Raw genomic sequence first — 442,876 nt, forward strand, 5'->3', positions numbered from 1 at the left:
ATACAACCCTTAGGGAGCGTATATTAATAATTATACTAACGACTACAGAATAAAAAGAGTCGAATAGGAATAGTCTATCCTTTAGTAATATAATATAATAAATTAGAACTATATATTCCTCTCCGGGCCGTAGCATTACTAACTTCTAAGTAATTACCTTCCTTATATATTAGTTGGGAGGTTTAAATACTTCGAATAAAATACTAAAGTTATATTATAGAAGGCGAACTTCCGCCAATTAGTAATTAATATATATTTACCGAAGGTAGAGAAATAAATTCGCTAGTAATAAATTTAATTCGAACTCCTCAATTACCTATCCGGCTACTATAGTCTTTAATAAGGCGGGGTTACCGCTTAAATCCTTACTTAACAAATAAAAAATAAAAATTACCTATTCTATAAATTTAATCGACTTACCGCCAACTCCCTTTACCTTTATTATAAAATTAGTAGAAATAATATATTCGAAAATCTTTAAAAAAGCCCGGCCAATAATAATCTTACCGGCTCCCGGATCTATACAAATCTCGACTAACTCCGAATCTAATTTAACTATAATTATTATTCGGAGGTAAATAAAACTAGAGAGGGGTCCTTTCCTAAATAACTCATCTATTTAGGGCGTAGCTTCTTTCACTAATAAATTCTCGAAAGAGATATAGAAGACTAGCTCAAACGCCGGGCGAATACCCATTATAGCCCTTCTTTTTTTATAAAAATTAAAATAAATAAACATTTAATTACATAAAACGAAGAGTTCTTTATAATAATTGCATTTCCGGAAGCTAGCGTTTAAAGGAGAGACAGCGGGAATAACGTCTTGTATATACCTAGATTTCTAATTACAACCCTTTACATAACGTCTCTTCATTATTATAGAATTAAATTCCCTTAAATACTTAGAATAAATTAATTTACTACTATATATATAGTAAACTGAATTATCTAAATTAAAATTATAATCTTCCGAATCGCTTATAAAATTAATATAGTCGGAATCTATATTCCTATCCTCCTCACTAATATAATTAGCACAATCCCTACTCCAATTTCTATTATTATAACTATAATCGTAATTATAATTACGGCTAATATTGCAACTTCGGCCAATATTATAATTATAATTATTATAATAATTATAATTTTTATTACAACTTTTACTATAATCGTAGTCTAAGGGGTTACAATCGCAGTTACAATTTCAATCACAATTACAATCGCAATTACAATTACAATTAGAGCTTCTTCTAGCAATGAAATTAATATTTCGATTATTATACTTATAATAATCCTAACCCTAAAAACCGCAATTGCAATTCTAATTACATCCGTATGAACTAATAGAATTCCGGTTCTAGTCGGAATTATACTTATTTCTAACTAGGACGACTAGGACGGCTTTAATTTTCTTAATCTCTTTAAAATATTTTTTAATATCGTTAAATAAAGGGGAGGTTCGAAGAATAATTTTAATACTAAAACTTATTCTATCCTAAATTTATACTATTATACCGTACTAATTATTACAATACTTAAATATAATACCTATTATATAAACGTAGCAAAGCTATTTCAAAACGTATAAAGTAATAATATTAGGGTCTTTATAAATATAATATAAACGAAATTTACCCTTATTAAACTTACGAATTACTATAGTAGAATCGGGGATAAATTTTCTTACTAAAACCCGGATAAAAGCTTTAACTAATATACGAAATTAATAATAATATTTAGGGGTAATTTAATTATATTACTATATTAAAACCGTACTTTGTAATAAGGAAAACTATAAACGTATAATTAATCTATAAGTGATTAAGAAGGTATTCGGGTCCTTTAAAATAATATTAATATAATTAGCGAATATTATAATATTAATATAAACAATTAAAGTACTATCCTCAATTATACCTATATCGTCGGAATTATTAATAAAAGGGTTAAACACACTAATATCTTCCTTTTTAAACTTAAAATCCTTATTTCCTTTATTATACTTAATATTTCCAATACGAAAGAGCGTAGGAAGGGGGGGTAGGGAAGGGGCTAGGTCGTAGTATTTACAAAGGTAATAAGGGTCATAATTATTAAAATAATCGTAGTCGAAGCCAAAATTAAAATCATCCGGATCGAAATCGTCATCCTTATTATTAGTATCATTATTACTATCGCTAAAATTATTAAGACTAACTCGAATAACACAATTAGAGGGGTTAGGGGAGGCACTACCTCTAACTTTACTAATAAACAATTTAATTTTTTTAATATATCCTAAATTTATAATCTTATTAATAAATAATTTATTCTTATCAACATAATAAGAATTTACAACCTTAATAAACAATTTATTAATATTAAGCTTACTATTCTTACTAACCTCGGCAGTAGCTTTGCTAGCTTCGTCGTAGGAGAAATCCGGGTAGGCGGCTATATAAACATCCCTAATATAAAATTTACAAATTTATTCGAAGTACCTTTTATATATACGGGCCTACCTCTTTATTATTTAATACAGATTATTATTACAAGCTTTCAATCTATTAATCCAATCTATAAAATTCTTTTTATTAAATTTATCCCTATTAATAATATTAGTAATATAAGGGTCGGTAATACAATTGTTAAAATAAGTACGAGGGCGGGGAAGCAAACTACTATTATAATTAATTAACCTTCCTAAAACAATATAATTAACTATTTTAAATAGGAATTATTTAGTAGGATTATACAGGATTAGGATATACTTATATTTTTTAAAGTCTTTACGTATATAGGTAGGGACCTTAATATATATAATGTCCTCTTTGTTACTATCCTAAATAATTACTCTACGAAAAGAGCCTTTACTATTGTTATAATAATCGGATAATTTATAATAAATAGTAATAATATCGGACCGATTAGATCTAATATTTAGGAAATAACCTAATATTTTAATTTTCTCCTTACCCTTAATAATAGGTTTTAAGGCCTTAATTATATTTATAACCTCATTATAAATATAATAAATATTAAATTCAAGGTTAATGATAGAGGCGTTAAACTAATTAATACGAATTTCTTAAGTACGGACATCCCTAACATACACAATAAACTATTCGTACATCTTATCTTTAAACTAATATATATTATAATCAACTCCCCTAATAAAAATATCTATAATTTAGAGACGCTTCCAAATCTTCTTATTAGAAACGCACTCAGGACCCTCATTATCTTCATTAAATTTAGAATTATCGCGACTAAAAATCGCAGTATTACAATTATTATAGAAAGAACCGAACTTTTATAAGGAAGGCTAAGGAGGGGCGAAATCCTCCGGGAATTTAATAGAACTTTATCGAAATTTTAAAAATAAAAGCGAATTTATTATAATTAAAATAATATTATTAATAAGGCCGGGTTTAGGGTTAAAGGTAGGTTTCGTATTCTAAGTAACCTTTCGAATCTAAAACTAAGTAGATTAGCTACTTAAATAATTAATATTATAAATAGTAGGTGTAAATAGCTTGCGTAGGGAATAATATACAATAATCTACTATTCGGGGGGTCTTCATCTATTATAATAATTAATAGGAAATCCAAAAGAAGTATTAATATAAATCCATCTATCCGCAATCACAGTATTTTAAATAAAAAGACTAGAGTAATAGTAGAGGAAATAAATAGGAAACTATCTCCCTTAATACTATCTTATAATAAGCGATTAATAAATTCAAAGGGGGGAAATAACGAGAACTATCTTTATAATAAATATAATCGCTAGAATTACCCTTCGTATCGAATATTAAATAAATAATGCCCGGATCGGAGTAGTATTAAGGCTTCAATATACTCGTTCGAATCGGACCGACGCAAGTACAATAGTATAATATTAGGAAGCGGGTAAAGGACAAAGTACAATACTATCTTACAACGAATAATCGAAATTCTACTAATTAGAAGTGAGAAAAATCGTAGGGTTAATATTATTATAATATAAGATCTTACAATCGAAAAGAAGTAAATTTACGAATGAATTTACCGGGTTAATCGACAATACTTAATTATAAAGCCGGAAGTACAATTAAAAGAATAGTCTAATTACTACTTATACAATTACAACTACTATTTAATAGGGTAACCTAGGTGCTTCCAAATACTATAATGCAATAGGTATAATATATAGTATTAAAAGTAAAAGAAGAAAATAATAGAGGAAGAAAGGCGTAGCCGAAGGCCGGCCCGCACGGGAATCCCTTTATAGGAATTCCCTTATCTTATCGCTAGACCTGTAGGTCCTGCGATTGGGCGCACTGGCACGTGCAGATGCACGTGCCTGGGCGCACTAGTACCTCCATCGGGGGTAGGCATAGTAGATACTATGCCTAGTCTACTCTAGTTAATTGAATTTAATTATACATATGATGCATCCCGCATCAAATATATTTTTTTTAATTAATTTGTAATTAGGGATATTATTAGTTATTTCGTTAGCTTTACGTAGGATATTCATATTAGGGGTAATAATTAATTTAAAAAAGCTCGCAAAAACGTTAAAACGCGGGTACTTGGTCAACGATAGTAATAAAATCGTTTTTAACATTAGAATTGTATTTAGGACGTCCGATTACCCTCCTCTATAATATTATATTAATTGTATATCGAAAGCGCGGGTATCGGGGCGACCGGAAGCGTTGGGGGCGGGTTAACGTCGAGCCGATATACGCCCGGAGTAGCCGGAGCCGATACGATAATAATAATACTCCGAATTAGTATAGAGCTAGTAGAAGCCTTAGAAATTTTAGGCCTATTTTAGGAAGAACGAGAGAGGTTTATAAAGGAGGCTATAAATTTTCTCAATATTAATAGCCTACTTATTACCCGGGTAGTATAGGTTGAAAAATTTTTTAAAATTATGGCGGTTACCCTACGTGCCCAAAGTTGGAGTTTTTAGGTTATTAATAACGATACGAAATAGTTCTAAAATAATATTAATAAGTTAAAAAAAATGGTCGCCGAAATTGCGAAGATTTAGAAGTCTCCCCCTTTAAAGTCCTAGGCTACAATCGCTACGGGTTCGAACGCCCCTTCTATAAGTATAAAGAGATTCTATTTCGTACTAATAGGTACTTAAATTATCGTCCCCCTCCGGATTAAGCGGTATTTAATAGTAAAATTAAATAGAAAATTCCTATTAATTAATAAAGAATAATAAATAATAGTAAAAATTATCGATATAATTAATAAGAAATACCTTAAGGCCGAAGTTAAGGCGGTAATAAAATTACACTTTAATAGAAATTATATAATAATATTTAATAAGGAAGGTAGATATTGGAGTTTTAAGAATTAAATTTAAACAATATATATCTTCTATTAAAATACTACGGTCGCCTTTAAAACGGTTTTAATAATAGCCCGTAGTATACTATAAGCATTTATTAATAATTTAAAATTCAAGGCGTTAGTAAAGGGTTTATTCGAAAAGAATAGTATTAATATTATCCGGGCGAAAGTGTAGTAAAAGAAGTACAAGAGTAAAAAGGGCTCCCTATTATTCGAAGTACTAACGGTAGATAATAGAGCGCGCCTAACGAAGGACTCCCTCTTTTAAATAGGCAATACTTTCTATTATAAGCCTTTCGAACGAGATGTAATTTTCTAATAGTATTATAATTATTAGGAATTTAGCTACCTAGGCTAGTTCTACCCTAATAAGAAAGAGGCGTAGTACCCCTATTACGTTAAAAAGAAATACCTTAGTATAATTATAGTAGAATTTAAAGTTAATTACCCTTTTAATTAACGATTTAAATTTAAGAAATACCTCCCTTATAATTATAAAAGCTATACTATAGTATTAAATAAATATCTATTTATAAGAATTATAAGAGGCCGCGCTTTAATAATATTTATAGAATAATTGAAAAAGTACGTTCACAACCTATATTAATTATTATTAATAATATACCGGCTCCGAATTAAAATTATTAAAAAGTTATTTAGGCCGTCCTTACAACCCCTTAATAAACCCGCCCTAATATAGAAAATAGTAATATCGATATCCTTAACGCCTTATTTAAAGATTTAGAAGTTTAATAGCAGGAGGTTCGCTCCTTTAAGAAGTGTAGTACTTATAAAAAGGAGTATAGGATATTTAAAGCCCAATTCGATAGAGTGTACGTAAGATGGTAATAGTAGATTACTAGTATAATTAATATTATACGGAGAGCGAATCCCTAATTACGCTAAAAATCTACTAAACCCTATCCATTTACCTAATAAATTTAAAAATCTTCTACTAAAATATAACAAAGTTATATAATAGAATAAAAATTATATTTAAAATAGAAGACTATTATAATATTATAGCGATATAGAAGCCGGGTTGAAGTGTAATTATAGGTAGTATATTTGATATTAAAGCGTTTTACTATTAAGTATTAAATAACGCTAATTAGGGACGTATAGTAATATATATTAGTAAATAATTCGCAATCGAACGGTAGGATTATAAATAAGGAGATAATTAAGTAATAATATAATTAGGAAAAAGTACTGAAGAAATATAAATATAATTAATATATTTATTAATTTAAAATATTAAACCCGAGGCGTATTAGTAGACCCCTTTTAAAGAAATTGTATTAAGGCCAAAGGGAAGAGATATTATAGTAGGTAATATAAATTTTTATTATTTAAATTAAGATATTTATAAGAAGGAGAATCGAAGTAGTAGAATATTTTTAGCGCTAGCGGTTAATTACCGACTAGCTTTTATAATATTATATAGCGAATTAATAAGATTAGGAAATATAATAAAAAGCGAGTTCTATAGTACGATTAATTACGTTTAAGTTACGGAATTACTATATATTATATATTAAACGATAGAAGACGGAACGTTTATTGGATTAAATTATTAAATATAATTAGTAATCGTTTATATTAAAATTGTAGAGGAGTTAAAGGAGGGTAATACGGGATATAGCTAGGTATTTATAAATATTGGGAAGGTTAAGGAATTCGCTAATAAATATATTATAGTCCTATAAATAGTTTTAATAATAGAGGAATTAAAGGGAGCGGCGAATTAACTAATATCCTAACTAATTAAAATTATAAATAAGGTAATTCTAAAATAAAAGAAAAGCGTTAGTAAAAGAGTTAATTAATAGAATAGGGATATAAGGGAAGTAGTTAAATATATAAAAAGGACGGCCCGTATATAGAAGTTAAGGAAAATACTAATAAAGAAACAAAAATTAAATAAAGCGAAATAGAAATAGGACGAAGCTATACGGTTTATATAAACTAAGCGGTAATATATATTTGCAAAAGATATATTTAAGGATTTAAGAAAATTATAAATATTAGAATAATAGGGAAGAATACGTAGTTACCTACCGTCCGAACTACTTAAAATACTAGCATTGTACTACGAAAGTAATAATAAGGAGTTAAAGAGTTATAAAGATAAGGTAAAAGTCCTAGCGGAGAGGTTCTTTCCGGTGGTTAATATACCGATAGATTACCTACTGGATTAATATATAAAATAAGAAACCTAGTTAATAATAAACTATATAATTAATATTAATAATGTAATAAAGATAATACGGTGGATAGTACTTAATAAAATACTAGGGAGCAACTAAATCTCTAATAAATTTTTTAAAATATATAAGTATAGGTTAATAGAGGCTCTAATAATAATAGTAATAAGGAGCTTTATATTCGGATCGTTCCTAGTATAATAGCGATATATTAAAGTAATAATTTTGAAGAAACTTAGTAAAATAGCGGCGTAATAAAAGACTACGGGTATATAGAGGCCTATTACCCTATTAAATTGTATAAGTAAAGTATTAGAAATTATAATTATAGAACGGCTTATATTTATAGCGGAGGAGTATAGGCTTTTATCCGAGGGCTAAATAGGAAATTAGAAAAGGAAGTTAATTAAATTCGTAATAAGAGTCGTAATAGAGATAGTATATATAGTATAGGAGTTGGGAATAATTATATTACTACTTCTCTTTAATTTTAAGGGGGTATTTAATTAAGTAAATTATAGATAGTCCCTATATATACTCTAGGAAAAAGGATTACTAATATAATTCTTATATTAGGTAGTAAATTTCTTATTAGATAGAATAAATAATTTCTATTTTAATAGGGCGATATTAAAAGAGTTCTATATAACTACGGGGGTATTATAAAGCTTCCCCCTCTCCCTAATCTTATTCCTCCTTTTTATTATAATATTATATAAAGTATTAAAAAGGTTTAAAAGTACTATTATAGTAGAATTCGCTAATAATATTAATATCCTAATCTTTTTAAAGTTAATAAGGGAGAATTATGAAAAATTCGCGATTATATAGAGAGTCTACTATAAATAAACGATAGAAAGGGGAATAGAATTCGAAGCGGTAAAATCGGAGCTTATCTATTTTATATAGATATAATAATTTAAATAAAAGATAGTCAATTTAGGAAGCTACTAGTTAGTACCTACGGAGATAGTACGATTCCTAAGTATATAATTTAATTATAAATTTATTTATAGAGTGTACTTCTAAATAGTAAAAAAAAAAATATTAATGTAAATATACGCCCTAATACGAATTGTAATAAAAATATAGGAGTATAACTTCGTATAAGTGTGAAAGGTCTATACTAAAGTAATTAAAATAGTAGTAGTTTATAGTATATTAACCTACTATATCCTAATGGAACCGATAGGGGAACTTTGTAAATTAGTATAGAATTTAGTTATAATTTAAAATAATTATTTGTAGGTAGTTTCTAATATATATAAAGTAGTATTAACGTTCAATTTCGAAATAGAAATTTTCTACCCCCTTTTTAACTTCTATTTTAATAAGAGAGTCCGGGTATTTAAAAAACGGTTAACCTACTCTCCAATTATAGCCTTTATATAGAATATATTAATATAAGTAACAGCCGAAGTTTAGGATTGAAGAATATAATATTTATCGAACTTAGTACTAATTAGTAGTAGAGCGAAGGCCGAATAGGCTGTACGATAAGTACTATTTAAAAATATATTAGTATTATAAGGAGAAGTAAGAAAACTTACGCCGGGGAAGAAGGAGAAGTAGTTAGAAGAGGCGATAAGGAGGGAGTAGGTAGTAAAATAGTATATAAAAGTAGTAAAAGTTATAAAGAAGAGAAAACGCTTTAATATTGTAGAGGTGCGAATACGATTTAATAGAACTACGCTACGGTACTATATATAGCCTAGTACGGACGAAAATTCCGCGCCGTACTACCTATCGAAGGTAATAAATTCCCTATTAATATAGGTAAGAACTAGGAAGATAGGCCTATAAGCGTTCTTCTTTAAAAGAAAAGTATTGGAAGTAATAATACTATATTATTAATATAGTATAGGGAAAGAAACGTTCGAATATTTAATATTAGAATATTAGGAGACGGAATAAACCTAATTTTAGGGCGAAGGTATATTTATATAGTTAATAAATAAAGAAGAATTTTATAATAAGTTTGAAACAAATACGGAACGGATTCTAAAATAGGTTCTATAGCTAAGGAGGTTATAAGAATACGAATTAGCAATTAAAATTAAAAAGGCGAGGGAAATAGAAGTGATGCGGGATGCATCGTATGTATGATTAATTTAATTAACTAGAGTAGATTGGGCATAGCATTTGCTATGCCTACCCCCGATGGAGGCACTGGTGCGCCTAGGCACGTGCTGAAGCACGTGTTAGGGCGCCCGGTCGCAGGACCTGCAGGTCCAGCGATAAGATAAGGGAATTCCCATAAAGGGATTCCCGTGCGGGCCGGCCTCCGGCTAGGCCTTTCTTCCTCTATTATCTTCTTCTTTAATATTATAGTATGCACTAGTATTGTGATATTTGAAGATACCCGTGTTACTCTATTAAGTAGTAGTTGTAACTCAACGATTGCAGTAACCTATCGCGAGCAGTGTACTCCTCGCACCCATCTTCTGGTAAGTTCGCTAACCTCGTTATTGCGAACTTGCTAGCCTGATCGCAAAATCGATTGTTGTGAGACGCCGACCCCGCGATCACAATCTCCCAAGTATACGATTACTCGTTATAAAGATAGCATCGCGCGCTTCCCACACTATAACATCGCACTCGCGTCGACTCGTATCGAACGAGTGTGCTGGAACCTCTATACCCCCCGATCCGAGCTTCATTTAATCCTTAATGCGAAGGGTAACCCGCGATCGTCTCGTCGAAAGACAACTATCGCTTTCTCCCCCACTACTTTATTAGTCGCTCGTTTAAGGATAGTATTAACGAAGAAGCTTCTTGAATTTAATAGTCGTTCGTTGTAAAAATAGTACTAACGAAGATAAAACCCTCCTATTTATCTCCTTTACTATTACCCCAATCCTATCACCCTCCAACCCTGTAATTGTAGACAGGCGAACTTACATTAACTCTTTTTAGTAATTAAGCATTATAGCCGATAAAGACCCCCCGGAATAGACAGCTTTGCGCCGCTCACCCCGCAAGCTATCAACGCCTTCCACGTATAATGTTAACCGCTTAAACAATTAATCGTCAACCTTACTTTAATTTCGCGACAATTCTACCCCAACTCGTAACATTACTCAAATCTAAACCGGTCTATTAAATACCGCCGGTCCCTCTTCTACTACGAACCAATCCAAGCCAAGTATTATTAGTAACGTTATCTCTTCCGTAACCGGCGCCTTATCACCCAGCAAATTACGACAGTCTTTAGCGATCGACCCGCTAGAAAACTTCACCCCGTATTAAACTTCTCCCTAGAAGCGTAGTTCGTAGCGGAATAATCGCGATACAATAACTGCTAGTCGAGAAAACAATTCCAACAACGACAGCTCCTACGGAGGCGTCCCCAACCGCGTCTCAAACAAGAAGCTGTAGAAGCGTTTCAATAATACCGATACGATAACCAAGGGTATTAATAATAATATAAGGCAATTTAAAAATAAAATGTATAAGCAATTTACAATTTATATTAAGGACGTCCGTACTTAGGGTATTCGCATCAACGAACTCACCACTACTATAGCTAGACTGGAGTCCGATATTTCAACCAATTATAAGGAAGTTATAAGGGCAATTGCTTTTTTAACTATCGGTAAGGAGACTAACCCTACCCTGTTCAATAAAGGTAAAAGTAGAGAAATGCCGGGACATTTCCCTAATACCTTATTTAATAAGTCTAATGTTACCGCTGTGCACCGCCCCACCGATTAACCTAGCTATTACAGCGCTAATAGAAACGCCTCCCCTAAGTACTCTACTAATAAGACAACTGCTAACGACGTTGCCAACGACGGAAATCTTGAGTTCGTTGAGGTTCTTCCCTATATACGTACCAACCCCAAACAGCGTAAATTTTCCCCCGTACCTCGTAGCCCAGTGGCGCATAACGGCAACCCTCTAGCCCGTCCGCGCACGCAACCCCGCAACGACCCCCGCCTTACCAAACCCCTTAGTAATAACGAGGAGTTGAACGCCGACAACTTCATAGATTGGATCAATAGCTTGCGCGACCGTAACGATAGTCTCCGTCGTATAATAGAAAGGCAAGCCATAATGTATAAGAGGTACATTAAGTAAATCCGCAACCTCCACGTAAGAAGCGCGCACGCGACGGCGTATTCCCATTTGTCCCGCAATAAAGCCAGCAAGGCTGCTTTAGAACATACCGCCCAAAGTACCTTTAATAAAATCGACGATATCTTCTCAACTAAAAAGGCAAACTCCACTACCAGTAAGGCTAGTACAGCTGCCACCGTCGCTAGTAAGGCTAAAGGCGGAAACGGTCCCCCCAATACCCCCGTCGCCCGTATAGTCGTAGCCGCTCCCGGTAATTCGGATAATAATAGTAATAATAGTAATAAGGGAAATAACAAAGGTAAAAATTAAGACTTCCCCTTTAAGTATTTCAATATTTATAACCCCCGCCGTATCCTAATTACCCGCTAAATTTTCGGCGACCTTAACGATAAGCCGAAACTCAAACGCGATAACATTAGCACCTTTAATCCCTTTACTAACGACCCCGAGGACATAAGTATGGTCGAGAATAGTAACAACATCGTTTATACGAATACAACTATATTTACCGATCGGCTTAATACCCTTCTTAAGAATAACTACGCTAGCTCTACTAAAAAGCAATTCATCCGTATATAGCCAACTTTCCTCTAAGGAGCTACGTATATATAGTAGTATAACTAGTTAAATCCCGCTTAGCGCCAATACTTTCGGAAATCCCTCGGTAACTTAACTAAGGCTTTAGTAGCCAAATTCACCCCTAACTCAGCTACTACTACTAAGAAATTTAATAAAGGTAGACTATTGTTGTACGATATTTATAAGGATAAGAACACCGTATCTATATACGTGCTTAAGCAACTCCGTCTTACTCGAGCTATAGACATCCTTTCTAAGTTAGGTGACAATTGGCACGGTATTATAGTATAAATCTGAAATAGTATAAATATTAATATTAAAACGATTCTTCGTGCCCCCCCCTCATTTAGCGAAATTAAAAAGTATCTCGAAGATATCGAGAAGACTAAAGCCGTATTATTGGCCGTAGCCAGAAGCAAGTACGCCGCCCGTAGCAATCGCTAGGACTACTCCAATAGAAGCTCCGAGCCGTCTAAGTATAGCCGGAACTGTAAGCATTATCGCAATCGCAACCGCAGCAACGATCGCAGCCGCAATCGCAATCGCAGCAACGGCCGCGACTATAGTCGCAATTACACCAACAACCGTAACCGATATTAAATTAATAGCCGCGATCGTAAGCAGCCCAGCCGCAATAACTCTGATCGTACCCCCAGGGACCGCACCCCCGAGTGTAACAAAAGCCGTAACCGCGGCTATAACGCCGGTAGCACTCGTGCCAACTACGCTTACGCCGACAATACGGACTCAGACCTCGCCAACTTCGCAAACAGCTCGAAGGACTATAATTCGGATAACTCGATTTACTACGTGTATAATAGCTAATTAACTTATTCTAAATACTTAAAAGAATTCGATTCAGTGACTTTAAAGCAATAATACGTAGACTAATACTATATTACTACTAACACTAACATCGATAGGATTCTAACTACTATCCTCGATTCTAATTTCTATAAATGCTGAAAATGCAAGCAAAAGCTTCCCTCCTAGAACTAGGTATTCGATTATATTAACCAATATAAAGCCGAAACCTCCGAGGTTGAGGAAATAATATATTTCGTTATAGTACTCCCTATTCAGAACGCTATTCCCCAAACAGACGAACATTCCCAACAAGGGCCATTATCCGGTTTTACATACCTTCATATACTAGCGCAAGCCTCTCCCGAAGCAAGCCTAATTGAGATTTATATAGATCCGGGCGTAGGCAAAACAATTATCGGCCGAATATTTCTTAATACCCTCGAGTATAAGATATCCACCGAATACTCAATAAGGGTAAAAGGAGTGGGAGGTAAGCTAATAAAACTAATAAAGTAGGCCACTTTTACATTTTATTTACCTAGTACGAATACTAAAGGGAATCCGACCCTTTTAAAAACTACAGCAGTAGGCTAGGTAATTAATAATCTTAAGCCCAATCTTCTACTAGCCAATTCCTTTCTCCACCCGCGTTAAATAAATATTAATTACCGTACGTTCGAAATTCATTTTCCACAAGACAACTTTAGTACGGCATTTAAAGTACTTAAACCGCCGAACCGCTACTCTAGAAAAGTAATTACTACGAGGAAGATAGTCCTACGACCTAGGGAAGAGCGTATAGTGCCGGTGCACTATATCGCCCTCCCAAAAAATAAGAACTTTCTCTTCGACTCCTCTCACCCTACGGCCGTCGGCGCTATTATCAACGCCTACTCACCTATAATCGCCTTAATAAAAAACACAACCGGCAAAACAATCACTATTCCTCGTAAATAGAAAATTAATAAAATAACCGAATGTAACGCGGATAGCTTCCTTACAACAATATAGGCTAATATCTGCTATACTGCTATAGCCTCTTAGGTATTGAATATTATAGAAAATAACGGACTAACTATTACCCAAATAATTAATATTATTTATTAGATATACTCTATTCTAACGAATATCGACTTCGACCTCGATATTACCACACTAACTAACACAACAACTACTCTACCCGCAATTCCCAACCAAACCGATAAAGAACCCAACCCTATAATAGCTAAGAATTTATCTTCCCTTCCCAAGATGCCCGAGAAGCACTCCACACTAGGTATACGGATGGATAAGAAAGCGCCCGAGACTATAATAGAGGAAGGAGTTTATATCTACGCTAGTAGTAGGCGAGTGGCAGCGGCGTTGAAGTAATTTACTGCCCGCTTTCCTAAACTCTAGAAAAAAGGGGGGCTAGTAAATACACCGGACGAAGAAATAATGAAGGTCCCGCTAATTAACGGCTAGTAGAATTATAAAGTAGTAATTAGAATATACTTAATAAGTAAGAAGGACTAGGTAGTAATTAACGAAGTCTTCGACGCTTTATATAAATAAGGTAAGATAAATTGGATTAAACACGCTACGCCCTTTACACACCCCGTCTTCGTCGTTTAATATAAAATTAAAAATAATCCTAAAGACTGCCCGGTAATCGACTTACGGATTTTAAATAGCCTAACCATTCTAAATAATTACCCCCTACCTCTATAAGGAGAAATTATTACCTTTATGAGGGGAAAGGTTATTATTACAATTATCGACGTAGTATCCTTTTTCTACTAATTTGGAGTATAGTAGAAGTATCGGGACCGGTTCACGCTAATCACCCACAAGGGCCTCGAACAACCTACAATTATACAAATAAACTTCAAAAATACCCTAGTATATATATAACGCTTTATAGATATATTGTTACAGGAATATAAAGATTATTACCGAGTTTATATTGATAATATTATAATTGCGTCCGATTCGGTAGAGGACTATTATAAATATTTAAACGCTATTTTTTCCTTATTTATATTTAAAAATATTATCCTATCCCCGAAGAAGTTATACTTGGGGTACCCCAGCGTCGAGCTTCTAGGATTTTATATTAATAGCTTCGGACTATCGATTACGAAAGACCGTATCGAAGCTTTTAAAATCCTAGCCTTTCTGGATAATTTAAAAGTGTTAGAATAGTATATCGGGAGTATTAGTTTCCTTCGCTATCTAATACTATATTATGCCCAATTAATTAATCCCCTTTAATAGTATAAGGTAGTATTGTTAGTAGAGGGCTGAAAATTAGGTAAAATTGAAACCGGCAAACCAGCTAGGCGGGCCACCTACTGTTTACGAACGTACTACTCGCCAATTCCCGCTAAAAAAGCCGCCTTTGAATCACTATAATAGGCGATCTATAATAACCCAAATATATTATAACACTTGGACCCTAATGCCTAGGCCTTTTTGTAAATCGACGGCGCACTCGAACGAAGTTTCGGTATAATAATATTCTACCTCAAAAATAGATTTACTTAAATAGAGGGTAGCCAAATCCCCTCTATTTAAGTACTCCCTATTATATTTCTAAATAAGGTCCTTACTAAAGCCGAAATCCAATACGAACCCTTTAAATTAGAGGTTGCCTACCTAGTTTAAGCAGTAAAGAAGCTACGCACCCAACTTCACTCATATAATCTCCCTATTATTGTCTTAACTAACTACTCCGTTACGAAAAGTATTATCGAGCAAACCTCGCTATATATAATATCTACCGACCGAGTAAATTGTAAGTTAATTAACGTATTTATCTACTTCTCCGGATATAAGCTGAAAGTCTTCTATATCCCTAGCAAACTCAATTTCGTACCCGATATATTAAACCGCTTAAAGGCCGTCGGAAACGAAGCCGGCAACCCTAACGGAATGCTAGTCTTCGATAATATATAGGAAGATGTAGTCTATTATATAGACGATATGTGGTACGCGTTCTCAGAAGCCTAGATGGACCCTGTAATGCGCAAAGCCTATACGGCGGCCTACTCTATAGATAGAAAGTTTGTAAAAATCGTAGAATATTTGAAGTAGTATAGAAGAGTCTCCGAGGACGGAGAAATTATTTTTTTAAAGACCGGCTACCCCTTCTTTATACGCAACGGCCTCATCTATAATTACCAGCCCGACGGCACGAAAAACCTTTATATACCGTACAAATTCGTAAAAAACATTTTGGAGGCCGTATATAACGACAAGTACTACTTCGGCCGTAATAGAATAATGTACTAATTATAAGGCCTATCTTTCTTAAATAAGACACAATTTATTAAGTAATACCTTGAGTATTGCCCGGCATGCTAATTAAACCAGACCGACCGCAACGCACTAATTAGAGACTACTAGTCTATTAAACTAGAAGAAGCTCTCCCTATAAGGGTTATTTCTATCGACTTTATTATAGGACTCCCCGAGGTATTAAGCGAGGATACGCTATAGTAAATGCCAGGCTATAGGACATTTAATACCCTACTACCTATTATAGACAAAACTTTAAAGAGATTTCTACTCATTCCGGGTCATTCTACATATACGGTAGTAAAATAGAGCATTATTACCGTTCAATTCCTGTTACTATACGACTAGGGTTTCCCAGTCGGCATTATATCCGACCGTAACAGGAAATTTACGTCTGCCTACTAGAAGGGTATATAGAAGGCTATAGGCTCCAAACTACTAATAACTACAACCTATTACCCGCCCGGCAACGGAGCAGCCGAACGAAAGAATTAAATAGTCGAAATTATAATACGCTTCTATACCTTCTGCTACGAACTCGGGTACAATTAGTTATTAATTATCCCCTCCCTACAGTAGAATCTAAATAGCGCTTTCATCGAGAATATCAAGACCTTATTGTATAAGTATCTCTTTGGCCACAAACTCGTTAGCCCTCTCGACGTTGCTATTAATACCTATACCAATAATCTCTCCTATGCCCTTAAGGACAATCCAGCTATTAGGGACCACATTCGCGAAGAAGTCCAATTAGCTATAGACTTCGCGATTGCCGACGCCAAGCTTCGCTATAATGCTAGCCACCGGCAGGTGGAATTCAAGGAGGGAGACAAGGTGTTCCTAAAGCTCAATCATAGATACCATCTACCCGGCCGCCCACCCCGGAAGACATCCCAGTAATGGTCGGGCCCTTTTAAGATCATTCAAAAGGTAGGCCGCCTCGCCTACAAACTCGAGCTCCCAGCCAGTATAAAGATACATCCGGTAATTTCGGTAGCTCACCTCTCCCCCACCCCCAACGACGAGGATCCGTTCGGTCGCTCTACTCCCCCACCTAGCCCGGTTAAGGATTCTCAAAGCGATTCCAACTCCAACGCAGGACCCCGGTACGAAATTGAGAAGATCGCTACCCATAAATAGGTCGATGGCAAGGTCTGGTACCACGTCAAATGGAAAGGATACGGGCACCACGATAACCATTGGAAGGACACGAAGGACCTAAGCAAGGCGAAGGATCTGGTAGAGGATTACTGGAAGCACCGGCCAGATGAGCGCAAGCATGGGGCAGCGCATTCACATGTTGATGGGCAACGCAGAGTGCGATTCGTCGACGAGAAGGACCGTTTGAATTCTGGAGAGCCGAGACGCTCTAGGCGCCTGAGGAAGTAAGCGAGGCTATTCCTATTGAGGACAATGGTGTTGTCTTTGTAGCGCCGGGACTTGATGCGGGATGCATCGTATGTATGATTAATTTAATTAACTAGAGTAGACTGGGTATGGCATTTGCCATGCCCACCCCCGATGGAGGCACTAGTGCGCCCAGGCACGTGCTGAAGCACGTGCTAGGGCGCCCGGTCGCAGGACCTGCAGGTCCAGCGATAAGATAAGGGAATTCCCATAAAGGGATTCCCGTGCGGGCCGGCCTCCGGCCAAGCCTTTCTTCCTCCATTATCTTCTTCTTTAATATTACAGTATGCACCAGCATTGTGATATTTGAAGACACCCGTGTTACCCTATCAAGAAGAGACGTTCGGGGATATAGATTAATATATTTAATTATATATATAAAAGACCTAGCCGAAGCTAATAATTACTAAATTAGAACGGAATTATATTGGAATTAATAAGAAGCCGATTAAATATATACTAAATGTATAGAAGGCAACCCCGGAAGAAAATTAAATTATAATTAGACTAGGGGAATTGGAAAACTAATTATTTTATATTATTACTATTTAATATTATATCGGTATTACTATAAGCCTTAATTTTCTTAAAATTATAATTATCCTTTAAATTAGAACCTCTATTATTATCTTTATTAAAATCCTTAGTAATAATATTAATAAATACCGTTTTTATACCGTAGTAGGGCTGGATAGAAGCCGAATTATCGATTGGACTTATAGTTAAAATATAATTATAAATATTATAGATAATTTATTCGATACTAATAAATTATATAAAGGAGGTTAGTAGAAATACTAATATAAGAACAATATAGGGTATTTATAGTAGAGAAGTAAGTATTAAAGCTATTCTACCTAGTACGAACCACTATTATTCCTTCGCTAATATATATAATATCGATAGTAACTATATTAACCTTATCGGAAAGAAGGCGGACGGATTCTTTAATCTTTATAATATAGAAATAAATTATAATAATATTATTACGAAATATAGTAAAATCCGTAGAAGTATTAATAATAATATAAATAAATTTTCTCTTCTTAATAGGAAATTTAATTATAATTATTAAATTAAAAGCCGGGAAGTTACTAATAAAGGAGGGTTCGGCGCCGACGCAGTCCGCTGTAACCTACGTAGCGGCTACGGCCTCTACCTTACTAATAAAAATTTTAAAATCGCTTTTAATAGTATTATAATTATATAGAATTATAGTAGCTTTAATAAAAGTATGTATTAAAGGAATAAATTTAATATCCGGGTATTCCTTAATCTTCTTTTACGACCGGTATTTACGGTAAGGAATAAAGGGATAGATTATTTTATAAATTAAAAACGAAAATACTATAATAATAATATAAATATTTATAAGGATCCTAAAAATACTAAACCTAATCGAAAATAATTTTAAAGGCGGTTATATTTTAATAAATTAAAGGGAGGGTACATTAGAGTTTATAGGTATAAGCCTTATATTATTTATAGTTCGTAGGAATCTAGAAGTACTCTATAGTAATATTTTTCTTCTTTAATATTTCCTTTAATAAGTATTTCCGAACTTTCTCGAAGGTAATAGGCTTAATAGGAGCATCGTCGTACAGCGAACTAGCGGGGTTAATATTAGGAAGTACTGTATTCGAAGTAGCGCCGCCCTCCGAATTATTAGGGGAAGCTATAGCCTTCGCGGCCTTGGCCGCCTTTAAAGTAAGTGTCTTCTTAGCAACGCTATTAGGTTTCTTATACGGTATTGTAAAGTAGTAGCGGTTCCAGTTCGGATTAGATATAGGCGAATAGCGGCGGCGGATTTAGTTAAAATATAAATATAATACGGCGAAGGTAGTAATATAATATAAGAAAGAAAGAAGGGAAGGAAGGAGAGAGCTAGGTCGAAATTTCCTTTATAGAAATATCTAAATGGCCTGGAATAATATAATTGAAGAAAAATAGAATAAAAGACCGCTAACTGTAGAGAAGCTATAATAGGAGGATAAAGGAAGGACGGCTATAAGCTGGAGCCGGGTCGGCCACGGCTACGTATATAATACAAATTTATAACCTCGGTTATAATAGTAAAGTTATACCGAAAGGAAGGAAATCGGGAAGGCACAGAGCCAATACAGCGCCATTACAATAGCGAAGCGGAGGGTTTTCACCCGGCTATTATAATACAGTTTTTCCCACCGACTACGAGCGAAGCAGCACCGCGTGCCCACTAGGCGGACTATATATATAGTTAGCGTGTATAAGACTAATAATAATAATAATGTATTAGAGGTAAGTATAATATTTTTAAATTTTAGTATAAATGCGAATTTTTTACCTAATTGAATTTTTATTACAGTTAATAGCACTTACACTTATATAAAAGAAATAGATCGGTAGCTATTATTATCGAGATTTTTAATAGTACTTATTCTTTAAAAACAATAAATCCGTATTAGTTTATTAATTATATTAATTATATTAATAAATTTGGGGGTTTTAATATTAAAAAGATAATTCCGGGTATAGGGGTACCTAATTTTAAAGATATATTTTTTGGGTATACTTATTAGTAATTTGTCAGTAATATAGGCGAAGTCGATAGGGATAAATCGTTTAAAATATAATAGAACAACTATATTATAAACCGTTAATACTCTTCGGCGGATTAATTTTACTATATAATTAGTTACTACAACTATATTACTATATATTAGGATTTATATAGAGTTTTTAAACGAATTAATAACGATTTAATTTAGCTGAGTTTATTATATTCCTAATAGTAACTTTACTGTTAGTCCTTTAATTATTTATATAATTAATATAAAAATTTATTATATTGGGTAATTATTAATATTATTTTTAATAAAGAGGTCGAATATAATTTATTTAGTAAGGATAATACGGCTACTAATAATATCGAATAATTTTATTTCTAAATTATTAAATTTTATATTTAGATTTTTATTAATTTATTATTTATCGACTAAAATACTTAAATAACCGGTATTTATATAAATAGGATATTTATTACTATCTAGCGTTAGGCGAATATTTATTTAAAGGTAATTATATTATATAGGGTTATTAAACGGGTTCGAAAGACTTTAATCTACCTATTCTACTACTTTAAAAGCTTTAATTGTTTTATCATATTTAGTACTATTTATTACGAAGCCTACCGAATTATAGTTCTAATCGCTAAATTACAGCGGCAATTAATTAAATTAACTAAACTTAAATTGGTTAGGTTCGGGTCCCGAACCTAATAACCTTAATTTAATATATAAATTAGTATAAACGTAGGTAAATATTTCACTACGTATAGGAAAGACTTCGTCACACTTTCTATACATTCGGTAATTTGTATTATCGTACAATAATAGGTAAATAGAACCAAAATTAATATTAAATCTAATAATACCCGTAGGGATATTTATTAATATATTATCCAACGACGAATTAATAACTAGGAATATTTCTTCCTCTCTTAAGCTATAATTATAATTAACCTCTTTAAAACCTTACCCCTTAAAATACTCTCCTTTAAAATCCAGTTCGTTTATCTCTTTATATATTTTATATTTATTTTCAATAATATAAATACCATTGCGAACTAGACTAAATTTAATATATTAATAATAAATATATTAGTACGGACAATTTTATTAATACTAGCTATAATTAAATAAACCTCTATACTAACCAAATAATAAATTATTATATTTGCGAAATAAATTTCGATAACTATTTCCCAATGAATTACAATATCTATATAAAGACGATCCTCCCTAATAGGATTATAAACTACCCTAATATCTATAAAAGGAGGATCCGTAATATCCGGCATTACTATAGTTTGAAGGGGCTAATAATAACCTTTAATAATTAGAATTATAATTAAAGGATAGGTTAGGATAGCTACATTAGCGATTATCCCTTCTTTAAAGCGCTATATTTAGATCTTCTTTAATTTTTTACTTTAAAAAATTTACAGCTTCAATAATTTTAGTATTTAGGAACTTACTATCAAATTCCGCCCTCAATATTCGCTTATTAAAGCTATTACTATAATTATCCAAATTATTAATAATTTTAAACTAATAAATTTCCGCGCAACGGTCTAAATAGGTCAATTATTCGTTTAAAGTTATATCGTTGGCCGGTTTAACGATTAAGTCCTTTAAACCGGGATATAAATAATTGTAAATACGAGCCATATAAGTACTTCTATTTTTTTTACCGAACTCCTTAAAATAATAGATTACTTTTATTACAATATTACATAGTAATTTACTAATACGGCAATCTTCGTACGAATATTCTAATACATCGAATTTAACTAATACTTAAGCGCGGAGTATTTTCTAACGTATAAGAATCGTAATATACTAATTATCTAAATTCTATTTTATCGCTATACGGGTCTTCGTATTAAATTGGTTTATATACTATATTTTTACTCCACCTATAAATAATTGGTATAGGTTCTTACGAAGGGAGTTAGCTTTAAAATTATTATTAATAGCGTTATCTTTAATTATTTTAATAAATAAGTAAGGGGAGGTAATATAAATTTTATTTTTTTTTTTAAAAGTAATCGCTTCTAGTATTGCTATTTTTCTTTTTAGTATCGGGCTAAAAGTAGCCGATTATTGAGATTTTCTAGCCGCTAAGTATAGTAGATTGAAGGGAAGTAGCGAAACGATTAACTATAGTCTTAAATTTATTATCGTTAATTTTACTAGTAGTTTTAACTATATATATAATATAGTAGAGTTCTTTATTAGGGTTTAATAATTCTTCAATTACAGTTACACTATTATTAGTACTTTTACTATAGTTAATATCCTAACTACCGCTTCGGTTATTATTACTAATAGTACTACTACTTATATTTAATTAAATAGAATTTATATTATTAATTTATTTAGTTAACTACCGTCGGCGTTAAATAGCTACCTTAAGCCTACGGGGTATATTAAGTAAATTCTATAATACCTTTTATTTTTTAAACGACGGTTAGGAATTAAAAGATAATTCAATTATTTATTAATTTTTAGAAGGTAGTCCAATAATATTAGGGGAGAACGCGGTTTATATAAATAAATAAGGCTTTAGAGATTTTAGTAAGGGTGCGAGTATAATACCGGGAGGACTTCGCAGCTTGTACTAGAAGGTATAAGGTTAAGGGAGGTTAAAGTTTGGGAGTGGGGTTTCGATAGATTTAAGGGGGGTTAACGATTATTAATTTTACTATAACTAATTTAGCGCTTTCTTTTTTTATAGTTTAAGCGGCCTTAAAAGCATTATCGATTAGGTATTTTATCGTTCATTTTATTATAATAGGGAAGGCGCTTAAGGGATTAACTATTTAAGTACTTTCCTAGAAAGCTTTAGGGATACTATTTAGTTTAATAATAATCGTTTATTATTAGTATAGGGCAATTTATAAAGAATTATTAATAAATTTAAATTAATTATATTAATAATTAGTAAGTTAATTAGTATATTTTTACTATTATTCTTCAATTTTAGTAAGGTTAATTATAATAGTACTTACTACCCTAGGTTAGCCTCGGCAGTTCCTAATATAATTAATATACTATTCGATTTATTAAAGGAAATTGAATTTAAATTGGAAGAAATTATAATTATCGCTTTATTTTATATTTATTAAGATAATTCCTATATTAATAGGGAAATCTATTAAAATCCAACGTTTATTAAATATTATACAGTACGATTAATAAAATTAGTTATTATATTAGTTAGTATATTTAGTATAGAAATATCTAATTCGGCCGATAGGGAAGGTTTATTAATTTAAGATTATAGTACTATATTTAGTCCGTATAGATTAATTTATAGTGGTAATTCGCTTATTATAATGTTTTATTCTACCTTTATATCTACTATTTCGGTATTAACGTCTTCGGAGGGAAAACGTTTATTATCTTCGGTATTATTTTCCAATTCTTTAGTATATTAATAATCATTATCGTTAAAAAATAGTTCGATATCTAGTAAAGAAAATAATTTATTTATTGAATCGAAAAAACTTCGGCCTTCGAAATTGAATAATATAAGTAGAGTAAACGTTTTATTAATTTTATTTAATTAATTACTATCTTCAGTACTATTTGTAAATTAGTAGTCGAATAATTAATAAATTAGGTATTAGTATAAGGAAAGTAATTTTTATAGTATAGTTAATCGTAGAGGTTTATTTTTAGCTTACGGGTTTTATTATTATTTAACCGGACGATCGTTACTAATTTTGTATTTGAGGAGTAGTTCGTAGATAATTTTGGGCGTTTAGTCTTTTTAGTTATTATATTAGGGAATAGTTAGCTTATTATTAGTATAACCTTAATTATTAACTAATTCGTTATTAGAGGGGTTAGGTAATTAATTATCGTTTTCTTTTATTATAATATAGAAAAGTATAGCGACCGGTTGCTATTCGCTAAACGGTTAATTATTTTAGTATTTACTATTTTATTTAATTATAGAAGGGGTTATTTAGAGTAGCAGTACGAATTTAATAACTACTTTAAAGAATTATTTAAGAATATAATAATTAAGAGTCCAATTTTCTAGGTAAGAAGTTAGAAGAATTTATTATAATCGATAGGTTAATTGTATTATAAATAATAAAGCGATTAATACATTTTCGTTGGGAGGAAGTAGAATTATAATAATTTAGTTAAATACTTTACGTTTTAATTAGTTTAACCGTCCGACCTATCGGAAATATAGGTTTAGATAAATAAAATTTAATATATAGTATAGATTTCTAATAATCGCCGGGTTAACTAAATTTATTTTAGGTATAGTATTAATAAATAATAATAATTAATTAATTAATTAACGCCGGTACGGGAGCCGGTATATAGCTCGCTACGTAAGGTGTAGTAGCCGGGCGTAGCGCAATTAATGCGATAAATAAATAAATTCTAAGAAATCTAAAGAGTAGTATAGTATAGGATAATAACGGTTCAAATTAATTGTTGATTGGGCACTATTGTGAAATGAACGGCTTATAGGTATGCAAATGATATGATTGTTATTGTCTCTAACTAAGAATTTGAATCTACGTCGAGGCTTTCCCCAGGTTGGGTTTTATACCCTGCCTGGGTCCGCTGGCATGTCTTGCCTGCCGGTTATCGGTCGTCCCGACTAAGGCAGGGTCAACGTCTCACATGGTTGTAGTCTTCCCTTATAAGAGTAAACTATTATACCTTAATTTTAGTAATAAATATTAGTTTTTCCTACTACTTATAGTTTCTTTTTATATTCGTTACTAATAGTCTTTAAAGTGGGGCGTTAAGGTTGTGTTTTTTACCGCGTTTCTTCGCTATAATATATTCGATATTATATTAGTTAGCGAAGTGAGTTGTCCCTTCTTATTAATAGTTATTAGTACGGTATTTAGAAATATTAAATTTGAATTATCTGGCGACGTTATTAATCTCTTTAATAGTAGTGTCGATATTAGTCTATTAGCGAGAAGAAAGTTCGATGAGGGTGGGTTCTATTTTGCTAACCTCTTCCTCCTTCTTTATTTCTTTATCTTAGTCCAACGAAGAATTCGATAACGATAATAAATTCGAAGGGTTTAAGGGGGAGTAATGGCGGCGGTATATAGGGATTATTAAAGTTGGCGCTAGCGCTAAAGATAGCTTTTTATTTTTAATAAGTTTATTAATATTAAGAAATTTGTGGTTATTGTTGCGTGGTTCAGTCTTGATCTATTTAATTAAGGGAGTTGGATTAGGGGTGTGTGTAGGTGTGAGTATAGGGGAGGAGGCGGTTAGATCGATAATTTTAAGTATTTCTATAGTGTACGGTTAGTAATTTCGATTACGGTTAAGACCTTTTAATACTATACTTACTGACTATAATAGTAAATAATAACGGCGACGGCGATATATTCAATTACTTCAATTGTTATTATTAATATATAAAAATGTTATACGATGTTATTCACTAGTAAATTTGGCGGGCGGTAATATAGTAGCTTATAATTTCCTATTGGCCAGGCGGCCCCCACACCGCCGAAATATCATAGCACACAGTCGATTTATCCGGGTCTTTGAATTTTACAAACTTTTGTAGCATTTTAAATATGGAGACCAATTAACTACAAGTAATAGGATCACCCTTGTCGCACACAAAACGAAAACATATTTTTTTTTTCAAACCTCAATACAACAGGCACAAATCTTATAATATTTGCATTTGACAAAAGGATTATATCCCTCTATCCTGATACGCCAAAGGCTAATGTAGAATTATTGGTTTTATTAGCGAAAAGGACACTTTTCGCATCGCCGATCTTTTTTATGGATACCCTGGTTCGCGTTGTTTGGCTGCGCCGGAAAAGTCACGAAATACTGCAAGTCTTCCCCGGTCTTGGCAAAGATAATACATTTGAGCAGTTAAAGGGATACATATGTTCTGCTATAGTTCCCACAGCACTTGCATGCCTACACATAATTAACTTCAACCTCAAATATCGCTCTTTTGCTCCTGCCTCAACCACTACCTCGTCACTTCGTCCCGACGGTGTTGAACACGAGGGGAAATGACCACAAGATAGTGGCGTTCGGATGGCTTTAACCCTCTCTTTGTTACAACTTCCTGTTTTGACGCAAAATTTCCTCCAATCGCATAGCCCGAATGCGGTTTCCTGGGCCAAAGTTCAGCCCCCAAAACACAATAATGGGCAATGGCTACCAGCAAACAAACCAATCCAACAAGCTGCCGGCGGGTTCTTCCAGGGGGTTGCTCGCCAGTCGTTGATGCCTTTGTTGCCGTGTTTAGGGCATGTGAGCCATCATGGTGTCGTCCCATCGACCAAACGAATTAAAGTAACAAACTCCTTCCGTGAGACGGGTCTCGCTATGTGTCATTTGCGCCTGAATTTGTCTTGATGATACCGGTCGGCAAGGGGTTTGGAGAGTCCTCGTACATCTCGTTTTGAGGAAAAAAAGAAAAAAAAAAGAAAAAAAGACAAATGCTCAAGACAAGCTGCTCACCGAAAGCAATTAGCTTCCGCAGCTGAGCTGAATCATTAGACACGTCTCGCCGGCTTGTTCACCGATCATCCATCCTCCCGGCTTCATTTCCATTTCTAGCTACGTGTTAGCAACATTCGTTAACTCACCAGCCATCCCGCTTGCCGCGCTGCCACTTCAAAGTCTCATTGTTATTCGGAGGGAATCCGAATTGGGTCACAATCTCAGAACAAAGAGACCTACATCTCACTAACAGTCGTTCTATGCTAATCTGAAACAGTTGAAGATGGGAGCCCCAGAGGAAAACAAAGGCGGCATGGTTTGTCCCTTTTGCAACTGGGAATCGACAACGACGGACGAATACGCCATCATGCTAGTGTGTTTCTCCTTCCGGGCCGCATTGTTGGGGGTGAACCCGTTAACTGATTGACTTCAACGCTAGCATTTGGAGACAAACCATGCCGAGGGAGAATCTCCCTTTGTCGTCGCTGACAAGCCTGCAGAGGCCAAGGGCGGTCACATTCCTGAAAAAGAAGAAGACCCTCATTATATCGAATGTCCGGCAAAAGACTGCGGGGAAGTCCTGCTCGCAGCCGATCTGGGCTATCACCTAGAACTCCATGCCGCTGAGCAAGGTGGCAGCGCTTCTTCGGAGACTGAGAATGGCAGTCCCATCGTCACCCCTTCCGCTCCATCTCCATCCCCAAAAGTTCAGTCTCCGCCGGCAAGGAGGCCAACAACGTCGACACGCACTCCTCCCTCCCATTCTTCAAGCTCTTCACCTAGACCTAGTACTACTTCTTCTTCTTCGAAAGCCCACCGCGGCGAGACTGAAGGTCACCGCCGTGGGGAGCGCAAGGACGACCATCACAGCGACAGGAATAGAGACAGCAACAAGAGCAAATCGATATGGCGTGCCTTTTTCGGAATCCATCACCCCCGTCACTCCTCTGATGCGCCCTCGATGTCTCCAAAGCCTCCAAAGAAGCGCCATAAAGAGAAGGTATCGGAACGACTGGCTGAACGAGCCTCGGAGGGAACTGCCAAAGTTATGCGAGGAACCCGACTTGGTGTACGTCTTCACTTGTTTAGCGGGAACTGTCAGTGGTGAAGCGTTGAACTAAAGCCGTATATACAGAAGGCGCAGCTCGGCAAGTACGCACACGAGGAGCAGATGCCGGATTGGCTCGTCAAGCACCTGGAGAAGGGACTTTATGTGAAAGCTGAAGGTAGTTCACAAACTGGATAATGGGGGGGATTTTTCATGAGCATCGCTAACTGATAATCAAGGCATTATCCCGGTCTTGGCACAGCTGTTCGAGCAATGTTCTTCCACAAGACATGCCTTTTTGTGCCACCCGAGCACAAATCATGTGTCGAAACTTAAGAGGGAAGGTCAGTTTTGCCCCATAATGAAATTTGAGAAGTTATGTCATCTAATAAACATGTGAAGGCGGTTTCTGTGGTTATCGCAATATCCAAATGTTGTCTTCGTACATCATCGGTACCAAATACCCAGGCTACCAACATTTCTGCCGGGGGATCCCCACGATCTTTAATATCCAAGAAATGATCGAAACTGCATGGGACCACGGGATCAACGCTCAAGGAAGGGTTGAAACAGGCGGCATCCGCGGTACCAGAAAGTACATTGGGACGCCTGAGGCGATGGCCATGCTCCGGTTGTTGCAAATTCCGTACGTAAGCCCTTTATATCCATCCATTCACCTCACCTCTCTCTCTCTCTCTCTCTTTTGCCTCCAGCACAGGAAACTGACACCCACCCCCTTCTTCTAGTTTCGACGTCCAAGCCTTCAAAAACCCCGAGCCCGGCCACTCCGAAAAAGACCTACTAGACATGGTCGAGCGGTACTTCCAAACGGGCATCTCTGTCCCCGAAGATACAGATCTTACCACCCAGCAGATTAAGAAGGTCTGGCAGACCGACTTACCGCCAATATACTTCCAGCACGCGGGCCACTCGATGACGATCATCGGGCTGGAGTACGATAAGTCGGGTGCGCGGAACCTGCTTGTTTTCGACCCCATGTTTCACGATGCGTCGAATGTCACTAAACACGTCGGCCGGGATGTGCATTTCCACCATCACCTACACCCTCTTGCGGCGAATATGGCGCTTAATCCTTACCGACGCGGGAGTAAGTATCTGGGAAGGTTTAGGGAGTTTGAAGTCATTAGGTACGTGTGCTTCTTCAAGTCTGATATGTTTGCATATAGTGGAAGTCCAGAAGCGGCTGGCTAAGATGAAAAATAGGTTGAGGCCGCGTCCGGAGATAAATGCATAGAACGCCATGCACGGACAAGACGGATTCTTATGGACACCTAGGGACATGTACATGGTGTGTTGCGATCATCATTCATATCGCTATCCGTCCTCAACTTGGACATAGCGAACTGAAATTCTCTTGTTTTCTGGTACTGCATTTCAAGCGGCGTGTTATTTCTTCGTTTTTTTTTTCTCTTTGTTTCCAGATCGTTTTGGGTATTATGGCCTTGTGGCCACAGCTTTGTCTTTTCATCACAACGGCGCTGCTTTTCTTTCGTCTTTCAGAAATATTGCTGTCTTAATTTGTTCCTCACTTGAGAGAAGATATTCAAGCGGTCATCTCCTTAGCAAACCACTCCTGCAACTTGGCCAGAGCCTTGGCACGGTGGGAAATCTTGTTCTTTTCCGCCTTGTCCATCTCGGCATATCTACAGAGATTGTAGAATAAGTATTGCATTAGTCAAATAGCTTTTCGAGGGGTGTGGATGAACGAAGGTAGGAACAATTCACGACAGGGAAGGTGAAACTTACGTCTGGCCTTCATACTCGAAGATGGCATCCCAGCCTGTGGGTTTGTCAAGTCAATAAACATGTTGCTTTCTTTCTTTCATTCCATTTTGACGGACAGGTAGGTTATTGGGTAGGCGCAGGCGTAACATACCGAAGTTAGGAGGACCCCTCGGAGGAACGATTTTGCCGTCGGTGATGCCCTGGAAGAGAATGGGCTCGTGGCCGGGACCAGCAGAGTAGCCAAAGGTGCAGACGGCCTTAGCCGACTTGTCCTCGTAAGCGGCTAGGAGGTTGTTGAGGCCTTCATGGCCGAGGGAGTTCATGAACCATTTGCTGTTGTGTGTGAAAGAGAGGTGTGAGTAAAAGTGGTTTGGTGGCAGTACAAGGAGAGGAATGGGTGTGCGGGAAAACACACATATAAGGACCAGGAAGACCCTTCAAAGCGTTAAAGCAGAGGCAGGTATCTTCGACGAGAACGGGGCCTTGGACCTATATGGTTTATATCGTATGTGGCATTAGCAAACATCCTTTCCATGTTTGACATCGCCTATTGCAAGCATATGATAATTTAAGCAATATCATCTTCACCAGAAGAACAGGCACTAGTCAAAGGAGCGGAACTCACCAAATCAGCAGCCCTCCGGCACTTATCCAACGTGACTTCCTCCAAGGTGCCTTGGATCTCGAGCAGATCAAGCGCCTGGTTCTCGACTTGGATGGCGGGCTCGAGGATCGCCTTGACTTCGCCGAGCTTGTTGGCGTTGCCGGTGATGAAGTTGACGATGTGGCGGGCTTGTGAAGGGGCAGACATTTTGACGGTGTTTTCTGACCTGGTGGTAAGGTTAAGTTGTGAGAGTCAAAGAGTGAGACCTGAGGAGGGAGAGTATGGATAAGTACGGCACCTCTTCGGAGTAAGAGTCAGGCCGGTGATCGTTTAGCTCGTTATCGATGTTACACATTGATGGTCGTAAGATACCGTTTTGGAAAAATACGAGGTGCTGGGGTAGCAGGCAAAACGTGAACGAAATCCTCGTTTGTTGCATTTGTATCATTTGGTGTGGGTGAGTCTACAGGTGACGACTAGCAATGGAAACAATGCAAGACAAACAAATAATCACTGGAAACAATAGAAACAATGGAAACCATGGAAAGACTCTATCTCATGAATATGTGTTTTTGTGAGTTTTCGTGAAGTCTTACGTAGATTACGCCGCTTCTACACCTCCTTGTATATACTCCTCCCCATTCTTGCAAAGATCACATCGAATTCGGGTATCAAGACCACTTTTCCCTTTTTCACATTGCCCCCATTGCCATTACTCATCTTTTATACCCCGAAACTCAACATCGGCCCTTATGCAGAGCTGTTGTTCTCCTTCCACTGCTTAAACCAAGCCTCGATCCGATCCACGTTTTCATCCATCTGCTCGGCATCGTTGCTCTGCAACTCGACGACAATCTCCTCGTCGTATGAGTCGCGGGCCTCCTGCAAGAGAACCTCCATGATCTCCGAGTCGAGGTTTTCCTGAAGCTTGAGCTCGGGGTATTTTCTGTGTGCGTGTGTCAGTTTATGCTTACGCATCGATCTGTGGCGAAAGCAAATCAAGTAACAAAGGAAAAGCAAAGGGCAAAGGGGGAAGGGAAGGGAAAGGAAAAGGTGAAAAAAAAAAAAAAAAAAAAAAAAAAAAAAAAAAAAAAAAAAAAAAGACATACCTCTCCGTCAACCGATCATACAACACTGAACTCTCAACTCTCAAAACCACCACCAAATCAATCCAGCTCTTGGGGAACAAGTCGCAAGCGTGCCAGTCTATTATGCAACCGCCCTGCTTGACTTCGTCTTCAATGGCGTCGAGGAGCTTTTGATTTTTTTTGAATTACGGTCGCACAGTCAGCCCCTTATTTCTTCTTGCGCACACGATCAAATAATTTCCCTTTGCCCCAATGGAGAAGAACCGGAGAGCTCACCTTATCCTCATCAACAATCCAACTCTGGTACTCCTCATCCCACCCCTCATGGCACTCCTTGGATTTGACCACGTCGTTGACGGACAGGTGCTTGAGCCCCGTGCGCTCGGCCAGCAGCTCGCAGTGGGAGGTCTTGCCGACGCCGGGAGTGCCGGTGATGATGATATTGGGGAGTGTGCGAGACATTGTGATTTTTGTCTGCTTTGTTTGTCTCTCTGTCTTTTTCTTCTTCTTTTTGGTCAGTCTTTACATCTATTCATTTTCGGTCATTCTGACTATTGTATATACGCACCGGTGCTGAGGTGTGAGTTGCGTGAGATCAAGTTTTATAGATGTGTGTGTATGTGTAGATGTGAGTGTTATGTGAGTTCGAGACCAAGCTAAATGATCTTTCTTACCACTATCTTTTGGTGTAATAACTTGGAAAATATAGTGGGGTCCTTTATAATGAGACTTGGGTTCTAGTCCAGTGTTTCGTTTTCTCGAGCGGCGGATAGTGATGGACAAGTGACGAGGGGCCAGACTCGCGGCATGCAACTGCAAGAATTTTTTTTTTTTTTTCGGGGCCGTTTCGACCATGTGCGAATTAAAAGGTAGTGGCACTGCTCTCTGGTACTGTCAGCCATCCTGCTTTATTGCATATTGCTAAATACGTATATTCCACCACGCACTTCCTCTATCCTCCCGACCACCCTCATCAAAATTAAACATCTCATGATTGTCAAAGAGAGGAGAAGAAGAGGCAGACAGAAAACGGATCACCGGCATTTGACAACTTGCCGGCTGCATAGATAGCAGGTACCGAATATATCTTGCAGCAGCCTATTCACATGATATGCACTTAAGCGGCCCTCTGTCTCCATCCCCTTTATTACACTTTCTCTTAGCACATTGGACTCTCTTGCCTTTTCTCTCCGAGCTTCGTTCAGTGATTCCTTCATGCTTCGTCTTGCAAGCATGAATAACCTAAAATGAAGCTTTTAATGCCTACCATTTGCCGGGAACTCTACAGAAGGAAGCATATGTCTCTCACAAAGTAGTTGGAATGATATGATTTGAAAAGAAAGTAAAACATCGGCCGATGATGAAAAGTTGAAACAAAGTTAAAGAAGTGAAACGAAATGAATTAGAAGAAAAAATCCGTGAAATTGGAAGGTGAATTCTCCGTTGTTCTCTCTCTCCAGCAAAAAGCCCAAAGCAAATCACCCGAATCCTGATTTGCACGCCGTGAGCCTTCCTTCCATTTTTCTCTACTATATCCGGCAAACTGTTGATTCACGGCTCGAACCCACCCAGCCTTTCCATGAACTATCCTGCCCTTCCTGCCTGCCTCTTTGCCTGCCCGCTTGTCTCGCTCCCTGTCATTCCCCTTATCCTTTTTCTTCTACTTCCTCTTTTCTAACCTGGTTCCAAATGCAGATTGCGCCTTGCTCTCTCTTTGTTTTTTTTTTTTTTGTTTTTTTTTTTTTTTTGCAACACACAGCATACTCTACTACAGCAGCAACAATAACAACACTGATGAACAAGAAAAGATTTGATTTTCTGTATCAAACGAGTAATACTCAACCAGTCCCACTCCTGACCCTCATCTTCCTCGTACCGGTAGTAGTCCTCGGTGGCAGCGCAACAGAATCATCAATAGTGGAGTTACTGTTTGTCCTCCAGGGGTTGAGTATGGTAGAAGTCGGGCTCGGAATCAATGATAACGACAGTGACGGACGAGAGCGAGGTGGTGGTAGTGGTAGAGGTAGAGGTGATGATGGTCGCGGGGGTGCAACCTAGGCACTCGCTTCCACAATCTCTTGCCCTTCATCCACCTCTGCCAAGTCGTTCATGCTTTGTGTGTCATAATCTCCGTGCTGGTAGTCGCCCGCCTGAGAGCCGAATTCCATCTTCTCTTGCTGCGCAATTGCTTGTTGAGATACAATCTCAGCAAGACGCTTCAAACGAGGGGTTTGCAGCCCTGTGGTTTCTCGGTCAGTTATGCATTCGCGTTATCCAAAAAATCTGATCAAACTCACAGGATGGTGTATAAGTCTCCAGCGCTGTGATCACTCTGGGCTCGGCTATCTCGTACGGGCCACTGTCGTCCATATCGACAGCCTGCAGTAAGAGGACGTCGCTCTTTTCGCTGACGCGAGACGCCACGGCCTTCATGATCTCGCCGTTAATAGGTTGCTCGTAGTCGGCAACCAGGTACTGGTTGAGCAGCTTCTGGATCTGGTTCGGAGATAGCCTACGAATCAAAGTCAGTATGATTGGTGCACAACTTCTCGAGACAAGGAAATATACTCACATCCAGCAAATGTCTTGGATGATCTCGATATCGTTAAGGGTTGCCTTCTTGAGTTGCAAAAGCTTTGTGGCTTGCTGTTGAATGGTTAGCACCTAATGCATCATGAAACGTTCACTTGACGATACTGACCATGAGATGCTCAAGCTGGAGCGTGCCCTCAGGCATGTCGTGGCTCTTGCACCACTCTTCGATACGAGTGATGTTGTAGTTGATCTGCAGGCCACGCTTCCATGAGAGGAAGTTACGGCGCATCAGCAAATCGTTAAATGCAGTGACACCAACAAGCCGGAGCAGCTCGGTGATAGTCTGCGTGATGATCGAGTCCTCAAGGTAGTAGGCCTTCATAGCGCGGTAGACATTGTTGAGGAGGGACAACAGGTTGTCCATGCTGTAGGCCGGCGCCGTGTTAGACTGCAGCAGCTTGCCAAGGAACCTGTTGTTTTCGTTCGTGACGAAGCCGGGTAGGGACTGCGACTCGATGATGGCCGGAATGATCATCTTGAAAAGCTTCTTCTTGAGAACCTTCATCCAGGTATGGTAGATGTTGAACTCCAAGCTTTCCAAGTCATGCTTGACAATCTCGAGGAGGCGGTCATACTCGTAATTGTCCGTCTTCTGAGCCTCGTACCAATCCTCCGCAAGGAAGACAAACGAGAGCATTTCATGGACGTTGGAAAGCCAGAAGGCACCGGGGTTGATGGCCTCTTCGCCATCGTGCTGCATCACCTCCTGTTGGATGGACTGCATGACGTTGGCCAGGAAGCGTTCTGACTCCTTAACGAAGCCGTTGTTCCACATCTCGGACGTTACTAGGTTGATGAGGTAAGCAGGGAAGAGCACCTCCTTGTCGGAAGGTGGCGGATTGGTGGAAGGGGAGGGGATCTTGAGGTTACGGATGAGGCCCATGGTAACCTCCTCATTGAGAGCATCTTCATCGGCGAGAAGACCTTCAAGTTCAAGCTCGATGCTATCGACACCGGGAACGAAGGTTGAGCCGGAAAGTGTTGTTTGGCGGTTCAGACCAGGGACAGCCATGGAAACGGGCCGTGGGTTGTAGGCCATGCTGTACCGATCCATCTCCCGTGGTTCGGCACCCGCACTACGCCGCTTAGGCTTCTTGGACGATACGAGGTTGATCAACCCAGTAGGAACCTGAGGGGCAATACCATTGCCGTTCAGGATATCACCGTTGATCGGTACTTGCCTCCTTGCTTGCTCGAGAGCATCCTGCAAGTCAGCCAACTGCTGACGGAGCGAGTTCTTCTCAGCCTCTTGCCGTTGACTCTCGATACGAGCAGAGTCGAGCTCTACGCTGGTAGCGCGCAGGGACTCTCTGAGCTCGCGTTCCTCCTCCTGCATCCTCTTCACATTGGCTACAGACTCCTCGAAGCTTGCTTGAAGCTTCTTCATCTCGGCCTCCATCTGCTCCAAGCGAGCGGCGGCAATACCGGCCTGGTTGGCCTCGGCTTGCAGCTCCTTGGCGCGTGCCTCCAACTGGTTGTGACGATTCCTCCAGATCGCCACCTGTCCTTCGTAGTTCTCCACCTGAGTCTTCAACTCCCTGTTCTGCGTCTTCATGGTACCCAGCGACTGTGTCAGTTCCACGACCTTGTTCTCCAGCTTGTATGAAATCTGCTTGAGATCCCGTGCCTCCGCGCGGAGAGCCTTGTAATCCTTACGCGCCGTCTTACCGCGCCACAAGCTCTGAACAATGGTAACTTTCCGGCGATAATCCCTCCAGGAGCGCAGCTGCTGCCTCGACCGCCAATTCCGCTGGATGATGAGCACCGCATTTCCGACCCGCTCCTCCATAATCTTCTTGCGCTTCATGTAGCCCTTGATGGCGGCTTGGGCACGAATGACGTCGTTCCTAACCTCAAGGAATTGCTTCCTGTCCTTGTAGCCGCGCCAAACTCTCTGAATCGTGATTGCAGCCTTGGTAGTGCGGCGCTCTTGTGCTGAATTGCGAGCTTTGTTTGCTCTAATCAAGGCTTGGAAAGAGACAATGGCATTGCGAGCAGCAAGATACCTCTTACGGTAATACTTGGCCTTGAGGTTCTTCTGGATAAGAATCGCGCAGTCGTTGAGTCTGGTGGTGCGCAGATTTTCGAGGAAAGCGAGCATACCGGCTCTGAAGAAGATCTTGGTAAGACCCAGCTGGTACTTGTCGAGACCCTTGCCGGTGCTAGCGCCAAAAGCCTTGGTCAAGATGGCATTTGCCATCTCCCTAATCTCCGATGTCCACTGCGTCGATGGTACCAACATGTAGTACCGCAACGCGAATTCCTCGTACGTCCATCTTGTAGGGTAACCCGCACAACTAATGCGGACAGTTTCTAGTACACCGCAGGCGCGGAGCTGACTCAGGACCATGGGTCCTTCAAACTTCCAGGGTTCTTTCGCCTCGTTAGGCTTGATACAGCGGATGTAGTGAACATCGGTGCCGTTGATTGTATTCATTAGTTCGATAAGAGAGGACTTGAAGATACCGCCGAGTGTGGGCTTGCGGTTAACAGCCACACCAATTCTCCTTCCAGCGGCGGGCTTGACAGCATTTGAGCTAGCAGAGGCCAGATCCTTCTCGCGCACCGCAGAAGCAGCGTCCAAGACCGAAACAAGGAACTGGTTGGTTGACGCGCGCAAAACCGCCATGTGCTCGTCCGGAACGGTATCACGGTTCTTCTCAATAAAACCGTCGGACTCGTAGGTAACGTCGATGGCATAATGGCAGACGGTGAAGGATGACTTGCCGAATCGGGGCTTCTTGTAGAATTTGTGCTTGTCGGCAGCGTAGTTGTGGTGAAGCTTAGTAACGAACTGCTCGTCGGAACCCATGGGCAGTCTTGATTCCTCGTCTAGAAGGGACAGGATACCAAGTTTGCCCTCGATAAGGTCAATGCAGGGCTGGTTGTCAGCAAAGTCGATGAAGGTCCAGTCAATCTGCTCCCTAAGGTATTCCTCCTGCTCCAACTTGAACACATGCTGGTTGAACTCCTGCTGAAGCTTCTCGTTGGCGTAGTTGATACAGAACTGCTCGAAGGAGTTCTTGGCGAAATGCTCGAAGCCGTAAATATCCAGAACACCAATGAAGGAAGTGACTCTGGTGAGGACCTCCTCCGAAGCAAGACTGTGATTGATGATTTCGACGAGCCAGTCAAACAGACTCGAGTAGATGTACTTGGCGACGGAATCTCGGACAACGATAGCCTGCGCCTGGGTCAAGTTGGACACAATCTTTTCGCCACGAGTGACCAATTGCTTCTTGACGATCCACTTGGCAAACTCTGGAGCATCGATGCCGAGGATCTCGCAGGCCTTGACCAGCGATGGCTCGGAAGGATCGAGGGAACTGTCGTTTCGCATGGCACCAATCTTGACATTACCCAAGTGGAGGAGACCAGCCAGAAGCTTGAAGATCTCCGTTTGCTTGCCCTCGTCAACACCGATGGTCTTCAAAGATGCCTTGGTCGCATTGAACTCGGCCTTGTCATCGACGCCATCGATCGTGGGGGTGTTACCCTGGTTGAGGTACTCGAACTGTTCAACGGGAAGCAAGCCCAATTCCTGGCGCTCCTTGTCCGTCACACCAGCAACCAGCTGGTAGAAAATATGGTAGTTTCTTTCCTTCAGCGGTTGGAAAACCAACCTCGAGCGTTCGAGAAGGTAGGTCCTGATCTTGGCACCGATAATGTTGGTGGCCTTGTCAAACATGATTTCGATGTATTTACCGAATCGCGAGGAGTTGTCGTTTCTTGTCGTCTTTGCGTTACCAAAAGCTTCCATAATCGGGTTCGTAGCCAAGATAGCCTCCTCGGTCTGGCTCATGGACTCGTGGCCACCCTTCTTTACTCGTGATCCGGGGCTGTCGGGCGATTCTCTTGTCGCGAAGTATCTCATAATGTACTTGGCACTGACAGTCTTACCGGCACCGGACTCACCAGACACGACAATGGTCTGGTTCTTGCCATCGCGCAACATGTCCCTATTGTTATGTCAGCGATTACGAGTCAACATGAATCGTCAAATTGGCAAAGAGCCCATACATGAACGCTTCCTCAGCGATGGCGAAAAGATGGGGAGCTTGGGTTGCTCTTTGCTTCCCAGCATAGACTTGAACCATGCCTGGGACATAAAGAGAGTCAACCCGCGCGAACGGGTTTGTAGCTATTAGAACAATACCCGAGTATGTGTAGATTTCCTTCTGGGCATATCGAAGGCGGATAGCCTGAAGCACTAAGCACAGCACATGCTATCAGCATCACGTTCTCGGAGTGCGCTCGATGGCGGGGCGAGTGTGTATAATTACCAGCAGGCTCGTTAAGATGTGATAGGTTCGTCAAGTCATCACTGGCTTCGAGCATTGTTGGGTTCATCAAGGGCGGTAGCGACTCATGGCCGCCTGACTGGAGGGCCTCGAGGGAGACCTCCACGGTCTTAGTCTGCAGGCAGTAACACAGGTTAGCATCTTGAAGCGCACCAGGCCGCAAAGCACGTAAACCAAAGCACAAAAGTCGGAATATGCCGAGACTTGGGAAAGCATAAGCTACCTACCTCGCCATTCTCGCACTCGAAGATAAGAGTGACCTTGTTGCCGTCTACTGTCTTCTTGACTACTTCAGAGGCAACCCAACCCTCGGTAGGATCGGGCTGCCAGGCTCGAGTGCCAACATCATAGCTCTCCGACATTGGATGCGCTTGTATCGGTGTATTCTCGAGGGAGAGAAAATCGGCGCGAACCTGCGAGTCAGGAGCAAGGGGGAAGAGATGTTGTGGTCGGATTTGGATGGCTTCAAGAAGCCAGTTCTAGCGGCGGAACGGCCAGCACGGCTAGGGGCGACGGGGGTGGATAGGGATAATGGTGGACCGTGTCTGTTATGGCGGACGCAACGACCGGAATGAAGAGCGGTCCAGGGTGCTAGTTCGGTCGCGGAAGCTTGGAATCCAAGGGCCGGCGGGAGTGTGGTGCTGGCGAAGACAACATTCACGAAGGGAATGGAGAGGGGGAAATTAGATACAAAAATAGGGATTGGACGTGGAGCAACACATTAAAGAAGTATAGAAAGATGTTGCTATCGTGCGGGCAACGGAGCCCAAGCCGACAAACAAGGTGGTCGAAGACGATGTAGGTCTAGGAGTTCGAAAGGGGGTTCGGCTCGTGTCGTCGGACCGGTGGGAGTGTAGCGCGGGCTGTTCTTGGACGAAACAGCTGAAAGATGTTGTTGTTGCTTTTGTTGTTTGCTTTGCGTGCCCAAGGGAGCTAGCTGGTAGGTGTTTGGCTGACCGGGAATAGGTCAGGTCCTGTCACTGTGTGTAGGACAGGAAGGTTGTGGAATCCCGTATAAACGGGGCGGGCAGAACGGGCGGAGCGGGGACCCAACGCTGCCTTGCGGTGGGAGAACGGATTCGTCGAGCGGTCGAGTCGGGTTCTCTTAACGGTGGCAGCCTCTCTGTATAGGAGTGGCTGATGGTCGAGATAGCACCTGTGGGTGAGAGAACCTCCTTGATGTAGTAGCCTGTCGGGCCGGTGCGGTCAACAACCAAGTCAAAAGTCGGGGTAGGCGAGAAGGCGGGACGACGAGACGGGATGTCGTTGAAAGTTTAGGGGTAGACACTTCCGCTTGTAGCTGAGGTGCCCGGTGATGATAGAGCACTGGCGGGCCGTGGTGGTGGCAGGCTAACAGCCCGGCCGACTTTCACTTCCGTTGACAGGGGCCCGGTTGTTGTGGATGTTGAGGTGGTCGGGTCTTTGGCGGCCACCGCCCAATTGGGTGCGTCGCTGGGCTCGTTGCATTAACACCGAAGCACGGACTCTTTCGTAGGCTTGGACTCCATGGAGCCCCTCCAATGAGCTGTAATTCCAAAATGACCTGGACGAGCAGGGCTCTCCTTAAAAGGGGGCACTAACCAACACTGCGAAGAAGATTACATACTTGGAGGTATGCTTGGGAATCCCGCGACTCTACATAAGTGGAAGCTACATAGTACACAGACAAGGCGATGAAGAAGAATGGGTGACTGGTAAGCAGCGTATCAGTGTTACCTTTGTCTTGTCCGGAGAGGTGTCCAGTGGAAGACGACATGATGTACAAGTTGGGTCACGATGTCTCCGTCTACACTCTACCTTGAGATGTACAAATGTGTCTATGGAGGCTCACGCCAGTGCGTGAATAACCGTCAGGATGTCCTATGAGGACGACCATGTTTCTCCTCCTAATCTATAGCCTCTTGATTTGTTTGGCTTCCTCGTTCTTATGGTCTTTGGTCCTCCCCCGAGTTTCTGTATTTCTCCCCGACAGCTCACCGGCACCCCTCATCAGGGTAGGATTTCGTTTTCACCACTCCCTGAAGGAACTCACGGAACTAAGACCCAATCTTCCCAGACTCCCATGGCCAATTGTTTGCACTGGTCCGTTCGTTCGTTCGTTCATTTGTTCGTTCGATATGCCATCCAACTGGGTCCCCGTCTGGCCCGTCTGCCCGCTTGTTGACAGTTGAGATGCATTGACCTGTCCGCCTGAAAAGGAGAGAGATGGGCAAACCCAAAATGGGGCATAGTGTAAATACCAATATGGCATTGATAGGTGGACTGAGTCTGGCACCATGACTTTCAATTGCATTTGCGTTCAGTTCCTTCTTCTCCTCTTTCTGGAATCTGCAGGGGTAAAAAGAGCGCCAGCGAATGGCGAGTCGTCAAAGACTGTGGAAACTGTTGGCGACTACATTACTTACGGGCCCCACCAGGCCCCCCGTGCGGCCGGCAGTCCGAGTATCGGGACCTGGGACTTGGGAGAAAAAAGGGGGGGAAAGGCGATGCTTTTGGTGGTTTTCCGCCGACTCCGCGTCGTTGCCGCCTTTTGTCTGCTCCGTGGCCGGATTGACGACGAGTGACTACTGTTACCATTCAGAGTCAACACCGTCCCTCACTCGGACGTCATCCACCGGTGTGTTGGAATCAGTCTGTTTCGGTGATAATGACACCCATGACGGTGACTGACATGATACCGGCCCGATGCTGTTTTGCTTCGTGAGCAAACCGTTCTGTTTAAGAATCCCATCCGTTGGTCAGTAACGCAATTGAGATCTCGCTTGATATCAATTATCAGTTGTAGCTATGAAAGGTTGAAGCACTTTTCATTAACCCGCGACAGAGACGACACTGGATATGATGATGTCTTCCTTCCACCTCCAGGTCGGAACGGGAAGGCCACTGAGTTACCCTCATATCTGCACGTGTACAGAACTGGAGAAGCGGGTGCAGCATGTTCTACCGTATGTATAACCCAGTTGACAAAGCAGTCCGTGCGCAACACCTCGTCGTCGACCTTATCCGCGTCCCAAGCCCGGGACATCCTGGCTGAATAGCTGCAATCTTTGGTGAAGTGGGAATGTTATGCCGCAGCAGCCAATCGACAGATTAAAAAAAGACCCGAAATGACGGAAATCCAATGGTGGTGACAGCAGCATGTGAAGAAGCTGGGACTTCCGTACCATATCTCATTCGGCTTCGAGAAATGTTGGAAGAGATGTCTGTATTATCTAGTAGGTATAATCGTTGACTGTTGGTGACAACATGATGGATATCGATGCCAGGTGATGATACCTTTTTCCGATCCTTTTCCAGAATGCACACCATCGACTTGTCGACGCCTTCGTTCAAAGGCATTTTCCCCTTTTGTCCTGTTTTAAGAACCTGCCATGCCGTATTTTGTACTTGCGCTCCCAATGACCCAAAAAAAACAAAACTTGATGAAAAAGACTAGATGTTGAACCAGTGCCAGGAACGTCGTCATGTTCGACCTTTTCTCTCCCCTTCCTCGGGACGCACACGCACCGGTTGGGCATACCGTGAGAGAGAAAGAGATCATGTTGAAATCGTTGTTTGTGCATCCACCCGACGGACTCCGCGACGCCAGATATCATGACTCATGACCGCACCCCAAGGCAACTCTTAACCCCCTTTTCTTGCCATGTACACTGTTCCGATCCTTCCCGTTTAGTAAAGGATGCGAGTGAGGATGCGCGAGCTGAGGGAATCCAGGCTGTCGCGAATGTTCTTGATATCGTCTTGCTTGACGTCACTAACGTCAGCCATGAGATACGCAATATCGCCCTTGGAATCCGAAATCTGCTTGTCGACGTTGTGTTCGGCGAGAATCTCGTTGACCTTGCGCAGTACACCAGGCACGTTGCGATGAATGTAGATGACGCGAGCGTGGTTGGGCTCATCCAGCGTCAAAGAGCGCATGGTAACCTCGGGCACGTTGACACTGCCAGTGGTGACACCCTGGTTGATGTAGCGCACGAGGGCATCGGCGACCTCTACACCAATGGCGCGCTGAGCCTCCTCAGTACTGCCACCAATATGGGGGGTGAGGATGATGTTGTTGAGCCCACGCAGATCTTCGCCCCACTGGTTGAGATCGTTGGTGAAGTAGTCGCCGTTAGCAGCCGGCTCGTTGGGGAAAACGTCTAGAGCGGCACCGGCGATCTTGCCGCTGCGCATGGCCTTGATCAACGCAGGGATGTCGACAACGGTACCACGGCTGGCGTTGATGAGGTAGGAGCCGGTCTTCATCTTCTCGAACTGGTCGTTGGAGATCATGTTCTTGGTCTCGGGCGTCTCAGGGACGTGGAGGGTGACAAAGTCAGCCTCCGCCAAAAGATCCTCGAGAGTAGGCACCTGGCGAGCCGTGCCGATGGCCATCAGGGTAACGACGTCATAGTAGATGACAGTCATACCCATGGCCTCCGCCAGAACGGACAGCTGCGAGCCAATGTGGCCGTAGCCAACAATACCAAGGGTCTTGCCACGGATCTCCCAGCACTTGGCGCTCACCTTGTTCCAGGTGCCGCGGTGCATCTCGTTGGAGCGGTCGCCCAGCTGGCGGGCGAGGGTGATAATCTCAGCAATCACCAACTCGGCGACGCTGCGCGAGTTGGCAAAAGGCGAGTTGAAAACAGCAATACCATGCTCAGCAGCATAGTCCAGATCAACCTGATTGGTACCAATGCAGAAGCAGCCGATGACGAGCAAGTTCTTGGCTTCCCGAAGAACATTGGCAGTCAGCTTGGTCTTGGAGCGAATGCCAATGACATGGACATCCCTTTGAAGAGCACGTTAGTCAGGTGTGCTTCTGTTGGTCACGGGCTCGTAGAGAGTCTTACTTGATCTTCTCAATGAGCTGGTCCTCGGGCAAAGAGGTCTTGAGGAACTCAACCTGGTAGCCCTGGGCCTTGAGGATCTCCTGGCCGGTCTGGTTTACATTTTCGAGGAGCAGAATCTTGACGTCCTCAGTGTTGAAGGGCTTGAGCTGCTTGGGCGCAGAGCGGTGGGCGAGTGCGGACGCCATGAAGCTGGAACTGGAGATGGGGGACTGGAAGGTTGAAGGAGAGACGCTGAACTGGGCGGCGGTCTTGTCACCGGTGGACTGGGCAATGTCTCTGGGAACTGTCATGGTGAAAAGTGGAAGAGGAGCAAGGTCGGGATGGTCAGAGAAAATAAATCAAAAAAAAAAAAAAAAAAAAGAATGGCGTGTAGTGGCAGAAACGCGGCAACCAGGGACTCTTTAAGTTATGAGTCGAAGCTAAAGTCTTTCCTGAATCTCTGGGCTCCGTCAATCGGCAAGGGCAAAGCGAACAGCCACCGGGCCGTTTCTGTTTCGATGGAGAGGTGTGGACAGCCAGGTGGACTCCTGTTACCGGACCATTGTGTACCCCAAGGTGCCTCTACTGTGTGCGATCCTTGCCAGGTGGTGGGGTTTGCGCGGGTTTGGAGGGGGCTGTTACAGCGCTGTACATAAAACGCGGGCGGCGGGTCGCCTTTGACTCATAACAACACAGGAACCCAAAACAACACTCACCTACTGGCTGGATCCGGTGGGTAGCTCAGGCAACCAAAAGAAAATCTTGACGATGACGAATTACGCCACTGGAATCGTAGAATGAATAAGAGATCTGCTGTGAAGGCAAGCACTCAGTTGGTAGTGTATGTTGGTCGGTTGCTCACTGTGACAGCCCTTTGAACAACATAGAATCGGGCTGTATTGTTTTAACAATGGTACCTCTACAGCTACGTAGAGGTAAAAATGGAAATATGAGATGTGGCGGGTGTTCTTCCCATGCTTTCCGTACCTCCCGTCTTCTTGCCCGGGCTCCTCTTTTTTTCCACCTCAGGAGAAGAAGGACTCGCAAGAATCGAGCTGACTGCCCGCACAATGTAAAGGAAACTGCCACAGCGACCTGGCATGGCTTTGTTGTCCCCTTGACTTTGTCCGAGTCAGTTTGTTTTCATATAAACAGCTCTTACTCGATTCAGCGCAGATGGTCTCTTATTTCTCCTCGTGTCCCGAGCACTGAATAGTGTAACAAGTTCCTGGGTACCATTGTTAGGTTACTTCCAAGCCTCGAGGTACTTACTACCTTCAAACTCGACCGGGAGCCGCCAAGCTTGCGTGTCAGTAAAGACATCGCCTACTAAATTTCCGGAAGCCCAGCTCCCGTCCTTATGGCCTTCCAGGCACGCACTGCCTCAGCTCGGCTACTCTTTCGTCCGTTGAGGTTTACTCTATCTACATCACGCGAGGCTAACAAGGGTCATGACGACTTACATCCATCCGAGAACTCCCTGGAGAAGTCCTCCGCCCTCTGGTGTCGTGGCCTATTAAACTTGACATAGACAATCTACATCGAGTCACGCTGATGGATGACGGTTTGTGATGTGGAAACACCTGCAATGCTGTACTATGAAATCAACACCTAAATCCTCGTAGAATCACTACTTTTGTCCCGTATAATATCATCCCTTTACGCACAAATCGACCCTTGTTCCGGCTTAGTTCGCATATCTGCTCCCATCCTTGCGCTCTGACATGCCACTGCTTCAGGGGTCAGGACGAACTATCCTGCTAAGAATTATGAGAGACAACCACAGCGTCAAGGCAGGTGCTGAAGCCAACTCCTCATGTGACCAATTCAAATTCCGTAGAATGGTTATCAATCCACCACAAGCTCCGGCCATCCGCAAACTCCTGTTCTTCCTGAGCCCACGGCCACCCCGGTGCGGTCATACATGACCCTCAATAATTTGGAACTCAGACGCCAAATGTCATTGGGCGTTCTGCCCCTTGCCTGCGTGGTATAGTGGTATCATTTTCGTGTTCGTTCAGCGATCAGCATTTAGCTCTGCTTGCACTCAGCAGCCTCCTGCTTGGGCTTGCTCCCGTCCTCCTGTGAAATTTGTCAGCATACCTGAACAGCATAGCATGTGTTGGGGAAAATTCAGAAAGTCTTACATCGTCTTCATCGCTCTCATCCTCGTCATCCTGGTCCTCGCTGGCATCTTCATCATCTTCGTCATCCTCATCATCGAACTCGGCGTCCTCGAAGTCCTCCTCGTCGAGCTCCTCAAAGGCGAGGGCCTCGCCAGTGAACCAGTCGATGGCACGGGGAATAAGCTTCTCCTTGATATCCTCGCCGAGCTGGTAGTCGAGCTCAAGACGCTCCTCAATATCCGAGGTGGTGGACTCATCGTCATCAGTGGGGGCCTTAGGGGGGGAGAAGAAGTTGAAGAAAGACTCGGTAGGAACGGTCTTCTTGACAATGCGGGTCTGCTTGGTGGCTGTGCAATTTGTTAGTGAGCAAGTTTGAGAAAATTCGAGCTGGAACTGCAACTCACTCTTGTTGCGTTGCTTCTTCTGCTCAACGCGGACAGTAAGATCCTTGTCCTCCTTCCAGTTGATCTTGTCACCCTCGGCGTGATCGTAGATAAAGTCGCCACCATAGCCGCTCTCGTTCTGGTAGTAGTAGGTCTTGGTGATAGTCTTGTTGGTGAAGTACTCGTTCTCAGCGAACTCGAAGATGAGGCGGAATCCGGGCTTGTCGAGATACTCCATGCGGATATCGGTGAGGGACTTGAGGGCCTCCTCGTCGCGGTCGGTGATCATCTCGGCGAGGGAGATCTGGTTCTTCATGGCAGAGAGCCAGAACTCGGGGATACCAGAAACCTTCTCGGCAGACTCGGTAGCCTTCTCCTCCTTGGGGGCGGCCTCGGTCTCCTCATCATCCTCCTCATCCTCCTCACCGGCCTGGACCTGGTCCTCAGTGGGCTCAGTCTGGCCGTTGACAATGGCGGCACGCTGCTGGTAAAGAGGAGTGAACTTGGCAAAGTACTTCTTCTCGAGCTGAAGGACCTCCTCCTGGAACTCGGCCTCGAGCTTGGAGTGCTCCTTTTGAATGCCCTTCAGGCCAGCGACACGACGCTTGACATCGGTAGGGAGAGACTCAATGTAGCCGGACGAACGACCGACAAGAGAGCCGAGACGGCCCTGGATAAGGGACACAAGTCTAGGGTCCTTGGCGAAGATGGAAGCGGCGGCGGCACGGTCAAGGTCCTCTGCAACGAACAGTAAGTTTAGCGATAAGCCCAGAAAACTACCAAAGTCTCGGCAACAGCAAGAATCTTCACTCACCCTCCTTGATGCTGGCAACACCGGGCTGCTGAGCGTGCGACGAGATGGGGGCAGTGTTAAGAGGAGTGTTCTGGGGGGTGCTGAAGCGAAGGCTGGTCAGTAACGGTACGCGATACTCGGGATGGGCATCCCATCAAGTCTGGGGATGAAAACTCACGGAGCGATGGGGGGATCAGCCCGCTTGTTTCTGATGGGCTCGGCCATTGTGTCTGGTTCTGGTCAAGAGAAGGAAATGAGTTGGGATACAGAGAAGGAAGCGGTGGTAGAACCCTGCGACCGACGTACAGTGGATGTCGGAGGGAGAAATGGGAGAAGGAAGGGCAAATTTGGATTGAAGAAGCGGTCGGGTGTTGAGATTGATGAAAGGGCCCCGGTGCTGGTGGGAAAGGCAAAAAGTTCTGTGGTTGCCGGTCGGTCCAGGCAGAGAAGGCTTGTTGTGCAGCAGTGCAAGAAATGTTGAGCGAGGGTCGGGTCTGGAGGGGACCGGGAGGGGAGAAAAGCTATCAATGGGGTTGCTATGAAAATTTGCGGGGCACTGGCCAGTGCGGGCAGGACAGTCGGGTCGAGGGCACTGCAGCGGGAGGCGCCCCGTTGGACCACTCCATGATGCCTGCACTGCGCCGGCGACCACCCAGCCCCAGTCCGCTACTTCCATTTGCTGCCCATGAGTCTTGTCGCTTGCCCTACACCACCTAGAGGTATTTGACCTTCAATTCTATTCCAGCAAAGGCAAGGTGCCCATTTGTCACGGGTCACGTCTTTTTAGGGTCAAGCTCCTCCTGTCATTTGTTTGACTCTACACTCGGCCATTGCATGCCCGGTCTGCTCGTCTGAACTGAAAATCCCCTCAGGTACCTACCTCTACGTCTAGCCAGATGAACCTAAACATGCCATTGTTGTTCTTATCGTACAAAGCCCGTTCATGTACATCGCATTCAGGTAGTGTATTTCCAGGTTGTCGCGCGTCGCTTCCTGGCACCACATGCTTCAGCATTTGGCTGGCGTGTCTTGCGTGCTAGCGTTCTCGCCAGGGATCCCGGCCAGAGACATGATGTAGGGTAAATGATATTGGTGACATGCCGGCTTCATATACACCAGCTACAAGGTACCTCATAAGTGCAAGATAGTTTAGAAGTTGCTTTTCGTCTGAACTGCGTGCTGTTAATATTGGACTGGTGTTTACATCTCGCCTTCTCACCGGCGTCGGGCTGCGGTGATTTACTTCTAACGTGCAAAGACTCTCAACTCAATTAGGCCTCCAGAGACGGGCAGGTTTTGGAAGGCAAACTTGAAAATTCTGGTGATTCACTCTGTCCTCAGCAAGTCAAAACCTCATCAGCAGAGGCAACTTGACGCACACTTTTCTGCTTATGACTTATGAGTCGACGCTGGGTTCAGCGACCACCATCATCGGACCGATCTGAACCATCATGGCCGTAGACCGTCGTGGGCGTCCAAGTCCAGGTGAGATGCTGCAGTGACCCCAGTACACCACGTACGGGCACGTATGTAGCACGTTTTCTCACGTTGTAGTGTAGCGAGTGAGACCGTTTCGCGGCATCTGCCAAGTGATCATCGCGATGCCCACGAATCTCCATCGCGAACTGATGCCGACAACCTAGGTTTGGACCAGAACGACCCTTGTTGCACTGTGCTTATCGTGAAAATCGTGGATAGCGACCCCCATCTCCGCCATCGACCTTTCTGGCTAGAGGTATGTAGTGTATGTAAGTAGGCAAGCGTTAGCGGACATGCTTGGCATTCGATTGGCGGGCAGTGTTGAAAGAAAAATCCCATGCCTGTGACTGCCCCACTTGCTGACTGCCCGTTGGGACGGTCTGGCCCCGATCCTTCTCCGTGACTCCGGCGTCCAGGTCAACAAATGTGAAGAAGTCAGACAAGAGTATTCTAGCTGAAGTCCATCATTCCCATCTCCAGTCATCGTGCGGAAAGCCTGATCCACTCACTTGAATGTTCAAGTTGGTAAGGGAAGTATCGTGGAGGTTATCTATGCGATCGCAAGAAGCACTACTACATAGTTGTCCTTCGCTTCCACATTTAATGTGAACCTTGATGTCTTGTTTTGTGTAACCATGTGGTCAAGCAAAGGATACCTTTATGGGAGACTGTCCCTTAGGATTTCACATGTTATTGGTATTTGGTTGCTTCTTCCCTCGATAATCCATGGAAAGGGTTTGTCTTCGGCAAGCCAACATTGTTGGTTGATCGTGAGGGAGGTGTGAAGAGTGCCGGCTTTGGCGTAAAAATGTTTGAAAGTCTGAAACGGCTAGATCAAGTCTGTTCCAGCGACATTGTGTATCAATCGATACGTATAGTACTATGCAATATTCGAGGTTTCGTACTAAGCGAAACAAACCGACGTCATGTTCTTATCGGTATCACCTTCCCAAACAGATCTGCGCTTACAAGTTCGGACGACTGACTGGGTCGCGGCAAGAATCTCAAATTCTTACTTGGACATTCCCCAATTGCATATCCATATCGATGCGTGCAAGTCACTTATTAAAAATTGTTTGAGCTCATACATAGGGTTAACTTCGGAACAACACCGACGGATAGCGCCAACATGAACGGCGGCAATGATGCCCACCACGCTAGCTGGCGGTCATCGCAGTCTTTTGACCGCCGGCGCGCCAGTCACGATCACCGTCCAGGCCTCTACACCTTGGGCTCGAACCAGAGCAATGCGAGCATCTTTGAGGATGTCGAGATGGCACACGACGAGGTACGCATTCTTCCCCCGTGTTCGTGGTGCAGTTTGTGTTGTATCTGACATTCGCGGCAACAGCTCTACTCTGGTCCTATGGCAGAGTCGCTCCCAACTAGCGTGTCCGCATTCAACCACCGCCGAGCTCGCGCCGATTCCACCACTAGCTTCTCCTTCTACCAAGAAGACATCGACGAACATTTCGAGACAGGCGAGGTCGCATCGGTCGAAGACCTTGACGAACTACCGTTTGAAGATGACTATGAAGGCGACGTTGGCGCATCAGAGATGGGTTCATCAGACTTGGAGCGCCAAGCTCCAGACGACGATTACATGCTGAACAGACGGTCCTCAACTCAGTCAAGGAGATCTGGACATAGCAGGATTCTGCGCAGAGACAGCGGTTTATCAGCAAGCAGCGGGCATGGAGGAAACCGTACCAGCCAAAAAGTATACATGGTGAACGAAGATCTCTATATCGCCATTGCTGGATTCCGCACGAGCACTCTCGGCCTGGCTGTGTACATCCTCATATGTTTATCAACCTTTGGACTGGGCTGGCTTTTGTTTCGATGGGTACCCAGATGGCACGTCAAGCTGGTCGGACGACCATCTTCATTACGGGACTGTCAGTGGGTGGTTATTGAAAACTCATGGAACGAGATGGCCATCCTTAACGTTGACTCAAAGCCCTATGGACGTGTCCTTTCGACTGTCTTCGGAACCCCGGGTAAACTGGCCAACTATTCGTTGGATGAAGACTATGACCCAATCCTCCAGGACCTCCGCATGCTCAACTACCGCTATGTGCGCTTTTTCTACCACCCGCTCAAGGATAAGTTCATTCTTTGCAATGGCTGGAAGGATCCGCTCTGGACAGACGTCCAAACCATTCGCTCTGGTATCGACAGCGACGAGAAGAGCCATCGAGATGCCGTCTTTGGGGGGAATCTAATCGACATTGAGGAAAAGTCTACTTTCCGCCTCTTGGCCGACGAGGTAAGGTGTTCCTCTTCATGTCGTTGCGGCGCATACGAGCTGACATTATGACTCCAAGGTCTTCCACCCCTTCTATGTGTTCCAGATTGCCAGTTTGATATTATGGTCAGTTGATGAGTACTACTATTACGCCGTCGCTATTTTCGTCATGTCAGTTGGCAGCATTGTAGCTACTCTTATTGAAACCAAATCGACAATGAAGAGGCTACGGGAAATTTCCCGGTTTGTATGCGACGTCAGGGTGCTCAGGAATGGCTTTTGTAAGTTCGAGACTACACCCTTTCCGAGTGGTTTTGCAAGCTGCTAACACCAATAGGGCGCCACGTCTCTTCCAGTGACCTTGTACCTGGTGACATTTACGAGGTCAGCGATCCGAGTCTCGGCCAGTTTCCTGCGGACAGTCTTCTACTTGGCGGCGACTGCATCGTTAACGAGAGCATGCTCACCGGTGAATCTGTGCCAGTCTCCAAGACCCCGGCAACCGATCAGTCGCTCCGGAATTTGGACCTTGGTGCCTCTACCGTGCTTCCAGAAGTGGCGAAACACTTCTTGTTTTGCGGGACAAAGATCATCCGTGCTCGCAGGCCTCAAGATGACCACAATGAAGAGGCTGTTGCCCTCGCTCTTGTTGTCAGAACGGGATTTAACACCACCAAAGGAGCTTTGGTTCGGTCCATGCTTTTCCCTAAGCCGTCGGGCTTCAAGTTTTACCGCGATTCGTTCCGGTATATCTCTGTCATGGCATGCGTTGCAATGGTTGGGTTTGCAGCCTCGTTCATCAACTTTATACGGCTCAACCTGTCATGGCATCTCATCATTGTTCGGGCCTTGGATCTGATCACTATCGTGGTCCCTCCTGCGTTGCCTGCAACACTCACCATTGGTACAAACTTCGCACTCGGCCGTCTTAAGTCAAAGAAGATCTTCTGTATCAGCCCACAACGGGTCAATGTCGGTGGAAAACTAGACATTATGTGTTTTGACAAGACAGGAACTCTGACTGAGGAAGGCCTTGATGTTCTCGGAGTTCGGGTGGTTGATCGAACCAACAATCGGTTTAGCGACATCCTTGACAACCCAGACGATCTTGTGCCTCGTCAAGATCACGGAACCGGAATCAGAGATTCGAGCGATACGCTCAAGGCGGCACTGTACACGATGGCTACGTGCCACTCTCTCCGGTCAATAGATGATGAGCTTGTTGGTGATCCCCTGGATCTCAAGATGTTCGAGTTCACGAGATGGTCATTTGAAGAAGGACACGAGGGAGGAGGCGCGACGGATGGGGAAGAGCAAGGAACGTTGCAGCCATCCATCGCCAGGCCCCCAACCGTAGACAAGGGCTACACTGATGCCGACCGGCAAGATGCTGCGCAAAACGGGCGTGCACCATTCGAGCTGGGTGTTCTTAAGTCTTTCGAGTTTGTGTCTCAGCTTCGAAGAGCAAGTGTTATAGTTAAGACGTTTGGCCAGAAGAGCGGAGACATCTTCGTCAAAGGCGCGCCAGAGTGCATGCGAGACATTTGCAAGCCGGAATCATGTAGGTCGAGTCTTGAATGATCGGCCCTGAAAGTTACTGACGCGTTTTAAATTCTTAGTTCCCGCGGACTATGATGATCAACTCAACTATTATACGCACAAGGGATACAGAGTTATCGGCTGCGCTACCAAGCACATTCCCAAACTCAGCTGGGTAAAAGCACAGAAAATGACGCGGCATAACGTCGAATCAGATCTGGATTTCGTCGGATTTATCATCTTCGAGAACAAGTTGAAGCCTGCAACGGCCCCGGTTTTGAAAGAGCTCGCCGAGTCGAATATCGGATCGGTCATGGTGACTGGAGATAACATTCTTACTGCGATCAGCGTTGCGCGGGAGTGCAGCCTGATTAACAAAACAGCTCACTGCTTCGTTGGTCGCTTTGTCGCTGGTCATTCAAGAGACCCTAACGCCAAGTTACAATGGGAGAGCATCGACAATCCGATTTACCAGCTGGACGACCGCACCTTGCTCCCCTTACCACCACCGCCAGAGGGAGATGTCTCTCTTCCATACGACATTTCTAACCTACGGAACTATTCTTTGGCTGTCAGCGGCGATGTATTCCGTTGGGTGATTGACTATGCGCCTCCAGAAGTTATGCGGAGAATGCTCGTCGCTGGCAAGGTATTTGCTCGCATGTCTCCCGACGAGAAGCATGAGCTTGTTGAAAAATTGCAGAGCATAGATTACTGCTGTGGCTTCTGTGGCGACGGCGCCAACGACTGCGGCGCTTTGAAGGCCGCCGATGTCGGTATCTCACTTTCCGAGGCTGAGGCATCGGTGGCCGCTCCTTTCACATCCAGAGTGTTCGACATCCGCTGCGTCCCAGAGGTGATTCGCGAAGGCCGAGCCGCGCTTGTGACCAGCTTTAGTTGCTTCAAGTACATGAGCTTGTACTCAGCCATCCAGTTCACGTCAGTCAGCTTCCTGTACGCGTCAGCATCGAATCTGGGCGACTTTCAGTTCTTGTTCATTGACTTGGCCCTCATTCTACCGATCGCCGTCTTTATGAGCTGGGCCGGCCCATTCCCAGAGCTCTGTCGTAAGAGACCGACGGCCGACCTGGTCTCTCGCAAGGTGTTGGTGCCACTTCTTGGACAAATGTTTATCTGCATCTTTATCCAAACTATGGCGTTCATCGCTGTACGCGAGCAACCCTGGTTCATCCCACCCAAGGTAGAACACGAGAAGGTCAACATCCGGAATTCTGAAAATACCGCTCTCTTTTTGACGTCCTGCTTTGAGTATATACTCGCAGGTGTGGTTCTCAATGCGGGCAGGCCCTTCAGGCAACCTCCCTGGAACAACTGTACGTTCCCCCCATTCAAGTTTTGACTGTCACTTACCTAATCACATACGCTAACCTTTGTTCACAGGGCCCTTCGTTGCTGCGATTGCTGCCACTCTTGCGTTCACGGGATACATGATCCTCGGCCCGGCTGCCGGGCTGGTGAGTCTGATGGACCTTACTCCCATCAGCTGGGACTTTAAGATGTTCATATTTGCCCTGGGCATCATGTATTTTGTTCTGGCTTGGGTTGGCGAGCACGTCATGTTCCAACGGCTTGCGCGCTTGATTGGAAAGGCCAGTCAGTCGTTGACCAGAGAGCCCAAGAAGAGGAAGGAGTATAAGGTCATCTTGGAGAGGATGATCTGCTAACTGAGGGATGTCGTCACTCTCCCACTTTTGACACTTTGTATATACGAGCGTAGGCCTGGACGGCGCCGAGGCGTTTCAGGCATGGATGGAATGTCTTCGTGCCCCGGTGAGTTTTCAGGCTCCAAGCAAGCGTATCTAGTCAAAGATTCGACTATATCCGCGTTCACCTTGTAATCACGGCCCATATCATACCCTATCCGAAGCGCTCCTGTTTTTGGAGGATCTTCTACGCAATACCGTGTGCTCATCTTTGTTTTATCCCAGCTTTTTGTGACCTCGAGTCTAGACCCATCCCAAGCCATCCCATCCCAACTCTTCATAATCATGTGTTGAGTGCTTGCCTCTAAAGACGACGCATTCCCCGCCCGGGAAGGAACATGATGAGACACGTTAACTTGCTCAACTGTTACCATTCCCGTTCCAAACAACGCGTTTTGCGGCCGCGATTGCTGGGCGGTAGTATCTCGTACTTTCATCGCACCTTCCGTTGAAAGGAAGCCACAAGTGGCCAATCCAGAAGACTGGAAGGCGTTACTCACCGCACTTGTCCATCTATCAAGAACTCAGTCCTTGAGCAGTCCTGCCTCGTTCTTTCTGTTTTCCTCCAGCAACACATTCGAGCATCCACAACAAAATCCTATAGAAACCTCGTTGCCTCCAAAAAAAAAAAAAAAAAAGGAAGGAAAAATACTCGCGGTTATGTCTTTGCCATAGCAGCAACTACCACCCACTCGTTCTTTTAGCTCGTCGCGCGCACACCTAGAGGATATCTCCCACTCACGCCTCACTCTCCCTCTAGGACACGTCCACCGTCCAGCGTCCACACGGACTGTAGCATCCTGTTTAACACCAACGTTCAGCACCAGACGAGATGTTCCCCTTTATCAGTGAGTACATGCTGACATTCTGTTCATCACATATGTGGATTTAGGAGATCCGATCTGACAGGGGTTCCTGTAGGCAAGCTTCTCGACAACCTCAATGACACTTGGTGCGACAGTATCCTGGACAGCGGTGTCCTCCCGCATGCTGTCCTTCGCGTGCTCATCCGCAGGGAGCTGCGCCGTCGCCTCGATGAGATCACTCCTCCCTTTCCGGACAAGGTCATCGCCACAGTGTCTGCCAAGGGCAATCCCAGCCTGAAAGCCAAACTCGAAGAAATGGCTTCGCCCAAGATTGCTCTTCTCCCGGGCGTCCTTGCTCCCATCTCGCGCTGGTCCGAGACTCTGGCGTACAAGATGAACTTCTTCGAGACTGTTCGCCATCAGCCCATCGCTATCGAGACGGACGCCGCAAACAGACAAAACTACGAGATCGCCACAGGAATCATGGCGAACATGCTTGGTCCCAGGATCAAGTATAGCTGCTCATATTACCCCACCGGCAATGAGTCATTGGGAGAGGCCGAGGAGAAGATGCTTGACCTCTACATCGAGAGGCTGGGTTTGGAGGCTGGCATGAGGTTCCTGGATCTCGGGTCAGTTCACTATCACTCATGAAAATCGGACTAAACATTCCACGCATGAGTTGCAAGCACGAAGAAGAAAGAGCCTAACCCAGTCATAGATGCGGTTGGGGAGCTGCCGTCTTGTACTTCGCCGAGAAGATCCCAGGCATGGAGGTCGTAGGCTTCTCCAATTCACGCACTCAGAAGGAGTACATCGACGCTAAGGCAAAGGAGTTGGGCCTGATGAACGTTCGGATCATCACTGGAAATTGTACCGACTATGAATTTGAGCGCGACTATTTCGACCGGGCGTTGTCCGTCGAGGTGAGCAATCAATTGGGGTTTTCTCCAAGATACTTTTAAGAAGTAGTGATTGACATGAAGGCCCTAAAGCTGTTCGAGCACATGAAGAATTACGAAGGTCTGATGGCCAAGATGTCGAGAGCCCTTCGTCCCGGTGGCCAGCTTCTCGTCCACCACTTCTGCCACCGTACGACGCCGTACCATTACGAGGATGGATGGATGGCACGCACCTTCTTCACTGGAGGAACCATGCCCTCATCAGATCTCCTTCTGTACTTCCAGAAGGACCTGGTCATCAAGAAGCACTGGTGGATCAATGGATACCACTACTCGAAGTCTCTCGAGGTAAAAATACCGACTCGGTCCCCTCGATGCTTTGAGACAGCGTAACATGTACATTTGGATCCGAGACAGGGGCTAACACATACAACTTTCACACAGCATTGGCTCGCGAACACCATGGCCAGAAAGGAGAGGATGATGCCGCACCTGGCAGAGACATACGGCGAGGAAAAGGCCGTCGTTTGGCACAACCGTTGGCAGATCTTCCACCTGGCCAGCTCGGAAATGTTCAAGACGGACGGAGGCGACACGTGGGGGGTCACCCATGCTTTGTTCGAAAAGCCAGATATGGCAATGCAGGTGTTCGGCTTGCTAGCCCTTTGAAGCCAGAACTTGAGAGTGTGTGAAGGTCAACATGGTCAGAAGTTCCCATGAATGATTGGTGAAGGTTAGCATGGCGTACATAGAGATCACACTTCATATCTTTCCCCTTTATATAGTTATTTCATTCAAGATGCGCCTGACTGTTGTTCTGACGCGAATCGCGGCCTGGCTTCAGACCTGATGAATGATGCCTGATGATGACGCCCTTCTGTTGTACGGGCCGATACCTGTTCTGTTGGTCCAGTTCCCTTCCAGTCGATGATGTTCTGTTCCAGCCACCATGTCGCTTCGTAGAAGTCTTGACGCAGTCCTTATGGCCACTTCCACGTCGTTGAAGATTCGCGTCGATACCATTCCTTCAGTGATCCCAAGGGTGCTTCAAGCCGAGGAGAACGGCCCCGTCCTTCTTTGCCCGGTACATGATCTGGTAAACGCATAGGGCGAGCACGAGTCAGTTACTTGTCCGGGATACGCAGGATTCGTGATGACAAGGAAGTTTACCCAGAACCACATCGATGCACCAAGGCCAATGCTCAGAAATTGGTAGATGGGTTTGCTGTGGTTGGGAGGCACGCGGTACCACCATTTCCCTTGCAACCTCTGGTGCAGCGTGCGCGGCTGGAACTCGGGCCCGTGAGGGTAGTTATCGGGGCGAGGGACTCGCTCGAATTCTCCATCGCCTGCCATTGTGTGGAATATGCAGTAGCCCTTTTTTTCCCGAGGACAATTTGATATTTGTTAGTTATTCAATTGCGCATTCACACAAACATGATCCAGGTGGGTTGGTGGTGGTGGTGGAGCTCTCACCTTGTGGTTCTGACGGGAGGGCGTGGGTTTTGCGACGATGGGGGGAGACCGGAGATGGAGTCGTCCGTCCTTTGGGATCCTGACCACCTGGGGCTACCACTGGAGGATGCGTGGTTGTAAGTAGCGAGGTACCTCTACCTTTTTGAGGTTCTCAATCATTGGCTGCCTGAATTCTGAGGCTACAGATTTTGCTGTCACTTGTGGAAGGGATAAAGGGTACGAAGGTACAAGCGATGAGTTTGGAGACGTCATGGTCTGCATAGAGCGGTACCTCTAGGTTGCCCGCCCATCGGCTTTGTATCGCTCGAGGTTCCCGTCGCTTCCTTGGAGACGCGCTAGGTACGGGCGGGTAGAACTGCCCTGTGGAAGCTTCGTTGAGAGGTACCGCTACGGTTACGGCCTGGATTTGGGGTACTTTCCGCTGTGGGCTCGTGCATTGTATACACGCTAAGCATGGACCCGATACGAGGGCCGGCCTGCCACTACTAGGGTAGGTAGAGCGCGCCTCCAGTCTTGTGAAGGCGACGGGGCATTTTGTTCCCTTCCAGCCGAATATATCACAAAGTCCAAGAATGAAAACTAAAGGCGAACCCCCAAACACCAACCGGCAAATTTGCATGTCGCTTCATGTCTTTGCTTTACACCTGACAGCACAAACTGCCAGGTAACTCACCAATAGCCGGCAGATACAGGGCAACCGACGCTTGCGCAAAGGGACAGAGGACTCCTTCCATCCTCCTGTTTCCCTTCTGCTTTCGCAACTGGAAAACCAAACGCCGACGATATCCATACACGAAGCCAAACAACGTCCCGCAGCTTCCAACACAACACTGGCCTTCGGCCCCTCAACTTTAAGCGATTGTCGCCCAAAAGGATCTATACAAACAAGAAGAGGATTGCTACACGATGAGCATCGACGAGGCAAAGGAGGGCGGCGGAGGCGCTGCCATGTCTCCTCGCGCTTTTGCGCTTGCGCACCAGAGGGACAGGGGCAGCTTCGTGGGCTGCTCTAGGATTGCCGACTATGAAGTCCTGGGTAAACTGGGCGAGGGTACCTTTGGGTATGTGTTCATTGTGTGTCTCCCCCGAGCAATCGTTGCGATTATTGACACTATCCTGCGCAGTGAGGTTCACCGCGCAAGGTCGAGGAAAACGGGCGCCCTGGTCGCACTCAAAAAGATCATCATGCACAACGAGAGAGATGGGGTTCGTCACCGCGCTTGCCCTTCGAATCGGTCTTGGTTTCGACGGTCTCTAACGTTGACTTGTCCATCAGTTCCCCATCACCGCTCTTCGAGAAATCAAGTTGCTCAAGCTTCTCTCGCACAAAAACGTCTTGCGCCTAGAGGAGATGGCGATTGAGCATCCACCCAGAAGTAGGTCAACCTGCCATGAGCTACAATGACGATGGCCCTTACTAAAGCAAACACCGTCATCAGCCGACAAGCGAACAAGACCTATCGTATACATGGTCACACCCTACATGGACCACGATTTATCCGGCTTGCTCGATAACCCGTCAGTTCGCTTCACTGAACCACAAGTCAAATGTTACTTGCTGCAGTTGCTAGAAGGTCTCAAGTATTTGCACGCGAACCACATTCTGCACAGAGATATGAAGGCGGCCAATCTTCTCATCAACAACAAGGGTGTACTACAGATTGCCGACTTTGGTCTAGCAAGGCATTACGAGGGCGACATTCCCCAACCCGGGAAGGGAAGCGGCGAGGGGAAGCGTGACTACACTAGCTTGGTGGTGACCAGATGGTACCGCCCTCCCGAGCTTCTGATGCATCTCAAAAGGTATACCACAGCGATAGATATGTGGGGTGTTGGGTAAGACTAGACCTGTTCCCTAGATGCGCTCTCGCTCATGCTAACAACCATTACAGATGCGTATTCGCAGAGATGCTGGAGGGAAAGCCAGTCCTACAGGGCGAAAGCGATCTTCACCAGTTAGAGCTTGTTTGGGACCTCTGCGGAACACCATCTGAGGAGACGATGCCGGGATGGAGGACGTTACCCGGTGGCCAGGCATTCTCGTCAAAGCCTAGGCCAGGAAATCTGGCACGCAGATTTGAGAAGCACGGACCCGTGGTTATTTCGCTGCTTAAGGAGCTGTTCAAGCTTGACTGGAGGTCACGCATCAACGCGATTGATGCTCTCAACCACCCATATTTCCGGACTGCGCCACTACCAGCTCTACCTGGCGATTTACCAACTTTCGAGGAGAGTCACGAATTCGACAGGCGCAAGTTTCAAGACAGGAAAGCGGCATTGCCGCCTGCGCCTAAGGGAGGCACAGTGGGCCGCGGGGCTGTTGTTAATAGCCAAGGCCCAGATACCGGATTTAGCGGTAGGGATGGTTACGGCGGTGGTGGTCGTAATGGGGCAAACGGCGGCAGATACCCGCCATACCACCGTGGTCCCCCACCAGGCGACGAGCGAGTTCCCTCGTGGCATAGTGCACGGGGATTGCCTCCACGACCTCCGATGCCCGCAGACTACCATGGCAGCGGGCCGATGGACCACACCGATGGGTACCGTGACCGTCCACCACGTAGAGGTCCCGGTGGACCGCCCGGAGGGGGAGGTGGTCCGAGCAACGTAGACACTTACATCCCCAGCTACGACCGCGACGGACCCGCGCCGCGCCGAGAGGACTGGCGCCGCCGTGATGACTGGGATGACAGGCGAGGTGGAGTGGACCGGGATAGAAGACGGCCAGAATATGACGTTAGGAGCCGGGACAGCAGGACGAGGAGCCGAACACGCAGCAGATCCCCGGTCCGTGACCGCGATCGAGGTCGAGACCGCGATGCATATGCGCGAAGATAGAGTTTTTCGCCTGGTGTAGAAAGCTCTGATAATTGCCATGCCGGAAGCCATAGGAGTAACTCGGAGGAAGAAGAGTGCAGTACATCTGATGGGTATGACGGTGATAGGCCCAACGGGGATGAGGGGAACAGTAGTAATAAGCCTGATAGGGGTGAGCGGGACAATACCTCTAAATCTGAGGAAGGGTATTCCGAATCACCTCTATGGGTGTGACAGCGAATGCCCACTTGGGTCTCTAGTGAGAGTTATGGACCTAGCGAAGATGATGGAACGACATTGAGACGACCAGAATAGGTCCTCGAGGACATGTGATAAATAGCGCTCGTACTGCTAGAAGTGGAACTCCAAAAAGCGTTACAATAAAGGAGGGAGAATGCAGGCTGTCCTCGAGGCCACGAAAGTTGGGGTGCAAAGTAGGCCGTTTGAGAAGCCGTAGTGGGGATTAGGATCGCCAAAAAGCAATAGCAATGCATGCATGCCTTGAATAAAGATGGCGTTAGCCTGGTGGGAGTCTGAGGCGATTCACTGTGATGGCCATCACGATGAACGAGCGTCAGAAGGTCGGGGATAGAAGAGCATGTGGATGTTGTTTTGTTGACCTATAACACCCTCTTCCCTGTCTCTAGTCCAGCTTGTTCATTTGATAGGCATTTAGGGGAGTGGAAAGCTCAGTACAGACCGACTGCCCAGACGACAAGTGTGGTTATCAGCGATATGCGTGTATCGAGGTGGGTCCCTGATTGGTACATACAACAGAATCTCGTGTAAAAGCAGACAGACGTATGCAAACATCATCGCAGCATGTCTTATCCTGGATGCAGCTAGCTAGGATGTTTCTGACCTTTGAAAAGGAATAATTCGAGATGTCTAATGTGTTGATTGAAATTCCAATATGTGGAAGGGTAATGTCGAAATTATCAGATGTTGTAGTTCAGATGAAACTGAATGCAGAAAAGTTCGAAACTTTTCATTTCGGATCGCAAACCGCTCGCGACTCGAAATCTTCCACTTACAACTTCACAGAATCTATCATCCTTACTCCTAGCTATGCAAACTCCAAAGCAGTCACTTCAATCTCAACTCTGATCACATCTCATCGATACTAGCGTTCGGAACGTTGATATTCCATTCGCATACAAAAAGAAAGAGGAAATAACAGAGAAAAAAAAAGAGTGCTAAAGCGAAGCAACAACAATCTCAAATCACCAACTTAACCGAACCTACCTTCCCAATCACAACCACCACCGCTACCACCGCTACCAAAACAAGCGAAATGTCAACAGAAATGGATATCGACCCTCCCACCACCACCACCATCACCACCACCACCAAACCCACCAAATCATCAAAATCCCAGACCCTCACCCAAACAACCATCCGCTCCCCCGTCTTCTCCTACGCCCACCTCTCTTTGGTTTCCCCCTTCCTATCCTCCTCCTCCCAAAACACCCCCTCCCTCGACACCCTAACCGCCCGGCACTACCTGACCACCGCCCTCCGCCAATTCCTCGGCGACACCGGCGCCTCGCTGGCCATCGACATGTTGCTAGTCAAGGGCACCGAGTGCTGGGTTCGCGTGCCTCGGGAGGATTTGGCGGCTTTTGCGGCGGCGGTCACTGCTTACCCGGGCCAGAATGTGGGAGGGGAAGAACAGATGTTGATGAGGGTGGTGGGGTGTGGGGATTGGTTGGGGGCGTTGGTGGGGAGGGAGGGGGAAGGGAGAGTTTGGGGGTGAGGCTTGAGAAAGGACATGAGGTGTGAGACTTGGGAGGGATTAATTCAGTTGTCTTGGAGAAGGAGGGCCGTTTTGTCCAGAAGTTGGGAAGAGAGGATTGCAGTGAATGGGAAGAGCTCCTGGGCTGGACGGCTAGGAGAGTCCTGTGGCAGGAAGAGGTCGAGGCTGAGTACCTACTTACCAGACTGTAGCTACGGCAGCTTCAGGAAAGGGAATGTGAGGAAGATGGAGGGAGATGACTATACTCGTCCTGGTTCAACGGCCATCTCTGTGGAGAAAGAATTAGCTTAAATTGGTACAGCCCTCACGGCGAATGATCTGGGTCAGCGATTGTACACGAGGTTCCAAGAGCGTCATACGGACTACTCGCTCCCATCTCTGTGTGCGGTACATAATTGTGATGGTCCCCTATGAGAAGACAGAAGACTCGGCTTTTACGCAAAGGTCGCGGATCCATGCAGACGGGGTTATGAACGAGGCAACATCGAGATTGTCGATTGGCAAACTAGAAGATATCATCACTATGGAATCCAAATAACACCAGAAGGAACATATATCATCAAGACAAGAAGAAAAACCCTAACACCATAACCCCGATACTCCTGCGCGCGACGCCTAATCACATGCAATCGAAAGCCAAGACAGAACCGTTCTCCTTGCAAAACATGCCCGATCTACACAGCATCCCGAGGTATTCACGCCGTTTTATTTTCTGTTGTGCTATACAAATACATCCAACTTTTACATCAGCGACGACATGACGGAGCTTTGCGCATATGCCTAGAGAAAGGGTTAGCTTCAGTACGGTGGCGACAGTCACAGAGGTCAAGAAGACTCACCATGGGCTTAATATTGGGATGCGGCACGGCATCGAACTGCGAGAACTTCAACTTGTAATCGGGACCAATGTTGATGTAGGCGCCCTTGTTCTCCGTCATGTCGCAGTACTTGGGCGCCGAGAAAACGGTGATGCACTTTCCGTCGTGCTCCTCCTCGTAACCGTCCATGCGAACCTCGTGACTGCGGATGATGGCCTCCAAACCGTTCTTGTCGCAGAAACGCTTGGTAACGTCGGGACCGAACTGCATGCCAACACCGCGCTTGCTGGGGCCGCGACCAGGGAACGGCTGGGGATCTGTCCAGAGCATCTCCATCATGAGACCAGCCTGACCGGGCTGCTTCTGCTTGTGACGGTCGAGCTTGCGGATGTCGTCGAGCGTGACGTTGTCGTCCGAGAAGAGACCGCCGTGGAGGACGAGGAACTTCTTGCCAATCAACGTGGCGAGCGGGAGGGCCGAGAAACTTTCCGAAAAGAGCTTGTAGGTTCTGGGAAGAGAAGAAGGTTAGATATGTCAGCTGGTGTGTGCTCGAAAATTCAGGATGTCGCATAACGAATGGGCGCAAAGAGTTCGACTCGCTTACCTCTCGTTGTACTTGTGCTTGCACTCGCCCTCGAAGCCATACACCCTGTTCATGTCGTCTGTCTCGTGGTTTCCGCGGTTGATGAAGAAGCCGTTTGGCCTTAACCACTTGTAGGCATAAAGGAGGAGGGCAATTTCGGTCGACCAGGAACCTCTGTCAACGAAGTCGCCGTTAAACAAGTAGTAATGCTTATCGCTAGGGAAACCGTTCAACCTGAAGAGCTCCATCAGATCAAAATATTGGCCTATTCACAATTTGTCAGTAACCATCAGCTCGGAGGTGGCCATGCAAGGGCAAACCAACCGTGGGTATCACCGCAAACTGTCAACTGCACATCCTCGGGGATGTCCACCTCAACCATGGTGGGCTCGTTATATACAATGTTCCTGACGGCGATGATGATTTGGTAAACGTATTTCTTGTGGATCAGTTTGCCGCGCTTGAAGCGCTCAATCATGTCGTCGATAAACTCCTGTGTCATCTCGTTCTTTTCAAGGCGCACGCCGTCGTAAGAAGCATCCACTGCCATGGACTCGACATCGAGGCCCTCAGCAGCAGACAGCTCATCCCCGACTTCGATAGCGGCGAAGAAGGCGAGCTGGCGCACAATCTTTTCGCACTCGACAAGCTTGAGCTTGGCATCCTTGTTATCGGGGGCAATCTTGACGCAAGTCTTGAAATCCTTGACGGCTTCCTTGGGGTTCAGGATGGCGGCGTAGGCGGTAGCGCGACGGTAGTAGGCCTAGACAGAAGGGAGGGGTTCGGATTAGCTACTGCTTGCATTTGCGACTTGTCTCCAGAGAGATTGATAAGACTGCGGCAATGTCAGCCAGAAAGGGCTTGGACGTACCTTGACGAAGCCCGGGTTGAGCTCAATGGCTTTTGTGGCATCGCGAATAGCATATCCGTATGCTTCTGTTTTGAGATGGGCCTATGCGACGGAGCAAGAAATCGCGGTTAGTTGTCACGCGACCACTTCAAGAAAGCGCGATTGTCCGGGAGGCGACGTAGGCGACGGGGGCAGGAGCACGAACCTGGGCTCTGTTGGACCAGAAAGTAGGTTCCTTATCGTTGAGCTCGATGGCCTTGTCGTAAAACTCGATGGCCTTGGGCCAGTCGTGGGCGGCGAAGGCCTTGTTGCCCTCGTTCTTGAAGGCGATGGCCTGCTCTTGGGGTGTCGTCATTGTCTCTGGTTTATGTGGGCGATGTGTGGGTGTCCTGGGTGTGTATCCGGGTGATACTGTGGCTGCTACCTTGGACTCGGGCGCGCCAACATGCGGAAAAAGAATTTGGATTACCCAAAGAAAGAAAGAGTCCAAAGGAAACAACTGGAACCGGACAAGGATGGCCGTTCTTCGCTTTTTATAAGTCAGGTACACGGGGCCAGTGAGGGCGAAAACGTATGAGAGATGGGGTTAGATAAGAAAATATGCTACAGTGTAAACAAAAGTATCCAGCTTGAAAGAAAGAGAAATATGTAGTCTGATATGCCAGAAGGGTACGGGTTAGGAAGTTGGCCGTGGAAGAAAAGATGTCAAGTTCAGTTTGACAGAAAGTATCTGGTAAATCTTGCGCAAATCGGAGATCGGAGACTGACAGGCGGCATTCAGTGCGGGTTGCGGGCTACAAAAATAAAATTGCCCCGCATATGCGACTAACGATGGGACATTAGGGTGTCTCGGCGCGGCAATCGGCTTGTTTTTTTTTTTTTTTTTTTTTCCTATCCATCCGTAAACGAGCTTTCGTTCTGGTGTATAAAACAAATAGTGAATTTGCTGCCCAAGACGGTCACGAACTGCTGCCATCTCAAGATCATAAAGTTCGTTGCGCCGGTGGGTTCAAAGGCTCCGTCTGGCTCCAGGTCCCGGTCCACGTTGATCTTCGGAAGCCCGCAAATCTTGGTCGTTATCATGGATAACGGCAGTCGCGAACGGTTCCCCTCATGGTACCGGGCGGTAACTTTGGTACGGTGACGGGATACACTTTAGTGGAGCCTCCGAGACCGTGTGGGGGAACCAACCCCACGATGCCGGACCCGCTGTTCCGGGGCACCACGTGGGTAAACAAGGCGGGATCGTCATATGTACCGGAGCTGATATGGGAATTCGGAATGTGCCGTGATGGTGGAGGGTCGGAATCTGATATAGGCCACTCGTCAGAATGGTTGAGGGAATCTCGGCGTCTTGAAGAGTCGATCCCACCGAGCGAAGCCAGCTGCTGGTCAATCATATATCACCAGTTTGAGAGAGTTGAAAAGAATTGAGTCAGTCAAAGTGCTACACCGAAGTATGGCAATAGAGGTTGTATTCATCGGTAGCAAATAGAAACACAAGATCACAAATCTCGAAAGTAGCGCCTCATGGTATTACTCGGTCCTGCTCAAGTCGAGGAAGTGTTCCCATGACCATGTACTCTGCCGTGCTTCCCCTAACATACCATGTCCAAGAAAACCCAGTCAAACCCCGTAGCTTCAATGTTTTAGTCATGCCATTACTCCAATATGATCCTGCATGTGCCTTCTTTGTCGGTTGTCTATGGACTCGAAATTGTGCTCATTGCCGTAAATACCCTTAGCCAAGCTAACATGTTACCTCCCCGTGCGATCATCTATCTCCTCGTCGCTATCGTCCCGAAAGCCCTGTTCCAGACTGTACACATTTTTAGCCTCAGGAAGCTTGAGAGGGGGGAGGATACGGTCACTGACTCTCTACTTAGCCTCCTATTGCTATCGTCGATTGTAGGCTGTTCACGGCGCTCCAGAGCCCTCCTGAGAGCTTCATCCACTTCGTTCAGCTCCTCCCCGTCATCCGAATCAAAGTCAGTACTTGGGCGGTTATCAGCCACATCGATGCGATCTTGAAGTCTGGCCCTCCACGCCGAAGTTATAAACCATGTAGTAATGCGATCGGTGAGGCGTGCACGCAGGGATGATGCTCCATCGGTTATCGTCTCGAGCGGAAGATATTGGCTGTAGCGGTTTCGGTATCGTTGCCAGATGGGAATGACGGCAAAGGTTAAAACGAGGTAGAGAATCAGGGCTATGATCGCAGGGACAATTAATGTCTATATGTGTTCGAAGAGGTTAGTGACTGGGTAACGAACAGCATAGAATCGTGACTGATGTCTTTGTCTTGCTTACCCTGATCGCGGAAAAGTCGGCGCCCATGATGACGACAACCTGGCCCGCTGCCGTGCAAGGACTTCAACGAGTCCAGTTACAGAATGTGATAGTCTCGGCTGAAGAGGACTTGAGGTTGTGATTAAAGGCTATGAGGCTGAACAAGCCAGATGTGGTGGCCGCGGCGAAAGTGCCCCTGTTGCCTACCGAGGTTCCACTTGCGACAAACCGACTGCATAATACAGTAACATTGGTACAAGTGGAAATGCGGTACGTAATCGTGTGCGGAAAGGTGTACCTGCGCTAACTGCGCGCGCAGTACTGTAGCCACCTGGGCTTGACAGCCCGGACGTTGTGGAACAGTGCCCTGTAGCGTTCCTGGACCGGCCCTTCCATGTATCGGGTCTCTGTGGCATGGCCCGACTGAGCGAGGCCCGGGCCCAAAATAGCAACGGAACGACACCCTCAAGGTTGATGAGATGCAGAAACCTAACAAACTGCCCTGATGATCCAGGGGCATCCAACGGCCTCATGTAGGGATCTCAGAGGATGTCTGTCAGCCAACAACATCTGTTCCTATACAGTTTTCGACCTCCACATGTGTGTTTCTCGCTCATACCTCTAGCTTGAGGACTTTTATTCTTTTGTCTTCGGATCATCTTGACCTCTTTTGGTAGGGATAGTGAGACGCAGGGATGATGATACTCGGATAGAACGGTGATGATTGGGCAAGGGATCATGAGCCAATTTTAATATCAGTTCGATGTGATTCCATCATATCAATCTGCCCCCACCAGGGGCACTTTGGGAAGGTGGAGGATTAGCCAAGTCATAGTTCCAGCCGCTATGCCTACATACTTATGCTATTGTATGTATGCACATGGTAATGTGGACATATATGGCGCCGCTGAATGTGCCACCAATGCATACGAAGATGAAGTTCGCATTGGGTACAACCACTGTGACTCTTTATCACCATTATGCGTATCGTTTCAGGTTGACCAGCGGCCTTTTCAGTACTCGGTTGATAAGCTTCTTTGATTGAGTTTCTTTCCAGGTTTTAGTTTCATCCTATTCGGTGCCGATTTGTGATTCCATCACTTTATATGAACCATCGGTTAGGTTCATCAGATGGATGTTTCGGATGGTGGATGGGAAAATGAAAGAACGGAAGAAACCCGGACAGTCCCTGCGTCTTGACCACTAACAAATTCCCCGCCTGTGATTCAAGACATCAGGGTGCAGCTGTTCAGACCTAGTGCACGGTGCACCCTCCCGCGCCATGCTGGAGTTGCCCCTGCGATTGCTGAGCGTTGTTGACGGCAAGGAACCCCAACCTCACTCTCTCAAGTGATCTCTCATTCGGCTCATCATTCAACCACTTCACCTCAGTCTCGCTGTAACTTCTGAATGGTCATCTGCCTCTGCCTCTCCTTTTCCCGAGCTTGTCTCTATAGCTGATAATTCGCGGGTGAGCCAGCCACCACCGGACGACGCTCCACCCGTCGTCGTTGCCATTGCTCCTTTTCTTTCCCAATCATCGCTCATAGAAGACCACCGTTCATTTGCCGCCCGATCTCAAATCAACCTTCAATTTCGTCCGAGTGGGTAACTAAGCCCGTCCAAGACAGGCCCTCCAGTGCCCCACGCGCGCGCGCGCTTCCACCCCAAAGTTAGGTACCGCCAACAACCTGGGCCAAATCCACCAGACCCCTCGAACGGGAGAGTCCGTCCCTGACGAAGCTTGACCAACGAACGGGACTTTGTTGTTCTCCTAGTTCAGCCTCGGCGTATCTAAGTACTCTAGCACTTTTGGTAGCGAGCGAGCTGTGAGTGTCGCAAACCTACCTTCCTACCTACTCATCACCCCTCCTTGCCGTCAGCCAGGTCGCCAGTACAGTACACTACATACTAGGTAGGTAACTACAGTACTCTATCCATCGATATTTCCAACACGAGATCCAGAAGTCGAAGTCGACGACATCCTACACTACTACCTACCTAGGTATCTCCAGGTTTCGCCGGTTACGCTACACGGACAGACGCGGGTACGGATATTTGCGCCCGCCCGTACGTTTGCGACTTAACCCCTTTGACTTTCACTTCAGTTCCATTCCCTTCGAAGATCGGGCTATTTCCCATCTGGATCGTATTGGCAACACGGTCTCGATGCAGTCTAGTTTGGGTCAGCACACATCCATACACATCTCGTCCGAGTGCGCTCATCCCACCAGCTAGCAGTGCTAGCAGCTAGCCTACCTCGAGGCCCGCCTCTGCGCAAAAGCTTGCCCGGGCACGGCTACCCTCCGAACGCCTCAACTTGACCTCATGCTAAAAACACCACCGGTTCATGCAGCAGGAAGGCCATGCTCACCAACCGTTATTGCCCGCAAAGAACATGATGCGATCCACCCAGGGCCTCAGACACCGAGTCCATTGACGGCATTTGCTCCGTATCCATTCCAACGCACTCATTTACCAATTGACCCACCCGCGCATTGATTGCCCATACAACTACCCACTCCGCGCCTCGAGACGAGACCCGACCCGGCCCGGCCCCTCGACACCCCTCGACGCCCCTCTACAGCGATCTAGATACCCACGATAGCCGCTCGCCTATTGCTGAGGAACCACCCCCGAACAACACGTAGGCAGCTTGCGCTGCTGGGACTGTACTCTGGTGTACTGCCCTGCCGGTAGCGAAGCGGCCGCTTCACACATCCCGTCCCGCGCCATGTCCTCCCACGACAAGAATGGGAGGGCTACCTCCTCGAGCGGCAAGGCCTCCTCCTTCTTCTCGAGAGCCACTGGCAAGAACAAGGCCGACAAACGGAACGCAAGCGATGAGGGTGGCCGATACCTTGCCGCCGACAACGACGCCGTCAGCACCCATACCGCACGCAGTTCGCGCCATTACCGGGACTCGTCTGTAATATCGCTGGACCGTCCCGACACGCCCGAATCTGGCCTCAACATGACGGCAGGGGTCGTCACGACGATCCCCTATGACCCTGTTTCCCCCGACAATCGCTCCCCCATCGCCCTCGACCACCTTCCCAGGCCCGACCAAATGCCCCTAAGGCGAGAGCTAGTACCACACCACCTAAACAAAGGCACCGGTGACTTCCACCAGTATCCTACCATCGACCAAAGCCCAAGCTCCCCCTATAATGGGCAGTCACCCAGCGCATCAAGTTCGCGCTCAACTCTCGCTACCACTAACATCACCATGGCCTCCACGGGCCGCCAGGCCCAGTTTCAGCAATGGGGACCACCGAGAGAGAGCAGTTTGCCCGGGTACAATTCCAGAGGCCACTCGTACATGACAACCCGCAGTTCGGGCGACAATGCCAGCATCTACTCAGGTAGGGACGGACACTACCAAGAAGCCCCAGGAATCAGCCATCGCTCATCCAGGATAGGACTCCCTAGTACTTCGTCTCAGTCTTCCTACCTTTCTCCCCATGCCCACAAGGACAGAGATACCCAGCGGTTAACCAAGGTCGCTGCCGGCCACCAGGGCTCCGAAGGATTCAACTTTCCCAAGCCAGACGATGACAATGTGATTGAACAGATGTTCATAAACCTGATGCAAAAGCGAGGATGGCACAACCTCCCGGACCAGGCCAAGCGCCAGATGATCGCATACCCCGCCGCGAAGAAATGGACCTTGATTTACCAGGATCGACTCACCGAGTGGCAGGGCGAACAGAAGCGCAGACAGACGGCCAAGATTGGCCAATACAGCAATGTCGATATTACCCAATCTTCCGATGACGAAGGCAGCCCCGAGTGGTATGTGCGCAAGGTCATGGAAAACGCCCTGGACAGCAAAGGGCTCGGAGGACTCGAAGTCAACCTTCGGACACAGCAGATCGGCTGGGTCAAGCGCTTCATCGACTGTCAGGGACAGATCGCCTTGACCAATGTCCTGCTAAAGATGAACCGAAAGACTGCCTATGGACCTGCTCAGCCGGATAATGGAAGATTGGATAAGAACCTGGACCGAGAATATGACATTGTCAAGTGTTTGAAGGCTCTTATGAACAACAAGTTTGGCGCAGACGATGCGCTAGCTCACCAACAGGTTATTGTGGCTCTGGCCACCTCCCTTATATCACCTCGGCTCACCACCCGGAAGCTTGTCAGCGAAGTCCTGACATTCCTCTGCCATTGGGGCGAAGGCAAGGGCCATGTCAAGGTCATCGAGGCCATGGACGTCGTCAAAGCCCAGCAAGGCGAAAACGGGCGCTTCGATGCTTGGATGCGTCTTGTTGAGGTCACCGTCGACGGCCGCGGAAAGATGGGCAGTTTGGTCGGTGCTAGTGAGGAGGTACGAAGTGGTGGCATTGGCATGGAGAATCTGCTTATGGAATACGCCGTTGCTACCCTCATCTTGGTCAACATGTTGGTCGATGCCCCTGAGAAGGACCTGCAGCTGCGCATCCACATTCGGGCTCAGTTTACGGCCTGTGGCATCAGGCGTATCCTGAACAAGATGGAGGCCTTTCAGTATGAGCTGATTGACAAGCAAATCGAGCGGTTCCGCTCCAACGAAGCTATCGACTATGAGGATATGCTCGAGCGTGAGAACAGCAGCATCAAAGATAGTATCGAGGGTGAGGTTAAGGACCTCAACGACCCGGTACAAATTGTAGATGCTATACAGCAGCGGCTTAATGGAACCAAGACACAGGACTACTTTGTATCTGCTCTCCAGCATTTGCTGTTGATCAGGGACAATGATGGCGAGGAGAGATTGCGCATGTTCCAGCTGGTGGACTCCATGCTCAGCTACGTAGCTATGGACCGCCGGTTGCCGGACATGGACCTCAAGCAGAGTCTCAACTTCACCGTTCAAAGTCTGTTAGATAAGCTCCATACCGACTCTGAAGCACGTCAAGCTCTAGATGAGGCCCTCGAAGCCCGGCAGATAGCTGATGCCGCTATGGCGGAGAGGGATGAGATGAAGGAGAGACTGGCCTTGGGAGCAGATGGTTTGGTGGCTAAGCTACAAAAGCAGATTGATGAGCAAGCCATGTTCATCGAGGCCCAGAAAAGGCGTGCTGAGGGTCTCAAGTCGGAGCTTGCTAGTTTGCAGACCCTGCGGGCAAAGGAGGCGCAACGCTACGAGCTAGAGACCCGCGAACTGTACCTCATGCTTCGCGACGCTCAAGATGTAGCTGCCTCCAACGCCTCCAAGGGCAACGCTAAGCTTGGTGAGGAAGACGTGGCCCGCATGCAAGGCATCCTCGATCGCGAGAGGCTTCTGGAGCGCCTGCAAATGCAGATTGAGCGCCAAAAGACGCAGTTCAAGCTTGAAGGAAGAGTATGGGGCGAAGTGATCGGCCCTTCGGATAGGCTCCGAGCTCTTCGGGAGGAGATGGATGGCTTTGGCGACGACACACCGGAGGGTGTGCCACCCAAGGACTTCACCAACAGCATGCTTGGCAGTGTGAAGAGGTCGACCAGAATACCCAGAAAGCCTGTTGGTTCCCGGTCAGAACATGTCGAGGACGTTCTAGAGGAGAGCGATGTCGAGATCGGGGACGACGGCGAGATCGTGTACGAGAAGCCTCGCGTGGTCAAGATCAGGAGGCCTGTCGTGGACCCCAAGCAGACCAATGGTATGTTCAACGAACTCACTGGGAAGGTCAAAAGGTACGATGCCAGCGACTCCGAGGAAGGAGATGGTATTACAACCGGTCCCTCGCATCCCAGCATGGAGTCCCAGACACCCATCACACCCAGCGATACCGAGACTCCCAAAATTCAAGTTACCGATGCTACCGGACCGTCTGCACCAGCCACGGCATCGGGCCCTCCACCTCCACCACCCCCGCCGCCTCCGCCTCCGCCGCCCCCTGGCTTCCTCCCGGGCGCCCCAGCTCCGATTCCCGGTGCGGGCGGGCCTCCTCCGCCGCCGCCGCCTCCTCCTCCTCCTCCTCCTCCTCCGCCGCCGCCGCCGCCAGGAGGCCTTCCGGGTGCTGCTCCTCCGATGCCTGGCGCTGGTGGTCCACCGCCGCCGCCGCCGCCGCCACCTCCTCCGCCAATGCCGGGTATGGCTGGTATGCCACCACCTCCACCTCCGCCCCCTCCCATGCCTGGTATGCCTGGTATGCCACCACCACCACCTCCTCCCATGCCAGGTCCTGCTTCGGGCCGCTTCTTGGCACAGAACGCCGGGCTTCCCGCGACCAATTCTGTTGGGCTACCTGTCGTCCGGCCCAAGAAGAAGCTCAAGGCTTTCCATTGGGACAAGGTCGACACGCCACTGGCAACGCACTGGGCGGCACATACACCGTCCCCTGAGTCGAGGGAAGAAAAGTATCATGAGCTCAGCAAGAAGGGTATTCTGGACGAAGTTGAGAAGTTGTTCATGGCGAAGGAGATCAAGAAGCTTGGCGGTGGAGGTGCCAAGAAGGATGACAAGAAGCAGATCATCTCCAACGATTTGCGCAAGGCATTCGGTAAGAAACGGATGATGAGCCACAACTCTATGAAAGCGTCACGCTAACAGTTTACAGAAATCGCGCTTGCCAAATTCTCACAGTTCCCTGTTGAGAAGGTGGTGCAGATGATCATTCACTGCGACAAAGACGTGCTCGACAACCCCGTCGTCATGGATTTCCTGCAGAAGGATGATCTTTGTAACATTTCGGATAACACTGCCAAAGTTATGGCACCATATAGCAAGGACTGGACTGGACCAGATGCCGGCAAAGATACCCGAGAACAGGATCCTAACGAGCTCACCAGACAGGATCAGATATATCTGTATACGGCGTTCGAACTTCATCACTACTGGAAGAGTAGGATGAGGGCCCTTGCACTGACTCGCAGCTTCGAACAAGAATACGAGGAGATTACCGAAAAGATGCGCGCCGTTGTAGCAGTGTCCGAATCTTTGAGAGATTCCGTGTCCCTTATGAACGTACTCGGCCTCATCTTGGATATCGGTAACTATATGAACGATGCGAACAAGCAAGCCCGCGGTTTCAAACTCTCTTCCCTTGCCAGACTCGGTATGGTGAAGGACGACAAGAACGAATCGACGCTTGCGGATCTCGTCGAACGTATTGTGCGCCAGCAATACCCAGAGTGGGAAGATTTCGCCAAGGACATTGAGGGCGTTATTGCGGCCCAGAAGATCAACATCGAACAGCTTCAGGCTGATGCCAAGAGGTATATCGACAACATCAAGAACGTGCAAATGTCTCTTGACTCAGGCAATCTCTCCGATCCGAAGAAGTTCCATCCCCAGGATCGCGTGTCGCAGATTGTGCAGAGGGTCATGAAGGATGCTCGGTTCAAGGCAGAGCAAATGCAGTTGTATCTGGAAGAGATGGTGCGCACATACAACGACATCATGGTCTTTTACGGCGAAGACCCGTCAGACGACAATGCTCGTCGCGAATTCTTTTCCAAGCTGGCGTCGTTCATCACGGAGTGGAAGAGGTCGCGCGAGAAGAACATTCAACTGGAAGAGCAGCGTAAGCGGAACGAGGCATCGATGAAACGCAAGAATGCCCAGTTCAAGGCTTTGCAAGCGAGCGAGGCACAAGGACCGGCAAGCCCAACGAGTACGGGGGCGATGGACAGTTTACTCGAGAAGCTCAGAGCGGCTGCTCCGCAAACCAGAGACCAAAGAGACAGGAGGAGGAGAGCACGTCTCAAGGACCGACATCAAGTCCGCATCGCTTCAGGCCAACAAGTACCAGATTTCAACGAAATCCCCGAGGTGGAGGCTGCCCTTCAAACTGGCAAGAGTGCTGCATCCGCGACCACGGACGACGACGGCGCCGGCAACGGTCTTGTCAGCCCCGATGCCCTACCACCAACAAAGGAGGCTCCCGATGCGGAGGAAGACGACGTCGCTCGACGCGCAGCTGCATTGCTGCAAAGCTTCCAGGGTGGAGATGGGGCGGAAGATGATGCAGAAAAGAGGGAAAGTTTGAGGAAGTCGAGGAGACAGACTGCGGCAGAGGAGAGGAACATGAGAAGGCGGAGGAGAGAAAAAGCCCAGACTAGCACGGCCGGGGAGGAAGGGAAGGACGAGTCAACAGCGGCAGATGGATCAGAAGCCGCGCCTTCAGCTAGCGCTGAGGACCTTTCAGCTGCCGAAGCCAAGACGGATGGGCCGTCATCACCACGACCAGGCACAGCGACGGGTGCCGAGGCATCGGAGGAGACTGAGACTACACCTACGGCGCCGGCGACGGACACGAATCCTGAAGAAAGTAAAGAAACAACAGGATGATGAGGAGATGTTGCATGTCGCTTGTTCTGTATCATTCAAAGTTTTATCAAGTTCTGTTTGCACATTGTACACATCAAGCATCATGATGCAAGCTTTGACAAAGTCGAAAATGGAGAACGCAGTCCCGATAGTGCACAAACAGAGCCTCATATTGAAAAGAGTACGTAATGTCTACTGAGAAGGAGCCATTTTAGGGTGGAGTTGAAGTAGAAGTTGAGGACCAAGATGTTTTTGATACCATGGCTTTTCCGTAGCTCAAGAATTCTAGCTGATTGTGTGGATAAAAGTAGAATGCTGTACTGTCCGTGATCAAGATTCAAATAGGTAGGTGACCATCATCACTTGAAGCCAATCTTTCCGGGGATTCATGGAATAACTCTCTTGGCTCTCTTTTACCTCGTGGGGGTGGATGCCCCATAAAAGGCGAGATGTTACGTCGTTACGGCGATCCCCCATTTTCCACCTATGTACGCACTCCCCAACTTGTCAGTTAGCGAGCGGCAAGGGGGAAGAAGCATTTTAGCCGCGAGCAGCCTGATTTATCATTCTACCCTCGTCAGCAGATTGCTCCTGCGGAAAATCCCCGATTACCGTTGAGTGCCTGTCCCTTATCCGAACCTTGAACCATAATATCCAGGCGCCAATGGCTCCACTATCTTTGAATCAAGTTGTGATGGTTACATATTCAGGCCTTTCGGGATAATGAACCGCGAGATAAAGTGAGGGGAATGAGGTGGTGGTGGGTGGTAATGATGGACTGCGACCATGTGGTATCGTTCATCCAGCTTGATATACCGGGAAGTGCCCGTTTCCTGTACATGTTATCTCGTTGTCTTTTTTCTGTTTTATTTTGGTTTGTTTTGTTGTTGTCACGTCGGTAGTCTCTCCAGAGTTTCTTACCTTCCAACTATCGAGTGTTCCAACAATCGGGTGAGGCCAAAGACCGTGAACGCCTACCTCTTTACCATACCTACACTACATCATACCCATCAATAGCCGCACCAACATGAACACCAACAAACCCTTGGCCACCAACAACACCACGACCCCGGAAGGCGTCCCCGGCCTCCTCCTCGGCCATTCAACCCCCCACCCCTTTTCCCTCATCAACCCCCTCTCCACCCGCTCCTCCGTCCAGTCCCTTCTCCGCACCCTCCTCGACCCCCTCCTCCCCTTCTTCTCGCCCCTCAAATCGCGCATCCGCATCCCCGGCGCCACCGCCGTCCGATTCGACCAAACCGCTTCCGAAATCGAGGGACTTGCCCGTCCACTCTGGGGACTGGCTTGTTTGCTGGCGGGAAGCGGGGAGTATGAACACAAAGATTGGTGGATCGAGGGGATTAGGAACGGGGTTGACGAAACTTCAAAAGAGTTTTGGGGGTGGCCGAGGGACAATGATCAGCGGATGGTGGAGATGTGTCCGTTGGGGTTTGCGCTGGCGGTGGTGCCTGGGTTGTGGGAGGGACTTGGGGAGACGGGGCAAAGAGGGGTTGAGAGATGGCTTGGGGAAAGTGTGAATGAGAAGAAGTAAGTGGTCTCTCTTTCTCTTTTTGGTTGGGCTTGGGATGCGGTGAGAGCCGAGGAGTGGGGAGGCAGTTTGGTAAGGGAAGGGGGAACCGACGGTATATGTGGAAATGGAAGAAGGGAAGGAGGCGAGTGGGGGAGGAAAGGAAGGAAGGAAGGAAGGAAGGAAGGACGGAAGGAAGGAAGGAAACGGAGAATGCTAACTGCAGTGGGTGTTCACAGCATGCCCAACACTAATTGGCTGTGGTTCCGAGTCTTTGCCAACCTTGGATTGAAGAAGAATGGTGGAAAGTTCTCCCAGGAGAGATTGGATGCTGATATCGAGCATCTCAATACGTTTTACCGCGGTGATGGGTGGTCTAATGATGGCCCGGAGGGTATTCATCGTATGTTGCGCCACCTGGCCCTACCCATGGAGGAGAAAACGCTGACAACAAGTCAAAGAAATGGATTACTACTCTTCGAGCTTTGCCATCCACTTCCTTCAGCTACTTTATGCAAAACTAGCTGGCCAAGATGAGCCCGAACGGGCTGCCGAGTTTAAGAGGAGGGCACAGGTTGCCGCATTGGATCTGGTACACTACTATGACAAAGAAGGTGAGTGACCACTCAGGTCATGTTCAATCCAAGAGAAACATTTCTAAACCAACATCCAGGCCGCGCCATCCCCTTTGGCCGAAGTGTCGGCTACCGCTTCGCCATGGTCTCCTTCTGGGGCGCCCTCGCCTACGCCGACGTCGAGCTCCCCGCCCCTCTCACCTGGGGCATGGTCAAAGGTATCGTCCTCCGCCATCTCCGATGGTGGCAAACACAAGACAACATGTTCAGCCCCGCCGGCACGCTCACCATCGGCTACTCCTACCCCAATATGTACATGGCCGAGAACTATAACAGCCCCGGCTCCCCTTACTGGGCCTGTCTAGCCTTCATCTGTCTCGCCGTGCCCGAAACGCACCCCTTCTGGACCTCCTCCGAAGAAGACCCGTGGCCGGTCATCCCCGCCGTCAAACCGCTCCCGCAACCGGGTCACATCATGAGCAACCTCGGCGGCCATTGCATGCTTCTCTCCTCTGGCCAAGCCTGCTCCTACCCGATGAAGGGCACCCACGCCAAGTACGGCGCCTTCGCTTACTCCTCCGCCTTTGGCTATTCGGTTCCCCCGGGCTGTTTCACGCTCGAGCAATACGCCCTGGCCTCACAACTGGGATTCTCTGATGACGGAGGCGAGTACTGGAAGACTCGCCGACTGTCCACCTCCCGTCTTGTCTCTAATGAAAACAACCCCGTGCTCATCTCCGACTGGACACCTTACCCAGACGTCTTCATAACCACCTACCTCCTCCCGCCCACACCCGCCGCCCCCAACTGGCACCTGCGCGTGCACCACATCCACGCTCAGGGGCGCGAGGTGATGACGGCCGACGGGTCGTTCGCGATCCTCAACGAGCGCACCCCGGACGGTCGGTACCTAGACTTGTACGACGCAGAGAAATGCGAGGGCACTTTCCCCAAGCTCATCGGGAACTACGACCTGAACACTCCCGAAGCCTGGGCTCCCGCCAAGAAGGGAGCGTTTGCGGTGTCGAGGGCGGGAGCGGTGGGGATCAGAGCGCTAGAAATTGAGAAAGAGACAAGAGGGGGCAGAGAGGCGATGCTCGTGAATGCGGATCCGAACTCGAATTTGGTGGAGAGTAGGACAACGATTCCGACGCTGCAGCATAGGATTGAGAAGGGGGAAAAGTGGTGGTATGTAACAGGGATTTATGCGAAGCCCGTGGGCGAGGATGTGGGGAAGGAGAGGTATTTGGAGGGATGGGAGAAGGGGCCTGAAGTGCCGAGATGGCTGAGGGACATTATTGAAAAGGATGGGCAGTGAGAAAGGGCCCAGTTGATGACGTGGTGAGAAAGAAAGAAACCGGGGAAGTGGCTGCTACAAATGAAATGGCCTTTGAAGATGAGTTTCTGTGTCATGGGGGTATCCATCCCAATCGCGTTTGAAATTGGGTGTGTATTATACTTTTTGTTGTCGAAGAACCCGACACCTATACTCCCCGCTATCCCATACCATCCCATGTTGCGCCTTCCAGCTGACTTTTATGCCGGTTCCTAAACCCCCCTACCCATATTTCTAGATTTGTATACCTTTCTTTTTGGTTTAGGTAAACTTCGTAGCTTAAGCCTTGGCAAACTCATGGATGAAGTTGGCCAGCTTCTCAGCACCCTCCAGAGGAATGGAGTTGTAGTTGGAAGCACGGATGCCACCGACGCTACGGTGGCCCTTGAGACCGGTCAGGTTGATGGCGGTGGACTCCTTGAGGAAAGCCTTCTCGGCCTCGTCGACGTTGCCACCCTGGAAAGACATGTTAGCCCATCTCTCAACAAAGAGCAACCGGCACCGGAAAAACTTGACCCACCTTGATGACGCGGAAGCAAATGTTCATCTTGGAACGGGCAGACTTGTCCGGAACGATCTTGTAAGCCTCAGGATGGGCCTCCAAGGCCGAGTAGATGAGCTCGGCCTTCTTCTCAGCAAGGGCCTGCTGGCCGTCAACACCGTTGGGGAAAGTGGCGAGGAGCTTCTTGAGGACCTGGCCCGCGATGTAGACACTATCACCTTGTTAGCCTGGAACACACGCCCCCTGAAGAAGTTCAAGAGAAACCTACTCAAAGATGCTCAGCGTGTTATACAAGCTGTTGTTCTTGGCAATGATCTCATACTGAAGAACGATAGGAGGGATAGGAAGGGCGAGTTTCCTGAGCAGGGCCGGGCTAGGCTGGCTGAGGGTAGGTGGGAGGAAGGTCTTCTTGAGGATGGCAACAGCGACACCGGTGCAGCCAAGGTTCTTCTGGGCGCCGAAGAAGAGGAGGGAGTAGTTGTTGACGGGGATGCGGCGAGAGAGGATGTTGGAGGACATATCAGACACAACAATGGGGCCGGTGCCGTCCTCCTTGGGCTCGAGGATCTTGGGGAAGTTGGGGAACTCAACGCCATCAACGGTCTCGTTGTCGCAGAAGTAGACGTAGGCGGCGTCCTTGCTAAGCTTCCAGGTGCTCTCGTCGGGAATCTTGCCGAACTTGCCGTCGTTGATGGTGCGGGCGTCACACACTAGGTTGACGTACTCGGGGCCGAGCAGGCGGACGGCCTCCTGGTAGGCCTTGAGCGACCAGGAGCCGGTGACGATGTAGTCAACCTTGAGGCCGGACTCTACGCGCTGGCGGAGGGCGGCAAGTACCTGGGCCTCATCGGCGGCCGCACCCTCGCCGAGCTCCTTCTGGACAGCGGCGTGCTGGCGGGAAACCCAGGCGCCAACGAGGTTGTACATGGAGGCAGCGAACTCGCCGGTGCCACCACCCTGCATAAAGAGAACCTCATACTGCTCGGGAGAGAAGCCGAGGTAGGTGGCCAGGTCGGCCTTGGCCTCGTTGATAATCTTGGCCGCAAGTTCGGAGCGATGAGAGTGCTCGGCGATACCCAAGCCGGTGCCCTGGTAGTCGAGCAGCGCCTGGGCGGCGGTCTCGAGGACGTCGGTGGGAAGGGCGGCAGGGCCGGCGCCGAAGTAGGTGATGTCCGCGCGGGAAGGCATTTTGATATGTGTCTGAGACTAAAAAATTATATGAACTATCTAAGACAAGTCTGAGTTGTTAAGTGCAAAGACAGTGCAGTGAAGAGTTCAAAGAGTCTAGAAGTTTGGCACATCTCCACTCTTCTTCGCCTTGGCTTCCCAAGTCTCGAGTCCTTTTTCAGGGTTCAAGCCTCTGGCGGAATCGGAGTGTCACCAAACCTAAGTGACTCCCGCTTCAGCTCTTTCTTCAATCACTCACGAACCCCCCCCGCCCCCCCCCCCTATTCATTGATGTTGATGACTCTCAACAATAGGTATATGCCCGGTGTCGGCTTTCATTGTCCAAAATAAATGACGTGACTCATTGCACACCCCGTTCCCCAGGTTTCAGTCATACGCAAAATATTTACAGGGGTGGGAAAGCGCCGCATCGTGGGGCCGTTTTTACACATGTTGTGGTCCTCCCCTGGCCACTTTGCAAGGGTGCCCCCAATTTCGATATTCATCTCCTGTCACGTTCATCCCAGACATGTCGACATCAAACATGGAACTCAAACTCTGGTCGCTAAAAGATTGCATATCCATCCTTCCCTCTCTGTGACAGCATGAGACCTTCGTGGCACCCCCATTTTAGGCTTCCCCATTCTTCCACGTCGAATTGGCTCTTTCCCAGCGTTGTGTGGCACCCTGAGCCATCGAAGGGAACCACACAAGTACCGCATCATCAGGACCGTGGCAGTGTTTCTCAGCACCCTGTTTCTATTTACGGCTTATGGCTCTCCAAATGCCGGTGGGTAGGTACATAGACTATGTAGCATGTACATAGTAGCACAACTGGGATGGGAACCACGATGGGAACCCTGCTGGAGCTGGAGCTAGCTCCGCCTGAGAGCTGCAGCGGTGCACGGCAGCCGCCGACGGCCCCAGTGGTGGTTCCCCATCGTCGCTGCTGCCGTGCGGCGGGAACGAGGAGGCTGTGTCGGTTGACGCCCCGTCCCGTCGTAGCGGACTTCACACCTTGAAATGATACAAAAAGATTCGGGGTTTCTTCTATCTTAGGTTTGAGACTGATGAATCTGTGACTTGAGCTCTTCATCAAAGTCAAAACGGAAGTCACTGAAGAGTTAGCAGAACCCCCCAAAACAATCACCAACGTACGTACCTGTCTGTCCCTTGGTTTTCACATATGTAACGCGTTTATCGCTGAGAACAAGCCCCGCTTCATGCCCCACCATTCCCCCCCAAGCTGGGCGCAGCTGTCACTCAGACCCCTGTCCGTCAACTTCACCTCCAAAAGTCCCCATAAGTTCCAAACCTCACTTCACCTCAAACTCATCGCACCTCTTCACCTCTCGGAGCCATTTCTGACCTCATAATTGTTTCGAGACCCTAAAGAGCAGGAGGAGAACTCTAAATCATTGTATGAAAAAATGGCAACCAAAGACCGCATAACGTGCCACATCCTCGACACCTCCCTCGGCCAACCGGCCCGTTCGGTGCGCGTCAAGCTCGAGCTTCTGTCTTCTTCCACCTCTTCTTCCACCTCCCAAACCCCCAGCAAAACCTTTGAATCCATAACCGACGAAGACGGCCGCATCAAGACCTGGCTGCCCTATTCCTCCGCGCTCTCCTCGGGCGAAGTCCCCGTCTACACTCTGGAAGACGTTTTTGTCAACGACATCAAGGGCCCGTCGAGATGGATGTTGCGCTTTGATACGGCAGGGTATTTCGGTGGGGAGGATAAGACCTTCTTCCCCGAGGTGACGGTGGTGTTTAGGGTGGAGGAGGGACAGACTTATCATGTCCCGCTCCTGTTGGCGCCGTATAGTTATTCTACTTATCGGGGGAGTTAGAGGGGGAGCTTCAGATGGAAGACGTTGGGAGGAACCAAAAGGAAAGAAAGGAAAGACGGGATTGGGGGGGTTGGAGACACGGGGGGTGGGTAACGGGTCAAATGAGAAACCACATGGGAGGAGGAGCGATGACGTCGTTGTAGTAGTGGAAGGATGGAAGCGGCTGAATCAGTTGCAGATATGGGGAAAATGAGCATGACAGATCAACGTTTCAACGGTTTCGATTTATTTGGCATTTTGTTTTATACAGTCCGAAACCGGTTTGATATTGTCAGCTCGAGACCTCGAGTCAACTTCCCTAGATATTTGCATGCTGTGAACATGCTTTCTCCAAATGATATACACTGTATGGGATCTTGCTAGCTCCTTTCCAATTCGTATCTAGCCATTCTTTGAGTCCTTGAGAGGTTTGAGGCAACTTGGAAGACATCTCGTCCAGTATACCAGGAGTTCCTAGTTACTAAAGGTGCAAACAAACACCGATTGAATCGTATAAATATAATCATATGCTATAGCGCTGACTAGCGGCGAGCAAGACAAGATGTGATATTTCACCTTCGCGATTCTAGCTATCGAGTGCGAAAGCAATGGGCTTTGTTATTAGGAACGACCATACTTTCCAGGTAAAAGCCGTGTATGGGAGGTAATAGTTGCTCTGCACAATTCCCTGTTTTGGACTGGAGAGGGCCGAGTTGAGAATTCTCAAGTTGCTCTTCCAATCTTGGTCCGCCATAAAGCCCAGCTTCATGCCGATACTCTCACAGTTCCTCCACACCTTATAAAATCAATACCCCATCAATTAAACAGATATAAACCCAAGTGTTATTGCTCCCTTCGAATGCTTCGATACAAAAGAAATTCGTCTCTGGTCGTTCTGTGATGTGTTGTAATGTGTTGTACAATGCTACCGTTTTCCCTCACTCCTTCAACCCAAATCCTGATGTTATGCAACCCTGGACAAAAAAACTCCGCGCTAAAAGAGACAAGAAAATATGCAGAAAGACTCTTAAAGCTTTCGGCCCGCCCGACCCCGCTCGACATTGCTCTATCGTCTTGGTGAATCACTCCGCCCTAGCCGAGTGATACGAACAATATCACCATCGTCCTCTGGATGACTTGTGCCAAGCACGGCCAGACCGCAACATCAGCCACCCGCACAGCCTCGTCAACCCAGCCAAGAGCCCGTCGTTCAAGGCGACCTGCCCAATATGTTCCTGGCAAACCATGCCCTCTTCCCCGTCGATTTCGTGCTCCTTCTGGACTCCGGCGAGTCCGGTGAGAACAGCGGCCGTGCACGGTTCACGAACGGGGTCTCTAGTCGTCGAGGGCCTGAGCCACCTGATGATGCGGACATGACACTTTCGCTGTCCTTTACTGGTGATGTTGCTGTTGTCGCTGCTGCTGCTGCTGCTGCTGTCGTTGTTGTTGGTGTTGTCACCCATGTCGCGCCATTGTCTGGTGTTGTTTTGCTGATATCACCTCTTGCCGCGCGAGCCATACGTTCCATGTTCTTGATGCTGTCCATAAACCCTTCGGCGCTATTGGGACTTGAAGTCGGGTCTTTTAGGAACGAATTTCGGGCCCGCATTAGTGCCCTTTCCGTCGAGATGTCTTCCTCGCCGAGGGTAGCGTTAGGGCTGAGATTGGCTTCTGGGTGTGGTAATGTTGTGTTTCGGTCTGATAATGATGTTAGTCAAGACCAATATGCAGTGATAGGTATGCCATGCTTACGCACCTCCATTGAAGGGCTCTGGGAACCCAGTATCCCGTCCCCTTGACGATGTGCTTGAACACGGTCGGAGGCTAGACATGTCGTCGATGGTTGATGAGGAGCTAACCCGCTGGCGAGAGAATCTGTGGCGCGTGAAACTGCGCATCATGATGGATTTAGTACACGTGTAGTGCAAACAGGACGTCTTATGATCTTTATGTACGACCCCGGGTTCTGCCGGGTCCTGCCAAGCAACGCGTAATCGCCCTGTCCCTTTGCCACTTGTGCTCGGCTTCAGGAAAAAGTATCGAGAATCTCCAACTTGGAGACAGATGTGAATATGGAGATGGCGGTTGATCCCGCATTATGAGGTTCGAGAAGTCGAGTCCCCCCTGACAAGTAATGCGATATCGCTTGGTGTGGCGATCATAAGGTGGGAAGAAATGAGTGAATCAAAGATACACGAGATTGCCCCGAAACCCCATGAAATAAGAATAGAGTGGGAACTTGGAAGCTCTTACCGACAGACAGGCAAGACAAATCCAAGAACAATTCCCGTACAAGAAAGAGAATTTTGAACCAAAGCGGTGGGAAAAGTTTAAAGCTCCCACCCGAACGCACATGGTATTGTTTCCAAAGACACTGCGCAGCTTGCATCATGCCGTCGCTTGGACGGGCAGTGCAATTCCTTGTACATCCTTGCTTGAGCCATGCTTGAACCTTCAAGGACGACCAAGCAATGAACGATGCTTCATGGCCCGGGAAGTTTCAGAATGCCATTGTCTCGGGTTCAAGTGTTGAGCAACGAGTGGCTGAGGGTAAGTCATCCGGCTTTCGACTTACCACTATTGAATGAGTTGACGGCGTAAACTCCGCGGAGGTAGGGGTCGGTCTTGGTCGCGAACCGTGCGTGCTCTGACACCGAGGGTCACAGGCGCTGTGAAGATCAGGCGCGCTATAAGTCAAGGTGGCACGGCCAAAGGTGAAAACCAGCGGTTTTGTTGCGTTTTCGGCCATAGAACGATTAGGTTCAGACTGAGTAGTTTGGGTGGATGGGATTATATTGAAATCTGTGAGGTGATCTGCCCTCCAGGAACCTGGGGTCCGTCGTGTTTAAAGTCCATCTCTGATTCTCCGGTATCAGCACCCCGCAAGGTCCTCAGTGGCCCCAACCAACATGTTCGGGGAAAAGGTAAGTGGAATAGTTTGACGTCACTGAGGAGGCATTTGGCCGACCATTCAACCAGCCATCAATCAATTACGAAAAAAAGGGTCTGTTCAACGACGGAGTCGTGAGCAATTGGCTGGCCAAACACATCCATCGCAGCATGCACTGACAAGAGCGAAAAAATTCATCGCGGTCCATGTCGCCCTATCGAGCAATGGCGCAAGAAATAGTCGAGCTGAGTTGAGGTAGTGCAGTCTTTTGCTCCCGAACCCGCAGCACCGGTGATGCAGGTCTCACTCTAAACCCACATCGGCGAAAAATTTGGTGTTCAGCTTTGGTAGATCATTTTGTCTTAAATGCCGTCTCGGCTTCCGAGTTGCGGTCTATCCGAAGGCCAACACATAATGTTGCAAGTGGATGTCAGCTTTGAAGGTGTGGAAGACTGTCAACCCTGCAGACACTCGTTTATCATGACTTGAATTCGAAAGAAAGGGGGAGAAGTGGTCTTGTACAGGCTTTAGTAATCTTTGGATGCTGCGCTGAGAGGTGTTTTGGGCATCTTAGGCGCCATGAGGCGATTGGGACGGGGGAGTTAACCAGTTTCGGACATTAGGGGGATTGTTTGAGTTGTGAAGGGCGGCAACAAGCCCGTCAAATTGTATGGTGAGCTTCTACATATTCATTGCCCCTTATAGCTTCTTGACGCTTCATCGAGCAACACAGAACAGACTTTCAGATCTCGCACGGATGTAATTTCGAAAGCTAACCGAACTCGCTCATCACTTGATAATTCGTACCACGGCATAGGATCGGATAACTTACACCTGAGATAGTTTTCATATGGAATCTTACTTGAAAATGGAACCAGGGAGAAAAGGGAAATGCTTGATGAATGGCTTGTTTGATGAAAGAGGAAAAGGCGTGCCAGGCCCAACTGTAGATACCCCGCACAGGGAAAGCTTTGTGGGGAAAATCCCGTCTTATACCCGGCGCAAGCACTCGCCGATGCTCTTTCCAATCTCAACCCCAAAGGCGCCCGCTCATATAAGCCCTCCTCCGCTCCTTCCAGCACTCCCAGCCAACGACGGGGATCTTCTGGCCGATTAGGGTAGCTTAGAGATACCTACCTACTCAGTACTGAGCTCCATTCTCGGCCGGGGCAGATCATGTTATGTGGCTCTTTTTACCAAGGAACAAAGCCCGGACACCGTGCTTCATGCACATGCCGTACACCGCAGGAGCTTTTATATATGAGCTGGATAGGCCAAGTAGAGCCGAGGGTATGTAAAACCGGTGGTGTCGTCTGTGTTGGTATTAAACCGTCATTTATCATGGAAAACGAAATAATCAAAGATAAGAGAAATCTGTGAGAGCTTGACAGACACCGCCCCATTCTTGCTCTTTGTGTTCGACGGATCTAGCCACAGGTGGTGTGCAATCGATATAAAAACAGACTTTTTGTGATCAGTCACCGAGATATCCGAAGAGACAGGTGGGCACGATTGCGCTCGACACCCAGCCTAAATTCATACCACTGACGTAAGCCACGTAACCCACCAAAGCGCAGAATCTGGTCGTCAGGAATGAACCCAGGAGCAACCGCCAAACTACTCTCAACTTCAGCCTGTGTACCAGACAGACTTCACAGCACAGGGTCGGGGGTCAATGTTTACAACTCAAATCAGAATGATGGGGGTATAGTCATAAATTTCTTGTTCTCTCCTCTTCCCTTCTTCGTATGCCCAGTCAACTGATGATGTTAGCTAGGGTTTACATAACGACCTCCGCAAATTCCCCCCTCTCTGTGAGTCCCACCTGCTCAACATGAATAAAGCTAACAAGCAGAGCATACTGCGTATATCTGGAGTGAGGATCCCAAGCACAAAAACTAGAACATACATCGGCTTTCGCTTCGCTTGCTATGCACGTTTCTCTTCCCTTGAACGCCTCGCCAAGGGTCGAACAATGCGATGTGACACCTATGTGAAGAAAAAAACAGAATTGAAAAAAAGAAATCGGCGCTCATCAAAACCTAACCATAAAACCATACGACATTATAGCCATACATTGGAGACAAACATGAGGACCTCATGTGTGCAAGGTCAACCAATCGAAAACACCGCTCGTGCTCCTTTCTTCTCGTTCTTCGAGATCACCTTTTTTTCAAGACACCCGTTCATCTCGGATGTCCCCTTAGCCCACCACGAACCAACCTGCAGGTAGTGCCTTTTTCAGATGGAACTTTCCTTCATGGACCGTCTAGTGGCAGGCTTAAGCCATTCTTACTGACAAACCCACTCAGCGAAAACGCACCACCTGGCTGTCCTATCAGCCAACACCAGTCCCCTCCATGTACCGCGCTCGCTGCACTTGATGATGGTCTCCCACGTGCCTCCATCCCCTTCCTCGCCCGGCTCGGCCGCTGCTTGCGCGGCCGCCCGGCTCCCGAACCCGATGCCTGTTCCTCTGCCGTTTCCGCGGTCCTCTTTTCTCATCAGCCGGAGGATCTTGCCGCCGGGGGTTTGGATGGCCAGCTTGGCGGGTTTCTTGCTGCTGCTGCTGCTGCTGCTGTTGTTGCTAGAACCGCCGGCGGTGGTGCTGGGCTGGGAACCACCGGCTGCGCTCGAGGTCATGCTCATGGCGCTGGAAGGGCGGTGAAAGGGGATCGGAGAGGCGCTGCCGGAGGTAATGGATGGGGACATGGGGCCGTCGGAGGTTGAGCTCGAGCTTGGGTGTTGGCGGATGATGAAGACGAATGTATTGTTGAGGGCGAGGCGCTGGCATTGCGGTTGGACGATGTAGAGGTCATGGCGCTGGGCGTGAGGGGTTGGATGGCGGGTGACGAACTCGTAGGGCGGGTTTTCGCCCGTGTGGATGATGGGAAGAGCGAAGGCGAGAGGGTGTGGGATGTCCTTGATGCTGTGCATTAGGCCACGCTTGCCAGCGTAGATCTTGAGCATGCCGGTGCCTTCGTCGCCGGGCAGGAGGGCCTTGACAGTGTAGCGCTTGACGCCTCCGAACCACTCTGCCTGTGCGAGGGCACGTTTCTTGACTACTTCGCCAGACTCAAAGACATCACCGTCGTTATCCTTGGTGAGGGCGCGAGTCTCGACCTCCGCGGCAATTTCGACATCAGCTGGCACGTTGAACTTGATGTGCACCATTTCGAGATCCTCGATCCTGATCAGAGAGGTGTTGTAGTCAAACATGTCCAGACCGTTCTTGAAGTATGGTGGGCAGGCACAGGGCAAATTGAGCAGGACCTCGTGAGCAACGGGCGGGCAGATGTGTTGTTGTTCGTGGTGTTCGGGGATATGCGTCCAGCAGATCTCGGTAGGGCGTGCTAGGAACCACCAGGGGTCCGCTTGAGAGCTGTTCCAACTCGAGTACAGAGCACGGCGTGGGAAGGACGGGCTCGCCAAACAGGAATCCATCATCCTCCACTCGTTGTCAACAATCACCGCATTCCACCAGTGGTTGGGACGGGGAACAATATTGGCATCAGGGATCTCGCCGGGCGACTTGAGATAACCGCAGACGACCTCACAATGCAGGCCCACAGCTTCGCACATCTCCGCAACGAGAACCGCAAACTCTTCGGAGCATCCACGCTTCGAGTGAATAACCCGTCGCGTGTCGATAGGCCCCTCAAAGTCCTCCTCCCAGCAAACCTTCTCGGAAACCCAGGTGAAGATGGCACGTAGGCGCTGAACATCGCTATGGTATGGTCGGCAAACGTAGGTAGCTGCAAGCGATGCAGCTGTCGTGGTGGGGGGCAGGCTGGCCACAAAGCGGGAGTTCTTGTCGACCTGGCTCAGGTTAATAGTTAGATAGTTGAAGGGCTCCTGGACGGGCATTCCATCGGCGCCCTCATCGCCATCGATGCTGTTGTACAGTTCCTCCACGGGATTCAAAGCCGGATGGTCCAGCATTTGACATCTTTCCTTTCGTTCCGTACGCTCGTTCTGACTCAAAGAGTTGGAACGGTTGACGTCTCGCCGAACCTGGACCCAGTCAACACCACTGCCCATGCCTTCCCTCCCAATGTTCTTCGCTGGTAACAGGGACGGACCTCCAGATAGAGCAGAAAGCGGATTTGTCGCTGATTTCGTCGGTGAGGATGACCCTGCAGAAGCAATGCTATTTCTGCTGTTGGCAACCCCGGTCTTGGCGGACTCGAGAATTCGCTTGATAAAGTTCTGCTTCTTCGGTTTTGGGGTAACAAGGCCTCCCAGGTTACCCATCGAGTCCTCTTGGCCGAGGTCGGTACGGGACTTTGGTTGCATATGCACATTCTCCGAAGCATGGCTGCTGTGGTACGTTATGCCCGTGAACGGAGTTTCTGGGCGGTCGGATTCCTCCCGGATGCTGAGCGCACTGTGAGCCCTAATTCGATTCTTCCTAGCCAAGCTTCCAGCACTTGTGGCGCTTATGCCCCCCGCTGAAACACCACTCATGAGACTCCGATTAGTACTGTCAGTTGTTGCCGAGGAAAAGGTGACATTGCTTGGGGCATCGGATGCATTAGTCGAGGTGGTTTTGGTGGTCGAACTTCGATCAAGAGTCTGTCGTCCCATATCATATGATGACTTCTTTTTCCTCAGCCTTGGGTCTGCCGCCACTCGGGACTCGATTGATGACTTTGGCCTGTTCATGAACGGACTTTTAGGAGGAGGAGGGGGTCCTTCAGTAATGTTATTCATGCTGGCGCTATGCTGGTGCATGGTCCTCAACCTGGATTCCATCCTCTCGACGTAGTTACTTAACTGTGGGAGGCGTGATGGCTCATCTTGTGGTTGGGGCGGTTTGGACGTCGGTCCTACCAAGCTCGAGCCAGTCCCACTGTATGTTTCGTATCCCTCGTCGATTAACATGGTACTTTGAGGTCGTTTATCCCGAGCTTTCCTCGATTTTTGGTGAATTTCTTCAAAAGCCTCGGGCGCCCAGGGGTCGAGAGGCTCCGGAGATCCATCGCGAGGAAGTTTACCGCCGCCGCTCAACACGTCCAACTGCTCCATCACATCATCCATGGCCTCTCTCAACGGTGATGGAGTCATAGCCCCGGATGCCGCCGGTGAAGGAGGGCATGGTGAAGGTGTCCTTGCCATTGGGTAGCCATTGGAACTCTGGTTGTATGGAGCCGTGGAATTTGGTCTTGGTATATCCTCATAGTATTGTGGTTGATATTGTGAATGCTGGTCCCCGTTGTAGGAGTTTTTGGATCCATGTCGTGAAACGGGGTTGCGGTGCGGAGGGGGCGGTGGAGGCGGTGAATCCCCTCCCCCGGGACCTCCTTCCTGATATTGGCCATCCTGGAGCTGGGGAGGTCGGTAGGGCCTGTACGAGGGTGCTGGCGATGGCGGCGCGGGGGAGTGAGCTCTCATTGGCGAATACGCTCTGGCTGGCGACGCATCTCTGATTGGTGGTGTTCCCCTGTAATCCAGCTGATGCTTGTAAGGAGATCGTGACCTGGATGGCGATGTGTTTCGGAGCGGTGCCGGTGACGGTGAGTGCGAATGGGGGTGGTATGGCGCGGGGGAGGGCACGTATGGGGCGGGCGACGAAGCTCGGGGGCGGTATGGTGCCGGCGATGCTTCCCTGTACGGCGACGGTGATGCTGCCCGGAAGGGTCCTGTCGGTGCTGGTGACCCGGCTAGAGGCGGCGGTATAGGTACCGGATACGGAGCCGGGGAGGGTGCTCGGTAGGGATTCGGCGACGCAGCTCTGAATGGTGCCGGTGACGGTGCCCTCCCTCCATGGCTAGGCGGATGAGGACCGCCGTGGGGATATCCGTAGCCATGCCCGCCCTCTCTTCCTCCTGGGTGCCCTACGGGTCCTCGTGATCGTGGTCGAATCGAGCCAGCGCGCGGGGGTCGGCTTACAGAGCCATCCTTGTAGGTCTCGGGGACTTTTGCTGTCGTATAATGGGGAGCCTTTGAGTAGGCCTCGAAGGGTTTCCGAAAGGTCCTCGACTTTTGCGGGGTGCCGCTGGGACTGGGCGAGTTGCTGGAAGCCATGGGGCTCGTGGATCTGCTTGTCGGCCTGAAGTTTTCGGGCATCAGCTCGACGAAGTTGGAGGGGAAGACGCCAATTGCCCTCCTGTCGCGCCATAGCCTCCCCGTCCACCATGAGCCGTCGCCAGCGTTGAGACATTCTATTAGGTCGCCTTCGATGAAACCGAGGTCGCGTTTGTTCTGCAAGCACACGAGGATCGGTCAGTCAGGCTGTCACAGCTTGGATGTTGGAGCCGGATGGGAAGCAGCATTGGCACTCGCGATTGCTGGGCAAGACGGACCGCAGGAAGGTAATTGCAGTATATCTGTCTAGTAGGCACGCACCTCTCCTCCCCACGAGTAGACAGCCCGGACCCAACAAGGGAACCGCGTCGGGACTGGTGGTGGTGCGGGAACCATATCTTGGTCGAGTCGCGGCGGGCAGGTGTCTGTCAGTCTGGGTTGCAGGTCAGGGGCGGTGGAACTCCAAGGCGTCTGCACTCGAGCCCGCACGTACACACGGCGGCGGCGGACGGGCGGTGCAGGCTTGGTTGGACTGGTGGTGGTAGTTCCCGTGCAGGTTGGTTGCTATGTCAACAACAAATGTCGGTCGGCCCACACCACTTGCAAAAGCAACAAACCCGGGAGCAAGGAAGGCGTTCGGACGAACGAGCGGACGGAAAACAGCAAAGCAAAGCAAACGCTTACAGCCCAAGGACCAGGACCCAAGCAAAAACCTTTGGACAGACAGACAGACAGACAGACCTGGCGCAGCTGAAGATGGGATGGATCCAGACCACACCGAATTGGAGCTATAAGCCTGTATGAGGCATCCGAGGTGGAGCTGCAAAAATGGGGAATCCGCTTCAGGTGCAGAAGGGGAGAGAGAGAAAGAGAGAGAGTTGGAGTCGGGTCGGGCAGAGAGAAACCGACGACAAGGACTGTCTCGCTATTCGATTCTCTCACCGGCTAGTATGATGGGATTGTCTGTTGCCCAGGCAGCCGTGTCGATGTATCTGTCTGACCTAGTAGTGTTCCCTTTGCCGTCTCTCTGTTCTGGTCAAGGGTTGTGATAGGTAGGTTTGGTTCGGCGCGAGTTGGTGAGCTTATGGGCGGCGGGCTCTTGCTGAACGTCGACTCAGGGAGGCTAAGGTTGTGTCTGTCGGTTTGAGGTTGCAGTGTATAGTGTTCCCGTCCCTTGTGCGTGGCTTTGTTGTTCAGTGGCTCCCTTCAGTCACCTCTCAGCTCTTGTTGAAAATGTCTGTGAGACGCAGGACGCGGGCGGGATCTCCCCAACCACCCAATTCCAACTAAACAAAGCAGCAAGAATCGGCCAGAGGCTTGAAGGGATTGACAGGGGGCTTTTTTGATATTCCCCGCAAAACAGCGTCGAGGTACTTTCAGGGAAAGGTAGCTTTCCTCCCGTTAAGCTTCCGGTCAAACAAGGAACAATGCGCACCACTTGCTGCATAGTGTACCATGTACATACATGGAGGCCATGGCATCGGGAAGTGCAAGGTGCAAGGTGCAAGGTGCTAATCTTTCTGGGAACAAGAGGATTGACGCAACGGCCAAGTTGATGTGTGGTAGTTAGTGTAGGTTGCCCTTGTTTGGTTGGAGAAGTTGGAGACCACAGTCACTAACACAACCAGGATCAAATGCTGAGCAAGGGTCACCTTCCTAGGGAGCCCGGTGTTAGGGCAATGTCTTTCAACTCGGGAGAATCTTCGACTGTCAAGCAAGTCAGCCGAACGTGTGGGTTCCGCCGCGTGGAGGTCGATCAACCGTATACATACACTACCATACACTACAACCAGTTTCCTTGAAAATAGACAAACAAGAAACGAATCCCGCCCGTGCCTGTCGCTGATTTGCTCTCTCTGGAGCGATGCTCCGAGACGATTCGGCCTGCTCCGTATCTACATACTTTGATGCTTCTTCAAACCCAAGCAGGTACAGCCAGCCCGGTCACTGCAAGTAATCGCTGTGGTAATGAGTTTTATGCGAGTGTACATGCAACCTACGTACATCCGTCCAGCCATCCCGCCATGCCCATCGATAAATACTAGCGCGCAACGCAAACAAGGAATACCTCCCCCGCAGATTCGAAACTCGAACGAGCACGATGGGATGAAACAGTCTCTAGCCTTCCGTTATTCTTCTTCCATCCGTCCAAGCGAGAATGAACATTGTGACTATTTGTAAATAAACAATACGTATCTTTTCCACCTGCATCTTGCAAGCCGACTAAACCCAAGTACCTGCGATTTTCTTCACATCCGCTGCATCAGTCCCCGCACAGGCCAATATAAAACGGATTGAAGAAAAAAGCCCCCTTTCGGGCGCGCTGGATTTACCGGTGCTATTAGTTTCTTAATGTAGTGAATCACGCATCGTGGGGTTATGACGAAAGCGTTGAAAGAAAAAGTGGTTTCAGGATAGCCAGCGACTTGGCGCCAAGAGACACTGCTTGGCTACCAGAACAGGGCGAAGTAGAAAAGTCACGTATCTTTACATAGTGTAGAAGTAGCCCTAATGATCGATATCGTCCAAGCGTCTGTCTATCCGTAGTTCCGTACTGTCCATGTGTCCCGATACCGAAACATCAAACACCGGAAAAACACCAAGTACCTAGAAATTCTGCATCAAGGGAGACAGGCTCCGCATGCACACTGCGCTGCACTGCGCACATAGGATCCGATTAGGTTGCAGTTTGTGTTTCGAATTGGAGCTCAGGCCCGGTCTCGTCCGAGCTATTATGCCGCGTGCTCGAATATGCAATACAAGAAAAAAAAAAAAAATTAAAGTCAGCAATGGCGCACTTGCGCAGCAGACGGCGCAGAGTCGCAGATGCGGAGCGGGTTGGAGGCAGAGGGAAGACTCGCGTGACTTGCAGACTAGGCCGGCCTGCTGTAAAAGCCACCTGAAGAAAAAGGTAACGTATATCCGGAAGACATGATGATACGTACCTTCTAAATCCACCTACACACCTCTAATCTCGGAGAGCGCCGTCTAGGCGGTAATACCGCCCTAATAGAAGTAAATAAAAAAAAATAATAATATAAATTCTATTTTTTATTTTAGATTCTTAAAAAATATTAAAGTATCGCAATAAAAACGCATTGAGCCGAATATTGAAGGGTAATAGTACAATACAATAGTATAATACTAATATTCAATATACTATAATAAAAATTGAATTGTATATAAATATACTACTTATAAAGAGATTTCTATTATTTATTTTGAATTTACCGTTACTTTCGTTAAATTATTAATATTATAATATAGTGAGTTTCTCGGCGGTGCAAAATTAATAGTATAGCAGTAATCAAATTACTCAGTGAAAAAAAGAATATAATATATAGAAATTGAATAAACTAACTTACCTTTTGAACGCATCTTTTTAAAGGTTCTTTTACTAAATAATATTAAAGGAAACTACTATTACGAATATTATAAATATTACTATTAATATTACCAAAATAAATCTCGTAATTGACTATAATTAAATTCTTTAATTATAGGATATTGAAATTAACCTTATAAACCTCCCTCCCAATTTTTTCAATAATATTTTATTCGATCGAATATTATTAACCTTCGAAAAGGATTAAGAAGAGCTACTACTACCAATAGATTAGAACGACCTTATTAGTAGCAATAGTATTAAGTTTACTTAAATCTTATTAAGCCCTAATATTGAAAGGGAGGGTAAGGTTATTTTTAAATTATAAAAGAAAAATAGTAATTTAGATATTAAAAAATAATTTCTATTCTAAAGTTAATTGAATTACCTGCCGAGCCTAACGTTAAGCCCGCTGAACCTATTAAGCCCGCTGCTCCCGCTAAACCCGCTACTCCCATTAAGCCCGTTGCTCCCGCTACTCCCGCTATTCCCGTTACTCCCGCCGAGCCCGCTAAGCCTACTATTCCTACTAAGCCTGCTACTCCTATTAAACCCGCTGCTCCTACTGAGCCCGCTAAACCTATTAAGCCTATTACCCTTATTAAACCTATTGCTCCAATTCTTTTTACTAAACCTAATAATCCTTTTAATACTCTACTAAATCTTACTGAATACTGGATAGCTTTCTTTTTATATAATAAGAGAATAGACTATATTACGGAGGAGTAGGTTCGTTATACACTATTTCTTAGTACAATTTTTACCCCCGCTTAAAAAGGGTATAAACGACCATTTCCTGGTCCATTTAGCGTAATAGAAATTAATATTCAAACTTTCGCTTATTAGCTATATAATAATAATAAATATTATAAGTAGGGAAATATTAAAGTACGGGCGAAACTAATTTATATTAGAATTCGATATTTAAAAAACATTTATAAAATAATATTCTTAAATGGATTAATAAACTTTCAATTATCTATTATATCCCGTACTTTCAAAATTCCTAAATTGGATAACTCTTCCTATAATTATACTTTAATATTTCTAAATAAGAATAAAATTTTAAAGAATATTCGGACGTATATTATTAAAAAAGTTAATTACAACCTACTTACTACTACCTTCTTTACTTAGCTACACAGTAGCTATAATCAAAATATAAAACGTAAGAAGGTATTGTACGAAGTAGGCGGACGCTAATTTACTAGGTAAAATATTATTAATACGGGCCGTATATAGCGGAAGAAGCATCCTGACCTACGGTAAATATTAGGCAATAATTTTACTAAGGATATTTAAATAGAATAAATATTAGAATATCTTACTTTGTAATACCCTGACCCGATTAAGCTAGAAGTAATAATTTAATTTACTATATTTATTATTATTATTTATAAAATAGATAGCTAAGAATCTTTAGATATAATATAGGCTTTATCTAAATAATTTAAAGCCTTACAACGCTGCAGCTTCTTTATATTTATAAATACTATTTACAATACGAATTAATTTAGTTAGTACTTCTATATATTATTTATTCGGAACGAATAAGGGAAATAGTTACTATATAGCTACTTTCTTATTAAGAAAGTAGACGTTAATATAATAGTAAAAGTACTATTAATAATCTATAGGTAGGTTAGGGAATAGTACGTTTGGGAATAACCGCTTCGGTATATATTTATTAATAATTCGGTTATTGAATAAAAGGTAGTTCGAAACGCTTTTAATAATACCGATAGTCCTAAGGTTTAGTACTTACTTTACTATATCCACACAGAACGGACATTACAAAAGAAATTTTCCACTAGTATATACCGGCCTTATTTAAATTATATAATTTAAGTATTAAAATACCGTAGGATAGAGAGAGGCTGTTTTGAATCTATCTGTTTAGTAAAAGTAATTTTATTAAATAGAGATCCGTTAAAAAAGTATATTAAATAGAATTAGGAATAAATAATACAATTATAAGCAAATTAGGTTAGGGAACATTCCCTTCTACTCTTATAAATAAATAATATTAATATAATATTTATTAATAATAATTATTAATATTTTATAAATTCTTACAACTAACCCCTTAGAAAACTACTACAACGCTTTAAAATATAGGAATAAAGTAATTATATAATAGTTTTCGCTCTTAAGTATTATTAAGTACGTTATTTATATTAATAGATAATACTTCGACCGTACTACGAAAGTATAAAATAATTTCCATACTAAAATAATTAGCAATACTACTTCTTTCCCCGGATTTAATTAATTCCCAATACTAATACAAACTTTAATCTTACCCAAAGTGAAGGAGGGTAAACGCCTCTATTAAAGTAGTAAAAACATTAATATATTACGTATCAGTATTATATATATAGTTATTAACGAATAAAAGAAGTTCAATTAGGAATTTATTACTTATACGTACTAATTTTATAGAAAGTAGTAACTACTTTATAAGCATTTTTAATATTACTACTTTATAAATTACTATTAAATTCTAATAGAGGTCCGCCTAACTTACTAATTAGAAGAATAATAATTATACGGTTTTAAATTATATAAATTTAGGGAAGTATAATAGTAAAAATAAGTAAGGAATATAAAGAGGAAGAACCTAGCCTAAAGATAATAAATATAGGAAATTTCGGAATTGTAAATAAATAAATTCTATAGGTTCTAAATAATTATAAATCTCTAGTACAGGCTAAGTATAGAAGAAGTAGAATATATTTGTATATAAATAATTATAAAGGGCCGTAAATTATATAAATAATTTAATATAGGGTATATAGATAGGGAAAAGCCACTATAGGAATAATATTAAGGGTAATAATAATATATAATTTTAGTAGAATATATAATATCCTACAATAAATCTAGTAGTTTATTATTTATTATCCGCTATTTACCTTTAATTAATATTAGATTAATATTTAAATGTTCTTCCATCTTACTTTTAAAGAATTTTAAATATATTAAAAATAGTTTTAGAAAGGTAATAAGACCTAAAATATAAGTAGTATAATAAAAGTTATTTCCTTTATTCCGCTATATAATCTCTAAATATTTTTAATAAGTATTTTATTAAACTTTAATTATTTGGATGGTAAGGATAAATTCCTTTTTCTATAGAAGTTTATCGATTAGGATTTAAATATCCTTCCTATTCACCTTTAGTATAATAATAGCCTTAAAAATTTATAGGTATTTTCTAACGAACTTTTTTTATACGTTAATACTATTAATATATAGATCTGCGCTAATAAGTTCGGTGTATTTTTAATTGAATTCTCCTTTAATTACTATTAGAATTTAGGGGGGTTAAACTCTAATAAAATTTAAATTTAGGCCTCGGTTAAATTAATTACGTTATTATTAATATCCTATTATTTTTAAATAATAGTATTTAGTATATTAAGTAATTTAGAAACTTTCTAATAATAAGTTTAGAATTACTAATATAATATATTAATCCTATAGTAATTGTTTATACATTATTGAATTCGAATTATTACCTCTCTATAGGAGGTTTCGAACAATAATTTGGTAGACTTAGCGAAGTTCGTTAGGACGTTATTATAGGAGTTGAATTCGAATTATTGCCTTTTTATAAAAGGTTTCGAGCAATAATTTAATAAATTTAGCGAAGTTCGTTAGGATATTGCCGTAGGAAGACGGCGCTAGAAGGTTCGTTCCTAAGTAGTACTTAATAGTATATAAATAAATTTAATAAATTTTATATTAAAGTTTCGAGGACTCGAAGCACTAAAAAACACACCTTTCCGTCGATAATTAATATTATTAATAGCTTTTTTTCTTCGCCGGTTTTAGGGTTAGAATTTTCTTTATCGTTTAAATCGGATACTTTAGAATCCGAACCGTATTTATTGCTATTACTATTACTATCGCTATTAATAGGGTCGTTATTATATTATTTATAGCTTCCTTATAATATATAACGATACTTATACTTTTTGGTCTTTAAATTTACTAAATTTCTTTTTAAGTTTCTTAATTTTGTCTTCTTTACCGTTTCTAAAAGATATTAAACTGTTTCTAAGAAGTATAAAACTATTACTAGAAAATAATAATAGAAAAAATGTAGAAAAAAAAGACCTATACCGGATTCGAACCGGCGACTTACTACCCGGCCGGCTATAGCTCCGTTACTTATTACCCGGCCGACCCTAACTCTAAACTTCCAGTCCCGCCTACCCAACTTAAAATAAAATCTCACATAGTATTTTTATTACCTATAAATATTAAATATTAATATTAAAATCTTTTAAATAAGAGAAAGTAAGAATAATAATAATAAAGAAAAGAAAATACAACTTAAAAAAAATTTTAATATAAAAGAATATTAAGAAAATAATAATAAAGAAATAATAAAAAACTATAAGTAAAAATATATAATAATAAAGAAGCAATAATAAAAAGAAATAATTATAGTAAAAAAATATAATAATAAAAAAATTTAAATAAAAAATATAATTATAAAGAAATAATAATAAAATAAAAATAAAATAACTTATATAAATATAAATATTTAACTTTTTATAGGGGTATTAATAACCCCCCGCGCCGTCAAGTAACAACTCGCAAACTATCATCTTAATAACGTAGGGGAACCACCCTCCTACTCCCTCCGGGTTCGAAATTTCTTAACGTACTAATATAGTAACTAGAATACGCTTTTTATTAAAAAACTACTTATATTTAGAAAAAAACCCTACTAAAAAGAACCCCTAGCAGGATAAAAACCCAATAGCGCAAAACATATAAAAACAATAGTTAGAAGTTCATTCTAGGGATATAAGTACCCCTAAAGTAATAAAGTAGAAATAGGTTGATTATATTTAGGAAAAAACCTTACTAGAGAGAACCCCTAGTAGGATAAAAACTTAGTAGCGTAAAATATATAAAAATAATAGTTAGAAATTTATTCTAGGAATATAAATACCCCTAAAGTAATAAGGTAGAAATAGGTTAATTACATTTAGGAAAAAACCTTATTAGAGAAAACCCCTAGTAGGATAAAAACCTAATAGTGCAAAATATATAAAAATAATAATTAGAAGTTTATTTTAGGGATATAAGTACCTCTAAAGTAATAAGGTAGAAATAAATTAATTACATTTAGGAAAAAACCTTACTAGAGAGAACCCTTAGTAGGATAAAAACCTAATAGCGCAAAATATATAAAAATAATAGTTAAAAGTTTATTCTAAGGATATAAGTACCCCTAAAGTAATAAGGTAGAAATAAGTTAAGTTGAGGGATTAACTTTTTTAAACCCTTTACTATCCGTTAATAAATTTAGGTTTTAAAAAATTAATCCCTAATTAAATTAGATTTTACAATTCTAATCTATTTATTAATAAGATTAGAACTGCAAACTCTAAAATAACTATTTATTTTATCCAACAGCAATCTTTATCCTACTTAAAAAATCCAATAGTAATCTAATATAATTATTAATTATACTCTAAATCGATAGGCCAATTACAATAGTCTCTAATAGTAATTTAATATAGTTATTAACTATATTCTAAGTCGATAGGCTAACCGTTAATACTTATAGGGTACTCCCTAGTATAAAATAATTCTTTTTAAATTATTAATTAAATAGAATCTAATTAAAACTAAGGGGGTTTAAATATATAAAGCGTTAATACCCTAGTAGACCGTAGGGTAACCACGCACTAAATTACTTTAAAAAATAAGACTAAATTTCTTTTATAAGATACTCTTTATATTCCCTATCGGACTATTTCCTATTACTCTAATTATTAATAAATATATCTTAAACAAATATTTTTATAATAATTTACTACTCTTAATTAATAAAAACATCCTTAGTAAATATTTTCATAATAGTTAGTTTCTAATAAATTAAATTTTCACTTCTATTTATTAGATACTTATACCCCCAAATATCCCTAAATTACAATTAAGAATAGTATTAAATAAGCCAACCCCAAAAATTCCCACGTAAGTTAATTAATAAATCAAATTATAGTATTCTTATATAAACTAACCCACCGCTATTAAATTGGAATATCTAATAGGGACGTTCTATTATTTAAAAATAATAGAGGAAGTTGTAGTATTATTACTATTTAACGGTATAAATTAATTTTTATATTAAAATAAACGTTCCTCCTATATTTAGTATATTATAGGGTACTAATTAAAGTTTTAATAATCTATATATTACTATACTTAAAATTTAAAACCGAGGATAATATTCTACTTAAGGGTGCCTAGGCTTAAAAGCCCTAGTAGCCCCCTAGTAGAATATAGAATTAATTTGAATTTATTAATATATAAACTTAATATTATTTAAATTCAACTCAAACTCTATAAAAAAATGCTTAGGAAAACCCAAACAATTCTTTCGTAATAGTACTTTAATTCTATATATAATTATATATTTAACTATAAGTATATAACCCTCTATAAGAACCCCCCTATATATAGTTGCAAACGGCTATAAGCGTATAACCCTCTATAAGAATCCTATTGAGCAACCCTATATACGGTCGTAAACCCGGCTATAGGTATATAACCCTCTATAAGAACCCCCCTATATACGGTCGTAGACGGCTACAAGCGTATAACCCTTTATAAGAATCCTATTAAACAACTCTATATACGGTCGCAAACCCGGCCACAGGCACATAACCCTCTATAAGAATCCTACTAAACAACCCTATATACGGTTGTAAACCCAGCCACAGGCACATAACCCTCTATAAGAATCCCACTATACAACCTTATATACGGTCGTAGACCTAGCTATAGGTATATAACCCTCTATAAGAACCCTTCTATATACGGTCGTAGACGGTTATAAGCGTATAACCCTCTATAAGAATCCTACTATATAACCCTATACCCGGTTACGCCTACTTTAACTAGTCGCTCTTACTTTAACTAATTACTTTTACCTTAGCCGGTCGCTTTTACTTTCTCTTATATACTTTATAATTTCGGATTTGGGGAAGGTATAGGTAGACGAGTTGAGTCGCGATTTTTCAATTCCTACGAAATTATTTAGTATAGGAAATTTTAAAAATCGATTTACGGCTACCAAATTCAACCCTACTGTGGAACCTTTTTAAAATAAGTGCCGGGTAAGTAAGAGATTATTTCTTTAATTATATTAATTATTTTTATTAGTAAATAAAGTACTAATTTCGAATATAAGGTAGGTAAGGTACTTTCTCTTGGTTAAATTGGCCAGCTTTTCTTATATATATAAGTAGTATAGTAGTTTATTTAAATGTAGGGTAGGGAATATAGGGTAGGTAAGGCACTTTCTCTCGGTTAAGTTGGTTAGCTTTTTTTATATATATAAGTAGTATAGTAGTTTATTTAAATATAGGGTAGGGAATGTAGGGTAGGTAAGGCACTTTCTCTTAGCCAAATTGGCTAGCTTTTCTTATATAGTATAGTAGTTAATTTAAATGCAGGGTAAGTAAGACACTTTCTTTCGGCTAAGTTGGCTAGCTTTTCTTATATATATAAGTAGTATAATAGTTAATTTGAATGTAGGGTAGGTAAGGCACTTTCTCTTACTTAAGTTGGTTAGCTTTTTTTATATAGTATAGTAGTTAATTTAAATATAGGGTAGGTAAGACACTTTCTCTCGGCCAAGTTGGCTAGCTTTTTTTATATATATAAGTAGTATAATAGTTAATTTGAATATAGGGTAGGTAAGGTACTTTCTCTCGGCTAAATTGGCTAGCTTTTTTTATATAGTATAGTAGTTAATTTAAATACAGGGTAGGTAATATAGGGTAGGTAAGGTACTTTCTTTCGGCTAAGTTGGCTAGCTTTTTTTATATATATAAGTAGTATAATAGTTAATTTGAATGCAGGGTAGGTAAGGTACTTTCTCTCGGCTAAGTTGGTTAGCTTTTTATATATATATAAGTAGTATAATAGTTAATTTGAATATAGGGTAGGTAAGGCACTTTCTCTTAGCCAAGTTGGCCAGCTTTTCTTATATAGTATAGTAGTTAATTTAAATGCAGGGTAGGTAATATAGGGTAGGTAAGGTACTTTCTTTCGGCCAAGTTGGCTAGCTTTTTTTATATATATAAGTAGTATAATAGTTAATTTAAATGCAAGGTAGGTAAGGTACTTTCTCTCGGCTAAATTGGTTAGCTTTTTATATATATATAAGTAGTATAATAGCTAATTTAAATATAAGGTAGATAAAGTAGTTTTTTTTAACAAAGTTAATTAATATATAAATAATATAATAATTAACTTATATATTAAGTAGTAGAATTAAATATATAAAATATTAATAAGTTTTTATGAAACTTATATATAAAACTAAGTAATTAAAATTGAAAGTAAATAAAAATAAAAAAGAAAAGTTCTCTTTTTATAAAAACTTTTTAAATTATTTTTTATTATTATCTATATAATTTAAATTATATACTTTTATAATTGTCTTTAATATATTTTATATATTCTAAGAAAAAAAAGAGTATAAAGAAGTATTTATATTATAAAATATATATATATATATAGCTCTAGGATAATAAAAGTCTTAGTTTCTAAAAAAAGAAAAGAAAAAAAAAACTATAAGCTGAATCGAACCCATAACCTTAATATTAAACAGCTAATATATTAATTATTATACTATACTTATTATAAAGTATTATTACTTATTTTATTTATATATTCCTCTTATCCTAATTTCCGAAATTCTCTTTACCTTTTATCTTTCTCAAAAACTTATCTTTATCCTTTACTACCCCCCTTATCTTATCCTTATCCCTTATTACTACTCTTATCTTATCTTTATTCCTTATTACCTAATACATCTATCCACCATACGAAAATTTTCAAAAACGCAAAAACAAAACAAACGTATTATATATTTCCAAAGATAGAAAAAACTAGATTTTTAAATCTTAACCCTTTATAGTAATTAGTATACGAAAACAGCCACATTACACCTTACGCACGCGCCAGCGTGCGTGGGTCTAACTTGCGCTTGGTGTGGGTGGATTCAAAAGGTACGTCTCATCTTATCTTCCGGATACCTAATACCAAGAAAAAGTCCAACTGCAAACCGCCCACCATTCAATGCCTATGCTCATGCCCTGCCCCCCTTGTTCCCTTGCCGCTGCACATCGCACAATGCACAACAAACTGAGCCGCGTGCTCGGGGCGTCCATGTTCGATTATGCCTCAAGATGCTTGTGGGGGCTTGATGCATTGCCCAGTCCCGTCGCTAGTGTGGTCTTGTCTCACCCCATCTGCTGCAGTGCGCGCCCGTTGCTCGAGACGCGCTTCGGTAGGCCCCCAGCTCGATGTTGGCTGGCCATAAGCGCGGGACCTTTGAGGGTGTTGCCATGGGAAACCACAGAAATCCACCCCGGCCAGCATTCGTCGCATCGTCGCAGCATTCTCAGCGTTGCAGGCGTGTGAGGGCAGTGAGGCCAGTGTTTGGTTCTGTGTATCGCTCAGCTCATCACTCAGCTTGGACTGAACGGAAGCATGAAAGCCCCACCTACCCAATCGAGAAAACTTGGCCAAGTTGTTGGATACAATAAATAGTTGGCGATGTGACGTTTGTCGCATCGGCACTGCATTCCTTGCTAGGGCGACCAGCAGCGTATCCATCTGAGAAATTACGCATGGCCTCCCGCAACCGTGTACTGCGATTGGCTGAGTGTCTCGCACTGCCCTCAGCAGGCCTTTTCCAAGACTGAGAGACTTGCGCTACCAGCAGGTACACCCAATGATCCAGAGACACACGGAATGCAGGGCATACATAGCCTTTTCTCATCGCCATACTTGAAGGTATGTAAACCACGCACATCCCTCGCTCAGCCGCTTTGCGCAATTGCCCATTGTCGAACCAAAAGGGAGCACGCAGGATGGAGACGAGGCAGCACTTCCACCGCCAGATACAGTTATTGCGATAGCCGCAATACGAGAAGCGAACGGGGGTCGACGACCATCCGCGACTATCGCCAGCAGTAATCTCCGAGATCTGTGACAAGTGCCAGGTTACTTCAGCCCTGCGGTGCCCGACCTGCTACGGAAATGGCCCGTGCCCCCTCCCATTCGACAGCCGCTCGCACACCAGTGTACAAGTGACTGTAGCAGTCCCGGTCCTGGTTAGCCGAAAACCAAGGTTTAGATTAAACATTGAGCGCCCGCTTCCGCTGGCCATTCAGCCCAGTTCAAGGTCCTGTGCTGAGCCCGCCTGCAGCAGCGCACACACGAGTTGGATGTTGACTTGCAGCTCCTCAAACAACTAGACCCAGCACCTTACTAGGGACTTGATATTGGGGGACTTATACATATGTAGCGAGCTGGCCCTTCGTCCTCCCTCACTCACCTGGCTCAACCTCGAAGCGGTTGTGTTCTGGGTACTCGTCAACAAGAAACATCAGACACCGTCTTTTTCTTCCCTTTTTTGTTTTCCCTTTATTTATTTGGACGGACCCCAGCCGCCCGGGCTGCCCCCCTTTTCCGTCCACCCCACCATCCTTAATCTGCAGTCGATTTGCGGTCAGCGGCAGTTTCTAAGCGAAAAAAAGTACTCCACCACGACTCGCCCTGAACATCGCTGGACACGGACTGGACCACCACCAAAAGAGGTCACCTCCAACGGACCTACTTACTCCACCACCAGTGGTCGCCAGCGAGTGGTTGCGTAGGTAGTCGCGCGCACTTGACCTGCCGTCCATCGCGACTCGCGACAATCACCCTCCTGTAACTGAAAAAGATGGCCGACGAAGGAGTCACCAACCACTACCAAGTGTTGGAAGAACTTGGCCGTAAGTCGCATCCCACTTCCACATCCAGCCACCGGAAGAGCTGTGGAGGAGGGGAAAAGTAAAAATAAAAAATGAGAGGCTGACTTTTTGGTTTGGTGGTCCAACACCCACAGGAGGCAGTTTTGGCGTCGTTTACAAGGGAATTGACAAGACCACGGGCGAAACAGTGGCCATCAAGCATGTACGTTGTTGTCGCATTGGGCTGCATCGCATCGCATCGCATCACATCGCATTCCATGACAAGGAAGAACCAAGGAGACGTCCAGCCTCGACAGCAAACTAACTGAACTTTTGCGCCCCTTTAGATCGACCTCGAATCCAGCGAGGATGATATCCAGGAAATTCAACAAGAGATCTCGGTGCTCAGCACATGCGCCAGCTCTTACGTCACGCAATACAAGGCGAGCTTCTTGCGCGGCCACAAGCTATGGATCGTGATGGAATTTCTCGGGGGAGGTTCCTGTTTGGACCTCGTAAGTCTGGTCCCTTTGCTATTGCTGTCGCATACCATGTCTCTTTTCCCTGCTTGCTAAACAAGACTCTGTGCACCAGCTCAAACCGGGAAACTTTAGCGAAGTACACATCGCCATCGTCTGCCGCGAACTCCTCCTCGGCCTCGATTACCTACACTCCGAAGGAAAGATCCATCGCGACATCAAAGCCGCCAATGTCCTGCTCTCGGAAGCCGGAAAGGTCAAGCTCGCTGATTTTGGCGTTGCAGCGCAGTTGACACATATGAAGTCTCAACGCAATACCTTTGTCGGCACCCCGTTCTGGATGGCCCCCGAGGTCATCCAGCAGGCTGGCTACGACTTCAAGGCCGACATCTGGTCGCTCGGTATCACTGCCATCGAGCTGGCTGTCGGCGAGCCTCCATATGCGAATATCCACCCGATGAAGGTTCTTTTTCAGATTCCCAAAAACCCACCACCACGACTGGAGGGCAAGTTCAGCAGAGAGTTCAAGGACTTTGTCGCTCATTGTCTGATCAAAGACCCTGCCCAGCGCCCGACAGCTAGAGACCTGCTCAGGCATCGATTTATCCGCACAGCTGGAAGGGTCGAGGCGCTGCAGGAACTGATCGAGCGCAAGCAGATGTGGGACGCCAAGCAGGACCGCGTCAAGCTTCCCGTCTTTTACCAGGAAACCCTTCACACCATGAGCCCCAAGGACGATGATGACGAGTGGGTGTTTGATACGATCAAGTCGGTTGCGCTACCCAAGAACCTTTTGGACGTCAGCACTACTCCCACAAAATCCAGGGATCCATCAAGGGTCCGGGAGACTGAAGAAGGCATGCGAAGAATGGAAGCCAGAGATGGTCCCCTGCAGCCCTCTACCCCTCAGACGGTAAGGAAAGCAACAGTACGGCGACAGCCATCGGCCGCGGCCGCTCACCAGCAACGGCGACTTTCCACCTCGACTGGCTCACCACGCCCACCTGTCGCAGCAGCAAAGAGGCCCCTTCAGACGGATATGTCCTTCGGCAACTCGGGTTCGACTATGCGACTCTTTCGTCGTGTACCTTCCGAGCACGAGGGTCCGAAAATTCACCAGGGACAGCCCCAAGAGGTGGTCAATGACGAGAACCGACCTCCCTCCGCGATGCAGGCGCCTATCGAGCCCACTAGCAAGGAAGCGCTCCTCGGTCGTCGTCTTTATCACAAGGCCATTGAGCCTGCCCTCGACGAGCTTCATGCGCAAACCGGTCCCTCAACCAAGCGTGAGGCCCTGGCTAATCTGTCCGATGCCTTTGCCCACCTCGACTCGGTGGACCCTGAAGGAGCCTATCACCTTCTCAGACACCTCCTTTGCTCAATATCACAGGATAACAGGCTCAGCGCAGCACTACTGAACGCCAGCAAGATCTCGCCCGGTCAGCACCTTCACAGAAAATCTGTAGACGGCACACCGCAGAGCAAGAATCGCGACCTCAACCAACGGCCATCGACATCAGCCGGTGTCACTCAAAACCACAACATCCCACAGACTCCATCGCGCTCCCCACAGAAGCCGATGCTTTCTGCTAGTCCGACAAAACTGATGACCAGCCAGCTGAACACACCCTTGGCCAGCCCTAGACCAAGGCGGGAGAGTGTCGTAGCAGCGCCCATGTCCACACCGAAGCCCACCGCAGAAAGGACGAGTAGCAGCAGCAGCAGCAGCAGCAGCAGGCCGTCTTCCGTAATCGCAGCAGCCCCAGGAACCCCTATTCAGCAAATACAGCAGCCTCAACTAATACAATCAACCCCCTCACCTCAAAAGAAGGAGCCCCAGCTCTTGCAGCAACATTCCGCCCCGTTACTTCAAAAAAAGGAAAACCCGCCGTCCCTTCAACAACAACTCTCGCACCCGGTCCTCCAGCAAGAGAAGCAGCGAAGAGAGGCCAGCTCGCAACAGCTTGCCCAGCAGCTACAACAGCAACAGCAGGCCCAGTTACAGCAAGCCGCCCACAGACGAAAGGAGTCTTCCAACTCGTCCTCTCATCAACTTCCACCACCCCAGCACCATCAACGAAGAGAGTCGTCGCAGTCGTCCCATGCCAGCAGCCGATCCCCCGAGAAGCAGGAGCGCGTAAGGGAGAGCAGCAGCAGGGAGCTGCGGGAGCGGGCGGCGCTCGAGGCAAAGTACCCGGGCCAGCCGGCGGTAGCGGGCATGGAGCACTGCAAGGCACTGTCGGATTTGCTGTATGCGAGGTGGACGGATGGATTGCAGCATCGGTGGGGACCTGTTGCGGGATCTTAGTGAGGCGATGAAGAGACCTGGGTCGGGAAGTGAAGAGAAGGTGAAGAGGAGGTAAAGAGGCGAGCAAAACGACCATTAAGAGTGCGAAAAGCCAAACACATGGCTCAAGATGAGGGGAAGAGCAGAGGAAAGGGGGAGAAGAGATACCATTGTTTTCTTGTTTGTGTCTTATTATTATTGTCTGAACTCTTTTTTTTTTCCCTCGGTTGTGGTGGACGGATGGATTGCGAGCGTCATTCAGCATTTTATCATAAATGTTTTGCTTTTTTTGCACAGCATTGGTCGGTGGCCAAGCATAAAAGGAAGAGAGACGAAGAGGAAAGGGAAAGGGCTTTTTTCTTTTCTTTCTCATCATATGTTCCTCTTGCGGCACGGCATATTCCTTTTTTCTTATTCCACTTCACTTCTTTCTTGCTTATTACGCAACTGGCTGGGGCTTTGTTTTCTGTTCTGTTCAAAGGATACCAATTATCGTTTTACATCATTCGGGGTTTAAAAGGGAAGAATAGAGAGAGAGGAACCGGTTCTGGAACGTGGAACCTGAGGATGGTGGCTGCGGCGGCGGTTAGGTTAGATAGGGGGCGGTTGGTTGGCACGGTAGGATGGGTGATTTATTCGAGTTGGGTGACTGATCACCAACTTAAACTTCTACCATGGGCCGCCCCGATTGGCGAATCAGGGGAGCAAAGAATCAAATAATACAAATCAACGAAAGGGATCTCGGTTTGTTGATACATTAATCTTTGCATCCTTCACTTGCATGGCAGTAATTCTAGTGTAGTCGATGGTCCAATATACATCCTGTATCGCCAAGCCGTATTCCTACGTCTCTTCGGCTCTGTTTTCTTCCTTAGCAAGGGGTTGAGGATGCCTACAACCTGCTAAGTGACCAACAACAAAATACTTGCAAATGGGAGTAAATGGGATTTCTGTCCGTCTTACGCAGTGCGGGTTCGTGTCTCAGAACAACAGATTTCCCCCATGTGTTGCCATGGTGATTGATGCAGCAGCTGCATTTGTGGGTCCCGGGGATTGGAGCGGGTGCTGTACGTACTGCTACCCTCGGTCACCTCCCATCGAAAGCCTCCGAGCCTTCGTATTGTATCTTTTGACATTCTTCGTCATTCAGTGTTGAGGTGAGTCAGCACTAACACCATAACTTTGGTTTCCGTTTTAGGAAGGTGTTGGTGGTTTCACATTTTTCCGGTTTGTATATTTAGTGAATTTGAATCACCGGCCACCTGGTTCCTTGCATGGATTCCTTGCAACAGATGCCGAAGTTGAACGATGTTTGTTCCGGTAGGTAATAGTGAGACATGATGAGGAAAAATGTTTGGAGCTATTCCCGGTTTTCGGACGCAAGACATAGGCATATCTAAGACACCAAGGTGGAGAGGTGTTTTGATCGGGAACGTTCTGCTTTCTCTCTTCGCACATTTATTGGAGTTGAAGAACTGAAATCGCCATGTGGACTCAAAACGGCCCTTGTTGCGTGCTTGCGTCATTACCACCCCGCAAAACTTTCCAGGCGGGCGGATTGAAACGACAGACCTTCTGGCCCAACATCGCCGAGCTCTCTAAATTGTCAGGTGCAAGTGGGAACTGTTCCGTTTTTTGCATCACATAGGTAGCACGGTAGGTACCTACATTTGCCGCTTGCCGCTTGCCGCTTGCCGCTATCACCCCCTCATTCCATCCATTTTCCCCCTCACTCCCCAAATCAAATTCAATTTTTTTTTTCCTTCCCGCCAACACCATAGTACATCCCTTCACATTGTCAACAACACGAACTTAAGGGTAAATACAGTGGCAAGGACCAACCAGAAACCATTACTCTCACTCGAGAGAGCCAACATAACAAACCTTCAACCAACAACCCGTTCGTCGAACCATCCGCCAAAAAAAAATCAATGGCCTCCCAACAAGCCCCTCCAACAGTGGAAACCTTCAACCTCACCTACAGCTTTCCCGACCGCTCCAATGGCGTCTCGGACATTACCCTCTCCCTCCCGCCTCGCTCGCGCACGCTCTTGATTGGCGCCAACGGTGCCGGCAAAACCACCTTGCTTCGCCTGCTGGCCGGCAAGCGTCTCGCGCCCGCCAACACCATCAAAGTGTCGGGCGTTGACCCGTTCAAGGAAGGTCTGGAGGGCGTCACCTACTTGGGGCTGGAATGGGTCCTCAACGCGATTGTGCGCACGGACATTGGTGTCGTTGAGCTGCTGCGGTCAGTGGGCGGCGATGCTTATCCCGAGAGAAGGGATGAACTGGTGTCGGTGCTGGATATCGACACCAACTGGCGAATGCACGCCGTGTCGGACGGAGAACGCCGCAGAGTGCAGCTGGCAATGGGCTTGATCCGGCCGTGGACGGTGCTGTTGCTCGACGAAATCACCGTTGACTTGGACGTCTGGTCCCGGGCGCAGTTTCTGGGGTGGCTGAGACGGGAGACGGAGACGAGGGAGTGCACGGTTGTGTACGCGACGCACATCCTGGACAACTTGGCCAGTTGGCCGACGCACCTGGTGCACATGCACTTGGGCACTGTGAAGGGGTGGGGGAAGGCGGAGGAGATGTTGAAGGAGGTCGAGGATGGGAAGAATGTGATAGAAGGCGTGACGGGAAACAGTAGACTGGGAGAGCTGGTGTTGAGGTGGTTGAGGGATGATTTGAGGGAGAGAGGGCCGAGAAGTCAGCACAGGAGGGGACCGGAGGGGTTGAGTTATAACAGCCCGGGCTTGGGCGGTTATGGGTTGGAGGCGAAGACGAACCAACAGGCTACGGATGGGCCTAGCTGCAACTGAGATGGGGGCAGTGACTGATAGGAGGGGGGAAGGAGAAGAGAGAGTTCAACATGGCTGAGGGGGTTGTTTTTTTTTTTTTTTTTTTTTTTTTTTTTTTTTTTTTTTATTTTTTTTTTTTTTTTTTGGTATTTCTCAGTTTTCCTTGTGTGCATGAGGAAAAGGGAGCTTTAACATGATACCCAGGCGGCATTTAACATGGCGTTTTCAACACATCATAGACGGGTATAGGTCGAGATACTTTTGAGGGAATCTGTCTCACATGTACTGCACATGTTATCATCTGCTATTATCTGGTTTCCCAATGTCCTGATGAATTCCCAGAGTAATACTTCCACGTCGCTTTTCAGTATTGCAAAGAGTAAACACATATCGTACAGTCTACGCATGCGATCCAAATCGTCTATCAAATGGTATCAGTACAAGTACAATGGCTTCATGAATCACTCATCTCCTCCACGCATAGCCGAAAGCTGCATCCGCATCCGCCATTTCATTTCTTTTACTCCTTCTTCTCGGTCTGCTCCTCAGCAGCACCCTCCTCGCCCTTGACCAAAACATCCTTCTCTTCGAGAAGCTTGGCAAGCTCGCCGTTCTGGTGCATCGAGACAATGATGTCGCAACCGCCGACGAACTCCTTGTCGATGTAAAGCTGAGGAATGGTAGGCCAGTCGCTGTACTCCTTGATGCCTATATATGCATGATGATGCGCGGTGCACGCCCACTCGTCAGCGTTTCTGTCCTTGTTTACTTTTCACCCTTTTCTTGTCCCAACTAGTTGTGTAACATACCCTGCCTCAACTCGGCATCCTCCAAAACGTTGAAAGCAGCAAACTTGTTGGGATCGACGCCCTGAAGACCCAGAACCTGGATGCTGGCGCGCGAGAAGCCGCACTGGGGGGTTTCGGGGGTGCCCTTCATGAAGAGGACGACGGGCGCGGAGGCGACGGCCTTGTCGATGGCCTGGCGGGTCGCATCGGACAGGAAGCGGTTCTGGTAGAAGAGGACGGGGCGGAAGGCGGAGGAGACGGCCTTGGGCGCAATGGCCGGCCGAGAGGCGGCGGCGAAGAGTTGCTGTTGTCAGGAGGAGGAGGATGTTAGTGTCGGTTACAACTTTGCGGGGTGACGGGACCTGAAGCGCTTACCCTCGAGAAAAGCGACCGGGTAAGCATTTTGAAAGGTTAGGCGCGGTGCTGGCTACTAGAGAGTGACAAGATGTTGGGCGCAAAGACAGACAAAAATTCACGGCAATGCGGACGGATGGCGATTGTCGGCGGCAGCGGCAGTGGAAGAAGCGTTATCACGACTTTTTAGCGGCGACTAACTGGAGCTTACCTTGATGATGTAAAGCGCTTTCCGATAGCTCCTAAAAGAGGGTTAGGGTTGTGTCCTGCGATCTGTTTGGCACCTTTGGTCTCTGGATCATTTGTCAGCGTCGAGGTAGAGGAGGCATCTACATTCTCCTCTCATCATCCGTCATCCATATTCCCACAGCTCATTATAACGGCATCGTTGTTTCCAATGCGCTCTCAAGACTTTGACGATTGAAAGTCAGAATTAGAAACACTCAGGGAGTCTGGCACATCCACCCATCCACCCGGAGTTGAACCATCCAGACCCATACTGTCTGATACCGACACTTCCCATGACCTTCCCGGTACATGGTATTTCATGCTGATTGTTCGTTAGATCTTTTGGTGTTAAGAGTCGATGATCAACATGTCATGTATTTTTGGTCGTCGAGGCTGTCTTGCGTGTGTATCGACATCGTGGGTTTGGTACTGCCATGTACTGAAGCTCTTGCATCACATGTTGCTTGCTTGGTACCAATCGCATCTTTGACTGCCGCAACATCTTGGCTTTCCCAGATCTGCTCCTGTCATCCAATGCCTCGGGATTTGTCACTTTGGCGCATCAGGTACAAAAGTTGAGAGTCCATATCCTCCTCTTGTCCTTACCCCGCATACCAAGCCCTCTCTCCCCACTTGCCAAGCTCCCCAACTCCCCCACAGGGCGGGCCGCGATCAGCCGCTAAACGGGAGTGCGTTCACGGTGCAAATTGGTGACAGCACACCCTCACACACCCCTCCGTCACAGGCCTGGGGCAACGTGAGCAGGAGAAGGGACGGAGCTTCAGTAGTCACCTCCCTCACCGCATTCGTGTCACTGCGATAATGTTGCTCCCAAATCCACTTTGTCATATGGTCGTTTTCGAGTTTCGATTGCTGTTCAGCTCTTGTGCTCAAGGTTCCAAGATGAGTGAGATCTCTGGATCCAGAAACAAGAAAGGATATCTGATGATGTTTATTGCACATCACGATGGCTTCAGCTGCTGAATAGCCCTGAAGAGCCGTAACCTTATGAGGACTCTCAGCAGGATATGAAATTTTTGCACTCAATGTCTGTCGGATATCCCAATTGCATTGTCTTGCAAACAGAAAAACAAACCAGAAAGAGTCAAAACAATACTGCACCATCTCCATCCCCGTTCCTCCTATTACCCCACACCTCCAACGTAGCATTATCCGAGTTCCCCATACTCCCCCATACTCCAAAGTCCCGAATACCGGTCTCATAAGTGGTCGGATACCTCTATGTCTCCTTCTCGTTTCATCCTTTCTAGTCCCAAGGCACCATTACTGGCCAAAGTTACTCGAGAGATGCCTTCGAGAACATTGAAGATTGAAAGGCCCAGGAAAGGAATGAATATGGTTGGCCAACCGCCTCTTACCGGCCTCAAGGTCCTGGAGTTTGCCGGTCTAGCTCCAGGTAAGCCCTCCATCTCCCACCTTCCTTCGACTTGCACATAGTCTTTCGGCCGAAACCCGGCCGATCTTGAGGTCTCACTTGCACTTCACTTGCACGTCACTTACGCAACCACTTGCACTTGAGAAATAAATGTCACAAAACTAATCTCCCGCTTGGGCACAGGTCCCTTCGCCGGGCTCCTCCTCGCCGACGCTGGCGCCTCCGTCCTGCGCATCGACCGCGCCGTCTCCGGCCCCGTCGCCCGCCAAGTTCCCGACCAACTAACCCGCCACAAATCCTCCTTGGTGGTCGACCTCAAGTCCCCCTCCGGAATCGCCCTCGTCAAATCCCTCGCCGCCGTATCGGACGTCCTCATCGATCCTTACCGCCCCGGCGTCCTGGAGAAACTCGGGTTGGGTCCCTCTGTTTTGTGCAGCGACGAATGCAACCCCCGCCTGATCTACGCCCGCCTGACAGGCTTCCGGCGAGACGGCCGGTTCGCCACCATGGCCGGGCACGATATCAATTACCTGGCTGTGAGCGGGGTGTTGAGTCTGCTGGGGAGGAAGGGCGAGAAGCCGGCGCCGCCCATCAACATTCTGGGAGACTTTGCCGGCGGCGGAGCGGTTTTGTTCCAGGGCATCCTGCTTGCGTTGGCTGCGAGGGAGAGGACGGGCAAGGGACAGGTGGTGGAGGCAAACATCGTCGACGGAGCGAGTTACTTGGCTACTTTCAACCGGTTTGCGCTCAAAACGGCCGTGGGAAACGCGCCGAGGGGGGAGAACCTGCTGGATACGGGCTGCCCTTACTATGATACGTACGAGACTGCGGATGGGAAGTACATGGCTGTCGGGGCGCTGGAGCCGCAGTTTTTCAGGGAGTTAGTTAAAGGGTTGGGGTTAGAGGGACAAGGGTGGGAGGAGAGGAGGGGGGAGAAGGAGAATTGGCCCGAGCTGAGGAGGGTGTTGGAGCACAAGTTCAAGACCAAAACGAGGAGGGAGTGGGAGGATATCTTTGACGGGACTGATGCGTGCTGCACGGCGGTGTTTGAGTATGGCGAGATGGAGAGGGAGAGGCAGCGGTTGGAGGGCGATCAGAGACCCGTGGTTACGCTTAGGGAGACGCCCTGCTTGGCGCTGAGGAACGATGCGAAGGATACTAGCCATGGGCAAGGGCCGGGCGTCAAGGGGGAAGCGTATGTAGGCATTCCCTTGAAACCCGGAAAGGGAGGCGAATCTGTCGTGGAGCAGTGGCTTGGTTGGAAGAAGGGCGAGGAGTTTGATGTGTTGAATGGGAGCGCTGTCGCTATCAAGTCCAAACTGTAACGGATGTTGGGTCTCTTTGATGTTATTTCTTGATGGACAGATCATTCTGCGTGGAACTTTCAAAGGTTGCATGCATCAACATTTACAATACCTTTCTTTCTGTCCTCGTTACCATCTTCCTTTCTGTTGAGTTGCAACCACGTTTCGGAATCCTACACATTTGAGTTGGTTCTTCGAGAGGAAGTGTCATTCATTGTGACTTGATTACCCCCCATGTAATGATCATGTCAAGCCCATCAACACCGTGCAAGATATGGATTGGAGCTCTTCCGTTCACTTGACCCAAACGGCTCTCATGGACACAAGTCGTAACCATTTTCTGTACAGCTAAACACAAAAACGTGCCACCAAATGACACTCTCTTCCCCATCATCATCTTCTTCTCCCTTTCATCGCTTTGGTATATCAACTGCTGCTTAAATAATCTGTCATGTCACAAACAACTCCTTTATTCTCCAACCTCAATTCCCACCCACCCACCCACAACCAACTCATCATTACCACCATGATCTCCTGGGACTTTAATCCATACCCCCCTCTTCCTTTCTTTCTAAGTAATCACTCCCATCATCATCATCATCATCAAAAGTAATATGTCTTGATCTCGTCTCATAAGCAACTCTCTTCGTCTTCTCGAACGTAGTACTAACCCTACTGTACCTGGCTAACAATCTCGCTAGCCTTCGACAGCGACTCCACCATCTGCTGGCACTCCTTCCTCCTGCGGACCGTGTAATCGCTCTCCTTGAGGAGGTCGTCGAGCTCGTCGGCGCGGTACATGTTCTCGAGGAGCTCCTTTTGCATTTCGTCCTTTGTAAGTCTGGATTTCGTTCGTGTTAGCATTTCACTTATAGAAATGTAGGTAGTAGCGGCAATAAAGGAAAGGTAAAAGACTTACTGAACAAGGTTCAACATGATAGCCTTGGGAACCATGTCGATCATGGTCCTCTTGACAATGTTGTAGTACGACTGGATGAGCAGCTTGATGACCTCCACCTCAATGTTCTCGCGCTCAGAAAGAGTACCCGAGGCCTTCAGCGATGGCGGGGGCGGCTCCATGGCCGCCGCCTTCTTCTTGTTCTTGGCGGCAAAGAAGCTACCAAAGAAGCCACCGTTAGACCCTCCCTCATCAAGGTTGCTGCCGGCCAGGGTGGGGCTAGCGGCTCGCGCGGGCGTAGCGCTCTGCGGGATCGGCTTGCCCGTCTTGGGGTCGACCTGAACTGGCCTGGAACCGTTGTGGCGCTCGTTGACGATGGCCATGGCCCTGTGCCCGTTGAGGAAGTCGGGGTGACCCGTGTTGATGTAGCACGCCTCCATAGCGACCAGGTCCTTGACCAGCTTGTTGGTGGGCTCCATGGCCTTCTTGAAGAAGGAGATGACCACTTGGTGGATCTTCTCCTTGAGGCCGGGGTAGCGCCTGTATAGTTGCTTGCTGAGCACGGTGGTGAGGATGCGGACAAGCTCGTCGTAAACGAGCGAGGCGCATTTGAGACTGGGCTCCTCAAGACGCTTGATCTGCTGCTTGACGATGAGCTCGAAGGCCGCGGTTCCGACGAAAAGAGCGGGCGAGGGACCGGAGGAGTTGTAAAGGATAACGCGAATATCGGAGTCCTTGACCTGATCGAAGGGATCCACTGCCTTGACACCGTTCGAGTACAGCTCGTGGAAGACGAAGCTGATTCTGGCGCCACCCGACAGCTCCTGGCTGGAGAGCTCGGTGCTCTTACCGTCAAGAACAGTGCGCCATTCGTTGGTGAACTCGGTGATGATGTTAAGGACAATGTTCGCGCTGTTACCGAGAATCGAAGGCCCCAGGGACTCGAGCTCCTGGGTATACTTCTGTAGCGAGCTGGAAATGCGAGCCTTGATGTCGGGCAGGGTCTGCTTGATGTGCATCATCAGGATCAAGTTGAGCTTCCGGGCAAGGTAGGGCGTGCCACAGTATGAGCTCTTGTTACGATACGCCTTGTGGTTCTCAAAGAAGTTCTTCTCGGCCTCGAGCGAAGCGTTGATGGGCTTCTTGTTGTCGATATCCCTCTGGCCACGGTTCACCACGGGCACGTATCCTAGCCTGAGGGGAATGATGCGACCGGCGAGAATATCAACGACATCGGTACCTTCGTCCATCAAGTCGACCTTTGTAAGCACACCGATGGTGCGCTGACCTTCGGGATCCACCTCACGAGCCAGCTTCAAGCCATCCGAGTTGGCCAAATCCACATTGGCAGCGGTAACGGCGAGGATGATGGCGTTGGACTTCTGGATATACTTGAGGATCATGTCCCTGATCTGCTTCTCGATATCGCGCGGCTGGTCGCCAACGGGCACTCTTGTCAGACCGGGAAGATCGACGAGGGTGAGGTTGAGAACGTTGGGCGAGTAGATTCTCAGGTTGATGGGAGCGGGCGAGATGCCGGCATTGCGGCCGACCTTGGCCTCGGTCTCTCTGCTGATTTCATCGCGGATCTTGTTGAAATCGTAGAATTTTTGACCGGGAATGTGAAGGAACTCGCCCCACTCGTCCGTGTTGGCGGCCTTGTCGGTGTTATCGTCGAGCTCATTGCCGAAGCCGTTCTGGGTGGCTGTCCGGTTGATAAGCTGGAGGACGAGGGGACGACGGGTGACAATACCGGAGCCGCGAGGAAGACTGGAGAAGAGAAAAAACAAGGGTCTCGCATTAGCATTTTTGGGGAGGGGGGAAACTAGTGTGGAAAGCGAAGAAAGACTAGGGGCGGGGAAAGGGGGCGGGGGAGGGGGGATGCGCACAAGTCGCGACCAACAATGTTTTCTAGTACTGAACTCTTTCCGCTGGACTGACTGCCGACGACTACTATTTGGGGGAGATCGATGGGGTTGTTGACGCCGACGGTGGTGAAGACATCCTGGAGCTTGTTGACGAGCCTGTGCGGATGGCGACCATGTTAGCGAACTGAAGACGACGAAGACGATGATGCCCGACATGCGATAGGCACAAGACTGGAAGGAGTGGACGCAGGACATGGACGTACTTGATGAGGCCGGGGTCAGAGATACCTCCGGGGGTGCTGAGCGACCCGGTATTCACGTCTACCGTCATGATTGCTGGCTATGCAGAGGTGGACGATGGTGATGTGTTTGTTTGGAGTTGAGGGATGTCGTGTGGTTGGTGGCAGGCGGTGTCGGCGGATTCTGGTGCCTCCTCCCGCTTCGCTTGGGTTTCGGGAGGTAGATAAGGACGGGAGCCTGAACTAGGTAACGTCTAGAATAGTCTAAGGCGGCGATACGTAACAGCGAGGCGCAAACGTCTCAGAGGTCTCGCGGTCCGTGCAAGCGGCGCTCTGACGGGAGACGGATGATGGGTATAGAACAAGCCGGCTTGTTGGGACTGGCGACTGAAGATATCACTAGACGTTGGTTGTGAGATGGGAATCTTTTTGGTACGAAGCTGAGGCGACGAGGCAGTCGGGTCGTGTTCATACGACGTAGCGTCCGGCTACCTACGCACAAGCAGGGGGCGCTGAAGGGGGCAGGGTCAGGTCACCGTGCGTCGCAGGCTCGCAGGCCACTCACAGCACACAAAAGCCACGGATGGGAGGAAGTGGAGACTGATGCTGTAACCACGTCTTTGAGAACAAATCAGCCGAGGAACTTTACACTATGTACACTGCTTTCCGAACTTTGGACTCACTTTTTTTTTTTTTTTTTTTTTTTTTACAGACAAATGCAATTACATGTTATTGTCTACAAAGTCCCACACATAGAAGCCGATCCTGAAACCCCGCCGTCGTAGTCGTACGCGGCCGGTTATGTATGTCTCAAGGCGTCTTGCTTGCCAAAATGGCTTGCTTTATTCTTCTACCTAATTGAGGCCGCGTCATGGTCTCACGGATTGGGCGGTATCAAGATGAAAAGTCATTGAGAAGACAAGGCGTGTGGTGGACCGTAAACCAGGCACCTGCTGAAACGAACCAGCATGTGAAAACTATCTCTGTTATCACTACATACCCCAGCCAATCCGCCCCGATATCCTATGCTACGCTGTATTGATCTGTAACCTGTTCAGTTCTACCTTTTTTGAGGCGTGAGACAACATCTTGACTGTGTATAGAAAACATTTCCAAGCCATAAAGGAAAAAAGGGAAACACAAAATGCAATGCTCTCGCGCCCGCCCGTCCATCCATCGATTACTCAATCATCGCTTTGAAGCGAGCCCAATATGTAAACACAACGCTGGTTGGTGAGTGTACTATCTTTATCCTTCCATGACATTCCACAACCATCATCAGACTTAACCTTTCGTACACTTCATGGCTGGTCGTCGTTCCTCAATATATGTTCAGCCTGGAAAATGTATGGAGCACACGTGCTGTCAGCGGCAAGGACAAACGTCCGCTGTTCCAGCTCAACTCCCTATTCTATCGCGGCCTTGCCGTGTCGTGGACGCTTCCGTTATTGTTTGCGCCGCTGTGTTCCATATTCTCATCCCAGTCGGGCCATTCGGGGTACCAACTGTCCATCATGGTCAGCAAAACTGACGGCTGTCCTGGTTCAAAGGGGCTATCAAGCTTACATCTTCACCAACCCATCATCTCCGCAGCTGGCAATCATGCGCGGATCTGAAGGGTTCCACGTGACAGAGTTGCAACGCGGTGCATGGGCTCCCTTAAGCCGCGCTACCAAGGCGCCCGTGGACCTGTGGTAGATATATATTGACCCGTCTGTGAATGAGCCTGTTAGCCCCGTCGTTCGCTCTTCAAATGTCGTCAACAAGCTTCCTCAAATCACTTACCCTCGCTCCCAGACAGGACAAAACCCTCATTCGCGCCACCAAGGTAAGTTCTGATAAGGAATTCCCCACCCTTGTGCTCCTTGTACTGGTGAATGACATCCTTGGTGAGAATATCATACAAAATCGCTGTTCCTACCTGTGTATTTACCAACAGAGACGTCGAGTCCTGGCTTATACAGAGTGATGTTCCTCTATCCTTCAGCTCATGTGAATAAACCTGCTCGCGCGTGTGGTAGTTGTAGACATGAAACCGCTTTTGGTCGTCCAGGGCAACAACCCAGTTTCTATCGGGGGACAGCGCCAGGTCTTCCGTGCGATGGTCCTTCGTCCACACGATCTTGTACACGTCGGCTGATCCGAAGTTCCAGGAACAGATTGACCTGTCCTTGTCGAAGGACCCGGTGATAAGAACGTAGTTGCTTGCCCAAGCGCAACTACTGACTGGCTCGTTGAATTGGTCGATAGTCCTGAGCAGCGCTCCAGTCTACAATATCACCTCTTGTTAGCGAACGCAGGACAGACAGAGACTTATGGCCGTGGCTGTCTTTTCCTGCACTTACCTCGGTATCCCACACTTTGGCATTCATTGCGCAAGTGACGAGCATCTTGTCGTCCGGGCTCCATGCGATGTTACCTACACCCCGGTTGTCGTGTTGCTCATCGCCCGTGTCTAACTTGTGTAGCACTTTGAACTCAGGTACGCTGTAAATGACGACAAGACGCTCCATGCCGCAACTTGCCAAGCGTGTCCCGTCATGTGAAAACCTCACTTGCCACACTTCATTGCCGTTGTGTTCATCCAGCTTATACTTGGCAATCGTGGGAAAAGCCTTCCTATCGCACACGTGGTCCTTGTAAAGAGAGGGTGTTTGGAGGGTCGAGTGATATAGGCAGTTGCTAATTTGGATTTCTTGCGCCTGACTAAGAAGTGCCGCCAACCTGTGCTCAGGGAGCATAACTGAAGGCGAAACGAATTCTGGGCAAAACGTGTTAGCAGGCTTGAAGACCCAAAGGTTGACACTCCACAACATACTAGATAGCTCAGAGAGCAAGGTGTGCCGACTTTCTCCGCGAGCACCGTCCCATCCGGCCTTATCCTTCAGATCCTCGGCACTCGCACACATTAGCAGGCTTGACAGGAACTCCAGCTTCTGGTGCTGGTCCCCGCACAACGGTGTGAGCTCCGTCCGCAGCACCACCAAAGCCCGTGGTGTTTCGCGCCTTTCCAGTAGCTCCAAGTACTTCTGCTGTCTAAGCCAAAGCTTCATCATGTTGCGATCCGCTCCTGCGGCAAGTATCAGGCCATCCCTCAAACCAGGATCTGCTATTCCAGCAATCTGCGCATCGTTAAGAAGCTCCTCCGCCTTTCCCCAGTCACCGTCCAAGACAGCCGCTCGAAAGGCAGCCACCGTAGGGTTTTCAAGTCGATAGCCGCTGTCCTGACTGAGTTTATCTGCTGCGTCGTTGTATCCCATCTCCGTCATGGCCTGTATCAGGAGACGTGTAAACTGTTCCCGGTTGTGGCCGTGGTAATTCCCTGATGGTAAGCTTGGGCGGTTCGCCTCCCAAGCCGATCCATTTGGAGGCCCAGATGCTGCCTTGAGCGTCCCGTTTCCATTAGATACCGCCATTGTGATCTCTGCCCGCGATCCATTAGATAGCGACTGCCCAACTCCATTCGACGAGTTCTGGCCATCGATCTCGGCCGACATGATCCCGCGTCTTCGCTTGAGTGGTCGCAGGGACGTATAAGTGGTCCTAGTAGCGGCTGCTGAAGAGGTGGCGCTGACTGAGACGTCGATCGAAGCTAGACGGTATTCGTCTTGTCCGTTTTCGTCCAAATCACTTAGTCGGCGGCGGCCGAGGACTTGGGACGGAGTGTAGGCGTACGGGCGGTCGTGTGGGCCTTGAGGGACGTACAACGGTGGGAGACTGGTGGGAACCGATGGCGTCACGGACGGTGGCTGCGGGGGAGCAGCTGGGAAGGGTGGAGCGGAAATTGGGGCAAGTTCGACAGTGCTGCTGGAAGAGGAAGCCGGAGGTTGCGGGGTGTTTGAGTGTTGGTCGGAGTTTGGGGGATCTATGGGAACTTGTTGGTTGGGGGTTCGGTCTGCCACGGTGAAATCGTATCTGGCGCGGGACCGATGTCCGTTCCCGCAGCGTTGTTGAGTGGTGAGAAGCGATGACGGTCGGATGGAAGCGAGACGGAATGCTGGCGGTCGCGTGTTAGATGAACACTGACACTGGGGAGCGGAGGCGACAGCACAGCAACAAGGTGGTCGTGGAGGAGGATGCAGGTTGAGTTGTTGTCCGGTGGTGCTATGTATATGATATCGACGTAGGTAAAGCTAGGCAGGTAGGTAAGGTGGGCTTCCCGGTTGCCGCTCAGATAAGGTTGTTGCTTGGTAGGTAAGTAGGGGACTTGTAGGCAGCCGGGGCCGGCATCTAGCGGATGTAACAGCGACCGAGGAGACAGCTGAGGCTTCAGTTACCTACACTACGACGCTGCGACAGTGCGAAGAACGTGAAGGGTGGCTGTTGGTGGTCACTACCTACCTCTACAAGCATCGATCACTGCCCTGCACCGAAGAGGGGTCAGCAAAGAGCAACCGTCATCCACCTTAGTTCTGCACTAACAACACTAAAAAGAGAAGCGCGCCGATCGCGGGGAGAACCGTGTGCAGTCGTGTGTGTGCATTGTTGCTTGGCAATGGATGCCCCTGGGTCCAATCTCGATGGTCTGGTGTGAAAGAGAGAACGAACATTGGAAGCAGGAAGAAGTCAAGCACGTCCATGACTTACAAGTAGATGATGACGAGGTTGAGTCCAAGCTACGTGCTTCTAGTCGGGAAGTTCGGTCGGATGGGGGAAAAATTGCTTACTGCGTCGGCGGGGGTATTTGAGTATTGACTACTGGGTGGCTTCTGCTCCAAGGCTCAAGCAACTGTTTGACTGACGGTCGGGTAGACTGAGCTAAAAGCAACCTATCCAAGACGAGCGTGGGCGAAACTCCGAGTGAGTCGATGGCAAAGGTTACTAAGGACTGGAGTTGATATATCAAGGTTTGAGTAATATCATGGTGAGATTATTGAAAGTATCTAATGCCTTGTACCTTACACTACCGTGAATGAGCAGCGTCACCCAGTCATGTCTAGCTATCCGACCAAACGGCTCGAAATAAGTACCGTATCAACGCGGGCTGCGGCCTTTTCCAACCTGTCGTTTCGAGGGCGCTGGAGGGTGGAGACCTTCGAAATCGACTTCTGGTGGGCATAAATGTTGCGGTAGGTTCAGCTTACAGACTATGCTTGTTTTCCCAGAAAGTCAAGCGAACGAGTATTGGGCATTTGTGAGACAAAACAGTTGATTGCAGCTTTAAGGCTGAAGTGAGGTGTTGTTTCTTCAGGCCCTGAAAAAGCTCGGAGCTCCGCCCGTCATCCATTTGGTCCCCGGGCCCCACGGGGATGGGAGCGGGACCACGAAACACCTGACCCCTGCGGTAAGTGGGGGGGGGGCTTTACCACAGTATGTACCACTACAGTACACCTGATGCCTCGACTTTTGCAGATGGACTGAGAATCGAACTCAGGGGATTTCTCTTGCTAAACCTATCTCTTTGATTTTCATGAGCTCTGTCTGATGACTGTTTATTGCGGCTAAATTCAAAAAAAAGAAAAGAACAGGCGAGTTCTATCGATGTGAGTTTGAGAGAAAGAATGACCCTAGTAGTGATGATGTAGCGTATCTGTCGGAGCGCATGGAACACCATCTGGTTGTCGCTTGTGCCATTTTGTGTTGCGGCATCAATGAATGGTAAAAGGCGGGCTGTGGCCTCGACAAGTCAGGCCACAAATTTCGCCACGGCACATAGAAACAGTTTGGAATCCGAGTATGTCCAGTAATGTCAATTTTGTGGTCGTTCGTGGGAATATATATACATTGCGGCATATTGGCCCAGTTGCTCATATTACATGAGCCCTCCTGCTCTCCTACAACGAGCCGTCCTCTAACTTTTCCCCCATTTCGTCCTCCCCAAAACTCCCGTACCCAACTTCTTTGGCTTTATTTGCCCCCACCTCGTTTCTTTCTCCTCTTCTTCTTTCCAAAGGACGTAAGTCATGTCTTCCCAATGGGGACGCCTTCAGAGTGTATATGATGTGGATTAACCAAAACATGAAAGCAGGAAAAAGATAAGCTACTCATAATGATGATGATGATGTCTAACGCCAGATGCCCGTGTGGCCCTCCCAACTCCGGTTTGTGCAGATATGATATGGTAATGTTGAGTTTCGCTCGATCGTGAAAAGTCGTTAAATACGAGTTGTTGTGGATGCCAAGACGAACTATTGACGACGGGAAAGAATTGATAGAGCCATGTGTGTGAAATAAGAGTTGGATGGACTGTGATGAGAGACTCCAGCAACAAGTGATGCACGTAGGTGAAGGTCCAGGAATGGGGGCAAAGCTCAACGAGCCAGTCCGAGCCAAGAACTTGGTTTAAACAGCTTCCGCTCCTTCTTACTTGTCACAAGCGAGATCGCAGCGGTTGACGGGGTGGCGCTTGGTACAAAAGGGCGCCGTTTAGCCCTCTTCTAAAGGAAACCGCCCTCAGGACCGCCAAACACCCCAACGCTACCGCGCCAGCCGCATCTCTTGTCCAAAGCATCTCGGTCGATCGAACGTTGCGGCGGCGAGCCAGCGCTCCGAGGGATCATCTTGTCGCCCTGCAACGGTGACGGTGGTCGCTGTTGAGGTTGAACCTGTGTGCTGTCGGCCTCACTGTTGCTGCTGCCACGACTGCTACCGGTGCTGTTATTGGTCTGGACCAGGAGCAAGCTACTGGTGCTGCTGAGACGTTTGGTGAAATCGCTGAAGCTCAGGCGCTTGCCGCTCGATGTCGAGTGACGGTGGCTATGCTGAAGCGGCGTCGACGTAGTCGAGTTCATCGCGGTAGCTATATTACCTTCTTCAAACGACGTCTCGGAGTGTCCTTCAAGAACGCCCATTAGTGGGCTTCCATAAGCAGCAAGCATTTCCGTCATTTGAGGTTGTGACTGTGTTCTTGCGCCAATGGATGGGCGAGACCTGTGAGAATAACCGGTCTGTGGTCGAGAGGAACTGCCACCACCTGATGATAAAGCGTTCAATGCGTCCGCGTTATACATCAACGGAACCCGGATCGGTTGGCGAGAGGACTGCTTCTGTGGCGAAGCCAGCTCGTTCCTTCCCGTGATGAACTCCAGTGCTCTTCGAGTAGAGGATGGAATCATGAAGCCATCCTCCGAGTCACGCTCCACCTCAGGCAAATCACTATCCTCGTCCTCTTCGTCAATGTCCTCCTCTGGGCTCGAGGCTTCGGCCACGTCCCATGCACTTTTGAGTCCAGGTCTTTCTGTTGCAGGATCTGAGGTTGCAAGTGTGGCGGATCTGCTCCTAGCTTCATCCGCCTCGCGCTTCTTCCTCTTGTCATCCAATTCTCGCATCAATGCATCGAAACGAGCCAGCGAGCTAAGTTTCTCTTCTCCTGGGACATCGCGCTCCGATCCTGGAATGCAGCGCATTTGGAAGGCTCTATCCAGGATGGTCTCCCGAGGGCCCGGGGGTGAAGTGGGGTCGAGCATCTGATGGGGAAGCGGCGCTGGTGAGTGGGACCCCACGCTGTTGTCACGTCCTCTTACGGGTGAGCTCAGTGCGGAAGACCTCCCCTGAGCGGAAGTCCAGCCCTCGATAAACTCGCCCTGGTACTCACCAACAGTGGTAGCCGGTGATGGAAGATCGGCAGGAAACATGGCCGTATAATGCTGATGCCCCAAACCTGGGTTCATGGAGTTGGTTTGCGACGACACATCGCTGCGCTTGGAGTGTAGACTCGGGGTATCGACTAAAGTGACAGGGCGCTCGCGGCTGGTGAATAATGGTGCAAAATTCATGGGGTGAAAACTGGGTCGCGAGCTTGCGCTCCCGCTGCTTGGTCTATGTTGTTGATCACCGGATCGGGGTGAAAACGGGTTGACAAAACTTGGCGAGGCCGGAGTGATGGGACTCAAAGGGGGCTGGGTAGCCTGCCCCTCTGGGACGACATTCGGGCGGATAAGCTGTTGGATGAAGCGAGCCCATTCGTGGAGCGAAGGGTACGATTGGCTATCCTCACCTGCGCGAAACAGCAGTGTCGAAGGAATCGAGTCCTTCCCGGTGGTTAGGCCGGCGGTCCTGCTCGAACGACGTTTGCGCATCTTCTCAGCGGCGGGATCAGGGGCGACATTGACAACCATCGTTGGGAGTACGGGCCCTTGCTTGCGGTGAGCCAGCATCTGTACCTGGCAGTCGGTTATCAAGGACACGGCGACTTGCAATGCCGGCTCCCAATCCTCCTACACGGTTGAGTGGATGTTAGAAACGCTGACCAGTTTGATCGACCATCCTCGGGCTACCACACAGGCGAACCGAGAGGGCACCGGAGCTTACCTTGGACTTGTGGATGGAAAGATACATGGTATCCGGAGACACCTTGATCTGCATCCGGGCTGGCGTAGAGCTTCGGTTGCTCTGTGATCGGCCCAGGCAAGACTGTATTTGCGTTTCCCGTAGCCCATTTCCCAGAACGACGTAGCGAGGCTATTAACCGATCAGAATTTGTCCAGACACACAAAGCTCCTCGGGCTTGAGATTCTCCAGATATGTGCGCACCTTCCAAACCGCCCTCCCAATGATGGGGCCCCTATCGGGGGGCACGCACAGAATGCCCTCCATGGTAACTAAAAGTGTCGACTAGAATCGAGGATTGAACGAGGACCACGGAAGCGAATCGAGTGTCGATGTCGAAGCCTATGTCGTCGATATCAAGGGTGTTGAGTCGTGATGACGGTGAGTGATAGCGGGTGGTATTAAGTATTAAACGGCGCGCATTGTGAGGCCGAAATGGAAGAAAAAGAAAGACCGTCGGATGGAAGAAGATGGTGACAACGGTGCCTCTTTTCTTTAACTGGTGTCGCTAGAAGTGGTGGCCGAGGGGAGAAGCGGGACGGTCGATCTTGATGTTCTTTTGTTTTTTTCGACAAACAGAGAGTGCCGGGAACCCTGTTTCGCCTGCTGTGACCAACGAGACTGGAGATCAAAGTACCTAGGTAGATATGTTTGTACCTGACAGGTGTAGTGTATGCGCCCCGGCAACCAGCTTTCCACTTGTAGGTCCTCTCGCTGTCTCACAAGGCGAGGATTAGGGTCCAAGATTATTTGGGGAGTCTGATCTATATGGAAGTATTAGGACGTGCAGCCATGAAGGACGTGGGCAGCAAGCGAGACAAATACGTTAGGAAATGTGGCAAGGCCACAGGCACAGTGAATGGAAGGAAAGCGAAAAGGGCAGCGGAGCGAAATTAATGAAGGAGGAGAAATCCACCTGGGGAGAGTTTTAGTGTAGAGGCAGGAGCAGAGAGGGTGTGGGGCAGGCGATATACTGCGCAGTACTAGAGTACGTTACCAGGTATGTACATACACTAGTGCACTCAGGGCACTGCAGGTAAAGATGCGTCGTCTCCAGTCTCCAGCGAGTCTCCAGCTGCGAGGTTTGTCGGTTTTCTTTGGTCGATTTGCGCCAAGACCGATGTGATCCTCCAAGGATGGGGATTCCTCAAGGTCTAGCGCAGGGCGGCGCAGAATTCGAAAAAGAAGAAAAGAGTGGAAATGGGACCTGTACCCAGGAGTTCCAGGGGAACCTTGCTTCTGGATGGTCGACCACCGACACTGCATTGCCCGGGGTCCGGCTGGACCGATCGTCGGCTTGTACACTGCAGGTACAGCAGTGCAGAACTGCGGTGGAGAGTGACGGAGAGTGACGGACACTCAGCTGTGGAAAATCATTGCTGTGTCTGCTTGGTGCTCACCCCACCACTGCTGGTCTGCTGCACTGCACTTGCCCAACACACACGCACACACACATCTGTTCCTGGATTTCCTGTGCATAGAGGTATGTAGTACTTCAGGTTATAAGGTAGACACGATAAGGTAGGCAAGCAGGTAGGTACTTGGTATTGTTAGTTGTTGATGTTGATAAACCTCGCGTCCTGCAAACCATCCATCGTTGACTGGGTTTTATATTGAACGCAATAGCCTTTCATCATCATTGTTCATAGCCCATGGATCTTTCGGTTACCGGCAAACTTCGGAAGCTGTTCTACCTGCACTCAAGATTGTCATCCCAGTGGGGCATGATGGGAGCATCGCCAGCATCCACTCTTGGCTTGTTGCTCGGACTCTTTGTCTCCTCGCCTGGACCATGTCCCGCGCAGTATCTGCGGAGAGGATGGTGATCCAAAGGCCAGCGACATTGTGAGCCGAGGCACAAACACCCAATAGTACACTAGTTGCCGCCGTTCGGGCTTTCTCAGTGCCTTGCAAAGTTGCTCTCTGCTGTTTGGGTTGAAAAAGTCCACATGAGAACTCCGGTCTCCGACGTCTTCATCGTGAAAGAGGAGCGGAATAGATACAAAGATAGGTACTTCGAGAGACAGTCTACAAAAACAAGTACCAAGAGACACAACCTTCCCTTCCACATCTCGGCGATACGGTTTCAGATGGAAGATACGAACAGTGGAGAGACAGTAACCATGAGGACTACAACATTGAATGCAAGAGGAGAGAGGAAAGGGGAGGCCAGCTGGGTGCCTATTGGATGCACAGACCTCCAAGACCTTCCAGTACGACCCAAGCCAACAGAAGGGTGTTAGTGTCCATACGGGACCTTCAGGTACCGCGAACAGTGCAAACTGCAAAGCCCTCGAGAGGAAAAACCCTTTGGACCCAGGGTCGCTAGGTACCTAGGCACCCAATAATCCCGTGCCATGACCTGGGATGGATCCGTTGCGGTAAACTAGATGTGGTCAAGTCACTCCTGCGGGATGGCTCATGGCTCGCCTGGCCTCGCCTGGTTTCCCCTGGGCCCCAAGACATGAACATGACAAAGGCCACCAACGACCAGCCGGGAACCGGCGAGGACATCTGGCTAGGATTCGGCCATCTCAATGTTTGCGCAATCAACGTCCACCACCATCATCTTCTTCATCATCATCGTTGTGTCCATCCTTCGATCAGTGTGCCAGCATAGGCGAAGCAAGGGAAGGACGGGAGATCACTGCATGCCGTCAGCAAAGTCCGTGTCCATGGACATAACATGTCATGTTAATGCTCCGATGCAACTTGGACAAAGCATTTCCTTCCCTTTCCCTTCGATGAATCTACGGAGAACCGGGCAGAGCGGAGCGGACACATGGATCAACGCCATGATTTGATGTAAATCAGGACGGGAAACTCAAACCCCCCGCATATTGCGCCTTTCGCTACCACTATCCTTCTGTCGGTTGGGGGTTTCATCACGGGGAGCATTCCACCAACTCGCATTTCTGCCAGTGATCTAGTTGGCAAGTGAAGCGACATGTGTGATGGGGAGTCTACCTACATCAAGAGCTGTTTGGAGTCCTTTTAAATCACACATTTCGCTTCACTTGCCATCTTCTTGTCTCCCCATCCATGGGTATTCAGGAGACTAATCGCTGAAAAGGGGAAAAGAATACTTCCCATTCGTGCGCCCCAAAGTCCCCTGTCTGAGACTATTCCGCTCCGGGTACGGAGGAGTCTCGCACCAGATGGCTGGTCCGCCCCCTGGTCGAAGGCCATGTGGCTGACGACACCGCATGGGCATCACGGATCTGATCTGTGTGTATTCTCTAGCTTCTGCAATGCAAGAAACGCGTGCACTTCGGTCTCGACACGAGGGGCCCAGAACCACACCGTCGGATACAGCTATCAGCCTTTCTCCAGGACTCAGGAGCCTCTAGAAGGCCAAAAGAAAAGCGGGTAGGAAGCAGAAGGATGTTGATCATTGCAATGTCTTTGGAGAACCGGTCGACCGGGTTTAGCTATACCGAGATGAGCTGGCGTGTGCATCTCCAGACCCCAGCTTTGCCAGCTTACCGCCTCCCTGAAAAGCGGTATCAACATAGAGTACTATGGCCCTGATATGCACAAAGTGAATGAGAGAGGAAAAAACGGCGGCCGATCGAGCCGTCCTGAAACCCTTCATGACGGATGGGCACGGAAAAGGCGAGATGGTTGTCACATCCACCAACGTTGTGATGTTGGTGCCAGGCGAAGCTGGGCAAGCCAGGGAGCTCAAGGTGAGGCGCAAAGGTAATCTCCTCAAGATGGCCAATCCAGCTGTTTACTCCAGAGCTCCTGAACATCAATGGAACTTCCATGGAACTTCCATGGAAGCACTTTCATCTATTGATCGGGAGCACAATACCGGATGGTGAGCCCGGTGGTGCGGTATGACAACATGGTACTCGTCGTCTTGTGACCTGCATTTGATTGTGATACAAGTCTTGCAGCTTGAAGGACGAAGACTGGGCTGGCATCTCTCCCCAACTGGCAGACATCTTCTTTCCGCACTACGTAGAGTCTGAGAGTTCCCATTATAGTACTTCAAGGTCTGACGCCAGCTGCAGCTTTAGTGTTTTTTGCTTATTATCGACTGATCACCAGGCCCGATTCGTAAATACTATCTGGACATGTCCGTTCTCGCACCCAAAGATGCAGACTGACATGTGGTGTCGTTGGCCATTCCCTATACCGTGTCGTGATGATGGCTGGTGACCCGTCATCACAGCACTGTGCCACAACGAGCCGGAGCCCACAACGGCACTGCACTCACTGAAGGGCGTTGTTAACAAGGGTCAGGGGTCGTTTTATGCCGTTCATCTCGAATCCACTGTTTCTTCGCTCCAATGTTTACACAACTTTATTCCTTTCTATCCATTTGGTCCATCCATCTCACATCACCCGTACTTGACGAGACTTCTCTACACTGAAAGCGTTCTTTTTCCTCTTTGATTCTACTCCATACTGGCCTCGAACCGCGCGAACTCGAGAGTCAAAGATGCGGCGGATACTACAGCGTGGATCGTACGATCAGTCACGATACTGGGGAGATAAAATGAAAGATCATTCACGCCCTCCATACTGAATCCATTTCATTCCATCCGGGTTTCAAACGGAAATATCAAGGAGTTAGACTATGGCTGAACTGGAGCCCCTTCTGGATATGTGCGAAGATGTCGTACGTAGGACAAGTTGAGGATCGGTACGTCTTTTTTCCCCATCAGGGCCATCAGGCAGTTGGCGTGTAAATGTAGTGTACCAAGAGAACAAACGGTTCACGTCGCAAAAGGGGGTCCGGAAGACTGCCGTGGAGCCGGAGGCTCCGCAGTCGGCTCTTCGCGGATGGGGGGCCCTGATGGGTCCCCGAATGGTGACAAGACACTTTATTCTTGTAAAGAGGAGCCGCTCGCCAGTGTCACTGTCGCCGCGGCGCCGCTTCGGTCGCCCAACCCCTCCTCACCCTGCCCCTTCGCCGACTCTCCTCACAAGCAAGCAACACATCATCATTTCAGACTGACAAAAACGGCCACATCGCTGCGCCCTCCCAAAAAATCTCTCTCCGTCAAAAATATCCTCTCTGCGCCAGGCGGAGAACCCGAAAATGGTGCCATAGAGTGATGTTCGGGCGTCCGACAGAACCCACACTATTGGTTTCTTTTTTTTCTTTTTATATGTAATGTTGTTGTTGTGCCATACGACAGCGGATACACCACACTACACACTAGAGACTGGCAAGAGCACGGGCAAGAGCTCTAGGTCTGGAGATAATCTCATCACCGCCGTTGTGGCGAATAGATGGACCGCACCCGGATGACAGGGCCCCTCACTCACACAAAATCGTCGCTTCGGGTACCCTGACCAGACGGCATGGTCCGGGACAAGCCGCAAAGTTTGATGTTTTATTTTCATTGCCCATGTGTTTTTTCTCCACCACGTGCTTCGTTTTGAGAGCTCGGGTGTGAATTATCATTACTATTTTTTTTTTCTCCTCCTCCTTTGAAACTTCACCTGTCGCCGGAGCTTACATATCACGAAGCGTCGTTATCCCCGCTTTGCTCGGAGAGAAAGGCCGAATCTACTGTCGTGTAACCCGACGTTACTGCATCCATTCCAGATTGACAAAGTGTGCCAGATCTCGGATCCATCTAGTGTATCGCGACCACATTTCGGGATCTAATCTACGCTGCATTTTCCTCTCCTGCTAAGCCTATCTTCGGCCGTCACTCCGTCACGACTTGTCCAAATGAAAATCCCCAAGATGTGAAAAGACAACCAATGAAATGGAGCCGAACGGCCGTGACGAGCACGACTGAGCAGCGAGACCCAAACTGCGGCCATTGTCACTTCTTCATCACCCAGCGGTAGAACAGGCCAATCCCAAACTTGTCAAGTCCCTCGAGAGACTAAAGTTTGCCACGTCTGTCTTAAAAGCCGATTGTCTGCAGCACGTTGTCAAGGCACCGTCGCAATGGTATAGGCCGCTAGAAGTCGAAGCTACTGCAGGTGAAACTGATTTGGGAATCTTGGGAAAAGAGAGAGGGAAAGACTAGGGCCAAACGATGTAACCGTAGCATTTGCTTTGACTTTATGTTGCATTCGCCCATTCTTTCTTTTCTCTTCTCCGCCGCCGCTCCCTACCGATGGCCAATTGACAAAATTGGTCGGGGAACCATAACCTGAAAAAGAAGGAGAGCAACAACAAAAAGGCGAGCGAGAAAGACAACACCAAGAAGGGCTTCATGGGAAAGGGACAGACTACATATCCCGCCGGCGGTGATGAAAAGGACACTTTGCTTGGCCTAGCCTAGCCTCGGAGTCACTTGGCTTTCAGGTGCACCTTTTTGTGTTGTTGAAAGTACATACATCGCGCAAGTGCCTTATCAAACAAACCATGTTCTCGTGGTGTACTGTGCTTGGTTAGGACCCATATCAACGGGCTAGTCGTCGATTGCATTCTCTCCTGCAATTGCTATGATCGACGATTCGTGCCCGCCCCCCAACACCGACTACGACCACGCAGTAGTGTAGCTTAGCGCTCGTCATTTCTTTCTTTTCTGGATTTGTCCCGTTCTTCTTCTTCTTCTTCTTCTTTTTTTTTTTTTTTTTAATGTTGTTTCTGTTATTTCGAACAAATTTTGTGAGATCGATGGCGCCGATGAATCTCTCATCCCTCGCTTGATTTTGTGGCTCCTCTGAATCCGATGAAGTTCCTCTACAATGGTAGCCTAGCCGCGTTCCCACAACTGTCCCCGCATCTCAATATTCAGCCACGACGGCGCGGACAGCTAGGTCGCTGACGACCTCTTCTTGACTTAGCTGCACGGCAGTCCAGTCACTTGACCGATTTCGCAATCTCGAGACAGCTCTTCAGGCTGAAAGAGGAAAGCAAAACCGGGGAGTACTAATTCTTCCTCGACCAGCTCCCACGCAAGGGAGGAGACATCACAAGATCTTGGAGGCCTCTCTGAAGCTCACTCACCTACCCATCATCGTTTGTTAGGACCTAAGGATTCGTACACTATATACTGTGGCTAATGTGGATGTGTGGGTAAAGAGCAAGGCATGGTTCCCCCAACTTCAGTTCCAACTGCTGGTATACCCATGTTATCGCCGACCTCGCCTAACCCAAACCACCACGTCCACCATCACGCCGCCGCCATCCCATTCTCGAGCATTTTCAATATATCCCTCGTTTGTCTAAAATTACATGGTGGATGCGCCACATCCGCAATCTGGGACACGCCCCGTAACCTAAACTTCCCGTCAGCCTGTGCGACGATCTACGTACCTACCAAAAGAACAATGCCTGAGCCTGGTTCGCACTGACTCTTGCTTCCTATGCTCTTGCTATTGAGAGCTTCTCATGACAGATACACATCCAACTGAATTGTTTGCCCTCAACAAACAGCCATCAGGATACCAATCAAAGACTGTCGAAGGTCCCGTTCGGCGTTATGAACTCATGATACCGGAAGCTAACCCACCCAAACGGCGCCCCCCCCCCCCAGGTTCCCCCAAGCTTGCCAAGCTTGTCCCGAGCTCTTCCAAACGTGAACCCCCCAAGAGAAAGAGGACAAGCAACAAGCAACATCCAGGCAAACGACATACACAAACGTGGGGTAAGAATGAGAAGTTGAGAAAGAGCCGGAGACAATCCCTATTTTGGAAAGACAGGGCGAAAAGACTTTAGTTGGGGAAAATAAAGCGAGAGACCTGGACCCTGAGAGCCCGTAGTTTCTTCAACTTTAACCTCGAGCATTTGAACCACCATACAGGTGAGACCAGGGGAGCTTACAAAATGCGAGTGAGGATAGGCAAGAGACCAGCGAGCGAGTTTTCCGCAATGAGTTTGGTGTAACGAAGAAAGAGGTTGTGGGTTCGGTATATACGACTGGTGTTGCTTGTTTGGTTCCTAGCTCTCACGTCGTGAGTGAATAATGTATAAAAGTTGAGAGTTGAGACCGGTATAAGTGAACTGACATGGTTGGTTGGTTCCTGTTTTGTTATCGACCTGAGGGTTTCTCAACTCAGTAGACACTTTCAGCACTGCTTCATCAGACTTTCTCTACGATGTGCTTACCGTATCCACTTCACCTCAGCAAGCACCTTGCATGTCTCTCTTCATTCAATATGTCTGACCTGTCACATGGGCCAGTCGTTAACACCGACTCGTTGTTGCTCAAAAGGATGAATCCTTGCTGATTGGGTACTCATTCGTTGACGGAACGGTTGCGCACAACGGCATCAGCTTCCTTTCTGGGATCCTGGATGGATGTTAGCAATGGAAACCAAACCCATAGGCGTGTTGCAATCATTCGTATGTAGAGGTACCCAGACTGACAGGCACTTTATCGATTGGTTGGCGTCTTCAGATCAAGTACCTACCTACCTAGTTTGTTGAGCGGAATGACTCCGTCATTGTATCGACCACCCACTCGTTCTCTCTTCTCATCCTTCAGCTCCCCCCCTCGCAAGAATCCCGGATACGCATCTCGGCCGTCTCTGGAATGCAGATGTCAATATGTCTTGGCATGAAGCCATAGAAGCGCGTTGCGTTGCATGCATATGCACGTATCCACTCATCCATCCATACTGGACATCAATCCTTTGTTCCTTCGTTCCTTCCTTCCTACTTTCATTCGTCTTCCGTCGTGTTCTTCCCAGTTCAGTCCTTCATCTCCTTTTCCTCGTCTTCGATGATTCCTTTCTTCGTAAATCCATAGTTATAATAAAACGTTACATGCCTTTCGAGGAAAAACCGCCGAGTGTCAAGGCTGACTGCAGGGCAACCTCAAGGTAGAGATACCTAAGGTAGTATTGATGCAGCCGAGGATGGAGAAGGGAGGAAGAAATGACCTAAGGACACACCTGCTTTCGAAACAAGGAAGGGTTACGTGCGCGGTCGTGTACCTGCGTGACCTACCCCCAGACACGTTGGGCAGCACATGGCGGGCGATATGCAAGCCCTGAGGGAGAAATCACACACATTTCAGAAAGGGAGGTTGACCGGTTTCCCGTTATTGCCTGTGTGGTAACGTGAGCATCAACCAGTAGTAATGATGATACGGGACAGCATCAGGCGGCTCTGTTTGGTTGCTTGTGTAAACGTTGTATGGCCTCGGTAGTTTTATTGGACAAGATTAGAAGAATTGATATCCATCATTTTTTGGCCCTCGACTTAGTTTGGTGTGAGGAAGGTCATCACCATCCATCAAAGAAACAGTCGAAAGACGTGGACGATCGGTAGCCTGTCATTCTGTCAACCCCTTCCTTCTGGTCCTCACCTTGTCATTTTTCATTATTCTTTTTCCTTTTGAAGACACGGCGGTTAACAACCATACAATCTTGAATCCCACTCTTAACCGCGAATAGATAGATATCTAATCACATTGGCACATCGTATCGTGAACAAGATCATATCATCTACCTTATACCGGGCCGATATGAACCCCAGGCCGGGGCAGGCCCTGGGGTAACTTGGACCTTCCAAACACCAAGCGACTTCAACCTAAGAGGCTCGCTTAGTTTCTACACAAAAAAAGGAATTCCGAAAAGCGCCTGAAGGAGTAAAATAAGCGAACCGTGACAAGATCCTTCCCGTCTTTCTTCTTTCTTTTCCTCTTCACGAGCCGGACCGTCTTTTGCAAAAGTGAAACATTAGCGAGTCCAATCTGGTGTAAGCACAATGGGAGCGACCCGGTTGTGATCTTCTCTTGGTTAGCGTAGACTCGTACGTGCCGTACAAACCCTGTGTAGCACACGGGTAGAGCTTAAGGATTTGAGATACTGGGCAAGGATCGATGTCATTGATGTGTATCCTTCCTTGAGTGTGATTTCCATGTAGGTACCTAGGTACCTAGTTTTGCTGTCGACAAAGAGTCAGTTGCAACTTGCCAGTCAGCTTGTGGCTTGCAAAGGCTTGTTGGGGTAGTGACCTCCAACTCGTTCGTCCGTCAGGACGCCAAACCTTACTTGCCATTCGGATACCACGGCATGAATCACCACTAGCACTTCCACACTCCTCTTCTTCGCCTCCATCCTTCACTTCAATTGCAACACTGACACATCGCCCGTGGGTGATAGACGAAGCTAAATTGCGGCCCGCGCCTATGTGTCTTGGATCACATAACGGGCCATCATATGTCGTTCTGTCGTTACAGTACCCATCTAGGTAGTCCATGTTGTTGGCCGTTTTCGTTAAAAGTCACAAAATAGAGTGACGTGTCTTAGCGAAAGGAACCCTGACGGAACGGACGGACTCACTACTGTCACCCGAAGCTGCCAATAACAGAACTTGTCCGCAGCGAGCTGGTCACCAATCGAATAGGAAAGCAGTTGGCGATGCTACCTTCTACTTGCTAGTGTACCTAGGGAAGAGAGCGCAGATTCAGGTATAACGGGGTCTGTGTGTTGTCTTCGCGATCGGGATATCGACAAAAGTGGACAGCTGAATGACAGGCAGATCAAACGACTTTGGAGAACTCAGCTGGGGTCTGGTCAATGGCTGAACTTCTAGCCAACTGACTGATCGATGTTGGTTCTTTTTTGTGGGGTGAAATGAACCGACTTGCCAATGCTTTGAATACCTACCTTCTTACCCTGTAATAACTATCAACACTTGTGCTATGCTATATGTCTTGTGAATCTCTTTCTTCCCCCAACGCCATTTTACAGGTATTTTTCATACAGTAGTACCATTCAGGTCCCGCATATTGCCCTAACCAAGCCCTTCAAGACAAACAACCCGGCCCATCTGTCTCCCCAGCTGGGACAATCATCCCCTTGGAGAGACTACGGCAACCAATTCCCGCCTCTTGGGTGGGACTTGGGACTTCTAGTCTCGCTCAATCTTGATGCCCGGCTCGGTTTTGACGTCCTTTTGATTATCCTACATCAGATAGTGAGCCAAGACCGCCTTGGCCTCATCGTTCAGCCTCTCACTGGCATACTTGGTGATCAAACCATTGTGTGCCTTGTCCGATGCCTTCAAGAAGTCTCCAACCCATTGCTGGACATCGGTGATCTCAGGGAACTCGTCCCTCGGAGGTCGCTTGCAGGTGCTGAGCGGAGTGAATCCGATACCAAACCCGATATCATCCACGTCGGCCTCGTTGAGGATCTCGTCACCAGCACCAGCGGAAACCTTGGGAGGGTTCTTGAGAAGCTCGAGGAGGGCGTTGCAGGTGAAGCCCCAGCCCTTCATGTAGCGCTCGGCAAACGCCTTGGACTCGACCAGTGTCTTGCTGTAGGAAATGACGGCAAGCTTACGGTCGCTAGGACGAGCGAACTCGCGAGTGGTGGGAATCACGACTTGGAGATAGAACGGCGTGAAGACGCCGGACTGGATGGTTTCGGCATGCTTGATGAAATAGTCAGTTCCCAGCCCAGCCTCTCCAGAGCGCGCCGAGACCAGATGGTAGAAGCTAGCAACACGAGTCTTGTACGAGTCCGAGGGGTTCTTTTGCAACTTTGTGAAGATAAGAGTAAGGATAGTGCCAAAGTAGGGTTCCAGAACCGATCTTTTTCATGGTTAGCTTACTCGTGGTCCTTGAGAGAGTTTGGGGGACGTTGTGACTTACGCAGGGAACGAGCAAATGACAGACTCGAGGATATCGAAAGCATTCTGGTCCGTCTTCTTTCCATTCAGAAGACTTTGGAAGATGGAAAGAATGGGCTCGAGCTTGTTCTCTTTGACAATCTCCTCAGTAGCCTTGGGGATGATAGCCGCGATAAACTTGGCAAGGGGAGGAATGTTACCCCTAGTCTCCCAGGGACCAGGGGCGAGAACAGCATCGATGAGTGCCTTGAAGTCTCCAGGAATAGAGCCAGATTTGTTGAGATCCAAAAGCTGAGTGAAAATCTGGAACACATAGGGCACGAATTCTGTAACATCCTCATTGAGGATGTAGGTGAATGGCGCCCATAGGCGGGAAAGCAGGTCGACTTGAGGGGCGTTGCTGCAATACCTGACAATTGCACCAATAGCTTCGAAGTGGAAGTAGTAGAACCGAGGGTTACTGGGGTTTTCCTTGATAACATTGGTGATGTTAATGAGGTGATCCAGAATGTTATCGATGTCGCACTCCAAAACACCGTCCTTGATCACGATCAGAACTCTCATGATGCACCTCATGAGGAACTCGTTCTCCTGTAGCTTGGCGGCCGAAGTGTCCTTCTCAACCAAAGCAAACAGATGCTGTAGAAGGTCCTTGGCATACGGCTGAATGTCGGCCCGTGACAAGATATGCTGTCCCTGATCATCGGTGAGGAAGAGGACTCTCTCCAAGGTGGTGGCCGCGTATGTGTAAACGACGTAGTTGGGTGAAGCCAAGTTCTGAATGAGAGGGTTGATAGCGCCACCCCACTGTTCCTTGCTAAGCTGACTCCTGAAGTTGTACAGAAATTTGATGGCGTCGACCTTGGGGATGGGCTCGCCGCCGGTGGCAACCAAGTCGGCCGCAATGTGCTGCTGGAAGAAATCAATAACGTTAACAAAGCTGTTGACGGTCTTGACACCCTGGGCCGCCGTGACAGCTCCCTTGGCGGCGATGGCCAAGAAGAGGTAGACAGCAGTGTCCTTGGCCTTCCAGTCGGTCTTGCCCATCTCCAAGTAGTGGTTAATGTACTTGGACACAACCTGTGTCACAAGGGCCTCAAAATCGTCAAGGAGCTTTCTCAGGAAGTCAGTAGCCGCCTTCCTTCGCGAATCGGTATCTGAACCCTCAAGATCACGACGGATGAACTCGATAGGCTCGTCTTCAAAAAGCTCAATGTCAGACTCCCTGAGTGTCACGTTGGGAAGAATAACCTTCTCAACAATGGTACCCAGGATCTCCTCGTTGTTGAAAATTTGGGCATGGCGGTGGACGGAGGCGACAGCAGTAAGGAAGTGGAGCGCCTTGCTTACAAGGACATCGTACCGCTTCTGGGGGCCAACACTCGACAGGACGTTCCACACGTTACTTGTAAACTCCTGTACGTAGCCGCCGAAGTCGTCGTCGTATTTTGTGACAAAGAGGTGCAGGGCGTCGCAAATATCCGATTTGAGGATCTCGATCGGTGTCGCCTCGTCCTCCTCGTCGTCAAACAGGGGGTTTGCGTAGCTCAGGTATTTGTGAAGGACCATGGTAATGGGCTGTAGGTTCGTCTCGATGATGGGGGGCAAATCCTGGCATGAAAGGTCAAAGAAGATTCTTGTCAAGAGACTCATGGTCTCAAGCCAGCCCTTCAGTGCCTTCTCGTTGGTCCTGTTTGCTTCAATTTGTTGGTCGGCAACGCCCAGCATCTGGATAAAGGAGTCGCCAAAGGTATTGACAACATGGTTGACTTCGATGTTGAGGGCGTTTGAGGAAAACAGCGGACGCCAGCGGGCGAAGATGGAGTGTGCTACTTCCAAGACACCGTTTGTGACCTTGGGGTCAGTGGTGGACAGGCGGCTGACAAGATCCTGGGTCAAGGTATCCCAGCGCTCCCAGAAATCGGAATCGGCAATGATGCTGATGGCTTCTCCGAGCTGGGTCTGTATCGTAGGGGGAGAGGAAATCATGAGACCGACGAGCTCCTGCTTGATGGTGACAACCTCATCCGGGGGTAGCTTGTAGTTGCCCTCCTCGTCAACATAGTTGTGGCGGATGAAGTTCTTGAAAGCGAGGGCGGCGGCAAGGCGAATGTTGCTCGGTTGAGCGTCGTTAGCCACGATGCTAAGGAGGGATAACGAGTATTTGGGCTTCTTTGCCTCTTCCTTCAAGGCGGTCTCGGCTGTGAAGAGGTAAAAGTCAGCAATCAATAAGCCCTTGAAGCCCTGCATCTAGAGCTTCCCTGGGGGCTTTGCGGTGACTGTAGTCGAATCGGGGTGTGTAAGGCTGGCTGCTTACCTTTGCGATGGTGTCGCGCGTCAAGAGTTGCCTGAAGCAGTTGTGCGAGGTGGTCGAGATTGGCTGCCATGGCGGGCGAGCGCTCTGTGTGTGTGTGGTTCGTTGTGGTGGTGGAGGTGGTGGTGGTGGTGTTGTTGTTGTTATGATCTTGTATCGAGGGAGGGAGAGACAGTGAGATAGATGGAGGAGGGACCGTGACGCGGGAACGGCTTGCAGATGCAGAGAGTGGACGTCGGCCTAGAGCAAGAGCAAGTTGTGGCGGTCGCGTGAAGATTCGAGTTTGTGGAAGTCTTGGTTGTGTTGGCGACTTCGTCCGGCGAGGAGATTGGGGTGACTAGGATTGGATGTTTGTTGACTTGGGAGACGGAAGTAGTGAAATCTACGTAGGTACAGAAAACAAACTGAACGTGGAGCGCGACGACCACGACACTTCAGTTGACAAACGTGCAAAGAAGAACTGGTACTGGACCGACCTCCCCGTCTGGGACTGGAACTCAAAAGAAGCCCACGACGTCTTGCAGGTGGGGCTCGTCCCGGTTGCCTGCGCCGGGGGGTGGGACACGCTTGCTACATCAGCGGATTTGCTTTAAGCTTTGGCCAATCAGACGGCCGTATGGAGGTGGGGTCGCGTTGACATTCCCGTCGCTTTCTCAATGAAACTTTGAAGCTTTTATCGCAACCATTTCACTTTCTGGAATTGGGAGGAAAGGTACTTGGTACCTCCCGCTACTGTAGGTTGTTAGAGATGGCGATCTGGAGCTTCAAGAGTCAGTGACATGTTGACTAACATCCGGCTGATCATGACACTTAGTTAGTATGTTGCCCTTCTCAAAAACCACAGGGAGCTACCATCAACTACCTAGTCTACTTGGTACTCGAAGCAACGTGAAAAATGCCGTGAATGCAGACAGACGGGTGATTTCAAACTGTGACATCAGAAAGCAGAAGCTCCCTGAATTGCTAACTTCTCCACATGTACCTTACTGCGTAGAAGTAGCTCAATCGGTAACCTACCTAGGTACCTACAGGTAGGTTTGTTGTATACACAGCACGGACCGTCTTATGGCGCGGCAGACGTTATCTTGGATCTAAAGACGGGGAAGCTTCCGATCAGAAGCTGTTGAAGCCTCCCATGCGCGCTATCAGTGGGGCAGCCAATGACTGAACGTGCGCAAAAAGACTTTCTTCTTTCTTTCGTTCATTGCAACCTAGCAACCCCCGGAAATCCGCCCCAGCTCAATCTACGTTGTAGGTTGTGGTCCCTTCTCCTTTTTTTATTCATTTTTTTTTTTTCTTTCGTTTGACTTTGACTTTGACTTGCACAGTCACTTCAGTTCAGTTTCATCTGAGTAACACTTCAGATTCCATCCAACTCAACATTCTTAATCGCTCACCGACTGGTGACTGGAACAAAAAGACGCAGTCCCGTCGGCAGTCTAGCGACCCAACATCAGGCCGTGGTCAATACCCATTACCTCAGTACCTTACTTACCTCTTGGTAATCTACTACCATCAAGAGTTACTAGTGCCAGCCAAGGTGGAAGCTACCTACCTAGAGGCTAAAAAGGCGGGACTCCAGCTCGCGCTCTTGTTGGGTCATTCAGGTTGTTGCCCACCAAGACATTGTGCAGGTGTTGGGCTTCAAGTGTCATCCATATCACGTCCCGTCAGCCAGCTACAACTGCCCATCATCGTCGTCATCATCGTCAAGCACCCCAGGGTTATCGTCCGTCCGGCGCATGTACACATCGACTCTGGCCTCTGGTACGAACTGCAGCCACGAAGCTTCGACCAACCGCGACCGCCCAAACCGACTCCGTCAACTGCCCGATCGTCCGAACCCTCAAACCAGCTACAGGCAACTCGACCGTGAGCCCCTCGACGGTACTACGTGACGACTGTACTGCGAACACGGTACTGGCCCGACTCGCCCGATTCGGTTCAAGTTTGCCCATCGTTAACAAGGGCTTAGGTTGCGCTCCATCAATCGCACCCCGGCCTTCCATCTGCCTAGCTGCCTAGTAGCTGGCCGTTGAGGTACCCGGCCTGCCCTGCCGTCTCGTTCCATCCTGCCATTGGCACCACTTTATGTACAGGTAGCAGTCGACACCTTGGTAAGGAAACTCTCATGGCACTCCCGTTCGTGTCTCCATCCTTCACGCCCCCTCCTCCGGCAACCTAACCGCATCCCGCCAAAAAGAAAAAAAAAAAAGAGTCACCTCACGCAACACAAGACCGGGGTCTTCCTTTTTTTTCCCCTTCAAGATTCCCTTCCATCTCTTGATCATCTCCCTTCTATCGCACATTATCAATCCCATGCCACCTACATACTATACCTCATCTCCATGTGTCTCTCCCCAACATCCCACATACTACTCCCCCCTTTCCTGCTTCTTGTTGGGGATGTCCACCCTCTTCTACACTACCACAGCCGTACCGGTCACCAGGTCAACACCTCACCATCCATCCCATGGCTTTCTCTTGTTCCGCTCCATCAGTCTTCAGCCCTTCACGTCGGTACCGCTCCGTACATGATTCCACCCCTTGCCACGTACCCTGTCGCTCCCGGACCTGCCTGACCTGCTCGACCTGCATGCGGCTCCTGCAAGTTCCTGCAGGGCTACCGCTCACTAAACCCGCTGCCACTTGTCCCCCGTTCTTGGCGCGCGTCTCCCAACAGCTTCTAGATAAGATCTAGTTTGTTTCTCTGGACTGCACCGAATCGCTCGTTGCCCTCTCCTTCTTCAACCACAACCTCCATGTCCTACCCATCGCTGACATGTTGCGCCGATTAGCTTCTGTAAGGCACACCAACGGCCGCGGGACCCCCGACGACCAGGAGCCCATGTCCCCCTCGCCTGGAGATGATGTTTCCCACCCGGAGACGACCAAGAGTGCATCTGGAGGGCTTGCCAGCGTCTTCAAGGGGTTGGCTGGCGGAAAGCTAACCAAGTCATCACCCCCTCTCCAACCGCCCATGGCCACCATGACGACTGTTGCTTCTCAGCCCTCTCGCGATCGCTTCGATGTCTTGCCCGTCACGCCCGTCTTGCGTGGCCTCCCCCAGGAGCACATGGAGCATTTTGCGCGGTTGAAGACGGGGCAGTTGAACGACCGCATTGCCGGAGCAAATGCTCTTCGCTATGCGATCACCGACTACCCCTTGAATCCCGTAAGCAAAGCCCCAACTTGCTCTGGCGTAAACACCGTTACTAATGTACACGACTAGATTATGGAGGTATGGAATGCCGCAAAGGACCTAATCGATGGTGACAAGCCAGAGAACGCTCGGGTTGCTGGATGGAGGCTGCTGACCGAGTGCGTCAAAGACACGTCTGCCACGGATTTCGAACGGAGAGAATATTTCCGGACTCTGACTGCACAAACCGCCCACCCCGACGACTTCCCTCTGCAGCTGGAAGCATTAGAATATCTCACCAACCGTGGCCGGAACGTCGCGGGCTTCTACTACGACATTTTCCCCTTATTGACTGTGTGGCTTGCCAATACCTTCGATGCTGCCAGACTTGCTAGGAGGGCCAACAAATCGGCCAAGGGAAAGACTCTAGTGACAGTCGAGGACCAAAGTTTCTCGCGCTTATTCGCCCTCATCCGAGATGTTGTCAAGTTCAACTTCAAATACGCCTCGGACGCTGCCGTTGGTCGATTGATGGACAACCTGCTAGAAATATGTAACAGGACAAGCCAAGAAGATGATCTGGCCGCTTGCATCAGCGTCATTGATGCCATGGTCACCTTTGGCTCGGTCCCCAACGGGAAACTGAGAGATTGCATTCAGGTCCTGAGCTCCATCCATTGTTTGGTTCCCAGCCGGCAAAAGGATGCTTGGCATACGCTCTCTAATATTTGCAAGTCGCATCACGGTCAATCCACCGTAAGGATTCTGTTGGACGTATTGCGCAACGCTCCGGCTGCTCCTGACAAAGAAAGGGATAGGGACGTGATCCGGGATATCAGAGGTGCGCTTACCGTCTTGAAGAAGCTCCTTGGGAAATCTGCCGAAAAGGGCTATCCAGGTGTTCCATTGGCGCTGCTAGTTGACGGACTGGCCAACGTCTGCACGAGTAGTTCCTCTAGGGTCTCCACTGAGATCCTGAGGCTGGTCAACTCTCTGTTCGACGATGGCGATGGAATCATCAATCCTCTGATCGCCGAAGAGCACTGGTCGCCAATCTTTTCCGTGGCTGCTCAGTGTGCCGCTAAGAGCGTCCCGGCGGCCCTGAAAGATGTTGATCCGTCGATCCCGCAATCATCCGCTCCGAAAGACGATTCTGAGGGTGGAGATAACATCAATTATCAGCTCAGAACATTCATCAATCGCGTCGAAAAGCTGCTGACGGAAGAGAAAACCGATTTCTTTCAGCGGGAGGAGTGCATGAGATTCCTTGCCGAGGTGCACCACGTCCTGCCGGATTCTGCTGCGGCACTTTTGCTTGATCATCTTAAAGAATTCCGCAGCTGCTATCCATCCGAAGTCGACTGGAAGAAGAACCTTGAGCTTGTCTTGGAAGGCATCTATCTTGATCGGGGTCGCTCTGCGCCGACTCGCATACAGGCTCTTGCGATGGTCATGGAAATTTACGATTTCCTCTGCCTTGTACGGGATCTTGTAGAAGAGGAGAGTATCTTCGATCTCGTCAAACGAGTGCTATCCGGCATGTCCGTGGAGACTGATGCAGTTGTCCTCCAGGAAACTGTCACGTTCATGGTGAGGGTCGCCGAGATAGCTGGAGCAGAGCAGTTTGACTTCATCTTGGACACTTTCAAAAATATAGTCTGCAAAGAGGCGGATGAGCCAACCCCCTCGACAGGCATCCAAAAGTTTAACGGTGCGCAACAGATCTCCAATCAGCCTTCCGAGGTCGGCGGTCAATCGTTACCCAACGTTGTGACGAAAGGGTACGTCCAGATATTCATGAAATCAATGGATGTTGATGCATTGAAAGCGGTCAAAACGTTCAATGCCCTCGTCCATATCGCAGGCTCAACCACCTGTGAAACAGATGCTCGCTTAACGGCGATGAAGCTCTTGTTTCGCCTCAGAGCGGATTTTGAGTATCGCGTTTACGTCACTCCTCATGTCGAAAATGAAAGCATTGCTGCTAGTATTTACAGAACCGATGCGTCGTTTGCGCGTAAGGCAGCCGAAGACGCAGCTCATCCACCCCGTCTTGGAAGGCTAGATCAAGCCGGGTTCCCTCGAACACCGATAAGGGGTGCATCATATACGCCAGGACAGACAATGGAGAGGTCCGGGGCTATCAGACCTTTGCAGCTCCCCAGGCAAATGCCATACCAAGGACAGCGATTGTGGTCCTTGCCCGATCCAGAGGCATTGCCGGAGCTTCCTCGGAGTACGCCAAGCCATCTCCTCTTTTCATATACCGAAGGCGCGGATGGTGAGGCATCGACGAAGGCCTCAAACGCGGTTTTGAAGATGAGTTCTTGGTTGAATATTGTGCTCAATATATTCCACCAGGGATCCGACTGGGAGATTTATAGCTTTATTCTCGCACATTTGCCGGCACAGCTCAGTGATCACCCGATATTCCAGGATGCCATCCCCCAACTACAAGAACTGCGAGGACACATCTGTGAGGTAATCCGGACCAACCGTTTTCAGGAGCCACCACTTGTGTCAGGTCTACGACGTCCAGATGTCGCCAACTGTCTGTTCCACTCGCTCATCATGCTCGTCAGCTACCATCAGCACTTCCAGAAGCTTGATGAGGATGAGATCGTGAGAGCCTTCTTACATGGCATTGCCGACAAGACGGCAAAGACTTGTATACACGGTTTATCAATCTGCTGTTACGAGTTACCCTTATCCGTGAGCAAATCCCTTGACATGATCCTCACACGGATGTCTCAAGTCATCACCCAACCTTTTGTAGCGATGCATTTGCTCGAATTTCTGGCTTGTCTAAGTCGTTTACCTGCTCTTTATTCAAACTTCCGAGATGAAGACTATCGCGTCGTATTTGGCATTTGCTTTCGGTATCTTCAATACGTCCGAGACAAGAAGCATCACGCTCGTAGCACGGCGCACATGAGCGAGCCTTCAACGCCCAACATTATTGTATCCGGTAGTTCGGACTTTCTTGCCCAACAGGCCATTACGGACGACCTTCCTCAGTACGTATACGCGCTTGCGTATCATGTCATTACGTTCTGGTTCTTGGCAGTCAAGATGCCCGATCGTCTTGGCCATATTAGCTGGATTGCCAAAAACTTGTTTACCGACGTCGATGGTAGTGCCAGTAACGAGGAGCAAGCTCAGATTACTCTCGACTTCATGCAGCGTGTGGCATTCTCAGATGCAAGCGATTCGGCGCATGATCCCTTGTTCAACAGGGAGAACTTTGGTGAGATTCAACAAAAACGATGGATTATTGGAAACAGCATCGTCACAGTCAAACAAGCAAAGGAGTCGGGCTGGGCCGAGATCACAAGGCGATACCCTTCAGGAACGTCGTCCTATGCAGTTCGGGTTGAATTCACACCGATGACAGCCCAGCGCACTGCAGAGAGCTCCGACGACGCAGCTTGGGATGGACGTTTTCAAATGGGCACAACTTTGCTCCCCAGCCATGTCTTCCTGCAGCTCTTGGCTCCTATGCCGCAGATGTCTGATCCAGCAGCTCGTCCAGTTCCCTTGCCGGACGAAGAGGCAGTCGATCGGGCTATTCGTTTGTTTGACAGAAACTCGGCCGTCGATGGACACAAGGTTGGAGTGATCTACATCGGTGACGGGCAGACAGATGAGGTTGAGATACTGGCGAATACTATTGGCGGACCTGATTACCACGAATTCCTCGATGGCCTTGGCGTCTTAACGCGGCTTAAGGGCGCGAACTTCAACACCCAGGGACTGGACCGGGAATACGGCACGGACGGCGAATACACGTATTGCTGGCGTGACAGAGTGTCGGAGATCATATTCCATGTGATTACGCAGATGCCTACAGACCTAGAACGCGACCCCCGGTGCACAGCCAAGAAGCGACACATAGGGAACGACTTTGTGAACATCGTTTTCAACGATTCCGGGTTGCCGTTCAAGTTTGACACGTTTCCTTCCCAGTTCAACTACGTGTATATTGTAATCACGCCAACTCCGCGCCACTCGTTTGCTTCGGCAAGACTAATGGCAAAGCAACGGGAGGAAGAGGGCAGGAAAGCCCCAACGCCCTTCTATATGGTGCAGGTCATGAGCCAGCCAGGCTTCCCAGAGATCTCGCCGGCCGCCGAGCCCAAGGTGGTCAGTCTCACAGCACTTCCAACATTTGTTCGCCTGCTCGCACTCAACGCGTCAGTCTTTTCGCAGATCTGGGCCACCAGGGAGGTTGGTGAACACATCTCACCTTGGCGCAACCGACTGCGGGAGATCAACAGACTGCGCGAGCGCTACGGCCCAAAATCAGCTCAGCAGCAGCCAAACCTGTCCCCGCCGCCTAACATGCTTGGCGCAGGCGGCGGCGGACTGGGCTCGTCTGTGGTGACTTCCCCTCTGGCTTCGGGTGGTCAAGGAGGTGGCATAACGCAGCAGTCATTGCTCGGGCAGGATATCGGCGCGTCGAGACCGGTAAACGCTGTGAGGGATAGCTTTACGAGCTTGCGTAGGTCTAGCGTGGCCACCTTCTTTACGAATAACAGCACGGCGGATCCTACGTCACACCGGTCGTCGATGCTGTCAACTACCACGCCTGATACGGAGGTCATGTTCCCGGCTCACGGAGCGGACGCACTGATCGAGTCGGTTGATTTCTCCAAGTGGACTTGATGATCTGGCTGAATGCGGAGAAGGGAAGAAGCAGTGCTTGATGGGGCAAAAACAAGATAACAGACATATAATGGTTAATATTGATTACAAACAGATGGGGGGGGGGGGGGGGGGGGGGAACGGGCAGAACACACAAGATTCGTAAAGCAATGAAAATTTAAGAAGGAAAAGCAGACAAAAGAAATCATAATACAGGTTGGGTGGATTGATTGATTGATTGGATGGGGTATGTATAGACGGAGAGGGTGGCAGTCTGTTTTTGTATGGGAGCGAAACAAAAGCGGAAAAGAAAAAACTTGGTGCGTGTATCCATGGGTGAAGCAAGTTCGAAAGTCTGCATATGGGATCAGGCGGGATTGACTGCAGAGGATTCAAAAATGGAGTAGTGGTATTGAATTGGCTCGCTCTGTTAAAATGCTGGTTGTTGGTAGAAGCCATGTCGGATGAGAGGTGAGGTAGTTTGGGGATAGTCATTACCTAGGAGTAGGCCACCTCTAGGGATCGCCCACTTAGTCGTTAATCACCAAAAGGTGCTGTCTGTTCGTTCTCTGCTCACAGAGAAATTTTTTTGAATGTCGTGAACAGATTGTTGATAGAAGGCATGACTGAAGTGCCGCCACCCTGATTTATTCTGTGTGACTTCCAGATACGCTCGTTGCTGTTCTTCAGAAAGAAGCAACTACACAGTACACATGGCTATTTGCCCAAGACCTGAGATGAGCGGGTGGCAGCTGCTTCTCCCCATCCATTCACGCCCTCGCGCTTAACTTCTCCGCGGATCTATCTTTTCATGTCTTTTACTCTCTCGCTGTCTTCTCAAAAGACTTGATATTCCAACATCTCAAAATACAAAGCCACCACGGTTGCTAGGGGGGCTTGTGTAGCATGCATTGTTCTTTCCAAGAAACTAGGAGTTGCTAGACCTCAAGGCAAGGAAAGCTGATCTTAGGTATCAGTTACTGGATACTACCTAGACAGTCCTCGGTGGCTATCATCGTCTGTTGAAGACGTTATTCAGTTGGGTCCCCCACTGGTCCCGTTGTTCATGCCGAATATAGCCATCTAAGGAATAGTTGACAATTTAAACAAGCTCGCGGTCTATTCCTTGTCAACAAGCTTGGGTTGATTGGAGGAGAATTCTGTCTTTGCTCACTTCAACCACCGACTCCCGAGTGTAGGGATGAGAAGGGGCTGGAAAAAAAAGAGTACATCTAGAACAAAAGTAGAGATAGAGGTAGAAGAGTAAGTAGGTGTACTCGGAATTTTGAAAAACCGGAAGAAGCACCGGGAACAAGATCTTCTTGATTTTGCAAATGGAGGGGAGTCTGCCTTAACATGGACTCGGACAAGCATCGTCCTTCCTCTCTGTCTTTCTCGCATTCACAAGAAAGATGGAAATGAAATCGAAACAACAGATGACAAGAACAAGCCTCGATCTCTTTTTGCCAGAGCATTTTCCTTTTTCTTGGAAACTTCGTCACTTACCGATGAGAATGACTGTGACACTTGATTACAACTAGACAACACACAAAGTGTGTAAAGCACATACCCCAAAACAGAAACAGGAGAAGGAGGAGGAGATCGATCCAATGCAGACACAACAAGTTTGAAGAAGAATGGATAGATAAAATCTCGGAGCATCACCACCAAACGTAGTTAGCTGTCTTCCATCGGATATATGATTGGCCCACTATGTAATCCACCTACAACAACACCCCCTACCCTCTACCTAACGACACTCAGGCCCCCTCCACGATTCAAACCATTGAAAATGTCACAGGGTCCCTGGCACTTGTTCGGTCTGGCCTCGGTTCCTAATCCCCTTCGGTTGTTCGTGTTCGTTCATTGGTGGATCGCTTTGTGTATGTAGGCAAGTCGTCGGGGACCCGGGAGGAGGGGGTGGGGGGAGCACCTATGTAATTCCACCCAAGTAATACGTGTACGGTTTTAGGGCTAGACGGAGTTTAGTGTGTCTCCTTGCTCCCTCGTTGTGTGGTGGTGACCGGCCGGGCGCTTCATCTCATGGAGAAACTTTGCGGTTTGAGATTTTTTTTTAAAAAAAACGCTACCCATGCGGTCTGGTGGGTCAGACCCAAGACTTGGGAAGTGTCTCGAGTCCGTGTTCTAGAAGACGAGGGGTAGGTAGAGCACAAAGTGAATGAGACAGGAGATGGATGAGGTAGTGTAGTTGTATTGCACGCCCGCGGTTCGGTACTACTGTAGGTATTCATGTGAAGTGCCAAGGGGAGGCTGAGAAGTAGGTAGAGAAGGTTATCTTTGCTAGTGTACTTCCCTCCTTTTTCTTTTTATCTTCTTTCGCTTCTCTTTTCTTCCGTGTTTCCAGTTTAGCTGTTAGGCAATGATGGTGCCGGACCTGAGCTAGCTATAGATGGGATTTGTTCCGGCCATTGTTGGTTGGTTCGTTCTCCGTTCCTTCCCTTCATCTTTGTGCTTTATTATACCTGTTCAACATTTCTTGCAAATCGATGTGAGTTTTTAGTGAACTGTGTGGACATGTTCTCGCTCAACTTTCGTTACGAGATCTGATGCAAGATCCGAGGATATGGTGTTCAACACAGTTACCAACCAACAACAACCGTCGATCACATCCGACCTGCGGAATCTGTCACAGGACACATTTCGAAGGGCCCGGAGGTCCGATGGTCCACCGAATGCTGCAAGTCTGGGAAATCTGGGGGATTGTCATTGCCCGTCAGCTCTCCCGTTGCACTTTGTTGATCCTTTTTGATCCTGTCTCTCGCGTGTGTCCTGCTTACACAGTGTAGCCGAACAGGAGTGTTATACCCTATCTCTTTTTTTCTGTGATGTTTGTTTGTGTAACCCCAAATGCTGTGGATCAAGTCGATGGACTGCTGTGGGTTGGCGATGAAAGTTCTCTGGGGTCCTGGAAGCGAGACGACAACTTTCTCATCGAACGTCGCTCAACCTGAATTCTGGTTTTTTTTTTTGGCCATTTTGTTCAAGGTTCTCCCTGGCCAGAGCTCGCCCAACCTCTTTTTTTTCATTCTTCTTCCTTTTTTTTTTTTTTTTTTTTTTTTTTTTTTTTTTTTTTTTGATAGAACTGTTTTTCTTCGACTTGAGCTCTTTGACGTTCAGCTCCACTGCAACAAAAGGTTCCTGCGCCGTCAGTGCACTACATACCTCCGAAATTGGTTACCCACTTCACCACTGAGGCTCCGTGTGTTTGTTACTGAAATGTCTTGTCCCGCCGGTTAGGCAGCGTAGTGCAGTGACGGAATCATGGAATGCCCCCATTCAGAGGCTATCCGGATCCACCAAGCGACGCCGGAACGCTTCGCCGTAAGCGCCCTGCGGGGCCGTAATGGACCCCGTAACATCCACCTACATAGCTGAGAACTTGGCGAGATCCCGTTTCCGCTCGAGCAAGTCGACCCTAGACAAAATTACGGCGTTGCAGTGTTTACGGGGTAGAAAGTGGGATCCTAGTATTGGGCACCGAGGAGTCACATTTCTTATTCGTCTGACGGAATGGAGTGGATGAACGAAGACTGGGGAACCAAGCTTGAAGAAATTTTGTAGGCATCTGGCCGGAGATGATCAGGGAAACTCAAGCAGGATGAGTGATGGGTGATGGGTGATGAAGAATGGTCGTGGGTAAGGGGAACCACATCTCTCTCGCTCGGCTTGGGGTCGTACCAAGGCATGGTTCCTCATTACATTAAGCAATCTTGCATCGACTTATCGACCAGCTGGAATGAGTTTAGACTGGATGACTTGGCGAGGGTGATTGCAATGTTTGACGCAGAAATCGTACGTTTGAACACTTGGCCCCAGCATCATTAGAGTTGCTGAAGAAGATTCTTTGAGCCTTCCAATTCTAGGTACCTTATTATGAAGCCGAGATTTCAAGTACCGTGGGAGATGTGCAATGGGTTCAGATCCTAGAACTGAGCAAGGGGGGCTGAAGACGTTTGTCGCATAACTCGTACGTTTGAATGCTTGACACGCAAATGGGGTTGATGTCGGAAGGTTTCTGGGTCCTATTGATCCTGCGTTAAATGAAGTCGGAATTCCAAGTGGGTGGCGTCTTTTCGTTGAGTTGAGGACCATCACACATGGGTATCGTATCCGTAGTTGAGACGTTGGATGCAAAAATCGTACGTTTGAGCTGTTGGCCATCATGGGTATTGTATTGTTGAGACAAAGAAGGTGGGGGAGAAGAGGTCCTGGCGGTGGAGGTAAGCCGAAACAGAACTTGGGGACATCGAAAACCTAATACAAAATAGACGCAAGGGGTAGCGAGCCCAGTCTCGATCGTGGGGTGATGGATAGATGGATAATATGTATGGTTATTGTTGATTATCTTGACAAAAAAAAAGGAAAATTGGTATCACTGGCTGCTCCAACGCACACCCTTAATCATCCCAAACATTCATGCTCATCAAATTCCCTGAACATCGTTCGTTGGTATACACAAACCCCCTAATACGTGTACATACACATTTTCGAACATTAACATATGAAAAAAAATCGTCGTCGTATCGTTTTCGCTGCTCGGAAATTTGTGATTTATGGTGTTGGCGTATTCGCGGAAAAGAACCCAATCGTTTATTCTCGCGAAATAACCACATCGGTCCTCTTCGTAATACCGCCATCCAGAATAAACTCGGTGCTGTTATTGGCGTCCTTGCTCGTATGGCCCTCGACGCTTCCGAGTTCCATGTCGTTTATGCTGTCCAACTTCTCGCACCCCTTGCTCTTGCCCGTCCTCCACGTCTGAAGGGCGTAGCGCGATCCGACCTCCTTCGGATATCCTGTTCCACGGGTTCGGCTCCCGGTATTGCCGGCTCGCGATCTCTCGTTGAAGTACTTGATTAAGGGCGCAAGAGTCGGGACGTTTGTGACGATGATGCCGAGGTTGTTTTCAACTGTCGACCACATAATCAAAGGAGCGGAGTCGATGGGGTTTACGAGGCGCTTGACCGTCTGGATGCGGATAATCTGGATAATGGTGATGAAGAGGCCGAGTCCGAACATTCCGAGTAGAACGACCTTTTTCCGCGTCTGAATTTGAGATTTGAGAAGAACCGGGAATGGGAGGAGCATACTGCAACGCCGACAGGTCAGCGTGCGATGAGAAATAGCTGCGGGATTTCCACTTACGCAGTAACATCGAAAACGATCGTTAGCGACGCCATGCTCGTATAAAAAGGCACTCCTTTGAGACATTTGCCGGGGATGCTATAATCCCATTGTTTTGCGGCGGGTTGGCAGAGATTCAGCTGCACCAGCAAGAATGACAGATGAAAGAGGAAGCAAGAGACAATGACGCCCAGAGTCATGTACCTGTAACCGCCCTTGGGAATAAAACGAAGGTATGAGGTGAGCAAGGCGAGCTTGAAGCCGAATATACTCGAGATATAACTGTGTTGAGGGTCAGCACTCCTGGGAGATCAGGTATAAGTTGGAAAAATGGGTTAGAACTAACAAAGGGGCGCCGATATATTGAAGCTGCGAGTCAAGATTGTTAGCAGCCAGGCTTCCGTCCGATGTCAACAAAGATATGCACTTACGATATTGAAATTGTACATGTTTTGCGATGGGAAATCTGCCATATCTACCAATCCCAAGCCCCATCTTGTCTCTGTGTTCACTTGTTAGGGCCAGAGGGATAAATCTTGGTAGTTTTCAAAGTTACTCACGAACGATTGTCACGACCGCAAAACCAGCCGCCGCGACCCATGTGATGATGATAACCCAGTCATCGAACCCGATAGCCTTGAGAATCAAGGCTCGGACGTAGGTTCGCAAACAAACAGTGATGAAGGAGAGAACCGTAAGGGCGATGGCAACGCCCGTGATCTGGTGGCCCATGGTAGGCGCATCGGGATCTGTGGTGTTGTAGGTCCAAGCCATCTTGGCGGAACGACGGCGGGTTCACGACAACGCCGCACGGGAACCGGGAGTGAGATGTGGACCAGAAAGCGAGGAGAACAGGAGTATAAATCGAATGCTGCTCTGTGCGTGCGTGGTCGAATGCACGTAACCAGACTTTTTAGTGAGGGTGGAGAAGGTGCCGCTCCCGTCAACCGAGATCTGATGTCGATCACCGTGGTTTTGCGCCTCCCAATTGAGACTGATGATGAGGATCGGAGAGGTGGGCGAGGATCAACCTCATCAAGGGCCCGGCCGTGAATATACAATTCTGGATGCCTTTTCAGAAGGTTAACATGGTTGATCATGTAAGTGGGCAGTGTCACTACATAAGGAATTTGGCGTTCATCGCCAAGCCACGACCGAGATCTCTTGAAGCTCAGTGTTCCCAGTCTCCGCTGCCCTAATCCACCGAGGGCAGGCCAGGGGTCGGTCCTCCAACAGTTCCAGAAGAAGCAGGTGTTAATTGCTAACAAGATGAGCGAAGGGGGGGAAGAGGATTCTGGGCCGACGTAAATCATCAAAGAGGGTCTACATGTAACATCACACGCAGCAACTCCAGCGTGAAGCGAAAGAACAGCGCGCGGGGAGAACTAGCCTTGTATCAGTGCGTTGCGTTGGCTTATACAGGATGATAATGGCTAAGGTTGAGACCCGTACGGGAGGTCTGTTTTCAGGCTGCTGTGCCGGACCTGGCATCAACTTGGCTAGGTGCGGCGGAGATGGACAGAAGAGTCTAGCAGAAGATTGACCTTCCGTATGGCGTAACACTTGCGGGCTGCACGTGCGTGTTGTGGTGTAGTGTACACGAGATGGGCTTGGTGGTGGGTTGGTGATGATGAGAAATTGCTGCTATGAATGACAACTTGTGCGCCTGCGCTCCGCTCCCGCCGGTGTTCATCTGTAGGCTCGGGCGAGACAAGACAGTGGTGAAGAAGGAGCAGCGGCCCCAAGGAGTTCTAGCGTGAGATGGTTCCAAATCAGTGCCCGATATGGCCTAGAACGGCGGCCTTCGGTCATAGTCACTGTCCTATCATAGCCTATTATATAGCATATGTGCTGCCACGGGGACCGTCGGGATCCATCATGATACGCAGCCAAGCACGGGTTCCTTTGCCCAGAAACTCCGGCGAAGTCGATGAAGTGCAAAATATCTTGATATTTGCGCTTTTGACGTGGATCTTCCTTGTTGGGATGTAGACTACCACGGCCAAGTCGGCTCCAACCAAGTTGGAACGAATTTTGCAGTACAATACGAGCTCAATCACCGAGTCATTTGTGTGTTTCCATCCCACTTTCGACCCTGTTGAGCTGAATATAAGACGTAAAAGTCCATGTTTTCTAAGCTTGACAGCCATACGATTGCTGTAAGTGCAGAAATCAAAGCGGAAGACACACAGGTTGTCAGAGAGGGGGAGAAAAAAATAGAAAAAAATAAACCACGCTAAATAGAGACACCAAAGAGGAAGAATCCCCGAAGTCACTGAGACAGTAGTATAGGTTGGAAGGCCATAGCACATGACATCCCTCGCCATTCCGACAGACACTTCATGACTGGTGATGAAGCCAGGAGAATGATGAGTTTGAAAGTGGGAAAAAGGGTCGAGCAGCAGCCGAGGCTATTCCATGATGTGGTGTAGAGAGCTGGAACAGTCCCTTGTCGAGGCCTGTGATAGAATGGCGTAGCGATTTTCCTGACCAAGACCCAAGATTATGCAGTGACCCACACAAGGGGATATTAAGTAACGCAGGCCAATGCGAAGTGAAGGACCTAACGGATTCGGCTAGGTCATGTCGTGATGGGTGAACACTGGAGAAAAAAAAAAAAAAAAAAAAAAGTCTTCACTGAAAGTCTGCCATTCGGGGTCCACGCCATGAGCTAGACCTTTTTCAAGAAGTCGAGCCGAGGATGAAGAGGAGGTGGTAAAGAAGGACAGGAAAAGAGAGAAGAGAAAAAGGAGGACACGGGGATAAGTCGCAAAGTATGTATGTCTCAATCGGCGATCCTGGGCGGACTGGAAGCTGCCAATAGTCTAAGCTATGGCGTACACTACCTACACCAGAAGGACCGAAAGACCAAGAGCGTCAAAGGAATATGCCGTGAGACACGTGGGCACTTTCGGATATCGCTACATGATAGGGTGATAGCGTGACACTGCAATGCAACGCTGCTCAGGGGCAGTATGTAGAAGGGGTGGCACCACGAGCAGAGTGGCAGCCGTAGAGGTCCTCGAAGCCAGCCTCCCCCAAGTGCTGATGGGGTCGCTGGGAAGCTCTCGTCGTCAAGACGAAAAGGCCGTCCGGTGCCGTGTCGGATCGTCTGTGCTCCGGAGACGAGCGGTTTCGGCCGAGTTTCAAGCTCCTCTCTTGTGCTGTATCGGTTGGGAAGATGAGAGCCGAGGCTGCGTCCATGATTTTCTACCTATCGGCAGCATCCGAGCGCAGAAGCTGGCGACTCTTGTCGTTCATCCTGTTGTGGTCGAGATCGTCGGCGTCGACTTGCTCTGTCTCCCTTCTCGTCCAGCGATTTGCAAGATGCCTTCTGTGTTCGGCAACCTCGGTCCTTCGTCCTGCTCGGCCTTGGCTCAAAACAGCTAGCAGTGAAAAAGCACGACACACTACTGAAGCGATGGGCAATCTCCCCTATCAGCGGTGACAGAGCGCGAACCTGTGGACCGGCATCTTCCGCAATGGGGCTTTTGTGGAGGCTAGCTGGCTCGGCGAGGTCTAGCCGGCAGGGGAAACGGTGGGGGGGGGGGGGGGGGAAGTCGGGCTTCAAAACCTAAGGTCTGTAGTGTAGTGTAGGTGTTGCCTGATAATTCCTGCGGGCATTTTGCGGACGCAGCCCCCGAGGGCGACAGCTTTCAGTTGCACGTGTACGGCGTAGTGTAGTAGGTAATGTAGGGTGAGGTTGTGCCACTACACTAGTATCTTGCCTTGGTCGAAAATATAGTTGTCGACATGTCGTTGCAATTGAGGGGTTGAGGCTCAGCGGCAGTTGTTCATCGGCACGCACCGTGGTTCACTCCAAGAGGCTTGCGGTTCAGGTAACATTGATTTTTACCGAGGTTTGGCGCTTGGACGAGCTGGAAAAGCAATGAAAATGAAATCGGACGGCTGTTCGGTTGCCGCTTGCCGTGCCCGGCCGGGAATGGTCGGGCGGCCATTGGCTCCAGGCAACCAACATCTATCTGATCGCGCAGTGATTTTTGCGCTCGCTTTTAACTTCCATCGACTGAGGGCACCTGTGGCTGGCTGCAGTGGCGAAGTGAAAAGAAAGCGCGGAGCAGAGCGCGGGGTTAACAGGGCTTTACGCTGAACAAAGGAAAATCACTTTGTTTCTTTTTTGTCAAAACACTGTGTTGTGTGCGAATTATACTAGTAGTCATGGATCGCGTATCGATTGGATGAAAAAAGTAATTTCGGACCAAACACATATAAGCAAGAAGCACAAAAGTCGTATCTACTTCAAGACCTGGGTGCATAACAGAACATTTGGAGGTCAGGTCACTGCGTAAAAGCGAGCATGCCCGTGGGGTACCCAAGAGGCGCAATGGATGGCACGGTAGCTGCAGGTATGTACTAACATCGCGGTGCTGCAGGAACATGAATTTCCCGGACCACCCCTCGGACTGAATCCATTCGGATGACAAACCCCGTCATGTCGGCTGGCTCATCTTCCGCATCAAGCTGAACCCATCTTGGAGATTACGCCACGTGAAGCCGCCCGCCGCGTGCCACACACAGCACGTGGAAGATCAGACCTGTCGGCTAGCTACCGGGCGGACAAGGGCCCAATTCATTAACTCGGAGCTAGAGGTAGCGGTGCTAATCGCTCCGAGTTTTCACAGTTGTTGACACCATCGTCAAACCTCATTGCCGTCCCACCCACCCATGGTACTGTTCCCGTCTACACCAAAAATACTTCCAAGTAGTGTAACGCTACACTATACAACAGCCGACTATTGTACGTTGCATCATGGAAACCTCGACTGCACAGGTTGTCGGGCATCGCGACCCGGCGCTGGACCGAAATGTCACCAGTCAAGGTTTCCCTTCCTACCTATTCTCGCCCAGGCGGCCTGTGTTGCCCCATTACCCACTGCTTCGGAGACTTTTCTAGCTCAATGTGAAGCTGTCCGCAATCTGCCATCAGGCCCAACCCCGGTGTAGTTTACACCAGTATGGTAGTACACATGCTACCCAGATACCGCCATCCTTGATCAGCTCCTGCGTAGGTATGTAGGTCATCTCGATTATCCTCGACCCGACTCTGCCACCGCTATCTTAGCAGATGACATTGGATATGGATATCGGCACACGGATGCCACCACTCATCCGAATAACCGATTTTCAACAGCCGCTTACATACCACTGACCACCGTCCCTACAGATGAGGATGAGCATCGTCCCGAGTGACGGTTGCTGGCGATCCCTTTCTGACGATCCCATCCCCAGGTTTTGCCATGCACAACGTGGGAAAACTCTGACAGATAAGACACCTTGATGGGCATCTTGATAACTCAAAAAAGAACGACCCAAGGACACAAACTCCACCAGCCGGTCTGCACCTCTCTCCGCCATAGCCACTCCTCACGAGGTGAACCATGTCGCGCGTGGCTGGCACGATAACCTAAAATCCGTCCAGACATGGAGTTGTAAGGCACTCGGCACCAAAGAAGAAAGCATTTCGCCTTGGCCATGGGTGAGGTGGAACCCGGACGGAGATTGTTCCTGGAACTGACGGCCATCCGTCCACTCACAGGCTTTCAAGCTCCCCACGGATTCGGATACTGTGACCTTTTCTACACTACGCTACACTACACGTGTGCGCAGGTGCCGTGGGAGAATCGTGCCATGGCTATGGTCCCAGCCGGAGGGTTTTCAATTTGGGGCCGTCTACACTAGCCGCATAACCAGGGGACCCTACCAGTCAGTCCCTGAACGGTCTCGCCTGTGTTTTCCCGCCTCTCCCTGGTGGATTTCGGAGGGCAATCTTCGCGTGGCAGACCACGCCAGCGCCGGGGCATGGAATTATACTTAAACAGAGCATCGTCGTCTGCCACCATGAATACATCATCGCCAAGATAGTCCTTCTCGGAGATCGTCAACCTCTCTCTCCAGCAGAAGCATTCAGACCGGCGCTCACTTTCGAGCCTCGCTTCGCATTCCTTTTCAACGTCTTCAGAGAAACCATCACCATGAAGGCTTCGACTCTTCTCTCCTCCGGCCTTTTCTCCGTCGGTGCGCTGGGCGCCGCCGTTGGCTCGACCTGCAAATGCTTCCCCGGCGATGCCTGCTGGCCTTCAACCAAGGATTGGAACCAGCTCAACCAGACCGTCGGTGGCAGACTCATCGCTACCGTGCCCCTTGCTGAGGTATGCCATGGCGACCAGTACGACAGCGTAAAGTGCTCGAGCCTCCAGTCTTCGTGGCAGACCCCCGATACTCAGTGAGTTATTTTTTTTTTCTTGTTCACTTGTCTTATCAGCTTTCCCTCTTGTGGTCAACTGCCATCTTCTTTTGGTGGTGATCATCACGTATGTAATGTCGATCACTAACAACCATGGCCCCCACACAGCATGGTTGACTCGGCCTCTGTCATGGCCCCGTTTTTTGCCAACCAGAGCTGCGACCCCTTCACTTCTAGGGACAAGCCTTGCACCCTCGGCAACTACGTAAGGTACGCCGTCGATGTTCAAACCGCGGCCGATGTGACCGCGGCCGTCAACTTTGCCCGCAGCCACAACATCCGCTTCGTCATCCGCAACACCGGCCATGACTACCTTGGTCGTTCCACCGGTGCCGGTGCCCTCTCCGTCTGGACCCACAACCTGAAGGATATCGAGTTCAAGACGTGGAATGACAAGTACTACTCCGGTCCCGCCGTCAAGCTTGGCGCCGGTATCCAGGGTTATGAGATTATGGCTGCCGGCAAGGCCCAGGGTCAGGTTGTCGTTGGCGGCGAGTGCCCTACTGTCGGTATCTCTGGTGGTTACACTCAGGGTGGTGGTCACTCGGCTTTGAGCACCAGCTTCGGTCTGTCTGCTGACAACACCCTCGAGTGGGAGGTTGTCACTGCTGATGGCCGTCTCCTCACGGCTTCTCGCACCCAGAACTCTGACCTCTACTGGGCTCTCTCCGGTGGCGGCGGCGGCAACTATGGTGTCGTTCTCAGCATGACTGTCAAGACTTTCCCCGATGCCAAGGTTGGTGGCGCGACCCTCGCCTTCTACTCTACTGCGATGCCCACCGACACGTTCTACGCCGCCATCGATGCTTTCCACTCTGCCCTTCCCGACATGGTCGCCGCCGGCACCATGGTTGTCTACTACTTCACCTCGGACTTCTTCATGATCTCGCCCATGACTGCCTACGGCAAGTCCGAGGATGAAGTCAAGCAGATCATGGCCCCCTACCTCAAGACTCTTGACACCATGGGCGTCACCTACACTGCCGGCTACAGCGAGACCGAGAACTACTATGACCACTACGACAAGTACTTCGGCCCTCTCCCGACCGGCAACATCAAGGTCGGCATTGCTCAGTACGGTGGCCGTCTCATCCCCGTCGACACCGTCAAGAACAACGCCACTGCCTTCGCCAAGACCGCCCGCTTCATCGCCGAGAGCGGCGTCACTTTCATCGGTGTTGGCACTGATGTCTCCGCCTTCGGCCAGAACAACCAGAACGCCGTCCTCCCCGCCTGGCGCAAGGCCCTCGTCCACGCCACCCTCACCACCCCGTGGTCGTTCGCGCCTGAGGACTGGGATAAGATGATTGAGAACCAGCACCTCATGACCGACGTCATCATGCCCGCCATTGAGGATGCCACCCCCGGCTCCGGCGCCTACATGAACGAGGGCAACTTCCAGCAGCCCGACTTCCAGCACCAGTTCTTCGGCAGCAACTATAACAACCTTGTGTGCATCAAGAAGAAGTACGACCCCACCAACCTCTTTTACGCCACTGCCGCTGTCGGTAGCGAGGCCTGGACTGTTTCCAATGATGGTCGCATGTGCAAGTCCTCTTGAATATAGCAAGCATGCAGAGTGTTATTGGTTGCTGAGCGGTTCGATATTTGCTGTTATTAGCGTTGGTTACATTTATTAGAACCTGATCCCTTGATCTTCCATTTCCCATTCCTTTTTATTTACGTACTAATCGTCTGGCTATGGCCCGTTTTATCCTGCTCGTTTCTGGGTGAGCGATCGGAGGTGGTGAGGGGAAGAAAACAACGTCGTGAGGTTTTGTAAAGGGTTGACGGTTGTTGAGAAGGGAAGCTACTCGGCTTCGTTACCTACACTATGCATGGTGCGCACGCAAGCTATAACGAACACGTCATGTCCATATGTCATTTTCTTGTACATAGTTTTGAGAAGAGACTTTCGAATACACGCCTTGGTGTAAGAACCGGTCTCTTGTGTGAACCTTCATGCTCCGACTGTGTGTTGTTCCCTTTAGAGCTTTTCTGTCACAGATTTGTAAAAGATCTGGTGATTAATAATCCCAATCGATGCGGTAACACTCACAATCCGACTAAAGTGTCACATGGAATTGTGTAGGAATCGCTGTGGATGAAACCAGGTCACGTTCACCCAAACCGTGGTTGTGTTTTTGGGACAATTGTCATGGAAAGAAGCTTTCAAAAGAACTGAAAGGAACACTTTTGGCTGATGCCGTCATTTCGGCTGTATGATGCGACACACCACCCCACGTCTCTTCTTCGGTCGTACCCCGCACTAGCAATGCATTGGAGGACGCTGCATCTATTAGCAATTGGCTGTTACTGCACTAACAGGGTCACTTTCCGAAATTGCCGAAGCCGCGGTGTACATCAATCACCGATACGGTAATATCGACGACCGCAGGTGCTGTATTTCTAAGCATACAGCGAGACAGCTCGGCCCCCTCTTCGAAAAAAGACATATGAACCCCACGGTGCTTCATACACAATCTATCTTGACAGATTCACTTCTCGAAACTCATCACAAACTACAGTCAACCAAGCATTAAACACACTCAACATCAGACACAATGGCGTCCCAGAACTCAGACATCCACCTCTACACTGCCCAAACTCCCAATGGCATCAAGGTCTCCATTCTCCTTGAGGAGCTTGGTGTACCTTACAAGGTATTTACCAAGAGCTTACGTTCCTAGTTGCCTGAAAACAGTTCACCACTCTCTTTGACTCTTCTCTTCACGTCCCCCTTCATTGACTGCTGCTCAAACATAAACTAACCTCCTTCAGGTAACCGCAATCGACATCTCCAAAGATGTCCAAAAAGAGCCGTGGTTCCTTGAGATCAACCCCAACGGCCGCATCCCGGCTCTGACCGACAAGCTCGAGGACGGCACGCCCATCGCGCTGTTCGAGTCTGGCGCCATCATGCAGTACCTTGTCGAGCGCTACGATAAAGACCACAAGGTCTCGTACCCGCAGGGCAGCAAGGAGTACTACCAGACCCAGAGCTGGCTCTTCTGGCAGATGGGCGGTCTGGGCCCCATGCAAGGGCAGGCTAACCACTTTACGCGGTACGCGCCCGAGAAGATCGAGTATGGAATCAACAGATACCAGAACGAGACGAGGAGATTGTACAGGGTGATGGATGCGCAGTTGGCGAAGAACGAGTACTTGGTGGGAGATAGGCCTACTATTGCGGACTTCTCGTGCTGGGGGTGGGTTGCTGCTCATAGTAAGCTCTCTTCCTTTTTCTTTGAAATGTCTTTTGGATGTGTACCACGTGTCACAGTTGCTGACAGATGGATCCCTACGTGCAGGCTGGTGCGGCATCAAGAACTTCGAGGCTCAATTCCCCCACCTCAACGCCTGGCTCAACAGACTCCTCGAGCGCCCCGGCCTCGAGAAGGGCAGGCATGTGCCCAGCAAGCACACGGCGCTGGAGCTCAACAAGTTGAGCGAGGAGGAGCTGGAAGCCAAGGCGGTCTCTTCCAGGGCGTGGGTGCAGAAGGGCATGGCTGAGGATGCGAAGAAGTAAGGCAAACGGTGGGGAACGAGCTATGAGCTAAGTGTAGAGTCATGAGCACTGTTGTTGATTGTGATGCAGCGCTGTCAGGTAGCGAGACAGATAATGAACATTGAAACTGACGAGAAATTTCTGTAAAAAAAAAAAAAAAAAAAAAAAAAAGGTTTCGGTCCAAGGTTTAGATTTGATATGACGAGTTCGAACAAGGAGGTAGTGGTAACATGGCTCGTGGCACTCACGAGGCTCAGCCAGGCTTTCTCTCCATAACGGTTTATGGTGATATGGACTAGCCTGAGAAGTGACCGTCGGGATGGAAACCAATGCGCGCTTGCCAACCCATATCTGGATTACCTCTAGCCAGTCAGTAACTTCCGTTACATAAAATAGCCCGAAGCTCAATGTTTACTTGAAATTCTGTCCCGAGATGAAGACTGTTGGAAGTTCAGACGAAAGCAACCAAGTTCAATTTGTAGCGGTCACGTGCGGCCAATAACAGCGGGCACTGCTGTGGTGAAGGCCTGGAACATCAAGTTCAGCGCGTGGTTGCACCTGTCCGCTCGCTTACCTAAGGCAAATGCGGGATCCCGCCCCACTTGCCTTTTGTACTTTGCCTCCCGTTAGCGCGTCGTCCTTCACTGCGACCAGCCAACCACCTCTTTCTTTTGCACCCAACCGAAACCACATCACATTGTCAACCAATTTCTGGTCGTCTGTTTATTTGGATCCCTCGACACAGAACGACCTCATCAACCATCACAATGTCGTGGAGGAACCAAGGAATCACGGGTTCCAACAACATACCGTTGGGAAGCAGGCGCCGCTTTGCTGGCGACGGAGAGGAAGAGGATGGCGCTCGCAGCGTAACACCATCCGCCCCATCATCCGTCACCAACGGAGACAGAGACAGAGACAGAGACGGGCCCGTCTACAGCAATGATCGCGACGTCAAGCGCGGCCGCAGCCCCGAACGATCTGAGGATGGTCCCAAGCGCCGCAAGAAGCGCAACCGCTGGGGTGAAGCGACCGAGAACAAGGCCGCCGGCTTGATGGGCCTCCCTACCGCCATCGTCGCTAACATGACGAGCGAACAATTGGAGGCCTACACCCTGCACCTGCGCATCGAGGAAATCACCCAAAAACTCAAGATCGACGATGTCGTTCCTGCTGATGGAGACAGGTATGCTGCACATGTTCACTTTTGTCGTCTCGGAAACTCTTGACTAACCCGTCGTGTTTGTCCAGATCACCCTCTCCTGCTCCCCAGTACGACAACCATGGTCGCCGTGTCAACACTCGCGAATACCGTTACCGCAAGAAGCTCGAGGATGAGCGCCACAAGCTCATCGAGAAGGCCATGAAGACGATCCCTAACTATCACCCGCCCTCGGACTACCGTAGACCTACAAAGACCCAGGAGAAGGTCTACGTGCCGGTTAACGACTACCCAGAGATTAACTTCAGTATGATAACTAACCCTCCAAACTCCCTATTAACTCCTAACCTCCCCTCGCCCTCATTGGTATTTTGCCAGGCATGAACCCAGCGCTTCTAGAAACGGTTGCCGTTTGTGCCTTGCAAGTTGCTTATGTTGAAACGTTCTAACCCGAAAAACAAATGACTTCCATGATAACAATACTAACACTTAGCTCTTCCTTGTTCAAGTTGGTTTGCTTATCGGTCCTCGTGGCAATACACTCAAGAAGATGGAAACAGAATCTGGCGCCAAGATTGCCATTCGTGGAAAGGGCTCCGTAAAGGAGGGCAAGGGCCGTTCTGACGCCGCCCACTCCAGCAACCAGGAAGAGGACCTGCACTGTCTCATCATGGCAGATACCGAAGAGAAGGTGAACAAAGCCAAGAAGCTGATTCACAATATTATTGAGACAGTACGTTTCGCCCCCCTCCCCGCCTTTTGCGTTGATGCACCCGCTAACTGTTATTACAGGCTGCTTCGATCCCTGAAGGCCAGAACGAGCTCAAGCGCAACCAGTTGCGTGAGCTTGCTGCCCTCAACGGTACTTTGCGTGACGACGAAAATCAAGCATGCCAGAACTGCGGCCAGATCGGTCATCGTAAATATGATTGCCCTGAGAAGCAGAACTACACTGCCAACATTATCTGCCGTGTCTGCGGTAATGCCGGCCATATGGCTAGGGATTGTCCTGACAGGCAGAGGGGTGCAAGCTGGAGGAACGATGGTCCCGGTGCTGGCCGGACTGCTGGTCGTATCGGTAGCAGTGGTGGCGGCGATGCCGTGGACCGCGAGTACGAGGTTTGTTCAATCCCTTTCCGATTTTCTCTTTTTTTTTCTGCGAGCAACATACTGACATGTACCAGCAACTCATGCAAGAACTCGGTGGTACCGGCGCTGCTCCTGCCCGTATCGAAGCTGGCCCCGGCTCTTTCAGCAATGGTCCCAGCGGTGGCAACGGCGATGCTAAGCCCTGGCAACGGGGACCCACTGGCGGCCCTGCTCCCTGGCGTACTCGCAACATGGATCGTGATCACGAAGGTGGTCCCGGTGGCCCTCCCAGCGGACCCTCTGGTGGCCCGGCTCCCTGGGCTCGTGATCGTAACGAGCGCAGGCACGATGATCGCGACAGAGGAGACAGCTACTATGGCGGCGATCGCAGGCATGACGACTACGGTAGAGGCTCCTCGGGTGGCGGCGGCCCGGCCCCTTGGCACCAGCCTCCCCCGGGCGCTCCTTCTGCCCCGGCGATCCCCACGGCTCCGGCGTATCCTGGCGCTTATGGTGGTTATCCTGGCTATGGTGCTCCTCCCGGTATGGGCGCTGCTCCGCCTCCTGGATTGCCTCCTCCGCCTCCCGGAGCTCCTCCTGGCTTGTCCGGACCGCTTAACGCTCTCATCCAGCAATATGCCAACGCAGCTCCTCCCCCGCCCCCTCCGGCAGCTGAAGCGCCTCCTCCGCCTCCCATGGATCTCCCTCCGCCTCCCCCTCCCGGTGCTTGAAGGGCACTGAGTAACAACTAACCAGATGCATGCTGGGTCGGACAAGTTGAAATGGAATGGTGTACTGACTGACAGGGTATTCACTTGATTAACAAGGTTTCACTCAAACGATGTCAGAACGCGCCAGCATGAATTAACTTAACCATACGGTTGCGCAGGGCTTGCAGGTATTTTTCAAGTTGCTGTTGGAGACAGCACGAACTAACTGTACACAAAGAAGGTGCTAGATTAAGATCCTAGGTTTCTTTGATTATAACGTTCAAGAAAAAAAGAGAAAATGAAAATGAAAATCATGTTGTTCGTGGGGTAGACCAACAAAGCCCCTTGGATACTTAAGTGAAAACTGAACACAGTAAGACGTAGTCCCCGGATAAAAGAAGTTCTCCAAAGAAATTTACCCTCGAAGAAGTCGTGACTCTCACCAATCTATCCAGTCGAGTGAGTGTGAACTGTGTCATTGTTCACCTATGTCAAAGGGTTAGAAATCTGTAAATCCCAACATTATCGTTTTCCCCCCCTCTCTCTCCCCCCTGTCCTCTTTCCCTGCTAGATAATGGTTGCCCGTCTGCAAAAAGTCACGGCACTGATGAGTATAGCACAGCATGGGATTCATTGTATTACTCGAACATGCTTCCTAGTTCATGCCATTTACATTCCTCGGATAACTAACCCAATTGATATCCGTCCGTTAAAGATAATTCTTAGTCTTCCTTGATTCTTCCTAATGAGCCAAACCCAACGATGTTATCCCAGTCTCTTTCTCATGATCCCTAGCAACCAAACTAAGGAAGCCATCTCCTCGCCAAGCCAGCGCTACTAGTGAAAACCAGTATGTACCCAAGCCTTAGTAAGATAGGGTTTGCATACATAGACTAGGTGTCCTCTTGCTATAAACCACCGTCTTTGCTGTAGTCGTAAGATCTGTGCTCAAAGGGCGTTTGTGATGACTTGTGCCGGCTCGTTTCAACCCTGTCGAACCCTCCCTGTATCGCGGGTGTTTTTGCACATGTCACATGTTTGTTTTGGGGCGGAAAGGGCGCGAGGGGTTACTGGAGCTGGTGAAGGTGTTGTTCGAGGCTCGGCCCCGGGTTACGGCGTTTACGGCGTGGCGTTTTTACTTTTGAGATGTTGAGACAGTGAGGTGACATGGTGACGGCGAAGGGGTTGTAAATACCACAAACAAACTTCTTTTTTCGTTCCTTTCCGACTCTTATGTACAGTCTTCATCCTAGTCCTGCATAGGCCTAACCGGATGTCCACCATCGACAATCATGACCTCCTCAATCTTCTTGTCGACGTCCTCGCCGTACTCGACTCGCTTCCACGTGTTGATGCGGCCCTCATTCATATCAAAGTCAAAGACGCGGATCTTGCGATGGAATCCTCCGTAGCCGGCATAACCGCCGAAACCGGCGGCGCCGGCGTAGCACATCCAGAGGGCGGGCTTGCCGTCTTCTTTGAAGTCTACGGCGCAGTATTCGTTAACGTGGTCGCTGTGGGGAGGGGGGGAATGTTAGCGTGCTTCTGGATTTCTCGATTTGAAAGGAGGAAAAAAAAAAAAAAAAAAAAAAAAAAAAAAAAAAAAAAAAGCTTAACGGAGAGACTCACTGTCCACAGGACACCATCACAACTCCCTCCTCCACCAACGCATCGTGAAAGCCAGAGTTAAACGTTGGCGCCGTAGTCGGCTCCTTCCACGACGTCACCAGCGTCAAATTCCTTCCATTCTGGTACTCCGGCAAGGGGATATGGATGAACGCGACATCCATGTGCACGTGCGTGTACTCGCGGTGCTTCTTCTTGAGTCCCTGCGCCGTCTGCCGGAACCACTCAATCTGGTTGGGCTTGATCCAGTCGTAGCCCGGGTACTTGCGCTCGTTGGGCGAGTAGGCGTGCGTATCAAGCAGGTATACCGTCAGCGCCGAGTGGCTAGACGAGCCGCGCCCCAGCACCTCGATGAAGTAATTACCAACACCGTCGATGCTCTCGGGCCCAGCGCGAGACAGGGAATAGGGCAAGGTCTCGATCAGGTCCATCTGGGCGGCCCGCGACATGGAGCCTTCATCGTCGTGGTTACCGAAGATGGAGACGTACGGGATCTTGTGCTTGATGAGGATTTGGGCGTACTTGAAGATGGCCTAGAAAGAATGAGTATTAGCCGCGGGCGTTTTCCAGATATCAGGATACGACGAAATCCCTTACCGTCTGCGTGTCAGGCGCAGTCTCGCCATTGACCTGATCCCCGCTCAACACCACCAAATCCGGCTTCTCCTCCTCCAAAATCTTCGTCACAAAGTCCAGCGTCCTGGGATCCGCCTCGCACTTCTGCCCCTCCGGCAGCGCATCACGACACGCTCCCACGCCCGTGCTCAAGTGCAGGTCCGCCAACTGTACAATCTTGAACTTGCCATTATCCCGAATCCTCAACACCGGCTTCACAGGCGGGTGTTCCACTCCCCTCCGTACCGTCAGATGGGCAGAGGGCACGCTGCGCCCAACATCCAGCAACAACGGCGTGCCCGTCATGCTCCACGCCTCCCTAGCTTCCACCGCATCGTCGCCAAACAGCACGTCGATCCCGGTCACCGCATTCTTGGAATCACTTGCCCCTCTCTTAGCCGATCGCTTCACCCACAGGCCCGCCGGCCTGGACTCCCACTTCTCATTCTTGATATCCAGGCCCTTGGCTGCGGCCTTTTCCGCGTCGGCCACGCTAGGGTCCAATCGGCCGACGGTCACGTCCACGACCACTTTATCGCCCTCCTTTAGCTCCTCCTCGCGCTTGCGGCTCACGTGGAGGTAGCCATGGGAGAAGAGGGTCTTGCCGAGGTGGAGATCCTTGTCGATGCGGTGCCAGACCGAGGTGTCGAGGTCGCAGCTGGAAAAGGGGTTGTAGCTGGTGCAGGTGGTGACGGTGATGTCGGTGATGACGAGGCCGGCGTGGTGGGTGGGCAGGTATTCGTGGATGGCGTTGGGGAGGACGCGGAAGTTGCGGTCGAGGAAGAAGATGAGGAGGAAGGTGATGACGGCGGCGGTGGAGATTTGGATGATGTTGCGGACCTGGTTTAGGGAAAAAGGGTTAGTTAGCCTGGTTGGTTTGGTGATGTTATAGACAGCTTCCGTCACAACCTTCTTCGTAGCTACGGCTACAACATTTGCAAAGAGAGTCGAGAGAAATGGAAGTAGAGATGACCTACAATTCGTCGCGTCATCTTGAATAAGACTTTTGTTTTATGTATTTGTGGCCTCTCTAGACCTGCTGGAGTTGCTCTTCTAGCAGCAACCGTCTACTACCTCGTTCGCTGTCGAGTGTGTGCAAGGGTTTCGGCGTCCCGGCTACAACGACTACTGCTACTGAACGAAAGGAGGTGGCCCTGCTGCGGCTCTATGCCCATCTTAGAGCATGTCGGAACGGTCGGTCTGTCGAACCACTCGTCGAAGTTGGAGATATCCCTTGCCAGGGCTTGGTGTAAAGTTGAGAAGCTAGCTATCCCAGTATGTTAATCTCGATTCGCGAAGGATGTGTGCGTCCGTGTGCGTGGGGCTGTCGACTGTCCGGTACGTAGGCGGTACTCGAGTTTCGATGTTGGTGATGGGCGGTGCTGACAGGATCGACGGGACTCGTTCGGTAAGTTTAGGGAGTCGGATGCAGCACGGGAAGCCCGTCAAGTTGTATATATCCAAAATAAAGTCAAGTTGGTTCGCCAGAGACCAGGTCGCCACTGACACTGCGACTGAGCGAAGCGATGAGGTAGTAGTGTATGTAGCAAAAGTCTCCCTCCCAAGGGAACTGGGAAAGTCAGCTTCTTCGGGCGCCCCCCATTGATCGGGCATTTGGTCAAGATGCCTGCCCGCGGCCGCTGCAAGAAGTGGAATCCGGGGAAATTTAGCCAACAAGGTTCACCCACGTCGGCAGGGTCGGCCGAGCCCCGCCAAGGGACCTCGCACGGAGGCCTGAACGAGATCAACTCAACGGCCATTGTTAGAGCATGCACTAGATTCAGGTGCAATTACTAACAGCAGCGACCTAAAGAAATGTTCTCGAATCTCGAGTGAAACCTTCCCCTATCGCGGAGCCCCCGTTGCCCATTCTGCGATGCTTCTTTTTACACTAGAGGTACAAAGGATACGGAAACCTTGGTGAATTGATGTCCATGCAAACCTACTTTTACCAAAAGAATTAAGATGCATATGCGCAACCATGCGTGCTCGAGGTATCGCAATGCATATGTGATGCCAGTTGATAAGAAACGAGTGTTTGGGGCGGCATTGCCTCTGCCCTTCCTTTGGGTGTAAGATTTATAGAGTAGGTAGCCCGTATACAGGGTCCGCACACCAACTAGCACACATAAACGAATATATTTGCTGGCCTTCGTGTACGGCCTATTCGCCCTCGGACAGTAGGACCAGCCCTACCGCGCGCGAGAGCGAACATATGAATAGAGGTAGTATCACCTCGCGGTATAGTGAATACCTAGTAGTGTAAGTGGATGTGGATGTGTAGATGTGTGGAAAAGGATGGTAAGGCGGCGTATTCGCGAGAACAATGTAAGATTTCTGGCGGTTTTACCGGTGCACGGGACGGATTACGGGCTTATCAGAGTGTACCAGAGGTAACAGAGGCGGAAATTCAACTGTTGGGTCTATCATAGTAGAGGTACTGATCTTATATCGGCACGAAAGGCAATCCGGGCGCTAACAGATAGGTACCTGTACATAGTGCGTAGAGGTATGTGGCTTTCTACACTACAAGACTCGCCCGTAAAAAGTACCAACACCCTAACCGGAGTTCTTCTGGGGTAACCTAGCTGCTATCCATAGGGCGTCTGTAACTTACAGTGAGGTGTCAGACACCCCCCTTTTTCTTTGGAGCTGGGTAGAAAGGGGGCTCGGGGACTTGGCGAGAACCAACAAAGCTGATTTCATCAAAAGCTTCACTTTATCAAGTTGACTGAATCCGACATCCCACTCGTGGTTGTTGTCATTACTAGACGTCCGATCCGGGAGTTACTGTATCCAATATATTCCCATTTCATTGTCAACATCTCACGATGCCTTTCTGCCTGCCTCCCTACTTCGCTACCTATGTAAACATATGCCCCTTCCTCCTCTGACATACAAAATACTATGGTACGGGTATAAACTGATGATCCTTTCCACACTCCATCTCATCTTCATCTTCTATTCTGTCTCATCTCCTCCTTCTCATACAACAGGTATCATGCTTTAAACTCGACAACAAAAAGTGACAAAACTCCAAAATCAAACGCTGCCTTTTAACGCCAGTTTGCTTGCCAGTCAGTGATGACAGATCCCAGAATCTTTCCTGATCTCTCTCTTGCCTTTTTTTCCTGTCCGTCGTCATGAAACCCGCACATTACGTCGTTACAAGAAAAAAAAAGTGAAACAAACTAGAGGGAAAAGAAAAAAGAAGGGAAAAAAGGAACGACGTGCCTGCGCCATATCATCAAATACCAGTCAATGGCTTTTCACCCTCCCCCTTTCATCACCATTATATCCCAACTACCCAAACAGCTTGATAAGAAAGTAGCCGTCAAGGCGACCTCTCTGAAAACCAGGAAAACGTTCCATCCATTCGTACCAGTCGACTGAGGAGATGCAAGAGAAAATAAGGAAAACGGAAGTGGAGTCAAAGTTATTGTCCTGTATGCCAACAGCTTTGGAACCCCCCCCCCCCCCCCCCCTCCTCCCCCAGAAAGAAAATGTAATATGTGTCGTGATATGCCGGCTGAACAACTTCTTTCGTCGTGTATGATGCAGTATTGTTGCACAGCTGGGCTCGCGCCCTCTTTCATCTTTTCTGTCTTTTCAATCTTCTCCTTCTATCATGAGTATCGAGTAATGAAAGACATGCCGGGTAGGAGCGTAAGTGAGGTGGGGAGAATGACAAAGAAAATCAGATGCTTGCAAGGCGAGGTCTCCCATCAGGAGCTCGGGCGTGGCAGACCATGAGCTTGAGACTCGTGCCCCATTCCTCACACTCGGCGAGGAGTGCTTTGTCTTTCCACATGCTTCCGATGGTTCCTGGGCCAATGTCGGTACTAGCAGCGCTCTCATAGCACTGGCTGTACCACCATTGTCCCACCTTCGCCACCATCTTGGTGATGCTTTCATCTGCTACAGGGCTTCCGTCGCTGATCATCTCGGGAAGGCTGCGTTCATCCTTCATAGACTTGCTCTTGGTAGCGGCCTTGCTTCTTTTACCGTTCTCGCTTGCAGGCGTTCGTGGAATGACACTAACGACCGGGACGCCAACACGGCAAGTCTTGAGATCGGCAAAGCCCTTTCTGCCAAGTAGTCGGAGGATGAGATCCGAGGTCGACCCAAGACTGACATCAGGGGATTTGGCATGGATGCGTTCCTTCAGGCGGCGGACAGCCTTACGCCCGTGGTTGCCCATATTGTTCAGATCGACATCCAGGATCGAAAGCTCAATGTAGCCGCCAGGCTTGAGGACACGCCGAGCCTCTGAGATGATATTCCGATAATGTGCCTCGGGGGCCGCAACCGGGAAGCGAAATACTACAGCCGTAAAACTCTCTGCGCCGAAAGGAAACTTGCCAGTGTGTGACATGTACTGTGCCTGGTAGTGGTTCGGAGGACTGAGGGGGAGACCAGTTGAGCCATTGCGAGCAGCTGGACGAGGCGGACGAGGCGAAAGGTTGAAGAACGTTGCTGCTGGATACGTCTCGGCTGCATAGAAAGACCAGTCGTCGTTGCCAAGACCGTCAATAACGAGGATGGAAGGACGCTTCAGCGAGCCTACGTCGTTGAGCAGCTCATCTCGGACCGGACTGAAGAGCACATGCCCAAAGGTAAGCCACTTGCTGACCGTCATGGACCCGACGCGTAGATTAACCAAGGCAAGCGGCGAGCCATCCTCCGAACTTTGACTGCAACGACTCGAGTCGGATCGACGTGAATCATCAACAGGAAGGCTGTTGGTTTGCTTTTCAGTCTCAACCTCTTTTTCTAGTTCCGACTGCTTGCTCACAGCCTCACCCTGCCGCTGCATCTCTGACTCTCTGGACACGTCAGGTTCCAACGAGCATCTCGGGCTGGGATGATCGGCCAGGAGTTGCTTCACCTTCTCAGCCATATCGGAACTATAGACGCTAGAACTGACGGGTATCCTTTGCGAGTGCATAATTTGGGTAAGACTTTGTACCTGTTGTTCTTGGAATTGAGAGCGAAGAGTTGGGGATTCCAGGGGTGGTTCGATGCGTCGAGTTGGGGTCGCCGTATACTTCTCCAAGTGAAATTGGTTCCCGAAAGACGATCGTGTGGATGGGGGCTGCCTCAACCTTTCGTCCCCAAACAAGTCATCATACTCGTCCCAAATCTCGTCCTCGGCCAATGGTGCATCAGGCTCGGGAATGATTGCAGTAGCCTCGGCAAAGTTGAATCCTCCGGAGCTGCTAGAAGTTGTGGTATTGGTGGTGCACAGGGAACCCTTCCTCGGTGAAAATGAGAGAAACTCTTGTCTAATTTCGCTGGGGTAAGTTGGAAGCATCGATCCCGAATTTCGAGTTAGCGTCGGGGTCTCCATTTCAGCGGTTGTCGCTGGCTCCACACGGACAGGCGTCGATGGCCTGGGCGGACTAGGTCCCTTGGCTATGGAATATGCATCTCGAAGGTCCATCTTAGACGGCGTGACTTGAGCACTAAGTCTGTGGAACGGCCGAGAGAAACTCTTGGGTGATATTTGTTCAGCACGAGCACTGACGACTTTTGGGATCCGACCGACCTGAGCAAGTCGGCTCGGGCGGCCCTGTACAGGACTGGTGGTGATTCCGGCCTGCGTTGCAACGGATGAAGGCATCGACGAAGGCGTTGGAAGCTTAGAAAACTTAACCGGTGACATGTGTTCGAACTCGACGACCGATGGAACCTGGGCGCTGGCTTCTGAAGTTAAAAAGCTTGAATGCGCATTCTCTTGCGTCACGGAAGGTCGGCGCTCCTCCGCTTCCTTGTTCTGCAAGTCATGGATTTGCTTGTGAGTTGGAGAATCCGGGCTCTTCGCTTCGCGAAGAACTTCCTCCAAGTCCGGGATATCGGTATCTTCCTGCTCAGATGAGTCCATCATAGTATAGAATGCTAGCGGCTTGTTTTGGACGACCTTGACTGTAGCCGCCACAGCAGCCACCGGAGTTGCATTCTCTGGGATGTCCACCTTCTTCGTCTCCGGAGCAGGTTGACTGTGATTTCTTCCAAAGAAGTTCCATTTTCGCGGAGAACGAGCTCGCTTCATCAGACGCTTGGGTCCAGAAAGGTTCTTGGGCCCTTCTGATGCCTTGATGCCCTGGGCGGCGTCGATCGATGGGGCCAGCATGGAGTCGTCCGTCACGAGGACACTGGCATCAATACTAGTAATCGAGGGAGACGTAACATGGGGTTGAGTGACGATAGGAGCCGGAATCCTCGGGGGTTCCTTCTCTCCAGACTTCAACCTTTGTATAGATCTCCGCAAAGCCAACGTCGATTTGAGGACTGGGGCCTCAGACTCACTACTTTCAGAGGGTCTGCAGCTGCTGATAGACGAGCTCTGGGCATGTTGACCAGCGCGAGGGAATGCAGACGGCCATAGTGTGTTCCGAGGGATAGAGTTAAGAGAGACTTGCGAGCCGTTCTGCGGTTCCACGCTGGGTCGTTCGCGCGCGATACTTTGGCTGCTTTCCGTCCGGCTCATTTCCGAACCAACATTCCTGTTTTCAATGATTTCGCCGCCTGCAATAACGACAGGTGCCATCCTTTCCAACAAGAAGGAATCGTTAGTCCCGATGCTCTCTTGCGAGCTCATCGTCCCAGGGATCGCTAGGCCGGTGTTTGCAAGACTGTTACTCCTACGGCGCGCTGGCCCGACGCGCCCATAGCCTTCGTGGCCAGTTCCCGCGGCAGGACCCTTCCTGGGCGGCTTTTTCTCATCCTTCTGTTGAGGGACCTCTTGGGTTGTCCTTGTCCGTCGTCCGAAAAGGGGGAAGCGTCTTAAGGTCGATACACCAGGACTTGGCGTACGAGTAGTCCTTCCTGATTCGGCCTTGATGGTAGTTGCATCTTCCCCCATCCTGGACATTTTTGGGGCAGGTGTTGCCTCTCTGGTTATGGATGGTTTTAGGAGATGAATGTGCGTGTCGGAAGTTGATGAGAGCAAGCCAGGCCTGGCGATGGTTGTTGGTGCCAGAAGTCGGCTTGATCTCTTTTCAGATGGCGCAGATGTCAAGTTACTCTGAATAACGGGCACGGGCAGACCTAGTTGAGAGTGAAGGTCCGGAGTTCCATCTCTGCTCGGGCGGCGAGGAGGCTGCCCTCTAGGCGGCGCAGCCTGCTGGCCAGCTTGGGCGGGACGGGGTCGAGAGAAAGAGGCTGGCTTTGGTAAAAGTTGCGCTGCTGCTGCCGCCGCTGGTGCCGTTGGCTGGGTCGGTGGCGCACGCCAGGGCCTCGGTGCGGATAAACTCCCATCGTGGCTTTTCGTAAACTTGTGTGACGAAATACGTAGTGGTGGGCTAGGCGCAAGGGGTGATAACTGCTTCTTCTTCTTGGAATCCTTCCTTTCAAGCTCACGGACTGTCGAGTTGGATGACGACGAGGTCAAGGATTCCCTGACTGATGGTAAACCCTGAGGGTCAGCGCTGACAAGATCCAACTCATTCGATATGCTTCCTCCTCTTCTTCTGCTGACAGGCGGTCTTGTTTGGATCGAGTCAACCTGTCTCATCCTGACGCCAGCTCCGGGGAATCGTAAAGGCGCCATCATACCAGGGGACTGAGAGGACATGGACGTAGGCGTGGTGTCTCGACTATACGGACCAGGTCCTGGTGACTCGGAGAATCTTGTACATGGACTACTGCTGAAGCCACTCATCTGACTGCTAGATCCGGAGAACAAGGGCGTAGGGGGAGGGAGATCGTGAGTTGTTAGCAGGTACGGCACCTCAATGCTGAGGCTTCCATTGCAGGCTGGCGCTTTGACGTCGCGATATCTGTCCAGCTCTGGGTATAATGTTGGTGCTTGCGGCGCGCCTGCCGCAACTTCGACTTGGTGAGCTGCTTGGATTTCCATCGTGTTCATTGTTGGGTTGAGTTCGGAGCGCGAACTGGCTGAGGAGTCGATTGAGGTCTGAGACCGGGGGTTGGAAGACGATGAGGACGACCTTGTTTTGGCATGGTTTCCAGTCTCGTCTCGGGAGCCTTTGCGGATGCTGTTCACTACTTCTTGTGATAGCCCTGAGTTCTTCCTCCTCAGCACATTTCGAGGTTTCATGGTCGGCGCGGGTAGTCGGCTGGATGCTGCTGATGTAATCAACGTGGTGTTGCCCAAAGCCTTTGAATTTTTGATTCCAGCTGTAACCCGAGGCTGAATGGGTTCCGGTTGGGTATCGGAGGGTCGCCGTTGCGGCAAAGATTGCGGTAGCCTACTAGGCATCTTGGGCTGTGGTAGTGTCCTGGCACGTTCGGTGCTTGGCTCTCCTCCTCTCTTCTTCAACAATAAGGAACCGGGTGGCGCTATAGTACCGGGATTTTTGGGCCTGCTATCAGCTGGCAAGCCTGAAAGACTAAGTCCTGGTCTTTCGGAAGCCATTGTGATCCTATATCCCACGGAGGAAGGCCGGCTAATTTGACCATACTAAGACTCTTGCTCCGTGGTCCACGACATGAATGCTGTGCAGGAGTAACACAACCAAAGTCTACCGCGCTGGGAGTATGTGTTCAGGGACGGGAGGCTGTGACCGGCGCAGCGGGAGAAGCCTAGTCGTATGGCGGAACACCGGTGCTCGATCCTGCCCGTGGCAATTAAATGTTGATCCCGTATCAGTATTTCACCGGGAGCTAAGGTACCCGACAATTCTTGAACAGCAGCGAGTGGATTAAGCAATGTCCATGATGACCGAAAGCACAGACGGACGGAAGAATTTGGAAGAAAGAGGCTGAGAAAAAGAAATGATGGTTCAGTAGTCCCTGGATGGATGCTCTACTACTAGTTAGTCTTTCGATTCGTGGGAACCATGGGCCCCGCATCGGGGCTGGTGTGTAAGTGGTTGAGTATGGGTGAAATGTGATGGTGGGCCACGAATATCTTCTTGGGGCCAGGGGGGGGTTCAGGTGTTTTTGTTCGTGTATGTGTAGTAGTGGTATTGGGAAGCGATGCAAGACGGGATGGAGGGTGTATGGTTGGTGGGGGTTAGGTGAAGTTGAAGAGATGGAGGGTATCACAGCACATAGTGATGTGTAGTAATGTGGGAAAAATACGGATACGCATCAGGGAAGGCGTCGTCGGATGTAGCATCTATAAAACAGAACAGAAAAGAAAGGAAACATCGTGTGAGCCCAGGCAGACGGAACAGATACACTTACCTAGTTTGGAGAACTTGTCGGAACTGGATAGTAGTCTCAATTCAGTTACAACGTGGAAGCCCTGTGGTACAGTCAAGCTGGTTTGAAGTGGTAGAGGTAGTAATGAGGGAGTGTGACGGCAGCCAAGCGGGAGAGGTACTACCTCGAGAAAAGAAAAGGGAAGAGAGGGTGAGATGACAAGGTAGTGGGAAGATTCATTTAGTTGGGTAGTGAAGGCAAGACAAGAGCTCATGAGGTAGAGGTAGGTAGTGAGGTACTGTAGAGTGGCAGTAGTGTAAGGTATGTACCTAAAGTCGAGATATCAATAGCGCGGCAAAAAGAGCCCATGTTCCCGACTTGCCGCGTAGAGTAAGGATCTGCCGCCAATGAGATGGACAAGGTCGGCGACAATGTGCTTGGGAAATGTCGACCATGTTCATCCAAAGTACACCCGACCATGCGGACATGTATGGGTGGAAGGGTACAAGGACCAGGGTTGGTACAATGGCCAGTCCATCGGTGGGAACAGTTAACTTAGAACCTCAATGGGCCATAGTCTGGAGGGCCTCATTCGTGGTGTAATTCCACTCATACAGGGCAGTAATTCCATCATGGCAGAGACGGATGCTAGTGCCGATGTAGGCAGCCCCGTGTTGCTATCTTTTGACACTCGGGGTGGCGTAGACAGGATAAAGTGTTGTCAAGTCAACAACAACAACAACACCTGACTCTTGACCATCTTCAGCATGAGCGACGTGACGAGACGGTGAAAGACGTCGGCTGGAAAGTGCTTACAAAAACTGACATGATGCGTTGTGCACATGGCATTTGACGATCTTTCGACGACAACCTGGAAGATGCCCGAAGAAAAGAGGGAGGGAACCTGAGTGAAGAGTCATCCTTGAAAGTTGGGAATCAGAAGAGGGGCGAAGACGCGGTGGAGAGCCGTGGCGTGTCCAATCTGCGTCCAAGTTGGCGACCTCTTGTGGCTTGAGAAGAGGAAAGAAGAAGCTGCCCGTCAAAAGGCAAAAGCGTCGTTGCTGTTGGTTGGGCTGGCTGCATGGTGTCAATAGCATTTAGTCCACCTGCAGCGGGAAGAGTGGAGAATGAATACATGGAGCGTCAAATCTGTCGCTGTGTCTTTCCTTCCTTGTTGGCTTGTCTGCCCTGCCTGTCCCTACACTATAGGCTGTACTGCGGTGTTGTACCTGACGCTACAGAAAAGTTGGGTAGGTACCAACTGAATCAACACCGACCTCGGTTGCATCACGCGAACATGAATTGAACTTTCACAATGTCGAATGCAAAGAGTGCGTGTCCTTGAGCGGCTGTGCCGCCTCATGCTCAAAACGACAACCAAAGACAGGCAAAGACAGCCCTGGAATATGCATGTGGAGTTGCCCTATGAGCACCTAGAAGACAATGTCAAGTGTGCCATTGGGCGCGAGTTAACAAACGGGATTTTGTTCGATGCTACCCCCTCCCCTCTCCTCAATCTCTGGTCGCATTCGATCCTCTTATTCCTTTGCTGTGTAGTACTATGTAGACCCTTCCTGGACATCCCCAGAGCCTCCATTCGAAGCCTGGAGATCGCTGCTACTTACCTTGTCAGAAGAAATTTGCGTGATGGTGATGAGCCCCCGCGCCCCCCTTGGCCGACCATCTAGGCCGACTGGGGATATGAAGAGCAGTGACCCCGGCCCGTTTATCTGGCCATCTGCACTCTCCAACTGTCCAGCTATCTCATAGCCATGGATGTCCCTGGCTTTCGGTATCAGAATAGACAAGTCAATCGGCTCAAAGCGGCACGGGAATTTGATGGACGGCAAGGTTCCATGAATGGTTATCGCGGGGTTCTTGCGCCCTCATCTCAGGGTCATCTACAAACCACGAGTTCAGGGGTTCGCGAGAACACCATGTCTTAGTGTGATATCTTCGTCATATACCCACTCAGAGCTAAGGAAAAGTTGGAATCTCTGACGTCCTCAACCCCATCAAGTTCTCTCACACGCCGAGCCAGCCATCGGGAATGAGAAAACTAGTGTCTCCGTGTTGGGCTCAACTAGGTATGTTTTTCGACCTTTGATCCGATCACAAGAACCCCTGAGGCCGTCAAGGATTTCGAGCAAAATGTCATCAACAAACACCCTACGCTCTTCAAGATGACAGGATCCATGTCGTTGATCCCCCGGAGGCGCTAGATGAACTCGCCGGCAAAAGAAAGGAAACGAGGGGGGGACGGGTCCTGTCCGAGGTATAATTTCAGGTATAATGGTGGCGCCATTACTATCTCCCCAATACGGAGACCATGGCACAGATAACACAAAATCTCCCACCCCGCGGTCCATCGTCAATGTATCGCCCATCTCGTCATCCGTCTACCTACATCCCGTCCAGCTCCAGGTCCCCAGTCTGGTCTGCGCACATCGCACAACGCCCGTAGCGACCTGTGTGTCGTGTCAATCAAGTGTCAATCGTGTCCGTGCAAGACGGGATAGAGAGATTGAAGGACACCACAAGCGAGCCGATTATCCCCTCGCACCGAGTGAGTCCTCCTTGTACGCAAAGGGTAGCAGACTCGCGGCGTGTCCCAAATCTAACCTGCGGCGTTCGCTCCCGTGGAACCGGTCTGTCGAGGCTCATTCATTCGTCATCGCTACAAGTCATTTGTCGTGACGAGCAAAGCACGACGGACGGGTTGCTGATCCATCAGTTCATTGCAAGCAAGCGTCCGTCCGTAAGCTATCGGGGCCATGTCATCCACGTTGTTCTGGGGAAGCACGACATTCTTTAGTCAGGGGTGGATGGATCACTGATGGGCACCACTGGGGCATTCGACCATTGAAGACATCGTGTGGTTGCCCTGCTGTGTCTCACTGGAACAGACTTCGCTCCTTGTTTAAAGACACAGGAATGATAGCTCACCGGTAGGTACATGAACCCCAGCATTTCGGAAGCCAATGGATTTTGCAAGTCGGGGATTTGTTCGCCTGCCGTAAACCGCCCAGTGGGCATCGTCGAAAAAGCCATCGTTTCGACAGCCGCCCAAATCCACGCTACCATTCGTCGATCCGTCCCTTGTTCAATGTCCTGATGCGGCGCACAAGGTCAGTCTCATTGGACGGAAAATGAGAAGGAATTGTAGCCAATCACTGTGGCTTGCTGCCAGTGGGTGTCGCGAAGTTTTGGAGGAGTTGGAGCATTTGGAGGGGTCTTCATTTTCCAATCACAGTGACCAAACACCCTTCTGGACTTCACGCCTACTGAAAAGGGTAGGTCAGGCCGGATCTTCTGTGATCTTGCTGACCTTAAATCTCAGGAGCACGGAGTGTTCCCTATATGGCCTGTTGCAGAAATTCCGGTGCGGATGTTGGAGAAAACCGAACTTCACATGATAAAAGTAGGATTTTTTATTATTTTTTCTTTCACCCATCACATCACAACAGAGCGAACTACATACACGGGGTGTGGGTTCACGATCGTACACTACATACGGTACCTTACTTGAGGCCAACGGTTGTGCATCAGCAACCACAAGGGGGTATCATGAGGAACTTTGAATTTACATGGTCAGTTATCTACTGTGCATACTTGTAGGATGGTGGACCAAGCAAGCTGAATTCTGCATACCAACGTCCTTCAATCTTTCAAGAAACAAGTTGGACATCCAATCCCTCATTGACAAGTTTGTCGATGATCAGAGAAATGTTCGAATTCGATGCCACTGCTACGAGGTGAGCCTCCATCGCCCAGGGGGCATCGGTTGTCTTCGCCGGAAAGTCTCCACCAAAAACCAACGCCAGCGACCTAACCTAGAGGTACGTAATAACACCAATCATCCAGTTCGTATCGCATGCGCTGCAGGGCTTCCTTCGATTGAGAAAAAAAAAAAAAGGAAAGAAAAAGAAAAGGAAAAAAAAAATTGTATTGGGTCTGATCTATGCTGTCGGCTTTTGGGCGGCCACTGGGCCTCGGTTCCAGATACGCCTCGTTCCGAATCCTTCTCAAGAAAATCGAACCCGAACTGCTGGAGACACTGCACTGTGGCTGCGTGCCCCCCTACACTAGGCCCTGGCCGGCCGGCCGGGTCCACGGGTGTGGCGAGTAAACTCAAAAAAAAGCGAAGAAACGAAGTGACTGGACCAACCAACTTCTCGCGTTAATGCTTCGCCATACTCAAAATACCATTGTGGTAGGTTTTGCGAGGGAAAGTGAGGCTGGTGACGTGGCACTTTTCAGTTGCGATGGCTACTACAAAACCGCATCAACCGCTTAGGCTGCCTCCTCCCTTCTAGACCAAAATTTGCCCCGAGTTTTGTACAACTCATCAACTCTTCAGCTTTGCTTGCCCACAACATCACACGAGTTACAAGGGCGATGATGATGGAGTCCTCCGCCTTGTTGAATTTCGAGCCAATGTCTTTCTCTGCTGGAATCCACCTCGAAAGCTGGAAAAATCGAAAGAATTGCAACGAACGAACGAACCATGGATGGCATCACGCGCTATTAGTGTCAATCCCGTGAAAGCACCGTGAGGCGTAGAGGTACCACCAAAAGACCCCCGTCGTATCTACGCCAAGGTAGAAGCTAGGTACCCAAAAGCTCGCCGCAACAGGGGCTCTTGCAGATTTTATTGGCCACCGACAACGTCTTAGACAACCACCGAACAAGTCGAATAGTTGAACACCAAGCGCCCTGGATAGGATCTGGTGAACATGTGCACATATTGTCCTGTTTCGGAGAGAGTCCTCTTCTGTCTACTGGTAGAGCTTCTCAATCCTCTGGAGGGTCTCGGATGGTCCAGTATTTGGTAACGTGATCATCAAGTGGTGTGAAGTTTTTTGAGTCGTCGTTTTTGCGGCTCTGAGTGGGTACAAGGTGTAGATAGACGACATATTGTTGCGTGGGTTGCTGCCTTGTTGCTGGATTACCTATACGTCATTCGGGGATTACTGAAAAATGAAATTAAGACCTGTTCTTGGTGGCCATTGTGTTTCCTAAACCCGAGGGAAAAAAAAAAAAAAAAAAAAAAAAAAAAGGGAGAGAAAGAGAAGTCTTGCCTAGTAACTACACTACACTACAACGTATGCCTATGTCTGAGTTATCCGATGGAGGTCACAATCAGCAAGTCGTGGGATGACCGGAGAGTTGCCAGAACAATCACTCCTCCCTTTTCCTTCTTCCATCATCAGCTCTTCGCCAAGCTAGCTGAGCATCCATCACGTTTAGACTGCCTTCCCAACATTCCACGCTTACCTTGCCTTTCTTTGATCGGTACCTATGTAGTGTTATAAGAATACTTTTTTTTCTTTTTTTTCTGTCTCCTCTTGATGACTTGGCGACCCCTATCTTCAATTATCCATTCCCACTCTTTCTATGCCATACCACACCATGCCTGCCTACTAATTCAGCTTGATCGAATGGGGATGAGGATATGACTCGATGAGTCGATCGTTCTCCCCCCATTTAAGGATTTCCGTTATCGTCACCATACTAGTGTACCTAACCCACCCACCCACGAGCACCTGGCCATATCGAGCGTACAGTGTACATACACACACTAGAGAAGGCAAAGAATTATATTCCCATGTACCTTGTTTTCCCGTGTCCCGTCCCGCCATCTGCCTGGGGCGTAGGGCGCTTCCCCAGCTCCAAGCTAGCCAGGCAAGCCAGGTTAGCCTTGCTCGAAAGCTCCAAAGCTAGCAAGACAAAGACCAAGATCTTGGGGTAGGTAGAGGAATGTGGCTGCCTGGTATAGAACACATTCTGCGCTCTTGATCAAGCTAGAAAGCATGACTGGGTTGTGCCACCTACACTATGTACATTTCTTCCTGACCAGTGACGAAGTTCATCTTCGCAAATAGCTTTGGATGCCACTCCCGCCTCGAGAATAACACGCCGAAGTTGGTTTGAGCCGTGTTTTTACTTCGCCGCCATTACTATTAGTAAGTCCCAGAGAAATAGCTTCTGCTGGGTGGATCCGCGTGGTTCCATAAAAGAGTGTCCCCTTCTTCCTTCAATGCGGCCCTTCCAAATTCCCGGCATCAAAATGCAGTATGTAGCTATTTCTCAAATCACTCCACCTCTGATAACAAGTCATATCTGACTTTGACTAAAAATTCGCACTCATCCTTTTCTTCTTCAACACTGGGCGTTTACTCAGCCTATAAGCGTCACGAGGATCTAAATACCCCCTCCTTTTTTTTTCCCCTCCCCCTCGAATCCTTCATCCTTCGACTTTCTACACCGGCAGTTTATGACACGTTGAATGGCTTGCTTTACCTACTAGTGTAGTGTAGTCCCTATCACTAGCCGTTATAAAGCCTCCTCTCCGACCCCGCTTGTAAATGACTAGATGACTAAACGATAGACCAGTCAAAGCGAGTAAATGCGTGCAGGACTGATGGAGGAAGACAGCTAAGCGCCTTGCTTGCGTCAGCCCATCGGTCTATCAGCCAGCCAGCCAGCCAAGCCAGACCCGGACGTCTCTTGTTCACTCACTGGCTTATGCAATACTGACTGCCTACCTAGCTGGACTGTGCGGCGTTTTAGGTGAGTGAGTGGAAAAGGGAAATGTGCTCTCCCCAGAAATGAGGGAAAAGGGACATGACATGGAACTCCGGGTACTGTTGGCGACTGGTCCTCGTTGAACCAGTCATGGAAGTCAGCGCCGGCGGTTGGATGGCATGAGGTTGAGCAACATTGCTCAAGAGGGTATGTAGTATCTGGTTAGTGAAGGTAGAGCGTTAATGTGGGATACCCTTCCTCCAATGACGGAAGTGGCTGTCTCGTGTGAGCATCTTTCTTGCTACCTGAATATATGTATCATGCTAAATTGTTGTGTGTGGACGGTTGAAACGAAAATCAGATATGTAAACAAGTTTCCAGTATGTGCATTTCGTGCAAAGCGTCTGTCTGTTTCAGACCCAAGCAAAATTATTCTGTTCTGTTGTTCCTCCTCGCGGAAGCTCGTGCTCTCCCTTCCTTGCTCTCGTCATGTCCTGTAAACCATGATCTTGGGAAATCCGTGCTTTCTATCGTCTATAGATCCCTCTGCGTATTTGTACAAATACATGACCGCAAGGTATGCAAAATGCGGTCACATATCGAAAGTCGGAGGACAAATTAAGAAATAGATGATGGGTAGTTAGGTCGGTACTGTGTATCCCGCAGCAGCTTGACTGCTTCTTACTGTTACTTGAGGAAGCGATCGAAGCCCTCAAAATCCTGGAAAAAATCGTCTTCCGTCTTGGCTTTTGAGCTTTTCCAAACGCTTGAGCTTTGCGCATCTGGGACTAGATTGGCGTCTGCTTCCTCTTGTTGCTGTCGATGTTGATGTTTAAGTTTTGTGGCGAACGGTGGCCTACCGCCGGGGCCATACTTCACCCACAGCTTGCTCCCCACCGCATATTCGCGTTTGTGAGGTATAAACAGTTCTGGTTGGGACTGTTTCAGCTTGAGCTTCCACTCCTTCATTGAGTGATGAACCAACTCGGGCAAACGTTCCAGGACGTAGGAACCCCAGGCATAATTACACAACCTGATGGCTTCTTTGAGCGAAAGCGTCTCCCTCACTTTCGGGGTAACATAGTGATGCCCGTGTTTCGGGGGCCGGTGAAAGCGCTTGATCTCGCCTGAAACCAAAAGAACGGTGAGAGCCGGGACAATGACCGAGCGCGCCCAAGAGTCATCGGCCCGCACTCCCTTCTCCTTGAGCATTGCTACGAGCTTGATGCCTCGGGCGAAGAAGAAGTGTTCTGGCTTCGAAAATTCTGTTGCATCCCGAGGCATGCCGCGGGAACTGCGAAAACCCCAGCGGATGATTGACCCCAGGAGCTCCCTACCAAAAACCAAATGCAGTGGATGGTAGGGACTCGTTGTGCTCATTCCGGATGGAAGGCTCAGAAACCTTTCTGACTTGGGCAATTGCTGAGCGACTGCGTCGGGTAGATCGAGCTTGTGAACTCGGAAAAAGCCCCCCTCGGGTCCCAGATTACCCTCATAGAAACTAACAATGTCCAATGCAAGATCGTCGCGCTCGTCATGCAGTCCTTCGCGTCCGAGTCTGAAAAGAATGATCTGAGAAGCCTTGGACGCGAGAGGATATCCGAATCGTAGAAGCCGTCTATACATGGTGGCATAGGAGGAAATGTCCACGCCATCTTTCGCAGGCCGTGGTACTATTTCTTCGCATACATGTTTTGATATGGCATCGGCCGTAGAGTGCATCATTTCGATATTTCCATCGGCCATAATGTCCAAGAAGCCAACCATATGTGAAGCGCTGTTGGCTTTCAAGCAGACCAACAATGCTTCGTTCGTTGACTCTTTCAGAATCTGCCTTGTGTTGAGATGGCTAGCTTCCACAAGGAGCCGACAGAGCATAAAGTCTCCCTCCGCAGCAGCGAAACTCAGGAATGAAGGGTGCTTGGCGAAGTTGTCGAATTCTTCCGGATGCATGGTTGTATTAACAAGACCCTCAAACAGTTCCTCGTCGCCAACTGTAGCAAAGTGCTGTAGTGTTTTCGAATAGCTCGAGTTACCAATTCCGATTCCAGACTCTTGCAGCTGTGCAATTTGATGAAGGAGTCGGCCAGGGGAGGGTTCGCGCCGGGCTATAGACTGTAACGAGAGTGGCCCGATTTCAGAAAAGCCGAGAGTCGAGATTGTGCCAATGATGGTTTCGATGGAGAAGTCGAGGGTCGCAAACCATCTAGCGCCCAAGCTGTCATTATCTGTTTGTTCTTTGATGCCGAACACATTACCCAGACCTTTGGAGATTTGGTAGTTGAAGTTGATACCAACTTGCGACTTGTCGTCCCTTAACAGGCTGTTCAGGTCTGCACTACTTGGAAGCGCAGCTTTACTCGGCGGTATAAGGAAGGAATGTTCTTTGTCGGTCAACTGGATTTTCGGATGAAAGCCGACCAAGAACTGTAAGAATGGCCGCGAAGCTTCGGTTGTTGGCAAGTCGTTGTGAGAAATAAACAGCCGACGCCAATCACGGGCAATGCCTTCCTCTCCTTGAGCGAAGAGGTAAGGAATCATCTCGTCGTAGAGGTTTTGGCGGACACTCGTCATGTAAAGTGCTTGTAGGATTTCTCGAACCTTTGCGTCTGAATTAGTGATGAACTGCTTCAGCACTTGGGTAAGGGGTTCTGAGTCGGAGCAAAACGACGAGCTTAGGCGTAAGTGCCAAAGCAGCGTTGACTGTGTATCCTGTTGTGCTATGAAGAAAGATACAACACCTGCGTAGAGGTTTGGCCAAAGGACTCCGCGGTCACTGTGGAGCCACTCAGCATAGGACCAAGCACTGTGCAGTGTTGCTTGATCGTGAACGGCCACGTCTAGTATTGCTTGCCAGAATTTCTCGGCAGTTGAGCCCTCCACTTCCGTCAAGGTTCGCCGTTTTTGCAGGCCCTCGAGCACTGCTGCGACTCCGGCATCTCCTTCGGTGCGTTGGCGGTGCTCAAGTATGCACGACCAAAGGGTGATGTCGTTCGCATACTGTGGCCAGTCAACCAGTCGCGGCTTTCCATCCTCGGGCGAATCTGCAAGGACATCACACTGGAAGCGCAAGTCTTCCTCGGTGGCCGTCAAAATATCCCAATCGTCACGGTTGAAGGGCTGGTTGGCGATGCGGGATGACCGAAAGCCCGACCATGCTGACAGGTCGTATGTGGTAGACGCTTGGCCTGGTAGCGCCTGCACTGCCGAGCCCCGAGCCTTCTGTGTATTCCGAACACCGTGGTCCTCTTCCGCCCCCAAAGTCTCCGAAAGTGCGTATGCCGTCAACGACCTCGACCAGCGCGCGCTCGTTGAAAAGTTGACGCATGATGGTAGTCCAGATACCTGTAAGTGCGCAGCGTCCGTGTATAAGTGCGATATGGTGGAGCGGCGCGAGCGAGCTACATGTCGCAGCACAGGAGGCACGGCTCGCATAATGGAATTGTGGCCGCTCGACACAGAGAATTGGGCATATGAGCGGCGGGGACTCTTCTTAGCGGCTGTCTGATGCGATCATGTCCATTTCTTTTTTCGCTTCGAGGTTGCCGCTGGGTTATTTGGCGTCGTTGTTCGTATCGATCGTATAGATCGCGAGGTACCTGGGGCTTCGTTGACTGACTCGAGTTCTGGGGTATCGCGGGCGGTCCCACGGATGGGGTTGTGAGGGGATGTGGAAACTCCTCGGGCTGGAAGCTTTGACGTTCTGGAGTGGAGGAGACACAAAAGTGGAGGGGACCTTGCAGGTGTGGCCGGGGATCGCTCCCTAACTTGCTTCTTAGTCATCCTACGATCATGTGTTTAAATCCCTCCATCCCTCCCGGCAGGCAGTGAGTCTGCTGAGCTGCTCAGTCTGAAGGTCAAAGTCGAGGCATCAGCAGCAGCTGAAAGCTGTGAGCACTGACCAAACCTTACACCTGGCAGGCAGGCAGGCAGAGCTTCCGCCGTCGGGTCTGCAGTCTCCACCATCCACAAGTCCGTGCACCACAGGAAGCCCCGAGCCGAGAAACCTGAAGCAGTGAGAGGTTCAAAGCTAACTCTCCGTCCTTTCCACGCATTCGACATCATCACACCAACCCCTCGCATCACCCCCCCGGAATCTTCCACCCAACGACCCCCGACAACAATTTCAAGATGCCGTAAGCTTCTCCCCTTCGGCTCCGAGCTCCTCGACGATCCGACGACCCTCCAGCGACTGCGCGCATTGCGGACGCCGCCCCAAGTCCAATTACCTGTCGTCATGACGCACTATTGTCCGTCGTACGATTTCGGAATCCCAGGCTAACAGCTCTCTTTCTTCCCCGACTGCAGCGGCCTCGTCAACGCTCCCAACCACGTCCCCGAGAAGCAGCGCTACTACCAGCAGGCCTTCAAGAACCACACCCGCCTCTGGAAGATTGTGAGTTGAATTCGACACTTGAGGATGGTTGGGGAATCAACAGATGGGAAATAGGAGAGGGAGATACGGAGAGGGAGGTTTTGTCGGGATAAGGGCTGATGAGAAAATTGCGAACAGGGCCCTCGCAGCGGCATCATCATGACCACCTTCAACATTGCCATGTGGGGTACCTTCGGCGGTGCGTATACCTTCCTTGATAGCTTATCGCTTCGTCCTTGCTCCTTCCGCTAACTGTACATCAGCTTCCATGTACGCCATGACCCGCAAGGTTCTCGGCTACAACACCTGGTTCTCGGAGGATTAAATTAGCCGTCCTACCACGATAGTCAACGAAGGCGGTGCTACTGGTCATGATAGAAGCACGAGAATCCCTTTGAATATGTGTATAGTCGCAAAGAGCAGCATAGATGGCGGCAGAGGGAAGGCCGCTTTGGGTGATACCTCCAAGAAGTAGGCCGCCACGCCGATATTCCCTATTTGCATCATGGATTCCACCGACCACCTTTGGGAGAGCTACTGTAACCGTGGAAATCGTGATCCATTGGGTCTCGGCGCTTCGATTACCAAGCTCCAAATACTGATGGCTGCAGTTGTCAAGTCTTTTCTATCATTACAAAATTATGGCTTTTTTGGCCATGGGGCAGTAGTGGCCATGGAGGTGTGAAACCTGTAAATAGTGGTAACCAGGCGTTCCCTTTGTCATGGGGGCAGGTCAAGTAAGCGCTTTAAATTCCCGAGGCACCGGGGGCCTTTTCGTCCTTCTTTAGGCTTATCAGGAGCTCACGGAAACGCTCCTTGCCGGAACCAGCAGCACCGCCCTTAGCTCCCTTGCCGCTAACGTCAACCAGCTTGGCAATGCGCTCCCAGCTCGTGCCTCCCGATGTGGTGTCCTCGCGGCTGGCAAGGAACTCCTCGGCCTCCTTGCGGGTCTGCCCAATGGCCTTCTCCTTCTTGTTGTTGTAGTTCTCGTAGAATTCGTCAATGTTCTTCTGCGCCTCCGCGATGGTCTCGGCTCTCTGGGCGGCGAACTGCTCCGCCCGCTTGGCAAGCTTCGCATCACGCTTCTCGCGCCACTCTCTAATCACCTCGGGCTCTTGCTCCTCCTGGGCGTATGGCGCATATCCAGAGTTGTAGGTGACGGAAGGACCGGCGCCAGTGATGGTACCGCCTGGCGCAACAGACTAAAGTGAAGATGCCCCATGTTAGAACCCAAGACCATGCTTACGTGCTGTGTCGACAGCTTTGGTATCATCATTGTTTAGTCGTACCTCGTTGCCTGCGGAAAGGTCGGGGAACTGGCTCTCGAAAGCAGCGCTAGTCTCAAGGCCGGCGCCGGCGCCAGCGGAGGAGTCAAGGCCACCCCCTAGGAGGTCGTTGTCATCGTCGAAACCAGCATCCTCAACTGTCGCAAATTGGTTGGCATCGTCGCCGAGAAGCGCCTTCTCACGCTCGAGGAAGTTGGTGGCCGAGGGGCTTCCAGAGCCCTCCTTGATCTCGGTCTGGGCTTTTGGGGGGTTTTAAATGTTAGCAGGCAGTGACAGCAAGGTAAGGGGATCTCCAAACAACGCCAAGCTTACCGCCGGAGTCGAACTCCTCCAGCGAGGGGAATCTGTCAGCCATGATGTGGGTGGTGTGATTTGACTTTTGGTAGATCGGCGCGAACGGGCAAGACTGGAGGCTGGAGAAGTGGACTGCAAAATGGAAATATTGGGTAGGAGGATCGAAGAAAGCTGCGAAACAGGCAAGGTGTTTGGTTGTTTGATGGAAGTGTCCAGTCTTTTGGTGTTGGTGTTGCACTGCGGGAGTCCGAGTTGCAGCCCCCCCAGCGCTCCTGATCGCGCCAGGTTCCAGGTTGCGACGGGACGCCACTCACAGCGGCCACTGGGGCACTTTGGCACTGTCCACAGCGACCCTCTTGGGCCTCTTTGGCCTCTTTGGCCAGGGGAAGCCGTACCTACCTAGCAGCTACCGGCAGGCAACTTGTCTGCCTGCCCTCGCATTGGACGGATGGAGGAAGCTCCAACGTCTGCTTCGTTCCGTCCCACCACCTCCCGTCGACAACTTCTTTCTTCCTTCTTCTTCTTTTTCTTCTTCTTCTTCCTTTCATCAACAACATTCAGCACTCACCTCGCTGTGGTTTCAGTTGTTTGTCACAGAGCATCCAGATCACGCTCATTTGCGCTTTGCACTGCAAACTCTTCCTGGTGACAGCATTGGTAATAGCAGGGAAACGACTCCGGTGTAGTTGGACCACAGAGCTTGACTAGGTGCTTAGTTCGTGCTGAGCACTTCTCTCTCGCCGTCATCTAGTGTGTTGTGTTGATAGTCCACGCTTCTGCCATTTGAGGTTGTTCCCAAGGGCTTTCGATCCATATTCTAGATCACCACTCGGCCGCGTCTGGAGTCCCTGCTACACGCAAACACCACGGATACTACCTTTTCGTACTGCTGTAGATGAGTTCTGAATAAACCCGACACCGCATATCTTGAACATCTGCCCCGTCCATCACACCAGCCAACCATCAACAACCACTTTTTCCAACACTTTCCAACCAATTTCGCCTAAAGCTTCACCATGGCGTATAACGAGGATGCTGTGCTCTCTAAGCTCTCTGCACTCACTGAGACTCACGAGAGCATTGCAACCACCGCTCAGTGGATTATGTTCCATCGGTAAGCTCCCGCTGCCCACGACCGACGACCGCATTCACCTTCTGTTTGATGTCTCGACCGCCGAACTGACTGTTGATGTATCTTAGGCGACATGCTGCCCAGACTGTCCATCTTTGGTTGACCAAGCTGAAGGACCTCCCCAGTCCCAAGAGGCTCAACATGATTTATCTTGCAAACGGTGCGTGCATTTTCCAGGCTCTCCCACATAGGCCGCATGTTATGTGCATCCCCCGGCGTTCGTTCTGGGTTTCTTTCTTCTCGTTTGGGACTGAATGCTGACCATTTCCGTCTTTCTCCATAGAGGTGACGCAGCAATCCAAAGCTCGCAACAAGGATGATTTCCTTCAGGCTTTCTCTCCCTTCATCGCGGATGCAACCGCGTTGTCTTATAAGGGCGCCTCGTCAGACATTCAGAACAAGCTTCGAAGGGTTGTCGATGTTTGGAGAGAACGCAAGATATTCCCCATGGAAGTCCAGGATGCTATAGACTCTCGACTAAGAGGTAAGCCGTGGCCTCAGCCCTTCCTCAGACAAGATACTGACTTGTTCAATCCAGAGCTTGACTCAGCCCGCTCCGGTGGAACAATGTTCGGTTCCACATCGTTATCGTCGCCAGCTGCAGCGGTGCCTCCAGAGTTGGCACCCTTGGTTACCTCACAGCAGGCAGTTACCAAGAGTGCCCAGGCGTTGAAGACAAGCCTTACTACCGCCAATTCGGACTACAGCAAGCTGATGGATCCGGCCCACGCTCCTCCTCAGGCGCCAGTGTATGCCGCGCGACTCAACGGGCTGCTTAAGAACCTTGCCAATGCTGAGGGAGCCGTGACGGAATGCATCAAGACCCGCGAGGAGCTTATCAGCGCCTTGGAGAAGATGTTGAGCTCCAACCGGCAGGCCTTGGAGGCCGAGCAATCACAGCTCAGGGATCTAGGCACCCGCAAGACGGCAGTTGAGGAGAAGAAGCAAGCAATTGAGCTCAGCATCATTGGCGGTTTGCCTCACAATGCGCAAGAGCCGGCTACCGGTGAGGAGCGCGCCCCATCTAGCTCGGATGGCCACGACATCGCCCGTCCTCAGGTCGAAGCACTCACGCCGCCCCACGTCCAAGATCACGACGATTTCTACGATCATCGCCCGTCTGAGCAACAACAGCCGCAGAATGGTCATAGTCACCCAACTGGATCCGCTCCTGGCATTGAGATGCTGTCCGCCCTCGCGTCTCAATATGAGTCTGTTCCGACTCGACAGGCCAAAAAGCGCAAGATCGACGAGACTGCTGACATTCCTGACGTAGGCATAGATGCCGATGTCGCCGAGATGATCCAGAAGGAAAGCACGATTTAGAACGAGGACGGGGAAGCCAAAACTTGACCGAAGTTTTTCTATCTTTGTATCAGTTTTAGTGCATATGGCCCAACACTCTGGAGTCGTTGACGTTATTGCTGGTCTAGGGGAACGATAATGGCTGTATGGCGAGAATCATCATTCATGTGGCATTTTGGCGCGGGCCTGAAACCTTCTCTGGAGCAAGTGTGTGGAGATACAGAAGGACAGGACTAAGGATTATTGGCATGCTTCATTCTTGACGGGCAAAGCGCCATTCGGTTAGCTGTAGAGATATCGTAATTAAAAGCATAGGCATTTTCACAAGCAATGGTCTTTTTCGTCCTTTTTCCTTACCATGATGACCTTTTCCGCAGAGCTCCAATACCCCCGAGGTACAAATATGTAAGTGGCATGAGTGGGATGGGCCAAGCTTGAGCACGGGCCACTTATGGAAGGTGCCGACATCGTTGAACGCATTCCGGAATTGACAGTGGATGCCGCCGGCATCATCGACGAGTGGCTTGCTCTTCGCTGCTGAATGACGAAATGTCCGACTGCAGGTAAAAGATGCGCGCTTTGCCCTGTTTGGGAGGGGAGAGGGACAATTGAACAAGGGAATCGAAGCTGCCCTCCCGCCGTCGTGCTCCCCAAAGCTTGAGCGGCGAATCAATCGCAGTTGCTGCAGCGCCAAACCGGCGATTGACCACTGAAGTTGAGATCCCGTCCGCCGGGACAAGCAAGGGTTTTTGCACCGACGGCCGAGCCGACCGAACTGCCTGGGTGTCATCCCGACTTCATTCCAACAACTCCCCCCCCCCCCCCCCCCCCCCCCCCGTCCGTCCCGTCCCTCGACCTCGGAACCTTTCCACCACTTCTTTCTCCACGTTTCCTTCAGTTCCTCAATCACACTCATTCCACATCACCAAACTCACCCATTCGCACGCAGTGCAGGGACTCAAGGGAACCGGGCATTGACAAGCGCAGAAACAGGCGCGCATGCGCGCTAGCGGTCTCGCATCAGGCAGTTAGTAATATAGCCCACTACACAGCACCGACATGATATGATAGAAACTCGACACCGAAACTCTACGATATAGCGAGCCTAGTACCTAGTCACCTACACACTCGACCTACCCAAGAGACATATACTTCAAACCATGGTTACGGGGGTAGCGGTGCGCCGCGCCGTGCTGCTCCCCCAATGCGGCGGTAGCGGCGCCGGGCTCGCGGCTTTGCTGCCGTTCCAACAATCGCCCACTATGACTTCGTCGATTCTATCCGCAAGATTCTGCCGTCCGTTCTCGTCAGTTCAGCGGTCCTCGACGACATCTTTCGCCATCGTTTCGGTTCCCTTCTCATCCTCCCATCCCGGATCACGACCATGCGTACAATCCCAACGTTGGACTTCCCCCTTCGGCCTTCTCCGCCAGCTATCGACCTCACAAACTCGCCTACGGGAGCAGTCGGCCAAGGAAGCTGCGGCAGAGACAGCAGAAGAAGCGGCAAAGGACGTTGAAAAGGTCAAGGAATATACATCCGAAGAACACCTCAAGGTACACGGTTTTACGAAAAGCGAGAGGGCGCATAAGGCTGCCCATATCAACATGAGCGCTCGTCTTTCCAAGGATGGCAAATCCCAATCAGGCACCAAGCCCGGCTTCGCCGAGGTCTGGCGTCTGATCAAGATTGCGCGCCCCGAGGTCAAGGCGATGAGTGTCGCATTCGTCCTGCTTCTCATCTCGTCCGCGGTGACCATGTCCATCCCCTTCTCGATCGGCAGGATTCTGGATCTTTCCACCCAGGGTCCCGCCGACGAGGTTCGGCTCTTCGGTCTTACCCTCTATCAGTTCTTCGGTGGCCTCGCTGGTCTTCTCACTCTTGGTGCGACGGCCAACTTTGGCAGAATCATCATTCTCCGTATCGTTGGCGAGCGCGTCGTGGCTCGGTTGCGCACGAATCTCTACCGCCGCACCTACGTCCAGGATGCCGAGTTCTTCGATGCCAACAGGGTCGGTGATCTGATCTCGCGACTGAACTCCGATACTGTTGTCGTGGGCAAGAGCATTACTCAGAACGTGTCTGATGGCCTTCGTTCCATGGTTAGCGGTGCGGCGGGTTTCGCGGCCATGTTCTGGCTCAGCCCCAAGCTGACATCCATCATCCTCATCATGGTTCCCCCTATCGGTCTTGGAGCGGTTCTTTATGGTCGCACGATTCGCAACTTGAGCAGGCAGATTCAGAAGAACGTCGGCTCACTGATGAAGATCGCCGAGGAACGGTTGGGTAACATCAAGACTAGCCAGGCCTTTGCCGCTGAAGTGCAAGAGGTTGGTCGCTACAACAAGCAGGTCAGAAAGATCTTCGCCCTAGGCCGGAAGGAAGCCATTGTCTCGGGTGTCTTTTTCAGCAGTACGTCGTATACAGGAAATCTGGCGATCTTGGCTCTCTTGATTGTCGGCGGAAACCTTGTGCGCTCAGGGGCCATGTCTCTCGGCGATTTGACCTCGTTTATGATGTATACCGTCTTTGCTGGTTCGAGTCTCTTCGGTGTTAGCGGCTTCTACTCGGAACTGATGAAGGGTGTTGGCGCAGCGAGTCGTTTGTTCGAGCTCGAGGATCGCAAGCCGGCCATCCCCCAGACCGTTGGTTTGAAGGTTGAATCTGCGCAGGGTCCCATCAAGTTCTCGAATGTAACGTTCGCCTACCCTACCAGACCTGCAGTCACGATATTCAATGGCCTCGACTTTGAGATCCCCTCGGGCACAAACGTGTGCATTGTAGGCCCTTCAGGCGGAGGTAAAAGCACCGTGGCCTCCTTACTCTTGCGCTTCTATAACCCCACATCCGGCAGCATCACCATCAACGGCATCGACATTTCCAAGATGAACGCCAAGTCTCTCCGCCGCCGCATCGGCATGGTCTCACAGGAGCCAGTCCTCTTTTCGGGTACGATTGCCGAAAACATCGCTTACGGCCGTCCCCGGGCTCCGCGCACCGAGATTATTGCGGCTGCCCAGAAGGCCAACTGCGGTTTCATCAGTGACTTCCCCGAAGGCCTCGAGACCCAGGTCGGCGCCCGTGGCGCCCAGCTCTCCGGTGGCCAGAAGCAGCGTATCGCCATTGCTCGCGCCCTCCTCAAGGATCCCGATATTCTCATTTTGGATGAGGCTACCTCCGCCTTGGACGCCGAATCCGAGACCTTGGTCAATTCTGCCCTTGCGGAACTCCTCAAGGGCCGCAGCACCACCATTTCGATTGCTCACAGACTGTCCACCATTAAGCGATCTGACAAGATCATTGTGCTCTCGAGCGAGGGCACCGTGGCTGAGATTGGCAGCTACACAGAGCTGAGCGCTAACAAGGACAGCCACTTCAGTAAGCTGATGGAGTGGCAGATGAGCGGTGGTGATGTCTCCCCGGACCACCGCCCCCCCTCTGGGGATCCTCATATCAGTGAGGTTGAGGAAATTGAGGAGGAATTTGCGGAGGCGGAGAATGACATTGATGACGCGGCGGAGAAGGATGTGAAGCCGCGCAAGGAGGTAGTGAGGGAGTAAGTGTGATGGCGGCATGAGTTTTCTAGCAATCCGTCACACTCCCACACCTCAGTCTACAGCAGATGGTAATGAGTTTGAGGCATTGTCAGCCACTTACTCACGTGGGACGAGCTCCCCGGTCGGGCCGCTGACACAGAGAGATATCTTGTCCCTCACAGGCCCAAACCCAGGCATGAATCTCCCACAACTTCTACCATATACCCGCCGAGCAAGTGGCCGAAAGTCAGGCCCATGCTTCACGCGATGCTCGCCTCAGAGGAGGAGGGCATCGTCACCTTTTTACTGTGTACATGTCACGTATTTTACTTGCTATGTTTGTTATCATTATTTTCAGATCTCCTTTCTAGGGCACTCTCTTTTCTCCACTCTAGACCCAATCATGGATGGCTGGTTAGGATAGCTACATGTATGATGTATGATAGATCGGATGCTGGAGAGCCAAGGAGAACGGCACTGCTGGGGAGGTTAGGGGAGAGCCGATTTGGAGTAGTAGAAGGAATAGATAAAAACAAATAAGGAACATCTGGCAATTATATCGTCTCGTCCATAACAGAATTAATGAGAACTTTGCTTCAGTGGGCGATCGAACAACTGGTCTTATAAACCAGTCCCATAGCGCTCATTGTAATCAAAAAAGGCCGTTGCAAAATTATAATAGGAATTATGATTATTCGAAAACACATCATCTAGACTAAAGTCCCTTTGGGGTATGTTTATTCAAGAACGGCCTAAATATCGAGTTCAAAGGAGTACTGAAGACGCTTAAATGTGTAGTTAGGGTATACCCAAGGTATAAGCGAAAGTCTCAGCAATTTTATCAGGGACAAGCTACTTTCTACACACTCAAAATAAATATTCCACGGGTTGTCGAGCATGAATGAATGTAGCAGTCAGTGGGACTAAAACACAACATACTGTACCGTATCAAACATCACAAGGCGAAAACAGAGGCTCTTCCAAATTCCTGCTATTCAATCGTTCCTTTGATCTCCATTGCCGGATCCTCAAATGTCATGTGTCAATTTCCGCAGTTTCCGTAGAAAGGTTCAGCAGAAGTGTTTGTACGGGACACTACACTAGTGTATATACTTTAACTTTAAACCCCAAATCGGGTTGTCGTCTCCTTTTCACTAGCGTAGCCCGAGTCCTCCGGAGCCTCCCATGTCGTCAGCATCATCGTGGTGGTGGTGGTGGCGAGTGCGACCAATGTTTTGAACGACCCACCAGGAGAATCGCCGCACTGCAGCATCCAGGTCCAGTCCCGTCGAGGCAAAAACATCCCCACTCACCAAGTTTGTCACTGCTGCATCTTGTCGTCAAGAGTTAACACAAATGTACTTTGTCTGGATATCGAATGTTGCGGAGGGAGCCCTGTCTCTCGTCAGGAACGAGAAGCCCCTTGGAGAACAGCCGGGCATGTTGTTACCATCCTCTTGTTCGTTTTCGTAAAATGATCATGGTGTGGGGAATGATCGATGAAGGGCCCCCGGTTGAGTTCTGGAATATGGTTGTTAGTGAGATACGGTGACTGTGTTTCATGTGAAGCCCGGCCGGGGCCTGCGCTTCTCTGCTCGCTTTCCTTACTAGTCGATCTAGATACCTATGCTCAGATTGCTTGGAGGTACTGCCTTCTTTCTACACAGAACTTGGACTAATTTGCTCCAGGGAAACAGGGTGAGACGGATCTTACAAGGTGATCCCCCATCTTGAATGGTCGTTACACTACATACCTAGGTATTCTGTTGTCGTTGTACTGGATGATTATCTTGCCTCTATAATGTACTTAACACGGGCGAACAGAAACAACCAAGAGCCTGGCCGACAACAGACCCCACCCCCGCAATGCCCGACTCAGCTCCGGACAAGGGGTCCGACAGGGAACAAGAGAACAGCAACTCTTCTTTTTTCTTGGCTCTTGGCTTCCAAGACATCGAGTTTTGTTTTTATCTCAAAACCATTTTCTCTCACACAGCCTCGCCTCAGTTCAGTCAATCTTTGTTGATACTGCCCTCGCTTGACTTCAGCGGCACTCGTACCCTGCAGCGACCTCGGATACACCCATTGGCGCGGCCAATTCCACTCTTCGGGCCGCTAAATTTAAGGTTTCGAGAACGATCCTGTGCTGCGACCCTTCCATTGGAACACTGCAACCTGGACAAAGCATCATTGGCTCCCCTTTGCAGAGCGCCGACTTCGCAACGACCAGGGACAACGGAACATTCGTTCTGCGCTGGCTGAGTCACTTGAGCACCACAACAGTGGGCAGGAGGGCTCACGACCAAACACTCTCTCTCTCTCTCTTTAAACATCGGAAATAATCCTCGCTCACTCACTCATCCCTGAGATACCCCATATATACCCTTTCATACATTACCTAAAAACAAAGAATGGCCGGGTCCCAACTACTACAGAACGACAGCCCCAATGGCTGGATCGTGCAGAAATTCGGTGGCACAAGCGTGGGCAAGTTCCCCGACAGAATCGCAGAGGATATCATCAGGTATGGATAATGGGGGAATCTGGGTGTGGTGTCACACCGCTCATGAATGCTTAACAAGGGCCCTGTGACTGACCTCACTTTGAACACAGAGCGTATGTGAAGGACCATAGGCTAGTAGTCGTCTGCTCAGCAAGGAGTACGGGCAAGAAGGTTACTGGAACCACCAGTCGGTGAGTAGTCCATCTCATTATGACCCTCACTCATCACTCAACTCAACCCCTTCCATCCGTGACCAACACCAGCTGCTAACTCAGCTACACACACAGGCTACTGGAGGTATTCAAGAATCTCAAAGCCATTGCCGCATATGCAAGTGACGAGCATAAACAAGATGCCCTGCTCAAGGACGCCAAGCGAGTTATGCAGGACATCTGCAGCGACCACACCGCCGCGGCCGACAAATTCATCCAGGATGCCGAGCTTGCAGCCATCGTGAAGGAGGAGACGGTAAAAGAGTGCCAGCTACTGATCGAATACCTGGAAGCCGCCAAGCGGTTCCACCTCGAGGTAAACTCGCGGGCAAAGGACCGAGTCATCAGCTTTGGCGAGAAGCTCAGCTGTCGCTTCATGGCCTGCATGCTCAAAGACCGGGGAGTCGACGCCGAGTACGTCGACCTGGCCGACGTCTTGCACCTTGATGCCAGCATCGAGCGGCTCGACGCCACCTTTTACCGTGAAGCGGCCGAGGTCATTGCCAAGAAGATCCTCGCCTGTGAGAACCGCGTACCAGTCGTCACCGGCTTCTTCGGCAACGTGCCTGGTGGCCTGCTCGACGGCGACGTCGGCCGTGGCTACACGGATCTATGTGCGTCTCTCGCGGCCGTAGGCCTGAAAGCCGACGAGCTGCAGATCTGGAAGGAAGTCGACGGTATCTTCACGGCAGACCCGTCCAAGGTGCCGACGGCGCGCCTGGTGCCCTCCATCACGCCCTCTGAGGCTGCCGAGCTGACCTTCTACGGCTCCGAAGTCATCCACCACCTGACCATGGACCAGGTCATCAAAGCCACTCCGCCCATCCCCATTCGCATCAAGAACGTCAAGAACCCGCGCGGCGAGGGAACCATCGTCAAGCCCGACCCCTTGCTGGCCCCCGACCAGACGCTCCAGCGACACCAGCAGAACGGCACTTGCAACGGCACCAAGACCAACGGCACCGGCCAAAAGAGCAACAAACCCAAGCGCCCCACGGCCGTGACCATCAAGGACAAGATCTCCATCATCAACATCCACTCCAACAAGCGGTCGATCGCGCACACCTTCTTGGCGAGGTTATTCGCCATCCTCAACAAGCACCGCGTGTCCGTTGACCTCATCTCCACCAGCGAGGTGCACGTCTCCGTGGCCGTGCACATGGGCAATGCCGAGATGACCAACTTTGACGCGGCCGTCAAGGACCTGGGCGACTGCGGCGATGTGAGCGTCCTCCATGGTCTGGCCATCCTCAGTCTGGTGGGCGCCGAGATGAAGAACATGATTGGTATTTCGGGAAAGATGTTTTCGACGTTGGGTGATCACAGAATCAATATTGAGATGATTTCTCAGGGTAAGTTTGGTTCTTGATCGTGTTTTTGTGTGTGTGTGTGAGAGAGAGAGTATGGATGGCTAACAATTGTGGGTCAATAGGTGCCAGCGAGATCAACATCTCGTGTGTTATCGACGCTAGGGACGCCGAGCGGGCTATGAATATCTTGCACACCAACTTGTTCACCTTCCTGGAGTAAAGGGGCAGCCTACTGCTGAGGGTGTAACAGAGTGAACTTTGTGTTGGTTTAGACGTCTCTGTCCTTAATCTTGCGGTGAGTTAGACGTGAGAGAGCTAGACGGTCCGAGAGAGAGAGAAGAGAAAACGGGGTTAAACCCACGGGGGAGGAGTGAAGAAAGAAGAAGAAGTTGAATAGACGAGCGGTTGTCGGATGGAACCTGTATACCATCTGGGCAACACCTAGCGAAGATTTCTTTTTTTTCATTTACATGGCATTTATATAGAGCATGGCAGGGAGGTTAACGAAAAGGGTTAATATAGCGCCATAGACAAAAACTACACAGGAAGATCACCCATCGAACTTGGAAGTACCGGAGCCTTGTCTTAAGAGTAGATTTGACCAAGCGTGGCCATTACACGCAATGCAAACAGTATCACAACATGAAACTGTAACAAACCTATTTGAGATAAGGGGCCGTGGTCCTCACAACCCCGAATGTTGACATTTGTATAGTTGTCGTACAAACAGGTTCCGGGATTCCCTTCTTGATGCTCTCCCTCCCCCATTTTCATTACATTACTACTTTCTGTTTCCGTCTCTCCGCGGCTCACTCGCCCCTTTCGCTGTACCGTGTAGTGGTCTTGGTTACCCGTCCGCCCATCAACTCGATCGTCCCACACATAACATCTTGAAGTTCGTCCCTTTTATGTCTCTCCCCACTCTCTTCAACCTCCATGTTTCTTCGGCTTGATAACCAGCAAAATAATCATACCCGCTATCAATATCAACAACAGCAGTATGATCTTCCTCTTGGTCGTCTTCTTCTGGTACCCGGACGCAACCGTCAACTCCTTGGCCGCCTCCTTCACGTCCGTCGCCATCCGCTCCACGTTGTAATCGATCCGGTCCAGCATCGTACCCTGGTCAATGACCATGGTCTGCAGATCCCTGAACAGATCGGACAGGTCGATGATGCCCTGAGCAATTTCGTCAATTTCGCGCTCGCGCTGCGAGATCGCCTGGTCGTTGCTGTGAAGCAGCTTCTGGTGCGTTGACGCTTGTAAAGTCGACTGGGAGAAGACCCGGTCGGCGTCGGATTCGAGAATGGAGGCGCTGTTGGAGCTGTTGCCGGGCGGGAGGCCGCTTGGGCCCAGGAAAGAAGAGGTGGTTGAGACTCGGTCGAGGGTTGGACTGGCAAGGCCGCTCATGCCTCTTAGCTCTGAACAGGGAGTGTGATGTCAGCATGATTGTTTAGAGTCGGAGTCGGGTGGTAAAGTAGGGGGGCTCACTCTTTAGATATGCGCTCTGCTTTTTTCGAAAGTTGGCGCTGGCCTCCTGGACTCTCGTGGCCAGGTTGATTTGTATGTTCTTGGCCATGACCTCGTCGGCGCGACTCATCTGGCCATTGTGCTTGCCCTCGCGCACCATCTGCTCGATGCGCTGGATGACGCGGTGGCAGTCGTGGAACCCCTTGGTGATGGACTGCGTGAGCTGCTCTATCTCACGTTCCTGGTCCCTCTTAGCCTCGTCGTCGTCAAAACCCGGCAGTACGTGCTTCTGATGCAACCGCTCCAGCTTCTGGCTCTTGCGGGCGATGTCGGCCAGCAGCTCCGCCACTTCGTCCGACGAATCCGCCCACCGAGGCGGAAGCAGGTCCATCTCAATCACCGCATCGCCGTCGTCGACATCGTAGGCCCCTGCGGATAAGAGGCCGCGCCGGTCATCGTCGGCAGAGAAAAGGACCCCCGTGCTGCTGCCAGCCCCGCCGGAAGTCCCGCCGAAGCGGTCGCCTGGGTTCTGAGGGGCATATCGGTTGCGCTGGGTCGGGTGGTGGGCGTAGGACTGCCGGTACGAGATATAGCTGTGATAGTCACATGGATGTTAACGAACAAATCTCATCATTAGGGGTTTAGGAGAGTTCCCCGTACAGATTAGTGCGGTCGCGCCACATGGCGGACGCCGGAAGGGCGAAAGGCTCCCTTCACCTCGGTTGCACGCCGAAGGCTAGTCGTCGTCTCGGTCCGAGGTGGGAGTCAATTGATGGTAGTTAGTGGTAATGGCGGTCCAAAGGCGGATTGGAGTTGGTATGGCATCACATCGCATCGCATGGACACGGCTGTGTATGTGATCGAGGTTGAGTTGCCAATGTCTCCGTCCCTGGTCGATCTTCCCGGGGGGGAAATGTTTCTGGGCCTCTCTCTTTCACTACCTCTACCTATGTAATAACAGCAACAGGGCCAGTACCTAGCACTGGGCAGCTGCTACCACTGACAATGACGCTGACGCGGCGGTTCAGAAACACACCTAATGCTGGCCAGTTCAATTCCAGGGATGGGGGCATGAATGACATGGGATGCATGTCACCTGTCAGGCACTTGGGGCCCGCCAATAAGGGGTAGCGTTTGTCAGTGTCTCAAAGAGTCGGTCAGCTGGCAGCCTGGGGGACGGGACCTTTCAGCCTGTTAACAGTCTGGCCCGTCTGTCCTGGGCTGGGGCTGACGACCTACACAGTGGTGATGTATCCCATGCAGAGGTTCCAGGTTGCAGCACCTGCGAGACGCCGGGATGGGCTCCAGGGCATCTTTTTAGTCTCATTTTAGCGAGTGTGTTACAGTTAGGTAGGGAGGGACCCCGCCCCGCCTCCCTCCACTCCATGCTTCGCAATCGGCGGCCCAGCTGCTCATTTAAGGAACGTCGAACTAGGAGGAGAACGGGGACTTGGACCTACCTGGTAGGTAGGTAGGTAGCCAACGGGTCTCGTTTCTACTGGGGGACCTCCATATCTACCACTTCCAAACCAGAACACCTTCGAAATCCTCCTCCGAACACATCCAACTATCTCACACGCTCGCTCTCCCCAGACCCTCTATCCACCCCTTAATCCTATATCAAGATGGTATGCTCATTCCTTATCTTGGCGCCTCCCGGTCGAAGCTGTTTGAGCGCAACAAGAACCCCGCGGGTTAGCTCGAGGGGCTGCGGCGGCCGGGCTGCGAACATACGATGATGGCTGGAAAGGAGACGGGTGGCTGACCAGGCTATCAACAACAGGCGGACTCCCTTACTGAAGAGCAGGTCTCTGAGTTCAAGGAGGCCTTCTCCCTCTTTGTAAGTTTATCTTCTTGCGCCGAGCTTCCTTGTCGCCTATGCTCAATCCCCTGTGTCGCCGTTTGGCGCAAATCGTGCGAGCCTGATGACTGACCCGACACAACGTGACACAGGACAAGGACGGTGATGGTTAGTCTTCCGAAACCCTACCCTCCAGGTATCCGAATCCATCCACCACCAAGGTAGCGGCAAGCGCATTGGATCATAGTAGTTGCGACGCGCCCAACACTTCTCACCGCCCGCCCCTGAATCGAGTTGCGATGTGAATACGAGCCGTACCGTAATGCACGCATACTGAACAGCAGCTAGGCCAAATCACCACCAAGGAGCTCGGTACCGTCATGCGCTCGCTGGGCCAGAACCCCTCCGAGTCTGAGCTTCAGGACATGATCAACGAGGTCGATGCCGACAACAACGGCACCATTGACTTCCCTGGTATGATATGAACACGGACTTTGGACTTGCCAGCCCGCCGCTGACCATAACCTACAGAGTTCCTTACCATGATGGCCAGAAAGATGAAGGATACCGACTCCGAGGAGGAGATCCGTGAGGCCTTCAAGGTGTTCGATCGCGACAACAACGGCTTCATCTCCGCTGCTGAGCTCCGTCACGTCATGACCTCCATCGGCGAGAAGCTCACTGATGACGAGGTTGATGAGATGATCCGCGAGGCCGACCAGGACGGCGATGGGCGTATCGACTGTACGTATTCAATTCATGCGACTCAGCCTGGGTATAGCTTACTAACGCCTTGCTTCCAAACAGACAACGAGTTCGTCCAGCTCATGATGCAGAAGTAAACGGCTTTCTCCTATATTCCAACTCTCCACGAAGACAGGTTTTAGCGTTCTCTTTGAATACCACTATTAGTTGATATGCCTCCATTCGGATGTGAAGGGATAGCTTTGTTTCCCACGCTTGGTATGTTATGCAAGGATCACCTGTGTTCTCGTGGTTGCGCATTATGCTGGACTGTTATCTCTCCTCCTGCCTCAAACCACCGAGCTCGGGAAGCAATGGGGTGAAGTTGACATAAATTGACGCTAGCGACTCAAGTTTCTCTCCGGTTGACTTTGAGTCTGTGGCGATTCGTCTCCAAAGCAGTTATCAATCAAATCTTACTCCGCCTTTGCTAGTGAGGAACCATTACCTACGGTGTTGTCTCGCCAAGTGGAAGCTGTACCACATGAGCAAAGGAGCACTTCCTTCCAGAGGTTCAGATGAAACCCTACTGTTTGCTACATAAACTTTTCAAATGCACAGCTGCCGAGTTCACGTCATCAGGGACCATCAGCAAGACCGGAGACCTGTCAACGAGTGGGGATGACCTGCAGGATGATTGTGGCAGTGTTGCCTAGCGACATCAACCATCAAGCCCAGGCCGGATATGTGGATATCATCAGCCCTATAGGGATTTCCGTATCGTACACATCCGTACGGCACAGCATCTAGAGAACCAACTCATCTCCCGATCACCGTTGATGTATGGGGGATCAGGTCGTTGTCGGTCAGTGATGGCTGTAGGTTGCGGTGAGGCTGTTTGCTGCTTGTGATGCCCTCATCAATTTCATCACTATTGTGACCATAGATGAAACGCATGTTCCCCGAAAGCTCTATGATACAGTATTCACACAGTCAATTGTCATATGGCCGAGCTTGTCAGTTGACCAACGCTCATTGCGGTCCTGTTGAAAAAGAAATAATCAAGCATTGCTGCCGCCCTCATGCTCGATGTGTTCGGGACTGGTCCAAACAGGATCAGCACTGACGGTGATGATGAATAGCTTATCAACTTTTCTTCAGGACTTAAACAAGCTTTGAATGTGTTTGACCTTCCATCTTCAACAATTATAGTTCATCCCAATATCCAACATCCCATACCATCATTCTCACAGATCTAAGCGGTGACAAGATAAGGCCGCCCTAGGTATCGAAAAGAGCAATGTCTGATGCTTTGGCTGGTGTCAGACAGGACATTCATCATTTTGACCCTAACCCTGATTGCCCCTTTTCCGGCGAGGCCGTCAGGGTGCCTGACAAGACGGTCTAGGCCCCACCTTCCCGCCGTACCGAGTTGTTGCATCGCAGCTGAGGAACAGCACCTGTCCAGGGTCCCTGAGGTCCATGCTTTTCAGAGAGTTTGGCGCCTGCCGTCGCGCTGTTGCCGGGAAGCTTTGCAGCAGAGAGGTGCCTGCCTGAGGCCACGAGTCCAGTACAGTACACTAGAGGTACCTAGTGTAGGTAAGTGTATCTACTGCTGCCGTGCTGACCGTCACCGTCTGCCTGGGGCTGGGAGCGGACTGGGAGGGAGAGATCAAGGTGGGGGGTGGACACACACGGTCAAGAGGAGCTCCAATAAGCGCATTCCATGGCCACATCGCACGCCCGCCCATTGTGTGCTGTGCTTCCACTTGTCGTGTTTCGGCCGGGTTCCCAAAAAAGATGATCCTATCTCATGAATGTCTACGTACCGCTGCTTTACCGTATCGTAACTTCGTCCATTGCGTGCCTCTACTTTCTTCGGATACCCCTTGCTTGAAATTCCAAAGAACCGCCATCCGTTCTCCGTTCCGCAGCTCCCCCGCCATCTCGAGAGCTCAAGCATCCGCTACCACTTCCACTCTGGTCCAGATCCCCTAGACAGGCCCCCTTGCGGGCCCCTAATGATTGCATCGCCATGAGTTCCCGTAAGTGAGCCAGCGGCATCGTCATGATCCCAAGCCTCGAGTGACCAGGACGAGGCCGAAACTGACGCTTGTAATCGGCAAACAGTCAAGCAGTTTATTCGCAATGTCCGAGCCGCAAAGACCATCGCCGACGAGAGAGCCGTGATCCAGAAAGAGAGCGCCGCCATTAGAGCCAGCTTCAGGGAGGAGAGCCACGATCACAGCGTCAGGTGCATCTGAGCTGCCAATACCCAAGCTTCCCCGGGATCTCGGTTTGCTGATCAACTGTGTCATTGCAGGCGCAACAATGTGGCCAAGCTATTATACCTCTTCACCCTCGGCGAGCGCACTCACTTTGGTCAGATCGAGTGTTTAAAGCTCCTGGCCTCTCCGCGCTTCGCCGACAAGCGTCTGGGCCATCTCGCGACAAGTTTGCTGCTCGACGAGAACCAGGAAGTGCTTACTCTGGTTACCAACTCGCTGCAAAAGTATGGTGTCCAGGAAGACGATTATGGGTGCGCAACGTGATGCTGACGCGCGGCTCGACAGTGATCTTAACCATTCGAATCAGTATGTGGTGGGCCTCGCCCTCTGCACCCTCGGAAACATCGCATCGGTCGAGATGTCTAGAGACCTGTTTCCCCAAATCGAAACACTTATATCGACGACAAACCCATACATCCGGCGGAAGGCAGCTCTGTGTGCGATGCGCATATGCAAAAAGGTTCCGGATCTCCAAGAACACTTTGTCGAGAAGGCGGCGCAATTACTATCAGATCGCAACCACGGCGTGTTGCTTTGCGGCTTGACATTGGTGACCAGCCTTTGCGAAGCTGACGAGGCTGAGGGTGGGGAGGAGGGCATCATCGAGAAGTTCAGGCAGTTCGTGCCGGTACTCGTGAGGACTCTCAAAGGACTGGCTTCTTCCGGTTATGCGCCGGAGCACGACGTTACGGGCATTACCGACCCGTTCTTGCAGGTCAAGATTTTGCGCCTTCTCCGAGTCCTGGCCCGCGGCGATGCTCAGACTACGGAGCAGATCAACGATATCCTCGCTCAGGTTGCGACCAACACCGACGCTACCAAGAACGTTGGCAACTCGATCCTTTACGAGGCCGTACTGACCATTCTCGATATCGAGGCCGATGCCGGCTTGCGCGTGCTGGGAGTCAATATCCTCGGCAAGTTCTTGGCTAACAAGGACAACAATATCCGTTATGTTGCGCTAAACACGCTGGTCAAGGTGGTGGCCATCGACACCAACGCTGTACAAAGACACCGGAACACCATTTTGGAGTGCCTTAGGGACCCCGACATCAGTATCAGGAGGAGAGCTCTTGATCTGAGTTTCACCCTAATTAACGAGAGCAACGTCCGCGTCCTTATCCGAGAATTGTTGGCTTTCCTGGAAGTGGCGGATAATGAGTTTAAGCCTAATATGACTAGCCAGATCGGCATCGCCGCTGATAGGTACGCCCCGAACAAGAGGTGGCATGTCGATACGATGCTCCGTGTCTTGACGTTAGCCGGTAACTACGTCAAGGAGCCCATCCTGTCCTCGTTCATTCGCCTTATCGCTACGACTCCCGAGCTACAAACGTACGCCGTGCAAAAGCTTTACACCAACTTGAAGAAGGATATCACCCAAGAAAGTCTGACGCAGGCCGGCGCGTGGTGCATCGGTGAATATGGTGACGCTCTTCTCAGGGGTGGTCAGTATGAGGAGGAGGAGCTCGTACAGGAGGTCAAGGAGCATGAACTTATCGACTTGTTCACAACCATCTTGAACAGCAACTACGCTACCCAAGTCACCACCGAGTACATCATCACGGCACTCATCAAGCTCACCACTAGGCTGCAAGACACAGCCCAAATCGAGAGAGTTCGCCGTCTGCTTCAGTACCACCAGACAAGTCTGGATGTTGAAGTTCAACAGCGTGCGGTGGAATACGGCAACCTGTTTTCCTTTGATCAGATCCGCCGTGGTGTGCTCGAGAAGATGCCTCCTCCCCAAATCAAGGAGTCCTCCCGAGTACTTGGTGAAGCTGCCAAGAAGACCACCAAGGCGGCGGGCAAGAAGACTAACAAGGCTGCCAAGCCTAAGGAAGAGGATCTCTTATTCGACCTCATGGGAGACACCAATCTCCCGTCTCCTTCTGTTCCCAACGGCGGGACGAACAATGCCGACCTCCTTGCCGATATTCTTGGCGGCACCACTTCGCCTCCGACCTCAGCCTCGCCGGCTCCCGCACAGTCAAACGTTGCCTCGATCATGGATCTCTTTTCGCAGGGACCTACCTCCACTCCGTCTCCCGCACCTGCACCAGCGGCTGCTCCATCAGCAGTCCTTGATCTTTTCAACACCACTCCGGCCGTCGCTCCGGCTCCGGTCCCTCAAGCGGCGCCCAAGCCCGCTGCTGCGGCCGGCCATGCTTGCTACGACAACAACGGACTGAACGTCACCATTCAGATACAGCGAAATGCCGAGGGCATGATCCAGGCTACGGCTCGCTTCCGCAACTCGTTCCCTGGCGGTCCGCTTTCGACTGTCGGGTTGCAGGCGGCGGTGCCCAAGTCTCAGAAGCTACAGCTGCTCAATATTTCGTCGACGGATATTGCGCCGGGGGCGGAGGCGACGCAAATGATGAGAGTCGCGGGTTGCACTGGGGTAGGTTCAATTCAGTTTATGTCCTTTTCCCATATTTCGATCAAGTTGTTAACCAGTTTTGTGCACAGGCTTTGCGTCTACGTCTCAAGATAGGATATACACACCCTACGGTGGGACAGGTATTGGACCTGGTCAACTGGACGGAGCCCTCTTGAATGAATGAGGAAGGACGAGTTATGAAGGGGGCAGTAAGGGTGAGAGGGGAGAGAGAAGAAAGAGTGATCGTAATGTTAACGTATTAGCTATTGAATGGTCAAGTCACATACCCTTTGATTACAGGGTAGACCGCAGAGTACCGGCAAGAAGCAGGACAAGGTATAGAGAGGAAACCAAAACGAAGCAGCCGGTTTATTGCCAAGGCGTAAATCGTTACTACTATTCTTTTGCAGACTATTTGCCGAGGGCTTAAGCATGCGTATTTCAAGTTACTATCCCCTTCTCTTCTCCAAAAGGCTGTGAATCTCCATAAGCACTCGGCCATCGCAATCATCACTTTAGCACCATCTCTTAGTTGACATTTGGTTTTATTTGTGCATCTCCCACTACTCAAGTCCAGCAATCCCTCACCCTTTCCTCTTCCGACCATGGTTGATGATCGGGCAGTCAGCCCGATATTACTAACAAGAGTTTTATGACATAGCTCGTGCTATCCATCTGTCATCTAATCCAACACAATGTGCCTGTTTGGCGCCGCCATTAACGCCCTCTTTGTGGTGTAGGTAGGTACAAATATGCAAGTGATTGCACAAGAAAATTGTTGAGAAATAAAGACAAAGGAGAGAAACAAAAAAAAAAAAAAAAAGAAGATGGCTCCTACATAAAATACATGGTGTCTTTTTTTGGTGCTTGTTTTTGGTTTGATTTTCCACATCCAATGTTCATTCACTGACATTTCAGAAAAGTTTTTAGTTGCCATAAAACCAGTACCTATTTTCCAACAATGTTAGCCACCATCCCCTGTTTTTGCTTACAAAGTTTTCATGAGGTGTTTTGAAGGGATAAAAACTTACTGAGCAGCATACTGCACCTCGAAATGCTCCGGCATCCCCTCACACGTCTCGGGCGCGCTTCCTCCCGCCGTCTCTACCCTATACACTTCCTGCAGTCCGCCCGTCGCTCCCGGGCGTGTAATCAACTTCAACCAAGCAACCGCCTTTTCACCTTGCTGGCCCCTCGGCGCCGCTTCTGGGGCAGGTGTACTGTTGTTCTTGGCACACGGCGCCTCACCAATCTTCCACTGCGAGGCATCCATGTTGAAAAAGGGCGTGGATGCGTTGGTGAAGTAGTGAGCGCCTGAGACGGCCATGCCGGAGGTGGGCGCGAGGGTCTGTTTGAGAAAAGAAGGAGGGAAAGGAAGGGCGGAAGCGACGGAGGAAGCGATGGAGGCTAGGTCGGAGAGGTTGAAGTCCAAGGAGACGGTCGACAACATGGCGCCGATGTCGGGGTAAGCGGAGACGATGCAGGAGGCGTTGAAAAGGGAGGCGACGGCGCCATTGGCGACGGGAGCCGCGGTGGGGGTGGAAGGGTCGCAGGTGTAGTTTTGGGTGCCACGGCCGAGGGCGACGTGGCGGAGGCTTAGGCCGAAGGAAGGGGGTGGAAGGGGGGAGGGAGCTGAGAGAGGGTGGGACTTTTGTTAGTATGAGCTCAGGTGAATGAGAGGGGATGGGTTGAGAGGCTTACCTTGGGGCATGACCACTTTGGAGAGGTCACATGTTGGTACGGCGCTCTCGAATTTGCTTTGTTGGATCTTGACCGCGAGGAGGTTGAAGTACTCTGATATCTTCTTGAGGGAGTCGGCGGGAGCTGAGTGGGCGTTGATCTCGGGGAGTAGTGGGGCGGCCATAACGGAGGAGACGCTGAGCGCCGAGAGGAATAGAGAGGCACGCATTGTGGTGTTGTGTTTGTTGTTGTGTAATGGGATTGAGAAAGATAATGAAGTAAGTTGTTGCTTTTTGTCGCCGCCCAATAATGAAAGCCGCCTTTCTGAGAAAACCAATAACCACCAGTGGTTCTTTTTGCTGCCGAGATTGGGTATCGTGATGATGATGATGAATAGGAAATTGTCGAAACCCGTTAAGAGACGAAAAGAACCCAGGAAAACCGTGATATAAGAAAACCCAAAAAGAAAACAACTGAAAGACGACCCTCAAAGAAACAATCCAACCAGTGAATATGCTAGTGAGATCAAATAAGAGGTCGGTAGAAGAAGGAGGAGGACGAGGAGGAGGCTCCAGATGGCAGATATATGAGAATCGGTATGGAAGGAGAGGATGTCGATCTTGACCCTCCATCATCTTCCCAGAAGCGGCGGCTTTGGAGGGCTAAATAGATTAAGCAGTCCCATCGACACGTTTGACTGGACCAGAGAGACGCAACGCTCTTACGGGACGGCGGCACACGGACATACACTCACCCATGTTTACACGCACTCACTCACACACTTCGCTTGGGGAGTACGTACTCAAAAAGTAGAGAAAACCATGGAGGGTATGGTAGCGCTACGCGGTACTACTCTACTATCCCTGACGTTCAAGGCATCCTGGATGACCGTGGATGCCCCTGGTGAGGGCACTGAGAGGAAACACTGCATGTTCAGTGGTTCGGTGGGCAGCCGCTGGTGCTCCCGTCGAAAAAGAAGAGCGTGGTCTGGAGGACGAAAGACAAGAGACCGTCAAGGGAAGACCGCAAGGCCCGAAGTCCGTCCCCTGTCCCCTTGTCCCCCAGAATTGGAAGGTTAGAGGTTGATTGGATGAACCCACACGAGTCCCTGGCTGTCAGATCCCCGTCTGATCCACTGCAAGCGCCGGAACCGTGCGCTAGTAGGGGCTCGCTGTGTTAGCGTACCACTTTATTTTGTGGTCCCTTGTTCGTCCTCCCGTCGTCATCATCCATCCTCTCCTCACAAGTTCCATGCACACCAGGTACGCAGTACACTAGGAGTCGAGTTGACGGTTAGACAGTCAAGATTCCCAGCCTTTCACAGTGGTTGTTATGTAGTGTAGTGTATCGTAATCTCTTTGCTTGGCAGGATGTCGAATGAAACCGTCATCGATAGCTGATACTGAAGATATTTGGATCAAGAATCGAGCGAGAGACGGAAAGATGGGGAAACAGCATGTGAACGAATTGTCGAGTTGAGCAAGCACATTTCATCCACCATCACCACCATCCACCACGTCTACCATCGTTTCGACCGCGCAGAATCTGGAACGTCTGAGCACTGAAGATCTTTCTCTATTTATCGTTAGCACCGCATCCAGTGTTCCAACCATCGTATCCCGTCCACGGGCGTCATGGCATCGACGGGTCCGGGGATCGGCATCGTGGCAGCATAGCAGCATGGCCGTCCGGTGATTGATCGGCCGATAAGTGCCGGTTGCCTTTTTAGCAAGGAACAGTAGGTGGTGTATTCTGTCAGTGTCAGTTTCGTTAAGCTCGCTAAGACAGAGAATAATCATCCAAGACGATACACCCATGAGGGGTTTTGAAGTGTAAGAGGATCTACCACCAGCTTTATCTGATTCACATCATGTCGAATGTGGGCAAAGAAGTCGGGGCCGCACCGATGGTCAGTAATCTACTTGATTCGACAAGTGTTTCTCTTGATCCTTCCTGTTCCTTCCTTCCTCTCAGCCAACTTCATTCCTCTACCACACAAAACGTGTTGCTACTATTCATCCGCAACAGTACACGGTCTACGGGTTCTCTCTTCCCTTCCCCTCCGCTGCCCCCCCTTCCACGAAAAAGAAAAAGAAAAAGAAAAAGAAAAAGAAAAAGAAAAAACAGAATCAAGAAACATGGAATGTCTCAAAGCCGATCTCCCGTCTGCAGGTCTTCCCCCTCGTCAGTCCTCCCACAGTAGTGTAGACATGCCGGTGCTCGAGGACCCCTGTTTACTGGTGTCATTGGACCACAGAGACCCATGTTTTAAGAATGTGGGCTAATAGTGTAGGATGGGCGGCTACATTTGTATGGAAGTTCTGCAAGACACTAGTCCAGGTGGGACGAATTAGTCCGACTTGCCTAGCTTCGCTATCGACCTGTCGTCGTGTAAGCCCAACGGCCGACCGTCCGCGCTGATTGATGTAACGTCAGATGAGAAGTCGCAATGCGGGCAAAAATAGATTTGCTTTCCTCGCTCCTTGCTTGCTTGCTTGCCTGGTTGCTTGCTTCTCCCAACCTTGTCCTTTTTTCCCTTCTTTCCGGGAATGGTACATGGTTCGTTGTATGCGGAAATAGGCGAAGTGATAGTTGGGCAAATATTAGGATCTGGACCAGTCTCTATGTAGCGAGTATTCGGTTCTTGCCAATAGGGCAAATTAGGTTGCTCATAGATGGGAGGTGGCATCGAAATCGAATACCTACATATCGAGGAAGGACGACGACCGACGAAAGAGGGGAAGCTAGTCCAGCTTGTTGATGTCGTCATGAAGCTTGGAAGGAGAGCTGTCATTGGACACAGATCAGTGTCGCCATGACAAACCAAGGTACGGATGCCGTGTTGCCTGTCCGTTCGGCTGTGGTGGAAGGTTACTTGCGATCTTACAAGTTCAGACACCAGAAAGTCGAGTCAATGCTTGCGAGAAGTGTCCTGGAGATGTCTGGAAAAGGATGAGAACAGATGTCAACTTGTTGAAGGAGAATATTGTCCAAATTGCCTACTTAGCGAAGTCATGCTCTTGATAGGGCGAACGTTGAAAGCGAGGAGAATTACTGAGTGTTGTTCATTACTGTTGAAGAGTAACTCCGCCTGGAAGAAACACCGGCTCATCGACAGCCTAAACAAGTTAGACACCCCACATCACCAAACCTCCCTTACATCTACACATTTTCATCAGCCTCATAACGAATCTATCACAAGTGTACTTTACCTTTTACCTTTTTATCTTTTCAAATTTATTTTTTTTTCTGGGTTTAGGACACCTTGGCATCCATCTTCCCACACGAAACCAAACTACCTAGTAGCATATGTAGGTACTTCTAAAAACCCAAAAAAAGTCATACTTACCATCACCACGAGGAAAATTAGATTGCCCACCCCTACCTTACCGACTCCAACTTGCCATGCATATGAAGATCTCGCCTATGGGAAATCGCAAAGCATGGTGTCATCTTGATTTGCCCCATTAGAACTTCGGAAATAACGGTGCCACGACAGGACACCTGCAATCATGGAGGGCGGCCGCGGTAGACGGCCGGCGTCTATTTTGTTCAATGGCCAACCAGATGGGTTTGCGCTGTACCGTCATTGGGTGGACGCGTGTTGTGGTACAGCGAGAGTGTACAGGTACAGTACGTAGGTGCGTAGCGATGATAGATAGATGGGATGGAAGTTGAGGAACAAATGGAAAATAGGTGGTTTCTTGGGAGATATAGTAGTTGGCTTCCATAGGTGGGTTGAGCGGGCGGGAGTGACGAGATCTTGTTCCTATGCAGTTGTCGTATCACGCGGGATGGCACTTTCTGCTTGCTTAATTGACCGATCACCGCTGCTTGGTCATGGAGATCTTCCAAAACTGAAGGTATTATACAATAGTCAAAGTTATCTCTCCTAACTGAGCACTCGACTCGCTTCGCAACCACCCTCTTGAAGCCTTCGCTGGCACCAAAACCCAGCCCAATAAGGGAGCACTCTTCATGGACCACAACGAAGCCACCACATGGATCCGAAGGAAGCCCTCAGATCTGATGGCCAACCAGGCATGTCAGGCTCACTTCTCTGGCCTAGTATTCCCGCAGGCGCTCACGGCACGGTGGCTCAGATCTTGGCCTTCCCGTAGGACCCTCCAAGACCTCCTTTTTCATCTTGTCACATCCGAATTCCGACCACCTTCCATAGCACTACCGCTCCAATCATCCATTTTTTACTACATGATGTACTTGCTTGATATTGATATGGTTGTTTCGAAACAAGACCAGCATGTGAGCGCAATCTCTCTTATCGATCCAAGAAAAAAATAGGCGCAACGCCGAATTATCCGTTCCAGGCGCCCACTGGTACGTCTCAATCATGTTTACCGCTTCGATATGCAGTTCCTTAACGTCATCCCATCATTCTTCCTTCCGCCAATTCTTCTCGGGCGGATGGTGTTTCGATCGGTCCTACCGATGACTAAACCCTTCCTCACTCCACTCCCCACCACTACTCCTTCCTGCACCTCCCGCCGCCGAACCCACGGCACCGACTGCCGCAGTCACAACATGCTGATCTGCATCCGCCGAGCCCATCCAATACAGTGAGAGGAATACCAGCACATGTAGCGCCACGCAGTACGCTGCAAATAGGTTTCTGCTCGTCCTCGTAGCCAACACCATCCTCGTAATAGAGTACACCGCCCTCTCTGGCAGACTCATCCGCTTGTACGCCCTAGCAGACTCGCGGCCCCTGAATGCCGCAAAGGGCGAGATGTTGGACTCGTACGCCTTTCTGTATCGGTCCAGTGCTACGCCGCCGCCACCGTGGTTCCCGTCGCTCCCGCTTGTTGCGCCGAAGGAGACAGCGGATGGGTTAGGGTTCGATGAGAAGGAGGCTGTCGAGGTGGCCGACGCCATGCCGCCTCCAGCGCGGTTATAGCTGGACACGTAACGCGTCTTCTCGTAGAGGTTCAGGTTGTCCCGCTGGAGAGCAGCGATTTCTTGTCGTAGTTGGGACACCGTCTTGTGGGTCTCGGACAGCTCTTGCTCGAGCTGGGCATTGCGCTTCTTGAACCGGTCGCGCTGCGCGGTGATCATGGGGAGAATGCCACCAGCTCCGCCGCCAGCAAAATCGGGCGAGTCGCGATCGGCACCGCGGGGGTTGAAGCCACTCACGATCGAAGAGGTAGGGGATATCCTGCCACCGCCCAACTTCCGTGTGGGTGCGATCGAGGGGGCATAGCGGGCGACAGATGCTCCCGAAGGGAAAGCATTGGGCGCCTCAGCTTGGATGGTCGAGAGCTCATCTTCAAGCTTCTCGTTGAGGTTTTGCGACTTCTCAAGCTCGGCATTCGTCCGAGATAGCTCTTCCTGCAAGTCTTGAAGGCGAGTTTGGAGGTCCTGGTGCGAGACGCGCAGGATGGTCAGCTCATCATTGAGCTTTTTGTTCCGCGCGAGGAGAAGCTGCTCGAGCGTATCCCCCTTTTCTCTCGCCTCGTTGTCTCCGTCGGCATTATCGCCCGAAACCGCTCGTACCGCGTCGTCGTCATCACCTGTTGCAAACTCGATGCTCTTGAGAACTTCTAGCTCCTGCTTCACATCGTCATAGTCTGACCACTTTTGAACCTTGGCCTTCAGCGCGTCCCGTTCCTCCTTGAGTAAGCCGACCTCTCTCTCCAGCCCACGGAGCTTGGTGTCCAGCTCTCTCTTCAGTGCTTCTTTGTCCACTCGCGCCGCGTCCAGCTTGCGGATCAGCGACGAGTTCTCCGACCTGACGCGCAGATATCCCGGGTCGTCCTCCAAAGAAGTAGCCGGCTGTGCGGAAACCTGCGACTTTGATTGCGCAAGCTCAAGGCGCAGTTGTTCGTTGCGGGCTTCCACCTCGGCAAGTCTCGTACTTGTGCGCTCCAAGTCGGACTGGACCATGTCCAACTCAGCGCTCGTAACGTGACCGGTCTGTTCCTCGGCATCATCAGATTTGCCCAGCCTCTGGTTGACTTCGTAGCTAGCCTTGAGCTCGCTGAGTAGACGGTCCTGGTTCTCAATCTTCTCCTCGAGTGCCTTCTCCTTGGCCGTCCAGTTGTCCTGCTTCTCCTCGAGCACGGCATTCCACGAAGACTCGACCTCCCTGACCTTGGATTCCAATTTCTCCTCTAGCTGTCTTCTGGCGTCGGACTCTTTCTGAAGTCGAGATTCCGTCTCTTCAAGCTGTGATGTGAGCTTGGCCACGTTTTTCTGCAAGTGGTTGTTCTCCTCGGTGAGCTTCGGTAGCGTGTCTTCCGAGACAAGCATCGAGTCGACCGATGCCTCGAGTAGCGGGTACGGATCTGGCGCTTCGGATAAGGATGTGTAGGCGTGGAGAAAGGCCGAGTTGACAGACTTGGAGTGGTTCGTCAGGAGGTCGATAAAGCCCTGGTAGGCTGTCGTTGTTGTGGTGTTTGTGTTAGTCCACTAACTTTGGGAGCCGGCGTTGTCCTCGGGTGAGATGTTGCGTACCTTTGAGCAGCCCCTTGATCTCTCCCAGCTTGGTCGCATCGTCTAACTTGCGAAAGTCCTTGGTCTTTTGTGCGAGGTCCTTTCTTTGTACGGTCGAGTCCCGTTGGAAGGTAACGATTTCTGACGCCGTGTTGTCCAGATTCGAGACTAAGGAAGTGAAGTCGAGACCTAGACAAGGTAGAGTCAGAAAACACCAGCTGGAAGAACCGCTTCAAGACTGGGGAGTATAGACCGTCGTACTTCTCCATTGTGAAATGGCACTTTGGAACTTGTTTGTCGCATTCGGGGCGTCTCCTCCTCCTCCTCCTGCTCCTAGAGCCTCCGGGCTGATGACATCCGCCATAGTGTATTTGCCTGCTTGCGCAGTGCTCAAGTCCTTATTACGAGACCTAGGCCGGCTTAGGGTTGGGATTGCATACAATTAACGGTGTTGGGTTGTTGTCTGTCGGATACTGTACCTTCTCGAGGGATGTGGTATCGATGTCGGGAGATGATATGTCAAACGGTGATGCATGCGTGGCAGGCAGTGTTCAGCTTACATCGGACACCAAACACCAGCCGACCGCCCGTCACTGAGGTGTTTCTAGGTACCTATGCCGCTCACGTTGGTCCGGGCTTCATGCCACTGGGCCCCCGCCGACGGGAGGCAAGATCGACCCGCCTGGAACTGTCCCACAGGGGGCAGCACCAACAGCCCCAGGCCAGGAACAGCGGAGCACAGGGAAAGCCCAGCGTCGTCACCTCCACCAACAGCCCACTGGACTTACAGGGGTCCTCACTACACTGGTAGGTACTACTGTAGATATACATGTACGTAACTGCCTGAAGGTGTCCCGCATCAGCTCCCATCCCGCAGCCGGTGACATCGATCCGGTCTTCCTCTTGACTTGCAACTTGCGAAAAGCTTCAAGGACAACAACACACAGCTACGTGCTACAGGTCGCATTGCGCAAATCCGCCTTTCTCGACCCGGCATGCCCAGGTAACAATGTTGTCGAAGCTGCACCGGAATGGCACCCGCACCCGCAGCATCCCCCAAGCCCATGGCAGCCGGTCCATATGTCTTGCGGCCCTTGCTCCACGATGTTCCTCTATCGGCTGAGGGTAACGACGAGGACATCAAGATCAACTGCGTCGACTACTTGGGTGAGCTCCTCTATGGTCTCGAAACTGCTGTCCATGCGCCCAGCCATACTGACACCCTGCTTTGCGCCCAACCCAGACGGTAACCTGTATGTGGGAACCTCCGCATCCGAACTGCTCCATTTCTTCCGCATACCGCGCGATCCCAACGATCCAAACAGTACCGACACCTTCATCCTCGCGTCGAGACTACTCCCTGCTTACTCGGAAACCTCCGGCTCGCCCAATGGCCCGAAACCGGGTGTCCAGCAGATCCTGTTACTGCCCCGCGTAGGCAAGGCCTGTATCCTTTGCAACTGGACAGTCACTTTCTACTCGCTACCCGAGCTGAGCCCGGTTTTTGGGACCACCCAAGTCAGGAACTGTAACTGGATTGGAGGTGTGGACTTGAACGAGGATTTCGAATATCCAGGGGCCGCCGTCACCATTCTTCTTTCGCTCAACAGACGCATACAGGTGGTGAGGATTGGGGACGATGCTCGTGTCATCAGGAAGATCGACTTTGCCGGGAGTACTCTCTCGGTGCGGAGGGACTCAATAGCATGCGTTGCCGATTCCAGAAGCTATGCTTTGCTGGACGTTGATCGGCAGCTCAAGATCCCGTTAATGAGCATATCCTCCCTGGATGACTCGGCTCCGGGAGGGCAATATGGCCAAACCCAGAATATCGCAGGGCCCCCCGAAAATGGAGGTCACTCGAGGAGCGCATCATCGGCGACAGCAAGACTCGCCCCTGCTGACTTCCAGGGCCACTCAAGAAGCACAAGCTTGTCAGGGTTGATAGGGAACATGCGTGGGAATCAAAGACCGCAAGGAGAGCAAGAGGATCCTGTATTTCAGCAACCTGGCACACCAAAAGCTTCCTCCAATCCAGAGTCCAACCCCAGCCCAGGTTCAAAAGATGCGGACAAACCATTACCTCCTCCCCCACTAGATTCGGCGGCATCTCTAGCGTCCCAAGCTTCTGGCCCAGGGGGAGTCTCGCCGGCACGCATAGCATCGCCTAAACCGCAACCTGGATTAGTCTTTTTGAAGCCACATATTGTGTCCCCCACCTCAGAAGAGTTCCTGCTTGTAACAGGAACAGGACCCCTTGACCCCGGCATCGGCATGTTTGTGAATCTGGATGGCGAGCCTACGAGGCCCACCGTTGAGTTCGAGAGATATCCACGGGAGATTGCTGTTGATGGGGGTGCGCCCGACGTTTCATCTCCAGGGGCATCGACGATGGGCCGTGAAGATGAGGGCTATGTCTTTGCTTCTATGGGAAAGGAGTTCGAAGATGGTGTACATCAGGGCTTGGAGATCCAAAGATTCGATGTCAGCGTCGGAGAAGATGAAGCAGAGAAGTTTTGGCTGGAAGTGCCTAACAAGGATGACTCAGCTACTGCTGCTGCTACCAACGCCCCTATAGGCATCAGATCACTCTTGGCTAGCGAAGAGATGCAGTTTGAGGAAGTAGTCAAACGGCTTTGTCAGAGGAGGTTTTCGCCCTTCAATGGGGGTTCTGCAACACATACTGTGTCCACAAAGGGGGCCGACTCACGTACGGCATCCTCCATAGAGCGACTAGCACGAGAGAAGGAACTATTTGATCGAGACCTTGGATCGGAAGAGGAGCCGCTGCCGGAAAACTGGGAGACGGTGCGGAACAGAGAGAACGAGGAATTCGTACGCGTGCTGGCCAAAAGCTCGTCACGCCTTGCTGTCTGGACAGGGGCGAACATATGGTGGGCTGTTCGGAACCCCCTGTTGCTTCAGTTGGAATCGAACTTGGAGTTGGCAACATCTAGAGAACAACAGAGCAGCGCAAACAGCTCGGAACAGAAAACAGAACTTCTCGGTCTCATAAAAACCATCAATAACCGGGAGCCCAAGACAGAGCTTGAGTTTATGACTCTCGGATACGTCAAGCAACGAGCCAGCATCATGCTTGTCACTCACTTTCTAAACTCTGCCGAATCCCCCTTTAGCAATTTTGAGGTCAGGCAAATGGAAGCAAGTCTGCTTGACGGTGACTTAGACGCAAGAGTTGTCTTGTCACTAATTCCTGCTCTTCGAAACGAGATCGTTGTGGGCCAAAAGGGCATTTGGGTTTATGGGGGAATCAAATCTCTCGTCGAAGAGTACATCGCAGCGGAGAAGGACAAGGAAGTTACGCAGACGGTCGATGCGCTACCTCGACATGTGCTGGACTTCTTACGCCGATTCCTCACAGCTTGGAGAAACAAAAGGGGATTCGGCAGTATTTCGGCCGAGATCTTTCGGACAGTGGATGCGTCTCTGCTACTAGTACTCCTGGAGCTGGACAAGAACACACCTGTAGGCAAGTCTGGCGAGCCTGGTTCGCCTCGAAAGGAACTGTATGAACTCGTGGACCACGGAGTCGACTGCTTTGATAGGGCGATTAGCCTGCTAGAGGGATACCGCCGCCTGTATGTTCTCAGTCGGCTCTATCAGCAACGTAAGCTGTCGCCTTATGTGCTCAAAACATGGAAGCGCATTATCGAAGGGGAAGAGGACCGGGGCGGCGAGCTGGGGAGCGACGGCGAGTTGCAAGTCAGGAGGTATCTCAGCAACATCAGCAGCCAGGAGCTGGTGAAAAAATACGGTGTCTGGCTTGCTAAGCGTAATCCCAAGCTGGGTGTCGAGGTTTTTGCCGACGATAAAATCAAAGCACCAAAGTTGGTGCCCACTGAAGTAGTTGCCCTTCTAAGAGAAGAGGCACCCGATGCAGTCAAGTACTATCTCGAGCATCTCGTGTTCAGAAAGGGCAGCACGGCCTATATCAACGAGCTGATCACGTACTACCTCGACATTGTCATCAACGACCTACAAAGCTCACCAGAATCCCGAGCGACCGTCACGGCCTCATATGAAGCCTACCGCGCCTTGCGCCCTCCGAAACCCACATATCGCCAATTCCTAACCGACAACGCCCCTCCAGACAATGAAGCCTGGCAAAGCCGACTCCGACTTTTGCAACTCCTAGGCGGTGCGAATGACTACGACGCCGGCGCCATCCGCCAGCGCATCGACTCCTCCCTAGCAGAGTTCTCTTCAGAGCACGGCGTATCACACACCTCGAAGCAGAAGCAGCAGCAACCACAGCAGAAACAGCGTCTCCTTGTTCCCGAAGCCATCATTATCAACGGCCGCCTCCACGATCACGAAGACTCCATCCGCCTGCTCGTCCACCACCTAGGCGACTACGACTCCGCAGTCTCTTACTGCCTAAGGGGCGGCCTTTCCCTCTCTTTCAACAACAGCACGGCGCCTGCCCAGCCAAAACAGCCTCTACCCAGCAAGGAAACCCAGTCCCACCTCTTCCACGTTTTGTTAGCCGAGTTCCTCGCCATCGAGGACCTCAGCGACCGCGTCGAGCAGACGGGCGCGCTACTCGAGCGGTTTGGCGGCTGGTTTGATGTTTTGGAGGTCTTGGGGATGATTCCGGACGGCTGGTCTGTGGATGTCGTCGCGCATTTCTTGGTGATGGCGCTGAGGAAGCTGGTGGAGGAAAGGCATGAGAGTTTGGTGCAGAGGGCGTTGAGTGGGGCGGAGAATTTGAGGGTTGGGTATGAGAGTGTGGTGAAGATGGACGAGATTGGACCCACGGTTGTTGGTGGTGGTGATGGGGAGAAGGGAGGTGGAGGGCATGAAGCGGAGGAAATGCAGGAGATGGAGATGGGGGACATGGGAGGGAGAGGGGTCGGTATTGGAGTTGATGATGACCAGTTTGCCTAAGGTTCTTTTCCTTTCCTTTTTATATTAGCGAAACTTTGAAGCAGTTACCAAGGCCCTTTCTGACTATGCAAATTTGGAAGGGACAATACTTTTTTTTTTCATGAGTTTACCGACCACAACAGTAAGCGGTCGGAAATTCAAACGAAGCAAAGCATGACACAAAGTGGTTGGTTGTGGCCGGAGCGTATGGCTGGCCTATACAGGATGTACATTTAAAGCACTTACTCAACAACGGTTGTATAGTGTAGCGGTTATCACTCCGGATTCTGAAATCCATCAGAACATTCCGGCAACCCCGGTTCGATTCCGGGTACGACCTTCACTTTTGATTTTTTTTCTTCTTGTTTGACACTCTTTTCTCGTTCAAAACTCTTTATTATGGCTTCTCCTGCATTTTTCTGTATTTCGGTTCGTTCTTCGTTATTGAACAAGTAGAACGGATATATCAAATTTGCTCGATGTCAGGACCGAGCACAGCAGGCCCGCCTCATGCCTGACTGCACGACCAACAGCACCTGTTTAACTGTCCGACGTTAAAGGAAGGAATCAGTTAATGAATTGAAAGGCACGCCGTATACTGTTGAAAGGAGGCCATCGTGAATATCGCCCGCACATGAGGGATCCATGACTGCCGAGCAACTTGAAGGAAACACTGGAAGCTATTTACGAAGATAAGCCAGACAGTTGGCTGGAAATCTGGCTGGCTCCGAGAAACGTGCATGTAAACCCACGACCCCAGCCTTTTCGCACTCACTCTCTCTTTATACCCATATGTTTAGAGCAATGTTGATCTGGTATTGGTGAAATAGCGCTGAGGTGGTGAGTCGCTCTTCTCCTTCGCATGGCCGAATACCTTTCCGCTCTGCAGTACACACCTTTCGTCACTTTTTGCAAAACCAAAGCGGTACCGCCGTCACGATCGACTTCCAAAAAATACATGCTTTCTACGTGCCGCTCTTTGTTCGGTACGATGCTGGGTACTTCCATCATTGCTATCCCTTCAAATGGATGAAGATCCTCATAGTCCCACGTCCCTGCACAAAACAATGCGTGGGGATCAGAACGTGTGCTGCGAGTAACAGTCGCCCTGCAAAGCATAACCCTCAAGATTAATTCTTTCGTTGGAACCCCGAGAACCAAAAGTTCGGTTTTCTCAGCGTCCAGGAAGTCGACGGCACCAATGACAGACGCCCAGGACCATGAAGGCGCGGCTCCCTCATGCGACCTTCTCAAGCTACCGATTCCAACCGGATACAGTAGCTAAGCGCTACAGAGCGAGGAACCGTAGTGGGCGAGCGAATGTCAGCCGAGAAATCCACAAAATTCAACTTTGGAACAGGTCCGTCGCCTGATGTCCGGAGCAGTCATTTCGGACGCAATAGGTGAAAGGATGAAGGTCGCCCAAATCGGCTTGAACTAGGGTATTGTGGACATTGGTTGAACCACCTTCGTATTAATTCAAGAGATGACTTCGAGGCCGGATGTATATTCGGAGTCCTGGTCAAGACCTCTCGTGCCGCAGGATCACTGTGATCTTTTCGGCGTGATGGTTCCATGTAACGAGCAAGGACAAGTCGTAATTGATACTGACTCTTGATTTGCACAAAGTATTACCTTTGCGCAGTCGGTCACTTCCACCATGGCGTTAGTGCGCTCACCAGCTTCGTCCAGGACCATCATCGAAGTTGTCTGCGGACACATCCGCAAGTACATAGCCTTACTCCTGAGGCTCTTCCTGCCAGTCTTTTTCCAAGACCCCCGAGACTTCTGGCTCATATTCCATCCGATTCCAGGACTTGTCCACACCTAACAAATTCCCTTGCACCTTGGCCGCACCCTTTTTCCCAGTCCCCTTTTTTTTTGCCAGCCCGACCAGATGGCCGATAAAGCCCGTCCACAGCACCAAAGGACCATAGCCAAGAAGCGTATCTCCTATCAACCCACTGGAGGGAAAGATGAGTTTTGACCGAGCCACTATGTTCGCCTACCAAAGCAAGTAGTTGGCCCTGACCAAAAGCGTCCTGAACCGGAGGCAACTCGGTAATAAACCATTTCAGACACAATCATCCATCACCCTTATCTGGCGATGAATCCTCTGAAAGCGCGACAGCTTCGTCGTAGAGGAGGTCAAACATGTACACCTCCGGGCCCGCAACCGTGCGGCCAACGGCGCTTCCGTGGAAGGAAAAGATGAGCTTTGACGAAAAGCATTTTGCGCGACTATAGGGTTCCGGCGAGATAAGTGTTGGGCATCGCTTGTTGACTTACTGCCAAGGTATCTTGGATGATGCATCAACCGTGGTGCCGAGTTCAGGTACGGAAACATGACAATGAGGCCATGGGAGCTAGGTATCGATAAGCCCTCCGTTCTTCGTCTGTAAATTCACAATCAGGTAGCTGTCTCGTTGAGACCCTGCCAGTCTCACGAGGAGCTGTGTAGCATGGGGAGTTTAATTGGGCATGATGCCGCCCACTGATCAATTATCATCGACCTGAGAGCTGAACAATCACTCAAGCTGTTCTTGTCTGCCATTGTGCCCGGTCTGTGGTAGGGAAAAGAAGTCAGAGTCAAGCTTGACCCCGAATGGAATCAACATCCTTGAGAACACACAAAAACCGAAGTGCGCGCAGGTCACTGCATGTCGAAAGAAGCAACGAAAAGAAAAGAAAAGAAGAAGGAGCGAAGTTCCAGTGTCACAACCTAAGTGCGGGGTACCAAAAGAAGTGGAAAAAGGAAAGGGGTAAGAGCTCCATAAACAGTTGGAGCATTCCCCACCCTATCTATACAAACCACCTTCTGCAATGTGTCTGTTATCAAATGGCCCGCTGGCCAAATGGTAAGGCGTCAGATTTCGGTTTTCTATCAAAAAACAAGAAACTCTCTCTGAAGATTGGGCGTTCGAGCCGCCCGTGGGTCGATTCATCTTTTTGTGTCTTTTGGTTTTTTGTTTTTGGTATGTTGGTTGGTGCTCGAGGTGGTGATGTCTGTTTTAGGGATTGTGTTTTGGAGAGGTTAGTCATTCTGCTGTACTGCGCTGTGTTGAACTGTACCCATAAGCTTACACACATGTGGCCCCTTGTTTGCTCAGGACTCGCGTCACTTTCGCTTTTCTACCCATTCTTCTTTCTTTTGCAGTTTTCCCCTTTGTTTTATCTTTGACGGCTCAGTTCACGGGATAGTGCCTGGATGTCACTCTTTTCTTGTTTCCCCCCTTGGGTAGCCCTTGTTGTGGAAGCGTGGGTAAGGGGAAATGTAGTTGCTAATGTGGCCCGCGGGGTATCATAACTTCCTGCTCGCCATCTTTCGCAAAACACGGCATGATCGAGGATAGGTCACAGAATTGACAATGTTCCCCGAGGGATCCAAGGGCAAGATGACCATCATGGAGATTTGCGGCCCCAGACCCTTGACGCAACAGGTCAAGTTCGAGGAACAGCCGAGCTCGCGAAGGAGAATGATGAACTTTGTGTCGGTGATATGTTCAGTTCGAAGTTACATGGAAGGATCGGAAGGACCTCAGACACGAGACACGAGTCACAAGGCCCTACCAAGCCAGAGGTATTGCGTCGGAGAGAAAGCGTTCAAACATGTTGTCACCTGTCCCCAAGTTGCCGGCACACCTTGGCATCAACTAATGTCAGAAATGATTGGACCTATGCGCTGAGCTGTTAGGACTGGTAGGATCGCAAAACTCCGACTGGGGTTTCGACGATAAACGGCAGCCTGGCGAGCCCAGAAAGTGCTGGAGATGTAAAGGGTTTGGCGATAAACCAAAGTTGAGGCTCTGAGGCTGAAGTGCTAACCACTTTGTCTTTTGTCATCTAATTTGAGTGTTCTTGATACTTCAGTTGTTTCTGCTTCTATATCAGCCAAAGCGCTGTAATCACTCGACCAAACTGCTCGTTGCTTTTATAAGTCAGGCGGACGGAGAAACAGACGAGCCTGCATCGTCATTGAGCAGCATCCGTGTCATTTTTCTGCCAGCAGTAAGTCTGGAAGGGCGATGTAAGATCCTTTCATTGTGAAATTTCAATGAATCCAAAGCACCGTGACCTGTTCATCGATGAGTGTTCGATATGAAGATTGGAGATGATGGACTCTGGGAAGTCGGTTGACTTGATGCCCTGCCTGCCGGGAACCCCAGCATTGGGTGGAAAACAGCACCATGCCCGATTAGGAATGCAGCCCCCTTTGCCGAAAGCACAGGCCATCTCAGCTCTCGGCCAGCGCAGGCCGAACGCCAATGGATTGAGGCGATGTGGCATTTGGTGAGGCGACTGGAAGGAAGGTGACAGCTTCCCGTTTCCCCCAATTTACGAACGCGACTTCTTTCCACTTTCTAGACTTATTCCACTCTTTAATCCACCACAACATCGACCTTCTTCCCGTCCACGACTCCTTTCTCTTCTGACCAACGCAAATTCGCCTTCCTTATCCTCCCAACATACAACACAATAATTCACAATGGCCGACCAATTGCAAGAGATCCTCGACGTGCCCCGCGAGTTCCTCAAGGACGGTATCCAGTTCATCAAGAAGTGCCAGAAGCGTAGGTGATTCGGCAATCCAACCGTTGCGCTACCCAACAGCATCGATGCTAACTGTAGTTCTCCTACAGCTGATCGCCGCGAGTTCATCAAGATCTCCCAGGCTGTTGGTACTGGTTTCTTGAGTAAGTTCTTCCCTGTTCCTTGTCGCTGTTCTCGGAGCACCAGCTAACATCGTCACAGTCATGGGTGTAAGTTGAACGCAAACCACATGTATACGATATAACACAGCTCTAACATGATTTCTACAGGCTGTCGGCTACCTTGTCAAGCTCAGTACGTATCGCTCTCTCTCCCCGACCCCTAACGTTCAATACAAGCTAACATCCGCAAAGTCCACATTCCCCTCAACCAGGTCCTCGTTGGCGGCGCGTAAGCACTCCACGTATTTCGACGAAAAGGAGCAGAAACGCGGACGAAGTTTTCACCAAGAATCGAGGGACAAGATACCCATGAATGCTTTTTTCACGACATGGACGGACGACGGAGATCCAAACACACAGAAGGATGAGACCTTGAAGGGCTGGGTCAAAAGAACAACGGCACCGGGCGCCTTCGAACGATAATCGGTGGGCATGGAGAGATGGGGATAAAGAAGATGGAAAAGATATCCTATATGCAGGTGTTTGTCACGGGGTCGACCGACGCCTGCTTATAATTTCCACCTCGCCTGGGACGAGATGACGGGTACCCTTGAGGCGATTGTATAAAATCATTTGATGGCGAATTGGCGGGGGGCATATGCGGAGAAGGTTTTAATACTTATGGGAAATGAATGGCGCTTTGTTTGAACAGCAACTCTACTGGGCACAGCGTATGCGTGACGAGATATGGCGGTGCAACGGCTTGGTCCTGGTGGCGGAGAACAACAGTGCTGACTATCACAGAAACTGTCTTGACAATCACTTTGCGTGGATGGTCCAGCAATACGTCATTCGGGAGTCTTGCGAAGGAAACAACGTTGCGCGGTCAGATGGCAACTCCAGCCTTCTATCACACGGTTGTACAACATACCCTGGAGAGTTTCGTTTACACGAGACGAGTTATCAAGTTTCCAGGCTCCTTTGAACTTAAGTAAGGTCCAAGCTAACAAAAAAAAAGCAGCCTTGGGCTGACTAGTTGCAAGGGGCACCGTACTTTTGTGATATCGAGGGAAAGCAAAACCCCGTACAAAGATAAAGGGTAGGCACTCAACTTATGATATCTTTTCACTAAGTCAATCTCCTACCATTCCAGTCCTAGTCACGTACCAAGACCACTGTTGAAGTGTCATGGGTTCGATATGTCTACTACCTAAGTAGGACCAACGACATACCCCCCAGCAAACCGTCATCTCCAACCAAATCCCAAGGCGTCAGCCATGTACCCTCCACGAGTCAATGGCAGGCTTCCTGACGTGTCCTTGTGTATCCACTTTCCCTAACGGAAGCATTGACCATGGATTCTCCAGCATTGGACAGTCGAAGTCATGGAACTCTCTCGACGCCAGCAACTCTCAATCATCGATCACAATTGCCTGCGAACTCCAGGCACCTCGACCGGACAGCTGAGGGCACGTGGTATTCCAAGCCATATCGAAAGCGTCTTCAATGATGTTTTCCCAGACTACGGCCATGTTACGTTTTGCCGCGTTCCTGGCCAAAATCGAGCAGTTGAAGATGAAGGCTTGGTGCTTGAACGGCGACAACGCTGGTCTGTTGGCCAGGAGACCTAACCAAACACGGTGGCTGATTTCGCGAATATGCTGCTTGGTAATCTGCCCCTTGTTAGCTGATAAGGTATTGTCATTTTTGAGGAATATAGGGACTTGGAAGGATGCTGTGGCTGGGGTTTACATGGTCAGGGCAAAAAATACAACTTACCTGGCAAGTTCCTGCGATCTCCTCAACCTCATATTCGTCAAGCCCGTCATTTGGGTCATCCGGGTAGAGCAGACGCATGGTCAATTGGAAAGCCCTCGACTGCTCAATGTGCTCGGCATAGGAAGAATTCTGCCCAACCTGCGCCGACGTCCTCAACACCTGAAGCTCCTTAGTGACTCGAACGGCCGAAGTCTTGTCTCCACCTTGACAATTGTCAGTGTCCAGAAGAGGAGCGCAAAAAGCAGTTATCCTTTGCTTCCACGCTGCCCGCCTTTTCTTATGCTGGCTCTCTTGCACCTCGACCGGGTAGCCAGTAAACTCTTGGTAATAAGCCACCCAATCATTCACGGTTTGGGGAAGGCTGAGGAAAGTCCATGATTTTCCCTCCTTGTCCGAGACCAGAGCAAACAGATTGCATCTCTCAGCGCGGGCTTTGGTGCAGACAAGATGAGACGCCCACACGTTTGTCTCCTCCTCCTCCTCCTCCTCCTCCTCCTCCTCCACCTCTCCTTCTTGTTTACCGCCGTTACTGTCCGAGGTGCATTGCTTCGGCTTGGGCGCTTTTTCGCTACTGTCCGGAGAGTACAGCAGTTCACCTACGACAAGGAAGAGATCGCCTTTAGGGGCTTGGGCGACGTCTAGTTGCGCGATGGTCAGTGGGCTTGGGTGGTGGATTGCTGAATTCTTAGCTGACTGCCGTAATCTCGTCAAGTTCTCGGTGGCTTTGCGACTTGAGGTCTCAGACTTCGAATTTGGCGCGGCTTTAATTATCGCCCATTGGGGACGGTTGGGAGTCAGAACATGGTGCTTGTAGAGATGGGAGGTGACGGCGATGTCCATGTTCAATTTGAAGTCAGAATGGTCTCAGATGCTGTCTGGTGTCAGAAGTTGGGGTTGTGGTTGGTGATGGGTTTGAGTGTATCTGCTGGAGGGAAAAAAAATCGGTATGTTGTAGGTCAAGAAGAAGAAGAGGTGAATCTAGATTTGGTTACAGGTAGAACTTGGGTGGACTCAACGGTCGCTTTAAGAACGCAAGCTGTGCAGGTCTTGAAGAAGATGGGACGAGAGAGGAGGTTGCCTGCTTTACTGAAGAATACTACTCACAGAGTTGCAGAACCTTGAGCCAGAATGGGATGAGAGACACTTGTTGTTTGCTTTCGAGTTCTGAGTACGGAGACACTTTTATCAGGGTGGGATGAGAGTCTTGTTATTTACCCCCAGGTAATGAATGCCGCCCAGAAGGGAGAATAGTTGATAAACTTGGAGGAAGTGTGGATGACTTGAGGCGAGAGTGGCTTGTTTTGACTAGAAGCGCAGTCCGTAGGGTTGAATAGCAGGGAAATCTGAATGGAGTTAGGAGGACATTCTAGTTGGAGTTTAACATTAAGATGTCACTGACTTAACTTCGTTCAACCACACCACCCACGGGACCAGATATTCTGGGTCATGTTCTCCAACCCCGACGCAAAGCAATCTGAAGTTTTGGGGATGGAAGCAGGTGAGACTGGACGGTAAACATTGTTTAAGAGGTCGGGACAAGAGCCAACATTCAGATATGAATTTCAGAATGACAGATACGTTCCCGATGAGAACATACAGCATATATACTTGCTGCTGGGTGTCATACGGAACCTGACGAAACAAAAACACCTCTACCAACGCGCAAGACTTCTAGGGTCCCTATACTAAAGAGCAAGGGAAATTGAAACTCGTTTACCTCCAAAACGTTACAAGTCCTTAGATCGTAGAGATAGAGCGAACTCGTCACAATCAAAACATCATACCTTCGGAATACTCTTACACACACGGATTCGCTTTTATCATAGCTTGAGCCCTGGTCCTCAGTAGTTCCTGGATGGAAAAATCATTTTGGCCTGCGTGCTTCAAGATTACTGTAATCCCTATCACAGTTTGGTGACGGCCTTTCCAACCGCAGCGAGCAATGCGGTATCGGACTGTCCGTGTTGGGTTCGATCTTATAATTGCTCGCCAGTGTCCATCATAACTTCTCAACGTGAAGTCACCACTGCTCTTTCCTGGTACTTTCTGATCTGCAACTTCAACTTCTCGTCAGTGTTATGCCGGGTATGCACTTTTCACTTTGTAGAGGGATAACCGAAAAAACAACAACAAATATCACAAAAGTGTTACGTTCAAAATATGATTGTTCGAGATAGTATTAGTATGAATGAATGAAAAAAAAAACAAAAAGTTTGACTGAAGCGTGATTCGAACACGCGCCTCTTGCGAGACTAGAATGCACTTCACATCAGGTGTGAAGAAGAACTTGGTTCTTGAGTCTAGCGCCTTAGACCGCTCGGCCATCCAGCCATTGGAAATTGTTGAATGATTGACCAAATGAGGTGCTTATAACTATCCAAGCAATGAATATGCACCACTTCTGTCCTTATCGTCATTTCTCTTACCACCTTTTGTTTTTCTTGTTGCTTAACATCCTCTACTAGCACCTGCAGCATTCCATCGACGATTAGTTGTCTTGGACGTGATGGGGATATCTATGTACCTCTGTTGTCTCGCGTGCTTCGAGCGTGGGCTCTTCGCTAGGTTCGTGCTGACAAGCGATTGCATCAGAGATTGCATGTGCAAGTGCAACCCCTCTGTTTGGTAGTAGCTTTGCCAGTTGACCAATGCGAATGGGAAACGCTCTTTGCCGATTCTTAAAGCTGCTCAACGAGAATAAGATCATGTTTCCATCACTCCACATTTTCTGATCCGATATGGCCAGGCACCGATATCACTGCATGCGCGTAAAATCCAAAAGAGTTTCAGCGTCCAAATCAATGATGAGCTGCAGACTGGATTGAAAGCAGGCATAACAGCCGAGTTCCCAATCCTTGGCTGGCAGCGTAGCGTAGCGGCCGCATTCCGTCCCGCTTCCCCCTCCTGCTCATCGACTTCCCAGCATCCACCGGCTCCCTTATCACCACAACAACAAACAAAACAACAGCAGTTGATTTTGTCTCTGTCGACATCTTCTTTCGCTGAGCCCGGCCTCCTCCCAAATCCTTCCACTGCACCATTTCTCCAATTCTCAATATTTCAACCAGTTCGTCACAATGGCCGCCGTCGCGAGCCAGACAACACAAACAGGACAAGATGAGGTTACTGACCTCAGCAAGCAATATGATACCCCAATGGGCCTTGCACACACAACGATGCAAGCTCTGAAAGACCGCATCAAGCTTCATTATGACCTGGCGAGCGACTACTACCTAAACCTGTGGTGTGTTTTCAACCTCTTACTCATCAGGTTCTTGACGGGGTTGGGTTGTTAAAAGCTCAAACAACACTCAAGAGACAACAGCAACAGAGACCTAACAAGTGAACAGGGGAGAGCATATTCACCACGGCTACTGGGCCACAGACGAGGCCAAGGCCAAGGACACCAAGGAAGTTGCCCAGGTCAACCTAATCCGCCTCCTCCTTGAAATCTCCAAGGTCTCAGAGGGCGCTCGTGTTCTCGATACTGGCTGTGGCATTGGCGGCACCTCGCGCTTCCTCGCCTCCGAGTTGGGATGCACCGTAACCGGCATCACCATCTCCACCAAGCAAGTTGAAATGGCGACCAGGTTGACCAAGGCCGAGGCCGCTAAACAGATCCAGGGTGACGACAAGACCGTCACCCCAGATGCCGATGGCTTCATTGCGCTCGGAAAGGGCAAGGTCAGGTTTCTTGAGCTCGACGCCGAGAAGATGGGCGAGTATTTCGCCTCGGACGCCGGCACTTTCGATGCTGTGTGGATCAGTGAAGCTTTGAGCCACTTTCCCAACAAGGCTCTTTTCTTCCAGAATGCCTTCAAGGTTCTCAAGCAGGGCGGAAAGCTGGTTCTTGCCGACTGGTTCAAGGGCGAAGAACTCAACCAAACGCAGTTTGACAATGACATCAAACCTATCGAAGGTTGGTGTTTATCCAAAGGAAAGCGCACATCCTAGATCAAAGTCAGCTGACACAAGTTGAACCAGACGGCATGCTGCTCCCGCCTCTGTGCACCCAGCCCGACTATGTTAAGCTCGCTACAGATGCTGGACTCAAAGTCTTCCATGAGCCCAAGGATATTAGCAAGGATGTCAGCAAGACATGGTTAGCCTAACTATCATCCGCGAATCTATGTGTAGATGGCTTTGCTAACTTGAACCCGCAGGGACATTTCCTGGTCGCTGGTACAAAACCCTTCTTTGTGGGCTTTTGCCTTCAGCCAGGGCAGAGACGGCATCGCCTTCCTGCAAGCCTTCCGCGCGATGAGGAGAGGATACTCCAATGGCAGCTTCCGATACGCCGTCATGTCATTCCAGAAGTAAGATGTAGTGACAAAAGTGTAAGGGAAACACTGCCGGTTCAATTGATTCCTCAGTGATGTGATGGCTCATGAACGCTGCTGTCTCTGTTGTTGCAGTTGTCCAGGCAGATGATCATCCTCAGAGTGCGCTGCCGGGAACCTGACTGACTCTTCTGGGTACCTACTCGCATTGGTAGGTCCGTATCATCCACGAGCCATTGAACTCATTGCTGCGCCACCTTGAGAACGCCGCCATATGGTTTTCACAGACACGAATGCCGGTAGAATCGTAGATATAAGTGACGAACAGCACCCCTGCTCCTGTTATCACTACAGTCCGAGAGCAAAGCTACCCCACCTCAATTGACATCTCCCGACCCCAGCCCCCGCCCCCGCCTGCTCAACTCTTATCCTCCGGTCCGGTCCGGTCCGACCCGAGTAAAATCATGGCAACATATCCGCAACCCCGGAATCAACGCGGCTCGGAGCTCGGCATCTTAGTTCCACCTCGAATGGACGTTGGCGAGCTTCGGATTTCGAAGACCGAAAACAGGATCAGCGGATGGTCACCGAATGCATGAGCAGCCCGAAGTCGGGGGCTTGTGAGTTTGATGCCTCGGCAGTTGGTGGTTGCTGGTTGGTCAATGACTTGAGAATCCTCCTCGAATCTCTTTCTCTGGACTTTCCCGGGAGAAGGCAAACCGAAGAAGAATCCTCTTTTGGTGATGGAAACCACCAACTGTGAGTCAAGAAGCCGAAAATAATCTAGTACGTGCGGTCTATCGTTCGATAGTAGGGGGATAAAGAAATAAAACACCCCTCATATGTTGTGTGTCATAACGATGTTCCGCGAGGGAAGGAGGGGTCAAATCCGAGGAAGGCCTTCCTATTTAGTAAAAGTCATCCAATAGTATCGGTCACCAATGACAGCGAGATCGCCATACACTCATAGCCCGTTTATCAGTATCCGATCCGTTACCCATTCCTGTACCACGTTTCACGAGCAAGGTCCGATGAGGCAATAAATGGTGTTCACTGCCCACTCCCCTTCGACTTACTACACTACATACTTCACCGGGTTATCCAGTCATCGCTGCCCGTGTTCCTCCACCCACCAGACAGGATCCAAGTCCACGATGCCTCTCCCCACCTCATCCATCTACCAACCTCCATCGGCCGAGTTCATGAAATGGCCGAGCCGAAGAAGCGTAGTTCACAGCACCAAAGGAATTGTGGCTTGCACACAACCGCTTGCCGCCAAGTGCGGTATCGACATCCTCAATGCAGGAGGAAATGCTGCAGTGAGATTTACTGCCCCTTTCCCCTAAACTAACAACAGTTGCTAATATGCATGCCAGGATGCCGCCGTGGCCGTTGGTACGCTCCAACCGTCTACCTGGAACTCATGATGAAGTGCCCACTAACCAACCTCATCTCACACTTTCTAGCTGCCGGCCTGAACATGACGGAGCCTTGCTCAACCGGCATTGGCGGTGACATGTTCTGCCTCTACTACGATGCCTCGACTGGCAAGGTCTCGGCCCTGAACGGCTCTGGACGTGCGGGCGGCAAGTGTACGCTCGAGAACGTCCGGAAGAGCCTAAAGATTCCAGAGGGTACCGTGGGAAAGATCCCCATGAGCAGCGTTCACGCTGTGACAGTGCCTGGTGCTGCCGCCGGTTGGGTCGATACTGTCGAGCGGTTCGGTAGTGGCAAGTTGACCATGGAGCAGATTCTCGCACCGGCGATTGAGCTGGGTGAGAAGGGATTTCCTGTTTCGGAGACGACGGCTTATTTCGTGAGTTTGGGAGTACCTATCAAATCCTCCTTTATTGTGCTCGCTCTGACAAGTGAAACAGTGGGGAAGACAGGAAAAGGGCATCCGCGAAGCGTCTCCCAACTTCGCGGAGATGTTAAAGGCCGATTCCTCTGCTCCTGGCGGTGTCCGCGCTCCCAAGGCCGGCGAAATCATCAAGCTCCCCAACCTAGCCAAGACCTTCCGCACCCTGGCAACCGAAGGTAAGAAGGGTTTCTACAGCGGCCGCATTGCCGAGGAACTCGTAAAAGTCGTCAACGGCTTCGGCGGCCATCTCGAGCTTGCCGACCTCCAACACCACCTCGAAACCGGCAGCGAATCCGTCGAGCCCATCTCCCTGAAATTTCCCAACCCTCACGGCACCTCCGAAACCGACGGCGTCGAGCTTTGGGAACACCCTCCCAACGGCCAAGGCATCGTTGCCCTGATGGCCCTCGGCATCCTCAAGCACCTCATCAAGCAAGGCACCATCCCAGCCTTCGGCCCCTCCGACCACAACACGGCCCCTTACCTGCACGCCATCGTCGAAGCCCTCCGCATCTCCTTCGGTGACGCCTCCTGGTTCGTCACCGACCCCAACGCCGCTCCCGGCGTCCCGACCTCCCAGCTCATCTCGGCCTCCTACCTCGCCGAGCGCGCCAAGCTCTTCTCTCCATCCTCCGCCAACACCTCGGTCCTGCAACCGGGCGACCCGTACGCCTCTCCCGCCCTGACCTCCTCCGACACCGTCTACTTCGCCTGCTCTGACTCCCAAGGCAACGCCATCTCGTTTATCAACTCCAACTACGGCGGCTTCGGCACCTGCATCATCCCCGCCGGCTGCGGTTTCACGCTTCAGAATCGCGGCGCCAACTTCTCGCTGGATGCGAAGCACCCGAATGTGCTAGCGCCGAGAAAGAGGCCTTACCACACGATTATTCCCGGTCTGGTCACGAATCTGCAGGATAGCAGTCTGCATTCCGTGTTTGGCGTCATGGGCGGGTTCATGCAGCCGCAGGGGCATGTGCAGACGTTGCTTGGGCAGGTGTTGTGCGGGCTGAGCCCGCAGCAGGCGTTGGATGCGCCGAGAGTGTGTATCGGCGCGGGAATGCCAGATGAGGGGAATGTGTATGATGCGACGGTACATGTGGAAGAGGGGATGCCGGAGGAGACGGTAGATGGATTAAGGAAGTTGGGGCATAAGGTGGAGGTTGTGAAGGGTATGGGGAGAATCGTGTTCGGTAGGGGACAAATTATTCGATGGACGAAGGATATTGACGGCACGGGGGTGTGGTCGGCGGGAAGCGATATGAGAGGCGATGGTGCTGCTTACCCGGCGTAATCTGGAGATGGTGATGATGACTCCGGTGAGAAAGAACGAGGTTAAGACTGGCAAATAACGAGTTGCTAGGACGAGACGAGAAACACAAACACATCTGGATATCCCCAACAGAGTAAATCGACCACCCTGCAGTATTCTTCCCTCCTTTGCTGCCACCTCTGCCAACATCCTCCACTGACGACAGTCAACACAACTACTGCCTCCCCTTCATCAAGTTCTTCATCGTGTTATACATCAACTCTGGCACCCCCTTAAACCCTCTCTCCTCCAAATACCTCAACACCCCCGCCCTATACTCCTGCCAACTAATCTCCAACCCTCCCTTCCCTGCCAGCGCCGCCAGACTCTGCTGTGTAACCGGCCCTGCATGTCTCGCCCTCAATCCGCGATCACTAATATCCATCTCCCCTTCCAACTCTCGATCCTCCAACTCCCTCAGGAACGAAATGCTCTGCAAACATAACACCGGACTGTGACTTAATCCAAACACGGATCCGAGAACCAGCTCCCCATCGGGCTCCACCTTCTTGAGGTACCCCCTCAGCGCCGCTTCCAGCGTTCTAGGCACAAGACATCCCTTGGCGTTGGCATCGCTGACGGCGAACGCCCGGCCTCGCCAGAGGACATTGCACAGATCCATCAGGAAGGCATTGAAGGTGGTGATTTGCTGTCTTTCCTCTGCAAACAAGGGGCGAGCGGACGGGGAGGTGGAAACCATGACGGATTCCCACGCGCGCTTGTAGGTCGCTAGGATGCCGCAGAGTCGGGAGACGACTTCGAGCGAGTGGGAGAAGTGGAGGGTGTAAATTAGCAAGGAAGGCGGGATGGTGATGGGGATGTGCTTGAGGAGGGAAGGGGAGGAGAAGATGCGGGTGGCGACGAGGGTGTAGAAGTCGAGGATGAGGAGGTGGGTGGGTACCGTGGGCGAGGTTTGGGCGATGGTTAGGGAGAGAGTGTTGACGTGGGCTATGAGGGCTGGGATGGACTGAGGGGCCGGGGAGGAGGATAGGGTGGTTGAGTCAGAGGAGAGCATGGTGAGGGTCCATTGTCGGAGGAGGGAGGTGTAAAAAGTTAGGAGGGAAAGTTGGGATTCGGAGGTATTGTCGAGGAGAACGGATTCGAAGGGCTGGAGGAGGATCTGGTAGAGCTCTGGTATGTGGTAAGTTAGCTTGGTTGTCTAAGGGTTAAATGGATGAAAGGGTTGAGTTTAACCTTTAAAGTTCATTAGTGGGAGGAAGCTCAGAGTCTCTACGACTATTTCTCTTTTGTCTCTGCCGTCCCAGACCTGCAGAAACTCTCGGAAAAAATTGATGAGGAGAGGTGGTAGTGTCTGCTTTCAGGGTTAGTCAAAGTTGATACAACTCGACAATGCTTTCTGATGCGGACCTTTGTGCTGGCAGCATAGTCATGAATGATGTCTACCATGTCAAGTAGCAGACTTGGGTCGGCATCTCCACTTCGAACATCGTCCAGGCACGCTGTTACCCAATTATTCACCCGCGATAAACCTTCGGCATCTGGCCGGAGGACCAGAAGTTTCTGGAGGAGGGGGTCTGCTAACACTGCTATGAGCTGCGTCGGCAACTCAATCTTTTCCAGGTTCTCAGCCAGGGACTTTGGACTATTGACCTCTTCAAGAGTGACAGAGTTCTGCAGGTTGGTTGGTTGGTTACTTTGTTTACATCAATGATGATTGCGCGAGGGAAGACGGCACTCACTTCTTGAGCATGCAGGGTATGCACAGCCGGAATAAGGATGCCCTTTGCCCCCCTTTGTTGGCGGCCAAACGCAGACCTGACAGCGAAGCCATTCCTGACTGTGCCATCTTGGACAGCTTCAGTTTGTTGCTGCTGGATCTCATCTAATCTTGCTCGCCATTGCGGGTCAGGATGCTTGAAGGTAGCTGCGCGACCGTTGGCAGCATCGCCGACAATAATTTCCGGATAGTAGTTTTTGAAAACTCGGAGGAGGCCTGTCAAATTCGGATCGTTGCCCGTCTGCCGGGACAAGGCCAGAATAGTCTGTATCCTGAAAGGCTTGACGTGTTTTCGTCGCGTGATGAGGGCCAAGACATGACATAATTGCGGCCTGATGGCGGCAGTGTCGAGGAGGTTGAAAAGGACACCATAAGTCTGGGACAATATGCTGGTGTCTTGAAGCAAGTGGTAGACCATAATCAGCCATTTGAGAAGAAGAGTCTGGATCGGAAAGGAGGGCTTGAGCTGGCCATGGCCCAAGGCACAAACCACTTTCAGGACGGACTCGCTGTTCAGCTTGCCCACTGGATACAGGTTTTTGATGATGGCGCCCTTGGATGCTTGGTCCAGATGGTTGGTGAGAGTGACCAGGTCAACCAGACGGGCGAGCTCATCGGGCAACGCACCCCTGTCGTAGAGCACCGAGGTCAAGCTTTCGACGGTGGGCTTTATGCTGGTTTGACGGCGTTTGGAGGGCACTTTGGAAGCTAAAGAAGAATTAGTAAATCTGTTGTTTAGGAATATAAAGAGAAGTGCGTACCTGCCTCGATGTCATCCAGGAGAGCGCCGAGTTTGTCTTTGTCGCCGACATGATCATGATCACCGAGATTCACACTGGTGTCGTTTGTATTGTGATCTCCTTCGACGGAAGACATTTTGCAAGCCCGGTTCTGTTGATCGCCGCAATAACGATGACCTTATCACAGAAACACCTTCATGTCGTGGAATATTGCGATTTGTTGCGACATGACATGTCTTTGACGGCAGGTACTACAACTTTGTACATGTGATTAATTGGGAGACGCGTCGCGGTGTGCCCCACCACGAGTTACCGTCGTCACCCAACCGACCTGGTTGGTGGTTGAATGTGGCTCGTGCACTAGTCTGATCTAGTGTACTTGTACAGTAACCCTTGCTGACATAATATTTATGCCGTGTAATGTGAATGGTTATGCACAAGATTGTGCATTGCTCCCCAAATGGGAAATAACAAAAGTCCCGCCGGATTCGACACTTTGGTCGTTTTTGGAAAGTGTCAGAAACGACGTGGCAAACGCTCAACATACTGAACTGAATTATCAGCAGTTTGACTGACTTTTCCTCCACTCTCTCTTATCACACTATGGACAGTACGCACTTTTGGAACGACCCGGACAGATTCGACAAAATTCAAGGCGTTCAGTCCTGCCTCAAATGTACCCGCTGAGGAGAATGAGGTGGGACTTTCTCGGTTTTCGTGTTACACAAGACATGCTACGGCCAAGGAAAGACCGATTTCGCATACCAAACTCCTCCACCTCGTGGGGTATCTATCTGCGCCTGACCCGGGCAGGAGGCCGAGGCTGGAATCATGGAAGGTGGACATACCTTGCCTTTTACCGGAAGGAGCCCAGGTTTCTCTAAATGCATGCCGGTACTGACTTTCTCCGGTACCTACTACCAAGTACAATCACTCATCGTCTTGCTGTTGTCAGACAGAGCGGGCACGTCTGTCGGTTATCATCATGGAACCAGGTCGCGGCTACCTACTAATACTGTCACGCTGCAGCAACGCCTTACACAGTGGGAGACGGCAACCCAACTGAATTCATATCACGAGTTCATTCATCACTGCAGTTACTAGCTTGCAGTAAGCGTGTCAGGCTACAGTATTTTTCACCACCAGCAAATGAATTCTTCAGCCGTAAGATTGACATTATGCGGAGCAAGCAACGAGGGAACGAAAGCGAAACACCGACGGGATAGCGGGAGGGAGATGCCGTCCTGATTTCCTCTTGCTGGTCAGGTCAAGTTGTCCACCCTCTGCCTCTATCGACTTCTTCTGAAGCCATTTCTCTATGCAATCGGAGTTTACTAAGGCCGTTTGCCTGTTGGTTGTCACCGCCTTGTTGGCCCGTCCTCCATGTGGATTCCCACCCTTTTCTGACCCGGCCTTTCCCAATCTTACCAACTACCTATGTACAACTAGCGTTTTATCGTTATTCGTTTTGACCTATCGTCCTTGCGAATCTCTGTATGCCTCACTGGAGTCACTGCCGCTTACCTACATACCTCCAGATTGGCCCCCACAGCTACCCTTCCTACTAGTCTCTGGTCACTCCTCCGCTTCCGGCGCAGGGAGAATTATTGAACACCACTGACTGCTTGTCCTGAAGAAGCCGGACTCAAGCTTCATTCACGACTCGATGCTCAATGGTCACACGATGCGCAAGATAACCTGGTATATGTACGCCGACGCTCTCGTTCATGGAAGTGATCAGTTCGATTTTGCCCTCAAGTGTCATCACGAAGGCGCCCGTTCCAAGAGGTCAGAGGAACAAGAAGCATGAAAGCAGGCCGACGAGGCCATGTCTTTCTTTCACGCAGAAGCCAATCGAACTCAGACCTTTACGCCCACTGTCATCATCCACCTCTTCTGGTGCGACTGAACGACGAGACGGATATGCTCTGTGCATATTGCAGCAAGCGGTATCCATTCGCCGCTGTCCTCGTGTCAGCATTCACCGGCTTAAGACTAGGCCCGTCAGACCTCACGAGGCACTCTGACTCCAGACGGACGGACTTGGCACGCAAATCATGAGAGCTAGCCTAGCAGCACAGCATCATCTCAACTTTTGTCCCTTGACCGGTGCGGTTATAGAAAGATATGGGTACGTACTATGCCCTCTGCCGTGTCACCGTTCCATTCAGTCAGCTTGCTGTGGACTCGAAAAAGGTTTGTCCCTCCTTCGTCTGCGTGGGTGGTCAGCGTTGGCGCCGGCTGCGCTTCGAGCCACCCCTTGTCGATGCTGTTGACTAGATTCTATAGTGTTCTTTACCCTTGAAACCACCCCAGCCCCGAGTACAAGCACCAAAGGATGCCCGGTACCACGCTGCCCGTGCGACTCCATCATCAGGGGCTCGGGCTTCCATACCGCTCTGAATTCCTGCCATGATAGCCTTTTCCCTTCCCCAACCTCATTCTTCATCGTCGGCAAACAACGAATAATGAGCGAGAACTTGAGGTCGGTGAGAGCATCGTAAAGCACTGGACCGGGACTTCCTGTTACCCTTCCAGGGCCTCCGTCGCGTTTCTCGTTCGCATACCCAGACCATTCTTTTCACAATCTTGATGTGTCAAGTATTATGGCATCACACGCCCTTATACAATATCAGCGCATTGCTCCTTGTGCTACCCCAGTTGCTGCTCAGCGTACACCAGAGCTATATAGCCTGCTCGTCATCACCCAATGGGCTGTTGCCCTGCGGAAAAAAAAAAAAAAAAGATGTCCCTGCAAAGTTTTTAAGTCCCTTTAAACATGTCTCATATTTTCTTTCTCTCCCGTGTCTTTTTTAGACGCGCAAATATCCGCAATGACCTAGTCCATTTGCCCACTCGTGTGGATAACATGGTGTTACCATTACACCTGCACCACCCGAGACATTCAAGCCAGGGAACTCCTATATACATCTTTGCAATGTCGACAACCACCCCCCCGTATCTGAACAACCTGCTGGATGGACTGCTGACGTTAGTGGGATCAACCCAGTCAGCCAACTGCCATTCGAGGAGGGTTAGTGTTCCCTTAAAGTTCCATCATGCCCATTCCTGTTCGGTTGTTCCTTTGCCTGGTGTCGCGCTTAGCCTAGTCTCTTGCCATTTCCGGTAGGATTCTCTGCTCAACCGCGGTATCAAAAACAGGAAACACAAGGTGAAGCCACTCCGTCGTTATCTGCCATTGCCGAACCTGCTTCCTGGTTCGGATTTTGAATCTGTCCCCCCTATTGGTCCTTGCGAGCGACTGATCCGACCCGAAATTGAATCTGAGCGCTGCTAGACGCGTACCCTTTCTTACTTGTGTGTTATGGACCCATCATAGCTTTCAGAGGGCTGTTTTCTACATTTGCTGGACGTTGTTGCCGGACGATCTAGCTAAGTCGACCTCGCGGGAGCTCCAGCCGCTTGAGTTTCTTCATAACATTGCATATATACATCTGAACCCTGCGGATCAGTGTATGAAAATTTTGGAACGGAAGCTTGGCATTGAATTGATTAGAACTTTTATAAAAAAGAGGTATGTCAGTCAGTCATCAATGCCTTTAAATCACCCAAAGACCGCGAACAGTCCAAGCGATCTTTTTACGCTAAACATGATAATACTACAGGTTCATGAACCATGAACCCGCCAAGGTTTTCGGACCAGAGACTTGCGATCCACGACCCTCTTGTGCCCTCTGAGCAATTTCCTGCGATTGCAGGCGGCTTTCAAACAACAACTGTGATTCAAGACTCACTAGAATATCTTCCCCTTTCAAGGTCCCTGAAAGACGGCGATATACTATTGCTCCTGACCCCGGCAGTCGCTCCCCATCATACCACCTCCGAAACCGGCCACTCGACCAGTGACCCCTTCGAACCGCTCGGAAAGGCCCTAGCAAAGAAACACCCGTGGGTTCGGCAGGTTCCTTATATCCCTAGGAATGGGATCACTGGGACTCATGTCGTGCACATCAGGCTGGCCAAATCCGTTGTGTTCGTTATCTCAGGTCCGCCTTGCTTTGGTCAACCTCCGCAGGTCTCACTGGCTAAGACGGTACGCTCACTATGTGAGAACCGACCGCTGATTGTGTTGGCATGTTGCAACGTCAAGTGGCTAGGCCCCCTTGAGAGCTCATTCCCAACAGTCATTCAGAGTTCTGGCTTTACCCCTCGGGAGCTCGAAGCAGCAGCCCGTGTCATGGTTGAGAATGTCAAGCAGCCATATACAGCGGGGCCAAATGTCCAAAATCTTATCTTAGCACCCAAATCATGGCAAGTGGAGGCATGGAACGAGCACCGCGATGTCGCCCCAGCTTATGAACTGTGGTGCCAGTGTTTTCCCGACAATTTTCGGCTTAGTCGGTTTTCATTCCAGTCCCTTCTCTGCCGCGATGGCTACGCGATGCACTACGTGGTTCGCGAGCCAGGGACTACCCAGCTACTGGGATTCTGTGCTACATATACCACATATATTGGCAGCGACTCGGAAAGATTGGTTGGCTCTCTAGCCGCTCTGTTTGTTCGACCGTCTTACCGTCAAAGGGGTATTGGACTAAGTTTGCATGATCACGCTTCACGCCAACTAAGGAAAACCCGTGGAGTTTGCCGTCTACATCTCGGAAGCACATTTCCACGTTTATTCTATGGAATTCCCATGGAAAGCCCTTCAGAGGACTGGTTCTCTCGCCGTAACTGGCCCGTTAAGCCTCAGTCCAGCTTACCAGGCGCTGGTCTGGAAACGTGCGACTGGTTGCTTGTGTTTGACGACTGGCCAACAACAAGAACAAGTCCAACAACAACACTGATGAACTCGGAACTAATATTCCGATCGTGTGAATTCAGCGAGTACCACATGGTTATGGAGATAGTGGAGAGGGAATCGAGGGAGAAGGACAATATGGGATGGTACGATCAATACGCGAAATTGGAAGGCACGATGAATATCGAGGATATTGTGCTGGGTCTTGAAGGACGAACCATTGTGGCAGTGGCCTTGACGTACGTCAAGAATACGGGAAGTCCCGTTTTTGAGGATTTACCGTGGGCCGGAATGATTTCAGACAATGTCGGCGGAGTAACATGCATCTGCATTTCAGGCAAGTTGTCCGTCAATGACGTATTCCAATATTTGTATGAATGCTAACTGCGACTTGATCACACAGACCAAAACCCTGGTGTGGCCAAGGGAAGAGATGCCATCATGCTCAGGCTTCTTGATAGTTGCGTTCACAGATTCGCCCAACAAGGGTTGAAAAAAATGTTCATTGACGCAATGAGAGGAAACGATGAAGGATTTCAGTCCATGGGTCAGCAAAATAACCTGACTGTTAAAGGATCTTCTGCTAACTTTTTCTTAGGGTTCCAAAAGTGGGCGAGATACAGAGAAGTCTGGCGAGATGTTTAACGCACCTGCGACCTCCGGGATACAATCTCACGTTCATTTGTCAACGGGGATCTAATATCGTCTTCTGAGGGAGTACCATGGTGACTAATTCGCCATGCCACTTGTTAAAAGTGACATCAAGGTCTTTGGGACATATGGTCGATGGTTACAGAGGAGGATGGAACGCCCAAAAATGACTAGTCCCAGGATGGTTTTTTTTGGTCTTCTAGAAACCAAGAGCCAACTAGCTACATGACTAGCCCTTGGATGGACAGCTTCTTGGTCTCAAATATTTATCCAGTGAAGCTCAACTCTGAACACTCCATAACCTAGCGTACGAGGAGGACATTAGATTTGACAAGGCATCAGAGTCAGAGGAAAATTTGGAAGCTGATAGCACAATACAACCTAGAGGAAAAGGGGACCCCAACAAGAGATCATCACAGAGACACATAAAGGTTCCGTCCGTGTTCAGACCTAGGCGCCTTTTTTTTTTTTTTTTTTTTTTTTTTTTTTTTTTTTTTGGGGGGGGGGGGGGGGGGGGGGGGGGGGGGTATGTCACACTCTATCCTCACTCATGCAACAGTTCAGTTACGAGCTTGATGCTTTGTTACCATTACCATGCCGAGCGTAACATCATCTCTTCTGAAAAATTGTTGTCAAAACAGAAACATTACACGCCAAGACTTACACAGTCATCATGGTGGTTTCCATTTTGGATTGTCATGCAGCGCTTCATTCGATCACCCTTTTTGCACTGGCAGAGTCGCACTTGCCGTAAAATCTGTTGAAACTTGGTGGCTAGAAGAGCTCTTGCCCGGTGTCACAATGGCGACCTCTTTCGTCGTGTAGTGCTCAAGTTTGAGTCGGGAAAGAGGTGACGACATGCTCTGGGATGGGGGAAGGAAGAAGGGAGGGAGCTTGGGCCAATGGTTTCAATTGCCTGAATGGATGGAGAACCTGGAACCCTGCTGTCGGCTAGGCTCTGTTTGGCAACATCCATCCAACCAACCCCTCTTCCCGTCCACAACGACGCCCTCTTATCCTCAAATCTTCACTTTGAACTGTTGTTCTTGTTGCTTCTCTACCTCTAGCTTACACCTAGAATTCAATCAAATATCGACGGCAAGATAATCAGAAATCGAATGTTGTTGTTGTTGTTGTTGTTGTGGAATTGCGTTTCAGATCTGTACCTGTGTTAGCCCAGTCGTGGAACTTTGGCTGAAGCGAGATCAGAACTCGAGCTCAGCACGTCGTTCGTTCAGCTTCTCGCGATTCACAGTCCACCAACCACCTCACGTTTATCGCCTGCGCACTTTGTCACGCATCCTGTCCAGCTTCTTTCACTGGCGGCATCGTCCCTCTCTTACATGCTTTGACCTCTTTCGACTACTTATACAGCTTCGACCCTGTTTGGCTTCTGGATACATCCGCTTCCGAAATTCATGTATCTAATGTCATTCATACGAGACTCTCCACCCAGTTTTTGAGGAGCACAGATTCTTTCTTGTGCGCGACATCGGCGTTCTTCGCCTGTCTCATCTACCTTTCCTGATTCCTGTCGCGCAGCTGTTGGGCCGATTCGTCGAACCGATGATCAATCCCATATCTTTCCGGCCGGGCCCGGTCACGTTCTGGACCACGCTCATCTACCTGGCCCTGCTGATACCCATCGTCATCATCAACGAGAAAACACCGGCGGCGCCTAAGACGGCCGAGCCGTTCAAGGGTGTCAACCTCACCGAGGCCTGGCTCGACCTCACCACCATCACCAGAGCGTACCATCCTTACAACAGCAAGTTCAACGAGGAGGTGCGCAGATATCTGCTGGAGAAGGTCGAGACCATCTTGGAGGAAAATGGCGCTAGTTGGGTGTTTGATGGGTGAGTTGTCTTGGCCTCGAGTTTCTACAACGGCTGGTTGCCAAAGACTAACAATACGGTTTCTTTGATATTGATTATAGCCAAATGACTACCGTTAAGGACGGCAAGTCTGCAGCAGTCACCATTTTCGATGACAATGTGTCAAATTCCACCTTTGTCATGGGAAAGTCTAATGGAACTACCTTCACTCGTACGGACTCAATTAATAATGCCGCTTACTTCGAGGGTACCAACATCCTGGTTTACATTCGCGGTAAGGAGGACGATGAAGGCGAGTGGTGGGAGGCCGATTACGCCCATGGAATGAGACGTAATGCGAAGGGTCTTACCTTGGTCAATGCCCATTACGATTCGTAAGTTCATTCCCAGTGTTTGTTTGTGCAAGAAGTCGCCCAAACTGACAGCTCATAGCGTGTCAACGGGCTTTGGTGCCACCGACGACGGCATGGGAGTCGTGACCGCCTTGCAAGTCCTCAAATATTTCACCGCCCCGGGCCACCAACCTCAGCGCGGCATCGTGGTCATGTTGAATAACGGCGAGGAAGATTGGCTCTACGGCGCCCATGCCCTCGGTCAGCACAAGCTGAATCCATTCATCCATACCTTCTTGAACCTCGAAGGTGCCGGTGCTGGAGGCAGGGCGATAGTATTCCGTGCCACAGATCGCGAGGTTATGGCGGCGTATGCTAGAACATCGCACCCTTTCGGTACTGTGATTGCATCTGATGCCTTCGGCCTGGGCTTCATCTCTAGCGGTACCGACTACTCAGTACTCGTTGACGCTTACGGCCAGCGTGGAATTGACTTGGCCTTCTTCAAGCCCCGTGCGAGATATCACACCAACCAGGACGATACTCGGCACACTTCCAAAGGAAGTCTCTGGCATATGCTGTCAGCAGCTATCCACACAACCAAGCAATTTTCCGGTGACACTGGCAACACATTCATCGGTCAGAGGCCTGATAAAGCCCATGGAAAGGTTGCCAACGGTCGTTCCTCTAACGGAGTGTGGTTTGACCTCTTCGGCAAAAGCTTTGTGCTCTTTGGTCTGCGCGGCATGTTTGCCTGGTCGCTTACTCTTCTCGTCGCGACTCCGTTGGTCTTGGTCGGCATCACCTGGCTTCTTCGTAACCTCGACAAGGACTACTTCTTCACCTCCACGGTCAAGACCAAGGAGCATCCCGAATATGAGGCTGTTCCCGTTGGTGGATGGAAGGGCTTCTTCCGCTTCCCCTTTGCTCTGGGTGTCGCTGTGTTTTTCACGATCAGCTCGGCTCTTTTGATGAATAAGGTCAACCCGTTGATTGTCTACAGCAGTCGTTATTCTGTGTAAGTTGTTGTCTCCTGGGTTTCTTGCTGTCCGGGCTAACAGTCGTTTCAGATGGGCTATGATGGTGTCTATCTTTTACTTCTCCTTCTGGATGATCATGCGTGGAGCCAATTTCGTCCGTCCCAGCGCTCTTCACCGCGGCTACGCCAACCTGTGGCTCTTCGTTTTTGGCTGGATTGTTCTGGTCGCCATCACTGCCTTGGAGGACCGCCGTAGGATTGCGGCGGGCTACATCTTTGTTTTCCTCGAATCGGCCATCTTCTTGTCCTGCCTGATCTCTTTCGTTGAGCTCTTGGCTCTGCCGAGGAAATCTTCATACGCCTTGCAAGTTCAGGAGGACTATGACGGCCAGGAACATGATCACAATGGATATCAGGGGTTCCGGGATAGTACCGATGAACCCTCTTTGAGGGCCAGGGCTGAATCATCCGCCTCTGCTGCTTCTCCTCCATCGCCCACGGTTGCTCAGGAGCCCAGCAAGTCTAAAGCACCGGCCGGCACTACTAATGGATTGTCGACTGCGCCTTCTGTTGCCGCGCATTCTTCGCAACCACAGCCTGCTCCCACCACACCCATACCTGGTCGTTCTTCTGGCGCTCCTTCTACTGCATCCCGGGATGAGAACGAATCCGAAGATGATGACGAACCGACCGAGCGGACACCGCTCGTTGGTGGTAATGGCACCAATGATCGTGGCCGTACTACGTTTGCGACTACTTATCGCCGCTCTATCACCGCGTTGGTCCACGGAGCCCGGAAGATGGAAGAAGATGGGGAGCCCTACGACCATGAGCAAGAATGGTCTGGACATCTGCCTTCTTGGGCATGGTTCTTCCAGTTCTTGTTGCTGGGCCCCTTCATGATTATTCTTGCAGCTCAGACGGGTCTGATGCTGACAGACGCAGTATATCAGACCGGATCAGACGGTAGCAAGCTCATCACGCCCTACCTCATCATCTTCGTCTTCACTGTCTTGCTTATCCTTCCACTCACGCCCTTCATTCACCGTGTCACACATCACATTCCTGTGTTCCTACTTGTCGTCTTTATCGTGACCCTTACCCATAACCTCATCGCCTTCCCCTTCTCGGCCAACAACCGGTATAAGACCTTCTTCGGTCAGTACATTGACGTCGCCACCGGCGACAACAAGGTCTGCTATACCGGTATCGAGGAATACGTCCGTCCCATTATCGCTGAACTCCCTTCTGCATCCGGACGGGAAGTCACCTGTGGCAAATCCCTTCGTCGTGGTTCCACGATATCAACGTGCTGTTTCGACGGATCTGCCGTCCCACCCAAGCTTGGAAGCGAAGATGACAATGGTCTCCCTCAGGACAGCTACGCCGACCTTATCACCATCAACGCCACGCGCAGCACCAAGCGAGGCGACTCGTCAAGGACCACTGCCCGGATCGAGATCACGGCTGATAACACCAAGTCGTGCTTTCTTCAATTCAAGAAGCCTGTGTCGGCACTGGCTGTCGAGAACGGCTCCGGCTGGGACGACCGCTTTGGACAGTACCCGGAGGATGGAGTGGGGCTGGTTAGGCTCTGGCACAGGGAGTTTGGTAAGACGTGGGTGGTGAATGCGGAGTGGAAGGGCTCGGAAACCAGGAAGGAGTATGATGAAAATGATGGGACGGTGATTTGTATGTGGAGCGATGCAAATACGCAGGGGACCATTCCGGCATTGGATGAGGCGTTACAGTTTGTCCCGAGTTGGGCAGCTGTGACGAAATTCTCGGAGGGGTTAGTGGAGGGAAGGAAGGCGTTTAAGACTGTGTAGGGAAATAGTGGTATCGATGAGAGATTTGTGAAGTGACGTAGCGAAGGAGTAGGAGTTGCTGGCATAAGGAGATTGGTTGGGTTTGACTCATTTCCTACATGGCATGTGTATACTCTATCCAGCCCATGGTCATTACTAACTTATCTTGAGGATGTCCTTTTCCCTTCTCCACTGTTGACATTGAACCTGGGCATTTTTCCTGGATGGGTTGTTGATGTTGACCTAGAGTGTGGCAATGAACGGCATCATATGCTTTGCCATTTGACTCGAATAGCTATTTGCCTTCGGCTCACATCTCGAGTCGCTCAACAGACGTCAAACTACTACTGAGGTAAAGTCGCACCAGGACCGGATGGGGTGCTCCCCGCTGTGATGTTTCACCGTCTTTTGTCGGTCCAGACTTCCGAATGTCGCCTGCTTCTTGACGCCTCCATATTCGATCACTACCAAACTCTTTTTTTCGATTGTCTGACAATCTTTCATGTACCTTCTACAAGGTTTCAAGAAATTTCTCTTTGCAAATGGCGGCTAATCTGAATTCTATTTCAAGTGGCAATGAAATCCCACCCATCCCATATCCTTTAATCGTAGTTCCCTTTCTCTCCTAACGTCACAGCTTCCACTTTGCACATATACCACACACAAAGAATGACAGAGGTACAAGTGAAAGGGCTGCGTCGTCAACGCGTTGCCCAAAGTGTCTCGGTGTCTTACCATCCCATCTGGTTCCTGCGTCTTGACAAGCGGGAGGTTGCATGTGGATGTTACACATGTTTGTGTCGAGGACACACTATGTGCTCGGTTCTTGGGTCCTACCTGATCTTTTACTATCTCTACTCTTCGAAAGACCTGAACTGACAAGTTGTGATGCTTGCTTGTGTGTCTCGGCTGGTATGTATGTTTGCGGACAAAAGTCTTGGTGGCAAGTCGAAGTAAATCTAGCCGGAATTGCGAGAAGGCGGCTGGATGAAAGACGTTTGTTTCGGGATGGAGTGCCATGTGTGAGCTTCAACGCGGAAAGAGGCAACTGAACTCCGTCATTCCCTTGAGCTCCAGAAGCATTACCTCTACCTGTCAAGCGATTCAGATCTCGGAAGGAACGTTTTCTCCCTCGAGCGTTCCTTCCTTCTCCTCTTTGCTGCCTTGCAACATTTGACCCAAGGTTTCTCACACCCGACTCGGGCCAAATCTCTCACTCACCTACACCTCAACAAATCCACCTAATCCTGATATCCACGTTACCTGGTACTATAACGACTTTTGTTTTTTTCTCGAGTCTAGCTACCTGGTAGGTAGATACTTTCAACACGAACCGCACCTACTCTGAGCTCAAACGAACAATCTCAACAACCTCACCCGACTCCGGGCCAACCATCCACCATCCATCCTACCTTCCATCCTCAAAAATGGCCCCCTCAATCCTCGAAACCCTCGCCCTCCTTCTCTCAGCGTCCGCCACCTTCCTCACCACTGGCGCCGGCGCCAACCCCCTCCCCAATCCCAGCTCTAACTCGGGCACAAAGGCCAAGAGCTGCGTCAATGGTCCCCCCGCCACCGATTCCTCGCCCGGCAGCCTTCCCATCGCCGACTACTCGCTCGTCGCGCCCGCCGCGAACCTCAACTGGACTTCTTACACGGTCAAGAAGAGCTGGTGGGATAAACACTTTCTGAGTGGACCGCATGTATGTCATCATCACCCCCCTGAGTCACGAGAAAGGAGAAAGAGAAGAGGGGATATAGAGTGTGGATGGGAGTGAACGATGATGATGTGAACGGTGAAGTGAAAGGAAAGTGAGCTGACACATGGATCATATCCAAAACAGTACATGCCCTACACCCACCATACCGACCCGTACGGCGCATTCAAATGCCAGTACACTTGCAACGCGGCGGGTGATAAATGCAAGAGTTACTTTTTGTGGTACAGTACGTCATGTTCTATCTACTCCTCCTTTGGATACTATCTCCCTTGTTGAACAGGATGGCTAGCTGACCTGGTTCAAAAGCGGACATCAACAACGCAAACGAGCATATTAACTGCGTTTTGTTTGATGATATGTAAGCTACCCTTTCGCTGACCCTTCCCTTTGCCTCCCTGCCTGCTTGAATACACTGACATGATATCAAAACGGCAGCATCGACCCGTCCATCTTTGTCCTGGGCGGCAACAGCACTATCGGTGCGGGTGGTTACAACAGACGGTGCCAGAGCTCTACGGCCTAGAGGTCCATTCGACCGTTGAAGTACTTCGGATATTTTTGGGCGGCAGGGGAGCATAGAGGTCCTTACAAGCCTGGAGGCGCGCCGAACATCGAAAGGTAAAAAGGAATTGAAGTGTTTTGGTCCTGGTCGACGAGTGATGAATCGAGTGATCTTAGGGTAATAGGATTTCTCGTACATATTCGGTCTTGTTCGGTGGCCCATCTGGATGATGAGCAGTTTGACTGGCTGATGGATGGGGATTACTGCTCATAGTTTCGGTTTCGATCAAAATTGAACTCCTTACACAGTCATTCGTTGGAGTTTCAAATCCTACTGATGTGTAGACTGCATGTAATGATATCTCCTATCAACAGCAACCCAATGTAAAGCTCACTAGAACAACGACCTAACGCCTGAAAACCCACCGTAATGCCAAATTCGATCATGTTTCAAAGTCCCAAACTCCTGATAGACATGCATCCGAAAAACCAACCAAGCAAGCCACCTGTCGTACGAATCCTGAAAATCGCTCCTGCCATGTCGTGCAACGTCCGAGTAAATCAAAAAGACTCGGGCGGCGTGTAGAATTCCTCGGTTTCAGACATCCGGTCCTCATCCATCTGATCAGCTCCCATCAAGCCCTCGTCCATTCGCTCTGCTGCTCCTGCTTCTTGAATAACCACGCCCTCAGCGCCACCAGCACCAAGGGAACCAGACCTCTAATCCTCATTAACCACCGGTGGACCACCACCAGCACCAAAAAGGGGAAGTGACCTCTAGTCCTCATCCATCCGATCCGCTCCTTCCTCCTCCTTCTTAATCACACCACCTGCACCAAGCGGCCCAACACCAGCAGCAGGAACTCCTTTCTCCTTCACCACCCTCTCCGCATGCTCCTTCGCCCTCAGCCACAGCTCCCGTTCCATATCCCTCTCGACGGTATCAATCGCCATATTCATCCTCCCTACATCCAGATTCCCATACCTCCCCACACCGTCCGGGTCCAGTCGTGCCACCACGGGCCGCACCCACTTGGCGCCGCGGTGCGTCTCGATCTTGGCTGGGCGCGTGAGTTCGCCGGGGTTTTTGGGTGCAGAAGCGGCCGCGTAACCGCCGGGTTTGTTGGAAGCGCTTGGTTCGCCTGGACCGCCGGTACCGTCGTCGTCGGGGTTGTTGGGATTGGAGTTGGAAGAGGAGGAGCGAAGGTTGATGATGCCTGCTTCTTCCATGGCGTAGATTTGTCGACGGAGCTGCTTGTCGACGCGGTCGAGGGTGGAGAGGAAGGTGGATTGGATCTGGGTGAAGCGGGTTGTTGCGTCTTCTTGGTCTTGTTCTTGTTGTTTTTGTTGTTCGGCTTCGGTTTGGTTCTGGTTGTCGGATGACGTGGGTGGTGGGGAGGCGAGGCAGCGGAGGGCGTTGGAGGTTAGTTCGAGAAGGGAGACGATGTCCTTTTTGTTTTAAGAGAAAAAGGTTAGTTGGAGGAATATGGAAATAGTGGAAGGAGGAGGAGGAGGGAGGAGACGAGGAGGAAACGTACATTGTCGATGTTGCTGAGCTGCTGAATGTGTTCGGCGGTTGTGAAGGGTTCGTGGATGTCGATGTCCATTTGGGGTTGGAGCTGTAGGTGCCCCCCTTGGGGTTGGGCGTTGTTGTCCATGCTGATGTGAAGTTTGTCGAATCGATGGGTTGATGCTGATGCGTATGAAATTATCGGTAAATATATATTGTAATGGGTCCAATTGGGTAGTTTGTGATTTTATGTCGCTGCTGTCAACTTCTTGGATGCGCCTGTTGGTGGTTTGGTTATGTTTTGTATTTTCGGGACAAAAAAAGGCTGAAGAGGTTCTGGAAGCTCCCCCACCACTGTTGTTTGAAAGAAGAGCAAGAGCCCTGTCCATCAATTGAGGTGCTGGCCGGTGTGGACCTTGACGGACAACATGAACGAAACGTGGGGTAAATTCCGGGACCTGCAAGTGCCAAGTTCCAGCGTGCCTGCAGCAAAGCACGGATCAGGCGCTAGACAGACGCGCTAAGTGGTCCACTGTTCGACTGTTCGCGACCTCCTCGCTCGGCAAATGCCGTCTTCCTTCCACTTGGACGGGCACTGACCTGGACCTCGTCATCTCCGTCTTGTCTTGAGCCTCATTATCAACCTCGCTCTTTTGCCGTAAAACAGACGCTATCGTTATACAGGCAGCCGAGATCGTTTTCGAAGTCAGCGTATACCCATTACGAACGAGCTATATAGCACCGCATTCACAGGAACTGGATCAAGACTCTACCATCATCTGCCACACGCGTCGACGTCCTCCTCATCCTTCACCACCCAATTACTAAGAAAGCCACATACAACAAGAGCCTTACACGCCACCGGAGTCATTGAGGCTCGATTTTGCACCTGTTGTATACACAAAGAAGCATAAGGTATACGTAGCCGTTCGATAAAAAGGCATCTCACACATCATGTCCAATCCCCCACCAGCAAACACCGGCCAGGCGCCGGGAGGTGCCACATATGGCGGTGGCCAACAACATCAACAACAACCTCAGTCTACTACTGGTGGTGCGCCAACGACGGGAGGCACAGGAGGAACAGGAGCCGCAGGGACGACATCGACGAGCAGTACGGCGCCCACACCTCAGAATTTGAATCAGATAGTGAGTCCTTGTTGAGTGTTTGATTCCACCTGCCCTTGTTTTACCTATCAACGTTTTATGGCCTTGTTCAAAACGTACCAGCTCATGGAATTTCTATGAGCTTCAACTCTCCTCGCTTCCTTCTGCCCCTCCTCTTTCTCCAGAACCTTTACATGTACAAGTACCAGCCATGAACTTTCCCAACCATCACTGTGTTTCTTTCTTTTTTTTCCCTTCATAATGGGCGGGCATACGGCATGTTGGCCGGCCGTGCCTTGGCGCTCATTCATGGGGCTTCCCATCAGGTTCACTTCAGATTCACTTCAGATTCCGTTCACCGGCACACCCGTCTAGTAACTCGAGGCTGGCCGGTTTACGAATCCCCTCCTCCTCCCGTTACTACTACATAATCAAGCTCATTATTGTCATCGCATCACAACACAACACATCATCTCTTTTCGCTTTCCCCTGCCCTCGACATCCTGACAACTTGCGGTAACGAGAAAACATTACGTCTATCCTGACAACGTTATCTATATCTAATCATGCCTTCGCGATTTACCCATCACTTGCCGCCTCCACATTCGCCTCTCCGCTTTTCTCATCTGCCGACCCAAGCTGTGATGGAGCTCTATCGTGTTAAACATCCAACTAACGACGCACAGGTTACGGACTACCTTAAGAAGAAGGGGTTCACCAAGACCGAAGCCGTTTTCCGTCAAGAAACAGCCCATCTCGGGCCTGACGGCAGGCCCGCGCAGCGCAACGAGGAGAACGGACCGCGAAAGTATTTAAAGGCGTTCATCTTGCTCCGAGATTGGATCGAGAATAACTTGGACATCTACAAGGTAAGAGACGACGAAGGCGAGGATCCAAATGATCCATGGCAGTGATGCTAACAAGCAATAGTTCGAGCTAAGAAAGCTCTTGTGGCCTGTCTTCGTTTACTCCTACATCGAGCTCGTTTCCACAGGGTATGTGGAAGAAGCAAAGCACTACCTGGCAACACTACGACCTCACTTTGACTCTGTCCATCGTGAGGCGTTAGACCTATTTACGACAGTCACCCTTCCACAACACACTCGCGAAAACCAAACAATCAAACTCTACCGGGAGAACAAGTATCGCATCCCGCTCAACCAGTCACTTTCTGGCAACCTCTTCCACTTTCTCGAGCGCGAGGCGGATGCTGGCGGCTCAACAATCACATTTATCCTCCAAACCTTCTGCCAAGTAGACGTCAGCGCAAGAGGGCCCATCGAGCCATTCAGCTTTGAGGCTATCTACCGACGAGCTCATAATCTAGATCTTGATGAGATTGACCAGCTCGAAGGCATTCCTGGTGTTTTCACCGGTGTTACAAACAGAGACGTTCTCGACTCATCAGCACCGCTGAAGCTCGGCCCTCTTCCAATGGAACCTGAATTGAGAGAAGACGTACGGGCAGAACTTGAGGACGAGGACCAGCGACATCCACCAGTGGAGGGCAGGTCTACACTCGTGGAGGAGTTCGACCAGCGAATCAAGCGAGAAGAGAGTGCCGACGCTCCCTCGAGAACAGACCTCCCTCTTCCACCATCTCGAGCTAGGGACGTCGTAATGGAGATGCAAAAAGTTCGAGAAAATCGGGACCGGTTCAAGATCGAGGGTCGGACTGGCGGTGCGGGTGTTCCTGTCTCGGCCTGCATGTTCACGTTCCATAACAGCTTGGGGAGGTAAGTTCTCGTACATGTTCTTCGGTGCGGCTTCACCATGCTGACTGTTGTCTTCTTAGCGTTTCATGTATGGACTTTTCCAATGACCACGAGCTCGTGGCTGTCGGAACTATGGACTCTTATATCCGCGTCTGGTCTATGAACGGAAAGCCATTAAAATCATCTGTAGCCAGCGAGAAGGATCTACAAGTCAACAACCGGAAGCTGATTGGCCACTCCGGTCCGGTCTACGGTGTGTCTTTCTCGGATTCCATTGCCAACCTGGACCGTAATGTCTTTCCGGAAGCCGACGGGGCCAAGCCTGATACGAGCACCAAGCTACTTGTATCATGCTCGGCGGACGGTCAAGTCCGCCTTTGGTCCCTCGACCACTGGGCATGTCTATGCATCTACAAGGCCCACGATGGCCCCGTCTTCCGCGTTCTTTGGGGTCCTCACGGCCATTACTTCGCGACTGGCGGCTGGGACAAGACCGTCCGCGTGTTCGCGCAAGATAGAGCCTCTGCACTGCGCATTATGGTCGGACATGATACGCCCATTTCAGCAATCGCGTGGCACCCGAACGGAACGTACATCTTCTCGGCATCGGACGACACCGACAAGTCCATCCGCATGTGGTCTGTGGTGACAGGCAATTGCGTCCGCATCTTCACGGGCCACACGGACTACATCAGCGCGTTGCAATGCGCGCCGAACGGAAAGATCCTCGCCAGCGCCGATACTGGTGGAAACATTTTCTTCTGGGATATTGCCAAGGGCGCGCGTATTAAGCGGTGCCGCGGCCACGGCAAGGGTGGTATTCCGTCACTAAGCTTCAGTGCCGAGTCGAACGTGCTCGTGTCAGGAGGCTTGGATGGCACCGTGAGGCTGTGGGATGTGGAGTTGCCGGCCGATCCCAGCAAGAGCAGCCAGCTTGCTATCACGAGTAGCGGTGCGGCGGTTGGAGGAGGCGCATCTGGTCAACAGGCGGATGGTGCTGCGACTGGCGACAGCATCGCTGTGGCGTCTGGCGGAGGTCCCAACGGTAATTCGATCACCGTGGGTGGCACTGGTTCTGCGGCTACACCAGCAGCTGCCGCTAATGGCAGCAGCGGTGCGGTCACAGGGAAGAAGAAGGGCAAGGAGGTGCAGATTACACCTGATCAAATCAGCGCGTTTGCGACCAAGAAAACTCCTGTTTTGAAGGTGCAGTTTACGAGAATGAACCTGGTGGTTGCGGGCGGATGCTATGATCCTGAGCGTTAGGAGGTTCAGGATCAGCGGTCCTTGTAGGAACCCAGGGAGCCATGGCAATATTGGCAGGAAAGGTCTTAGTTTTCCAACGTAAAGTAGGTTGTTTGGCTATAATCAATGACGGTTGAAATGGGTCGCATGTACTATTGCGATCGAAAGGAGTTGACGATCCAGGAGTTCCGGTTCGCGAAAAAGGTCCATAGGGTTGGGAATCATTAGTTCAGTGATACCTTCAAGCCGAGAAATAGGGTTTAATCAAATCAAGCATAAAAATTAGAAGTCAACAACAAAGCTTAGCAGTTCCAGTATATCGTTTGAATAGCTTCACCCGCTGTTACTATGTAGTAAGAGGTGGTGAAACGACGTCAATTGGCCCGAGCGTCCCGCAGCTGCTTTGGGCGACGGGGAGCTTGGCCGCTGACGATGCACCTGCCTAGGCGACCAAGTTAGCGCACTCCAAGTTCCCATTCAACAGTCCACTCACCATCCATACCTATACCCGTCTCTATGGTGTACGTTCCTTGGAGCTTCCATACTACCGGCCTTCATATACTGCTGGTGATTTGTGCGTCTTATCATTGTGTCTATTCCTTGAATCCATCTTTTGGTTGAGAATCCTACAAGCAGGAGCTGCGCAATGGAGGATCCCTGGGCCGACAGCGCCATCGGCGGCGAGAGCAACAACAGCTCCTCTACAGTTCCCCAGTCCGATGACACGGCGCCCGCCGACAGCACCGCCGCCCCGTCCACATCGTCAACCCTGACGCCGTCAACCAACACGAGCAGCAGCCGACCCACGCGCCTGACACCCCGTCGCCTGGTCGCCCAACCAACTCGTCTCGAGGCCGTCGAGGACGATCCGCTTGGTCCTCTAGGTGCCAGCACCCCTACGGCCACTGACACCCCGCTTGCCCCCCCTCAGCCGCCTCTCAAGGAGCAGCTACCCTTGAGGACGACATTGTCCGGAGGCCCGAACCAGATCGGCAGCGGCGCCAGGAGGCCCGGCGGTGGACCCTCCGACCCGCACCGCATCGAGGAGGAGGAGCTATACAATGATAACTCGAGCGGGCCAAGGCAGCCGCCGCCGGTACCGCCTGCCCTGCCAAGCCCGGTGCGCATGTCGATGCAGCCGAGCGTCAGTATAGAGCAGGCGGCGAACCCAACGTTCCATATCTCTGTCGGCGATCCGCACAAGGTTGGCGATTTGACTAGCAGTCATATAGTTTACTCTGTGAGGACAAAGGTACGGAACGTCTAGATACACTCGTATTCCCCTATCTTTGGAACTACAAATGTGCTAACCACAACTGAACAACTCAGACGACATCAAAAGCCTACAAGCAGCCCGAGTTCGAAGTCAAGCGGCGGTACCGCGATTTTCTATGGCTCTACAACACGCTACACGCCAACAACCCGGGCGTGGTGGTGCCTCCTCCGCCTGAGAAGCAGGCGGTGGGCCGGTTCGAAAGCAACTTTGTCGAGGCGCGACGCGCCGCTCTGGAAAAGATGCTTAACAAGACAGCCGCCCATCCGACGTTGCAGCACGATGCCGATCTCAAACTGTTCTTGGAGAGCGAGGCGTTCAACATCGATGTCAAGCACAAGGAGCGCAAGGAGCCGCACTTGGGCGAGAGCAAGGGCGTGCTGAGCACGTTTGGTATCAGTGTTGGAAGCGGGAACAAGTTTGTGGAGCAGGATGATGTGAGTTGTGACTTGCTCCTTGGGGGGTTGCGTGCTAAAGACCGTGCTAACGATGGATGGTTGTAGTGGTTCCATGATCGCAGAGTCTACCTTGATGCTCTCGAAAACCAACTCAAGGGCCTTCTGAAGGCCATGGACAGCATGGTCGCGCAGCGCAAAGCGATGGCGGAGGCTGCTGGCGAGTTCTCGGCCTCTCTCCATGCTCTTTCGACCGTGGAGCTGTCGCCTACTCTCTCCGGCCCTCTCGACGCGCTCTCGGAGTTGCAGCTTACCATTAGAGACGTGTATGACCGCCAAGCCCAACAGGATGTGCTCACTTTCGGTATCATCATCGAAGAGTACATCCGTCTCATTGGCAGTGTCAAGCAGGCCTTCTCGCAGCGCCAGAAGGCATTTTATAGCTGGCACAGTGCCGAGTCGGAATTGCAGAAGCGGAAGGCTAGCCAGGACAAGCTCTTGAGGCAAGGCAAGAGTCAGCAGGACCGCTTGAACCAAGTTAATGCCGAGGTGGCGGATGCTGAACGCAAGGTGCATCAGGCGCGCTTGTTGTTTGAAGACATGGGCCGTCTGATGCGCGCTGAGCTGGACAGGTTCGAGAGGGAGAAGGTTGAGGACTTCAAGTCGGGTGTTGAGACCTTCTTGGAAAGTGCTGTTGAGGCTCAGAAGGAGGTATGTTTCCCCCTTGACACCAACATGAAACGCAACTGTTTACTAACTTTCTTACTCAGTTGATCGAGAAGTGGGAGACCTTCCTCATGCAGCTCGACGCCGAAGACGACGAGACCGTGTTCTACCGTCCTCCGGTCGTCCAAGCGAACAAGCCTGCCGGTGACACGGCGGTGGATCGAGCTCGGGCGAGGATCGACGATGACTCCGATTAGGATCGTGGTCTTGTGGGAAATGACCAGTCGGCGAGGACCACTTCGCCATCGAACCTAACCGACCGCACGAACCAAGCAAAAAGGATTCCAGACTATAAGAAAGCGGATAGTGCATGGTCGTGGTTTTAGGAGAGGGCGAAGCTAGAACAGTCCCACAGACGGCCACAGAGACATAAATAACTCCTGGTCCGGGCGCCGCGCTTAGGAGGATAGTGACATTGCAGGAAGACCAGCCTGGTGTCGGGGCTAACAGAAAGACAGGAAGCATAGGAGTTAGCAGCCCCCGTATCCACCTTAGCACATGAATACAGATATAATGATGATGGTTTAGAGAGCGATTGCAACAAGTTTTGCATTGGAGTTCTTGAAGAAGCGTGTACTGTCCATGATAGGGATGTCGACTGTATCGTACATAACATTTATTAGCTAGGTGCGAGCACATGATATCAAAACGGGATGGGCGCACTGAACATTCAAATTTTTGAAATCTCTTATCCATACACTTTCTATTCTCGGCCCCCACAAACGTGTCTTCCATTCCTCCTCCCATTCCATGTCTATTTGTACAGATCTGCCTTCCCGCATCCTCGATGGCCTTGGCGCGGCACCTGATGATACACTACCCTCCGAAGTGATCAAGCAGCAGCAATGACCGGGCAAACATCCTCGTCCTCCGCGGCGGAACGGTCGATATAACGATACAAGGTGAGGGGTTATCCCAGGGGTCAGAAGGAATGAAAAGTGAACCACTTCCCACTCAGAGGGTAAGGATGCTTTGGGCATCTTTCGGGGTTTCTTAGAGTAGTGACTTGCGTCTAAGATAACCTCAACGCCGCCCCCACAAACATTCCATCGCCCATCGCCCAACAAATCACCCCCTCCCTTTACTTCTTCTTGCCATAATGACGAGTTTCCTTGAAATTCAACCCAGGGTTCATGTTCTCTGTAGCATACCCACTGATCAAATCCGTCAAAGAATCGAAAGGATCAGCCTCCTCAGCCTCAGCGGCCTTCTTAGCAGCCTCTTCCTCCTCCTTCTTCTTCTTAGCCAACAACGCCTCTTCAGCCGCCTTCTTAGCAGCCTTGCCACCAGGAACACCAGCACCACCAGCAGCCGCAAGAGCAGCAGCAGCAGCCTCCTCCTCCGGCGTCATCTTCGCATCCAGATCCCACCCGCGACCATATCTCTCGCGGAAGGCGGCCAGCTTACCGGCCTCGTCCAGCTCGACGTTCTTGAGCGACTTGTCGGAGGGTTGCCACAACAGGTGGTTGCGGCTGTCCTTGGCGCTCTTGTACAGGGCCGTGGGCATGGTGGTGCGCACCGTAAAGGTGCTGCCGTCGGAGAGCTGGACCAGCTGGGTGAATTGGTAGGGGCGACGGTGGCGGGGGACGAAGGTTGCGTTACGGATTTGTTGGCCTTGGGCGTGAGCGGTGCATGATGGCGGCGTTGGACGAGAGGCCGAGTAGGCGGTGTATGTGGTGGTGGAGGGGAGGGCCGAAGGGCGGCGGAGGAGGGTGGTGGAGAGTTTTGATGACATTTTTGGCGGTTATCGTTTTGTTGTATTATGGGATAGGTATCTTCGCTTTTTTTGGTATATGGGTTGTTAAGGTATGGACCGTCGTCGTCGCCAGTGAAGTTAATCAGGCGTCGTGGTGATGGGCGAGCCGCGGGGACGTCGGAGGACGGGAGAGAAAACGGTTCGTATCGGGGGTCGGGTCGTAGGGTGGACGGCGGCCGGAGGCGTGGAAACGGGATATCGAGATTCGCGCCGCGCGGACTCGGACTCGGGTGGTGGTGGTCTGGCTCAAGGCGCTGCTAGTCGCGGGACCGGGACGGGTGGGCGGGTGGATCAGCAGAGACAAAAATTGTTACGGCGGGCTATTTGGCTATCAAGCGCTATCGTTATCGGCCGGCAGGCACATCGATCTTACACTATAAGTGTACCTTGAAGTCCGGGGAAGGAACGAAGCGAGCTCTTTGGTCCCGCTTCTTGGAAAACACCCGACCGCGGCTGCCCGGCGGGGCCGATCCCAGATAAGATGAGATCTTGTTAAGCGCATTTGCCCTGAAGCCAACCTGTCAGGGGCGTCAGGCGCGGTGTCCAGGGGCCTATGCCCGCTGAAGTGCGTCAGTGTCAGGGCTGAAATTTTGGGTAGTGTCGGGGGATAGCTTGAGATAGCACCGAACGGTTGGCACATGGAAGGAACTTTTGCGCGATTCATCTCTTGTCAACAACATCATCGCCAGCCTTCCAGAGACTGTCAATCCCTTTCAATTGGCTTTCTGCGAAGCCGCTCAATGGGCCTGAGATGAGCAGTCGCCGGGTCCTGGGCTTCACTGCCGAGCAAGCGCATATCTGCAATCGCAATGGCATCTACCCGGTGCAGTCACAGAAACCGTCTATCAGGATCATGACGGCAGCAGCACAATGGCGAGTTGCTGCTGGACAGCACGCCAGAACATCTCAACTCTGTAAGTGCGCATGACATATACGAATCCGGAATTGATTTGATACTACCCATGCCATCCGTACTTTGGAAAACAAACAAGCTTAGCTTAAACTAACTCATGAATCTACCCAACAGTTTGTCGAGCCATCCACACTAGTCACATCAATGCCCGAGAATGGACAATAACCGACCCCAAACCACCATCTCCCCCAAATCGACCACATCATCTACCCGGCCCCGCCCATAAGAAGCTCTCCCCGATCGCCGAACGAACCCGTTCCCTTATGCGCCTCTTCCCACATTCCGTTGTAGTATGCACCTCTACCGATACACATACGCATAACCATTCCTTGCAGTCGCACAGGCCTCATAAGCCGACCATGCGCGGCATGACCATGTCCTCTCTCACCTGCCTCGGCCTTTCCCCCTCGCCCATTGTCAGCTTCAACATCACCCACCCGTCCCGGACACTGGACGCATTGCGCGCCAGCAGGCGGTTCAATATCCACATCCTTGCTGATGACATCGCGGGCGCGGCGATTGCGGACTGGATGACCAGGGGAAACAGCGAAGGGCCAGAAAAGGTGTTCAGAGGGCTGGAGAGTGAATGCGGGTGTTTGGTTGCCAACCATGAGGCGATGGATATGCGTAGGGACGATGGAGAGGCACCCCTACTGGATGGGGATGGAGTGCTCTATATAATGAAGTGCAGGGTATTGGAGGAGCCTATGACGGGCTTCGTCCCCGTCCGGGATCACGTTATTGTGCTGGGAGAGGTCGAGGAGATTGTCGAGGGGCTTGGTGTTAGGCGCGGAGCAGAAGAAGGGAAAGAGATGAACTCGTTGGATCCTGCTGAACTGGAGAAGTCCGAGGGAAAGGGTATAGACGGATACCAGTTCGGACTAGTGTATGCCGACAGAAGGTATAGACAGTTAGGGAACTGTATAGTCCCGCTGCATGGTCCAGTTAGGAGTACTCACGAGGACGAGCCTGTGAAGAACGCCAGTAGTAGGATTAGTACACTTCCCGAAACAACAAACTCTTAACCAAACAACCGAAACGCAAGTCAATGTGTGAACCAATACGGCATGGGCGGCCTGTACTCATCACTAGGGGCACTCGAAGGATTGCAAAGCAAGTAGGTAGGCAGCCAACGCGGTCTGTTTTATGCGAACGTTTCCTCCCTAAATATGACCCTCAAATAGTATCTTTCCAGCCCCAATCGCGACTCGAGAAGCGCTCAGGGCGAGTCAGCACCGGTAAGAGACATAACGCCGAAAATGATCTTCCATTGACCCGTTAATCCGCCTGTATCCCAGAGCTATAGATGCATTCTTGAGTGATACATTTACTCGCCCTTCTGGACACCCTTGATACCGACGAGCTCGGTCTCGAAGATGAGGGTGGAGTTGGCGGGGATGATGCCACCGACAGCGCGGTTGCCGTAGGCGAGGTGAGGGGCGATAGTGAGCTTGCGCTTCTCGCCAATCTTCATGCCGAGGAGACCCTCATCCCAGCCCTTGATGACCTGGCCCTGGCCAACGGTGAAGTTGAGAGGCTCGCCACGGTCGTAGCTAGCGTCGAACTTCTTGCCGCTGGTGAGGACACCCTTGTAGTGGACGTCAACGTTGTCGCCTGATGGGAGAGATTAAGTCAGCACGTTTACTTCACACCTGAGGCGCTCTCTTGCTGGTTTGCGTAGTACAAAGGGCTCAATGTAAGGCGCTCAAATTCAGATATGTGCAATGAGGGCCAAATTCAAACGGGGCGTCAAGGCAGAAGCGGAAAATTGCACACCAGAGCTAGACCTAGCTCCAGGTACAGCTGAGGTGGTTACACTTACCGCGACGGGTCTCACGGGTGCCCTGACCCTCCTGCTGGACCTCGATCTGAAGACCGTCAAGCTGGGGAATAGTCATCTTGCTGGATGTGGTGGTGAAGTTGTGTTTTGGGTTTGTTTGGGGAGTGGTGTAAGGGAAAGAGTTCAGAGTCTTGGGCACAGAAAAGAGGAACGAGGGGCGGAGGAGGGAAAGACGAGGAGCGACGACCCTGAGGCGGTGGGGCGCAAGCTTTATCCCGTTCATGGCGTAATTAGATTGGTGAACCTGTTGAGTGGAAGGGGACGAAAGAGAGGGGCAGAACGAGCAAGGAGGGCAGGAGGCAAAGCGATCCTGCAGTGAGCCTTCCAAGCTGGGAACGGGAATCAGGGAATATGTACAGGGAGATCACTGAATGCCAGAATCAGCACAGCGCGGGTCGGCACGTTTGTGTATAAGCAAACTAACTGCTGGAAGATGGAACCAACAGCGTTCTTTTCCGACCTCGAGGTTGCTTGACCTCGACCTTTTGAAACCTAGGTAGGTAGAGGTATCTAGAGGTAATAACCCTCTCAAAGAGCTTACTTGTGTGGGTTGAAGCCCCACGCACGGAGCTCCCAACCGGACCGTCCTGGTTCACACATTATTATTAAGCTTTTACTCGCCGGACTTGACACCGATCAGACTGGAAAATCCCATCATCAACGGCTCAGAATGATCTCACAACTCTTCTTGCCAGCGCCTGTTGCCGTGGGGTCAGGGCTGCAGTGCTGCAGCTGCTGCGCAAGTAATGCAATGTGAGCTTGCCCTGCGTACCTGCCAGCCCGAGAGAGCTCGTCACGAACCATGGAGGGGCATTGAGGAGCAAGGGTTCTTCTTGGCATAACATTATGGGGCGCTGTGCAGGGCTCCCGTCATATCTCCCTTCATCCATTCAACCTGCATGGAGCTTGCACGTTGTGTTGCGCCTTCGACCACGCATGTTGGTCGGGTCGGACCATGTTAATTAGGTACATGAGGGGAGTGCCGGTTAGAGAAGAGCTCGGATAACACTTTATCGGTTAAATATTCGACCGATGGATCTAAGTTGTGCCCTGGTGGTGGTGATGGTGGTGGTGGTTGTGAGAAGCCGTGCTACTCTGGAGCTTTGTGCCGTCGATTATGATACAGGTCAAATGACGAGGGACGTGATGATGTTTTCTGGATTCGCATTAGTTGATCTTTGGGTCTTTAAAATCAGCATCCCATTCAGCATCTCGCTAAAGGTAAGTCAATAAATAATCCTTGGTTGAGTGAGGTCCATGTTGAAGACCGAGTATAGCAGCCACCTCAGTCTCGGGACCTAGGGGTCATTCCCTTGCCGAGATGTGGCGATCCAAAACGAGAACAAAACAGCAAGCCTGGACAAAGAGACATCGACGTTGAGCATACCACAGATGGGCATGGGGACTCGAGCATTGCTGATTAGAACTTTGCAAAAGGGTCAGAGGACTGAAGTATCATGGCTGTATGAAATAGAGATGAAGAGACAACCGAGCAAGAAGAGGACACCAGCAACCTATAAATGGCTAGGCTCAACAAGGCCACACTGCCAAGTGCTATGAAAGTTGGCGAAAAAATGTGTGGATTGAGACGACGTGATACGATCATGCGAGGTCGACAAAGAGACGAACACCGAGTCCATCATGCCTGGCCGCGATGGCAGCGGTCGAGACCTCGCCGAATCCGATGAACCTCCCCATGCGCATACACTAGTGCAGAGAACCACAATCACAGAGGCTTCTTGAAACAGGCAGAATCTCAAACTCGATCTCCAAATATAGGTGGCTGGTCAATCGTGGACGACGGGTCGGGACGTTAGCACGCGCAGCACCGAGGGCACGTTGTCGACGGATCGTGGGGTGCCTGGGCTCCCATCGTTCAGCCTTGCCATGACTACACGACAAACAGGGGCCTCGATGATTCTGGATCGTTCTGCCCATTGGCTGCCCAATCGCGGGATGCAGGAGGCATCCGTAGATCATGTTGATGGAATGGAGAAGGCTCCAGATGTGAAGGTTGCCCCTCCTGAACCCGGTGATTGGAGTTGATTGGATGTTTTACACCTGCCATCTCGACTCGCCTCCAGCTTTCTTTGGAGATCCAGAATCATGGTGTAATTTCTGGAGTCATTTCAGTTCCCAATGCTGATAGGGGGGGCAATGGCAACGATAGGGGAGCAACAGCTGAGGAATGCGGATGGAAGAGGGTCCTGCCCCTCAGCGGAGCGATTTGGACGGGGTTCGAGCTGGGGTAGCTCCTGCAGCCTCTTGAGAGAAGCGCAAGGAAGCCAAGACGCGCTCTGCTTGCGGACCTCCAGCCAATCAAATAGCATGATTTGGCTATGTGGGGATAGCAAGCAACGGCCGCAAACGAATCAGAGGAAGGCCATGGAATTCTGGACGATAGAATCTCATCGAATTCTGTTGCTGGCAACAGCCAGGACCCAGGGGCCGCCGCAAGAACATTTTAGATGCCACTGCTGCCCTCTTCCTCTCTCGCTCTTCCCTTCGTTCCTCAGTCTTCCCAATCCAATCTCAACTTTCCTCTTTCCTCTCTCGACTCGTGCCTGCAGCAGTATCCTCTCTTTTTTCTGGAGGAGCAGAACACTACTAGCGCTTTTTCTTTGCATCTCTTTTTGGTAGGTTCACCCGCTGCCCAGTGCCTCTCTTTTGGTATCTGGCCACTGCCCCTCCTTCTCTCCCTCCCCCGCTTCAGCCTCGTCTTATATTCGCTCCCTCACTCCCCTTCGTCACCAATTATTAAGGACAACAACCTTCACCTGCTCGCTTTCGGTTTGCAGATAAACCATCGTGTACATATAAAGTCGCAGCACCTTTACAGGACGTGTGCGCTAACAGACCCTGCTCTAGATACCCACACATTTCACCCACAGATCTGCCCAACATGGCGGCCGCTGAGACTTTCGAGTTCCAGGCTGAGATCTCTCAGCTTCTCTCCCTCATCATCAACACTGTTTACTCCAACAAGGAGATCTTCCTTCGTGAGCTTATCTCCAACGCCTCCGATGCTCTCGACAAGATCCGCTATGAGTCCCTGTCGGACCCCAGCAAGCTGGATTCCTGCAAGGATCTCCGCATCGACATTATCCCCAACAAGGAGAACAAGACCCTCACCATCCGCGATACCGGTATCGGTATGACCAAGGCTGTAAGTTTGCCTCGAATCAATCTTGGCCTTGTGAAAGTGACGATGCGCTGACTGATTACGCTTAGGACCTTGTCAACAACCTTGGTACCATTGCCCGTTCCGGTACTAAGCAGTTCATGGAGGCCCTTACCGCTGGTGCCGATATCTCCATGATCGGTCAGTTCGGTGTTGGTTTCTACTCTGCCTACCTTGTTGCCGACAGAGTTACCGTCGTCTCCAAGCACAACGATGACGAGCAGTACATCTGGGAGTCTTCGGCTGGTGGTACCTTCACCATCAGACCTGACACCGAGGGCGAGCCCCTTGGCCGCGGTACCAAGATCATTCTCCACCTCAAGGAGGAGCAGCTTGACTACCTCAACGAGAGCAGGATCAAGGAGGTCGTCAAGAAGCACTCCGAGTTCATCTCCTACCCCATCTACCTCCACGTCCAGAAGGAGATCGAGAAGGAGATTCCTGACGAGGAGGCTGAGGAGGTAACCGAGGAGGGTGATGACAAGAAGCCCAAGATCGAGGAGGTTGATGAGGAGGAGGAGGAAAAGAAGAAGGAGAAGAAGGTTAAGAAGATCAAGGAGACCAAGATCGAGGAGGAGGAGCTCAACAAGCAGAAGCCCATCTGGACTCGCAACCCCCAGGACATCACCCAGGAGGAGTATGCTGCCTTCTACAAGTCCCTTTCCAACGACTGGGAGGACCACCTCGCTGTCAAGCACTTCTCCGTTGAGGGTCAGCTCGAGTTCCGCGCCATCCTCTTCGTTCCCAAGCGCGCTCCCTTCGACCTCTTCGAGACCAAGAAGACCAAGAGCAACATCAAGCTCTACGTCCGCCGCGTCTTCATCACTGACGATGCTACCGACCTCGTCCCCGAGTGGCTCAGCTTCATCAAGGGTGTTGTCGACTCTGAGGATCTCCCCCTCAACCTGTCTCGTGAGACTCTCCAGCAGAACAAGATCATGAAGGTCATCAAGAAGAACATCGTCAAGAAGTCTATTGAGCTCTTCAACGAGATTGCTGAGGACAAGGAGCAGTTCGACAAGTTCTACTCTGCCTTCTCCAAGAACATCAAGCTTGGTATCCACGAGGATGCCCAGAACCGCAGCGCCCTTGCCAAGCTCCTCCGCTTCCACTCCACCAAGTCTGGTGACGAGATGACCTCTCTCTCCGACTACGTTGCTCGCATGCCCGAGCACCAGAAGAACATCTACTACATCACTGGCGAGTCCATCAAGGCCGTCTCCAAGTCTCCTTTCCTTGACGCCCTCAAGGAGAAGGGCTTCGAGGTTCTCTTCCTTGTCGACCCTATTGATGAGTACGCCATGACTCAGCTCAAGGAGTTCGAGGGCAAGAAGCTTGTCGACATCACCAAGGACTTCGAGCTCGAGGAGACCGAGGAGGAGAAGAAGCAGCGTGAGCAGGAGGAGAAGGAGTACGAGGATCTCTGCAAGGCCCTCAAGAACATTCTCGGTGACAAGGTCGAGAAGGTCGTCGTCTCTCACAAGCTCGTCGGCTCTCCTTGCGCCATCCGTACTGGCCAGTTCGGCTGGTCCGCCAACATGGAGCGTATCATGAAGGCCCAGGCCCTCCGTGACACCTCCATGTCCAGCTACATGTCTTCCAAGAAGACCTTCGAGATCTCGCCCAAGAGCCCCATCATCAAGGAGCTCAAGAAGAAGGTTGAGACTGATGGTGAGAACGACAAGACTGTCAAGTCCATCGTCCAGCTTCTCTACGAGACCTCTCTCCTCGTCTCCGGCTTCACCATTGACGAGCCCGCCAGCTTCGCCGAGCGCATCCACAAGCTCGTCTCCCTCGGCCTCAACCTCGATGAGGAGCCTGAGGCTGCTGCCGATGCCCCTGCTGCTGCTGAGGGTACCCCCGCCGCCGAGACTGGCGACTCCGCCATGGAGGAGGTTGACTAAACGATTTCATGACTACAAAAGTTTAATGAAAAAGGTTTTGGGACGGAGTTTGGGTTTTCGTTTTACTGACGGGCATTTTGTTACCCTTCTGCATCTTTTGCCTTTTCCATAATTTTCAGATTCCCCGGCTCTGTACTTTAGTCTATGACAACATATGGTTTGGTCTGGTCTTGAGGTAGAGCATGAATGCAATGGATGAGAAACAAGCAACTTAAAGTGGTGAAATGTGACATGGTCGTGAAAACTGTGTATGCAGTGAACATTGCGACTTCTTGTGTAAAGGTGTGGAAGTCTGATGATAGCTTGAAGCTACTTACGAAGTGGTATTGAGCGTACGGTACAGACCTATACTGACCGATCTACCTGACGCTGCGGCTGACACAGAACGACACTTGAGCAAGAAGTTTACATTTCTTCAACATCTCTTTCATTTGAAAACTGGATTCGTGCCTGTTCCAACCAAGCATCTCCAGTGAGTGGGATTCGTTGACTGATGAAGGAGGAAAGGGCGCAAAGGACAAAAGATGTTATGTCGTCCGACGAGGGTACCAAAGCGATGTGATGGCCATGGGGTGGGTTATGCCCTCGCAAAGAGCAGAGAGGACACCGAATTAGGGCCTTTAAAGAAAGTCAAGGTCGGTGAGGGCGTTGACAGCCACGCTCGCGTTCATAGCGCACGAGGGAGGGTAAACGAGACTTCACTTCAATGAAGAAAAGTTGACGATGGGGATGAGAAACCCGATACCGTCCAATTCAAACTCGATGCAGACGGCTGCGACCATCATAAGATTAAGAAGAGCTTACTTGGGGCTTTTTCAACGTATCACGATCCTTTGTCAGTTACTGTGCGATGCGTGCAGTCAACGAAGCATCACCAGCTCAGGTAGAGGTAGTAGAGGAATTGCCATCCATTTCTATCTATGTATACTAGGTAGATAGGTACGCACGCATTGGGTTGTTCATCTCCACTTATATATAGCTGTGCAGCAAAACTATCGTAGGCTTTCTTGGGTTATTCCAGTTTGTTTGCTAATGTAATAGGCCAGGGTAGAACTTGTGCATACGAACAGAGTGGCTGTGGTTAATTGATTGGTGTTGGCGTTGCTCCTGGTGATACATACGTAGTGATTGTAGTAATCGATGGTTAGTTAGACTTGCACCCCACATCATGACAAACGCCCTATATAGGCCCTAGCTTTGAGCTAATTAAACAACAATGGCCGTTTGGCGCAACGGTAGCGCGTTACTTTCCGGTGGTAAAGGCTCTGGGTTCGAGTCCCAGGATGGTCGACTTCAATTTTTTTTGGGTCTTTTTGGACATTTTCTTTTTATTTTAGCATATGGACTTACATGTAGTCCCCTTTCTTTCTTTTGGTTGGTTTTCGTTTTTTATTTCTTGCTTTTCTTGGTGCAGTTCGTGTATTCCTGTAATGGTTAATCGTGCTATTTTTTCAAGCTGAGGTGGATTAGTATATCCGGTTCAGCTCGAATGGGATTGTGCGTGGCTTTAAAGGTGACGTGTATCAGTTCGGAACGGTTTATGTGTATTTGTTCCCTGGTGTGGGTTGGGACGCCGATGGGTGGCTTGCTCGGACAATGTGTAGCTCAGCTCATCATGGATGGTCTAGCCGTGATAGATATACCATTCATATTCCATGAGCGGAATGGATGTTAACCGGGCTTCACATGTTAATTCCCCAATTCCCTTTTTTGATAATTTTGTTCGTGACTGCATCTTGAATCGAACATCTATTCGGGATGAAATTGCGAAGATGTCAGCTGCCTTTCTACGAGACTCTTGTCATTGCATCCTGATAATCATAGCTTGGATCAGAGCAGACACAAGTACACAAAGTAAACTTTTCTCATTTTCCGCTTATGCAATCCCTGTATCATCCGTGGAAGTCTTCTCCATATAGTAGGCTGAAAGGTGTAAAAACGATATGAGAATCTACTTCAGAAACCCCGTCTATATCCGACAGAACGAACTGCGCAGCTGATTTTTCTTTTGTGTGACTTGATGCAAAGCCCAACCATTAAACACCGCTCCTCACTCGCGTCCATCCATATTGTCCGTCGACCTCCCTGTATGAACCACCACCCACCGTGGCGGTTATGAAAAAAGCAAATGCCAACCTTGTGTCCGTCCCAGTGTAGACCCACCAACCAACCCGCCTGTCCGGCACGCAAACCCGAAGAAATTCCACCAAACCCCTTTTCGTTATCTCATCATGAATAAAGAACAAGCAAAATGGGTTGTAGTGGTGGTTGAAGTATGAAGTAAAAGTGCAGAATCAAGAACCCCCAAGGCTAAATAAAAAGACGAGCAAATGAAGAGATAGGCTACTAACTCAGCCCTCGAGAGTTTGTTGGAACAAAAAGAAAAACCTCCCCAAATATGCGAAGCACCTTAAACTTGGCCACGAAATCAATGGGTGACCTCCTCTCCATCGTCCTCTTCCCTGAACCGGATTCCTCCCTCGACCTGGATGCCACCGCTGACCCACTCGGTCGCGGCAGCCTGAGTAAGCGGCCATCTGGTTCTCGCCCGTCTCAGCAGGCCCTCGACCACTTCCCTGGCACCCTGCAGGCCTTTAGCGCTGAACTTGGCGGGATCCGCCTCGTGCTTGCCCTCACCGTCCTCGCCGTTGGGGACGCCATATTCGATCCACCGCCACTCGACACGGGCAATCCGATGACTAGTCCGACTCCGCATGCGCATCTGCATGGCATAATCACCGGCTCCGGGGGGCGGGTCGAAAGGGAGCCTGCCCTCGAGAAGCGCGTAGAGAAGGACACCCAGCGACCAGGCGTCAGTAGCGCGGCCGTCGTAGGGTTGGCCCATGATGACTTCGGGGGCGGCATAGTCGTCCGAGCCGCATCTTGTTTCGAGCTTTTCGTCATCGGCGACACGGCGGGAGAGACCGAGATCGGTGAGGGTGATAACTGAGTAAGGGTAGGTTGCCCAATCGGTGGGTGTGCTGAGCTCCTCAGGTGTAAGATTGACAAGGACATCTGTAACATGTGATTAGACCTAGACAACACGGACTCATGGGTAATGCGACTCACTCTCCAATTTAATGTCCCTGTGCACAATCTTCTCCGAATGAAGATAGCTGACTGCACCAACCACCTCAGAAAAGATGCGGCGTAAAAGTGTCGGGCTTAAAATGTCGCGATGACGACTGGCAATGTCGAAAAGGTCGCCACCGGGGCAGTAACTCAACACCAGAATGGCCCGCGTCATCTCAATGTTCCAAGCCTTGAGCTGAACCAACGAAGGATGTTGCAGAACCCTCATGAGTTCCAATTCTCGTTTCAAGCTCATCTCGATCCTGTCCTCCGATGCCCCTCCACGGGGTCCATGCTCACAGACTTTGACGGCAACAAGACTGCGGCGGTCGTGATATGTCGGCTCGGGGGTATGCATGCCGGTACCGGATGAGCAGTCCTCGTCGTCCGACGGGGATATTTGACTTGTGGCGAGCATAACTCTGCTAAAGGTGCCCTGACCCAGCATCTTGATAGCGCGCCAGCGGCGCAGCTTCCGGTCGTGCTTTCCATAGGCCTCGAAATATTCGTGATAGGTTTCTTTGTTGGGAAGTCCGAAAGCGGCAAGTGATGAGACGTCGTTGGCACTCATGGAAGCCTCGCTAGGTGGGGGTGTCGGCGGCTTCTCAATGGGGGGCGCAAGACCCCGCGCTTCGGACAAGTGGGGCTCCCGGCGCATGTGGCCGTCATATCCCGGTTCCACGTTTTTCAGCTCGGGCCGGACACGGGTTCCCGAGATGGTCGACATCCGCTTTGGAATATGCATCGGATCCGGAATGTACTCACTAATACTCCGGTTTCGTGTATGCGAGGCCGATGTTGACGGGGTGTGCAGATGCTCGCTTTCGTTCGCGGCTCCGCTGCGACCGGATCCGAGCCCGGCGTATGACTTCTTCTTGGGGAGGACCATGGCCGCGGTAGCCTTCGAGCTCTCGGTGTTGGCCAAAGGTGCGTTTTCGACAGGATGGGATTCTGGTATTGTGTCGCGAGCTTTTTGATATCCTAGCTTCTTCCACGGACCTGGTGAATCACTGGGCAGTAAAGGTGATGGCAGGGGTGTGACATCGCCCATAGCCGCTATGACGGGACTGGGATAACAGGAGCTCGTTGCTGAGATAGGGCTGAAGGGATTTGGAAGACTGCCGGCTCTCAGGCTTGGTGTTCGAGAAATCGGTCTGAGGGAAGAGGCGGAAGATTTGTGGTGCAGGGTCAAGGAAGGACGCGACGACCTTATAAGTGTGGGCGAAGAGGTCAAGGTTCCAAAGGTTGAGCTGTCGCCGGTTGCCGTGGCGAATGGGTTTACTATAGGATTTATCTCGGTCTGCAGTCGTAATCCGTGACCACTCGGCGAGTGAAGGTTCTGGCGACCCCGCGGGGACGAGTGCAGGTTGCTGTCCGCAGACGCAGACGCAGCAGGTCTCGGGGGGGTGGAAGCAGATGTAAAGCGCGGCAGGGTGGGTGAAGGAGCAATGGTATGAGACCGAAACTGGATTTGATCAAGGTTGCTGCAAAGGGTGCCGGCGCGTTCCCGCTTCGGTGTTGAGACGGATGTAGATCCGGCCGGGGTCTCGGCAGAGGTCAACTTGGGCGACGGTGGAGAGTCGAGGCTGAGGGCCGAGTTTTGGTGGACATTGTGCTCGTTGAGGAAGCCTGCGGCAGCTACAGCAGCTGCTGCGTCTTTCCGCGGCGCATCACCGTCGCCTTGTGCATAGGAAGCCTCCCGAAAGGAGGAGGAGGAGGAGGAAAGGGGAGGAGGAGAGGAGCAAAAATGCGAGTAGGAGTTTCTGGAGGACATTGTCGTTGGTACCTCTGTGCTTGGTAGTGCGGGTTGGTTGGTGGTGGTCCTCGTCTCGTCCGGGCCTGGTCCACGGGGTGGTCCTCTGGAATCCTCTGTTGTGGTGCTGGTCCTGGTATCTTTTTCTGCCCAGGTGATGCACTTGCGGTTGCGTCGGGTCAGCGCTGCGGATCCTGGAACGTCTTGACTGTCACTTGCATGCCCACGATCACGATCACGGCCACGTCCACGGCCACGTCCACGGTCGATATCCACACGGCAATTCAGGTACCCGCGGCTAGCTGGTACTGTGTTATCGGGCCTCCCGTCCTTTTGTATGAAAATGTCTTCCGGGGTTCGGCCTCCTTTTCCCAAGTAGTCGCAGTGATGTCGGTGATGGTGAAGGTAGGATCTGGGTGTAAGTGGAACCCCCGAGGCTAAAACGGCTGGATGAGTCTATGTCGAGGTACCTTGGTGAGCTAGGTTGGTGTAAGTGACCGAATGACTGGCCTATGGCAATTCGCTCCGCAGCAGGGTGCCTTTCGGTTGCCGGGTACCTACAAGAACAGCAAGATTGTTGAGGGTCGAGATGCAGCTGGAGGGATTTGGGGGGGGGGAATGCAAGAAGCTGGCGAATTGCAGGCCCGGGTGTGTCCTGGTCCTTCAAAGGCGGGCCTTGTATGGATATGCAGTAGTGTGGTGTCGGGTTTGGGCTCCGCGCTATGATGCCAGTGCGCTGTAGGTAGGTACCTAGGTGGGTAGGTGATGGGAGCTTCCCTTCGGTTGCGCCCTGCTGTCTGACGGCCTGCTGATAGCCCAGCTTTGTCCAATTCAGTCTGACTTGAGGTTTATCTCCTCCTCCCCCCAAACTGGCCAAATTGTCGGCGATTCGGCCCTCTGGATCAAAATCCGCCGATTCCAAAAGAGTACAAGCCCCAACCGCAGTGGAACGGGAATGCCCGGAGTGACGAGCCCGGCAAGGCTGTGTTATACCACGCTCCAGTCCTGAGGTCCGCTTGCAGGTATGTAGTAGTCCCGTTAGACAAATAGGTTGGTAGATAGCGTCGTCACTTGATGTCGTAGGTTGATAGTGAAAGAGAGAAGCGTGGCTAGGTGCGCTGGTGGTAATGATAATGTGATGTGACGACGGCTTAGACTCGCTCAGTTCACTCGGTCCAGGATTGAGAGACAAACGGGATTTGGGGTGTTGATCCCTTTTGTTCTGAGTCGACTCGTCCCCGGCCGTTGAACTTTTTTTTTTTTTTTTTTTTTTTTTTTTTTTTTTTTTTTTTTTTTCTCTGTCTGTCATTCGGGCTCTCCCCTTTCTGCTTTTTTTGCCGCTGTCGCAGACCCTTGTTGGTGTCGATTTCGGGGTTGGAAGTTTGATGCGCTTTCGCAAACCGCGACCTCCCGCTGGGGGGGCCTGCCACACCTGGATCACCCGGGTACTACCTAGCCTGCTAATTCCAAGGTACCTCTAGGATACCTGCACGCCAGGCTGGGGTGTGTTGCCCAGGGTCGCGATGGAGCTTAGGTCCCAGGGACGTGAGGGACGGGCAGTCGGCACAGCGTGTAGCGTCGTCGCAGTACCAGTACACTAGAGATAGGTATGGGTAGGCAGCAACGGGCTGGACTCGCCGGTAATGTAGGTACCTAGGCAGTACCTGTAGGCACCTCCACCTATCGAGGCAACTGCGGTGAAGCTGACAAGGAACCTAGGAATGGAAGGTATCGCGACTTCTTCTTCGCGTGGTGTCGGTGACTCCTCGATCTCGACTGTGTCGCCGCGCGCGGGGTGGGTAAGAGGCAGTGGGTGGAGGTAACGTTGACGTCGATCCGAAAACAACCAAATCCCAGTGGAACATGCCGTCAGGTGATAGCGTGATGAAGACTAGAATAGCCAGCGTCTGGAAATTGAACATTGCCTGGGAAAACCACCATGGCCCACGGCGCTCATATCCCAATGCACGGGTCCTGCGCCAGTATTGCTGTTTTAGCATGCCAGGTGACCACTGTCACGTCCTCTCTGTTTAATTTCCAACGACGACGGCGGCATATTGCCTCTAGGGATGGACATTGCATCATGGTTGCTGTGCCGGTGGACCACCAACACTGAGCAAAGAGACTCATCGACATCTCGACGAATCCGACCAGACTGAAAATGATGTTATTTTACCCGAGGCACATTTGGCAGGTTCTCCTAGGCAGAATCGATCGAAAGATGGCCGGAATGGAAATGAGAGTTCCCTTGTTCAGGAAAATAGTCTGGCGATACCTTCCGTTTCCAGGGATTGTCAATTGGGTGCCGGGGGTGGGGGGTGGAGTTGCACCGGGGCTTCGGTCATCTTGCAATATCACACAAGTCCATTCAGTTGTCCATCACCAAGCAAATCTTTCAATTGTAGCACCTGCCCGGCAACGAACGGAATTCGGTAATGCTGATTATTTGAGTGTATGGGTTTTCAGTTATTGTTACACATGTGCTGCAGCCCAGATGCCCAATGGCCAGTCCCTTATATCACAATGTCATCATGTACCTGATACTGGGGTTCCTTTTCTTGAAAGTTCCCTTCTGGTACATCGATCTGTACATGAACAATACCATCTGCCTTATCTCAGGGCTCACCAATTCGGGGCGGCCAGGCTGCCGCTTGATTGCCACAAAAGATATATCCCGCCGTGGTGTATCTTTGATCCAAGATAGCGACCATCAAGTTGATAAGACCTGATCCGCCGAGATCGGCTTTTAGACCTTGGCGTTGAACTCTGTCAAGACACTCGCTGGCAAGCAACGAAGCTCTGCTTCGACTTTGACTCTCTGGGCCGCATCACATTCGCACGATGTCTAACCCGCCAAATTCATTGGCTGCGACCCCTTCACGCTTTGGAAGGGGACGTCAATTGCTACGCTGACGGCCTTTTACGATATTTGGTTGGGTTTGGACATGCATCCCCTCGACCCCAAAAAGTCCCCTCCAAAAAAGTGAAATCTTTTAGTCCATGTGTCGATGCGCACGGGATCAACCAAGAGACACCAAGAGAGTCCTGTTGGCAGGCTTGCTAGCAGGACAAGACCTTCCCCCAAGAATGACCGACAGGCGCACCATGTGTGACTGATTAACTGGACAGGGAAGAAGCCGAGAGTCAATGTACGAGACGTGGTACAGCTAAACGTCACTTTTTCCTTTCTTTCTCCGAATGATGTCGATGTCAATGTCGATGCCGGTGATGGCGACTTTGGCTCTGTCCCCACGATCTCTCCCCACGATGATGAACTCTCCGATTTCTGAGCTCTCCGTTGTCCGAACAAAAAAAAAAAAAAAAGAACATTCACGGTCCATGGCCGGGGACTTGAGATGACACTGGCGTTTCTCTTCATTCAAAAGGACGACTGTCTGTGTGTTTCCATCTGTAATCCGCGGGGATCAATGCGTCCACGGCTACACGTATCAAACAACGGCCCTTCCCGTCTTCGACTCTTCAACCCCAATCGAGGGTTTGCCTGGATGAGTGTTGTTCCAATCTATTCCATGTCCGTCCCGATATGGGGGATGACCATGCTCGCCATGTTGCGATTTCGCCTTTGCAAGATTTGGAGAGCTCAAGTGATTTCCGATTATCCGAATCGAAGTTTACTCTTTTAATTCATTTTTTTATTGTATTTTTGGCTCCGACATGGTTATCCATGCTATCATCACCTCCTTCAACCCTCACAATCCCTGCTACAGTCACGTGGAAGTGACGTATTGCGACTTTGACTGTTGCCGGCCAGCGGAGAACAGCTTGCACTTTACACTTCCTCGTATCGAGATTTGGACTAGATGCCGGGGAAATAAGAGGGATAGGACGACGATTACTGTCCAAAGTTTCAATGTCTTGCATCGTGGCATTTGACTTGACAGGTGGAAGTCTGACGAGAGCTTCATCTGGTTGTCGTTGGTACTTTAGATAACTGAAGGGAAACTGAAAAGGGAGAGACTTGGGTACCAGACTGGAAAAACAAGAAGTGGAAATAAACCTCAGACGACCGCGGTATGTCACCACAGCTTGTCATTGGCAGAAGCAAGCTCCCACGTTTCGCAAATTACCAGAAACATTCTTAAAACTCTCTTTATTCTTTCGTCATTCCCGGTGCATGATTCAAGGGGTCTGACCGAACTGACCCTGAACTCGTTACTGTCCGTGCGCGTGTTCCTGGCATCATCATCATCGGTCTTTACCAGTCCGTCCAGAAGCACCAGACACTTGCTGCAACGCGGCCGGCTTCATCTAAGCAAGGCACCGCATTATACATACACATACGACGACGTACAATCTCAGTTGGGGAAGGAGGAGCATGACATCCACATCGACATCAGCGGACGCCTTCGCCGGCCAAGGCGACAACATTCTCCGGCCTCGACCACGGAAACCCTTGCATACTCAAGTCTCCCAACTCTCCCACGACGCAAACGGCGACAGCGACCATGCAAACGGTACCGGAGCTACCAGGTACGACCATCACAACAAGACAAAGCGTGGAAGAGACCTACCGGACATCTCTCCAGAGTGCTAACTGATCTGCTGACATCAGTGTCACCGGTGTAAGCAGCGGCCGCTCGACCCCGATTCCGTCCGATGCCCCCCCGTCCATCCAATCCCTCTCGACTGCCCGCAAGCAAGTCCGCGCCGAGCAACGCCGCCGCATCTTCCCCACGATAGAGTTCGCAAGCCGAGTATCCCACTTCGATCCCAACAGCGACTACCGCGACTTCCATGGCTTCTTCAATCTCTTTTGGATCGGCTTGGCCATCATGGCCATCACCACCTGCCTACGCAACATCAAAGACACGGGCTATCCGCTGCGCGTCCAGATCTGGGGGCTCTTCACCGTCAAGCTCTGGCATCTTGCCATTGCTGACTTCCTCATGGTAGCCACCACCGCCGTGTCCCTCCCACTACACAAGGTCTTCCGCGCTGCCCCCGCGGGCGGCGTGCTGACCTGGGCCAAGGGCGGCATGGCCATCCAGAGCATCTACCAGGCCATCTGGCTAGCCGTTTGGATTGTGATTCCCTTTTGGCTGGAGTGGACGTGGACTGCCCAGGTTTTTCTGCTGCTACACACCATGGTGCTGCTCATGAAAATGCACTCGTACTCGTTCTACATGGGCCACCTGTCCGAGACTGAGAAGCGTCTGCGGGCGCTCGACGACCCGGCCACCGCCTCCAAGGCCCCGGCCTACCTCTACCCGACCCCCGAAAACCCCTTGGGCACCGTCGCCAGCCCCAAGCAGCGCGCGGTCGAGGCCGCCGCCGAAGCCAGCAGCGAGGAAACCAAGGAGATCAGCACCCCCAATGAGGACGACGAAATCGCCCAGCTCCGCGAGGACCTCGCCCGCGAACTCACCTCGCCCATGGGCAACATTACGTACCCGGCCAACCTGACTTGGGCCAACTACCTCGACTACCTCTGCTGTCCGACGCTATGCTATGAAATCGAGTACCCGCGCACCGCCGCCATCGACTGGCAGAACCTGCTGTCCAAGGTCCTGGCCGTCTTTGGGTGCATCTTTTTGTTGACCGTCATCTCGGAGGAGTTCATCCTGCCCGCGCTGACCGACGCCTCCATCCGTCTCGATCCTACGCTGCGCGCCGCGGCCGGAGATTCCGGTCCTTTGACGGCGCTCGAAGCCCTCCTCGTTCTGGCGGAGACCATCTCCTGGCTGCTGTTCCCCTTCATGCTCACCTTCTTGCTCGTCTTCCTCGTCATCTTCGAGTATGTCCTCGGCGCCTTCGCCGAGATCACGCACTTTGCCGATCGCCACTTCTACTCGGACTGGTGGAACAGCACGGACTGGATGGAATTTTCCCGCGAATGGAACGTGCCCGTATACAATTTCCTGAGGAGACACGTATACAGCGCCAGCAGGCCGCATGTCGGCAAGGCCAACGCGACCGTCATCACCTTTTTGATCTCGGCCGTAGGCCACGAGATCGTTATGGCTTGTATCACTAAGAAGTTGAGAGGCTATGGTTTCATTTGCCAGATGCTCCAGTTGCCCATTGTGATGCTGCAGAAGACCGAGTTGGTCAGAGGCAAGAAGACGTTGAATAATGTTTGCTTTTGGTGTAGTATGATCTTGGGTTTGAGTTTGGTGAGTTGTTCCCCTCCTTTCCTTGCCTTTCCATTGTGGAAGATTAAGGAGATTACTAACGGTTGGAGTGAATAGATTTGCTCGCTTTACGTCTTGGTATAAATAAATTCGACCTGCATTGCATTTCTCTCGGTCAGTTTCCCGGACACAATCACAGCACATGTTGTACCATACTATACCATACTATACCATATATCATATTATATACAAGAGGCGTCGGCGTCTGATAAGCAAGAACGGAGGAGCAGGAGATGGACGGGAACTCGGCCTGGTATTCAATTAATTGTAAGCGAACTGGTTCGGGGGACAGTCAGTAAAGATGTGTTCTATCTTTTGTCTTTGCCTGGTTTGTTGCATTACAAGGAGGAGCAAAATGTTCTGTCTTCATAGAGTACAGTACAGATACCCGTTATACATACACACATCTAGTGTATACATGTAGTGTTTCACACCTACGACCCGTATGAGAGGTCAAGTATAAGTGCCTTATGTATCCAGGGAACGGTGCGTAACGAGTTAGGTACATTTGGATACCGGTCTAAGTACCTGCTCACTACTTACCTCAGCTGTTGAGATGAAATCATAATGGACGGTTGGCGCACAAGAAACACGACTGGAAACGAACCTATCTATATCCTCAGATTATTTCCTTTTGGACATCACTGACTTAGGTTAGTGACCCGATTCGCGACTGCCCATTCCATTTCAAGGCTTCTAGACTTCTCTGTTGACTACAAGAGTTTCGGGATCTAGGTAGGTAGGCCATTAGGTCGTTAATGGGCAGTCGTGAGATATTATCTGCAGCTGATGTGTAGAGACTATTGGTGTACTAACGAAACCATAACAAAGTACCGTTTCCATGAGAACAACTGAAGTTTCGTTCTCATGGCGTCGGCGAGTGCAATGATATGGAATGTCTCCACGTGTGGAGAGTCTTCGTGTGCCCTGCGAAGAAGAAGGAGGTCAGCTATCCCACAAGGTAAGCGATAATAGACAAGAAGAGATAACGAAGAGATACAAGATACGCCTGTGAACGATGGGTAAACAAGAAGTGAAAAGAGAAATCATCGTGAGAAGTTCCAAGCCTTGAGAACCATTTTCTTCTCATGATCAAAGCCATTGGTATTCTTTTCATGGCGTTGCCCTATGTCGTGTATATCAGTCCATCGCTTGTTATTTCGTATTCTTATGCAGTTGAGTATGCGATATTTCATTGTTTGGAATGCCGATCCACATTGCGGTTGTGAAAGGGTTCCTTGATGGTATAAGTCTAGGGTATCCAAAACGTTGGTATGTTTGTAAGAGGTACGTTACGTCGTCATTCCCGTGCCTTAGATACAACCAAAATTCAGACCAAAAGAAAATCAAAAATCGAGTGAACCCCAAGATAAAAATTCCTATTGCTTCATCATCATGCGCTACATTTCCCGATGCTGTCCTTGACCATAGTCCCAGAGCGTTCCCACGCATCCCGTTTCCTCTCCTTGCCATGGCTTTGAGTCCTCTATCTCGTGCCCAGATCGTATCCCAATAAATCCCATACCATGCGATGTGCGAAACATAGACGTGTCGTTACTGTCTCTTTACCGGGTTTCGTTTCCCATATATGAGTAGTATAAAAGCAGAAAATTAACCAATTGATCTCCAAACCAAACACCGTACCCCGATGACCCGATCAATGCAAGCCGTTGAAAACACCTGCCGAAAGAAGAGAACTGGAAGTCCAGAGAAACAGAAAAATAAAGTCGTCGGGTTCAGAATGCCTCAAGTCAAATTCTAGTATGAAGGCACTGAAGGATAGGCTCGATGAGGATAGGGTATATCGGCGTATTTCACGTCAGTCGTAGTGAATGTCTTGCCTTCTTTCACCTTCATACCCGAGGTCGAGTACATGCGTGCAGATCCGTACATTTCAGGAGGAACTCGTGTGGCGGAAGTTCCTCGCGAGTAAGCCTGGGGATATGTTGGTTCGTCGCGCCTCGAGCTTCTGCCCCCATCCGCTTTGTACCGAACACCATCAGAAGGGGAATCCGCATAACGTGAACGATGATGGCGTCCGTAATCATCATCTGAGTCGTTATGGTAGACTTTATCGAAATGTCGGTCGGAGCTAGGAGCCCAAGTAGTGTGCCGTGTCATGGGCGGTGGATGAAACTGATGTCCGGAATGTATATCATTGGTTGTTGCTGATCGTTGCATGCGAGAAGGAGAATTCAGAGGCGAAGGGACAGCATGAGTCTTCGAAGCCTTGACGTTGATCGGATTAGGGCGAGAATTCGTCGGAGCAAGGCGAGGCGAAACAGGGATGATGTTCGGGCCCTCCTTAGACCTTGCCGGGGTCTCATGGGAGCATCGACGGGGTCGAGCAGATGATCGCGGGACTTCTTCTTCGTCGTAGTCGGCGGGGGACGGACGGGGCACTTCTGGCTTATAACTCCAGAATTCGGTTTGGGATCTCCCAAGCTTCGGAATTCGTTCCCCGTCTCGAACTTTGGTACCCCTGTTCTGGATGTATAGCTTTGCCTTTTCCAGCGGGTCGTCGGCCACAAAACCGGCAGCGGGACGAGAGGCCGACTTTTCTCGCCCATAATCATATTCGCGGGAGCGGGAACCATCTCGTTCGCGCTCCTTAGTCTCGGTATATTTCTTACTCGAAGACTTTGCAGATTTCTTGTCTGACTTGGGAGGCTCCTCGGGATCCTCCACGACTTCAATTGAGGGACCCTTGTGCCGCCGGGATTTATCCTCCGATTTTCGTTCCTTCTCAGGTCTCTCCCGTTCCCTGTCCGTCTTCTTCTTCTCCGCCTTGCGGCCGGGATCAGCCATTTCTTCCAACTCCCTGGCCAAGTCCCTCTGGCGTCTTGCCTTCTTCTCCTCTTCATCCTTGCGCTTGTCCTTCGACTTCTCTTCTTCTCGTCTCACTGGCTTCTCCTCCTCGCGCCTCGCGGGCCTTTCATCTTCACGTCTGGGTGCCTTTTCCTCTTCGCGCCTTGAGGGCCTTTCGTCCTCGGGTCTTGGTTGCTTCTCATAGCTAGTTGCCCGACGAGCACGTCTCTCTTCGTTGAAGTTCATGTCGGCGAAGCGAGCAGTAGGAACTTCCTCGTGAGAGCGCGAGGGCTGAAAGTACATTTTCTCCCTGGTTGATGTCGTTGTCCTGTGCGAGGCACGCTCTGGCGTACTGCTGAAAGCGAACTCCTTGTGCCTGGGAGATGATCGAGCAGCTGGGGAATAAGCCGCGCTCTTTGAGGCAGCCCGTGCCTTTTGTTGGTTGAGTTCACTCATTCGAACCTGATGCTCATACTTTGCCCGCTCTTCGTCGTTGTTGAGAAGCTCATATGCTTGCTGGACTTTTTGGAACTCGTCTTGTTTCTCAGCCTTTAGAGTCGGATCTTGGACCTTGTCTGGATGGCACTTGAGGACCAATTTTCGGTAGGCTGTCCGAATCTCAGTCTTGTCTGCCGTCTTTGCGATGCCGAGGACCTGCCACGGGTCGGGAGGAAGAGAAGACATGGTGATGATGGTGTTGATGAGAATTGATAAGGGACGTTGACTCGAGTTTGATGTTTGAAGTAAGAGCTTGTCGAACAGCGAGCCGGAAAAGTAGAGTATATGTAACTTGACAAGAAGGCACCAGGCGTCCGTCGAGACCGGGCAACTAAAGCATTGAAAGACGTGGAACTGTTGTAGGAACCCGAGGGAGAGTTGTATATGTGCCTGGGGCTGGGAGGCGTGGAACTATGGGGCGGTAGGGATTGCGAGGCTGACGCGCGGTTGGAGGGGCAAAACGGGTGCGGCTGTGGACGCAGAGAAGGGAAAGATAGGAATTGAGGCGAAAGGGGAAAAAAGCGTAGAAAGAAAGTTGGAGGGCGGCTTCTGGGGGCGGTAGCGGTAGGTATAGGTGCTGGTCGTCGTGATCTGACTGGTTATAGGGTGGGCCGTTGTCTAGTGGTTGTAGTGTTGCGCCTAGCTGTGCTCGTGCAGGGCCAAGGGAACCACAGGGGAGGGTCGTTAGGGGGGAAGGGATCTCGGGGATCTGGAGACTGGCCGACCGGAGTGGGGCTCGTGGTGTTGTTGTTTCCGGTACTGGATTTGTCGTGCAACCAAAGGCGGTGATCAACGTTTTAAAGACCAGGTATAAGGGTCCCTCGGTGTGCGGGGTGTATGGAGTATATGATCAGAAGGTGAAGAGAGCAGGGTAGGTAATCCCAAAGCAACGAAGCACAACCGAAGAGAAGTGACAATAACCTTGAGGTTCTCAGGAAACAGGCGTGACGTGGGTCGGGTGGAAAGAGACCAAGGCTAGGTACCTCCCCCTGACTGGATGAATACCTAGGTAGGTAGGTATTCCCTTGGTCGGTATTGTAGGTATCCCAGCAGCAACGGACAATAGATCGGCAACACAACCTGAACTGGAAGTAGAAAACGGAGAAGCGAATGTCGGAAACACTACAAGTCTGAAGAAGATGGAGGAGGTGGACTGAGCAAGGTAGGTACGGTATGCGCGGAAGGTGAAAAGGGCGAGGATGGCCAGGCCAAGGTCACCTGCACTCGCTTTGATGTCGTGCCAGGGTCGAGTGCGTGGACTGGTGGTGCTATGGTTCAAGTTGACGGGCAGGTGCGCTCCTTGATTAATTGTTTTCCCGTAACTGCCCTTCCAGTCCGCACTGGAATGTAAAGTACCTGTAAACAGCCAAGATATCGCGACTGGCAAATCGAGGTGTCTAGTAGTGCGCCTTGTGTTCGTCCTGACTTCTTGGGACGAACTTGTAACGCGCACACTCCCGTTGCTCTGGATCTTGATGGGCTCCAATTGCGATACTATCGAGTCCAGTGGGAGATGGGAGCATGGAACCGGACCTGAGATACCGAGACAGCCCAAATAAAGACAGATCGAGAAAAAGGTACCTCTGCTATAATTCTGTACCTGTGTCTACTTTGCTCTTCTTCACTTTCATACCTAGACTACACACGCACTTCACAGACATGTGTGTGAAGCTGTCGATAGCGTCAGTTGCGGGGATTCGACAGGCGTGAACAGGCTCACAGTAGGGTCGTTCAATGTCGCGCTTCTGCACCAGAAGCACAGATACAACTCCAAGTATCTACAATATAAGACTGGTTTGTTTGTTAGCGTGGTTCTTTGGACCCACCCATGAACAGGGGTTTAAGTGGTCCGTGCGGTTTGATGCAAGCTTTCTGATTGGCTCAATTGGCTAGAGTGGTTTGTATATCTACTTAATTATATTCGAGGTTAAATAATGCGACCAGGGTAAAAAACACCACTACGCACCTTACTATACCTACGGAAGTATAAGACTCCCTTTTAGACTATATTATAAGGTATTATAGTATTTACCCGTATTTAGAAACCTGCTAACCGTACCCAACCGTACTAAAATAATAGCTATTTAAACGCTTCTAATAAAAAGCAATTTCTAAATAGCCTTATTCAAACGATTAAAAGGGGGAATCGATTAAATTAATTAAAATAACCAAATTAATTATAGAATTAATCGCTTAATTTTATAGTTAAAGAGGCTAATCTTCCTTTTTAATAATGAAATTCTCTCTTACTTATATATACTATACCCGCTTGCCCATTATTTACTATTTTATAATTATCTTATTACTTTATTTAACTAATTAAATCGCTTCGATAAATTTACAATAGTCTATGAATTTCCTTAGTTCGTACCTAACCGAATATAATAAAGGGTATAGCCTTACTCTTTTAATAAATAAGACCTTTATTTTAGTAAAAATATTAATTTTAATACTTTAACCCCTATCCCTTTTAATAATAAGGATAATAATAGTAATAGTAATAACCTTACCGGTCCCTTCGTTATATAACCTTACTGAAAGGTAGTCCGGGAGATTTTTTTAAATTGCTTTAATAATTCGCTTTACTTCTAAAATTAATGTAATTGTTATACTCTAATGGTAACCGAGGCCGCTATTCTACCCCGTAATATTATTAATTTAATAACCGAATTTAATAAGGAAAATGCGCCTCCAATTTACCCTTATTATCTAAACTTTTAATTCCGCTTCCCGGTTATCCCTAATAAATCTATTATTTTTATTATATAAATTCTATATTAATAATAATTTAGCTATTCCAGTTTATTGGACTAGCCTTCTAATTACTTTGAATATTCCCAGTATAATTACTAAACCTTTTCGCAATTAAACCAAATTATCTTTATTTACCCTTAATTTCGAGGGTCCCACCCTACCTTAACCCAACCGTCTCCTAGCTTACGCTCCTCTCGCCGATATTACAAATTTCTCCTTCTCTTAGTACTATATTAGTCCGGCCTGGAAATTAGCGCCTACTATATACGAAGAGCGGATTATAATTAAAATACTATATTTCTACGTAGATTTATTAATTATATAAATTACCTATATATTAACCTTTATAGAGAGGTAAATATTGTATATTATTATTATAAATATTAAATTTGGGTTCCCTTTCTATAGCCGCCCGCCCGTTGTACTACTAGAGATTCGTAAGTAGGTAAAAGTATTTTTATAGATTCTATATAAGTTAAAGCGTTTTTTATTATAATTTAAAGTCCGCAAAGCTCTCCCGGTCTTAGAGCTATATAGCGCTTGCGCAATTTAAGGTACTATATAATTGGTAGGCGTATAGCAGATCCTCTAATTAGTTAAATAATTATTAACCCCTAAAAATTACTAAATTCGTTTATAATTTGCCTTAAGCTAGGTAAATACAATATTACTCTAATAGGAGAATTAAATATAATTTAACGAAATTTAAATTAATAACCTTAATTTTAATTATAAATATATTATTATATTTAACGGAGAAGATCCTAACAAAATAGTTTAAATTCGCTAGAAAATTAACGGTTAAATATTTTAAGGCTATTTTATAAGCGGTGTTAAAGGGCCTTACTTAATTTAGGATAAGAAATAGGGTAAAATTAATTCTACTTTTTATTAATAATATATTTTATTATTATTTTATACCTTTTAATTTATAGACTATAACCGGCTAGTTTAATAAAATAATACCCCCGTTTATACTTCTTACGTAATAAAAATAGTATTAAATAAACTATTTCTAATAAATAAGTAGGTTAAATAACTAATTTATTCGCTTAATTTAAACCCAATTGAATATATTTAACTATAAATAAAATATTAGATTAAATATACTTACTTAATTAGACCAATTAGGAATACCTTTAAAGAGGCTATCAAAAAAGTATAGGTTGTTTGCTCTAAATCTTATATAAAAAAGTTAGTACACTCGATACCCAAGCGGTTGCGGTTTGTTATTACTACAAATGGCGGTTATATTAGATACTAATTTTTAATATCTTAAATCCCTGTTTTTACACGTTAAAATCCCTGTTTTCGATGTTTAATAATATATAATAGTGTTCATAGTATATTAATTTTACTTTAAATTGGCTTGAAATAAACAGATTCTATTGGCTTTGCATCCTTGTATTCCACCCCTACTTGTATCAAGCTAACAAACATACTAGGGGTAGATTGTAATTCCTACTGGGCAGACGCGCGATGCTCCCCAACCTAACACTGTGAGGGGAAGAAGGCATGCATGTGCAGACGTGAGGTCTTGGAGGAGCCAGAGGGCTATACGGACTGCGGAGGTGCTGAAAATGCGGTGGACCAGCATATCGAGACGGCCTCTTACTGGCTGGACGCACGCTGGCTGTATGCCGAGCTTTTCCTGTTGTGGTTCCCTTGCCAGGCCCCGGCTTATGCCATCAAATGAGAAGGTCCCCTCGCAGTTCGTCCCTCGACTTCTGTCGGCTTCTTTCTCAGCTTCTCTTCCGGCCGCCGGCCGCTAATGATGCATAGTGCTACCTTCATCAGCAGCGCAGGTGTGGCAGTCATGTCAGGAATAGCATCGCTGTTGAGGCGACAGTCAAGACAGCCCAGATGAGGTTGCCTCCTACTCCTGGGTGGATGTGAGACTACACTATAATATCCGGAATATGGACCGTCAAAATGCCATGTCAAACAGCACCAGCCACGTCTCGACGCTCGGAAAGGCGGCCTCGCTCCCTGATCGGCGTCGGTCGTCCACGGGCTTGCACCCCGGAGTGCCACTCGCTCAATAGTCCATTGCTGAGACGGGAGTGCCAAGTTCCAAACACCACAATTCCATCGGCAAATCGCCCGGTGCCTCGGTGTGGGCTGGTCATGGTGTTGAATGGACGGACTTGACGCCGCCGCCGCCGGACGCCGAGAGCACCGACTCGCCCCAGTCAGACTTGAAGAAGTTGATCTTGGCCCAAGACACCTTCTGACAGCTCAGCAGAAGCGTTTGTTCCTGCGCAAGCTACCGGATTAGCAGTCTCATCTTGCTCATCAGGTCTGCTCATCAGGGCAGGCGTATGTTCCCTCGTGTCAATCACCGTGACAATCCTCGTACCGCTGGATGGTGTGGCAGTCACCAATAGGTTCTTTCGAGAGCTGAGATTGCATCAACCGTCAAAGGTCAAATCGCAAGCTTGGACGAATTGATGACTGTAGGAGGTATCCATGTCACTTTCCCCTCGGGCTTAGCATCACAAACGGCAGGAGACTAAGCTCCTGATGATGCTCTAGAGGTACTTAAACAGGGAAAAAGCGCGCCTGCTTCAAGATATTTCAGTGCAATGAGGTCAACACTTTCCGAGTCAAGTTACCGTCTTCAATTCGCCATCCAACCACAGTCTCCGCTGCGCTCTTTCCTCGACTTGGCAACAAGTAGCCGCTTTAAACGCCCAACGTCCAACATTTTGCCGGCAGCACTCGTAGGGGCAAGTACGGTACCCGTCTGGCCTACAGACTGGAGATATCCCGCCATGAGGGTACGTGGGTACCTACCTCTACCTAAGTAGGTATGCTTGAAACTGCACAGTCCCTCGACAGCCCCGGATCCCGGAGGAGGCCTCGATCGATGCTGCTCTTTCTTGAGCTGTGACGCTCCGAGTGCCCATGCAACTGAACAGTTCCCTTCGTCCTGTCGTCGCTGGGTCAAGACGCTGGCTTGACCTCTCAGATGCCCGTCAGCCCTCTCCATGGAGGACAGTCGCAGACTCTGACTGGCTGATTGGGCCATCACAAGAGCGATTTCTCCCAACGTCAACTTTTGTCATATTTCCATCCGCCAATGGTCGACAGGCATGCGACAGCACCATTCAAGTGACACCAGTCATCTTCCACACCTGGTCAGTCTTTTATCCAATTGAGACACATGGTTCCCTTTCCTATTCCAACATTACCCTCGATACCCACCTACGATACGATACACATCCAGAAGCAGGTACAGCCCGCCTCATACATACCACAACAGGTCCATTGTGACAGTCTGCTGTTAGCCTTGTCACTCCATCCAATGCCTTTTCGAAGAAGCCATGATTTCAGGGACGGTCGGAGTACTGCATCTTCCCCCATTTGACAACCAATGAGGGTTGGTTCAACAAAGTTCATCGACTGGCTACAGAGTCTCGTCTACTGCCAATACCCGTGCCTCACATCATGCAAATAGCGTCTCTTACCTGGCTTTTGCAGCGTTCTCAGCGAACAAGATACACATCACCCAACTCCTTGTCTCTCTCCTCTGAGGAAATGGCCTCGTGGTTGAAGTGGACCTAGACGTCGAATACCGAAGATGATCACCTACGTGAAGGAGCAGTCCGGCTATCTGTCAGGCAACATTGTTTTAGACGGTAACGGCCACAAGCCGCGCCGCGCTCACTGAGTACTACTCGAGTTACATCAAGCCCCTCCACCCCTCGTTTCCTCCTTCCGAGCAACTGTCGACTTTACCCCGCCAAACAGGAAAGCACCAAGATATTAGCTCTTGGCCTCGGTCCCCCTTCGTCATGTTCATGTTTTGCGGTCAGGGCCATGCCGTCGGATGAGATCCTTACAGCAGTCGTTCGTTTTCATGCCCATCACTTGGTTTCCCCATGCGATGCCGGCCAGGTTGCGTCACACCACCCGCACAGTACACACGCAGAATCCCTTTTCCGTGGGTGATACTATATGTCTGTACGTTGGGGCACCATTGGCAATGCAGCTGGAGGGGAGTGTAAGCCGGGGCAGCCGCACATGAGATGCAAATCCCAGACCGCCGAAAGGATATTGTAACCCCCCATCCCCGTGGTGGCGGTGAGCTTACGATATGCTGCTTCTGGTGTTCTAACTGCATACCTCATATCGTGAGCTCTTGACAAATTGGGAAGACTGTTGTGTCAACGTTTGCTCTTAGCACTCTGTGTTCCCACGATCGGACGGATACCCTTGGAGAGACCTCGAAAGAATCTCTGATCCTGAGCAGAACAAGCACAAGCTCGACATCGACTTTATGATGAGACTCGTCGAAGCCGTTCCATCCTGGATTGTCTTGCTTATCATCAATTGCCAGATCATGGAAGCGTACAAGGAGAGACCAGGAGGTTTGTTTTATCTGCTGCGAACCCTATGATAGGTGGTCCGTTCGTATGTCGGCCGGTCGCAGCCGTGCAACCTGCATGCCGTCACAGATGCGCATCACACTTCCCCCGTACACTATGTACTCGAACTCCTCGAGTGAGGACCCTCGAAGCCAAATACAATATAAGACTGGTTTGTTTGTTAGCGTAGTTCTTTGGACCCACCCATGAACAGGGGTTTAAGTGGTCCGTACAGTTTAATGCAAGCTTTCTAATTGGCTCAATTGGCTAGAGTAGTTTGTATATCTGCTTAATCATACTCGAGGCCAAATAATGCGACTAGGGTAAAAAACGCCACTACACACCTTACTATGCCCACGGGAGTGTAGGACTCCCTTTTAGGCTATATTACAGGGCATTACAGCACTTACCCGTACCTAGAAGCCCGCTAACCGTACCCAACTGTACTAAAATAATAGTTATTTAAATATTTCTAATAAAAAATAATTTCTAAATAGCCTTATTCAAACGATTAAAAGGGGGAATCGATTAAATCAGCCAGAGTAGCCAAATTAATTATAGAATTAATTGTTCGATTTTATAATTAAAAAGGCTAATCTTCCTTTTTAATAATGAAATTCTCTTTTATTTATATATACTATACCCGTTTACCTATTGTTTATTATTTTATAATTATTTTATTACTTTATTTAATTAATTAAATCGCTTTGATAAATTTATAATAATTCGTGAGCTTCTTTAGTTCGTACCTAACCGAATATAATAAAGGGTATAATTTTACTCTTTTAATAAATAAAACCCTTATTTTAACGAAGATATTAATTTTAATACTTTAACCCCTATCCCTTTTAATAATAAAAATAATAATAATAATAGTAATAACCTTATTAGTCCCTTCGTTATATAATTTCACTAAGAGGCAACCCGGGAGATCTTTCTAAATCGCTTTAATAATTCGCTTTACTTTTAAGATTAATGTAATTGCCGTACTTTAATAATAACCGAGGCTACTATTCTATTTTGTAATATTATTAATTTAATAACCGAATTTAATAAAGAGAATATACTTCCAATTTACCCTTATTATCTAAACCTTCAACCCTACTTCCTAATTATCCCTAATAAATTTATTATTTTTATTATATAAATTTTATATTAATAATAATCCAATTACCCCAATTTATTAAATTAACTTTCTAATTACTTCGAACGTTCCTAGTATAATTATTAAACCTTTTTATAATTAAACTAAATCGTTTTTATCCACCCTTAATTTCGAAGGTCCCACCCTACTTTAACCCGACTATCTCCTAGTTTGTACTCCTTTCGCTAATATTATAAACCTTTCCTTCTCCCGGTACTATATTAATCCAGTCCGGAAATTAATGTTTATTATATACGAAGAGCGGATTATAATTAAAATACTATACTTCTATATAAATTTATCAATTATATAAATCGCCCGTATATTAACCTTTATAGAAAGGTAAGTATTATATACTATTATTATAAATATTAAACCTAGGTTCCCTCTCTATAGCCGTCCGTCCGTCGTACTGTTAGAGATTCGCGAGTAGGTAAAGGCATTCTTATAGACTCTATACAAATTAAAGCGTTTTTTACTATAGTTTAAAGTCTGTAAAGCTCTCCCAATTTTAGAGTTATATAGTACCCGTGTAATTTAAAGCGCTATATAACTAGTAGGCGTACGGCGGATCCTCTAACCGGTTAAATAATTATTAACCCTTAAAAACCGTTAAATTCGCCTATAATTTGCTTTAAATTAAGTAAATATAATATCGTTCTAATAGGAGAATTAAATATAGTTTAATAAAATTTAAATTAATAACTTTAGTTCTAGCCGTAAATATATTATTATATTTAATAGAAAAGATCCTAATAAAATAGTTCAAATTCGTTAGAAAGCTAACGGCTAAATATTTTAGGACTATTTTGTAGGCGGCGTTAAGGGGCTTTACTTAGTCTAAAATAAAAAATAGGGTAAAATTAATTCCACTTCTTATTAATAATATATTTTACTATTACTTTATATTTTCTAGTTCGTAGATTATAACTAATTAGTTCAATAAAATAATACCCCCGCTCATACCTCTCGTATAATAAAAGTAGTATTAAATGAGCTATTTCCAATAGATAAATAGGTTAAATAGCTAGTTTATTCGCTTAATTTAAACCCAATTGAATATATCTAGTTATAGATAAAACGCTAGATTGAACGTACTTACCCAATTAGACCGATTAGGAATACCTTTAAGGAGGCTATCGAAAAGGTATAGGTTGTTTACCCTAAATCTTATATAAAAAAGCTAGTACATTCGATGCCCAAGCGGTTACAGTCTATTATTATTATAAATAGCGGTTATATTGGATATTAATTTCTAATATTTTAAATCCCTGTTTTCATACGTTAAAATCCCTGTTTTCGATGTCTAATAATATATAATAGTATTCACAGTGTGTTAGTTTTACCTCAAATTGGCTTGAAATAAACAGATTCTATTGGCTTTGCATCCTTGTATTCCACCCCTGCTTGTATCAAGCTAACAAACATACCAGGGGTAGATTGTATGTCAAGTAGCGGGGGGCAGAAGCGTCAGGCTGATTGGACACGAGGGCTTCTAGAGCCGCTTCCCGATGAACTCGTGCTCCGATTTTCTCCCGGCTGATGGAACTACGTGTTGCGCATACCCCAAACCTCCTTGGCAGGCATCTCCTTGTCCCTTTACCCTTTCTTTTTTTTTTTTTTTTTTTCTATCTTTTGGCCATCTTCGAACTGGGCTGGTTGACTGGCATTCGTCACATGCACCCTGATCAACATCTTGTTCCTTTGCTTTCCTGTCTATAATGCTGTGCGCTTCTACTTCAGAGAGCACTCTTACAAACATGATTGGGGTCATAAGGCAAACTGCACAATCGCCACAACACATTTGGAGGAAAGGCTTCAGCAAATCATAACGTGGTCAGTGACCATTATGCCTGAGCCTCCAACCCCTTCGGGCGTTGAAGAGACCCAGCTGATCGGGGAATATCAGCCAGAAGAAGGCTAGGGGATCGACATAGCGGACAGCATTCCGTGGTGCAATCGGAGCGGGCCGCCATTTGTTCCGTCAAGGGGTTCAAATCAAAACCTCGAGGGTCTCCGTACATGGCGAATTCGGAGATACACACGCACAATTCTCACTCACATCGTTCGTATACACAGCTCGCATCTAGGCGTGTGATTGAAGAACACCCCGCATAAATCGCCTCTTGCATGACAGACTTTGGGTGGTGGATTTGACCCCAACTTGGAGATTTATCCGACCGACAACCGAAACTATCTTTCCAGCTGGATGGTAGCATCGTTTTTCAGACTGCCCATGCGAATCTGGACCCTGAGAACGATTGTTGAAAGCTTCCTAGCAAACGGGATGAGCTGTCATATTCTGAAACCTAGCTCAGGCCCATCTTGCAGATCAGTAAGCCAAAAGCCAATTACATCAACAAATTTGCCGACGAAATCCGCATGGCAATGGAGACATACCCAACTCACCGCGTGTGTCAAACCGCCATATTGTACCATAATATGGAGACCCAAGACCTCCCAAAGTGCCGGTTCGCCCGCAAATCCCACATGGCAACCTCCTGGTATGACTTCATCAGCGTTACGGAAATGTCGCCTACACGTTAGTGTAGGCAGGTGGAAACGGCCGGCTTTGTTTGCTACGAGCCCGCGATGATCCTATTTCGACGATCAACAGACACTGACAACGGATCAACGAAGTTGCTGTCGCGTGCCAATGACAGAGGTTGGGAGTGCTCAAGCTACCAGCCATATGGTTCTTAGGTTCGACCCGGGTTCAGTTTCCGGCGTTGTCCATCAGTGGCTTTCCGAGGCAGACCGTTCGGGACTCAATCCGTCTCGCATCCCAAGCCGTCTGGTGTGGTCTCCGCCTTCGACCCCGGATCGACTACCCGAAATGTTCGGCCATTTAGCGCAAAGCTTGACATCCTCGAACTGGAGGGAGAATAAGAGAAATGCATAGCGGGCGGTGATAGGTCCAACCCGACCTGTGAGGCCTGACACGTGTTGACTCTTCTACGGCGGGCCCCCATCAAACCCACAAAGCTAGGCCAAAGGGATCAGCTGGCAACCTGTCGGACTGTCAAAGCCAAGGTGCGTGCTATGATGGCATAGCCCGAAAAAACGGGGGCCGCCGTTCGTGTCACGACATGAGCAGCTCAAAACGGGTGCCATGTGGGTGGAACGGTCAAGGAAAGTAGGTAAGGTGAAGTGAGGCAAAGAAAGCGGTCTGGGTACGTAGGTATTCTATCCTATCCTCTCGATTATCCATGGTTGGAAACTGTGACCGAGGAGATGATAACGAAGGCTACGTGATAGGAACGAGTAAGGATACCGATCTAGGATATCTATGCAAACAGGTCCGAAGATGGTACTCACATCCACCCCAACATTGACCGACCGACCGACCGACGGCCGATTTGTCAGTCAGACTGTCAAACTTACAAAGCTAATACTCGTCAGGTACCTGCACCTCGTGACCGGCATTTAAACACCCGAACTAAGCTCCCGCCCAAAAGCCTATGATAGGCTCCAGAAGACGCGGAGGCCTTCTCCCTCGCTTCTACACCGAAGTCGAGAAGCCGACGGTGTGGTTTTCGGCTTGCCCGATCCGTGATCTTCCTAGACTAAACAAGTTCAGCTTCGCTGTTGGCGTAGTCAGGAACTCAGCGTGTTAGTCCGGGCTGACGCGATAGCTAAAACGGTACTTGGCAAAAAAAAAGCAATCGTGGCACGACGACAGTGATCAGAACCGTTGATGCTTATCCACATTCAGTTCGATTGGGTTAGGTTAAGACTTGGAACCTGAGCTTTGATAGGTCAATTCCCCGATGGGACCCTGGGTGGATACTGGATGGGACTGCCTACGGGAGATCTTGAGGGCTTAACCAACTGAATGGGTTTTGAGTCGCCTTTTGGGGACATGGTTGCGGGTGGTGGCGGGTAGGGAGGTGGGATGGTTCCGTCGATGGGGGCGGGGATGGGGATGGCTGCAATGAAGTCAATTGAGTAACCAGTGGAGGCTTATGCATAGTATACGCAAAACTAGCTTACTAAGGGCTAGATGGGGAGATCCAGGGGTTGAGTTTAGGGTAGGCGGTGACATCCTTCTTGTCGGGACTTAGGGACGGAACGGAAAAGCGGAAGAGCGGAAGAAACAGATGGATGTAACCAGTTGAGCATGTGAAAAGGATTGACGAAGTGGGTTCATATGGGAAGGCGGTCACGTCTAAGAGAAGAGGAGAAGACGTAGGGAGTCGATAGTTTGGGTTAGAAAATGGAAGGGTATGTTACTTTCGGAGTTTCTTCTGTGTTCAGACCCGAAAGAAACTGGACAGATACGATAGGGGAATATAGATTGGGGCCCTATTGAACTACCTTTTAGACTTGTTGGCCCACGGTACGGAATCAAATACGAGGAAAAATAATCAGAGCCGGATGTTCGGGTCATTGAACCAGGTCCTGTCAGAGAGATCCTGCAGAGGGTAGTTGAATGCCGCTTTTGGGTTGTCAATCTAGTAATATGTCGATGGAGCAAGCCACAAGAAGGGAGGTTTTATGAAGCTGGTCATTTAGACAAAGCTGAGAGGTACGAAAGAGACTCCTCGCATAGGAAACGTCGTCCCGTATACGAGCTTCGCTCGAGCAGAATTGGTAAGAAACCTTCAGAATACCTGACCCAAGTCAGAAAGAGAAGGGAAACAGAAAAGTCATCCAGTACATGCTTGAAATCTCTTCACTTTGTGTTCGTGGTCCTGGACGACATAACGACTATGGTGAGCTCGAAAGGAGTAAAAAGGTAGTAGGACCGTCTTCATTGATAGATGATGATGAAAGCCTACGTAGGTATCATGTAGTCACAATTACCTGGGTTTCTTCCCGTTATGGGAATAATGCTGGTTGAGTTACGATGTTCTGTCGAAACCTTGCATTAGCCCCAATGCCTTTCTTCCGTTGTAGTAGCTGTCAACAAGATATTTGGACACCGGCAATGACTGTGAGCTTTATAGGATCTGACAGTCATTGATCTCAGTTTTCTCTGCTTCAAGCTTAGGTATCTTTACCTTTCGGAATATTGTTGTCGTATATCCCTCCAGTTGAGATATGAAATTGAGTGTCTACCTTCAGCTCTGTCGTCTGAACATTCGTCTCTGCCCAAGGACTGGACCCCTCTCATAATGACATGATTATCTAGGAAAGAGCGAGTTTCCAGGTAGTGATGCCGAGTTACACCTTCCTCTCCGCTATGCTTCCCATCTTCTGGTTACGAGATCCAAATCTTCGGAAACGTTCGTAGTCGTACCTTCCCGGCTCGAGATAGTCAAAATCTCGTACCTTCCTTTGGGATTCTCTTGTTCCATCACTTCAGTCTCTGTGATCAAGTAATTTTCTTTCAGCAGGCTCATTTCCTCGTCTTTCTGACCGCAACTCTTCCAATCCTCTTGCTGATCCAGTATTTCCTAACAATCTTGACTCTCCTCACAAACCAGTAACTCCAAATCCACAACCACCGGCTTGTGAAACCTCTTTCCTCCCACATGAGGATAATTGCTTGCCAAAATCGCGCAGTTAACCACACACGTCTCCTTTCGTCCTTTTCTTCCTCCTGTTGACTTACCAATCACGGTGTCGACGTCAACCCAGTCTAATTTCCCGCTTCCTTCCTCACGACCACGACCCGTCAGGTCAACCAAACTGATCTTCCCTGACTTTGGATCGGGGCTTGGATCCGTCCATTTCTCTGTTGTGGACTCTATCCATCCTATTTCACCATCATCTTCCATTCCCTTTGAAACAGAAGCGGAAGGAGACGAGACTGGTGACCACCGAACCCTTTCAGCCCCCCTTGCGCGATGTACATGCCCACAGACGTGTAGTCTTGGTCGAACAACTGATAAGCGTTGGAGGAGGGAGTGGCAGCCTAGATGTCGGTCTCTCTCTGTTTTTGTCTCTGCTTCTTCCCCTCCAGTCACTCCAGTTTTTGCGGGCGAAGGGCCGTCGTCTGACCCGTCTGACCCGCGGACGACACCAAGGTCGCAGTGTCCGTAGGGAGGCGTATGCGTCACGAGGATGTCAGTATCTGGAGGGATGGAGGACCAGATTTCTTTGGCGGAGATGGAACTCAAAATGGGCGAGAAGTGTGATCGTGAACCAGAGCTGCCGGTTTTCTTTTCAGGGTTGGATTGACTACCAGACTTGATCTCCGTGGCGACTGCTCCATTTTCTTGGCGTGGATATCTCGCACGACTCGGATCGTTCACATCCCTCTCATACTCAAACGCCCACTTCTCTCCAAGTCCAGGAGTCCCAGGGCTTCCAAATACTTTGAACTTTGTCCTGGGCCCCGCTGGGTGCGTGAGCTTGATCTCAGCAGACTCATGGCGTAGATAGGTTATTGATGGGCCGTGAGTCGCAAGAACAGATAGACACTCTTTTGGATTGGGCAGGGATTGGTTATGGAAGTGGCAGGATTCTGGAGAGAGGGCTTGGTGCTGGGAAGACTCGGAAGATGGAGCCGGGTCCACGGCCTTGTCGTGGTTTCCTGTTGAGTGAACAAAGGTGAGTGTCCGTTTCTTTGACTAGCTAGGGGTAACTGGGGGTGAGGACTGATAAGAGACATACCGGCAATGACGACCTTGGACTCAAAGTCGGCTTTTTCTAGCCATTGAATTGCTTTGGTGAGCTGTTTGTCATGAGTGTCAGTTTGGCGAAATGAGTGACAAATTTGACAAATGTTTATAAGGTCAGCTTGGGATGAACATGGTAACCATTACCTCTGAAAGACTACCTTGATTTGTCAAGTCGCCTGCATGGATAAGAACGTCACCCTTGGGCAGTTTGACTGTGCAATTGTGGGTGTCACTGATGCAAACTATTCTCGTTCGTCTCATTGGAGGTCGGTCGGAGGGAGAGCTATTCATTGTTGACAGCTAACTAAAGCGTGCCGACTAGTTCAGATTATCAGATGATGCGATAACTTTTCAGTATGAGACGAGCCTTATTTCAGAATCTTACCTCTAAGGTGTGTCAAAAGTCGATGAAATTTATCGATCGGTGTTTGGGGACTTTGGGATTCGCTTAACAGAATGGATGACTGGGACGAAGATATGGTTTCAACGCCAGAGTTGAGTTAAGTCGCACTGGAGGGAAACGTTCAACACGTAATCAAGTGACTTGGCACGTGCTAGTTTACCCAGAAATCAAGAAATCAAATACCGTGGTTTTCTTAGCTTTCTCAAGCTTCTTTCCACATATTGGGAGACCAGATGTCACTCGAGTAGTACTATCCCAAAGTTGACGGATAGCTCTTCCTGACCATATTATCCCAGTGAAGAATACTTCATGTCCTTTCGTTCTGTAAGTCCATCAAAGCCTGTGTTAATCACTCCTTTGCGGTCACTGTCTGGTACTGCCAGCCATCTGTTTTTACCAACCGCTTCAAGACCCAAAAAGTAACTTTGAAACTGATTCCATATTCAGTCTTACGGCGTTCATCCACACCGGCTGAATCTATATGTGCCGTGACTAGAGTCATTGACCGTCCTCAGGATTTTTCAACGCGCCCTGTCGCCTCTTTGCAGAAAGAGAGATTAACTTGTATACCCTTGCCTGGGTAACAGCACCTAGCCCTGTGAAGAAGACAGTCATATATCTCTCAAAGTTCCTGTAGGCAAATTGTTGTACCCTGAGATCTAGGGGAGAATGAGCACCAGAACGTGGCCCATCTGAGACTCAGACCTTGTAATCTAGTTTCAGACCTAGGCTCAAATAACAGCGGGATGGCTATTCTCTCTGTGAGCTTCAACGCCCAAGAAACGACCAGCTTCCCCTGAACATAACGCTTCACAGCACCATCCATGACGACTCGGCTGTTTACCCGTGCTTCACTTGGGCGGGATAAGCCTATAGAGCACGACGTGCAGCGGCATCTCCGTCGAGAATGGCATCTGAAGCCCCCAACTTTGGGGCTAAATCTTGGGCTACTGTGCTGATGACATGACTTCCCATCCTACGTGCTTCTTCTTTCCGCAGGGCTGCATGATATTCGCGGGAGAGGGTCGGCAATTGGATGCTGTTATTGCATCCTTCCCGAGCTAAGACTTGGAATTAGCAGAGCCGCTCAATACTGAGTAAGAAAAGGGGGGGGGGGGGCAATGGAAGGTAGAAAGACCTTTTGAATCTATGTGGTGAATTGAAGTTGCGGTGAAAATGCTGTCAAGTCTCTCTGACGCTTGTCAGACGTGGCAGGACTTTGCTGATTAAGAATGAAAAAGAGCTCTTGCAGACAGCTTTGTGTCATGTGTTGGATTATTCAACCCACGCCTATTCGAACCTCAAAGAGACCCCCACACCGAGCTCGGTTTTTGTTAAATGCTGTGTAGCCTGGGAATGCACCTCATCTCTTCCGAGAATGCCACTTTGGCTTGTGCTACCCCGAATGTAGATGGTCAGGGTGGAATGAGATCACTGCAGTCTAGCAAAGTCCGAGATACAGGGTTGATATGTTGTTGCGGGAGTGAAAGTTGTTCTCCTACTAAGCAAAGACTGGAACGAAAATTGGTAGTGCAGGCGCCAAACGGAAGTGGAAGGTTGCAATTGGAAAGGGGGCAGTGCTCGGCAGTGATGTCCATCTCTGACTCGGTGCTGGCTTTAACACCTATTTTGAGGGCGAAATGGAAGCCTACCACGCACAGGCGCATTAGTTGACCACATTGAGTCAACTCATGTATTGATATACTCCGGGGATGCCGGAGGCACGGAGAGGGAAACGGAGTTCATGTTGACGTAGGTACAGTATGTAGTGCCCCGCACCGGGGGACGGGCCGGGGGTTGAAGTCCGTCGGGTGCCGTTAGGTACCTACCTTTGGTGACCCCCACAAACGCCGGCGGCGGCTCCTGTCAGGCGGCTTCAGATTTCTTTTCAACGAAACACCGAACAATTTGAACTCTTCTAGTAAGTTTGTACGCCGTAAGCAACCGGCAACACCTGCCGAATGCGCCGCCGCGGTCAGTTCCCCAGCGGCAGAGGCCACTCGAGTGCCGCAATCTCGTCATCAACATACATACAAGGTACATACAGTACATACACGAGAATTATCCTCGGTCAGCCGTCTACTAGCCAAGGGTATTCGAGTTGCTACTCAGTGACTCGGTGTGCGTGGTGCCAAGTGCCTTCTTTCTTCAACCGGCAGGTGGCAAGTTGGTGATGAGAAGGAGGTGGCAGAGAACTGCAAAGCAGAGGCACAAAAGAAGCAGACGGAAGCAGCGGAAGGCTTGTTCTAACGTCTCATCCATCCACGCAACTGGGATCCAATCACCCTTTTCAACATGCTTCTGAAGAGCAGCCGTTGAGGTTCGGACTTTAGGCCATTCAAGTGGAATAAGTCCTATCTGGGAATCCGGCACTTGCATAATCCCCAATTGGCAGTTGATGGGGAAGCATCGTCTTCTCCGGACCATTGAGAGCTCGAACCGAAATCCTGCCAATGCCATTGATGCTATCTTCAAACAAAAGTACCGCCGAATAACACCCCAATCTCAGGGTCCAGGTACATACACATCAATAGTCCATGCCGCTGACAGGCAAAGAGCGGCTTTGTACGGCACCCATGTTTGAACGATGACTGTTGCACCCACACATTTCGGCGTGACGACTTGGTTGGAAGCCGCCAAATGCATCCACATAGCCACCGTTCCTAACAAAGAAGTCTGATGCTCGACTGCGTTGTAAGCAACATGGAAAGAACCGAGCGATGTGTGGACGTTACCCGACGGCGCGGTCTGGTGGAGTGGACAACATCAATGTCTACCGAGTCACATCGCTCAATTCGCTGGACTCGGCGTCTCAGGGGCCTATCAAAATCCTCCCAGCACTTGTGTATCGTGGACTCAGCCCTACAGTTACTGTAGCGTCATTCAGTCTTCCCGTTACATCGCGGCCGCCTGCCCTTCAGCTCTGACAACCCCAAATGGAAGCCTTGAAGCCTTGGCTAGGGGGGTTCTTCTCGGTTCGTATCTACTATTAGCGATACTCTGACCGAATTTGTACAACATCCGGTGAACACAGGCCAAAAGAGACGACACTTTGACGAGGCCCTGAACAGCCTTGTGGGACTACTTAGGTACATACTTGCAAGAGCGGATCTACTTCGCTTAGAGCCTTTCTCCTGGATCAAATCTGGGTGCCTTCGCTTGTACCCCTGACACATGGAAGCCTAAACTACGAGGTTCTATTTCCTAGACACCTTCGGGGGGGGGGGGGGGGGGGGGGGGGGGGGGCTGTGACTACTAACCCCGTACCACAAGATTGACGATACAACACGGTCTTGCTCAGAAACGCACCAGTCAACCTCCATACACCGGGCGTAGGCATGCTTGATGACGGACCTCAGATCCGTTTCCTTATGTCATGCGTAGACACCGCGGACCGCTGCGGCGCTTGGGGGCCCAGCACCCCCAAGGTGCTTCCTAGCCGAGATGGCTTACTCCGGGAATGGCCTCAAGCTGGCCTCGAGCCAAAATGCAGTTGCCTGTTTTTCGGTGTTTCCTATTGCCCTACTTAAGACCTTGGATGTGCCCAAATTATGAGGTTGTTTCTTCTCAACATCAGCTTCAGCATCAATCACCAACATTGGCCTTCAAGACATATATCATCACCATACCAGCTTCCAACCTTTCAAAGCTTCAAGCTAATATATAGACACTCTTTACTCTCACCCTTATTTCATCTATCTACAACATAACCCACTCTCACCACACACACACACACACACACACACACAAGATAATCTACTACAATGGCTGTCATGGGATCCTCCACTACCCGCTGCCCCGTCGCCTACGGCCGCTCTGGCTACAACAAGGACGGCGACGATGAGGAGAAAGACAAGAACCTCATCAACTTTGGTCGTTCCGGCTACAACAAGGACGGTGATGACGACGAGGAGAACAAGTTCCGCAACTTTGGCCGCTCTGGCTACAACAAGTGAGTGCCCAAGTTACAATCACAACTTGATTCTGAGATGGACGATGACTAACCAAGACTCATTCTCCAGGGGCGATGATGGCGATGATGAGGAACAGAAGTAAATCTGAACACTTCTGAGTCTTCTTCACACATTCGCACCATCTGTTTTGATACTTGTACAAGAGCAATACCGGCAACGGTACTTTCGAATTGCATGTTTGGGAGTTTATTGGAGTTTTGGGTGGAATCAATTGATTGGGGTATCTTTCTTCTGGAAATGTGGAAGAAAGGCGGAAAGGGTGGCTACTTTTTATGGCAAAGCATGGGTTGGGGAGTTTCAAGGGGTTTTCTGTTTGGCGGGAATTTTATACTTGGGTAGTGGCGGCTGGATGCGATCCTGATGATGCAAAGTGGTTTTCACATATTCATGGGGTGCGATTCTTCTTCCCTCAGTTTTACTTCAGCTTTTCCAAGTCCTTTTTCCCTTCATCTTCTTTAACCTGTCATAGATCAGACTTTACAGTCCTCGTGGACTCATGCAAACAGCTTGAAGGATATAATGGCAGTCATAGAGAGGGAGGACAAAAACGCTATAGAGATGAATAGACTTCAGCATATATTATTCTTCATTTTGATCCAACTGACAACTCAGTCATGCGCTGTCCTGATCTCACCACCATCCGTTCTACTCAACTCCCACCGTCAGCCTACTTTCCAACACAAAACTTTTCAAAAATAACCCCCAACACCTCCTCCACATCCCCCGCCTCTCCCTTCCCCGTGATGGCAGCCAACCTCCCCGCCGCCACCCTCAAGTGTTCCGCTGCCAGCACAATATCCGCTTCCACTTCCTCTTCTGTAGGAACCCCTTCGACAATAAGCGGGTTCGGGTTCGCCTCAGCCATAAAATCCTCCAGCGCATCTCTACATTGCCCAAGCAACTCATTCTGCCTCGCCGTGACGCCCAGCAAGTGCTCCATGTCTTGTGGGATGGCGGTTAGCTCAGCGAAGGAAGAGGATAGGCGGGAGATTAGGTGATGGATTTTGCCTGGGTCTGGGTCGTCAACGCCCCCGGAGCGTTGCTCGGCGGTTCGGCAGGAGATCAGAATCGGATCTTGAGATCTGAGGGGAGAGTCTTCAGGGAGAGCGGTGGAGAGGACGTCGTTTTTGAAGGACTGAATTAATTGAGCCAGGACGGAGGGAGGGACGGTCTCGGATTTGTTGATCACCAGGAGAGATTCTGGTGCGGATGAGGCGAGGTCGAGGGTTGATAGATCGTAGTTTAGGCGGTAGCCTTCGATTCCGTTGGAATGGGGTTCGACAGAAGCCAGAACGATAATGACATCGGAGTCAAGAGCCTTTTGTCTTGCTCGACGGATACCTTCCTCTTCAATCTTGCCGATGGGCGCCTCCTTCTCTTCAGCAGGCAAAAGCGACGAGCGGGTGCGAATCCCCGCCGTGTCGGCAAACGAACACAAATACCCACGAATATCCAAACTAGCTTCGATGATATCTCTGGTCGTTCCCGCCTCGGAAGACACGATACTTGCCTCCCTTCCAACGATCAAGTTCATCAAGCTGCTCTTTCCCACGTTGGGCGGACCAAGCAGGGCGATGCGGATGCCGTTGCGAAGCAATTCACTCCGCTGGCTGCCCAGCTCGTGCAGCTTGATGGAATGCAAAATCTCTTTGACGAGACGGGTCACGTTCCTCAGCAGCTCGGTAGGCGACTCGTCAAAGTGCTGGTCTTCGCTAAAGTCGATCAGGGCTTCGATCTCGCCCCTGGCCAGGAGTAGCTGCTCACGCCAGGACTCGTACGTCTTGCCCAACACTCCCGAGGTGCCGCGGATGGCGGCCCGTCGCTGCTGCTCGGTTTCCGCGGAGAGTGTGTCGCCGAGCGCTTCGACTTGGGCGAGGTCTAGTCGGTTGTTGAGAAAGGCGCGCTTGGTGAACTCGCCTTGCTCGGCGTAGCGGATGGTACTCGATGAAGTGGACTTGGGAATGGCGGAGAGAACGGCCTTGACGGTGGCTGGGCCGCCGTGCACGTGCAGCTCGAGGACGTCCTCGCCTGTGACGGTCTTGGGACCGGGAAAGTACAGGACCAGAGCGTCGGTGTCGAGGACGTTGTTGGCGTTAGCTGCTGATGGTGATGAGGCATCCTTACCGGGTCCGGTGGGCTCGGTCAGGGTGCGCACGGCGGCGTATCTGGGTTTGGGAATGAGTTTGGTGGGACATAGTGAGTTGTAGACCTTTGCTTGGTGTTAGTTATGTCAAGAGCGAGTGATAATGTTTGGTGTGGGAGGGGTTGTTTACATCAAGACATCCGGGTCCAGAAATACGGATTACGGCTATGCCAGCTCTTCCTGACCCTGACGAGAGGGCATAGATGGTGTCGTTGGTAAGAAAGGGCAGAGTTGAGTCTCTAGGATTCCCGCCTTGACCCTTACCCCCAGAGACGGTGTCAAAGGCAGACGCCCTACGGCCAAACTCATGGTAGCTTCTTGCTATGCGGGTAAGACATGTTGTTGGCTGCTGCTGCCGTGATCGTAGTGCACAAGAAGTGACTCGGGAGCCTCCCGGTCGGTGGATAGCAGCTCGTCTTAGCGCATGGCGGAACATTGACCTCAACCAAAAGACATGAATTCACACAAGTGATGTCTTCAGCGGAGAGATGTCACTGAGAAAGAGATGCCCTGCCCTGGTTGGTGAACCTTCGATGGCAGCTTGAATAAACAGCCGCCCCTGCAACACGAGCGAGTGCCAAGACCTTTGAGCAGCCACTCTCAAGGTATCGCTGTAAGATGATTGGCTGTAACCCCAAAGCTGCTGGGATGTCCAGCGATTGCACGGACCACATCAACCGCATCAAAAGTTCAGAAAGATCCATTTCTAAATTTTTATCGGGCAACCGCAGCCACGCCTGTGTCTTCTCCATCTCCTCGTACACACGACCTGCTCTTGCTCCCTTCTTCGAGAAGTTGACCTTTCTTTTTCACCACAACGCCAATTCGAAGATACCCCGACAATTAGAAGGCGGCTAGATCGACTACAGTCAACATGTCTGACGAAATCGTCTGGCAGATCATCAACCGTATGTCGCAGTCTCTCGAAAGTTAAAAGGCCTGCCTGCCCCGCAGTGTCGCTAACCTTCGACCCTACAGAGCAGTTCTGTGCTTTCAAACTCAAGACGACCAAGGGCAACAACTTTTGCAGAAATGAGTACAACGTCAGCGGCTTCTGCAACAGGCAGAGCTGCCCCCTAGCCAACAGCCGTTATGCGACCGTCAGAACCTCGCCCAAGGGCACAATATACCTTTACATCAAGACCGTGCGTATCCGCTCCTTGTGGCGAACCTACCAGATCCCCGGGACCAGCTAGCTGACACACCCTTCCCCTTTCTTACAGATTGAGAGAGCCCACATGCCCTCCAAATGGTGGGAGAAGATCAAGTTGTCGCAAAACTACGCCGAAGCCCTCCAGCAAATAGAGGACCGCCTCCAATACTTCCCCAAATTCCTCCTCCACAAGTGCAAGCAGCGCCTCACCCGTCTCGTACAAGTCGCGACCCGCATGCGCAAACTCGCCGCCGAGGAGGACCGTCTCGGCGAGAAGCTGGTGCCCAAGATGGCGCCCAAGGTCAAGCACCGCGAAGAGGCCAGAGAGCGCAAGGCCCTCATTGCCGCCAAGCTGGAGAGGACGATCGAGAGAGAGCTGCTGGAACGTCTCAGGCAAGGAATGTACGGCGACCAGCCCCTCAACTGCTCCGAGTCTGTCTGGAAGAAGGTGCTGCAGGGTCTCGAGAAGGAGGGCGAGGGTACCCGCGACAAGGACCTGGATGAGGGCATCGAGGACGAGGATGAGGAGGAAGAAGAAGAGGAAGAGCTCGAGGAGGAGATCGAGGACGGCAATGTCGAGTACGTGTCCGACTTTGAAGAGACCGACGACGAGCTCAACGATATCGAGGACTGGCTCGGCAGCGACGACGAGGACGATGCGGAGGATGACGACGACGAGGATGACGATGACGACGATGAGGGCGACAGCGAGGAGGATACCAAGAAGAAGACAAAGGCTGGCGATAAGAGGAAGAGAGGAAAGGTCACCAAGATGAAGGCACGGAAAAAGAAGGAGATCGAGGTGGAGCACGAGACGGACAGGGAGAAGTTGCTTGCTTTCTAAAAGAGGGACGTGGGAGATTTGTTATCGTGGTTGTTGTTGATGTACTAGATGATGATACCTTGGCATCTGGCAGATTGGTCACCGGTCTTGACATTCTGTCATGTAATGATTGCATGGCTCGTAGAATAAGAGCTCTTTTCATGTTTAAGTCTGTTCAATCTGGAGAACTACCTCCAGCTACTTTGCGGTTGTGATATGCGAGGAGCAAAAGTGCATGCATTACCACTGGACTACCTCTACCCCCCCTGCGGGTCACAGGCTCGCCATGCGGCCCTGTAAAGTCAAGGTTGGTATGTGATTTATAGGTGGGGCAGTGGCTCTTCAGGACAGGAGGTAACGGTCGCGCAGTGATGAAACGCCCCTTGGAACCCACGCCGCCTTTCGCATCTCTCCTGGCGATCAACCAATCCATCAATTTACCTTCCACATTCAAAGAAGGCCACGAAAACAAGGAACTTTGGCAACTTTTTGTTTCCTTTCTATATCGCGGGACACGAACAAACCTTCAATTCCCAATCAAACAACACGAAGTTTGTGCCTGACCGACACACCGCGGCTAACTGCAAAATACCCTTACCCGCAACAACCACCTGAAGGAAGCTTCCCACCGCCCGATCTCGCGATCCGATCAAGGGGTGCTTGCTGGTCGTAGCACCTCGTCACCGACAGAACCAAACCTACCTCGCTTTGACTTTCCAACAGCACACGATAAACCTAGACATCAGATATCTAATTACACCAACCGAACGTAACCCATCCACAAGAACACCCGTTACACAATAGGAAATCCGAAACAACAAACAACATCCCGACCAACAAAGGCAACAACAACAACAACAACCAAGATGTCCTCCTGGTACTCCAACCTCTCCAACAACATCACCAAGCTCCAACGCACCTACTTCTCGGGCGAAGCCGACGGCGACACCGAAGACGACACCCACGTCTGCCGCGTCCTGCGCGCCTACTATATCGAAAAGGGTCAACACTTTCCTTCCTGGCTACCTCCCGACCCCAAGGCTCCTCCTCCTGTCCAACAACAACAACAGCAGCAGCAAGGACAACAACAGAGATATAACGGTTATGGCGGTCAGGGTCAACAACAGTTAAGCAGTCTATGGGACAATAACAACGGTGGCGGCCGGGGAGGAGGAGGAGGAGGAGGAGGAGCAGGAGCGCAACAAGGAAGTGCGGCGCAAAGTCGAAACCCTTTCGCCCGCGGCGCCGCTTCCTCAGCTGCTTCGTCACCTGTCAACGCCGCCCCCGGCCATGGTGGTGGGTATCAAGCAGGAGGACAGCATCAAGGAGGAGGAGGGGCGCCGCCGCAGAGTCTAAGAGCCGGCAGCACCAGCAGCAATGGGGGGTACGGCCATCAACAATCGGGGCCCTACGGCTCCGCAGCAGGAGGCGGAGCAGCTAGCAGCGTGGCGTCAATGCCTGCGCAGCACAGTGGGAGCAGTGGGATTAGTGCGCAGGACAAATTGAAGCAGAGGCTTTGGGGCGGGTCGAGGACAACTAGTCCTGGAAACTCGAGTGGGACTGGGCCGTTTGCGCCGCCTGCTGCTGCTTCCCAGCAGAGGGCAGGGTCCGTAGGAGGAGGGGGGGAGGGGGCTATGATGGGGGACATGGAAATGTGGGATTGCCGAGTGGACCTAGACTGCCGCCAGGAGGAGGGAGGATGGGGTTGCCTAGTAACCCTAGGATGCGATAGAGAAGAGGAGAGTTGAGGAGGGAGGAGGTGGAACAGGTGTATACAGGAAGACAGGCTGGGCAAAGCGTAGCGTTGGCTTTACTGGTTTACTGGTCGGCAAGCGATTCGATTTTTTCTTAGCTAGCGAATAAACAGGAGCAATTATACCAATTGTCGAGTAGAGGAAGATGAATGGATGCTTGGGGATGAAGTGGAAACAGGAACGCTTCCCGAGATGATCCACGCTGGTCCAAACAACACCGGTAGTCTTCGCCGTCGTTGAGCTCTTGAGAGCAACGCTTGAACCCTTCGTGAGTATATGTACACAGCCAGCCAGCAGGTAGACCTGCCCAAGCACAAAGCAATTTGAGAGATTAATCAGCACTTATTGTAGCCATACTCCCTTTTGGCTCGATAAAGATGCTCTACCTGGCAACAGCGAATCAAGCCTCCGTATAACCTGAATCTCCATGAACTCCAAAACACCTTAATTCGCAGATATCCCAAACCCCATTAAAGCTTGGCCGCCACCCAAAGCCAAGTACATTGTATGTGGTACAGTTGGTATCAATCAACTACCAGTGGTGACCTTTCCGAGCCGCCATTGTAAGTCCGAGGCGATTGCTCCCCGCATAGCGAGATCGGTTCATGGAGGCCGCGAGAGCAATCATGCAGGAAGACCAGTCGATTTTGTCGACTTAAATCAACAACCGACGTTTGATCGGGAGTGGCAGCGGTTCCCCGTTCAGCGAACCCCGTTTCTTAGCCAGGGCATTCTTCCCCATCGCCTGGATTTTATCGAGGAGATGACTGTGACTGCCTAGTTAGAATAACTGGTCATTGACGACAATTAACGTGGAGGGTGAGACAATAAAGTAAAGTCATACTTGATAGGCAAATGTCCGGCCTTACTTTCCTCCATGGCCAAGTTGATCTTCTGCGCCTGCTCCTCGTGGTCCTTGAAGTGCTTCGAGATGAGATCCTGGCCCTCGGGCTCGTCCGCCGACCGGACCACGTAGTTGCACCCTTCCTGATCGCACGTCCAGGTCCCGTTAGGACCGGCCGGTGACATGGTCGGGAGGCGTTCGGCTTGGACTACTATTCGGACTGCATCTTTCGGTATGACGCCCGTGTCATCAGCTATATCAATGACGACGCTGTTTGCGTCACTTTCCTCGTCTTCCTCCACCCTGACTGTTCGTTTTAGGGCTTTTCGTCCGCGCCTGGGCGGCATGTCGTCTTCATCAATCATATCGGATGCGAGTCGCTTGGAGCCTGCCACACGCAGGGTTGCCACCTTGCCGGATGGACGGCCTACCCGAGGTTGCTTTCCAGCCCGGACTTCATCCTTTGACTCGGCTTCAACACTAGGGGTAGGCCCGAGAGCGCTTGACAAGCGACTTATATGTGTTTGCCGCCGGGTCCGACGAGTTAAATATTGAGGAATATCCTCCACCACGAATTCCACTGGAGCAGGGCGTCCATTCTCAACAACGTCCTCGAGCCAAGCCTTATATGGTGTGTTGTCCCACATTGGTGGTAGTCGCTCAAGAAGATCCTTTGCAAAGTGCTCGCATAGCTCCCTGGCGGCATTGTAGTATTTGATCCTGCAGTTGTAGAATAAGTCCGAGTTGATTTTTGACATTTTCACCGTCTTGATGTCAATACGTTGGGCAACTTCTCCCAACAGAGCGATGAGCCTATCGACTGGGTCATCGGGAAGGTCGTCACTACCAGTAATGACGGCGGGCGACGCCCGAGGGCGAGGGGAACTTGAAGATAGGTGTCGGTGTGACACTGGGGCTGGGATCGGAATTTCCACAGGGCTGTCTCTGGCTATACCCTTCCCTTTGTCTGAGCGTTGGTCTGACAGCTCACTAGCCTGTCGACTGGTCCTGGTCGTCCTGCCTTTCGGTGGTTCACGGATCGCTAAGCTTTGGGATTGAGGCGAGTGATCGTCCCGCGCGAGTAAACCTTCCGGCTCAGCAGCTGGTTTGGTGAGCAATCCAGCAGCGACGTCGCTGATCTTCTTTTGAAGGTCTGGGCGGGCTGATTGCAGCCAAGCGGCAAACCCGGTGTCCTGCCATCTGATCTCGGATTCCTTGGGGAAATGAGCTAACAGAAACTGTGCCCACTTCAGACATCGGGCCTCAACTTCTTCTTTCACCGTGACAGCTCCATCTCCTGCCGTCAGCGCGTATGAAAAGAAGATTTCGTCCAAAGATGGTGGCTTTACATCCTTGCGCTTCTTCTTGTCGGCCTTCTTTAGCAGCCTCTTGTGCTCCTCGTACGGACCCATGATTCCATAGTATAGGGTGATTGCCTCCATCACCTCGTTGTACATGGTTTCGTATTTCCTCGAGGGAATGATTTCGAACCATCCCGATGCGCCAGAAACCCAAAGGGTGTTTGGGTCATATCCGATCGAGTATCGTTCCGATCTAGAGATTTCGATATACGTCGCTTTGTTGTAAGGCTTGTGGACTTGGTGGTTGTTAGCATCTGAGCGGGGAAACTTCCCGAGGGGAATGGGCGTCAACAAGTCAACCTACAGCATTCGCGAGCTTCGTCGTCACCGTCTTCCACCGGTTCGAGTTTTCCGCGTACGATAAATGGCCCCTCGAGATCGACATGTAGCGGGTTTGCCAGCGTCTTTCCGTCCTTTTGGTAAATGGTGGCATCCGTCAACACGGCAAAATATGGCCACAGGTCATCCGACGTGCCTGGGGTGACCGGCTTGAGGATCGCCGACTCTCTTGTCCATCGCCGGCGCCTATCGTCGGTCGAGTCGATGGATGCGCTGGAGCCTCTTCTGCGCCGTGGGCGTCCTGGTCCGGCCATGTTGTCGTTTCACCCCACGAAAGCAGCTCGGCAGTGATATGATTGTAGATATCGAGTTTCATGGAACTCTGGCGGGAAGCTAACTTGCCTGGATTTTGATTTCGAACTGTTAACACTGGTGACAGCCTCTAGACCCTCATAAACGGTCGAGTCGACACTTATCAAAGTGGGTTCGTTTCTGAGACAAGGGGAGAAGATGGAAGTATTTTACAATGTAGATATCAGAAAAAAAACAAAGGAAGTGGAGGAAAACAGTCAGAACAAGGGTATTATCTCGAGGGGGGAGTGGCATGTAACGCGATACTTCTCTCACTAAAAGACAGGCCCTGGAGCAACAGCCAATGGACGCGACTTGTTCCACCAACGGAAGCAACAAGCAAGCAACATCCGCGACCTCGACGGTCGGATTGCCAAATCGTTCGTCAGTGTGGGGGCCCAGGCACTTTAACCCCTGTATACCGGCTCCGCATCCGCTGCTGATAAGGGGCGATAAGCCCTAAAATAAGTGACCGGTCCCCTGCAGTGTCAGGTCCGAGTCTAGTGTAGGAATTTTCGAGGGAGAGCTTCCTGCGCATGGAGACTCCAATTGGAAACCCGTTCTTGCACATCGGAAGTCCAGAGGCTGTGTTGTGTATTCCCGTCGCGAACCTCCCTCCGTTCCTCTTACATCCAACCCCCAGAGACTGTAGATGATCTGGAGGTCAATTATCAAGATGGCACAGAATAGCCTCGCCGAGGGCGTCTTCGGTATGTCATCACTACCTACGCCTTCAGTCTTCGGCGCGCATTCTGTAGAAGCCGATGTCCAGAGAGGCGCATCATGAAGACACAAAACTGACTTAATTTGAACTCAACATCAGCCATCAACAAGCCCTATGGCATGAGCTCAGCCCAGGTCATCCGCGACTGTCAACACCACTTCAACCCGTCCAAGCTCTTCGCGCCCCTCCTAGCTGCCGACCGCGCCCTCCGTGAGAAGGAGGGCAAATACCAAAAGCAACGCCGCACCCATGCCAAGCGGGACATCAACGTCAAGATCGGCCACGGCGGTACCCTCGACCCATTGGCCACCGGCGTTCTGATCCTCGGCGTTGGCAAGGGCACCAAGGCCCTGCACGACTTCCTGGGCTGCACCAAGACCTACGAAACCGTCGTGGTCTTTGGCGCCAGCACCGACACCTACGACCGCGTTGGCAAGCTCATCAAGAAGGGCGACTACAGCAACATCACGCGCGAGCAGGTCGAGGAGGCGCTCAACTCCTTCCGCGGCAAGTTTCAGCAGATGCCTCCTCTCTACTCGGCGCTCAAGATGAACGGCAAGCCGCTATACGAATACGCGCGCGAGGGCAAGCCGATCCCCCGCGAGATCGAGACCCGCGAGGTCGACGTGACGGAACTCGAGCTGACCGAGTGGTACGAACCCGGCACGCACAACCACCGGTGGCCGACGGAGGAGGCCGAGCAGGCCGAGAAAAACGTGGTCAAGTCGGTGTGGCAGGTGGCCAAGAACCAGCAGGACGGCACGACCAGCACAGAGGAGGCCGCAACGTTAATACCGGAGGTAGTGGAGAAGGAGGTCAAGGCGTTGGCGAACCACGAGAGCAACAAGCGCGCGGCCGAGGAACGGGTCGATGAGCTGGTTTCCGAGGAGCCCGCGGGCAAGAAGAGAAAGACGGAGACCGGCGCTGCTGAGCCCATGATGTCGGGCGCTCTGAAAGATAAGAAGGGCAAGGACAAGAAGCAGGACAAGTACGCCAAGAACAGGGGTATGGATCTTGCTCCTCCTCCGCCGTCGCCCGATACCCCGTTCCCCTGGGAGGGCAAGGGTCCTCCGGCTGCCAAGATCCGCATGACCGTGACTTCGGGCTTCTACGTCCGCAGTCTGTGCCACGACTTGGGGGAAAAGCTTGGGTGCGGCGCTATGATGGCTGAACTGGTTAGATCTAGGCAAGGCGAGTTTGTCCTGGGCACTGATAACTGCATGGAGTACTCCGACCTTGCCCTGGGTGAGGAAGTCTGGGCACCCAAGATCCAGAAGGCTTTGGACCTGTGGAATAACAAGGACAAGGCGGGCAAGGCCCAGGCTGTCGAGCCGGTAGTCAAGAAGGAGGAAGTCAAGACTGAGGAGGTTAAGGCCGAGGAGATCAAGGCCGAAGACGCCAAGATCGAGAAGCAGCCTACGCCGACACCAACACCGGAGCAGCCCGCAGGTGAGGTCAAAGTAGAAGAATCCGCTTCTGTAAAGGATGAGGCGAAGGCATGAGAGAAGTCATTATTGTCAAAGCAAGCGAAAACAAAATAAAGCAAATTATACCCAAATTAATGCAGATATGATTATTCCGAGGTCAATGTTATCATGCCTCTTAGGGTGCTATCCAGCCAGCAAATGCTGTTGCCATGTGTGCTCCTTCCCGAGTCCGTCTATATCCAAAGAACCAAGCCCGCCGACCATGCAATTTCATCATGATGCCTGCCTGCCTGCCCCTGGTGTCCCTTTTTTCCCCCGCCAGATGCTAGCCCAAAACCAAGATCTAGACTAAGTAAGTTACATACCCACTGATCCCCGTCATTAAATTATATTAGAATTACCAACCTCTTCCCTGTATCTCGTCGGAGGTTACCGTTAGATATTACTATTTTTTCCTTTCCGTCAATCATCCAGATCCAGCCTGGAATTCTGCCTCCTCACCACCGCCACCGGTAACCTCCCCTCGTAATCACTATCCTCTTCTCCCTCTTCACTCCCATGTGTTCCCCGTTCCATTACCTGCGAAGTCTCCTTCAACACATCCCTCACCCTCTCCATCCTTCTCACCGCCCCCTCCAGCATTTCCAGCCTCTCCTTTTTCTGTTCGTCTCTCTTCTCCAGCGTCTTCACCCGCTCCTCCAGCTTCGCTCTCGCCCTTCTTTCCGACGCGACCATCTCGTTGGCTTCCGAGAACAGGGTCACCGATAACTCCTCGATCTCGCGCGACGTGGCGGTTAGTTTCGCTTCGGCTTTGGCTAGCTTGGCGCGGGTTTCCGTGTGGAGGGATTTTTCTTGGGATAGGGCTGCCTGGAGGTCGGAGATCTCTTTTTGTTGCTGAAGGGACGGGGAGGTGGACTGGAACGGTTGTTGGAGGGGGCTGCTTAGAGTGAACGATTGCGAGAGGGTGGATTGGTGCGTTGGCATATGAGGAACAGGACCGGTAGAAGACTGGGCGGATTTGAGGTTGGGCGTTGATTTGCGCGAGGTCAAAAAGGCGGAGAGACGGGAGGCGGCGCCGGTGGGCAGGAAGGAGGAGACGGAGCTGACGCTGCGAGGGGCGGCGGGGGAGGCGTTGGCTGTTGCGGTGGTGGAGGGGGTTGCGGATTGGGGAGGGGTGGCGAGGGCTGCATCGGCGTGTTGTTGTTGTTGTTGCGGTGATGATATTTGGGACGCAACTGGGGAGGACTGGGATTGTTGTTGTTGCTGCTGCTGTTTGAGTTGCCCTCGTAGTTGGGCTATCTCGTCTTCGTAATCGGCCCAGCGATCGACGGCGGATGAAGCCTTTTCGTTGAGCAGGCGCACTTGGCTTTGAAGTTCTTGGATCTTGTTGTGGGCATCGAGAACGGCCGCCTGCATCTCCAAGAAGGGTTGGGTCCCCTCGAGATCGATACCGCATTGTGGGCAGCACGGAGCGGTAGATAACGTTTGGGTGACCGGTTCGACGATGACGGGGGCGGCGGTCATCGTCATGGTGGCGGTGGTTGACATGGCTCACCAGGGCCCCGTTAGGACAGATGATATCGACAGGGAGAGTTCGCGCGTCTTGTCGGATTGGACAAAAATCAAAGATGATGGATTGAAGCGGTTCGTCTGATCTCGAATATTTTCTTTTCGGGAACGAAGTGGACTCCTGTCAGGAACAAGAAAACTAGATGGAGACGCCGTTGCGGTGGGGATGGCCTGGTTCCCGTTGAAACAGGGGCAGGGAGCTTGTTGTTTTCGTCTTAGACTTTGTTTTGTGTATCTGGGGGGCGCTGAGTGAGGTCGCTAACTAACACGCCGCCAGAGCTCTCACTCTGCCTCCTCCTTTTTGAAGAATGATCAAGCTGTGAAAGGGAGGACAAGAAATGGGTGGAAATGTGTCAAGGCACGCAGGGTTTCGGTGACGTACGGGACTCTACCGCCCTCCCCCGTTCTACGCCCCCCCGCCGTTCCGATGATCTTCAGCGGTATGTAGGTACCGCATGCACGATGCAAGGCCCATGTGGGGGGTATACGAGACGCCAAGCCGCCCTTGAGCCGCCTTAAAGAAACAGCACTCATTAACGTTTGGCCCAGGCGGCGGATGACGGCACGGACAACAGATGGGCAAGGGAATAGTAAGGTCCGTATGAAGGAGGCTGTTCGCAAGGTATCTTCTATACAGATTTTTGAACGGGTATCCAGTTTCTGAATGCAATGACAGGCGTAGCCGTGTCTGGCGTCACTATATCTTTCCTCGACGTGACAAGATCATAACTCGCCATCATCTTCGTTATCCCTGAAACAGGCGCTGTATCATGACTGTGTTGTTCCGCTGTGTCAAGAGTGAATCGTGACATGACCCATCTCCATACTTCTCTGAGTGCGAGCCCTATCACCCAAGACCATGTTCTGCACGGTCTAACTTGGCGTACCTGGAGTATCCGCCAGAAACTCTGGGGCCAAGACATCTCTTGGCTTGGATCTGTCGCTGGGATGCTTGCTTGTGATGCGAGTGGCCGACCGTGTTGATGGCCCGGCGGACCGTGAGAGCTCGACGGTCGACGTGCCGCCGCATTTGCAAGCCCCCAACCGGGTGCCGATAGAGCACCTGCTTCCACTACTCGGCGAGCGCTCCGAGCAGATTAACGCCCGTATCACCTTGATAACACGCTGCACCTCAAGCTAGTAACTGCGCTATGCATTGCTTTTCAAGCATCCTTTTCATGTCTCATTTCGAAACTCCATCCGCCGACTTCAGTAGGGCTTCGCAACCTTTCTGGGTTCGCTTAGCCCGGTCTCAGGGTCCTTGTATTCCTTCCAGTTGACGGGGTACATGGTGTTACCGGCCTCGCTTGTCGCCATAATGACACCGAGCTCGTTACGCGCTGTCGACAGGTAGTAGCTGGCTTGGTCACCGAGAGAAATCTAGTGGGGTGGCAGCACGTTAGCGAAAGTGTTCAGTCCATGTCTGGAAGAAAGAGAGGAGAAGAGCACTTACCACCTCGGCTCTGACAATATCTCCCGGCCTGAAGCTATCGTAAATCTTTACCCTGTCCTTCTCTGTTGCTCTCACGTCCTGCACTCTAATCAGGCCCTGCCACTCGGCCTCCAAAACAGTATCGCCGCAAATCAGAATGGCCACAACCGCTTGGCGCGGCATGATGCGAATCACCCGGCATAGCACGATGTTGCCCACTTCAGGAAGCACCTCGCGCTTGTCTGACGAACCCGCTGAACGCAGTACCGAGATGGTCGGTAGCTCGGCGGGCGTGGTCTGGGTGTTGATGATCTTGTTCAAGCGCTTAGCAGGGCCGGGCGCCTTGGCGGGCTGTGTGATGTTGACGACGCCGAGCAGCGAAGAGTAGAGGTTCGACTCGTGGATATGGGTTCCAGGACCGGGTTGGAACTTGGAGATAGGGCCAAGGAATTGGCCGGGGATGGCCATCGACGGGGAAGAGGATGTGCTCGCCATTGTGTCGGTCGTTCTAGGTCGATGGAGATATCGATGACGAAAGTTTGCGAATGGGTAAAAGTGGTATGGTAGTATGAGACGCGGTGCGACGCGCAAAGGGAAACTAAACAAATGAGAGATAACGATACGACAGAACGGACCCCGCGGCGATAACAACTGAGATTGGAGCTTCTGGTACGTGGAGGTAGATGTCCATTCGAATATTGAAATGTGATTGACCGGGCCCGCGGACGGGACTCAATGACGGAGGGGCACCGAAAAAAATAGAAACCCCTGTCGGTGCCAAGAGCGTTGTTACCTAGTGCCGCGCTGCTTTGCACCGACAGTGCTGCCGGGCAGCTTGAGCTGCCGGCGAGGGGGAGCTTGTGGATGCACTCCAGCCTGCCGGTGTGTCTGCCTCCAATTGGTCGTAGCGGTGGCTCCTTCAAGAAATCGGTTTAACGCTATCCGCGCAATTGAGCGTCCCCATTGGTCAAAGCTCTCAAAATCGAACGTGTCGGAAGTCGCAACACCGGCCTGGGCGGGCATGTTGCAACCACAAGGGTCCTCCACAAGGAAATCAGGGGTTGCCGTGGGTAGGTTTGTTGAGGTTGGGCTGACGGACCCCCCTGTCGGCGGTGGAAACTCTGTGGCCATTGTTTTGTTTCTTTATAATTCAAGATTCCCGTCTTCTCTCTCCCCTGTTTCTCCTCCTCGACATTGTGCCGTCTCGTCAATCGCAAAGCGTCACAATGCCTCCCAAGAAGCAGTCCTCCTCCGGCGGCAACAAGCCGTCCGGCTCTGGCTCTAGCTCCGGCTCTTCCTCCGGTTCGTCTTGCCGCTGCAGCTGCCGCTGCCGCTGCAGTATCGGTGGCTGGCTCAAGTTCTTCGCCATCTTGTTCGCCCTAGTTGCGCCTATCGCCTACGTCTTGGAGCAGCGTCTCGAGTCCTTCTACGTCTTCGATACTGAGCACCTTCACGATCTGTCCAAGCGCGCCATCAGCGCCCACGGCAACGACACCAAGGCTATTGTCAAGTACATTGTCGACGAGCTGAACGACCGCAACGGCGTTGCGCCCTACGTCAACAACGATGAGGAGTGGGTGTTCAACAACGCTGGTGGTGCCATGGGTGCTATGTACATCATCCACGCCTCCATCACCGAGTACCTGATTATCTTCGGTAAGCCCCGTCTTCCAACACGCTTTTCGCAAGCTTGTGCTTCCCGCTTCTTTGGACCCATCACTAACAACACACTCCACACAACAGGCACTGCCATCGGTACCGAGGGTCACACCGGCCGCCACACCGCCGACGACTACTTCCACATCCTCACCGGCACTCAGACTGCCTACGTCCCCGGCGAATACGAGCCTGAGGTCTACCCTCCCGGTTCCGTTCACCACCTCGTCCGCGGCACCGTCAAGCAGTACAAGATGCCCGAGAGCTGCTTCGCGCTCGAGTATGCGCGCGGCTGGATCCCTCCCATGCTGTTCTTCGGTTATGCCGACACCCTCAGCAGCACGCTCGATTTTCCTACCCTCTGGCGCACCTCCGTCATCACCGGCCGCGAGATGATCAGCAACTTGCTTAAGGGCAAGTTCTAAGCATTGTTGCTTTACGAACTGTCCCCTTCACCAAGGGTATTTGCAATACGAGAGTTTTGGAAAGCATGGGTAGAATATAGAGTAGAGATAGGGCTTCTCGGCACAAGCGGCGTCTACGCTGGACCGGAGTTTGGGTTAGATCAAGACATATCCATACCTATATTCACCATCTACGGTAACGTAGTCAAAACATGACTACAAAGATACCCTCTTTTGGAAATGTTCGTCGCCTCTGTTTGCACATTCGCTGGTGAGTCCTTGCCCTCAGGTGATTGTCATATACTTTCGTAGAGAAGACACAGGTCGGTTTTATTATATCTGTGTTCTGCTTTAGTATAGTTTACCCGCGCGCTTCCAGAGACTTCTGCAACAATGCTTTATCTTCACTTCTCTCTTCACTTCTCTCTTCACTTCTCTTTTCACTATACATCTCTAATAAAGTGCTCATGTCCGTGCCCCTGTTGTCTACGTAGTAACCCCTGAGCCACCGTCGCGCAAACATTACGATACCTGACACCCATGTGTACACTCCCTCGGCGTTCCTCAGCACGTCTATCTCCTGCTCTACACTTCATGCCACCAAGTAGTCTATCCCCCCCTTCTCACGATGGCAACTGGTCATACCTCGGTTGACTGTATTCCTCATTTTCTTTCGGCCAAAGTAGCCAGTCCATCACCACGCCACTGCGCCGCGAGACGGGACGACAAGACGACAACCTGGACGAAGATGCATGGTTTCATGAACAAATGACGATTCGGTTCATTCCAGTTTCATCAACTTATATTTGCTATCTTTCCAGGAAAAACGCCGTTAAAGTCCGGCATGTTGCCACTTTAATCTTTTCTTCTCCTGAGAACAGAGCAGAATGGGTGAACGAGTGTGACTAGATCACGATATCATTGGAATGGGTGATTTCAGTATTGGTTTGTTTGTGAATGAGACTGAGGTAACTAGTTTAACGAAAGGAATATTGGATTCTCCAAAATAACATATCGTAATACTTGACAGCATTGCTCGTGCCATGATGCTCTCATGATGGAGTGTTGTTGCTGGACAAGAGAGATGCAGTTACGATCGTCAGTCTGGGTCTTTGTCGATAACCAGACTGTGTTTAGTGTTGGACAGAGGTTGAACACAGCTCTGAGACCAGCTTAGAGTCTTTGAAACTTCTAGCATAGCTTTTTTGATACGTTCAAGATGAGATTGCGAAAATACCATTAGACGGCTGGCGTTGTCTTCGCCATGTCGTCACCGTAGATTGTACTTCATTCGGCTTAGTATTATCGATTTATCATAGTCTAACTACTATGGAGACTCAGGATCAGCACTCGGCCACAGTTCATCTCATCTTAATTTGAAGACGTCATGGATGGCACATAAAATTTCCTCATGACCAAAACTTGCCCATAACTGTGCGCAAAGCCGTCAGGCCTTTTAAGTTTTGAGATTACGAACAGATAGAGAGAAGCCTTTGGCGAGGAGTGCTATCTCGACCGGGCGGCAGGCAGTTTATCAATAATTTCCTGGGTAGCGGTACCGGCCAACAAGGCTGATCGACATTGTCAACAGGAAACCCAGGCCCATCTGCGTCCCCGCCTGTCATCGCCATTTTCCTCATCATCGGTTTCTCGTAATGGTGGTTTTCAACTTCGATATCGTGCGGTTGCCTTTGGAGTTTTAGACCCCTCATCCGAAGTAGAGCATACAACAAGCGAGATGCTACATGTTATTTAATCATCACCTTTGCATGATCAGGACTTCATTTTTTTCACGCATGACGGCCTCTCTGGCATAACAGGTTTCCCCTTTGGAGGCGTTTTCTTCCCTCATCCGAAGTAGATGAAGTGGATGAAGCCCCCGTGGGCCCATACTTCCGTTCGCACTGGTACTGACCGGCCTGGCACTTCCAGGGGTGGACGGGTAAGATTTCTCCTGACCGGGACACCGAACTCACCTCCGCTCCACGAATCCGTACTCCCAGACTGCCCAAGGCCACAAGGCCACCTTGCATTGCAGGTAGGACGTATGGTGTGAAAATTTTCACATCAGAACAAATTTTCCAACGGGCCGCGTGACACTGCTCGAGCGAACAACTAGGTCGGATTTATGGTTCTAGAAGTCATACAGTGGAACCCGGCAGTGGAGCGAGGTCCAATGTCGCCATGTTCCTGTGCTTTCGTGCCGCATGCGCTGCTGCTAATGGAAACGCCAGCGGGATGGGTTGACGCCGGCATGGTGCCGCCGCCGCTGCTTGTTTCTTCTTCTTGACCGCCACGGCAACCAAACAGAACTCCTTTCCTTCTTTCCCCGCTCTTTTGACCCGCCAGCAGGAGCGCCAGTGGGACAGAAATTGCGGGGAAGAAACGGGACCTGTCAAACTTCCTGTTTCGTAGGCTCGTAGGGCACTGCGGTGCGCTGAAAAAGCCCCTCCCCCCCGAGGTGCGTTACGGCTATGGGCTTCGCCGCTTCACGTGCCAGCGTTGCTGTCGGTCGGCAAGGCTCCCGGTAGTGTCAAAATATCGTCGTGTTGTATGGTTTCAGCGAAGAGCCAAACAGAATCCGGGGGCAAGGTTCTTGACAATTTTCTGGACACAAATAAAAAAGGTCAGCCGAGAACTTTGGTTCCTTGCATAGGCGACATCCGCGGAAATGGTGTTCGCACGGGAAACGAGGCAGCGAAATCGGGAGCCAATGCCGATCCAACGTTGCCAATTTCGACGGTGGTGGACGACAAGGACGCCTGTGGGAGGGTAACTCAAGTGCCATGGGACTGCTCCGAAAGGGTGTTAGTGAGCCGGTTTGTACGTAAGAGAAAAGAGGGATCCGCCGCCCGCTTGAGACCAACCAGGCATCCAGCTCTACACACGTACCAGCGTCCTTTCTGCGAGCCTTTTTGATGAGCCTCGTGGAGGAATCCATCCGTGGACGACGACCCTCCGAGAAGGTGGTATCAGTGTGTTATACAGAGACGCCGGTAGATATTGAACCACCCTCCATTGCGTCAGTCACCGGCAGAGAATATTCCAGATAGGTGACAAGTCGTATTGGAACGGACTCCAGGCCATAATGCTATGCGCAATGACGGGAGGTATCGCCAAAGAGTCGAGGCTTCAGATGTAAACTGCGGTTTGATGATCGCTGAGCGCTGAAAGCTTGACCGAGTAATCTCGCCAGACGTCTTCCGCACGGGCAGCTGAGCGGCAAGAGTGTGGGAGTTGCCAAGAAACTTGACTAAAGAGAATGGGATTTGGGGACTGGATGGGGAAGGTATAAGGTAAGAGCAACCTCTTAGCTGCATGAGAAGGGCCGGAGCCGCCTGCCGTCCACACAGCATCCAAACGTCATCGGAAAGTTTTTCGGCGCCAGTCTTGGGCCAGCTTTCCATGCGCACATAGGGGAGGAGCAAAAAGGATCCGGTATTAGGTGATTGTTCCGAAGGAAACAAATGGAACTGAAGTCCAACAAAGCGAGGGTACTAGGAAACCACCTGACACCGGAAACTGGCAAGGCAAGAAGCTCACGCCAGGATCAAAGACAGAGGCACATGACCTGTGAGGAGTCTAGGCCTATGTATGCAGGCCCAAGAAACAACGAGATGCTGTCATGATAAACACTTGTTGATCGACAATTTAAACCCTTAGAACTAGTGTACCTGTCCTGCCTGCCAATGCCATGGATTTTCCTTATCACTCGGCGGCTCATGCTATGCTGAGCAAATGATCTAGCTTATCCTGTTTATCTGATTCATCGAGAAGACTGGACCACACCTCACCTCTTGCCCGTTTGGGTTTCATACTACTGTCCACATGTTGTCGGCCGGGCAAAGGCCATGGCATTATGGGCATCATGTCATCATCCGCATCGACCGGGCAAAGGCAGAGATAGCTTGGTATCATACGGAACCTCCTTCAGGCTGAGCCATAATGAACCTTGGACAGCTGGCTGACCGCTCTGTGAGATTACTAGTAGAAAGCCGTGCAACCACCACGATCCAACTCTTTTGTCCCGTCTGCCCGCTGCGGTCGTACAAGTACAAATATCCTCGACTGAAAGACATCGTGATGCGGGTGGTTATCTATTGCTTATCATTCCCCGCATCGTCTGTTCCTGTTGTTCCATTACAGCTCGCATTGCACAGACGACACTTGTTGCCAACAAGATGGGTTTTACCCCCTCATCTGAGCAATCTTGCCTCGGTGTTCCAAGTCATGGATCGCCCGCCCGTAACCTGGATTCATGGACCTCGTGGCCCTCCTTAGCTGCACCTTTATCTAGATACCAAGACCCAGTCATACCGGGACTGCTACTTCAGGTACCGGTATCCAATTACCCGGGGTACATAGGGCGATAGTGGGCAGCCTCAAGACTGGGGAACATGATCCCGTCTGGGTCCTGGGCCTTGCGTCCGTTGCCAATGTCATTTTCCCCACGATATGCTAGTTGTCGATGAGGCCAATTGGACGGATAACCGTTTCCCCGTGAATGCCGGAAAAAAAGAAAAGACGGAAAGAAGAAGAGAGAGAAAAAGAAAAGCGTGCATGTGCTTGCTTAGTTGTTTGCTTGTCGTCCTCGAAAAGGAGATGGGCCACCACACGTCGTCGACGAGCAGGACCAGCCGACCAGGGCATGGTCCAGAGTGGAACCCGGTGTCGGGGACGGGGACGGGACCCCGGGTGTGGACTCGCGGTGGACTGCATTTCTGGCTCCATCAACCCCGTAAAATCGCAAATTCTTGTCCCTGTCCTCCGTCTGGTGTCCGCCTGCCCTGGAGCCGCTGAGAAGCAGCGAGCGGGACCACTGACACCCACCTTGAAGACGGGACCCAGACAACGGGAGCCAGAGAGAAGACGAGAGGAAGCCATGACCAGAGGGCACCATGCCCGGACCATTGCGCGCACCTCGCGGGCTTCCTAGAACTTGGATGGTTCACCCAGTGGATAGCTGCTCGCCATGCGATTGGCCAGAATCGTTTTCTATTTGCTTCCCTTTGTTTGGTGCTTGTTGAGCCCTTCGCTCTCATCCTCTATGGTACTTAGTAGCAGCCAGGGGACCTCCTTGCTATTAAACCGCAGTCCGTCCATACGCTCGCGCTTCTCTCGTTCTTGTTTCGATTTCAATCCCTCTTGCCCGCTGCTGTCAACATCCTGCTGCTGGGTACTTCCGAGATCTGAGTTTTTTTCTTTTCGCTTTGTTGGTCGGCCTTTCCCGAGTTCCCTACCTTATCTTATCGGCTGCCCATAGGTATCTGTAAGATCTCGCCCACAGGCATCTTTTGTCGATTTGATCTTAGAATTCCGGGTCCCGCCCCTGAGTTGGCAACGCAGCAGACGACATCGTTTTCAGACACTACAACACAGGTACGAGGAACTTGTACATAAAGATAAATGTACTTACATTATCTTGCTTGCTGCCGTCCAGTTGGCTCTCACTGAGCCCTCACCTCCCCTGCCCTGTCGCCTTTCCCACCAATTCCCCGTTCTGCCTGGCCGCCTGCGGTTTCTCACCCACCCGACCTACTATCCGTCCAATTGCCCCCGCAGTGACAACCAGCACTCAGTGCAGCACGCAGTACCTACAGCACGCAGTACATCTCTAACACCGCCGCCATTGGAACCCCGCTGATAGATAAACGACGGGGCAAGAAAGAAAAGAGAATACGCCATCGACGCAGCAGCACGATACCGCCATTCCATCCGCGGTACACGGGGCCACTGTTCCGCCAGCAAGCACATCAGCAGACCAAGAGCAACCCAATCGAACCGCTGCCCTGCACTTTCTGGGCAGTTTCCTGTCCTCGGTCGCATTTTTACTCACCGGTATCGCCTGCGCCGCCCTTGCGCTTTCAGAACCACGATCGCCCGGTCTCGTGCTTGGCTCAACTTTTTTTTTTTTTTTTTTTTTTTTTTTTTTTTCCTTCTAACGGCCCATCATCATCACTCTCCCCTGCTGCTCTGCTTCCGAGAACTTAAAGGGTCGCAACGGGAACCTACAGTGGTGGTCGCAACAGGAAATTCATTAAGCGCATTAAGCAACAGGCAAGAGCGTCTTTGCGCCAACATCTGTTCGGAAAGGACTCCTGTTTTCTGGGGAGACACAGCATCTCTAGCCGGGCTCTCTTCCTCGTAGAAAAAGTTTGAGACAGTCAGGGAATCTTTGGGAGGACGGTGACACCCGTCCATCACACTAGCCCACCATGCCGGCCGAAATTCTATCAGAGCTACCATTGAGGCCAGCACCGAGAGACATCAAAATCCCCAACGCCATGCACAATGAAGAGAGGCGGCACAAACACTCTCGCTCCTCCTACTCAGAGATGTCCCCTCTCATGTCGCGAAACAACTCTCTGACTTGGCGTCCTGCCAAACGCCCCATGCCGACCCCCGATAAGACGATTGCGGTCATCAACGCCGCCGGCCGACAGGCTGCTTCTTTCATCAGAGTAGCCACTGCCGTTGGCTTCCACGTACGAGCCCAAATGAGGAATCTCGAGGGTGTTGTGGCCACCGAAGTGTCGACGAATCCCAACGTTACCGTTCTGCAGGGTGAGCTTTACACCAAAGAGACCCCTGCGGAAAGTGATAAGGGACAATGTGTCGACGTCACCAAGAATGGACCCATTTCCGGCATCGGCGTGAACGACGCCCTCATCTCCGAACTCTTCAGAGGCGCTCAGCTTGCCTTTATCAACACCACCTTCTATGGCGACGAGGAAAGGATTGGCATGGCCCTGGCAGACGCTGCTAAGAAGGCCGGAGTCCAACATTACGTCTACTCCTCGATGCCCGACCACCATGCCTACAACAAGGACTGGCCATCACTACCGCTCTGGGCGTCGAAGCACCGTGTGGAGGACTATGTGAAGGAGATTGGTATTCCGGCAACCTTTGTCTACACTGGCATCTATAACAATAACTTCACCTCGCTGCCATACCCCCTCTTTTGCACCGATTTGCAGCCGGACGGATCGTGGATCTGGCAAGCACCCTTCCATCCAAACGCCAAGCTCCCGTGGCTTGATGCTGAGCACGACGTTGGCCCGGCTATTCTGCAGATTTTCAAGGACGGCGTCAAGAAGTGGGGTGGAGGCAAGCGCATCGCACTAGCATACGAGATGCTCACACCTCTAGAAGCATGCGAGGTCTTTTCCCGGGGTGTCGGCCGACCGGTACGGTACGTCCGCGGACCGATCGAGGTCAAGGTCAAGATTCCCGAGGGCTATCGAATCCAGCTGGAGGCGCTCGAGGAGCTCTTTAACCTGCACAACGAGGATCCCGAGAAACAACCACCATACTTTGGCGACATTGAGCTTGAAAGAAGCTGCCCTCGGGCGGCTCTGGAGCTGTGGGAAGGTCCAAGAGGACTGGAGGAGTACGCCCGCGAAGTGTTCCCGCTAGAGGAGCAAGCCAACGGCCTCACATGGATGATCGAGGAGTATGACGGAGGCGGCAGCAATAATATCGGTAATAATCATAATAATCACCACCAACAGGAGGAGCATTACCAGCACCAAAACGGACATCAAAACGGTCACAATGGGATCAATGGGCATATCGTAAATGGTGGAGTTGATTCCGAGAGCGAAGAGGAAGACTCCGATTCGGATGACGAGGGATTGGTGATGCGAGGGAACAAGCGGGCTGATGAGGAATGGCTCGCGTAGCAATCATCCATCCACATCCACGCAATCGACTGTTGGTAAGAAGGGGAGCATGACAGAGCATCAAGGGGAGCAAATGGAAACAACAATACCCATCTTCTTACTGTTATCAAAATTTTCTTCCTTTTTCTCGGGGGTGAAAAGGCAAAAAGAGTGTTCTCAAAAGCTGGAGTCGGCACCGGGGACTTGTTCATTGGGGTCTGTGATATCATCTTTTTTTCTCAATTTAAGGATCATCGGCAAGGAATGTCTTGTCACCACACACATACGCGCAAAAGACATGGTAAATGGGTGTGGTTATCGCATTGTGTAAGCGGCGTGTGGCGCGCAAGGGACATCGTCATGGAGGTTAATCCAGGGGCCATGTCAGGTTTAAGGTCAATGGCGTATCAGAGAGTGAGGGAATGGAACAAACGAGCTGTCTAACTGTTAAGACGGCTTTGGTTGGAATTACTACGACGATAGTGTACGCTACACGGGTCTGCATATGTCCGTCCTTACGGTCGTCATACTTTATACGTATTCGACTGTCGGTTGGCGGGAACAATCTACCTCAATACACACACTTTGATGTTTGAGAGAATAGAATCGGACCTCACCTATGTCATTGCAGCACAACCACTCATGATCTTGCTCTGTGCTTGAAGTCTGGATCTCTTGCTACCCGGCAGCAGCTTCGGACATTAATTGATCGATTACCTTGGGCCATATAAACCCGCAGGTCAGACATTCCAACAATTTCCGGTAGCAGACTTGGTAGGCGCGTGGAATCAGAAAATCGTGGGTTTCGTAGGCGGTATTTTAACTGGACGGGTTTGACCCCCGTCATGGGCCGTTGAACCTTTCCTCTTTTCCTTCCCTTTTTCTTTCTTTTCCCCCCCTCTCTCCAATGTATTCGTCTTTTCCTTTTGCATCTTGAAGACATTGCAAAAGCTTGGTTCTATCTTTTCTCTAGCGACTGACACCACTACTGGGTTAATTTATTTCGGTTCTGTGACCCAGTTTGCGTAGTGTTCATGGAGTGAGATGTGGTGCGACCTGCGTTCCGTTGTCGCGATTCCCTCCTCTCACTGCGACTGACGACGACTGCACCAGTCGTCGCGGGAATTACCGCACGATCACAGTTTAGCGGTGGAATATGGGGATGGGAAGTTTCTTACACATGCCGTTGCTCTAAAAATTGTCATGTGTTTGTGGTAGAAGTATTATAAAAGGATAGATCACGTTGAATCGCGAAGAGCAGGCGAGGAGTAAGTAAGCGGTGACGATTTGCAAGTCACGGATCAAACTGATATGTTTTGAGATCAAATCAAATCAAATCAACTCATTATTTAACGCCGAACGAGAATGTAAAACCCTATGTGTGTGAAACCTCTATAACCCAGAATGCGATGTGGTATGGTATCCCTTCAGTTTTTTGCCGGTAACCCTTCTTCCTTCTTTCTTTCCTTCTGTCCGCTGTTTTATGCTCTCCGCTCTAACCCGAGATCTCCATCCGTCTCGGCCGATACAACGGTCGCCCGGTAGATGGGGTGTTGCTTGACTTGACAGTTCGCATATCAGCCGAACCAACAGAGAACATCCTGTTATCGTCCCTTCCCGCAGCCAACTCTAGGCTGCTGTAAATACTGACTGACCATCAATGGCCTGCATTTGACAAATGGCATGTGCCAGAGACGCTGCTTTCCCTCACGTATTGATAAGTACTATACGGCGTCGTGTGGGTGCCGTGATTAGTTTCCCTCTTGACGCTTGTAGTCCCGCACTTGAACACACTGTTGGTACATGACAAAGCGTTGTGGTGGCAGCTGCGCAGTTTCGATGCCTACCCCTAGTCGGTCAACCACCACCTTACGAGGCAGGAGCACCAGGGAGTCTCTCGATGGCGTACTTGCCCTTGCCGCAAGACATGATGGGCACACCAGGGACCTTGCGGATTCTCCTCTTCAAGTCTCTATCGTTGGCTGTGTTTTCCAAAGTTAGCATACATACTTACATACATACACACGCTCGACAAGTGGTGGGACCGGGTAAGTGGAGAAAAGCAGAAAGAGAAGGAACACATACTAGCAACGATGTATATCCTGTGCTTCTGGATACGCTCGACAATGCAGTCATCGGCGTACGTTCCCTTGTGGTCGCAAGTGAGACGGGTCCACCGCTCGTCACGGGCAATCATCAGGGCAACGCGGTACTTGGGACCGAGCTTCTCCAACTCGGCCATGACGCATGATGTGATGATGATGTTGACCGAAGCAAAGAGGCAGTCCATGGCGGACTCCATGAGGGGGAGCTTGGCGCCGACGGTTCGGGAGAGGAAGTTGGTATCGACGAGGACGTTGTAGGGAGGCACAAGGGCCTCGTTGTGCTGGAAGAACATGGACGAAGGCATCTGGGGGATCTCTCGGACGGCGGCCTCCTTCTTCTTTTGCAACTCCAACTCTTGCTTCTTCTGGACCTCGGTCTTGCGGCGCTCATCGTTCTTGCCGATCATGCGCTTGACCTATTGAGTGTGTTAATAAGTATGTTTTTATAACAATATGTATCATACATTGTCATTTTCATCATACACACACATATTGGCCATCACCCCAAGGGGGTTGAGGTCAATCGATGGTGGTGAGTGTGAAAAGTGAGATGAGAAGGGGGATTAAGGAAGTCACGTGCCGTAGCGAATTTTCTTGTCCGTTTAGCAACACCCATCTTGACGAGATCTCAACGATTGATCGAAGTGGAAAAGTTCTGATGTGAAGTAGGGGTATCGACCGCTGTTGTGCTAGATTTGGCAGTCAAGATAAATTGGCGGCTCGTCGGAAATTCGGGCGGCCGCAAGTCGTGATAGTTGATTTGGTGGTGAAGGCGATTGATGGTTCGTATAAAAATTTGGACCACACTGAGAGCAACCATCCGACAGGTACACTTGCAGTGTGATTCGGTGGTTTGCCAAGCAGCCAACTTGGAGCTACAGACAAGTGGCAACCGAGTCTGAGCACCGCAAAACAGGAAAAGCACAGGCCATATCAGCAGCTGGCCACAGATGGCAGCTTGGGTAGCGGGAAGCTACTCTCCCACTGCAGTGCTCCGGCGTGCTGGTCAGCAGGGCGCTAAAATTGTACATAGTATTGGGCTTCAGGCGTTGAGGTCACTGCAGCCGCCGCTGGAGGGACTGCTCTGGACAGATGAGCACTGTGCAGATAGCGACCAAGCACACGGCGCGACTGCTGCATGTTTTGACCCAAGAAAGGAAGGGCCGGACGTCATGTCGTCAACCGTGCAGCTGTGAAACATTGAGCCTCAAGTGGAAGCAGCAGAGACATCTTTACTTTTCTTTTTCAAGGATTAGTGTACGATTTTGTTCAGATGAGGGGGAACTCGGATCGGCCTTTCAGTCAGAGGGCAAAACCAGGGTTTGAAATAGTAGTGTCTTCACTTGTCTTAGCAAAACCCTTCTTGCAGGCGCTACTTACACACTGACTTGAATGACGTGCTGCAAGGGCCGTTTCTGCAGCCAGCATTTTATACGATGGAATGAAGGCCTGGCTCTTCGCCCTCGAAGGATGCCATGCCAGACATTATCCATGCGTGTCGAATCATGTCCCAGCATACCGCCCGTGCAGGTCCCAAAGCCCAGCCGTTTTTCACGACGGATTACCAGAGTGTACGAAGCTGAGCACTAAGGGCTGAGAGTTGACGTTACGTTGCCCTGAGCTGAGGACGCCGCGGCGCAAATGTTTCCCAGAATCACGACTGCCCTGGCAGGGAGTGGCTGAGTGTGTGTGAGTGGTCACCTGAGTGGTTCCCTTGGGTCAGGTTAGTCTGGGGGAGCAGCGCCGAACTAGTCTAGGTAAGGAATGGAGAAATCGGGGACCAACACAAAGGCGGGCGGGCAAGAAGGGGTCTCAGTCAATTGGTCCCCGTGGGCGCCTTCCAACTTCTTCCCTCTCCTTTTCCCTGCCACCACTCATTCAACCTTTTCACTCTCTGGACCCCGTTGACTCCATCCATGCATCTCTTGGTCAATCTCCCCTCAAAGACGGCCATGACCTGATTTGGTCAAGTTTGCAACACTCGTTGACAGTGAATCTCATTCATCCACTCAGACCAGACTCTGATGCTCTCAGCAAGTGCCTGATTCTACTGTCGTTTTTTTTCTTCTCAAGATTTATCACGGCACGACGCTCTTGAGTAACCACGAGTTCCCGATTTTCGGCCACTCACCACCCTCACATCGATAGCTCCGGATCGTGGCTGCAGCCCGTCGTCGATCTAGCTTACTCTGCATCATACCTTGGTGGATATAGGGACCAATTCCCGTTTCTCGGTCCTCTTGGTCAAACCCCTTCTTTAGACGTCCCCGACCCCGACGGGACATAGCCATAGCGACCACCATGTTGTCGCCATCACTGTCGCTGAAGCGCTCCTTGCTTCTTTCAGCCCTCTTTGCCTCTTCCCTGCTATCGACTGGTGTATTGGCGCAACAACCATCGTCGTCGACATCTATCTCTCCTAGCTCGGCTAGCACATCAAAAGTGACCATCACTCCTACGGCATCCGAAACCTCGCCTACTTCGACCGGAACTGAGACTGTCCCCCCATTGACGATTGGGAACACAGATGCAGCGACGGGACCACCTACACTCCTAACCGGTCTTCCAACTCTCACCAAAATTGGTATCCCGGATTATCCCGCGCCGACCGTTCCTCCTACACAAAATGCGCCCTTCATGAAACACTCGTCGCTCCCCGACGGCACCGTCTTCATCTGCGTCGGCGCCATCCTCGGCGCCTTTGGTCTGGCTATTGTCATCTGGCGAACCGTCATTGCCTGTCTCCTCCACCGTTCCGTCGAGCGCGCTGCTATGGCCCAGAACCTCGGCGACGACAAGGGCTTCCCGTCCCCGCCCAAGTTCTACAAGTATTCAGATCTCAACTCGAACCCCTCGCTCGTCGGCGGTAGCAACACCGGCCTCGCCAGCAACCGCAAGTCGCGCGGCCCGGCGCCCGCCGCCGGTACCCCCAGCCAAAGCCAGCTGTTCTTCTCGCCGACTGCGCAACCGGGAGACCGCAACAGCACCATGGCCAACAACCGCCACTCGACCTTCCTTCCCTCCGGATTCTACGCTTCTTCGGCCGCTGCTCCTATGGGTCACAGTCACGGTAACTCGATCAGCATGTCGAACCTCCGCCCGATGTCAAGACGGCCTAGTGGTGGTAGCATGATGGGACAGACGCCGCCCGAGTCGCCGAATGTTGGACCGGTAATGGGTACGACGACGAGGACGTCACCGTCCAGAGGTTTTAGCAGTAGCTCGGTCAACCAGTTGAACAGACCAGAGAGTGGGCGCGCACCGAGCGCGTTCTTGGATGATTTGCTGGGCGATAACCCGCAGGCGTTCCCTCCTCCGGGGGGATACAATAACCCGGGCTATCACGGGGGTCATCATGATCCTAGGCACAGTGGGAGGTATTAAGTTGGTTGGGATTTGGAACAACCAGAAGACCATGGGAGGCAATTACGTTGGAGAACTCCAGGGACATCGCGTCAAAACAGCCCCGAGCCCGATATCGCGCGGTGATAGCGCTGTGCACCTAATACAAAAACTAAATTTCCTTCAACATTTGGGGAGGCATTCAATTGATCAGAGGAGTTCATTGGTTCGGGTCTTGTTATAGTTTGGGGTTTGAGAGTACTAATCATTATCATTATTATCATTATCATGACCATCGCCATCACCATCACCATCATCACTACACTTACCTTAACTTACCTCTTTTATTCACTTCGGCCTTAAAGTGCATATGTATCGTCGAATACCACTTTTTGTTCATTGTGATTTTCGCGAACATTTTCTTTCGGATTGAAAGGGTCTAACAGCGTTTTACTTACTGTTGTCTGTACATGTGGCTTCCTGTCTGTTAACTCGTCGTGCATTGCATAAGTGAGCACTGCAGTAGCATAGGTAGGCATAGCGATAATGACTTGCATATCCTGGGATTGCTGGAAATACCTATTAGGTAGTTGAGATAATATCACGTCTCCTGCATTTCGTTCTTGCCTGCCTGCCTGCTGTTGCCTTGATATGGTCCTCGCCAACAGACAGCCTTTATAGTCCTCCCCTTGGTTGGTGTACTACCATAATTGCTCCTTCTGCCCCGTCGATTCTCCACCACATGTCATGCCATAATATCGATCTGTCACTGAATAGTGTACGTTTCGGTTTGTTTCATTCCAGTCCCGTCTGTTCTTCCTCTGTTTGTGTTTGTGTCTTTGATGTGTCTTTGATCACCTACCACCAGAAAAATGCAAGACACTGCAAGATTATGCAGCTCTCCGGCCCACTGACTGATTCGTTTTACATGTGTATCTCAAGTTAAGCGTCCCTCCCCCCTTCCATGGGTCGTTTTCCTGTTTGCTGTTTGCATACTTTTTTTGTTTAACATATATACATGCAGGAGATATATGTGCCAGTCAATTGGGGACTGGCATGATCAAAGAAAAAGAAAAAAAAAATGCTGAGGTTGAGCTTACGACATGACCGAGGCTGAAAGAATGACTTGACTTGCTGAAATCACATTACCAGAGGTTGTGTGAGTCTGGCTGCTTCGTTCTCGGCATAGGTAGGCAGTGTAGATGGGTTGTGACACCAAGAGACCACCAAGAGTGCGTCCCAGCCAACTAAAAGTTTGTCGAGTTTAGGTACTGTAGGTAGGTCTCTCGAAGTCTAGGCACTACTTAGAGTTTCACAACTTGACTTTGTGAGACTTGAAAATGGATGGGTAGAGTGTCATTATGTGCCCCATGTGTTACGTAGGCTTTTATCTTGCAGTGCGGCAAGCAAGACATCAAGAGGAGGTTGGATTTACTAGGCATGCAAAGCAACTTACAAGGGAATGGAAAAGGGAGTAGTGCTGTATCTGTATGTGCTTTGCTGAATTCTTATAAACAAAGAGATCGATATTGATCCTTATAGGTACCCAAAGCATGTAAGATGAACATTCTCGAAATCCCGAGATCCACTTCTTACTACCATAAGTAATTACGTGTTTAGACTATGTATGTACTTGTTTTTCTTCTATAGGGCATTTGCTTTTAGTATCGCTTTGCCTTTCTTCATTCCATTCCTCCCCATCCGTCTCCATCTTCTCTTCGAGTTTTGGTATCATAAACCGCCATCAATCAGAACCAACCATCATCTCATCTGTCATACTCATCATCTCTCATCTCATCCACCCTACAGAAAGACCCCCCATCTTTTCTTTTTGACCAACCACCCCTTTTACTTGCACACACTTTATAGAGCCCGATCATTATCCACAATTTCCCTCGCCAACCTGATATCCTCCGCTCTAATCCCACTCCTCTCACACATTCCCCTAAAGATACCTCCCTCCATCTCAAACAGCTCCATGGGCGTGCCAATCTCCGCAATACGTCCTTTATCCATCACGCAAATCCGGTCGTAGTTGATGATAGTCCTCAACCGATGCGCGATGCACAGCAGCGTCTTGCCGCGGAACGCGCTGGCCATGGTGCGCTGAATCTTGTCGTCCGTCTCCATGTCAACGCTGGAAGTGGCCTCGTCGCAGACGATAATTTGGGAGCCGCGCACGAGGGCGCGGGCGAGGGCCATGAGCTGGCGCTGGCCGAGGGAGAAGTTGAGACCGTCTTCTTCGACGATCGAGTCGAGACTGATGCGGTTGTTGGAATTACCGTTGGAAGCAGCGGGAGCTTCGGCGACAACGAGGGCGTTGCCGCTGGCGCTGGGGGTGGCGGTTGTGGTGGGGGCCTGATCATCTTGGACGAGATCGGCTTGGCGTAGGGCGGACCAAAGCTCCAAGTCGGTATGCTCACCGAAGGGATCGAGGTTGCTGCGCACGGTACCGCGGAAGAGGGTCGGGTCTTGAGGGATGATGGCCAAGCGGGAACGCAGGTCTTGGAGACCAATCGTGGAAATATCGATGCCATCGATGGTGATATGACCGCCGGAAATCTCAACCAGACGGAAGAGCGTAGACATAATAGAACTCTTTCCTGCGCCAGTCCGGCCGACGATACCAATACGCTCGCCGCCCTGGATGTGCACATTAAGACCCTGAAGGACAAGAGGAAGACCGGCACGATAACGCATTTCGACGTTGTCAAAAATGATCTCACCCTTCTCGGGCCAGCTGGGGCGGACATCGATGGTCTTGGATGGGGCCTCTTCCTCAAGCTGGGTTCCATAATACAAGAGACGCTCGACGGCGTTCATGCCGTTCTCGACTTCAGCCAGCTGACGGACAGTGAACTGGATCATCTGCACTATAGCCAAGATATAGGACAACACCAAGCCGGCAATCGAGGGGTTGACTGAGAAACGGGAGGTGACGACGAGAATACCCGTGGTGAAGACCAAGGCGTTACCGATCATATCCAGTCTGGTCGATAGCCATCTCTGATTCGAATAAGTCAGGAAGTACGCCGAGTCCATATCGTCGATTGCCTTCCTCATGTCCTCCACAAACCGGTTTTGGAGGCCATAGGCTCTGATGGAGGCAACACCAGACAAACCTTCGTTGAACTTGGCAAACACCGTAGAACGAAGGACAGCCTCAAAGCGTTTGACCTCGCGGGCCGATGAGCGGTAGTAGCCAGTAGCAAAGAGGAACAAGGTAAAGAGAGGTACGAGCGCGATGGCAAAGTAGTAGAAGTATGCGATGATCAGAGCAAACGTCGAGATGATAGCTCCAATGCTGAAGAAGTACATGCGCAAAGCATCCGTAAGGTTGTTGTCCATGACATCCACATCACGGCTGAAACGGTTGGTGATGCGACCGAGAGGTGTAGTATCGAAGAAAGACATGGGGGCGCGCAACACGCGGAAGGTGGCCTGCCTCAACATGTTCTTACTCGCCGTAGTACCAAACATCGATAGAGATACCATGAATGCGAACATGAGGAGAGCTTGCATCGCGCCGAGACCAGCGTAGGCACCAATGTATTGCCCCAAACTCAGGCCAAACTTGTCAGAAGTCCACCACGAAAGCCACAAGCTAGTCATGATGTTGGATCCCTGTGAGATAACCAGGAGCACGAGAACAATGGGGGCGTTGAGATAGCTGCCGGAGGCCTTGACGTAGGACGTATAAACCGACCATGGGACGCTAGCCACAGCACGCTCCTCAGCCTGCATGAGACCCTTGGCCTTCTTTTTCTTCTTGGGCGCTTCTTCCTCGCTGGTTGCGGCAGGAGCTTCGGCTTCATCCTTCTTTTCTTCTTGGGCAGTCGATTCTAGGAGCTGTCTGAACTCCTCGGAATCCCTCATGAGGTTGTCGAAAGTATCCACAGCTTGAATACGACCACCGTCCATCCAAATGATGCGGTCGCAGCGGTTGAGGACCCAAAGTTGATGAGTCGCCAAAATACGGGCCTTGTCTTTGAGCAAACCAAGAATAGCGTTATCGAAGATATGGCGACCCACGTGGGCATCAACGGCACTCAGGGGGTCGTCCATGAGAACGATGTCGGCATCAAAGTAGATCGCACGGGCAATGTTGAGTCTCTGCTTTTGGCCACCAGAGATCGTGATACCTCTTTCACCAATCTCGGTCAAGTCGTTGTTGGGAAGCATATCCAAATCCGGCTGCAACGCGCAAGCCTTGATAACATCGCGATACCATTCAGGGTCCATCTCCTTTCCAAAAAGAATGTTGTCCTTGAGAGTCGCGTTCTGAATCCAGGCGTACTGAGGGCAGAAAGCTCTTTGGGCGCCAAGAACAACCTCGCCGCTGGTCTTGCGCATATCGCCAGCCAAGGCAGAGAGCAGTGAAGTTTTTCCACTACCGACGGAACCGATAACGGCGACCAACTCGTTCCTGCCAATGGTAAAATTGAGATCCTGAAGCTTAAACGGTTCCTGTTCTTCAACCAAGGTGCTCGAGTCGTCACCGGAAGGAGGAGTAGCCGCCTCGACATCCTTGGGCTTTCCCTTGGCACCCTTTTCAGGCTTCGATTTCGGACCGGCCCCACCCACTGTAGATTCGTTCTCTTGAGTTGGCGTTCTTTCCCAGGTGAAGGAGGCGTCGTGGACTTCGATAGCATTAGGAGCATCGGGCTTGATGATAGCTTCATCCTCACGTTCCTCCGAAAGCAAAAAGTCCTGGATACGGGAGATAGAGGACCACGCATCCGTCACCTGACCGATGACCAGGGGAAGCATGTTCAATGGCATTCTAAGACCATTGAAAAGGGCAAGAGACGAGAAGACCTTGGCCGGCGCCAGCCCGTGGTTGGTCAAAGAGTAGGTGATGAAGGCAAGCATGGACGCGAAGATCGGAAGCGAAATACTAATGGCCATGATCGCATTACGAAGAGCCAGCAACACCTGAATAGCTGATACCTCGCGATCACGGAACTCTTGCAGGCGCTTGAGAAACGAGCTTTCCCAGCCAAAGAACTTGACGAAGCGGACGGACTGAAGGATTTCCTGGGTCAGGCCAACTCTCTGATCGGTGATCTTGTTGATGGCCTTTCTGCGGGCGAAGAGACTCTTGATGGCCTTGGTAAGAACGGGGATACCAATAATCAGCAAGGCAAAACCGGCGAGCGCGCTGTAGGTCAAGTTGACAAGCAGCAGCACCAGGGTGATGATGATGGAGACGGGGGCGGTCCAAATGATATGGAACAAACCAGAGGCTTGGTCGACTCTGTAAGTATCGACGCTCATCAAGTTGATCTGCAAACTTGTTAGCCACTAGTAACAAGTTGTAGTCGGTTCATTTGCACTTACAATTCTTCCGTTACCCCAGCCAGCACCATCACCTTCAACACCGGCCTGGCCCTTCTTGCCCTTCTTCTTGCTCTTCTTCTTTGCGTCCTTCTCAGCAGCCGCCTTTGCAGCGGGAACATCTGACGCATCAGCGCCACCCGCTTTGGCGCGACCTGAGATGACCATGGACTTTTCGTAGATTAAGCTGATTAGAGAGGCCCTAGCCATACCTCCGATAAGCATACCACGGTAGATGAAGTGGTTAATGCACAAGCTCTGCAAGATTTGCATGGCCGTGATACCGAAGACCAATCCCAGGCCGGAACCGATACCCGGCGGTGGTGCGCCAGAGTGGGTGGCAACCCAGGCGTTCGTCGCAAACTGGATGAGGTAACGAAGAGTAAAGGGCGACATGACTTGAAGGATAGAGGCCGCAAGCTGACACATGCCACCAATCCAAAATTCCCAGAAAAAGGTTTCATGCATCGCCCAAAGCAACGGATACTTGTCCCCCTTCTCCACCCGCCGCTTATAGGACTCTCGCATCCTTTCTGTAAGGGGGTCCACAGAACGGGCTGGGTTGACTTGGTAGATGTCGTTGAGCTCCAGCTGTCGTTTGTATCCCGTCTAGAGGTGTGTTAGTTATTTGTTTTCAGCGTGTAGATAACCCTCTCGAGTGCTGGTTCACTTACCGTCATCAAAGGACCCATCCAACTAAAGAAGAGCGATCTGAAGAAACCGGCATTGTACTCTGGCGATGGCCTCCTCGTCTCGGGGATTGGTTCGATTTTCCCCCATCTTAGTGGGTTTGGCTGTTTGTACCATGGCTTTGGTTTGACATGAGGGTGGATGGTAGCGGCCGTGGTCACGCTGGTGTTGGTGGCATTGGTCCTCATCCGGTTCAGCTCGGCCCTCTTCTCATCGTTCTCCTCCACAACCGACGAGCCTATGGCAATTTTTTCGACGTCTTCATCGCTCCTGTGTGCTTCCTCGATCTCATCGTCTCGATGTCTCTGGTCGGCTACGGGGTTCGGGAGGCTGATCTCCTTTTCTTTTCCGTCTGGGAATTCGGCCATGTTGATGTTGTAGAGAGAGCGCCGTCTTGGCAGCCGGGCTTATAGAGAAGCCTCGCTGAAAGGCGATGGTCTTGTACCTGTTAAATAACGTAGTCTGTCGTGATTTTGGGACAGCTATACAAAAAGAATAAAATATTATTCGTTGGTTGTTGTCATTATGCGCAAAGGGGTGATGGTTGCCCCAGGCGGTTGGCAGGTCGCAGGCCGCAGGCAAGACAGCAGGACACGGACGCTAGGTTGGGGTCAGAGGTGCCGTTGCTTGACTGAGTTGAAGGTCTTGTGCCGTTCAGATTGCAGTAGATGCGATATAATAATAAGCAAACGAGGTGGAGCAACACATCTACTGAAGAAAGTGAATGGTTGGGCTTGGAGTATATTAAAAAATAAGGTGAAGGGTGCTGGCTTGTGAGGGAGGAAGCCAGGTTTGGGGCGAGGATCAAGCTGTAAATGCGATCTCCCGACCTATGGTGTATAAGTCTAGTTGACTTCCGTTCAGTTGGATGCCAAACCTTGGGGTCAACCTTGGGATGGAAGAGTAGTGGGAAGAAAAAGGGAGAAAAGCAGAAAATAAGGCTCCCACACTCGAAGAAGGATGACACAACTTGAAATATTACGCAAAGAGATAAGAGGCCAAATCAAAAGGGAAAGAGCAAAAGGGCGGGAATGGAACAGTGAAAAATGAGGTGGAGGGATAGGTACCACTTCCACTTCGAATCAACACTCAGAAAGCGGATCTGATGCTCGGTGCGTGTTGGCGCCTTCCTTCCGTGTTGTGTACATTTCGCCGTATCTTTTTGTTCCTTTTTGTGATGGAACGCCGAGAATGCCCACTTGGTCCATCGCCTTCAGTTCTCTCCATCCTTCTTTTCTTCGAAAAGTGGACTTGAGGAAAAATGCTTGAGAAGTCAGTTCCCCACCGCCGTCACCGATCCCCAGGACCGCGGCTTCAACATCCGAGTTATGTACACTACATACAAGAAAACACGAGAGGGAGTCGGGGTTCGGGGTCGAAGACGCCCCGCTGCCGATGACGCCTCCAAACCGTTTTCGTCTCTTGTTTAATCAGCAGGTGACCGGCCCCGACTTGCCGATGCAGGCAACGCCCCTCGTCCACCCCGTTGCCGTGCTTGGCGCTGCATCAAAAGTCCACGGTTGTCCACGTTGATATCTTTGCGCTACAGTAGTGTACGCGTACATGTACACTAGAAGCACCACAGAAGCAGTTGCAGTTGCCCTGACCGTCCTTGGCCAGCCCTACATACCTCGTACATATATATGTACATACATATTAGGGGTTGTCTCAGCACCCCGCCTGATCTTGACTTTATTTCACTTGGGTGACACATCTGTCTTTTCCCCAGTATGTATCACACATCGACCCTATCGACCTGCCCAATTAGTCACTTTAGGCTAGGTACTAGCCTCCCACTGCCTCCTTGATTATGCGGGTGTGACTACACCGAACTTTGACAGCTTTGTGTTTTGACACTTGCATTTCTATCGCGGTCTCCTTAACGCCGAAGTCTTATTAGCTTCCCGAATGGATCTACACTAGAGGTCGAGGACCAACTGTTCCTCGTAAATCCGGATAAAACGGCTCACAACACGACAGTCTGCACGGCAGGAAGAGATGTACATACGTAGGCTACCTGCAACCGCAACCGTCTTTGTTTTATCAAGGGCTTCAAGTGACTGTGCTTCACCATTTAGCGAGCTGACACCGCTTTGATTAACAAATACACCACCAGCCCGTCGAGTCATTCAGATACTTGAAGAAAGAAGCGGTATCACTAGCGCAACAGCTCCCCGGACTCTATAAAAATCCTTTGTTTGAACAGACGAGAATCGGCACCGCTCCGGATGCCGATGCGAAGCTCGCTTATGATGTGGAGTGATGATGCCCCAGCTCCAGGCATCACTGCAGTGAGGCGGTCATGAACTGCACGTTACGTTTGTCACTCGGAGCCGTGATCGCCGTGTTGCACGGGTAGCAAGATAAGCTTATATCTTTTCCAGTCGTTGTAGTGTAAATGAAAAAGTACCTCTACCTATCATCAGTCAAACCCCAAAGTGACTGGCAACATCACATCTGTTCATGAATCGCTAGTACATTTCGCAATCCCAATTCCAACAACTCTCAAGACTCCCATCGAAATCTGGCTCGAGCACCCGTCATGCACAGCGTGCATCTACCTACTTATGACGCATGCGAAGATCCTGATCTCCTTGCCTGCCACGATTGCTCAACTGTCTGTCACCTGCACTTTTCACATATGCACATGTTGCCGTTTTCTACCGCAGTGCATACCTCCACATGTCAACAGCGCGGCTTGGATAGCCTGACCACATTTGACTTTGTAACATGTTGAGAAGTACAAGTCGAAGAATTTAACAAAGCAAACAGAAGTTGTAGACCGACAACAGCCGCATCAGGGGAACTAACGACGGCGGCCGACGCTACTTGGTGTAGCCTGTCAAGAGTGTGATGATGTTTTCGAACGGCTCGGCCCTGGTGTATCTCTGGCCCGTAGCCCGTGTGTACCTACACTAGTTAGTAGTGTACTTAACAGAGGCTTATCGGTGCCGAGTCGGCGAATGACTTACAAAGCTTACGAACCCCCCCTCCCCCCCTTTTTTTTTTCTTTTTCTTTTTCCATTTTTCTTTTTGGTTTTGTCTTGTCTTGTTTTGTTTTGTTTTGTTTTGTCTTGTTCTTCGCTTATCTCGATCTCGAATTTCGGGGTCCGATAACCATGATAAAAACAATGATCCGTCACAACGACATAATAGAAGTATCCGATTGGCGTCTTCAACACCCTTGAAAAAGTGCATTCAACTGTCTTTCGGTTGCTGGGTTTGTTTGCCAGCCGCTTGAACGATTTTGAAGAGGAACAGGGACATTTCATACAGTCTCACATCATGATGGCCTCTCGTACCTCAAAGAAGACAACCTACAATACAGCCTCAAAACAACCCAACATCGTTTCTACCATCCAACCTGCCATTACTTGAAAATCGACAACTTCCGTATTCGAAGTTGTACATAGTCTGCATATATATTATAATAATCCGTAGAGTTGTACATGTACCCTTCCCCAAGAGAATCAAGAACACGTCATCTAGATAGGTCATGGATCTGACACGATAGCCCTACCTGGTACCTCAAAACACACCTACCTCTTTTAGTAATGACCCAAAGCGGTCAACATTCGCATCATGTACATCTCTTCAACCGTCTCTTGAAAGGGTGTTGTGATTCATCATATATCGCCAACTGCATGAAGGGGAAGGTGGTGGTGGTGGAGGAGTCACTCATACTGCGGGCTATCAGCACCTGGAAAACCGTGATCTCCTTATCCACTACGTACTAAGATGCAGTATTTACTGAACCCAATTTGCAACGAATGTCAATCCTGCAATGGGTTTCTGCCTGAAGGCGAGTTGACGAGTTAATATCCATATTTTACCTAAAAAGAAAGCGAGAAGTTCGAGGAATGGCCTTACATCGAGGGTCGACTATAGTTTATCAGATTATCTCGGGCATCACAGGTTAACGATTGTCAAGAAGTGGCTGGATGTCGTGGGTTCTTGTTGGTTGTTATTGGTTGCCGATGTTATGATTTTCATCAGTAGCATGACAAAAACTGATCTGATGGTCAATTGATGGCAAGAAACTATAGCCCCGGTGCCCCGTTGAGAGAATCCAATGAGAGTGACCAAAAGAAAAAAAAAAAAAAGAAAAAAAAAAAAGAAAAAGGAAAAAAAAAGAGAAGAAGAAGAAGAAGAAGAAGAAGAAGAAGAAGAAGAAGAAGAAGAAGAAGAAGAAGAAGAAGAAGAAGAAGAAGAAGAAGAAGAAAAGAAACTGGTTATGCAGATGTGCCCAATGACAGGACACAAGCTCATGTCATAGAAAAAGCTGACGGACGAGACGGGAAACGACAACTAAGACGACAAACAGACAACCTTTCACATCACCCGTGAGCAGGACAGTCAACGAGCCTATAGCGAAACCACAAACCAATATACTTGAATTCGAGGACCAGCCTCCCTATACTATAACGAAGCACCCTTAACTCTGAACAAGAGACACCAAGTCACTCCTCATCACTCACTCTTCAGGCTCAGCATCGGGATTGCGATCCTGTTGCTCATAATCCTCATCTTCACCTCCACCGTCCTCTCCCTTCTCCCCCTCCTCTCTCTTCTCCTCTTCCTCACCCTGGTTACCCTCCACAACAGCCACCACAGCCACCTCAAGCTCGACAGTTTCTTTAACCTCCTTCTCCCCTCCCTTCTCTTTCTCTTCCTCCTCCACTTCCTTCTTCTCAAAAACTGCAGCCTCAACCTCATCCCCAGCCTCAGCCTTAGCCTCAACCTTCTTCTTTCTACCCCCTCTCTTCGGAGCAGCAGCCTTAACCACCTTTTGCTGCTTTTTCTTCCGAGTATCCTTCACAATCCTCTTCTGCTTCTTCTTCGCCGGAGGTTTGCCATCAGGTACATACTCCTTGTCATCATCGTCATCTTCTTCCCCGGTCTTCTTTTTCTCCTCCTCCCCCTCCTCCTCCTCCTTCTCACTGTCTTCTACTAGCTCATCATCGACCTCCTCGATCCTCTCCAACTTCCTCTTCTTATTACCGTCCTTCTTGCCAGCCTCAAGCACCTTCCTCTTCCCCTTCCCTCCCTTACCAACACTAACACCCACACCTACACCCCCACCCCCAACAGGCAAAACAATATTGATATCCAAGCCGCCCTTGCCCTGCTTGGCTGCGATGACCTTGGTAGCATGGGCAGAGGCGACAGCAGTGACCTTTTCAGCTCTTTCAGCAATGGCAGCGGTTTTCCTGTTCTTGCCCTTTTCTACATATGTTCCCTTTGCACTTGAGTGAATGAAAAGGGGTTCAGCGTTGTTGGCTTCTTGTTGGTGGAGGTTCGACGGCAAGAGATGTTGGTACTGTTCGGGGATATCGTACTTGACGTTTCCATTGGCTATGGCGACGCCGATAAAGTCAAATAGCCCGCCGGGGCCGTTTTTGGCGGAGCTTCTGGTTACGCGGGGCATTTTTGAGACGGAAGTTTTGAAGGGAATAGACGGATGGGGGGCAAGATGGTGTAGTGATGATGGTAGTGTGCCAGTGTAGTAGTGTCGCAAGGGATGATGAGTCTCGGCTAGCGCGCGAGACAAGGAGGGATGAAAAACACACAAGATTATTGATTGGATTGGTTGGATCTGTCCGGGGAGATTGGAGGCAGCATTCACTGAGGACCAAGACAAGAGTGACTGAAACCTGGGGAATCAGTTGCGTTTTTATTGAGCCCCCCAAAGCTCGCACGCACAAAGCATTGGGAACTTGCGATGCTTTTAGCACGGACTTCATGTCTTTGTTAACGCACGGGTGGTAGAGAAAGGTTTTGGCCGGGCTTTCTGATGCTCTTGTTGGCGCTTCCCCTTTGTCTGAGATGGGTTTTTGAAAGAGACGTTACGTATGAAAGGCAGACTCGGATGTGCTTTTGCAGCAGGGAATCAACATGAAGGATAATTTTCCATAGTGTATTTTTACTTCCTCGATTATCCGTGACCGGAGGCAAAGATCTTTTAAGTGATACCAAGTATAGACTGCGATTACCACCATTTATGAGGAATTCGCTTGGCTACCAGGTCGAGCCAAAGGCATACGACGAAGATAAAGAAATCGGAAGATACCAATGTGGTATCCCGAAGAATGATAAGGAGAGAGCAGGGGAGCGTTAACTCATGTAAACTTGCAAAAAAAAAAAAAAAAAAAAAAAAAAAAAAAAAAAAAAAAAAAAAAAAGAGAGCGGCTATGGAAAAAAAGTGTAGCCATCAGTTGCCAATGCTTGGTCAAGCGCGATGTTTCGTAACTCGCATGTTGCATAGTCGCTGATGCTGTCTCCCGGGTCTTGGAAACTACCAGACGTTTGCCAAACCGCTCGTCTTTCTACGGCCATAGGCTTGGATGAATGGATTCTGTGATGGTCCTTTGCTGTTGCCTACGTGTCTGTTGCAAGTAACCGATGTCTTCTTCTTCAAAAAAGCAACTCAACGATTCGCAGCGACAGGAGTGACGCATGCCTTGCCATCGGCCTTTTCCCTGTAATCATCGGAGCTCCAGCAGTACCCAGCAAAGCAAAGTAAATGTAACAAAGTGATGGGGGATATGGAGGACAGTTGCTAGAAGCCAAAAGACGCAGAAGGGCCGCATCGCGACCGGAAACGTACCTGAAAGCGTTTGGACGGGTGTTTGGCTTGACTGACAACACATCGGACGAGAAGCCTCGTCCTTGAAGAAATGCCACGTCCAACAAGGACTTAATCGGCGTCACCAGCAGGTTGCCATGCTGCGGTGCTTTGATGTCAAAGGGCCATGATGGTGATTATCGCGAGCGGATCAAACATGGTGTCAAGTCGCATGCTGTAACAATGGCGAGTGCAGACGTTCAAGGCGAGAGGTGGAGCTCGGCGAGGCTGAGGACGATTACATGCCGAATTTTGATTTGCTCCGGTGGGGTTGCACCTTTTGTTAAGAATGTTTGCCACTGATGTCTCAGGCATTGGCGTTCACGATTAAGATGCTGAAAAAGGTTGATGCGCTGGTATCATGCTTGCCGACTACGTAAAAGAAACCCGTCGAGATAGGATGCGTCAAGTCGTCACGATATTGCCGCTGGCCGTAAGAAGGCGAAAGAAAAATAATCGTACAAGCGCGGCTTTCATCCCCTTCGTTTTCTGATCCAAATAGGTAGAAAGAGGAAGAAGGGGTGACGGCCTAGACAATGTCGACCAACGGCTGACCGACCATGTTGCCCATACCATGTGAAGTCTGTCGAGTGTCGCAACCTCCAAAGTGGCTCATCTAGGTAGCCGTTCTGGTGCAAGGCGAACCGCCGGGACAGGGCCAATTACCCTCCAAATATCTGCCGTAACTCCAGCCGACGAATTTTAGGATATCCGATTTTGTTTCCATGCCAAGAGCGAAAAGAAAGAAACAAGCTAAAGGAAAACTGTGCTGCCGATGAAGCTGGAAGGACAGAGCCTCCTGGTGTTAATCAGATTGTGGAACCTAGATACCGTGATCCTAGCGGGTACCTGTTCAAGTCAGCAGGCATTCACCACAAGCAAGATTCAGATGTTCGAATATGTACCGTAGGGCTCGCGAGCCTCACGAGGAGCCGGCTCGCCGTAGCTGCTGGTGCCGGGGGCAGCGTCGCGAGGAGGACGGGCATCACGGTCGCTGGGACGATCGTAGCCGCGATCACGGTCGTAACCGGGAGCACGGCGCTCATCAGGACCACCGCGGCCGCTGCCACCATAGCGCTCGCCGCCACGATCATCACGGTAACGGTCGCCACCGCGGCCATAGGCCTCATCAGCGCCACCACGCTCACGACGATCATAGCCGCGGTCCTCACCACGGTAGCTGCGGTCGTAGCCACGGTCCTCACGGTAGCTGTTGCGCTCATAGCCACGGTCGCCGCCGCCATAACCGCCGCTGCGGTCATAGCCTCTGTCGTAGCCACGGTCGTAGCCACGGTCATCACGGTAACCACCGCCACGGTAGCCACGGTAAGAGTCATCACGACCACCGCCATAGCCGCCGCCAAAACCGCCACCGCGACGACCGTTGCGGTCATCAAAGCGGCCTTCGCCTGTGTTTCAGTGAATCAGTTCGAGACTTTTCGGGGGGGAGACGCGGGACAACTTACCTCTCTTGGGAGGACCGAAGTACTTGCCAGGAGTAGGGGTACGGGGACGAGCGCGACGAGCCATCTCGATGCTGAGAGTTCTGCCCTCAATAACCTCGCCCTGCAGGCCCTCCTTGGCAGCACTGGCCTGCTCAGGAGTCATCATCTTGACGAAACCGAAACCACGAGACTCGCCGGTGTGGGGGTCCTTCATGATCTGGCACTTCTCAACCTCGCCGTACTTCTCGAAGAGGCGCGTAACCTCGGCCTCCTCCAGTCTGGGGTGAATGCCGGTGACAAAAAGGTTGGAGCCAGGGTTGCGAGCACCATCCTCCTCACCTCCCTTGGACTGACCCTCGTCCTTGGCAGGAGCACTGGTGTTGATGTCAGATGATATTGTTTTTGGATGTTTGGACCGCATCAGGCGAGCTGGTGGCGGTGCTTACCGGTCGTTGCCGTTGGGAGACATGGAGCGACGACGCGAAGAGTCGTGGCCATCATCGCGACGCGGCGACGCACTACGGTCGCGGTCGTAGCGAGGGGCGTCCTCTAGATGAACCGGTCAGTTGCTGATGGAATATTGAGCTAGGCAAGTCGTAGATGGACAGAGAGATGAGTGTGTCGCGACGCGAGAGGTGTGGTGATGATGATGATGATGCAAACGAGGACAGGCTGAGGCTGAAGTCGCGAAGGCCATCATCGCTCATCTGCATCCGCGTCTGGTGCTGGCGCGGGTGCTAAATGCTGACGCAAAGGCCAGGCAGGGTAGAGAAAGGCGATGACGCAGTTGAGGACGTGGACATACCATCGAAGCGATCGCCGTTGGCGTTTTCGTAGTCCATCGCAGTGGTGGCCATTTTCGATGATTGATTGGGGGATGTGTAGAGAAGTTGTCGATGCGAAGGATTGGGGAAGTTGAGGATTTGGGGAAAATCCTTGGGGGGGTATATGGGTAATGCGATCCAAGGAAGTTGGTCGAAGGTGCAAAAGTGGTCGAGGCGCAAAAGGCAAACGGGGAATTCAGTTGTGGTGTAGAAGCAAGCGGAACCACCAGGTTGAAAGTGGACGTGTGCTGTGCTGTGGCCGCGGGCGGGACGAAAAAAAGTTCAATGGAGAACGGACAGGCAGGAAGGGGAGGGCGTGGATCGATGGGAAAGGCTGGAACGGCCAGGGAATGCACGGTTCCCTTTTAAAATTGATGTCGCATAAATCAATGGTCCTCTCAGCTTCCCTTGTTTGCGTGTGCTGCAGGGACACTGTTTGCCAATCAAAAAAAGAAAAATCGGTGATCTTCAATAGGTACGATTGAGGTGAATGAACTACACGAGGTACTGTTGTTGTTATTCCTGTTGCAGTGGATTGATTGATTGATTGATTGATGGTGAAGTGAAGGCGGGAGCCTGGTGAACAGGCACAAAAGTGGAAACTGAAGTCTGTCGCCAGTACATACATACAAGAAAGGCGAGACTGGCAACTGCACGCGACGTTCTCGTTGGGAGGAGGGCGACAAAGTGCGCCAAGGTTCGTGTGAGGCGACACGATGGCCTGTTGCTCTCTGCCTTTTCCGTCTGTCAATGACGGGCCAATCTTTTGCCAAGGCTCAGGCTAACAGGGCTGTTGGCAGTGGCAGAGACGACTGTTTCGCAGAGTGATCCATGTTCTTGTCAAGTTGTCTCGAACTTTTTTCGCCAGCTCAGACCCGCTTTTCCCGCCCAGCCGCTCCTCGTCTCCGTCGAATGGGCACGCACTTGAATCAAGACGCTAAGCCTCTTTCGTCTCAGGCTTCCGGCCTCGCTGCTGGCACATCAAAACATAAATCTGGGGTAGGTCATCGATAAGGTAAGAGAGTATCACAGTGCATATATGGTACGTGATTGTTGAGTGTGTTGAGTATTTATAGGTCGCAGTTCACAGAGGCACTCAGGGTCTTGTTCATTCATAATTTCAATTATCAAATCGCAATGCACCCGTGTATCTTTTCCGTACCCCTTAACGCCCCAAGCACACTCACTTTTCTAGATAAACGAAGGACGGATTCTGGCAGGTCCCAACCCCCTCCTGATCTCGTCCAGCTGCTCAAGGCCACTCTGGTACTTGCCCTTCTTCACCCTCTTCTTTCCGGCTGTCGAATGGTTCTCCAGGAACTCATCCAACATACCGTCAAAATCGGCCCTCACGTTGCCCTGAACGGTCGAGACAGCAGAAACACCCGAGACGGAACCCAGGTCGTCCATGTCAGCATTGTACTCCTCTTCCAGCTTCTCAAACCGCGCATCGAGGATGCTCAAGGCGTCCGTCCGTACAAGCGCCGAGGAGCTCATCGAGTACATGGAGGGGTTGGTCATGGCACCGGCTCTCTTCTTCTTGCGTCCCCCCATTGTTGTCGTTGTCCATATCGAGGACTGCATCTCTGATGGCGCTGCCGGGCCCTTATTCTTCTTTTCCGCCTTCTTGTCTTGCTGGTACTGCTTGAACGCATCATACCAGTCATCCGATGGCCCTGAACCCTCTCCTTCTTGCCCAGCACCTGTGTTGACAAGCTCCGGTACTTCGTCGTCCCCATCGTGCCTGTACTCCTTGCTAGCCTTCACTGTGTGGTCCGACTCCCAGCCGTCATCATCAAACTCGTCGTAAGCCTCCTCGAACTCGTGTTCGTTGATCTCCTTTGCGTCCTTGGCCAGTTCCTGGAAAATGTCTTCCTCCTCGTTGTCCACATAAGCCTCGTCCTCCAAAGCCTCCAGTACTTCGCGTAGGCGAGGGTCCATGTCTGGCTGGAACCCCGCAATGGCGTCAGGAACATCCTGTTGTGCTTGGTAGGTGAGTCTCTGGAGGTTCTTGTTGGGGAGGATCTCCTCGTCGAGCAGATCCTGGGCGTTGTTCTGGAGGTTGAGTTGCTTCAGGGCGTCCTCGAGGGTCGCCTTGCCCTTGCCCTTGTTCTGGTTTGCGACCGGTTTGGCCTCAACGAAAACGGCCTCTCCAGCTCCCGTGCCCAGATCACGCAAATGCTGCATGTAATCGTACTCGGTATCGTCGAAGTAGACGCCATAGTTGGCGGCCTCACCCTCATTGTCACGGATGCTCATGGCATCGGAACCGAGTTCGGAGGCGAGGGCACTAAGCGTCGACGACTTGTGGGCATTGGGGCGCTGTGTAGGGTTCAGCACCATGGACGGCGCCGACTCATCGTGGATGAGGGGATCATTTTGCGGACGATGGACCAGCGTGAAGTGCGTCGCCGTCTTCTTATCACTAAACAAGGAAAGGCAAGTCAGCCACGAGGAGACAAGCGTGAGAGATTCTGGTTCAGTAGTAGGCTACTTACATCCACTTTCCCCTGGCCATCTTGACTGTGATACGGAGGACTTGTTCTGGCTATATGGACACGATGCTGCAAAATGACGGGTCGCAAAGCATGAATGGTTCACAAAGTGATTCCAGGCCAAGTCCAGGGAGGTTAGGGAAAGACGATAGAATCAGGTGACGGGAGTGCGTCGAATTGGAAAAGCAGAAGCACCTCGCGTCTGCGGACAAGTTAGGTACGACGGGAAGACTGCAATGCGTGGAAGACGACGGGATGTCCACAGGCGGATGACCGATGGATGGTAAAATTTTGGTGGGGCCAATCAAGGTTATCTTATCGGCTCAAGCGGGAAATGGACTCCTGGGCTGTTAACAGTACGTACCTGCCTCTATAGAAGTGTAGTGTACTGTGTGGTTGCAGGGTAAGTAGCGATCAGCGGGTCAGAGTGCTGCCCCTGCCCTATCGTAGCGCGCAGTATCCCGCCCGTTACCGAATTGTAAGAATTTGCCCCTCCATCTCCAGTCCGCTGGGGAAATATCGAGGTTATCGCAGATTTATCAGCAGGAAGTCCAGGGTCACTTTTTACACTAGCAAACAGCGAGTCGAAGGGAATTGCTGGAAACACCCACGCAACCTCTTGCCTGTTTTGCCTTTGTTTTTTCGAGGCAGTTTTTGTCTCTAGAGTACTCGCTCATTTTATTGCGACAACTCGACAAAGATCAGTCGTCGCAAAGTGCCGTCGTTGAAATATACGGGCGTCGAAGGAGGATTCACATTATACGAAAACCACACCAAGTACCGCGACCAGCAAGACAACCGCCAACATGGTTCTCGCAAAGTCCAAGAAGTCGGTCGGACTCGGCAACACGTTGATGAACGATAGGTTCGGCAAGGGAAAGGGATCCGACCGGAAGCGCGTCTCAGCAGTCACTCGTATCGACCATGCGACCGGCAAGGAATACATCACGAACGACAAGCAGGATGCTGCCTGGGTCAAGATGCGCTCCATCACCGAGCAGGGCGCTCTCGACGAGTTCCTGGCCACTGCCGAGTTGGCCGGAACCGACTTCACCGCCGAGAAGATGAACAACGTCAAGATCATCCACACCGACCAGCGCAACCCTTACCTCCTCTCCGCTAAGGAAGAGCAGGCAGTGCTTGGAAAGCAGAGGGCGAACAAGAGCCGTCTTACGGTACCCAGGAGGCCGCAATGGGACTCCACAACCACTCGCGATGAGCTCGACCAGAGGGAGCGTGAGAGCTTCCTCGAATGGCGCAGAGGGTTGGCGGAACTCCAGGAGACCCAGGATCTGTTGATGACACCTTTCGAGCGCAACCTGGAGGTGTGGAGGCAACTGTGGAGAGTCATCGAGCGGTCCGATGTGATTGTCCAGATTGTCGATGCCAGAAACCCTCTCATGTTCCGTTCCGAAGACTTGGAAGTCTACGTGAAAGACGTCGATCCCAAGAAGCACAACCTTCTCCTGATCAACAAGGCCGATCTGATGACATACAAGCAAAGGAAGATGTGGGCGAACTACCTCAAGGGCGAAGGTATCGACTACAGGTTCTTCTCGGCTCAGTTGGCCAAGGAGATGATTGAGGCGGGTGGATATGCCGACAGTGATGAGGATTCTGAGGATGAGAGCGATGTTGGCGAGGGTCCTTCCACGAAGGAGGAGACCCCCAAGGCCGAGGAGAAGGCATCCGAGGAGAAGGAGGAGGCCAAGGAGGAGGAGATCACCGAGCAAAACGACCCAGACACGCACATCCTGCGAGTCGATGAGTTGGAGGACATTCTTCTGCAATATCAACCAGAGGGTCAAGGTAAGCTTCTCTTTGTCCATACAGAACTGCAACGAATCAACCACTAACCGTGTCTCTCCACAGACCGCAAGCTCCAGGTTGGTCTCGTTGGTTACCCCAACGTCGGTAAATCCTCCACCATCAACGCGCTCATTGGTGCTAAGAAGGTGTCCGTCTCCTCCACTCCCGGCAAGACCAAGCATTTCCAGACCATCCACCTAAGCGACAACGTCCTGCTTTGCGATTGTCCCGGTCTCGTCTTCCCCAACTTTGCCAACACCAAGGCCGAGCTCGTCTGCAACGGTGTCCTCCCCATTGATCAGCTGCGCGAGTACACTGGCCCTGCCGCCCTCGTCGCCCGCCGTATCCCTCAACCCTTCCTCGAGGCCGTGTACGGTATCAAGATCAAGACCAGGCCGCTCGAGGAAGGCGGTACCGGTATCCCCACCGCCGACGAGCTTCTCGACGCCTATGCCCGTCACCGCGGTTACATGACGCAAGGTCTCGGTCAGCCCGACCAGTCTCGTGCGGTCCGTTATATCCTCAAGGACTACGTCAACGGCAAGCTCCTCTACTGCGAGCCGCCTCCGGGCAGCGGCGTCGACGGTCCCGAATTCAACGCCGAGCTCTACGATATGGCCCATCTGCCCGAGAACCGCCGTGTGGCGATGTTGTCGGCGCTCGAGGGTGCCGACATTGACGATACCGCCACGCTCACCTCGGAGATGACAGCGCTGGCGCTCCCGCAGGGCCAAAAGTCCAAGAAGCTCGACAAGGCCTTCTTCAAGTCCGGCGGCAACGGCGGCCACATTCAGCAGGCTTTCCACCAAAAGTATTCGCAGCAGGGTCAGGCGCAGAACATGGTGAAGCACATGAGCGGTCGCAAGCTGAGAGCGCTGATTGCGGCGGAGCAGGGCGTCAATGTCAAGGAGGTGCAGATGGAGATGGGCGGTAAGAAGCACTTCAAGGGCGGTATGGGGTTGAAGGGCGGTAAGGGCAAGAGGAGAGCGGGGAGGAGTGGAAACAATGATGACGATGATTGAGTGTATCGTGCTCTTTCTTTCTATGTCATCATTTTTTTCTTGGTACGGGTCTGGGTTTAGGATCATGTATGGGATTCGGTTCTGTTTGATTTGAGGTTGAATACCAATTGTCGTTCTGGCAGTAAAAGTATATTCGTCTGTGAACTTATTCTGTATGATATGGAATGTCACAGTCAAAGAATAAGGGTTCCATCCTCCGCCTGGATGGTAAATCTTCCCCACTGTCAAGCAATCAACTCATTCAGAAAAGGCGTTGTGGAATTCGGATAACTGAGTGGGCATTGATGAAATTATATGTGTGGTTGAAGGCATTAACTATATCCAATTACTCCCATCCCAATTCGTATAGACGATCTAAGTGTGACTTGACACATATGAAACCTTTCCTCCACCCGACCCAGTAAGTAATCTACAAGCATAAGCACAAAAGAATATCTAAACGGCCCTCCCTGTGTTCACCCTCCGCAACCTTTCTGTTGCTTCCGATATAGACAAGTTAAGGTGAAAGAGAGAAAAGAAAAAGAAAAAGGACGATGGGCGAACACATGATACACGCACATCCACACACAAGTAATATACTCTCCTCTTATTTCTCTTGTCCCGACCACACCTTCCCACCAGCTCCCACCATCTTCTCTCTCTGTGACAACCAACAGACCTTTACACTAATAGTTGAAAACCATCAAACTGGGATTCAACACCAACGGCGTCAAAGCATGACTAATCAAATTGATCGCCAACGGCACAATGGCTGAGAAATCCTTAATTTCCCAGCCCTTGGGCGCCCAATTGCCCAGGTAGATCATGCCAGCCGCGACCAGGATGACAAACACGTACATCCACTTGAACGTCTTGAGAATTTTGGGAATCTCCTGGAAGAAGTTGGAGTTTTCTTTTTCCTTGCTTGTCGCGCCCCACTGCATGTCGATGTGGAAAAGATGGGCTAGTAGAGCGGTAGTGACGTGGAAGGATAGACCGCCAAAGAAAATGGTCATCATGGGCGTCCACTTGAAGTTTTCGCACAAACTGGAAAGGAGGCCACGGTCGCCGGTGCGGTAGCGGAGGGCGGCCAGGGCAATGTGGCCCATGACGTTGAACACGACCACCAGCGAAATGAAGACTTCCCAGGAGGACATGTACGCGTGGTCGAGGGTGTCGATGAACCAGCCCACGAGGAAGTAGTTGAGCAGCGTGAGCATGAGGGCCGAGGCGAGGGCAAAGTACGAACACATGTAAGCGAAGATGGAGATCTTGGACGAGTACATGATGTTGCTGCCCAAATAGGTGTAGAAAAGAGGGGTGAAGGGGCCCTTGAAGATCCATCGGTGGAAAGGGTGGAAGATCATTTCCGACACGCCGTAAGCGTATTTTTGCCATCGGGCGATCTCGTCATAGATCGTCAAAGACACGCCCTCTTGGAATTGCGTGCCGTGGTAGGAGGCGATGCGCACAATGGAGCCCTTGATTTGGAGACGTAAAGCGATGTCGAAGTCTTCGGACACATGCGATTCGGACCAGTAGGCCGTGTAGTCGTTGGGTTCGGGGACGCCGACGTCTTGAACGGCTTTTTCAAGAGAGTTAGTATGGTTGACTGGAGGTAAGAAAAAGAAAGAAATAAAGAAAACGACGTACCTTGCCAGCGGAGGAAAGCGTTGTGGCCGACAAAGGGAGCGACTTCACCTGATCCGATGGAAAACCGAATGGCTGTGTAGACGAGATTGGTGAAGAAGGTGATGCCGTTCTCGAAGTAATCCCACGAGACTTGCATCACGCCGGTGGAATGTTGGACGATGGCGACTTCAGGGGAGAGGAACAATTCGGCGGCGCCGTAGAGGAGACAGTCGACGGGCTGTAGCAAAAGCTCAATGTCAGCTACGTTTCAATCACAAAAGAAAAGCAAAGCCAGGATGAAATACTCACCACACGGGTGTCAGAGTCAACAATCAAAATGTACTCGCCCATCCTGATGTTACCAGCCGCCTGAGCAAGCGGGTTCTCCTCGAGGACTCTTGCAAGCGCAGCCTCGTACATCTCCTCTTCCTCCTGCTGGTCGATGAGGTCGGTACCTTCGGCAGCAAACTTGGCATCCACCATTTCCTGGAGGTACTTCTCGACCTTTTGGGAAATGTTGAGGGCAAAGTTCATGTTGGAGGCCTTCTTGAACTTGCCCTTGCGGACGAAGCCGTCGTCGCCGTGCTTGGGGCGGGCGACCCAACCGATATTGTTATCGTGGTAAAACTCGATGCGCTTCTGGGCTTCCTCTTCGGAGACGACACGGAGGCCGTCATCGTTGACAAAGATCGATGCGGAGCCTTATTACACGCAGTTAGCTTCGGTTTCAGTACCTGCAGTTCAACGGGGCTGGGGACGCGGGAGGAGACTACTCACCACCATGACTCTCATAAAACGAAATAGCCGCCTGCAAACTCCGCACAGTCGGGATAATAACGCTCTCCATACCCTCCTTATAAACCGGCATCTGAATTGTGATATGCGGCGCCGTGAACCCGTCCATGTACGCCCTTCTCAGACTCGGTTTGATGCACGAGTAGAACCTGGAGTTGGTATGCTGCCCGCCGATTGGGCCAAAAATCTGGAAAAGGTTCGAAAAGATGACCTGGAAGAAGAACAGACTGACGCACAGCAAGAACGGCACGCAAACAATCAGCGCCAGACGAGTATACGTCCCGTCGATGACGCACTCAATCAGCAGCTTCTGAATGTAGGTGCCAAAGAGAAGGACGATGCCCAGGCACATAGCCATGCCAACGAAGAAGGCGCTGGTGCGCTGAACGGGCCGCTGGAGCGACTCCTTGGCGTCTACGGACTCATCCTTCTCGAGCTGTTCGGCGCTGTCGTTGGGGAGGGCGCCCATGTTACCTGGCCCCGGGGTCGAAGGCTTCTCCGCCTTGTAAATGGAGGTGTTTGTGGAGAGGATAGAGCCTGGTCGCGATGGGGCTTGCAGACGCCCGAAAGGCAGTTGACCTGTTCCCCAAACCATGGCTAGTAGCTTCTCCTCGATCCGGGCCGCGGTGGGCACGATATGCAGCAGATCATCGTGCCACACGAGTAGGATGCCTTCTTGTCGGACCAAGCAGGCGTACTGAAACTTCTTGACGTTGGCGGGTACCATGCTGTTAAGCGAGTCGGCGATTTGGAGTTGAGAGCCGTCCATGAGCTTTAGTTCGCTTTGGTTTGGTCTGAGAGAGGCAAGGATGCCGTCGAGCATATCCGGCTTCATGGTGAAGGCGACGACTAGGTTGAGTCTTTGCACACAGGCAACAAGTGCCTGTGACAGTTCCTCTGGGTATGTGACATATCGTCCCCGGGACTTCTTGTATAGCACTCCGTATCCATTTGGTGTTTTCTTGTTTTTATCGGAGGGTATCCATCCGGCCTTGTCTATCTGCTTGCTGAGGTACTGGATCATCTGGCAGTGGATGAAGTTAGTGCCTGTATTCTTCCAACGTGAGTGTTCTTAATGACTTACTATCTTGAACCGGAACTCATCGGCATATGACACCGGCGCGGACACCCCTGTCTGGTCTGAAGCCACGGACAAAGCACTGCCTGTTGCGTTCTGATTGTAGAAAGACTCGGAGCCTTGGAGCCCCGGAGACGGAAGAGTATCGACACCACTGGTAGGTCCATGTTGGGAATTGGAAAGTGGTGGTGAGTTGAGAGGCGAAGGGAAACCCGACGGTGTAGAAGAAGGAATTCTCAAAGGAGGTAGAGGTCGTAGTGAAGAGACGTCTGATGGCGTAGCAGAAGGATTCCTCGAAGGAGGTAAGGGTCGAAGTAGAGGATAGTCTGATGGTGTACCCGAAGGATTCCTCGAAGGAGGCAGAGGCCGTAGAGGGAAGTGTGAGCCTGCCATTGTGATATCAGATCCTTGCCGAATCAGTGACGAGTGTCGATGATGATGCACTTGTGACTTGTTGACAACCGAGTGTTAGACCAGTAGTGAGTGGAATAAGCGTACAAGTCCAAAGAAGACTCTAGACCGAGATGGTAATGATGATGGCTTCCTCGCACATGCCCAAAAGTAGGTGATGTGTGAGTTGTAAGAGATTACTATAATCTTCCGTCCGCTGATATAGAGAGTGAAGGTGAAATCTCAGAGGACAGCAGCGCGAAGTGAGGATATATTGATGAGGGAAGGGCGATGTGGAAGCAGACGAAAGAAGAAAAGAGCAGTGGATGGTTTCGCGCATGACGGCATCGGCATCGCCTTCTGTCAACGCACCGGCTGGTCTGGCTTCATAACCGTGATAATGGGCTGGCTGACTATTTGGTTAGGGGGGTTGCTAGGGGGCGATTTCCTATCATCTGGCATCAATGTCACTTTACGATATCCCTTCCTCTGCAATGGGAGACCGGGATTTGTTTTCTCGGCGTAGCAAAGCGAATATGGTAGCGATAGAGCAGTCCGGGCAGAGTTCCGTAGCAGCCCATAGGTAACTCTTCGGCAGCTGCTGGTCGAATCTCCATAGAAGCCAACCCAGTCCATCTCAGCCAATGAACCAGGGAGATCACAGCTTTGGTGATGTATTTTCTGCACATAGTGTGTGCGAGACTAGAGCCCAGATCCCAGCTACTAGGGTTCAGAGCATTGCAGATCGTTCGAGTTCTCACTTGGCCGAACCGCTGTCAAATCGAATGTGGCAAAAGCTCCTTGCTTGCAGCTTCTTTTCCATCCCAAGGGATCGGATATGAGGTGCTGAGAGGAAGGTTCTGTAAGTGCTCGTTTTTCTTTTGCTTTATCTCAAGCCATCCGCGATCCCCCACATGCTGCGAGGTTGTCATAGGCACGAAGCCGTCAACATGGTTGTCTCTTTGCTTCGGTAGCGCCTTACATTGTGACATGAGGATAAGGACATGGCCGTATTGTTCGTTCCATTATTGCCAATATGTTGTAGGAATTGGGCTGGAAGCCGGCTTCGCGTGGTTCAAGCGACGATAACAGGAGCAAAAGAACGGGCTAGACAACAACTTGACAGGGGACCACGCATGGAAAACAAACGCCTCTCTTGTTCAAGCGTTTGTTCTTCTCAGCTACCGACGAATCCCGTATGCTATACCTGTTGTAGAAAGTTTGCTCAAGGGAGTTGAATATTCGCACAATTTCTGCCTCGAGGTGGTGGTGCTATTGGCCGAGATTGTTGCCGCGGCCCATCGTGATGATTGTAAACCATCAGGGGTAAAGAACGTGCTGAAGAGTGTTTGGACAAGAGCGAGTTACCGACTTGAATTCCCGATGTATCTACCCGCCGTGGCCTGGGCAGTGAGTGCCCGCTGAGTAATCTTGTACCACTCAACAGATGAGTGACTGTGGGAGAGGAGGGAGGACAAGGGAGCATCCGGAACAGCGGGAGTATGGTGACATCCGCGCAGTTGGTACTGCTGTCAGAATAGGCACTTTTGTGTTCCCATGGTGAATGTACCCCAGGGTCTTCTTGTCATCCTGAACGTCCCGTCACCTCTTTCATTCGCAAACCGACGAATAATAGTGGAGAACCACGAGATGGCGAAAACCGGTCCCTGCAGGTCCCAGGTCTGGCCTAGTGGTGGATCTCACAGCGGATCTCCATCTGGGATGACCTAGTGAACACGTGTAGACGTATGTAGTCCGCTTATCGAGCGCTGTTCTTGATGATTGATGTAACTCTGTTCTTGAAGGTTTTTACATAGTTCTCAGGTACACTACTGTAGTCGAGAGACCCTGTGAACTGCCTCGGCATCCAGACCCTCAACCCCTCCCCTCCCTTGAAAAACAGGGGGGAGTGATACCTAACCGACCCGAGTGACTGGAAGCGGGAGGTCCAGCTTCGAACATGCTGTTGAGGAAGTGCCGAGGATACTGAAGAACAAATACTATTCTTCTGGGACTAGCCATTTTTAGAAGCGTGAAGCTGCATGGTCGTGTTGCTCACAAACACCACTGTTTGCATGTTTTCGCTTTCGGAATCCGGCAAAGGCTTTCAGAGAATGTTGATATCTTCAACAGCCGCAGTAGCCGTTCGTATTGCAATTTAAAATTTCAGGCACGCCTCTTTTCGTTCCTGCGTCAGGCCGTGTCGCCGTCGAAAGCGCTGTGTGGGTGACGGGTGTGTTGTGTTGTGGGTGCGGTTCGTGGCGATACACGTGTGTGGAAGGGGTCACTGTTCCCACAGTAAGTACCGAGACATTTTCAAAGTGGGTCTATTGGGACGAAGTACCGGTACGTCTCCCCAGATCCAATGTCGCTCGAGGCCAAAACACGGCACTCAGACTTCGTTAGCGAGCAAGCAGTGGAGCTACAGCGGGTTGTAGTGCATCTCACACTAACACGATCTGGTCAGAACCTAAAGCCACATAAGGTTTCGCTTGGGAATCCCTGCTTGTTAGCTGAAGATGCGCTGACGTTGAACGAAGCAACCCTCCTGGCCAGACTCCGGTGACAGGGGTTCTATCGTTACCCGATCAATTGTGCTATCACTCGCTGTTATCGATTCTTTTCTTTTTCTATTTCGTCTGATGTCGTGAATGCCTTACAGTGTGTGGAAATTGCGAATTCAGCCTGCGAAACAATCATTGTGAGTCTGGACCTTTTGCGTTTGTTTGGAGCTCCAGATGCTCTCCCCTTCGTCACTCTCAGAAGTTCTGTGCCATGACGGGCGATGACGATGGTACCATTGAAGTGTCGAATTTGCCGCCGAGGATCATCACTGAATATGAGAAGAATGTTCACGTGGATGTGAACCTCATCTCACTCACTCGAGATCTTCGAGCCTAAATGACGTGTTACACAAGAGTGACTGGTTGTGAGGGCGGCTGGCTGACAACTTCTTCCAGAGGGTCGAGCCGCAAGGAACGCGCTGAACCGCGTGGCGTCCATCCAGAACGTAAGCTGAGAGGAGAAAACGCAGTGACAAAATAGGGGGAGCATCCGATCCGCGGCACCCAGTTGACAGGGGGTGGACTTCTCATTTGCTGCAAATATCCTATGTGCTCGTGGCAATTCGCCCGTTGTGGGTGTGATGATAGGTTGACGCCGTGTGAGTTTTTGGTCTATGAGGGAGGAGTGTCAGTCTGAAGAAGTTCCGGTTGCTGAAAGCAGCACTTACTATCGGCGTTAAGTGCCCAAGGCATCTGCGGTTGATAAAATTCAAAGTGATGATCAGTAATGGTCGTGAAAAGCTGCTCTCGCTGCGATCCATGTGGTTGACCGAAAAGGGGGTTGTTTTGATCAGGTATAACGTAGAGAATAGGAAAGAATGATAAGAAAGGAAGAGGAATACTCGAATTGACCGAGTTCATTGGTGTTTATATCGGACGCATCACATCGCCGTGGTCCCGAATGTCACAAGAACAACAATCGTCCAGTCCGGCGAGCAACTGAAGCCATCTCAATACCCTGTTCCTTTGGACAGAATCGGCAGGCGCGGGCAGATGAGACAAGGGGCCGGTTCTTGCCTGCTTTGCAAAGGGAAGCTTCGGCAGTTGGTCGGTGTTGAGTTGGGTCGCGCTCCTGCCTAAATTGTTTGTTGCCAGGCGCCTCCACTCAAGTTGGGATGAATTCCCAGCATAAAGACAAAAAGGGCAAAAAAGTCGGGTTAAGCACACAAGTTACAGACCGTCATGGGATCAATACCACACTCTCTCTGATAGCCGGCGATGGACTGACCGCTATACCAACCACCTCCTGAGGTGGACGTTACTGCTAGACCCCTCCCAGCCCCGACGGTAGACCATGCTCCAAAGGTAATCTATATAAGGCACACATGGAATGTTTAGCGACTGGTAAGCCACCTATGCACATTTCGTCCGCTGCTCCTGGTGGTCGGTGTAGGTGTGCTTGACGCAAACTTTGTAATACATCGATGCGTACAAAAGTGCAGAACTCGCAGAAACTAGACTATAAAATCCACATATACTCCAACCATACATTTAACCTTGATCCTGTTTCCACCCCATCACACGCATCGCACATTAATCCAGTTATTAGAGTTGTCCAAACAGTCTAGGATGTAATAGGGCAAAAAAAAAAGAAAACGTTCATGTCCTGTCTCTAGCAAGCACCCTGCTTCCACATCTTGACTGACTTCACCGTCATACCACGCTGATCACCCTCTCCCCAAGTCGGCAGCCACTGGTCGGCAGCCGACCAGAACGTCCACTGAGCGTTGGTGGCCGAGTCAAGCCAAGGCTTGTTTCCCTTGTTGTCACTGTTCCATCGTCCATCTTGTCAGCAACTTTTTCTTCTTCACGTTTACCAAATTGACTTGAAAGAAAAGGGCCAACTTACGGAAACCACCCTATCTTACTCCCCACCGCCACATTCAAAATCAAGTAAAACGGCTGATCAAAAGGCGCGTTTCCCGTCGTGGAATCACTCCCCGCCCACGGATTTTCAAAGAGGGTATCGTTCTCCCTCATCTCCGCAAACTCACCCATTTTCCAGAGGTCGTCCTTGGCTTTGAACCCGACATGCATGATCTGCGTAAGCCGGTTGTCCAGGTAAAAGTACATGTACTTCGCGTCCCACTCAAGGCCGAACGTGTGGAAGCTCTCGGAGAAATCGCTGCGCTTGAGACGCTTGGCCGATGTGGTCCGCCAGTAGGCATCTGTCGCGCTTGAAGGACCCCAGTGAAGGGAGCCGTAGTATAGGTTCCGTCCGCCGGGTGCGTAGTCGTGCCCATTGCCGCGGGATTCCATGATGTCGATCTCGCCGGAGCGGGGCCAGACGCCGTAAGTGGAGTCTTGGGGCATCATCCCTTGAGTTTGCTATTAGTACGATACGGGAATTGATAGGGGAAAAGTTAGGCTTACAGATGGCGGGCCACAACCAGTCTCCCTTGGGAAGCTTGGCGACAACTTCGACACGACCGTACCGGAGTGTCTTGGTGTCCTTGGTGACTAGGCGAGCGGACCGGACGGGTGGGATCATGGCACCCGTCTTTGGGTCGGAATGAGCGACGCAAGAGGCATTGGTTGTGCCCGTGCAAGACTTGTCTTTCCTCAAATCGAGCGTGTAGTTGGCATAGAGCTGGTCGGCGGTGATGTCTGTTGTCTCAGTCGTGAGAGTCGGGACAATGTGAAGTCCTTCCCCGTCGACGTACGAGTTCTTTGAATCGGTGGTAGTCCAGTCGAAGGACCCTGTTCCGAAGCCATCGAGCTGCGAAGGAAGAAGTTAGGATAGTGACTTTGCAAAGTACAACATATATTGACATACCGTCACCTGGTGCGACCAAACACTCGTATCCAGCGTCTTGAAGTCATCCTCGAACACCAGACATATCGGCCCAGTCTGGTACTGCCTGACGCCCGTATAGCAAAGAACCGCGGCACCCGCAAACCCGGCCAGACACCAGGCGGCCACGATCCAATTGTTCCACCTGGTCTTCTTCATGGCCGGGTCGGCGAGCCATGGCTTCTCGTACTCGCCTCGGAGCCGGTAGCTCTTGAACTTTCTCTTGGCCGCCCTCGGTAGTGTTGCTGCCGACTGCCTCGAGGAAGTATATATCGAGCCTGGCCGACTTGAATCCCACCCGGCGGCGGCACTGTTGACATCTAGTCCTCCTTCGCCGGTGCTGTGTCGCTCCCGGCTGCCGTATGAGGATATTATTTTTGCGGTGAGGTCGTTGGACATCTTGAATGTGGTTTCGACAGCCCTCAGATGAACAAGAGTGTAAAGTAAAGAGTCAAAAGAACACTGTGATGTATATCATAGGATGAAACCTGAAGTCCGAGGGAGAAAAGGATGGGGGACAACGATCAGGTGTTACTTATAACCGTTGAAGGGCGAATTTTCTTCTAGGTATTCCACGAAGAATGCTGTAAAGATGATGATAACGCGGGATGTGTTGACTGTTGTTGCTTCTCTTCTCTATCACAGAACAGGCCTAGCGATAACAATGATAACGGTTGATGGGATATCTCTAGGAACAACATCGCCTTCTCATGGAAAATCAGAAAATTTCACCCGAAGCAAAGGCGTTTGTTTGAAAAGCTGAGTAAGTCCCAGTGCCCCAGTGTTTCGAGTCTCTTTCCGAACAAAATGCACCGCGTTACTGTCTAGGATCGGGTTCGAGCCAAACATTGTCTGTTCCGAAATCTCAGCCAGGCCGCCCACCCTGGAAGAATGATTATCGGCCCAGCCAGCCTGGACAAAATTCGCCCGTGGTTGATGATCAATCCATCGAGTCGGAAAATTCCATAAGCTGCGTGCCGTTCGTGGGTGACAGCGACCCAGTAGGCCGATCATGATGAATGCCGTCTTACCATTGGTTCAAGTGATTGACCGCACGACCGGGGGATGCACTACGTTACGGGATACTAAGTGTATCGCTTACACTGATTACTAGCAAGCAACACCGCAGTTGGCAACTTTGCTCCGTCCATTTTCTGCTGTCTTCCGTACGGTACCTAGGTAACCCACGGTGTGTGAATGGTCTAGACGGAATGGGCATATGTAGACGATGCCAAGATAATTGAGTTGTTCCATCAGTTGCGAACAAACAAAACGTTGGGACGTACTGACCTAACGGGCGCTCCGGCTGTGGGTGGATCTTGTGGCGTCAATGACAAAAGCTGAGCATTAGTGTACTACTAACACGTCAAGGTACATTGTCAAACACGACACACGACAAGGTCGATCCGTACCGATACACTGAACACTCAACTCTCTGCAAGCCACAGCTGGGGATGAAGGTGGGGAATGGCCTTATTTTCTTTTCTCTTCCAATCACGCGCCTGCGAATGAAGTAGTTTGATCGTTTTTCTGTTAATCTTGGGTAGCAGCGATCGATTGAGTTTATGCAGGTACATTGGAAGCTACTTGACCACTCGTCAGTCACCACCTTCCCTTTTTCGATCACTCACCCATTTGACAACAGATCGTGCCTTCTACGTCTACTTGACATTGGCGCTTTTCATTTGTAGAAGAACCCGAGGAACTGACAAATGGAAGGCGGTCGGTCAAGGATACCTTCCTTTACCACTTCCATCGTAACAATGAACGGTTGGCTCTTTCCACTCTCCAGTGACCATTCTTTTCACAACGACCAACAGTAAAAAACTGACACTATCGTTTTGTGAAGTGGCCCATTCACATCTCATTCACACAGTACACCAGCAAATATTGAGTTGTCCCCTCAGTTCATTCACATTGCCGTGGCTTGACATCGACATCCGGATCTTCAACTGGGATTGGATCCCATACGAGCCTCTTTTCTCTATCCGCCTAGCAGGGCCACAATGGCAATGCCGCCATGGCTAATATTTTCCAGTAATAAGATCACGGTGCGAAACCAAAATGCCACAGCCTTTAGGAAAGTACGTCTTTGCCTTCTCTGTGTAAATTTGGACTCTATGGTCTCTCAAGATTCAAGAAACCCATTAGCCGCATTCAACATTGTGTGGGAGTAGGAAACAAACCTTGAAGGAATTATGTTTCTATCTCTATCTCTCTGAAGCTCTCTCTGGCCTCCATTTCATTTTCCATAATCCCGGACCCGAACTGGACTCTGGGGAAGCGGAAAATATCGGAGACCTGCATGAGTGAAACGTACAACTGGAAGTTTTCGACCCAGAATAGCAGTGGGTGAGGGCTGAAGGGCTAAGCAGCTATCTACTTAGCTCACCACGCGAGAAAGAACACTTCCGTTTTCATTGGGAGTCCTCTCTCTAGCCCTCTTCTTTGGAGTATCACCCATCACCCATGACAGATGAACATGAACAAGGACATATGACATGATAGATGGCAGTTGAGGCTGGCTGACGGACACATCGTCTTCTTGACAACTCATGGGAAACCGCACCATCTCCATCCTCCTTTCCACGATCATGCTTGTCCAAGGCGGTAAGGGAGAATAGTGTCCGGTGTCCAGAACACAGAATCAACGCTAAGCCTCACGACATCTGACAGCTCAAGCCCACCACGTTTATGGCCGCCTACCCCGACATCTACAGTCATCTACTGTGTGGACTGTAAACTACCTTGAGCTGCAAAGGGCTGCAAAAATCCGCTTTCGGGCATCTTCTCCCAGGCTCAGACTGTCTTTAGCTCGCTACTAGCTCGTATAGTGGGCGCCTCCTTCACGGACAGCTATCTCCTTTCAGCTGTGCACATCATGTTGTTGCTCATATTTTGTGGAACTATACAGTTTAGTTGTGATGCTTCTGCTTTTCCAATGCATGCATCGTGAGGGGGTTGTATGTGGCTGGTCATTTCCACAAAGCCGGCCCAGCCCAATGAGCGCCAACAAGCACGGAGCCCTTTTCCGGACTAGACGACGGTCACCTTCTCAACCTTGGTCAGTTATTCTCGTTTCTTTCTTTCCTTTCTTTCCTTACCCTTGGAAAACACTGCCGAACCGATCAGTCGATGGATGGCAGTAAGCCACTTGAGGCTCCGAATTGGTCGGGTCGGTCGAGACCTCCGTATTCGCACCACCGGGCGGGCTCACTTACACCACTCGGTCACTCAGTCTCACTCAACCGCGTCTGATGGCGTTTGGATGGCTTGCGGGAAACTCGTTCCAAATCCAGTCATCGTGATCGATCTTTGTGGACATCAAGTTCCCTCTTCGTCTCTATAGTCTTCTCAAACTATAAGACCTTCCATCCTTCCCAACCTTCCCTCTCGAAAGTTAAAAAGCAATCCACTCAAGCCTTCAAGCAGCCTCATCACAAACCATCAAGGCATCTATCCTTCTTGAGCACACATCTTTCCTCCTTCTCCGACAACTCACTTGGCTGTTTTTCAAAATGGTTCGCAAGAACATCATCATTTCTTCCCTCTTCCTGGGCCTCGTCTCAGCCTCGCCGCTCCACCTGAAGCGCCAGGACCTGCCCATCGACAGCTATGACGAGTCCGTGGCTGCCGGTGCTGACTCCACCGACACCCCCCCTGTTGGCGACGCCGTTCCCCAGAACGTCGAGACCTTCGACTCCAACACCGTGGCCGCGGAAGTTGTGGCCACCGTTGTCGACACTCCCCCTTCTGTGGCTCAGGCTTCCAACGACACTCCTCCCGATGTCATCACTGTCAACCTCTTGAAGCGCAGCGACATCAACGTCGCTCGCGCCGACGGCCCGGCCACCTCGTGTATTGTCCGCACCTTCAACGGTCCGCAAGTGTCTCCCGACACTCCTGGGGACTTCACAAGCTATGCGGCTTTTTCCACTGCTGCCAATGACGCTGTCAAGGCGGCCAACGTCCCTTCCGGCTACGCGGCCGTGCCTAACTTTGTCAACCTCAATGCGGTGGCCCAGGACAAGTCCTACATTACTTACACCAGCTCCAAGCTGACCTCGTACGACCCCAAGAAGTGCGCCGCCATCTGCGACGCCACTGCCGGCTGCACCTCGTTCAACATCTACTACGAGCGAGTGCCGCTTGAGATCAGCAAGGCCACCCAGGTGCCCGATTCCGCGCTGGGCTGCCCTGGCAATGCCGACGCCGCCTCGGCCACTCTGATCAAGTGCGCCTTCTACGGCATGCCGCTCGTCGCCACCTCGGCCAAGTCGGTCTACCAGTACCAGGGCAAGGCCTTCAAGGTAGTCTACGCCGGCTCCACGGCCTTCACCAAGTCCAGCGGCCCCACGGTCGACGGCTTGCAGGGCCCCGTCACCTTTGGCGACGCCGCCATCAACGCGCCCGCGCCCGTCATCGACCACGGCTACCTCCGCACGCAGACCTTTGGCACCAACGTCCCCTTTGCCCCAGAACTCTGCGCCGCCAGCTGCAAGGCCCAGACCGAGTACAACGCGAAGCACGGCACCAACAAGGGCCAGGCCTGCATCTTCTTCAACGCCTTTGTCATTTACAAGAACGGCAAGGACGGCGTCTTCACTTGCAACTACTATGGTACCCCCTATGGTGTCAGCTACGCCAAGAACAGGGGCCAGTGGGATGACTCTGGCAACCATTGGACTATCTCCAACAGCTTTGGCTACTACGTTCCTGGCAACTATGTTGCCAAGTAAGGAAAGGGGGTGGGAGCGCGGTCATCCAAGGCCACGACTACAACCACTTGCTTTTCATGCTTTGAAGGGATGAGGGGATCAAGAAAACGGTTGAGAAAAAAATTGAATGGCTAATACTTGCTTGGATTCTTTAGCTCTTCCCGTCTTTTATAGCCATTGATGCTTGGCTGTGCGAACAGTTGGCAGTTTCGTGGTTTGGTTTTTTGTGCTTTAGTGCTTTAATAGTTAGTTCTAATACATAACAGTTGTGTGGGTACATAAACTGTAGTGTCGTCAAGGTTAAATTTGCTTGTAATGCCATTGTCGTTGTCATTGATCGCCGCGCTTGAATGCCTATTTGGGAGTTGTGAGTAGACTGATGACGGTGTTTCAAGGCGAATGGTTTTGACTTGGAGGTGTTGTTCCTGAGTGTCAACAGATAGCATGACACCAAGGTGCCATTTCCCTGAAGCCATCTGATTTGGAACATGAACGACCAGATCTTTACCGAGAATGTTTACATCATTGCTCCCTATAGTCTTCGGTTTCGTGTAGTCTGCCATGATGTCTTTTGCTGTGGGCAAGAGGCAAAAGGTGAAGTTATGTTGATGTCTGCTCGGAAGGATCCGTGATCGTCATTGCCATTACCCAAGACGTGAGCATCTACCGATCTTTGGGCGCATGCCATTTCCCCAGTAGATCGATCAACGTGACGGATTGTTCCGACATGGAATAGTATTGCCAAAATGGGCTTCTTCTGCGACTTCCTCGTGGCAAAGCAATCTGCATAACGTGCAAGTCAGGAATGAGGAAATACAACCAATTATAATCATTATCGTTCATTTTCCACCATTGTAAAACCACGATAACGCTCAATCTCCCCATTGACACTTTCGAAATCATTATCACAGCGGTTGGGATAATGGATTGGTAATCCACTCATGGCCACTTGGTTACTTTTGAGCACTATCAGAGGCAATTGAGAATCGTAGTCATCCGTCTCAAAACACTCGGAAATGAGCAATGATACAGAAAAGGAAAGAGAGCAATGGCTCGTTGACGGATTGGAAAGAGGGCAGCGGCAGAGTCGCGAATGGCCGTGATGATGCAGCAAGTGGGTGTGGACAGAGGGGAAAACTAATGCAGGAACGAACACTTTCCCAATCTCTTCCTCTGCTCACTGGACGAGCAGCGCCTTTGCTCTCTCGTACTACTGACGCCTCACGCCGCACACCCGCAGACTTCACGATGACTTGCGCAATGCGAGGGTAAAGAAAATAGTAGTTTTGACCAGACTGGCTCAACTAAGAGTCGTTAAGCGAATGCGTACGCAAAAGGTCAAACCTCCGAAGTCTTTGTGACCGCTTTTTGCTTTTGTCAGTTTTCTATAACGGGTTTTCGCAGTGTCGGCCGTCGGCGGTCGGGGACACGGGCTGGGCATTGGAAGGAAAAGAAGCCAAAAGAGAATCCGATGGTTAAAACGCTGCAAGGGGAAATGATGCAGAGACGCCGCGCCACGACCCGACAAACAGACAGACGGCGGGTCCAGTGATGTTTGTGTGACTGGTACGTTGAGGCTGAGAGGAACGAGAATAGGCGGCACAACACTGCCCGACTTTGGTTTGTGTTTTGTTGCGTTCGTTAGATTGCTTGCCGTTAGGTTGGGTGGTGTGGGGTGACGGGAGTGGTGACTTTGTTGTGGAAAGCGAGAAGTCGCGATACAAGACAAGGATCAAGGAAAGCAGGGGGGGAAGACAACTGGGGTGTTGCGACGAAGCACAAAGTACCGGTACTTTTCACAAGTACCGATGCTTAGTGTAGTGTACTCACCCCTGCTATCTTCTGGGGTTTTGACAGGGCAGGCAGCCCCGAACCAGGCTAGCCTAAATCGGGGTGCATTGAGGGTCTTGCCTCCACATTCAACCTCGCTGGTCTTGGCAGTCACGTCTCGCTTTCTGCTTTGGGAGGAAGTGAGAGCTACTCCTCCCTTGTTGAGACGGATTCCTTCCATCTTCGCTTAGATCTTCGACAGGCAGTTACTATGGTACCAGACCAGACTGCCAGACGACCAGTCAACATCCGTGTGTTCAGTGAGACTTGTCACGTCAACAGGTCAACCTCGGTACACCATCATCAACAGAAACACGCGCTCGGCTTTTTCGCACACTCACGCGGAACAACCCCCCTCCACCCGGTCCCATTATGGTTTGTTTGGGGATTTTCAACCGAGATGCGAGGTATCTCGATGCCTGGTCTCTGCAGTGGTCATCTTCAGTCATCACATCCCGCTGGGTTGAGCCCATGAAAAGATCAGGATCCAAAAGTTGGCAGAATACCCTTCAGCTGAGCCCCAGCCCGAGGGAGGTCTAGCAAGATGCCATAACAGGAACCCGATTTGCCTTCCCGTCGATAGTTTGGGGGACGAGCAAACGCCGAGTTGGCCACAGTCATGAGTGTTTGCTGGTTGACACCGACTGACCTGTTGATGTGGCTGTCACCCCGGGAAACCCTTCAAGCACACCGCAGGCACACCTCGACTTGTGGTAATGACGGTTCAAGCTGCGCTCCCAAGACAGTCCAAGACTTCAAGCCACGTCCCGCCATCCCCTTCCTTTGGCTGGCTGAGAGACAAAAGACCTACTTAGACTGCCAAAGACAGCCTGAAGAGTTGTATTGGCCAGCTGCCAAGGCCGAAAAGACTGTCAGGCTGACCTTCAATGGGCCGATCAATGCCCTAGACCGGCGTCGAGACCCTTTCGAGACCCGTTGGAATGGAATCGGCGCAAGCCCCATTCGGTAGTGCCCGTCTGGTCTTAGATCATGTTGGATCACAGAGATCTCTGGGTAACTTCTCCATCCAACACAGAGACACAGCTATATGCGATTGTCTCCCATCCCTTTTGACCCGAGATCTCACTCATCCATCCACTTCTTTGTCGGCAGCCCAATTCGCACCGTCATCTTGACGACCTCGGGGTCTTGTCTCGCAAGAGCCGATTCCGGTTGATCTAGTACCCTGGACACCTCGACATCACTTCGTCATTCCCCCCAATGTGGTAGCCACTCGTTATTGTTTCATATACACTTTTCATCGGGGTAACCTTGTGGATATACCCTTCACCTACAGTCTTTACTCCTATCCTCATGGCTTATTCGACACACTCACTGTAATATCCTTTCGCCAAAATGAGGCCCCTAGGTCTCTTACGCTCTTTTGCGAGCCTTGCGCTCTGCACGGCAACATGGGCGATGGACCCGACAGATACCATTATGGATGCCGGTGAGTCAAACTCTATGTGCCTTGAATGTCTTATGAATCGGGATTGCTAACAGATCAACTTTGGCAAGACTCGGCTGCTGTCGGCTACCTCCCAACCCACAACATGGATCCAGCAACCATTGAGGGAGGCGCATTTGGCCAGATTTGGTCCTTCACGACACCAAAGAATCCTCTCAACCAGATCGAGCAGTTCTACTCTAAACTTCTAGTCTACACACCAAAGGCCACGGGAAAGCAAACCGTCATTGCCTTTTCAGAGCAAAACCGCATCTACCTTCTCGATGCGGTGAACGGCACACTCTACAATAGCCGTGATCTGAGCGAGCAGGATCCCGCAGAAGCCCCGTTCATGGTGTCCGACTTGGGCAACTGCAACGACATTAGCGGAACAATCGGTATCACTGGTACGCCCATCATTGACCCCAACACAGAAACCATCTACTTCTGGGCCAAGGGCTACAGGGACGCAACCACGAAAGGCTGGAAGAACGGTGCATACCGTTTCCATGCCATTGATGCATGGACCTTGCAAGAGAGACCCGGCTTTCCAACCAACATTGAAGGCAAGTATGCCGATAACGACAAAACCCGCTACTTCAACGGTGGCAGTGTCCTTCAGCGCACATCCTTGAACCTTATCAATGGCGTGGTTTACGCTGGCTTTGGTGGCCACTGCGATCTGTTCAACTACACCGGCTGGGTAGTTGGCATGAGAGCTTCCAGTGGTGAGTTCGTCACAGCTTATGCCGCTGCTGGTGGTGATCGTGCCCCCAAGCAAGATGGCACCTGGGAAGGAGGCGGTGGTGGCTGCGGAATCTGGCAGAGCGGTGCCATTCTGGCCTCGGACAACCCGAGTCGCCTCTTCTTCGCTACTGGAAACGGCTACGGAGTCATGGCGAACCAACAGCTAGCCGCCGGCGGTAGAACCCACCTCGACACACTCTCCGAAGCCATCGTCAATATGGCCATCGATCCCGTCACTGGAAAGGTCACGCAACAAGACTATTTCGAGCCATATACTTACCAAGCGATCGACTCTGCTGATCGTGATTTGGGTGGTGGCGGCGTTTCCATCTTGCCATTTGGCGGCGGTGGTGTCAAGCAGCTTGCGGTAACAGCAGGCAAGAACGGCCAGGCCTACATCTGCAACGCTGATAACCTAGGAGGCTACAAGATGGGCACCGGCGGTGGTGACAACATCATCCAGACTATCACTCCTCCTCAGGGTACAGCCATGTTTGGAAACGTTGGCGCATATCCGCTTGAGGGTGGCTACATGTACATCACTCCAGTCGGTGCCCCGACTTATGCCTACGCTCTTGGTTACGACTCAAGCGGAAGGCCGGCCTTCAGTGTAGCCGGTTCGACCCCTGACAAGTCGGCTGGAAGAGTTGGTACTGGATCCGCAACCATCACCACCCTCAACGGCCAACCGGGAACAGGCATTCTTTGGATGAGTGATCCTGACAACGGAATTCGCGCCTACCATGCGGTGCCACGGAATGGGCAGCTCGTAAAGATTCCCCTTCCCGCTACTCCAGTCTTGTCCAAATTCCAACGTCCAGTTTTTGGTGATGGCCGGTACTACACCAGCACATACACCGGACAGATTCTGGCTTTCGGGTCCCCTGTCAAGTTGCCTTTTGACTGCGGTGGTCCTTTCAACCTCGGAGAGGTCCCCATCGGAACATCCAAGACGATCAACGTCACTTGCACTGCCAAGATCACTGTCAACCAGATCACCAACATCACAACTGGCAACCCCCTTTACAAGGTATCCTTAGCCGACCTCCCCAAAACCGCGGTTACTGCTGGCAAATCCTTCACCTTCCCTATCAAGTTCGATTTGGGTGGGTACACGTTGGACCCTGGCAGCACAAGCTCCCCGACCATGCAACCTGGTGTGCAATCCGGCTCTGTCACCCTCACCACAGTCAATGCTGTTACGGGTTATTCGACTACACAGCCCCTTTCTGTGACCGGCAACACAGTGACAGACGGACCATTTGCGGCCATCAACCCCAATGCAGTTGATTTTCAACCACTTGTCATTGGCTCTGCCTCTGCGGAAGGAGGATCGCAAAACACTGTGGTCATTCAGAACTTGGGTAAAGGACCCATGAGAATCCTCGGCTATGCTTTCACCACCGATAGCCCTAACTCGGCAGCTGCCACATTTACGAACGTCACCATCGATGGCACTCACTCTAAGCTTGATGCCGACGGTTTCTTCATTGCTGAGGATCTGCCTGTGATCGGTTCTACTGTCGCTGCTGGATCATCTGTGATCATTCACATGACGTTCCTTGCACCCAAGCTGGGTTCCTTCGCTACTACATTCACTGTCTTCACTGACGGTGGCATGGCCTACTCTGTCTTGACCGGATCTGCCAACTCGCAGCCCATTGCTCTCCTCGAACATTCCACCAGCGAAGGCGGCTGGGTGACGATTCCTTTCTGTAATGATCCTACTCAAACTTGCACCTTCAATATCGACATGGGCACTTCACCTGGCTTGACCACCACTGAAGTGACCATTCGGTTCACAAACAAGGGCGGTTCTGATCTGATGATTGACAAATCGAAGCCCCCAATGGGCTCTGTCCTTGGTGCCCAAAATCCAAGCAGTGATCTCTTTGAAGGCATGGTGATCAAGCCTGGAAAATCCGAGAGTGCTACTCTCTTCTTCACACCTGGCGCTGCCCCTCTCAATGCGGATCCCATTGTTTACGCCGGCGCCTGGACATTGAACGTTAACGATCTCGCTTTCGGCGTGCATGTTGTCAATTTCATTGGCACCCTACGTGCCACCAAAGTTGGCCCGACACTGCCGGATGGATCAGCCCGCTTCAAGTACCTTGGTTGCTACAGGGACAGCAGCGCCAACCGTCTTGAGACCACCCAGGCGCAGTTCCCTGCGGATAACGACAACGGAAAGTGCCAGCAGTATGCCATCACCAACAAGGCTGCCTTTGCCGGCACCCAGTATACCTATGAATGCTGGGTCGGCCGGAGCATTCCACCTGCAAGCTTGAAAGTTGACGACTATCTCTGCAACACTTACATCTGCCCCGGTGACAAGTCGCAGTTCTGCGGTGGTGTGGGAAGCTACATGATGATGTGGTATGACACCACCGGCTACTTCCCCGAGAACGGTACCCTCGCTCCTGCTTTCAGGCCCCCTGCAAGCAAGGCAGTTGTTGGTGACTGGGAGTATGCTGGTTGCCGTACCGACAACTCGGCATCCCCTGCGACCAGAGCCCTGAATGACCGGATTGTCGGACAGTCCAGCACCAACACTATTGAGAGCTGCGCCCAAGCCTGTGCTGGCTTCTCCTTCTTCGGTGTTGAGTGGGGTGTAGAGTGCTACTGCGGTAACAATCTTAACTCTGGTAGTACCGTTGCTGATGAAAAGACCTGCAACTACGTCTGTGGCGGCGATCCGACTGAGCTATGCGGTGGTTCAGGCCGTATTTCGGTTTACAAGCAAAAGGGTACCGTCATTGGTAACCCATCAACCGGCGTGTCGTCTTCATCTGGGACAGCGTCTGGGACCGCTTCTGCCACTGCTTCTGCTTCTTCAACATCCTCATCTGCAATTGCTTCCGGCACTCCTGGAAACCCACAGTCTATTGGTCAATACGGTTCCTTAGGTTGCTACAGCGATGCTGTTGCCTCCCGCTCTCTCCAGGGCAAGAATACTCAGTCCAATGTCATGAGTCTCGATGACTGCGCTACATACTGCGCTGGATACAAGTATTTTGGCACCGAGTACTCGGCTGAATGCTTCTGTGGCAACGACCTTCTCAACGGAGCTGCCCCGGTCACCGACGGCCGCTGCAACATGCTTTGCAATGGCAATCAACAACAAATCTGCGGTGGTAGCAATGGTCTCTCCATGTACCAGCTCAACCCTAACGGCACCTCCAGCTCAGTCACCGCTTCTGGCTCGGCCACTCAATCCGCCACGGCATCTGGCACCGCCTCCGGCACCGTCTCTGGTACTGCCTCCGGCACCGCTTCCGGTTCCAGCACCGCATTGGCAACTACCACATCCTCAGCTGTCCCAACCATGCCGGCCGTATCCGTCAAATGCCCCGACAACAATAATGGCACATACCTCTCCCTCAACGGAAAGACCTTCCTCCTCGAGTGCTTCACCGACCACGAAGCGGGCGATTTGGCACTCGCCTACGTCGACAGTTACGCTCTGTGTGCCGAGAAGTGCTCCACCACCGACTTGTGCATAGCTTTTGCGTACGTGCCTGGTGGTACTGGTGTTCAGGCCCCGTGCTACATGAAGAAGTCGGTCGGACGTGGTTTTAATAACCAGGCTGTTTGGGGAGCTCAGATCATTGCTGTGGCTTCTGCCTCGACCACGATGAGTGCTGCTGCTACAACGACAAGTGCGGTGAGTGCGACGGGCTCGAATAGTGTTGTTGATCCTTCTGGATCGGTTGTGACTGGTTCGACTGCTACTGGCTCTGCTACCGATTCCACTACCACCGGCTCGACTGCCACTGGGTCGACTGCTGCTGGTTCATCAGTTGCCAGTGCTACAGGATCGGACGCTATTTCTGCCGCATTGCCGGCCGCCTCCGGCACTGCCGCAATCTCAATCGTCGCTTCTGGTTCCGGCTCGGGTGCTGCCTCCGGCGCGGCTTCGACAGCGGCCTCCACAGTGGCTTCCGGTAGTGCATCTGCCAGTGTTACACCCTCAGCCAGCGTTGCTCCCTCGGCCAGCGTTGTTCCCTCGGTCAGCGTTGTTCCTTCGGACAGTGTTATTTCAACGGCCAGCGTTATTCCCTCAGCTAGTATCGTCCCCTCGGCCAGTACTACTCCCTCGGCCAGCGTTACCCCCTCGGTCAGCGTTATCCCCTCGGTCAGCGTCATTCCCTCGGCCAGCGTTGCTCCCTCGAATAGTGTTGTTCCTTTGAACAGTGTTGTTCCCTCGGCCAGTACTACTCCCTCGGCCAGCATTATTTCCTCGGCCAGCGTTGCTTCCAGTGCTAGCGTTGTTCTTAGTACTAGCATTGCTCCTCCGGCCAGTACAGCCGCCCCAGAAAGCGTTGCTCCTACTGGAAGTATTGCTCCAAGCGCGAGTGTATCTCCTGGTTCTAACACCGGCCTCGCTCCCACAAACTCAGCGAGTGTCGCTCCCACGAATAGTGCCAGCGTCGCCTCTACGAATTCCGTAAGTATCGCTCCCACTGCGAGTGATGCTCCTACTACGAGTATTACTCTCAGCTTCGCTCCAGGATCCAGCTCGTCTACTAGTGCTCCTGCGATTGTCAGTACCACTCTCACTGCACCTACTGTCACCTCAGTTTCTTCTGCCGCTGGCACAACTACTACATCCGCTGCGGCTGTCACGAGTACAGATCCTGCTCCAGTCACCATTACTACCACTACCGCTATTACTTCTACCACGGGACCAACCTCAGCCTTGCCTACAACTAGTACAACTACTACAACCGCCGCCGCCGTTGCTACTACAGCTCCTACCCAAGCCACCACGACCATCGCCACTGCTGCCACTACTTCCACCGCGAACACCGCCTCAGCCTCGCCTACAATTCCTGCTGTTGTGAACTGGGACTACCAAGGATGTGCCAGTGACTCCAACACCGCCGCGCCTACTGCTCGCGCGCTCAATGGCACCTACCTATACGACAGCGCCGGCATGACCATCCAAAAATGCCTTAACTACTGCGCCCAGCAAAACTACCCCCTCGCCGGCCTCGAGTTCCAATCCCAATGCTACTGTGGTCTCGAGTTCAAGCCCGGCTACAGCCTCGGCCAGACTGGTTGTAATCTCACCTGCGTCGGTGACCCATCAACACGCTGCGGTGGCCGCGCTCGTCTGGACGTCTTCAGACAAGCCAACTACGTGACGCCCCGCCTCGTCAACCCGTCTGTGGTTAACGGGCGCTTGGCGACGCCACAGGGTTGCTTCGTCGACAACTCAACGGCTCGTATCCTCAAAGCTCACTCGTACACCAACAGCACGAGCATGACGGTCGAGATGTGCCACGAACGCTGCCAATCGAGGGGCTACAGTCTCTTTGGCGTGGAGTTCGGCAAGGAGTGTTACTGCGCCAATTCGCTCGCGGACACGGCGGTGGCGGCGTCGGAGCTGTATGAGTGCAAGAGGTCGTTCTGCGTCGGTGATAAGACGGAGTTCTGCGGTGCTGGCTCAAGGTTGCTGCTTTACAGTATTCAGCCGGCTGGGACTACTTCTCCTGCTAGGAGGAGTATAGGAGGGAGAGACGAGGGGATGGTGAAGGTGAAGTCACCCAATTTGGGGAAAGATGGGGAGCCTGATAATGAGTTGAACTGGGATGGTGATGGGGGTGTGGGACAAGTGAAAAGAAGCGGCTCTGGGTGGAAGAAAATTGAGAGGCGATGGGGACGTAGTGTTGGACGGTGATGATGATACTTGGATGTTTTTTCTGTCTTCTCTTTCTTCCCCGTTACATGCATTGTTGTTATTGTTAGGCATGCTGATAAGGTGTGCGCGGAAGGATGTAATTATTAGTGGCTCGGAGGTTACTTAGAGCAAAGGAAGCGTACGCATATACAACTGTCTCCTAATCTAATCATACATGTTGTCTTGATGTGCTGGAATCCTGATTCAAATCGCTTATCTTGTGGTACAAACATAGTGATATATCCCCAAGTATCCATGCTTAAAGTTCATCAACCACATCAGATGCATTCTTCAGGGGTCCAGGAACGCTTTCAGGGGTAACAGGCTCATAACCCTAACCCCGAGCCCATTCAGCCATGGCCCGTGCTGCCAAGCATTGGCCCCGGTTCGAGACTCCGCAGAGGCTCCAAAAAAATTCCGGCGGGCGGCACAACGGGGACCGGCACCTCTTCGAGCCTCGACGCGGGACCAGGACCTTGCGCTTGCCGGAGAAGGAACCTCGCTGCCCTCTGCCCGTCCGTGACAGACCCTCGGCCCCGATTTCCCGCGTGCGCCGGACCCTCTTCCTCAACCACCACCCCGAACGAAGCGACAAATACCCTGTCGCCAATTCCGAAACCAGAGCGTCCGCCCGAACGCCGGTTTCTTTTTTCGGTATCTTAATCCACCATGGCCAGTCTCCGCGGGGTCTCGCGATCGGCTCGCGCTCTCCAGCCTTTCTCTGCTCAGTTCGCCGTCCGAAGATGCGCCTCGACACAGGCTGGTGCCGGCGCTGCTGCCGCTGCTCCCAAATCCAACATCCCCGACCTCGCCGAGCTTGAAACACGGTCGGCTTTGGACGCTCCCATCCCCAGCGAAGAGGACAAGAAGGAGTTCAGGCCATGGAAGCGCGCGGCCGACAGGAAGGCGAGGTTGCCTAGCAGCAGGTGCGTTATACACCCTCTGTCTTGTGGTTTACATAGCTAGCCACATACATGTATATATACATACATGTACGCAAACCATAAACAAGATGCTAAACGTTGCTAACCACCATGCCTCACCTCCTACTGAACAGATACCAATACCACCCCCCCAAGTATAACCGCGGTCCCCTCCACCCCATCCAATCCCCTCCCTCCTCCGACCCTATCGCCCGCGACTTCGTTCCCGGCCCCTTCAACATGCCTCGTCTCAAGGAAACCTTCCGCACCGTCATGGCCTCGGACCTCATGACCCTGGCCTACATCCACACACCCCCGGGAACCCCCAAAAAGGAACCCACGGAGCGCTTGCGCGCCTGGGAGGGCGACTCGCCCTACTTCGCCAACCGTGCCCGCCGCGCGCCCCGCGGTGCCCCCGAGCTTCCCATTCGCGAGCGCGACATTTCGTTCCGCAACATTCCCGAGATCAAGGAAATCACCGTCTCCACCTTTGTGCCGCTCGGTCTCAAGAACCCGGACTTGCTGATTGTGGCCCGGGCGGTGCTGCTGGCCATGACGGGGACGATGCCGGAGATGACGAGGTCCAAGAACAACGTGGTGCAGTGGCAGCTGCAGGCGAACAAACCGGCTGGTTGCAAGACGACGATTTACGGAAACGCGGCGTGGGAGTTTATGGATCGGTTGATCCATTTGGTTCTTCCCAGGATCAAGGATTGGAAGGGTGTGCCGGCGAGTACGGGTGATGGAAGTGGTAATGTGCAGTTTGGTTTGAATCCGGAGGATGTCCAGCTGTTCCCGGAGGTGGAGTGCAACTATGATGTGAGTTTGTTTCTTGGGAAATGATGGGGGAGATGAGAGAGGATACAGGAGCGGAAGTTGGAGTTGGAGCCGGAGCCGAAGCTAGAGTAGGGAGAGTTCTGGTTCTGGCTCTGGCTCCGGCTCTGGCCCTACCGTCTGCTTCTTCTTCTTGTTTTCTTGGTCTTGACGACAGATTACTGACTTTCTACTTTCTCTAGATGTACCCCGCCAAGATGATTCCCGGTTGCCACATCGCCATCAAGACGACAGCCACCTCCGACAGGCAGGCTAAGCTTCTGCTCCAGTCCCTCGGCGTTCCTTTCTACAGCAACTAAGCGCCAAATGGGCTGTTGGTCGTGAGAGGTTGAGCAAGGGACGAGATCTAAGGAAGAGAAATGAAGACGATGATGAACGAGTAGCATCTCGCATCATGATAGTTGTTGGATGACGATTGAGGAGGATGAGGAGATGTGTGAAACTTGTACAATACGAATACACTAACCACATAAGAACGATGTATGTTGGGTGTATATATACCTTTTGTAACAACATCACGAGGAGGAAGCTCATAGACGACGTGAGAAGGATACGGAAGAGGAAAAATACCACTGGGTTTGACGGTTAAAGATCAAAGAAGTAAAATCACAAATGCGTAAAACAACTGGAGGGGTGTCATCATTGCGTGAACTGGATTGTGTACTATTTTCCGTCCGCTATGTAACGGACATTGTCAAGGGTATCTGCTTCATAAACAACTCCCAAGTCTATAACCACATATCCATATCCCAGTCTAGCTTTGCACAGAACAGGTCAAGGTATCATGACAACAGAACCCAGCCATCATCTTGATCAACAAGTCTTTTCAAACAATAACCCAAAACGCCTTTTCCAATGCCAAACCCGAGACCATATCTTTCAACACCCGTTTTTCCTTCCAGTTGGTCATTCCTATCGTAACCCCGAACTCTCAGACCCACTCATCGCCTTAGACAGCCCTAAGCAGACTTGGCCTTGTTTCTCAAAACATCGATAACCTCATCCACCTTATCCATATCCGCCGCATCCACCTTGGTCCCGTTGTTCACCAAAACCTCATGACCGCGCTTATGCATCTCGTCCGCCGCGACATCCATAGCCGGCTGATAATTCCTCACCGCACTGCTAAGCGCATACGTAGCCTTGCGTCTCACCTTCTCCGACTCGCCCTCCTTCATCGCCAGATCCACCAACTTGGGCACGCCGCCCATGGCCAACAGCCGTTCCTGAGTCTTTTGGTTGTTTTGCACCGCCGTGCCCAGGCACCAGGCAGCGTGGTACCTCATATCCTCGTCCTCGTGATCCAGCAAGGAAATCAAGGGGGACCAGAGAGACAGTTCCTCAAGAAGGTTGGCGTTGTCCAGGTTCTCAATCAGCTGCTCGAAGTTGTCAAAGGCAATCAACTTGTTTTCGCGCGTGGTCTCGGGAGAAGGGTCGGTGATCACTTCCATGGCGGCTTTCATGAGCTCAGCTTCGGAAGGACCGCCGAAGAGGGAGGCGAGGACTTCGGGATCGACGGGGCGGGGGCCGGAGCCGGTGACTTGAGGAGCGGGAGAGGTGGCTACGGCGCCGGTGCCGGTGGCGGGGCCGGAGTTGTTATTAGGGGTGGGGGCGCCGTTGGAGTGGTAAGATTGGCCAGCGTTGGCAGCGGTTTGAGCTTCAATGCTCCATTTTAGGAGCTGGTTGAGGTTCTTATCCATTTTGGACGTGTGTTTGTTTTGTTTGTAGGGGTTTTGTTGATTTAGCCTTGGATTGCTCGTGTCTGCTGGTGGTTTGCGCCGGGAATAGTGCGGGTTGACACTTGGACGTTGGGTCTGTTTGTTTGGGAGACTCGGTCGATACTTGATACCAAATAGAATGTTTCAGAGGTCCAACAGGATCCTCGAAGTTCGTGGGATGGATGGTTATAGATGATGATGATGATGATGATGACGACTTGATCAGTCAACTTTTGTTTTTAGTAGTTTGCGCCCCGCCATATACAAATAGTATAGCGGTAGCTGCAAGGCTGACTTATCGATAATGCGAATGCCGTCCAATCCCCATCTCGATTGTTCTGCGGGTTTCACGAAAGTTCGGTCCAAAATAGGCTTAGTGCCTTCCCCACGTGTTTACTGACTGGCAATTTGAAAAAGGAATGAGACGTGGAGCCGCTTGCTTATGAGGATCTGGAATTAGGCAAGGCTGCTTTCGCTAGGTCATTCTTCCGAAATCATAGCTAGCCCTAGAAGAGAATGATTTCAGCTTCCAGAAGGAAATGCTTAAACGAAGATGGGCATTATTAACCTTGGTTCAGAAGAAGGGGGGGGAGGGGTTCAAAATGAAGTCCAAGCTTCATGTGCTTTAATACAAGTAAGTAGCTTCCTGAGCTGAATGATCTGTGCGCCGCCCCTCCTCACCCTTTCACAAGTGGAAGTCATGGAACGCACGATGAGGATAGTGGGGCGTGGGCAGCCGCTGCCCCACCTAGTATAGCCCCTCGGCGTTCCCTTGTTGCTCCAAACCGTCCGTCGCTCTTGCGGGGGAGACAACCACTACGACAGGGCGAACAGACGACGGGACACCTAGGCTGACATGACCTGAGTTGCCTGAATGATCACAACATTTCGAGTGTTGGTTCTGGAGGATTGCCTGAAAGTGACGACGAAAGGGTCAACAAGAAGGCTGGTGACTGTTTGGAAAAAGGTCGCATTGACCATGAGCGTTCAGCAGGACTTCAGGTTGTGTTCGAGAATGGCCCCTTCAAGGCCAAAGCGTCATCACTTGACATTTGAAAAGGGCTCGAAGAGTCTTCTGATATCGTCAACGTCGAACGCGGGGGGTGGTCCGGAGTGGTCCTTGATGTTGCGTGTTGTCTGCCGTCCACGTATACTCGAGCTTGTTGTCGTCAAACGGAATCCCGCTCACAATGCTACTGCCTGGCCCACAGTCATCGATACCCACCGCGCTGGAACACACGCATTGATGATCAAATGGACCGGCCGCGCCATGTCCGAGCGTGCGGAACTCGTCGCCTCGCTTGGCGGCTGTTTCTCGTAGATTTGTGTATGAATCCAGACACAGACTAAAAACCGCCGATGTTGATGCTCCTTTTAGATCACTGAAAGTGCGAATCGTGATCATCCTTGCCGGGAATGCCGTCTCAACGTCTGACAAGGCTGACATGTTAAAGTGCGATGCATACGCAAGCCAATCGCGCGGCGCAGGGAACAAATAGCGGGCGCCTGGAGGAGAGCACTAGATGTCCATGTCAGGCTCAAGAAAGGAGACGGGATGCCTGCTTGGCGAAAACAAGATAATGATCAGTGTTGCGTATCTCGGCCTCATGTCTTTGTTGTTGTTTGGAATGCAGAATTCCCGGATACCTAATGGGGCATACGTCAGCTATAAACTTGGTCCAACGTGAGCAGCGAAACACAAAAAATCCAATTCCAGGCTGTGAAGGTTGTGTGGATGGTGGGATGAAGCAGACGCCAATAAGTGGGTGGTGTTGGACTGTGGCAATACCTCGTTCTCATCCCCAATGAGATGGCGTTTCCTTGGAAATGACACCGCTGCTGGAGGTCCCCGTACCGTATGGACCCAAGTGCATACCGTAGGCTACATAGCTATCTCCGTCGGATCCCGGACCGGGGCGGCCATGGAGCCTTCAAGACACTCGGGCCCCGGGGCCATGGGGATTGCGATCCGGACAAGCTCCAAGAGATCGTGATCAGCCAGGCTCCAACAGAAGAGACGGTAAAGAAGACATTGGATCTTCTGGAATTGCAATCGCGGTTCTCCAGGAGGAGTAATAAACAAGTAATGAACGGGGTACGACAAGGGACAGCGACCAGGTACGACGGCAACGACGCAGGGGAGGGACATTAGGTTGAAGAAGACTGAACGCTGACACAACGTCGGGGGCGGACCCAGCCACGCACCACGCTCCCACCGTGCTCACTACCTTAGCTACGCTACGTACAACTGAACCGTCTGTCTAGCTGCACCCGTCGAACGGCACGCAGCGGTGACGACCCCGGCCGGGCTGCGATATGATACCTTTACATAGTATACAAGTCGTCGCGTATGTACATAGTTAGACTGGAATCAAACTAAGGGGATCTTGAACGGGCTGCCAGTCGCCAGACGGGCATGTCAACCTAGACGTCGCCTCCGAGGTGCGGAAGCCTCCCAAAGTGTGTTGGCGGCAGGAAGATCCCCTTTGCCCTCCCAAAATTAGGCGGTGTCTCCTACCCACTTTCCAGACGGATCGCAGGCCACTCAGGAATCCACCTTGAGCCACCTCGAATCAGGCATGATACTGCGACTTGACAACTTGTCCACGAAGATGCCAGAGGGCAAGGGGGCGGTGCGGCCAGTGATTTGATGATGTAGAGTAGAGGTGTGGAAAGCGAACAGCGAGGGAGAGGGGACGGCCTGGGAAGAAGGCAGCGCAGTTACCTCTAGGTTTGTAGTCTACCATACTGTGGTGATCCATCCCGTCGTGAACCGGGCAACCTGGAGTGCAGGCAGCGCAGCAGCCCGGCGAGGAATGAATGCTTGTTGGGACCTGGAAGTCGGCCGGGCAGTGTCAGTACCACTCAGTGACATCGGTGTCGTCCTTGCCCGCCTTTCCTTCCTCCTCCCGTCCTCCTCCGCCGCCGCCAAGTCCCACAACCACGCCGTGAGGTGACCAGGCCCAGTCCAACCAACCTAGCAGCCAGCAATGCCCAGTGCAGACAGTCCCGGCCCAGTCCCGTCCCCAATCAACCGTCCCCTCCCCTCCCCCCCCCCCAGTCCGCCATCCGTTCCCTCGCACCTGGCACCACAGCAATCCCATCCCCTTACCTCCCCTACCTTTACCCCCCTCAATCCACCCGCCGCCTCGTACTCCCAAAGCTGACCTTAAATTCACCTCCCCTTTTCCAACTCTTCCGCCTACCGAACAACATCCAAATTTTTGCCCAAACAACGTCTCTGCGTCCTTCGGCAACACCTCTCTCAGCCAAATCATCATCGCTCCATCGATCCGGGAATCGTCGAGCGTATTTAATAACTCTTCTTCTGTACCTTTTGCTTAATCCGACACTTTTCGTCACCACCTAATCTATCACAATGGAGGGTACGTAACAACATGTCCACATTCCTGCCCAGTCTGCCCGCGCTGGCGAGCTGGTCGCCGGCGGATCGGACTTTGACCATCACCATCTCCCTCTCCTGGTTATCATGGGCACAAGCTGATTCATGCGTTCCCGCCAACAGAAGAAGTTGCCGCCCTCGTCATCGACAATGGGTAAGCTTTCCCCTCCTTTTCGCCTGCGCCTCACCGACTCCTAGGAGAAGCGTTATATTCCTCCCGCAATCGACGTCTCGCGGCCCCCCCATAGCCCGCTCTACATGGTGAACAATGATGATGGACAGAAGCTAACAACCGCCCAGTTCGGGTATGTGCAAGGCCGGTTTCGCCGGTGATGACGCCCCCAGAGCTGTTTTCCGTAAGTGTTCCCACTATTCCCGCGAGGCGCTGCTGCTTGAGACGGGCAACGTGTCAGCAGAGCTACTTGCCTCCCCGCCAAGACCCAACGTCCCAGCCATGCTAACATGTCGCGATAGCTTCCATCGTCGGTCGTCCCCGTCATCATGGGTATGCATGCCACTTTCTCCCCAGCGTCCCAATGCGCGCAACACTCCAAGACGTTTAGCAAAAACTGACAACATGCCAGCATCATGATCGGTATGGGTCAGAAGGACTCGTATGTCGGTGATGAGGCTCAGTCCAAGCGTGGTATCCTTACTCTCAGGTACCCCATCGAGCACGGTGTCGTTACCAACTGGGACGACATGGAGAAGATTTGGCATCACACCTTCTACAACGAGCTCCGTGTCGCCCCCGAGGAGCACCCCGTCCTTCTTACCGAGGCTCCCATCAACCCCAAGTCCAACCGTGAGAAGATGACACAGATCGTTTTCGAGACTTTCAACGCCCCCGCCTTCTACGTCTCCATCCAGGCCGTCCTTTCTCTCTACGCCTCCGGTCGTACCACCGGTATCGTCCTCGACTCCGGTGACGGTGTCACTCACGTCGTCCCCATCTACGAGGGTTTCGCCCTTCCCCACGCCATTGCCCGTGTTGACATGGCTGGCCGTGATCTTACCGACTACCTCATGAAGATTCTCGCTGAGCGTGGTTACACCTTCTCCACCACCGCCGAGCGCGAAATCGTTCGTGACATCAAGGAGAAGCTCTGCTACGTCGCTCTCGACTTCGAGCAGGAGATTCAGACCGCTGCCCAGAGCTCTTCTCTCGAGAAGTCCTACGAGCTTCCCGACGGTCAGGTCATCACCATCGGCAACGAGCGTTTCCGTGCCCCTGAGGCTCTCTTCCAGCCTTCCGTCCTTGGTCTCGAATCTGGCGGTATCCACGTCACCACTTTCAACTCCATCATGAAGTGCGATGTCGACGTCAGGAAGGATCTCTATGGCAACATTGTCATGGTAAGTCCCCGTTCGCTGTGGAGATGGCAGTATAGGCTAGGTCCGCTAACAGAATCGTCACTAGTCTGGTGGTACCACCATGTACCCTGGTCTCTCCGACCGTATGCAGAAGGAGATCACTGCTCTTGCTCCTTCTTCCATGAAGGTCAAGATCATTGCTCCTCCCGAGCGCAAGTACTCCGTCTGGATCGGTGGTTCCATTCTCGCCTCGCTCTCGACCTTCCAGCAGATGTGGATCTCCAAGCAGGAGTACGACGAGAGCGGTCCCTCGATCGTGCACCGCAAGTGCTTCTAAAGTGGGTGCCCTTGAGAGGTGGTTGTTGCAGTTGGAAGCGGAGCGTCGTCGGCTTACACCATGTATGTAGTTCAATAAATGGACAAATCCACGACTGTCACGAGCCAGCGCCAACTGGGGACATAACACCCCTATCTGCGTCAAGTAGCATGTCTGCATTGCGCGTGTATTCTGCACAGGTCTCTCTTATACAAAAAGTAGCGAGCGTGGTCAGAAGGGGGTTGGCGTCTCTTTTCTCTACTAGAAGACATAAATAATGGCCTTTTTTTTTCTGTTTTCTGGGTGGGCGGCGACGGCTGCGAATGCGTGGGATAGGCGCGGTCAAGTATGCGGGCTTCTTGATCTTGCCAACACCCTTTCTCTATTTACTACACTTTTAGCAGCAAGATTTAGTCACCACTGGGAAATTCGAGGTTATCGTGGATGAAGAGATCATCAAAATTCAAACAGCGTTCTGTATTTCTTAGCACCTTCAGCTGCCCTTTCGTTGGTCGTGAGATACGTGCAAGCCAAGGAGAAAAGGGGATTTGCTAGCCGTCAAGGTATCGGATCCACCGTAATGTCTTATTGACTTGAAGGGGAGGCGGCCATACCTACCGAATCCAAGCGATCCTCACCGCTTCTAGAACCGAGTAACAAGCAGCCGTTTCCTTATGATCAAACATGGCCAGGATTGCAAACCAGTGGCAGAAACCACAGATGGCTTTTCGCTGACACCATGGGTATCTTCATTGTCTACCGCCATCCGCGTTGTTCCCTCCGTGCTTCTCGGCCTTTTCTCCATTTTCAGCCTCTTTTCCTTCTTGTACCTCCTCTTCTTCGTATCCTTCCAGCTCTTCACCTTCATCCTCTCCCTCAACCTCTGCCCCCTCTGCCCCCTCCACCAACTGCTGACCAACACCACCCTTGGCCTTTTCCTCCTCCAACTTTTTGTACTTCCTTCTCGCCTTTTTCGCCTTACTATCTGCCTTCTTCTTCTTGACGTTTCCCACAATCGCCAAGCGACTCTTGTCCCCGTTGAGAAACAAATCGACCTTGGCGGCGAGGATCTCCCGGGCCAGCTTGCGATTTTGCGTGCGCGAGCGCGTCTCTTGGCATTTGATGACGATGTTGGTGGGGATATGCCGGAGTTGAACAGCGCTGTTGGTTTTGTTCTGTTGAAGGGGAAAAAACGGAGGGTAAGTAACTGGGGTGTAGGAGGGCAGTTGGGCAGTCGGGGTAGAAAGAGGACGAGGGGAGGAACGTACAATCTTTTGTCCACCGGGACCACTACCCTTGAGGTAAACCTCTTCCAACTCGTCCTCGGGGAGTTTAGGGCGGGGAGGCATTTGCCACGCTTTGAGCCATGATGGAGTGCTGGTGGTGAACGGTGCTGCTGCTGCTGCTGCTGCTGCTGCTGCTGCTGCTACTGCTGCAACAGCGCTCGCGGATGTTGCGATCACCGGCCGTCGTCCTCCTCCCGAGCCCAAGAGAAACGGTAGGCCACCATATTTCAGGATTCGACCTACTGCTCCTGTGAAAAGGGCTGAAAGCGAAGGTACCGGGTGTAGGCGAAGTGTTGTCGTCTTCATGTCATCCGAATCCGGAGCCGAAGACTGTCAACGACGGGGACGGGAATCATGATGATGATGACGGAACGGAGCCACGGCCAAGGCATGGTCGCATCCGGCTGGCATTTGCACCGCGGGTCCAGCGCGGTTCGTCGGGGCCGGCAGGCAGCGGTTGCGGTCACTCGTACCGACATGGTGGGGCTTTCGGTCAAGACAGTCGCGGCGGGTGCTGTCCAATGATAAGGGACCGATAAGATTTTGCACGACGCTAATTTCAGGGGCTCAGCATCGGATGAGAGAGCCCGAGCATGGAAGGCGCGGATGCTGACTACACTACGTACGTAGGCCGCTACGTAGGGGGGTTGTTGTTGTTGTCGTTAGGTCGCTCTGGGCTCTTCGATTGAGGGCAGTTCCGGGGTTCCGGGCAGACACTGAATGTTGCTTCGATGCAAGCGGAACTGCACAATTGGCACAAAGGCAGTGGCACTGAAAGATTGGTCGGGTGCTCTGGGCCTTGCAGGCGGTGACAGAAAGTTCCCCGGTTCCGCCCGTCGGCGCCCTATCGTTGGCACGCAGGGAGCGCAGGGCAGTGGTTCGCGACTCCCCAGCCGTGCGGCGGCCAGTGGGTGAATAGTTGCGACTGAAACAAAACGGCGGATTTTAGGAATCCGTCTCTCGACGGAAACATCCGATTCGAGAACCCCTTTTGCCAGTGAACAAACTATTTCGACGGGATTCCTCCTGACCTTGCCGCTTCCTTCATTGCCTTTTTTTTTTTTTTTTTTCCTGCGCGATATCATTCGTCTTCGTTTTATCGGAATTCTTCGCTGACCTTGACCGGCTTTGATTAACTCTGGACTTTTTGTAATTCGTCTGTTACCGCCTTTCCCATCGCATCGCGTGTTGCCTGTCGCAAACTCAAATCCCATCGAATTACTCGGCATCGAACGATCGCAAAACCGCAACGGTTCTTTCTCGATTCCCGCCTTTTCCGAGTAAACAAACATACACACACACACACGTACACCAAGACACCAGACACCGGACACAGACTCCCGCCCATCATGTCTTCCTACCTCGAGGCCTTCAGCAAGTGGTTCAAGCTCAAGATTTACCAGCTTGAGGTTACCATGAGCGTGTACATCTTTACGCCTATTGAGAAGTTCATCTTTTGTATGTTTCCCTCTTTTGCCTTCCTTCCCTGGCCCTCTTTGGTCTCCTCCTCACCATTCACAATCATCCCATCTTTTCTTTCCATTAAAAGCTAATGAATAACAATCCTGCTCCAAACAAAACAGACTCTGTCCTCTTCCTCCTCGTCTCTCTCACCTTCATCGCCACCTTCCTCTACCTTCCGCATCACGTGCAATTTATCGCCCGCCGCGCCTGGTTCTACATGCACGGCGACGCCCAGGACTCGCTTCTCGACGTCGTTCACAACGCCGTGACCGTTACCAAGAGCGCATTGCTAGGATCGGAGAAGACTGTCGAAGCATTGGGCAGGGCGGCGGATGCTACGATGGGGATTGTTAGGGAACTCTAAATACCCATCATCGGACGAGAAAGATGGGGGACAGATAAGGCCTGCCGATTGAGGCGCTGATGCTCTCTCTGAAGCGGCGAGAGTTGTGTTGTGTCTGGGTGGGGCGATTGGTGGTAGTGGCGTCGGTAATGGCAGGTGGGAGGGGAGTTGTCACGACGAGAACTTGAGGCTATCGGGTTGGCTATATCCATTTTTCTCTGGTAACGGGGAAGTAGAGGGATATGATACGCGAGCAAGTACCGATCAACAAATTGGGGCTGGCAGACCGGGGACAACATCAACACCATGTCTTCGTACAACTCTCGACAACTCGATAGCCGATGGGTTCGACAGTTTGTCCGTATCTTAGAACCGGACCCTCCGGTATTCGCGATACAGACACGACAAATGCTATTGGGGATGGGCTTCTCTCGGTTGACGCTTCATGTCCGAAGGTCCTATAATGTTGCTGGAATGAGTTCGGGATCTTGACGTTGGAGGCAAGGGGTATCAGTCGGGTTATTTGGCGTTCAGGGTTGGAAAATGAAATATCATACGTAATGAAGCTAGCTGGTCAAGGTTGGGAGACAGCAAACGATAGACGAACACTACATAATATTCCTGCATACAAGGACACGACATGACCGCCCCGGCTGAGGTAGTCTGATAATAGCAGATACATGATCAACAAGTATTTATGAACAGATGATCTTTGATGGCTCGATGGGTGTCACAACAGCAGGTTGGTTACTAGTTACCTTGTCAACATCTCTTCAACATCCAAAGTCAGTCAGCATCCAAGGCTATGTGGGAGATATTGTGCAGCCAGGCACATTTTGAGTAGTTAATCATTTCGTACACTCACTCATGGTCTATTTCTACAAACCATGAACCAAGATGATATCAATGATATTTTGGTCTACACTTCCTTTTCGCGTGCCCAAACCTTACAAAGAAAAGTCGTATATCCTCAAAGACCCATCCTCCCCAGCAATAGCCAGCTCCCTCGCCTGCTTCCCACTTGTGTCGTCCTCACCCTCACCACCCTTTCTCACCCTCGGCCTCCATGCAAGTTGCATCACCGCCTTGGGCAACCACAACTGCTCTCCCACCTTATACGTCTGCGCCACGCTCACTTCCGAGCCATCCCCGCTAATCTTGATCGCCAGCACCGATAGCTTGCCGCTCTCTGTTCCCACGGCCAGCAGGTACGTGTTGCTCACGCTTCCGTCTGCTTCCGACGAAGCATAAGGCTCAGAAGCAAAATCCAGCGCCGTAACGGGTTGGTCTTCCGTCAGAGACAAACCCAAAGTAAATTCCTCTTCTTCCTTCTTTTCCTTCTCCAAGTTTTCTTCCCCTTCTTCAAGTTTTTGCTGTTGTTGTTGTTGTTGTTGTTGTTGAGAAGACTTCCTAACCCAGACCTTGACCGCTTTATCCCTACCGGCCGTCGCGAACACGTCGACAGAGGAGGATGACGAGCTCTTGGGCGCCCACGCCGCATCCAATATCATGCGGCTATGACCCTTGGGGTTCAACTGCAGGAGCGTGTATCCTGCGCTGGATTGGGGATCGCGCTGGAAGACGGCCCATTGTCGATCTTTGCCTACAGACAGCAAGTACGTGTTGTCGGAAGAGAAGCGCAGGCGGTGAATGGTGGAGGTGTGCGCCTTGAGCGGAGGACGGAGTTCGGTCCACTTGTCGGTTTCGAAGAGGCGGATGACTGCGTGGTTGAGGGAGGCGGCGCGGCAGGCTGAGGCGATGAGGTGGGTTTCTTTTTCTTGTTGGTCAGATGAAGAAGGATGGGAGACGGCAAGACAGGAGATCTCGTAACCGTGTCCATACAACTTCTCTACCTCAGGCCAGAGCGTGTGTCGACTAAGACTTTCTTCGAAAGGAGGGTGGTCGATTTCCAACGCGGACTTGCGCAGCATACTCGCTGGGTCGAGCATGTTCTCGCGGTCTTGCATCGTGACGTCGCCACCGCGTCCGCCGTCGGGATTACCGCCGGCAGCAGCTGAGGCGTCGGCGTCGTCGTCGATCACGTCGATGGCCTTGTTGGAGAGGCCGAGCACGGGGATGTTGGCGGCGTCGGCGGGTAGTGAGTCAAAATCGGCGGAGGAGAGAGCGGAAGAGGTGCCCGTCAGCCGGTTGAGCATGCGGGCGACGGCTTTGGGCTCGGTGAAGACACGCATGAGCTTCTCGTCGGCGCCGGAGACAAAAGAGGTCGAGGACAGGGAGTCGATGCAGTTGAGGTCATAGCCGTGGATTTGGGGGCGGGCCATCTCGTGCCAGGTACGCTTGCTGGGATAGGTGGTTAAGGAAGGGTTGGTGGCCCATTCGGCGTGCAGGCGGGTGGTTTGGTCGGAGCTAGTGGAAAGGAGGTAGACGCCGTTGCGGGACCACGAAATGCCGGTCACGGCTCGGGTGTGCCCGGATACGGCAAAGTTCTGCTTCCAGGCTTGGTCATTGCTGTCCCAGTCCCAGCGACGCCAGCTGCCGGTGCGCCCGAGGGTGATGACGGTGGTGCCGGAGGGCGACCACATGCCGGTCCAGAAGCCACCGATACTGCCGGTTGCCGTCGTGGCGCCCTTTTCACGACTGACCTCGCCGAGACGGGCGACGGTGATCCAGATGCCGGACTCCGGATCGGACTCCCAGATGGAGAGCGAGTTGTCTGCTGAAGCGGAGAGGAGCTGGAGGGTACCCTCGCCGCTGTCGGAGGTGGTGGAGGTAGGAGAGCGGCACCAGCGCGCGGTGTAGATCCAGTCTTCGTGACCAAGGAGCAGAGCCTCGAACGTGATGCAGTACTTGTTGGTAGCGGGGTCAGCTCCCTCGACCTTGATCTTGTGGATCTTGTTTGCTGGGCCAGGAGTCAAAGCAGCGGCAGCAGCCGAAGCATCTGAGGCGGCCGAGGTCGGCATAGACAGGGCACTGCCTTGGTGAATACGCCATATCCTGATGTACTTGTCCTGGCTGGCTGAGGCGAGAAGAATGTCGCTCTCGGCTTCGGACTTTGGCTTTTCGCGGATGAAATCAAGAGATCGGATCCAGTTCTCGTGGCCTGGGAGGGTGGCTTGAGGGGTGAATTCGAGCTGGGTGTCGTCTACTGTCGAGGCAGTGAAGACCTGGATGATGTTTGTGGTCCCGGCAACGGCCAGAATGAGAGAAGTTCCCTCGTCGTTTAGGGGGCTCAAGGCAAGGGCCAATGGGAAGTACTTCTTAGCAGTCTTGATGGTTTGAAGAAGGGTGGTTTGGCCGGATGAGACATCCACAGACCAGACCTTGACGGTAGAGTCTGCCGCGCCCGAAACAAAAATCCGACGCTTAGTGCTGCCAACGGAAATCTTGAGAGCTGCGAGGTAGTTGATAGGGGCCGTGTGCTCCTGTAGGGTCTGGACACATGTTGCGGTACCGGTCTCGCTATCAAGGGCCCAGACCCGAAGGCTTTGGTCGTCGCCTCCGCTTACTAGGTATGTTGACTTTTCATCTTGCAACCTAGGAAGAAACTTGACGGCCCGTACATGAGCTGTATGGCCGCTCAAAATCTGGGAGATACCAACAGTGTTCTGGGGTAGCAATTAGCAAGGAATCTCAGTTGAGTGAAAAGTCATGTTGCGGTCATACCGAAGGGTTCCAGAGGCAGACGTTGATGTCCGCGCCAAATGCCACCAGGCCATTCTCTGCCCAGTCGGCGGCAGCGGCGTACCTGTTTGCGCCGGCCGAAAGATAGCGAGGATCAATCGCTGTTTCCGTCATGATATTTGTCTCTTTGATTTTGACCCCAATTTCCAGATCACACTCACTAGTAAACAGGCAGTGAGTGATGGGAAGTCGTGAATTGTAGTTCAAGAAGTCGCTGTCAGAGGGGTCGTCATGATTGGCTGCAGTGCCCCAGCTTGGAGTTTTTTAGGCCCTTGCTTGGGCCTGAAATGACTCCACTGCAATCGTTGACTGCACGACTTAACACAGCAGCTTCTTTCCCAGTTTATGCAATTAGTTTCCAAAAACAGGGCAGTTGCAGCAATTGCCCAATCAAAGCCTATATAACTAGCTGTCAGCTCGGCCCAAATATCCCTTTCTTGGACACGAACTACACAATTTAATCTGAATTTCTTCAACCTCATCCGTACAACTCCATAGACGTTTGCTTTGTATCACACTTCGATTTTGGACATATCACTATGTCGGACCAAAAAGATCAAACGATCGACATCACGGTCGATTTTTCGTGAGTTTCTTCCTGACTTCGATGAGCTTGACCCGTCTCACTAACACGTTCATTATCTCTCGTCCAGTGGCGGCCTCGAAATTCTCTTCTCCAACCAGAAACATCATGCTCTCTCAGTACCAGCCCATGACGCCCAAGGCAAGCCAGCAAACGTCGGCTTTCTCATCAACTATCTTTGTCAGACGCTCATGGCCGACCCACGCGCTGATCTCTTTGTGCTTGGTGGTGAACTGTGAGTCGTGTTTTGTCTCGGTGTGCTGGTAAAGCATTTACTAACAGACCTTAACCAAATAGCCGCCCGGGTATCTTGTGTCTAATCAACGACAGTGACTGGGAGCTGGAAGAGGAAGATGCCTATGTGCTTCAGCCAGGAGACAATATCCTCTTTATCTCTACGCTTCACGGTGGTTAGTGCACCAAGTGATGACGGTTGGGGGTTTGATAGACAGCGGAGCGATTATATATGCAGTTGGTACCCGTCCCCTTTGTTTCCTTCATGATAATGACTGACCGTCATCAAAAGGTCAGTTTCTACACCGCGATGAGTAGTACTCTGATATTTGAGAAATGTGGCTCAGTTGTGTTCCTGGACCTGAAGTGACGTTAAACATGAACACGGCGAGTGCATGCTGTCCGCGACACAGCACAACCCTCCAGCCTGATCGGCTCACAACATCATCCCGCCACACCTATATTTCATCCGAACTGCACCTTCCCAATCCCTATGTTCAGCGCACAGAAGCTTCAGGGACGGTCGTCACTGGATCTGCCCATATAAGTGACCTTTCTTGTCCCGCTTACCGTCGGGGGCCGGGAGGGGTCTAGCAGTAACGTCCACCTCAGGAGGTAGTTGGTATAGCGGTCAGTCCATCGCCGGCTATCAGAGAGAGCGTGGTTTCGACCCCGGACGGTGTGCTACTGGATTGCTTCACCTGAACCGACACTTTTTTTTTTTTTTTTTTTTTTTTTTGCAATCTTTTTGCTGCTGCGATTTCCGGCCTGTGTGGCGTACGCTGGTTGTCATCGTCCAGATGCAATATGTCGGTATGATCTTTTGCAGCGACAGCTTTCGCGTTCACAATCTGTGGAGTTTCTGGCATTCGAAATCAAGTATCAGCGAAAATCTGCGACGCTCTGAATATGCACATTCGACATCAATCTATCCAAAAGTCATTGAATGCAAAACACTGCTACTCATGACCGGGAAAGTCACATCATCGACCTTCGGAAGCACCAGCAGGTTGAATGCTTGAAACCATGATAACTTTTTCAGTATACCCAAAGAAGTTGATCTTGCTAGGTCAGGTGCTTCTACTTGGCAGTCAAGTCGAACAATCCTGATGCATTCTTACCAGACGACAACCATACACATACTGTCCTTTTCGTCACTCCTCCGTACCATACGCCCAAAGGGGCTTGATTGAGTTATTGCGGTTACTGTTGACTTCTTCAAAGTTTCGTCCAGATCAACAGACACCACCTTTCGCGTCACTCACCGGTTACGTTAGCCTCATTTTACCGGCCGAATCGGCCCCCAATTTAACCCCCAACTCAGGTCATCAGCGTCGGATTAGGCTGAGTCGAGAAGGATACGAATGAAATATCGATCACCCGTGGTGAAGATCAGCACCAGACCCCACGATATCTTCATGCCCAACTCAACAACGGACCGACAGCGCCTCAATAGTGTAGTAGTCAGACCGACGTTGCGATGGTCTTTTCAGAATGCTGGAGGGAACTGGACTCAAGCTCGTTAGACATCAACAAAGGTACCGTCCTTCAACACGGAGTACATACGTCTCTCTAACTTGCTACGCAAGAGAAGATCAACGGTCTTCATTTCCCCCTCAAAAAAATCAGCCAGCCCATTCCGTTGTCACTCTTTCCAATTGTGTCTGGGCCAACACTCCCTCGGAGCATTACCTCCTCGGAGGTGTAGAAGCAATATTAAGAAGGTTAACCAGAAACGTTTGAGCGAGAGCATCCATCGGCTATGATGACCGACACCCATGTTGTCAACAACAATAACGTCGTCGTCGGGCAATCTTTGGGTTTCATTCCGCTGCCGATCGTCATAGTCGATGGGGTTCCAGAACGGGACGGACCGCTTCAGTTCACTTCGCTTCTTCCTCTTTCCAGACCATTTGTCTGATTTAGGATTTGCAATTACACTAACGTGGCATTCCAACCTCTGTCTCATTCTTCAGACTGGAATACGGGATTTTTAAGCATCTGCATGCTTACTCTGGGTGATGTGGGATGGAGAGTTGTCAAGTGTCGACGCCCGTTAGTTTGTGTGTTGAAAGTCTATCACGTTCTCACGTTCTCACGTTAGGCAACGGGTTCTTCAGGCATGGTTGAGTTGACGAGGATACTCTTCGCTCAATGCTAACTCCAATGACACTATCACATCTCTCGACAGTGGCAGACTGGCAGCCATCCCCTCAACGAATGCTCGAGCCATAGACACTACGCATTTCACACGGCCAACTCACCTGACACAGCCTCACGGATACTCTCAACCCCATGTTCACAGAGAGAGCATCAGGTGATGACCCCATCCCCTTGAAATTCAGACTTTGAGCCTCCTGAACAGCACAAACAAAACCCCGTGATCTATCACCTGCCAGACTCGCTCAGCAACAAACATATGCCGACCTGACACAATACCGCCGGAAGTTGTTTGCATGTTTGCTCTTCGAGTGCACGGGTATCAACACCCCTTCCTAACTCCAACTCCAAAGCCCTAAGCCCTCCCCCCCTCTCTCTCTCACTGCCCCCTAACACCCCCATCAGACCCCTATCCAGGCCCCCCACACGCACATCACATATCACCTACCTAGTTGAGTTGCCCTCCTAAATAAGCCCCCTATTTAACCCGTCCTATCAAAGAGAGAAGATCAGCTGGTTCAGGCCGTCTATCGAGATCTTATGCACCTAGATCACAGATCACCCGATATCCCGGGGGAAGCCGGGGATGTACCGGGAGAGACTTGCCGAGTCGGGTAGGGTAGACCGTGTCTATTGATGCCTACCGGTAAGTCAGCCGCGGTCCGGGTTAGCCGACCGAACGGACCGGCTGAGGAGAGATTGGTGTTTGCTCGACCCTGAGAATCAAATCCTCGTTAGTGAGTTAGCGATACTATGTAGGTAGCTAGACTAGTAGATGGGTTAAACTACACAGTAACTGGACTAGCTAGCTGAGCCCCAATTCAGCTCATGCACGGGATGTGTATCATCCATCTATCCCCTCTGTCCCCTCATCTCATAGATAAATGATAGATCGACTATCTACCTCGGCATCATGATCCGCGCATATCAGATGCATGCACGACTTTACGATTTTCGCCCCGTATTGTGTTTCCAGGATCCTGCCAGGCACCACCCAGGCAGATGGTTATCACTTTTTTCTTCGCTGATACACTAGACAGGTAGCTACCTCCTGCATTCCAATGCTTTTTACACGAGAACTACTGGGTACACGACATATTACCTGCATACGTCAACACAGCCATATATGTATGCGTGAAACTTGTGCGTGAAACTACAGCGCAGCGCAGCACAGTACCTATGTACATGACCAAGCCAGCATAGTGCCTGAACTTGTGATACTTTAGATACAAGTCAGAAAATAGGCAAAAATAATAGTTTAAAAGACTTGAAAGCAAGGGATGGACGGCACTTGATCCTCGTCCAAACGAGGGAAAGCGGGGCCGGCAAGTGACATCCGGAACAGCGGGCGGCGTCGAGTCAAATCGGGTCATCGGACGGGGGAAAGTACCTCTATGTTGTATACGAGCGGGGAACCGGATGGGATAGAAGTAACTGTCTGAATGAGACAGGAAAAATCCGTTTGGAGGCAAAGGATTTGGGAAACACTGGCTTGTCTGGGCAGGAGGGGAGGAGGAGGAGGGAACGAAGAGGGGAAAGGTCAAGTTTGATATCAAAGATGTTTGCTTTTCGCTTCGTCTGTTCGCTCGCTCGCTCGTTCGCTCGTTTGGTCGTTCGCCGTTGCATGTGTCTGACTGAATGGCAGATAGTCAGCCTTGTTTAAAAACACTTCCACAGTGCTGTCAGATATGGGAGAAGTGAGTAATAGTACAAGCACGGTGCTTGCATATGCAGTATCAGAACGAAATTGTTAGGTGTGTGCGCGTGCTCGCATTTTTTCCCCAATATTTCACTGCCACTTTTCAACTATCACTTACATATTGATTGATAATGAATCTCAAACCATAGTTGAATGCTTGAAATGGACGAATGAATGAGATGTTGTCGTTCGCACCTTTGTGTGGGTTTCCCCGTTTTCAGCTCGCCCATATCTTCCCCGTCTTGGCGATGCTCCAACTTTACCTACTTCGCAGCACATTTTAGCCAAACGTACGTAATTTTTACTTAGTAAACTATTTTCATTGTCTAAATAGACGAAAGGAGGGGTGGAAATAACGTGAGACATCAGACTAGTGAAATAACCTTGTATCTAGTGTATTTTGTGCACATGTAACGCGGGCAGGTAGGTAGGCAGGTTGTTGTAAGAAGGCCTGTCCCTGCCTGCATACACATGTACATACCGCGTACATATGTCGACTTGACAAGCTGAGAAAAGCAAAGAGACTTACCACCTACATGGAACTAGGTAAGAAAGACATTATCCACCTACATGGAACTAAAGGTAAGGTACCTACCTACCCATCGCACCAACCATCAGGAACTGTGAAGCCAAGCAAAAATCCTAAAAACGGGAACCTGGAAAAAGAAACAAGTTCTCCTTACTTATCATTCGACTTCAAGGGTTTCCCTGGTTCAAGAGATACCAAGTTCAATCAGTCAGTTCACTGTGGTTGAGTCTTTGGGCCAGGACCCTGAAAATCGATTTTGGCTAGATTTTATGAAGGGACTCTCTGATTCCAAACTCTAGGTTTCTCTGGACGGTTGAATGGATAGGTAATCGAGGCGATGGCGATAGGGAATCCCTCTTTTGCCTCAGTCGCACCACTTTCGACATCTCGACACACTTCATTTCTCAGAAAGTGATTTGATAAGTTCATGTTCGACATGTCTCACCTGCTCACTTTACCACATGGAACTAGACGAGAAGTATCTAATAGTAGCCCTGGTGCCGAGAACCTGGAATAGCGGAAATCCAAAGCCCCAATCCCTACGCCCGCTTGTCGTCGCCTCATACTTGTTTCTCTTCGCTTTTTCTTACCCACGTTGCCCCCAAACTTAGACACACACACACGTGGGGAATATGTTGTGCTTGGGCGGGAGTGGAGAATCAGGAGAGTCCGAAGGACCGCAAATGGAGTCGGAGTTTATTTTTCCAGTATCCATCTAGGGGTATCGGAATATCTGAAGCTGAAACACTGCGCGCTGATTCCGCTGTATGTTATGTGAGTCTCGATGTGTATGCAATCAGGGGTCTTTCTTCTTGGTCTCCGGAGGTATGTCTCTGGCGTTAGTGATACCCATCAACTTGCTAATTCGAGCTGCATAGGAAACTCACCCACGTTTGTCTTGTTACCAGACCTGATCTCAGTCAGGTTATCGTCGTAGCCCGTGAACCCCATATCATCCCGAGGCGATGTCACAGCAGCTGGACTGGGGAAACAGGCCAAAAGAACTACTGATTCGTGCTGGATCCGACTTTCCTATGCCGGATGTCCTGTCATTCATCACCAATGTCACGCATCATTATCACGCCTCCTGGGCCAAGGGGAAATTGACGCAGAAGGCAAATTGGCCCCAAGCGGTCAAAAGTCGTTCAACTACAACCCTCCTAGGACAGAGGGATTGGGTTGTAGGCGAGCCTACGAGACGCCAGTCTGCGTGTAGTGGCTTCAGGGTTCCCGATATTACCTAGCCAGATGTCGTGATCCAAATACCTAGTCGCAAGTGTGCTCGCTGTCCCCGTCCTATTCTTGATTTGTCTTTTGTTGCTTCTTTTGTCTTGTCTTCCACATCAACTGGTCAGTACTTGGCTTTCGGTCACCTACTGGAAGAGAGGGATTCCGGAGGCATTCAGCGGGACTAGGGTTTGGAAGGGTTGTCGCCAAGCCGAGCGGAGCGAACGCAGAGTGGATGGTCGGATAAAATAAGATCAACAGCGGCACGGGACGAAGACGGACGGGTGTCGCCACTGGGCGATACGAGTTAGATTGAGCTTGTGTTGTAGTGGGAATGGGAATTTGTGTTTGGATTGGGTGTTGTCTGGTATGCTACGCTACGCAGTAGATCTGATGGAGATGGGAAATGAAACGGAGAGGGAAAAAAAGAAAAAAAAAAAAGAAAAAAAACAGTGTGGACAAGCCCGCTAATGTTGAGCGGAAGTGGAGAAACAGAAGGATAGAAAATCGTGTTTCAACAATAGAGCCTCATTCGAAGGTTCATCGACATCCCTAACAGGTACAGATCGGCCATTTTTGCGCTTGTTGGGTTTGGTTTCTCTCGTGAAACTTTGGTGATGGGTTGGAGATGAAGAACTTGGATGGAGGATGATCGCGAAAGGAGCATGGAAGGGCGGTGAGTCTGTCTCTCCCAAGCTCTTCTTCATGTCAGTCACTGATGACTTCTTCTTTTGATGGTTCCTTAGGTACCTTTGCCTTCATCTCCCACCCCGAGATCGCCCCAGCGATCAATAAACCTGCAACTATCCGTCGAGGAGACTGACTGCGCGCATCAACTGGAGTCTTGGCCTCCAAATTATCACATAGATCTTCTCCCCCTTCACATATCATCTTGATAGATCGATACGATTTCCGGAATCCAGACCCCCTTTTTGAGTTAAACATCAAGCAGTGGCTGGTCAGCCGCGCGCCAGTCGTTCAATTGAGGCGTCAGGTCGCAAGAAGGGGTCTGGTCCCACAACCGACGAGTAACGAATCCATGCTCTCTACTCGAGCCAGTCGATTTGAAAGGCTGGAAACCGAAATTGAGGAGGCAAAATAGGTATGTAAACCCTCTCCAGCGTCTGTATTGCTACTGGGTGATAAAACTTTCCGTCACTGCCGTAGAGGAAATGGCGAGTGACAAGATTAGTATCGACACGAGAATGGCCGACAAAGTCGGCACCGGCCCAGGCCAAGCTTTTCGGCTACGTAGGTACACTAGGCTAGAGTTTTGTTATCGCGGCTACGGCGGCGATATTGAAAAAAAATTGCACCCACAGGAACATAGGTTATCGATCCGGCCAACGAGCCCTCAAAGGTCGGGTGAGGCTGGTAGGAAGGCCATTGGCGTCGAGATGTAGGTACGGAGCGGCTCAGCCCCAATCGATGCATCGAAAGCGGCGGCGTCCCATATACAATGCCGTGTCTTTTGATGAGATAGACGCATGCAAGACTTTTTTTTTTTTTTTCTTTTTTTTTGCGTTCGTCTTTCGACATCGTTTTGGAGCTCCCGAAGACGTCCACTTGTAACGAGCTGCCGTGTTCACCTTGCCGTCCGTGTACAACAGCGCACCGCACTACCGTGCAAGTAATGTGATATCTCATGTAAGCGAGCACCAAGCCGAATCCATCTCTATAGACGCTCTCTTCCCAAAACAGGACAAATAGAGACGGGTGCGTACAGATGGATAACTTGACGTGGGGACGATGGGGTGATGGAGGCTGAAAGGCGCAGTTATACAACAGTACCTACCCGTTGCCTCCTTTCTCACCCCCCACATAAGGTAGGTAGCTTGCCAGATTTGTGATCAAGCCTCATGAATGGGGCAAAATGTTCAGCCCTTTTGCGGGTGCGGGTGTAAACCGCTGTCAATGATGCCATAACCAAGTCGCTGCCATTCAGGATTTTCGTTGCTGCCATTTTTGCATCGCATCGATGGCTTGATAAACTGATTAGGCGAATCTTCCTTTTGGGTTGGGTCAGATGTCTGATGATTTGTTGGATTCGCTCAGCTTGCTGGTGTTCCTTCCACTAATAATCCTTGCGAAGATCCAAACACAGAGTTGCAATTTGTACAGCTGTCGTGGATGCGGGATCCCCGTCATAATTGGATCTTGCAGATGTCTGCTCAGCCAAGATCCGACGACCTCGTCATGGCGACCTGCCGACGTATGATTCGGGATGATATGCTGACATATTTAGAAGTCAAGTTAGTCTCAAAGTCGTTGTCGTAGAGCGATTGTGTTTCCTTCCGATGGTTGGTTGCGATACGAAAAGCTTTGAAGGCCGCACACTAGGCGCCGTGAAGAAGAGTGCCTCAACCCCTTCCTCGCTCTCGATTTTGGCTTCACTCCAGGTCTCTTCCAGTTCGTCACCATTCCGTCCTGCATCGACGTCATTAGAGTTCTCGGACTAGTCGGTTCCTGCACCAAAGGAGCTGAGGTTGATTGTGAGAACTGAGGGCAACATGCACTCCGTAAGTACGTAATGCCATGCCATGCCCAGCTTTTAATAACACCATTAGTGCTGTCATGATTCTATCCACACTTCCCACACCATCTGCCAGTAAAATTGCCGAATATGGGCACGCATTTCCAGCTCCGCGATCATGGAGCGGCCCTCTCCCGTCGTCCCTTGTCCCATCCTGTGCCCTTGGAGGGAAATCCATGCACAAATGGAAGCTGCTTTGTCAGTACGTACAATGATCTGCTGCACTTTTACTTAGCGTTGAAGCTAGTATGGCTTAGCCCGCTGTTACCTCTATCCGAGTTGATGTAATGGAGCTAGGAGCGTACATGTAGAGTCCTACCCAAACGGCCATCTTTCTCGCGGGCGAGGCGTACGCACACGGACAAATCACGGGAGTGGAAAGTTGATAAATCTTTCAGGAAGCTGGGAAAATAGTGACAGATACGAACTTTTTTTTTTTTTCTTTTTTTTTTTTTTCTTTTTTGGCGAATGTGTGATTGTAGGGATACTGTAGCATTGGTTTTTGCATGCATCCGGAACGGAGGGTCTGACTACTCCCTTCTCATAATGTTAAGCCGACCGATCAGTCGACAATTCACACGAATTGTTGCAATGACCCTTCGCCAACATCCGGGTTGCCGGGAGGGGAGTGGAAATCTTAGCACGGAAATGACAACTGATGTAGTGTTTGCGGCAAGAGGTAGATCGGTTTCGATCTCCAGATCAGGAGGATGGCCCTCCCCATCGACGATTCCCGATCCGGGTGACTGATGTGATTCGCTACAGAAGCGATCCCATCCTAAGCTCATCTGTCAAATGTGAGAATTATGTTGATTGAATATTGTGACATGACTGACAATTATCATGAACTTGGGCAATCCATGGTGATGTTTGATGGTTTTGAGGCTCTTCTTGAAGCGCCATGGTGTGAATCACTATTGTGAAAGGAAAGCTTGGCTAGCTGCACAAAATCAATCGATCATGTTGTTGACTATAGAGTAATGACCCGTTGAACTAGTGGCAAACAGGCAATAGCAAGACTGCTTCGTACTCGGTCGGTCTGAAAGCATCCACCACCACCGACATTGACACAGAGGCCGCTTGAAACCGACAAAACGTGTTTGAAGGGATGCGGTATTGAGCTTAGCGAGCTTTGCTGGTGAGTTGGTCGTCCTATAGCAAATGGTGCGTATCTGTAGTGTACCTGATTGAGGACTTGCACTGCACAAAACGACCTGAAACGCACGTGTAGAATCCATGTCATGCCATTGACTCTCACGTCATCAACGTGTTCTAGACCCCAGATCGACAATTAGTACCTTGTTGGAGCGTGTGCTACCGACCGTTGCTTCCAGAGTTGTCTAGTCCACTGGCCTGTGTTGAGAATAAGGAATGGTGGATGATCTCTCCCGTCAAACAGCAAAGATGCACGTTGGGCCACCACACGGCCGTTTGAATGGGTTTTGCAGCGGCGCTCCCAAGTTTGTGATATCTGCTTCATATTATAGGTACACTTCCAGCACAACCTCTAAGTCTACATGAGGAGATGGAGTCATTGTGTAAGCTCATGCCCTTAGACGTCATATTGTGACCAGCCTCGGGAGAGCTCCGATAGGAAACCCAGCTATCACTATCTGTGACAGGAAGTTCGCGGCACCGCTCAAATATTGACAAAAAACCAGGCGACAATCAAATGATGGATGCCGGGTTCGTCCAGCCAACTCAATTGCATTTTGGCCTAGCAGTATCGTGTGGACGAAGAATCCGGTGCCTGGTGAATCGTGGTCCCTTTCATGTGGCCCCGTGCCGGATGCGCTGTGTAACCGGGCCGGAAGGACGCTTCGGGGGCCAGGAGAGAGTAACGATAGTGACCTGGTGCCTCTCTGTCGTCGTAATACAACAGAGGCTCAAAGTAGGCGTGATGTTCCGTGTCATCTGTACCGACTTTGTGGTTCTTTCGATGGCAGTTTTTGTTACTGTGTAGGACGCAACAAGACTGATGACGATTGCCTGGAAAGATAATGAGATAATCTTGTCATGGCTGGATGATTGCAAGCTGGAACAGGGTACCAGAGCACAGCCCTGAGTGATTGCACTGAAGCATCACGATTCGGACGTTCCTCCGTGTCTTTTCTTGTTGTTTCTTGGTTGCTTGTGAAGTACAAGTTACCCCCAAGCTGGGAAAGGCGGGATCGCCCATTAACCAGATCACTGGAACGAGAACCGACAGGGCTTCAATGACGACAAGGGTCGGAAGCAAGAGCGAGAAGCAGCCGATGCTTGAAATGGGTAGTCCTGAAGGGTTAGTCCGGGGTATGTATCGACCACCATGTAACAGGGCTGGTGGTCTCGTGATTAACGAGGTATTATTTGTAGGAAAGGGGGTTTGAAGGGGGGCTCATGGGGGCCATCTGCTCGCTGTCAGGGGTCGACATTACAGTTTTTTTTTACAAGTTTGCCAAGGCTGGGGGTGATCAATTTGCTTCCCCGGTGGTGGTACGCCACAAACCGATACGCTAGGGAACAAGTTCGTCCGACTTAAATGAAGGCCTTGCTCCCCAAACACGGAACGAGCAGTTTCCGGCTGTTGGGGCAGCCGTTGACAACAACAGTTAATAACCGCAGCAACATTAACGTCCTCAATACGTAATCGATGGAAATAGCAGTGGACGTAGCCAGGAAACATGTCCATCATTGTCCTCATCTGAACAGCAGCCGTAGAGAAATCATATGAGGTCATGAGCGAGAGTTGACCAAACTTGGACCTTGAATTCTCAAGACATTATATGGTCATACATGTCGTTGTGCCATGTGGCCGTTGGAATTCCACCGGTCCGCAAGTTGAATCATCAGGCGCCGGGCCGGCGTCAACCTTGGCCTAGGTCAGAGTGCTCCAGCCTGCCAGGTGCCGGCTGGGGGCCAGTTGGTCTAACGTGCGTCACCGTGGTGTACCAACGGAAGCAAACAAGCGTGAAAGGGCAAGAGTTGCGATTCGCTGGGAACAAGCCGGCGCTGGCAGGGCACGGGTGAACCACTGCAGCGGATCGATGAAAAAAGGCGCCATGCACGACCTGCCGCTGCAAGCTTGCGATTCTCATAGGTTGACGACGACCACGTACCCGGATGACCAGATGGCGCTATGCTGTGTTGGGAGTAAATAGCCTGAGGGCCAGAGACAAACTGGGATCAGGCTGCATTTTTTCTTTACTTACGTCTGGGGGCACTGGGCACTCCAAATGGTGGGGGACTTGTACACAGTAGCAAGATCGTAGGCTGGGGATTGAACGCCCTGTTACCGCGGTACTGCATTGGGAACAGACTTGACAGTTCGCCGGGGTGGGCGTAGGGTTGGTAGGCGTCAAGTTTGGATGTACAGTCCAGCCCTAGGAGCGAGACGGCTGTATGAATTCCCGTCGGGTGCTTTTACCTTATCCAGAAAGAGGCGTTTGCAAAAGACCCCAACCGGGAGAGCATCTCGGCGAGGGTATGGGTATCACCCTCAAGGGATGTTCTAGTCCATCCAGATCTGGTGTGCGAGACTGCAGGATCGGTTTCTCCTTAGACAACGGTACCGAACGGTAGTGCCGCGTTACCAGCACGGACGGGCAGGGTGCCGTGGTTGACACACCACACCGCGGGACGCTGACACTGACAGTGACACTGACATGTTGACAGCAACGGGATAAACGACACCGACACTCACTGCGCTGTGTATGAGAACTGACAAGTCATTTTCCTGGATAGCGCCAAAATTTCACCCTGAAACCGAAGGCTGAAGCGATCCCTACGGTGGATGCCCAACAAATCACCCCAAGCTGCTGGGCGCTGCTGGGCCATTTAGCGTTGTACGGATCGACTCCGATGTAGGGATGCCTGGGAATTGGTTTCGTTATCTCCGCCATGGCATCGTCGTTGGCATCGTATCAGAACGTCCCCTTTGAGCTGGGCCTAGACCTGGTACATATGTGAGAGGGAGGTCAACGGTGATGTGCGCTGCCCTGGACCCTTGACGTCGAGTGTTGAGAAGTGCGGTGGAAAGTCTGGGGATACCGCTTCTACACGTGTAAGAGATATTCTCTTTTATTAGGGGAAAGTGACAGCTAATGCGGGCAGTTTCGCCCGCTCTTGGCTGCGTACGTATGCATATCTTATCAGGATTCGCTCATAATCCTAGCATCATCCACAAAGCATACGTATCTATTCCCCTGAATGCGTAGTTGCGGTACTAATGATAACCATGCTCTTATTAGCAGATAGGGAGTTGAGCAACGGGTCTAAGATGATGTGCCGTAGAGGTCTGTAAGTAGTCCAATTTGGAGAGCCTGGTAGAGGAAACAATGTAGATGGTGTATGACAGACTGCTGCAGTGCTGTTTGGTTGATGAACTTGGAGCACCGTGTTTGCTGCTGGGTTCGTGACTTGGTCTAGAATTCTGAAGCTTGGATCAAGGGTTTGTGTCTTAGATTTGAACGCCGAGAGAGGAATGGTTGTGTAACGAACACTACTAGAGGTAGGTATCTAAGCTTGACAATGGGATCTCTGAAAATCCCATCTTGAAAAGTCCCTTGTTATGGATGTTTTGATCGTGGTTTCCACCAAAATCTACGGAAGGGTTGAGACTTCCTCCACAGTGGAGCAATTCAGTGGGTTCACTAAATTCGCGTAAAGTCTCCGGAGGGAAAGGTCCATCCAGATTTGGAGTGCCAAAAGTGCCAGGAGTGCACCTTATCCTTCCAACGTGCGAACTTGGTACCTACTGCATAGTAGAGGTAACGAATCGAAGCCGTTCCTTCTCCATCGTCCGCATTAACGGAGTGGTAAACTGTGGATCCCCGGGAGCCTTCCGGAACAGCATGCCATGTGCATGCGTGGAGCTGAAGCCGGAGGCTCACCCCGTTGCTAGGTACCGCAGTACTCCGTACCTGCTGCAGACGTAATAGGTTGCGCCGGGGTCATTCTCGCTGATATTCCAGTTTGTACCTCGTGTACACCACCCCCCACGCGCACTGATTTCCAATTCAACTTGTGCCGGCGGTCAGGCGTGAGGTTCACGACAGCTTCCAATCCCAGGAGCCGGAGCTTTACCAGCCAGTCGAGCACAGCCAGCCAGCCAGGCTTGTTCCTCCGCAAAATGACGCGTCGGGAGCCTGCCACAGTGCAGCATGCACGCACCGTGACTCGAAAATCCAGAATGAGCGGAGTGGGGCACCCATGGCGGAGGGTGTCCGCTTTTTCAGGTACCTCTACGGGTAGAGAAATTTAGCGTACGCACGGACAACCGCCAGTTCAACGCCATATTGGATTGTCATGAGAATGAACGCAACTTACAATTCTTCTCGCCCACTTGGGCTAATGTAAATGACAGGAGAGATAGACACGAACAATTTTGGAGCTTTGTCTAGATCTACTTCAGTTCTAGAGGTACCTATATCTACTTGCTCCAGTAGTTCACGGCGGGTGTTTGGCCTGGGCCAGTATCAGCCGGCGGCAAGAGCGTCAAATTGATCCATCCGAGACAACCCTCGACTTCTGCTCTTGCCTTGGGCTTCCGGCTCTTTTGCCATCATGACCTACAGCACTCCTCGTACTGGAACGGAGCGAAAAATACCGTAAGTAGAGGTACTTACAATCTCGATACGAGATTTGACAAATTCAATTTCCTACTGCCCCTGAAACGCGCAGCTTTGCCGGGCTAAGCGACCAAGATAGCCGACCTTTATGGAGACTCAGGCGCCTGCACCGCCTGAGCCGCAACCAGATGCCACCTTATAATTTTAGTATCGTGATGGAGACATTTTGGGAAGTATCCGGGTCCCATCCCGCTGTGATGGCCTGCACCAGAGGGCACCTCGGGCGGGCACCTCGGGCGGGCACCTCGGGCGGGCACCTCTTCGACCTTCACCTCAAGTGCGCCAGTTGTCGGTTCGCGTCCGTTGCCACATACGGTCAGAGGTCCCTGGCATTTCAGTCTCATAAAGCGCGCCATCACGAGGAGGAAAGGAAGGCGGCAGCACAATCTCAGCCCCTGACGATTGTGTCTCCTCACTTGTTTTCACACCCGGCAGCCTTGAGCTGGAAAGGATCAGGGACCCTGATTTTATCTTCTTGACGTTCATAACAGCTGTTGAAACGTCCGCGTTTCGTCGCCTTGCCTGATCTGCAACACAGTTGCCATACCATCTTTCTTGTCGGCGAGCTTTTCAGCCTGGCTAACGAACGTTGAGACCAGATTTCCGAGGCCATTCCAAGCCTATTGAATCAAGGCTTTCCCAGTCGAAAGCAGACCAAGGCAGGGATTCAATCGCAAATTGCAGCCTCATTGGCGGCAAGTAGGGATCGGCGCTTGGGTTTACTTGATACTAGGGCGACTGTTACCTCTAGTCTACGCAGTACATGTATATACACTGCACACTTCCATGTAAATCAGCCAATGGACCGGTTGAGTTTTGTCTACCTGGGCTAACCTTGCCCTATACTAAAGGTCATATTCATTCGAGAAACATCCTCGAGTCACCATGCGCATAGGATACACAACGGTTTGAGCGTAAAATACCTCTATATTTCTCACGTTACATGTCTAGTTACTATCAAAAAGCATTGGGACTAACGTGCGCAAACGGACCTACAAGCTGAGAAAGAGAAACCAAACCATGAGATTGGGAATGCATATTATATCAGCACCTTGGCTTATTCTGTCGGGTGTCCGACCTTGGTCCTGGCATCTGAACACTCGGTCATGATATGCCCGCAGAGCTCTCACAGTCACTTCTTGCTTGGTACATAACATTATCAAGTCTGCTCCCAACACTGACCATGGAGACAATGAAGTGCGGTCCTTGGTGATCTACATTCAATACCACCGCATTTTGCAGTGAGATCGTGCTACCAGTACCAAGAGGTGATAATGACATCTGCTGTGCACCTTGGCGAGCAATTGGACGACAGCCAGAGCAAGACACGGTACAAAAAAGGAGGTGTGACAATAAGGGAACTGCCGCATGTGGAGCCCAGACAAGCACGCACTCCAAGATATCAAATCCGACATCAACGCAGCATTGCGGACGCACTTGTGAAAATCATCAACGACACGCCCAACGGCCACTAGATTGATGATGATGATGTGTAGCGTTGTGTTTCATTTCTACCACCATACGCACGTACATGTAGCAGAACAGGGTGGTAATGGTCAGGAATACCTAACTTCCGTACTCGCCCCGAGTTGGAGCTGGAGTTCAGTTGGAGTCTTTGCTGGAAAGCCTCAAACTTTGGCGACTCGGCGGGGAGTCGCCCACTGAATGTGCGTCCGCGGCACATGACGGCCTGCGACCTACTCTGCGTTGCCCTTCCACACCCACTTCGATGCATCGATTACCACCATCAAAAGTGAGGATGATTTCCTATTCGCAAGAACCTTGACACCCAAGTCTGGTCTCTGCCCCAAAAAGGCTAGTGCAAGCCCCTCCTTGGCACTAACGAACCCTTGTCAGCCTGCCGGTGTTGCTCCCACACCTCTTCTCACGCCTTTTTGGTTGGACAGATAGCCGAATCCTCTTCTCCTTGGAAGTACGTACTGTAGTACAAGCTCTCACCCAGAGTCCCTTCCCGCTTCTGCCCCTATCCACGGCGTACCTGCCCACTCAAACGTCAACAGGCGGCCGCGGCGGCAGGAGCGACTCGAGTTCGGACAGTACGTATTTAGCAGCAGTGGAAGGAACCTACCCCATGCAATGGCCGCAGAGATCTGACGACGGGAGGTCTACGGGGCAAGACGAGTGGCTTCCGGTGAGCTGCAACCTGGACGTCAATTCTACTACCGTCAAGGATACCTACCTACCTACCTTACCTACCTACCTTACCTCCTCGCCCGAGTTGACACCTCACTCACACTCGTTGATTGCTTGTGGGAACCGAAGCCTGAAGTTCGTCCGTCCGTCGTGTTCGGGTTTTCCAAATATTGGCCCCGAAGGACCAGGACGGAAACTGGCAATCTTGACGCCTGACGTGACAAGACTCGACGGCCAACGGTTGAAAAAGTCCAGACTCCCGTCTGCCATTTCGAGGTCAGTGCACAGTGTCCAGCGCAACTTGAAAGTTCAGCTCATACTTACCGACCAGCATCCCGTCATCCATTCCAGGCAAGCACCTTACGTACCTTACCGTACCTTTTAGACGGACACGCGGCACCCACCCGGCCGTGAGCATCCATCAAGCACAACGCCCGTTTACCCGTCTAAGCCCGTCAAGCTTTTAGTGTACAGATGGATACACTACACCATCACCATTGGCCATGAGCCCCCCAGTTGCCGATTTGCTGGAATACAATGGGCCTCGACTCGACCCTTAGTACTACCTCGGCGGGCGCGCCGGTGGCAAGTGGATGTGGTATTGGTGCGCGTGGAGGAGAGATTCTTGATGCCGGATCTCCATCCATCGCCTCGCCGAGTCCATCATTGCCTTCGACGGTTGAAATGTCCACTTCTCTCCCGTCCCGATGAGAATCCGAAGTCAGGAACCTTCGGGATCTAATCTTCTCAGTGGATCATTTACCACGAGTTGACGGACGTTTCCACTTCTAACATTATGTTTTTTTTTTTTTTGTTTTTTTTTTCTTCACGTCGTCTCCTCTCTCTTTCCCTCAACCCCTAGTCGCCGCTCGAGTTCGTTCTCCTCCTGATGTTCTTCCCGGCCATCTGCTCCGCCTACCCTGGCCTACTGTGTACTGGCCCATCCCCCGCCTTCCGTCATCCCGTTCTGACATTTCCGGATGTCCAATGCTATCGAAACTGCGACTATGCAATATTAACAGGCTCGATAGTGCTATAGCCATCCTTCGTTCCTTTGGCTTCCCCCCCCCCCCCCCCCCCCCCCCCCCCCCCCGCGGATCCGTTTCTACCTGTCACATCCCCGATGCTACCTACCGTTGACAGGCTGCAGTCTATCTGTCTGGCACATCCCTCTGTGCGTACGGGGCTTTGTGATGACTGTGTCGATGCACTTGAGGGGGGCACTGACGGCTCCTGAAGCTTCTCGCCAGTTGACTCTAGGTATAACAACACATGTCCAGCATATCATCCTGACAAGCCTCGCCCAGATAGGTGATCCAGCAACACGTTCTTTCCAGACCTCGTTCTAGAGGGGTCTCACCCATATCTCCTCCCGGTGAAGTCTGGAGAAAGCCGTGTCATGCCCGTCCGGTCAGATGAAGTGGACTTAACACCGGGGGCTTGCCTTACTCGGACGACAGTGCAGCATCATCATCCACTCCAAGACCTTACTCGCATGTGCTGGATACCAGTCATAGGTATTTACATATGCAGTTCCCCCCATGCATACATACACAGATATGTACAGTACGTCTTTGTATCCTCGCAAGCTTTGGCTTCTCACCCATGACTACCCCCCTGGCTATCCTCCCTCATCATCAATCCCCAGAGACCTGGTTACACAGTATCAAGTGCACCTACGGTATCTTGGCCGTACTCCGGGGGGCCTTGGAGGACCGGGGGGTCCTAGTTCATCCGCTACGTCGAGCTTAGCGGGCTTGGTGGGGGTCTCGCGGGCTGCGATAGGACCAGTGCCGAACGGAAGCAGGAATCCCGAGTGGGACTGGACTTATTGTTTCTGGGCTGGGCCACCTCTTCCTGTCTGTAAGCGCAGGTTATGGCTCTGGGCTGCTGCTAGTACCTCACCAGCTTTTGCGCACCGTCTTCATACTCCCCGTAGTGTACAAAGTGAGTGCGTAATGACATTGACAGGCATCGACGTGCAGGGCAAGGTTACTGTCAAGAGTACCACCCATCTGGAGAGGTACGTATTTGGATCATGGTGTACATCCACTCTGTCTGCCCTAGCTTGCCCGGGATGTCAACCCAAGGAGAGAGAGTCCCATCCGTTATGGAATCCCCAAAGGGCCTCGAAAATGAGAGCGAGATCTTTCGGCCTGAAGTGGCTTGCACATCGATTGGCGCCGCCGGATGGAAAACCCCGGCTGCTGTCAGCCCACACTCATCTTGTATCTTTGATACTGAGGTATACATATAATACCACAGGTACGGGCCCAAGGCAATGATATGCCATCTTATCCCCCCAAGATTCTAGCATCCACTCATCTCTGCCAGAGACTCGGGCCTCACTGGGCTTGAGGATATAATACTCAGAACTAATCCTAACTGACGACATCACTTCAATCCACCTTGGTTTGTCTCACTTGGCCGTCTTCCATCTTCGCCCTTCCCCGTACTTCCACCCATCGACAGATATCCTACCAACAGAATGGCACTCACGGCTCAACCATCGGCTCCAGCGGGCTGGGAACGTTGGCCCCAGCACCATCCCAGCAACGACTATGTTATGATGGACGCCGATGTTATGCCTTACAACGCACGGCCTATGACCACAGCGCCGATGCAACAACGGCCCTCCTTGGTTCCCCACTATATGCCGACTACATCGATGAGCACGGCTTCCATCAACAGCATCAGCGCGCCAGCGCATTATCAGTCGCCTGTGCCCTATGGCGGAGGGTATCCGGCTTACCCATTGCCTACGCCTACTACCATGAACTCTTCGTACAACAAGCATCAACAATACCAGGAACGACCATCGTTACACATGATCACACCTGAGTTTGAGGATACTAGAGGACCGCATCATATCAGGAATGCGAGGCGATACAGTGAAGAGAGCAGGAGCCCATCGGAGCGGAGCGATTCTCAGGGTTCTACAACGGAAACGACCATCTCGAACCACTCAAGCTGCTCACGAACCATCACCCCTAACACCCCGGTCAACGGCGCGCCCCAAGTCGAGTTTAGCACTGCTGTGGACAAGCTCATGAAGGTCATCCAGTCCAAGATGAAGGACGCGGACCCCGAGCAGAGCGGTGATGACAAGGACATCAAGGCTGAACAGGTATGATGGACCCTTATTTTGAGACTGAGCGAGTCTAACATAATTTAGCAATCATCCCCCGTTTGTCAGGCAAGAGTGCAGCAACCGGCCGATAAGCACAAGCGTAAACGATACGAGTGCCAAATCGAGGGCTGTAATAAGAAGTTTTCCCAGAAGACGCACCGCGACACCCATGTTCGATCTCACACTGGAGATAGACCCTATGTTTGCCCTATTCCTGGCTGTGGTGGACGGTTCACCCAAGCTGGTAACCTCAAGGTAAGTCTCAGCCCTACCGTGGCTACAGTGCCCACAAAGTCTGACGAAATCTTAGACACACAAACGTCGTCACACAGGAGAGAGACCCTACCGCTGCGAGGTTTGCGACAAGGGCTTTGTGCAACGCGGAGACGTCAAGGCACACATGAAGACACATCTCGGTACAAAGGCCTTCCTCTGCAGACTCGACAACTGTCACAAGCAGTTTACACAGCGGGGAAATCTCAAGGTGAGAGAATTCGCACTTTTATGTTTTTTTTTTTTGCCAAGGTGTCAAACTGACTCGGTTTACTTGCAGTATCACCAAAACAAGTACCACAACGAGACCATCAAGGCTCTCGCCGCACGATTTGATGCCATTGAGGACTGGTCGACTGTATTGAAGGAAGATATGGAGATCTTCAAGGACTTTGCCGAGGTCCACAAGAACAGCAACAAGGGCATCAAGGGTCGGGGAAAGCATCGCAAGGTGAAATCGGTGCCTCTGAGCTCACCCACCAGCCCGATCGGCCACTCGCCGCTTCCCAACATTATGGCTTCCCAGTACCCTCTTCCTTCGGCTCCTGGAGTCTCGCAACTTCTTCACACTCCTCATCCGCTCCATCCTCCGCTCCATCACCAGGGTCCTAGTCACTCGGCTATGTACGGCATGCCCCGATCGAGCCTCCATAGCCATTACGAAACCTACGATCACCATGAAGTCGACACTGTGGCCAGCAGCCGCGGCTCAGTAGCCGAACCGATTTACCATCACGAGGAACATCCCCGGGAACTTGCCTTTGGCGACCGGATGTACTAAAATGCCAGCCATCAAGATGGTGATGCGACTATTGTTGAGTTTTAATGTGTACGAAAGGACGAGTCTACTTCGCTTTTCTGTTTACACTGTTCTCCTTATCTGTAAATGACCTCCTCTTCCCTTTTCTCGTTTTCCTTTTCATAGCGCCCGGCCATCTCCTATGTTTGATATCACTGTCTTTGGAGTTCTTGTGTGTATTTTTCCTGGGTGGTCCGGATTTCGTCAAAAAGATTTACTGGGTCCAGGGGGTTGGGGGGTGGCAAGCGGCATCTGGTTGGTATTTTGCATCCGTGATTTGTTGCATTAGGGATACTAGTCCCTCGAGGAGTTCCGGAGCGATGGGGGCAGCGCGGCGCTGTGGGAGCATGAGACGAACAAAAGGAACGATATGTTTACACAAGCATGGATGTATTATGCGCCGGGTTGATCGGTCATCGGGTGGTAGGATGACTGGCCGGCCGGTTTGACCGGTTGCAAAAAAAGGAAAGATACCAATGGGTGAAGTTTGGTTACGCAAAAGGGAGACAAAAAAGACCACTTCTGTGAGGATTGGAAACCACCTGTTGGTTACGTATATATACCAAGAGGATCGCAGGCATTTGAGGGGGGTTTTAGCCCGTCTTCTTTCTGTTGGTTAATGGCTTGCTATGGACTTAGTCCGCAATGGATAAGAATTCTTTGAAACCATTTCTTCTACCTGTTGCTTCTATCGAGACTGAATGTGTACTTTTGTTATTGGTTATGTTAAAAGAGCATCAATGTTAGTCATCTATTCCCAAAGCTTTGCGCCAGGAAGACTACGACGAAAATGGTCAGTGGGCCTCCTCGTTATCTTCCACTTCTTACTTGCATTTCCTAAAACTCTTACCTGCAACGTATTGAAAACATCCGGGAAATCCTCAATTGATTCAACAACGCTCCAGTACACTTAGCTCATAAACTCTCTCTCTCTTCCAAACATCAACCTATCACGTTTACCTCACTTGCGCCCCGGTCAACCTGTAAAATTCCGAAAATTAAACATAATCCAATAAGTACATAATCTTTCATTCTTGCAGTAATCATGATCACATGCAAAATAAACAATTGTTGAAGGAAGCATTGCGGATGAATAATAGTGTCCGATCAGTCCTTCTGGTGGTGGACAAAGACTAACCTGATGGCTTAGTGACAGATAGGGTATATGGGGTCAAGAATCAAATAAACATTCATAATCAAAGATGGACCGGTAGCTCAGGGGTAGAGCGTTCGGCTGCAGTCCGAACGGTCACGCGTTCAAATCGCGTTCAGTCCTCTTCTCTTTTTTTATTTTTTTACTCCTTCGCTTTCGGCAATGAGGGCTGGATATCATACGCTTCTTACTCTAGAGCATGGATTTATTCTATCTGCTCATTGTTGAATCAAATCTTTTTTTTATTATTGCCTGGTTTGCTTCCTTTCATCGGCTGTAGTGTACTACTTGGGGGTTAGAGGGGGTTGGCAAAAGACTCCACCGCTAACCCCCAAGTATACTAGTGCAATATACTAAAGCTTGTGGAAAAGAAGTTTTCGTAGGGGGCGTTGGGTTGGGGCATGCTTTGTTCTTTTCAATCTTGGTCTGGGAATTGATGTTTCCTTAAGGTATTCGTTGTAACCGATATAAAGTGGGATTCCTCAACGACACAGGCTGAAGAAGGAAGAAAAAAGGGTTGCCCGGGGAGGTCTCACAAAGGGAAGATAGCTGAAGACTAGGATGGGACTGAGCAGCCGAGACAAGGGTAAACTCGGAATTGCATCACTGTCTAGCCTCACTTACTTCCAAGTCTACCCATGGTTGAAGCGGGAGCATCTATTGAGATTAGGCCATCTCTCCGTGACCGCGTGCTCGTCGGGGTTTGTGGCGGCGTAGCAAACTCATGACGTCTAGAGCAAAGTTATGGCTCGAATGTAGAAGTGCCTGTAGCCCATACATTCTAACGGAGGTCCGGCCTCAACTCTGGCCTTACGGATTCCCAAGCTCTTTTTGTGTGGATTTCTTATACTCTATAGGTTGATCATACAGGTAGTCTAGATATACAGACGATAATACAAGATGATGATACATAACAGCCCACCACAATACTGTAGAAGGCCAGCAAGAAAGACCACACCCAACCCACATTGCCGCCCTCCACGTACCACTCAATTCAATTCAAAACAGCCCCCTTCCCATCTCAAACACCACTCACCATCTTAGGCAAGTAATACTTGACGTTTTCGTAAACCAAAAACGTCACCCACGTCGCCGGCAGCACCCTCACCACACCAGGCATCATCCCCCTATAAAACCCTCTAAACCCTTCCTCTCTCCACAGTTTCGCCACCACCCCTCCTATGCCTCTACCAAACAGCTCGTCAGCCTGATGATGCTGCAGTCTCGCCCTCATGACCTGCAACGGATAGGTCGCCGTGCCCGCGACCAGCTTCGCGACAGTGGACAAGACAATCGTCGCCTCGTTGGAGATCCTTTGACTCTCTCCCTCCTCCGAAGCAATATCCTGGCCAGCCAGTCGTCGCTTAGCATCCCTGGACGCGATATACATCCTCCTCGCGGGGTCATACACAGCGAACTGCACCGCCCCATGGCTGATGGCGAGCATGCCGACGCCCAAACCGCGGTAGAAGCCGAGGATCCCTTCGCTCCGGAAGAGGCGCACGGCGCCGGTGAACATGGATGGGTAGGCGTCCGCGGCAAGCCGGTCGGTCGACAACATGCGTGTTTTGAGGACCCAGATGGGGTTGGTGATGATTTGCGTGGCGGCGCCGGCGAGGAGGGAGGCGGCGAAGAAGTCGGTGGGGGAGAGGTGGGATTTGATTTGGGCTTGGGTTTCGCGTTCCGGGGTGACATTTTGGGAGAGAGTAGGTTCACCACCTAAAGGTGAAGATGGTGGTGGTGGTGGTGGTGGTGAAGGAGGGGCCTTGAGGTGAGCGATGAGTCGCTCGAAGCGGGACTTGAAGAAGAAAAAAGAGGCCCAGCTGGTCGCGTTGCCGATGAGATTGGGCGTGAGGCCGCGGTAGAGGGCGGCGAGGGGCCGGTCGGTTTGCGCTAGACTCCGGAAGACGGAGACGGTGGTGAGCGCTGCCGAAGGGTTGGTTGGACTACTTCGGTGGACTGGATTGTAAAAAGTCAGTTGTTTATCCAAACAAAGTTTGAAGCACGGTGAACATACCTTGCATCCGAGTCTTGACAATATCAAGCGGATGAACAATCAGAGTGGCCATTGAGCCGGCCGAAAGACCGGCGACCGTCTCGACGAGAGCCGGGGAGAGGCCCGCATCGCTGGATTTGGTCATATGAAGAAGGGGAAGGGGGAAAACACCGGATCCGGTTATTTTTTCAGGTTTTGCTACATGATCCCGAATGTATATATTCTAAGTTGATCCGGGCTCGTGCGTGTGCGCCGGTGGCCGCGATCGACGGCAAGAACGGCGGACGCGGACGGCGGCGGGCGGGCTTCGGCAGTAAAGACAGACGAACGGAACGGAAGGGTTGATGTCTTCAGTGGAAAATGTTAGTGTCAGTTGACCCGGATAGGCGGGTCGAGACGGTATATGACGCAAGGTGCCTTACACAAGGGCCCTTGGCTTAGTGGAACCGGAAAGAAATGGAACAGGGGTGCGCAAAGGTTGCAGTTACTGGCGTCAGTTTACCTGTAACAGCGCGTAACATATCTTGAAGGAACGGTGATGGTCTCGGCTGTCTGGATCTTTAGATTGTTCGGTTGCTCATATGGCCTTTTGGTAACAGACACTGCCGGCTTTGGAGCATCCATACACACGGCTGTGACTTTGCATAAACACTGATCAAAACAGAGAGCTCATGCCGGGGTAGACGTAGAACTGTTCGATCCGGAGCTTGCGACTGTCGCCTTCCAGCTCTCGTGCAAGTAACTACCACACCGGCGTAGAAGTTCAAAAGGGATATGTATAAGCCAGTCAAGTACTGCGATTCAGATGTCGCCTCATGATGATACATCCTTGCCACGGATGATGTCCCTTCGATATTCTTCGCTAAGGTTGTTCGATAGAGAGTTGTCTTTGATTATAGTGTACAGTTATCGTGGTATCTCTCGGTCCCAGTCCTCTCATGACTGCCCGTGTCCCACGTAGTCATGTTCGATCCTCCGGTGTAAGTCGTTTTATGCTCATTCGGGATGCCGTCTCGTCATCGTTCGTCCAGAGTCAAGCCCGCTTGCAAACAATAGTACATGTATAACCCAAACTTTCTACCCATAACTCCGATTTCGTTGTTTGTCGTTTAGGAGAGCGGGGAGAGGAGGCTGTTTGGTGTTAGTTTAACATGTCGATCGAGTAACAACGGTCGCGATCATTTGTCGTTTCTTTTCGTTCAAACGTACCGGATGATGGAAGGCCGGGGCACACTGCGAGTGTAGCCTATGCGATGTTAGCATCTTGTCCAGTGCATCCTGGAATTTGGCAGACGAGGCACACATACCGAGGTAGAGGATCAAAGGCAGGTAGCCACTATGCGAACATCATGTTAGCATCCAGAGACCTAGGCGACGACGGAGCGAACGGAATGCAACTCGGGTGGGATGCCGTACTAGTGAACAACGACCCGCGAGATGTCGATGAGCTTGCCAATGCGCTCCTTGGACTCTTCCGAAAGGGCGAACATGTTGCCTGATTTGTTCTGTTTCTGTGTTAGATTTCGAGGCTTGATGAATGGGTTGTTCAAGTTGCCGTACGTGCCTGGAAGGGGTGGGTTCTGCGGCGAGTTATGGTCTTGAACAAAACGTTGAACGCGGCTCCCACTTTGATGGACAACCAAATATTCTGGATCTTTTTGCCGGTTGCACCAGCTTGGGCCGTCCTGTCAGCCACACTGGGGCTGCCAGTAGCGACATACTAAATGAACTAGACTGAGCTGCAATTACCCCTCCGCAAACACCGGCTAACAGGCCCATAAACTTGGGCTTCCCATGACCTGGCTCTTGCGCTAAGAAGTTAGACATGGTTTTATTAGCAGGATTAATAACCCGCGCGCGAACCGGGCAGGCAACAGATAGTTCTGGACCGCGACTAGGTACTGCACCTTTCGTCGTCACGTCAAGCTTGTGAATCTTCGACCAAAACTGAAAGAAACCCCAAAAGCTGACCTAGCCATCAAATACCTATTCTCTGCACATTAACATACTACTCTGGCTGTAGCCGATATTCCGCGACGTTAGCAATCTCTATACGGCTTAACCTTTGTGGTCTTTCAGACAAGTCCAAACAGTCTTTGAGCCATACGAGTGCTACGGCACACGCCTCATTATGTCGAAACACTGGTAAGTCGCAAATCTTGACTTGCCATTGTCGCTGACCTCGAATCCCAAGTCGCGCTCCTACTAACGCGTAGACTAGGGAACAAAACAAAGATGCGACCGTGTACGTCGGCAACATCGATGAGCGCTTCACCCAAGAGTTGCTCTCCGAGCTCATGACGCAAGTCGGCCCCGTACGCCAGGTACATATGCCACAGGATAGAGTCTCGCAAACACATCAAGGTTACGGCTTCGTCGAGTTCGATACCCCCGCTTCCGCCGAATACGCAGCAAAGGTCCTCAACGGAATCAGGATTTGGGGAAAGCCAATTCGCGTTAACAAGGCAAGCGCGGACAAGCAAAAGACTGTCGACATCGGCGCCGAGCTCTTCATCAACAACCTCGATCCCCAGGTTGACGAAAAGATCCTGTACGACACATTCAGCCAGTTCGGCCAGATCCTTCGGCAGCCCAACATTGTCAGAGACGACAACAACATCTCAAAGGGCTATGGTTTCGTCAGTTTCGGTTCCTTCGAGGCTAGTGATGCTGCTCGAGCTACGATGAACGGCCAGTATCTACTGAGCAAACAGATTACCGTCGAGTATGCGTACAAGAAGGACGGAAAGGGCGAGCGGCATGGTGACGAGGCCGAGCGTAAGCTGGCCGCCGAGGGCAAGAAGCACAACATTGTTCCGGAACAACAGCCTTTGCCGCCCGCTTTCCACATGACGAGGCCTCCTGCCCCCGGCATTGCACCTGCTGCCGACATCCCTACCGCGGCCGTTATTCCTCCCGCCGCCGTGGCGCCAGCTGTACCCATCCCCGTGGGCGTACCTGTCGCGGCCGCTCCTGCCTATGGCGTTCCTCCTCCCGGTCCTGCTGCTATGGGTCGTTCTGGACCCCCATATGGTGCCGGCATGCCACCCGCAGGTGGTCGGATACCCAATCTCCCACCCGCACCCTCCGGTCTCCCTGCAAGGCCACCGCCCAGTCACGGTGGCTTTGGGGGTCCAGTTGGTGACTTCCACCCCGGAGGAACTGCTTTCCGTGGTGGCCCTCCCGGTCCTCCAGGTCCCGCGGTACCTCCAGGGCCTCCGGCAATCTACCCTGGCATGGCTCCTCCGGCTGGATTTCCGGGTGCTCCGCCTCTTGGCGCATCTATGCCTCCTCCTGGTTTTATGCCTCCTCCTGGTGCTGCTCCTCCTCCGGGATTCGGCGCGCCACCCGGAGCACCCAACGGGTTTGCCCGGCGTTAGAAGACCGATCTTGCAGATGCTTTGTCTGGCACACCAAATCACCAGGAAAACCGGAGAAAGATGCCGAAACTGTCCAAGTCCATGCGGAAAAAGGATGCAGAGATTGAAGGGACGAAGGATACGGAAGCAGATGGAGAAAGATACGAGCGAAGACTCTGATATAGCCCAAGGCAAGATTGAGCCTCTGGTGAGGAAGCGGAGAGAACGTCTGACGCCCAAAATAACAACGAAGCGAAACATTTGAGTCGTAAGGCCTCCTAACGGCTGCCATCTTACTTTGCAACATCGGCCTGTTGTCCCGGGCGTTCATCGTAGCTCCAAGCGAACGATGGGGAAGGAACCAAAGGCTTGCTGTAGGTTTGGTTAGAAGAGTATTCATCTGTCAGGGTGCCAGGGACCCGAGACATTGAATAGCTTTTATTACGGCATATGTGTTAATGCCATTGCAGAGATCAGCAGTCTCTTCTTAGACCCTGCTCTACACCTTGTCGAGCTCGGTTGTTTTGAGTATGACGTGGTCAAACATTGCATATTGGTTTGAGGATATGTTAGCAAGCCCCGCCCTTTTCTTCGCTTCACATGGCCGGAGGAGCTAACATCAGCACAGCTCTGAGCCTTTATAAGGTGTCCTTGACCAGTAGGAATAGATTGAGATTGGAAGGCTGAGGCGGGCATCCCTCTGGCAGCAGGCATCGGCTAACTGTACATGAGGAAGTGGTGTGTTTGATAGCAAAAGCTCGGGCAGGTTTGGAAACAGGCCCTGAGTGAAAGTAGAAGTGATGACAAAAAGTAATAGATACCCTCGTCTATGGATGGCAAAATGACATCTTCAAATTCTCAAAGGTCTCTAACTGTCCTTGTCCGTATTCACCTGTACCTGTCAAACCGATCCGCTTCCCAGATCTTTCTGATTACCCTTCTTGAGGGGTATTGCATGGGATTCTCAATCCACAAAACCGACCTCGTGGGCTTCGATGGTCTACTTATCGCAGGTTTCGAATCTGAAATGCCGTGAACCAGCGGTTTTCGGGAAGACTTATGAACTCTTGGGTTCTGCTTCGACCGTTGACGAGCAGGAGATGATTTTGGGATGAAAGCGAATGTCATGGCTCCATTCTCTTCTTTTTGAGGAGGAGGCCCGTCATCTCCCCGCCTCCCTCATTCATTACCATTACAATGGCGGTTGGCAGACTCCCCTGGTTTATCTGAGTATAAGGCAGGAACCACAACTCCGCCGTTCATTCACAATCAGATATCCACTGAGTATAGTAGAAGTCGATGGGGCAGGACAGCTCAGCAGATTTCCTCCTCTTGGTTAACTTCACGTCGGGTGATAGTAGTATAAATGGCACTGACCTAGGTATGTACGTCTATCCATGTTATGTCGTTCTCGGCAAGCGCCATGGCTCGCCCCGTCAGACTGCTCCCCACCTCGGAAGGGCAGTTGCTGCTCCCCGACGCGGCAGGTTTAGTCTTTGAACGGGTTGCTTGTTTGACACTGTTCCAGCCACCCGGGAGCTTATCTTGTAGTGTAGTAGTAGTAGTAGTAGTATGAGGAGGAGGTAAGGTAGTTCGCCTCACACAATAGAATAGTTTTAAGATGGGAGGCTGAAACCCTGAATGAACAACGACGGCAAAGGTAAGGCAAGGTATAGGACCATCATCCAATCCAAGTAAATCCTGAAGGAATCGTCGGCGTCGTGAAACCTATAGGAGTAACGAAAAACATCATGATGTAGAGGTAGAGATGGGGCTGCTGCAGGTCGATGTAAAGAGAGGGATCTTTTGTATGTCACACAGGTAGTCAGTCATCCAACCGATTTGCTCCAGAGACAAGTCAGCTGTTCTATGGTCTGCAGCAGCAGCAGGAAGGACTTCGTGTTCAGCAACTCTGATTGACCCGGTACTCTGATTCCGAGACTACCGAGCCGTTTTTTTTGATCTTGAGCTTTCCGTCAGGGGGGAGCCATGATATTGTCCTGGAAGTCACGCATGTATATGATATCTTTTAACGCTTGACGCGGATGTAATGGGAGAAAATGGATAAGGATTCCAAAGAACTGAAGGCTGAGATGTGACTTTCAAGTCGAGTGAGACTCTAAACTCATCGACTCCGGTCCTCCAATCCGCTTGCGACTGTATCACCATCAGCGTCACCGCACATGAGTTCTGATTCGGTGGTGGTTTATTTTATCAAGTGTCTGTTCTGCCCTGGGTTATTGCATGCCGACCTTGCCATCGTTTGCCTTGGATCATCCATCCAGGCACGAAGTTTGAGGCGTTCTTCGACGTTGTTTGAACTGCACAAGACAAGGGCAGGATACGTTGAAGGATGTCTGTCCAAGAATAATGACAGATCGCAAGGCACGACATACGAGATTTCGTAGGCAGTTCGACGATATATGCAGGCGGAAATGCAAGAGAGACCACGAGATATGTTCTCCCGGCGAATCGAAAGCCATTGTCATTCTGATTTGGCGGTGCCCTCCCGAACCTGCATGCTCATGTTGTTGCTTCGTTGCAGAGCAGCATAGCGTCGTCATGATTCCCAAGGATGTCGGCGATTAACTGAATGGCACAGATTGAGCCGGCACTGCCACGCGTATAGTCTCTCTCAAACAAACGTAGGTATGTAGTTGCGATTCCAAGGCTCCGGTACCCTCGCTACAGACCTCCTGTCAAAGGCTCAATCATATCAGCCGTTGCACGTCGATACAGTCACCACATTCTTGGACGGTACCAGAAAGGGAGGGGTGTAGTCGGCAATGCAACAATGCAACAGTGTGTCGATTTCTTCACTTCTACGACCTTGACGACAACATTGACCTTTTGTCCTTGAGCATCTTCTCTCCCTTTTCACGATCCCGGGTTTAGTTTGTTGTAGTTGTGGGACAATACCAGTTAGTGGGAGAGGATAAACTATACTATATAGCAGGTACCGAGCGAGCACGACGTAGTGTCGATTATTACGCTTAGAACCCACTCACACCTATAGGGGCAAATACCCTTACTAATCAACTTTTCTTTCCTTATCCTTGTAGCGGACTGTGGCTCGTGCTGTGCATATATAACTCGAAATGGTTAAGGTCTACGCGTTTATTCTTTCCACTTCTTAGTAGTATTTTAGACGTGAAGTTCGTATTCGTATTATAAAAAAAAATTGGGGTAGGTAAGATAAAATGTAGATAAGGATATTAATAAAATAAGAGTGGTAATGAATAATAAGGATAAGATTCTAAGAAGATAAGAAGTGGAGAGAGTTTGGTGAAGATAGTAAAAGAAGGAAGGTATATAAATAAAATAAGTAATGAAACTTTTTAATAACTATAGTATAGTAATTAATATGCTAGTTACTTAGTATTGAAATTATAGGTTCGGTTTACGTTATAGCTTCTTTTTTTATTCTTTTTTTTAAAATGTATTTAGATTTTTATTATTTTAAAATTATATATAAGTATATTACAATTATATTCCTTTTTCGTATACTTTATTTTTTACTAAATTATATAAAATACTAAAAAAAAAAGTTGTATAAGTTTGTAATGTGAATTCTTTTAATAATAATAAAAAATAGTTTAAAAAGTTTTAATAAATAAATTTTCTTCCTTATTTTTATATACTTCCAATCTATATTATTTACTTTTATATAAAAGTATTTAAAGAAGTTTATAATATTTTATATATTTATATAATTATAAAAAAGCTTGCCAATTTGGCCGAGAGAAAGTGCCTTACCTACCCTATATTCAAATTAACTATTATACTACTTATATATATAAAGAAAGCTAGCCAACTTGGCCGAGAGAAAGTGCCTTACCTACCCTACATTCCCTACCCTGTATTTAAATAAATTACTATACTATTTATATATATAAGAAAAGCTAGCCAACTTAGCCGAAAGAAAGTGCCTTACCTACCCTATATTCCCTACCCTATATTTAAATAAACTACTATACTACTTATATATATAAGAAAAATTAACTAACTTAATTAAGAGAAAGTGCCTTACCTACCCTATATTTAAATTAATTATTATACTACTTATATATATAAAGAAAGCTGGCTAATTTGGCTAAGAGAAAGTGCCTTACCTACCCTACATTCGCTACCCTGTATTTAAATAAACTATTATATTACTTATATATATAAGAAAAGCTAACTAATTTAACCGAGAGAAAGTACTTTACCTACCCTACATTCCTTACCTTATATTTAAATAAACTACTATACTACTTATATATATAAGAAAAGCTAGCCAACTTGGCCGAGAGAAAGTGCCTTACCTACCCTATATTTAAATTAACTATTATACTACTTATATATATAAAAAAAGCTGGCCAACTTAGTTAAGAGAAAGTGCCTTACTTACCCTACATTTGAAATTAGTACTTTATTTACTAATAGAAATAATTAATATAATTAAAGAAATAGTCTCTTACTTACCCGGTACTTATTTTAAAAAGGTTCTATAGTAGGGTTGAATTTGGTGGTTATAAGTCGATTTTTAAAATTTCCTATATTAAATAATTTCGCAGGAATTAAAAAGTCGCAACTTAGCTCGTTTATCCGTACTTTCCCTAGACCCGAGGTCGTAGGGTATATAAGAGAAGGCAAGAGCGACCGGCTAAAGTAAGAGCGACCAATTAAGGTAGGCGCGACCAAGTATAAGGTCGTACAATAAGGTCCTTATAGGGGGTTATATACTTATAGCCGGGTGCGCGACCGTATATAAGTTGTATAGTAGGATTCTTATAGAGGGTTATATACTTGTAGCCGGGTTTACGACCGTATATAGGGTCGCTTAATAGGATTTTTATAGAGGGTTATACGCTTGTAGCCGTTTACGACCGTATATAGGGGGGTTCTTATAGAGGGTTATATATTTATAATTAAATATATAATTGTATATAGAATTAAAGTACTATTACGAAAGAGCTATTTAGGTTTTCCTAATACTACGGTATTACAGGGAGTTGAGACCGTAGTTACTATTCTATTAAGTAACGGATTCGTTACTAACGGATTCGTTTCGAGAGAAGAATCTAGTAAATAACGGATTCGTTAAAGGGATTAATATACAGCGGATTCGTTACTAAGTAACGGATTCGTTTTAAGGAACTATAGTTAATTGCAACTTAAATTTCGTATTAATAAATAGTATTACTAAGCAAGAACTTCTAATTATAAATAATAATTAATTAAAGAGAAGAGTCCTTTAATATAACGGATCTTTTTATAATTATCTATACTTACTCTATACTATATTGGGTTATACTAAACCGAATCCGGTTCGGTATAATTTAATATATATAAACCTAAGGGAGGTGGATTCGTCGCTTAATATTTCCTAGGGTCGGGAGAAATAATTACCGAATCTTCCTCTTACTACTATTTAATTATTTATATTATATATTTTATACCTTTAATATCCTACTAAAATTATTATCCCTTTCTTAACTACCTAATATCTTACTATATTCAATATATTAAACTAATCCTAATATTCTCGCTTCTATACTATTAAAGTACTTTGTAAAAACCTTAACCCCTTTCCCAAATAATAATAATAGAAGTAAGGGTAATAGTAAATTTACTCCCGAAGGTAATAGGAATTATTAATAAATATAAGTAGATTATTTATTAAAATAATTAATAAATTTATTTACCTTAGTAAATAAAAGTTTAAATTTAATAGGACTACTATTATCCATAAATAAAATTTAATACATTCCTAAATTCTAACGACGCTACTTTCATTTATTTACCTTACTAATAAGTAAATCCAAATCTGCTATATCTTTATTGCTACTATTATTTACTATAGCTAATATTATTTAATTTACCTAATTAAAACGTAGGTTCGGTGTAATTATATTAATAACTCTAGGCCGCCGGATTAACCCTATAAAATTCTTTATAGTAGGGAGAGGGTTAAATAGTTAATTATTAATAGGTTTATAACTACTATAAATAATAAATCTACTAATATTAAATTTTTAATATAAATAAATAAAAATCTTTTCGACCTAAAAAACGATTTCAATATTAAATAATACTAATTCATTAATATACTCAACGAACGCCGAAATTTCTATAGCCTAAAGTATTTTCTTTAATTACTTAATATCCTCCTTAATAGTAATTAAACAGCAGGTTATAATATCCTAGAAACGGACGCTCTTTTTAACCGCCTTATATATACGAATTTCTATAAAGTAAGAGATTTTATTAGTAACGAACCTATTAATTTAATTATACAATTAGTAATTAGTACTATTAAATTTACTAAGACGAATTTTAATTAAATAGGCTATACCCAAATAAAAAAAATAACTAGTAACCTACTTAAGAAGGCTATTCAATATATTCGCTATTCTATAAATAAGGAGGGCGGATTAAATAAGTAAATAACTCTTCTAATTAGAAGTAACGCCTTCTTCCTTCTAAATATTAATAATTTTAACAATTTAATTATAAATACTTTTAACTATTAATAACTCCGAATATATCACTTTTCGTATATAATTACAACGAATATAATTAACCTACTTGTAAAACTTATTAAATACTTCCTTAATATTTAAATATAAAATATTTATATTTTAATATTCTTCGGCCAATTTGCATAATTCGTTTCTTAAATAATAGACTACAATAATTCTACTAATTAAATTACCACTAATTAAATTAAATTTATTAACAGCGAAAAAACACTTTTAATTATCCTTAATAAGATTAATAAAATCGTTATATATGCCTAATAGGGCGTTATAAAATAATTCTTATTAATAGTTAAGCTTAAAGTCCTAAATAAAAAATTAGATTATATTCTAAGAATTATTTATAAAGGTCGGTTTATTATTTATTATTCTACAAATAATTCCGAAGGTAGGGATTAATTATAATTTAATAATAAAATTGCTACTATTTACCAAACCCGCTAAGGTACAAATAACTTCCAATAAATAATTTAATAAATTATATTTATATATAATAATACAACCGTCTTAACTAATAACATTAAACATTTAATTAATATATTTAAAAACACCAAACTTCTAAAACCCCATATATACTTCAATCCAACTATTAAAAGTTGCTAATTAAATTTACTAACTAATATTCACTCCCTTTAAATTAAAATATAAATTAAGAAGGAACTGAAATATTATAATAGGTATAAAGGCTATAATATTTTTAAATACAACTACTAAAAGAATATCCATAATTACTAAAAATCTAATAAGGACCGAAAATATAATAAGGTATACTTTAACAACGTTGCTACCTATATTTATAATAAAACCCAAATAAATTTCTATAGTAAAAATTAAATAATAATACAAAAAAATATATTAAATAATCTAACTAACAAAATTAAAATACTAATCTCTTACCGCAGGCGTAGGTTTAAAAAATCTAATAATTTTATTTACTACCGCAATATATATTACGCACACACAGAAATCTTAAATCTATACCTAAATCTATTAACGAACTAAATAGTATAAGGCTACTATAATATCTTTATATAACAAAACAAATACTATAATCAAATTAATAATACTATACAATATTTATATTATAATCCCATTCCTAAAAATAATAATTACTTACTCTTTAACAATCTCTTCCGAATAAATATATATATTAAATATAATATATCCCTCTATATCCTTAGTAAAATTATATAAAATAATATAAATTAATTTAATAAATTCTTTATTATAATTTTTAAATTATTTATATATCTTACTAAAAACTATAATATTAACATCGAATATAATTTTAGTAATTACACATTAATTTTAATTTAATTTTATAAAGAATAAATAATCTACTATAACCTTTAATCGTATATAAATTAATTTTTAATAAATATATTTACAAATAGGAAAATAAGCAAAAAAAATACGAATAACTCTTTTATAATAAGAATAATAATAAAATAAAAAAAATATAAATAAATTCAATTATTATAAGGAAAAACGAATAGGAAATTTAAAAGAAAAAATAAATTATAGGTTCCTAATACGAAAAAGAAAAAACATCGGCGTAATAAATTAAAATTAAAAGAAAATAATAATTATTAAAAGAGAGAAAAAGAAAAGGAGAAAGGAAAAAGGAAAAAACACTAAGTCAAACGAACGTTATACAATAGGGTAAATTAAAATAAAATAAAACGGATAAGGAAAATACATTAAGGCTTATATAGCGCCCCTTTACTAACGGCGGAGAAAGCGATGAATTTAATTATCTTTAAATATTAATAACGAATTTATTATTAATTAAAGGGCCAACGAATTCGTCCTATCTCTTCGGATAATAAATATAAACTATACTTCTATTATTAGACCTTTCTCCTTTACTATAATTAATAGAGTAATAACTATATTAATATATAAAATAGTCTTAATTAATATCTATTCTAATAAAATATATTTAAATTATTTTTTCTTTTTCTATTAATTAATAAGGAACCTTCTCTTATATTCTTGTACTATCTTCTTATTAAAATTTACTAATACTGAATATTTTAACTATCGCATACTTATTCCTAATATATTCTTCTTTATAATTAAGAATTTAATTACTTCGTTTCTACGCTTATAAACCTTTATACAACGCTTTATAATCTTTTTTAAAATAAAAAGTACTTAATTATCTAATTCTATTTCAGTAGAAGGATCTTCCTATTTCTAAAAGGGATCTAGACTCTTAATTATCCTATATAATTAGGCTACCGATACTATATAATAGAACTTTAAATCCCTTAGGAAATTGAATTTATAAACGAAATATCTAACCTTCCTTATAATACAATATAGACCTAATTTCAATATTAACCACTTTCACTTTAATTTTCTAAATAACTTATATCCATTACCGAATCGAATATAAACTATATCCCCAACCTCAAATTATATTAAAATATACTTTATATTATAATACTACTTTACTACTATACCTATTTTATTAATTAATTCGGCTACTTCCTTCTAATATTCTAATTTAAATACTTATAAAGCCGTTATACTAAATAGAATCTCTTTATTAGAAAACCTAATAAAAATATTTAACATCGACCGAAATTTAAACCTATATACTACCTTATTTAAACTTATTCCTAATATAATATATATTAAATTATTAAATTAGTATTAAATAACAAATAGAACATTAATCTATAACTAATTAAAAATAATATAATAAAAGTAAATAACGGTTTTAACAATCTAATTAATATATTTAAATTATCTATCTATCTAGGAATAATACGCTATAGAATAGAATAATTTAATTCTGTAAATAAAAAAAATCTCTCTCTATATTTCGGATACGAATTTTATATTTTAATTACTAATAATCCTCTATAGAATACCCCAATTAACAAAACCCCAAATTCGCAATTTTACTATCGCCTAATCCTTAATTATATATATAAAATAACCGGCTATTAATAAAACCTTCTTACTAAATTTATATATATCGGTACTTATAATATTTAATAACAAATAATTTAATAACGCCTAAAAAATCCTTTATACGTCTATAATAGGTATATTAGTTACAAAGTCGGTAATTACAATATAAAAGGGTTATAATAAAGAATAAATAAATTAAAGCTCCCCTAATATTAATTAATAATCAATCTAATACTTTTAATAAATTCGGTAATAATTAATATATAACTTTACTTTCTATATTTTACAATGAAAATAAATATAATTAAATTCAATTATTATACAATTAACCCTAGTATATTATTTTTTATTATATACTAAAACTAGAATTTCAAATATATAATTCGAAGGAAGGCAGATCCGCTTCTTATTATTATAATCGATATAAAAAAGGATATTATTATAGAATTTAAATAAGCCGGCTAATAAATAACTTCTATAATCTATACACTTTAGTAATGAATTTAATAGAAGTATTAAATTCACTGTTAATTAAACTATAATATACAATATATTAATAATCTTTTAATACTATAAATCCGTCTTATAACCTTCTACAATCTTCGCTTTAAATTTTTATATTAATACTAATATAATAGAATAGGAATTTAGCGCCGCTAATTCCGTTTAATTTACCTACACATCTTCCAATTAATCTATATTATTGCAATCGGTATAATAATTAAACTCTATTAAAAACCGTAATAATATATTAAATATAACGTTTAATAATCCTAAAATATAAAAAACGTTTGACTGAAATTATAATACCCAATTCGCTATATTAATTAATTTAAAATTTACTTTAACTAAATCTATAATAATTAGAAATATATATTTCAAAATCCCTTTTACTAATGAATAATCTATTAAAATAATAATAAAATATTTATTAAATTAAACTATCTTCCGCTATTTTTTTAAAATCCAAATTACTACTATAACTTTAATTTCCGTAAAATTATAGTACTTCTTAATAGGGGTTATTTCTCGAAAAATAAAAATAATTAAATGAATTTACTTAATAAGAATATTGTATCCAAATATATCTTCGCTATTCTATTTATTTATAAACTAAAAAGCTACTATATTAAAACCCTACTTACATATATCGATTTTAAAGAAAAGTAATTACGAATAATTATAATACTAGAATTTAATTTAATTACACAAATCGGCCTACATAATCTTGAAAAAGCTTTATTCTTCCTTAATAAGAATAAACTTTATCCTAACGGTATAAACCTTACAAATATTTTTAAATACTCTAATAAACAACTCTCTTAATTTATATCCTTATTAAAATAATTCGATTTTATAATATTTAAACAAAACGCTCTTAATTTAAAACTATACAACGCTTAACTAAAACCATCCTACTATATTAATATAAATCTAATAGGGTAATACTACGATGCTTGTTGCAATTTGTAATATTAAAGAAGAAGATAATGGAGGAAGAAAGGCGTGGCCAAAGGCCGCCCCGCGCGGGAATCCCTTTATGGGAATTCCCTTATCTTATTGCTAGTCCATAGCTAACCTGTAGGTCTAGCGATCGAGCAAGCTAGGCACGTGCCAAAATACGTACTAGGGCACCAATGCTAGTACTTCCATCGGGGGTGGGTATGGTTGTAAGCTATGCCTAGTCTACTCTAGTTAATTAATCTAATTATACATGCGATACTCCCGTATTAAATTCCAACGCTATAAAGAGAATACTATTGTCCTTAATAGGATAGTTTTATTTCCGCGAGCGCGCTAAGCGTCTCAATCCTCCAAAATCCGTACGATCCTTTTCATCCACGAAGCGAACCCTTCGTTAACTATCTATATATAAATAAATTATTCCGTACTTTCGCTTATTAGGCCGGTACTTCTAATAATTTTCTATTATGTCCTTAGCTTTACTTAAATCCTTTGTATCCTTCTAATAATTATTTTAATAATTATAGCCTTTTTATTTAATATAATATTAGAATTTCCCGTCGACCTATTTATAAGTGGTAATTTTCTCGATTTTATAGCGTAGATTAGTATTAGAGTTGGAATTACTCTAAAAGTCCTCAATTAATTCGGAAGGGGGGGTTAATCGGCCGAATAGATCGTTATTACTAAGAATTAAAGAGAGGTATACAATGGATATTACTAAGTATATTTTTATATTAGTTAGGAGATTTAATTTGTAGGCGAGGCAGTTTATTTTTTGAATAATTTTAAAGGGGTTAGAGCATTATTATAATATTTTATAGGAAGGGCGGCTAAGTAAATAATATTTATAGTAGAATTTGAGAAAGATTTTATTATTTATTTTAAAATTTATTTACTAGTAGTTAGTATTATAGTGAAGTTTAGCGTTAATGATTGCGAAATTCATAACCAATTAGATTTTTTAGCAAATATAGTCCCTAATAGCTAGATTCTCTTTAAGCGTATAGCGATTTTAAATACCGGTAGCGATTTCTATTAGTCTTGGCAGTTTATAACCAAATAGATATTTATAGGGGGAAGCCTTAATACTTTTGATAAATATATTATTAAAATTCTATTAGAGAGACGGTATAATAAGTAGCTAATTGTAATTAAAATTATAGTAAAAAGTGTAAAATCGAATAATTATTTCTACGGTTTAGTTTTTGTATTTAGCAACACTATTACTAGAAGGGTAATATATAGTAATTATAAGGAGTTTAATTCCTATAGCTACTTATATCCCTTTCTAGAAGGCTAATATAAATTTACGGTTTTAATTAAATATAATACTAATTAGGAATCCCTAATCGTATAATAAGAATATACAGATTATAATAATTCCTTATTTAGTAGCTATATATTTTTTATAATTAGGAATTAGTAATAACTTCTTAGAAGTTTTATTAGTAACGGGTATTAAAGTATTGAAAGTAATATAACTAAATATTTACTAGGGAATATTATTAGAGGATATTTTTAGGAGGCCTATAATAAAATCGATAGAGACGACCCATATAAGGAGGGCTTCCTCTAATTTAATTAGTTAGTAATTTTTAATTAACGGATTATAATTAATTTGATTTAATTAATAAATTAGGTAATACTCAATATATTACTTAACTAATTGTACTTTGTTAGGAAAAGATACTCTCTTTAAATCGTATATTATTTTATTGCGGCCGAAGTAATATTTATTATTGTAGGCGGTTTTTAGAATTTCCTTTACGTATTTATAGGGAATATATAGGTTATTCGTAGTACCTCCGCCGGGTTTAGTTTATTAATTATATATAAGGCCGTCTTTTATAAAGAAAGGATACCCGGGTTTTAAAAAGATAATATCGCCGTTTTTGGTAATCCTTTTATATTCTTTTAAATATTCTATTACCCGGGCGAACTTTTTATTAGAGGCGTAAGTTGCTATATATACTTTATAGTATTTAGGGTCTATTTATACCTCCGAAAAAATATATTATATATCGTCCAAGAATAGGGTTTTATCCTTTATCTATACATTATTAAGGACGGGGATACTATTAGGGTTTTTATTATTAATAATAGTCTTTAAGCGGTTTAGGGCGTCGGGTATAAAATTAAGTTTTCTAAGGATATAGAAGACTTTGAGTTTGTATTCCGATAGGTATATAAATACGTTAATTAGGCGATAATTAACCTTATTAATTGAGGAAGTTTTTAAGGATATTTATTCTACAATTCCCTTTATTGTAAAATAGTCTATTAGAACGATTATAATTTTATTATAGGTATGGAGTTAGGTATGTAACTTCTTTATAGCCTAAATTAGGTAAGTTACTTCCAATTCCGACGGCCTATACTGAATTTCGGCTTTAGTTAATACCTTACTTAAGAATATAATAGGTAGAATTTAGGAGGATGGGATAGTAGTTTTTTTAGTTTAAGAATATCCTTCTTTTAAGTAAAAAATTATAATACTGAACCTATATTCGAGTAAACTATCGATTTGTAAATATTACGGGCAAAGGGTAGATAGTAGATGTGATTATACGTAATTACACGAAGGAGAAAGGAAGAGAAGTGCAGCCGAGTGCCTAGAAGGCTAGCCTTATAAAGGCAATTAGCGGCGGGTCTAATAGACCCGCGGCAAGCAGTGTTCTAACTAATCAACTACCGGCAATAGTCGGCTTGCCGGCAGTAATAATAGCGTACGGCAGTCTTAAAAGCTGCTGTACGCTAGTACTAAGTATAAGGTACATAGGCTAACCCTATAATATTTCCTTAGACTAAAAGAAGCTATATAGTTAATTAATATTATATAAAATAATAGAAATCCCTATTAAACAAATGGTCCGTTCTTAAAAAATCCTTACTACCGCTAGTAGTTATTATTATAACCTCCACTATAGAATTAGAACCTCCCGCTCTACCTCTTTCTCCTTCTCCTTCTACTTTTTTTCTACCGTTATTTAAGTTAGTAGGTATAATACTTCTAAGTATTTATTATAGAAGGCCCGTATAGTATTAGGGGCTATAGATATATCGGTGTACGGTTATTATAATAGTATATATAGAAGTACCTAAATAATAAAGTATTCTTAACGGCCTTTATTATTCTTCTAGTATTTATTAATCCTTTCGAATTTATATTCTACTAAATCCTCCCCATCGTCGGTCCTCTTTATAATTCGGCCGTAATTAGTATAAACGTCCTATTCCTCTATATCCGTCTACCCCGGAAAATTTTATTCGTCCTATAATTTAATTTTATTAATATAGAACGTTAAGTTATACTTTATATTAATTGGGAGTTTAAACGTAATTTAATAGTTATCCGTTTTAATAATCTCGAATAGTCTTTTAAAGAGGGGTATAAATTTAGTATAGGGGCGGCCGGTATTGAAGTTCTTAGTATTAAGTAGGACCCTATCTCCCTTTTTATATTTCGGTATATTAGTCCGTCGGGCGTTTATATTATCTTTATAGTACTATTATATTTATTAGGCTTAATTTGTAATAAAGTCTAAAATTTATTTAAATTAGTTAATTAATTTATTAATTTTAAAATATTCGGTTTATTATACTACTAATATTTCTAGCGGGTATAGTTTAGCCGGTTTAATGCCTATACGAGGGTAAAAGTTGTAGTTAGTAAAGAAGGGGGAGATATTGGTAATTTTAAAAATTAAATTATTTTTAGCGAATTTTACAATTAGTAGTTAGTTTACCCAATTATCCTATACCTAATTAATATAGAGGCGAAGGTACTTCTCTATTTCAGTATTAATACGTTTAGTTTAGTTATTAATAGTGGGGTGGAAAGCGGAAGAGGGCTTGAAGACGACTTTTAATTATAATAATAAGGCTTTCTAAAATTATAAAATAAATTAAGTATTATAATTAGAAATAATAGAATCCGGTAGGTTATAAATACTATAAACTCTCTCTATAAAGCGTTTTGTTAATTCTTCCACCGTTAAACTTATAGTAAGGATATAATATTATATTTTAATAAGCTAGTTAATAATAATAGCAATATATTTAAATTCCTATCTATAATATAGGTAGGGCGTAAGCGGGGTAATATAATCGATTGAAATATCCTTCTATAATATAAATAGTACTATTAACGGTTTTAAAAAATTATGGGGGGGGTATTATAATAATTTAAATTTAGTGTATACTAAATAAGCTTTGTAGTACGACCGGATTGTAGCGTATATTCCTGGCTAAAAGAAGGATCGAAATAATAACGAATAGGTCTTTTTATAATTTAGATACTTAGCGGTTAGCGAATTGTAAATACGTTAGAAGAGCGAGAGATAGAGTTCTATATTACTAAGGTCGACGAGGACGGTGTTATAAAAGTACGTTCATCCTTAAATCGCTCAACATTTAACGAAGGGGACCCGGTTTTATATAGTCTTTAACTTCCCTAAATTATATTTAATAGTTAGAGTCCAATAGGTATATAATAATATTCTAAAATATCATCGACCTTTCGTAACCTTTTATTATTAGGTTATCTATTAATTTTTCGTCTAGTACCTTTAAATTATAAATATATTTAATACTAACATCAACCTCCTTACTTCTATTTTTTAAAGCGAATACTCTATTAATAAAAATATTATAATCGAGTAAGACTTTATTTTTAATTAGTAACCTTTTATTAACTTTATTCTTAAATAAGTCTTCTAATTTCCTACTTAATATATTAGAATATATTTATAAGGATTTAGGGCGGTATTTAATTATAAAATTAAAATAGGAGAGGAATTAAAACTAATATATATAATAGGGGGTAAATTATTTATTAATTGTAAAGGTCTTTAAACTTTTATAATCGGTAAGGACTTTAAACAGTTCTTAGGTACCTTCTAATTCGGGGCGCTATTCTTTAAGGGCTTTAATAATAATAAATAACTCTTTATTATAAATATTATAATTATATTCGGCCGAGGAGTATTATTAATTAAAATAAATAACCGGGTATAAAACTCCCTTTTCGTTATATTAGAATAGAATACTATTACAAACCTAATTTAAAGTATCCATTTTAACGACAGTCTATTTAGATTAATTGTAGATTTAAAGTATTAGGCTACTACTAAAAGCCTTTTTGAAAGCTTTAAAAGACTTTTAATATTAGCCGATCTATTATTAATTAACCAATTTCTTTATTAATTCGTATAGTAAGTTAATAATAATCGAAAAGTACTTAATAAATTATTAGTAGAAATTAATAAAATTTAGAAAACATTATAGCGTTCTTTTAATTTTTAGGGCTTTTTAAATAATAATAGCGGAAATTTTATTAGGGTTTATCTTAAATCCTCCTAATATAATAATTAAGTTTAAGTATTTTATTTTTATAATATGGAATTTATATTTATTAATATCGATTTAAAGTCCCGCTTAGATTATCCGTTGTAGGACTTCCCTAATATAGTTTTTGTAATCTACTTCGTTATTCGAATAAATTAGGATATCATCGAAATATATTATTGTATATATATTGAAAATATTATAAAGAATATTATTAATATAATTCTAAAAAATCCCTAGGGTTCCTTGAAGGCCGAATAGATAGATAATAAATTCGTAGAAGTTAAATCGAATAATAAAAATAGTAAACTATTTATATCCCTCCTTTATACGAATTTTATTAAATATAGCGATTATATTGAATTTAATAAAAATCTTTGTATAATAAATCGCGTTAAGGGTCTCTTTAATTAATAGTAGAGGGTAATATAATTTTAATATTATATTATTAATATTGTAGTAATTAATATAAATACGGACGCTACTACCGGACTTTTTAATTAAAAGAATAAGAAATACGGCTATAAATTAAAATAAGTAGATAAAATTCTTTTTTAAATTATTATTAATTTATTTTTTAATAATATTAGCCTCTATTGGGGATATATAGTATAGCCGCGCGTTAGGAGGAATCGCCCTTAACTATAATTCAATCTTATAGTTATATAAATAGTAAAGCGGGATTTTTTTAATTAGGGAGGGGAGGAATACCGCTACTTTATTAATATATCGGCGACCCTCTAACTTCCTTAAGAGGGCGATAATCTCGTTTCTTATTTTAACCGGGCGGTCGGCCTTATTAAGGAATTTCTTTATATCTTTATTAAAGATTTTAGTTAAATATACCCGCTGGATTATCTCTTTATAAAGTAGCGCGTCCTAATTGAGGTTACTAATTAAATAGATTACTTTAATTAGAATTATTACCTTCTAAAATTCCTTAAATAAATAAATATTAGTTAAATTATTAATAAAAGAGTGGAGGAGGGGAGGGAGATTTTCTTTATACTATTAACTATTACCGGCTATAATATTTATAATTATTTCCTTAGTTAAATCTATATTCCGGATTCTAGCCGTAATAGCTAACCTTTTAAATTTAATATAATTCGTAATATATAGCTATAGGCGTTGGAATTCGTAGGCGAAATTGAAAATAATTATATTAAATTTTTTAATATTGCCTAGTTTAATAGAAGAGGTCCTATTGAAGTTATAGTAGCGACCGGCGCGGGGGCGTTTTATACTTACAGAAATATATTAACTATTTAAACGGATATAGAGGTTATAACGCGTTAGGCTTTTAATTTTAATAAAAAGGGCTGCCGTATTTGTAATACTAATTTTAGATCCGGTTCTATTAATTATTAGTATTTTAATAAGGGGTGAAATAAATTAATAATTATTCTAGAGAGTAAATAAAGTCCCCTCCTTATTCCCTATTGTAAGAGATGGCGGTAGTGGCAGTAACGGCGATTCTATTTAAATAGGGTAAGTAATTCCACTTTTTAAATTCGCTACTAGTATTTATAATAATAGCAGTAGTATTAATTTTATTCGAATAAAATTAATAATTAATATCCTCCGGGCGGAAGGAGCGGTTTCGTACTTCGGGGCTAGTTAGTAAAATAGGGCGTTCTTACTACGGATAACTACAATCGAAACTTAATTAGTAAAAATTCTTAGCGCTATTAATTAATCCCTAGGAAGGTTAACGGGTAAATAATAACCTTAGTAAATAGGATTAGTAAAATATACTCCATACCGGTCGTAATTAATTTCGGGCTTATAATATTATATTTAAGGGAATCCTAAAATTACTAGATAGTTCTTTAAAATATTATAAACCAAAAAGGTAATTATTTTACTATAGTATCCAATCCGGAGTTTAATTATTACTCCTTTAAAAATAATACTTTTAATTACCCTATTAGCGAGGATAAATTTCTTTGCCCGGTAGAAGCGAAAATAGGGAAGGTTGTATTTAATTATAAAAAAATAGTTAATAAAAGCGAATATAAAACAGCCAGAATTAATAAGGGCAATACAATAATTTTTATACAATCTAATTATAATGTAAAAAAATAAGAGTATTGAATTTAGGGAAGTAGAACTATTTAATAATTATATTCTAACCTCTTTTAAACCCTTTAACTCTATAGAGTTTAAAACCTATCTCTATAATAATAATAAGGAAGGCTTTTATATATAATTGAGTATAGAAGTTAAATATTTTCCGGATTATTATAGTATTCGTTACTAGCGGCGATAGCGGTAGTAGGGGCTACAGCGGGAGTAGTAATAGTAATATCGGCGGCGGGCGCGGCTCTAATAGTATAGACCTCTTCTCTACCGCGGCAACCCTTACTTTTACCTTTCTTCTTCTTACCTTTATTATACTAAAGACTTTAAGAGTTATAACTAATTAAAGCGAAGTAATTGCGGGCGATATAGCCGTTACTACTATAATAGCGGTATTTACCCTTGCGGGTACGCTAATCGAGAATATCCTTATAAATAAAAATAGTAAGGTCGATAATATTGAGGTCTATTTTATTACTACCCTAGCTAATAGGAACGTTATTAGTATTATAAGAGTTAGCGCTACCTGTATTAGTATTGGTACTACTAAAATTATTACTAACGGGGGCGCTGTTATTAAAAATATAAATATTTATTTTATAGTAGTGGTTGGCGTCCTCCAAATTACTTGCGATAGTATAGCAGATTACGAGCTATTTTTTAAAATTATTAGCCTTAGGAAGGTTACAATACGCGAGAATATTGTAGAGGCGTTTATTAATCTTATTATATAGGTAGTAAACCTTTATAGAATTATCAAAGTTATAAAGGTTTATTAAATTAGTAAATTCTAGTTCGAACTCCGTAAAAGATATATTCTTTATAAAGAATTCCTTAAAATAATAACTAGCGTTTATCTTTAAATTAATATTCTAAAAACGAGTAATTAAATATTCTATAAATTTAATACCGGTTTTTTAACGCTAAAAATTTATATTTCTTCTATTCTAAATAATATCCAAATTATTTTAAATACCGAATAAGATTTTGGAACTTAATAGTATAGCGGTACAAATAATTTTAATATCCTTATTAATATAAAAAAGGGGGTCGCACTTCTATTAAAATAAAATATAGAAATGCTATATTTTAAAAATTTCGTATTTACGGGCTGTACTAATATTCTCCTTACTGGTAAAAATCGGTAAATTCTCTATAATCTACCTTAAAGATAATATTTTACTAGTACTAATATTAGTGGTTTTATTAAAGTTATTAAGTAGGAACCGGATATTAACACTATAAAACTTAAGGGTAACGTAGTCTGCGTTGAAATTATTATATTTCTTTTAAAAGTTATTAAATTCGATTATTAAATTGAAATAATTAAAATTCTTCTAATTAAAATTATTTTAGGCTCTAGTAGCTACTTTATAAATAGTTTTTAATTCGTCCTTACTACGTTCAAAGTCGATAGTAATGTTTTTATATTAAGTAAGGTCGTTGTAGTAAAAACAATTAAGCAGGGCGATGATTAATCGGAAAACGGGGTCCTAAATAATAATATTAGCTACATCGAAGTAGGCGCGAAGAATAGCTTTCTTTTTTTTATTATTATTAATACTAATAAAAAGGTCATTAATTGCTATTAAAGGAAGGAGTTTGATAAACGCGGTTTAATAAACGGCAATATCAATAGTATTAATAATTTCGTTAAATACTTTATAAATATTATTCAAATTAAACGGCGTACTCTTAGGAGGGGCACCGAGATTAATAAAATCATTAATACTATTAACGGGAGAAAAGGACGCGTAGTCGCTACTCTTATCGTAAGACATAAGAAAGGTAATCGTACGAAGCAATCTCTTATCCCTTAAATAAAGAGTATTTACCCTTATTTATTAAATAAAGGAAGCGAGACTATAATTACGATTATTATAACTTACAATTATCGGTATTTGGGGTATTAGACTCGGCGATTCGACGAACGAGGCGATTCCTATACGCGCGCTAATTGAAAATCAATAGCGTAATAAAAGAAAATAGGTTTATATTATAAATATAATAGTTAAAAGGTATAATTAATTATTATAAATAAAAGGTAGATAATAGATATAATTATACGTAATTGTACGAAGGAGAAAGGAAGAGAAGTATAGCCGAGTGCCTAGAAGGCTGGCTTTATAAAGGTAACCGGCGGCGGGTCTAACAGACCTGCGGTAGGTAGCGTTCTAACTAATTAGCTGCCGGCAATAGTCGGCTTACCGGCGGTAATAACAGCGTACGGCAGTCTTAGAAGCTGCTGTACGCTAGCACTAGGCATAAGGCACACAGGCTAACCCTGTAATAGTAAGAATATAATATAATCCGGGTTTAAATAGTATAAGATAGTTGCTACGGTATTACGGGGAGTTGAGACCGTAGTTACTATTCTATTAAGTAACGGATTCGTTACTAACGGATTCGTTTTAAAAGAAGAATCTAGTAAGTGACGGATTTGTTAAAGGGATTAATACGTAGCGGATTCGTTACTAAATAACGGATTTATTTTAAAGAATTATGGTTAATTATAATTTAGATTTCATATTAATAAATAGTATTATTGAATAAGAACTTCTAATTGTAGATAATAATTAATTGAAAAGGAGAGTCCGTCAATATAACGGATCCTCCTACAACTATCTATACCTGCTCTATATTGTGTCGGGTTGTGCTAAGCCGAATCCGGTTCGGTATAGTTTAGTATATATAGATTTAGGAGAGGCGGATTCGTTATTTAATATCTCCCGGGGTCGGGAGAGATAATTACCGAATCCTCTTTTCACTACTATTTAATTATTTATATTATATATTTCACACCTTTAGCGTCCTACTGGAATTGTTATCCCTTTTTTAATTACCTAGTATTTTACTATATTTAATGTATTGAATTAATCCTGATATTTTTACTTTTATATTATTAAAGTGCTTTGTAAAGATTTTAACCCCTTTTCTAAGTAATAATAGTAGAGGTGAGGGTAATAATAGATTTATTCCTAAGAGTAATAGGAATTGTTAATAAGCGTAGGCGGATTATTTATTGAAGTGGTTAATAAATTTGTTTACCCTAGTAGATAGGGGCTTAGATTTAGTAGGATTACTATTGTCCGCGAATAAAATTCAATATGTTCCTAAATTTTAATAATATTATTTTTATTTAATTACCTTATTAGTAGGTAAGTCTAAATCTATTATATTTTTATTACTATTATTATTTATTATAGCCGATATTATTCGGTTTGCCTAATTAAAGTATAGATTTAGCGTAGTTATATTAGTAGCCCTAGGCCGTTGGATTAATTTTATAAGACTTTCTATAATAGGAAGAGGGTTAAATAATTGATTATTAGTAAGTTCGCGGCTATTACGAATAATGGATCTGCTAGTATTAGATCTTTAGCGTAGGTGAATAGGAGTTTTCTCAATTTGAGAAATAATTTTAGTATTAAATAATATTAATTTATTAATATATTCGGCGAATATCGAAATTTCTATAGCTTAAGGTATTTTCTTTAATTGTTTAATATTTTCCTTAATAGTAATTAAACGGCGGGTTATAATATCTTAGAAGTAGACGCTCTTTTTAATTGCTTTACGTATACGAATTTTTATAAAGTGAGAGATTTTATTGGCGACGAACCTATTAATTTAATTATATAGTTAGTAGTTAATACTATTAAATTTACTAAAACGAATTTTAATTAGATAGGTTATACCTAAATAAAAAAGATAGTTAGTAATTTACTTAGGAAGGCTATTCGATATATTCACTATTCTATAAGTAAGGAGGGCGGATTAAATAAGTAGATAATTCTTTTAATCGGAAGTAGCGCCTTCTTCCTTCTAAATATTAATAGTTTTAATAGTTTAGTTACGAATACTCTTAACTATTAGTAATTCTAAATATATTACTTTTCGTATATAGTTGCGACGAGTGTGATTGACCTGCTTGTAAAGCTAGTTAAGTATTTCCTTAGTATTTAAGTATAAGACGTTTGCGTTTTAATATTCTTTAATTAATTCGTATAGTTCGTTTCTTAGGTAGCGGATTATAATAATTCTATTAATTAAATTACTATTAATTAAATTAAATTCGTTAATAGCGAAAAAATGCTTTTAATTATCTTTAATAAGGTTAATAAGATTGTTATATACGTTTAACGGGGCGTTATAAAATAGTTCTTATTAATAATTAAATTTAAAATTTTAAATAAGGGATTAGATTATATTCTAAGAATTATTTATAAAGGTCGGTTTATTATTTGTTATTCTATAAATAATTTTAAAGGTAGGGATTAATTGTAATTTAATAATAAAATTACCGCTATCCGCTAAACTTATTAAAGTACGAGTAACTTCTAGTAAATAGTTTAATAGATTATATTTATATATAGTAACGCGACCGTCTTAATTAGTAATATTGAGTGTTCGATTGATGTGTTTTAAAACGCTAGGCTTTTAAGGCTTTATATATACTTTAATCCGACCGTTGGGGGTTACTAATTAGATTTACCAACCGGCGTTTACTCCCTTTAAATTAAAATGTAAATTAGGAGGGAGCCGAAATATTATAATAGGTATAAAGGCCGTAATATTTTTAAATATAATTACTAAAAGAATATTTATAATTATTAGAAATCTAGCGAAGACCGAGAATATAATAAGGTATACTTTAGTAATATTACTATTTATATTTATAATAAAACCTAAGTAAGTTTCTATAGTAGGAATTAAGTAGTAATATAAAAAGATATACTAAATAATCCAACTAACGGAATTGAAGCGCTAATCTCTCACTATAGGCGTAAGCTTGAAGAATCTAACAATTTCGTTTACCGCTACAATATATATTGTACGTACGTAGAAATTTTAGATCTACGCCTAAATCTATCGGTAAATTAAATGGTATAAAGCTACTATAATATCCTTATATAGTAGGATAAATACTATAATTAGATTAATAATACTATATAGTATTTATATTATAATCCTATTCCTAAAGAGGACAACTACCTACTCTTTAGCAATCTCTTCTAAACGGGTATATACATTGAATACAATATATCCTTCCACGTCCTTAGCAAAGTTATATAAAATAGTATAAATTAATTTAATAAATTCCTTATTATAATTCTCGAATTATTTACACGTCCTACTAGAAACTATAGTACTAATATTAAACGTAATTTCAGTAATTATATATTAATATTAGTCTAGCTCCGTAAGGAGTAAGTAGTCTACTATAGCCTTTAATTGTATATAAATTAATTTTTAACGAATATATTTACGAATAAGAAAGTAAATAAGGAAAATATAAACGATTTTTTTATAATAAGGATAATAATAAAATAAAAAAAGTATAGGCGGATTTAATTATTATAAAGAAAAACGAATAGGAGGTTTAGGAGAAAAAGTAGATTATAGGCTCCCGGTATAAAAAAGAAAAAGAAGTTAGTATAATAAATTAGAATTAAAAGAAAATAATAATTATTAGAGGAGAGAAAAAGGAAAGGAGAAAGGAAAAAGGAAAAATACTAGGTTAAACGAATATTATATAGTGGAGTAAGTTAAAATAAAATAAAATAGATAAGGAAAAATATATTAGGGCCTATATAGCGCCCCTTTATTAATAACGGGGAAAGTAATGAATTCGGTTATCTTTAAGTACCAGTAACGAATCCGTTATTAATTAAGGAATTAATAAGTTCGTCCCATTTCCTCGGGTAATAAATATAGGTTATACTTCTATTATTAGACCTTTTTCCTTTACTATAGTTAGTAGAGTAATAATTATATTAGTACGTAGAATAGTTTTAACTAATATTTATTTTAACGGAATATATTTAGACCGTTCTTTTTCCTTCTACTAATTAATAGAGAACCTTCTCTTATATTTTCGTACTATCTTCTTATTAAAATTTATTAGTATTAAACGCCTTAATTATTATATATTTATTTTTAATATATTTTTCTTCGTAATTAAAAATTTAATTACCTCGCTTCTATACTTATAAACCTTTATACAACGCTCTATAATCTTTCTTAAAATAAAAGGCGCCTAATTATCCAATTCTATTTCAATAGGAGGATCTTCCTATTTTTAAAAGGGATTTAGGCCCTTAATTATCTTATATAATTAAATTACCAATACTATACGATAGAGCTTTAAATCCCTTAGGAAATCGAGTTTATAGGCGAAATATTTAACCTTCTTTATAATACAATATAGACCTAATTTTAATATTAATTACTTTCGCTTCGGCTTTTTAAGTAATTTATATCTATTATTAAGTTGAATATAAATTATATCCCCGACCTCGAATTGTATTAGAGTATATTTTGTATTATAATACCGCTTCACTACTATATTTACTTTATTAATTAATTCGGCCGCTTCTTTCTAATATCCCGATTTAAATACCTATAAGGCCGCTATACTAAGCGGGGTCTCCTCATTAAAGAGTTTAATAAAGATATCTAATATCGACCGAAATTTAAATTTATATACTATTTTATTTAGGTTTATTTCCAATATAATATATATTAAATTATTAAATTAGTATTAAATAATAAGTAGAATATTAATTTATAATTAATTAAAAGTAGTATAATAAAAGCGAATAGCGGTTTTAATAATCTAATTAATATATTTAAATTATCTATTTATTTAGGGATAATATACTATAAAATAAAGTAATTTAATTCCGCAAATAAAAAAGATCTCTCTCTATATTTCGGATACGAATTTTATATTTCGATCGTTAATAATCCTTTATAGAATACCCTAATTAGTAAAACTCCAAACTCGCAATTTTACTATCGCTTAATCCTTAACTATATATGTAAAATAACCGGTTGTTAATAGGACCTTCTTATTAAATTTATATATATCGGTACTTATAATATTTAATAACGGATAACCTAGCAATGCCCAAAAGGTCCCTTATATATTTACGACGGGTATATTAATTATAAAATTGGTAGTTATAGTATAAAAGGGTTATAGTAAGGAGCGAATAAGCTAAAGCTCCCTTAATATTAATTAATGATTAATCTAATACTTTTAATAAATTCGGTAGTAATTAACGTACAACTTTACTTTCTATATTTTATAGTAAAAGTGGATATAATTGAGTTTAGCTATTATACGGTTAACTCTAATATATTATTTTTTATTATATATTAAGGTTAGAATTTTGGGTATATAATTTAAAGGAAGGTAAATCCGCTTTTTATTATTATAATTAATATAAAAGAGAATATTATTATAAAGTTTAAACGGGCTAGCTAGTAAATAACCTTTGCGGTCTATACGTTTTAGTAATGAATTCGGTGGGGGTATTAAATTCGCTGTTGATTAAATTATAGTATATAATATATCGATAATCTTTTAGTACTACGGATTTATCTTATAATTTTCTATAATTTTCGCTTTAAATTCCTATATTAATACTGGTATAGCGGAATAGAAATTTAGTGCTATTAATTCCGTTTAATTTACTTATATATTTTTTAATTAATTTATATTATTATAATTAATATAATAGTTAAATTCTATTGGAAACTATAATAGTATATCGGGTACAATATTTAATAGTCTTAGAATATAGAAGATGTTTAACCGAAATTATAATACTTAATTCACTATATTAGCTAGTTTAAAATTCGTTTTAATTAAATTTATAATAGTTAGAAACGTATATTTCAGGATCCTTTTCACTAGCGAATAATCCGTTAAAATAATAATAGGATATTTATTAAATTAAACTATCTTTTATTATTTTTTAAAGTCTAAATTACTATTACGACTTTAGTTTTTATAGAGCTGTAGTATTTCTCGGTAGGGGTTGTTTTTTGAAAAATGAAGGTAATTAAATGAATTTACTTAATAGGAATATTATATTTAGGTATATCCTTACTATTCTATTTATTTATAAATTGGAAGGTTACTATATTAAAACCCTATTTGTATATATCGGTTTTAAAGAAGAGTAATTGCGAGCGATTATAGTACTAGAGTTTAATTTAGTTATATAGGTCGGCCTATATAATTTCGAAGGACCTCTGTTCTTCTTTAATAAAAATAAATTTTATTTTAGTAGTATAAACCTTATAAATATTCTTAAATATTCTAATAGGTAGTTTTCCTAATTTATATCCTTATTAGAATAATTCGGTTTTATAGCGTTTAAGTAGAGCGCTTTTAATTTAAAACTATATAACGTTTGACCGAAGCTATTCTACTATACCGATATAAGTTTTTAGTACTTTTAAAATCTTAAGGAACTTAATTTATTTAAAAGTAATAATACAATTATTAATACGGTTAACTCCTTCTCTATCTATTATATAGTTAAGTAATTTTACCGACAGATACCCTACAAAAGATTTATTTGTATTAATGTAAATACAATGTTTATCGATAATATTTAATATTATTTAAAGATATTTAAAATATTCCTCGGCTATTTTACTAAATATAATAATATTATTAATATATACGCGAACGAAATACTGATATTCGAAAAAATAGTAATTTATAAAACATTAGGCGAAAGTTGGGGCATTCTTAAAACCTATTAAAATAATGTTAGACTATTCGAGCCTTCGGGGGTTAATAATTATTATATAATCCTTATACTTAGAATATACTAGTAATTAATAAAAGAAATTAAAAGTGTTAAAGATAGAGAAAATAATATAACCGACTATATTATCTATAATATTTTACTAATTAGGAAGAGGATATATATTTAGGATAGCGACTTCGTTTAACGGCCGAAGGTCGGAAATAATTTATCCTTTCTCCTTTTTAATTCCTTTATATTATATAATGAAAATAGGGTATATTAAGGGCGCCGATTAATTTATAAAGTTTATTCTTCTTTAGATATACAGTTAGTTGTATATTTCGTTAAAGAAAGCGCGGTCCTTATATTCTAATAGGTAAATACGAATTTATTTTCTTTAATTTTACTAGCCCTCGACTAAATTAATATGCATCTTCTTATCTTCGATTATAGGAACTACTCTTCAATTACAAAAAATATTATAATTATCTATTAATTTAATAAATTTTTTAATGAATTCTAGCGAATTATAATAAACGCTAATTCCTTATACTAATTTCGCCTTAAGAATATTATTAAACTTATTTAGGCCTTATATTAGTAGTTTGAACGATTCCGGTTTCCGAAGGGGAGTTGGCATATTTAAATCCGCTTCCTTAACTATTATTACCGTTTATCAATCCTTTTTATTAAAAAATATTATATACTAATTTAAAGTAA

At 48.8% G+C, this 442,876-nt stretch overlaps 113 protein-coding genes and 4 non-coding genes across 117 annotated transcripts; 61 read left to right on the forward strand and 56 right to left on the reverse strand.

Moving 5' to 3' along the window:
• Positions 1–26,203: 26,203 nt before the first annotated feature.
• Positions 26,204–26,762, forward strand: B0T23DRAFT_371233 (uncharacterized protein). Its single transcript, XM_062836638.1, has one exon. It carries the CDS (start codon positions 26,297–26,299, stop codon positions 26,618–26,620), a length of 324 nt encoding a protein of 107 aa, XP_062697620.1. The 5' UTR covers positions 26,204–26,296; the 3' UTR covers positions 26,621–26,762.
• Positions 26,763–27,020: 258 nt separating this feature from the next.
• On the forward strand, positions 27,021–28,967 carry B0T23DRAFT_401489 (DUF1671-domain-containing protein; the record flags this gene model as incomplete). Its single annotated transcript, XM_062838592.1, has 6 exons — positions 27,021–27,080; positions 27,147–27,776; positions 27,843–27,933; positions 27,995–28,099; positions 28,158–28,401; positions 28,502–28,967. The coding sequence occupies 6 exons, from the start codon at positions 27,021–27,023 to the stop codon at positions 28,965–28,967; spliced, it is 1,596 nt and encodes a 531-aa protein (XP_062697621.1).
• Positions 28,968–29,143: 176 nt separating this feature from the next.
• B0T23DRAFT_31907 (putative inosine triphosphate pyrophosphatase) lies at positions 29,144–30,443 on the reverse strand. Its single transcript, XM_062835102.1, has 5 exons — positions 30,127–30,443; positions 29,917–29,990; positions 29,653–29,834; positions 29,523–29,556; positions 29,144–29,419 (listed from the first exon to the last, which is right to left on the reverse strand). Exons 1-5 carry the CDS (start codon positions 30,310–30,312, stop codon positions 29,320–29,322), a joined length of 576 nt encoding a protein of 191 aa, XP_062697622.1. The 5' UTR covers positions 30,313–30,443; the 3' UTR covers positions 29,144–29,319.
• Positions 30,444–30,656: 213 nt separating this feature from the next.
• On the reverse strand, positions 30,657–32,007 carry B0T23DRAFT_371259 (P-loop containing nucleoside triphosphate hydrolase protein). The gene is made up of 4 exons (XM_062836639.1): positions 31,868–32,007; positions 31,470–31,697; positions 31,215–31,360; positions 30,657–31,051 (listed from the first exon to the last, which is right to left on the reverse strand). The coding sequence occupies exons 2-4, from the start codon at positions 31,653–31,655 to the stop codon at positions 30,856–30,858; spliced, it is 528 nt and encodes a 175-aa protein (XP_062697623.1). The 5' UTR covers positions 31,656–31,697; positions 31,868–32,007; the 3' UTR covers positions 30,657–30,855.
• A 1,240-nt stretch (positions 32,008–33,247) lies between these two features.
• On the reverse strand, positions 33,248–38,451 carry B0T23DRAFT_392528 (putative myosin MYO2; the record flags this gene model as incomplete). Its single annotated transcript, XM_062838013.1, has 7 exons — positions 33,248–33,432; positions 33,491–33,705; positions 33,766–33,839; positions 33,895–37,747; positions 37,809–37,998; positions 38,072–38,204; positions 38,317–38,451. The coding sequence occupies 7 exons, from the start codon at positions 38,449–38,451 to the stop codon at positions 33,248–33,250; spliced, it is 4,785 nt and encodes a 1,594-aa protein (XP_062697624.1).
• A 3,190-nt stretch (positions 38,452–41,641) lies between these two features.
• Positions 41,642–43,286, reverse strand: B0T23DRAFT_32035 (D-3-phosphoglycerate dehydrogenase 1). Its single transcript, XM_062835165.1, has 2 exons — positions 42,931–43,286; positions 41,642–42,869 (listed from the first exon to the last, which is right to left on the reverse strand). Exons 1-2 carry the CDS (start codon positions 43,218–43,220, stop codon positions 41,759–41,761), a joined length of 1,401 nt encoding a protein of 466 aa, XP_062697625.1. The 5' UTR covers positions 43,221–43,286; the 3' UTR covers positions 41,642–41,758.
• Positions 43,287–44,888: 1,602 nt separating this feature from the next.
• Positions 44,889–46,560, reverse strand: B0T23DRAFT_32073 (uncharacterized protein). Its single transcript, XM_062835188.1, has 5 exons — positions 46,390–46,560; positions 46,233–46,312; positions 45,440–46,156; positions 45,057–45,382; positions 44,889–44,991 (listed from the first exon to the last, which is right to left on the reverse strand). Exons 1-5 carry the CDS (start codon positions 46,434–46,436, stop codon positions 44,941–44,943), a joined length of 1,221 nt encoding a protein of 406 aa, XP_062697626.1. The 5' UTR covers positions 46,437–46,560; the 3' UTR covers positions 44,889–44,940.
• A 2,259-nt stretch (positions 46,561–48,819) lies between these two features.
• Positions 48,820–53,162, forward strand: B0T23DRAFT_425392 (uncharacterized protein; the record flags this gene model as incomplete). The annotated part of the gene is made up of 6 exons (XM_062839912.1): positions 48,820–48,978; positions 49,042–49,959; positions 50,018–50,219; positions 50,276–51,499; positions 51,558–52,811; positions 52,879–53,162. 6 exons carry the CDS (start codon positions 48,820–48,822, stop codon positions 53,160–53,162), a joined length of 4,041 nt encoding a protein of 1,346 aa, XP_062697627.1.
• Positions 53,163–53,862: 700 nt separating this feature from the next.
• Positions 53,863–55,803, forward strand: B0T23DRAFT_32209 (S-adenosyl-L-methionine-dependent methyltransferase). The gene is made up of 5 exons (XM_062835276.1): positions 53,863–54,049; positions 54,123–54,639; positions 54,729–54,933; positions 55,003–55,257; positions 55,354–55,803. Exons 1-5 carry the CDS (start codon positions 54,034–54,036, stop codon positions 55,576–55,578), a joined length of 1,218 nt encoding a protein of 405 aa, XP_062697628.1. The 5' UTR covers positions 53,863–54,033; the 3' UTR covers positions 55,579–55,803.
• On the reverse strand, positions 55,704–56,265 carry B0T23DRAFT_401497 (uncharacterized protein; the record flags this gene model as incomplete). The annotated part of the gene is made up of 2 exons (XM_062838593.1): positions 55,704–55,805; positions 56,038–56,265. The coding sequence occupies 2 exons, from the start codon at positions 56,263–56,265 to the stop codon at positions 55,704–55,706; spliced, it is 330 nt and encodes a 109-aa protein (XP_062697629.1).
• An 883-nt stretch (positions 56,266–57,148) lies between these two features.
• Positions 57,149–59,346, forward strand: B0T23DRAFT_32271 (kinase-like domain-containing protein). The gene is made up of 5 exons (XM_062835315.1): positions 57,149–57,446; positions 57,510–57,591; positions 57,662–57,761; positions 57,825–58,221; positions 58,278–59,346. Exons 1-5 carry the CDS (start codon positions 57,292–57,294, stop codon positions 59,221–59,223), a joined length of 1,680 nt encoding a protein of 559 aa, XP_062697630.1. The 5' UTR covers positions 57,149–57,291; the 3' UTR covers positions 59,224–59,346.
• Positions 59,347–60,041: 695 nt separating this feature from the next.
• B0T23DRAFT_330663 (uncharacterized protein) lies at positions 60,042–60,952 on the forward strand (the record flags this gene model as incomplete). Its single annotated transcript, XM_062835712.1, has 1 exon — positions 60,042–60,952. A coding segment is annotated over exon 1 (456 nt), but the record flags the coding sequence as incomplete, so codon positions are not given.
• A 747-nt stretch (positions 60,953–61,699) lies between these two features.
• Positions 61,700–63,564, reverse strand: B0T23DRAFT_306700 (serine/threonine-protein phosphatase 5; the record flags this gene model as incomplete). Its single annotated transcript, XM_062834392.1, has 6 exons — positions 61,700–61,738; positions 61,798–62,284; positions 62,381–62,624; positions 62,684–63,122; positions 63,231–63,311; positions 63,415–63,564. The coding sequence occupies 6 exons, from the start codon at positions 63,562–63,564 to the stop codon at positions 61,700–61,702; spliced, it is 1,440 nt and encodes a 479-aa protein (XP_062697632.1).
• Positions 63,565–64,100: 536 nt separating this feature from the next.
• Positions 64,101–66,031, reverse strand: B0T23DRAFT_401501 (uncharacterized protein; the record flags this gene model as incomplete). Its single annotated transcript, XM_062838594.1, has 6 exons — positions 64,101–64,319; positions 64,349–64,597; positions 65,075–65,443; positions 65,520–65,580; positions 65,821–65,887; positions 65,962–66,031. The coding sequence occupies 6 exons, from the start codon at positions 66,029–66,031 to the stop codon at positions 64,101–64,103; spliced, it is 1,035 nt and encodes a 344-aa protein (XP_062697633.1).
• Positions 66,032–67,860: 1,829 nt separating this feature from the next.
• B0T23DRAFT_32455 (putative cytokinesis protein sepA) lies at positions 67,861–73,853 on the forward strand. The gene is made up of 2 exons (XM_062835436.1): positions 67,861–71,968; positions 72,026–73,853. Exons 1-2 carry the CDS (start codon positions 68,233–68,235, stop codon positions 73,756–73,758), a joined length of 5,469 nt encoding a protein of 1,822 aa, XP_062697634.1. The 5' UTR covers positions 67,861–68,232; the 3' UTR covers positions 73,759–73,853.
• Positions 73,854–74,326: 473 nt separating this feature from the next.
• On the forward strand, positions 74,327–77,316 carry B0T23DRAFT_32430 (uncharacterized protein). The gene is made up of 4 exons (XM_062835415.1): positions 74,327–75,285; positions 75,505–75,668; positions 75,727–75,879; positions 75,939–77,316. The coding sequence occupies exons 1-4, from the start codon at positions 74,765–74,767 to the stop codon at positions 77,156–77,158; spliced, it is 2,058 nt and encodes a 685-aa protein (XP_062697635.1). The 5' UTR covers positions 74,327–74,764; the 3' UTR covers positions 77,159–77,316.
• B0T23DRAFT_32434 (phosphoserine aminotransferase) lies at positions 77,307–79,105 on the reverse strand. The gene is made up of 3 exons (XM_062835417.1): positions 77,947–79,105; positions 77,697–77,889; positions 77,307–77,632 (listed from the first exon to the last, which is right to left on the reverse strand). The coding sequence occupies exons 1-3, from the start codon at positions 78,864–78,866 to the stop codon at positions 77,456–77,458; spliced, it is 1,290 nt and encodes a 429-aa protein (XP_062697636.1). The 5' UTR covers positions 78,867–79,105; the 3' UTR covers positions 77,307–77,455.
• Positions 79,106–79,798: 693 nt separating this feature from the next.
• Positions 79,799–80,790, forward strand: B0T23DRAFT_32547 (uncharacterized protein). Its single transcript, XM_062835511.1, has 2 exons — positions 79,799–80,009; positions 80,232–80,790. Exon 2 carries the CDS (start codon positions 80,276–80,278, stop codon positions 80,696–80,698), a length of 423 nt encoding a protein of 140 aa, XP_062697637.1. The 5' UTR covers positions 79,799–80,009; positions 80,232–80,275; the 3' UTR covers positions 80,699–80,790.
• Positions 80,791–81,887: 1,097 nt separating this feature from the next.
• On the reverse strand, positions 81,888–82,578 carry B0T23DRAFT_392540 (uncharacterized protein; the record flags this gene model as incomplete). Its single annotated transcript, XM_062838015.1, has 2 exons — positions 81,888–82,375; positions 82,434–82,578. 2 exons carry the CDS (start codon positions 82,576–82,578, stop codon positions 81,888–81,890), a joined length of 633 nt encoding a protein of 210 aa, XP_062697638.1.
• Positions 82,579–85,618: 3,040 nt separating this feature from the next.
• Positions 85,619–90,192, reverse strand: B0T23DRAFT_32686 (uncharacterized protein). Its single transcript, XM_062835576.1, has 2 exons — positions 89,916–90,192; positions 85,619–89,771 (listed from the first exon to the last, which is right to left on the reverse strand). Exons 1-2 carry the CDS (start codon positions 89,988–89,990, stop codon positions 85,860–85,862), a joined length of 3,987 nt encoding a protein of 1,328 aa, XP_062697639.1. The 5' UTR covers positions 89,991–90,192; the 3' UTR covers positions 85,619–85,859.
• Positions 90,193–103,383: 13,191 nt separating this feature from the next.
• B0T23DRAFT_32745 (kinase-like domain-containing protein) lies at positions 103,384–106,900 on the forward strand. Its single transcript, XM_062835619.1, has 4 exons — positions 103,384–103,802; positions 103,916–103,983; positions 104,108–104,275; positions 104,355–106,900. Exons 1-4 carry the CDS (start codon positions 103,751–103,753, stop codon positions 106,545–106,547), a joined length of 2,481 nt encoding a protein of 826 aa, XP_062697640.1. The 5' UTR covers positions 103,384–103,750; the 3' UTR covers positions 106,548–106,900.
• A 1,224-nt stretch (positions 106,901–108,124) lies between these two features.
• B0T23DRAFT_350799 (P-loop containing nucleoside triphosphate hydrolase protein) lies at positions 108,125–109,351 on the forward strand (the record flags this gene model as incomplete). Its single annotated transcript, XM_062836061.1, has 1 exon — positions 108,125–109,351. The coding sequence occupies exon 1, from the start codon at positions 108,458–108,460 to the stop codon at positions 109,349–109,351; it is 894 nt and encodes a 297-aa protein (XP_062697641.1). The 5' UTR covers positions 108,125–108,457.
• A 154-nt stretch (positions 109,352–109,505) lies between these two features.
• Positions 109,506–110,655, reverse strand: B0T23DRAFT_330691 (thioredoxin-like protein). The gene is made up of 3 exons (XM_062835714.1): positions 110,494–110,655; positions 110,140–110,422; positions 109,506–110,038 (listed from the first exon to the last, which is right to left on the reverse strand). Exons 1-3 carry the CDS (start codon positions 110,518–110,520, stop codon positions 109,851–109,853), a joined length of 498 nt encoding a protein of 165 aa, XP_062697642.1. The 5' UTR covers positions 110,521–110,655; the 3' UTR covers positions 109,506–109,850.
• A 1,401-nt stretch (positions 110,656–112,056) lies between these two features.
• Positions 112,057–113,421, forward strand: B0T23DRAFT_308560 (putative alpha-methylacyl-CoA racemase; the record flags this gene model as incomplete). The annotated part of the gene is made up of 2 exons (XM_062834476.1): positions 112,057–112,117; positions 112,280–113,421. 2 exons carry the CDS (start codon positions 112,057–112,059, stop codon positions 113,419–113,421), a joined length of 1,203 nt encoding a protein of 400 aa, XP_062697643.1.
• Positions 113,422–113,882: 461 nt separating this feature from the next.
• On the reverse strand, positions 113,883–116,872 carry B0T23DRAFT_417399 (vacuolar sorting protein 1). The gene is made up of 4 exons (XM_062839654.1): positions 116,430–116,872; positions 116,188–116,322; positions 114,320–116,068; positions 113,883–114,241 (listed from the first exon to the last, which is right to left on the reverse strand). Exons 1-4 carry the CDS (start codon positions 116,495–116,497, stop codon positions 114,073–114,075), a joined length of 2,121 nt encoding a protein of 706 aa, XP_062697644.1. The 5' UTR covers positions 116,498–116,872; the 3' UTR covers positions 113,883–114,072.
• A 944-nt stretch (positions 116,873–117,816) lies between these two features.
• B0T23DRAFT_305840 (WD40 repeat-like protein) lies at positions 117,817–120,409 on the reverse strand (the record flags this gene model as incomplete). Its single annotated transcript, XM_062834337.1, has 5 exons — positions 117,817–117,910; positions 117,972–118,119; positions 118,191–118,674; positions 118,751–119,166; positions 119,224–120,409. Coding segments are annotated over 5 exons (2,328 nt in total), but the record flags the coding sequence as incomplete, so codon positions are not given.
• A 366-nt stretch (positions 120,410–120,775) lies between these two features.
• Positions 120,776–121,232, reverse strand: B0T23DRAFT_350810 (uncharacterized protein). Its single transcript, XM_062836062.1, has one exon. It carries the CDS (start codon positions 120,983–120,985, stop codon positions 120,812–120,814), a length of 174 nt encoding a protein of 57 aa, XP_062697646.1. The 5' UTR covers positions 120,986–121,232; the 3' UTR covers positions 120,776–120,811.
• Positions 121,233–122,056: 824 nt separating this feature from the next.
• On the forward strand, positions 122,057–122,638 carry B0T23DRAFT_32860 (uncharacterized protein). Its single transcript, XM_062835685.1, has 2 exons — positions 122,057–122,301; positions 122,374–122,638. The coding sequence occupies exons 1-2, from the start codon at positions 122,092–122,094 to the stop codon at positions 122,491–122,493; spliced, it is 330 nt and encodes a 109-aa protein (XP_062697647.1). The 5' UTR covers positions 122,057–122,091; the 3' UTR covers positions 122,494–122,638.
• Positions 122,565–125,195, reverse strand: B0T23DRAFT_32857 (uncharacterized protein). The gene is made up of 3 exons (XM_062835684.1): positions 124,878–125,195; positions 124,656–124,805; positions 122,565–124,561 (listed from the first exon to the last, which is right to left on the reverse strand). Exons 1-3 carry the CDS (start codon positions 124,938–124,940, stop codon positions 122,783–122,785), a joined length of 1,992 nt encoding a protein of 663 aa, XP_062697648.1. The 5' UTR covers positions 124,941–125,195; the 3' UTR covers positions 122,565–122,782.
• A 1,965-nt stretch (positions 125,196–127,160) lies between these two features.
• On the forward strand, positions 127,161–127,620 carry B0T23DRAFT_371316 (uncharacterized protein). Its single transcript, XM_062836640.1, has one exon. It carries the CDS (start codon positions 127,211–127,213, stop codon positions 127,475–127,477), a length of 267 nt encoding a protein of 88 aa, XP_062697649.1. The 5' UTR covers positions 127,161–127,210; the 3' UTR covers positions 127,478–127,620.
• Positions 127,621–135,513: 7,893 nt separating this feature from the next.
• B0T23DRAFT_435419 (putative mportin-alpha export receptor) lies at positions 135,514–139,012 on the reverse strand (the record flags this gene model as incomplete). Its single annotated transcript, XM_062840530.1, has 3 exons — positions 138,500–139,012; positions 136,205–138,383; positions 135,514–136,144 (listed from the first exon to the last, which is right to left on the reverse strand). Exons 1-3 carry the CDS (start codon positions 138,567–138,569, stop codon positions 135,514–135,516), a joined length of 2,880 nt encoding a protein of 959 aa, XP_062697650.1. The 5' UTR covers positions 138,570–139,012.
• Positions 139,013–139,656: 644 nt separating this feature from the next.
• On the forward strand, positions 139,657–140,372 carry B0T23DRAFT_392550 (uncharacterized protein; the record flags this gene model as incomplete). The annotated part of the gene is made up of 2 exons (XM_062838016.1): positions 139,657–139,747; positions 139,825–140,372. The coding sequence occupies 2 exons, from the start codon at positions 139,657–139,659 to the stop codon at positions 140,370–140,372; spliced, it is 639 nt and encodes a 212-aa protein (XP_062697651.1).
• Positions 140,373–141,135: 763 nt separating this feature from the next.
• On the forward strand, positions 141,136–146,303 carry B0T23DRAFT_435421 (uncharacterized protein; the record flags this gene model as incomplete). The annotated part of the gene is made up of 2 exons (XM_062840531.1): positions 141,136–141,671; positions 141,729–146,303. The coding sequence occupies exons 1-2, from the start codon at positions 141,279–141,281 to the stop codon at positions 146,301–146,303; spliced, it is 4,968 nt and encodes a 1,655-aa protein (XP_062697652.1). The 5' UTR covers positions 141,136–141,278.
• Positions 146,304–150,893: 4,590 nt separating this feature from the next.
• On the reverse strand, positions 150,894–152,201 carry B0T23DRAFT_305894 (uncharacterized protein; the record flags this gene model as incomplete). Its single annotated transcript, XM_062834340.1, has 5 exons — positions 150,894–151,392; positions 151,449–151,709; positions 151,774–151,796; positions 151,859–151,929; positions 151,988–152,201. 5 exons carry the CDS (start codon positions 152,199–152,201, stop codon positions 150,894–150,896), a joined length of 1,068 nt encoding a protein of 355 aa, XP_062697653.1.
• Positions 152,202–157,112: 4,911 nt separating this feature from the next.
• B0T23DRAFT_32974 (putative isoamyl alcohol oxidase) lies at positions 157,113–159,390 on the forward strand. Its single transcript, XM_062835699.1, has 2 exons — positions 157,113–157,671; positions 157,801–159,390. The coding sequence occupies exons 1-2, from the start codon at positions 157,421–157,423 to the stop codon at positions 159,251–159,253; spliced, it is 1,704 nt and encodes a 567-aa protein (XP_062697654.1). The 5' UTR covers positions 157,113–157,420; the 3' UTR covers positions 159,254–159,390.
• Positions 159,391–160,101: 711 nt separating this feature from the next.
• B0T23DRAFT_350827 (glutathione S-transferase) lies at positions 160,102–161,368 on the forward strand. Its single transcript, XM_062836063.1, has 3 exons — positions 160,102–160,355; positions 160,474–160,918; positions 161,004–161,368. Exons 1-3 carry the CDS (start codon positions 160,257–160,259, stop codon positions 161,219–161,221), a joined length of 762 nt encoding a protein of 253 aa, XP_062697655.1. The 5' UTR covers positions 160,102–160,256; the 3' UTR covers positions 161,222–161,368.
• A 485-nt stretch (positions 161,369–161,853) lies between these two features.
• Positions 161,854–164,541, forward strand: B0T23DRAFT_371339 (uncharacterized protein). The gene is made up of 5 exons (XM_062836641.1): positions 161,854–162,386; positions 162,452–162,669; positions 162,872–163,095; positions 163,155–163,481; positions 163,547–164,541. The coding sequence occupies exons 1-5, from the start codon at positions 161,968–161,970 to the stop codon at positions 164,180–164,182; spliced, it is 1,824 nt and encodes a 607-aa protein (XP_062697656.1). The 5' UTR covers positions 161,854–161,967; the 3' UTR covers positions 164,183–164,541.
• Positions 164,542–165,362: 821 nt separating this feature from the next.
• B0T23DRAFT_33018 (Metallo-dependent phosphatase-like protein) lies at positions 165,363–167,529 on the reverse strand. Its single transcript, XM_062835705.1, has 4 exons — positions 167,380–167,529; positions 166,385–167,242; positions 165,791–166,320; positions 165,363–165,675 (listed from the first exon to the last, which is right to left on the reverse strand). The coding sequence occupies exons 1-4, from the start codon at positions 167,392–167,394 to the stop codon at positions 165,411–165,413; spliced, it is 1,668 nt and encodes a 555-aa protein (XP_062697657.1). The 5' UTR covers positions 167,395–167,529; the 3' UTR covers positions 165,363–165,410.
• A 2,371-nt stretch (positions 167,530–169,900) lies between these two features.
• On the reverse strand, positions 169,901–175,177 carry B0T23DRAFT_33035 (uncharacterized protein). Its single transcript, XM_062835708.1, has one exon. The coding sequence runs from the start codon at positions 174,780–174,782 to the stop codon at positions 170,100–170,102; it is 4,683 nt and encodes a 1,560-aa protein (XP_062697658.1). The 5' UTR covers positions 174,783–175,177; the 3' UTR covers positions 169,901–170,099.
• A 7,457-nt stretch (positions 175,178–182,634) lies between these two features.
• B0T23DRAFT_33069 (uncharacterized protein) lies at positions 182,635–185,755 on the reverse strand. The gene has a single exon (XM_062835713.1). The coding sequence runs from the start codon at positions 185,474–185,476 to the stop codon at positions 182,729–182,731; it is 2,748 nt and encodes a 915-aa protein (XP_062697659.1). The 5' UTR covers positions 185,477–185,755; the 3' UTR covers positions 182,635–182,728.
• A 56-nt stretch (positions 185,756–185,811) lies between these two features.
• Positions 185,812–186,741, forward strand: B0T23DRAFT_450703 (uncharacterized protein; the record flags this gene model as incomplete). Its single annotated transcript, XM_062841096.1, has 4 exons — positions 185,812–186,177; positions 186,350–186,437; positions 186,555–186,615; positions 186,680–186,741. The coding sequence occupies exons 1-4, from the start codon at positions 186,173–186,175 to the stop codon at positions 186,739–186,741; spliced, it is 216 nt and encodes a 71-aa protein (XP_062697660.1). The 5' UTR covers positions 185,812–186,172.
• Positions 186,742–187,162: 421 nt separating this feature from the next.
• Positions 187,163–188,057, reverse strand: B0T23DRAFT_305813 (clathrin light chain; the record flags this gene model as incomplete). The annotated part of the gene is made up of 3 exons (XM_062834333.1): positions 187,163–187,618; positions 187,706–187,941; positions 188,015–188,057. 3 exons carry the CDS (start codon positions 188,055–188,057, stop codon positions 187,163–187,165), a joined length of 735 nt encoding a protein of 244 aa, XP_062697661.1.
• An 801-nt stretch (positions 188,058–188,858) lies between these two features.
• B0T23DRAFT_33136 (RNA polymerase II-binding domain-containing protein) lies at positions 188,859–190,570 on the forward strand. The gene is made up of 4 exons (XM_062835727.1): positions 188,859–189,110; positions 189,197–189,288; positions 189,412–189,612; positions 189,667–190,570. Exons 1-4 carry the CDS (start codon positions 189,013–189,015, stop codon positions 190,452–190,454), a joined length of 1,179 nt encoding a protein of 392 aa, XP_062697662.1. The 5' UTR covers positions 188,859–189,012; the 3' UTR covers positions 190,455–190,570.
• A 412-nt stretch (positions 190,571–190,982) lies between these two features.
• B0T23DRAFT_409894 (uncharacterized protein) lies at positions 190,983–194,652 on the forward strand (the record flags this gene model as incomplete). Its single annotated transcript, XM_062839382.1, has 7 exons — positions 190,983–190,996; positions 191,505–191,541; positions 191,576–193,639; positions 193,670–193,894; positions 193,925–193,970; positions 194,020–194,290; positions 194,432–194,652. 7 exons carry the CDS (start codon positions 190,983–190,985, stop codon positions 194,460–194,462), a joined length of 2,688 nt encoding a protein of 895 aa, XP_062697663.1. The 3' UTR covers positions 194,463–194,652.
• Positions 194,653–195,904: 1,252 nt separating this feature from the next.
• Positions 195,905–198,556, forward strand: B0T23DRAFT_371355 (Aspartate/glutamate/uridylate kinase). The gene is made up of 4 exons (XM_062836642.1): positions 195,905–196,493; positions 196,583–196,663; positions 196,760–198,036; positions 198,117–198,556. Exons 1-4 carry the CDS (start codon positions 196,381–196,383, stop codon positions 198,212–198,214), a joined length of 1,569 nt encoding a protein of 522 aa, XP_062697664.1. The 5' UTR covers positions 195,905–196,380; the 3' UTR covers positions 198,215–198,556.
• Positions 198,557–198,566: 10 nt separating this feature from the next.
• On the reverse strand, positions 198,567–200,481 carry B0T23DRAFT_33176 (t-SNARE). The gene is made up of 3 exons (XM_062835734.1): positions 200,125–200,481; positions 199,486–200,057; positions 198,567–199,415 (listed from the first exon to the last, which is right to left on the reverse strand). The coding sequence occupies exons 1-3, from the start codon at positions 200,145–200,147 to the stop codon at positions 198,922–198,924; spliced, it is 1,089 nt and encodes a 362-aa protein (XP_062697665.1). The 5' UTR covers positions 200,148–200,481; the 3' UTR covers positions 198,567–198,921.
• Positions 200,482–200,729: 248 nt separating this feature from the next.
• Positions 200,730–202,444, forward strand: B0T23DRAFT_371360 (calmodulin). Its single transcript, XM_062836643.1, has 6 exons — positions 200,730–201,092; positions 201,248–201,304; positions 201,418–201,433; positions 201,614–201,739; positions 201,797–202,009; positions 202,073–202,444. Exons 1-6 carry the CDS (start codon positions 201,090–201,092, stop codon positions 202,105–202,107), a joined length of 450 nt encoding a protein of 149 aa, XP_062697666.1. The 5' UTR covers positions 200,730–201,089; the 3' UTR covers positions 202,108–202,444.
• A 1,431-nt stretch (positions 202,445–203,875) lies between these two features.
• On the forward strand, positions 203,876–206,845 carry B0T23DRAFT_33273 (putative gamma-adaptin precursor). The gene is made up of 5 exons (XM_062835751.1): positions 203,876–203,994; positions 204,080–204,203; positions 204,273–204,461; positions 204,523–206,641; positions 206,710–206,845. Exons 1-5 carry the CDS (start codon positions 203,985–203,987, stop codon positions 206,794–206,796), a joined length of 2,529 nt encoding a protein of 842 aa, XP_062697667.1. The 5' UTR covers positions 203,876–203,984; the 3' UTR covers positions 206,797–206,845.
• A 541-nt stretch (positions 206,846–207,386) lies between these two features.
• On the reverse strand, positions 207,387–208,720 carry B0T23DRAFT_33268 (uncharacterized protein). Its single transcript, XM_062835749.1, has 3 exons — positions 208,322–208,720; positions 207,652–208,252; positions 207,387–207,568 (listed from the first exon to the last, which is right to left on the reverse strand). Exons 1-3 carry the CDS (start codon positions 208,527–208,529, stop codon positions 207,547–207,549), a joined length of 831 nt encoding a protein of 276 aa, XP_062697668.1. The 5' UTR covers positions 208,530–208,720; the 3' UTR covers positions 207,387–207,546.
• An 815-nt stretch (positions 208,721–209,535) lies between these two features.
• On the reverse strand, positions 209,536–210,405 carry B0T23DRAFT_371367 (uncharacterized protein). The gene has a single exon (XM_062836644.1). It carries the CDS (start codon positions 210,115–210,117, stop codon positions 209,791–209,793), a length of 327 nt encoding a protein of 108 aa, XP_062697669.1. The 5' UTR covers positions 210,118–210,405; the 3' UTR covers positions 209,536–209,790.
• A 1,749-nt stretch (positions 210,406–212,154) lies between these two features.
• On the forward strand, positions 212,155–212,672 carry B0T23DRAFT_33327 (uncharacterized protein). Its single transcript, XM_062835760.1, has one exon. It carries the CDS (start codon positions 212,279–212,281, stop codon positions 212,600–212,602), a length of 324 nt encoding a protein of 107 aa, XP_062697670.1. The 5' UTR covers positions 212,155–212,278; the 3' UTR covers positions 212,603–212,672.
• Positions 212,673–215,634: 2,962 nt separating this feature from the next.
• B0T23DRAFT_450713 (uncharacterized protein) lies at positions 215,635–220,008 on the forward strand. The gene is made up of 2 exons (XM_062841097.1): positions 215,635–215,917; positions 215,994–220,008. Exons 1-2 carry the CDS (start codon positions 215,782–215,784, stop codon positions 219,656–219,658), a joined length of 3,801 nt encoding a protein of 1,266 aa, XP_062697671.1. The 5' UTR covers positions 215,635–215,781; the 3' UTR covers positions 219,659–220,008.
• On the forward strand, positions 219,892–219,977 carry B0T23DRAFT_t27. The gene has a single exon. It is a non-coding gene; the product is annotated as a tRNA-Gln (tRNA).
• Positions 220,009–220,281: 273 nt separating the features above from the next.
• Positions 220,282–220,969, reverse strand: B0T23DRAFT_33363 (uncharacterized protein). The gene has a single exon (XM_062835768.1). The coding sequence runs from the start codon at positions 220,754–220,756 to the stop codon at positions 220,409–220,411; it is 348 nt and encodes a 115-aa protein (XP_062697672.1). The 5' UTR covers positions 220,757–220,969; the 3' UTR covers positions 220,282–220,408.
• A 1,144-nt stretch (positions 220,970–222,113) lies between these two features.
• On the forward strand, positions 222,114–222,912 carry B0T23DRAFT_33370 (uncharacterized protein). Its single transcript, XM_062835769.1, has one exon. It carries the CDS (start codon positions 222,243–222,245, stop codon positions 222,816–222,818), a length of 576 nt encoding a protein of 191 aa, XP_062697673.1. The 5' UTR covers positions 222,114–222,242; the 3' UTR covers positions 222,819–222,912.
• A 1,040-nt stretch (positions 222,913–223,952) lies between these two features.
• B0T23DRAFT_33391 (uncharacterized protein) lies at positions 223,953–224,747 on the forward strand. The gene is made up of 5 exons (XM_062835772.1): positions 223,953–224,208; positions 224,278–224,331; positions 224,390–224,397; positions 224,458–224,482; positions 224,542–224,747. Exons 1-5 carry the CDS (start codon positions 224,124–224,126, stop codon positions 224,580–224,582), a joined length of 213 nt encoding a protein of 70 aa, XP_062697674.1. The 5' UTR covers positions 223,953–224,123; the 3' UTR covers positions 224,583–224,747.
• Positions 224,748–225,701: 954 nt separating this feature from the next.
• B0T23DRAFT_392572 (uncharacterized protein) lies at positions 225,702–226,908 on the reverse strand (the record flags this gene model as incomplete). Its single annotated transcript, XM_062838017.1, has 2 exons — positions 225,702–225,968; positions 226,069–226,908. 2 exons carry the CDS (start codon positions 226,906–226,908, stop codon positions 225,702–225,704), a joined length of 1,107 nt encoding a protein of 368 aa, XP_062697675.1.
• A 1,374-nt stretch (positions 226,909–228,282) lies between these two features.
• Positions 228,283–228,399, reverse strand: B0T23DRAFT_t40. The gene has a single exon. It is a non-coding gene; the product is annotated as a tRNA-Leu (tRNA).
• Positions 228,400–228,772: 373 nt separating this feature from the next.
• On the forward strand, positions 228,773–230,947 carry B0T23DRAFT_350871 (S-adenosyl-L-methionine-dependent methyltransferase; the record flags this gene model as incomplete). The annotated part of the gene is made up of 5 exons (XM_062836064.1): positions 228,773–229,312; positions 229,419–229,987; positions 230,053–230,170; positions 230,232–230,384; positions 230,677–230,947. The coding sequence occupies exons 1-5, from the start codon at positions 229,146–229,148 to the stop codon at positions 230,945–230,947; spliced, it is 1,278 nt and encodes a 425-aa protein (XP_062697676.1). The 5' UTR covers positions 228,773–229,145.
• Positions 230,948–231,502: 555 nt separating this feature from the next.
• On the forward strand, positions 231,503–233,503 carry B0T23DRAFT_305747 (gamma-glutamyltranspeptidase; the record flags this gene model as incomplete). Its single annotated transcript, XM_062834329.1, has 4 exons — positions 231,503–231,667; positions 231,725–231,743; positions 231,815–232,164; positions 232,226–233,503. The coding sequence occupies 4 exons, from the start codon at positions 231,503–231,505 to the stop codon at positions 233,501–233,503; spliced, it is 1,812 nt and encodes a 603-aa protein (XP_062697677.1).
• Positions 233,504–233,599: 96 nt separating this feature from the next.
• On the reverse strand, positions 233,600–236,330 carry B0T23DRAFT_33478 (Mis6-domain-containing protein). Its single transcript, XM_062835787.1, has 5 exons — positions 236,021–236,330; positions 235,222–235,967; positions 234,890–235,153; positions 234,716–234,833; positions 233,600–234,652 (listed from the first exon to the last, which is right to left on the reverse strand). Exons 1-5 carry the CDS (start codon positions 236,133–236,135, stop codon positions 233,697–233,699), a joined length of 2,199 nt encoding a protein of 732 aa, XP_062697678.1. The 5' UTR covers positions 236,136–236,330; the 3' UTR covers positions 233,600–233,696.
• Positions 236,331–239,337: 3,007 nt separating this feature from the next.
• On the forward strand, positions 239,338–241,546 carry B0T23DRAFT_33626 (uncharacterized protein). The gene is made up of 4 exons (XM_062835807.1): positions 239,338–239,534; positions 239,626–241,095; positions 241,162–241,305; positions 241,357–241,546. Exons 2-4 carry the CDS (start codon positions 239,637–239,639, stop codon positions 241,401–241,403), a joined length of 1,650 nt encoding a protein of 549 aa, XP_062697679.1. The 5' UTR covers positions 239,338–239,534; positions 239,626–239,636; the 3' UTR covers positions 241,404–241,546.
• A 1,429-nt stretch (positions 241,547–242,975) lies between these two features.
• On the forward strand, positions 242,976–246,384 carry B0T23DRAFT_307292 (uncharacterized protein; the record flags this gene model as incomplete). Its single annotated transcript, XM_062834413.1, has 4 exons — positions 242,976–243,265; positions 243,346–243,618; positions 243,677–244,594; positions 244,647–246,384. The coding sequence occupies 4 exons, from the start codon at positions 242,976–242,978 to the stop codon at positions 246,382–246,384; spliced, it is 3,219 nt and encodes a 1,072-aa protein (XP_062697680.1).
• Positions 246,385–247,493: 1,109 nt separating this feature from the next.
• Positions 247,494–248,842, forward strand: B0T23DRAFT_417430 (uncharacterized protein). The gene is made up of 4 exons (XM_062839655.1): positions 247,494–248,066; positions 248,208–248,310; positions 248,391–248,442; positions 248,520–248,842. Exons 1-4 carry the CDS (start codon positions 247,791–247,793, stop codon positions 248,605–248,607), a joined length of 519 nt encoding a protein of 172 aa, XP_062697681.1. The 5' UTR covers positions 247,494–247,790; the 3' UTR covers positions 248,608–248,842.
• A 22-nt stretch (positions 248,843–248,864) lies between these two features.
• On the reverse strand, positions 248,865–250,449 carry B0T23DRAFT_371394 (mediator complex protein-domain-containing protein). Its single transcript, XM_062836645.1, has 2 exons — positions 250,124–250,449; positions 248,865–250,034 (listed from the first exon to the last, which is right to left on the reverse strand). The coding sequence occupies exons 1-2, from the start codon at positions 250,241–250,243 to the stop codon at positions 249,363–249,365; spliced, it is 792 nt and encodes a 263-aa protein (XP_062697682.1). The 5' UTR covers positions 250,244–250,449; the 3' UTR covers positions 248,865–249,362.
• A 223-nt stretch (positions 250,450–250,672) lies between these two features.
• Positions 250,673–254,492, forward strand: B0T23DRAFT_371395 (WD40-repeat-containing domain protein). The gene is made up of 4 exons (XM_062836646.1): positions 250,673–251,244; positions 251,889–252,071; positions 252,133–252,938; positions 252,998–254,492. Exons 1-4 carry the CDS (start codon positions 251,050–251,052, stop codon positions 254,181–254,183), a joined length of 2,370 nt encoding a protein of 789 aa, XP_062697683.1. The 5' UTR covers positions 250,673–251,049; the 3' UTR covers positions 254,184–254,492.
• Positions 254,493–254,645: 153 nt separating this feature from the next.
• On the forward strand, positions 254,646–257,249 carry B0T23DRAFT_350891 (Vps5 C terminal like-domain-containing protein). Its single transcript, XM_062836065.1, has 4 exons — positions 254,646–255,414; positions 255,492–255,872; positions 255,939–256,541; positions 256,601–257,249. Exons 1-4 carry the CDS (start codon positions 254,809–254,811, stop codon positions 256,751–256,753), a joined length of 1,743 nt encoding a protein of 580 aa, XP_062697684.1. The 5' UTR covers positions 254,646–254,808; the 3' UTR covers positions 256,754–257,249.
• Positions 257,250–257,637: 388 nt separating this feature from the next.
• Positions 257,638–258,291, reverse strand: B0T23DRAFT_409912 (uncharacterized protein; the record flags this gene model as incomplete). The annotated part of the gene is made up of 1 exon (XM_062839383.1): positions 257,638–258,291. The coding sequence occupies one exon, from the start codon at positions 258,289–258,291 to the stop codon at positions 257,638–257,640; it is 654 nt and encodes a 217-aa protein (XP_062697685.1).
• Positions 258,292–258,732: 441 nt separating this feature from the next.
• B0T23DRAFT_33710 (flavin reductase like domain-containing protein) lies at positions 258,733–260,600 on the forward strand. The gene is made up of 2 exons (XM_062835818.1): positions 258,733–259,226; positions 259,340–260,600. The coding sequence occupies exons 1-2, from the start codon at positions 259,064–259,066 to the stop codon at positions 260,248–260,250; spliced, it is 1,074 nt and encodes a 357-aa protein (XP_062697686.1). The 5' UTR covers positions 258,733–259,063; the 3' UTR covers positions 260,251–260,600.
• Positions 260,371–261,537, reverse strand: B0T23DRAFT_33731 (uncharacterized protein). The gene is made up of 4 exons (XM_062835823.1): positions 261,490–261,537; positions 261,048–261,432; positions 260,551–260,839; positions 260,371–260,489 (listed from the first exon to the last, which is right to left on the reverse strand). The coding sequence occupies exons 2-3, from the start codon at positions 261,286–261,288 to the stop codon at positions 260,553–260,555; spliced, it is 528 nt and encodes a 175-aa protein (XP_062697687.1). The 5' UTR covers positions 261,289–261,432; positions 261,490–261,537; the 3' UTR covers positions 260,371–260,489; positions 260,551–260,552.
• Positions 261,538–262,001: 464 nt separating this feature from the next.
• B0T23DRAFT_34009 (uncharacterized protein) lies at positions 262,002–262,631 on the forward strand. The gene is made up of 2 exons (XM_062835872.1): positions 262,002–262,286; positions 262,346–262,631. Exons 1-2 carry the CDS (start codon positions 262,098–262,100, stop codon positions 262,487–262,489), a joined length of 333 nt encoding a protein of 110 aa, XP_062697688.1. The 5' UTR covers positions 262,002–262,097; the 3' UTR covers positions 262,490–262,631.
• Positions 262,632–263,807: 1,176 nt separating this feature from the next.
• On the forward strand, positions 263,808–266,392 carry B0T23DRAFT_33842 (heat shock protein 80). Its single transcript, XM_062835844.1, has 3 exons — positions 263,808–263,875; positions 263,934–264,231; positions 264,297–266,392. The coding sequence occupies exons 2-3, from the start codon at positions 263,968–263,970 to the stop codon at positions 266,148–266,150; spliced, it is 2,118 nt and encodes a 705-aa protein (XP_062697689.1). The 5' UTR covers positions 263,808–263,875; positions 263,934–263,967; the 3' UTR covers positions 266,151–266,392.
• A 976-nt stretch (positions 266,393–267,368) lies between these two features.
• B0T23DRAFT_t29 lies at positions 267,369–267,440 on the forward strand. Its single transcript has one exon. It is a non-coding gene; the product is annotated as a tRNA-Arg (tRNA).
• Positions 267,441–268,323: 883 nt separating this feature from the next.
• B0T23DRAFT_34021 (kinase-like domain-containing protein) lies at positions 268,324–271,142 on the reverse strand. The gene is made up of 2 exons (XM_062835873.1): positions 269,220–271,142; positions 268,324–269,165 (listed from the first exon to the last, which is right to left on the reverse strand). Exons 1-2 carry the CDS (start codon positions 270,994–270,996, stop codon positions 268,579–268,581), a joined length of 2,364 nt encoding a protein of 787 aa, XP_062697690.1. The 5' UTR covers positions 270,997–271,142; the 3' UTR covers positions 268,324–268,578.
• A 3,878-nt stretch (positions 271,143–275,020) lies between these two features.
• B0T23DRAFT_371410 (MBOAT, membrane-bound O-acyltransferase family-domain-containing protein) lies at positions 275,021–277,558 on the forward strand. The gene is made up of 3 exons (XM_062836647.1): positions 275,021–275,466; positions 275,549–277,109; positions 277,185–277,558. The coding sequence occupies exons 1-3, from the start codon at positions 275,312–275,314 to the stop codon at positions 277,209–277,211; spliced, it is 1,743 nt and encodes a 580-aa protein (XP_062697691.1). The 5' UTR covers positions 275,021–275,311; the 3' UTR covers positions 277,212–277,558.
• A 1,327-nt stretch (positions 277,559–278,885) lies between these two features.
• Positions 278,886–280,619, reverse strand: B0T23DRAFT_392589 (uncharacterized protein; the record flags this gene model as incomplete). The annotated part of the gene is made up of 1 exon (XM_062838018.1): positions 278,886–280,619. One exon carries the CDS (start codon positions 280,617–280,619, stop codon positions 278,886–278,888), a length of 1,734 nt encoding a protein of 577 aa, XP_062697692.1.
• Positions 280,620–281,830: 1,211 nt separating this feature from the next.
• Positions 281,831–282,710, reverse strand: B0T23DRAFT_392590 (uncharacterized protein; the record flags this gene model as incomplete). The annotated part of the gene is made up of 5 exons (XM_062838019.1): positions 281,831–281,966; positions 282,084–282,211; positions 282,260–282,322; positions 282,414–282,437; positions 282,699–282,710. 5 exons carry the CDS (start codon positions 282,708–282,710, stop codon positions 281,831–281,833), a joined length of 363 nt encoding a protein of 120 aa, XP_062697693.1.
• A 1,996-nt stretch (positions 282,711–284,706) lies between these two features.
• On the forward strand, positions 284,707–285,804 carry B0T23DRAFT_450731 (uncharacterized protein; the record flags this gene model as incomplete). The annotated part of the gene is made up of 3 exons (XM_062841098.1): positions 284,707–284,822; positions 284,970–284,994; positions 285,233–285,804. 3 exons carry the CDS (start codon positions 284,707–284,709, stop codon positions 285,419–285,421), a joined length of 330 nt encoding a protein of 109 aa, XP_062697694.1. The 3' UTR covers positions 285,422–285,804.
• An 8,296-nt stretch (positions 285,805–294,100) lies between these two features.
• On the reverse strand, positions 294,101–295,561 carry B0T23DRAFT_308799 (Metallo-dependent phosphatase-like protein; the record flags this gene model as incomplete). The annotated part of the gene is made up of 3 exons (XM_062834490.1): positions 294,101–295,182; positions 295,263–295,323; positions 295,415–295,561. 3 exons carry the CDS (start codon positions 295,559–295,561, stop codon positions 294,101–294,103), a joined length of 1,290 nt encoding a protein of 429 aa, XP_062697695.1.
• A 3,054-nt stretch (positions 295,562–298,615) lies between these two features.
• B0T23DRAFT_371422 (uncharacterized protein) lies at positions 298,616–298,879 on the reverse strand. Its single transcript, XM_062836648.1, has one exon. The coding sequence runs from the start codon at positions 298,847–298,849 to the stop codon at positions 298,631–298,633; it is 219 nt and encodes a 72-aa protein (XP_062697696.1). The 5' UTR covers positions 298,850–298,879; the 3' UTR covers positions 298,616–298,630.
• Positions 298,880–299,320: 441 nt separating this feature from the next.
• Positions 299,321–299,824, forward strand: B0T23DRAFT_34198 (uncharacterized protein). The gene is made up of 2 exons (XM_062835896.1): positions 299,321–299,625; positions 299,696–299,824. Exons 1-2 carry the CDS (start codon positions 299,438–299,440, stop codon positions 299,727–299,729), a joined length of 222 nt encoding a protein of 73 aa, XP_062697697.1. The 5' UTR covers positions 299,321–299,437; the 3' UTR covers positions 299,730–299,824.
• A 490-nt stretch (positions 299,825–300,314) lies between these two features.
• Positions 300,315–302,318, reverse strand: B0T23DRAFT_350913 (uncharacterized protein; the record flags this gene model as incomplete). The annotated part of the gene is made up of 2 exons (XM_062836066.1): positions 301,921–302,318; positions 300,315–301,856 (listed from the first exon to the last, which is right to left on the reverse strand). The coding sequence occupies exons 1-2, from the start codon at positions 302,224–302,226 to the stop codon at positions 300,315–300,317; spliced, it is 1,848 nt and encodes a 615-aa protein (XP_062697698.1). The 5' UTR covers positions 302,227–302,318.
• Positions 302,319–302,520: 202 nt separating this feature from the next.
• On the forward strand, positions 302,521–303,933 carry B0T23DRAFT_330803 (ribosomal L28e protein family-domain-containing protein). Its single transcript, XM_062835715.1, has 3 exons — positions 302,521–302,698; positions 302,769–302,935; positions 303,014–303,933. Exons 1-3 carry the CDS (start codon positions 302,665–302,667, stop codon positions 303,785–303,787), a joined length of 975 nt encoding a protein of 324 aa, XP_062697699.1. The 5' UTR covers positions 302,521–302,664; the 3' UTR covers positions 303,788–303,933.
• A 238-nt stretch (positions 303,934–304,171) lies between these two features.
• On the forward strand, positions 304,172–305,498 carry B0T23DRAFT_409922 (Sec1-binding region of Mso1-domain-containing protein; the record flags this gene model as incomplete). Its single annotated transcript, XM_062839384.1, has 2 exons — positions 304,172–305,372; positions 305,435–305,498. Exons 1-2 carry the CDS (start codon positions 304,633–304,635, stop codon positions 305,496–305,498), a joined length of 804 nt encoding a protein of 267 aa, XP_062697700.1. The 5' UTR covers positions 304,172–304,632.
• Positions 305,499–306,175: 677 nt separating this feature from the next.
• Positions 306,176–308,318, reverse strand: B0T23DRAFT_309211 (uncharacterized protein; the record flags this gene model as incomplete). The annotated part of the gene is made up of 3 exons (XM_062834505.1): positions 306,176–306,293; positions 306,365–307,961; positions 308,030–308,318. 3 exons carry the CDS (start codon positions 308,316–308,318, stop codon positions 306,176–306,178), a joined length of 2,004 nt encoding a protein of 667 aa, XP_062697701.1.
• Positions 308,319–309,031: 713 nt separating this feature from the next.
• Positions 309,032–310,581, forward strand: B0T23DRAFT_307928 (pseudouridine synthase; the record flags this gene model as incomplete). Its single annotated transcript, XM_062834447.1, has 2 exons — positions 309,032–309,065; positions 309,179–310,581. The coding sequence occupies 2 exons, from the start codon at positions 309,032–309,034 to the stop codon at positions 310,579–310,581; spliced, it is 1,437 nt and encodes a 478-aa protein (XP_062697702.1).
• A 387-nt stretch (positions 310,582–310,968) lies between these two features.
• B0T23DRAFT_307778 (uncharacterized protein) lies at positions 310,969–312,036 on the reverse strand (the record flags this gene model as incomplete). The annotated part of the gene is made up of 1 exon (XM_062834438.1): positions 310,969–312,036. The coding sequence occupies one exon, from the start codon at positions 312,034–312,036 to the stop codon at positions 310,969–310,971; it is 1,068 nt and encodes a 355-aa protein (XP_062697703.1).
• Positions 312,037–313,141: 1,105 nt separating this feature from the next.
• Positions 313,142–314,276, reverse strand: B0T23DRAFT_34264 (uncharacterized protein). The gene is made up of 2 exons (XM_062835907.1): positions 313,529–314,276; positions 313,142–313,455 (listed from the first exon to the last, which is right to left on the reverse strand). The coding sequence occupies exons 1-2, from the start codon at positions 314,000–314,002 to the stop codon at positions 313,285–313,287; spliced, it is 645 nt and encodes a 214-aa protein (XP_062697704.1). The 5' UTR covers positions 314,003–314,276; the 3' UTR covers positions 313,142–313,284.
• A 114-nt stretch (positions 314,277–314,390) lies between these two features.
• On the forward strand, positions 314,391–315,805 carry B0T23DRAFT_409927 (ERG2/sigma1 receptor-like protein). Its single transcript, XM_062839385.1, has 2 exons — positions 314,391–315,163; positions 315,251–315,805. Exons 1-2 carry the CDS (start codon positions 314,734–314,736, stop codon positions 315,586–315,588), a joined length of 768 nt encoding a protein of 255 aa, XP_062697705.1. The 5' UTR covers positions 314,391–314,733; the 3' UTR covers positions 315,589–315,805.
• Positions 315,806–319,937: 4,132 nt separating this feature from the next.
• Positions 319,938–320,707, reverse strand: B0T23DRAFT_34318 (uncharacterized protein). The gene has a single exon (XM_062835917.1). It carries the CDS (start codon positions 320,476–320,478, stop codon positions 320,026–320,028), a length of 453 nt encoding a protein of 150 aa, XP_062697706.1. The 5' UTR covers positions 320,479–320,707; the 3' UTR covers positions 319,938–320,025.
• Positions 320,708–321,491: 784 nt separating this feature from the next.
• Positions 321,492–323,381, forward strand: B0T23DRAFT_371446 (nitrogen metabolic regulation protein nmr). The gene has a single exon (XM_062836649.1). It carries the CDS (start codon positions 321,783–321,785, stop codon positions 323,247–323,249), a length of 1,467 nt encoding a protein of 488 aa, XP_062697707.1. The 5' UTR covers positions 321,492–321,782; the 3' UTR covers positions 323,250–323,381.
• Positions 323,382–325,097: 1,716 nt separating this feature from the next.
• On the reverse strand, positions 325,098–325,824 carry B0T23DRAFT_425460 (Fcf1-domain-containing protein; the record flags this gene model as incomplete). The annotated part of the gene is made up of 3 exons (XM_062839913.1): positions 325,098–325,210; positions 325,314–325,749; positions 325,819–325,824. 3 exons carry the CDS (start codon positions 325,822–325,824, stop codon positions 325,098–325,100), a joined length of 555 nt encoding a protein of 184 aa, XP_062697708.1.
• A 1,538-nt stretch (positions 325,825–327,362) lies between these two features.
• On the forward strand, positions 327,363–328,753 carry B0T23DRAFT_34346 (uncharacterized protein). Its single transcript, XM_062835922.1, has one exon. The coding sequence runs from the start codon at positions 327,635–327,637 to the stop codon at positions 328,715–328,717; it is 1,083 nt and encodes a 360-aa protein (XP_062697709.1). The 5' UTR covers positions 327,363–327,634; the 3' UTR covers positions 328,718–328,753.
• Positions 328,754–330,176: 1,423 nt separating this feature from the next.
• On the reverse strand, positions 330,177–335,293 carry B0T23DRAFT_34351 (P-loop containing nucleoside triphosphate hydrolase protein). The gene is made up of 3 exons (XM_062835923.1): positions 334,687–335,293; positions 334,016–334,621; positions 330,177–333,961 (listed from the first exon to the last, which is right to left on the reverse strand). Exons 1-3 carry the CDS (start codon positions 335,068–335,070, stop codon positions 330,539–330,541), a joined length of 4,413 nt encoding a protein of 1,470 aa, XP_062697710.1. The 5' UTR covers positions 335,071–335,293; the 3' UTR covers positions 330,177–330,538.
• A 3,780-nt stretch (positions 335,294–339,073) lies between these two features.
• B0T23DRAFT_34356 (uncharacterized protein) lies at positions 339,074–340,410 on the reverse strand. The gene has a single exon (XM_062835926.1). The coding sequence runs from the start codon at positions 340,128–340,130 to the stop codon at positions 339,177–339,179; it is 954 nt and encodes a 317-aa protein (XP_062697711.1). The 5' UTR covers positions 340,131–340,410; the 3' UTR covers positions 339,074–339,176.
• A 1,544-nt stretch (positions 340,411–341,954) lies between these two features.
• On the reverse strand, positions 341,955–343,710 carry B0T23DRAFT_34374 (uncharacterized protein). Its single transcript, XM_062835931.1, has 4 exons — positions 343,578–343,710; positions 343,219–343,321; positions 342,794–343,146; positions 341,955–342,736 (listed from the first exon to the last, which is right to left on the reverse strand). The coding sequence occupies exons 1-4, from the start codon at positions 343,627–343,629 to the stop codon at positions 342,213–342,215; spliced, it is 1,032 nt and encodes a 343-aa protein (XP_062697712.1). The 5' UTR covers positions 343,630–343,710; the 3' UTR covers positions 341,955–342,212.
• Positions 343,711–344,666: 956 nt separating this feature from the next.
• Positions 344,667–346,423, reverse strand: B0T23DRAFT_409933 (Low temperature viability protein). Its single transcript, XM_062839386.1, has 2 exons — positions 346,095–346,423; positions 344,667–346,021 (listed from the first exon to the last, which is right to left on the reverse strand). The coding sequence occupies exons 1-2, from the start codon at positions 346,112–346,114 to the stop codon at positions 344,788–344,790; spliced, it is 1,254 nt and encodes a 417-aa protein (XP_062697713.1). The 5' UTR covers positions 346,115–346,423; the 3' UTR covers positions 344,667–344,787.
• Positions 346,424–346,604: 181 nt separating this feature from the next.
• Positions 346,605–349,255, forward strand: B0T23DRAFT_450749 (P-loop containing nucleoside triphosphate hydrolase protein). The gene is made up of 2 exons (XM_062841099.1): positions 346,605–347,900; positions 347,964–349,255. Exons 1-2 carry the CDS (start codon positions 346,898–346,900, stop codon positions 348,920–348,922), a joined length of 1,962 nt encoding a protein of 653 aa, XP_062697714.1. The 5' UTR covers positions 346,605–346,897; the 3' UTR covers positions 348,923–349,255.
• Positions 349,256–349,289: 34 nt separating this feature from the next.
• Positions 349,290–353,080, reverse strand: B0T23DRAFT_350951 (glycosyl transferase family group 2-domain-containing protein). Its single transcript, XM_062836067.1, has 5 exons — positions 352,413–353,080; positions 351,311–352,352; positions 350,843–351,234; positions 350,555–350,771; positions 349,290–350,486 (listed from the first exon to the last, which is right to left on the reverse strand). The coding sequence occupies exons 1-5, from the start codon at positions 352,797–352,799 to the stop codon at positions 349,588–349,590; spliced, it is 2,937 nt and encodes a 978-aa protein (XP_062697715.1). The 5' UTR covers positions 352,800–353,080; the 3' UTR covers positions 349,290–349,587.
• A 3,749-nt stretch (positions 353,081–356,829) lies between these two features.
• B0T23DRAFT_450751 (concanavalin A-like lectin/glucanase domain-containing protein) lies at positions 356,830–358,553 on the reverse strand (the record flags this gene model as incomplete). Its single annotated transcript, XM_062841100.1, has 4 exons — positions 356,830–357,129; positions 357,210–357,678; positions 357,734–358,079; positions 358,137–358,553. 4 exons carry the CDS (start codon positions 358,551–358,553, stop codon positions 356,973–356,975), a joined length of 1,389 nt encoding a protein of 462 aa, XP_062697716.1. The 3' UTR covers positions 356,830–356,972.
• A 3,119-nt stretch (positions 358,554–361,672) lies between these two features.
• Positions 361,673–362,893, forward strand: B0T23DRAFT_307578 (uncharacterized protein; the record flags this gene model as incomplete). Its single annotated transcript, XM_062834427.1, has 1 exon — positions 361,673–362,893. The coding sequence occupies one exon, from the start codon at positions 361,673–361,675 to the stop codon at positions 362,891–362,893; it is 1,221 nt and encodes a 406-aa protein (XP_062697717.1).
• Positions 362,894–366,058: 3,165 nt separating this feature from the next.
• On the forward strand, positions 366,059–372,582 carry B0T23DRAFT_425470 (WSC domain-containing protein; the record flags this gene model as incomplete). Its single annotated transcript, XM_062839914.1, has 2 exons — positions 366,059–366,152; positions 366,221–372,582. The coding sequence occupies 2 exons, from the start codon at positions 366,059–366,061 to the stop codon at positions 372,580–372,582; spliced, it is 6,456 nt and encodes a 2,151-aa protein (XP_062697718.1).
• A 545-nt stretch (positions 372,583–373,127) lies between these two features.
• B0T23DRAFT_34433 (ribosomal protein L5 domain-containing protein) lies at positions 373,128–374,959 on the forward strand. Its single transcript, XM_062835940.1, has 3 exons — positions 373,128–373,508; positions 373,640–374,324; positions 374,522–374,959. The coding sequence occupies exons 1-3, from the start codon at positions 373,252–373,254 to the stop codon at positions 374,636–374,638; spliced, it is 1,059 nt and encodes a 352-aa protein (XP_062697719.1). The 5' UTR covers positions 373,128–373,251; the 3' UTR covers positions 374,639–374,959.
• Positions 374,960–374,981: 22 nt separating this feature from the next.
• B0T23DRAFT_371476 (nucleotide exchange factor Fes1-domain-containing protein) lies at positions 374,982–376,336 on the reverse strand. The gene has a single exon (XM_062836650.1). The coding sequence runs from the start codon at positions 376,037–376,039 to the stop codon at positions 375,299–375,301; it is 741 nt and encodes a 246-aa protein (XP_062697720.1). The 5' UTR covers positions 376,040–376,336; the 3' UTR covers positions 374,982–375,298.
• Positions 376,337–379,112: 2,776 nt separating this feature from the next.
• On the forward strand, positions 379,113–381,463 carry B0T23DRAFT_371482 (actin). The gene is made up of 6 exons (XM_062836651.1): positions 379,113–379,443; positions 379,584–379,614; positions 379,761–379,816; positions 379,935–379,965; positions 380,045–380,816; positions 380,881–381,463. The coding sequence occupies exons 1-6, from the start codon at positions 379,437–379,439 to the stop codon at positions 381,109–381,111; spliced, it is 1,128 nt and encodes a 375-aa protein (XP_062697721.1). The 5' UTR covers positions 379,113–379,436; the 3' UTR covers positions 381,112–381,463.
• B0T23DRAFT_350968 (RF-1 domain-containing protein) lies at positions 381,392–382,505 on the reverse strand. The gene is made up of 2 exons (XM_062836068.1): positions 382,359–382,505; positions 381,392–382,265 (listed from the first exon to the last, which is right to left on the reverse strand). The coding sequence occupies exons 1-2, from the start codon at positions 382,437–382,439 to the stop codon at positions 381,840–381,842; spliced, it is 507 nt and encodes a 168-aa protein (XP_062697722.1). The 5' UTR covers positions 382,440–382,505; the 3' UTR covers positions 381,392–381,839.
• A 1,220-nt stretch (positions 382,506–383,725) lies between these two features.
• On the forward strand, positions 383,726–384,204 carry B0T23DRAFT_425475 (uncharacterized protein; the record flags this gene model as incomplete). Its single annotated transcript, XM_062839915.1, has 2 exons — positions 383,726–383,834; positions 383,960–384,204. 2 exons carry the CDS (start codon positions 383,726–383,728, stop codon positions 384,202–384,204), a joined length of 354 nt encoding a protein of 117 aa, XP_062697723.1.
• A 788-nt stretch (positions 384,205–384,992) lies between these two features.
• Positions 384,993–388,042, reverse strand: B0T23DRAFT_371490 (WD40-repeat-containing domain protein). Its single transcript, XM_062836652.1, has 2 exons — positions 387,808–388,042; positions 384,993–387,749 (listed from the first exon to the last, which is right to left on the reverse strand). Exons 1-2 carry the CDS (start codon positions 387,937–387,939, stop codon positions 385,131–385,133), a joined length of 2,751 nt encoding a protein of 916 aa, XP_062697724.1. The 5' UTR covers positions 387,940–388,042; the 3' UTR covers positions 384,993–385,130.
• Positions 388,043–388,190: 148 nt separating this feature from the next.
• Positions 388,191–388,994, forward strand: B0T23DRAFT_371491 (ubiquitin-related modifier 1). Its single transcript, XM_062836653.1, has 4 exons — positions 388,191–388,411; positions 388,479–388,643; positions 388,706–388,879; positions 388,935–388,994. Exons 1-3 carry the CDS (start codon positions 388,365–388,367, stop codon positions 388,821–388,823), a joined length of 330 nt encoding a protein of 109 aa, XP_062697725.1. The 5' UTR covers positions 388,191–388,364; the 3' UTR covers positions 388,824–388,879; positions 388,935–388,994.
• A 14,509-nt stretch (positions 388,995–403,503) lies between these two features.
• B0T23DRAFT_401577 (uncharacterized protein) lies at positions 403,504–404,899 on the reverse strand (the record flags this gene model as incomplete). The annotated part of the gene is made up of 9 exons (XM_062838595.1): positions 403,504–403,683; positions 403,734–403,870; positions 403,979–404,012; positions 404,121–404,201; positions 404,248–404,339; positions 404,399–404,442; positions 404,489–404,563; positions 404,657–404,816; positions 404,878–404,899. The coding sequence occupies 9 exons, from the start codon at positions 404,897–404,899 to the stop codon at positions 403,504–403,506; spliced, it is 825 nt and encodes a 274-aa protein (XP_062697726.1).
• Positions 404,900–405,998: 1,099 nt separating this feature from the next.
• Positions 405,999–406,940, forward strand: B0T23DRAFT_34831 (uncharacterized protein). Its single transcript, XM_062836008.1, has one exon. The coding sequence runs from the start codon at positions 406,095–406,097 to the stop codon at positions 406,836–406,838; it is 744 nt and encodes a 247-aa protein (XP_062697727.1). The 5' UTR covers positions 405,999–406,094; the 3' UTR covers positions 406,839–406,940.
• Positions 406,941–409,097, forward strand: B0T23DRAFT_34832 (uncharacterized protein). Its single transcript, XM_062836009.1, has 4 exons — positions 406,941–407,680; positions 407,729–407,938; positions 407,994–408,167; positions 408,237–409,097. The coding sequence occupies exons 1-4, from the start codon at positions 407,042–407,044 to the stop codon at positions 408,735–408,737; spliced, it is 1,524 nt and encodes a 507-aa protein (XP_062697728.1). The 5' UTR covers positions 406,941–407,041; the 3' UTR covers positions 408,738–409,097.
• Positions 409,098–409,959: 862 nt separating this feature from the next.
• Positions 409,960–410,031, forward strand: B0T23DRAFT_t30. Its single transcript has one exon. It is a non-coding gene; the product is annotated as a tRNA-Cys (tRNA).
• A 647-nt stretch (positions 410,032–410,678) lies between these two features.
• Positions 410,679–412,258, reverse strand: B0T23DRAFT_350978 (mitochondrial carrier domain-containing protein). Its single transcript, XM_062836069.1, has 2 exons — positions 411,926–412,258; positions 410,679–411,867 (listed from the first exon to the last, which is right to left on the reverse strand). Exons 1-2 carry the CDS (start codon positions 412,047–412,049, stop codon positions 410,930–410,932), a joined length of 1,062 nt encoding a protein of 353 aa, XP_062697729.1. The 5' UTR covers positions 412,050–412,258; the 3' UTR covers positions 410,679–410,929.
• A 755-nt stretch (positions 412,259–413,013) lies between these two features.
• Positions 413,014–413,394, reverse strand: B0T23DRAFT_425480 (TOM7 family-domain-containing protein; the record flags this gene model as incomplete). The annotated part of the gene is made up of 4 exons (XM_062839916.1): positions 413,014–413,035; positions 413,114–413,150; positions 413,212–413,240; positions 413,321–413,394. 4 exons carry the CDS (start codon positions 413,392–413,394, stop codon positions 413,014–413,016), a joined length of 162 nt encoding a protein of 53 aa, XP_062697730.1.
• Positions 413,395–413,883: 489 nt separating this feature from the next.
• On the forward strand, positions 413,884–415,494 carry B0T23DRAFT_34916 (putative spliceosome-associated protein SAP-49). The gene is made up of 2 exons (XM_062836032.1): positions 413,884–414,049; positions 414,126–415,494. Exons 1-2 carry the CDS (start codon positions 414,036–414,038, stop codon positions 415,282–415,284), a joined length of 1,173 nt encoding a protein of 390 aa, XP_062697731.1. The 5' UTR covers positions 413,884–414,035; the 3' UTR covers positions 415,285–415,494.
• A 22,322-nt stretch (positions 415,495–437,816) lies between these two features.
• On the reverse strand, positions 437,817–437,993 carry B0T23DRAFT_308054 (uncharacterized protein; the record flags this gene model as incomplete). The annotated part of the gene is made up of 1 exon (XM_062834458.1): positions 437,817–437,993. A coding segment is annotated over one exon (177 nt), but the record flags the coding sequence as incomplete, so codon positions are not given.
• Positions 437,994–442,876: the final 4,883 nt, after the last annotated feature.

Source organism: Neurospora hispaniola (assembly GCF_033458365.1).
Source record: "Neurospora hispaniola strain FGSC 10403 chromosome Unknown B0T23scaffold_1, whole genome shotgun sequence".
Lineage (NCBI taxonomy): Eukaryota > Fungi > Ascomycota > Sordariomycetes > Sordariales > Sordariaceae > Neurospora > Neurospora hispaniola.

Excerpts from the sequence above, each read along its gene's own strand:
- B0T23DRAFT_371233 (XM_062836638.1), top strand. The coding sequence starts at position 26,297 with ATGGCTTTAACCCTCTCTTTGTTACAACTTCCTGTTTTGACGCAAAAT.
- B0T23DRAFT_31907 (XM_062835102.1), bottom strand. The coding sequence starts at position 30,312 with ATGTCTGCCCCTTCACAAGCCCGCCACATCGTCAACTTCATCACCGGC. Across the intron at positions 29,991-30,126 it reads GCCGGAGGGCTGCTGATTTG|GTCCAAGGCCCCGTTCTCGT; the intron begins GTGAGTTCCGCT and ends TAAACCATATAG. Across the intron at positions 29,557-29,652 it reads GAGGGGTCCTCCTAACTTCG|GCTGGGATGCCATCTTCGAG; the intron begins GTATGTTACGCC and ends ACAAACCCACAG.
- B0T23DRAFT_371259 (XM_062836639.1), bottom strand. The coding sequence starts at position 31,655 with ATGTCTCGCACACTCCCCAATATCATCATCACCGGCACTCCCGGCGTC. Across the intron at positions 31,361-31,469 it reads GGATTGTTGATGAGGATAAG|CTCCTCGACGCCATTGAAGA; the intron begins GTGAGCTCTCCG and ends AAAAATCAAAAG. Across the intron at positions 31,052-31,214 it reads TATGATCGGTTGACGGAGAG|AAAATACCCCGAGCTCAAGC; the intron begins GTATGTCTTTTT and ends ACACGCACACAG.
- B0T23DRAFT_32035 (XM_062835165.1), bottom strand. The coding sequence starts at position 43,220 with ATGACAGTTCCCAGAGACATTGCCCAGTCCACCGGTGACAAGACCGCC. Across the intron at positions 42,870-42,930 it reads CAGCTCATTGAGAAGATCAA|GGATGTCCATGTCATTGGCA; the intron begins GTAAGACTCTCT and ends TGCTCTTCAAAG.
- B0T23DRAFT_32073 (XM_062835188.1), bottom strand. The coding sequence starts at position 46,436 with ATGGCCGAGCCCATCAGAAACAAGCGGGCTGATCCCCCCATCGCTCC. Across the intron at positions 45,383-45,439 it reads GAAGAAGCAACGCAACAAGA|CCACCAAGCAGACCCGCATT; the intron begins GTGAGTTGCAGT and ends CAAATTGCACAG. Across the intron at positions 44,992-45,056 it reads ATGAGAGCGATGAAGACGAT|GAGGACGGGAGCAAGCCCAA; the intron begins GTAAGACTTTCT and ends CAAATTTCACAG.
- B0T23DRAFT_32209 (XM_062835276.1), top strand. Across the intron at positions 54,640-54,728 it reads ATGAGGTTCCTGGATCTCGG|ATGCGGTTGGGGAGCTGCCG; the intron begins GTCAGTTCACTA and ends ACCCAGTCATAG. Across the intron at positions 54,934-55,002 it reads ACCGGGCGTTGTCCGTCGAG|CTGTTCGAGCACATGAAGAA; the intron begins GTGAGCAATCAA and ends AAGGCCCTAAAG.
- B0T23DRAFT_32271 (XM_062835315.1), top strand. The coding sequence starts at position 57,292 with ATGAGCATCGACGAGGCAAAGGAGGGCGGCGGAGGCGCTGCCATGTCT. Across the intron at positions 57,762-57,824 it reads GATTGAGCATCCACCCAGAA|CCGACAAGCGAACAAGACCT; the intron begins GTAGGTCAACCT and ends CACCGTCATCAG. Across the intron at positions 58,222-58,277 it reads ATAGATATGTGGGGTGTTGG|ATGCGTATTCGCAGAGATGC; the intron begins GTAAGACTAGAC and ends CAACCATTACAG.
- B0T23DRAFT_32455 (XM_062835436.1), top strand. The coding sequence starts at position 68,233 with ATGTCCTCCCACGACAAGAATGGGAGGGCTACCTCCTCGAGCGGCAAG. Across the intron at positions 71,969-72,025 it reads CGATTTGCGCAAGGCATTCG|AAATCGCGCTTGCCAAATTC; the intron begins GTAAGAAACGGA and ends AACAGTTTACAG.
- B0T23DRAFT_32430 (XM_062835415.1), top strand. The coding sequence starts at position 74,765 with ATGAACACCAACAAACCCTTGGCCACCAACAACACCACGACCCCGGAA. Across the intron at positions 75,669-75,726 it reads TGGCCCGGAGGGTATTCATC|AAATGGATTACTACTCTTCG; the intron begins GTATGTTGCGCC and ends AACAAGTCAAAG. Across the intron at positions 75,880-75,938 it reads ACACTACTATGACAAAGAAG|GCCGCGCCATCCCCTTTGGC; the intron begins GTGAGTGACCAC and ends ACCAACATCCAG.
- B0T23DRAFT_32434 (XM_062835417.1), bottom strand. The coding sequence starts at position 78,866 with ATGCCTTCCCGCGCGGACATCACCTACTTCGGCGCCGGCCCTGCCGCC. Across the intron at positions 77,890-77,946 it reads AACACGCTGAGCATCTTTGA|TGTCTACATCGCGGGCCAGG; the intron begins GTAGGTTTCTCT and ends ACAAGGTGATAG. Across the intron at positions 77,633-77,696 it reads TTTGCTTCCGCGTCATCAAG|GGTGGCAACGTCGACGAGGC; the intron begins GTGGGTCAAGTT and ends ATGTCTTTCCAG.
- B0T23DRAFT_32547 (XM_062835511.1), top strand. The coding sequence starts at position 80,276 with ATGGCAACCAAAGACCGCATAACGTGCCACATCCTCGACACCTCCCTC.
- B0T23DRAFT_32686 (XM_062835576.1), bottom strand. The coding sequence starts at position 89,990 with ATGGTTCCCGCACCACCACCAGTCCCGACGCGGTTCCCTTGTTGGGTC. Across the intron at positions 89,772-89,915 it reads TCTACTCGTGGGGAGGAGAG|AACAAACGCGACCTCGGTTT; the intron begins GTGCGTGCCTAC and ends GTGTGCTTGCAG.
- B0T23DRAFT_32745 (XM_062835619.1), top strand. The coding sequence starts at position 103,751 with ATGGCCGACGAAGGAGTCACCAACCACTACCAAGTGTTGGAAGAACTT. Across the intron at positions 103,984-104,107 it reads AAACAGTGGCCATCAAGCAT|ATCGACCTCGAATCCAGCGA; the intron begins GTACGTTGTTGT and ends GCGCCCCTTTAG. Across the intron at positions 104,276-104,354 it reads GAGGTTCCTGTTTGGACCTC|CTCAAACCGGGAAACTTTAG; the intron begins GTAAGTCTGGTC and ends TCTGTGCACCAG.
- B0T23DRAFT_330691 (XM_062835714.1), bottom strand. The coding sequence starts at position 110,520 with ATGCTTACCCGGTCGCTTTTCTCGAGG. Across the intron at positions 110,423-110,493 it reads CCCGGTCGCTTTTCTCGAGG|CAACTCTTCGCCGCCGCCTC; the intron begins GTAAGCGCTTCA and ends TCCTGACAACAG. Across the intron at positions 110,039-110,139 it reads GGATGCCGAGTTGAGGCAGG|GCATCAAGGAGTACAGCGAC; the intron begins GTATGTTACACA and ends ATGCATATATAG.
- B0T23DRAFT_417399 (XM_062839654.1), bottom strand. The coding sequence starts at position 116,497 with ATGACGGTAGACGTGAATACCGGGTCGCTCAGCACCCCCGGAGGTATC. Across the intron at positions 116,069-116,187 it reads AACATTGTTGGTCGCGACTT|TCTTCCTCGCGGCTCCGGTA; the intron begins GTGCGCATCCCC and ends TCTCTTCTCCAG. Across the intron at positions 114,242-114,319 it reads ATCATGTTGAACCTTGTTCA|ACTTACAAAGGACGAAATGC; the intron begins GTAAGTCTTTTA and ends AACGAAATCCAG.
- B0T23DRAFT_350810 (XM_062836062.1), bottom strand. The coding sequence starts at position 120,985 with ATGGACGTGCTTGACTTCTTCCTGCTTCCAATGTTCGTTCTCTCTTTC.
- B0T23DRAFT_32860 (XM_062835685.1), top strand. The coding sequence starts at position 122,092 with ATGTCAATTTTGTGGTCGTTCGTGGGAATATATATACATTGCGGCATA. Across the intron at positions 122,302-122,373 it reads TCTTCTTCTTTCCAAAGGAC|GAAAAAGATAAGCTACTCAT; the intron begins GTAAGTCATGTC and ends ACATGAAAGCAG.
- B0T23DRAFT_32857 (XM_062835684.1), bottom strand. The coding sequence starts at position 124,940 with ATGGAGGGCATTCTGTGCGTGCCCCCCGATAGGGGCCCCATCATTGGG. Across the intron at positions 124,806-124,877 it reads TTGGGAGGGCGGTTTGGAAG|CCTCGCTACGTCGTTCTGGG; the intron begins GTGCGCACATAT and ends ATCGGTTAATAG. Across the intron at positions 124,562-124,655 it reads TTTCCATCCACAAGTCCAAG|GAGGATTGGGAGCCGGCATT; the intron begins GTAAGCTCCGGT and ends TCAACCGTGTAG.
- B0T23DRAFT_371316 (XM_062836640.1), top strand. The coding sequence starts at position 127,211 with ATGTTTGCGCAATCAACGTCCACCACCATCATCTTCTTCATCATCATC.
- B0T23DRAFT_32974 (XM_062835699.1), top strand. The coding sequence starts at position 157,421 with ATGAAGGCTTCGACTCTTCTCTCCTCCGGCCTTTTCTCCGTCGGTGCG. Across the intron at positions 157,672-157,800 it reads TGGCAGACCCCCGATACTCA|CATGGTTGACTCGGCCTCTG; the intron begins GTGAGTTATTTT and ends GCCCCCACACAG.
- B0T23DRAFT_350827 (XM_062836063.1), top strand. The coding sequence starts at position 160,257 with ATGGCGTCCCAGAACTCAGACATCCACCTCTACACTGCCCAAACTCCC. Across the intron at positions 160,356-160,473 it reads AGCTTGGTGTACCTTACAAG|GTAACCGCAATCGACATCTC; the intron begins GTATTTACCAAG and ends AACCTCCTTCAG. Across the intron at positions 160,919-161,003 it reads GGGGTGGGTTGCTGCTCATA|GCTGGTGCGGCATCAAGAAC; the intron begins GTAAGCTCTCTT and ends CCCTACGTGCAG.
- B0T23DRAFT_371339 (XM_062836641.1), top strand. The coding sequence starts at position 161,968 with ATGTCGTGGAGGAACCAAGGAATCACGGGTTCCAACAACATACCGTTG. Across the intron at positions 162,387-162,451 it reads GTTCCTGCTGATGGAGACAG|ATCACCCTCTCCTGCTCCCC; the intron begins GTATGCTGCACA and ends GTGTTTGTCCAG. Across the intron at positions 163,482-163,546 it reads CCGTGGACCGCGAGTACGAG|CAACTCATGCAAGAACTCGG; the intron begins GTTTGTTCAATC and ends GACATGTACCAG.
- B0T23DRAFT_33018 (XM_062835705.1), bottom strand. Across the intron at positions 166,321-166,384 it reads CTGCGCCTGACACGCAGACG|GCCATCTTCAAGTACGCCCA; the intron begins GTAAGGGATTTC and ends CATTCTTTCTAG. Across the intron at positions 165,676-165,790 it reads GTGATGGTGTCCTGTGGACA|CGACCACGTTAACGAATACT; the intron begins GTGAGTCTCTCC and ends CCCTCCCCACAG.
- B0T23DRAFT_33035 (XM_062835708.1), bottom strand. The coding sequence starts at position 174,782 with ATGGCTTCCGAAAGACCAGGACTTAGTCTTTCAGGCTTGCCAGCTGAT.
- B0T23DRAFT_33069 (XM_062835713.1), bottom strand. The coding sequence starts at position 185,476 with ATGCGAGCCGTGCCTCCTGTGCTGCGACATGTAGCTCGCTCGCGCCGC.
- B0T23DRAFT_33136 (XM_062835727.1), top strand. The coding sequence starts at position 189,013 with ATGGCGTATAACGAGGATGCTGTGCTCTCTAAGCTCTCTGCACTCACT. Across the intron at positions 189,111-189,196 it reads CAGTGGATTATGTTCCATCG|GCGACATGCTGCCCAGACTG; the intron begins GTAAGCTCCCGC and ends GATGTATCTTAG. Across the intron at positions 189,289-189,411 it reads CATGATTTATCTTGCAAACG|AGGTGACGCAGCAATCCAAA; the intron begins GTGCGTGCATTT and ends CTTTCTCCATAG.
- B0T23DRAFT_371355 (XM_062836642.1), top strand. The coding sequence starts at position 196,381 with ATGGCCGGGTCCCAACTACTACAGAACGACAGCCCCAATGGCTGGATC. Across the intron at positions 196,664-196,759 it reads GTTACTGGAACCACCAGTCG|GCTACTGGAGGTATTCAAGA; the intron begins GTGAGTAGTCCA and ends CTACACACACAG. Across the intron at positions 198,037-198,116 it reads TATTGAGATGATTTCTCAGG|GTGCCAGCGAGATCAACATC; the intron begins GTAAGTTTGGTT and ends GTGGGTCAATAG.
- B0T23DRAFT_33176 (XM_062835734.1), bottom strand. The coding sequence starts at position 200,147 with ATGTGGCGCGACCGCACTAATCT. Across the intron at positions 200,058-200,124 it reads TGGCGCGACCGCACTAATCT|CTATATCTCGTACCGGCAGT; the intron begins GTACGGGGAACT and ends TGACTATCACAG. Across the intron at positions 199,416-199,485 it reads GCAGAGCGCATATCTAAAGA|AGCTAAGAGGCATGAGCGGC; the intron begins GTGAGCCCCCCT and ends CTCCCTGTTCAG.
- B0T23DRAFT_371360 (XM_062836643.1), top strand. Across the intron at positions 201,740-201,796 it reads CGGCACCATTGACTTCCCTG|AGTTCCTTACCATGATGGCC; the intron begins GTATGATATGAA and ends CATAACCTACAG. Across the intron at positions 202,010-202,072 it reads CGGCGATGGGCGTATCGACT|ACAACGAGTTCGTCCAGCTC; the intron begins GTACGTATTCAA and ends GCTTCCAAACAG.
- B0T23DRAFT_33273 (XM_062835751.1), top strand. Across the intron at positions 204,204-204,272 it reads AGCCACGATCACAGCGTCAG|GCGCAACAATGTGGCCAAGC; the intron begins GTGCATCTGAGC and ends GTGTCATTGCAG. Across the intron at positions 204,462-204,522 it reads GTTACCAACTCGCTGCAAAA|TGATCTTAACCATTCGAATC; the intron begins GTATGGTGTCCA and ends GCGGCTCGACAG.
- B0T23DRAFT_33268 (XM_062835749.1), bottom strand. The coding sequence starts at position 208,529 with ATGCGTGCCTCTCTATTCCTCTCGGCGCTCAGCGTCTCCTCCGTTATG. Across the intron at positions 208,253-208,321 it reads CAAAGTGGTCATGCCCCAAG|CTCCCTCCCCCCTTCCACCC; the intron begins GTAAGCCTCTCA and ends ACCCTCTCTCAG. Across the intron at positions 207,569-207,651 it reads GAGGTGCAGTATGCTGCTCA|GTACTGGTTTTATGGCAACT; the intron begins GTAAGTTTTTAT and ends GTTGGAAAATAG.
- B0T23DRAFT_371367 (XM_062836644.1), bottom strand. The coding sequence starts at position 210,117 with ATGGGTGTATCGTCTTGGATGATTATTCTCTGTCTTAGCGAGCTTAAC.
- B0T23DRAFT_33327 (XM_062835760.1), top strand. The coding sequence starts at position 212,279 with ATGGACCACAACGAAGCCACCACATGGATCCGAAGGAAGCCCTCAGAT.
- B0T23DRAFT_450713 (XM_062841097.1), top strand. The coding sequence starts at position 215,782 with ATGGCACCCGCACCCGCAGCATCCCCCAAGCCCATGGCAGCCGGTCCA. Across the intron at positions 215,918-215,993 it reads CAACTGCGTCGACTACTTGG|ACGGTAACCTGTATGTGGGA; the intron begins GTGAGCTCCTCT and ends CGCCCAACCCAG.
- B0T23DRAFT_33363 (XM_062835768.1), bottom strand. The coding sequence starts at position 220,756 with ATGCTTTGCAGGGCGACTGTTACTCGCAGCACACGTTCTGATCCCCAC.
- B0T23DRAFT_33370 (XM_062835769.1), top strand. The coding sequence starts at position 222,243 with ATGGAATCAACATCCTTGAGAACACACAAAAACCGAAGTGCGCGCAGG.
- B0T23DRAFT_33391 (XM_062835772.1), top strand. The coding sequence starts at position 224,124 with ATGGCCGACCAATTGCAAGAGATCCTCGACGTGCCCCGCGAGTTCCTC. Across the intron at positions 224,209-224,277 it reads CATCAAGAAGTGCCAGAAGC|CTGATCGCCGCGAGTTCATC; the intron begins GTAGGTGATTCG and ends GTTCTCCTACAG. Across the intron at positions 224,483-224,541 it reads CGGCTACCTTGTCAAGCTCA|TCCACATTCCCCTCAACCAG; the intron begins GTACGTATCGCT and ends ACATCCGCAAAG.
- B0T23DRAFT_33478 (XM_062835787.1), bottom strand. The coding sequence starts at position 236,135 with ATGTCTTCCGTCGAAGGAGATCACAATACAAACGACACCAGTGTGAAT. Across the intron at positions 235,154-235,221 it reads ATACCCTGCATGCTCAAGAA|AACTCTGTCACTCTTGAAGA; the intron begins GTGAGTGCCGTC and ends ACCAACCTGCAG. Across the intron at positions 234,653-234,715 it reads CCCACTAATGAACTTTAAAG|AGCTCTACCAGATCCTCCTC; the intron begins GTTAAACTCAAC and ends ACCACATACCAG.
- B0T23DRAFT_33626 (XM_062835807.1), top strand. The coding sequence starts at position 239,637 with ATGAACCCGCCAAGGTTTTCGGACCAGAGACTTGCGATCCACGACCCT. Across the intron at positions 241,096-241,161 it reads AACATGCATCTGCATTTCAG|ACCAAAACCCTGGTGTGGCC; the intron begins GCAAGTTGTCCG and ends TTGATCACACAG. Across the intron at positions 241,306-241,356 it reads TGAAGGATTTCAGTCCATGG|GGTTCCAAAAGTGGGCGAGA; the intron begins GTCAGCAAAATA and ends ACTTTTTCTTAG.
- B0T23DRAFT_417430 (XM_062839655.1), top strand. The coding sequence starts at position 247,791 with ATGGCCCCCTCAATCCTCGAAACCCTCGCCCTCCTTCTCTCAGCGTCC. Across the intron at positions 248,067-248,207 it reads ACTTTCTGAGTGGACCGCAT|TACATGCCCTACACCCACCA; the intron begins GTATGTCATCAT and ends TATCCAAAACAG. Across the intron at positions 248,311-248,390 it reads GAGTTACTTTTTGTGGTACA|CGGACATCAACAACGCAAAC; the intron begins GTACGTCATGTT and ends CTGGTTCAAAAG.
- B0T23DRAFT_371394 (XM_062836645.1), bottom strand. The coding sequence starts at position 250,243 with ATGGACAACAACGCCCAACCCCAAGGGGGGCACCTACAGCTCCAACCC. Across the intron at positions 250,035-250,123 it reads AGCTCAGCAACATCGACAAT|GACATCGTCTCCCTTCTCGA; the intron begins GTACGTTTCCTC and ends TAAAACAAAAAG.
- B0T23DRAFT_371395 (XM_062836646.1), top strand. The coding sequence starts at position 251,050 with ATGTCCAATCCCCCACCAGCAAACACCGGCCAGGCGCCGGGAGGTGCC. Across the intron at positions 252,072-252,132 it reads ATAACTTGGACATCTACAAG|TTCGAGCTAAGAAAGCTCTT; the intron begins GTAAGAGACGAC and ends AACAAGCAATAG. Across the intron at positions 252,939-252,997 it reads TTCCATAACAGCTTGGGGAG|CGTTTCATGTATGGACTTTT; the intron begins GTAAGTTCTCGT and ends TTGTCTTCTTAG.
- B0T23DRAFT_350891 (XM_062836065.1), top strand. The coding sequence starts at position 254,809 with ATGGAGGATCCCTGGGCCGACAGCGCCATCGGCGGCGAGAGCAACAAC. Across the intron at positions 255,415-255,491 it reads TTTACTCTGTGAGGACAAAG|ACGACATCAAAAGCCTACAA; the intron begins GTACGGAACGTC and ends TGAACAACTCAG. Across the intron at positions 255,873-255,938 it reads AGTTTGTGGAGCAGGATGAT|TGGTTCCATGATCGCAGAGT; the intron begins GTGAGTTGTGAC and ends GGATGGTTGTAG.
- B0T23DRAFT_33710 (XM_062835818.1), top strand. The coding sequence starts at position 259,064 with ATGAGCAGTCGCCGGGTCCTGGGCTTCACTGCCGAGCAAGCGCATATC. Across the intron at positions 259,227-259,339 it reads CGCCAGAACATCTCAACTCT|TTTGTCGAGCCATCCACACT; the intron begins GTAAGTGCGCAT and ends TCTACCCAACAG.
- B0T23DRAFT_33731 (XM_062835823.1), bottom strand. The coding sequence starts at position 261,288 with ATGAACGGGATAAAGCTTGCGCCCCACCGCCTCAGGGTCGTCGCTCCT. Across the intron at positions 260,840-261,047 it reads CACCCGTGAGACCCGTCGCG|GCGACAACGTTGACGTCCAC; the intron begins GTAAGTGTAACC and ends CTCTCCCATCAG.
- B0T23DRAFT_34009 (XM_062835872.1), top strand. The coding sequence starts at position 262,098 with ATGGATCTAAGTTGTGCCCTGGTGGTGGTGATGGTGGTGGTGGTTGTG. Across the intron at positions 262,287-262,345 it reads CATTCAGCATCTCGCTAAAG|CCACCTCAGTCTCGGGACCT; the intron begins GTAAGTCAATAA and ends CGAGTATAGCAG.
- B0T23DRAFT_33842 (XM_062835844.1), top strand. The coding sequence starts at position 263,968 with ATGGCGGCCGCTGAGACTTTCGAGTTCCAGGCTGAGATCTCTCAGCTT. Across the intron at positions 264,232-264,296 it reads GTATCGGTATGACCAAGGCT|GACCTTGTCAACAACCTTGG; the intron begins GTAAGTTTGCCT and ends GATTACGCTTAG.
- B0T23DRAFT_34021 (XM_062835873.1), bottom strand. The coding sequence starts at position 270,996 with ATGTCCTCCAGAAACTCCTACTCGCATTTTTGCTCCTCTCCTCCTCCC. Across the intron at positions 269,166-269,219 it reads CAGGGACATTAAATTGGAGA|ATGTCCTTGTCAATCTTACA; the intron begins GTGAGTCGCATT and ends CACATGTTACAG.
- B0T23DRAFT_371410 (XM_062836647.1), top strand. The coding sequence starts at position 275,312 with ATGACATCCACATCGACATCAGCGGACGCCTTCGCCGGCCAAGGCGAC. Across the intron at positions 275,467-275,548 it reads AACGGTACCGGAGCTACCAG|TGTCACCGGTGTAAGCAGCG; the intron begins GTACGACCATCA and ends TGCTGACATCAG. Across the intron at positions 277,110-277,184 it reads TGATCTTGGGTTTGAGTTTG|ATTTGCTCGCTTTACGTCTT; the intron begins GTGAGTTGTTCC and ends TGGAGTGAATAG.
- B0T23DRAFT_371422 (XM_062836648.1), bottom strand. The coding sequence starts at position 298,849 with ATGTGTCAGGGGTACAAGCGAAGGCACCCAGATTTGATCCAGGAGAAA.
- B0T23DRAFT_34198 (XM_062835896.1), top strand. The coding sequence starts at position 299,438 with ATGGCTGTCATGGGATCCTCCACTACCCGCTGCCCCGTCGCCTACGGC. Across the intron at positions 299,626-299,695 it reads GGCCGCTCTGGCTACAACAA|GGGCGATGATGGCGATGATG; the intron begins GTGAGTGCCCAA and ends CTCATTCTCCAG.
- B0T23DRAFT_330803 (XM_062835715.1), top strand. The coding sequence starts at position 302,665 with ATGTCTGACGAAATCGTCTGGCAGATCATCAACC. Across the intron at positions 302,699-302,768 it reads CGTCTGGCAGATCATCAACC|AGCAGTTCTGTGCTTTCAAA; the intron begins GTATGTCGCAGT and ends TCGACCCTACAG. Across the intron at positions 302,936-303,013 it reads TATACCTTTACATCAAGACC|ATTGAGAGAGCCCACATGCC; the intron begins GTGCGTATCCGC and ends CCTTTCTTACAG.
- B0T23DRAFT_34264 (XM_062835907.1), bottom strand. The coding sequence starts at position 314,002 with ATGGCGAGCACATCCTCTTCCCCGTCGATGGCCATCCCCGGCCAATTC. Across the intron at positions 313,456-313,528 it reads ATATTGTCAGAGCCGAGGTG|ATTTCTCTCGGTGACCAAGC; the intron begins GTAAGTGCTCTT and ends CCACCCCACTAG.
- B0T23DRAFT_409927 (XM_062839385.1), top strand. The coding sequence starts at position 314,734 with ATGCCTCCCAAGAAGCAGTCCTCCTCCGGCGGCAACAAGCCGTCCGGC. Across the intron at positions 315,164-315,250 it reads CGAGTACCTGATTATCTTCG|GCACTGCCATCGGTACCGAG; the intron begins GTAAGCCCCGTC and ends TCCACACAACAG.
- B0T23DRAFT_34318 (XM_062835917.1), bottom strand. The coding sequence starts at position 320,478 with ATGGTCCGGGCATGGTGCCCTCTGGTCATGGCTTCCTCTCGTCTTCTC.
- B0T23DRAFT_371446 (XM_062836649.1), top strand. The coding sequence starts at position 321,783 with ATGCCGGCCGAAATTCTATCAGAGCTACCATTGAGGCCAGCACCGAGA.
- B0T23DRAFT_34346 (XM_062835922.1), top strand. The coding sequence starts at position 327,635 with ATGTTGTCGCCATCACTGTCGCTGAAGCGCTCCTTGCTTCTTTCAGCC.
- B0T23DRAFT_34351 (XM_062835923.1), bottom strand. The coding sequence starts at position 335,070 with ATGGCCGAATTCCCAGACGGAAAAGAAAAGGAGATCAGCCTCCCGAAC. Across the intron at positions 334,622-334,686 it reads GGATGGGTCCTTTGATGACG|ACGGGATACAAACGACAGCT; the intron begins GTAAGTGAACCA and ends ACACACCTCTAG. Across the intron at positions 333,962-334,015 it reads GCTGGGGTAACGGAAGAATT|ATCAACTTGATGAGCGTCGA; the intron begins GTAAGTGCAAAT and ends ACAAGTTTGCAG.
- B0T23DRAFT_34356 (XM_062835926.1), bottom strand. The coding sequence starts at position 340,130 with ATGCCCCGCGTAACCAGAAGCTCCGCCAAAAACGGCCCCGGCGGGCTA.
- B0T23DRAFT_34374 (XM_062835931.1), bottom strand. The coding sequence starts at position 343,629 with ATGGCCACCACTGCGATGGACTACGAAAACGCCAACGGCGATCGCTTC. Across the intron at positions 343,322-343,577 it reads CAACGGCGATCGCTTCGATG|AGGACGCCCCTCGCTACGAC; the intron begins GTATGTCCACGT and ends CGGTTCATCTAG. Across the intron at positions 343,147-343,218 it reads TCTCCCAACGGCAACGACCG|TGCTCCTGCCAAGGACGAGG; the intron begins GTAAGCACCGCC and ends CATCAACACCAG.
- B0T23DRAFT_409933 (XM_062839386.1), bottom strand. The coding sequence starts at position 346,114 with ATGGCCAGGGGAAAGTGGAT. Across the intron at positions 346,022-346,094 it reads ATGGCCAGGGGAAAGTGGAT|TGATAAGAAGACGGCGACGC; the intron begins GTAAGTAGCCTA and ends TTCCTTGTTTAG.
- B0T23DRAFT_450749 (XM_062841099.1), top strand. The coding sequence starts at position 346,898 with ATGGTTCTCGCAAAGTCCAAGAAGTCGGTCGGACTCGGCAACACGTTG. Across the intron at positions 347,901-347,963 it reads ATATCAACCAGAGGGTCAAG|ACCGCAAGCTCCAGGTTGGT; the intron begins GTAAGCTTCTCT and ends GTCTCTCCACAG.
- B0T23DRAFT_350951 (XM_062836067.1), bottom strand. The coding sequence starts at position 352,799 with ATGGCAGGCTCACACTTCCCTCTACGGCCTCTGCCTCCTTCGAGGAAT. Across the intron at positions 350,772-350,842 it reads TTGACTCTGACACCCGTGTG|CCCGTCGACTGTCTCCTCTA; the intron begins GTGAGTATTTCA and ends CTTTTGCTACAG. Across the intron at positions 350,487-350,554 it reads CGCTTTCCTCCGCTGGCAAG|CCGTTCAAGACGTCGGCGTC; the intron begins GTACGTCGTTTT and ends CTCTTGAAAAAG.
- B0T23DRAFT_34433 (XM_062835940.1), top strand. The coding sequence starts at position 373,252 with ATGGCCAGTCTCCGCGGGGTCTCGCGATCGGCTCGCGCTCTCCAGCCT. Across the intron at positions 373,509-373,639 it reads GCGAGGTTGCCTAGCAGCAG|ATACCAATACCACCCCCCCA; the intron begins GTGCGTTATACA and ends CCTACTGAACAG. Across the intron at positions 374,325-374,521 it reads AGGTGGAGTGCAACTATGAT|ATGTACCCCGCCAAGATGAT; the intron begins GTGAGTTTGTTT and ends TACTTTCTCTAG.
- B0T23DRAFT_371476 (XM_062836650.1), bottom strand. The coding sequence starts at position 376,039 with ATGGATAAGAACCTCAACCAGCTCCTAAAATGGAGCATTGAAGCTCAA.
- B0T23DRAFT_371482 (XM_062836651.1), top strand. Across the intron at positions 379,615-379,760 it reads GCCCTCGTCATCGACAATGG|TTCGGGTATGTGCAAGGCCG; the intron begins GTAAGCTTTCCC and ends ACAACCGCCCAG. Across the intron at positions 380,817-380,880 it reads TCTATGGCAACATTGTCATG|TCTGGTGGTACCACCATGTA; the intron begins GTAAGTCCCCGT and ends AATCGTCACTAG.
- B0T23DRAFT_350968 (XM_062836068.1), bottom strand. The coding sequence starts at position 382,439 with ATGCCTCCCCGCCCTAAACTCCCCGAGGACGAGTTGGAAGAGGTTTAC. Across the intron at positions 382,266-382,358 it reads GTCCCGGTGGACAAAAGATT|AACAAAACCAACAGCGCTGT; the intron begins GTACGTTCCTCC and ends CCCCTTCAACAG.
- B0T23DRAFT_371490 (XM_062836652.1), bottom strand. The coding sequence starts at position 387,939 with ATGACGGAAACAGCGATTGATCCTCGCTATCTTTCGGCCGGCGCAAAC. Across the intron at positions 387,750-387,807 it reads TCTGCCTCTGGAACCCTTCG|AACACTGTTGGTATCTCCCA; the intron begins GTATGACCGCAA and ends TTGCTACCCCAG.
- B0T23DRAFT_371491 (XM_062836653.1), top strand. The coding sequence starts at position 388,365 with ATGTCGGACCAAAAAGATCAAACGATCGACATCACGGTCGATTTTTC. Across the intron at positions 388,412-388,478 it reads GACATCACGGTCGATTTTTC|TGGCGGCCTCGAAATTCTCT; the intron begins GTGAGTTTCTTC and ends TCTCTCGTCCAG. Across the intron at positions 388,644-388,705 it reads TTTGTGCTTGGTGGTGAACT|CCGCCCGGGTATCTTGTGTC; the intron begins GTGAGTCGTGTT and ends TTAACCAAATAG.
- B0T23DRAFT_34831 (XM_062836008.1), top strand. The coding sequence starts at position 406,095 with ATGCATACATACACAGATATGTACAGTACGTCTTTGTATCCTCGCAAG.
- B0T23DRAFT_34832 (XM_062836009.1), top strand. The coding sequence starts at position 407,042 with ATGGCACTCACGGCTCAACCATCGGCTCCAGCGGGCTGGGAACGTTGG. Across the intron at positions 407,681-407,728 it reads AGGACATCAAGGCTGAACAG|CAATCATCCCCCGTTTGTCA; the intron begins GTATGATGGACC and ends AACATAATTTAG. Across the intron at positions 407,939-407,993 it reads CCCAAGCTGGTAACCTCAAG|ACACACAAACGTCGTCACAC; the intron begins GTAAGTCTCAGC and ends ACGAAATCTTAG.
- B0T23DRAFT_350978 (XM_062836069.1), bottom strand. The coding sequence starts at position 412,049 with ATGACCAAATCCAGCGATGCGGGCCTCTCCCCGGCTCTCGTCGAGACG. Across the intron at positions 411,868-411,925 it reads TGTCAAGACTCGGATGCAAG|TCCACCGAAGTAGTCCAACC; the intron begins GTATGTTCACCG and ends TTTACAATCCAG.